General features: G+C 39.4%; 3 protein-coding genes and 1 long non-coding RNA gene across 45 annotated transcripts; 2 read left to right on the top strand and 2 right to left on the bottom strand.

The window, feature by feature from the left end:
• Positions 1 to 12,623: 12,623 nt before the first annotated feature.
• Positions 12,624 to 13,247, bottom strand: LOC146768132 (uncharacterized). Its single transcript, XR_014950951.1, has 2 exons — positions 13,125 to 13,247; positions 12,624 to 12,857 (listed from the first exon to the last, which is right to left on the bottom strand). It is a non-coding gene; the product is annotated as an uncharacterized LOC146768132 (long non-coding RNA).
• A 10,532-nt stretch (positions 13,248 to 23,779) lies between these two features.
• On the top strand, positions 23,780 to 29,681 carry OTUD1 (OTU deubiquitinase 1). The gene has a single exon (XM_021533106.3). The coding sequence runs from the start codon at positions 23,964 to 23,966 to the stop codon at positions 25,233 to 25,235; it is 1,272 nt and encodes a 423-aa protein (XP_021388781.3). The 5' UTR covers positions 23,780 to 23,963; the 3' UTR covers positions 25,236 to 29,681.
• A 65,564-nt stretch (positions 29,682 to 95,245) lies between these two features.
• On the top strand, positions 95,246 to 455,307 carry KIAA1217 (KIAA1217 ortholog). Of its 36 annotated transcripts, none has more exons than XM_085573028.1 (24): positions 100,831 to 100,846; positions 121,783 to 121,880; positions 150,964 to 151,072; positions 284,021 to 284,307; positions 350,997 to 351,077; positions 360,422 to 360,617; positions 376,736 to 376,934; positions 382,418 to 382,511; positions 405,333 to 406,165; positions 414,027 to 414,131; positions 414,553 to 414,602; positions 421,926 to 422,086; positions 428,389 to 428,564; positions 434,860 to 434,990; positions 435,229 to 435,376; positions 437,008 to 437,503; positions 438,312 to 438,492; positions 442,925 to 443,079; positions 443,682 to 443,828; positions 447,742 to 447,861; positions 450,741 to 450,818; positions 450,927 to 452,609; positions 453,065 to 453,187; positions 453,925 to 455,307. In XM_085573028.1, the coding sequence occupies exons 4-24, from the start codon at positions 284,194 to 284,196 to the stop codon at positions 454,417 to 454,419; spliced, it is 5,766 nt and encodes a 1,921-aa protein (XP_085429154.1). In that variant the 5' UTR covers positions 100,831 to 100,846; positions 121,783 to 121,880; positions 150,964 to 151,072; positions 284,021 to 284,193; the 3' UTR covers positions 454,420 to 455,307. The 36 variants fall into 36 exon arrangements, 35 of the variants coding, with proteins under 35 accessions (XP_085429140.1, XP_085429152.1, XP_085429142.1 ...); XM_085573029.1 differs by lacking the exon at positions 100,831 to 100,846 and adding an exon at positions 150,753 to 150,854 and having other exon boundaries at positions 121,786 to 121,880; XM_085573014.1 differs by lacking the exons at positions 100,831 to 100,846; positions 150,964 to 151,072 and adding an exon at positions 95,246 to 95,402.
• A 4,963-nt stretch (positions 455,308 to 460,270) lies between these two features.
• Positions 460,271 to 571,713, bottom strand: ARHGAP21 (Rho GTPase activating protein 21). Of its 7 annotated transcripts, XM_031503811.3 has the most exons (26): positions 571,249 to 571,713; positions 570,838 to 571,156; positions 526,198 to 526,380; positions 520,369 to 520,393; positions 509,233 to 509,325; positions 506,205 to 506,283; positions 500,611 to 500,665; positions 492,786 to 492,815; positions 489,325 to 491,278; positions 475,063 to 475,221; positions 474,806 to 474,908; positions 474,681 to 474,717; positions 474,076 to 474,201; positions 473,040 to 473,324; positions 471,877 to 471,941; positions 471,647 to 471,795; positions 470,013 to 470,155; positions 469,770 to 469,925; positions 469,584 to 469,662; positions 469,062 to 469,135; positions 468,887 to 468,976; positions 466,810 to 466,935; positions 466,576 to 466,617; positions 466,142 to 466,247; positions 464,373 to 464,404; positions 460,271 to 462,846 (listed from the first exon to the last, which is right to left on the bottom strand). In XM_031503811.3, exons 2-26 carry the CDS (start codon positions 570,922 to 570,924, stop codon positions 461,113 to 461,115), a joined length of 6,012 nt encoding a protein of 2,003 aa, XP_031359671.3. In that variant the 5' UTR covers positions 570,925 to 571,156; positions 571,249 to 571,713; the 3' UTR covers positions 460,271 to 461,112. The 7 variants fall into 7 exon arrangements, with proteins under 7 accessions (XP_031359671.3, XP_085429167.1, XP_085429169.1 ...); XM_085573041.1 differs by lacking the exon at positions 492,786 to 492,815; XM_085573043.1 differs by lacking the exons at positions 570,838 to 571,156; positions 571,249 to 571,713 and adding an exon at positions 559,989 to 561,575.
• Positions 571,714 to 576,716: the final 5,003 nt, after the last annotated feature.

The following is a 576,716-nucleotide window of genomic DNA, read 5'->3' as shown; positions in this document are numbered from 1 at the left end:
TTTACTGTAGCTTATTGACGTTTAGAATATTCAGTTTTTTAAAGTAATTTTCATTCAAGGAATACCAACTGATCATGACAGTGAGTACCATAACCCAAAATGTAATGTAAGTCAAGTTCAAGTCATCTTTCTAACATCATTTGGGCTATACACTGCCTACACTCCTGGATTATCACTGCTCTGCCAAGAGCATCACTTACAGAACTTAAAATTACTTTGAACCCTTTGAAGCGCTTGCTCATCTCTTTCCACTTTTAATTGCATTGTTTGAATCTGAAAACAAGAGGGGAAAGAGGAAACCCCTGCAATCACATGCCTACATTAATGCATTCAGAATGTTTGCTTCAGGTCAGTGCCGGAGCCAGCGGAGTGCGCTGGGATGGGAGTCCTGGCGGGGCTGTGACCTTCACCGCCGCCCTTGACATTCACAGCCTCCTCCCCGCTGCTCTGCTGGCTGGGCACGGAGATGTGAAGAAGTAAGTTCAAGTGTGACTGAGTGCCCACAGCTTTCCATTTATACTGGCTCTGGACACCCTTGCTGCTCCTCACACCCAAACAAAGTGTTTTAGCAGGTGGTTCTTTATGTCTCATATGAAACTACCAAAAGATAAGAGGCTGCATGGGATCAGATATAAACAGGAATGAGGAGTATTGTCTGTATCAAATTAATCTCGTCACTACTGAAGGTGATACTGAGTCTAACCTCTACAGAAATAACAAAGCTAAGCAGATAAATTTGATTCTGTTGCCATAGTTTCTAATCCTCCATTAAATGTTTCACTCTGGAAATACATGAGAAGTATCCTACAGGTAAAGACTGTACATTGCATCTGGAAAAACACCTTTTAAAACTATAATTAAGCACAGGTATCAAAAGTAGTGCTAGCTTATTTGAGAGAAACTGATTCTGTTATAAACTTTACCAGAAACACAAAACGAATTATATGAAGAAATCTACATTTTGCAGAAACTCAAGAACTACTCTCGGGAGAGAGTAAATTTTAATATTTTAAAGATAAAATAGTAGTCCATAATTTAAAAACATATCTATTTACATATGGCACTTTTTGGTATCTGTTACTTTACAGTATATATATGTCACAAAATAAGCAGTCTAGTCACACTGCTAGGCAATATCAGAAGTCTCAAAAGCCACAGCAAATATTCCTTTGTCATAAACTAAAAATATGTAAATATATGCATTAGAATTAGAATAAGTATGTATGAATTTTGCTAAAAATACATACAAAATTAGCATTTGATACCAGAAAAAGACAACAGACCAGAAACAACTTCTGAAGAGCAAACAATTCCAATTAGTGACATTTCTTACATGCTTTTAAACTTGATCTGATATCAGTTTAAAATTTAAGCTAATAACTATTTTTCTTTTTCAGCATGTTTTGGAGCATTTTCAAGATGACAAGTTTAATTGTGCAATTTAAAAGACTCATTCTCTTTTTCAAGCACTTTTTTTTTGCGTGGTCATTGTCTTCAAAGACAACCTGAAAGATTGTGATGCCTTGAATTTATAAGGAAGTAATCAGGGATTTAAATATGCTGCACTGGTGTAATAGTATACATCACAGTATCATATAATTTCTGAATTCTATTACAGAGTCATAATACGAATAGAAAAAAAGTCAAGACTCTAAATAGGTCCCCGCTAGAAGAAAGGCTGCAGTACATTATATACAAAGCCCATAACACATGGGGACATTTTATTGACAGGAATAATGCATATCATACTGTTTGTGTGCCCTCATCATTCAGGTCAATTTATTATGGAGGCTGTGTCCAGGAAGGCAGCTGGGGCCTATCCACCCACACTTCCCCCCGTGTTTATGAAGCGCTGTCCGTAACTAGGCAGGCAGGAGGGACTGCGGACAGGCAGCACCAGGGGGTTGCAAAGTGCATGGCTAAGGAGGGGGGCTTGTTGCCTTTGTGTCATTTCTCAGTGACAGTGCTGCCAGTGTCATGAGGAGCACATCACATGTCAAAGCGGTGAAGTTTTCAGGCTGGGAGCCGCATGGAGTCCATCAGGCCTTCTGATATCAACACAGTTGGTTTTCCACTTGGTGTCGGAGCCACCCAGAGGCAATTCATATTCTGAACATTAACATGGCTTTGCATGCCTGTCACACATAGACCGTGCAGGGGTTTAATGCTATTGAAGACTACGGTTTAAATCTCTATGCAAACAGTGATTACCTTGTAAGAAGGTTCCAGGATAACATGCAACAAAAGACTTTAAAGTTATAGTTTTAGTAAAGCAAACTCATTTACATTTTTATTATGCGTGTCCTTTGTTTAAATCTTGCCACGTCCATTATGGAAAAGACTTCTTATGCAACTGAAGCTTATTGGGACAGCTACTCTTTTTTTCTTGTTGGTTTCAAAGCTATTGAAAACATTTGAATATATTGTCTTATGGCTGTCTAGATTTTACTGCCACATATTTCTTTTAAAATTATAGAAAAGCTTTCAGAGCTGGCACAGATCTTTATAGTAATACCAGAATATTAACTAACTCCTGAAACTATTTAAAATATTGACACAAAAGCGGAGACTCGGACAACAGTTACTTTGCTAGCTAAGGAAAATTCAGGATATTATTTGCATTGCTTGGTAAAAATATGAATTTTAAAAAGAATTACTACAAATAAAAAATCTTAAACACCTTTAAAAATTAAATTTCAAGTTTTTGAAATGGCATGTAAACTTAAAGTATAGTGTAATGATGGATAAAATGTAGTTCATAACTATCCATTTTTCTTTGAAAAAGACATTTTTTGTCTCCAATTTACCAGAAGAAATTACCAGTGTGCATAAAGTTTTGACAGCAAAGTTTCCATTGATTTAATAAGAAACTGTGTAAATAAAATGTCAAGTGCTTTGCAAATTAATTAATATTAATTTGTGCTTTCCCTTCCTGTACTGAAGAAACAGTAGCAGCTTACATAAAGACCAACTGTGAGTAAGAAGAATGTTATTTTTAACAATGTAGTATTTTAAATAAACTCTAGTGAAATACTTCATCAATATTTCATTTTAAGCAGGGTTTCTGCAGTATCAGATTTTAAACTATTCCTCTGAGATAACTGTGAGTGTGCATGCTTTTACTGAAAACTTGTACCTGATCCTGCAGACAGCCGAACACCCTGCAGGGAAAGCAGCAGCAGCGTTAAGAAAACAGCACATTTAGGTAATTAGCTGACACTCTGCTCTGGCAGTGGCCAGCTCTAAACCACCGCGAAACAACCTTAGAATTTCAAAAGTTACCTTTTAAAGTTATAGCTCTTAAAAGGCTAAAGCATTAGCTCGGCTCTGGCCGCGCTTGAGCATCAACAGCAGATGCTCGAAGGAGAGCTTTACAGAAAATCAAGCCGGTTAAACGCGCCCCGTGAGGCTGCGGTCGGTGCCCGCGCGGCCGCGGGCGGCACAAAGGCGGCGGGGCCGCGCCCGGCCGAGCCCAGCGCCACCGCCCGCCCGGCCCGCGGCGCCTCATTTGCCATTCCGCCTCCCGCCGCAGCGAGGACACTCATTAGCAACGCGAACAAAGGGACAGTTTTCTGTAGCTACAGTCATCTGTTACACTTTGAGTGGCAGGTTTTGTAGCAATGTTCTCCCTACCATCTGCCCACAGCGGTAGCGTTTGGCTTGCTTAAACTGGGGAACTTTTAAGTTGTAAGAAAAAAGGGGCTACAGGGTTGGACGGGTTACACAACATGGCTTAGACTGGAGACTTCAAGATTTCTCACCTTTTCTGATGTATTGTCTTTATTCCAACACTTTTATAACTTCTAATAAAAAAAACCAACAAAAAACCCACCCACCCAACCAACCAAAAAGCACCATATTTTAGCCTTAATAATTCTACTCTATATTTGCTAAGGTTTTGTGCTGTAAACTTACAATAGCTTTTCTGCTAACACACGACAGATATGCACACATAGTTTTGGAGCAAAATGAGCTTCAACTGGATTTATTCACCTATGCTCATAGTCTTTTAGCCAAACAGGTAAAGGTGAAAGAACATAAGCCATTCACTATGCAATTGAGAAATGTGCACTTTCATTTTGGTGCACTGAAATATTTAATGCACACTCAAAATAGTAATTTGGCCTTTCGAATAACTGCTATGACTTTTGCACTCTTATTGCATAGAAATATGATGTGAATTACTGGCTATCCTATGACATGAAAGAAGAATGTATTTGAGAATATTCCAGTTAAAATTATAAACTAAAATTGTTACTGTTGTAGATACATTAGTAATTTTCCTTGAAAACAAACCTATTCTTGAGAATCTGTCACCCAAAAGATCACGTACCTCTGTTTCAAACTCGACTTTAGGTATTTACACACCATGCTGTGTGCACACCAGAGGGTGCAATTGCCCAGGCTGTCATTAAGAACACTCATTTGCAAACACACCCAGTTCTGAGTGGCAAGGGAAATTATAATTTCAATATTAATTTATATTTATTTTTACCATCCGTAACATCTTGCATTCCCATGTTTATAATATTAAATCTTTCACAGTTGATAACTGTCTATTTCAAAGAAATGCAGTTTAAGGTTTAACACAAGAACCTGCAGTATGGGCAATGGGTGGATACAAGCCTTTACCTTACAGTCGTCCACCCTGTTATTAAACACGTACCTTCAGTTAATGGATATATTTTATTAGGGCTTCCAAGGTCTTGAAGGAGAACAAGATGTCATCATTCCTTTGAAAACATGCTCTAATCATCAACCATTCACATAGTGGTGTCATCTTATAGCCACTGTATTCTATTTTGTCATTTATGGAGGTCTCTTAAATGAAACAAAACTGCCTAGGGATGGACTAACAAGTGATGACTGGCCCAGATAGCTCCATTTACCTTCTAATGCAATGTCAGAGCTGGAAACAGTAAAGACAGCATAGCTTTGAAGGGAAAATAGCTTTTTCATTGCAAATTCTTCAACAGAATAAAACCGTGAACTTTTCTTGTTCCTGTTTTATATGAGAATGCAAAATTCTCAGAGAAACTGATGATCACAACTTTTGCTGTATGGATTAGATAAAGATTGCATAGAACCTGAAGTAATCCTTGTAGTGCAGCCTATGTATGAAGGGTTAGGCAGCCAATTTGACACTAAATGTTTATTGCAACCAGCTGTTTCCATCCATTCAGAAGCTTGTCTGGGATGAAAACCAATTAGTGAAGTTTTGTAAACTGTTGCTAGAAGCTTCTTGTGACCTGGAGAGAGATTAAGCATTCTTTTAAGAGAGAGATTCCAAATATTATGCGAATATCTCCAAATCTCCTCTTTGGCAAGGTATTCAGATTCTATAATCAATTAATCTCAAACTATATGATAAACAGATTTAAGCTGAGTTTTTCAATTTAGGGCACTTTCTCTGGATCTTAAGAATGTTTTGACTTTTAGAACTAGCATTAGTACTCACAGACTCTTCTGATCTAGTACCTCTTTGTACTTATCTGGAGCCTGTTCCAGTACCCAACCAATCTCTGAGTGAAGAACATTTCCCTAATATCCAACCAAAGCCTTCCCTGACAAAGCTTTAGGCCATTCCCTGTCACTGGTCACCATAGAGAAGAGATCAGTGCCTGCCACTCTGCTTTTCTCCACAAGAAAGCTGGAGATTTCCCCTCAGTCTCCTCTTCTCTAGGCAGAGAAGACCAAGTGATCTCAGTTGCTTCTCACATGGCTTCCCTCCATGCCCTGCGCCATTCCCATAGCCCTCCTTTGGGTGCTCTCCCATAGCTTTATGTCTTTCTTATATTGTGACACCCAAAACTGCACACAGGACTCGAGGTGAGGCCACACCAGCACAAAACAGAGCAGGACAATCTCCTCCCTGGCCAGCTAGTTGTGCTGTGCTTGTCCCAAGGATTTTCACTATTAAAGTTTCTACAATTTTTACTTAAGAGTAAATTCATGCAATTGCATTCACTTCCCTTGCTTCCAAAAAATTGATTATTTTGTCCTTAATGGTGCCATTTATAGCTCTTTCATTGATACATTGCCCATTTTATGGACAGGTCTTTAGCAATAGCTGTTCTCATCTTTAGTTATGAGACTAGGCCTTTTTAGCCACATAACACTTCTTTTCTTAGCAATTTCAGCTTTTTTGTTCATATTATTGTGTTCAGATTTTAATTGTTTGTCAGTTTTTCTCACCAATCTATATAAAGCTTTGGAAATATTGCATGTATGTGCACCAAAACCCATTTGCATACACAAATACATTTATGTATTCATGGCATAACTTACTAGCTTCTCATTAACCTTGGCCTCCCCTTGAGCCTTTTGTGCATTTTTGGCCCCACAGTTTCATAAGGATGTGAAGGTCCTTGACCATGTCCAGAGGAGGGCTAAAAAGCTGGTGAAAAGGTTGGGAGGAATGTCCTGTGAGGAGCAGTGAAGACTTTGGGCTTGTCTAGTTTGGAGGAGCATGAGGGGTGACCCCATTGCTCTCTACAGCTTCCCAAGGAGGAAAAGTGAGGAGGTGCTGATCTCTTCTCCCTGGTGTCCAGTGATGGGACATGTGGGGATGGTTCAAGGTTCAGGGAGGTTTAGACTGGACATTAGGAAACATTTCTTTAGCAGGAGTGTGGTCACAAACCCCAAGAGGTTGTCTGGACAGGCGGTCAATGCCCCCAGCCTGTGTCTTTACAGGGGGTTCACAGGTATGACAGTGGTAACACAAGTGCCCTTGGGCTAAGAGGCTGAGACCAAAAACTGTATCAAAATCCCTGATGATTCAATAAACAAATCAGCATTCAGCACTAAAATCTACAACTAACTGACCTTGTACCGCTAAAAGCTGCGACGCAGTTTAAGTATTGCTGCCAAAGTATTTTGAACTCTAACAGCAATGAAGTGTTTAACACTTGAATTCCAGTGAAGTTACAAATGTCTCTACAGGCTTTCTGATCCAGCTGGGTGTTCTAAAAGTATTCCCACCAACTCAGTACTTTTAAAAGATAGTGAGGAGATGATTTTGTAGTTCTAGAATTTCACATACCCTCTACCTTAGGTGGCTGCCAGCAGTTAGATGGAATTTTTAGATCTCAGTAGTACTACACATCTCAGTAATACATAAAAAGCAGGGAAGAAAAAGTAATAGAGTGCCAGGCTTAGCTGGCACTCTGGAAACTCTTTAGAGCCTGAGGCTGCTTTTACCAGCCCAAAGCATATGTGAAGTTTTGAAAAAGTGATCCAGATTTGTCACATTTCAGTGAACTCCAGACAAGTACAGTAAATTTGGGTAGAAGGACATGTTTATGTTGCAGAAGGGATACAAAGCAGATGTATGGGCAAATGAGACTGAATAATGTCTCCTATTTGAAGACTAGAGATTGAATAAGCAGGAGAGCTCTTTGCCACTATAACTAGCATTTGCATGGGGGAAAAGATTCATAATTGAAAAGAGCTTCTCATATTTATTAATAGTTGTATCCAAGTAGCTGTTACACTCCACAAACTTCTACTGCAGGTGTTGAGAAAACTCAAATGAGTTATTTTGTATTGCAGTTTTATATTTTATATTTCAAATGAAGTTATACCTTCACTGTGTATTTGAAACGCTAATTTAAATGATTAACCACCAAATCTGAATGAAAAAATACAATATTTATTTTAAAATTCCCAGAAGCAGTGTTTCACTACCTAATTGTAAAAGGGAACATAGACTATCCCTCAAATAGCATCTTTAATCTGCAGTGCTATTTTAAACTATCTCTGCCTAAAACATTTGAAGCAATTGCAAGAAGATTCCTCAACACTCACAAAAATCCCCTATTTTAAACTTGGTTTTGGAGCAGAATTTTGTTCTTCAGTAATGGTACTACCATCAGACCATTACCTAAGAATGAAGAACAAAAGTAAAACATTAACATCTTTAATCTCTGTGAAGTTTTAAAAAATCTTGCAGTTTCTTTCTTGACACAATCTGCCATTTCCTTCTAAAAAGATAAACCCTTAATTTTGCTTTCTAATCACTCGCAGCTATGCAACATTCTTGAACTGCATATCACCTTCTGCCACTTGGTCAGCACATTCTGATTTCCTCTCACATCTTTTTAAAATTCCTCAGCCTCACAGCTCCTTGTATCTTTTCTGTGAACTTTTCTCCTTTGCTTCACATTTCTCTATCCTATTCTGTGAAACATCCACATGATTAATGCTGGTTTAAACCCATTCAGAAGTGCACCTGTTCTGTCCCTGCACATGTCTAGATCATTCATGCTGTAAAAACACATTCTTTTTTCCTTCCAAGATTCTCTACGATTTTTAATATGCTGTATTACACAGGAGATGCTGTTAATATACTGGACACACTTCCCAGTATATATCTCCACTTAACTGTGCTATGTATAAACAGGAGGATAATTTTGCTAAATATTTTACCCACCACCTTTCCCAACTACCCACATAAGTAAAGTAGCTTAATAATCCTTTTTTAAAATACTGACGTTGTTTTGTCAAGAAGTACGACCATGTGTTCCCTGTTTGCAAGTAGGGGAAGAAAGATGAAATTTAGATTCCATACTTCCTAATGTGGATTCTTTTGCTGTTCCAGTTATATGCTGAAATGAGTTACTATGAAGGTTTATGGCACAAGCCCTAGAGGGCACTAGGAAGCCACCTGGAGCGCCCACGATTGGTAATCACTGGCTACTTGGGAGCCTGAGAGTTCAACTACCAAATTCAGTAAAACATTTCTTTTTTTCAAATTGAGCCAGTCTCCATTTTATGTGATTACTATGTTTCTGCCTCCTACAAGACCCTATCACAGACTGACAATGAAGTGGGTTCCCTTAACTTCCTGTGAATTAAAGCATGCTCATCCCTTCATGATTTGCTTATCCCAAGAAACATGGAAAAGTGGCACTGACTGCATATTTGGGTCTAATCCTACATTGCTTGAGTATTTTGTTGTCAATCTTCATGAGTCAAGAAATTAAAAACTACACTTCTTTGCATTCTTCCCCTGGTATCTACTAACAGACCTCATTTATGTTGCATTAATTATGTTACTTAGCTAACACTATATTCAAGAATGCTAAGCTGCCCAAGAAAAAGAAAGTATTTGTAATAAAAACCTACTTTGTGTGTTGATTTATTTCTATTAAATACAGTTTAAATGCCTAGTCCTCACAAAAAAAAAAAAAAAATCAAATACCTTCTCCAGGTTTTGAAGTACAAAGCTACACTCTGTAACGAGTTTATGACACATTAATACTCAGACCAGCAGTCTACTATCACACTCATGATGAAAACCTCCCTCAAAGCTGGCCCCGAGAACAGCCAGTATATCACATAGCTGTTGTTGTTGCTTTGTTGAATTTGGACCTCATTCTGTAATTCAATTTGTAATACATTACTGATAATTTTGATGTACAGTAAAAGAACGGGAACAATTACAAAATTGCACCAAACTACTTTTATATTTTCTTCTTTTTTGTTTAAGAAAATTAAATCCAAACCCTTCTACTTAAATAATAAGCTCATATTCCTTTTCGGCATTATTAAAACAATTTTATTAATGTTCAAATAAGAAACTTGAATCTGAGGATTTATGTATATTTCTCTCTTGCAGTGAGGGCTCATTGATTGCAACATGATTGCCAAGGAGTGTTACTGCTGGCATGGGGTGTGATTTGCTGCCCAACACTCACTGACTGTATTCTATCAAATAAATAAGTGGGAAAAGAATGGTAAATAAATTGTATACATAGGGAGTGTGCTACTTTTCTTGCCTATTAAAATATTTTTATAAAGTATTTTACCAGAAATAGCATAAGACAATTTAAGAATATTTTTCTAGATGTGGTTATTAATATGCTGAGGACATTGTAATTCTGTTCAATTGCATATTTTAAAAAGACACCTTATATAGTTAATTTTGAAGCTATATTAGTACTCTTCTTTACCTTCGTATTTCCAGTACTTCCATGGATTAGTTTTTGTTGAGTAAAATATTGCTTTAATCTGTACAAAAAAGGATATGTGAATGAAACCTGGTATCTAGTGAAAATTAACATGTAAGTGAAAAATAATTTTTTCTTTACCCATTTATGTAAAAAGTCAATGTCTGTAAGTGAATCATTTATGTGTTTACAAAGGTTTGGAGCCTGCTCTTCAACATTTTCTTCATATTGTGCTTGAGTAATGCTTTTGCAGATGAACAAATCTGGCTAGAGGGAGCAAATGAGCTAAAAATGAAAATCTTAGAATTTTTAATTTTTATATAGAAAGCAAGCTGGTCAAAAGAAAAGTATGGCTATTCCATTACTCTGTTCAATATGCCTATGACTAGATCTAATCACCGAAACACATTTCTATGCCCTACTGTTCACTTGGGCAGGGTCTCTACACCTGTCAGAGCTCACAGCTTCATATCCACACTTTGGACATCCCAGGCTGCCAGCAGGAATGTCATCTGCACAGCAAAGACCAAAATTTAAGTGTCTGCCTAAGAACCTGGGGAGTAAGTTTCTGCCAGAGGCAATAAAGCAAATGTAACTTGACTCAGTTGCTCATGACCACATGGTTTAGTGTCAGAAGTGAGGTATAAACCACATTTCACATGGGGCTGATGGAAACCTGTCCCTTTCTGCAACCAGAGGCAGAGGCCAGCTCGAGTTATCTTCAGACATCTCCACTGAACAGAAAGACAGATCTGTACTGACCGTTTGGGAAGACCCACCCATGAGAAACCCTAAATGTATTTTTCTTCATCAGTGAGCTTATTCTCAACCCAAAACAACAAATTTGACTGTTAAATAAAATATCAGGGAACCTTCTGTAAAGAAAATAAGAAATACTGCACTATAATGTTGTCTGATAAACATTAAAAATTACATGAAAAAACTGTAATTTGCTTTTGCAGAATAAATTATAAAAATGAGCCCAAATTAACATAAATTGCCAAATCAGTTGTATCAATGGCACCTTTTTAATGCTTGTTGTAAGGATTGGTCCATTCCGTCACTCCTGGGGATGATAAAACCTTAAAACTAACATTAAGAAAACTGTAACTCATGAAATGGAAGATTTGAATATTGAAACACATATCTCATTAGTCTCATGCAAGGAAAGCATGAGGAAAACAAATATAAATATAAATATATACATACTGGTGTGCAAAGTGTTCTCTATTAAACTAAAGACTCCCCCTCCAAACCTTCAGTATTGCATATTTAGAATATACTTGGACTCACTATTTGACAGGGAGAGAATATTTATGCAGGAAGAGTATTCAGCTTTCTCAAAAAATAACTAACTTAGGAACACTCAAGTATCTGCCAGATGGTAACTAGTCAGAATCTGAAAATGTGGCCCACACATATGTATTAATACATACATCAAAATGTAAGTTCAGTAAACTCACATTTAAAAACAAAGCTTGTTTATAAATCCTAATTCAACACCCTGAAAAGTGGTTTTTAATGAAAAGAATTGAAGTATCAGCATTTTAGCAAAGAACAGGTGAAGGGTTAAAGGAAATACATTCTGCTTGCCCCTGGTTCAGATGAGCAAAATACACTGGAGTCTTTTAGGGATTAGAGGTAGAATGAGATATTGCTTCTGAAAATGGTACGAAGAGAATTTAGTTTTAGTCCATATCTCTGTATACCACTGAAAACTAAAAAGAAAAGCTCATTCTTTCTAGGAATTTTGTGTGCATAATTTTATAACCCTAGACAACTTTCTGTGAAATTTCTTACAGAGTAAAGAGACAGTTACAAACCCCTCATTTTGGAGGAACACATCTCCCTCTGCAGGTCTCTAGAGGCACCAGTCTTCCTGCAAAATTCCTAAGGCACTGAGGTTGAGAGACTGCACTGTGCCTCCTTGAGGACTGCACCCTCCCTCACAAGTCTGAGTTTTACATTTCAGAGACACGCTGCTTAGGATACACATAACTGCACAAGACAAGAGTAGGCTGTATTATTTGGATCTTCTTTCCAATTTGCTTTTGTATGTGATTTGCCAAAAGGCTGCACTATTTAATTTATTCTCCTTAGATGTTTGATATCAGCTAAGTCAAACTTGGAACTCACACTGGGCAAGTGTCAATGGAACTGCCGGGCCTGCATTTACTTCCATGCTTTTAGCTGCTACTCTTAAACTTTCAGAATGTTCACGTATCTTTTTTGTACCTAGTCTTGTTAACTTCTGTGTAATTTTCTCTGATTCAGCTAGTCAAACAACCCAGTCTCTAATTAAGGTATTAATACTTGCATATTAATCTATTTTGAAAACATGAATCTATATAATGTAGCTGAAATAGATATATGGAAACAGAAAAAAGTCAAAATAGATTCCTTAAGGGTTACACAATACAGCGATGACAGTGACAGAAGTATTTTTCATGGCATAAGAAAAAGTCTCTTATGATACTTTCTTAATTTATGTTGACTAAAGCTTGCATAGAAATAGGCAGCTCCTTTATTCTGGTATTTCTTTCATAAATGTTTATGTAGCATGATCAGTGCTGTAATACCCTATTTTTAAGTCACCTGAAATGCAAGGGATACAAAACACTTGCAGTATTAGAGTAATTGCATTATTAATCGATCTTCTGTTAGTAATGGAACTTCAGAGGCAGTGTCTGTATTTATTTTATAATTTCATTTGAATTACTTTAAGACAGACGGAGGTATTGTGTTTGCATGGCCGGGTTTTGGTAGCAGGGGGCTACAGGGGGGCTGCTGTGGAAACTGCCAGAGGCGTCCTCCTTGTCCCACGGAGCCGATTCCAGCCGGCTGCAGGACCGGCCCGGCGCTGGCCAAGGCCGAGCCCATCAGAAATTGTGGCAGCGCCTCTCTTACCTGGTAAGAGACTTAATAAGAAAAAAAGCTGTTGTGCAAATGTAGTTGTGAAAATGTAAATGATATTGTGAGACTATGTGCGAGCAACATCTCTGCAGGCAGCCAGGCCAGTGAGGAAGGAGGGCGTGAGGAGATTCCCCGCAGCCCAGGAGACACGGGGGGATGCAGAGCTCCACCTGCAGCCCGCGGAGCAGCCCCGCCGGAGCAGCGGGATGCCCGAGTGGAGGCTGTGACCAGAGCCAGGGAAAAGAAGGCCGGGCCCGTTACCGTGTCACGGGAGAGGGCCCGGGAGCCGCCCCGCAGCGGCAGATCCCGGCTGGACGGCGCCGAGCGGGCCCGAGCCCGCAGAGCCCGGCCGGCAGCGCAGGAAGTGACGCGGCCTCAGGGCGGCGCTGCCCGGCCCGGCCCCGCTCCGCCCGCCCAGCTCGGCCCGGCCCCGCCGCTGCCCGGCCCGGCCCCGCCGCTGCCCGGCCCGGCCCCGCTCCGCCCGCCCGGCTCGGCCCGGCCCCGCCGCTGCCCGGCCGGCCCCGCCCGGCCCGGCTCGGCCCGGCCCCGCCCGGCTCGGCCCGGCCCCGCCGCTGCCCGGCCGGCCCCGCCCGGCTCAGCCCGGCCCCGCCGCTGCCCGGCCCGGCCCCGCCGCTGCCCGGCCGGCCCCGCCCGGCTCAGCCCGGCCCCGCCGCTGCCCGGCCGGCCCCGCCCGGCCCGGCCCCGCTCCGCCCGGCTCGGCCCGGCCCCGCCCGGCTCGGCCCCGCCGCTGCCCGGCCGGCCCCGCCCGGCCCGGCTCGGCCCCGCCCGGCTCGGCCCGGCCCCGCCGCTGCCCGGCCCGGCCCCGCTCCGCCCGCCCGGCTCGGCCCGGCCCCGCCGCTGCCCGGCCGGCCCCGCCCGGCTCGGCTCGGCCCCGCCCGGCCCGGCTCGGCTCGGCCCGGCCCCGCCGCTGCCCGGCCGGCCCCGCCCGGCTCGGCCCGGCCCCGCCCGGCTCGGCCCGGCCCCGCCCGGCTCGGCCCGGCCCCGCCGCTGCCCGGCCGGCCCCGCCCGGCTCGGCCCGGCCCCGCCCGGCTCGGCCCGGCCCCGCCCCGCCCCGCCCGGCCCGGCCCCGCCCGGCCCTTGGCCTCCGCCTGCCCGCGGCCCGGCTGCGAGCGGAGCCCCGCGCTGGTGCGCCCGCAAAGCCCCCGAGCGGAGAAAGCGAATGCGGCCCCGTCTCCCGGGAGGCAGAACCAGCTTCTCCTGTTCGCTGCCAGCCGCCTGTTGCTCCGCAAATACCCTCACTCCTTCTAGGTGTTCTCATTTGATAGCAGTAATCTCGTCCGTAGCCTCTTCCCCACCTTTAGCCAGCCTGCTTGCTGTTGGAACATCTTTCCAGCTGGATGAACAGATCCTTAATCCTAGTTAAAAGTGCTGTTAAATTGTAGGTATCAGTGTTAGATCCTCACTGGAGAGTTCACGCAGTGCAGGTAACCGAGGTGAAGAAACATTTCCCCCCCCCGTGACTTCCCCATGTTTCAGACAATACTCACAACGCGGCACCAGCGCAGTGACTCCGCTACACACGCACCGTCCTGAACGTCTCATCTCTGGCTACAAACAGGCTGGGAGACAGAGGTGGATGAAGTTTAGATGGATTTTTAAAGCTGCATAAGAATTAGGAGAAAATGTGGAAGAAATAGAGAGTGGTGGCTCTGAAGGAAGAAGAAGAAAAAAATCTGGGCAGTTTGTGGCTGCAGGCTAGAGGAAGGTGGTTCAAACAAGAATAAAAGCCATTATGAATGGCCAGTTTCCTTTCATCACAATAAACAAACTTTGACATTCTAGTTTTTGTGTGGTTAGGAGACAATAGTATGATGGCCCAGAGTTAGGCATAATTTTCTCATAGTTTTCCTTTGATAGAAGTCAGTCAGAAAGTATGGACTAGGTGAAGAAACTATAAAGGTATTAATGTGAGTTTGAATGCACTGTTTGATCTATAGTGCTCTTTGACCTCAATAGCTATTAGCATCTGCATTAAAAATTCCTTAAACTTTTTTGAACTCAGATTACACCTGGAGAAATGTCAAATATTTTATATCAAATATCAACATAGCACAACTCTGTAAATATAGAAGCAAATAATTACTTATAGATAATGTAAGGAGTTTTAAACAGGATGATGTCTTCTAATGGAGTTGAATTTTGCTAGTTCAATGCCTATTCAATGTGACACATAATCTTTATGGCTCATAACTCACCATGATTAGATGAATAAAACCATTTCAAGTTCTGTGAGTCCATAGAAGTGCCAGGGATTCATATGCCTTTTAGAAAAAAATGTGCCTTTATTTTCAAGAATGAAAATAATTTAATTAATTGTACCTTTTCCGCAAGCTCTGGGCATTATTTAATTTCATCTACAGAAGAAATATGGGAAGTGATACAAACTTCCAACATACAATTAAATAATGCTAGATTTTTTTTCTCTTCTTTGAGCTCAAGCTGAAAAAGGGATAAACAAGTGATCTCTATTATAATAGTAGGAAAAGGGAAATTTAAGAAGTTACATATAATGCAAGAGATAAATCATGAGTACATTGACAGATGTCACTTAAATGAATATAAATGGGAGATTTCATAATTAAGTCAGATGTGCTGAGTAATGGTTTAAATTGATACTTGTAACTCTTTTCTTCTCAGAGGTTTTCTTTGGTTAGAAAAATAAAGGTAATTGAGTGAATGGCATAATTTATTACTTAGCTTCAAAAGACCATTTGTAAAGCCTGTCTTTTAGGTCACATTTCAACACTAATAATGTAGGCAAGAGTGCATTTTGGTTTGGGAAAAAAATCTAATTAGCCATTTGAAACAGATCACAAATATATTAGGCAAAAACTGCCAAAGATTGCATCAAAGTTTTTATGACATATAGGAATCACATCGCAGATTAGGCAAACTTATTTATTTATCCCATATATTGCTTTGATACAAATGAAAGGAGCAACTTTTATCCATTAGAAGTTCTGATCAGAAGATTCACATGTATTTATGAACTGAAGAACTCAACACTTTGTTTATGACATATTATGACTAATGCTGTTAGTTCTTTTCTTATTTTGGATTGCTGTTGATCCTAACTATTCTAACGAATGTTTTTATGTTAAGTAACTCAATGCTGCACACCCTAATTACCTACTGCACTCATAATAATCTTGTTTATTTAGAAATGTCTTTACTCCCTAGCCTGGGCAAGGACACCTATTGATTCTCTTAGATAATAATCAAAAACTGTTTGTTTATAATCTTCATTCTCCAAATTCCCTGAAAGTAATTTTATGATAATTTTAACCCAGTTAGAAGCTGCTGAAAATGGATTTGGAATGCTACTGATGCCAAATCTAAAAGAATAGTATTTATGGCGTAATAAACTACTGCTTTTAACCTTGCAAAATGAGTTTACTTCTAATCTTTGAAAATGAGATCCTACTTGCCTCTGGTTTGTGTCCCATCTCTCCAGAAGTGTTACTGTTTCACTGGCTGGGGATTCTGCTTTCTGTGCAAAGAACACTGTGGCACCACAAACCCAGGAAAAAAAAAAAATGCAAACCAGAAAACAGACATAAATGGAACAAAGAAGTAGAGTAAGATTTGATTGGTTTGATTGCACATGAAGATCAAAGTATTTACCAAGCTATAGTTATAATTAAGCTATATTGGTCCTCACATTCATAGGCCACCCTGGTTTCACCATGCTGCTGCAAGTATTTTGTTAGCAGCATCCTTTCATAAAACTATTTGCAGTTATGTCATATCTAAAGGCCAAGGCTGTGAGTCAGGACTAAATTTATTTGTTGCCAGTTCGTATCAATTTCTTTTTGGCCAGCATTACCTTTAACCAAAGGAGCTCTTCTTGCTCCCTAGTATTTAATCTGTGATGCATTTTTAAGGGTCCCTTGTCAACCTTAGGTAATGCAACCTGTTAGGTAATGCAAGCCAAGAGCAGTTGTCTCCTCGTGTTAGACAGCCACCAGTGCCCTGATCATTCTAATTCCCTCTTGCTCTCCTTCCAGTCAACATCCTTAAGCAACAGTGAACACAAATGTATACCGCATTCCAGATTAAGTTTCACAAGTCATTTATTAAAGAAATATTTATTTTGTGTATGTACTCACTTGCTGTGTTCTAGGATCCTATTTGTCCTTTTGAAAGTTGCATCACATCAGAAACAACAGTGATTCTGCATGTGAATAGCATTTGTGGGTCTTCTGTCCTGATGGCTTCCCACAGCTGAGATTATGCTAGTAACAGAAATACTGACCTGCCACCAGGTGGATACCCTTCCATTTTGCACAGTTGAATTTCAGATAGTCACATAAGCAATTCTGTCTCTAGTCTTCAGATGTTTCCCATATGACATTAAAAAAATCTTCTTTAAATGCTGCTCAGCTCTCAGTTTTTAAGTCAGTAGCACAGCTAGTGCTGGTGTAATTACTGAAAATATTAAAGTCAGTCTTAAAATGGATCTTTGAAGTACTCTACTAGCAAGTTTCTTTCAGTGTAACAGTTTCTTTTAATAATTTTTAGATGTCTCTCCCCATCATCATCTTTTGTTCCTTGTTTTAATCCCTGTCTTCATTGGATTGGTAATGTCTTATACCATGCAGTATCAGAAAATTTATTTAGATATAGTATATCCTATAGTGAATTTATAGCAAATTCAGATAGTCATGCACAAACCACTCTATGTCCAGGTCTGATATAGTAAGCTGACAGTATTTGGGATTCTGTCTCTGCATTACTAATTGAGTAATGCTTAATTTTCATAAAATTGTCCTTACCTATTAATCACAACTTGAAGAATGTTTGTTTTCACATATGGATAATGTCACTTTAGTTCTTCTTTGCAACAATGTTAATGCTTCCATTACACTAGAATAAATACTGAAACTCTTAAATTGCTAAAATCATATTTTAAAATTTCTGTAGATATTCACCGGAATATTTCAGGCTAAATAAAGATTCCATTCCGATTTGAGTTGCCAGTATAAAACCCTTAACTGGAGAGCATCTGTCCCTGATTTCATCCAGTGAAAAATATTTCAGATTCAGGCTCATTGTTATAAATGCTTTTTTAAAATCAGCTCTTGTTATATTAGAACTTTTAAAATTCAGATCAGAAAAAATAATTCCGTATTGTACACCTAGGCATGGTTAAGTATGTTAAGGAAAGGTTTGGTTATTTTCGCAGACTAGGACATCAGTCAGGATGAATTGATGTCATCCCTCCACTCTAATGGCTCTACCTGTGTTATTTTTTCATGTTAAGACAGTGGAGTTAAATAGCTGTGATCCAACCTTGCCATAACAGTTAGCTCTGTGCTACATAAATGGAAACAGAGCAGGTTTTTAATTGTGATGAGGTAAGCTCTCTCCCTACATTTCATCAGGGATTTGACATGACTTGCTGAGCTGGTTATGTAGCATATAACCACAGCCCTTTCCCACAGGAAGGACTTGGCAGGGGAACAGCAAAGCTGGTAAATGTAATTACCTGCTATTCCGTGACTCTCAACGCATGAATGATGAAATGTTTTCTGTGACACTCGCTTCTAGCTGCACAATGATGATTCCTCCTTTTGCTGCTTGTTGATGGCAGAAAGGCAGGGGAAGATGTGCACTGCAAGGCTGTGGAGGATAGAGGGGATGACACTTCCCATGGAATCAGTCTGTTTCCAAACAGTCCTTTGGTTGTGAGGCCACACAGGTAGTGCTGGCTGCTTGCTACCTCACAGGAGCATTTTTTCACTTCAAGAGTAGGCAGTATTGCACCTTCTTTTCTACCACAGTTATTTTATGCTTCCAGTTTTTATCAAGATTAAGCTATTAATAATATTTCCTGTAATTGTGAGTGGTGAGTTCCTGCTTCTGGTATTTCTGAATTGCCCATTTCTCCTACCTCCTTCACAGTCCTGTGTCCTTGCCAGGACTGTGTTCTGCTCTCAGTCTTAGCCAAAGGATCTACTTTCCTCGACCCTAAATTGCCATTAACCAACATGAAAGGGAGAGAAGTTGACTGATTTCCTGTAACTGACAAAAAATTAGACATTGTGAATACTTTTATATCTCATGAGGTTTATAAAAATAGAGAAGATAACATTTCTAAACATCATACACATTATAAAATTTGTTTATGTAAAATTATTACCACATTATTATTTTTTTTTTTCAGAAGAAACAGCATTGTTGATTCCCACCCCCTGTTTGTTTTCCTGGTTTCATCTTAAGGCCCTGTGCACAATGATCACTGCAAACTGCCATCTCGACTTCTGAGCAGAAATGTGAGGCTTGATCTGCGTCATCACTCACATTTAGAGACTCACTTATCAAGTGGGATGCCAACTGAGCCCTTGAGACATGAGCAAATGTCTATACTTATCACCAACAGCCCTTTTTCCACAAGCTCTTGCCACATGATGTCATAGCACTGGTTGCATCTCTAATGCCTGGTGCACCCATACAGTGAATAAAATTTTAATATATGCAGAAGCTGAACAACAAATTGTGAGGCAAAGGTCTCTGAGACATAGCCCTTGTTTTAAGCAACATTTTCACACCTCAGTGTAAATTTGGATATAGTTTTCCTCTTTTTAATGTTAACATTTCGGGTGAAATACACTAGGTGCTTTAGTTAATACTAACACTTAGGCCATCACAAAGCAGGTGGCATCAGGAGTAGAAAAAAGACACTGGGAACGGGAAAGGGCAGAATTGGTTCTTTTGGCAGTTCTGTTGCCTTGTGACATCTTTATAGATTCACTGACCATACCCCAAAAATGTTACCTGTAAATGGTAATTTAATGAAAGAAATTATATGATGATATGATATGATGATGTGGTGTGATATGATATGATTGATATGATGATATGATTGATATGATATGATATGATATATATGATAATCTGGAGGCAACAGAGGATGAAATTGATGTTTTGTTCAGTATGTTCCTTCTAGTTGAAGTGTATAGGCATTTCTTCCCTGTATTGGAAGATTCTTGACATATTTTTCTATTTTCTAATAATTTACAAATTTTTTTCCTTGGTATACCACTTCAGATTATTAATATAAATTCAACATTTCATCTCCCAGCTACATACAAAAAGTTATTAATTCATGAAATGCTTCAGTCAGAAATATATTTATCTGAAGGGCTGTTATGTCAGCACAAACAAAAACAAAACAAAAAAAAAAAGGAAAGGCTAATTCAGTGTAATTCTCTACATAATTTTAACCAACTTCTTTCTTCACTAGCAAATGTTCCTGGTGATGTAATTAATTTGTTTCTTCTATGTCAATCATGTATCTACTACACATTAAAGTTAAAATTAGTTCTACTCTCATGCATTTCATTTTACGTCAGTGAATACCACTGTTGTTCCACAGCTGTTTTTGTGATTGTGGTTTGCCTTCTAAACAATCTAAACTATTCCTGGAATGTGCAGGGTAACCAGTGATAACAGTAATGTCAAGAGAAACTTTAACCACGGGAGATGTTTATACTTTATTACTGCAGAGATTGTTTTGAGATCTATTCTGTAAGAGCAAAGGACTTTACATTACCCTGTAATGAGTGAATCAGAAGCTCAGGAATATTACTCTGTGGAAAACAGTGAAGGGTATGTCCGTAGTGTGTTCTCCTCACTTTCCAAACACCTCTAGTGCTCGTGTGCCCATGACCTATGGGGAAAAGTGGACAGAAGTTGGAAATACAGGAGTTTTCTGGAAGTAACCGATACATGGGTTGTGTTTTAGCTGGGTCATAGTAAAGGAAAATTTAGTTTTTTGTTGGAATTAACAGCAGTGCTACATGTAGCTGAAAGAAATGTTAAAGATCAATATTCTGGTAGTAAAAGGTACCAAAGTCAGAACCATGTGCCCCTGGCTTTTATAGAGACCTATTGCATTAAAGGCATTCAGATATTTTTTTGAAATTTCTATTTCACCAGAATTGTACTCATAGCACTTGATCATTCCCGGTCCTGCACCTGATGGTGGTGGATGTCCTTCCATGCAGGTGCTCAAGGCCAGGTTTTGAACAACCTGGTCTAGCAGAATGTGACCAGGAGCTAGATGATCTTTGAGATTCCTTCCAATCTAGGCCATTCTGTGATTACTCCCTGGTGTAGACCATGGTTTAGGATGTTATTGTTAAAACCTGTCAGATATCTAAGAAAATTACCTTTAGGAAGTGCTGATTCCTGGTAACTCCTAGTATGAGAGTTGAAAGCTAACCATGAGATGCTTGTGTGGCAGAGGCTCAATGGGATTTTTGTCACTGGTCATCCAGAGAGACTGGATTCCCCTCTGGCCAAGAATGTGTGACTAATTCTGGCTGCTCAGTTATGAAAAATGTTGATTGCATTACATTGTCAGTACTTAATAACAACACAGGTAAAACACACCAAGGTGAGCTTCTCTTTCCATTTACTTCACACAGGACATAATAAAGATATCAAAAGTAGTATACTATTAACATCAAGGCAGTGGTTACAATGTTTGTTTTTCTCTCTGTTACCTAGCAACAGATCTTGTTTGTATTTTAAGCTTATTAGTAAGCTTATTATGTGCATTTTAACTGAAAATTTAGGAAAGACATTATGTCTGCTTATAAGCAAAAATTGAAAAAAAGAAAATCTATCTGCTACCATTACAAAAACCTGCTGGCATATTTAGCATGTATTTCAGGATATTCTTTGGATTTCTATTCAGATAAACAAGTTTTCTTACCCAGAATCTTCTACATTAGAGCATCAGAATACTAGTACAAGGGTAATTTGGGCATAAAAAAAACTATTTCTCTCCTCAAATGAAGCACCACAAACTTCAAGTCATACCTCACTGTAACCAACAATCAGAATTAAGCAGCTGCCCACCCACTAATGTACCACTGTTCCAAATAACCTATGGTTTTGGAGAGGCAGAACAGTCATTAGCAGGAGTTTCTATATCCTAGAAGAAAGAAATTTGCAGTACTGAGCATTCAAAATGCAGCACTTGCTCCTGCTAGAAGTGCTCTTAGTCTGCTGCATCCATTTACTGTTCTGTAAGAGAAAGAGCTGCCTCTCCCTCCCCTCTCTCTGTTACCAGACTATTGAAGACTTTAAACCACCACCCTGTACTCAGCTCTGACATTTACTAGCAGACAGAACATTCACTAAACCAAACTACAGATAGCTTTTCTGAAAAAAAAAAAAATGTAGCAAAAAACTGGCAGCATTGATATACATTTTACATCTTGATAAATGACCAAACACACAATGAAGAGCAACTGGCATATTTTAAACCCACTTGGAAGGGGCAATTTCCAGTAGTTTTACATTAAATCTCCTATCAGTATATATATCAGCATATACATGTGAACTTGGAATATAGACATTGACAAGTTTTGACTAAGAAATAAAACTAGACAAGAATCTTTCCTTTGCTCCAAGCTTCCATTTCAAGAAGGAAAGATTTCAATTTACTGCTATTTGGTCAATATATATTCCCCTCTAAGTAATGATTAGTCCAGAAATAAAGACTCACTGACTGGGCTCACAAACTATATTTAAAACAAAGTTCTGAACATTCTGAAATACAAGAGTCACCCTGTAATTTCAGAGCAGTTGTAATATCTTATCCCACTCTAACAGGCTGCCAGAAATGCTCCTGGATAAGGCCCATCACCATTTGTTCTAAAGATATCAACTTTTTGGCTGGCTCTGTCAGGTAACTGAGGACATTTGAACTTTGATTCATTATCAGATATACTTCTTACATTTCAGCTTTGAAGGCAAAAATTTTGGATATGTATTTAATCTGTAAAATTTTACTAAAAAGTTCTCAATATTGAATGCAATAAACTGCTGTGTCTTATCCATAACAAAACAGATAAATATGAAAACATTTCCCATAAATATCCACATAACTTTGTATGAAGGATTTGAGCATTTTTTCTCCAATATGCAATTTAGCTGAGTGAGTCATAATATGTTTTCCATGTAAAGAGAATGAAATTCCATATTGTGTTACTGGTTGCCCTGGAATTAACTGCAGAGACCGAGGATAGGAAGTATATCCCTAAACATTGATACAAAATACAACCAAAGCTCCAAAGAAAATGATTTCGGATATTGCAGTATATTGCAACTGATCTTCTTATTCTGCCTTTTTAATTAATGGAATTAAATGGAACGAGGAAAAGAAACTTTTCAGAATATCCAAATAAAGGGGTTTTTTTTTTGTTTATTTGTTTTTAGAGTTGTACAATCTGTTTGGATTACTAAAACTTTCCTGAAGATACATGAGGCTGTGAGATGGAATCCAGAACTGTTTTTAAGTTATCACTTTGAACTTACATACGTCAATACCTTTTTTCCCATTTTGTTAGGAATGACTGTCTGTATTAGCATGTGATCATAGTGCAAACTGGTGTTTCTTGGTCAGCATACCAGTCAGAACGCAGTCAAAATGGAGAGCGTACAGATGTCATCATTGTCCCTGGACAAAGGCTTTATGACTTTTTTTATACCGCAGCTAAGGCTAGAAGACATGGCTTAATTTTAAAGTGCTACTACCGGCATTAATAAAACAATTATCAATGTTCTTGATGAGACCCATGTTCCAGAGCGTGTGTCTCCTGTTAACATGTGCCGGTTTATACCACGCACCTTTGCATGCATGTACTGCATTTCCCAGGGTGAGACTGCAGGTGGGCAAACAGCAGCCAGCGCCCAGAGCTGTCCCAGACGGAATGGATGCAATGACTTCTGTCCGTGCCCGCCCCGCAGAGCAGGAGCCGTGACACCGAGCACACGTAGGCCGGGGCAGGGCGGCGCTCGCTGACGTGCGGGCAGCCCCGCCTCCCTCCGCGCTCCCGCAGCTTCCAGAAGGGCCGGAGCCGCGGGGGGGCCGCGCCGGTGGCGCAGTCGGAATTGCTGCGGCCGCGGGGCCCGGCCGGGGCGGGGCGGGCGGTGATGCCCTTGTTTATTTTTACTCGGGCGGTTCATCCTCCTCGGCAGCCCCAGCGCGGCCCCCGCCGCCGCTCCCCGCCCCGGCTGCGACGGCGGCGCCGCCTATAAAGCGCCGCCCGCGGGGAGCCGAGGATGCAGCTCTACAGCTCCGTGATCACCCACTACCCGGCGGCCGCCACCGCAGCAGCCGCCGCGGCCTCGCCGAGCTCCGCCGCCGTCTTCAAGGTCTCCTTGTCGCCGGGACCCTCCGCCGCGGAGGCACCGAGCGCCGCCGACGCCGCGGGCCCGAACGCGGTCGCTGAGAGCTCCGGCAAGGAGAGCTTCGTTCCCGCGGGGGGCAGCAGCAGCGCCGCCGCCATGCCCGCCTTCTCGTCCTGCCTGGAGGTGATGCCGAGCGGCCCCGCGGCGGGGCCGGCCGGGCGGCCGGCGGGCGGCCCGCAGTTCAGCTCCTGCGCGCAGGTCACCGTCAGCCGCCGGCGGCCGCTGGAGCGGATCGTGCCCATCCGCATCGTGCAGCGCGCCGAGGCCGCCGCGGAGCTGGTGCCGGGCTCGCCGCGCAGCCGCGCCTGGCTGGAGGGCATCCTGGAGAGCGTGCGGCAGGCCGGGGGCGACGGCGAGGCGGCGGAGGAGCCCAGCAACCGCAGCCTGCGGCTCAGCGAGCACTGCCAGGCGCTGCAGGCGGCGGCCGCCGGCGCCCAGCCCGGGCTGGTTCCCGGCTGCGGCCCCGCGGAGCGGAGCGGCGGCCCCGCGCACGCCGAGCAGGAGGAGGCGGCGGGGCCCGACGTGCGGCGGGCGCCCGGCGGCAGAGCGGAGCGCAGCGAGAAGCTGGCGCTGTACCTGGCCGAGGTGGAGAAGCAGGACAAGTACCTGCGGCAGAAGGGCCGGTTCCGCTTCCACATCATCCCCGACGGGAACTGCCTGTACCGCGCCGTCTGCAAGGCGGTGTACGGGGACCAGCGGCTGCACGGCGAGCTCCGCGAGCAGACCGTGCACTACATCGCCGACCACCTGGACCACTTCAACCCCATCATCGAGGGCGACGTGGGAGAGTTCCTCATCGGCGCCGCGCAGGACGGGGCCTGGGCCGGCTACCCGGAGCTGCTGGCCATGGGGCAGATGCTGAACGTGAACATCCACCTGACCACGGGCGGCCGGCCCGAGAGCCCCACCGTTTCCACCATGGTTCACTACCTGGGGCCCGAGGACCCGACGCGGCCCAGTATCTGGCTGAGCTGGCTTAGCAATGGGCACTACGATGCTGTGCTGGACCGCGTGTGCCCCAACCCAGAGTACGAGGCGTGGTGCAGACAGACTCAGGTACAGCGCAGGCGGGACGAGGAGCTGGCCAAGTCCATGGCGGTGTCCTTGTCCAAGATGTACATTGAGCAGAATGCCTGCTCATGAGACCGCCTGGGCCGGGAGCTTCGCTGCAGGGACTGACAGAGAGGTGTGCTCGCTGTGATGGTGATGCCTTAATCCTTAATGAAGCAGCAGCACCCCAGACGGACAAAGACTGTAGGTTGCGGGGGGATAAATACAGACGTAGTTGTAATATTCTGTTGTAAAAACTTAGCCTCGGGTTATTTGCAAGCAGATTTCTCCGTGTATGTTTGTGTCTCCCCTCCCCACTGTCTGTTTTCTATGAGAATGTATTTTTTGCACACTATTTTTAAACTGTTACCTCCATCTTCTACATCTTGCATTAGTATCTGGCTTTCAGCTGTACAGCCAAAAACGTTTGTAAACAGTTTTTGTAAATAAGGCTTATGATGTAACAGCTATTTTTTGCTGTGTTTTTTACCCATAAACTTTATATTTTTACCAAATGAAGTTGATGTCAAACTGACCCCCCTAGTTGATGAAAATGTGTTTTTAAAAGTGCGGCAAAATGAGAACAGACTGCTTTTAGGAACAATTGCTTTCTCTGCCTGGAGCACAGAATAGGTCCTTTGAGCCAGTTGGAATGCAGCTACACGTGAACAGTGCAGGGAGCAATTGACTCTTCTGTTTTTAATTACTGTTTTGAGTAAACTGGCCTCTTGTTGCCTGGTTGGCTCACTCTCTGCTCCACTTACATTATTTATCTATAATAACAGAACATTAACTTGCAATAGAATGTTGTGACTAGATAATAGTCTCCTGCTTTGGCAGTAATTGCCGTGGCTGCACCTCAGTGTTTGTGTTCTTGTTTCTGGGGCTATGGTGTCTTTCGTATAAGCCCTGCTTCTTTTTTGGCACTGGTGTTTCACCAACAAGTCATTATCTGATCACAACATTTTATTCACGTGACTTTATTTTCTAATCAAGAAATCAGGAATGGTATTCTACATTATGGTTTAAAAGAAAAAAAATACTTAAATTGAGGTTTGTATGGTTTGCTGGGTCAAACATTTAAATGTCTCCAATCTGGATTCTGTCTCTTCTACTTTCTGATTAACTTGTTAGATATATTTATTAAGTAATGCAGTTTGTACTTTTTTATTTTGTAATATATTGTGATTTCGGAATTTATACTGTATTTGTATAATAGGAATATTCACAGCTAAAATGGAATGAATAAAGAATATAATTTTACTTGTGCTCTTCTTTTCTGCCCTGTGCATTCCTGGTGTGGGGAAGAATTGCGGGTGGGTTCACAGGATCTTTTATAGCTTCTCTGCCTTAGTCTCTCCTACTGAGAGGTGGGAAGAAGGGGTGTGGTACTTTACAGATGTAAACCACTGATAATTCTGGTGTCTGTTAATATGTGAAAGAAATGCAGGCATTTAAAGACAATTGAATATCTAATTATTTTCTTACTGCAAGAGATCTTAGTATGTGTTTGCTAGTGAGAAACCATTTCCTATATTAATATGCCTTAGAAGGGGAATTCTCAGGCATAGTTTGTGAGCTCGTGGTGCCAGGGTTGGTGGTGAGCCAGCTCTGCTGGCCTGTGCACACGTGGGCTTGGACATTGGTCTTTGGGAACCTCCATTCTGCAGTTAGCCCCAAACTTGCTCGAGGTTTGTCCTGTCAGTAGTGATACCTTGGCACCCTCTTGTTACTCAAACACAGTAATGTTACAGGGAGGTACAGCTTTCTACTCCCCTTGCAAGATGGAAATGTCTTTCAGGTTGTTTAAACATGTTTAGAAAAGTGCACGTATGTTTACAAATCAGTCCCTGATCTCAAAATGGTAAAACGTCTTCATCCTTAAACAACAGAAGGGTACTAAAGTTATGATTAAAAAGTAACTAAATAGCTGAAATGCATCAGTCTTAGTTGAGCACCTGTGATAGATCTGCGGGACTGATGTATATAATTATTACTGGTTTATGTGGTACAAAGAGTAGATTTAAATATTATGTTATTTTCAAAGCATTGGTAAATAGAATATTTTTATTTAATAGAGTATGTAAACAGTGGTGGAAAACCCCCAGTCTTTCTAGTCCACTGCTGCTTAACCCATGAATCTTCGGAAAGCTGAATTTTGAGGTGAGAGCATGGCAAAGATGCAGTCATGGATCTGTTCATAAGGAACAGAGGTAGTTTATAGGGAAAATGTCTATTCACATTACTAAAAATAAAGATATTAATACAGCATTACTAAACGTCAATGATGTGCTGACTAATTAAAAACATTTTATCCAGGCTGCTAAAGTTTTGGGTTGGATGTGATTAATTAATTCAAAGTTGTGACTATCCCAAACTTTAAAAAAAACCCACATGCATTTAAGTCTTCTAAAATGACTGTTTTTGGCTGTGTCATGAATTGTGATCACAAATTCTGTTTGTGTTTTGCAACACAAACCTCATAAATGCTCAGTAAGCTAAGCAAAAGGGATTGGTGCAGCATAATGTTCACTCTGTGCGATAAAAATGATACAAAAACATCACAAATAAACAAAGCAGTGTTAAAAACCAACTGTGTGGGACCTTGGGATGGGCTCCCACAGAGTTCCTCAGCAATCTATCTACTGCATGAGTCACGAGGGCATGCAGATAACTTTAAGGAATTTGAAAAACTAGGTTACTTGTTGAACTAGTTTGCAAATACATGGAGGGTGTATTGCTGAAGCGTGTAACAAGGCACTTGTTTTTGCAACTTGCATTATGTACTGTGTCTAAAAGGAAATTGGAAAAATGGCATTGCAGATGTTTTGGACACATTGAAAGTGTGTTTTCTATAATAGCTGTGGTGTTTAAAGTTCAGCTAAGACACTAGGTTCAGATGCAAGCTAGTGGTGTATTGTTTGAACAGGAGTAGAGGCAGTTTCATGGACAAATTTTATGGAAGCAGTGATCCTAATGTGGACAGAGCTTTACAAAACTGCTTGTAACACTATTCTTACCCCCAGAAAAAGCAGAGGTAGATGCAAGTTTTCCTTTACTGCCCTGTATTCAACAATTCCAGTAACAAGGGAAGGACAGATATTGTCCTGGATCATAATTTCAGTGGCTCATTATTTTAACCTTGGCTAATTACTTACATAACCCAGCTAATCCTTAGGCCTGTCTGGGGACTTTGGTCAACAGACTTTTTATTATTGACAATAAGTCAGAAAAAGAGGTTGATTTTCAATATGCCACTTGCATGGTCCTATAAATCAGGTAGAAAATGCTTTAATTCTAAACTGAGCTAATGTGAACTTCAGTCGGTGGGAGCATAAGCTTTGTGATGTCTTTGCTTGTATGTTGTTACACAGTTGTGAATTAGTTGACATGTTGGATGCTGCATTTCAGGAGTTCCTTAGGTTGCCAAGACTATGACATTCTGTCACTAAATGTTCAAGGGATATGTTAAAATTGTTATGTGTGTTGAACGGACTTGGTTACATGAAGCAAGGAATCCCAAAATAAGGATGATGTGCAAGTAGGAAAGGGAAGATTTATGTAAGTATCACTGTTTTCCATTTCAGTCAAGGGCTTGCTCTTCAGAAAGTTAAGTGGATGACACTTTGTGCTTAGTAACTTTCTCAGGACACACAGAAGTTGTCTAATGCCAGCTACAGCAATTTATCTCTCCTGTTGTATTTGGCTGATACATTACATGTGTGCAAGATAAATATTTTACATTAATTCCACTTGTAAATAAAGGTGTGTTTCAGTATTTCTTATATATGTACATAGTCACCTGAATACAAGTATTTCTACTGTCTACTTTTGTTTTTATGATGTCAGAATTACTTGGTAGGATTTTTGAGGATAAAATTTCAATTTTGTTTTAGTGATTTGTCAGCGTGCTCGTGTATCGCTTCTGAATTCAAGCAGAAAATGATGGCATATCTCAAAACAGAGACAAGTACCTGGCAATAACTGTGTTTTGCTTATAATTTGCTTATAATATTTTATATTTATTCAACAGTTTATTGATATGTAGTTATAAGTGTTCCTAGAATGTTGGTGCAAAATGGTATAGAATGAAAAAAAATCCGGAGTCTTGTTGTTTAAAAGATTGTCTCATTTCAGAATTGCATGGTTGTGTGAAAATACACAGCATCCAGTGAGACAGTAACTGTTTGAAAGAACAGGTCTGCCAAATGCAATTGTGTAGTCATCAGAACTTTTTAAAGAAGCAAAAAATTTTAAACTTCGAATTTTTACTAACATACAGGCTGATTTGTAACATGTACATGTGTGTTTCGCTTGAAAAAGTGGCTTTGATATTTCCTGTTCAGTTTTCATTTATATTCTGTCTTTTTTATAACAAGTTTATACTATTAATGGATAAAAAGATACAGAAATGCAGTAATATCTTGTACTTCAGCCATTTTTTTTCTGGAGCTAGTATTTAAAATATGTTTATACAAGGAAACCCATACATAGTATTCAGACTGCAAATCAATGGAAATAAACCACTGTCACGTTCCAGGTTTCTGTGGCATGAGTGGTTATTACTCCCATATTCTCATAAATTTGTCCTAATTACTGAGTAAGATAGAGCTTCTCTGGAGAAAAGGTGAGTGTGCAATTGTAATAGCATGATGCATGTACACAGGGATGAACTCATCTTTCTTGTGTGATCTTAAATAATGACATTTGCTGCATTTTTAGTGTGCGTTTTTAAACCATTTTGCTTTTAATCCTTATTTTATTTCAATGAAGTTTTACTGGAAGTTGTAGGAAGCAAACGAATGAGTTCTTACAAGGCACGGTTGGTTAATAATGTTTGAACCTTCAGCACTGCAGCGCAGTTAAGCTGAGCACAGAGTGGCATCTGCAGGGAAGATGGCAATTGTAGGAGGTAAGTTGGAGCTGGGATCTGGCTGTGAAGGAGCCCAGGTCACCTTCTGTCCCTTCATCTCCCCTCCTCACCCCCATCCCCAGCAGCACATCCTGACTCTGGGCCGTTGGTCTGGTGGCAGCTCCAGGACCATTGCTGCTGCTCCCCGGGGCTCTCGTTACGGAGCTCCTGTACTGCCCAGCTTTTGGGGGCTGCAAATGAGGCAGGGATGCAACACTCATTAAAGAATGGGAAGGATTTCACGGGCAAAGACTTTTCTTTGGACACTTGGATGCTTTTCTTGCCTGTGAACTTCTATTAGTGAGTGTCAAAGACTTAAAGCATGGTTGAACATCAAGATGGTTTGCAAAGGTCAATGTGATTTTAAAAATCACATAAAGCATGTTAACAGATTTTTGAGAGTCAAATGCTGAAGTATGCTGAAATACCTATTTTTTAAAAAATTAATCCATAATTACATTAGCAAAACCATATTTTTTTTCACAGGTACAAGGATCCAGCAATTTTCCTGCACAAAACTTCTATTTTTGCTGACCATAAAGTTTCATTTTCCAGCTGTTTAACTAACCAACATATCTGGGCAAGAAAATAATGATTTCAGATTTCTGGGTATGATTTGGAATTTGGTAAAGTCTGTCAATTTAACCCAATACCACTAAGTGCAATATTTCTTCCCATTGCTGATACTGTACTCAAGTTTAGATGTCTGCTTTTAGAAATAACATGATCATTGGAACTCCAACTGAGCTTCTTTTGATATTTTTTAGGGAGAGCCCATGGTTAAAATGTACTCCCTTTGTAAATAAACAAAACTAGTATGTTTTATATCTAAATTGCCTGTCTTCCATATGACTTAAAGATTGAGACATGACAAGCAATTAAGCAGTTAACTAACGTGTTTATATGATTTGTTTGCTTTCCTGATAAACTTCAGCTCTGCTGGAGTAGGTTACTCAGAGGGACTGATCTTGCCTTTTGTGGTTTAAGGTAGGAGCAATGATAAATTTATTGTCTCAGTAATTACTAACAATATTCCTATTATTTCTGCAAACTCTATCTGCAATTTTAAAATTTCTTTTATTTTTGTTGATTATCAATCATAATGCCTATTCAGGATTAACAATAGAATGTAGTTACTCTGTAAACCAAAACCTAATTAAATAGGACATTTGAGTGAGTTTAGAAGGTGACAGCTGATTTTCTGTTTATGTATAATCAAGGGAAAAGTGGTGCCCAAAATGAAGTGGTTGTGAAAGGACTTGTTTTGCTCTGAAAGATGGTTATGTCAACTTATAGATCAGCATTGTGACTGCTGATGTAAAAGCTTTAATGCACTCGAATTTATTATTTCTTAATTATCTCACAACAACTTGCATTTTTGCTACACTCAGGATCTCTTTGCTACACAAGAGACTAATACTGCTAGGTTAGAAAGAAAATAATGTTTTGCTTTTAGATGTAATTGCTTTTTTTTCCCATTTATCTCTCACCATTCTAATATCCAGTGAAAGAGAGCTTTGACTTTGGGTGAGGAATGTTTGTGCATGTGGCCTGTGTTCTCCCTGAACTACTAAGTTGAATCCATGTAGAATAAGTTTTTTTTTTTACTTCAGATTAATACCCATAAGAATGGTGAATAAACAGTTGGCTAAAAAACTGCCTGTTATATACTGCATTTGGCTCAGCAAAGCTGCAGTCCCACTGGGAGTTGGATGGGAAGCAGCATTATAACAGCACAAGCTTTACACTTACCTGAAAACTTAATCTCCATTTAGTTATTTTGCTCTTAGTTTTTAGATTTTTTTGCATGCACATTATCTTACTTACCAGGAAGTAAATATTTATGGATGTTTTGTCAATTAGGTAGCTGTCCTTTTGGATATACTCATGATAATTCATTTGAAGCATTCACGTGAATGTGATTCCTGGTAGATTTCCATTTTCAGTTAGTATTTTACAGCAGTGGCCCTGAAGAGGCTATGCAACACCTGAAGTTGCTAGAAATTATACCAAACAATTAAAAATTCAGTTATTTGATGGCATTTATGTAATCAGATTCTTCTCCTTTTCTAGCTCTGTCCAGAGACAAATATTCCAAAATGGATAAATAAGACAACACTAGGATGTGTTAGGTGAATTAAAGAAGCATTTGTAGAGAAATGTCTTCCATATGACTTAAAGATTGAGTTACTGTTTGCAGTAACATATTCACCAAATATATTATTGCAAAGGGGGCTGTTGGGACACAGTAGTCCATATGCTCTTCCAAACTCCTTATTGTTACACTGAGGTTGTGACAATTTCAAACAAACAAAGCCTTAAAAAAAATCCCCAAACAAAAATGGCAAACAATTCCCAAAAAATGTAAACTTTTAGAAGCAAAACCCCAAGGGAAGCTGCTCTGGGCAGGCTGTGTTTGTGAGGAGCCATTGTCACAGGGACAGGTTATATAACAGGAACCTTGGCAGTGGCCTGGGCTCTGACATCTACAGGAAATCGTTTTGCCAACTGGGCTTCTACCCTGAGAGACCAAGTAGGTGATATTCAATGCTCTACTTCAGTCAAGGGATTGAGTTAATCTCTGCTAAGACTTTTGGTGCTTCCTCAAGCCTTTGAGCTTTATCTCAGTGCTCTCTGGATTAAGCTCTTGCCAGTCAGCAGCTGTATCATGTCTCTTTGGGTCACCTGATATTGATAGAGGCGGCAGACAAGGTTCTGTTCTGTCCTTATTTTTCTGTCCTCCATCATATCCCATTGGTGTCTTATGTCACTCCTGTCTAGTATGAAGTGTGAGGAAAAAGAAATTATACACCACTAGAACGTGGAATCAGTTCTATCTCTGTTCACTCGGAAGTTCTCACCAAAAAAAATACAAATCTGTGCCAAGTCAGTTATACTTGCTTTTAAAGTTTACTTTTTCATATTTCCTTTTCCTATCTTGAGATTAAATATGAACAGAGATCTTGTTTCTTGGAAGTCCAGTCCAAAATGTATTGTAGAATTTTCATTTGATGAAACATGATTTATGTGTTGTTTTCAATTTCACAACGTTGTGGTGTAATTCAAGCACAGAGCTGTGAAAAGTATGTTTATAAAGTAGCATTAATTTCACCTTTAAAGGCTTTTAAAGTAAATGTTTGTAGCTGGGTTCACTCTGATAAATAATAAGGGAATTCTGGATGGGAAATATGTGAATAGGATGTTATAAAAATATGACATTTCCTGTTCTTATGCACTTTATTGTAATTTTCCAGATTTAATTTCTTCAGGGGAAAAATAATTTGAGTATGGAGCTTAATTTAGCTCTTTGCTGCTGTGCTGCTGGGCAAGTTCATTCCAGCAAACCCCTGAACTTTGTCACCTTCCTGAAAGATCAGCCCTTGCCTCTAGTTATTTCAGATGAGGAATTAAATGCAGAGTCTATTTACTCAGATTCTTGAATTAAAATCTTTGAAAGGGAGAATGTAAAAGCTACAGCTCTATGGAAGGCCACTCATCACCTGCACCATGTTTGAAATGCCATTTTTGACTTGTCTTCCTTCTATGCTGCCGAGTGAGATGCAGAAAGAGAATAACTGTGCTAGTCCTTTGGGGAATGTTTGCTGTGCAGAACACAGTGCTGGGCAGAGATGCCACCGAGCTCAGCAGGGGCAGCAGCATCACACAGTGGTGCTTGTTAGGTAGAAGGAAAAAGCAGGTCTCTGAAGGAGGCAAGTAGGATTCTGACTCCCAGGGTTATTTTGCTCTCTCCCCAGTGCATGCACAGGGTCCTGGGTTCATTGTCAACACTTGGGAGCACAGGTCAGTTTTTAAGGATTTAGCTCTATGGACTCGGTTTGAAGGTATTACTTGGTGCATGGCTGCCATGCAACAATCTTGCAATATCAAGCTGCAATAATTTTATGAGGAATATGTAGCCCTGGGATAGAGCTAAAAATACTGTATTACATATACAACTTCCATGTATAAACAAATTGCTTTTTAATAGGAAGCCATGGTGACTAAAAGCAGGAAAATGTTATAGCAGTTGTAAATAACATAAATCACTTCTCAGCAGTTCTGGTGAAGATGAGAGGGAATTACATAACAGCTGCTTTCCAGCCCCAAGCTAATATGTCTTGCCTGCATTGCCAGTTCTTGGGACTCAAAGATCTGAATTGTCACCTCCCACCTATACTACAACTGCAGAGTGCAGAAGGGTGGTTTAAAATAATGGATGTTCCACAGTCATATTTCCGTGAAACATGCAAACTTGGTCCTGTTAGGGTGTTGGGGTTTTTTTGGGTGTTCCCCCCGACTCCCCTGAAGATTTAGGAGGAATTTGACTGTTCTCAAAATCATATGTAAACTCAAAAGGTCAAAATGCCGACCCAATACACATGCAAAAATTGTTCTTTTGCTCTGGCTAATTAAAAAATATGTCTTTTGCTCCCCATTGTCCCAGGCAGGGCTGTCACTGCTCCACCAGTTTGTATTCCCACCTCCGTCTGCTGCATTGCTCTAATTTTGCTCTTGCTGCCTGTGCTGCTTTTGGCTGGAATAGAGTTAATTTTCTTCAGAGTGACTCATATGGGGCTGTGTTTTAGGTTTGTACTGAAAACAAGGTTGATAATACAGAGATATTTGTTATTGGAAAGCAGTGCTCGCACAGCGTCAAGGCCTTTTGTACTTCTTGTACTGCCACGCTAGGGAGGGGCTGGGGGTGCCTGGGAAGCTGGGAGGAGATCCAGCTGGGACAGGTGACCCCAGCTGACCAAAGGGATATCCCATACTGTAGAACATCACAGGATATAGCTCAGTATATGATGTGGGGGGAAGAAGGGCGAAGGGGTGGACCTTTGGAGTGATGGTGTTTGTTTTCCCAAGTCATCATTACATGTGACAGGGCCCTGCTCCCCTGGAGATGGCTGAACTCCTGCCTGCCCATGGGAAGCAGTGAATTAATTCCCTGTTTTGCTTTGCTTGCATGTAGGGCTTCTGCTTTTCCTATAACACTGTCTTTATATCAACCCACGAGTTTTCTCACTTTTACTCTTCCGATTCTCTCCCACATCCTGCTGGTGGGGGAGTGAGTGAATGGCTGCGTGGTGCTCAGCTGCTGGCTGGTGTCAAACCACAGCACCCTCTCAGCCCCTTCTCCCATCCTTCTGCTGACCTGTCCTTGTCGTCTGATCCCAGTGCCTCTTCCCTCTCCCTTGCAGCATCCATCACTCCCAGTGGCAATTACCACTTTTCACAGCACGTGTCCTGGTAATGTTGGATCTAAAGCCCCTGAGTCACAGAGTGACAGCTGTTTTTCAAGAGGACATAGCAACACTTCTTATTAACAACAAGCCTTGTTTTTACTGGTGATATCCTAGTAGGAACTATGTTCCTTATTAATGATGGGATCTAGCAGCCATTTGGAACAAAGATGTCTTTCTCTGGTTTTCATGAGCAGGTTAAACAAATTACAAGTTTGAATGCAACCACAAACCTTCATAGCACTAGAGATCTCAGTGCTGTTGGCAAAAAGGCTGTAGTGGAAGGCAGGGAGTAGGCAGAGCAGAGGAGCTGCTGTGGCAGGGTGGTTCTGCACAGGCCTGGCAAAGCTCAGCTCTGTTCTGATTCAGGGCCAAGGAGGCTTAGGCAGCAGCAGAAAGGTCTGATGACTTTTTTATTATTTTAAGTCCTGCTTTTTCTAAAGCTCTACAGTTGTAAATGACTTCAGTTCATTGCATAGTCACTGGTAATGGCCAAAAGCTGTAACAAAGGTGATATTAGCATCATGTTCTGCTTTGCTGGCAATTTGCTAGCAATTGCCAGGGAGATCAAAGCTGTAGACACTGCTGACAAATCAGCCCACCAGATATCCTGGTGGTGCAGAGCCTGCATCTTGATCTAAAGGGGGGTGAGTGAGATACCTGAGTAAATGGAGCAGTTGGTGAGCTTATTTATGTCTTAGTTATTGCTCCCTGGAAACATGGGGTCTGACAGGATATGTATGATGCCTCTCCACTCCTTGGAAATGTGGCATTTTGTAAGGTGCTTATTATTTTATGGTTTTGAAAAGCTGCATTACACTGAAAATTATTATTCACTTGAAACATTTTGTAGTCTACATGGAACCCTGTCAAATTTTCATCCTGACTGGGAACTGTAACTTATGATTCCTGCAGTATCACAGCTTTGTCCACAGCTTCATCAGCGACTCATAGCTGTGACAGTCAGGCAACTGCTCTTACTCAATTAATGCATATTAGAGAAGCAAGGAACAACTTTCTCACAGAACTAGCTTGACATGAGGTGAGAACCTCATGAAGTGCAACAAGGCCATGTGCACGGTCCTGCACCTGGGCTGGAGCAATCCCAAGCACAAACACAGGTTGGACAAAGCAGCCATGGGAAGGATTTGGGGATGCTGGTGGATGAGAGGCTGGACATGACCAAGCCATGGAGCTTTCCCAGCCCAGAGAGCCAAACGTGTCCTGGGCTGCATCCAAAGGACCGTGGCAAGCAGGTGGAGGGAGGTGATTCTGCCCCTCTACTCCTCTCTCATGAGACCCATCTTGCGTTCTGCCCCTAGCTCTGGGGTCCCCAGAAGGATGTGGGCCTACTGGAATGAATCTGGAAAAAGGTGGCAAAGGTCTTCAGAGGGCTGGGATAGCTCCCATATGAGGGCAGGCTGAGAGAGCTGGGCTCTTCAGCCTGGAGAAGGCTCCTGGGACATTATATAGCTGCCTGCCAGAACCTAAAGGGGGCCCACAAGAAAGATGAAGAGGAACTTTTTACAAGGGCATGTAGTGACAGGGCAAGGGCTAATGGCTTGAAAGTGAAATATTAAGAAATTTAGGTGAAATATTAAGAAGAAATTCTTATGAGTGTGGTGAGATACTGGCACAGGTTGCCCAGAGTTGTTGGAGCCCCATCCCTGGAAGGCTGGGTTGGATGGGTCTTTGAGAAACCTGGTCTAGTGGAAGGAGTCCCAGCCCTTGGGAATGGGGATGGGAGGCTTGGAACTAGGTGATCTTCAAAGTTCCTTCCAACCCAAATCATTCTATGAGTCTATGATTTTATGATTCTATGAGTTACAACTAACAGGCTTTATAAACAGCAGAAAGTACAATAGAGTTGCTATGAGTCATGGTAGATATAATACATGCACTTTATTTTCCCTTATTTTTCTGTGCTTGCAAATTGCTAACTCATGATAGATGCAAATTAAACATTTGGCATTTCTATTTTCTTGTTCTGTTAGGTTCCTTTTGCTGTTTTCCTTTAGGCTGTAACCCTTTTCTGTCAAACTTGCTTTGCATTTGTTTTTGAGCAGATATTTATGCATTTGTCTATTTATATACTGAAATACAGCATTCATTTTCAACAATTTAGTAACAGAGAAATACAGCATTTTCTCATGGATCTTTGCAGATTAAAGACACAACATACAGAATAGATCCACGTACTAAATGGATGCTGAAACACTTTATAAAAGCCAAAAGAAGTATATTATATTCAAATTTGTAACAAATAAAATGCCTTAATGAACATAATACCATAACAATGTCTTGCATTCAAACAGAACTGTGTATTTAACTCAATTTACATTAAAACTAATTAATATAATTATCGTTAAACCCACATTTGTTTCGGTGAAGTTCTCAACTTTCAAAGAGACAAAGACTTGCCATACATTTCTGGTAAGGCCAGTAATGCTGTTTGTACTTTGGCGAAGGCAGAAGAATCTGCCAGGTCTTTGATTAATAGTAATTTGCAAAATAAGTTCCCTCCTCCCAGGCTATTTCATATCACTAATTTGTTTTACTTTACTTATGAAATATTTTATCTCCCAACGATGTTCTATTAGAGACAGAAACACGTTCACAAACCTTTTTGTCCCTAAACTTATGTGTTGTTTATTGTAGCATCTCTTTTAATGCCTCTGAAAAACACAAGATTAAACCCCTTCAGTATGTTAGGTTCCACTGACAGATGAGATTGAGTCTTTGATATGTCATGTAACTCGGTAAACAATTTTGCAGGAAAACAGCAGTACCATGATATGTTGCTCTCTCGAGCAGTAGGTGCATAATCTTCACCACAAATACCTTTAAAAATAGAAAGGAAAAAATGAGTTGTACTGTGTACCTTTGACTTTTAGTTGTACCAGTATTGATATATATTGAAATACCGTGCTGCTGTGGTATTTCAGCCCTGGGGAAAAATTGCTCCCCTGTAAAAAAGTGTCACGCATCGGGCTGCATATCATTGTAATAACAATTCCTGCTTATTTCTCCAATGATCACAACTCCCATTCCTTACCATGCTGAACCTGTAAATAAATGAATCAGACACCTAAATAATGGGAATGAGAATAATAGTTATGTTGTTTGCGATGTGTCTTGTGTTTCATTACTCTTTGGAGCTCCTCACAGATTTTTAAATCAAGCAGAACTGCAGCTCAATCCTAACAGCCAGTGAGCTAAGTGTTTTTTGGCTAAACTTTGTTACCTTCCGTTTTCGTGGCCTCTAGTTAATATGCCACAAAAGTCCACAATCTTGAAAACAGACACCGTCTTCATTTGTTACATATGTGACTACAAACAGATGCTTATGACAGAAGAATTCAGTAGCTTCTTAAAGTAATTAAGAGATTACATTGTAGTTTGAGGGGAGCATTAAAGGATTAGAAACCTCTCTTAACAACTAAAAGCACAAGCAGTCTAAGGTGTTACATCGCTTGATTTGCAAAGATATAGGTATGTGGGTTTGTACTTTCCAACCTTATGAGTAGATGTGGTTTGGCTGATGTGGAAAGCATTATTTGTGCCAGAATTCCTAAACACACCCAGGACATGTATTATAAACACCGTGGGAGCACCTACTCTTGCTGCTAGAGAGGGGGAGTAAAGGTTTAGATTTACAGCACACTGAAAAAAATCACTGATATGGTGAGCTATTTTTAAATACAGTGTTAATTTCAACAAAAATTGCAATTTACACAGCAAATATTTTTGGAGTTATTTTCAATTATACATGAATAAAAAAAGGCAATAAACTTTTACTGAGCAGTGTGCTTTTAATGCCATATATATGGTATGGCTCTTAAAGGCTAAGGGTTTGCTGAAAGCTATATGAAAGTGTGCCTCTTGTAATGTTCATGTTGTAAAAGTGACATTGTAGTGTCTTCTAATGTTTTTAAACTTCTTATTCATATAGTTAGGACTAAGCAACTCCCTTCCTCTTGTGATGGATATATGTGTTTAGAGAATGGCAGTCAGTGTGGCAGTGCCTACAAAATAGTTACTGCAACAGCAGTCACTTCAAGGAAACCTAACAGATTTGCAGCAAACAGTTTAGCCCTTGGACCAAGTGAATGGGATCTGAGCTTAACTTTTTCAGTATTTAGTTCTACAATGTAAAAAAGTCTTTTCCCAGTAACAACACCCCTTTGAAATTATTGTATTTTTCAGAGCTATGAATTCAATACCAAGCTATACTAATAAAATTGTACCTTCTTGGTAGCTTGAACCCGTTCAGAAAGTAATGTAAGTTTTATAACCTATAAAACTATATCAGAAAAAAATCAATTCCAGGATTTTTTCCAATTCTTCCAAGAACTGCTCTTTCAGTTTCAAACAACCCTGTGTCACTTAGCTTACCATTAGGAAAAAAAGAAATATCTGCAGGGAAGGGATCCAATTGTGCCTCAGCAGCAAAGAGAATAGCACACAGCTGTGCCAGTGAGGATCCTGTGCTCCCATTCTGCAGGGGAACACAGGAGTGGCTTTATTGGTTCACAGCAGTCAGCAGCACCCGGTCTTCTCTTTCCTGTAGTAATTGTAAATATTCCACCTGGATGGAGCACTAAGGACAGGCCAAGCATATGTGATATTTCCCCCTGAAAATTTCCCCACAGTGATTGCTCACACAAAGGGTCTGTAGGGTAGGTCTGTTTTGTAACCCTTTCTCTTGCAAGGTGTCCCAAACAATGGGCAGTCTCCCAGGAATCCCCTTGCATCTACAGCTTCCTTTGGCTGTGCAGGGCACCCTTCCATGTCTTACATCTCACTCCACACCCCAGTCCTCAGGGAAAGTGCACAGATGGAGCAGAATCACTCCTGCACCCAGGCAGCAATTCCTGGCTGCCTGCTCCCAGCATTTCCCACCGTCAGCTACTGCCCTCTTGGACCTCTCAGTCCTGAGCAAAAAAACCTGTTAAAAAGATGAAGCTGAACCTTCAGAAGAACTGCAGCTGTCAGTGTAAATCGAGAAAAAGGCTTTCCATCAAGTCCCACAGGCAGGAATGGCCTGGAGTTCCTGTTTTACTGCAGGAGATAAACATCTCACCTTCTGGCCTCATTAGCACAGTCCTGGAGACTCCAGTTACCTTTTCTCTCAGATGATTAGCATACCAAGCTAAAATCACAGGGATTTCTTCAGCTTGTATTTAGCTTTGAATGTCACTGCCCTGTTTGAAGAAAGGGTTGACTGCAAGGTTTTTTTCCCTCTGTAACAGTTGGTCTATCAAAAATCTTCCCACAAACTCTCCCTTTCTTGTGCTATTGAAAGTTTGTGGTGGTCACGGTTACTGCTAAGAAAACAGCTGTCGAAGGAATGGTATTTTTTGAGCTCCTGCTTGCTGTGTTCCATTTTCAGTTTGTATTTAGTGTCAGTAACAAAGACTTAAGCTCTCCTAGCACTGAATTTGAGGACAGCGGAAGTCAGGGCTGTGAGGTTAGGATAACTGGGTAAGTAGGCCAATAAGTAATTATGGTAAGAAGGTTAAGATAATTAGTAGCAGCAATAAATGGCCAAAGTTATCCTGCTTGAGTTCTCTGTTCTATATTTTGTCGGTGATCATTTTCTTCATTATGAGAAGCAGCAATACTTTGTTGAATACTGTTGCAGTCATAGAAGTTAAAATTAAGTTATAGCAATGGGGAGGGATCACTGTTTTTTGATGTAAAAAGGATGAAGTAACTTGTGTTAGTAAACTGGAATTATTATACAGTGAGTGATACTGAATGAGCACTGAAAGCCCTGAAATTAATCAAATGGAAGTAGATGAAAAGCTTAACCAGAAATACATTCAAGGTGAAACATCCTGCAGCTGGCTTGACTAAAAAGGGATTTCAAGGAAAAATACGTGGTTAGCAGTTTAGTGCATATATGATTTATATTTGCACACTGACTGTGCTCAGCACTGGAGAAATTCCAGGTGAAACGTAGTTCTTGGCTTTCTTTCAATGTCTCTTCTACTATTTTTAGGATTCATGTCTCTTGTGCTAGGGCTTTTCACTCCATCTCTCCCTAGTACTGAAGTCTGGGTGACTCTGTGTCTAGGCCAGCCTCTGTAGAACAGACTATGTGCTTCCAAGTATGATGCCAGTCAAGTTGCTCACAGGCTAATAATTCTCCTGAGTCTTTCCTGTGCTTTGTCTCAAAGTGGAAGATGTTCTTCTGTAAGTGTCGCTTTTTTGGGGCATGCAAATGCAAAGAACCACAGACACATGGGTTGTAAGTGTACTGACAATTACAAAAAAGGGTGCAGCTTTGCCATGAAGGAAACCTTCAAAGAACACATCACAGCTGTGTATTCTGCTTTCTTGCTATTGCTGGTATTTTCTTTTTTCTGACCATATTATGCTAGAAATTAATGTCAAAAGTGTCAGTAACAAAGGCTGTATCCTGGTCCCTGAGATTCTTTCCTAAGAACTATAACTTGAATATTAGTCTTAGAGTTGGCTGAGGTATGCCAGCTTTTGTGCTCATCTATATTCATCATGTATTAACTTCTCTTCCTGCTGCCTTAATTGGATTGTGAGGGGGTCCTTTGATTTTAAATTATCGAGCTATGGAATGCTTCATGTCTACATCTGATCTTGTTCACAGCCTCTGAGGTTTCCTAGAATCATAAAAGGTGTTGGTCTTCAACCTGAAAACCAAAACTGCATATGGTAGTCTGATTTCATTGGAAGGTTCTTCTTTTTTTTTCTACTTTTCACAAACCAGAAATTGTGGGGTTCATCAAGTTCTCAAAGGGATAATATTTCCAAGTAAAAAAAATAAAAATCAAACCACTGGTCTTCCTTTTATTTTGAAAGTGTATCTTTCTCTTTGAGAAGATAAATACAAACTCTGCAGGGTTGATCAGGACCTAGAGGGTAGATGTGTGCCTAAACACAACCTCAAATAAATTGGTGGTTTACATACCTATACATACTATGTATAGTAGTAACATACCTGAGCCCTGACAAAGATTGTTCTCAGCATGATATAAACAGACAAACAAGTCCATTCTGTCAGAAAGCTTGCAAAAATGCAAAATAAGTTGCTGCAGATGAATAAAGTAAGTTAGATGATTTTCCATGTTCTGAATAATGATGTGAGCAGTTTAGTCAAAGTACCAGCTTGCTGCTTGGGAGTACACTTTATAGTTAATGTTGTGTCATCCAACCTTTGGAAAACCAAACATTTAAGTAATGCACACACACACACACACACACACAGAGACATACATATGCACAAACAATTCATTATCACAGGTCAAAATATGTTTGTGACAGTAATTACAGGTTCAGAAATGACATTGCATTTCTTTAACTTAGTAGAGCCATGAGCCAAATGAAATACAAGTTTTATATGATATTTCTTTTAGTCAGAGCTGACATTTTTCTAAAATTTCATCTTAAAAATTCTTCATGTCTGCTACTTTGTCATGAATTGAAATGTATCCTGCATGACTAGTAAGGCATATTTCACCTGCATTTTTCACACCCTGTGGAGTATAAAGGATTCAGGAATGACAAGTATTTTACCTAGCTAACCATTGCCTCTGAGGTTATGCAAGAGGCTGGTATGTTTCCAACTAGGCTTGTAAATTTGCAACATGAACTCCAAACGTGCATCGAACTGGGGAGGGCTTGGGGCTTCCATCTCCTTTGTGCTGTCCTTGCTTCAAAAGTTGGGGTTGGGGCCTTTAGCTTCTCTGCTGAAACTTTTCGTATGCTTCCATTTAGAACTTTTTGAGGAAAATAAAAATTAAAGGAAATTTTTTCTTCCTCTAAAAGAAAAACAGTAAGGAAGTTATAGGTGTTAAATGCTATCACTCCTTTATGTGAAAAATAAGCAGCATGGTAATCCTTCTAAAAAGACTAGATGAGGTTTCCAAGAGGATTTGAACCAGCTAGGAAGGTAAGGTATAAACCTAAGTACTGGTGGTGTTGCTTGGACAGACAATGTTTCTTACTAGGTGGCTCTGCATACCACTATGGAAATAAAATGTTATCGTGGTAATCTTGTTTACTCTTTGGATGACTCCTCTTCCAGAGACTTGTAATCTCTAAGTAGTGCAGAGCTTCACTCTAACAGAAGAGAAGCACACACAGGGCAAAGCAGTGGGAGATTTTTTTCCACCACATGTGAGGAAATCCAAACTCATTTAGATGGTCATACATTTCGCTTGCAAAATAAATTTTTTAAATCTTCAGCTCTCTGAATGTAGAAATGACACCCATCATCGCCCCAGCTCTAATTTTTCTCAAACCTAATGCCAACTTTCTATTTTCCAAGCAGGGGGTTGCAAACAGTACAACTGCCTGAAAGTGCTGCAGTAGTACAACCACAGTGGCTCTGGGCAGGGCAGTGGGAAAGAGAAATGGATTCTCCAGGTTCAGTGCCCAGTGCAATCATCCAAATCCTATTGAACAACAACCTGGGTGACTGTGGACAGTGCAAAGTCTTTGGGAGGAGTAGCTGGGCATGGCATCCTCCCATTTGGCTCCCCCTTGCATAGCAGGCAGACTGTCAATACAAGCACTGTAGCTGAGGTGAGGGAAAGGAGAGAAAGAAGAGCAGCAGCAAATTCAGGAAAATGATAGATACAGCCTCTCCTCTCCTTTTGCTGCTCTCTTCTGCCTCTGTGATTGACATTACCCCTGGGAAACCTTGACTGACTGAAGCCATATGTTGGACTGTGCAGATCAGCCACATCCAGCAGCTGGCCACTGTGCAATGAGAGTGCAATAGTAATTGATTTATGAATTGAACTTGCTTCTTTTCAAGTTTTTTCTTGATGCTGGTAGAAGGCAAAAATCATATTTACCATCTGAAAAGAGTTGGACATAAGCCAACCACAGAAAAATAATAATTTCATTGTTTTCTTTATTGCATTTACATATGAAGGGAGGCTAATCCTGACAGGATAAGTTTGTGGCATGTCTGTTCAATTTAGAGGACTCTGAATCAAAGCCTGCACATATTTGCAGACTGAACAAGGATGAAATACTAATCTTGTAATAAAGCCTCTTATTCCAACATAAACACAAGAGTTCTAGTAAAGGTCTCATTACAGAAAGGAACAATATTAAGGTGATGTATGATTTAAAATAAAGAAGCAGCTTATTGTATTTACTGGATTTTGAACAGGAAACAGAAAATACATTGTATTTGACTATTAATTTGACAGAGAATGGTTTCAGGTTTTTCTCCTCAATGTAGTCAGTGTATTTCAACATTTTGGCATCACTAACTACCAAAGTTATGATTTGAAGTTTAAAGTTGATAAGTATATGAGGAAATTGAAAAAGTGAATCATAAAAGGTAATATCTTTGTAAAATATTTGAATAATCAACTATATTGTGAGGGGAAATAATATATATGACAGCTTAATGTGATTTTTGGTAACCAAATTACATTTTCAAAGTTTGCATAATGCTGTGAGAGCTCTGCAATTGGCCTCTGCTCAAAAGGTTGCTTAACTCATTATTATCATCACCATTTTTTGAGTAACAGCGCTAAAACATTTGTCTTCCACATGCAAAGTGGTGGTGAAAATTGTTGCTATCAAGTGTATATTGAAATGAGATTCTTTTTTTTTTTTTTTTACGTGGTTATGCATATAAACAAAAATCTTGAACTATAAATGTCAGCATTAACCTTTAGCTTGAAGGTCTCTCTCAGCCTGGAGGCAATGCTGGATAAAACAGAAATAAAATTGAAATAGAATAGACATTCTTTATAAAATGTCATTTTGAATGCAATAGCATTATAATTTAAGACATTACCAAAACAACACAAATAAATTCATATTAACATTTAAGATCTCTCTAACTTAGCTATTTAAACAAAAGGCCACAACAGACACACAGAAGTGCTCCATAATGAATTGGTGTTAAGAAAACTGAGGTCAGTCTCAGATTCAGCTACTTGCTTCCCCCTTTAAACAAAAACATGCATGAAGAACAATAATCAAAATAAATCAGTAACTAGCAAGCTCAAATTGAAGAAGATATAAGAGGAACCTTTTATCCCCACAAAGAAACATTTCCATCTGCAAAGAAATTAAATTGCTAAATTTCTACCCTTATCAGCTGTACATCACTGCATTATCATAATTTTAAAGAACCTTGCTTCTAGAATTATTCTGATACCACAGAAACTTCATTTATGGATATTCTTAAGCAGAATAAATAATTAAGCACTGTATATAGAAGTCACAGGACCAAAAAAAAAAAAGACTATTTGAGTTAATTTTTAATGGAACATTCAAGGTCTATTAAAGTTATGAGCTTTTAGAGTAATGTAAAGAAGCTGCTACACATTGTACTCCTGCTTTCATTTGTAATACTTAATGGTCCTAGGTCTTACTACCATTAGGCTAAATTGAACAAATTATTGGAAATGTTGTTAATTGGGAGAAAAGGGTCATGAGTCATTAATGATTTTACTTTTCATATCTGCCTTTACAAAAGCATAGGCAGTGCACTGGGCATTAAGTATGCCCTAATTAGAACAGAGAGATAAAGCCACAGCTTCACATTGAAAGAGGTGTTTTACCTGGTCTCTGGTGAACTTAGAGTAACAGGGCATTAAGACAATTTGTTTTAGAAGGACTCTTCTAAAGCTAATATTCTTAAAACTTCCAGATGATCAGCTGATCAATTCTCCTCCCCACTGGGTGGTACTTATTTGCCATCTGGGATTAAACATAACATTTAAAGAAAACCTGCTTAAACCAAAGAAGTTAACATTAAAAGCAAAAATATGACAAGGTTTTAAAAACTAAACCACTTGTCCTCTTTACAAATGAAAAAAGAAAATAAAACAGCTGCTGCAATGTTTTTCCTCAACTGCTGAAGTACCTGAGGCTTCCCAAGCTAATAAAGTGGCTTTAGATCATTGCAGATGGTAGAAAACATGAAGGTTTTAAGACAGACAGATTCAGGACTGTGGGATTTTTCAGCACAATCCCTGATACTTCAAGGACTGCTGTATGTAGTGTGGTGTGCACACCGAAGTGTAATCAGGATCTGATTAGAGGGATAAAAATCCCATCCCCAGTCCTGTCCTTTCATGCCTGTCTCTTAATGCCTCTCCCAACAGTGGAGCTGTGCTTTGCCAATTTGTGTGTGGAGAATGACTGCTGTAGAAAGCAGAGCAAAGTTTTTGGTAGGAAATGAATGATGAGAAATAAATCTCATCTTGTTCTTAATGATTATTTGTTCTTTAGGGTGCCTTGATTTGGCAGCCTGCCTACTCATTAGTATTCCCCAAGAATGCAGTGGGCTCTGCTTGGTGGGGTGGTGCAGGGTGAGTTGGCGTGGGGTGGGATGGGATATGATGGGGTGAGTGGACTTTCTCATCCAGGAGCACTGGATGCTCTTTGCCCTGCTTTCCTGATGGCTGCTGCTTTCTACTGCCTGGCAATGTGAGAGGGCAGCTTGTGATGTCCAGTGGTATTTTGTCATATTACTTGTCAGACTACTCATTTATTTTGCCTTGTTTCATATTTCAGTAATGAGTCAATACTAGAAAATGTGTGCTATAATCTCTGCCTGAGTACTTAGGCAGTGGTTTGAATACTGTTCCACTCTGGGAGATGGATCTGCAAATGACAAATGTTAAAATACATGTTTTTATTTGTGGCCACTTCCCTGAGAAATGTTCAGTTTGCATTTCTTTCTCAAGGAGTACTGAGCCTGAGAAATCAGTTTAATGTTGTTTTTAATAGAAAGGTCAGTGATGGCTGGCTGTATTTCAGAAATTCCTATGAGAAAGGACTCAGCTTGTCTCTTGACAGAGCTGCAGATGAGCAATGATCCCAGCACAACAGAGGTCAGTCCAGCTGCCCAGGGGATCAAGATAGTTCAAATTGTAACAGGGATTTCTGAAAACTGAGCTATGGCTTTCTGCAAACCTGTCAGCCAAGCCTGCTGTCTGTGGAGAAAAGGAAAAACCTTTATTCGGAATCTGAGATTCAGCACAGGGTTTTCTCTAATGATCATTATTCTTCAGCTACTCCTGAGCACCAGCTTCTGCAGTGGCCCTTCATTCCCTCCTCTGTCTTTGCAAATTCTGCTTCAGTCCAGGTCTGCTCCACCCCTTGGCCACCAGCAAACTGTGTGCTCTCCCCTTTGAGCTGGTTACAATTTGCTTTGAGTTTGTTCTGATGCTATCAGTAACAATCTTCCAAACAGACCCCCTCATCTCAATCCATATTTTCAACTTCTAGGGACTTTGTTTCACTGGAATATGGAAATCTCTATGCAGTCATCTTTGGTACTGCAGCTCATGGTACCAGCCATAAAGACTGCTGCAGCCATCCTTCCTGACACTGACATTTTTCACCAGCTGAAATCAGGATCTCACTTGAGTGATGTCTCCTTCTGAGGAGTATTTTTATTCCACTTTTTGATTGCCTCCACTTAATAGAAGTCTTTTCTCATCATTTCCTAGCTTTTCATTTGGGGAACAAGCATCATATTGCTTCACCCCAGAAGGCAGGTAACAGATAGGTGGGAATCTCCTCCTGGGAGAAAGTCTTTGATTTTCTGTGTTCAAATTAATCCTTCCAACCTCCTGCCTTCCCTGCTGTTGCAATATCCTCTTTTGGATTCTAGACAATAAAGAGCAACATTAGTTTCAAATGTTTTATTCCCAGAAAGGTTTAGATGAACACTAGGGCGTGCAAGGTGATGACCTTTCGTGTGGTCCTGACAGAAACTGCTAGTTAAAGATGCCAAACTTCTGTGAGGAGAGCAGAAACACAGTGGGTGTTTAGAGAAAAATCTTTCCAGGGGAAAATTGGTTCTTGGTGGGTAAGCAAGTGTTAATAAACCCATCTTTTTTGTTGATTACTTTCTTTCCTCCCTTTTCATTTCCCCACCTGTAAAGAGATTTTCTTTCTCTGATTCAGTGGTATGGAATGCTGTAGGGCAATGGAAGATAAATATATTGTGCATTGAAAAGTAACTAATGTTGTATGCTAGCCAAGGAGATGTTCTGTGGCATCAGTTTGTCCTATTTGATTTGACCCAGGGACACTTCAGTCAATCAAGCAGTGCTTTATCATTTCAAGCTCGAGGAGAGATGCACTATTAATCTCGGTGAGCTCCAGTCAGACTTGACAGGCAGGGGACAAATGCCTAATCAATCTTTTAATCACCCACCTGGGGTGGTTTGAATGAAGTCAATTAAGGGATTGTTCATCAGCAGAAAAATCTGTACTCAGCTAGTTGAAGAAACATGCAAGATCTCCTTTGTGAGGGTATCTTTAGAATAAAATTTGTATCTTTCTCTCCCCTCATTCATTTAGTGGGGAGTAAGCTGGATGAGAAAGGAAAGACATATGTAGAAGAACTGTACAAAATTTCACTGTAATATGATCACAGACATGTATTTAGACTAAATGTCCTTACTCTCCAAAAGTGTTGCAAATATTCCAGAAAATGCCAAACTGGAATGAAACATAAATACTGAGTAAATATTTTCATAAACCAGCTCTATAAAACATCATGTTCAGATGATTGGATGAGGTGTTAAAGGACTCCTTTTCCTACTGTAGATAGTGAAGGAGAGACATTGTAGATAGAGAAAGAGAGACATTTATATATTGTAGAGACATTACTGAATCCCTTTTCTTCTGTTGACATTTCTAATATGATTTGTCACTAATGTTTTGTATTCAAAACTCCTGCCAGACCTAGCAAAGCACAGGATGGCCACAGAAAGCAAAACTTGGTTGTAATTTCTGAGCAGAGCTATTTTACTTTAACTCATTGGAGTATGCCTGTAAGTTTTGAGCACAAGGTGGTTCTTTTCCACTGAAACTTGAATTGTGTAATTTCCTTACTGAGATTTAACATCTACAGATCTTTGAAAATATTACCTGTTGTGCAATTTGATTTTGTTCTGGAAAAAGTAAGCCAAAATGTTGTAATATGCAGCATTTTTCAGTCCTGTAAATCACACAAATTTAGTATTCAAAAGCAGCTTAATCTTAAAAATCACCTGACAATCTACCTGCAGCATGATCATGAAAATATGATTAAAAGTGAAATGTACATTCTCAGGGCATCTCTAATGGAGCTTATTTTAGTGGGGAAATAAAATTACTGAAGGAATTTTCAGGATAAATATTAAGTAATCTGTTGTGATTGCTGGACTTCTTACTCAGCTTTGTCTCAAGAACTTCGTTGGACTATTTTTTTTCATCCTTGTTTGCAATGCAGTTTAAACTTCTTTTGCATGTACATTAGGAAAGATAAAATCTTCAATGCTGTGATAATTTTTTCCCCTTCCCTAATACTCATTTTAGTGCTGTATTAGGGACTTAAGCACTGAAGGTTGAGCTGACAAATTTTATTTTCTTCTCTACTTAGACCTTAAACTGAACAAAATCACCAACTCCTGGTTATATTATCTCCCATTCCTATCTCTGTAGAAGGCTGAGATAAATTTCAAAAGAAACATACAAAGCCTAATTGAGAGGGATCTGAGGGATATGCAGGATTGCAGTGAAATGTTTTATAATCCTCTTTGGCACACTTTTGGTACTGCCTCATGTGAGCAGCTGAAACCACTTCCTTTTTTTTTGAATAGCAGGTGTCTTTGCAAGCTGAAGCTCAGATTCCTGGGGATTCTTGGGAACCTGACCATACACCTGAAAATCTGTTTTGTCACAGTTGATGGGAATCACACACCTGGTTGTCATGAGCCACCTTTACACATCTGTGAAAAAAGAAGCAAACCTCTCCTGTGCAGTTGGACCTGCATGCCTGTTCTTTATGAGCAGGGGAGGTGGTTGTTCTGGTTTCAATGTTAATTTTGAAACAGAAGTTGAAGTTTGCTCATTGCTGCACATAGTCACTGGGACATTGGCAGCTATTTCAGATTTTATTTTCAAAAAAAATGCAGGAACCAGCACACAGGATTTGGGTCTGCTTCTGTTGAAACAATAGGAGAAGACAGAGACCACCATGAAGGACAGCTCACAGAAAAATGACAACCAGTAACCCACTACAAAGCCCATGGGAACCATTAGCTGCATGGGGGAAAGGTCAATGAAAGCTTACAAAGGAAAAGTGACTTTTCTGGCTTATCTGTTTCAGACACTGACACTTCACTGATTTCAGACAAATCACATTGTAGTTACACCAATGTGGTAAGAAAATCAGGAGAGTGGGTCATGCATGCAGGATTTATTGACCTGGAGGAGCCAAAAAAACAATGTCTCCTTACTCAGGACCACTTCCAGCAGCTCCCTGTGTGTCCCTGAGCTGCTGGGGTGACTCTGCTCTCCCTGCAGGGCCAGGTACCTCATGCCTGGGGGCAGGATGGTGGATCAGGTTTGGGCTCCTTTGCCTGTGTGTTAGGTGAGTGATATTCCAGGCTGTGCTGTAGCAGTGTGCCATGAAATAGAGCAGCCCAACCTATCTTTGATGCTGTGCTCAGGTTAGATCACAAGCATAGTACCTGAGAATGTCTTGCAGAATCTGGGACCACCTATATGCCCTGGTGTGTCCCAAAACTGCACTGAGTGAAGATGCAAGTGTGCACTGTCCCTCTGCAGGGTCTGGAATTCTGCAGGGAGGTGATTGGAGCCTGTGGGCCAAAGGGGACTTGAGCTACAATTTGCCCTCTTCCCACAGGAGACACCTGGGACATGAGGGCATGGGAGCTCAGATACAGCCTTGGGTCCTGTGCTCCCTCAGGAGATAAAAATTACCCCTTATCTCTCACAGGCATCATTCTTAAAGTCAGAACCCCAAGAGGCAAAACTGAGCACCTCAAAAATTCACATTCTGCTGTAGGATGCTGCTACCCTCTGTTTGTACAACAGCTCAGGGTGGGCATTGCCTTCAGGCATGTTAAGAAGTGAGTCATGGGAGTAAAAGGCAGGCCTCATTAAGCCTTTTTTCTCTTCCAGTCCACAGCAAGCTTTTGTATCCTGAGGAGATGAGAGCAGCAATTCAGGTTGTGTTTAGTAGACAAAACTTTCAGTAGTGTTTGGAAAACAAATTTACTCTTTAGGAAGAGATTAAATGATCTTCTTAATTACATGTCTTTCTTTTGTATAACAAATGTTAAATTAAAATTCCTTAAGAATAAATATTCCATAAGTTTGGAATAAACAGCTGTGCCTAGTTTATGCTGTTTAAATTCAAATTATTATTATGGTGTGCAAGTATCCAAAATCAAGTGGGAAGTAGGCAGACAATGAAAGCACAAAAGAAAACCTGAAAAAAGTTGCAATTTTTTAGGGAAAATTGTGCAGGGTTCTGCTCCTCAAAGCCCTACCTCGTGCTAGTCCAATGACTTCACTGGGATCCCCTGGAAGAGTCTGTGCTGCTGGGGTTATTACCATAAGAAGATAGTGTTTCAAATTAGTGTAGCTTTTCTGTTCTTAAGTAACAAAAATCTGAGATGAAATGTGCAGCTGTTTTAGGATTTTAGCAAAGTAGGATGGCAATAAATCAGTAAGATAGTACTTAGGAAACCAGGAGGTTAAATAAACCAGGAAAATGTGTGTTGGCAGTGTGGAGACTGCTTCAGAACACCACTTTAGAAGCATGAAGTTAATGTATACCACCTACCAGGGAAGAGTGTTTAAAAGACTGAAAGGAAAACAGAATGTTGTCATGATCAAACATCAAGGAGGTGGAAATTGCTAAGTTAAATCAAAGGCATTTTTTTTAAAGGTAGAAGTCTTATATAAACATGGAAAATGGAAAAGATCATAAATTGTAGCCAGCTGAGTGTCCCACTGCAGTAAAGTAGGCCAGAGGTTTAGAGGGGGATTCAGTATAAAGGTGTGAAAGCTGCTATAAAATCTGCTTTAAAAACATCAAAGGAGAAAGTTTCCCAGAAAGTCAATTGGACCAATAGATGATGAAGGGATAGAAAAGGCCCCCTATGAAGACAGGACCTTGCAGCAGAGCTATTAATGCTGTTTACAGGAAAGATCAGCAAGGCACCCACTGGCGTCATTCTTTGCAGGAGATGAGTATGAGAAACTGATTGGCATAAATCAGCAAACTGAATCTAACCTCTTTCCAGGACCAGAACAAATTAATGCAGGAGCTTTAGGTAACTACAATTGTCCTGTTTGAGATACAGTTTAAAGCACTTAAAGACAAAATAATGGAACGCTGCAAATGGGACACCGGTCTTCAAAAAAGGGTTGAGGAATAATCTGAAAGACTACAGATTAAGAAATCTGACATCCATACCAAGAAAGTCAGTAGAATTTAAAAGACAGTGGGAGGTGGAAGGAGCAATTTTCTTACTCATAAGAAAGCTCTTTCCATGGATCCTTGTCTTCATCAATGGCCCAAGATGAAAACCCAAGAGCCTGACACCAAAGCTATCCCTAAGGACAGAGTCATAGTGACAGTCAGAGTGAAGTGCTCCTCTCTCTTTCAAAGATGATGTGCAGCTGGCCTGGGCCAGCTTTGCTGCTGTCACCTCATGCTGCTGGTTGGAAATGCCATGGGTGTAGTTTTAATGTATATTAATGAGGGCTCTGTGCCTCAGCCTGCCCTGCTGTGTACCCCCACCTTGCACACCATGGCACCCAGCAGAAAGGAGGGCTGCAGCCTGTGGGAGGGCACATTGCAAGGGGCAGGGACACTGCACAGTGGGGAGGAAATGTAGGGCATAGGCTTTTGGAGGAGGGCTCTGGGCCTGCTTCATGTTCAGGTATTCCATGGCTGTACATTGGGAAAAATATCACCTGATTTGTACTTATGACTATGCCATTTATAACTTAAAGGATTTGGTAAGAAAATTTGAAAAATGAAATGAGTGACAGCAATGCAGGTGTTAAAACAGAATATTTTATTGGAGTAGTCTGACATGAAGTTGTCCAAGAAGATTTGCAGAGATGACTGGTTAATGAAATGGCATCTGAAATTCAATGTCAATAATTATGATATAATGCATACAAGAAAAAAAATCCATCCCCGTAAGTATAAACATTTTCAGTAAGGGATTAATCTCTAGTACCACTCAGAAAGGAGGCATTAAGAGTTAATGTGGATAGTTTCTAGAAGCATCAGTTCAATGGCTTTTCAGAGTCAAAGGCAGATTGAATCAGACAAACTTTTAGGAAAGGAACTCACAACAACAAACCAGAGCATATGATTATGCTCCAGTGCAAAACTGTGATGAATTTGCACTGGAGTGCTGTGGATTGCTGGAGTGCTGGAGTCCTGGAGGCCCCAGGATTAACAGCCCAGGTCTCCTAAACCTGCATGAGAGTAAAGCCTAACCAGGAGGAGGGTGCCTGGCTGTCTGTAGGGAATAACTTGAACATTTGGTTATAAATTTATACCTTTGGTCTCTTGTATCAAACCCTGCATACGTGGCTGATTTCTGAAATAGAGTTTGTTCAGGGGATATGTCTGCAGCTCTGTCTTAGGAGAAATACTGTGTGCAAAGTCCTGTGACCAGTTTAACTGCAGGTGCTGTTGTAAGCAGGAATACAGAGACAGTCTCCATTCTTAATGGACAGCTCAGTTACAGACTCAAACTGCAGTCAAACCTTTGACATGCAATTGCTGCTGAGACCAAAGAAAGTGGATTTTTGGGGAAACTTCCTCTCCTCTGTGTGTGGTCTTCTGATCTCATGATAGAATGAAACTTTTTTTTGGTGGTTGTCCTGCCTTGGGGAGGGAAAGAAGGAGGACAAAGCAATCTGTCCAATGTATATTCACTTTCTCCGCCCATCAAGGTCACAGTCCTGAGCTGGTTGACCTATGTCAAGAGGGATGAGCTGGGCTTCCAAATCCAAGTTAGAAATGACATTCAAGCACTTCTCTCAAAGACTTCCTGCAGAAAAAATGTGGGTTTTTTTCAGTTTATTCTGCTGTGCAGTGCATATATCTTTCTATATTTTTCTTTATATAACTATGACAGGCTTTGCAGAGAATATTTCTTTGGTTGCTATTACACAGAAGATAGACCAACTACAGTAAGTTTGTACTGTATACCCAAAACAATATCAAAGTTTTTAAAAATTTATTTAGAAATTATGATATTATTTTATTATTTTCTATTATGAGACTATTAGATTACTTTCCTTTATCTAGAGGGTTGTGAGTGTGTTTAGTTTTAGCATTAGAATCAGTGGTAACCTCTTTTAAAAGCATGATGAATCAAGAAATATTAGGTTGCTAATAGTCCAACTGTGTGAGTATAATGTAAAGTTCTTACATTAAGGTAAATCTGTATGGTATCTGATAATGTGCTGTTTTACCATCAGTGCTCTATTGTCTGGTTCTGTGATTGGTATAGAAATAGAGTACTAAGTTATGCTCTGCTAGACAAACATGTAGTTAAAAAAATAAAAACAAAAAACTGCTACAAATAAAGCCATGGCATGTTTTTTTCTACTAATGTTGAAACAGGCAGTTTCATTAGTTTGCCCTTTATCAGTGCTTTTTAATTGTTTGCTCATATTACATTGCAGTGTGTTTGAATTTTGCAAGCAAGGAAGTTTTGTTGAGCCCTTCACCTTCAAAAAGTGCCCTTGAACTGAGCATTCAGGTAATCTCTCTTGAAACTCAGTTTTGATTACATTGTGAGAGATTAGGAGCTGTTTGTTGTGTCTTTGGGAACGACAACACCAGGCTGTAGCAGGGGTGTAAGTGTTCTACGCTTGAGTGTTCTGCCGCCTCTCCTTGCTGAGATACCTGGGGGTTCCGAGCTTTGGATGTATATAAAAGTGGAAGTGATGCAGACCTCTGCTATCCCACCAAAGTCAGCACATCTGCTTGCAGGACTAAGGCACTGCACAGCCTGTTTTAGCAACCTTGCACAAACGAGGTTCAGTGATGAGACACTTCTATCCACTAGACCTTTATCAATATCACCTTGCTGCTAACTTATAAGCAAAAATGTATTTATTCTTCATAAAAATGTTAATAAATTCCTCTTGCATTCATTTAAGCACCAGCCAAACATCTTTATGTTGCTTATGTTCTACAGAAGTGACACTTAACATACCAAGGTAATTGTTTTACTGCAGTGTTTCTACACTCTGAGCAATAGGGTTTGCTTCTTACTTGCTCAGCATTTTGTTGCACTGAATGAACAGGATGTCACTGAAACACTTGGGCACCTCTTGAATTTTAAAAGACTTTAGATGAAGGAGTTTAAACTCACCTTTGTATCCTTTGGAATCTGCTTGTTCTCGTTTTTTGCCTTGAAGCACCAACATTCATACTTTGTTTACAGATCTCAACAGGCTTTGCCTTGTCAAATATTTTGAATTCCATAATGAGGTGTGTAATGTCTCTTATATAAGCTCTCATTTGTGCTCTCCTGGGATGCTTTGCTTTTGTGCTTAAATGGTTTTGCCTGTGTTTACTCTAGTAATTTTACTTTTTACCAAGAAATTAAGGAAATAACTTCCGACTTATGTTCTCCCACCGTGTCATGATTCCCCTCCTTGAAAAAAAAAAACAACAAAATCAAATAAAACTCAAGCAATCACCCTGCTTCAGATCATCAGTTTGGTTTAGAACTAATGTCAGTTGCAAGAAGCAAGTGGGCTGAGTTGAAGGTGGATTAATGTCTCCAGCAGGAAGTGGGTGCACTCATTTTTCCTGGATGAGAACTTCTTTAATACTGTGATGGGCTGGATATACAATCTGAGCTACTTCTATTTATGGGCTGGCTCTCCAATTCATGTTTTATGAGTTTCTTCCCAGGCAAAGCTGCTCTGTTTGGTTAATTGAAGTCCTGTCAGGAGAACAATCAAGAAGATATTAATCTGAAGCTCAAATACCACGTCAATTATCAGGCAGGGGTTTTGTACTGTGGAGTTCAGAATGTACTTGGCAGAATAAATGCAAATAAACCTTTTATCAATGAGAGAGCCTTAAAGCAGTAGATAGAGACATTTCAGTCTCTTTTCTAAATATGGTCTTAAAATAGTTTACACCAGATGCCATCTATGAATGCCACTTTGTTATTCTCATGTTTTAGATAAAAATATTATAACAGAACTTCATTTTCATAGAAAATATGTGGATATTTTGATCACATTTTTTAGAAACAGAAACAAACAATAATCTGTTCTACTTTTTATGGACAGAGAAGCAAAATAAGAGAAAAGTCACTCCTCTGGAAGCTGATGATAATTAGATGCACTTTTTAGGAACCCCTTCCTGAGTGTGGAACATTGGTAGTAATGTACTGTGAGAAAGTCCTTTCTCATTGGCAAGCAAAAAAAATCTTAACTTTTCCATGTAATCAGTGGTAGAATCCATGTAATTCCTTTAAGTCCTTACATTTTGGGATAACGTTTCCTTACAACACAATGGGATAAAACATAAAATTGTGCCTGGGAAGCTGTGATGGGAACTGTCCAAGGATTGTGGACACACATCTGGGGCTATGTCCCCTGGTGCATTGACTCTGGCTGCTGGGAGGAAACAACTGAGCCTTGGCAGCTCTTCTGGCAATATGTGCTGCATTTGGGTGAAGTGCTTCTATTTTTAGGTTAATTTTCTAAATAATTTGAATTAAAATAGGTACTTCAGCATTTCAGTCCATTAGAAGAAGTCAGCTTTGATGCAGTTACATTTAGGTCTGAACTAACAGTGCCAGAAACCATTTTCAACCACTTATGCTGGGTAGTGTAGGCATAAAATGCTAGTAAATAGAAATCACAGTGTGTCACATTCATTTGCACATGAACACAGCTATGTTTGCTTCAAGGCAGGAGACAAGTAAAGCATACATTTATTAGCTAGAATGAACCCGCATGCACGAGGTTTGCAGTCACAGTCTCACTGGCCATGTGTGTACTGCTTTATCAGATTGCTCCAGGGGACAGAGCATCCCAAGCTGGAGTTCACAGCTACAGTTTGTGTCTTTACCATACTTCCCACATGCTCCAGATGTGTCCACAAAGCAGCACTGAGTGTCCTTGAGATCTCCTATCCTATAGTTCTTTAGGTACTGTCAGCAAGAGAAGTGCTATCTATGTGTCCTACCATCTATCTCTGCCCAACTGGCCTCTCTTGCCTGTTCATGATTGCCAGTAGCAAAGACAGGTAAAGAGTATTTTAATTTGCCTGGATGGATTCCCAGATGGTCCCACTGCTTCCCCAGAGCTTGTCTGGGGGAAGCAAGCAAAGTTGGAAGCAAGCAAAGCCCTGCTGGCTGAGACTCCAGTCTGTGCCTTCCCTTGGTCTGCTCATCTCAGGCTCACTCTCTCCCTGGACCTTAGTTGCAGCAGTGGCCCCCAGCACCCACACTTGGCAGTATCTCCCTTGGGAGATGGGGAAGGTGAGACCCTTCCCCTGTGCATGCTGCAACTGCATTTTTACAGCTTCCTCCTGGAACTGAGTCACGAGCTAGAATGTATGTTGCCAAGTGACAAACACTTTGAGCAGGACTCAGCCTGGGGTGCTAAAATTAGACATTTGATGTATTTGTAGATGAGATTTCTAAGCTTCCACTACTGATGGTGAAGATCCAGTCTGCAAATCTCAGGGGAGTGACATTCAGCAGAGGTGGTGGAGTTTGGAGGCTGAGTCTGCCCACAGTGAGGTAGACACTGAGAAGTTCCCTTTAGATGCTCTGTTACTAACAGCAGTAAGTGGTAACTGGGATACCTGAGGCACCTTAGGCATCAAGATGGGGCTTGCAGATGTGACATAGGACCTACAGGAGACATTAGGTCCTCTGGAGCAGCAGCTGGAGGCCAGCCAAATAACTCCAGGGCATATTAGGTACTAATATATACTTTACAGCTGAATCCCAGGTGATCTCTACTGACTACAGTAGGAGCTGAGATGCCCAGCTCACAAAAAAATGTTTGTGATTAGGTGCTTACATTTAGATACTTCAATCTCTGACTGGCAAGAACCAGGAGCCATTTTTGTACTCTGAATAAGTTTACATCCATAATACACACACACACACACACACACACACACACACACACACACACATACACACACACAGAGGTATGTACAACATGAAACAAAGACAGTTCTCACAGCCAACTCCCAAACCAGCATCTCCTTGATGTCTGTCCTGTCTTCTCTGTCCTTAGGAATGCCCAAGGCATGGGGCAGCAGCCCTTCCCAGCTTCCTTGGAAAGCTCCTGCCACCTCGTTTCTTCACAGGTGAGTAAACAACAGCTCCTTTCCACCCTTACCCTTGGTGCTTGGCTGGGGGAGTCTGACAGCCCTGGCTTCAGTCCCTCATGCCAGCACAAGATGGTGCTGCAAATATTTATATTGGAAGACAAATGAGAGAACATTTGTGCTGCCTCTGAGAGTCCAGGGTGTTGAAGGCTCCTTTCATCACAACAGGGAAGACAGAGGCTCTGGCAATGGTCAGCACTGGGCAGAAAACCTTCCAGTGAGGATCTGCCATGAAGTGGGAACTTCTGCTTTCCTTATGTTGTGGCCTCTTGAAGGCCACACGTCACTGTCAGCCATGGCCTTTGATGCAGACTGTGAACATGCAACATCACCTTCAATGGCCAGGGACAAGACCCTGTGAGCACAGCAGAAAGGTTGACATGAACATTTCTACTTAATGAACTTCAAAAAGTTCTGTTTTCTGAGAAAGTAACCTCAAATCTTTTTGTCAGTGTGTGGTATGGAGAAGCGTGTGACACCAGCTTTATATCCTGGAAACAACACATTACTTCTTTAAGTATAGCTATTGACAGGATATCTCCATATAAAAATGAGCTTCAGTTACAAAAGCTATTAAAAATGTATTTCCCATTCATTGTAGATTCTATTTATGCATTTTTTAACAAAACAGTTGCTATAGTTGCACTGAATGCTCTGGGTATAAAATTTATTATTTCCAAGCATAAGCACGTTCAGCAAAAAGTTGCACATGACCTTTCCAGTGTATGTTTGCCATAATTTTTTGATAACTCAATTGTTTGATCCTCTGACAGAAACACATGTGTTATTGCTTGAATTAATTCTTGTTATCATTGTAGACGTTCATATCCATGTGTCCATATCTTACATACAGCATACACTGAACCTACCCCATTTTTTTGGGTAAAACCCCACTTTCTTAGCAATACACTGTGTCCATGTACTCCCCCCTCTCCCTCCTACTTACCCATTACCTTCTCAGCAAACAACTGATTGCTTTGTCACTCCAGAAAATATGCAAGACTCATTTACCACTGTTCAGATATTGCCTCCTGGATTTGAAGAGTGTTATGTTTTAGTAATATGAGCTACTGTCAAAGAAAAACACACAGAAATTATTTTATTTGAGCCTTTACTAACAGAAATAATAGAACTTCAGAAAATTAAACAGTCTAGGTAAAATTAAGACTATAAGCAAAAAAGGACTGAAGGTGGCACTGTAGGAACAGACATTTCCCTTTTTAGAAAAGAAAGATGGTAAATACCTGCTTAGTATTTCTATTTGAAACAAGAAGAAAAAAAGAGAAAGGAAAAGAAATAGAAAAAAAGAAAAACTAAAAAAAGGATACAGTTGTATGCCATGAACCTTATTTTCCCACATATTTTCTCTCATTTTGCTATTCCTCCTCCTTCCTCAGAGTGGGAGAGCTCTGAAGAGAGCAGCAGGGCATTCCTTGTCCTTTCCAGCAGAGCAGACACACATCTGCCCACAGTGGCAGACTGTCCACACCATGGGCAGGGCAGTCAGCTGGATGTGTGAAAGTCCAGCCAGTTTGATGCCAGGCTGAGGAGCCATGAACTACAACACTTTTCTTTCCCAGATGGGTCTGGTCTGTGACAAGATATGTACTTTCCACAGATATACCCCTAACACTCACTAGAAGGGCACAGAGAGAGACACATCTAAACCAACCAGTCACTACACAGAATTATTTGGGGATTGTTATTCAGCCCTGCAACTCTTAATTCCAGTCAAACTTTCATCTTATCTTTGCCTAAACTATTCCTCAATCTTTTACTTTGACCCTTTGTTCTCACCCTGCTGTAGGTGGCCCGCTGGCCTCCAGGCAGGAACACTTTCCAGGAGCAGCTCCTTCATCCTATGAGAAATCATGGTTATGTTGCAGAGAGGTTTTTGGATTCAGAAACTATGGCCTAGAGCTCCAGTGGTATCCAGCACCTGCTTTAGGGACACACAGCAAGTACAATATCCTGAATGTCTGCACAGCCTGTATACCACTTAACTGCAGAGTAAAGGCTTAATTTTGCAAATATTATGGGCCAGATGCACACATTTCAGAAGAAAACTTGTGGGTTAAGCCAGCATCTGCATCTACTATAGTGCTGTTTCATTGTATTCAAAAGCTTTTTAAGACAGGGATCTGCCTTTGCACCCAGCCAGAAGAACCAGACTAATGTTGGGAAGCAGCAATGCGACCTGGTCTGGGAACCAGCTCCACCAGTGAGAGCACGGGGTGGATTTCCAATTTTGTTTGGATTGGGTGCAGTTAGTGTCTATTTCTACTTTGTTTTGGACCTTGTCCGAAGGTTCAGCCTTTTCTGGTCACAACTTGCTCCTACAGTTCAGCAAATTAGCACTTATTGTTTTGTTTTGTTTTCATGGGAAGGACAAATCATTTGTCATTGTAGGCATAAGTCAGTATGGAGACTTTGACAATCAGGAAAGGGACTTTGAAGTGGGCTCTGCATCAGGAGCAGGGTGCTGAGCAGTGCCCCAGTGTGTGGTACATCAAGATGAGACAGATTTTCAATCAACAGAAGCTGCAGCACCGGTGAGCTGGCGGGCAACCAAAAAGTACAGCAAGCCTGAGTGTGTGCACACATGCACATAGCACAATGGAAGTTTGAGAAAACAATAGCATACGAAACAAGACCAGCATATGTTATTCCTCATCAGGATACTGCTGATGAGATGAGAGTTTTCAGATGTGTATGCTGGAAGCCAGAAAGTGCAGTCATTTTATGGAGGATGTATGATGTTCCTGCATGCTGCTTTGGTGTGCAGCTCAGGACACCACATGGCTGCCTCTATGGATCTGGGGAACACCAGTGACATCCCCAGCGAGGACTTTTGGAGAGGTTTCACAAACATGAGAGCTATGAAAGACATGTAAGAGCTAGTAAAAACAAGTATCTAGGGGAACTTGTTATTTCTAGTAGAAAGTTGCTACATCTTGTAGCTTATCACCTGTTGTAACAGGTTTGCACAAGGTCTGCACTTGCCTTCTATGACATTACACAACGTTTGCACCATGGAAGTTAAGCTCTGTTGCACTTTGCCGGTGCTAAATTTCACTCTTAAGGAAAAATACCAAGGAAACACTTTGGGAAGGTAAATAAAGCAATGTGAATAGCTCAGCATCCCTAAAGAAAGAGCCATTCCTACCTTCCTACCTCTAACCTCTGCTGTGGAGCAGGGTGTGGTGTTCAGAGCCATCTGGGGTATCTTTGGGCAGGGTCTTTGTTCCAGGACCCAGAGTATGTGAATGTGCTGTGTCTCTGAGCCTGGGAGTGAATTTAGTGTGCACTGTGAGGACAACTCAGCCCTGGTAGACAGTGGGATGTTGTCTCCAGAGGGCAACTTGCAAAGCACTTTTGAAGAGTTTGAAGGACAGACTGCTCCATCAATTGCAGAGGAGGGGTGTTATTCTGTGTGTTTCTTCGTGTTGGCATTGCTGGTCTCTGAATGTCTTTCTCTGTAGGAGGGAAAATACAATATCCTTCCACTATTTTAGTAGGACAGAGGGAGTTTTTATCCTTTGATGGACAGAGGTGTGCAGGTGTGTGCTCCAGGGAGCTTCCCTTGCCCAAGGAAAAATCCATTTGAGGTCTGATGCAGATTTTGAGGCCCTCAGCTTCATCTTGGCTTCTGATGCAACAGTGCCCTAGGCCTGAATGGGCCTGGTCAAACAGGAAAGATGAACAAAACAAGCACATACTGGATTTTCCTAAAGATGCCAAGGAAGATTGCATAGGTGGGAATCTGGTATCAGCCTGGATATTGTTCCTTGGAGAGCTCTTTCTTTCAATAGTTCTCAGTTACAGCCCTGATGATCACATGTGGGTACCAAAATCTTCCTTGGTGAGCCACCACATGAAAGCATGTTTATTGTCCAAGAGTATTTTAACTGCCCAGATTACAGCTTCTGTGAGTGTTTTATTTGCATGGGAAATGTGAGGATGGTTGTGAGGAGATACTCGTTGTGGCTCATACCCTGTCTTGCCTTGTGTAAGAAATGGGAGATCTGCACACAACACTAACTGTATTTGAGTTATGAGAAAATAGAAATCCTTTCCATGTCCTTCTCTCACTCTGACACCCTCCTATTTAACAAGTCCCATTATCTTCAATAGGAGGCAATTCATATGTCAGTGGTAGGATAATGGCTGGCTGTAAGGTAGTAGATAACATAATCTGCCTCTTGAAGTTCTACAGAAACTGTCCTTTCTATTTATTTTACTTGACCTGGAAAGAGCAAAGTGCTGTTAAGCCAGCAGGTTTGATTGATTGCAGATATATAGCTATACCCAGGAGTCTCGCCTATCAGTAAGTTACTTTCAAGTAAGGACGGGTTTGATTTGCAAGCTTTGACCTTAATCTAAACCAATGTGTAATGGAAAGCTAAACCCCAAGTCATAAGCTGCTGTTATAAATAAAGGCAATCACTATGAAACAAAACAAGTTAGTTCTTCAGATGATTTGTTAAAATAAATTAAAATACAGTAATATGATGATGTTGTTCTTTAGATGCATTTAAACAACTTCTATCACTCTCTGTCACTTGGTAACTTCATTCAATAGCAATTGATTTTAAGAAGGAGAAAAATACAAATTATTCTTTTGGATGTTGCTGTCCCACACATTCACAAGCAACATCTGTCTTTAAGAGCTATAGCATGTCTGAGGCTATGACAGCTCTGCTCTCTCATGTGAGTATTTATCACTAACCTGGGGAACTTGAAGATTTATAGAAATTTTTGAAGCATGACAATTATGAGATAGCTTGTAGTAGTCTTTAAGTCGTGTGTGTTCATTCTGGTCATGGATTGAGCAGTGAGTGGTGTGTTTTTTTGCTTTCATTTTGAGCCACCTAGTGGTAATACAAACGAGATAAGATTTCTGTGCTGAAGAGCTGTGAACCTTTCTCAGCAACTATATTTAATTTAATGGGACTAGGCTCAGTAAAGTGTATTGAAACCTCAATATTTTGTCCCTTTTGTTCAAGAATTTTTTGTTAGAAATACAGTAAAACTTTCAATGCTGTCTAATAACAAGAAGTTTAAATATTCCCTCAGATTTTTTCTGACAACGGGGTGCTCCAGGACTCTGATGAATTTGTTTCAGGCCACTTTTAACTCCGGGAGCCTTTCTGGGGACTTTTCAACTCAGCAGGTGTTCAAGCGGTGCTTGGCAGATGTGACAGAAGGGTACATTTAGTGCCTCTCTCACCTTGGCCCGTTGTCTTTTCTGCACTGGAGAAACAAGCCTGGCCAGACAGTCAGGTAGCCTTGGCCCATAGCACTTTCTGGCCCTTAGCCAGAGCTGGTTTGAGATGATTCCCCAAAATATTCTTTGATTGGAGTGAGTTTCTTTTCATAAGAATGGAAACCCCTGGCTCTGATCCTGAGCTTTGCCTTGTGCTTTCAGCACTTGCTGCAAGCTTTCATTCTCCAGAGCACTTTTAGCCAGTGTATTCTAGTATTAAAATCTGAAATTAAAAATAACATTTTCCAAAATTCAGCAATTTGTCTAAATATTAACCACATAGATGAACTAGAATTAGCAGGGAGCATTATATATTCATATATCCATGACAGAGGTGCATTTTCTAGGTCTATTGTCTGCATGATAATCAATCACATGTCCTTTAGCACTCAAAGAACCAAAGTTAATTACAGACCTGCTCAGTGGTCTATGAGATACACTCAGCACCTCAGATATACTGTAGCTAATTTTAGTGTTTCCTAAATGGGAACTGTAGATCAAAGTATCTTTCATTTTGTCTGTGTGCTCATATAATGGTCTCAAGAGCATCCAGATCACTAAATCCTTATTGCTAATCTTGCAGGTTAGAAACCACAGTCACCTTTCTTTTCTGTGCTGAATTCTTGAAGACTTTTTAGTCTTTGGCTGTTCCCCAATGCCATGTTGCCTAAATTGTCCCTTATTTTCATATATCACTCGGTTGCCCAAATATAACTTCCAGATGCTCGTACTATGCAACATTCCAGAAAACCCCCTAAATACTACATCCTATATTGTCAGCTGTATTACTGAAAAATGCTTTCAGAGCAATCTTAAAAAAATAATAAAAAAAGGAGCTCATCCTCTGTTTTTAATATACAATCTAGAAAAGTAGGGCTCTTCTTTAGAGAGAAGAAAAAAAAAATTAAGTATTATATCTTTAGGGCTTCCTAAAGGTTAAGACATTCAAATAATCCCCCAAGCATTAACAAAGAGAATATGCTTTGCCTTCCCCACAGGAAAGCTAGACTTCCCCAACCATTTAGCATATTTAATTTCTGTATGATACCTCAGGATTCTGCTAGGTTGTGTTTCTATTTAATTTCCCCCTAAACTGGTAGTGGAAGCACCAGGCCTATTAAGCTGAAAGATAGTTACTGGCAGAGGATAGAGACAGGTGCTTGTTAATTCTTGTTCATTCTGAAAAACATGTAAAAAGGACTATAAGAATTCCTTGTAAAGTAAAGAGAGGAAGGAAATGTCAGCTGGGGCAGGGAAACCACAGGACCTGGCCAGATGGGAAGAGAAATTCGGCCAGATGTTTGTTATCATGTTGAATGCACTGAAGCCAGACAGCAGGTCGAGGGTGGGCCTGGAGAAGGAGAGGGATTTTCTCTCTTCTGCTGAAGGGCTGTGTCCAGAAAAAGATGTGTCATTTCCAGATTGCTGCCTGTGTGGTCTAAAAAGAAGCTGGGCGCTTACAGCGCTGCCTGATTGCGGTGTCAGAGCGAGACAGCCGGGCCGCAGCTGCCGCTCCGCAGCCGGAGCGACGGGGGCAGCGCGGGGACCGGGGCCGGCCCTGCCGCGGTGTGCTGCCCTCGGACACAGCTCTGAGTGAGCCCTGCCGCGGTGTGCAGCCCTCAGACACAGCTCCGAGCCCTGCCGGGAGGAGCCAGAGCTGCCCTCAGACACAGCTCCGAGCCCTGCCGCGGTGTGCTGCCCTCAGACACAGCTCTGAGCCCTGCCGCGGTGTGCTGCCCTCAGACACAGCTCTGAGTGAGCCCTGCCGCGGTGTGCAGCCCTCGGACACAGCTCTGAGTGAGCCCTGCCGCGGTGTGCTGCCCTCGGACACAGCTCTGAGTGAGCCCTGCCGCGGTGTGCAGCCCTCGGACACAGCTCTGAGTGAGCCCTGCCGCGGTGTGCTGCCCTCGGACACAGCTCTGAGTGAGCCCTGCCGCGGTGTGCAGCCCTCAGACACAGCTCTGAGCCCAGCCCAGAGGAGCCAGAGCTGCCCTCGGACACAGCTCCGAGCCCTGCCGCGGTGTGCAGCCCTCGGACACAGCTCCGAGCCCTGCCGCGGTGTGCAGCCCTCAGACACAGCTCCGAGCCCAGCCCAGAGGAGCCAGAGCTGCCCTCAGACACAGCTCTGAGTGAGCCCTGCCGCGGTGTGCAGCCCTCAGACACAGCTCTGAGCCCTGCCGGGAGGAGCCAGAGCTGCCCTCAGACACAGCTCTGAGTGAGCCCTGCCGCGGTGTGCAGCCCTCAGACACAGCTCTGAGCCCAGCCCAGAGGAGCCAGAGCTGCCCTCGGACACAGCTCCGAGCCCTGCCCAGAGGAGCCAGGGGCTGCCCTCGGACACAGCTCGGAGCCCTGCCGCGGTGTGCAGCCCTCAGACACAGCTCCGAGCCCTGCCCAGAGGAGCCAGGGGCTGCCCCGGCCCAGCCGAGCCGTGTGCGGCTGTAGCCCGCTCCCCTGGGCGCCCTGCTAACCCCGCTCCTGGCAGCTGTCCGCCTTTGCAGGGACGATGAGGGACAGGGGGGGAGCTGGGAATGAGAATTGGCACCATAACTGCTCCCCTGGAGTTGTGGAGACCACACCCTGTTCCAGTCCGTGTGGAAATACTGACTGCGAAATAGCAAACTCCAAATTGCTGGCAGTTTCCTAAATTCCCAGAGAGGAATTTAGGTATGTCTTTCAGACAAAAATCGAAAGAATACACAGGCTATCTAAATGAGCGAGGACAAGTTTCATTGATCTTCAGTGCTTGTAAGACAAGGCAGTAACTCTTTAAAACTGGACTTTATCTCCTGCCAGGGTTGGTTTGCTCACAGGAGATGGGAATTCCTCAGTAAGCCACAGGGGCAAGCAGTGGGATGGAAACACGCTTCCTCCATGGAAAGGAGGTTCTGGAATTTGCAGCCATCACAGGTCTCAAGGCAGAGCAGCGTCCATGGTGGCTCCATCTGGCACAGCTTTGGGGTAAACTCTACCCTTTTCTGACCAGAGAAGGTGGGGGTGTCTGCATAGAGATGTGTGCAATGAACTTGGGCAGACAATTACCATTGCAGAGGAAAATAGGTTGGGAAGGTAAATAATCTGTCCCCTGACTTCACACACCAGAGATGTCCATGCAGGGTACCCTGTGCAAGAACATTTGCTGGGGACCTCCTGATTTCTTTCAAGGTGTTTCCCCAGGGAAGGACTGGCAGTGGTTTTAGATAAGCCCTGCCCAAAATGACTGGAGCTTTACAGCTCTTCTCCAGCTGCCTCCTCCTTGCTGTCCAGGTGTCCCTGGCTGCCCTGCGCTGAGGCAGCAGCATGGTCTGATGCACAGGCTGCCACAGGTGCTGGGGGAGCCTTGACATGACAGGGGCATGAGGACGTCCATGTAGGACCCACTCTGTCACTGCCAGCAGCTCCTGGAAAACTTTCCAGGCTGACTTCCCTGCATCTCCATGGACACAGGGAGTGCTGTATCCACAGTTTGGTGGCACCTCATTTCAGGGCATATTTTGGGCTCCCATTAAGTGGCTGAGAGGCCTAAAAAATAAGGTTAGAAAGCAGCAACAGCTGGACTATCAGAAGAGAAAGTACTAGACAGGGTCTGCCTGCTCAAAAACAGTGTGCTAACAGAAACAGTGTAGCAAAGGACAGACTGAGATAAAGCCATTGGATTGACATATCTGCTGGTCCACAGAGATCTGCTTGTTCTTTAGCTGTGCTCTTCCACCACAAACCTGTCTTGTGGCAGAGTTATTGCTGTGCCAGTCTGAAGCAGGGAACAGTTTCTCGACTTGTGCTGGCACCTGCAGGGCACTGCCCCTAGCTTTGTCATTTACACATTTTCAGCAGTCCTTCAAGACCCATATGCATGTGCAGGGCACAGAAAGGTAATTTCCACCTTGGGGTCCCATGGAATTTGTCATGCAGCACGCAGGCATGCTCAAAACTTTCAGATGCAACATAATTGCTGAACTGTAGCCATCAAGAAACTTCCATAGGGTCATGGAGAGGGCTGCAAAACCCCTTCAAATGTGTCTAGGCAAAGAATAAATTTTAAAGTTGTTCCCACCGAAGACTTCTACAAGCTCACAGGTATATATGTATTTATCAATTTAAAAATAACTTTGGATGACAGTACATTGCTCCGAGCTCATGTTCAATCAGTTATACACAACATTGCCTGCAGAGGAATTATTTTCCTGAGAATATTAATGCATAATACAAGCCACTATTCTTATTTTTAGGTGCATAATTTTGCTTGGGCCATTTTCAGAATGTGTGTTGCCTGGTACCACCTGCTTTATGAATTGATCCACCTCTCTCACTCTGCATTACTGACATGTCCCCATTCTTTACTACTCACTGATTTCTCTTAGCTTCAGGATAAACTTTACATTTTCTTCCCAGTCAGTGATGATAGTGTATAGCAGTTTCTTGACAAGAGGGAAGGAGCTGTCATGCCAATCTGTCAGGTTCCTGTTTATTAACTGCAGCAGCCAAAAGCCCACGTAGCTGCAGAGAGGCTGCCTGGCCTTCCCAGCACTGTTACAGCAGCAATACCCACTATAACCCTTTTCTTCTCACCCACTTTAATTTCCCTGCAAAACATTGGTAATGATGTCTTAAATTCCCAGTCTTCAAATCTCAGCGAAGTGATTTAGTTTAAAAAAAAAAAAAGGAATTGCAATTGTTTGAAGAGGGATTGATTTCCTAAAAAAGAGTTCACATTTTTCTGAGCTGCATCTGAAGAACAAAGAGAAAGAAACAAAATAATGTGCAGCTCGTTAAGAAAGAGCTTTCAGACTTTATTTTGTTGGGAAATGTTTTAATGTTGCTAGTCATGGTTAGACAATAGGGACATGACCTGAACATCCTAGAAAAATACCAGCTGCTCTGCAAGAAAAAAAATTACAAACATATGGTGAAACCAGTATCACTGAAGCATTTAACTTGACAAATTTCACATAAGTTAATTCCGGTGGTAATGTAGTTTCTTCCGGGAACATTTATTTATTTGCACACTGTTTTTCTAAGTGAGTCACATATAGGCTTTTCCACTAAGGTTCACTTTCTCTGGGGAATGCCATTCAATTTAATGTTGCTCAGAGTGGTCTCCAAATGTACTGCTCCAACTGTTTTTTGAACAGCACATTTGTGTCTGTCTTCAACCCCAACCCTCTCTCTGCTATTCACTGCCTCACTTTCCAGACTACACCACAATCTTACTTGCTTTCAGAAAGAACTTCCTCCACCCTTACACATTTTTTGTTTGTTTGTTTGACTGTTTTCTTCTCTGGACATACTTATTTCTCTTGAATCAGCCTTCTGCTTCATTCTCCAGGCAGATATCTTGAGTTGGCTTTGACATTGTCTGTCTTTCAGTGAACTCTGCCTGATGGGCTGTGAGTTGCTCTACCCAGATCTGTGCCAGCTGTTGTTCTCTTGAAATCTTTAACCATATCCAAATCACCACATGACTTGACTATTGCAATTTTCATTTTTGATTCTCCTAAATCTTTCCTGTCTTAGCTCTGATATTTCTGGGATGCTGCAGCTGGACTCTTCTTGGTCCTTGAACAATGCTACTTCAGGATTTTCCATGACTGTTGGTGTATTGATTTGCCCAATATATAGAGAAATTTTTGGGGCTTTCCTATTTTCTGCTCTAGATTTGTGGATTTATCTGTTGATGCAACCTGTACAAAATGAGTCACCAATTACTTACTGGATTGGGAACTAAATGCTGCATTTATGCTGCACCATTAGAGGTGTATCTGCCCAGCATAGGGGTACATTTGCCTTCCTCTGTACAGGGATATGTTGACTATCTTGATTTTCTGAAGTCAGTAATTGAGATATTGAGCCCATCTAGAACACTGATTTTTTTTTTTTTTTTTTTTTGGCTTATCTCCTTTCAAAATTTCCCTTTCAATATAAAAGGATGTTTTGTGTTCCTTCACTGTCAAACACATTGTTAAAAATGAGACAGAAATTGGAGGATTATGGGTAAGAAAGATCACATAGAGCCATAATTGTGTATATACATAAAATATGCCAGTATAAGAGAAAGAGCAGAAATATTAGAGAAGTTTCTTCACTGCAGTTTTTTTATATTGGATAGTACAAAACTAGGGCATGGGGAGAAAACAGAAGAAATGTATGAGATGAATGGGAGGCTGGGTGGGTGAGGCAAAGATGTGAGAAACAGTGGTCCAGAGAAGGCTGGACGGTGACTTTAAATCTCTTTGGGCCTGCACAACCCCTGTGCAGGGGTACATGTGATGGTGAAGAGAAGTGGCAGCCAGCCCGCCCCTGAGCTGGGGTGTGATGCTGGCACTGGGCTCTTACCGACCTCTGGGGTTTCTGAATGAAAACAAGAAGTTTATCCAGCCTCTACCATAAGCCTCCCTTAATCTCAAACTATTTCTTCCAGCATATGGAGTGCATTAAAAGAGTATAAAACCATTCTCAGTGGAGGTTTACTGTGTATTATACAAAAATTGAATTGTTGTAATAGCAACTGCAGTTGACTACCACCTCTAAAGATGTGGCATAAATCTGAGTTTTAGTGCCCCATATAGCAAGCACTTAGAGGGTAACATTGCACAGTCTGCACAAACAACGTTAAAGAGCAGAGCCTCTCTCCTAAAACAAACACATTGCCACCAATCTACATTAGAAAATAGAAAGGCCACACCAATTTAGCAAAAATATGTATTAAACAAAGCAGAACATTATTATACATATAAATTGAAGTTGTTGTGAGATGTTGTCTCAGCTACAATAGCATCGTAAAATGATCCTAATAACCTATACAGGAATTTAGCTTGATTTAAAAATATACATTTCTTTGACATATATGAGAGCGAAATACTGACACTGTAATTACCTTAATCTGTCAATTGCCATAAATAATTTTCTTTTTCAAGGACTTGAAGATTCTCTGAGTAGTTCCTCTACTTTGTTTTTACTATAGCATTATACCAGTTGTTCCAGACAATTATTTAGAATTTAAATGTGCCCAGTGAATCTGTTATGGAAATTAATTTATTGTATATAAACTATTAACTGGATCTAGAACGAGGAGAAGTAGGAAAATAAAGACCCAGCATATGACTGTGGTCATATCTTCTGTAGCATGAAGTATATATTTTTTTATTTTTCCAAATTTTATGTCATTTTCCCACATAAAAAGAAGTACAAGATATTCTGATTCTTATTGTATTCAGTCATATACTTGTGATTTCTGCTAGAAAAATATGAACAAAATCAGCTTATTTGAAGACAAAAGATAAATAAAGGAAAATATTTTTCTTAAAATCTGATTAATGAAAAGACAAAATATGACCGAATGATAGAGAAAATTTTGACACACCTAACATTTTTTAAAATCCAGTAACAACTAAAAATTTCATTAATGGAATTATGAGATAAAATAAATAAAAAATGGCACAGGGTGTATACCCTGCTTTAATGTAATGAAGAAGCTTGCTGTTCCATATCTGCAACATTAAAAACACTACACATGTATATATATGGTGATTCTGCAGGCTATGAAAACAGTGACTCCTATGTCATTTATAATCCATAAAGTGTAAAAACCAAGTATTTCTCATCTTGCAGGTAAGAAGTAATATTCAGTAGTTCAGTATTTCAATACCTGAACTTGTGACTAATTGAAAAAAAAAATGACAGAACATTATAAGGGATGAGTTCATGAGGAGGTGCCTGACTGAATAAATGAATGAATGAATGAATTAATTAATTGAGAGCTCCCATGAACAAAGAAATCTTCCAAATAGAGGCCTGAGTCATGGGTAGGAGGATCCAATCTACAAAGATAAAAGTGAACATCACAATTCCTTGCAATTGTGACAATGATTTGAGTAGATGTTAGAAATAATAGAAGGCCTTAAAAGAAATAATCCTTACTACTGTAAGAGTGACACCATTGTGGAGCTGTGTAATACAGTACTACAAACAAAATTCTTGTATTCTAATACCTGTAAGAAATTCCTGTGGATGCTTGATCTAAGCCAGCTTCTAGGACCTTAATTTGACCTAGGCAAATCTGTGAAAAAGAAGCCATTGTAATTTTTTCCTCTTCTAAGACATAACATAGATTAAAACACATGATAAAAATAAAATCCCCATCAAGCATAAGGAGCAATGAATCAGAAGCTGATTGCAAGGTTGTATAAAAGATGTATCTGAACTTGTCTACTGAGTGTGCCCAGGATGGTACCTGGACCCAGAGGGCAGCTGACCCACCTCTACTAAATTCCCTCAGGCCTTGGGTGTCACAACTAATGGGAAGGAACCCAACCCAGGCTGTGCTAAATCCCAATATGTGTCTCGGAATGGTTTGAGAGAGCAGGAGGTGGCACAGACCAGCCTTGTGTTGGAGGCAACTCTGGCAGCTCCAGTGCCTGGGGGTGCTCCTTTGAACTGTTCAATTTGCTAGTATTGGCACAATGAGAGAGACAGTCCTAAAATAATAGCTGAATATGTGTGTGTATGAGAACTGTACCACAGTTAGTCTTACACTTGTATTTTCTTTCTAAGTATGTGTGTTTAAATCCTGCAATCATTCCCTTGAACCACAGTCCCCAAAACCCGGTCCTGCAGATGGGGAGAATGAATCTCTGGAGAGGAATTAACTGAGCAAGTACTTGTAGAGAACAAAAAACAAGTGTCAGCAGGATTAATATCCAGATTAATACCTCTGCTCCTGCCCTTGGCCTGCCTGCCTGGCACTGCTCCTGTGCCTACCTCAGCTCATCTTCTGCTGCTGCTGCTGCTCCCACCTTCCCCACAGCCCCAGGGCCATTCTGAGGAGGGAGTTACATCTCCCACCACCCAAGCTCTATCTCTCTACTTGGCTCCTGTTCTCCTGAACTCCCAGTTACTCTTCTTTCACCAGCTGGTCACATCCTCTTTTAGGTGCAGGCTGCTTTTCCCTCTGCTCAGACCCATTCCATTTGGGCAGCCAGTATATTTTCCTCCTCCAGCATCAAGCCTCAGATTTCCCAGGAAACTGGTTCCTCTCTTTCTCCTTCCTGGAGCCTTTGAGTAATCTCCACTTCAGCACCAAGCCCAGAACACTCATGAAAGACAAATCTGCCTTGGCTGGGTGTCCTGGAGACTGTGAGTCATGCTGAGGGGACAGTGCCCTCCCAGTCATTGGAGCAGTTTGAGCAAGATCAGAAAAAAGTGAATTATTGGAAACTGTGCTGTGAGAAAAGAAGTCTCCACCCAACAAGAGTCAACTGTGCTCTTCTTCCCAGAAATTAGAAAAAATCCAGCAAGAACTGGTGAAATTTATCACAGGACAGAAATAATGCAGCTCAGAAGCAGGAACCAGCCATTGCGCCAAAACATAACAGCACCAGATTTGCCTCTTCTGCCATTAGAAATTTTAATGCTGGTTAAAGCAAGATTCCTCCAAGTTTTGCATCCTGAAATGATAGACACATTCAGGCAGCAGCACTCAAACCAGACAGTCCCAGTAACAAATACTGCTTGAAGCAAAAACCCAGCATAGAAATAACTTAACTGTATAAACATGCACTACAAAAAATAGAATATCTTGAGCTGCCAACCCCACTTTTCATACCAAACCATGCTCACAATGTAGGATTGTGAATCCATCACAATATGGAGCAAGCCCAGTTTGACACCACATGACTCAGCACTACATTTGAAATGTTTATGCAAATGATGGGTACTCACATGATAAAGTTATCTTGGCTTTTTTTTTAGCTGGTTCTCCCATATCAATACTGTCACATAGCCTAAAGCAATTGAAATGATTGACTAATAAAATGTGCTAATAACGTTGATTATCTTCATTTATTTGCATATAATTCTTTGCTAATTTCTTTGCAGTAATTAGGACTGTGGCACATTGCTGACATGACTTTCTACAATGAGAATCTGTTAAGTAATATTCAAACCTATTTTGTGATTTCCAACTGGTGTTTTCAATAAAGACAAATCACCTTCAGGAAAGCTATTTCTGAAATGAACATTTATTTCTAGATTTTAAGCAATCATTAGAGAGAGATTTTGCTATCAACGTAGATGTTCAAAATCCAGAAGACATTTCTCTTGAGGCTACAGCTCAGTCAAGATAGATCACTATTGCCAGTCAGGTAGGAGTTGTTGCCTGGGAAATATGGAAATGACCCAATGTTCTGCACTCAAAGCCCCAAACTAGCTGGAAGAAAATACTGACAGAAATAAATGCAATCCTGTAGTATCCCAAAAATTATATTTCATTTTGCCATTCCACCTGTGGCATTTAAGTAAATCTACTGAGGTTGATAAATTACTTACTAATTACATATATTGCATTTTGGCCAGCAGTTCTTCCTACTAAATCTTTGATCCTTTTGGGGGCTACTTTCAAGCATGCTACTTATGAAAGTATTTAAATAGCTTTTTTCTTCCTATGATCACTTTAAATTGCATCTATACTGTGCATTACCAGGTTCTAAGCACTGAATTATTTTATAGAGATAGCCTGCATGTTAGAGGCTATTCTTATCTCCTATTAACATCAGGTTAGCATACAATTCACAACCTGGTTTTGTGCCTGTGACCCTACCAGACAAAAGAATAAAAGTCAAGGACAAAAATCTGTGTCCTGAAAATCATTACTGGACTAATGTAAACTTTCCTGAGTGCTTTGCCAGCCACATGACAATTTTAAATAGAAGAAAGTGAACAGGTGAAGAAAGCCATCAAAGTCAGCATTAATGCTGCTGCCTAAACAGTTTAGCTGTCTTTGCTCCATTTCTTCCACAGCTATTGCTGACTGTGACTACAGATAAATTGAGCAAGGATGGAGGTCACCAAAACAAGAAATGCCTTAATAATTAAGGGCTCAATACATTTCACAAGTGCACCTTCTTCTGTATCTACCGCCAAACAGCTGTGGATCTGTGATACCTTATAAAAATAAATTAAGAAGCCTGAAAGGCTCTGTTCATAATCTAAATGTGGAACTGAGGGTGCAGAATGAGGATGAAACTACTAATTACTCTCTCCAGGCTCATACTTGCAATATAATCAAATCTGTCTACTGGGGCGATCAGCACTTAATCAATTGAAGTGTGATATAACCTTGCACTTCGTGCGAACATGAAGCTAGAACTAAAAAAAGCCATGTCATTGTTACAAGCATATTTTCAAGGCAGAGAATCAGCAGGCTTTGCTCTCCAAAATAAGCCTTTCAACATTTAATTCCCTATAGCAGGCTGTACACGTTTGTTAAGGCCTGTGCAGAGCTAACAGCTGATGCCAGCAAGCCCTTCCTCTTCTGCCCTGAGAATGGTTTGCTACAGGAATACTTTGTTCCACCACACTTCTCTGTTAGTAAAATGCTAAGTGCTCTCATTGTTTTAATGCAAGATGACTTATTAAATGAAGAGGCAAAGCATTTTGTATTTTCCACATTGTCATATTGTGTAGCCTGAAGAAAATGTTAATAACGGAAAAGTTGTAGTGTTTTCTTGGTTTTATTTGTTGGGTTTTTTTTTTAATAATTTTGGAAATATTTATTGTTTTATTTTTTATTTTGCTTTTGTTTTGTTTTTATTCACTTTTTTGTTATATTTTCCCCTTTTTAACTGAGACTATTCTTATAGCTGAAAACTTCTGTACAATATCAGCAGTCATTCAAATGCTGCATTTGGATAGTTAGCAAAATTTTGTGGATATGTATTTAAATCTCAAGGGAGCTTCTCTTTCTGTCACATCAGTAGTTGGCAGCTCAAGAGGCAGGTTTTCCACAAAGATTCACTTGTCCTTTAATTGTGGGGAAGTGAAATAACATCTGTCTGGTTTTTTTATGACTTCTGAATTAAACAGGGAAATACAAGGACATGACAAAGAGAAAGATCTCAGCTTTCTGAATCTGTAAGACTTTGGTTAGGTAATAGAGTGAAGATTCTGTGTCAGCTCTTGTTTATTCAGATATGCTTTTGCTGTCCTCACAACTGATCTTCCTAGCCAATGTCCATTGCTGGGCATGGAGAGCAACACTGTGGAAAGGGACATGGGGATCCTGGTCCATAGTAAACTGAACCTGAGCCAGCAGTGTCCTGACAGCCAGGAAAGCCAACCCTGTCCTGGGGGTTATCAGGCACAGCATGGCCAGCTGGACAAGGGAGGGATTGTCCTGCTCTGCTCTGCACTGGGGCAGCCTCAGCTCGAGTGCTGGGGGCAATTTTGGGTGCCAAAATATAAGAAATACATTAAATTATTGAAGAGGTCAAAAGGAGGACCATGAGCATCGTGAAGGGTCTGGAGGGGAAGCTATATGGGAAGAGGCTGAAGTCGGTTTTTTCAGCCTGGAGAAGAGGAGACTGAGAGGAGACCTCATTGTGGTCTTCAATACCCTCACAAGGAGAAGAGGAGGGGCAGGCTTGATCTCTTCACTCCCATGACCAGTGACAGGACTCAAGGAAATGGCCTGAAGCTGAGTCAGGGGAGATTTAGGTTGGATATTGGGAAAACATTTTTCTCCTAGAGGGTGGTTGAGCACTGATACAGGCTTCCCAGGGAGGTGGTCACAGCATCAGCCTGACAGAGTTCAAAAAAGGTTTGGACACTCTCAGGCACATGGTGTGATTCTTGGGATTGTCCTGCACAAGGCTAGGAGTTGGACTCAATGATCCTGACGGGTCCCTTCCAACTCAGCATATGCTATGATTCTATGGTTCTGTGGTTCTGTGATTCTATGATTCTATGCTCCTTTCCAATCAACATTTGAGGTAGTTGAAATATTGACTAAAAACATTTTTTTTTTTCTGTTGTTTCATTTTTTAAAACTGTTTAACTACAACACATTGATTGGAAATGCTAGAACAAAGAAAAATATTGCTCATAACAATGCTCTGTTTTGAAATTTCTAAATCAAAGCTGAAGGATCATGCTCTCCCTGAAGAGGATGATAACATGGCTGTTTTGCTCAAAGACTGAAAGAGAGATCAGTCCAGGCCTCCAGGAGTTTTCCAGTGTATGAAAGGCCTGTTGGCATGATGCTCACCAGTCCCCATTACTCAAGACAGCTGTGGTGTCAACAACTGGTTTCCCTCTCCTGGGTGCCTGACCTTTCTCTGTTTTGTCTCTGGACATCATACACCCTGGACTGGACTCTTGTCTCGACAAACTCTGGAGAATAACTGACTTGCATGTTATTTGCATTTTATCACTCTTAATGTCTGTTAAACAGTTACTTGTGTCGACTGTGTAATGTTACATCTTTGGTTTTGGACACCTTGGGTTTTGGAGAGAGGAGGGAGGAGCTAATCTGGCTGTGTCACAGTGGAGAAATTAGTGCTCTGGCAGGAGGAGTAGCTCGGATTGAGCTGGCAAACACACTGGATGAGTTCTCATCTGCTGCCCAGGGTGGGTTATCACTTGCAGCTGTGCAAAGTCAGCTGTGCACAAGCCCCTGTTCTTAGCTGTGCCTTGCTCTGCTCTGCAGGAGTGTGCATTACTGCATATAATGCAAGTGGGAGCATTTGGCTTAATCACTGTTTCTGCTAAAAACAAAATCTGTCAAGTGGTAAAGACAAAACACTGTGCCAAAAAACCTTCACATTTTCTACTTCTGTTTATCATGAAGTCTGCCTTGTAAAGAAAGGAATCAGAATAAACTAGGTTTGAAAAAGACCTTCGAGATCATCAAGTCCAACCTGTGACCTAACATTACCTTGTCAGCTAAACCATGGCACTGAGTGCCTGATTAAGTCTTTTTTTAAACACCTCCAGGGACGATGACTCAGCCACCTCCTGGCAGCCCATTCCATTGCTGAACCACTCCTTCTGTGAAGAATTTTTTTCTAACATCTAGCCTAAACTTCCTGGTGCAGCTTGAGGCTGTGTTCTCTTGTCCTGTCACTGGTTGCCTGGGAGAAGAAGCTGAACCCCTCCTGGCTACAACCACCTTTCAGGTAGCTGTAGAGAGTGGTAAGGACAGCCAGCTTTATGCCACTACAGAAATGACCACACTACATTTCTCCCTTCTAAGTTCAACACAGCCTGAGCTCTCAAAAAATATTCCTACCAGTAGGCAAATACGAACACAAAGGCATGATAACTTTGCTCATTCCTGTTTTGTCCTATCACCCTCTGTCAATATCCAGACTAGTGAAACAACCTTTGTAATGTAAAAAAAAAAAAAAAAGCAAAACAAACCCCAAAACAATTTCCTGTGTACTTCATTCTATGGAATAGGAGGACATTAGAGGAAGTCAGCTGTATCCTTGTATCCTTGTTTTGTTTTTTTTTTTTGTCAGCAAAATAAGAACAGCAGAATTATGAAAATGTCCAAACTCAATCAAGTATTTATTAGCATTCTGGAGAGTCACTTCAATTAAAGAAAACTCTTATTTTGTCTGCATCACTAGGGAAATGCAGACTAAAATTGGAATGTAAATGTGGTCATATTTTAGAATGATTTAATGTGACAATCTTTCTATTTGCAAATGGCCCAGCAAAGGGTCACAGTTTAACATCAATTCACAGAATAAAATGCAAGTTCAAAAACATGTCAGAACAATTTGCAGGATGTTTTTCAATTATCTGGCAAAGAACACATGGAGATTTCTTGTATAATTTCATTTTTCTTTGAGACTTTGTATGCTGCCAGTTCTGAGCCACGAGTTGTTTGCATTCTTAAATTCCAATTTGGGAAGTTTACTAAGATACTAGCAAGACGCTCTAGCAAAGTTTCCTTCCTTTTCCAAACCACTTCAGTATCTTTTCCTGCTGATGGGATAAATGGACTGAGTATTTTCAGCTGCATCTCAGGTAAAAGCAATGAAAATCAAGCCCTTAATGCTCTGATTTTCAGAGTGCTTAACACCAACTGTAGCTGGAGGTAATTGGAGCTGCCGGGGCACTGTAACCCTGAAAACTTGAAACAATCCTTTCTTGGTGAGGAGGATGGTCCTTGGATTGTCAAACTTCCCTGGAGATATGAGGTAGGATGACTTTGCACATACTGCCTGAAATAAGACTATGCTTTAAATTCTTTCTGCAGTCTGGTTCATCACGATTTAATGGGTTTTTCCTCTCCCTTGTGCGATTAAGCCTAAGAAAGTACTCTAGATATTCTGTAATCAGGTACAGTAAATACCCAGTAAATAGGTACTGCCCAGCCTGAGGAGTTTCCCATTGGAGGTTGGGTGGTGGAGAAGTGCCCTCTGCCCTGGAGAGGGAGCAGCCTGGTTGCTGCCCAGTGTCAATTTGTTTCACAAGGGATCTTTCAGCTTTCAAGTGTGAAACTATAAAGAGCCACTAAAAAAACCCATCATTGTCATAGTCCAGTGGGGTTCTATGCCAACTGTCTGTCAGTGTGGCCCATAACCACATAAACCAAATAGGTTTACTGTACTAGACTAAAAATAGAAGTATTTTACTAACTGTGAATCTTAAAAGCTGGAGTGTATTGACTGAGCACAAGAAAGTCTAAACCTGTACAGCCAAAATACTAGTTTTATCCATTATCTTCTCTCTGATTGCAGTCATCTGTTGATGCATTGAGAGAAGTTTAAAGCCAGGGAAGCCATAAACCCTTCTCCAGCATAATATCTCAACTTCTGTTGAATCATGGCTCCTGGGCTACACATTTTGTCTCCATATTTAATAGAAATGGATTGAGTTTTTTACTTATCCTGTTTTGACCTATCGCTCTCTGAAGTCTGGGAAACTGGTGAAAGCCTATGGAAAGACTTTTCGCAGATGACTATGTGCTTTATTTCTTTTGGTTTTTTTTTGAATTTGCTGTCTTTTGTCTTTCTTTGATACTTTCTGGTTCTTGCACTAGAAAAGACAATGAACAAAAGATCCTTGTTTATGTTTGCTCTACACTTGTGATTTCATAGACTTTTTTACAGTCTTGTTCAGTCACCTCTTTTCAGACTGAAAAAGCCTGATCTATTTAATTACTTTGGATTCAGAAACCACTTGGTACCTTTGTCATCCTAATACTCCACTACTGAGCCCGTCTCACACCTGCTGTACACTATGGGGATTGGTGAATCAGAACTGCCCACAGTATTCAGGGTGTGGCAGCCCCATACCTATGCAGTGTGGGATGATGTTCTCTCTCTCTTCTCTATTAATTTCTTCTTTCTAATAATTTCTCACATTCAGTTTTCTTTTGTTTTTTTAAATTACTCCTGAGCATTGAGCTCTGACACTTTCATAGACTGTCTATTATATTTCCAAGATCTTATTCCTGAATACTGATTTAAAGACTGCCACTGTGCATATAAAGTTTAGATTGTTTTTCTTCTACATGCTACTTTACATTTATCTATTTTGAATTTCATCTGCCACTTAATCATCCAGTCAGTTTGTTTCCTGCAGTTCTCTCTCTCTCTCTTTTTTTTTCCACAAGCTAAATTCTTATCAACAGAAAACATAGCCATCTTACTGCTCATCTCCTTTTCCAGGTAATTTAGAAGTGTTGAACAGGGCAGACTTATCACATACCCCAGTAAGACTCTACTGATACTTTCTCTGCATGGAGAAAATTGGTTGTTTATTCCTATTCCTTCTTTTCTAAACCTTAACTCTTTACCAGTCCCTCAAAGGAGTTCCTTTCCTATACTGTGTTAGGAAGAGGTCTTGGTGAAGAACATTGTCAAATACTTTTCAGGAGTTCCAGAGATTGAATCACAACCAGTATGTACAAGATAGGGTGGGAATTGCTTGTTCATGATCTCTTCTTGTACCTGAAGTAGGAGACATTAAAGGACACTTCTAAAAGGCATTTAGGAAAAAAAAAAAAAGCAATTGCATGGTTCTTCATGCAATTTGTAATTGACTTTCAAAATTTGTTGCCACACTTTATGCGGATAGTATTTGTTATTTATGGATTCAAGGGACAGACTGGTCTAGTTCACAGATCACAAATCCATTGAAGGTTACTAAATGCATAGCAACAAAGGCTGCCTAAAGCATTCATGGAAGTTAAAATAGTTGGAAACCCTGGGAGTATTCATCAGGAACATCCTGTGCTGTCCTGGTTGTCTTCTCTTTCCTAGGTATTCACTTTACAAGACAGGATTCTTAGCAAACCCAGCCTGGCCATTGCTCTGCCTTTTTATGCCCATGTTCTTAACTGGGTCTATTACTGAGTGCCTTCAGAGAATTTTGTCTGGTTTGCAAGACGTGACTTCCCTCTTTGAAAGCTCCTTCCCTGGGGTAATGCACTTTCCCAATATCCTCTTAAGTCCTGCCCATGCTCCTGATACAGCTGTCAAACTAGGAGGTGCTACAGCTCTACAGATACACCTTGCAACTCATGAAAATTTGTCATTGCTTTTGTCATCCTTCATTCCTGCAGTGCAATGACAGCTCTAATGCCTTGCAGCTTCCTTTAGTAGGTCAGCCTTTAAATCATCTGGACCTGGTGATTTTTTACTGTAATTTTGACAATTTCTTCTATAGATTCTCCAAATGAACTCTGAAGTAGTTCCTTTGACATATCCTTTCTGATGCATGAGGAAAGATTCCAGCCCAGATAGTTCCCCAAACTCCTTCAAGGCTGTGAAAAATAATTAAATTTTCCTCCTCTGCTTTATCTTCTCTGAAAGTTCCTTGCGTACTTTGTTCAATTAATGGGCCTACAAACTCTATAGCTTCCTATCTTGATCTTTTTTTCTTTTTCTTTTTTTTTTGTATTTGTACTTCGGTAAACAAAGGAAAATTCTTATTGATTTTCATAATCCTGAAAATATATGGGTTTTCAACTGAACACACTTCTACACCAAATATCTTACTCTTTTGATCCTATGTACATATCTATAAAAAGTTACACAGCATATTCTGATTTTTTTTCTGTGCATACATTTTACCTTTCCTCTGACACATTTTTGTATGCTAAATAGCTAGATGCCTTTTTCTTCATGAGTGTGCCAAGTTGCTTCTGTAAAATGTACAGAAGTAATATTTTAGTCTTCTCTTTCTTTAGCTGGGTGAAACTACTTGGATGCCTTTCCTCTCACCCACTAATATCTGACTTGTAGCTCACTTTATTGCTTGTGCCAGTTGGTTGCTCCATTGTTCTTCACAGACAGTTCTTCTTTGTGCCCCCATGTTGGCTTCTGGCTGATATTTGCTGTTTAACTTCATGTACTTCTGGTTTGGTACTTGCCCAGACCCCAATCTGGGGACTTGACTATTCCTTGACTAACAATAGTCAAGTCCTTTGTTTAAGCATTTCCATGTTGGTAACTTGATTACTCTGCTCAGCTTCTAGTATAGAGGCTGTTGTGAATTAAAATAATCTCCTGGCTCTTGTTCTGTGCGAGGGGTGTGTTGTGGTGGGGCATGCTTCTATTCTGCCTGCTGATGGCAACAATCCTCTCTTGTTGTGTAGTTTCATCTTTGTACACATTGAGAGAAAGCTTCTGTGTTCCTCTCTGTCCTACGTGAGTTGTTCATATTCCCAGAAATCTTCCCTGTTTATGCCTTTATTTCTGCTCCTTTCTGGTTATTCAAAATGTAAGTAAATCCCCCAAATTTCCTATTTGCTTTTGGATATTCACAAATATTCAAATTTTGCTGAACTTGGTCTTGTTAAAACATGTTATCTACTCTGTTACTCCTGGTTTTGGAGGTTTATCTATACCTGTGCAGAAACTGGGAGGAGGGTTTAGTCTGTAGCAAAAAAATGGCTCCTCATGTTTCAGAGAAGGAACTTCACATTTCAGTCCCAGGATCTTCACAGTGTCTCTGCCCCAGGTCTGTCCCATGGGCCTGTTCATAGGCAACCTGAAAAGCTGAGGCAATAGCAGACAATATTGTCACTTTTTAGTCCTGTTGTGCTCCTTTTCTTACTCATGATTTTTCCTGATTGACAGCATCTGCCTTCTCACTAGAAGATTATTACTCTTAGCTAGTTCCCTACTCTATCTTTTGAGGTCAGTGTATTCCATGAAATTCTTTCTTAATATTATTAGAGATGTTGTGCACACCTAGACTGTTTAATGACAGAAATTTTTGTTAAGCATAAGATTTTTCTTCTCTAAAACTTGCTTCTTCTTAGCTACTTGCCTGTGTCTGTTTTAATTTGTGATAATATCGCTTATTAACATTTTCTGACACTGACACTAATAATATTCTATTTGTCATCTTTCAGATGGCCATTTGTTTGGCAGTTTGACAGTAAAATAATCTTTGACATTAGCAGAAGCAAGGCATCTACCCTGTTAGGCGCTCCTAAAATTTTCTTTAGTTTTAGTTGCCTAAATGTATCTAAGACTTTGGCCTCATATTTCTAGAATTAGTCAATTCCATCTCCTCCTGCCTTGTTTTATTTACCTCATTAGGAGAAAAAAATAGATTTAAAAAAAAACAAATAATATAGTATGATTTAAATAGTTAACCTTCTTGGATATTAAACTATTGTGTATTTGCAATTAAAAAAAAACAAACCCAAAGTGTACTGGAACCTGAGTGTCAGAATGAGATTTGTAACTCCTTCATAGCACTGGCCATTGGGAGTCTGCTGAACTTTGAGGTTCTTGAGTCAAAATGTTTATAAAAATTGATTTGGAGAAGTTTAGAAGTTTAGTAGTCTGCTTTGAAAGGTGTGACACTAGAACACATTGAAGGACTAAATATACTGCCTTTACCCTTTCCCTTCTACTGCCTATAGATGTACTAAGCAGAACTGGGCAGACCTGTGCTTCTATGAAATTGCAGGGGGAGATTCTGCCTGAACAATATTTCGGATGTGGTGCTGTCTGGTGTGAGAATCTCTGCTGATGGCCTCTTAAGGGTGAGCATGTTTGCTCCTTGGCTTTTGTGGCTTTGGCTATGGAGGCATATTTTTACTTTGCTCAATTGGTAAACCTAGCAATGCCTATGTCTAGAAGTAAAAAAAAAAAAACCAAAAAAACCACAACAAACAAAATTTCTGTCTGAAGGAGCTAGCTTTAGTACATATACATTGAGTGTTGGTTCAAAACCAAACCAAACTGCTATAAACCACAATCACCCCCTTTGTGAGACAGACAAGAGTTTCAAGGTTGGTTGCTTATCTGAAGCATAAGAATGCATCACTGATCTCCATCTCTCCAAGAGACACAGCCTACTTTCTCCCTGTCATGTTGTCCAGCCCCTCTTTTAGTGGGTGCCCCTTTCCCCTTTGGAAATACTTGGCTGGCTCCTGGAGCTCCGGCTGTCAGAGGGGCTAGGTCTCGGCTCAGAGACTCCTCCCTCTGAGCCCTGCTCACCATAATGTTTTCTGACAGGAGGAAGCTGGTTGTGGCTCCCTCTGCACTTACCCACACTGCTCTGCTCAGCTGCACAGAGCATCCTGGGCACTCTTTCAGATGATAAAAGTTAGCTAATTCCTACAGCTGGATCATTCTTGCACTGCAGATGGGCTTTCTTTTATTGCTTTGTTCTTCAGCATGTGTGAGGTGGCCTGGAAGGACTGGAGTCCCAATTATCTTGTATCTGTACAAATCTTTAATGAGATACTGTTCCCTGCTACACAGCTTGCAATCTACAAATGTCCTATGACATGTGATGAAACCCAATCTACAGAACAGAAACAAAGGGATTTAATTGAATGTCATATCCACAGAAGCCAAAGGGCAAAATCCAGGCCTCATTGAGGTCACTGGCCAAGCTTCTGTTGGCTTTAGCAGTGCCAGGCTTTCAATGAGAGTCTTTGCAGCACAAGTATTTGCATTCTGCTCACGTTGACCTATTTCAGGTTGAAATTCCCTTTAGCAGTGCTCACTAAGCCATAGGGCTTGCTGGTAAACCTTGACGTGTTTAGGCAATGCAAGCTGACAAGGGCATGACATCATTAGCCAAGTTTCACATCTCACTGACCTTACCATCATGACTTAATCCGCTGGGGTCTGTCATCCCTAATGGTGTGGTTTGACAGTGCTTTACTGCACTTGTGTATTCACCTACGACAGTCTGTTAAGAAAACATGGATATACAGGAGCTGCTGTATGTCTCTGATGGCATGTGAATTATAGCAAACAATTATTTAACAATACTTTATGTTGTTTGTTGGACTAGCGTATTGACAGCTCTGTCTAGTTTTCTGATATCTGAGTTATGGATTTCTCAAGTCTGATACGTGAATTGTGTCACACAGAAATTGCCACATTTTGAGAAAACTTGATATATCTACTGAGAAGGTGATTTAGTATGATTTCATCTGTCGTGTTTGTCTTTCAAAATTTCACACCATTTTACAGGCATCATTACCCTGATTTATTTTAGTGAGTGAGAACCAAAGTTGCACACTGACAGGTCTGACCAAAAACCATGGCTTCACTGATTAGGTCTCTGTGCTAGCTGAAGGAAGAGTGAGTGTCACGTCTCCAGTTGAGAGCTGAAGTATTGCAGGACTGTTCTGCAGACCAAGCACACAAGCAGCTCACCTTCTACTAGGAAAAACAGAAGCAAGTACCATAAATTCCAGAGCATCATGCGTATTCTTCTCTATGTTCCATAGAAAAAATCAAAACAACAAAACAAAAACAAAACTAAACAACCCCTCCCCACCAACACCTCAAGCAACTAGAAAAGAGAAGAATCAACACCACCTAAGATAAACTATTTGGGCATTTGGGGGAAAAGAGGGACCTGTACCTTAGGCACTTCTATTTGAAACATCTTTCCACATTCCAAGTAATCACTAGTCCTACCTAACAAACTGCATCCTTGGCAGGAGGGCAGCAATTTTACTGCATAAAAGATGAACTTTAGGTTTTACAGCTATTTTTCTGAACTCATTACATTATTTTCATAAAAAAATTTGTCTGTATGGGGGAGTTGTTGCAGAATAAAAGCAGAGAGTGAATTCTAAGTGTAACAATCAGTATATAGTCATTCCCAGCATGGGTTAAGCTAAACACACAGGCACAATTTCACTATGGATTAAGAATGTCCTCCTGAAGAGTTAGTACGCAATAACTATTCCAGCCTATTTCCCCAGGTAGACAAGCCCAAACATCTGATAAATAGGCCTATTCCTTTTCCTCTTAACCAATTAAGTACTTATTTTAGAAGGATAAAATGAATTATCACATAACTATATCACTGCAATATGTCTTACTTATAGCATTTATGTCACAAAAAAGTGAACTACTGTCCACAGATTGGAAAAAACGGTATTAGTGTTTTGCATGTACAAGAAGAGAGATATATCTCTTGACCTTATTTTATTTTAGGTAAAGATGATGATGTATTGTTGTTTTTGCAGCACTTCACATTTATTTCACAAAATAAATCACATAATGGACTGTCATAATAGCCCCAGTAGCGTGACAGGAAAAAAGAATTGGTAGAGCTACACTTCAGTGCACAGTGAAATAGCTAACAATTTGTTAAATATCCCATGAGTGGATTAAATAGGCATATGATCAGTTATGTGGCTGCCAAGCCACAGCAGGAGCCAATTAGAATTCACCAAAAATAATTTAGATGAAAACTGATGAATCTATCAAAACCTAATTAAATTTATGGAAAAAAGCAAACATCTCGTTGACAGATTATATAACCAATAAGTTTCTCTGTAGAGAGTCTACAAAGGATGGCCACTGAAAGTAGAGCTGCATTATTTAATCTTGTTTGAAGAGTGTTGAGTTTTTTAACATGTTATATTCTTCCTATTTAGTTTTTAGTCACATAAAAGTGAGTCAGCTAGCTTTACATGAAGAAGCACAAAGTTATTCAGCAAATTGTAACTGTTGTTAATTATTTCATGGCTTGTCTTATGTGAAACACGTAAGAGTCTGTGGAGGGGGAGGGATTTGAATGGAGAAGAAAGTTGCTGTAGACAGGGAGCTCTTTCAAAGATCTGATTTTATATAATGAACCAGAAAATACGCCGATAAATACGACAGTTAGAGTTCAAGCTCTTTAATATTGAGATATTTTCTATGGTGTAATGTTGGGGTAAAGGATTGTTTTTATTGAAATGCTGGATATTAATATTAGGCCACCACATGGTGAAGCAAGTCTGTGTGAGAATGAGCCCTGAGATACCACAAGAAAACCCAGAAGGCAGAAAGGCAAGACACCTCTAAATCAGTTTTCAGCTGCAGTAAATAGATAAGCTGCCTTTAGTACCAAAAAGACAGGGACTTGCATGGCTATTCTCATTGAAATCCTGCAAAGAATCAGCCAGAAACAGGGCTGCTGATCATCTTACTCCAGCAATGTCAGGACAGATATTTCTAAAGCATACCTTACACTCCAGTTGTTTCTCAGATAACTGCACTGTTCATTCCCCCATGAAACTGTTGTACATTGTGAACTATAACCTGAGCTTTCTTTCCACAGAAATTCAGTTTTCCCAGTGCACCAATACTTTTGTGCTGTATGTGTTTTGCATGACTAATCAATACAACAAAGACATCGCTGAGTATTACTCAAGACAGATTTTTCCCCCATGTTATTCAGAAATGAAGCTTTCAGCTTCCAACAGAAGAAAGGTGATATATGTTTCTCCTCTGTGCCTGTGCTTTTTTGGTGGCCACATGGGAATGTGCTAGGACAATGTCTGATTCATCTCTCTTGAAACCAGGAAGTTACCAGTGATTTTACTTTTCCCTTTTCCCCAAACTGAAGACAAGTGAAAGATCCAATCCTTAAATATAGGTAATAACATTCTTCCAACTTGAAGAGTCTGAATATTTACAGAGTAGGTATCTATGAAAATCAAAATGCAGAAGAGTATATGTTCTGTCATCACTTCTTGAATGTTAACATTACCCAGACTCTTGAGTTACATAAAGATGTCTGAATTACCTTGTATAAAATATTCTTACAGTCTAAGGAGACAAGTTAAAGTGAAGGTGTCTTAATGTATAGATACAGAACAAGAAGATGTACTTGCTTTCTCTGGGAAAAAGAGTGGCCACACATGCCTCATTTTCTGATTTTTCTTGCTTCTAGAATTAAAGCTATCCTTTGAAATGAGGAAAAAATATAATTGGACTCATTTAAATTCTTGAATTAACTTTAATTAAACTAAAGATAACCTAAAATGGGGAAATAAAGGGGAAAAAAGAGAAAACTGCAAATGAGAAGGAGGGTGACTTATTCAATCAACTGTTCTACTCCTGCTAAGAGATGATAGTTTGGGACTTTTTTGGAGGGTTGGGTGTTTTTGCTTTTGGAGGCTTTTGGGTGTGGAATTGGGTTTTTTGGGGGGAGATGGGAGATGTTGCTCATTCTGAGGGAGGAAGAGGGGCAAAAAGCAGGAGAAGGATCTCACAGGGCCATGAAAAGAGGCAAAAAGATGCTGTGTCTTATTTGTTCTCAGTGGTTTCCATGGTACTCTGTGGGAAGGATGAGACTTTTTGCATGTCTATCCCAGGCAGCACGTGTGTCAGCACAGGGGCTGCAGAAATGATCTACAGGGTCATACAAATAGATGACACACTATGCAACTTCACACCATGCCTAAATAGCCATGAGTGAGCTTCCTGTGGAAAACACCCAACAGACAAGCTGTGAACGTGGAACATTTTCTCAGCACTTAATAAGGCATCACCTTGAGCTAAATAGGATTGCTACCCTTTTCCTCCTTGTTCAGACCAGTCCCAAGCCATAAATAAGTGCACATTGCTGCAATGAGCACTTCCAGTACCAGGAAAAATAAGCTTTTGCTGGGGACATGACAAAATCCAGGAGCACAGTAGTTCACTAGGAATTCTAGGAATTTTCCACTGGTGGTTTTTTTTTTTTGTTTGTTTGTTTTTGGTTTTTTTTTTTTTTATGACTGTTGGATAACTAAGTCTAACAGAAGCTTAAGAGATCATCTAAAAATGGAACTGTTTGGTCCTAAACCTGAGATTACAAATTCTTCTTGAACAATCATAGTGTCTGTCCTGCTCTGCTCAGATGTAAAGGACAGCCTAATTCTCTGGAAGAATGAATTAGATAGAGATTTACTGTGATTATTTTAACCCCTAAACAAATGTGCTAAACCTTGTATTCATTGATGTCTTTTGAATTATTGAATATATGAGACCGAAATTCCAGAAATTTGCATTATCACAACTGGATTTTAACTTTTTTTTTCACATAAAATTCACGTGACTGGTTGGACATTAGGAGGAATTCACAAAAAGGCTGATTAAATGTTGGAATGGACTGACCAGACCAGTGGCAGAGTCAATGTCCCTAGAGGTGTTTAAGGAAAGAGTGGACATAGCATGGCCCAGTTGACATGGTGATGTTTGGTCAGAGGTTGGACCTGATTATTTCAGAGGTCTTTTCCAGACTGTGGATTGATTTTGTGATTCTGTAAATATGAAGTTCTATGACACTACTAGAAATATCCAAGGGTCCTTTCCATATCCAAGGGTTAAATTTCATGCTTTGCTCCTGAAGAATGCAGCTCAGGAGGAATGCAAAAAAATCCCTTAAACTCCCTTAAATTATTTATCACCTTTTGCTGCTGGGGCTGGTGCAAGCAGATGAATAAGGGTTAAGCAGCAACTGAAATACATGCATGTCTTGTGGTGGATTTCGTATAAGATGGTGTCAATGTGTCTCATATCTATTTCTCACCAAAGTTTTTGATAGTTCTTGAAGACCTTTTAAATGTACTCCTCCTATTTTTTTAAAGGCGAATAGGTCTCAAAGCAACACCACTAAACACTAATAATATGCAGTAGTTTCTTATTAAAAGAAGCTTTATTATCTCTTCGGAGAAATAAACAGAAACAGCTTGTTGTACATACTAGCCTTAATGTAGAAAATTTCAAAACATCTCCTTGTGATAGAGGCACTACATGGTAAGGTATAGGAATATATTGCAGAGCATCTTTAAAAGAGATGGAAAGTTCATTTTTTAAAATACTGGGTATACTCCTGATAGGGAGCTTGATTTATACCAAATAACATAAATAAAATTATAGTCATTGATTTCATTAGAAAGATGCTCAAACTAATTATTTGCCACTGGTTTACATCTACAGTTAATTTTGAACTTAATTTTCAGAGGTACTTAGTGCACTCCCATAAACCATTGATTTCAAGTAATGTTTTGGGTGCTGGGAACCTCAAAAAATGAGTCTGCCTTAGCTACAAATTCAGTCAAAATGTTAATCCACATTGGAATTAATGGACTAAGCTAAAAGAATCTGCAAATAAATTGGAAGCACTGAATAGGTGTGTCTCCTGATGGGTCTGGAGAGCAGCCTTATCTAACCAGCCTGATCCATTTTTTCACCTGCTCTGACAACAGGCTGCCAGGCGTGGGCTGCTCTGCATGGCAGCAGCCTTCTGCTAGGACACTTTATGTCACACAAAAATATATTCAGTGCTTAAAATGAGCCTATTATTAATAAACACCAACACATCTCAGGGGTGCTATTCATCTTAGCACCATCCTCATAAAATCTTTTTTATTGTTTGTGTGATATATTCTCAAGATATTAACATTTTTATGTGGCTGGAAAGAGAAGAAAATTCCTGAATTTCTCTCTGTGAGCTCAGATCCAAAAGTGGCCAGTGCAGAAACTGTATAAAATTGGATAATCTGTTTACAGAAAGAGCTGGATGGGTAACGGAGTTGGCAAAGACATTCAGCTTTTACATAATTGGCTCAGATACTTTCCAAGTCAGAAGGGTTACTGAGGCTTTGCTGCCTGAGAGTTGCTTTGCAAAACCTGTGAAATAAACTGCACATTTATCATGAAAGGGACATTTCCCATCATAGGAAAAATACCAACATGCATAACATTGCCTGGTATAATGGAAAAAATGTTGTGACTGAAACCAGAGGCAGTCAAACAACTAATGGGGTTTCAGGTACTTACAGAATCCTGGAAGATCTGGAGTCAAATGATGATTGGCCTCCCTACCCTAACTGAACAATCAGCATTCAGACACCTGGATAAACAGCAGTAATTAGCTGTTTTGTTGATGTATTAGAAAAAAAAAAATTCAGCATTTTTAATTAACTTTGGGTTGGAATAAATAATCTTTATTTTTAATGTGATATTCTCAACTTCCATTTCTAGCATCTCCAAATATTGCTGAATATTGTCTTAAAATGAATTTTGTCTTAATAATTTCTTAAAAGCTTTAAATTCCATATTTTAAAATATGCATGAACCTCTACAATAAATGAAGAAACTAGATGCATGCTTAACAAAGAAAGCTGAAGAGACATGAAGTTAAAGACAATATTTTATTTTTCCTGGTTGTTTTAGTATATGAAGCCATAGAAGATAAAAATCCTAAACCTATGCTATATTAACAGATGTTAAATAAACTGCAAAGTAAGGATAGAGAACAAGTGAATAAAAGGAACAAGAAATCCACAAAATACAGCAGCTTGTCTATTTGAGTTAAAATGAAAGCAAAACATTCATATGTGTATAATTTCCCAAAATATTCTGTGAGAGTAAAGAATTTGTTATTTCCTGTGCTTTTCTGTTCTTGATTTTCAGAGCTAAGTGCAGTAAAAATATACAAATTTTTGAGTTCTTACTGTTGTTTTGCTCCTATTAAACAGAAAGGAAGTAAAACCCTTTGAATATTGAATATGCAGTTACAGGTCTTCCTGCAGGCAATTTGGAGTCCTTGCAGCTGTGAGGGAATTGCATGGCAGACCCAGGTAAACCTGGCTGAAATAGAATGTTCAGCAGGGAAGGCTCAGGTTTTGGGAACTCTCCCTGTTTGTGCTCTCATAAGGTATAGGGTCATTTTCCTCTTGCTCGTGCTCTTTCTGACCTATATAGGCTGGATTTCACTCAGCTGCGTGTCCCTCAGCATAGGAATAACCTTCCTTCTCCCTCTGCCCCCAGTGACACAAGGATGGCCAGGGCTTTAGTTTCTACCAGAATGTGTGATGACAGTAATGAAAAATGAAGCTGTCCTCTCACCTGCAGCAATTTGGTATTGAAGCTTTGACACCAGTGTTATCTATTAGGCACAGATCATTTTGATAGCAGTTATCACAGGGATATAACCATTGCCTCTCTCCCTCCCACCTGCCTCATACCTTGAACAAAAGCTGTCTGTATGTATAAAGGTTTGTGCTGAGAAAGTCCTGCTTAGTCATGATGTGAGTGATGACTTCCAGACCTGAGTGTGAAGGGACTCTATGCTTGGAACAGGAGCTTGCCTTACTGGCATTTATCTTCAGAATATGTAGCATATTTTTGATAGATAGATCTGTGATAGAATGCAATTAAATTTATCAGGTTCCAAAACTCAGAAGAAATCTAATACTTCTACAATTTGTAGTAGTTCCACAAGAATGTTTGACAGAATTTGCCATGTGTAGTATAGCAATGAATATCAGTTTGTGTTTGGAGAGAATTTTGAGCAGCAGAGTGCTACCATAGACAAGGTGAGTTTGCTATCAAAGCAGTGGGGCAGTGCAGTGAATGTTACCCTTTGTGAAACACTCCATAAGCCAACAGAACATAACCAAGCAGACAAACAGTTACATCTCCCTCCTTTGCATTAAGCTGTGTAGTGCCCCTCTGCAGGCCCTGCAGCAAAGAATGATTGATGCACGTTAACAGTGAATTTCATGCTGCTCCTTGAGGACAGGACCACTTGCTGTGCCTTTCCCCTTCATTTTCTGTGGTTCACCATGCTCTTTGCTTCTTGCTTTCCAAGTCCTTGAGCATAATCAAAATAGTACAGGCTGGCTGTAACCTCAGAGTAAGGCAGATAATTTAGAAATTGTTTTCACATATCCTTTCTTCCCTGATTATGCATTTGACCTCAGATTGTTTTGGTTTCTTTTTGGCATCTAATAGTAAAGACTATTCAGCTAAAGTCAGCCCCTACAAAAGGTATATGGAAAGCAACATCACATTTTCAGACTGAGAAGGGTGCTTGTCTGGATGGTATGATTTTAAAAAAGTCTAATTTGCCTGCAATAAAATATTAATTCAGTACTTTCCATTTGCTGTTCTTATTTCCTTCTGTGCAGCATTCTTTCATACAATTCTGGTATGTTCTAAAAATGCTACTGACCTAAGAGGAAAATTTGGCCTCCAAAAACTTCTTGCTAATGGAATATTAAAATTACAAGTCAGTTGTCTTAAAACCACTGAGTAACAGCACTTTCCTGTTTACCAAAGAAACTACTCTTTTCAAATGGCTTTATCTTCCTCTTAGATCTTCCATCATAGCCTATTGGCCTGGGGGGGGGGGTGGAAAATAGAATTATGAGGTGTGGCAAAAACCAGAATCTGCATTAGATGCCTCTGGGAAGACTGAACAACATTTCAATAGTACCAGCACTCACTACCTCATTGTGATTTTCAGCTGAGACCACTGGTGCTTAAAGGATACCTATCTAGGTCACAGTAGTATTTTTTTTATCCATAGCAACTTTTGTATTCCGAAATAAATAGGGTGAGGCTTAAAAGGCAGAAAAAAAAGAGCAGCTTCTCTGTCATCAGAGTTTGCCTTGAGAAACTCAGTCATCTGTATGGTTCCATAAGAGCATGATGTGTACACAGCATATCCACAAAATGATGTGTGTGAAGGTAGCCTATCCAAAGGACAAAAGCCTTTCCAGTCTTGGCAAAATCAATTGGATTGACAGTTGATATGGGAGCCACTTCAAGGTAGCTGGGCACAGGCAACTGCTGGAATTTCTGGTAGTGGAGAAAGGTTTCTTCCCATTCCCTTGGCCCCACGGTGATGCTGTGCCTTTCAGTGGAAAAAATGGTTTCATCTGAGTCCTGATGAAATTGTTATCATGTGGTGAATTTTAGAATGATAGAAAATACAGCTTTTGTTGCAAGCTTATAGCTGAATTGGTGCCTGCCTTCTGATTTCAAATGGTGTACTGGTAACCAAACACACTTGTGCACCTCTTTGCATTTAGTGTTTTCTGTGGAACAAAAACTCTAGGAACCAGTAAAAAACTGCAGACCAGTATAACACAGTATAGATATTAAAGTGCAAACCCTGTCTGTGTAGTTTTTCTCCTTTAGCTCCAGGCACAAATACAATTTGAGAGACATTTTCTGCTAAAGAACCTTCAATGTCTTACTACTTGTTATGGAGGTTGAATGTCCAATTTTTAGCTTTGAATCATGTCATCACTGTCACCATTCAAAAGACAGCATGTCATCTTGGCTTAGTGTATGAATTATGTAGAAACAGAGTTTTAGTACATTATTTTCTATAGTAATCACATGTGCAGTCTTGACATACATTGTGTTCTTGTTAGCCTTTTGGAAATAACAATCCCTATAAAGCAAATGGGTATTGTCATAAACTATTCTGAGAGGTTGATCAGTAGTAAATCATTGAGTATATAAAATGAATCTTGTACCATTAGCCACTTTTACAAGAGCTTCTTTTTTGGGAGCTGAGCTCCAAATGTTGATATAATGATTTCCCGTTTTCATGATGGTGCTCCATCTTCAAACTCAGAGCTTTGTCTCAGTTACTCAAAGTATAAAACAGAATACTCTATAAATCTAGAAATAAATATATAAGCATTTTATGCTTGATGTATTTGTCATAGGCTTCCATAAGTCAAAAAAGACACTATTGGTTTTAGCATTTTATCACAAATGCTTCTCTTTTGATGGGAACTGCTTAATCATGAGGTAAGAGTAATGAAATTGGATGGGAGCAAAGGCCCACCTGACTCAGTACACTTTCTCTAATGGTCACCAGTGGCAGATCACTATGGGAAAGTATTCACAGATGGGAAAGTAATTATAAGCAAAAATAAGTATAAGCAGCACATTTATGTCAGTTTGGGGACTTCTATGCAAATACTGCATATGGCTCACTGTATTCAACACCTCTCCTTGGATGCTGGTTGTAAAAAACCTAAATGATTTTTGAAAACATTTGTATTTCAGGCTGAGTCAAATATTGTCTTATTTAGACCTATTTGTTTACTTTAAAGTTGAAGTTGGATAATTTCAACTGGTGGATTATAGATCTTGAATTATGAGGGAGAGCAAATAATGATTTCTTCTATTTCATCTCTGTATTATCCATGATTTTAATACCTTGGTTTTATCTACCCAGTTTCCAAAACTGGGGACTTCAGATTGTCTTAGCTTCTCCTTGCAAGAAGATTGTTTTATCCCCAGCCAGAAGTTTTTCTAACAGAGGCATCATCTGTGAGATCTCTGTAGGGGCATTATTACAACATTATTAGGCTCTAATAGGTTTCAGATTGTGCTGAGAACTATCTACATATTTTTTTCATCATCTCTGAAAACAAACCATTACAAATAGAATAGTTAAAAGGGATTTTAACTGCCTACCAAAAGCCACACATAGTTAAAACCCCATAATGTCTGAAAGATATGGTTTTCCAGGAGGAAATCTGACAGTGTAAATATAGATTCATGTTGGTGTTTCAGGAACTTTTCTTAGTCCTTATCATACAGGTGAAGAGAGAGTGAGCTTCCTTTTTTTTGTATTGCTTTCCAAAACTTGTTTTTATATTGAGAGTTTAGCTGCCTGCCCTTCCTTGACAACAGGCATATAAATAGCAGGCAAGTAAACCAAACCTGTACACACACACAGTCCTTTCACTCTGGCATCTTTCTTACACTGCAGAGCAGTTCCTGGTCAATTCCTGCTGCAAAACCATGACTGGCAATGCTTCAGCAGCATCTAGACATTTTTATGCCAACAGCTGCTAGTGAAGGTAAGGATACAGCATTTGTCCCCATCCTCTGACTTCCCCCAGGGAGACTGACAATAGGAGACTTCAGTATTCTACCAGAAAAAAAATTGTTTATTTTCCAACATATTTCTCTTATTACTCTTCTCGCATCTACAAATGAACTTCTACTGAAGTGAGGAGGGGAACACCTGACTTAGCTGGGAGAATATTTGTGTTGCCTTCCTGATAACACTGATGTTATTGTTCACTTCCATTTTCTTGAAATGTTGTAACTTTCAGCATTTTATTGTAATTTTGATGGACATAGTCTAGCAGAGGATTCAAACCTAAAATTTCATTTATCTGTGGACTTTTATTTTTCTAATATTTTCTTCAATATATTTTATTCAAAACTAGATGATTTGAAGGTCATGTAGCATCAGAAACCCAGTGTTCTTTAGCAGTGCATAGAAAATAAATTAAATTAAACTGTAAAGTGAGTGAAACTGAATTGCTGGGATGGGCAGAATAGTACCATTTCTACTACAGTGACAAAGTGAAGAGTCAATCAGTCCTCTTTTGGCTAAAACAAGGGGGGGAGGAAAGGCAAAAATAAGTTTCAGTTCTTTGAGGGATCCAAGAAGGCCACTTGACCTTGAAATGAAATATTTAGTTGGGGGCTTTTTCTAATAGAAGCAGAGGAAAATGCAAGTTTGGAATTAGGTCCAGAAGGAAGAACCAGGAGTGTGGCAAGCACCCACATCAGAGGTACTGATGGTAGTGATGCTAGAGCTGCAGATGCTCCTTGGACCCCTCCAAGCCTGGACTCTCTCTGTGTCCACACAGCTTGTGTGTAGGACAAACTTGGCCATCTGCCACAGCCTTGACCTTGTGTTTCCCAGTGGTTCCTGGAAAATGCCAGCATTCCAGAACAACTCATAACTCAGGAAAAAGCCACCATAGGAAAAACTGCTGCACTGGAGAGGACATAGCTGGATCCTGTCTGTCTTGTCCTGGGTGTGGACACTGAAGCAGTTGTTTTCCTTAAGAATTTAATTATTTTTGATACCTCTCCCTTGCTTTAGAACATTGTTGAAATTGGCTGAGTGCTCTGCTACATACTGTTGCAAAACCCTGTGATGATCTTTGATAAACATAAATGTTTTTTGTGTATTTTCCTAATTTTTCTAAAATCCTCTTTTTCCCCTGTTGGTTGAAGTTCAAAGGAATATTGTGTGCTCCAAAACAGGGGAGAATGTTGCCATGATGAGATTGTGTCTTGGAGTATTCTTTTTTATTCCAAATGCAGAAAGTTCTGAAGGACATTTTTTTTTCCTGCAGAGCTTCCTGCTTGGAGAGCTGAATTAAACCTAAGAAAATATTAATAAAGATAATTCCATAAGAAAGCAATGAAAACAAGTGCATGCTCTAGCCACAGAAAATGCAAAAAGCTAAATGAGGTGGTTGCCAGGTTGTGCTGCAAAGGGGAAGAATTTGGCTCAGGAGCCAAACTGCAAGTTCAGAGCCTCCCCAGAGGTTTGTTCTGTTGCAGTGTCTCTGCAGCAGTGCAATCCTATATTTAATCAATCCAGGTTCTAGAAATACTTTGTTGCCCAGTGTGAAAGTAACTGCACAGACCCAGAGATCAAGAGAATGTATTTAGTCCCCATTCAGAAAAGGTAGACATTCATTTGTAGAAAAACAGATGGTGAAATGCAAGTGAAAGAAGGAATGAAAATATAGTGTCAGACTTTTCTGCTCTTTCAAAAGGTGATAAAACTTTGGGGAAGTTTGGGCTGGTTTGTTCAGTGGTGTTTTTTTCTTTTTTTTTTCTCTTTTTTTTTTTTTTTTTTTTAGGAGTTGGTATTAGTGTTGTTTGTTTCATTTTGTTTTGTTTTAATAGTCCTCATCCCTACTTGACTCTTGGAAAACAAAAGGGATTATTTAGGCAGGTTGTACTTAGGCCAATAAGTTTTAGCTGTAATGGTAACTTAAAGCGACCTCTCATGATTGTCTCAGGAAAACAATAGAGCAATAAAATCAGTGAATGCAGATGTTTTATGGATATCACATCTACAAAAATTCCCTTAATTTCTCATGGTGCAATCAACAATTAGAGCTTTCTTGTAAAAGGGTTGGAGAATCACAGCACACCTGCACAAGAACTCTATCATGAATACCAAAGCAAATCTTCATCCTATAATAGAATATTTCCATTTGACTCAACTCTTTGCTTACTGCATTCCACACATGAATGGCTGCATTTGGGTGTCTTCCTGTTTGTGCATTACAGGAGCTGTATAGAACAGCTAACAGATATCAAATAATTAACTTTACAGAAGGACAATATTGAAATTGGATTTCTTTTGAAAAATCCCACTGAATGGAGAAGAGGGTACGTTTTAGAATCTCTAAGGCCTTTATTCTTTCTGCAGGAAAAACTTGTTTACTTCAATAGGCATACACAAAAAAATAAATACTTGTCTGCAGAAGAAAATGCAGTATTTTAATGTAAGATTTTAATTCAAAAGAATTAAAAAAAAATCACAAGAATAGACTGGCATATGCTTTCTTAAGGTCACCTTACATTTATTATTACTGGGTTTGATTCAACCCCAGACAAGGATTTCTTCAGTGCAGTCTCCATTGGTATAAATTATTTGCTGCAATAATTAATACACATTTAAAAGGTTTGGGCTCTAACCTGCTTGTTAGGCCAACAGACAGGGATTTTGGTCTTGTACTAAATCTGAAGAACATCACTAGGATTTTCCTACAAGAGGAAGTAATTTTCCATGTACAAGTCACTGTGGGATGTTCAGTCATGCCATTTGGCAAGGCTCAGGGAGCCTCCTGTGAGACTAGAGCCCTTCACTGCTGGTGTTGGTGAGAGCAGAAATCTGCAGCAGGACCTCTTTGTGCAGCACATGACAGTGTTTATATGGGTGCTTGCGAGGCAGCATCTTGCTTCCAGTCCCTCACATCTTCCTTCTTATGTTTCTGGAGAGAAATTATACAGATTTGGTCTCAGCTGGACTGAATCACTTCCTTTGGAAATGCTGAGGTAGATAATTTCAGACATTTTGGAATGAAATAATCTGAAGCATTGCTAAATGCAAAGGCATTTTTTCTCTTTTGAGTTTATTATAATGATACTGTTACTATTATGATTTCATACATTTTAGAAGTTTCCTTTACAGTTAACCAGTTAGAATTAATCACCATCTCTACTGTATGAATTTATGGCCCAAGAGGCATTATAAGTAATGATAATAAACAAGTCCTTAGCAGTACTCTAAGTGAATAATTCAAACCTGGAAAAATTTATTTAATATTATGATAAAGCACTAAGCCACCACTGTTGTATTTTATATAAGGGCATATAGGGCATAAAGGTACTTACTTTTATTTCTGGTGTGAAAAATGAAATGTCATTAAAAAATTATTCTATTCATAATTATCTTCAGTGGGGTGGCAATAATTTGCACTAACTCTTAGAAAATCCAGTCTGAATTCATTAATTTTGCAATTCAGCAAGAAATGGGTATATTTAGCAAGAAAGAAGAAAACTCAAATGAAAAATAGCCTGGTTTCAGGACACCAGCATGAAATTGTATTGAATACCTTTTGCTGCTAGTGCTTAGAGCTGGTGAGAAGAAGAAGAAAACCTCAATAAATTAATGCACCGTAACACCAGTCTTACTGAAAACACAGTTTGTACATTTGATTTTTCAGGACTGTGCTCAGTCCATCATTGCATCATTTAAAGCAAGGCTTGGCATCACTGGAACTGTTGTATGGGCTGCTGGACCATAGACACTTCCTGCATGGTCTTCGGCAAGTTATTTCACCTTCCTATGCTTCTGTTTTCCCTGCCATCACTGGCCTGGCTTATCTGCTTAGTCTGGACTGGAGTCTCCAAGACAGGCATTCTCTCCCTGTTTGGTCAGTGAAGAGCCCAACTGAGTCTCAGCTCAGCTGCAGCTTTTGTGCATTGCTGTATTGCAAATACTGCCTCTTACCGTAGACATACATGCGGAGTGTCATACTTGGTGAAACTAAAGTCCTGGTAGTAAGACCTATCTTATCTCATACTTTAAAATCACAGAGAGATGGAGAAACCATCTTATTTATATGAGCAAGCATGACGTTTGGAAGGATATACACTATTGAAGTCTTGTTGTTGCTCTATCTGTTGTTTAAATGGATTTTTCAACTTCATAGCTGCTGGTTTTTGCCCAGCACACTATGCAGGCAAAGCTTCATACCTTTTGATAGAAAGGCCAAGTTCAGGCTGTCTACCTTCCAGACAGAGGTGTCAGTTACACTGGCATAGGAGGTGCAGAAAAGCAGAAACCAAAATTAAATTGCACTACTAGCAGCATCAGGAGTCATTTTTATGGGGGGAGGGCAGGGATCACAACAAAGAAAAAGAGATTAATTTAGTATTTTAGTATTTTTCCTTCATATAAATTTCTTTCTATCTTGAGACCCTGTTTATTTTGTTTGATATTTTTTAAACATGCATGAAATTGTTGAAAGTTTCCACAATTTCTCATCCTCATTTTCCATCGGATTACACAGATAACTGCAAAGATTCTTGTTTCTGGGCCCCTCGTGCATCCTTGCTTAAGATATTTTTCACAGCCCAACTAGAGTGTGAAAGCCCAGTCTGTCCGATCAGAGCTGCTAATACTATGCTGCCATAGAAGAAGAATGTTGCCTCCCTGTTCTGATGGAAACCACTCAAGCCAGCACTCTCCTTAAAATGTAGAGAGGAAGGTTTCAGGGGCTGGGGCACAGGCTGATGCCTCTCTGGCATATCCCTCCACCTGGCTGTGGCAGGAGAGCCCTTCCCCAGTGTGGAGCCAGCCGGGCCAGTGCGTGAGCGAGGTCCGCGTAGGACTGGTTTGGAAGGTTCGAAGCACAGGAGCAGCACGACTAAAACGCTCCGCTTAGCTAGATGCGGCTATTAGGATGCCTAATAAATATTTATAGCCCCTCACCGAGGAGGTGATTGACAGCACGGGGGCAATCCCTACCCTACAGCTGCAGGCAAGCAGCGCCTCGGGGAAAGCATCCCGGGGCGGGGGTCCCTGTTGTAGGGTCGCGTTGCTTCCGCACTCGCGGAGGGGCTCGGGACGGCGCTCGGAGCTCCGCAGTTGGTGCCTTCCCCCCGGGGGCTGCGGGCACCGGCAGGGCAGGACTCGCCCCGAGCCGCGGAGGGACGCGCGGCGCGGCCCGGCCCGGCCCGGCTCCGCCGTGGTGCGGGAGGCGCTGCCGCAGTGACTGCGGTCCCGCGGAAGGCTGCGGAGCCGCCCGCCCCGCCGCAGCCGGGCTGCCTGCAGGTGAAGTGAAAGTCGTCGGGGAGAGAGAGGAGGCGGCGGCGGCGAGGGAGGCAGCGCGCAGCCCGTCCTGCGGCCGCAGCCGGCGGAGGCTCCGCGCCGCCCCGGCTCTCCGCGGCGGCGGATCCCGGCTCCGCCGAAGTGAGTGGTGCCCAAGTTCGCTTTCCCGGGGGAGGGGGTGACCTTGGGGCGATCGCCCTGCGGGCAGGTGGGGCTGAGCGGAGCGGGGGTCGGCGCTGCCCCCGCCGCCACCTCCCGGTGCCGTCAGCAGCTCGGGGAGGCGAAGCGCGGGCGGGGAGCGCTGCCCGGGCGGCTCCCGGCGCGGGGGAGGCTCCGGCGGCCGCCGCGGGAGCGCCGAGCGCCGGCTCGGGAGCACCGCATCCTCCCGCCGCTCTGGCTGTCCCTGTGCCTGCCTGTGCCTTCTGCGAGTCTTCTGCTTGTGAGTAAACTTAGGGACGTGTCAAACTTAGAAGTTACTTATTGGTAAGCATGGAGCACCGCAGAAACTGCTTTTCCCCCGAAAAACATGAGGGGGGGGGTGTGGGGTGTGCGTGGTGTGTGTGTATTGCATGCTTTGACTGTCAGAAGCTTTCTACAACAAAATGACTGTGCTTTTTGGAGGAAAAGAACCCCAAGCTAAATCCTTTAGGAATGTGCAGTTTGAGTCGGAAGCTTTTCCTTTGATCCCCTGAGGACGAAAGCGCAGCTCTCTAAGCACTCCAAGTGCGGGGTCCGCAACCCTAGACCTGCTGCTCCGATCGCAAGGGACCGTGTGAGGGTGGCAGATCTTTATGTGTGAGGGGTGTTTGGCATGTCTTTGCCCATGTTTGTGCCCTGAAGTATGATCTATTCTCAGCCGAGAGTCAACTTTTTCAGCTGCCTCTGGAGTTCAAACAAAAGTATTGTTAGCTTTAAGAATAGCAGGATTTGGCTTGTTCGTGTTTGGCAAAGTTCAGCCCCTGCATGCAGTACTGGGCAGTATGGTGATGTCAGCTTTTCAGAATATTTAAATGTCATGTTTAGTGCTGCATATCTGTGCTGCTGTTTAAAATCAGTCATTCTTAATGTGCTTTTATTTCCTGTTCTTTCTCTGTCCTAATACCTTCAAAATCCTTGTTTGGAGTTCTGCAGATGAGCATTGCATACTACCCATGGAAATCACCAGCTGCTCGTTTGCACATCTCTGGTAGCTCAGGAAGGCTGTCTGTACAGTAGCTTTTGCTTACTGGGAAAGCATAGACTATTAGGCAAAGTATTGCATAATATCAAGCATTAAGATGTCATCTAGACTTCTGGTAAACTGACTTTCTGCATGTTAGAGATGAATATCAAACCCATATTATTTACTTTTTCCTTCTGACCTTGTGAACTGAGTGAATTGCAGTGAGTATGCATAGAAATCTGTATCCTCTAGCTCTCTGAGAATGACATTTTCATACAGTGACCAGGCTAGATCTCTGACTAACTATACCAACTATTTTCTCTTAACCCAAGCCAAACCAAATCTCAAATTCTTTTGATAAGACCCAAACTAATGCATGCAGGAATTTCTGTGCACACAGTTGGTCATGTTGTATGTACAGTGGTCAGGGTACAGCATGCACAGTAATGCACAACTCTTTCTTCAGCCAGAACCTCCTCCTCTCAGTGCGACCCTACATCCTCTGATGTGCACAGGCCCAAGGACTTTATATAATGCCACAGTTCAGGCTTGGATTTTAGAAAACCTTTATCTTCAGATCATTGCACAATAAGAGGAGGAAGTTTAGTACTGAGTATTTTTAATGCTCCTGTGTCTGGAAATATATATTTCCTCTATGGCAGAAAAATTATTCTAAAACTGTTTTGACAATTTGTTGTAATTCAGATTAGCTATGTTTTCTAAAGCATTCAATGTGTAGCAATAGAATTGTCATTAAATAAAACTCCTGTATTTAGTTACTACCCCCACCCTCCCACCCCCCCACGAAAATGTTGCCTTTTTATTCTTATTTATCATTGGTTTTGTCAGGGTTCTTTGTTTATTTGTTTTTGTTTTGTGCCTTTTTTTTTCCCTTAAGGGATAGATGTCCTGCTTAGCTAATCTGCTGTCTACCTAGGTTCAGTGCTTGACATAGCAATCTCCTGTTTATTGCTCTGTGATCAATTGCCATACTGGTACTCCATGTGTGTAGGTTTTGGTTTAGGCTATAGAAAGAGCTGGGAAAATTTAGCTTTCCTTTTTTTCTTTACATATGCCTAAGGAAGCCAGTGTGCTGGTAGGGCAGTTAAGTTTCTTGAGTGACTAAATTGATTTCTCCTCATTGAAGGTTAAAGCTTGGCAGCTCTTTAGTGTGAAGCCTTGTGTAACAGGGGCTGTCCGGACAGTGGCTTTGTTGGGGCAACCATGACGTCTAGGCTGCTGTTGGTAACAGTTTGGATTTTGTAAGGTCGCCCTTAATTGAACAGCTCTCTTGTGTTTGACATTTGCTGTGACCTCCTGCTGTAAGCAAAAGGAGACAGTTAATGATTTTGAAGCTTGTCTTTCACTCAGAGTTGAAAATGAGGATGTTTATTTCTAGTTCCTGTTCTAACTCTCAGCCATGGTTGATTTTTCACTTTTTATTTATGTTCTATTGCATCCCTATCACTCTTGAAGTTTTTATGAACATGCGGAAAAACTTATGCATGTACTGAGATGCTAGGTGTTTAAAGTTTGCTTTAAAGATATAGAAGTCTTAGAGATAGACCTTGCCCATTTTTACAATAGTTATGTTGATTAGGCAGTTAGAGTTTGCAGTCTATTGGAAACTAAGTTTGAAACAGTGAAGAAAGTAATGAGGAGAAAGTAGACTGTGGGTGGTAAATATAGGATGAAGAAAAAAGGGCCATGCTCTGGAGCAAGAAGCAAAGAGTGCAAAGCAAGTTGAGAGGGAGGAAAACTAAAGACATAACTGGGAAAGTGGGGTGGAACTAATGTTAGCTGGCAGAGAAAGAGAAAAAATATGGACTTTCTTTTCTATTTGTCTCATCACATATCAAACTGTAACGAGTTTAAGTCTCATGGAGAATGACATTATTTTTACTTACCACTCCTTATGCCAGTTTGTATTTGACATTGTTGTGGTGGGCAGAATCTCAGGCCCATCGAGAGGAATTCTATTGCAGACCAGCTTTGTGGTCACCAACGAAATGATTTGTGCACCACCTCAGCCCTGGGCTCTTCTACTGTCACAGTGCGACTGGTTTGTCACGGTATCTGTGTGTGTTTGCACCTCGGCAGTGGTACCGAAATTGCCAACTTGAGCATTCAAAGGGTGGTTGGTGGTAACTGCTTTGTCTCATAAATAGCCCAGCTGGAATGTAAATTGCTGACCTGGGGGTGAAGGCCTTTCCAGTCCGTTGCAATTACTTGAGCTTTTGGGCCTCTTCCAAAGTAGTGTGTTCCAGCTAGGCATCAGTGATTCTTTAATTCTGCAAAAAATAAATTGCTTTTTCCTCAAATGTGCTGTTCTGTGGTACAAAGGAACAGTCCTCTGTCATACCAAACATCTCAATCCCTCTGACTGGAGAAGGTGTGGTCCTTGCTCTTGATTCAGTGAAGACTTGCACATAACACTTGACATTATATTTATCTGTAAGTCCTTCTAGATTTGTATTTGTAGATTTGGATTCACTAAAGATGCCTCAGAACTTGTATATGTAGTTTATATGCAAGACTGTTTCTCTTCTTTTTTTTCCCCACCCTCAGGACAGTTGAATAATAGTGTTTCTTCCATTTTTTATCCAATATAAGCTGGAGTTGGCTATATTCCTGAATACCTTAGAATTCATTAAATAATGGAATAGTAGTTTTCCAAGCCAGCATGAAATGAAATAACTCTGAAAATGTATGCACAAAAAGAAAATGCTGAAATATTTGTTGTTAACATTAAATTATACTGTTAAGTCTTGGGATTACATCATTGTTTGTCCCAGGGTAGTGGGTAATGCTAGGGGAAGAATTGGTTTTGGGTCAAGGACATAATGAATTGGGACAGTGCAGTGGTTATTTCAAGATCATACCTTAATAGTAAATATTGGTGGTGGTTTGGGTTTTGTTTTGGGCTTTTTTCTCCTATTTTTGTTTTTATAAATTAAGGTGATATTAAAATGGTTGGTTGTCATCCTTTTTGTTCCAATTTCTTGGAATGGGAGAAGGGAAACATACTCTTCTGTAGTTCCCCACTGAAAATTTCTCAGGAAACCTTGAGAGGCTGGACTACCTCCAAATCACTTGATACAGTGTTTGGATTTGTGCAATTTAAGGGCAAGTCTGTAAAATCTTGTGGACTATGTGTTTCTTTAAAACAAGGTAGCTTTAGATTCTTTTCCTATATCTCTTTCTTCCTCCTGTAGCATTACGTGACTTTTTACTTTAGGTTCCAAATTGCTTAAAATATAAGCTCTGTGTGAGTTTTTGTTTGTTTGTGTTTTGTTTTGTTTTTTTTTTTTTACCCATGCCATATAGACTAAAATCAGTTTTCAGATCTTATGTGACGCATGTTACTTTTCTGCATCCCTTCTTTGGGTGCACTGAGATGTGAAACAGTGCTTTTGTAGAATTTGGTAGGAATTTGGTTGAGAGCCAAAGGATGGCTAAGGTTGACAGGGATGTCTGGAGGTCATCTTGTCCAGCCTCCCTGTTCAAGCAGGTCCACCTAAAGCTGGTTGTCCAGGTGAGTTTTGAGCACCTCCAAGGATGGAGATTCCAGAGCCTCTCTCGAAACTGCGTGCTCAGTCGGTGTTGTTAAAAAAAGATGTGGATTCCTTTGCAATGGAGTTTTAGAGGAATGTTTAAAATCTTTGTGATTGGTGATGAGTGTTTGATGAAAGATGCAATTTAAATCAAATTAAACCTACTACAACCAAAAACTTAAGGGGTTTGCTTATTAAGATGCTTTATACAGCTTTATGCTGCTCAAACTCACAAAAGCTGGAATTTTATTCTTCAGGTGGCCTACCTGGTGCTTTCCTTTCACTCAGTTTTTCTGTGATCTCTATCCTGAAAGAGTATGAGCACAAAAAACCTTGAAATCCTAATTTCCTTTACAAGTATAAAGAAGGAAGCCCTGATTGCATTACTGACTGCATGAACTCTGGAAGAATACAACTTAATCATGTCAGATTTAGGAGTTGTGGACCACAAACATCCCCACATCATCCTCCTTTCCTGGTGCAGCTGATGCTGGTGGGTGCTGCACTTCTTCTGTCCCCGAGTCTGGATATGCAAAAGGTCAAACAGACCTTTTCCTAGCTGCAGTCCTAATCTCAGAGAAGATTTTCTGGGAAACAAAATACATATTTATAAACTAATTTACAGTTTGTGGTGTTCACTGTGTGGCTAACATTATTACCCTATTCTGTACTTTTCTTAGAATACATTGACACTACATTGCATAAATTCAGGTTTGCTGCATTATTCAGGTATAGCATACAGCAGAGTATGCAAGACTAGTATAGTTAAGCATTTACTAATTTTTCATTTTGGAAACTAATTGTGTATAGCTTTTTGACCGAGGAAGGATTTTATCAGTAAAACATAGCAATACTTTTCTTTCATCAAAATGAACTCACTATATTCTGTTTAAACCAATTTTTTTCCTTGTCATATTGCATGAAGTAAAGTAATAGAAAGCTCTCTACAAGCATGCCAGCATTGTGGTTTTGGCTATTAGGAAGCCAATGGAGAAAAGCAAGAAGGTTCTCTTGGGATCATGTAAAAGAGAACATGTACTGTCAAGATAGTTGGGACTGAATATTGCTTTAGTAATGACAAGCCTTACCTTGGAAACAGCATTCTGCCTGGCAAGAGTGTGAATTCTATGATTAGGAAATTTATTCTATCCTTTGTTGTTGTGACTTTTTACAGAGATTATTTGGAAAGGTTTTCTGGAAGAAGTTTCTTGAAGTTATTTGTCTTCATGTTCAAATCCATAAGGACGGATTATGAGTATTTGTTACTCAGTTATGGAGTATGTAATTAGTACTTTGGCTGAACATTAGTGAGCAAATGCTTTCCATTGTAACATTTATTTGAATAAACCACTTTTTAGTATGGATAATCCTCTTTTAACATAATTGAAACATGGAGCTAATACTTAAACATTTTCAGTTTAAAGACCAATGGGATAGTTGTAGTATGCTACTGTACAATCACCGAAGAAATACTGGAGTCATGTGCTGTAAGCATGACTACAAGATTTCTGTATTTCATCCAGTCCCATTTCTATCATTCTTGTATGTGGTGGTATAATAATTATAAAGACTTTAATTGCCTAAGAGCTCGCCAGCTTGCATTTGCCACCTATGCTGAAATTATGGCCAAAATCTTCAAAATCAGGCAGTAAGCTGCCTTTGGCTCAGAACAGTGGATATAAATAGATGATATGGTGCTGAATAACAATTTATTATTGAAATTCAGCTAGTGTTAATAAATAGCCACAAAAAGGCAACATTGTTTCCCTAATTAGGGCTCTTAAAATAATGCAGTATTTTTATTTTTTTTATTTAACAAAGGTAATGTTTATCGCAAAATCATAATATCTAGTTCATAGTTTAGTGACTCTTTCCAAACAAAAATATTTTCCTGTTTTTGAAAAGAGTTGTCTACTGTCTGATTTCCAGTAGAAAGAGTTCATTATTTTATTTTGGGGTGAGGTAAAATTTGGAAGAATACAGCACATTTTATACATAAATTGCTTTTCAAACATCTTGCTTCAGAAATTGTGTTGAAGAAGTGCAGCATCTTGTTAACAGTATTTTCAAAATTATTTGTGTTGCCTCTTCCCAATAATAAGAAAATTTTTGCCAGATTGGAACTTTGAAAATGGGAAGATACAAAGGCTTATTCATGGAATCAGTTTTAACTAATCTGTATGTGACTCCATAATAGTACCTTCCAGAGGCTAGAATAACATCAAAGTCCAATGGCATGACATGTTGTGGCATGTATGGAAAAATCTCCTGGGATAAATCAGGCTGCAAGAGACCTCATAAAGTCTCTAGAGTGGCCTCCAGCAAGTGGCAGGGTCAGCTGTGGTGTCGGAACAGCTTGCCTAGGGCTTGATTCAGTCATGTCTGTGCAGGCTCCATCCATTTTCAAATCTCTCAGGACAGCCTGTGCTGCTGCTTGACCTTCCTCACAGTGAAAATGCCCTTAGGGATTACAGGTTTCTCCAGCCTGTAGGCTTGGTGTGTGCATCTGTGTTAGATCTTGACTCTGTTCTTTGTGCTGCCTATCAGATGGTTTTGTGGTTTGATTCTTAGAAGAAGAGGATCAGTTTCCTGATTTAAGTGGTTCACCTAGGTGCTTGGGCTGTTTTGCACACAGATAAGTTGGGTGCCTTGGAATCCAAGCTAAAATGCACTTCTTGGGGCAGGAGGTGCAGAGAGTGAGGGAATGCTGTGTGTGTTATATTTGATATCCAGTCTCCATGGATCTTAGGCGTATGAGGCAGTGCCAAGTATTGGGTGTGCAAGAAGTCCAAAGTCTAGCATTTGCAAAGCATTATGTGACCAGGATCTAGCTCCCAAAGCTTTGTCTGTTTGTGTTGTGCAGCTAGAAAAGTTGTTTAGTTGACTTATCTCTGCTCCTCTGAAACATAAGGCCTGTTTATGAATACTTTGGGGCTTTTTGGCTAATAGACAAGGTTAGTTTGAAGGTCTTTCAGCAGTGTTTCAAGGTACATTGTACATTATTGCCTTCAAACTAGCAGTTTTTCCATAGTAGGCTCTTCTAAGATGTACTAGGTAATTCTGTGAGTAGTAATTGGAGGAATTCAAACTACTTCAGCCCCTAGTTAGCACTTTCAGCATCACTTGGCAGGAAAATGAGAAAAGCATTCAGCTAATCCTCAGCCTAAGTAAGTTTAAACCCACTTCTGTACCCTAGCATTGTAACTTGCTGAGGTCTGTTTATGTGTCTCCTATTAAAACTCTGCAGCTGGATGAACAACCCAACATCCTTGGGGCAAGAAAGCATAAAGCTATTTCCTTTCTTTTCAAGTGATGGCAATGCTGAGGAAAATGGACTTTATGCTGTTCCACTGAGCACTGTCTGCAGATGCAGTTTCTCAAGCTTTATCTGTGTTACAGAGAAGTGTGTAGCTGCTGGTGTATTCATTAAAGGTATTAATGATGGATACATCATCTGTCAGCAAGCTAATAAGCATCATTAACTATCCTCAAAGCAGCTAAATGATACAGCTGTTGAAAAGGCAGGAGTTGCACTCTAGCCTTCTGTCTGAGCTTCTCTTTAGGCCTAATGGATGGAGTTCACTCACGGAAAACCTGAGGGCAAAAGCTTGGAGGTGGGTGAGTCTGTTAGAGATTCTTCCTTTTGATGGTTGCTTTAAGGTTAACAGAGCACCAGCATGCACTGGAATTGTTTGACTAGAGTTATTGTTTTGGTGTCTAACAGCCCATACCATTTATTAGTTTCTGATGTTATTACTGTAATTGCACTAACATCTAAAAGTTTCCAATTGATGCAGTGAGGCTGCTCTTCCTTCCTTGGCTACTCATAGGTGCATATTTACTTGTAGGTTAACTGTTTAGTTTTTTACTGTGTTCAAGGTGTTGTCTTGTTTATGTTAAATGTTACAAATTTTCTTTGTAAACCAAGTGTGTCCGTGGGTAGCTATTAATATCCTATTACTTCTGTTATTTCATAATGCTAGTCTTGTAAACAATTCTTATATGGGGCTCTCTTTATGGCCTCTGGCACAGAGCTTGGTCTCTGGATTGCTCAATAAAGACCAGACCTCTGAATCCTCTGAATGCTTTATATCATTCACAAAAAATAGCCCGTTCATTTGCATCCAGACCAGCAATTAATGGTTTTAATTTTTTTTTTTGTTGGCCTCCTAACGCGAGGAGCAAACCCCCCTGGCGTTTGCGGGAGGACCGGTATGAGAAGCGCGGCGCTCTGGGGTTAAATGGAAGGAGCTCTGTGGCTCAGCGGGGAGGCGTTCCGCATCCTCTGACCCGAGCTCGGTGCGCTGCGGAGCGCGGCCGCGGGAGGAGCGCGGTGCTCCGCGGCTCTGCCGCCCGGCGCGCACGGCTGCTCTGTCCCGGGCGGGACATCCGCGGCTCGGCCCTTCCGCACCATCGATGCTATCTTGTGTGTCCAGCGGAGTTCTAAAGGTTACGTGGGGCGTTTTGTGCAGGGCGAGCACAAGAGTCTCTTTCTTCTGCAGGCTGCCGGTTTTGAGAGCTGCTGGCAACTTTTAACGAGTGATAAAGTTGTACTTTTTCCTACTCCTTTTATTTTTATGGCTGACATTTAAAAAATTCTGAACAAATATCTGCAAAGGGCACCAAATAAGCTGAAAATTATTAAGATTCAAAGATGTGAAGTACAGTAATGTAAATATTTAAACCGCAATTTTGTTTATACTTTTTTGGTGGATTAAGCTAATCAGTGAAAATCTGTCTCAACTTCTGTTGCCCACCCCCTCAAAGAGAACATCATTTTGCCATGCAGCACTGCTGGACACAGTTGCTATAACAATGACATTTCCTTAGTTGTGATTCTGTACTAAGCTGAATTTCAAGGATACTAGGTTTTCTCCCCATTTTCACATTCTGTCACTACAGGGATTTCATTTCTGTAGTGCTCAAAGAAATACAAACACAGTATGACCAAAGAATATCAGTAATAGCTATTTATCAACTCCTTTAAAACATAACTATTGTTTTAAAATCAAAGTTCAGCAGAAACGCAGAGCAAATCCAACGCTCCAGCCAGTCATGCTAGTTCCTTAGGTGCAAAGCACTCTTTGAATTCAGACACAGAGAAGTCCTCCTGACCCTCTGTTTACTGATGTTCAGAACAATGTTACTTAGCTTTTTAAGATTTGCACAATTTTTTTCCTGATGGGATTATTTTTTCCATGTGTTACACTTGCTGTACAAGAAGAAATGCAATGGTAGTGATGAAAAATATAGTCACTTTTTCCTTTTGAGGCTATACAATGTATTTGACATACAGAATTCAAGCACAGAGGTATTCAGATAAAATGTCACTATATTGTAGCCACTCAGACATTCAGTGTTTTATTATAGACCTCTATGTAAAGCTATGTTTGTGAGATTTGACATGTCTAGTAACTTCTAGTATGATGTATAGCAACTTAAGCCCAAATCCCATCTTCACACCTATGTCCCTATACTTTAGAAAGATACAGATATTGCACATACTGTCCTTTTTGAAATAAACCAACCCAAATGTACAAACAAATTGGTAATGTAGGACAAAAAAATCACTTAATGTGATTTTGAGGGCCCCAAGTTGGGCAGCTCTCTGGGGGCTCCCCTGGCAGGGGAGATCCTCCTGGAGCAATTCTGTGTCAGGAATGAGAGATTCATTGGACTTTTTTGGTCTTCAGCTTCTGTTTATTGTTATCTTATCAAAACTTCAGCACACCTTGCATATATGAAAACAGGACAAAAATGGCCAACAACCTTGTGCTGCAAGGTATTTTTAAGTCTAATCAAAAACTAAGCTACCCAATTAAGAAGTGACACCTAAATTATTTTCTTTTCTAACCCAATAACTGACCCCTAAAGACCTGCAATGCAGATTTTTCTACCCAATTACAAGATACCACCTAAACCCAAGAAGAAAGAGAAAGAAGAAGGAAAAAGAAAGGAACTCAAGACAACACTCTGTATCCTCCATCTTGTACCTATCTACAACATACTAAAAATCCTAAAACCTAAATTTCTCACCCATGTGGCATACTACCCTACTCTCTACAATCTCTACAATCTATTTCACACTTTTGTGGTCTCTAGTTTACCTTGAGGCTTTGGAATTTTTCTCCATGAATGAGGGTCAAAGTCAGTGTTTTCCTGGGAGTCAGAGCACCCCAAGGCAGACAGGCAGATATTCCCCTTGCCCTGGGTTCCCACAATTTAGGCATAAAACCTAAAACCTTGAGGCTAGTTATTCTGTGATTGAATGTCACACGAAGCATTCAAATATAGCAAAGTTAGCTATTCATTGTAACCAGGAACAGCTGAATTACTGTGACTATAACAGTTCACCAAATGTCAGGTACCAAATCTGAACTGATTAAATGTGTAATTGGTTTAGTTGATGAAAAAAATTGATTTTGAAGAATTTCAAACTAATATGTGTGTACTAATAAAATGCATTTTTGCATTGCAGTGAGCATGAGCATAACTTTCTATTCACCATCTTGGCCCCCCAGTTTTGTTTTACACAGCTGAATAACTGTAAAACTGAGACTTTCTGTCATGTGGAAGCAACAAAAAAAAATGCTTGTAGTCTCCTAAATAGCTTTTTTGTCCTAAAGATGTCATATAGTCAAGCCACAATTTTCCTGCATGGTTAAATATTAAATGACAGCAATTTGCTTGTTGAGAATTGTTGATACTTGATTTGCGGTTTGGTGATTTACTTATTTATTGATATATTCTCCAAAAGAACTTTTTTGTTTCTATAAGGATAACTCTGGCAAGACAGTGACTGATGGAACTGCTGCTTTATAGGTGCTTTTAGTTTTGTACTTTGGAACTAATGCTAGCAGTTCTCAGGAACAGAATTAACACTTACCTTCTTTGTGTAATAATACTTGCCTGCTTTCTGTAGCTCATAGGAGGTGCCATGCTGGACAAGCAATGCTGAGTGAGGGATGTACTGCACACAGCTGCCTTTTTCAGCTCTTCCAGTAGAAGAATCAGGAAGTTTTGATAGCAGCACTACAGAATGATTGGAGAACAGGAGGCTGTGAATCCAGGATCTTCTGTGAGCTCTTGCTTAATAGTTTCGTAACCCACTTTTACAACAACCTGCACCTTTATTTCCTTGAGGAATTCCTTTCAGGTGCAGTGTTTATCACACAGGTTTGCCTGTGGGTGACTATACACATCCTTAGTTGCACCCATCTTTATCTGCCTTGTAAGAGAGGCTTAGTGTGCATTGGCAGTGCTGCTTTTAGAAAGAACAAAGGGCCTGTAGATGCAAAGCCTGAGATGGAATTGTATCACCTTGTGCTTGATGAAAGCTTACTTTGAACAAATGCTGTCCATAAGATCTACTTCTGCTATATCATTCAGGTTCTTACTATAAAGGGGTGTTTTTTATAATCTTCTTTTTCACTTCCCTCTTTTTATTTTTTTTCCCCTCAGTTTCCATCATGAGTATGTTCAAAGTAGTTGTTGGTGGTGCTGAATGTGACAGAAAGTCAAGCAGGAAGTCTGGGACTCATATGCCATGCTTTGAGCTCCCTTCTGAGTGTTTGTACAGTTTTATCTCCTGGGATCTTGTGATACCAGAGAGAGAAGCTGGTGTGATACAAGAGTCTGGAGCTCCATTGCTTTCACTTAACTCATCTGTTTCATATACGTGATCACTCAGTTTATTAGCAGTGGTGTTACAATTGTAAGGCTTTCAGCATAGATTTATTTTAACTGTGTCATGAAGTAGTGTTTAACAAACAGTACTTCATGTTTCTTCTCAAAAATTATATTTGTTATCAAACATAGTAGTTGAGCTCTAAGTAGAAACCAAATTAGTTGCATGAAGCATAAATATTTCTTACCTTTGGGGATGATGAAAGAAAATACCTTTGAAAAACAGTGCTTTTCTAAAATGAGTAAAGATGAAATTTGAAGATGATTTGTGGGCTCAAAATGCTAAATATCCTGCTAGGAACTACTAGGACATATCAAATCTTACAAACATAGCCTCTACATCCATGTTCATAATAAAATACTGAACCTGAGAGATGGCTGCAATGTAGGGATAATCTGTCTGAATACCTCTATGCTTTAATTCTTCATGTCAAATACTGTGGCGTAATCTCAAAAGTAAAAAGTGCCTCTATTCTTACATTGCTGCTGTTGCCTTTCTTGTTCTACTTCAAGTATAAGAGATGACAAAAACAAACAGAGGGTCAGGTGGATTTGTGTGCATCTGAATTTGAAGGGTGCACTGCACTTAAGGAACCAGCATGACTGGCTGGAGCCCCTCATCACCTCTCTGTTTCTGGTGAACTTTGGCTTTGAAACCATAGTAAAATTTTAAAACCATTGATAAATAGCTATTATTGATATAACTTGGTCATATGTGTTTGGGTTTCTTTGAGCATTTCAGATATTAAATCCTTGTAGTGACAGAATGTGAAGATGGGGAGAAAACCAAGAACCCTTAGAATCCAGTTTAGTATAGAATCATGAATAAAGAAGTGCCATTGTTATAACAACTGTATCCAACAATGTTCTATGGCAAAATGAAGCTGTTTGAATTTCTTAATTGAATTTTCATACATAGCATATTTGGATTCTTTCCATACACAAGCTTAGTTCATTTACCTGCATGCTGTAAGATTAAAACATGGCAACATCAGAGATTTTTTTTACACTTTTAATTTTTAAGGTGTTGTGCACAGATTGATTTCCACACCACCACCACTTGCTATTCTGTGTTGTTTATGAGAGAAATACGCATCTTTAAATTCTATTTCTTATATGTGCTAAAGCCTTTTAAATACATTGCTGAAGTGTTTAAACTCTTTAGCAAAGTGGTACCCTATTATATTCAGATATGTGCAGTTCTGTCATTCCTTAGTTGCTCTGCCTTGTCCACTGTGGTATTTTAGTAGTCTTTTCTGAGTTCATGGGTTTTTGTCTGGAGTTTACAACTGTACAGGATGGATTTTTCAATAAGTCACTCCTATTGTGTTTCTTGAAGTGACAATTACTAAGTAATGTTTTCTCTTTCTGAGATGTGTGGATCTGGATGCAAACAAGACACAGGTTTTATACTGTCTGTCTACGTTTATAAAAGTACTCTTTAGTTGTAAATGGGGATGACTGAAGCACAGCCAGGAAAACTTTATTTGATATTTGGATGATTGCCATAAATAGAATTCAGCTAACACATGCCTTTGTCTGTTGTTGAAATTCAACTTTAAAAGGATTAATTTCTCAACCCTACCCTGCTGTGAAGAATCCTGGATATTAACAGCTTTTCTGAAGGTTAGTGGAACACTGCATTAAGTGGTTTTTGTTCAGCTATGAATTACTCTTTAATAGTAATAGAAGTAGTAGAAGGTTTGGTACTAAAATTTGTGTTTTAAAAAATGCAAGAAACAAATTTGACTTCTCATTTTTATTTTCAAGTACAAGAAATAATGATATTACAGTTGTGATAAAATTTTAATGACTTTGGTAATTAATAATATATCACTGGTCATCTTTCTTTAAAATAGAAGTGGCTATCTTTCAGCAAATTCTTCTGTTTTCACTAACACACTATAGTGTGCATTTCATAGTTGGAGTAGCTGCATTTGCAGGTAAGATTTGGGTCTTACATTGTCCAGTGCTGCATCATCTACAGAGTGCTCAGATCCTCTGCTGATTCTTCAGTGAAGCTATGCCAACATGCCAACATGAACCTTTTAACATGATGTTTTCTAGTGCAGGTAGAAACAAGGCATCTACCTTTCCCTATATGCTCATGAATTGTCTTGATTTAGAGTTTCCTTCTTTAGTCTGAAGCCAGAGGAAACGGGAAGGAAGATTTTTCTGTTTGGCTGTGTAAGGCATTTCTGTACACGCTGCAGCTTCTTTGAAAACCTGCCACTGCTGCTGTAGCACCAATGCAGCTCTGCTCAGGAGCACTGGTGGGAAGACTTGCTTCCAGTCTTTTACTGCTTTACCATCTACAGCTACTCTGAATTCAGTGTGGTAGACAGAGGGAGGGTATAGCACTCTATACTTTGCTTCCGCTGTCCTGTCTTTAGTGGTGCTACTCAAATGAAAACACACAATGAATGTTAGGAAGAATACCAGTTGCTTTGCTGATATACTTTCATTTGAGAGCTGTGTGAAAAGTAGTGTCCAGATAGAGCTAGGAAACTTAGTCTGAATAAGTTAATGTCAATAGGAACAGAGGGAAGAAGTCTTTGTGTATTTATCAATTAATCACATTATTTTGAGATGTATCCTTGAAGACATTAAATAAAAACATTGTTTTAGTAAGTATTTTCAAGCAGATTGAATACAGGGTAAGATGAATTCAATTGTGCCTTGCTGATGGCTGGCTGAGGAGTCTAGACATTCCTATGACTCAGCTTCTGGGGATAGTTGACGTTCTACAAAAATTTCAGGTGCGTCCATCAAGACTCTTATATAGTGTATGGTGCCCTTTTACTCACTTTCACCAAAGCTAGGTTTTTCTTGCTCTTTGGCTTTTGCCATGCAGTTATGGTAAAATTTCTGTGGTTAAATGTGACTTGGCAGAGTTAGGTTTATGGTTGGACTCAATGTCTACAAAGGTATTTTCCAACCTAAATTATTCTATTCTGAAGAATTTTAAGAAATAACAGAGGCTGAAACCATATGAATTAATAATACCTTTATTACTTATCTGATTGCTGAAAATAGTTCTTTTCTTGGCTACATTACTGATTTCAAGGTACCATAGCTAGATGCAGATGTTCCTGTTCACTGTAGCTAATGTACCACTTGTGTGTGTATATGACTTGCTCATCTCTCTGGGGTGCATCTTAAATGATGTCAAAGGTGCAGAGGTGTGTGAGAAACACCATTTGGATGATTTCATATATCCAAAATGGAAGCTGTTCAGCTCTAGACTGAAATGAATTCCATTAAGAGGAATTCATTTCAAGCAGAAAGTATGTTAAGAGCTACTTCTGCTTACAAAAGCGCACATCATCACTGAAGAGGCTTGGAAGGATTTCAGATCTGCTTGGGCTTTTGCATTAAATGAATGATTTCTGGTGTTTCTATTCCTCTGCCCTTGCCCCATTGCTACTGTGTCTTTTTTTGCATTTTCCCACCGTATGGCCTGTTTGTCCCAGGAGGAGTCCTTGAGCCATTGCATTCCTTCAGGTGTGCTCTGTTTTGTTCTGTGTCTGCTGGCATCATCTCTGCTTGGTCCATGGATGGGAAGTGGGAGCAGGCTCTTCCCTGTTTACACTGAGCTATGCAGTTTTATTAGCTACATTTTATACAGCTCACTGAGGCATAACTTTCCCTTCAACAGAGCCCCCTTCCCACGGGGCAGCTCTCTGACTGGCCTTTTGTATGTGTGGTGACAGATTTTTGTGTCATTTGCAACCTGTTTGAATTCTCGTGCTTCATGGAAGAGGAAGCAAAGAGGGAAAAACACTCTTTTACAAATTTTTGGGTTTTTTTACCCTAGTGTGATGGTGGAGAGGAATCTTCTGCAGATCCCAAACATTATCTGGGCAACAAATGAAAACCCGTTCTGGTGCCAGGAAGAGCATGGCTGAGAGATGCAGAGGCTTGGTGAGCACCCTGGCTCTGCACCTCTGGGGCAGGACCTGCCAGCCTCTCTGCCTGGCCACCGTGGTCAAACTCTTGTACCTTCCAGGGTTTTCTTTGAAGGATGGTGTGTGCCCTTCTTGGAGACTTAATCTGACTCTGAAGATGCATGTGAACTAGTGGGGCAAGAGAGTGAAAACAAACTATGAGTCTTGAAAAGACCACACTCGTTTTCACACTTGTAATTTAATTTTAATTGTTAATTTTTATTTGCCATTAAATTAGTCTTCAGCTAGTCTATTTTATGTTATTAATTTACTTTCTTTTCTTTTTATATATATTTGCTATGGATTAACAGTATTATTCATTAAAGGGTATCTATCCAACATAATTAACAAATAATTTGATGGTCCAGAACTCTTTTTAAAAATTATTACTTTTAGGAAATAGGTTCATCAGTTACTAGGTTATAGGGAGACGGTAAGAAAGAACTGAACAAGCCATCTCTCCTTGTTTTGGTCTACATTAACTCCCTGATGTTGCTTACTGTAGCCCTCATCTGCTTCCTGCAACACCTTCCCATCCCACAGATAACTGTTTCTGTCTCGTTGTGAGAAGGAGAAGTCTTGGTGAGGCCATTTGGGGAAAGTCAAGATCTCTAAAGCCAGTTTGTGGAAGGGTGCTTTAGCTGCTGCCACTGGAGATTGAAGGTTACTGTGTCAGCCCCATGCCTGAGAGTGAATAGGTGCAGTTCTTGTAATGCATTACTTCTCTGCTTGAAAGTTGAAACTGAGTCCATGTTTATACATTTGAATGTTTCATGTTTAAAAATAAGAGTGATTATCTGTAGTGGCACACTAAATAAACTGCATTTTTCCCTCTTCAGAAACACTTTTTGTCTGGAGAATTCAGCAGCAGCAGTATAAGGCAGTTGCTCTTTTCAGAATATGTGATTTCTTTCCTGGCCCTGAACTTTTATCTTGCTGAAACAAATATTTTACAATTAAGAACACTTGGTCACATCTGGTACATCTTAAAAAGGGTTGCTTCTCCAAGAATAGCATGCAAACATGAAATCAGAATCATAAGCAGATGTTTGCTAATATGACCATAGATAACCTTTCAGTTTCATGTTTAATTTTTATAAATAACCATCTGTAAAGAATGCAGATTAATAGAGAACAGAAATAATTTCTGTCAGTGGTAATATATTAACTTTACTGTGTTGCTGATGTTGTACTTATTACTATAAAATAGCATTATTTATTGTATAAAATTGTCAGCTGCTCATTACACAAGAAAAGACATCTCTGCCATTGCTCTTTTACAACCTGGAAATGTTTGCTTTTTTGTAAAGAAGACAGGATGATTATTTGTGTCAAAAAGACTCCTAATTTTAGCTTAATTCTTTCATTCATTGATAAATTACTTGAATGTTCTGGAATAGAGGGAATTTCTGGCTTTTTTTTTTTGCCTTTGCATTTTTAGTGAGCTTGGCATGGCTCTTGAAGTTGGGCTGGTAAAAGTGAGGTATTTGCTCCCTTGACTGCTGGCCTCAAAGAAGCATATTTTAGCTTATTGGGAAAAAAAAATAAATCTGTTTCATAAGGCAGACCAGTAGCCTTTTGTTTTCCTCTTATAATATTCTCCTTTTAACTTACTGAAATTAGTTTTGGAGAGTTCAGTGTACAGATGCAGCTGACAATACTCTTCCTTCACTGAAAAGCCTGCCTGTCACTGCTGCCGCTGCCTTTGCCCTTCCAGAAGGGTCCTTGTCACAGTGGGGCCTTAACTGGTGGCAAAATGTATTCAGATGCCATCATAGGGAAGGCATGACAAGGGACAATGCCAGAAGTGTCCCTTAGCAGTAAGAGTTGTGGTCTCTGGATGCTCCAAGCATGAGGCAAGTGCCATCTGCTTTCTGCTGAGGTGTCCAGTACAAGTCTGTAGGGCAGCTCTTGGTGTTTTGGGAGCTCAGGATGTCAGCGACTACTCCTGAATCCGAAAAATGATTGTTGCCAGGGGCAAGTTTGGGGAGGAGTGCAAGCTACCAAATCTGCTTACTCAGAGCATGAACCTTGTAAGGGAGAAGGGTGAAGTTCATTGGTGTGGTGCTGCCCAGGCTGTGCCACTCACAGGACCTTGCAAACCCCTCCCCTGGCTCCAGACCTGTGCAGGACCAGTCAGCAACTGGGCAGGTGGAGTAGGGTCAGAAGGGTTAAGTGCCAAAACAGGTTAACGTGAGTAAGCAGTCAACCCATAGAAGGTGTATATTTGGGGCTTTTTTTGGTGTGTTTATTTTTTTTTTTAAGTATAGAAACTTTAAAACATCGCACTTGATGATTATATTGACATTCCTCAGAAACAGATGCACAGGAGTATAGCAAGTACATCTCAGCATCCAAATTTGTAGGTGACGTAAAAGAACTGTTTGGGAAAGATAGCACAGCACTGAGAATTCATTAGAGCATTGCTTGCATTATAGTTGAAATACCTTCAAAGAGAAACTAACAACTGAAGTAAGTTTTGAAGCAGAAGAGCCTTGCAGGCATTAGGGAAGGGCTGGGTAGCAGCTTATGTGTTAGCAAAATATCTTCAGCTAGAATATTATTTTACATCCCTGTTGTGTAGTTTTCTCCCTTGGTAATTTACAAATGGAAAATAAAATTTGGAATTATAGTTGATTAGATATTGTGAGTTCTCAACAAAGAATGTTTGTGTTCTGTATGCAATTATTACAGAGTTGCTGGGTACAACTTGGTAGATGAATTTGAGTTATCTTTTGTGTTCAAGCAATTTAGTCTCTTCTTTTTTTGTATGAAGAATGAACTATGTTCTCCTCCAACTACAGCACTCCTTAGATAAAGAATATTTTATGTTATTTTTTAAACCAGTAATTATTTTTTTATTTTATAGAGAAAATTAAACTAATTTAATCAAGTATAGCCTCTACAAAAGATTTTGATTTTGCCAGTTGTGGTTGTGTAGACTGCATTCTGGTTTAAAAAAGCTGTGTTGCTATTCTCAGTTCTGAAGACATAAACCCAGTTATTCTCTCTGCCTTTTTTATCATTCTCCTGGCTCACTTATTTGAACATTTTCAAGTATTTTGGCCCTTTCAATCCTAGATGTGAATCTGTGGTTCTTGCTAACAGATTACCTGGGCTTGTTCTGAAAAATGATGTGGAGGCAATACTGGAGCATTTTGGCAGTGCTATGCTGATTTGATGGGAAACTGAGGCAAGGAGGGACAGAGGGATTCTGCCTTTTGCTTTCCCTTAGGGTAGCTGGAAGCTCACTAATATTGTCAACCTTTTGCAGGTGTGACCAATGAGTCTTTACTGTCAAGCAGTGTTCTTAAAACAACTTTTGTTTTGAAATTTTGAGATCATAGGCTGTATTTATCAGCCTACAAGGCTTTGTGAATATGAAATGTTGTCTTTAAGTTTGCGAAATATCCATTGAACCACTTAGATGCAAGTTAAAGGGAAAATTGTGTAATTATATTTTAGCCTTTCAGTAGATCCACATTGTTTTGTGTACTTTTAATAATGGTCATTATTTCAAGATATTGAACCTAAATCACATTAATGGCTTTGATAATTTTTAAACTTGTACTGTTCTTGAGTGATGAAAATAATGTTGTTGCTAATTTTTATTTTCTTGCTTCTAGATAAAATGTTTTATTTGAAATGCTTAGAACTAACAAATGGATGAAGCTTGGAAATGGGTATTGGTGAAATAAAGACAAAATAAAGTTTTAGAAATGCTGAGAGCTCAGAATTTCTTTGGGCATACGTCAGCTCTGCCTTGTGGTGAAAAGGTAGCTGATGCTTTAAGAAGTTGGATCATTTGTTTGCTAACTTGTGGCAGAGTAGTAGAGACAAGACTCAGGTGTGAGAAATATGACACCAATTATGTAGATGGTTGTGGTTAGATCTGTTGCTAATACAGTATCTAAATATTGCTGATGCATTGTATAATATAATCAGGTCTAAAGAGTTGTAACATAAGCAGGTTCAGCTAAAAATGTAAAGGTTTGCAGTCTTTGGCCTGCAGAATGCACAAATACAAGGCTACAAAGCACCTCTGTGGCTACTTTGGGATTTTATTTCTTCACATGACCAGATCTTAGTGCTGGTACTCACCTGTCCAAAAATGTGTGTTCCCTGTCTCCAGACTGGATGTACCGTGCAGGCATCTCTGCCTGGGCAAAGGGTGAGGATGCACCTGGAAACTGCCTGCAACTTTAGGGGACCCGTTGGTCCGGACTCCAGCATTTTATACCCTTTTGCAAGCTGATCTGTACCAAAGTCAGTCACAGTCATCACAGCTTCCCTGTCTCTGGAATGCATTCATTATGTGGACATACAGACAGCTCCTCCTGCAATTCCCACTTGGCATTCTAAACTTAGGAAAAATCACATTGCCAATCAGAGACAATGGCAAGGGAGTGGGTGAATGTGTGTGGGGAATAGGACTCAAGGACCTGACTGTCTTTCCTTGCTGTCACCTAGCTGCTGCAGGGCATTTCTGCTGGGTTAAAAATATTTGTTTTTGAGATCATGGCAATATTTTTCTGAAGTGAATAGCTGTTAAATTGTTCATACTTCCAGCTTTAATTGCATTTTAATGAACAATGTTTTGGTTAGTCAGCCTCGATGAAGTGTTGTTTGCAGGGTTTTCAGCTTTGGCTGTCTGTGGGAGGCTGGTGGTGCTGGTTTCCAAAGGGGCTTCAGCATACTCAATCTTGACTCACTCCTTTCCTGTTTTAGGTTTCCTGAAGTTCCTGTGCTGTGATGCCCCGGAATGCCTCATGGCAGAGCCACCCGGCCGCCCCGCTGGAGCGTGGCGCTCCCCTGTAGAGAGCTGGGTAAGTGAAACCTCATCCTCGGTGTGCAAAATGCTGAGAGGTGATTATTTGATAGATGGATAGGGAGGATATAAAGGCAGAACTAAGAGGAGTTGGAGATGCTCACTGAGTTGTGAATTATATCTTCATTGACTTTATATATCTATTTATACAGAAGATAAGCATTGGGGTGAGGAAGGTGGGTTAGAGGAGGTGCATCTGAAATGTCTTTTTGCTCCTCTCTTTAAAAAAGTTAATTTCTGGAATACTTTCTTTTTCTGCCATGAGCACTATTGATTTCCTTCATATGCTATGAGCCCCATCACATCTTCTGTGTACTGCTAAAATTTGTTAGATGTGGCTACCACCAGTTATGGAAAAAATACTCTCTGTGTTGTACTCTAGTTATATAATTTTCCTCTTGAAAAAGTAAGGTGTGTGAGTGGCTGGAACCCCCTGTTTGACTCTCTGAGGAAGGCATTTATGTGTTTTCTGTGCTTGAATTGGACTTAGGCCTTTCTTCATGATTTTATCAGTGATCACTATGTCTGCCAGGGAGTCTTGCTGAGACACAGAAAACTCTGGGAATAAATCTAGATATTTTCATGTTAATGTTTGTGGCTTTAAACATGATTGTCAGTTGTTAGACAAAACTGTGGACTTCTGGACCTAGATCCTTCTAATAGCCCTGGCAACAAGTCCAATGGATCTAAGGGAATGGCTCTAGGAATTGGTCCAGCTGTTCAAGAGGAAGGGCAATTAAAGTACCCATTGACATCTCTCTCTTGGTTTTTCTACAACACAGAACTGTCTTGCACAGTCTGAAGCCTGAATATGCCAAGCAGAGCTAAGAAGAAATTATCCTGTTTTATATAGATAATGCAGTCTTGACACTGGGACAGTTCCTCAGACCTTTGGTTTAGGAAACTTGTAAATTACTAATAGACTGTTGTATTTTGGATTTCATTTAGGTTCTGACAAGAACGGGTTTTGATTCTCTGAATTCCCCAAGGCCAAATACTTACATTTTTGATCTACTACTGTAGTTGCTCTAGCAAGAGCTAGCTTACTTTTCCTGTGGTGGACATTCACCATTTGTGTCTGAATTAATGGGTAGAGATGCTGCTGATTTTGAAAAATAGTCTGATTCCCAGGAAATGATCCTTCAAACCTATGTTGTTACCTGATTATTTCCTGTCTTGTCCCATCATCTTGTTTGGGAGAAGATGATTGCAAAGAAGAGTCTTTTCTGTCTAGAGACCCACAAATTCAGAGGAAGTCTGAGCCTTTTGTCCTGCCTTACCCTGTGGTGGAAACTACATGACTGGGAGATCTGTCTGCAAGGTCAGGGCTAATAAGTTATTTTGTTAAACTGGACCACGTTGTGATCTTGAAAGCACTGTCTGTGGGCTGTTCTGGTGTTTGAGGGCTGGGGCATGGGGGCAACGTCCCTGGGAGGATTTGCAGCAGTGGTGGGTGATTGCTATTGCTGAGAAGAAATGTGAATTTTTGTGTCATCCATGCTGATGTGAAGCTGTGTGTGAAATCATTGTCAGCAGAGCAGTATCAGTACATTGGCAATGATCACTTGAACTGATGCCTGTTCAGGCAATAAACGTTTTGAGGTGTGTGGTTGCAGTCTGTGCCCCCTGGAGGATTGTACTCTTACTTGCCTCCTGGGTGGATGATGTCAGCAACCTGCTCCTCTCATCTTGAGATCTGACCAGTAGAGTTACCTTATCGTCAGGTTTTGTGATGCTATTGGCTCAAATGTTTGAAGTTGTTTCTGTTCACCATGGTTTGCATTTATTACTGGCTGTCTTGAAACAGGTTGAGTTTAAATTCACCTGTGTTTGTAGTTCTGAGGGACAGACTCTGAGTCAAAGAAGGAAGACATTTTCTTTGGATCTGAAGCACTTTTTAAAATTAGGTTTAGTACTTGAAAATTACGTCTCCTTTGGGATTTTACTTCCAGCCAAAGCTGGGAGATAGCAAGGCTTTGATGTGAGGTCTGGGAAGGTGGTGTCTCAGTCCTTCTCTCTGTATCTGGTTAGTGACACTATAACATTTTGTATTTGCACTAAGGAAATATCTTTTCAGGTTTTTTTTAAAAACTCCTTCCACAGTTGATTATTCACTTCATTAATTTTATTTAGAAGAGGGTGGATGTAGTTCAGTAGAAATTTGCTTTATGGTTGTTTTTAATGCTGCAAACACTTTCCAGTAGTAGATTTTTTGGGAGTCAGTTGATTCACAGATGCCAGCCATGACTGGCATTCACTGTGAATTGATTCTTGTTCTTGAAAATAACTGATTTTGATCAGTTTAGTTATACCAGATGAAAAAGGTTTGTTTTAGGCAACCTCATCTCAAAATGGGAATGGCTAAGTGGTGGAGCAGAGCAGCAGCACATGGAAGTTTCCCAGCCTTGGCTGAACTGGTGTGGATTCTCAACAGTGAGCTGGAGCTTTGCTGCAGCACAGTACAGTGATTTTAGGAGCTGAAAGGCAGTAGCTGCAGTGGCTGGGTTAGCTGGAGTTGAAAGCTGTTGAGCACCTTGAGCTTCATCAACCTGCCACTACTATACCTGTCCCTCCCTACCACCACTCCTGGGCTTGCCCTTGAACAACTCTATGAAAATGATGGGGTTAAAGGGAATTTTGTGATTCTTTATGGCTATTTATTGGTATTTTCCTGCTGCTAGGAATATTCAGTACATATATGTGGCTAGTTGCATGACATCTCATCACTTACCAAACTTGCATGTTCAGAGGGTGATTTTTTTTTCACTTCTGCTTTTCAAATTTTTTTTTTTTGTTTGTTTGTTTTTGTTTTGTTTTCTGAGTGTGCTGGGGATTGTGTGTATATGCTCCTGGTATCTTTTGCTTCAAATTTTCCTATTGAGTCCTTATCTCTGCATATGTGTTTATGTTGGGTGTTTGTATTTTAAGTGCCCAAGTTGGAAATTGACTTTCCTTGATAGTGTGCCTACCTAAGATATTTGCACTGTATCTTTCCGGTGCTTTTGTGCACAAGAAAATAGATGTATCTGATAAACAATTTTGACTTTCTCTCAGTCATTTAAATAAGTCAGAATTCTTTTTCTTTACAGATTTTGCCTTTTCCAGTGTGTTGTTCTCAGGACTGTTTTCTCTCCTTGTTCTTTTGTGTGTCTCTTCTTTGTGTTTTTCCTGCATTTCTCTTCTGCTTTCATCTTTCTTTGGGAATCAAAGGAAACATCTGAGTTTATGGCACTTCTTTATCAGGCCTTTCCTCCCTTTTACTAGTTTCCTTTCTTTCTTTCTGGGATAACTGCAACCTTTGCCCATCCTGTGATGGAATACTTGTGTCACAGATGTTCTTGTGAGGTGCTTGCATTGTATGGGGGGAAAAAGCATCCTGAATGAATGCCCAATTTCTTGATCTTTTAAGCTTTACCTTGTTTTTTAAAAAAAATATTTTACAAAGTATGTATATGTGTGAACATCTTTACTTCATCAGTTTGGATTCGTTGTCACAGCTGGAATATCAAGAGACTTGGCACTGACTGCATTTCCTTACCTCTGCAACCTTTTGCATATATATATATTAAGTAAATTTTGCAAAATATTCTTCTGAGGAGTGCAACATCCTGAGAGAGGCAAATGGCCTGTAAAAAGAAGTACTGTAAGACTCTTTTTACCTTCTTCTGTGCTTCAAGATTTAGTTCATGACCTGACTGAGGTGGGCCCAAGGGTGGAACCCCCCTGCAGATGGAAGGGTGAAGAAATCTGGGATGTCTCTGTTCCCCCCCCCCCACCCCCAGAGTCTCTTGGCAGTGGTGGCTTCTTGGCAGTTTCACCTCGAGGAAGGAGAAGAGCAAAGCGGGGGGACCACAAGGTGTCCAGCCACCGTGGGAGCTGGAGCCTGGGCAGAGAGCCAGACAGGGAGTTGGGACTTTTAACCCTTCCTTGAGAAATGAAAGCTTTGTGATTTTTTTTTTCCCCTCCTCAGTTTGAAAGAGAGGAAGAGGGACACCTTGGACACTGGGATATTAGAAGGAGAAATTCTAGATGGGAAAGGGACAAGGAGTGGCTTTTGGCTGGACTCTTCCATGTTGCCCACAAACTGAACCAATTTTTTTCTCCTCCGAGAGACTGTATTTTAGGAGGATGCCAGTGAGCCAAGAGACCTGCTTCAGCTGGGGAATGGAGTGAACAGAGGAAAATTAGGGGGTTTGTGGTGCTGCCTCCTGTTCTCAATGAGGGAGAAGAGAAGAAGATCTCTGTACTTGGATCCCCGTCCCCAGGGAAAAATTAGGGGGGGACTATGGTCCCAAAAAAATGAAAAACTGAACTGTTGTTTTCTCCCCTCTTGGCAGCGCATCCTTGAAAGGAAAAATCCTAAAAGCAGTCTGTCCATCCATGGATTTTGTAGTGAGAGCACTGTGCATGGAAAGGAGAAGGGTCACCGTGGCAAACTTTTCTCTGGGCGGTGCCATGTGTGACATGGAAACACAGGATGTGGCAGCTTTGTTTCCTGGGGGGTCTGTGGCACAGGAGAGACTCTGTTCCCTTGATGGACTGAGTATTGATTGTCTGGAGGGTGGAAACCTGATTGGGGTCCAGATTGTGTCTCACTGTGGTTTGTTGGAATTGGGTGGTAGGAGGAGGAATTCTTTGCAAGGTTTTAATTTTGATCTTTGTGTGTTTCTTTTTCCTTCCTTTTTTTCTTTTATAGTAGTAGCTTAATAAAGTTTTTTTTCCCTGTTATTAAGCTTGGGCCTGCTTTGCTCTGCTCTTGATTGCATTTCACAGAATTCATTTGAGAGATTGCATTTTCATGGAGGCACTGGCATTGTGCCAGTGTCAAACCATGACACCTATCCAGTTTCTGCCATGAACTGAGGCATTGCTGAAGTATCGAGAGGTTATTTGGCCTTTGAGTGTTGAGGGAGGCAGAAATAAATGATTTATCAACTTTTTTTTGTTGAAAATACCTGGTGAAGTACAAGGAGCAGGGCTGTCAGTGCCACCCAGGTTCAGGGGACCATGTGGAGCAGTATGCTGCACAAGCAAATGCTGTAAAATGCAGCAGTAACATCTTGTACTGGGTTGTTTTAAAATTGCACTTTGGCATATCCCAGCATTTGGAAAAAAAAATCAGTGCTGGAATTTTGATGATGAGACATAGTGTATGGAAAATGTTACAGCAGTCAGGTTTGTCAGTGATGTTCAAATGCTTTCCTCTGTACCATTTTTATTGCTATCTTAATTTTAAATTAACTACTTCTGTAATATATAGTCCTGACTACTTTGGATCCAATATAATTTCAGGACAAACATCTTCAATACAGAGATTCTGTCTGGTATATTCTTCTTCTGTTAAAATAATCAAGATTTAAAAAGAATGCATGGAGTATGGTCATAGTTCCAGAGTGAATGTGAATGTCGAGCAGTCATCATGGCATTACTAGAAAATACTTGTGTAAATAAAATGTACTTTCTTGGATTTAGGGTGGGTTTTTAAAAAAGACTAAAAAACCCACAAACCCACAAATCTGGGACTTCTAGAAGGCTTGGAAGCATCTAGACTGCACTCGTTGTGATGAGTAATTATGGTATTTACTCTCAGAGAAGAACATGGTTAGTAGGGTCTTTGTCTTGAAAATTATTTTTAACATGATGAAAAATGTCTCATCTGTCTGTTTCTTTTCCATGTCTATACTATTTGTGTCTTTAATTTCTTTTATTAGTAAATGAAAGGGGAAAAATGGGAATAACTTCAGGAAATAGATGAAGGCACAGTAAACAGTACTATGGAAACAGTAAATAAAGCATCTGCTTTTGATTTTTCTGTGAAATCAAGAAGTAACTGGAGCAAAACACTTGTTAGATATTTTTTCACTTCTATATCTGCTGTCACGCTTCCCTTGCCTCTTAGAGTTTCTCTTTTTCTCAAAACAGTTGCTTCATTGAAACCAAGACTGAAGCCTACAAAGGAGCCATAGTGAACAGATAATAAAGGACAGAGATTCCAAATGTTGTTGATCTGGGCTGGATTTTTCTGTAGCGTTTGTGCCTGGTTTGGGATCCAGCTGTGACCCTTCCCGGCAGCGAGGCTGGGGCCTGCAGCTCTATGGGCACCGTTCATTTACTTTTGGAAAATTAATGTAAATGTGGCACGTAGTTCACCATTTTCACAGGTGAAATGGGTCTGTGGCATAACCTAGGGAGGTGAACTGGAGGGTTGTTGAGCATTTTGCTCGATTATTTGTTCTTTGGCTCCCCTCCGGTCCATACCCTGTCTGTACACAGGTTTAAGTTCCTGTCACAGCAGAGTCACCGACATGGGGCTCTGCCTGAAGCTCTCCCTAATCCAGGAGTGCAGCCTGTTTGGGGCTACGTGCATGCCTGGCAGGGGCTGGTGGTTAACCCCAGTCCCTGTCTGTGGGGCAGTGAGTAAAGCATTGCTGAGTCTGAGGGCAACATCGTGGTGTTGATGTGGAACCAGGGCACAGACCTGATACAGCTGTGGTCAGCAACGGGACCCCAAATCCTGTGTGACTGACGCACTTCCTGACATTTCCCTTCTCCCGAGGTATGTACCAGGGAGCTCGTGGCTACTGGATTTATGGCTTGCAGATCAAGGCTTGCCAGACTGGCCAGCATGGTATTAGTGAGTACTCTTTTACCACATTTTAGTGGTATCTTGAGGGTTCGTTTGCTGTTCCAAGTTTGTCACTGCAAAATGGTGAAATAGGAAATAAAAATGGAGAGGTTGTCTTAAACATGAAAAAATTTAAGCAAAACCCATATATTTGTCTACCAAGTTTAATGTTTTTATTCCTTTAATATTAAGGGCTAGAAGTTTATTGTTTTGAGGTTTTTTGGGAACTTTTAAAATTTCTGCAAACATCAGACTTGAAGAACTAAGACTTTGAAAGAGCCAGATGATATTGTGAGACTCTGGAGGGAAAAATATGATGCTTTATCTAACACTGTAGATAGCTCCTTAAAGTACTCCCTCTGCTTCCACATCCCTTTATTCTGGGACATGAAAGAGAAACCTGGGCCAATACAGAATTACAGAACTAGGTTACAAATGTGAAGATAGGTTATTTGTAGTTAAAGCATCAGAAATTTATTTTATATGCTTATTTTGGTTTAAAAATTGTATGCATTTGGAAAACTCTCTTCCTATGAGTGTTCTTTCTCTCAAGTAATTAATGCAAGACAGTGAGCAGCAGAGACAATGAATTGTAAAATTTCATTGCTGGTTTGCAACAAGAATTTGAACCTCATCCATCTGTCATCAAAAAAAAAAAAAAAGCCTTTCAAAAAGCAGATGGTCTTGTAACTAAAACAGATCTGAATTCTGGCAGACAGGGTGAGAAATATGCCTTGTGAGAACAGGGGAAAAACTGCACTGGGAACTGTTCATCTTGGTGGAATGTACCAGCCATGAATACCTTTGCTAATTCTGCCTTCCACAATAATGGTCAAAATCAGTAACTTCCCTTCCAGCACAGCTTGTATGCTCTCTTTCTGAAAGGTGTCATTTCCTAATAGGTATTTTATAAGTAACTTGAGTGCATTTTCTGCATGTTAATAACAAGGGTTTCTGCACAGAAAGGATTTAATTCTAAGAGGAAATAATGGATTAGCATTGCAAGAACCTCCTTCAAAATAAAACTCTCTACTTACAGTGCTATGTTTATGTACAAGCATTTGGTCTTAGGGGTGCTCTTTAGCAAGATTCTTAAATTAACAACCCAATTAATAAATTATGCCAGCTCTCCATCATTTAATGGTACTTTGAATTACAACAAAAAAAGTCATCCTCAAACTTGCTAGGGGCTTATTTCTGCCTATTACTCTGCTTTGTGTTTTACATAGGTGAAGTGGTAGCTGTATAAGTTCATTCAGGATTCATTCTCTAGGAATCCACGAGTTATTTAATCATCTTCATCAAATTCACTGGCTGCAATGCATAAGTAAACACAGTGTTGCTTGCATGTGTGCCAGAGATAATTGAAATTCCTAGGGGCTGTTTGTGCCTTTTGCATGATTTGGAGTTCAGTAACCCAGCACACTATTAAAATAATTTTTGTAGTGACTGTCCACTCAAAATCACATTGAACCTGCTTTCAAGCAACAGAAATGTTCCCTGGAATTATTGTAGCCTCTTCATTGGCAGCTAGCGGTTTTTTCAATAGTATATAGTGGGAGATTTTCTCAGTTGAAAAAAACAGTAGTAGTTCAACACATCCACATTTATTGTAGGAAAATCATTAACTATTTTAGGCCTACTCTTTGGTCCATCCTATGTTTAAATCTGAAGTCAAGATTTTGATAACTGCACAATTGCTAACTCTTTATGTCCCAAAAAGCAGGAAGATGATTGTGAACAGCAAAGTCAGTAGCATCGTGTAGAGCCTTTGGGTAGGGGTCTCCTTTATGCAATGCGGTGCTGGTTTGTGCTGCTGACTGAAGCAGAAAGCTGGGGAGCTCTGTGTAGTCCCTTGGGATGAGTTTTATGTCAGAGAGGCAGTACTTGCCATGCAAAAAGGAGAAAAGCCAGACAAAAATCTTTTGCATGATTGATGAATATATTGTTTGGCTGAAGGGAGCCATCCTCCTCCTCCACATCTCTTGTGGTAATATTTCCTTTTAATGTTGTTCTGTCTCTTGCCTGCATGCAGCATGAGTTTAAAAAAATGGGCACAGCAAATACTTTTCAAACTATCCCAAGGAAAACAATACAACTGCCCAGCCTGATAGCTCTCTCTTCTGGCTACTTAACCAAATGATCTGCATGAGAAGATGAGAAAAACCTTGAAATAGTGCTGTGTGCATGGGAAGGCTTCTTTCAGAACCATCAGTATTATTATACCCAGGGACCTGAGAACACTCGTAGCTCCTGCAATCTTCATCCTCATACATATCCCACATTATACTTAAGGGAACCTGAAAGTATGTGAGCTTTTAGTCTCATAAAAATATATTAATAAAATATGTGAATATTGGTGTGTGGGCTTTTCTTGCACTGCTGATACAGTTCTGTGGCTACTGTATCAATGTGCTTTAAAAATAATGCTTGTCATTATAATGCTTGTCATTACATTTCAGTGACCCACAGACTGAAATGTCCCTACTTACTCTGATAAGTAAAATATTAGAAGGAAGAAATCAAATTTCAAATCTAATCTCTGTCTTACAGCAGAATTGGAACTGTGCCATCTCATCTTGGGAAAGTTTGTGGAGTTGTGGCTAGAGGGGCTCTCTCAATGCTGTGCTGAAGGTGCATCCTTTGGCATCAGTAACAGATTTGTGGAACAGAGCTACTGTTGGGTTTTGTTTGTTGTGATCACTCGGTACTGCCTGGAACAGGAGATCCCTGTCACACCCCTTGTTTAGCAGGGTGTGTATATTGTGATGCAGAGCCCCAAAGAAAGGTTAGGGGAAAGGGGAGTCCCTGTCCTGATGCACTTGGTACTCCTTGTGGAGAAAACTCCACAAGGATTAGGATCTGTACTTAGGATCCTCTAATGATGGGAAGGAATTGTATCCACGGATCAGAAACCTGCTCTAGTGGAAGATGTCTCTGCTCATGGAAGGGGATTTGGAATGAAATTATCTTTAAGGCCCCTTCCAGTCCAAGACATTCTATGATATTCTGAACAGTTTTTAAGTTTGATAGCTAAAAGAACAAGATAATGCCCCATTTTTCTCCAGCTCCTGTTAGTTACAGTCTTGTACAGGAGCCTTGTGCAGGACATGCTGCCATCTGGAGCACAGTCACCTCCTCTGGCTGGAGTAAGGCCCAGCTATCCGCTCTCTTCTGCCTGTATTGGGACTGAATGCACAGACTGAATTTCAGGGGTTTCATTTTCCGGCTGAAACCCACACTAATTCCTGCTGCAGTATGTCCTACAGTGATACACCTTGTTTTGTGTCAAAGGGAAAGTTTAAACTTAAGGTTTTCTTTTTATTTTGGTGAAATGCCAACCGGAAGCTGGTGTGCACTGTTTTCTGTGTGACACAGCTACCAAATAAAATCAACAAAAATTGAAGAGCTCTGGGTGTAGTGTTGAGGTACGGTGTGGCATGAGTATGTTAACATGTACTTGATTTTCCTTATTGTATATTTTATTGTTTCATATTTTCTTTTGTTTAAGTATTTAGCACTATTTAAAATTAATCTTGCTTATCTTTGGGAATCTTGTATATGTTGATCTTCTTGTTCTTTTTCATTGCAATTTCTTGGTTCTTTCTGAGTAAGCAGAGATGTTGCAGTGCTCCAGGTTAGTCATCACTGCTGCAGCACTAGCCTCAGATGTGTTGGGTTTTTGAGGACAAGATAATCAGAAAAGCCTGATTTCTGCCAGGATAGAACAGCTTCCTCTCTCCCCTTTGATGCTCTGCTGACAAATCACAGCAAACTGCTGCTGGCAGTGGGAGGGGACTGCAGGGTGTGAGGGCAGCCGAGCCCGCAGCGCTGCATGCAGCGAGCCCAGAGAGGATGGGCAGAGCTGGCACAGCCCCACTTTCCAGATGTGCACCCTGATCCTGCCATCACATCTCTGGCATGCTGTGGCAGTGCTTATGCTGAGAAGTGAAGCTACAGAATCCAGAGCATGTGGATGCTGTGATTTGAAAGTTTACCTCTAGTTTTCTGTCAATCCAGTGCAAACCTTGCAGTAAGACGTTTATTTTCCATACAGCTCCAGGAGTGCCTTCAGATCGCATTGCAATGTTGAATTTTTTTGTGGTCAGTCAGAATGTGTTGTATTCATCAGAACTATTTTATTCAGGTCTGCTAATGGACTCAAGAGGAAAATTGATTTTGCAATTCTATGCATGTCTCAGAATCTTCTTTGTCAGACTGATTTATCAGAGTTTGAACCCAGCTCCCTGGCTGTTGTCATTCACACTTCTCAAGAGTGCATTTGTCAGGCTGCTAATGCAGTAATTTCTAGAAAATATTAGTGGAAAAATTGCTTTTAGTTTTGAGATAGGACTAGTAAAGAAAGGGAGAAGTAGAAATTCATAGGCATTTTTGCTGTCATTAGTTTCTGTGAAGTTTTTGAAGGAAAATAAGTTCTAGGTTCATTTAGATGTGTGCTGCTTTTTTTTTTTTTTTTTTTTTTTTTTTTTTTTCTCAAAAGGAGAAAATTTAAACCTGTTGAAAATCTGTTAAGGCATCATGTCTGAAGACCACAGCCCCTTAAGGACCTAATTTCTCATTTAATTTCTCCATAAGATGTTGTATTATAGATCTTCTATCTATACATTCTATTTTCTTGAGATCTTATTATGAATTATTTATATGTACACATTTATATTTAAGATATTTCTGTGTTAAGGCATCTCTGATGTATCAAAGAGCAATTTTTAGCTACTAAGTAAATAATAAGGTGAATATTTTTCAGAATGTGGTGCTGCTTAGAAATTTTATACCTTTAGTATGTTATGTTGGGATACCTTTGCAGTAAGTATTCAGTGTAAGTTAAATTATGGACTGAGGAACAAGATCCTGCATTATCAAGCTAAAATTCTGCAGGCTCATTCTTTGTTAAGCCCCAGCCTTTCATGGAAAAAGCAATTGAAAAAGCAGAAAAAAAACCTGTGGTTATCTTACAGCAAAGGATTAAAACTATCCCACACTGGTCTGGGAAACAGTGCGGCCACGAGGGAGAGGGTGATAAATTCAGCTGACTTTAACTTGCCAGAAGTCATCCTGTCTTCTCCTTTAATATTAGCTGTTGGAGAGCTGTGATTAAGAGCTCTTCCTCCTGATAAGGGCTTGCTGAGAAGTGGCTGACAGGTAGAAACAGCAGCCAAAGCCCCGCATGTTTTAGGAGGTGTTTGCTGCCGCCCGGCATCTCTTGTCAGCGCTGTTGATAAGCGCTCCTGCGAACCCGCCCCGCAATCTGCCTGGCAGCCCCGGCAAGGGCCAGATGAATTGTGCTGTGCACAATGCGCTAATTGCCACAAATTGGCTACTCTTGCTTGGGAATGACAGGGCGAGAGTGTGGGCTGGGTTTTTTATAGTCTAGTTGTTGCACACTTGGCTTGTACCAGTTTTATTTTGAGAACAAGCATTTAGATTTTTTTTTTTTTTGTGCATTGGCAGCAAAAGGAATTTTTGTTAACCTCAGAAATACTGTTGATTAACTACCGTGTAATGCAGTTTAATTTAAAACTGATTTCAAAGTACAAGAAAAGTTCTGGAATACAATATGAAGAACTTTTTTATTGTTGAAGTGTTTAAAAAATATTTTAGGAAATATTTATTTTTACTTTCCAAGACCTTGTAGAGTCAGGAATTTCTTCTATCCAAAAAGGACCTGTGCTGCAGAAGCTGACAGTAGATTGTCCCATTACATCCCCTCAGAGATAGATGGGATATCATCTTTCTTCTCAAAAGGCAAAGCCTGTTGTTTTTTCATTTTCTACCCTCCCCCATCGACACTAAAACACAGTTGGAACAGGTCAAGCACACAAGATGGGTGTGTAGAGGGAACTGTGTGTGTGCTTGGTGTGAAAGCACTTGGGAGAACGAAGCCCTTCTGTTTAGAGGGGGAGCTGGGGCACTGTTCAGCTGTGTTTGGAAGGAGGGAGTGCTGGGGCTTTCCTGGTGTGGAGGTTCCCCTGGCACCTGCTGCTGTGCACCAGCCCTGCTGCATGGCACGAGCACTGTTGGAACCAGCAGCTGCCACCAGCAGTGATTGTGGTGACCCATCAGACTTCAGCAAAACTCAGCTTTAGGCTGCGGGGCACACATAGCTGGTGTTTCTGCATATCCTTTCTTTTCATTGTCAGGAACCACAAGGCACTTCTAACACTGTTCAGAGAAGTGGGAATAGAGAAAGTGGGTTTGCTTAGTGTTCCTGTAACAGCAAATAAGCATCCTGGCACAATAAGGGCTGCCTATGCTTGTCCCAAGCTAAAATCACATAAGAAATGCAAGTTCATGCTACTACCTGCTTGTCCTTTCCCAGCCATTTTACAATTTAGATCCTAGGAGCCTCCTGGGTACATTCATTTATCTTAGAAATACAAAGCTGTTACCTTTCTTCCTTTGTCCAGCTGCAATTCAGAAAGAAGAATGAGGGAGGGACACAGGCACAGGAGCCGAATACAAACGTGGGGGCAAGAAAGTTTCATGGTACTATTCTTTGCTATAATATATCAAATAATAAAGTGCTCAGTAGTCATAACGCTACATGTTTGCAATGCTGGAGAAATTGGCAAACACTGAGAGAAGAATAGCATTGAGAGAAAGCAATACTTTGACATGTTTGGTTTCTGTCCAGGAGCCCTGGAAAATGAGGAGACAGAATAAACAGAAGCGAGAAGATCCTGTATAGTCAAATTGTGCAAAATTGCCTTGTCAATTGAAAGAAGGAGAATGGAGACGGCAGGATGTTCAGAGGGATCTGAGCAGCACCTAAGGCAGGAAACAAAGAAAAATGCTTAGCAATTGAAAGGGTGTTGAGGTCTTTTTGTTGGTTTCATTTTGCTGCAGTTGGTTTTTTTTAGTCTATTATATTCCAGTGGTAGAATCCTGTATTGCTCTTTCATATAGCAAAAGGGATGGTTACAGTAATGGTCACTGTAATACTGTGTGAAACATGAGAGGAATGCAAGAACAGTCTGAAGGAAAAAATAAGTTTATTCTGATTAAGAAAAACAGTGGATGGGTTGCCATTTAAACTTCATGATGCAAAGTTTAATGCACTCCTTATTTACTTAGTATTTTTTTTTTTCTTTCTTTCTTTTGGTTCCCCCTTCCCATTTTTCTTTCTCTTTTTTCACTTTTTTTAATGGCAGTATTAAATGTCAATAAATAATTGTTATATAATCCTTGAAGAATCACACTCTTTTTAGTTGTTTATAGATTTAATCTGGTTTAAATCACAATGAATTCTTAGGTGAGTCTATACAATACTTGTAGAGATATCAGTGATTTTACTATTTATGTAGTAAATTTTTTCCGAATACAAACTTCCTTTTAAAAAAGAAAACCCAGTGGAAAACCCAGTTTTCCACTGGGTTTCAACATAAATAGCACACAAATATTAGAGATGCACTCTCTTAGAATAAACCTTTCTATTGGCATATTTATCTGCTTAGTTCTGAACTCACCATTTGGGGCTTTTTTTGGAAGCACTGCTAAGCTTGCTGAGTTGTGGCACTCCTTTCAGGAGCAGTGTGTTGCCCTGTGGGTTGGAATCTGAGCTTCTGCACATCTCCTGGTGGGCCACAGAGAAAACAGAACTGCTTGTGTTTCCATGAATGTGCTTACAGCCTCTTGGCTCTATGCTTGGTGTCTGTGAACGCCATGTGCACCTGGATTCAGGTGCCTAAGCCAGGATTTAGTGCAACTGGCGTGTTGTTGGCCAAATATATTTGGGTTGGGATTCTAGCTGGGTTTTCTTGCTGTTCTCAGAAGCTACAGAAGTTCTCATCAGCAGAGATGCTCTGTGGGACAGTCAAAGCTCAGAGGTTGTACAGAGCACTCTGTTTTTGTGAAGATGTGACATTTCTTACCCATGTGGTTGTAAGGCTGGGACTTTAAAAGGAATATTCCTTCTCCAGATCAGGTATGCTGGTACTCATCCATGTGCTGGGACTGACCACAGGTTGTCAGCTCTCCATCATGTTACAGCATCAGTGTAACACAGGCATTCCACCCGCGGGACAAACATTTTCTGGCATGTCTTAAAGAGCCATAGGGCTTGAAGTGGGATTGAGGGAGAAGTGTAATATTTCATGCAATGCAGGAGTTCAGACTGGTGGTTGAATTGTCCTTCCTGGCCTTACCTCCCATGAAACAGTAGATCTGTTGCTGAGGGCTTGACTTTGAGGACTGATTTAGCTCTGTGCCCTGAAGAAGGGTATGGCCCACTTTGGAAGCATTTTCCAGGCTAACCAGCAAGATTGAATAACTCCCAGTTGCACAAATCATTAGAGGCCTTCAGTGGTATTCACAGATTGCTAAAGAAAGTGGAATAAAATGGGCCTTGTCCTTTCGTTGTAGCTGCTGAAAGGTTGCCAGGGGATTCCTGAAATAAAATGTGACCCCCCACATCTTTCTCTTATGCAGTTTTAACTTGAAGATTTATGCTGTCAGAGCTCTACATCAGTTTCCATTTTTTATGAGATTATTTGCTTTTACTGTATATTTACATATTTTAAAATATTTTAGAGGGTTGCAAGTTTTACTTCGATCAAATGTCAGAAGTCATTAGCGGCTACTTGCTGCTATTTTACTATAAAACTATCACATAAAGGAATTAATGACTTTTATGTCTGAAACATCACAATAGTTTGCTAAATTTGACATTAGTAATGACGTGCAGGTTCATTGTAATGCCCTTCAAAGTACAGTTCAGAGTAACTTGCTTCAAAACAAAACCTGTATGAAGTGAGGCTGAGTGTTAGGAGGATCCTTCTCTACTCATAAGCACTAGGTGATGATGTATTCTGTGTTCTAAATGTCTGGTAGGAGCTCCAAACCCCTCTTCTAATAATTTCCATTTAAAACCATCACTGTTTCCCCAGTTGGTAAAAAATTCAGGTTTAGGTTCTGTTGCCTACAGTCAAACAGAACTTAAATTTGGTAGTTAACAATGGTTTAAAACACTTTTTCTCCTAATGCTGTTTCAAAAAGACACAATTTAGCAATGCCATTTGCATATTTTACTGGCTTTCTTTTAAGAAGTTATATTCTTGTCTTATTTAATAAAAAACAAAACATTCTGATGGGTACCCTCTGTGCAACAAAAGTTACCTCAAGCTATACAAAAATTCCTATTTCCACATTAAAGTAAAAAATCCAAAGAAGTGCAGATCACCAGAAAGAAGAACTGAATTTTCTAGGCTCACTTTATTTTGTCTGCTGAAGTTTAATAACTGCTTCAGGCAAACCCAGATTTTAGTGGAACTGAAGACTCAGTCTCACTCTGCAGAAATTTTGGAGTTTTTTGACCTCTAAGTGTTCTGTATATTGCTGTGTTTGAAGGAAGAGAACAACAAACTTTGCAGGCCTTCTATTTTCCTGGCTTTGTTCTTTCCCTTTCCCCCCTTCTTGACCCTCCTCTGCTGTTCCCTGATACATTAGAAGGAACGTGTGTCTTCCTGCTCTTCTGCTTAAACAAACTTGACCATAAACTTGAGCCATGAACCATCCCATGGGACCTTTGGAGGTAGAGGTTGTGGTGGAGCTCACTTAATGCTGTCACAAAGCCACAGAGGAGTGTAGTGTCACCTGAGCTGGCCACTGGCTGCTGGCTGTGGTGGGGATATTGAAATGCTTTGGTTGAGTTCTGGTAGCTATCGAGATTTTACCCAGTAGTTTGTGTTGATATCTGCAATTTCATCTCCAAGCCTTGTGATTGTGGGAGATGCAGCATTAGATCCATGAGTTCCAATAATTCCTTGCCTTTGTCATTACTGAAAAATGTGAATATGTGATGACCGAATAAAAAACCCTCTGAACTTCCTTAGCTAAACCCCAGCTTTTCCTTGTGTCATGATATTTTTTTCCAATACTGAGGCTTGGGAGCATTGTTTAAAATCAGTGAACAGCATAAATATGCTGGTTTTAGGTGCTGATTTTGTAAGCTGAGGACCTGACTCCCTTAATTTTCAGTGAATATAAAGAGCTTTATATGATAAAACAGCTTAATGGTGAACTGATTTTTCTCATGGGTGGGAAATAATTTTTTATTATTCTCATTGTGGTTGTGACTCCAGCAGAATTGCCAGAAAACAATTGAGGTGAGCAGGAAAATGTCCATTTTGTATTAGATTCATAACTCTGCTTTCACATGGTCTAGTCCAGATGTTATATGATAATTTAAATAGAAAATAGAATATGTATCAAGTGTATTATTATGCAAAGGATGGACAAATCTACTGTGCCATGCATCAATTTTGTAGTCTTGTACCCTGCACATGCTGATTCTGAAAGTAAACATTTTGAGGTCTGGTCATAATTTTGTTCATATTCTTAAAACCTCTCTGCAGTTTTAACTTGAACTGAGATGATTTTTCCCCCAAAGACAGCTTCACTTACAAGCTTCCTAATGTGAAAAAGTAATTAGCACTCACCTAGTAAATCTGGAGAGAGAAACTAGGTGAACCAGTTTGCTGAAAATTGCTTTGGAAATTACTGTAAATACAATGTGAATGTTGTGCAGTTCCTCAGAACTTTCCATGATCCTGATTATTCATTATATTTTGATAAATTGAATCTACTATGCTGAAATTGTTTATTTTTCTTAAATGCATACTTTATGTGAAACTGTATCAGTCTTGTCATTACTTCTTGTTGACTACTCTCTTCTTAACTGAGAAACCCAGATACCCACAAACATGGCTGTGTGACATGTGAAAAGGACTCTGCTGCTGATGTGCCTGCCCAAGTGAAATGGCAAAGCATTTACCAGTCTTTTCCTTTTCCTACTGTTTTCTTAAATGCATTGGTGTGGGCAAACATAACATATCCTCTTGTCTTTGCTGGGGTATGGTCAGACTCTGGCTAGCTAAATTTCATGCTGATGTGCACTGACAGGAGTTCACCATCAGATCTGTCAGTCTCCTTACCCAGAGCTGATCTTGACCTGATTTCTCTGGGCAATCAATTCATATAAAACCAGATGCCAACAATCTCTATTAACTGTGAATTAAATTTTTATCAAAATGAATTGCCCCAGTTTGGGGTGAAACAAACAGCCCATGTCACTTGCTTCAGAAAGTATACCATCTGTCTGATAGAGCTGATTACCCAGAAGTGGCACTAAAAATGTCTGCATATCTACAGAGAAGCAAATAATTTGTCTTAGGAAGAAAAAAACCCTTTTGCTGTTATGCTGAAAGAAAGTTATGCTTCTGAAAGTTATGCTGATTGATATGGTGATATATTGTCCAGAATACCTGAAGATGAGTGGTGTGTGTAGGATTGTTTGTGGGGTGGGATTCCTTCTCCTGTGGGTATGATAAGGGCTCATTATGAACCTTGTGTGTGCACTGTACTCTTACTCCTCCTGCATTCCAGCAACACTAACTTTTATAACCATAAAACACAATTATCCCTAAGACATGCCTGGCACTGTTGTGGGAGTAATTTTGAAGCAAAATGACTATAATATAGCTGAATGAAGAGCTCAGGTGGTTTCTCTTAAAATTGTAGAGTGGGTCATGTTCAGAAAAGAGTCAAATATTAAATGAGAGGTGAAAATGCATTGAGTAGAGCCTGGATTCTGTAAGTAAGTTGTTCAGGGCTATAACCTGGTTTCTTCAATGAGTATTAATCCTAATCATGTATGATATGGTGGTGAGTAATAGTAGTTAAGCAAAGGATCAGGAGTCAAATTCTCATCATATTTCTAGGAAATATAAGATGTAGTGTTGCATAGCAACAGTTGGAGGTATAGCAATATTTGCACTTGAAAATGTTTAGTGCTTTGGGAAGCATTAGGTGGCTGATGAGGTAGGCAGTGAGGAAATGGTATTATTCTCTCTTAGGGAACTGGTTTAAATGCAGTCTTGGTTTTACTGGCTGAAGAACATTAACATCCAAATAACTAGCTAGATGTCTGTAAAGTGAGTTATTGGTCTCAGTCCAGTTTTCAGAACACCCATATTCACATTTCAAAAACTATTTCTGTAATTGGCAGTGTTGTTGGTGTGCTCTGAAGGCAGATCAGACACAAACAGCCATGGAGGCAGCCACAGATCTCTCTGCTACAGAGCACTCCTGTCTGGTTGCAGAGGGCTTCCTGCTCTGATCCTACTGCCAAATTGAGGCATTTCTACTTTTTCTAGCTTATAAGTTCTCTACAGCTGTGTGTGAACTTGAGAGCACATTATTTAAATTTCCCAAGATACTGATATTTTTGTTGTACTTTGTGTTAACTGTAGGTGTTTTGAATAAAAGATACTGTCTAGGATACTTTTCATCTTTTGAGATCCTCCTAAACATTTTACACTTAAGTTTTTCAGAATGAGATGCAAGTTCCTATTGAGGCTAAGTTTCCCAGAAATGTGCAATCTCTGCCAAACAGTCTGTTTTCAGAAGGTCTGTGTTCACCTGGAAATAGAAGGTCTGAAACAAAACAGGAAACCATCCAAAGATGCAGAGGAGTAAAACTGCTGGAATGATATTTGGAGTGCCCTAAATGCAGTTTAGCATTTAGCAGTTTATTGCTTAAAAATTTTACAACTTTTTGTCAGAAGAGGTTGTCAGATGCTCAGTAGGACATGAGCATATTGCAGCCAGGCTAAGGAGTGTCACAGAGTAACAATGAGCAAAAGGCATAAAAATTGGAAGGTAACTGCATACGACAGTCATAGAAGTGCTTGCTACATTTTTTGCAAGCATCTTGTTTGACCTTTTTAACTAATATTTAACATTCTTTAAAGGAAATATATGTAGTAGATCATCTCCAGGGTAAATCCAATAGAACTGAGCTGTGTAAAGGTTCAGTCATGTCCTTTTCCACATGATTATTTCACTCAATGCCAATGATGATCCTTAATTTTCTTAACTACCTAAAGTAAGATTGGTAATGAGCATCATAAGAACATTTATAATAAGAGAGAGCTCCAGATTTAAGATCTACTAATCTTTAAATAATAAAATAAAAAAGTATTCTATCATTGACTCCACTTATTCCTTTAATTTAAGAGACCTCATGTCAATTAAATGAAGGGCAGATTCACAGGACATCTTAAACTACTTTATTCCATAAAAATGCACTTTTGATTAATAAAGTAATTTTAAAATGTTGTAGCCATTTCTGAATAAAAATATTTATGACTATTCTGCTTATGTTACTTTTCCTAAAGGTAAGAAATTATGCCTATGTCATTTCATTTCACTGTTATGGCAGTAGCAGGGATGAGGAAAGGTGTTTATTAGTGAGTTTTAGCAAAGTAATTAAAAAACAACAAACTCTACTGGACTCCTGTCATGAGGTTAATTCTTGTGTAATTTGGGATTTTGAAGATCTTTGGTAGAAAACTATTCACCTTTCTTGAGATTACCTTTATTATTTGAACACAATGCCAGCATGTCTAGAAGTCTGCTCACATGAGAAGGTGAAGAGTAACATTCCATACTCAAATCTAGGAATATTACAGCAAATTTTAAAATATATTACTGATTGTGAACTCGTTAATATTTTATAGTTCTTGGAACTTAAAGTACTTACCATGTGTTCATAAAAAAATCTTTTTTCCTCATACCTTATATCTTCTTTTTCCATTTGACACTAAAACTTATTTTGATAGCTTCCTATGGTTTTAAAATGCCTTCATCTGTCTATTCACTTGCGTCAAGGCAGTTTTCAGCTGTGATTTTTGATTAAGAGAGGAATTTTATAAAATGTTAGAAATTCTTTCCCATTCAAAGCACATGTGCTTTTTCCTGTGGGTAAATTTTGTGTTGAATCTAAGGGGTTATAGAATTTCTGTTACCTTAGTGACACTTGTATCCACAATAAAATGGTTAATTGTAATCTGCTTTTAAATCTCAGGGTCTCATTCAATTTACCTCTATATCAGAACCAGTCACATGAAACTGGAAATGGCAGGAAATATACCTTGTATGCAGAATTAGGGCCAGCACCAGCCTGTGAATGCTGGAAGGAATGTGTCTTATTTACATGTCCCTGTTTTTGGCTTTTTGGTGTTAGTGCAATTCTGCATGCCCCATATATTCAGAGAGCTAGGCATGTTCACATAGCTCTTAAATACAGTTTTGACTTAAGTGCTTCTTTTAGGCACTTTTGGGCCTGACTTTTAAGTAAACTAGATCCAAAAAGAAACTGAATATTCTATACTCAAATATCATATATATAAGCAGGTAAGTTAGTGCACCAATTAATTTTGTTTCATTTTAACCTTGGCTGAGGAAATCTGTTAGTGCTTCTTGATGTTTGCAATAAAAATTGGTAGAAACATATGCAGAAACGTGAAGAGTTTCATAAAACACTTTGTTTCTTTGTTGCTATTGTACTTCAGTTGTGTTTTTATAAAGTGCCCTAACTTTGAATTAATTCCTGTATGAAGCTCTTCCAAGGTGATATTTTTAGGTTTAATGTGTTTTCACCTTTTTCAATCAATTTTATAACAGTACTTTTGTTTGCTCAGTGTCTAACAGGTCTGCTCTTGTGACTTTCTATGCATAAAGTTAACTTGCCTTTTATATAAAACTCAAATTTTTATATACATAAACTTAATGCAGGTTTTGTAACTTGTGAGGAGAATTTGGTTGTGCATCAATGTATCTGTAGGTGTCCTTCCTAAAGGGGGCCTGTACTTAAATATAAAAACGTAGGACTTTTGTTAGTTTATAGAGTGAAAGGAAGATAGTATTTTCAATGGAGTAATCTATTTCTAAAAAATAAACAAGAAATCTACCCCAAATCTATCCTCCAACATTCCCATTGGAGCACTAAGCCTCTTTGTCACATCTAGCATAGATTTAATGTTTCTCTCTTTTTTAAGTAGTTTGGTTCATTCTAAAATTGCCCAGGAAAAAATGATGATAGCTATACCTTTTTCATTTTGCTTGAATTTTCATAATTGTCTATCAGAGAAAAGGAAAAAGTCTATTATATTTTTGCTTTGAAGTATGTGCTCAGGTTGCTTTTGAAAGATTCTATATTAAATGTACATATTTTAGATGAAAAATGCACTTAACCTTTTTGGTTATGTAGACTGCATATATAATTGAAATCCTATTCTCAGAACGTTCATAAGATAGAATATGATGGCTTTGATGTAAAACTTAATAACAAAACCCAACAGGAATTTGTATGTAATTTTGTTGATCTTTAGCTCATTATACAGATTATTTTTTCATTAAGGTCTTGTTAATGAAAGATCTAAAGACCTTTCAAAGAGATGTCCAATATTTTAGGGTCCGGCACTGCAAAAGCAGATGGGAGCTTTGGTATTCTGTATTTCCATTGTGAACTAAGGAGTGTGTAGAACAGAGGGAAACATTTTTAATTTTAGGCATATGAAGGCTTCTGTGCAATATACACTGATGAAAGCATTTTGACATATTCTGAAATATTCCTGACTTGATACATCTCTTGAAACTTCTTATTAGATATTTTCCTGAGCTATTGAAATGACTGAAGTGCAGAGTAGACAACAGCTTTGAATGAGAGAGATTTAGGACCCCAAATACATGCTCAGGAGCATTCAGATTTGTTTCTCAGCATGGGTCTACCTGTCTTCTTGAGGAATATCTGCCACCAGTTCTGTGGCTGCAGCTGTGCTGTTTGTGTGCCTGCACGTACGAACACAAGGCTGCTACTGTGAGGGTTTAGCTGGGATGGTGCTTTAATCAAATAGTTCTCAAAAGGAACTGGACCTTTTCAGCACTGTATGCTGTGTTTGGTCTTGCCCTTCTCCAAGGGACCACAGAAAGAGAGAAGATAAGAAAAGAAACCTCATTTTGCAGCCTACAGGACCCTACAGTTTGTTCTGCCTGTTCCCTGAGGGTGCAAAAGCACATCAAGTAGTGCATGATGCTACTGCAGAGTGATCTGGATCTGCATTACCCTCTGACAGCTAGCCTGTGCTCTTTCTTCAGTTCTGGGAGATCAGAGGTGGCATTTTGAATCTGCATGACAGCAGAACTTTCCTGTGGACCAAATCTGTTCCCAAACTCAGATTTATTCTCATCAAAGGATGGTCCTGCCTGCAATCTGGCTCCTGTGTCCAGTTCTGCTTTCAGGACATGTTTTCATGAATGTAAATGGGTGCTTGTTCTTGATATTTTGGAGTCCTTGTGCAGTATAAGGAGCTTACAGAAATATGCAAGGTCTTTGAAGGCCTTTCAAGGTCCTGTCCTGTTATGAAATTTTAAGGAAAGTCTTTCCCATGTCAACTGATGGGCATCACACCAACAGTGTCTTACTGCTAGGGCTTGGCATTCTGTAGGACATGGCAGGAAATTCATAACACAGACTAAAAGCTGAATAATCCTCAGTATAAAATCCTGAGGCAAGTGGTAGGCAGGGTGTCAGACTGCTGCCTGAATAATGAAAGGAAGTGAGTAGGTGCCTGTTTCCAAACACCAGCGCTGTATAAACAGCAACATGTGGGGGTGTCACTCAGTGAGAGCACAGAGGGCTGTAAGTAGAAAAATTAGCAGACATGTATTAAAAATGGGGAGGTGCTGAGCATGGTGGGCACCAACAGGAGTAGATGGTGGTAAGGACATGGATGGGCCATCACTAACCCAGGTGTGTGACAGTGCTTTGGTCTGAAAATAATGACACTTACAGGCTGCACAGCTGATCTTGTGGTCTTTATATTTCTTCTAATCCTGTCCTTCAGCCTGATGTTCTTCATCCATTGGCTCTGGGTTGTGCTTCTAGCTCCTTGCTATAATTGTCCTTCTGGTTGTGGTTGGTTGCAAAGCAGTGGTTCAGTGGGATCAGCTGGCTGGTAAGCCTTGCTAAACTGCTCTGACTTTATCTCTTTGCTGTTCCCTGCTTGGCACAGTCCTTTCTCTCTCCTCAGCTGTGACTACACAGATGCTGCTTTTGGGCAGATTTGCTGCCTAACTCTCCTGGTTTTCTAACCAGAAAAGAACATTGAGAGAAAAAAATGGGAAAAAGTATTGTTGGTAAAATTGTATCAGAGTTTTAAAGTGAATTAATTACTATGTGAGAGCAAGGCTGTGGCTTGAGCATAGGCAGTACCCACCCCACCCACTGAAGAACAGGGCAGAAGCAGCTGATGTCATGCAGAGGCCATTGGCTTTGTCATCTGACCTTTACCAGCAGCTGCTAACTTCAAATGAGAATTGCTATTACCAGATGTTACGAATAATTAACTGTATATTAATAACTTCTTGTGGGATTCATAGGAGCATCTGTTCTATTTAAGAGCATTGCAAGTGTAGGAGGAAGTGTAGGAATGGGAGAGGGAGAAGTGTGATCCAGGAAACTACTCACTGGTCCTTACATTAATCAAAAACTTTTATCATTGTGTACCTCTGGGGTGCATGGTGACACTTCTTTTATACTCAAGTTTGTATTTTGGTGGACAGCTAATAATATTATACAAATTACATCCTATCATATGTCAAATAATATAATGAGAAAATTAGAAACTTTTAGTACCCTCTTCAGATTCTTTAAAAGAGTCAATAAAAGCTCATGAAGATGCATTTTGTGGAAGCATCGGTAGGCCTAGCATGAGCTGCTATAGGGTGGAGAAACCTCTCCATGCCAAAAGATTTTATTTTCCAGGTGTGAATAGAGCAAGCTTGAATTTGTGGAAAGACACTGATCAGTTGTAATGTTTATGCTTAGTTTTCTGCTTTGATATGTCTGCAACGTTTGGTTCTCTTCACAAGGGGGCTGAAAAGACTTTCTGGAGAAAAAAGGATTTGTATTCTCTAAAGTAGAGATGGCTTGAACAGTTTGTGGGGAAGGGCAGTCCTGTGGCTGGCTTTTTCATTTCTGTTTTCCTTTTATGGTGGGAGGTCCATGGTGGAGGTGGAGCTCAGGGCTGTATTTGGAGGAACTGCTGACAGTCATGGATACAGGATGCAGAGCACCAGGGCAGTCTCTGCTGGTGGCTCTGGAGCAGCTGCTCGTATTGGGTGAATGGAGCTGGTTATGTGCACACACAGCAGTGTCCTAGAAGCACAGAACTGTGACTTAAATTGGATAGCAGTTCCATGGAGAAAGGCAAAGGATGAACCATCTCAAATGAGATTTGGCACTACTTAATGTCTTTTAGATGTGGCAGCACAATACTGGGTAATTTGCAGATGAAAGGCCAGCTACCCTCTTCAGTCTAAAACTGAGTTTCTGCAGACACTGGCTGTCCTTGTGATCACAGAACAAATTGCTTAATTTACTATCTCAGATATGTCTGCCTGGTGCTAGAGTTTTGTCTTTTCCTGCCTCTTTAATCCTTTGTGTTTAAGGCTGTGAATAAGAGCATAGCACATCCTACAGCTGCAGGGCCGAGGCTGATAATTGTTTCCACCACTTTGCATACAAAACAATTGCTTTCCTTCAGGATGTTTTTTGCCTGTGACTTGAAATCATCGAAACTCTCATTTAGAGACTGATGGTCTTTCAGTTAATCCTAAGATGCATGCTATCTTTTTTAATGGCATGTACTACATCCCCTGAGCACTTTTTGATGTTTTCCAGATTTTTTGAGTATTATTTCCTGGTCCCTTTAGAACTGTGTATGCTTTTGGCTTTAGCACTTGATCTTTCTCTGACATTCAGTAATTTTTACTATGGTAGTAGTTTTACTGAGTGAGTACTAAGTACTCACATCTTATTTCCTTATTTCAGTCAAACTAGATCACTAACTGTTTCAAATATGTGTGTACTTCCCTTTTTTGAGGTGAATGCATTATGTTAATGAAACTTGCTTTCCTCAGTAGCTCATCAAGTAGTAACTCAAGGTCATTTTGTATTACTTGAAACTGCTTTTCTAATAACTGTAGATATTGTTTAATAACACTATGAAGAGTCACTGAAAATTTACTACATATTTGTATTTACACTACTGAAAAGACTTTTAACCCAATGTTCTATTTCAGTTTCTTTCAGTAAATGGGGGAACATACTAGTGACACTGATTTTCCATGTTGTTGTGAAAATAAATCTTTATCCATCTCTCCTTCCATAGGCCCTAAGCATGATTTAGTTTTGTTATTCTAGGAGGGAATATAATAAATTTAAAATTACTCTAAACATTTTTGTGAGGTTTTTTTGTTCCCTTTACCTTTGCAAGATTTCTGGGGAACTTTAAAATGTTGTCATAAACCCAATGTCACTGTGTTTTTTTCCAGTAAAAATACTGGATTTTATGTGGTGGGTTGACCCTGGCTGGACATCAGGTACCCACCAAAGCCGCTCTATCACTTTCCTCCTCAGCTAAGAAGGGGAGAGAAAATATAATCAAAGATCATTAATTTAGATAGCAATAGGGAGAGGGTCATGGGTAAAACAGACCCAACTTGGGAAAATTAGTTTGATTTGAAAGGTAGTAAATTAGGGCACGGTAACGAGAAATAAAAACTAAATCTTAAAATACCTTTCCCCCATCTTTCCTTTCTTCCTGGGCTCAACTTCACTCTCCCTTTTCTCTACCTCCTCCCCCCAGCAGCACAGGGAGACAGGGAATGGGGACCATGGTCTGCTCATCATACCTTGTCTCTGCCCCTCCCTCCTCCTTAGGGAGAGGACTCCTCCCTTCTTCCCCTGCTCCACTCTGGGGTCCCTCCCAGGGGGGACAGTGCTCCACAGACTTCTCCAGTGTCAGTCTTTGCCAGGGACACATCTCCTCACACTCTGCTTCCATGGGCGCAGTCCTGCAGGAACAGGCTGATCCAGCATGGGTCCGTCCTGTCAGAAATCCTGCTCTAGCACGAGCTCCTCTTTCTACAGACTCTGCCAGGACCCTGCTCGAGTGTGGTCTTGCAATGAAGTTACAGCCTCTGTTGGGAATCCCCCTGCTCCAGGGTGGTTCTCCACAGCTGGGGGGGGATCTCTGCTCCCCCGTGGCCCTCCTGGGGCTGCAGGGACACAGCTCCTCACCATGGTCTCACCACGGGGCAGGGGAATCTCTCCTCTGGCTCCTGCACCACCTCCTGCCCCTCCTCCTGCACTGGCCTCGTGTCTGCAGAGATGTTCTCTCACATATTCTCACTCCTCTCGGGGCTGCTGTTGCTCCAAGCAGTTTCTTTAAATTCAATTCCCCAGGGGTGCCACCATCATCACTGGTGGGCTCAGCTTGGCCAGTGGCAGGCCCATCCTCGAGCCAGTTGGAGTTGGCTGTGTTGGACATGGGGGAAGCTTCTGGTAGTTTCTCACAGAACCAACCCCTGTAGCCCCTCTGCTACCACAGCCTGGCCATCCCAATCCACTAAAAAAAAAAAAAAAAAAAAAAAAAAAAAAAAGACAAACAAAGTCTGTCCCAGCTTAATTAATGAGAGATAATAACTAATTTTTTATCCTAGGAGAGTTGGTTGGTTTGTTCTTTTTTCCATTTTAACTGACACTTGTCATTATCTGGCCTGTAATGGCTCCAGCTGAAGCAGTTACATCACCCAGAAACAGTAGGGCATTTGTACACGAGGATGGTAATTTTTGAAGGAGTATAAGTTGGAAACCACTCAACTGTTACCAACCCAAGTCTATTGCTCATAGAGTTCCAGAGATAAAAGTGCTAGGTGTGTACACATGAGTTTGGAATTTAAAAAGAAATATTCTGAGTCAAGAAAAGTGAATTTCTTTTAGCCCAATGTAAAAGGGAAAACTTGGTTATAGGGAATTATTGATTTTGGTGCTTGAATGTGTTTACCAATTAAATGAAGAATTTTTGGTGATACTCTTTGCTCAGTTTCCTTGCACAGATCCCTTGCAAGCAGTAAGAGGGGAAAGTAATGTGGACTAGGTTTTATTTCTGCATATAATATCCTGCATTTACTGAAGAAAATCCAGTAGAGACAGCCACTCTGTTTTTATGAGTATATTTTATTAACTTGTTCTTTTTTTTCCCTCAGATTTATTCACATACTCATTTTTCTAAATCAAGAACACTTTAAAATATCTGTGAAAGTAACTTGTTGTCCATTAAGGAGGACTGCTTCTTTTCTATTCTGCTTTTCCAAAAGCATTGTATGCTTTTCTGTGTACACTCAAAGTACCTTTGTTCCAGGTGGCATATTCCATCCCACTTGACAGAAAAATAACTTCTTCCAAGCACAGGTTGTAACCCTGTGCTTGCTTCCCTCCACACTTGGATCTTCTCCAAGAAAAGGTGTTTTAGAACTGTCTTTCTGTGCCTTTGATGGTGGATGTTGATGGGGCACAGGGAGAAACAGGCTTCTTGTACTATGGAAAAGTCTTCTACAAAGTCCTCCAGGATGCATAGATCAGTAAAGAATCAGCTGTTAATAATCCTTTATCAATTAGGAAAGCAATAAGCAAACTAAGGGACATCCTGCCATGGTGTAATTTGGTCTGACTCCTTACAAAATTTACTGATGCACTTATTAGCAGTTCAGATTTAGGTCTCAGTATGTGTTGGTGAGGCAGTGTAAACCTCTTAATAACAGTTAATTACTTACAATGTTTTCTGGAACCTTACAAGATCTATGTAGTGCTGTGTAATTTAGTTGTCATAATTGTGTTAAATTTCTTGACATTATCTGTCATAAGACTTCCCAGCAAACAGAGATAAGCAGTATTTTTCTGCTGAACTTTTGAACCTTTGCTAAGACAAGATGTGCAAAAAATACTAAAAAAGTAGAGACAAATTTATGAGTTGGTAGGCGCCAGCAGTCTAATATAGCAGCCTGATAAGAAAACACCCCGCAATTAAGAGCACTAAATTCAAAGTTTGAATTCTAGCCAAGTGTCTGAAGGCACTGTGGGAAGGAAAAGTGTAAATGTTGCCACTTTAAAAAACAACAACAACAACAACAACAACAAAAAAAAAAGTTAACATTGCTTGGAACATGAATAATTAATAAATATGCAAGAGACAATATAACATGGTTGGTGAGATACCTGGGTAATGGGTCATAAAAACTGAGTTGGATGCTGCTGGACTCTTGAGAATATTGGAATGTTGTTGAGGTAATTTCTTTAGCTGTTGATCTGTGCTAGGAAGGATGAGTTTGATTTTATCTTTTATAAAGGCTAGTATATCCTGGGCAGCCTTCATCTGGTGAGGAGGAGAGGGGTGGGAAGAGCCACTTACAACATGGTCCAGTGAGAAGGAGACCTTTGTAGGATTGCAGCCTTTTAGTCATCTCCATACAGAGAATTAATTTCTCCTCTCCTTCTCTGATGCTTTAAACTCCATTTGTATTTACTTGTGTATCATGTCCCAGGGCAGGAATGTGAGTGCCTGAACACCAGAGGTGCAGCTTCTCTTGCTTGGCTCTGTGCAGTCTGGATGCATTCTGGGGATTGAGTGATTTCCACATTGCTGAGTAAGTGTGAGGAGGCCTTCACTTGTAGTCAGTAGCAAAACTTCCAGGATGACTTGCCAGTATTACGGGAAATCTTGAAATAGTGGACTTTTCATTTCACTTCATTCAGGCTCGTCCCTGCTGGAAGCCCACTCCTGGCTCCTGGAATGGTGGTGTGGAGAATTTGGATTCCCCTTAGTGTACAGCTGCTGTTGAGCTGAGCTGTTTTTCAGTGTATGGTGAGTAAAATTCAGGATCAGAGAAAGTCTAACTATCATATATTATTTAGATGTGTTTTAATGTTTAACAGAATCTCTCTCTTGGTGCTGTGGAAGGTCATCTATAGGAGCTCAGAGATGTCATGTTTTTGAGGTAATAGGAAAAGCTTGAAATGTGAAATATCAAGTGGTTGAAAAGTTGTCAGCTGAAATACTTTTTGGAGGTGAAGGAGAATTTCAGTTGTAGAAACCATCTCAGGGGAGTCTATGTGTCTTGCATGGACTTTGTGATAGTTATGTGCAGGCCAGCAGTTCTGCACAGAAGCAGTTCCTTATTTTCCTACTCTTTCAGATATCCCTTGCCTCATGCATGGCTTTTTAAACATCTCTGTTGTTCTCTCACACAGTGTCTTGCTTGTTATTATTGCAGCACTTGAAGTAACACATCAGAAGTGATGGGAACACAATGATAGGGCCAGCAAACAGAAGGCTGCAGGGAGGAACACAGTGCACATCAGGCTTCATTTTAGACAAGTCTCAGAATAAAGCTTTAGGCTAAAGCTCTCAAAATTTGGGCTCCTTCTAGTGCAATTAAGTGTAAATAACTATTTTCTAAAAGAACTGGAGAAAACTGATATTGTCAACCAACTTGAACTTCTTTATTCTCATATTTAATTTTCCTTCTTTCTCATAAAATATCAATAAATAATTAAAACTAAGAACAATCTTTTTCTTTGAGTGGAATATCAGGGTAGGGTTAATTTTCCACAGAAATACAGTAATGGTCACTGCAAAACAACTGTCTGCATGACAGCAGGCACTAAAGCAGATATATTCTCTCAGAAGCACTCCATCCTGGGGTTTCTTGGAGAACTTCAGCCATTCCCATTTTTCTGCTCAGAAACCTGATTTTCTGCAGTCTGAAAGTGAACCAGTTAGCCTCAGGTGTTGGGGAAGTGAGTTTGAACTCTGGGGGAGCACCTTTGGAGCCCGCTGTGGCCATTCTTGTGATGCGTGATATGGGCAAGTGTCTTCACTTAACTGCTGTGCTGGAAAACCAGAAGTGTCCTGGCTGTGTGCAAAGTTCAGAGGGTGAAACTCTTGTTTCAGGAATGTAACAGGCAGCAGGTGTTTTGGTGTTTGAATACCCAGGGATTTTGCCTGATTTACCAAGAATTCCAGCGTTCGAGCCCAGAGGTGACAGGGTATGTATTGCACATTCAGGAAATGCCTGAATGTCCAGTCAAAATCTTCTTTTTAATGATGGGTGGAAAGCAGAAACTCTTCTTTAATCATCCAGAACTGAAGAATTCAACCAGGCCTTCCTATCACTGAGATAATAAAATGATAGTTACCATTTGTCATGTGGTCTTGTGAGAGGTTCAGCCAAATCCTTTGGCAGCTTCCCCAACCTTATTGAGATACGGGTTTGGGGAAGTAATGAGGCCATTAAAACAGCTGGCTCCAGTAAATAGGCTTGGATTAAGTTCTCACAAATTAATATGCATGTAAAACTATGTACAAACATGCATGTAAGGTTTTGGGTTTGGAAAGGACAGACTGCATCAATCTGATTCCTTAGTTTATCGAAGTCTGATGGGCTGTACTGCTCGAATAAAAGGTGGCTTGAATATAGAAATATATGTTTTTCCCCGCTTAGTAATCATACAAATCTGGAATGCATATCTGAAGACAAGGGAGACATTTTGGAGAAAAGGACATTGCATTTGAGTGACATTTAAAAATAGAAATGGAGAAGAACATATCTAGAAAAAAAATACTGTGAAGTAGTTTTGTAATGAGGGTGTCAAGGGCAAAGAATACAAGTGCTTGTAATATGGAACTCAACAAATAAATTAAAAGGAGCTAAATATAGTTCTGAGGAGAAACAGGGTCTTGGGCTTGATTAGTTAGTTGCTCTTTCTCCAGTGGCTATAATTGTCTTGGTGCTGTGGCACTCCCCGGGCTTGTCCAGACCTCAGCAAAGCAAATCAGAATGTGAAAATACAGCTTTGTATTAGCTGAGACTTGAAACTGGTCCTCCTGTAGGCTCCACCTGGGCTGGCCAGCAGGACTGGGGAATTGGTGTGAGCTCCAGCAGCTGGTTAGAGCTCAATGTGGCCTGGAGCAGCCAGCACTGGTTCCTGCAGCAGAGCAGCTGCTCCCAGTCAGCAAAGGGTCAGCCTCTTTGGGGGTTATATTTATAAATAAATCCATGAATGGGCCAGACCAATGGGTGCAAGGCTTCACCAGCTTCAGAGACTGCAGGTGGGCACTGCCCCGGAGTGGAGCACTGGGAAGGGGCTGTGTTTGAAGCCGCTGCCTTGGCCCTCAGGCTGGGTCAAATCTGCTAATGCTGGACAAGTCTGCTGCTATCTCCCTTTTGTATCAGCTTCAGTCCTGTGGATATGATTTTCTCTTGATTTATGCAAGAATTAATTAAGTCAATGATTTTATGTGTCTGTATCATCTCATAACATATTGTGAGTGGTCTGCTCACAATAGCAATAGGAAGAAGGAAATAATTATATTTTATATTGAATTTATATTTTATATTTTTCAGTAATTAATCCTTTATAGAGTAACATGTATAGGTTTTTAAAAACCTCTTATTTTAATACTTCTATCTGAAGTTCTGTTGTCTGCTCCCTGCATACTAGTCTCTTATACTTTTTCTCTCCATGTTGCACAAGGCTGTATTACATCTCTTTGGACTGTCCTAGGTATCAAGTAATCACTGTAATAATCTCTTTTCTTGTTCTCAGTGTCCTTTAACTCTTATCTGAAAATCTATTCTCCCATGCTCTCTAATGGTGCTCATGTTGCACTTCAGTGTTCTGGGTTGGAGGTTGTCCTCTGCTTTCACTCTAGCCATGGTGTCAGGGACTGGCCCTTGAAAATACAATTTGCACTAAATGGAAAGTTTAAAAGCTAGAAGATGATAGGCTACCCAGCAAGGTCATCTTACCTCTCATTTTTTTAAAACATGTGATTTTCTAAAGATAGAAATGTATCTACTGTTTTTCACAGACAAACCACTGTGTGTTTTTAGGGATAATTGTAATTAACTGAAGCTATACGATAGATGGAGTTGATCCTGGAAACCTTTTGTAGATAGAGTAGTAGGAATTTGGCTGTACTTGATGTCCCTGTAAGGATAGTAAGAGTCAGGGACATAGAAGCCCTTGAGAAGGTTCTACATTGGCTTTTTTAGAAGCTAAGACAGGCTAAACTTGATCTATGCTATAGAACACAACACGGGAGGGTAAAAATAGTGGTTGCTGTTCCTGAATTTCCTTGTTATCACAGGAGTGGCAGCTGTAGCCCACTTTTTAATGGCTTTTTAGGGTGCTTTTCTCATATCCAGTGCTTGACAGTTGCATGCCACAACCTGGCAGTAGGACAGAGGTGGTTTGGGGTGACTGCACTACAGCAGCCCCTCCTGAGGCGGGTATGGATTATATCTGCAGTCATGAAAATCCAGTTTATTAAGAAATTACTTTTTTGGCCCTCCCTCCCTCTTTCCTCCCCCTCCTTGGAACATTCCTTGTAATAATTTATGAGAATACTGAGCAAACTTTCCCCACAGAGTTTTTATTGAAGTGGGATAAGCAAGTAACACTTTTTTATCAGCTACCTGTTTTATGATAGTTAACTCTAGAAGTGTATGAAATCACAAACTCCAGACCGTTTTTGACAAGAACTGATAAAGTAATTCTGTGCATCTACTGCCAGATAGTCTGGCTCCATAAGTATCACTGTCTCATCATGGACTTTTAAAAATAAAGCTGGATGACCTCTTCATTTGAGTCTGTAACTGGCCTGCTTGGAAATGAGTAAGTAATAACAACAGACCCTCAAATGTAGCACCCAAGCAATTCAAAAGTATAAATTTATGAGATTCCCACGGAGCTTGTACCTCTTTGGGGAAGCTGCAGGGAAAAAAAGTAACTGTGAGGAAGAAAAAAACAGAGCTCAGAAAACTCTCAAGAGTAAGAAAGTTGGGAAGTAGGAAAGGGAAGACACAAAGAGCTCCACCCAAAAAGAAAAAAATGGTGGCTTTCCATGTAACTTCCTTGTAGCACTTTGACTTTATTCTGTTATTTCTAATTACTAGTCAGCGAATGAATCAATTTCTGCTTTAGATCATGCGTGCTTGCTTACAATTTTTTCAACAGTGTATAGAATTAACATGCAATTAAGCACTGAAAATTGCCTAAAAATATAGTTTGATTTAATGGAGCTTTTGTCTTTATAGTTTCTATTTTAATATGTGCCAAGGTTAAAGTTATGTGAGGATTATGATTTTTCTCTTTTTAATTATTATTATTTATTCTGAACTCTGCAAATTCATTCAAGAATCAAGCTAATTCCTTTTCACTCAATAATGCAACTTTTCTGGAGAAATTATATCTTAATTAACAACTGTATTGTACCTGAGCCTTATCAAGTCCTTGGTGATAGCTGTGCAGATCATCTGAGACTATTTCTAACAAAAGAATAAGTGTTGAAATGTGCATAGCAGTTCTGATAATTAATTTCCTCCCCCCCTTCTCCAGATCCCACTGTCACAGCTCTAGGGAGAGGGATGGAGCTCTGTGTGTGCCATGCTGACATGGCCAAGGACCAGAGAACTTGTTGCATCAGTCCCCTGGTAGAAGATTCCAAAGTAAGAAAGTCACACCTTCAAAGCAAAATAGCACTTCAGATATGGGCTGAAATGGCACTGACTAAATATCAGGGTTTTCTGCATTCTCTTGGACTTACTAGTGTTTTCTCTTCCTAAGGGAAAAAAAAAAAAAAGAAAAAAAAAGATTTCTCCTCTCCAAAGGAATGAATTTGTATTTTGTTTTTTTCCTACTCAAAGTAATAATGGCATGCTTAATTTTTAAGGCAATTCACTGGATAATAGGATTTCAGGGTTACTGCTTTTATCCTCCTGGAAAACCAGTGTGCACACATCCTAAGCAGAATTAGTGCTTTTTCAGGTATGTGTTTTGCTTTTCCTAATTCTCTCTCTTGAAAGGCAAGAGAATTAAAACTGAAACTTGGGAAAATACAATTTACTGAATGTGTATTTACTAATAATACACAGAGTTACATGTCCTACATATCCCACACCATCTAGTGGAAGCTTTTTGCATAAGCAGTGTGAGGTCAAGGACCTGAAGGGATTGAGAGTTTTCAGAATGAGAAAGATTTTAACCTTTTCCCTCAGCCACCATAGACAAAGTGCCACGTTGATTAATCAAGGATTTTTTCCCATCTCCTTAAAAAACACACAGGATAGCTTGTTACTCACAAGAAGGAACCTACGCAGGAATATTTGCCCTTATCATTAAACAGGTCCTTATTGAAGCTCTCATGGACAGATGTAAACTGGAAAAATAGGGGTTGGGAGAGGAGCCAGGCAAAAATTCTTCAGAAACCTGTGAGTTTTGGGTGGGGACTGGCCATGCTGGATCTTCTGATATCATATGATAATTCTTAAAAAATACTGACGTTTTACAGAAATACTTTGGCTTTGCTGGATGCACCCAGCTGGTGTGGCTGCCTTGGCTAGGAAGGGACAGCTCGTGAGAAAAAGTTTTGGATGGGCCTGCCAGCACTTATTTGAGGATGCAACTTTCTGATATTGAGGGAGAAGACAGTGGCTTGCAGAAAGGGCAATCACAGGAAAGTAATTGCCCAAATGGAGATCTGTCTGAAATGGAGGTGGCTGCAAGAAGTATGCTTTCCTGGACATACCCAAATACTTTCTGGTCTTTCCAAGTGCTGTGTGTGCACTGCTGGTTAAGAAATAATAGTCTTTAAGACTTAAAGAATGGTTTGGGTTAGAAGAGACCTTCAGGATTACCCAGTTCCAGCTCCCCTGGCGTGGGCTAGGACACCTTCCAATAGACCAGGCTGCTCAAAGCTCCACCCAACCTGGCCGTGATCACTTCCAGGGACAGATCCACAACTTCTCTGGGCAACTTGTTCAGTGCCTCACCACCCTCACACTTCCTGATATCTGATCTAATACTACCCTCTTTCAGTTTAAAGCCATTTATCCTTTTCTGATCACTGCATGTCCTATTTAGAAGTCCTTGTCCAGCTTTTTTGTAGACCCCCATTTTGGTACTGGCAGATTGCTCTAAGGTCTTCCTGAAGCCTTCTCTTCTCCAGGCTGAACAACCCCACCTCTCACAGCCTGTCTTCACTGGAGATGGGCTTCAGCCCTCTGATCATCTTCGTGCCCCTCCTCTGGACTCACTCCAGCACCTCAAAATCCTTTTTATTCTGAGGCCTCTGTTAGTCTCACAAGAGCAGAGTAGAAGTGGTAAGGATGCCCACACACTCAGACATTACAGTAATTTGTACCTATCCTCAAATCTGGATTTTGTTTTGAAGAAGAGTGCTTTCTGCTCTAAACAGCTTGAGCTAAGGATGGCAGGAAAAATAAAAAAAAAACAAACAAAAAAAAACCAAACCCCAAACTAAACCAATAGTTGCAACTTGGTCATTCTCCAAATAGCAATTGTTGTCTCTTCCTGTAGCAGTAGCAGAATTCATTTATAGAAAACAATCCCAGCTGTAAGACAGAGTCTGTGTTTAGACAATAGCCTGAAGAAAACAAAAAGAGTTTTAGTTTAGGAAGAAATACAATACAGACTGGCTGCAGCAGAAAATCTACATGACACTGCAATGAAAACATCTTTACCTATTTTCTCCTAACTAAAAGTAAAAGGGTTTTGAGTCTAGGAGAAAGTAACCCCCTAAGTGTAGGTTTTAAATATGTTAGCATATATGTATATATATAGAGTTCAAGTATATATATATATATATATATATACACACACATATATATTAATATATAAAATTTGCATGGCAGCATGTCTCGAGACTGCTTTTTCTTTTTTCAAATACAAATTGTATTTCCAAGAGAATTTTCTGTTTTGCCATGTATTTTCTGCACATAAGTTTCTGAAGAAAAATTAGCATTGGGAAAAATGTGCTAACCACAGATTTCAAATGCAGCAACTTGGTGGAACTGAAACCGTCTGTACTTTGATTTCCATACCTGAACATGTACTCTGCTATGAAACTGTCATTCTCTGAAAAGGGAGGAATTTAGTGGCTGAGAACATGGGGAAGAGGGGTTATTTTTCATGTCCTTCCTTTCAGAAACACAGCTTACTTCCTGAGGGTTATTAGTTTCATACCTTACAAAAGAACTGTTTTCATCTCATGTTCTAAGTGTGGTGTATTTTTTCCCCTGACAATATTGACCAGAGACCCGCAATTTAATATTGTAGTGTGAGCTAAACTGTGTTCTGCTGTGTGCTACCTATTTCTTTTATCACAAAATAGAGATGAAGACCTGTTTCTTTTTTGAAGAAGTTTATAGTGTCACTATTTGGAACTTTTTTCCTGACTTGCATCAAAATCTCAGCAACCTTTTTTTTCAGGAGATTTTTCTTTGCTTGTTCCTGTCTCTCTCAAATCACCATCACATGAACCCAAATATAAATATTTTTACATTTGCAACCATTTTGTGGAATTAATGAAAAATTCACCACCTCACACAGCCACCTGCTGTTCCCTACTGAGGATTAAATTCATCTCTGCTTTATATGCTGAAGTGTCTCAGGGTCTATCATGAGCATCTGCAGGATGGAAGAAGTCTGTCAAAACACAGAGCAATTTGGCCTCAGAATGCTCAGAGCTTCCCACCTCAATGTGTTCTGGAAATGGCTTTGCCAAAGCAGTGTCCCCCCCGACCACAGGCAGCCAGCTGGGCTTTGCTCTGGGCTTTCAGCCGGGTGTCAGAATGTTCTTGCTTAAAAGTCACATATATTTTCCTTCTGAGTATATATAGTATACTCCTGCTTAGTTTTTATTGGGTACCTCTTGCTATAGATTTAAAATTACTTGATTTCTAAAATTGTCCCTGAATTGGAAATTGAGTGGGTGCTTTCATGTGGTGATCGGAATTCCTAGCAGAGGTCTGGCCACTGCAGCCTGTGATTTTCTGAAATGTCCCAGAGGGGGTTTCCCAGTGCCTTGGGGGCTGCTACTGAGTGAGGGTACTTTGAAAACTTCAATTTGGCTGTCTCCAAACCAGCAAAGCCTTGTGAAACCTGCATGTTTTAAAGCCCGAGTAGTGAGTTTTGCTGTTAATGCGGACACTTGCGGAAGAGCTGTTTTCTTCAATGGCTGCCCTTGTTTCATAATAACTGGCATTTTTAAAGTCAGTGTTTAATGAGGAAAGTGGGAGGAGTTTGAAGAAGAAATCAGAAGCATGAAATTCTTCTGAAGGATGCCCCTGTTAGTAGCCACATTTTAGACTGATTTCCAAATTCAGTGTATGTTACCTTGAAATGTATCGTGACTTTCTGCCACTTCAGGAATGCACAAATAGTGAATCTGTGTATTCTGATTTATAGGGAATGAATGCCTTTCATTTGTTACACAACCTTGACGTCTTGCTCATTCATCTACGGACAGAAAAGCAATTGACTTCTCATTTCCTGTGTTTCACATTCTTTTATGGAGCAGAGAGAAGCTTGTGATGAAGTGTTACAACATCTTTTTTAATGCATATATAAAATCATTGTGCTGAAAGTTTAGCCCAGTAAATGTTTCAAGGATGGTTAGGTACAAGTTGTGTCAGCATCAGTCAGTAGTTCTGTGACACACAAATATTTTTGACCTCAGCAATCAGCATAGGGAATTTTTTCATTATTTTAACCTCCTGGGTGTAACTTTTTACCAAATTCTGGAAGCATTTGAAAGCTCATGAAGCTGTGTAGGACCACTAACAAGTGGAAAGTAACATGATGTTTTTGAGGAGAGCTATCTATACGTGCAGGTATGGGTGTCATGCTCAGAATAGATCACTTGATGGATAACTCTGGCTTTGCAAAACAAATTTGTGGGAGGTCAAGATGGGTGAGAGTGATTTACTCAGAGTAGCAACTGAAGGTGATTTATGCTATCTGTTCTCTCCACGCGGCAGCTTGGGTTGTATCCACTTTCTGTAACAAATCTGGGCTATTCTTGTATTTGTTTTTAGGATACTTTCTCCTAGTTTTGTCTTTGCTTGCTTTCTCTGCAGAGAGGAGGCACAGAAGAAAAATTTCTAAGGGAGTTAATATGTTTCATGGATGGTTGAAATGAAATCATTTTCTGTGAAAGCTGTTCTGTTGTGCCTTCCTCTTATGCTGCCTTTGACACCTCTAACACATCTGACTTGTTTATTTCTGAACAAATATAGTTTTAATTTACATTGTGGCTCTAGTTACATTCATATATATCTCTTTTTGGTGCCCAAAGGCCCAAGTGTGCCTTCTCCTTGTCATCAATTGAACCTCTCAACTGCAGGACATCCTGTATTGATCTCAGTGAGGAAAATACATTTTATATGAGTTGTCTGTTGAATATTTTAAATAATTAATGTACAGGAAGAGTACTGAGAAGGTCTGTGTACTGTTGTGATTAGGGCAGGCATAGAGAAACAGGGATCCTCTCTCCCGAGATTTGGGAAGGAAAATAATGTTGAGTTTCCTGCAGAATCCCAGAGTGCTGAAGCCACTGAAAGCTGTGGACAAGGATGGAGACAGGGCGGGTGTGACAATGCTGCTGTGGCCTCCTGCTCACTGCTGCCTTGGGAGCAGCAGTCCTGTGGATGAGCTGGGCAATGCCTCCTGCATTGGACTCTGCAGGGAAGGTTTGGAGCAAATCCCCATCCGGGAATTTCTCCAGTGCTCAGGAGAGAGCTCTGAGCAGCTGCACAGCTGGAGGCTGACCTGGTGTTTCAATGGCAAAGGGGCTTCACTTTTTTCTCTGCTTGCCAGTAATTATCTGCCTGCAGCTTTCATTGCTGCCCCGTGTTGCTTGGTTGTTTTTGTGCTGGAAGTCCATGTCAGTGGCTGCCCTTTCCTCATTGGGTATTTTCCAGAAACCACTTACAGATTGTTTCCTTTTCTTCTTTCCATTCATTTAGTAGTTCAAGATAAAATAGAAATACATTAATACAGTTCATCATGTTCTCGATCATTGTTAGCACTTGAGAATATGTACAAGGTAAGCATTTCAATCCTTCTATCAACAGGAAAGAAATTGATTGAGCTTCTGCTGTGAAACTAATAAATAACTGGGGAGAAAAATACCTCAGTTCACTAAACATAGTAATTAGGTCAAAGAATCCTCTTGAAATCCATTTAACTATCAATTACCTTATAAATCAAATTTAATGTTAAAAGCTTAAGAATAGGAAATGTTTGAATCTCCTTCCAAAATCCCATTCAAATGGGTAAGACAACCTATTGTAGGTAAAAAATTAGTTTGGACAAATTTAATTTAATTTATAATCTTATGATAAGAAGAAATACTACTGTGGTAGTTATAAGGCAAAAATTTGTGGATTTCTGTCTCATGTTAATATTTTACTCTCCTTAAAATATTTTAGAAGCATTAGTGTTTCATTTCTAGGCTTATGTTCTCTTAATTGTATTATACAACTACATATTTAATCCATTTTAATCTTAAATCAGCTATGTGTTTTAATGAAGAAATGCTTCTGCTACAAAAATAAAATTAACTTCATAATTTAATTTTCAGAGTCAGACTGTTAACTCTTAATGATATTAAGTGTGGCTGGTTTTATCATGTAGTCAAGGGAAGTTGCCTGACTTAAGAAAACTAAAATGTCTAAATATGAAGTGGAGAAATATCTGATTTGTCTTACCAGCTTATTAACTATTTACCAATAATAGTTATTCATTATTATTTATTATTAACCAGGATATTAATTAATTATTAATCAACTCATCTTCTATTAATTATGATACAGTATCACTAAATTTATAGGAATAGTGTTTTTTTCCTTACATTTTATGTCTGTTTTATTAACTGAGGTATGCTAGAAGTCATCTTTTGTGGGGGAAAAAAATGGAGCTAAGGCCAGAATCCATATTCAATTTTCCATTTTTATTTCTCATGGTTTTATTATTTATATTTCTTCAAACCAGAACAGAGAATTTAAAAAGTGATTCTGTATTGCACCTGGAGATCTAATTGTTAATTCTCTCTTAGTGATTTTATTGGCCTCAGTACATATGAAAATGTGGCAAATAATAAGTTTTACTTTTGAAAATCAAATATGGCCAAGGAATTTTATTCATTACCACTGTATAAATCTGGAATTTATAGATTGAAATGACACTGATGTTCTTTCTGGCTAGATGGTATCTGGGATGTCAGTTTGGTTTGTGACTGACTGGAATCTTGCTCGTTCTTCTGGCTGGATGTGTTGCAAAGTTGTAGAAGCATCTGCTTCATGGAAGTTAGCAGACTAACACAGGAAACAGATTTCTCAAATGGAGGTTGTCGGGTGCTTGTTGCAGAGTTTGGAGAAGAACAGATGTTCTGAGTTCTGCAGGATTTCTGTTTCTGGACTTCACAGCAGCACGGACACCCCCTGGTGTGAGTGTTCTGCTCAGCTCCAGCTCTGAGCAGTTTTCCCAGGACACCACCAAGCCCTGCTCGCTGAGAAGGGGATCTCTGTGCAGCCACCCAGAGATGTGCCTGGGGGCTTCACACTGTGCCAGCACCCGCTGACAAAAATCAGCGCTGCCCCTTGTCCAAGGGCTGTTCCTGAGAGAGCCACAGCAAGTGCCTCACATCAGGCTCCACAGGATGCAAAATGCCCTTGAGTCTATTTCTGCTGTTACCTTGACTGATCTCTGTTGGGTCATCCAATGGCACATTCAGGCTTCACATCAATACAGAAAGTTGAAGCATTTGATGGTTATGCCTTAAAAGCTTAAGGACCTGAAAGTATTATCTCAGATGAGAGTGGGTGCTGCCTAATCCCATCGATGTAACCAAAAACCAGTCAGGAACACCTGTAAGTGCAGGTGTCTTTCAAAGAAGCATTTCTATTTCTGCCAGAATTCCAACCCCAAATTATCTCTTCATTGTAATTTTCAATAATTTGACAGATTTTAATGTTAAATGGGCAGACTCTCTCCCAGGTACCAAGTCTGGCAAAAAGTTGTGCTTCACACTATTATTTTTAAGTAACTCCACAAATTCAATCAAAAGCAGAAGGAGGAGTTGCCCTTTATTTTTTTAGTGTTCATGTACTATGTATCCCCAAGACTGAAGATGCAATCCCCATTTCTATCAGTTTGTAAAGAAGACAAAAATGAAGGCAAAGTAACTCTGCTGAGCTGTTTTTACTACAAAACCCATTGCAGTTCCCTTTCATGCCCAGATGTTCAGAGTAGTTCTGCAGTGCATTTTCAAGGAGGGGAAGGAAAAGAATTGTACAGCTTTTTTGTGGTTGCAGATTTCTTCCCTTTACTGAAACAGTGAGACATGTAATACTTGTCATTTTAAGTAAGATGGTGGTGAATAGAAGTAAAAGAAATTGAAAAAATGACTCCTGTAAACTTGAAGTATTTGTATAATTAATATAACAAAAAATGACTCAAGGGCATTTTGTGTCATGTGGAGCCTGATGTGAGGTACTTACTCTTTTTTTCCATTTCTGAAATGTAAAATTTAGTGGAGGTAATGTTTTAGAAAGATTAAACATATAATAAGGGAGAAGAGCCTTCGTAATTGTAACTTTGGAAGTGCTCAGGGAAAAAAATGTTCTGTGAAAGGTGGTGTTACGAAATTAATGATAGAAATTTTTAGAAGATACAAGAGCCAATAAAATATTGCTGATTTTCTACAGTTGAAAGTGGGCAATAACTTTGTTATTGTGGAGACTACATGGTGGTGGAAAGATAATGCCAAATGAAAAAGAATAAAAGCACTTTCCCCCATTGATATTAAGAACCCAAGTAACTAAAAACCACTTTAAGAAGCCCGAAGGACCCTTGTAGATAACATTTTAAACCTTGTTTAGCCCTATCCCTGAAGACTTGTCGAGATAATGACACAGTTTAGGAAACTGCCTCAGGACATGCTAGGAAATTACAGCATTCAGTTGTAAACTAAACAGTAAAAACGATTCTAACGTGTCAAGTGGGAGGACACTTAGGCACCCACAGCTTTGTTAAGTGTGTGTAGTGTAGGTTAGGGAAAAGAAGTGATGCTTTAACCAGCAGCAGGGAGGTGGAAGAGGAGATGCTAATTGGTTAGGACTCGAATTAAATAAATATGTATATATGTACACATTTTTTTCTGTAGAAAATATGCACAGCAGCCTCAGAATTATCATGAAGTTTTCAACATAGCAGAACAGCTGTGTAAGTCTGTGATTTCTTTAAAGATATATTAAGATATTTTTGCTTTTCTTACAAAATTATACTGCCAAAATGGTCAGACAACGGCACTGTTTACAGTATATTTTTGTTCAGAAGAAAACTCTTCATTTTTCCTTGTTTGAAGCAGAAACGTGGAGCAGGTGTACACAAAAGGTCTGTTTTTATGTGCTTGTCAACCATTACAACTTTTACTGCTCTGAAAAAAACAGTTGTTGTGTTTATGATTGACAGAAGTCACATACAAATAGATGAAAGAAAGTGTCAGACATATAACATTTAGGAATATTTTCCAGCAGGGATATAATTATGAATTAAAATCCTATTCAAAAGAAGCTGTGTATATTTTTTGCTCTTCTATTTTCAAGGCCAAGTGCTAAATAAAGTGTGGGGAAGCACCACTCATAGCTGTTTTGGAAAGTAGAGAAATTATATTTAAAGGATGGAAGTGAACTTGAAAAGTATTTAGAAGAGCACCTAAACATTGACCTGCTTCCTGCATCTGAGTCTTGCTGACTATCTTGAGTTTTCAATAACTTTTGTTGATGAGATAGACTTATCTGTGTTTGTGTAGGTAATTTTTCTGTGTAACTATTGTTTGGGAAAAATTTGCATAATGTCCACATTACTTTGTAAAAGAACCAAACACAGAAATAAAAAAAAAAAAAGCCACAAAAAAGGAAAAAGGAAAACTAGGAAAACTACATTATTTCCAGTGATCCTTGAAGTCAAACTTTTGAATATTCAAGTAAATTTTATGTTTTGAGGAGCTGTCACTACTTCACAGCTATGGATGCTAAAGCAATTATGTTTGCAAACCTTGAGATGAGTCTGTTTTTTTTTAACCTCTCACTTGGGAGCAGGGAAGCAATTTGGCTGAATATTTAGGCAATTAATGTTGAAATTAGCTCTAACTTCTGAATTTTAAAGAGTTTAGAAAACTATAATCCCATATAAATGAACATTCTGTCAATTCTTAAAGAATATAATTTTCTGAATCAGGCATTAGCTTTAAAATGTGGGTGGAGGTAGGAGCAGGGCTCTACAAACCTGCCAGAGCTGGGTGCTGCTGTGAGGCAGGAAGCGATGGAAGTCCTGCCCAAAATGTCTTACTGAAAGCACCCAGAGCCCTGCAGGGATAAGGGGAGCAGTGGGGACTGGGGAGGATAATGTGGGAGATGAAATTTTTCTGACCTATGTTTATGCAGCTCTTTAGTCTGCCCTCCCTTTGGAAAAAAGCTGCTCTCTCCCAGGTGATTTCTCCAATCACCATTGATCTGTTTGAGTTCAAGTTTTGTACAAGCAGCCCATGTGTTGCTCTGCCTCCTTTTTCCTCCAGAAAGGGGGGTCAGCTGCCAGGGTGAACTCCATCTCACTAGAGCAAAGAGGTGGCAAGGCATGACTGTGGGAAGGGATTTGTGCTCTCTTGTGCCAAATTGCTTCTAGTGTTTTTGAGAAGGCATGTGAAGGTTTGTGAGTGTTTGTCTCCCAAAATCTAGAAGGAAACTTCACAACATGACAGAAGGCATGCACCTAAGGTCAAGGCTTTATTATTGTTGAATTTCAAAGTGCAGCAAAGAGGCAGGGTGTCTAGGGAAGGGTTAAATTATGTGTGTAGGAAGAATTTTAGGCAAAGAAACAATATGTGAATTGCTACTCATTCCAACTTTACCGACAGTGATGTGAATGGTGACACTGAGTGAGGTTGTCTTGGCCAATTCTCTAGTTATAAATGGCATTCTCAGTCTTTTCAGTATGATGGTGAATTCGTGTCCAGGAAGAATCAAAGAAGAATACTGTGACATTAATAATATAGTTTATTTGATAGTTAACTTCCAGTCAGTATTGCATCACTATAGGAGATAAAGATCTCACCCGAGTCACAGAATATTCTGTAGTGGAAGAAACCCAAAACAATCATCAACTCCAGCTCTGAAGTGAATGGCCCATTCAAGGACTGAACAGGTGACTTTGGTGTTATTAGCACCCTGCTCTCACCAGCTGAGCTAATATCAGGGAGAGTGATTACTCTCTAAATATTAGATTCTATGTTGTTTAAAAGATGCAAAGATGCTCCCATCCCATAAAGGCTTTTAAGTTGGAAACACTTGAAGGCTCCATTCAACACCTGCTCACCTAACACAGGCCTTATGGATGATTCTATGGCAGGAGAAACCTTTGCTGAGCCTGCTGAGGAGTTTGCTGTCAGTAGAGGCTGCTCTAGGTGCTGTGTAGCAGACAGGCTGTGAGTAGGTTAAGTAGAAATTGGTGGAGAACTTCTTAATTCAAGTATCATCTCTGATTTCCACTGAAACAGGAAGGCTGTAAGTGGGAGTTAATTTGCACATATTGAAGTTGGGGAAAGTAGAAGGAAGGATGTTTACTGAGCTTGGGTGAATCCTCACATTCATCTTCCTCCTCTTTGAGTATCCCATGACATAATTACCATCAACTGAGGTGAGGAGGTTAAGATAGTCACACACAAAAATTTATATGTCTGCCTTGAGATATATAGCCAGCACAGTTAGAGTGTCCCAAGAACAGCTGTGGGGCAGGTCAGACTCCTGCAGCAACACCTGTGCTGCTTGCAGGTGAAGCCTTGAGCTGTCCTAGGACATCCTCTGGTGTGCCCTACACCACCACAGGTCTGGGAATGTGTTTGCTCCAAAACACAAAGGGGGATTAGTCTTGAGTAAAGCATAATCTTTGTACATGGGTTTAAGTTGCCTTATTACATCCAATAAACAAGAATTCACATTTCTTTGTGTTGGCTTTTGAGATTGTAAGTCATATTTTAATGTAGTGCTCCTAAAGGCTTGGTAGGCTGGTAAATAGTTCTATGTTTAAGGAATTAAGTGTTGTTGGGTTGCAGAGCTTACTATGAAATACATGCTTTGTGGTTTGTGGCTGTTTTGGAGTTTAAATATAGATGTTATTAAAATTAATTTTAAGTCTGTGTTTCTAGTAGTAATTTATCTTTTTATAATTTAGACAGATTTAAGTGACTGTAACATTTTCCCAGCAAAGAATAATCATATTGCTTTTAAGTGTATGAGGTCCCTGAGACAAGTGTGGGGGTTTTGTATTGTTTTGATATTTATTTCTTTTAATAGATCTAAACCAGTGCAGCACCAGCCTTATTTGCTAGTGACTCTTTCAGTTCCAGACCTCATGAAATATGGCTATGAATTGTTTGCAGATATATGAAGATCCCTTCACACTGATGAGCAAGGAGGGAACTAATACAATCATATTTGTTGTCATAAATAGCACCAAGAAATATCTTAATCTGATTGTTTGAGCTCAAACAATCCTTGCAGCAACCACTGCCCATTCTGATCCTCTCTCACTGCTGATTCCTAAGGTACCTCAAGGAAATAATGATCCTCACATGAGAAACAGAGAAGATATTTCTGTTTTTCTACTCAACCTTGCAAATCTCTTAGCAGAAGTCAGGGAAGCATTCCAGCACAGAGAAACTTCACAATTTTTGAGGGATAGGGGTTTATACAGTTCAGGCTTACACTGTTTTAACATACCATGCAACACTGGTGAAAGTGGAGAAAAATGATCATTTATTTATTGTTCTGCTTTTCTCATTATCCCAGTACTAAAGTAAACCACAGGCTCTTGTGGCCAATATGTTATTCCTCAATGCTAAAACTGTCCCAGGCAAGCTCTTTATATGGATTTGGAATGATCTTCTAAGATGCCCAGGTGAGTTGTTCTGTTTAGTTGATGGATTTTTTTCCCTTTTAATCTCATTAGAAGCATTTGGGTTGAAAGTGGGATGCACAAAACTAAAATAAACCAGCCATTGATACTAGACTTGGACTTCATAGCATTAGAGACTGATATTTTTGAGTTAGGAAAAGATAGAGTAAATTTCAGAAAAATTGGTATTACAGGCTTTGAAAGAAGTACTTTAAAAATATATTAAAAAATTGCTCCAGTTTCAGAGAAAGGTGTTATTATACAGAAAATCTGAATAAAATTGTTATATATTAATATTAAAATACAGAAAAAGCAGTCAGTATTAATGAAGTAGACATATGTCAATATTGGCAAAATAGACATAGCACTGCATGTAAACTGGGATTTATTTATTCAGTATATTATATTATACCTTTATATTATACCTTCAATTATACCTTTCTAGTGGGTTTTGAAAGAACTTTGACTTAGATTTTTTTTTCCCCCATATTCAAGAGAATGAAAGTTTGACTTTTGTGGTTAAGTGGGCTCTGGTGATTAAAGGTTTGATTCCAATTTTTTCCAGACCCATTTTGCATAACCTTGGCAAAGTAATTTCATCATTATCTGAATTTTAGTTCCTCATTGAATTCTTAGGGATAGTAATGTAAAACCTGTAGCTGATACATTATTCTGTTCAGGTGTAGGTTTTTCCTCTAGACACCTGTATCTCAATATAAATTAATTATGGAAGAGAAAATGAAAGTCCATTTTGGCAAACAGGACTTGCTGAAGAACAGCAGTCTGTATGTGTCTCATATTTTTTTAAGATTATATATAACATTAATAGTAACCTGGCTACGTTTATGAGAAATTCTGTGGAAAACTTTTGACTTCCTTTGTTTGATTAGAAGAATTTTTATTGATGTTTATAACTGATGATAGATATTGTAGAATTTGCCAGTTTTGCATGCAGAATGTAGTCTATAATGATTTTTTATATTTTAGTTTATTCCAAAATACCAGAGAGCTATCAGACTATGAGCTTATAAATACATAATTAATTTCCATCAAGAATTGAGGAGAATTTTTTTTTTTTTTTACTATTGGCTTTACACAGTGACTGGGCAAACATTCCTCTGAAATCTAAGAGACTGTGATTGATGTGAAGCAGTAAAGAGTAAAATATTGAATACTGTTGCATCGAGGCATTAATATTTTATGTAAATTACTTCCTATTTTCCAAAAGCTTAATTTGCTTCCTATCTAGAAAGAAGGAAGGCACAGAGATGTAGAGTCTTGGCAGGAATAAATGGTGGATGATGCTGGCAGGACCTTGCTCTGCATGGAAATGATGGGGTTTGCCAGTTCTGGATTTCAGGCTGATTCTGTTCCATGCTGCATGGTTTACTGGTGAGCACAGTGGTTCTGGGTTAAAAACTGGACTCTATGATCTTAGAGTTCTTTTCCAGCCCTAATTATTCTACGAATCTATAATTTTATGATGAAAGAACACAGTAAGAAGTCACACACCAGGGGAGGGAGGGCTGTTAGGCCTGTCAGGTGGTGCCAACATGGTTTGCATAGGCTTTTGTATTATCTGAATGTTTTTAGTCTGCCTACACACAGCAGCACACTTGGAAATTGCTGATTTGTGAGGGATCTGTGATCTCTCTCTGGACACAGCAAGCACTGGTCATCTCCATCACCCACCAGAGCCCCACTCTGCAAAGTGCAGTACAGAGATCCCTGCAGTTGTCCTTCCTGGGGCTGGTGGTTTCTACTTCTCTGTATTTTCTGTTCATTTTATGTGGAAAAAGGAGAAAGGATGAGGATTTCTGTCAGTGCAGCTGTGGCATAAGAGGTCATGATGACATCCTGGCCTGGAGAATGAAAGAAGTTCTTAGGAGAAGGGTTTCCATGTCTTGTTGAAAGCAGTAAGGTGGGAATTCAGTTTACCTCCTTAGTTTCTGAAGCTCAGTTATCATCCAAGAGAGAATATTATTGAGCTAAAAAGTTGTCTTCATAATTGTCTCATTGTAATTAAAATACATATATTAACTGAATGTGATTATAAACAATTCATGAAGATCAAGAGATAGGAATTTTTTTCTAAGGAGTTGCATGTGTATATTCCATGTAAAGAATGTTTTCTCTCTCCATCTAAATTGTCTTTTTATGTTTCTGCTCTTAATTTAAGCTTACATTTTATTTTTGTAAGTGGTTTGAATATGTATCATTCTAATTATTTTTTCCAGGAAAACTATTGTAGAACAGCCATGCATTAACAGTGCATGTTGACAGCCTACAGGAGGCTGAGTGCCTGGAGAGGACAGTTTCTTAGTTCTATATTCATGATGTTTTACTCATATCTGCATAACAAAGACTCATGAGGTATATCTATTTTGAACATATGTGTTGCTGAAAATTGTATGTAAGTATGTTGCCACAGCACAAGTGCATGACAAGCCTTTAATTTCCTGGCATACCCTTCAAGGTACAAACCAGTTTGGTGGAGGGCTGGGCTGCAATCACAAGTTGCTACATCCCAGTGAGGCAAGAAGCAGCGTCTCTGTTTCTTCCCCTGATGTGCCTGTGCCTGCTCCATCCTGCAGCTGTTCTCTCCCTCCTTTGAATTCAAGCTGATAAGGGCTGCATGGAGTTCTCCTTGGGTTTCCCTGGGCTATCTGTGAGGGAAACATTTGAAAAAGTATGGTAAGTTTGTGGCTTGTTTGAGCATATTTATGGTTAAGGTTAGTTTTATTTTCTGAAATGCTGGTGGTGGTCGGTGGCAATCTGGGACAATTAGGTGCTCTTCTAGATAGACACAGGCAAAGGTGCTGGACTGAAGATGTTTATGCTTTAAATTGTTGATAGGCAGCAAAACTACCCAGAACTCTTCTGTTTCCTGTAAGGCTCTTGGTAATGGCAATGTGCAAGGTGCAAAGTTCATATTGCCAGGGGAAAGTGCAGGTTTGTACTAGTCCCCACCAGTGTGAGAATAGAAGATTTCTACCAGCTTACTTGAGATACAGGAGGAGTTGTGTGGAGAAACCCATTTGGGTGTCCTTTTAAAATCAGAAGAGATGGAGAGATTTATCTGCAGCAGATAAGCTGTTGCTGTATCACAAGCACCTGAATAATAATGTCTTTATGGTGAGAAGGAACTGCACTGTTTTGTCATAGGTTTGCCCAACTGGTGAAGAGGGCTTCAAACAAAGATTGCCAAAGGAGGGGAACCACAATCTATCCCACTCCTACCAGTTTGATGCCACTGCCAGCAGGAGATGCCCAGAGCCTGGAGAGGGATCACAGAGATTGGTAGGAGGGCTTCTGAAGAGCAGGACAAAGCATTGCTGCCACTACTTGGCTTCATCAGAGGCCCATGTTAAATATCTGTGCACACACATGTAGCATGGAGAATAAACAGGAGGAGTTAGAGATGTGTGAAGGCTGCAGGGCTGTTATCTGGTTGTCATCAGTGGTTCCCATGACTGAGTGTTGGAATGGAAGGACTTGGGCTCTTTAGGAAGGACAGGCAGAGATGAGGAATGAGTGTTGTTCCCTGTGATAATGACCAGCTACAATGCATGGAGCTCTTCCTGGGGATAGATGTGGAGCTGACCTGGGTCACAATTAAAGAGAGGGAAGGGATAGGTGACATCACTGTGGGGTCTGCTACAGGCCACTTGACCAGGAGGACTGAGGATGAGGGTTTCTATAGACAGACAGGAACATCCTTACATTCACAAGCCCTAGTCCTTCTGGGAGACTTCAACCAGCTGTTGGAGGGGCAACATAGCAGGACATAAGCAATCCAGGAGGTTCCTGGAACATGTGGTTGATAACTTCCTTCTCCAAGTGATAGAGAAGCCAACAAGGAAAGATGCTATGTGTAGCCTTGATCTCACCAACAAGGAGGGGCTGGTGCAGAAGACGAAGCTCAAAGGGCAGACTGGGCTGCAGTGGCCATAAAATGATGGAATTCAAGATCTTTGGGGCAGCAGGGAGGAGGCACAGCAAGCTTGCTGCTCTGGACTTTAGGAAAGCAGGCTTTGGCCTCTTCAGGGATCTGCAGGGTAAAATACTGTGGGATAAAGCCTTGGAGGCAAAAGGGACCCACAAAAGCTGATTAATATTCCAGCACCACCTTCTCCAAGCTCAGCATCAATACATCCCAATAAAAAGAAAGCTATACAAAGATGCAAGGAGGCGTGCATGGATGAACAAGGTGCTCCTGGAAAAACTCAAATACAAAAAAGAAGCCTACTTCTAGAGAGTGGAGGCAAGGACAGCTAGCCTGGGAAGAATACAGAGAGATTGCCTGACCAGCCAGGCATTTGGTTAGAAAAGCTATAGCCCTGATAGAATTAAAGCTGATCAGGGATATAATGGGACATCAAGGGCAACAAGAAAAACTTTTAAATATATGGTGGTGAAAGAAAGATAAGGGGAAGAGTAGGCCATCTCTAGAAAGAAATGGGAGATCTTGTTACCTGGGATTTGGTACTTAATGACATTTCTTCCTCAGTATTCACTGATGGGTACTCCAGCCACACTGCCTAAATTGCAGAAGGGAAAAGTGTGCACTGGGAGAATGAGGAACCACCTTCTCTAGAAGCAGATAAGGCTAGAGACCACCTGAGGAACTTGACCATGAGATCTGATGAAATGTGTCTGAGAGAAATGTTCTGAGAGAACTGGCAGATGAAATGCCCAAGCCATTTTCCATCATATTTGAGGAGTCCAGTTAAGTTTGCACTGACTGGAAAGGGGAAAACATAATGTCTATTTTAAGAAGGAATATAAGGAAGACCCAGTCCTGTCAGTTTCATATCAGTGTCTGGCAAGATCATGGAGCAGATCCTCCTGGAAGCTGTGTTGAGGCACATGGAAATTTGGAAGTAATTTGTGACAGCCAACATGACTTCATTAAGGGCAAATTACTCCTGACCTAAATTTGGTGGCCTTCAATGATGATAAAGGTGTTGGTGGATGAGGAAAGAGTGACTGACACCACCTACCTGAGCTTGTGCAAAACGTTTGACCCTGTCCTGTAGGTATCCTAGCTCAGGGTTTTGACTGACAGAAGTTGGGTTGCTGCTCAGCCTGTCACACTGGTTTGGGATGGACTCTGCATTGTTCCTGGTGGGTGGTGAACATTTTTCAGTCTGTGGATGTTACTTTTGGCAGGACTTCTGTCTGGAGTGGTTCTGAATTTGGCTTATTGTATTCTAAAAAAAACCCCACATTTGAAATCCTTTAACAGAAAAACAATAATAGGAATTAGATGGAAAGAACCACCAGACTTCCCTCTGCAAATGTGTAATCATAATATTTCCAGATGGCTTCAGTAATTTTGCCCCATCTGTAAGCAGCAAGCTGGGAATGAACTAAGCAAAAGGTAGGAAGCATGCTTTGTCTCTGTTCTAACAGGGGACACATTGTTAGGAGACAAAGGTTCTGATAGAGCTGTCTGACAAATGGCCTGGCACACTCCTTGGCATTGCCACAGGGGTAGCTTTGGAGAAAGTGATGGTAAATGTCTTTTTCATGCTGTTCTTTTTCTCCTGGAAAATGCTGTTTGGCAAAAAACGTATTTCCTTGGTGGAAAAATTATATTTCAGTGGTTCTTTGGATTTTTTTTTTTTTTTTTTTTTTTTTTTTTTTTTTTTTTTTTGTGGTGGGGGAGCATGAGGAAGGAAAGAGAAGCAGTGTCCTGTAACACTAAAAACACCTGTTGCAATGTGGTATGATGTGGCATGAGATTTCTAGATTTGTACTGCCATTACTGCCATTTTTATTTCGTGTGTATGCTCCTTGAAGCTAAAATCACCTGAAATAAAAAATGTAGTTTTATCATATACAATACTTAAATTTACCTTAAAATCACATTTAATTGTTTTATTTTTATTTCAGAAACCCCCACTGCTGTTAATCCTGATTTTGAATGTTGATTATTTAAAATATATATAAATGGGGGAAAAAAAAGGAATTTTCTGCTGAGATGAATCTCAGTTGCAGAAAATATATTTTTTCATCTCTGTATTGTTCAAGTTTTGAAATAATTAAATGGGTGCTTGCTTTGTATCTCTAGTATTATCAGGCTAAGTGTAGACTACAATGCCATAACTTTATATTCTAATTAGATAGCAATTATCCTTTTGTATTTGTTCTAATCCCTGCCTGGGATGGGCATTGCAAAATGTCATATATAAGCCACACCCTTCTTGCATTTTTTTCTTGTGAACACGTGCCAGTTGATTAAACTCATTGATTTAAATGGTCTTGATCCCTGCTGAAGACCTTAGAATTGTGCATTGCCCCTGTATCAACTGCACATCACGAGCTATTGAAAGGATTTATACTCAGAAGGCCTATTTTGTAGGTACTGCCCCTGCCCCAAAAGAGAATTATTTGGTGACCTTTTGTGAGTTCAGATTAGTAATGCTGAGAAAGGTGCACTCTCTTTGTGACAGCAACCTGTGGTGGGTTACCCTGGCTAGACTAGGTGCCAACAAATCTGTTCCATCAGTCCTTCTCAGCTGGACAGAGGAGGGAAGATACAATGAGACATCATGACTTGAGATAAGGACAGGGAGAGATCACTCAGTGATTACTGTCATGGGCAAAACAGACCTGATCTGGAGAAATTAATTTATTGTCAATCAATGATCAGAGTAGGACAACAAGTAAGTAAGAATAAGTAAATTAAATCTTAAAAAAAAACATTTTCATCACCCTTCCCTCTTTCCTAGACCTACCTTTATTCCCAATTCTCTACCTCCCATCTCCTAGCAGTGCAGGGAGATGGGGAATGGGGATTATGGTCAGTTCATCACATGTTGATTCTGCTGCTGCTTCCTCCTCATGAAGAGGAGTCCTTTGCCTGCTCCAGCTGTGGTCCCTTCTTCTGAATCCAGTCCTCCCCAGACTTCTCCAGTGTGAGTCCTTCTCACGGGCTACAGTTCTTTATGAACTGCTCCAGTGTGGGTCTCACATGGGGTCTTTTCCATGGGGTGCAGTCCTGCTCCAGCATGGGTCTCCCACAGGTCCTGCCAGGAGCCTGCTCCAGCTTGGGCTTCCTACATGACCACAGCCTCCTTCAGGCACTGCTCCAGTCCTCCGTGGGCTGCAGGGGCACAGCTGCCTCACCGTGGTCCTCCCCATGGGGCTGCAGGGGATTCTCTGCCCTGGGACCTGGAGCACCTCCTGCCCCTCCTTCACTGACCTTGGTGTCTGCAGAGTTGTTGAACTCATATATTTTCACTCCTTCTCTGGCAGAAAATTACTTCTGCCCAATAACCTTTTCCTTTATAAATATCTTATCCCAAAGGCTCTGCCACCATCACTGATGGGCTCAGCCTTGGCCAGTGGTGGGTCCATCCTGGAGCCAGCTGGCATTGGCTGTCAAGACACAGCAGAAGCTTCTGGCAGCTTCTCACAGGAGCTACACCTGTAGCCCCCCCATTACCCAAACCTTGCCTGGAAACAAAAAACACAGGCTAAGACAGCAGTTAGTTTAGATAACTCTTTTTCAATTAATTGCCTTGTGTGCAGAATTTTAAGGGATTTGGGTTTTCTTTTGTCTTTGGAAAGTTTCTTTGTACTGCTTTAGACCCTGGTGCAAGAGTGAGCCTTATGTCCAAATACTGCCATGTCAGGTGTGGGGTACTGATTATGGATGTGAGTTTGCTGAAACAGGTTTGCTGTCTGGAGGGAAGAAAAATTGGTCCTTGGACCCTTAAATGTCCCTTTTATCCTGCTGCCTGTAATTTTCTTCTGAAGAATACTGTGAAGCCCATAGCCAAGTACAGCTCAGATGTAGAAGTAAAAAGGACTGGAAAAGAGCTGTGGAAACATGAATGGTTGGTATTACAAAAAAGGCCAGATTTTTTTTTCCCTTCTCTTTTACTGGGTCTAATAATTGCAAATTCTGCTTGGAATAGAACTTCCTGCTGAAGTGTGGAATTTGTCCAGTGTGGAATTAAGCAATGCATTGTTGCCTTGAGAACAGCACTTTAAAAACTGAAGGACTTTGCCAGTGGACCATATGGGAATTCTAAAACTTAGATGACTAAGGTCAAAACCTGTGTATGCTAAGCCCTTGACAGTATCATCACTTGAAACTGAGGGTCTGCAGCATCTTGTGGAAAGAAATCTGAAATTAGCCTCCTCTTCAGAGTCAATGTAACTCTCTCTAGTTTTGATTTTTGAAGCCAGAGTTCTTAGCGTCACGCTGGTATTTCAATAATCTGAGGTAAAATGATTATGTTTTCAAGTCAACGTGCAAGTGTAAATGACTAATGATACTCTTGCCAAATAAAACTGGGACAAAACCTATCAGACCACTATGGAAGTAAAATCTCACTGATTACACTGTAACTGGAGTTACAGTCATAAATTGCATTGCTGTCCATATCAGAATTTTTGCTAAAGAAGATTTTCTGAGTTGGGCTTTTTAAAAATTGGTCACGAGCTGTATTTGCATGTAGATAAATCCAGATAAACAAGTTATTTGCAGCATATCCTTGGTGTGTTTGAAATGCTGTCTCTTGAAAATTACTGGGCATATCTAGTCTTCCAGCTTTGCTGTTGTTGGCTTGTGCAACCAACATTTTTGGTGCATTTTTAGATTTTCCCTTTCCTCAACAAATTTCCATTGTCTATTGATATTCTCCTCCTTCATGCCTTCCTTTCTTCTCCATCATTCCTTCTTCCACTCTTCTTTCCTCTCTATTCTTCCCTTTCCATTAGCTCCATAGTACTACCCAAACCAGCAAAGATCTGATGTTGATGTTGGATTCATTTCAGCTCAATGACAAACTGGTCTCCTTGTGGTTGTCTCTCTCTGTTGAAACCTCAGTAGCAATGCAAAGCCAGCCCTGAGTCTGGGCTGTCTGAAATGCTGTGCCTCTGAGCCACATCTGCAGTGTGGTGCAGTGATGGGCTGTAGAGCAGGTGCTGCCTGTGCTGATGAAGCATCCTAATCCTGTGCAGGCTCCAATCCACTGGTTTTGCTGTCATTCCCCAGTATTTGGCATAAAATTTTCATGCTTTTACTGTTTTATCTAACTGTATTAAAATACTCATAGATAACATATCAGTGAGTGCTAGTAGATTTTTATTTTTCCTCTGAATATTTCCCATTTTCATTTGAGGTTGATGATTCACAAGTAGGTGAGGAGAGACCTTAGCATATCCTTAGTTAATGCAATGTACAGTGCTGCTGTTCTTGACTTCCACTTGGCTGTTGCTGAATCCCACTTTATGTCCGACCTGTGTGTGGTTTTGACTTTGTGTTTATCTGACTGTTAGTCTGTCATGACACTGCCACTTCTAAGCAGTAATTAGCTGAGCTTGAATAACCCAACTTTTGAACTTTCTGACCAATGTTATTAAATGGGGACAGAACTGGTCAAGGAGATAAAAAAAAAAAATCCCGGTTCTTAACGAACTGTGTAATGCTATTGAATAGGCTAAAATTAGCCCTGTCCTTCTTCTTCTTGCTTTTAGGCATCTCAGGATAATTATAAAGGTAAAAGTTAGCCAAGCTATAATTCAAATAAGCTTAGGTTTGAAGGCATTTTTTTTCAATGATTTGCCTTTCCTCTAAGTAAAACAATGATTATAAAGATTAAGTTAGTGGTTGCTTTTTCTTGCAAAGAGCATCTCAGGTAAAAAATTAACCAGTGGTAAATTAAAGGCAGATATTCAAGCAGAATAGAATAATAATCAAAAAGTGGACCAGACAGCAAATGCAGCTGATGTTCAGGAGGGTTGGGTTGAGTCCCATTTCTGATGTTTTGGTTAGTTAAAAGCTGTGATTATGTTCCACATGAACTGCAACTTTGTATATGCATTTTGCATTTATTAGCTATGTTACCAAGATGATATTGACAGAGACAAAACTGTTATGGAGGATTTGGAATGGAACAAGCATGCTAATGAGTCTGTGCAAAAATGCATCTATTAGCCAGATGGCGAGTTACACAGACATTAGTTTCTGTTTACCATCTGTTTAATCCTCAGAAACAGGCAGGAAAGGAGCTAGAAATGGTGCAGAGGAACAGCAAACAGTAATAGTGTAGTAACCTTCACAATATGTCCTGAATGTCACTTTTCTTAAATAGTTCAGTGTGTCTGGCAGTAGATACCAAATTACTGCAAATTCTCTAAGTTTGTCCAGTGCTTCATTATCCACTGCATCCCCCTTTCCCTCTAAAAACAGGACAAGTAGTTCTTCACCATGAGCAAAAAACTTCAAAAAAACTTGGTTCAAAGGAAGTTACAATTGAAAAAAATGCTTTAAACTGTTATCAATGTGTATAATTAGAAAAAAAATAAAGATCCTGAATGCAGAGAGAAGACCTTAAGATCAACTAATTCAATGACCTCTTCAACAAAAAAGTGTTTTTAAAGGCAATTTGCAGTCTTAAACTTCCCAATTTATGGAGTGACAAAGTCTCGAAAAATAATTGCCAGAAGTGTTGTTGAGAGAGGTCTTTATTTTAGTCGAAACTGGAAAACTGAATTGATTAATAACTCAGTTAAAGATTCAATTCAGTGTAAGATTCAAAGGCACATGGAACTTATTTTTCCTTGTTCACTAGAGGGTAGCAGAGAGAATAGTGAGCCCATTTCAGCACAGCCTGTGCTCAGCAGCAATGAGTTCACTTGCAAGCTTCTGTATTAGCCTAATCTGGTGCCCTTCAGGCTTTTTGGTAGAACAGAAAGAGTATATTTGATGCTATAAGTGCAAACCAAAGCATAAAACTTAAAAGCATTTTTAATATGATTTGATAAAATTAAAAATCATTCTTGGTTTTAGCACTGTTAATAACTGTTTGGGGTACTTTTCAGATAGTATGCATAAGCATTTTCAAGATGCACATTTTTAAGGAAGCCTGTTTTTAGGAGCATTATTTTGTGCATAAGGTACACTGTCATATTTATATAGGCAGGTAATTTTAAAATAATACCATGACTATACAAGGTTACTTTTCTTCTAGGCTGTGTTTGTGGACATTCCACTGAAATAAATGCCTGTTGCCCAAAACTTTCTTCTGCCACCACATTAAATATCTGACAAAATGAGTCATAGTACTGTATACCAGTAATGGAGACCTTGTGGCATGTCAGCTTCTGATGCATTAAAATTCAACAGATTTCAGTATGAGCTACCTGTACCTTTTCTGTACTGCAGATATCCAAAGGAGTATCAAGAGAAGTGTATCAAAAGCTGTGTTGAAGAGCAGCCTTCTATTCTTATGGTACTAATAGACAAGCCAAAAATGTTGCCCTAAAAGCAACACCCCCCATCATCAATATTTATTGCTGTGTCTGCTTGCTGGCATTTAAGATTTTAAAGCTATGCAATTTTATGAGGAGTTGTTAAAGGTAATATTATCTGACTGAGGCTGATGTTATTACTATATTAAAAAACACCCCTTTCCCCAAAAAATAATTCACATTGTAGGTTGTCTTTATTTGCCTGTGATGTAGAAAATTGAATAAAAAAACTTCCTTAAAAATATTTGCCCATCGCTGTTTCATATAGTCACTTGGGCATGAGGTAATAAAAAGGGATCTTTCATTAAGTGGTGGGACTATTTGCAACAACAGGAACCATTTGAAATAGTACTCATTTCCCAAATAGCACTTCAGGTCCAAAGAAAACACGCTTTTGTAATCTTTCTGCATTGTGCTTGTAAAAGAAAAGTATGGACTGAAAAATTTGTATTGCCATCCTCCCCTCCCCGTTCCTGTCCCCATACACATGCAAAGATGTGCCCACAGTCCCTCACAACCTTTGAAGCTTTTGTGTGTGCCTTTGTGCCAGCCCTGCATTGCAAATGGAGAGGTGGGGGGACTTCTTTGGTGTTACCCAGCTTCACATTCCACCCATCAAGTGATTTCTGTAGGGCAAATAAATATTTGGGAAATCTTTGAATGACTCTTCCCTTTGCATTAAAACCTTTCTGAATTTATACCTCGCTTCTGGTCTGAATTCCACAGAGGGGATTCATAAATGTGCTCTTTATTAAATATGGCAAACAAAAAGAAAACATGTTGATGTTGAGAACTGTCCTCCTTGTTTTGCTGATTCAAATGTTTAATGATTAAACATTATAAACCAAAACTGAAATATAAACTCACTTTGTATGCTATATAAGAAATTTAATATGGTCCTTTTCATCAAATTGAATTGCCACATCAGTCTTCAAAGATTCTGGGGGCTTTGGAAGCTTTGTATTGCAGCATAGCATACAGATGTCCTGCCTAGGGTGGAAGCTTTATTGTGTTTCACTTGTGTGATGGATCATGTCTGTTCTCTGTTCTTTTATCTCTGTTATAGAAAACCTTTTGGACTTTGATTCATACTTGGGAGTGTAAATAATGCAATTGGTTTTGATGTGCTCCAGTGAGAGGGAGCCATAGGACAAAAAAAGCCAGATAAATCTCATCTTCCTGAAATCTAGATTGGAATTTGCTGAAAAACAAGTTATATTTCCCATTTTCAATTAGTTACTTATGTCTTTTTAATGAATTATTTTAAGACAAGTTTAAAATACAAGTTTCTACAAAATTATTACCTTAATTTTTAAAAATGTAATACTAGGTATTTACTGTAAAGCTGCTCGGGAAACTGAGATTTGCATTGCTGTCAATCTACTGCAGTAGCAATTAGTGCAGTCTTAAGCAACTTCTTGCTACCAGGATCCTGTTAGTGTCTACGTAATGTGTATTTGTAAAAATCCCCTCTAGACCACGCCTCAAAACAACATGAGAACCTGTCTCTCCCAATCTAGAACTTTGATATCTCAACCTCTTTGATGTTTGGGGCTGTAGGATTTGGGGTATCTGTGTGAAGTACTGCCTCCTGCTTGTTTTTGTGGTTTTTCTCTTCAGCAGAAAAGACTGAAGAATACTTTGCCAGTGTCGTGCATGGCAGCATAATATCATTCACCTGGATGGTGCTGGTACCCCTGGACACTGACACTTCCAACTGCACTCCCCCAGTGCTTTGGGGCCTTGCTTTCCCCAGTATTAGCTATCTGGTGAGTCTGCCAGGTTATACCCAGATGTTTCCAGTTAGTGCTGTCTCAGAATGAGGCACAAAAGGGTCTCACATTCATAATCAAAGAACAGCTCATGGAGATACCTACTACACATATTAAATAGAATTTATGCAGTATCGAAGTATGTAACAGTGATGAGTGTAATAATTTCTCATTATCCCAGTTTATTTAATTAATCTGTTTTTTAATCTTTTTTTGGCCAATGTGCAAATGCTTTTTTGAAGGGAAGTTTGTCTATTTATGTTTATAAAATCTCAATAATTTTTCTGTTACTATCAAATAATAAGTAAAGTAGTGTGAGTCAATGTACAATGAATACACAAACCAATACTTAAGAATTTTATGGATTTTGTGACACTGTGTGTATGATCTCCCAGAGTGTTTTATATGCATTCAGGCCACTTCAGTTCCTGTGCTTGATGTAATTAAACCAGACTGCTGAGTTTTTTTAACTAACCAACCTTGGTGGCCTCTGATTAATAAACAACTTGTTAAATTGACAAATTTCTGCAAGCACGGAGTTATTATTCAAGAAACTAGTGAAAATAATAATTTGGAAGGCAAAAAGCCATCTACAAATTTATGGTTTATGTAAGGATAGCCTAGACTATGGAAAAGTTTCAGTAAAGACTGAAATGTTTTGAAAGTAGGACAATCATGCAAAATCATGCAGGGATATAAATGGCAAGTGTGCACATATGCACAGTATTTCCATGAACCTTTCAACTAATTTTTGTTCTGTGTCAAACTTGTCATCACTGTTATTTCCAGCTTCCAGTTCTTGATGCTGCAAATGTGTGTTAACCAGTTATGGTTTGCTTGGTCTTTAGAAATATCTTTCCCTTCCTTCTCCCTGCTGTGTTGGTGATGCAAACATGACACCTCTCCCAATACTGATGACATTTGCTAAATATTTTGGTGCCCACTCCTGTGATTATCCTCTGTACACAGCTGTGCACTTTGGAGGGGGAGGATGGTGGGGAGTACAGGCGGAATTAATCCTAAGGATGTCTGTCCTCTGCTGCTGACGGTGCCAGTGTGAGGCATGAGCTGCATAATGGTGTCCTTCTCTCCCTCAATCTTTGTGTTCCCCTTTGGAATTGCCTTCTGTAAGCTTCCTGCATGGTGAGGCACAATTGGTTGCATTGGTTAGTAAGGAAGAGGAAAAGAGAATTGTAGTTGAACAAACCACTTTACCTTTCTTAGCCTGCTGAAAACTAAAGCAAGTTTTTTTTAGGTGATTTACTCTATTTCTGCTGCGTGGGTAGTATCTTGTGTAAATTAGGTTTAATACACTGAGGAGTGTATGTGGCCATATGTGTACAGCCTCATGCCTCAAGTGTGTGTCCCTGTTTGAGCTTGCTGCAAGCCCCTTTATTTCCATAACTTGTTACAGTGCAGCTGAGTAATAGCATTAAAAATTGTTCAAGGTCCCACACTTTAAAATAGTCCTATTGCATTGCTTTAGGTTGAATGTAGATATCCCCTCAACATAGGTACGCTAGGGAAACTAGGCCAGTGCACTCTAGAAACTGAATTGGGATTCTTGATTGATGTCATTAGTGTAACTGGTTATTTAAATTCTTGATCTTTGAACATTTTAATAATAAAAACTGCATATATTGTGATCTATGAGTGCCTTTATCATTTGCTAGTAAGAACTTTTTGTGTCTCTACTCCACTTATGTTTTTGGTTAAGGAGAAATGTGGGTTTTAAATCTCCTAAGCGGGTGATTTCATATAGTCTATATAAATGAGAGTTATGAAAGCACAGTGTGTTTAGTGAGGGAAGGCCCATGCTGACCTTGCCTCCCTGAGGACAAGGAGCATTCTGGATGCCATTCCATAATCTTTCATTTTTATTGGATATTTGGAATATCTTCATCGAGAAGTTACTGGTCTTGCTACAGATTTTAAGGCTATGACCTATGAGGTATGGAGGCAGCATGGATTGTCCACAGGGTGCCTGGAGGCTTTAGTAATTTAAAGTGTTTAATATACCCTCGCTGTCAGGAATGTCCAGGGAAGGCAGTGCAGGGGAAGTCACTCTTGGCAGCAGCGCTTTCTATACAGCACTGAAAGATCTTTTTCAATGGGGATGAGAAAATATTTTGACCATTTCAGTTTTGTGAACCTCCCTTGTACTTATGCATGGGGGAAGTTTATTTGGCACATTGTAAGCACTGATTTTCTCAGAAAGAAAAGCAAGACAGCATCAAATGAACCTGCACAACAGATTCCAATCCCTGGGGTTAGAAAGGAAAGTCCTCTTTATACCTATAGGAAAAGGGGGTATTTAGATGCAGCCTTGCCTGCTTTGTCTGTATTGGGCATGCAAAACAGTGGGATTAGTAGAAGCAGTTTAAGTGGCCTCACACTGGAAGTGGCACAATAGCTGGCTGGTGCATAACTTGTGTCTGTTGACCTGGTTGATGCTGCCTCTGAGCTAATGCCCAGACAGAGGAGTCAGCAGTCACTTTCAGTGTGTCTGCATTGTAAGAACAGTCAGGGGAATAAAGCAAATGCCCAGTAGAGATTAAATCTATACACACTTAGTCTTCATTCACAAAGTCCTAGTGGTGGTGGTAGAAACAGAAGAGGGAGCAACAAGGTTTTGCAGCTACTCATCCTCTTTTGCTGAGGAAAGAGAAAAAATGCAGTCTCAGGAAATTTTCATCTCACTGGATGGTCTCTCATTCTCATATGAATCTGGTTGATTAATAGGTGATGTGGGCAGGGACAGCTTGCTGGTGCACCTTCTGCCTGCCAAAGCCCTGACATGTGAGTACACAATATTCAGAGCTTCCACATCAGCTCTGAATTTCAGCAGTAATTTGTTTTCAGTGCCTCAGTGTAGAGCTCAATATCTTAATGATTTTTTTTTTCCTGATTGTTTCTGAATTGGTCCTCATTTATCATAATGATTTGTCTAATCTTAAGTAAGTTTTTGAGTAGCTGTGTAGGTTAAAGAAGCCTCAAGAGAAGTAAGGCAGTTAACTTCATTGAAACTTTGTGGAGTTTGAACACATGAGTTATTTATGCTCTTTTGAAAGTCTAATTGGTAGGACTACTTGTTATTTTTCTGCTTTCAAAAGCGCAAAGTAGCACTGGTAAGTTTTATGTATTTTTGCATGTGTGTGTACAAGATCTGTATCTGTATCTGCACCTCTTGGGGCCTGTTTGTGCTGCTGCTCTGCTGCAATAAAGAAACTGCTTAATAATGTTAATTCAGTATTTGGATCTGAATTTTTGTTGTTGTTTCCAAACAAGAATGAGCTCCTTCCTGTGTTTCCTTGTAGTCCTCTTGTAGCATTACAGGCTCCTTTGTTCTCTTCTGCTCTCGCTAGGGAGCTACCCCAGTTTCAGCAGCAAGGCAGATGCTTGCCAAGCCACCTCCTCTTGAGCTGAGCTCCAGAACTACAGCCCAACTTTGAGTGGGAGATTAGGGAGCTACTGTCTGACATCAAGCAAAGGCAGAGCAAGCAGCAGAGGCAGAAAGGAACATTTTAAGGCTGTGTTTAAAAAACTCTTATTTGAATATGACAACAGATAGGATACATCCAGAGAAAAAACATTTTTTTTTCATAATTATTTACACTGATTTTGGCTTTAGCAGATCTTCATCTTTCAGAGGTTATCTGGTGACAATATTGTTGTCTTTTGTGAGTAAGTATAATGAGGCTAGGGAAAAAGCAGTAGTGATATCTTAAACATGCATTATATTTCAGCTTTTTTGTTTTAACAGTGGATCCTCTCCTCTCATGTCAACTTTCCTGCTGCCTTTTCAGTGCTTCAGAGGCACCCATAGTCTCTGCTGTCAGCAGCAGCAGCCAAGAGAGCAATGACTCCTGCCTGCTAAGGGATGCAGCAGGGCCTTTGATCACAGTCTGAGGGCATAAGGAAAACATTGAGGAAAAGTGTCTAAATAACCACTTAAAAGAGGATGCTGGAAATAAAAGGGAGATGGGTAGAAAAACTGGAAGAGTTCTCTTCAGTCTCTTCAGAAAAAGAGTGAAGCTCAGCCAACTCTGAGTCCTTCTGCTTAACCTGGCTGCAATGAAATTCTCATCTGCAGGTTTTCCTTCTGCTTACAGGGATGAGGTTAGAAAGCAATCACTGGGTGAATGTGCATGTAGGGATTTTTTTGAGGGAGAAATAGATAGGAATCCTATATTTCCTTCCATGGGGTTTTCTTTGTTCAGAAATTTAAGGGAACAATAAAATACTAGAGACATTCAGTGTCATTATGCTTTGTGCCTTCAGTAAGCCCTTGGATAATTGAGCAAGCCTAACCACTCTTTTTTAGGCTTTATATGTTGTCACATTTTTGTTCTTAGGAGATCACCTTTCTTATTGAAAGAAATATTTATTTAAATGCATCTTTTGTATTTAATTGAAAAGGTTAAAACTTACATGTAAATGAAGTGATATTGTTTTACTTTTTTCCTATCATTTGTGCTAGGTTTATTGGAGGTAAATATTTATATCTGACACATATACAAGAAGCAGTCAGAAAAATTCAGGTGGTGATGGACAGCAATTATTTAATCTCTTGAAGAGAAAAGCCTCTGATTAGTTGATATCTCAGAAAAAAACTTTGAAGAACTCACAAGACTTAAGGTTAAAGCAAAGTGCTTTGTACTTCTCTGGAAGGGTTTGACCAGATTTAGTAATCTTGTGGACTTCTTGGATGGCTAGGGCTATATGTGTCTGTGTCTGTAACCATATCTGGAATTATATTATTTATATATTTTTAAAAATAAAATTAATATCACTACAACAGAATTCATTTTTCTTGTTTTTCAATTCAAAATTACTGATGCAATTGTTAAAGATATGTTTACATAGTATGTAGAGAGACATAATCTAAAAAGATTAATGGTCTTTAGTTACTCGAAGTATTCTCAAATTTCAGGAAGTTCTTCATGACTGCATTGGTATCTGGTTCATGTTATTAATGACTTAATCAGAATATAGGTATCAGCCATTCGTGTTTACATGTTTCTGATTTTGTGTTGTGAAAAATGTCCCTTAAAAAAGGCAGGGGAGAGGGGGTGGTGGCAGCAGCAGTGTCAGTTCAATTGCATGCATCAGTTGTAGCAGCTTCTTCTTCTTCTTCTAGTCTGTGCCAACAGGTCCCCTCCACATCAGCTGTTGATCTCACCTCCAGAAAAAAAAAAAAAAAAAGGATGAAAAAGGATGGCATGAGCTTTCATTCTTACCAGAAATCTTCTTGTAAAAATGCTCCCCAGCAATGGCATAGCCTTTTCAGTTGCACTTCTGGAATATTCTGAATGGGTCACCAATTGTCTGTGTTTTGGCACAGTTAAAGGCTGTAGTTTGAGATCTCAATCATTCTTTGACTGGTAGTAATAACATTTCTGATAGTAAAGGCAGTAAATTTTATCAGGTAAGCCTGATTTAAGTGTTTAAAAACATAATTTTTTTAGTCTCTTACAACACTTTTGTTTAAAGCCATAGGACCACTTTTAAACAGCTCACTGAATTGAGATTTTGGATGTTTTACTTTCCAACTGTTTAGTAATCTCAAATACCAAATTTTATCTATTTCTATGACTCACAAGGACATGCAATTATTCTGCTATTTCTGAGAGAAAGTACTCTGAAAAAATATTAGACAATGCAAACATAATACGAAAAAAAAATCCATTTTATTGTGTCTTATCTGATGCTAATCTGCCAGCAGGCTAAGCATGTAGCAAAGATGAGGTCATATGAAGTGTTCACTTATGTAAGTAAATGCGTATTTAAGTTAAAAACCTTTCAAAAATTGTATGTCATGGTCTAACTCTTTGAAACCTCTCCAAATTTGAATTCTCAAGACCTCTCTGAATTAAGTTCTCATCATGAATCCCTAGGGATGGTGAGTATTTTATTATTAATGATTTTTGGAGATTTTTGGCACATTTGTTGCCCTGTTATAAAGCCCCTTGATATCTGGCATCTTAGGACAGCAGAGTTGCAACTGATTCCTTGGAAGACACCCCAGCATTATCTATATTGATAACAGGATTCACACTGCTGTCACTAGAAAGGAGAATTTTTTATACTTTTAAGTTTGAATTGAAACCAAAAAAACGCATTTGAGAACACTGGAATGTGAGTGCCAGCTACTGAATAAAATTACACCTTGCATCTGCGTGTTCAAATATCCTACACATTTCAATTTTCTGAGTGAAATTGCCTGGGCCAGACTCTGAGTCTGACAGGTGACATAAATGGAGCTGAGCCCTTCTTTTGAGCATATTTCAAGGACTGGTCATTTATATTTCTCTCTCTTTTAGCATAGAGCTGTGGCTCACTGAAGTGCATAAATGGCATTTTGCATTGTTCTATCAGTGTACCTTAATTACTGTAATTTTGTGCCTGCATTCTCCAGTACTGGGGTTCTTTGTTTGTTATAAGGATACAAATATTTTTAATTTATTTAGCTTCAAATTTGAAAATCATTTGTAAACAAATGTAAGTAGACATAAAAGATTGCAGTATAAAATTAATAAAACAGAAATAAAATATATTAACATTCTGCAATGGGCTTATGCCTCATCAGTGCAATTCCTGAGGCTCAGTGAACCTGCAGTGACTTTTCACTTGCATTAGGTGTAGAAAGTCTACCAGCAAAGTAAAGGAGATGAAGCCAGAACTCATTTTATTCTGTATCAATATTTTTTATAAAAGCCTGGTTTTAGTTGTAATTTGGATAAAACTTATCTTTCCTTTTCTGTGGTTTGCTTTGAATAGACTGCAGATAATGTAACTCAATGCATGTCACTGCATGGGGAAAATTCTTCCTGGGTTTTTTTTTTTGTCATTCAGCCATCATTCACATTTCCAATTCATGCAAATTTAACAGGACTATTCATTTGCAGATTTGTGGGTTGAGGAGTTTTTAAGGTATTTTCTAAAACAAATATTAAGAGAAATTGAAAACACGGTTGCTTTCTTCTTGGATACCTACACACCTAAGCATTTTAAAAAGGTGAAAAATGAGAATTTTGGAAACTGTTTTCTTGTCTTTCTTCCTCATTTAGGTAGTGTGTTTTTGATTGTTTAAGAATAGTATGTATTCTTTATCTATCTATTGACATTGACTCATATTCAACACAAAAACTGAAATGCAAGTATGAAGGCAAGGACTGTTATTTTGATATGAGTGCCTTGCCTCATTAGTCTACTAGTAAAATGAAGGGATTTTTTTTTTTTTTGGTGGGGTGATAGGGTTTTGGAAATTTAAACAATTTTACTTACCTCTTTTCACTGCATTTGGTAATTATCTATCTCAGTCTCCGTAGAAATTGAAAAATCTTTGTTTAATTAACTGTTTGTTTTTTCTCTGAAAACTCAGTCCAAAATCTGCATTGAAAAGAAAAAACCCTCAATGTTTTATGTTTATGTGATTTCTAATTATTGTTCTTAGAGACATAGAAAAGAATGCAAGTCAGTTTCTGTGGCTAAAGTAGTTCAGAGACTCTCAGCTTTATTCCATGTTTAATAATAAATATCAAAAAAGTTGATTCCCCCTCAAGAGCATTACGATATAGCACACATTAATTTTGAGTGAGCAGGAGTAAGTAACACTAACATCTGTTCCAGATGTTAAAATAACTGAAGCTTAAGATATGGGTGATGCAGCTGTTGTCACTTAGCTCTCCTGGGACTGCATGGGCAGCCTTTTGGATGGCTTCCAGCCTTTTCTTTAGGTGTCTCATCTCAGCACTGCCCCACTGAAATTTTAGATGGCTTTTCCAGGAGTGTGATCCTCTCCCATCCAGCCCAGCAGAACCACTTGCATTGCCTGGGCAGCTTTTGGAGACCTGCACCTCTGGAGACATGGAATGGAAAATCCTGCATGCTTGCCTTAGGTGTGTCAGTTGTGTAAGGAGCACAAATTCCTCAGAGGAGAGACCCAGGCATGAGTGTCAGCCTGCTCATCTTGTGTGAGCATCTCAGCTGAGGGAGAGAGAAGGTGTAAGCAATGTCCACTCTTTGAGTCACCCTGCGGCCAAGAATTCAACAGTCATGGAACAAATAAAGGTGGAGCCAGGCTTGAAGGCAGGGATTGAAGTATTTATCTGCCCAGTTCCTGTTTCCAAGACAGTTCTTGCTTTTTAAAAAATGTTTATCATCCAGTAGTTCAAAGTGTAAAAGGCATACATGTGCTTCCACCATTTCTGCCACTGCTGCAGTGTTGGCCACATCTTGCTTTTCAGTGTTTTTAACAGATCTAAGCTGTTTGCTGGGGCCTACATGTCTTAGAGCACAGCTGATCAGCAGATGCCTGTCTACTATAAGCATATATGTGCATAATTAAGGTTAACACACGGGGAACTTTTCCTGGAAACATTAAATAAGAAGTCACCTGTTGGGTTTTAGTACCTAGGAGATTATGTAGTTCTGAATAATGAATAATAAACCTGTTGTACAGCTTGAGTAGATTTTAAATTTCACCTTCATGTTTTATTTTTTGACACTTTCTTTCTGCTATGTCTGAGCTCTCAGGAGAGCTCTTAACATGTGATGACTTTGTGGATTTTCCTGTCTCATCAATAAATTATTGGTCATCACTCACACCTTATTGAAAACTGAAATAACTGACTGCTTCAACTGGTTCTAGCTATAGTTTTGTTTTTTTTTTTTTTTAAAGGATCACATAATCAATTAGGAAAAATCCTGAGATTATTGAGTCCAACCTATGACTGAACAGCACCATGTCAGCTAGACTATGGCATTAAGTGCCACCTCCAGTCTTTCCTTAAACTCCAGACTTCCATTAAACATTTCCTTTGTTAAATCACTGGCTTAATCTACTAAATACCATGTGAAGGTGTCAGCAACTCTTCCCTTTCAGGCTGCTGTCCCCTTCCCATTGCTTTTCCCTTTGTGATCTCTTGTCTTCAAGTCCTGCGGGATCTTTCCTTGATTCCTAATTTTTTTATGTAGGAGATAGTCAAGTGAAGCACATCTTGGCTACATTTCTGAGTTGATATTCCTTGTTTCTCTGATGTTTATCAAGGAAGTGGTTGGTTACGTCTTTTAGCTTGGCATTGGGAGTGTTACCATATGTATATGTGGGAAGGAATGGAAAGGGGAAAATGGCAGATGGGAAAAGAGATTTTCAATGGAGTGAATAAATACCAGCACTGGTGCATTGACATAAATTGAATTACACTCACCCTGTTTTGGCTTGTGTCCTCCCTTCTTGCCAGTGTACGTTGAGAGTGTCCAGGAAAACAATTTGCACTTTCCTATTAACTATTTTGTTGCCATGGAAGGGCAGCTTCACTCAGCCTGCCTTGCCCAGGCCATGACAAGTAAAGGAGTGAGTGGTGCTGGCACATTTCTTTTAGAATGGGAGAAGTCAAGAAGAAAAGCAGCAGCATAGATTGGGCATTCCTGCTCTGCAGATGCTTCCTTTTTTCTTGCACTGATGCTCACAGATACTGAAACTAACATCAAAGAGAGAAACAAATTAAATGTGTGTGCCTCTATGCTTTTCCAGCAGCTAGCAATGAGTGTAGTGGAATCAGTTATTTATTTTGTGATTCACTAAAATAATTTTAGTGGGGAGTAAGATTACTTGCCGTAACATTTCTGTTTCAATCATGAAACCTTTGCAATGTAGGCAAATATACCTATCACCAAAGGAAACAGTTTGAGGCATCAAATGTTGAAATGATACTTAGATATTGTGCTCATCTGAACTGATAATGTATTAGTTGAAATAGTTGACCCTGATGTGCAAATCACACTTAGGGCATGTATTTCTCTCTAGGGATCTGTGAACAATATGATTTTACTGATTTGCTAAAGTCTCGGCAACAAAATTTCATCATCTTTAATCAAGAATTGCAAAAATTATTTTCCTGCTAAGATTTATGTTTTTCCAATTGTATATTCTTACTTTTTTTATGAATAATACTAAGTTAAAAAAACTATCATTTAAATTTTATTGGGAAGTTACGTATGAGCAAAACTAGAATGTGTTTCTCAACTAATTTTTTTAGCTAGATAACATGTCAGAATATCACTCTGACAAAAAGATAAGTAAAATAGATTTTATTTGTGAAGATGTGGTTTGCAAGATTTTTGTCCCTCTCCAAACAAAGAGAGGCCAGATCAGAGATAGGTGATCAAGTTTTGTTCAATTAATTTGTTTATTTTTTATTTTTCATAGTATCCTGGATCTAAAAGGCTTAGGAGAGAAATGTATTTTTAGGAAACAGTTTAATTTCTGTTGAAGTGAGAAATTAACATACAAGAATTGTGATAGAGAGGGAAAAAGGGAAAAAGGATTAAAAGTGGCAGAGGAAGAATAGGGGAGAGGTTTCAAATAATAATAATAAGGGAATAATAAAGTTAGGCTTACAAAAAATAGGCAACTTGAAACACAATGATAACTAAATTACTATAGAAGGTGAAGAAGGAGTTAACTTGCCTCTGTTTTTAATACCTTAGTTAAGGAAAATAAAAATGGTATATATCCAGTAGCATTATTGTCACTTTGAAACTCAAAAACCAAATGAATAGATGGATTTTCTCACACTGGCATTCCAGGTAAAATGTATGATGTAAACACAATTGGATGTTAGAGAAAACTAGATTTGTCCTATGCAATCTTATTAGTGAGTATGTGGAGTCTGCAATGATGTTAAAGTTTTGATTTCTTAAGTCTTGTCTGATCCTCCTTTGGATACTTTTGGACTAGGGATCAGACATGTGTCAGAAGATCCTTTCAAGAATGATGTAAGTAGGATAAATTACTGGTAGAAGAGGGAAAAATGAATTGTGTTTAACAAATATTTTAATATTTCAAAATATAAAAATATAGGAAACCAGAGAATAAAAAAGTCCACTCCACAAACTGTATACTAGAGTTTAGTAAACAAGACTATTAAGTTAGTATTCTGAATTTCTACCCTGATGCCTTCAAAGATAGCATCTAGTGAGTCAATCTTTGGACAGACCCTTGTGGTACTAAAGGTTGCTCATTAAGAGTAAACCTCATGCTTCTGCATTTCAGAAAGTCAAAGAATTAAATTATTTGTTTCAGGGATATTTTTACTGTCACAGGCCAGGAGCTCCTAGCTTTGTTGACAGGCTACAAAAGAGGCACCAGCAGTATCAGAGCATTGTAATTGTGGATGGAGATACAGTTCCTGTCCCAGCAGGACAGCAATGGCATGGGATCATCCTGCTTTGCTGGTCCTAATGCAGACTTTTTTCTTTGGCTACCCTAAATTATATCCACCATTATTTATTCTTTGGATCTATTAATTATTTACATTCAAATTATGAAAGAAATTCCTCAGCAGATAATGTACTCCATTTCAAAACTACATTGAAAATAATAAAATGCCTATGTAAAAAAAATCTCAGAAAAAATACCAGCTGTATGGGAATAGAAAATCAGTTGGATTTATTTCCCCAAACACAGTATAATTTGTGGATATTTCTTCCAAGTACAACCAACTTGAAAGGAAGATAAACTTTATTCATAGGAATGTAGGGCAGTCAGTAGTACAAACTCCTTTTTATTCCTCCTCAAAGGCCCCATATTTGACAGTCTATATATAATAAATGTGTAATGATTGCATGTGGACAAAAACAGCTAAACAAATTATGAAAATTGGAGGAAAGCCATCTAGATAGTGTAGATCCAGTTAGTGTTTCTGATCCACTTTGAGGTGACCTCCAGAGCCTCTGCTGCAAAAAAGTTATTTACTGGCCAGCACACCTACAGCATGTTCCGTCCCCTCCCAGGCCTGCAAAAATCCATCTCCCATGGTCCAGCTGTGTTTGGCCTTGGCTCAGGGCAGGAGCATTTCCCCCTGAAATCGGCTGCTGAGCTGAGAGCCAGGGACCTGCCAGGCCTGGGAGATAGGGCTGGGGTGCTCATCTCTGAGTTCCCCCTTGGGCCTCTGGGTCTGGAAGGAACAAGTCATAATGAGGCAAGTCAAAGTATTTGAAGATGGCATTGGTGTGCCCCAAGAAATGGGAGAAGATGTGCTGCCACACATTTCTTGATGAGGTGTTCCCACAGTGAGGGAGTGAGGGGGACTAGGAGGATGAAGGCTGCAATAATGTGGAGCAAGGTGTGAATGCAGTGTGCATTAGGTTAGTGTTAGTTAGGTTAGGTTGTGTTAGTATCATAATACAGCTGGCTAAACTATTCAGAGTTTCTTACAAAGTGTTTCTTCTTTGCCGCGTTGTGCTTTTTTTGTGTTATCCATGATAGGTAACTCCACCCCATTAAATCTCATTTGAGTGAGCTCTTCCAAAGAGTCTCTGTTTGCTGTTTATGAAAAATGTTACACCCAAAAGGGCAATGTTTCCAAAAGGACATATTTTTCCTTATAAAAATACCCTTCTCTTGCCCTGTTTGCATGTCATTGCATTCTAATCCAATGATTTATAACAATGAATAGATATTAATACTCTGTGAAATGTTCTTTGGAAAAGGCACCACATAAACAGATGTATTTATATATATTTATACACACACACACACACACACACACACATACTGTCCTGTAAACTTGAACTTACTCTGGAGTAACTTCTGTACTTAATTCTGTGCTTAATATAGCTAGACAAATGCTGCTATTAATGGTTCTGTGTAGGATGCTATGCCTTTTCTGACAGGATACCTATGTGATGAACTAAGGACACCACTAGAACTGTTCTGCTTCCTCGTAGCAGGTCATGGCAATGTCTGTGAGCTGGTGGACAGCAAGCAAACGAGAAAATATATTAAACTCTCATGGATCAGTAGAGTGACAGCTATGTCCTTGCTACCCCATCTCCTACACAATTGCCTAGTTCTTCTGATGAATCATGACAATGTAAAAGGCAGGTTTTTAAACTAGAAAGATGTTAATGTGTTGGTGAGAGCTTTGGTGATAAAATTCTAAATTATTTTTACCCAGTACTCTTCCAATTGCAGGTGTGTCATGGCTGGGTTGTTCCTTGCTCTTTCATTCTTTCTTTTTTACCCTGAAAATTATGTATAAACATAAAAAAACCTTCACTTGTGTTATGGCTCTAGTCTGCATTCATGTGTATAGTAATGGATCTGTTCTACTCAAGGTGAGAGATTTCTACTTAAGGTGCAAAGTTTCCAAATCGGTATAAGATGATGAAGAAGAAAAGGTCTTCATTTGTTTACATTTCAGTAAAGCTTCTGAAAAACCCCTAAATACATTTGTAAATGCAAGTTTGTGATGCCCAGGTGTTATTTTTTGCAATGTCTAACCTAGAAGGAAACATCTATTAGAAATTAACTTTTTTATCATGTGCAATTATAATCATAGATTGCAATCTATGATCGTAAGTATGATACAACCCTTTAGAATTTATGACATTAATTATAACAGCTCTAGTCTCAGCCCATCTAAAATGTTTGGTGCAAGTTGTGGATCAGGCTAAAGAAATTAAAGAAATGGGTGAGTTCTTCTTTCAAGCACTGAATGTATGTGAAGCAATTGCTGTGTTCCCTTTCATGCCAGGCAGGGCCTTACAAGTTCTTGTAGACCATAAGTAAATGGATATGTGGCTGAGGTGGTGTCTTGGGGCTAAATGCTTATGAAATAATACATCTGAATAAGTAACAAAAGCAGCCTGTGAAATATAGGGCACATTGTTTGATGTTGATGCTTGGAGGCTGGGAGGGATGGGTTGGCCAAGGAATGATAAGAATTATGATGTTTACAAGAAGACATGCTAAGTTGTGTAAAATTACTAGGTATTTCAAAGCAAGAAATTGTACTAATGCAACTTTAAAGTTATATTGTTAGAAATCATAAAAATGCAAGGAATATTGACGTTAACTGTCCCATGGCAAAATTTGTTCAGGTTCCCTGTATGCCTGTTTTATGGTCCTGTTTGCATTCAGTAGTACAAACACCAGCCTAACCTACCCTGCAGCAGGCAATGTGCAAGAGGCAAAGCAGGGTTGTACAATTACCCAAGAGCTCAGCAGAGATAACGCTGCTTTAGCAACCTTCTTTTATGTTTTTTGGCATAGAAATAAAACCATAAATGTTCTGCAACTACATTAGCTTAGCTTTAACTTGTCTAATATCTTATCATGCCTGTTCCAAAGCAAAAGATAGAAATTGCTTCTTTCAGGAGGAAGAAAATATTTTTTTCTGATTAACAAGTGGTTGTCTCTGGACGGTGCTGAACCATTGCTGTTCCACAGCTACTGGTGGTAGTGTTCTGCCCATTCCATTGGAGGGGTTCCACTCCAGATTCATCTGATGATCAGATCAATCCCTTGGTGTGTGCAATGTAACTTTCTCATTTTAGGGTTCTAAACTTGTATCATTTTGCAACTGTCTCCCTTTTTGTGATGACAGAGGTTGAAGCAGAACTTGTGTCTGCCTCTGGCTTTGCTTTCCAGGCTGGAAAGAGCAGTGCAGGCTGAGCCCCGGGCTTCCCTTGCAGCCCACCAGCCTTGTGGCATGGCAATGTTCCACTTCTATTGCTGAAGTTTCATGGAGCAGAAGCCAGGCTTTAACTGAGTCATGTATTCAAGCTCTTCCAAACTGGAGGAGAATCTGTTCTGGTGTTTGAAGTGTCTGGAAAAGTCACGCTCCTACTGACTCTGTGTAGAATTCTCTACCATATCTTATACTTCAATCTCCCTCTGTCTCTTGTGTACACCTACCAGCTGCCGTGCCTTCATTTATTTTGTGCCCCAAAGCCACCATTACTCCCTTTTGTTTCTTTCCATTTGTTATTTATTTGGAAATCATTTGACTATTTAAATCAGATATTTCAAGTCCTGTTAGGACCTCTATAAAACTTTGTGTTTCTGCATTTTGGATGACGGAGTAAAGAGCCTCTGGGAAACCTGTGCTCCATGGATAGATAAAGTGCAGTTGCAGGTGATATGTGAGTAATTGTCTCTGTACTTTCCATGTCAACAAACAATTCCAGCTTCTATGAAGCTTCCCTCAAAATTCTTTGTACTGCCAAAACATCTATCTTGAGCTGTAGAAACTGTATTTGAACTATGTATTAAAAAAAAAAACTGTTTGGTTCTAATTCCTGGAACAGGTGTTGGTGGTTGTTTGCTATGCTGAGAGGTGAAGATTTTTTTGCTTCTGTCTGAAGTTTTTCAGGAGTAATCTATAAATGTTTCATTTTCTACTCAGGTGTTCTACCTCTAACATAAATCATGAGTGTCTGTAAATGCAAGTGTTCAGGGCGGGGGTGGGAGGTGGGGGTGTAAGGATTGCTTTTGGCAAGAAGAGGAATGAGGGTCACATGCCAGAAGATATCTGCTGAGATAAAACATTGGGTGGGTAGGTATGTTAAAACCAGTTATGCATCTCTGATTAAAGAATAGCTGTTTTGGACCAGACAGCTCTAAGATGATGAGAGAGACAATCCTACACAGACCCTTTTTTTCTCCCTGCAAGGTTACTTTAATTCTGGGCAATGACCACATCCCCAGCCAGAAACACAGGCAAGGATGACAGCACGGAGGCAAGTGGATGGCAGCAAAACAACTGGATGGCTTTTTTCTTGGGACAAACATGTTGTGTCTTTGTTTAGTTTTGATGATTACTTTAACCCGCATGGCACAAAATTGTAGATACACTAATTCAGGTACCTGGGTAAAATTGAAGGTTTAATTTTCATCTAGTGGAGGAAAAAGAAGGTAATGTTTAATTCCTCTATTAAGACTCAGTTTTTAGAAAATTACAATATTATGTAATGAGAAGCAATTTTTTCTACACTATGCTCGTTTTCTGAATATGTCAATAGCATGTCATGAAATTAAGTACTAATTTAATCAGTCATTCTGTGTGGCCTGTGCTAAGATGTAGTTCAATATGACAAACTTCAAACTTCTATTTCATCCAAGGCATCTTCAACTAAGGTGGAGCATTCAGTGAATATGAAGAAAAGAAATATGGGTGCTTGTCTTGATCTCATTGTTTAATAGATTACTCTGGGATGTTGATAGATGACTTTTCCCTGGGTTCTGTTTGGAAAGAGACAAAGTGCTGTGGTTGATGACAGAAAGTTCTGCAGACTGCCATACCTGTCTGTTACATGTCTTTATTCATGTTTTTATTCCTGATTGCTTATGAGATAAATCTTGTCTCACATGAAAAGATATATTTTCCCACTTAAGACAGTTGTGGCCTTTAATATCAAAACTTCCCCTCTTATACTAGGGTTTATTTAGTGCCATTTCTTTTTTCCTGGTTTTTGTGTTGTGAATCTGGGTTCTGCTTGACCAAGTACATAACAGAGTCTCATGCAAAGTAAGAGTGTAAGATTTGGAACTTGCTCTGATTCCTTAGTCTTTGACACAATGCGCAGTTGGATTTTTTTGCACTAAATCCAAACACAGTGTTTTGCCAGAATTAGTGAGGATTATTGACCTATTGCTTGTGATTGCTGTGGAGAAACACTTCTGTGGAGTTTTTCTCCCTGCTACTAAGTATTATGCAATTGTGGCTCCAAAAGTGGAGTTTGTACCTGAGGAACTGTGAGTGATGAGAGGTCCCTGGTCAACTCAAAGGCTGTACTTTCCTTCTAATTCGTGGTCCTGCTGACACTGGGATGGTAGGAAAGCAGTAGTTTCTCAATGAGTAGCACGTTTCTCTTCATCCAGTGAACTCACTGACCAGTCTCTCTCACTTGATGCTCTTGAGTTACTCATTAAGTAACTCTAAGTGTAGTAGCAGGGGGTGATAACTTCTTGTTATGTTGGATTTCACAGAGCTCTGAAGCATGCTGCTGTTTAGTGCCACACATTGACCAGAGGTGCTCTGAAGGTGTGGCAAGAAGTAGCTGGTAGTTGTGGGGTTGTCTTTTCTAAGAAGAAAGTACTGCTTGGCCTTGAAGGAATTCCTGCATTCAGAGTTAGACCTTATGAAATGACAAGTTGCAGGGGAAGCTCATTAATAAACCTGATGAGATCAAAAGCCCTCTCTCTGTGCAGTTGTCTTCCTAGCTAACATTTGGAACAAACGCAACATGGAGGTGTCATCAGTATTGGCCCACTTCCCTCCCCTGAAAGTCCAGAAATATGAATAATCACAACAGAAGTCACCTCAAATTGGTATCCAGATGCTCTGGGTACAAATGGCAGATGCAGCTGTTGAAATGCAGGGAAGCCTGCAGGGGGAAAGCCAGAAATTAGAATAGCTGATGATGAGATGATCATTTGCCATTTATGTCTAGGTTTCGCTATCTAATAGGGGAATGCAGAGGAGTGTGGTTTATCTTTAATGCCACTTCATGAATACAGTGATTAAGGTGGAAGTGGATTACACTGGAAGTGAGATTTTGGTAAAATGTTTCTTTTCCAGAGAGAATTTCAACCCTACTCTAAATTAAATTCATTAGGAATTAAGTGATTTAGGTGCTTAGAAATCAGTGGAAGAATCCTTCTATGCTGTTCTCTGTTGCCAGGACTGCTTCTATATTTTAGATTTAAATAATTATCAGAGTACAAGTCCATTCCTTTATCTCATGTCAGGTTCTCACTCCAGCCTATATAATCCAGACAAGACACGACGTGAGAGGTTTTTAAAATAAGCTAGAAATGTTCATGTGCACTATCCATCTAGACATTAATGCTATTCGTATTCCTATTGTATTGGTGGTTCTGACACATATGAGTGTTTCTCACAGCTGTGCTGCTCCATTTCATTTTGTCTGAGAAATAATGAAGGTGAGCACGAGAGTGATGCTGTCCTTAGTGGGCAGGTTTGGAACCTTTGGAAATGATGAGTTGTCCTTGGGGCGAGCGCGAGCACGTTTGATTGCCTGCAGGCACAGGGCCTCCCATCCTGGGCAGCGCTTCCAGGATTTATCTCTAAAAGCCGGATGAGCTCGGGTAGAAGCACTAAGGTTTGAGGGACCTTGCAGATGAGCATAAAAAGATTTGGATATTTTATGTGCCTAGGTTAGCAGATGGCAGATGGAATGCAGTACACATTAATGTAGAATAAATAATGAATCTTAGAGAAAAGAATAAGAGGAAACATCTGCTGAATTGAGACAGGATGTATCATATTGACCGAGAGAAGAAGAGCAAGTTACCATGGAGAAATTTTCAAAATGGGCAATACAAAGTAAAAAACGCTGCTACCGCAATTTTTTTTAATTTTTTTTTTTTTTTTGTTAGAACACAATATGTTCTTTTAGGGGTATATGATTGCTGGAATATATATTTGTTTGTTGGGTTAAAGAAGTTCTTCCCACTTGAACACTGAGCTGTAGGGCACTTAGAGGCCGTGTCCTGCCCGCCAAGGGTACATTTTTCTGAGAACTGTGTCAGTAATTCAACTGAGAGTGAAGCAATGCTTCCCATCTGCATTAATGTACCAAAAGTGTGGTGATGCAGAGTCTGAAGAAGTACAAAGCTTCATTTTTAGGGGCAGGATCTAGTGACTTGTTCTTTTGAATTCTTATGACTGAACCCAGAAATGAGGCAATCTGTGGCAATGCTGCCTCAAAATAACTGGTGAGGGGCTCACTATAAGCAACCAAATTGTTTGAGATTTTGATTTGGTGAAATTTATTTTCTGGGTTACGTTCTCGAGAAACAATCTTCTGGTTCACTCCAACATTGTTGTTGTGTATGTATTAGTGAATTAAATTATTTCTTGGTGTTTCCATTTATAGAATGTGAAATAAGGTGGCATTGATATTGCTGACAGGTTCAATCTTGGTCTCCTTCCTAGTACTGAATTAAAATATCAGTTCTGTAACTGACCCTATGTAAGAGAGGTAAAAAAGGGTCAGTTCCAATCTTGAAAATCCTATGAACTAATAGTAGGAATACTGCTAAAACCTTTTTTTTTTTTGTTTTTGAGTTTTAATTTGTCTTGGCTTTTTTTAATGAATGTTAAATCAAAGAACTTTTATATAATGTTAGTAAGCAATAAGCTTGCACATTAGCCAGGAGAAGATCCATATAAAATCATAAACGTTGCACAACTTTGTATTGCTATGCAAATGATAGTGGCCATGTCATATTTAAAGAATGTTATTCTGCTTTCTTTCTATTTTGAAATTTGTCAGAAAAAAACAGTCAATACTTTTTATCCCTTGTATCCAGATACTGTGCTTATTCATATTTTCAGAATAAATGATCTTACAATCACTGAGACTGCAATATACTTATTATGTATGTTAGAAAAATAGACTGAGAAGGATTCTGAGATTCCTATCTCAGTTTTTCCATAACCAAAAAGAAAAAAATTAATAATGTGACCTTTACATTAGAATACCACTAAGTATTTGACTTGGATGCTGATGGACAAGTACCAGAGGATGCAAGGGAGATTTCCTGGACTATTAGTTACAATGCCTTGCAGTGGAAGAGAGCACCAACCCTGTGGAAGAGTCTGCACAGATTTCACTTTGTGATACACTGCCTTGAGGACAAGAGCAAGCACCTACAAAACTGAGTGGTGTTAAGATGACCTCCATAAGTCAAATGAAAATGTGAAGTAGTCTTGAGAACTAAAGGTGCCAAATTCTTCTTAAGACAGAGCTGCTGTCAGCAGCAGCCTTTATAAGTGTTTGGTTTAGTGATTCTTTCCTGTCTGGGACTTAAAATAAAATCAGGAGTTTTTCTTCAAAGAAATAAAAAATATCTCAACACCACTACAATAGTAAGATAAATTTGTATGTCTCTAGTTTGTTACCCTGGGAGAGGACAATGAGCATACATAGTTGTTCTGAATATTTGTTCTTATACCTTTTTACCTCTGTTTTTTTCCTACTATCAGATTTGTTTCTGCCTGGTTCACTTCTGCTGAGACAGAAGGTGGATGTTGCAATACCCATCTCTCTTCTTTCTTGAAAGCTTAATGTGAATTAATTTCTTCATTTGATATCCTAATGAAAGAGGTAACTCTAGCTGCAAAGCTATTCACTCTTATCTCAGTAATTTTATGGGCCACTTGCAATTGCTGTGTCTAATTCAACACATTTCAAAAATAGGAACATGGTACAAAAAACAGAAAAAAGGAATATGATTTTAAAAAATAAAAAATTTAAAACAAATGAAAATTACTGGAAAACTTGCTGAATTGGCATGTCATGTTTGCTTGTCTGTAAAGTGTCACTTAAATAAAGACCAGCAAACAGGGAAACAAATGTCTGGAATGTCATTCATAATAAACATAGATAAGCATTTGATTTAACATTCCAGGAAAGTAGGCACTTTATGTTGGGCTGAGAAAAAAATATAGAATTGGAGAAACATAATGATTGAAGAAAGCCAAACTACATGGATAGTATTAGTGAGAGTTAAAAATAGTAAGCTTCTGTGTATTATGAATATTATCATGATTAATAAATATTCTGACAGAAATACTAGAAGGCAGTAAAGATTCTGCTGAGAGTTACAAAGTTTTCCTTGGAGAACAGGATTTAAAACTCTTTGCAGTATCTTAAAAGCAGTCACTATAGACCCAAAAAATTTCTACCAAACATTATTCTATTTTGAACTGTTAATATTTGTGAATTATTGGCAGCTGTGATCTAACAATTATGCCATTTTTCCTTATTTACATTTCCTGTCTGATGTAAAATCTCAGCAGTTATTGTATATCACTTGGCCTTCTTCAGTGCTTTACATTTTCCCATATTTATCCAAGTCAATGAGAAAAATATTTAAATTGGCTTTATAGAATATTCCTGTAAAACAAAAATATTTGCTAATTGAATGTAGAGAAGAGTGTTCAAGACAAACAGTTGTGTTAAAATATCCCTCCTAATGTGCAAAACATGTACATTACATTTTTTAAACATGGTTTTACTCAGTTAATTCTGTTTGAGATGTGGCTGTAAATTAGTTAGTCAAAGACTGAGTTGCCTTGGACAAAATCCACATATGTGTACAAAGAGTATTTTTTAAATGCATGTATGCATGGCAGAAAATAAAATAAATAGCACTATATATATATATATATGTGTGTGTGTGTGTGTGTGTGTGTGTGTGTGTGTGTGTTTACATGGTTTTGGCAACTTAAGTTGCAAAGTTTAGGCCACTGGTCTCATTTTCCACATTCCAGATCTCAGAAAGGCTTCAAAGAGCTGCTAATTATAAAACAAGCCAAACCTCTGCTTGCTTTGATAGGTATTTGAGAAATGTCTAGGCACTCCTTTCGCAGTGGAGAAACCCTGTAAGTCCAAGGGCTGAGCTGACAAAGCAGCTTGGCAGCAGAGCCAGGAATGGGGTTTGGGGCTGCCCCAGCTGCTGTGCCTGGGGCTGGGCATGGGACAGCCCTCCACAGGCATCAGGTACCCTGCAGCCAGGATTATTTGTTCTGGCAGCAGCTGTTTACTCCCAGTCACTCTCTTTTCCCAGGGATTCTCCCTTTCCCCATCCTTTGTAGTAAATTCAAAAATTTCATTCATGCAATGGGAGGGAGGCCATGGCTGCTTCCATAAGTTGTGCTGTCCCTGCAACTGAAAAAAAAAAAAAACAAAACCAGGTTAAATTAAATCATATCAAAGTCTTTCCATATAAACATTTTTATCATCTTAATTTAGAGGCTCCAACCATTTGGTAAAATGCAGATAGTCTAATTGAATCTGCATAAGGACCTGGTGAGTTGTTATCAAAACACATCCCTCAAGTCATTTATTGATACTTTGATTAAGTCTACTGGATTAATGTTTGTTTTAAGTTAGAAAAGCTAAATATTTGGCTATGAGTGAAAAATATGTAGGGCTTTTTATTCTCCTAGTGCTTTCATTTCCAGATGAACTTAAACCAGCTTACACTGGTAGGTTTTATCTTACACTATGGATCTCTGTGTCTCACAAGATCAGGTTGTTATTACACAAATTTTTACTGATTTTGCTCCCAGGAATTTGAAAAGGGGAGCAAATTGGAGAAACATTAGGTAGAACCAGGAAGAATATTTTTTAGTGGCTGAAAAACATTACACATAAGTGATTTTATTATTTTTATATGCAACATGATATCTTGCCTATTCAACCATTGAAAGACATATTAAATGAAAACTCAGTAAATGTGTGCAAAAACATTTTCAGTTATAGTCTACTCATACCAATCACATATTTAAAAAGTAGGTGTTTTAATGGATCAAGCTTTGGGCAGGGGCTAAGGATCTGCTTTCACACAGCTACTGACCTGTAAGTCTTGACAATTCCATTCTCCTCTTCCCCATAATTTACAGTCAGATAGAAAGGATAATATCTCTGGAACAAATAGTCAACCTTCAGCATTCAGAGCATGTCCAGCAAAAAACCCACCCTAGTCTTGGCTGGAACTTCACCACCATGTGAAAGCACACCTCGTTACTAACCCTACAGCAGGTCCTGAAGCTGGTTTCAGGTTCAAGAGAGGAAATGCCTGGGTAAAACTTGCTCTAGGAAGTTAGAGGATTGTTGTAGGAAAGCTTTAAAGCCTGCACTGCCTGGCAGCACAATCACTTACATGTCAAATAGTTAATTAATGTTCTTTATTGCATTCTGTGCCCATATATAGAAACAACCCATACCACAGCCCAGGGATTTTAATGATGTTACAATAGAAATGTCCTTGACTCTTTTATTCAGGTGTCCCTCCTAGGAGATTGCCAGGGCTGGTAGAGCCTCCTGCTGCTTCAGTGCAAGGCCACAAGAGCTCTTTGGGAATTGAGGAACAGCTGGCTTGGGAATTTCTCTTCTTCCTTTGCTTGTTCCCTACCTTTGTTTTCCTAGCACTGAGCATAAACCAAACCCTACTGCCCGAGTCGGCCTTGTGCTGGAGCTTGGTGTGTGATTAAACTGGGAGCCAGGCACTGCCTGTGCAGACATGTGGTGAGTTATAGTCCCACCTTCCAGAGCTCATGATCAAAAAAATATTTAGGATATTGGTGTCTTCAGTGTGGTGCCTGAAATTTCTCAGTATTAAGCAAAATTAAATGAAAGAATATTAAACATTGTTTTGCTATGAAGCCAGCAGTCTGTATGCTATTGTATATGGTGATACCAGGAGAGGCATTAAATAGTCAAGTGGAAGCAACTTGTACTCCAGATTTTAATGGTGCTGCAGTAAAGGAAGTCCATCAGTTAAAAGATGCTTAAGATATATTTGGAGAGGATAAATTATGGTTTACTGTGTTGTGAGTCAAATGAGAATTAGCCAGGCCGTGTTTTGAGATTTTTTTCCACGTGGATAATTAAAATGTTGGATTCTCATCGCAATAACAAGCTAATAGTCCAGCACATTTGATCCTCTGTGTTTTGATTTTGTCTTCTCTGCAGAGCAGCAGCCCATGAATATGTAGGCACCCAGCTCAGCAGGGCCAGCTCCTGTCCCCTCTGCTTAAGCCACAGAGGTGAATCCCTGTAATTGTGTCTTCCTGTTAAAACACACTGTAGGTAATTTTGTCCTTTCAAATCCACTATTTTGCTATTATTTACTCAGAAAGATGGCAGGAGTATTTACTTTCTTGATAGGGCTGTAATAATTTTCATTGACTCCACAATATTATTGAATTGTTTTGAAAGGCCAAATATTTATTCTGATAACTACTTCTTTCACTATATAAGTTTTGAAGGTGTTTGAAAGTGTCTTCATTTCTGACTGCAGAAGATGGTGGATTATAGTTATTTTCCTGTGTTACCTATTTAATTTCAGAATCCCCAGTGGGTTTCTGTCCTGCAGGATTTTAGGATATTTATTCTTTCAGTTGCCCTCTAAAATTCCTCTTTGACATTGCTGGAATGGCTTGGGTTCATTTCCATCAGGATTTGAGGTAACACACATTGGGTGTTCTTTTCAGTGCCACTGATAGAAACATTCACCTGGTCGAGGTTAGAAACTTATTTTTAGAGACACAGGCTTGACCTAAAGGCAAAATATAGAAATCAGTGGAGCTCAAAATTGACTTTGCTGCTTTTGTGAGTTGTCTGCACATGCCACAATCCCTATGTTAGACTGGTCTGCAGCAGGGCAGAGCGTCAGGTCTGGCTCCTCACTGTGGGGACAGGACGGTGTCACTGGGGAGCAGCGCCCGAGGACAGCACGAGAGGCAAATCTGCTCGAGAGCACTCCTGGAATCTGTGAGTTGGCTTCTTGCCTGTCTGATAACTTAGGCCAGGATGGGTTAACCTTTGGAGGCATGTGGACTGCCTTCAGATTTTGGGGGTGCCCACTTTGCCTGCTGGCACGTCCCCAGCACCAGCAGCTGCCCCCTTTGGCTTTTGCTGCCAGGGAGAAGTGGCAGGACAGGCTGATGTGAGCCCTGAGCTGCCCGATGCTGAGGTCAGCTTTGCACAGCACAGCCCTCTCTGGCCTGAAGGTGATTACATTTCTGGCAGAAACAGGATATTTAAGATTAATTCAGAACTCAAAAGATTATTAGTAGTGTAGCAGTGAGATAGTGTTTGTGGGGAAAAGCCATACTTTTCAAAGTTATCACAGCACTAAATAGAGGAGGAATCGCTGGCTTTACTGAGCAGCTCCTAGACTTCAGGCTTTTTTTTTCTTTTTTTTTTTTTTTTTTAGATCGGTTATAACCATCCTAAGTAGGTCAGTGTATATTTCAAACATTTCACAAAATGCTAGAGCTCTTAAATCCTGATTAGGGGAGAGGTTATTAAATGCTTGCTTTCAGTATTTGCTCCTTTGTTCAGCGCATCAGGTTTTGGTTCATGCCCTTTGTATCTTAATATTGCTTTGTTGCTTCAAGAACAGACTGCAAATTATTTTTGCTAATTTTTTTTAAAGTCTAAGTGGCTTGGAATTTTTTTTTTTGCTTTAGTTTTTTTGATGCAATGGCTTTTACTCCTTTACATCATTATATATAGAGTGAAGCTTTCTGTTTTTTCTCATTTCTGTTTCATAATACTTTAATACTTTTTAAAATGTCCATTAACTATAAAGATTTTGCTTTACTTAGTCCCTATATTGGACTGTTCAGACTCATATAATATTTTCCTTTCCCATTCATGAGTTCTGTTTTCCTTTTAGGGCATAGTTTTTCTTTAGAATGTTTTTCATGTCATGAAAGACTTTTTTGCTCTCTTCCTCATACTGCCTTTTGGAGAAAAACTAGGGAGACCTATTAGACTGTTTTTGGGTTTGGGGGTTGGTTTTATTTTTATTCAATTGCTGTGCTTTAAATAATGCCTTTCTTATATGATATCTTCATGAAGTGGCCTGGCACAAGCACATATTTTAGTGTTTTATCACTCAGGCTTTCTTTCAGTTAACTTCTGTGTTCTTATGTAATTCCTCTCTTTAACAAGTAAAATGGGGATGGACTCTATGCAGAGCCAGGCATTTTCTTCGGTACTGTGTTGAACAGCAACTGCTACAGTTGGAGAGGAAGACCTGGGCTTGTCAAGGGAAGATGGAGTGCACTATTCAAAGGGGAGTGGGATCAGGGGGAGAAACAAGGGGCAGTAGAAAATACCAGGTTCCGATTACTTTGAAGAATATAGGGTAATATGGTCCTTGTGGGAAAGGACAGAGAGACAGAAAGAAGAGAAACCAAAGGGGGTGAGAAGAAGAGAAGTTGATAAAGGCACTATATCCATTACAAAGTGGACGGGCACTATATGGGAGCAATAGGAATAATATTCAGCCATCCCTATTAATGCCAAAGTGCTCATAAGATTTTGATGCAAAGAGTAGGGCTCCCCCATAGTGGTAGTCCCTAATCGAAGTTTTACATAACATGTCTGCATACAACCTAATTCATATTTGTCATGAATGGAAGTGCAAAAACTATTTAGCCATAGAACCCTTTGTAAAGAGTTACCCTTGAATTTGCATCCCTGAGTGAAATGCTGTTGGTCTGACTCTAGAGCTGAAGGAACTCAGAGTCCTCTGGTGGTCTGAAAGTCTGTATATAAAAAAAAATATATGAGTAACATATATACTTTCATAATATTTATACAGCTGTAAGAGTTTTACTTTACTTAAAAATTTCAGCAACTGTATGTTACACAGAAATATTTCCATCAGCCTTTTGAACAACGAACTTAAGATCATGTGAATCTTAGCCCAAAGCCCCTGCACATAACACATGTTGCATTGTGAGTTGATAGATCTGAACACCCGTTCCTTATTATTACCTTTATTTTTTCTTTCTGAAGAATATTTTCTTTTCTGTCTTAAAACTGATATGATAAGCAGATCAATTGCATCAATCTGTATTCCTGAAAGGTAGAACAGACATATATTGTAGCTGCAGATGTTATAAAAGTTTGACAAAAAAATCTCATAACTTCTGTAGTGTTCAAGGTCATAGAAAAAAAAAGATTCTCACATACAGCAGGAACTTGGTTTTAACCTGTGAGTCATAAAATAGAAGCTGTAAAACAAGTCTGTGAAATATAGTAGAAGAATATTAGTTGTTTTCAACTGACAATTCATTTTGTAGGTAGTGAAGTAGACACAACTCTGTATCACCAGTCATTCCTTTGGAGAGAGAAAGTGTATGGTCAGCATAGTCTAATGCCTTTTTATGTGGAAAGGTTTTTATTCCATTAGTAGAGTAGCTTGTTGAAATAATAAAATATGTACTCTTCACCTCTTATTTTCATTTCCTGATGTATGATAGCTTGAACTGCTGTTGAGTAAAATTTGCAGCAAATGTTCTTCCTTGTTCTCATTTGATATAGTTCACACTCCATTAACATCCTGATAGAGAGAAGGACGTTACTGCCTAACTTTTTGTTTTCTTGTACCTCTGAGATGACTTTGGGATACCATACTGCAACTGCAGAAAATCACACAGATTTTAGATAATGTCAGTGCAGTGGGATGAATTCTGCAGTGGTACTCAGACTCAAAATATATTTAATAATCATATTCTGAATTATTTGATTTGATTTTTTTTCATAGACTTCAGCTGAATTTATCATATTGTGCACAAATATGACAAGCAGTCACACTTTGAATGCCTCTCTTGTTCTGGCAAATACTTTGATTAATTTGATTAAGCATATCTGCAGCACCTTATTTAAATAAAATTATTTCACATTGGAAAAAAAATCATTTGTTCATGACATTGAAAGAGAAAGGTGGTTTTAGTAAAAACAGAGTTTACTTTTTCTATTTCAGGTTGATTAAAGCAGTTAAACATTATTTTTCAGATGAAGCATTCTTTTACATGTGTGTCTGTAGTCATTTCTTCATCACAGATTATATAAAAGTGATGCTTTTATTTGAAAAATTGTCTCTTATACAGGTAGGACAAAACTAGACTTTGTAAATCATCTGATGGAGGGGAGATACTGAATACAAGATTAGTCTGAATACAAACAATTGTTAAAGAGGTAAAGATCTAAAGACAGATACCAAAAGACCTGTCTGGGTGGAAAAGATAAGGCGGCATAGATCACCTTAATGAGTGTTTCTGCTGAAATTCAGAATTCAAGTGCCTAAAATTGGCACCAAGAAATGCTGAATGCTTTTCATTCTTTTTAACTGAAATGAAAATAGAACTTCTTTTGTCGTCTGACAGGGTTGTGTTTATCAATCTGAATACATGGCCTGTCAGAAACAATAAGTATTTGCAGATTCCTTTGAGGTCACTGGGAGTTGAGGGATAAGCAACCTTTTAAATCTACCCTGAGTGTCTGTGACAGAGTCCATGAGCCTTGGGGCAGGTGCCACAAGGAAAGGGTTAATTAACCAAACCTCTAGGGAGGGCCCCGGCAGCTTATTCTTATCTGAGGATCTGCAGGGGTATTGGGCTGGATCTGTGAGTGTCTATGACTCTCTCCAGTCTCTGTCAAGTGAAACAGTGGGAAGGGATTAAAATGAGGCTGGAAGAAGCCCAGCTATTAATGGGAAGACTAAGATCAAGCAAACTTAGGGACAGTGGTGGCCACATTGGGGTGATCTTATTTAACTTAGTCTTTCAGTTGGCATCGCTCTGTTACAATAAGAAGGGGCTTGGTATCTGCAGAAAGGTGTTTCACAGCATCACACTGGCCATCAGATTATACTTTACTGCTTTGATTCCTTTGTGATTTGTGTACTCTAAGACCAGCTGCATGTGCTCAGAGGAGACTTGAACTGATGCTGTTCTGACCTACTATTCTTGTCCTGTTTTTTTAACTGACTTTGTCACAGAAGCTGCAGGCCAGAACCAAATTTTCTCCTTATCACCAGTTTGATTTCAAAGCAACATATATTTTATCTGCAGAACAAATCACAGAATAAGGCAAACCCCTTGGTGATGTACCTGTCCTATTAAAATGTTAGAGTGTGGGTAATGTAAGCAGGTTTTGCCCAAAGGTATGACTTCTGCGATACCTCAGCAATAAACAGTATTGGTAAGAACTGCTGGGTTCTAAGATTAAGAGAGGGGAAAATAAGGAGACTGTAAGTTATATTTTGCTTTGTTAATAAATGTTTTTATTTCAATTTTTCTTAGTCCTTTCTAGGATTTGTATTTTGGATTCCTAATGCCATTTTACAACATTGCTATTCTTTATTAGATTTGTGAGTCCTTAAAATCAGATACCAGTATTTTTGGTAGAAAAAACATGAGGTATTTTTTGCCTGTGATTTAAGCTGGAGTTGAAGTTGATATCTTTAAAGACTGACCTCAGTCAACCCTAGTGGGAATAAATCAGAAGGCTCTGATACAGGCTCTGTGTCAGATGGTGCTCAAGATCTCCTAACTGTGTAAATCAGAAGCCTTAGAAGTCTCAGCTCATGCTAGCAGCCACGTGAAGGGTTGCTGAGATTGCCTCAGCACCTCACAGGGCACTGTAGCCTTCAATTAAAAGTTTTCTTGGCACCTTTCTAAATCTGCCCAGCATGAGGCACTGCATAGGGAGGAGAATTCCTGCATCTGCCTTCTTGATTGTGTTTTTGTTCCTCTTTGTTTGGTTCGGAAAACCAAGATTTTGGAAACCTACAGTGTCTTGCCTTGTGTCAGTTTTTCATCCTCATTTCTTAGAAAACAGCCAAAATATTGCAGCAGTACGGCAGCCTTCAGGCAGGTGCCAGGAAGGCTGAGATTTGTCCCTGCACCCGGCGTGCCTGCGCGTGCTGGAGGAGCGTGTCCCCAGCTGCGTGCCCTGAGCGCGCCACTCGCGGCGTGACCATGCAGGACATTCTCTGTAAGGCCCTTGAAAGGCTGTGGAGATTGGAAGAAAGCCTTTCTGGGACCTCAGGGTTGTGACTGAGCCATTAGATAAGAATTTGGTTTCATCTTGGACTACAGGTAAGATGCAATTTTTGTTAATATACAGACATTGTGTGAAACTTCTGAAGAAGATAATGGGTCATCCAGACACCTTTAACTGATTTAGGGCTTGTCATTATCTTAGATTTCTGTGCACTTCATAGAATTTCATAAGAAATAGCAGGTGATGTCCTGATTTTTTAAAAGAAACCTTGTGAAAGATCAGGAGATGTGGCAGACCACCAATTTGAGCTGATTGCATCAAGTAAAACCTCAGTACTCGTTATGGCAAATTTCATTCCATATATACCGTACTACACTTGATTTTGTAAGTCTGGAAACTTTACTTTTTCGTATGTACCCATGAGGGAAAATAAGTTATTTGTGCTCTTTGACAGCCTGCTGTAGTTTCAACACTTGCAGCTAACTTACAGTTCATGTTTTCTTCATGACTTGAAATGTTTCATGTTACATCTGCTTTCTTGCTCTCCTTTGTGTTTTGCTTGTCTGCTGTAGGTGAAATTATTTCAGTTTTATCTGGTGTGATCTTTTAGGAAGCTTCAGTCTCTTAGTAAACAAAAAGCATTGAATTCAATTTGGATGAAAATTATTTTTACTCGAATTTTTGTATAATGCATGCATTGCATCTTTACTCCTGGAATTTATGAAATATGACAAATAAGATACTGTCTAGAAATGATAGCTATCAAGCAAGCAGCTTCAAAGTGAACAAAACTCAAAACTCTAAGTTTTGAGTCCCTGCTAATGAAATAATCCTGGGGAAGCATCAGTCTCCATGAGAGCCTTTACTTCTATCTTTCAGAACACCTCAGGAATTTTGCTGTTCTTGCTGTACCAGCTCAAGTAACTTTCATTTGTTTGCAAATCCTTGCCTGGAAGTTGACAAGCCCTGCCTTGCTCCTGTCGGACTGTGCATTTTCAGGAGTGGCACTCACCTGTTCTGCACCAGAGCCCCATGTAAGCAGTGTCATAAGTTTTCATCAGAGCACTGGAGTCAAAATAGGACTAGTTTGGTTCAAACTGAACATCACCTGTTTCCCCAACCTTCCCATATGGTATTTATTGTGCAAAAGGGTTTAAATGGCCATCTTTGTAAGATGTTGCTGAGCAGCCACGTGCATTATGTCATGCTGCTAGGAAAATGGCAATTTTTCATAAGATTTATAATGCTGAAAAAAGAAGTGTGGGCTTTGTGATTGAAGACAGCTGTTTAGTGGGGGAACATAATCCTGGGCACAGCTTGTAGGGGCTGAGCTCTGCTCTGCTTTGTCAGCATGGCCTCTGTGCCAGCTCACTGTGGAACAGCAGCAATGCTTTTGCCAAGCTGTGGTGCTAAGCTTGCAGAGTGTTTCTGTTATCAGTGTTATCCTAATGACCTGGTGAAAGGGGGTGCATGTGAAGTAACAAGAAGTGGTTATCCCACAGCCACAGAGGTTTTGGGAAACATTCTGTGTAGAATGCCACAAACTATATCCAAATTCTGTTTCATTGTATTTTTGTGCAAATGTTCGTGATTCATAAGAATAAATGAGTGATGGTGTTCATAATAATATTTTTCTGTTACCTTTTTAAATATCTTACATATAGTCTTGCGTGATTTTCAATTTACTGTAGAATTTAACAGTCTGGAAGGAAACTGGTGTCTTTGTAGAATAGAGTGAACTATTTTCAATTGAGAGGGACCTACAATGATCATGCAGTTTCAGCTGACTGACCAATTCAGGGCTCACCAAAAGTTAAAACATTGTCCAAATGCCTCCTAAACATTGACAGGCTTGGGCTACCTAATGTTTCGTGGTTTGCTTTGAAGGTCAGGTCTGGGTCTGACTTGGAGGAAGGAGAAAAGTAGGTCTTGCTTTTAAGCAATCAGCAATTACCCTGTGAAGTATGGGTAATGTAAAACGTGACACTTACAAAGGCAACAACATAGTTATATATTGATTTGTTGTTCAAATGCTCAAAAGCCCTCTGAATAAGAGGACTATAATGCTCCTCCTTCTTGCCCTAATCAACCTTGGATCTTGCATGCAGTTTTTAAGTCACATCTGGTTGTTTTGGCTGATTCCAAGGTAGGAAATTTGACAATGTATGTCATGCTTGCAGTTTAATGTGAGAAATAAGTAAATAATTTCCATTTCTTCTTAATTAGTTTTCTTTTTTCATTTGTTTGTTTCTTTTGTTTGTTGGTTTGATTTCTGTTTAACTTTAAAGTTTTATGATATGATAATCATATTCACCACATTTTCAGTAATGTCAGATATATACCAATATATATGTGTGCTTTGAAACCTTCTTATACTACATAGTTCAACATGGCATTTGTAAAACTTGCAGAGTCTAACCACTGAACACACAAGGGTTCAAAGCACGTGTGCTTCCATGCTGCTGGCAAAATAAGAAAAGCTCTTGAATAAATTCTATAGAGAACTACTGTTTTAAGGAAGATTCTCTTGTGGTTCTATGAAAAAAATATTCCACATACTACAGAAGCTTCAGCTAAGTTAACATGTTTGGGTTCCATTTTAAGCTTTTCAAAAATCTACAAATTTTATGAGTTCTGGGAGACAGCTATTTCCATCTCAATAACAATTTTTGTCTCACAATCAAAAACAAGTGCATAAAAAAAGAAAGTTTGAACAGTCCAAATCACACCTTCAGCTTAAAAACCTGTTCCATCCACTGGAAAGCTAAAGCCACAAACACACAAAACTGTTTGTCACCTGGTATCTAAAGCTGGAATAAGCTGTGTAGTAGGAGACACCCTTCTGAAAATACACAAATATGCAATGGAAAATCTGATTTTAGAAAAAAATAGAAATACTGTAATGTAAAATTAGTTTAAGTACAGTTTTATTTTATATGTAGTTCATAAGATATTGAAGTTCTTTTTTAAACTCTGATTTTCTAAATTAGACTATGCATAAGACTCTTATTCTAACATAATTTTATCAGGGCTGGACCAAAGAAGGAAATCAGCAATCTCAAATCACTGTACTTAAAATGGACACCAAATAGTTTCTTCTCGTAATGAGTGGATTTATGCTTTTTTCCTTAGTGCATAAAATTCATTTCCTCTTTAACATGTTTGAATTTACAGTCTAGCCTTGAAATACCTCTGAAAGCACTGTGTAAAGAGCTTTTCCTGGGCAGTGCTCAGTTGCTCATCCTCTCTCTACATCTTGCCTGAAGTTTTCATGCTGATTATTATACTTGCTCCATTAAATGCTTATTTCTTGGGTCACCTTCAGTTGAAATGAAAAAAAAAACCCATAATCATAACTTTTTCATTTGGACATTTGACTCCAGCAATGATGGAGTCAAATGTCCAAATGAAAGAGTGGTTTGTCTGTATGCAGGGGCAGCAGTGTCCTAGATCCCATGGGCAGGGACACGACTGGGAGGCTGAGAGGAGGAATCCATGCCCCTCTCAGCACTCAGGAAAGCTCACCCGGGCGTTCCCAGCTCGGTGCCTCCAGCCCAGGCACAGCATGAGCAGGGCACTGGGGCAGCTGCAGGAGCAGGGCTGCTCACATGGGGTCAGAGGCTCCTTGGGGCACCTTGCAGCCCTTCAGGTCACAGTGAGGAGGTGACTGCTGCTTGTGTGTGGTGAGGGGCTGGAGACAACAGACAGAAATCAGAAAGAGGGAGATTCAGTGTAGATATCCCAAAAATCTTTTCCACCCGAGGAGGGCGAAGCAGTGGCACAGGTTGCCCTGGCAGGTTGTGCAGGCTTCATCCTTGGAGGCTTTCAAAGCCTGAGCAGCTTGGTCTGACCTTGCATCTGCTCCAGGGTCAGCAGGAGGTTTTCCTAGGGGAAGGATTTCCCACTTCTGCCTTGGTGCTCTGCTCTTTGGTGGGGATTCAAGTTAATTTCTTCTCCTCTGTGCCTTTAGCATCCCAGTTCCTTTCGAGGTCTCCGGCACCACTGGTCCCAAACCCTTCTGCAGCTGCCATGATGAGATGCTGGCTGCACTTTTGCAGTGCAGGCATTCCTGGATAATCTCCACATATCTTCCATGATTCACTGTGCTTTTCTTTAAGATCCAAGTCCAAGTTACATGTTATCTTAAAAGCTGCTTCAAAGCTTTAAAGTGTACATAGGGTGAACTTAAATGCAGAGACATGAGACATTTTCTTATCTTTTCTTGATGTGTTGCTGTGATATAGCAATGACATAACTGGCTAAACACAAATAACTTCCACGAAACAAAGAACATCTCTACCATCTAACATGCTCCTGCCAACACTGGTACCATCAAAGATTTCTATTGCTTTTTACTGGGTTTGAAGTTAATGAAAATTTAATGAGTTGTAATTAAGGACTGAAGGAATTGAAGATGCTTTATCAAAGTTTCCAAATTCCGCTTGGTGAATAACAGTAATTGACAAATGCAAACATATTGATTTATCCTTTATCCTAATTGCTATTCTGTAAGCGGAATGGGCATTTCTGCCTCAAATTAATAAAATACTTTTTTGAGGGTTTAATTAACTGTTCTTTAAAGTCTTCATTCATCTAAAATTAACCTTCTGTGACAATTATGCACCTTGAAAAAATTCCTTTTATGTAACATAATCTATAGAGGTACACACTAGCTTGGCAACCTACTTTTAGTTTGCAAAAGGGAAGATTTACGGCTGGAAAACACCAACTGCACCTGTTGTTTTTGCTGAACAAATCACCCTGAAGTACACCATCATTCCAACCTGCCACTACATCATTTGTATTGCTAGGAAAGTGGAATTTTTTTCTGCATTGGTAGTATATATTTTTCAGAGATGAGTAAAACCACACAGTTACCCAAAGTCTAACTGGTATGTTTATGATTTTACTAGAGTTTTATGAATCATTGGTAAAATAACACCCTTTGATTAATGAATAATATTAGCTATAAAGAAAAGTGGCTTAGATAAGATTTCAGGGTGTGGTGGTTTTAACCTCTCACAGAGTAAATCTGAAATTTGTGCTTTGCAGATTTCATGTCTCCATTAGCGCACTGTTGAAATTTGACTTTGTGTTCCTCATAGTAACCAAAATAAAAAGATTAGCCAATTATAAACTTTCTGGAAATAATGGATGGTAATCACAGCTGTGGTCAAAAAGGGTCCAGGGGATCATATTTGTGTGTCACCTGAGCATAGATTTAAGTGAATTTTGTGCTGACTTCCTCTGGCCCTGAGGCTTGTTCAGGACTGTGCTGCAGAGTGAAAGGAGGGATGAAGGGGTCCCTTCCCTAATGCTCTGTCAGGCATTTGGAAAGGGGAGTGAAAGCTGCTCCACAGAGAAAACCCTCATGGCAGCTCCCTGCAATCATGAGAGCGGGTAGATGGAAATGTCTCTTGAATTCCATAGCCCACTTCTGTAACAACTGATCATCATATATTCTCACCTACTTGAAAGTATGCCTAATGTAGTAGAACTGTGATAGGTGGCAGAATTTCCTCCCCTTTTTATCCTAATCTCTTTCCTCTTCTCTGACCCAAATTGCCTCTTGGTCTCCACCAGGTTTCCTCACCATCACATGTCCAGTGCACCTGTTGATGATATTAGGCTGCAAACTGCAAGGCTTTCTTTTTGACACATTTTGTAATGTATTTAGGACAGTAAAACTTGATGCTCTATCGAATAAATGTAGATAACCACCAAAGAAGCAACTCTGACTGCAGTCTGGTGGCTGAGCTAGTGGTGGAACCAAGGCTAATGTAGACTATAACAGCTGCTGTAAAATAAGTCATAGTTCACCTAAAAATTATAGGATTAAATCCTGAATCTGGACCAGACTCATATGGTTAGGTTCCACCAAATTAGAATTACCTGTGAAATTACCTTTGAGTGTAGAACTCTAAATACATGGTTTTAATAACTAGAATGAAATTGTTGTTATTAAAAGATATGTGACTGTGATCTTTTTAGCTGCAAAATAGACTGAATAGAGGCAGTCACTGCTAGTGGAAGAAGATGGCTAATTTATTTGTGCTGTAGAAAGCTGTGGAAGCTTGGAAGGAAAAGTTTAGGCTAAAACTGTCCAAAACATTGTTAATCAAAGAAATATTTTTCCTTTTTTTTTTTTTTTTTTTTTTTCCTGATTTCATGTAATAGTGCTCTTTGAAAGTATTAAGATATGTGACATACTTGGCTGGTGATTGGTAATGGGATTATTTTATTAAGTGGAAGCCATAGCTTTATGTGAAATAGATATTAAGGTCTCGTTTTTAAACCTGAAAAGTGTTACTTGCTTAAAGCTACCTTTATGGTCACTGTCTCCATTTTCACTATGTTTTATGGCTGTTAGCATTGCAAAAGGAGAAGGCAGTAGTTTTCTTTAGGTTTATACATTATCTGGGAGTTATTTGAATTGCAAAATTTCATTTTGTCATGGGAGTAAATAATTTACAAACTTGTCTTTAAAGTCCAGCAAAGATTTAAAAGCTCCATTTATTTCTAATGTTAAATATGGAATCCTATGTTTCCCCTTCAAGGAGTCTTTATTGAGGTAAGAAACCTGATTTTTTTGATCCAAGTTATTCCAGTCTTTCCCCCTACAGACCCTCTCATTGAAAGGCATTTTAAGGACTATTAAAATGAGGGACATCATGAAGGCTTTCTCTCAGAATTTGTAACATTAATTTTTAATAGCTTCTGAATTATTCTGTTTATTTTATGGTTCATATAATAACGTGGTTGCATTTCAGTAGAAGGAATTCAGGTCAGACTGGCTGAAATCTCCCTGACAGCAGACTGGTGCCCATTAAAAGCACTGGAGGTCTTAGCAGAGGGGAATTACTCTTCTTCTTCTTCTTTTCTCCTATTTTATTTCTGTCTCTCTTTGCATGTGTTTTTAGGTACATGCCTGCCTGTTCTTTATGTAGCAATCCTTGTGACATCAATTGTATTTTAACACTTTGGGATCAAACAGAAATATATTGAAGTCAAAGTTTTACTTTATTTGATTAATGCATTAGTACAAATGAAACAACCTTGAACTAAGACTCTCTGTTTTTTACATCTTTTAGTCATTGCAGCAAACCAATATAGCATTAAGAACAGTCAGATCAGAGCACACTTCTTGGTAGAACGTAGTAAATAATGTGATTCTTGGGAAAGAGAATATGCATTCAAAACATTTTACCAATTTCCTTCATGGTTCTAGGCAGAACTGCTGGTCATGAAGTATTCTCTTTATTTTAGCTTGTGCTAAAATATTTTTAAATGGCTATTGACCTTTTTCAAAGAAGATTTTACATTTATATATTTTACTTGACGTGGTCATCAGTTTAGTTTTCCATTCAGAAAACAGGTTTGGGTTCTTAATAACGTACTTCATAGGCCCTTATTTTTATTGATAGGGTTATTAGTTATTTTCAAGATTTTTCTTGGTTGGAAAGACTAATATTTCTGATCTCTTTGCTTCATTGCCATCTGCTATTGTCTGCTGTTTGATCACTGCATTAGATTTTCCCTTTGTGTTCCTGATGAACAATGTCTGATGATGGAGGTTGGAGGATCCATCAGGGTAACCTGGATACCACCCCAAAATCTGCCAGAAGTAAAGGACACAACAGTAGCTGCATTCCTAAAGCATGCTATGTACTGCAATCTCCTCACTCTTAAGTGCTAGTAATTGGGACCATTTGTTGTCATTTATGTAAATAAGGCAAGAAATAATCAAATATGAAAATCAGGACATCAAATAATCTGCATAAAAATCTCCAGATTTCAGAACATTTAGTCTCTACAAGTATGGGCAGATTGTAACCAAGAAATATCTTTCCAGATGGCTTGACTGGGTGAGGATGCAATGGCTGTGCTTTTCAGAGTAGTGGTAAATTCAGACTACCTGAACTATTCTATAGCTACAGAAACACAATAAAATAAGTTGCAGATTTTTTATTGTTGTTTAACAAAAATGTTCATTTCTCCAGAGCTGCTCAGACAGCAAGGGATCAACCAGCTGACTTTTTATAGACAGTTTACTCAAACCCATGCAGTCAGCATTATAGGGCACTTCTTGTTATCTCACTGTAAGGACAGTGTCAGTGACAGAAAAGATCAAATTCAGCACCAGTCACTTGAAATTCTCACACAGGAAAGAACCTTGTGTATCATATAAGTTGCACTGTGTAAGTAAAATTGTGCAAAAATTAAAGCTTGCTGTACTCTTATGATGCACATTTTAAACAGGACTTAGAAGAAAAAGTATTTTTTCCTTTTCTGTGATGGCCAAAACCACACAAAAATCACGGGCAGCTGATCAGATTAGCTTCTTGAAATATTAATTTATGGATGTCTGAAAAATATTGTGCTTCACAAGTGAAAAAATACATTTTATATTCTGCAGTTCACTAAATCATCACTCCCAGGGCTACTCCTGAGAAAAGATAGTGGATTGGTGGAATACTCTCTGTGTGTGTCTGCAGTTTAGATGGTGCTGACTAATTATTTTGCTTTTAAAAAAGCCCCCAAATGAATGTTGTTGTAATACCTGACTATAAAGAGTTCTATATCTGCTTACTTCCCTTCGGCTTTCCATAAACCTGTGGAGATTTTTTTTTTTACATCTAAAATCTGTAGTGGAAAAAGACTGTGGTAGTCCAGCCAAGAGTGCCTGTTCTACAGCTTCCCTACAGAGATATTCCTTCTCACTTCCATCTTCAAGGGATGACCATTGTCTTCCCATTGTTCTCTTTGTAGTTTGCTCCTCCTTGTGAGAGCAGCCACTGCAGCACACATACCCAGGTGCTATTGATGGAGCCTTGCTGGATGAGGAATAGTTAAAATACTTCATGTGGGATATGAGTGAATTGCCCTCGTGCCTGAAGTTTGTCCTCCTTTCATTCATTTTGTGCTTACTTTTCTTACCAACTTTTCCCCCCAGTGTGGATGATGCAGAACTTCATGATGAAAGTGGAGTACTGAAATATTGAAACAATGGAAAGGACTTAGCTGTGCCTTGACCATATGCACAGGATTCTGTCAGTCAAGGATTGTGTTTCTGTCTCCTGACATATCCAATCTGCTCTTGATTCCTACCTATTTTCTCTTCTCTTCATTCTAAGAATTCATTCAAACCATAATGAGAGGTTGATTTTCCGTAAGGCATATTTTATCTTTTGTAAAACTTGAAGCTCTCTGTGTTGTATTTTTGATGTGTTAGAGCTCTTCTAAAGGTTATTCTTCTATTAAGAGGTGGTCATTTGGAAACTATGATTAAAAAAGCTAGAGAAGGCTGCAGTTATGCTAAAACAAATTAGCACCTAACATTTTAAACTAACATTTTCTTCAGAGTAAAATGTCAGTGTAGTGTTAAAAATTCTTCCTCTCCCTCCCCTATTTTTATTTATATATATGTAAATATTTGTATATTTATATACTTATATATAACAAAGACTAAGACAGTCATAGTCTCACATAATTTCAGAAGAGACTTTGAAAGTTGAACACTTTTTTCTCTTTTACCAAAAACTACTAATGCTATAAATTCGGCAAAAGATAATTTTGTGCACATTTTTAAATGCTTTAAGAATCTCATGTGAAATAACTGCAGATGTGGAAAGCAGAATTCACATGTTACTTAACAATGAAAGAATAATAGCGATGATCTGCTGTGATTTATAGCTAATGGGTATTCCTTTAAGAACATATTGAGCCTAAGTTCTTATTTTGATTTGATTAAAAGATCAGAACAAGCGAAAAAGCTTTGAACCAAGATTGTAGAGATTTTAGCACTTTTAGTTATTACAGCCAAGCAGTATAACACCAAGAACAGCCAAATAAAAGAACACTTTGCTAGAGTTTAGCAATAATTTAAATATGGCATAAATATTTGAATTTTGTATTCTTTTGTGAGTGGCTTATATATAGAAAAAGGTAACATTCTGAAAAAAAAAAGTATTTGTGATGAGTTGCATGGGCAGTTGTTCACAGTTGATTGTTCTGTCTGGAATTATTTGGTGATTAACTCATCTCATCAGGATGAAGTACCCAGGCCTGCCATCAGAGTTGGCATCAATTGAAAATCTTAGCAACAATCTCGGCAAGCATTGCAAACATGAAAGGCTGTGTTTTCACAGAGTTGCCCCATTGCTTTGTTCTTCATTTGGTACACCCTTTGGTATCTGCACTTAAGGTGTCTGAGTGTGCTTGGGCTCCTGTAACCCTTCAGGCAGGGAAGGGAACCAAGTGCAATTGTCAAAAGGCATCCTGAGGACAACACCAGGTGAGGGACAGAAGTGCTGTACCTGCACTGCTTTAGAAAAACCATAACCTTGATATGATTCAGTCTTTACAAACACTTCAGTAGTAAGCCACAGACCTGTGTACTCAGGCAAGCCAGGACTTTGAAGGCCTTAGAACAAAAGCAAAATATAAGATGCAGAAGTGATAAAATAATGAAGAAAATTAACTTTGCCCTTAGTGGTGGTATTTCTGGGTTTGTGGCAGAATAAGGTTTTTAGATTCTACAGCTGTAAATGCTTTTATCTTTAAGAAAGTTTTTGCTATGGTTTAGTTTTCTAAATTTTGAATAAAATGAAATATAGTAGACACGAAGGATTTTTTTTCTGAGTTTTTTTTTTTTTTGTGGTTTTTTTTGGTTTTTTTTTTTTTTTTTTTAAGACTTGGAACTGAGATTAAATTTTTATGGCTGAGTAGTAAATCTCTGGAACAGAATTTCCTGATATAAATGACAACTCTGCTTTAATTATAGAAACTTCCAGGCAGCTATTGTATTAGAGCAGGATCCTTAACAGACTTTCCTTTTCAAGACCATATTCAAGAGTAACAGGACTTGCCATAAATACAGCTTGCTTTCTGTTGGAGGAGTTCACTTGTCTTTGAATGAATTACTAGGTTCCTTTTGCATGGTTTATTTTCCCAGCAAGAATGTCTTCAGATCTGATGGAAATGTTTTAAAATGGGTCTCAATATATTGAATGTGGAGCATCTTCTGTACTATGCAACTATTTCAGAAATCATGTATGGAGAAATAAAGCACTGGTACATAGTTCTAAGAAAGCTTTAACATCTGCAAAATTAACTTGTCACTAATTTTGCATGCTTCAGTTACTGGAAAATGTAGCTCTCTGAAGCACCCAGCTTTTTTTTATTATTACATTACATACCTATCAGTGACTTGCATCTGAAATTGTTTTCATCACTGATCTTGTTCTTTTGGTGCCTACACATTTATTTCTCATTTCATGCTGAAAATGTTATGCCATCTGGTTACTTGCGTAATTTTGTAAAGAGAAGACTTCATTAATTTGCAGTTTTAACTTCTGCACCTGCAACTTCCATTTACTGGTGTAGCAGTTGTTGCCTGTCATTGGTTTAGAAAGAGTCTGCTGAAGCTGAAATATTTCTGTGTACGTGCCTTTCTGTCTTTAGATACTTGCAGGCTGAAATCTGGGGGAGGATTTGGTAGGCTGAGAAAACACCACATCCTGAACTGTAAAGCATCAACTCCCAGTTTTTCCTGGTTCACATGCAAGGGATCCTCTCCTCTCCTCTCCCCAGCTCTTTGTGTGCAAATGTAAACTCGAATTCCATGGTTGCCCAAAAAAGGAAATTTCAAGCTTTGCAAATGATCTGTTTGGATTAATAACATCTATAGTCACATTTCTTTTATCCCAGAGGGCACAAACATTTCTGAAGTTAATAGCAGTATCATAACCTATCTAATATACTATGGTAAAAATGCCTTCTGTTTGCTAACACTTAACAAATTCTTGTTGTCATATTTCAGCAGCAATTTATTTTCTAGGCCGGAAAGAGGAGAGGTTAGTTTTAAAACTAAAAGAGCAATGTTTTAAACAGTGTATGGTTTTCTAAAAGTATTACTTGTTTACTTATATACGTGATTATTCAAAAGCAAGGACTGCACTGTTAGTCCCTTAATACTAATTTCTGCTGTGTGAGGCTGTGACGGAGTTTATTCATTGACCCAAAGCACTAGAAAACTTCCTACAGCACTTTATGAAAACCTGACAAACTGACCTGCTTTTTGCTTTATGGCAAGTTACACCAATGTGATATCTCTATCTAGCTGAAGTTGGCTGTCTGAAATCTGAGGGAAAAGGGGCTGGGTTTATTTTGACCTTTTTGTTTGGGGTATTTTTTGTTTGTTTATTTTTGGTTTTGTGGGTTTGGTTTCAAAAAGCCTGAGAGCTGATGAAAGACTTGCCCCCTGGGGAACTTCAATAAGATCCTGTGGTGAAGAAGGAGGGATTGGCAGGAAAGGACCTGCCCCAGAGCTGGGAGGAGCCCAGGCCTCCAGGGCAGCTGGGCTGGGGGGAGAGGAGCTGTGCAGGTGGGTGATGGGGAGCTGGCAACAGCCCCACAGGCAGCTAAGCAGCCTCAGCCTGTGTTCTGGAATGGTTTATTTCAGGGTTTTGGGGGATTTTGGGGTGGAGTTTATTTGGTGTTTTGGTTTTTTGGGGGATTTTTTTTTTTTAATGGTTTGATGCTGATAGCCGGAATCATCAGCTTCACATCTCCTTCACTCTATAAAAAGCCTTAAATGCTTTTTTCCCCACTGTGTTTCAATTTGTGCTCATTGCCACTTGTCCTGCTGCTGGGCAGGACTGAGAACAGCCCAGCTCCCTCCCCTTTTATCCCCACATCAGATGTTCCTGCACATGGAAGAGATGCCTCCTCCAGGCTGAGCAGGCACAGCTCTCCCAGCCTCTCCTCACATGACACAGTGCCATCAGACACTGAGATAGTACTGAAAATAGTCACCTTTGACTGGAGTATTCCAGGAATTTCCCGTGTTTGAGGAACGTGTTTGACTCACCCCATTTCTCTAGGGCTGTGTCTCTGCTGTGAGGAAAAAAGCTTTCATGTCAAAACCAGGATGTCGCTGTTCTCTTTCAGTGCAGAAGTGTCACTTTAACATCCAAATGGACAACTTAGGGCCTTTCCTATCAAAAGCTGATGGATGGACCTCCCTTTCCTCATCTTTTTAGCTAGTTAGAGAGAGCCTTAGGAAAATCTTGAATTTACAATGTCTTTTCTTCACTTAGAAATTATTTTATCTTGCAGGTAACATCACCATCTAGTTAGACTCTCCTTCACAGATGAGGTCATTCTTTCCATGAGCAACCTGTGATAAGGGTGCTTAGTTTGGGTGGATGTGTAATGTACAGCAATCTCAGTTGGATTTTACTTTAGCAGTAGTGATTCAAAAACTGAAATACTATTTTTGTTGTCACTCAGGACTGGATTTTATTTCACAATTGTTCTGTGTTTTGCAGAATTAAAATATGTCTTTGTAGTGTCAGAGGCATTATTATCATGGCTTAAAAATGCTTCTTAAGCTTACAGCATTTGTGTCTGCTTGTGCAATGAGAAATCATAGTGGAAGATATTAAAAATTACAATTGACCAAAAAGTCCAAGATCTTGAGAGGGAATGACAGTACTTCTTAGGCTCAGTACAACTGAGCTGTCACCTACATACTGGGTTTCACATTTTCTCTTCCTTCTTCACTCATTCTTTACCCCAGTTACATGATTAACTCTCCATTCATCATCCTATTTCACCCCTGTTTCTGTTCTTCATTATCTTATGCACAACCTGCTGTGCCTGAGCACTGCTAATGAGCCCAGTTATTCTCATGCCCCTCAGATCTCTCCTTGTGAGTGGAAATCTTCCCACTCAGAGTTCCTCCTGTCTTCATAGTATAATATGCAGAATAATATCATGGCAAGGCTTGCTGTATTGCACTTAATCTGGCCCACTCTTGATGGGGTAACAAAGTAAAAGACACCATGCTTTATAGAGAAGGCATAAACAATTATCTATTCAATGTAGAACTCCTGGAAACAATATAGAAATAACTTGCAAAAATATTTTACAGCACTGCACAATTGCCATCTCAGAAAATGAGGAATGGCTTTAATAATTAAGTCACATTTTGCTCACTTTTTGCTTATGAAGTATTTCTCCTAAATATCTATTAGTACTTTAGCTTGTGTAATATTGATTTGCTTATGTTTGTTCTAGTTTTGAAATAAAATGGACCCTCATATTCTATTAGAGATGCAGCATACTGGTTGCCTGGGATATTGAGAAATACATTTTAAAATACAGCATTTTACTGTTACTGTAGCTGTGATGTTTTCTTTTGTTTGCACTGTGTTGTTTTTCTTTAGAAGTTGTTTCCAAAATTACTGTGAATGGAATTTTCTTTTCATGTAACCAAATGCTCTTTGTCTTGGCAGCATTCACAAGCACAGAGCTGGCAGAGAAAGTTAGGCAGGATTTGCCTGGGCATTTTCAAAGAAGAGCACCCAGGAACTGAGATTTGAAATAATGTAGCCTGAGGTCAGGAATTTTTTCTTTGGAGAGTCAGTAAAGAACATGATTATCTGTAATGTGCAAGAGCCAGGGGTTTTCTAGATATATATGTACCATTGAAATAGGAAAGTATAGTGGGCAATATTCTGTACAGTGTTGCTTCCTAAACAATGCCAATTAATAATAAGGGATTTGGGCCATTTTTCAAAGAGAGATGATATTTGCTGTCAATCCTTCCTTTCCTTTGGTGAGTTAGATAATACAGTTCTAGGAGAATATGCATCATTTAATCCAATTTGAGCTTGCACTGTGCTTAACTCAAAGACAAACGTGTTCTTGACATCAGGCATTTGCCGTGTAGCAGTGAAGCCGTGTGGTTTTGGCGCAGCGCGAGGAAATCTGCTGAAACAAGAAAGTGTTTGTTTGAGAGAGAGGGCTGGGAGAGGAGCGTGGGGGGGTCCCACATGCAGAGGTAACCCCATGCCTGGCTGGTTTCTCACGCTGTACCTGTGGAGGTGGAGCATTCCCCTCATGCCAAGGTGCTCCTCAGTGCACGCCCGGAGCTCGAGGCAGTCCCTGGAAAAGGTTCTGCTCCCACAGCGTGGCTGGGGCTCAGCACCAGGACAGAGTCCTCTGTTTTACCCCAGCACACATTTGCATTCCACAGGTCTGGGAGACTGCGTGACCACCCAAGGCTTGGTGTTTAAAACTGATCAGGCTGGCAGCACAGCACTTCGCATCCAGCTGCGCTGTGCACACAAACTCCCCAGCCTCTGTGCTGGAAAGTCAGCTGCGAAGGATTTATTTTAGATATTGCTTTTGGAGCAGGTACATTCCTGCGCAGGCAGGATGTCCAAACCCTCTCGCTTGGCTCGACCTGTGTCGGCTAATACAGCTCCTAAATTGCCTTTGTCTAGGAAAGAAGATTTTAACAGCCGATCACGAAAAATTAGGCTAGGTGAAAAGATTTTGCGAGCTGGCAGCGAAGGAAACCTGGTTAAACAGCATCAGCAAGAGCAGGTGGAAATCACAGAAAGGCTTGTGCCACGGAGGGCTCCTTTCCTGAAAGGTAACTGGTAATTTCATGCTGCAAAAAAAAAATATAGTCAAATGCTTTTGCAATCATTGTGCTTTTAATAAACCCCGAGCATCAATTATGGTATAATAGGGGGGTATATGTGTGTATGTGTGTGTGTGTTGTTTCTAAACAACAGATTCTTGCACATAAAGCATTTGTTTTGAAAATAAAAGGGCTCAAAACATTTTTGTTGTTCAATTTTGGCTGAGTGCTGTGTACAAGCTAAAAAATGTTGAGCTGTCAAAATGTCAAAATCTTTTACAGTCTAAATGTGCCACTGTATTGTGAAGCTTTATTTAAAATAATGATTTGAAATGTGAGAATGTGAGAAAGATTAAATAGGGAAAAATAAAGGGAAAATAGACATCAGTGCAGGCACAGAATCTTTAAACCCTGCAAGTAAAACTCTTCTTTGTGGGTCCTAACAAGGCAGCTGCAACTATTTCTTGTATAAAAACTAAACAGATCAAGTGTATTTGGAAAGGCTTATATGCTTTCAGAATGCAAACAAATGTGGAGGATAATATAAGATTACAATCTACTTTCACTGATCTGTTGAGCAATGGGCTGCAAGAGCACTGCCTCTTTTTAACTTAGTTTTTGTGACAGTACTCCTTAGAACTCCATTTAAAAGTAGCCATTTAATCTGCATGGTGTAAAATGAGGGTAAATTGCCATTCTATCTGGAAATAAAAGTGGTACTATTCTAATTGTAGTCTTTATAGAGTTTATATTTAAATATGAACAAGAAGTAGAATCCCTTCAGTACAGAATATAAATTACTGTCCCTCGATCCTAAATCCATAGGAAAAAGAAGTGTACATTATAGACCTTTGTAACTTGAAACTGTACTTTCACACACGTGGCATCCAAGGTCACAGTTTTTATTCCCAACCGAATAAGGTTTAAAAGATTTTTTTTTCCTGCAGTATGATTTTTATTATTTCACAAAGAAGGGAAAAGTGATGACACCTAGTCTTACTCAGGGAGATGGATGATCTGATTGTTTCTACAAAGGAAACTGTGTTTGAAGCACTTTATTAATGGCAGAAGAGAGCAAATAGAAAAGCTGGAGGTGGGAGGGCTTAAATTACTAGTCTCACTTACAGAATCTCTTGCTTATTTAGCAATGTAATGTGGAAACTCATTTTTGATCTTAAGATGTATTGCAGGAAAGTAAAACCTTTATTCCAAAAAAAAAAAAAAACCAAACAAAAAACCAAAAACAGATGTACAATTCCTTATGCCCTGGTAACCAATATTTGTTGATTTTATAGTAAATTATGTTTCCCAGTCAAGTTTTTAAAATCTGAAAACTTTCATAGAAAATCCTGTAACAGTATGTTTTCCACCAAGTTAAAGTTTTTTAAACAGCAGTTTATTTCCTTTGTGTTTTCTCATTTATTTGGTGCATTGAGAAATGGAAATCATGCAGGATTTACAGAACAAACAGTGTATCCTTCTAAGGGATGTGATTATTATGGCACTCTCTGTTCCTTTGTCACTTTACTCACTTTATCAAAATGTTGTTTGTCTATGTAATGCTTTACAACTTCAAGCAAAGGTTGCACTCACTGCTTAGAGTTTTAGGTGAAATTTCTAAAAAGGGAAATCTAGTGTATATCAGTAGTGCTGCAACATGGCTCTTGCTTTTAGTATTTATAGATTACACTTACTGCCTTCTTGAGCATGAATTAAACCCTGTTAAGTACTGTCTTTCTGCATTGGGATGGTTGTTTTAATTTAGACAAGATGTTACTGTGAGTTGTTTTTGTAAGAGATGTTGAAGAACAAATATTGATACTTCTGAAGGGAACATACTATAAGGGTGATGGAAATGCAGAGTGTGGGTTTTTTTCTCTGGAAATGGGACTGGCTGGATGACCCCCAATAAATTCCAAACACTGGCCAAAGTGGTTTGAAAGATGTTTTGTGAAAAGCAGATACAGACCTGGGTGGTGGAGGGACAGCAGATATGGCAGAAGCCAAAAGAAGCATAGAAGGCACAAGGCAGGGCCCTGGGGCAAGGCTGAGTAATACAAGAGAGAATGAGCAGCAGCCAAGGTGGTTATGTGGTCTTGAAGTGGTAAAGAGGAAAAGTGGAAGAGGTGGCAGAGGGCAGATGTAGGCTGAGTGAGATGGCTAAAGTAGGAAGCATAGTGAGGGAGACAGAAAGCTCCTGTGGGAAGAAGACTGAGGCTTGGAGGAGAAAAAAATGGTGAAGGAGGAATGGCTTTTAGGTGGATCAAAGGGGATGGAATGGAGTAGTGGGAGCAGGAGGCTCTGTTACGTGGGGACTGGGGTCCTAAACAACCTGACATGGAAGAGGAGTTTGACCAAATTTCATTATTTGTTGTGTCATGTCAGTGAAATCCCATAGTTGTGTGTATGTGCTATTCCTTAAAAGCCTGGTCTGTGCACAGGAGATCAAGCTGGCTTGTCTGGATTAGTTTTTACTGTTGAATTTTACATGGGCAACATAATGCTGTTTCTGGTATCTTTGAAAGTTTTCAATTAATACCAAGGAGATAACATGCATGACTGTTGCTAACAGACAGCAATCCACCAAGCTCAGTGTATCACAGATAGGAAATAAAAAATAGTGGCTGTAATTTTAACAGGACTGTAAAGCCCAATGACTCATTTTAATTACATTATATGTTGGGGGTGTTTTCTACAGGATTCTTGCCCTGCATTGTGCAAGATGAGTTGTAGTTAACTGAGAAGTTGGGTTCTATTAGCAGGGGGCAGCTTAAGGCAGAGACAAAAGGAGGTAAAGCCATTAAAGGTCCAAGTGGCCACTGAGGTCTGTGTGGCAGAGACAGACATACTGCTTTAGCTTTCACAAGGGAATGCTGGCTGTGTGGATTTGGTTTTTGGTTTAGTTGCTGGATGTGCAAATCCAATTCCATGAGTTCTGATTTGCAGAGCTGAAACCACGTAACAGTAGCTGAAGTCAGTGTCAGCTGCAATTTTATTGCATGAAGTACTGTCTAATGCAGAGGACTCAAGAAGGTCATCTTGTACTTACCTGTTACTCTTCATCTGAATTTAATGGACAACTTTGACCATAATTTCTCCGGATGACAGGTTCATCTTGATAAAAGAGAAAGGAAGGAGTAAGATAAAATTCTTATTTTATCATGAGGAATACTTAGACCCAGGCTACAAAATTTGTTGCTTGGTCTTCAGACCAAGAGTAGGAAATAGGGTTGCAGAGATAGTCTGAGTTTTGGCTTTCCCACCTGGTGAAGGACTTTCTTTGCAAACTAAACATAATTTAAGGATTTGCTGGTTTAAATAAAAATGGAGATAGGTAAACCTTTCTTTTTTAATTTTCACTTTCATGTCTGAATCAATTAAAATAGGATTTTTTCACCTCTGGGATATGTTACTGATTGGAAAACTTTATGAATTTCTGTTACCTGTACTTTCCTCCAACAAAAGCAGAGAATGTTTGTCTTTTCAATTTCCTTTCTCTGTGCCCTTTTATTGAGTTTTGATATTTGCCTTATTACTTGGCTTCACATTGCTTCACTTTGCTTTATTTTTCACTCTATTTTTCTCCATTACAGTTTCCTCCCTGGTTTCTCCTCTGCCCTTTACTTTGCAGTTCATGATGAATGGAATGCAAGGCCAATACTTTTAGTCTAAACCTTTTGTTATCTCATATATAGTTGGATCCAAAACTAGACAAAACCTGTTTGTTCCACCCCTAGTTATTAGAAGAGGGCCAAAGAACTTTAGGGATATAGTGGGATTCATAACTATGGTCTCTTCATGCAAAGCAAGCAAGAATAGCACCATAGAAAGTGGAATAAATTGCATTTTCCCTATTTTGTTTTTATTACAAACTCCAATGACCATATAACCCATATGTGTATTACTAATTACCTCCAAGAACATTGTGGTTTTTAAATAGATTTAGAATAATGGCCAAGGTTTGGAAATTATTCTGTCTGACATTTGAGTAATATCTATGGAATGTTTAAGGCTGAGAACTTTATTTGTCAGGAACTTCTATTTCACAGCATTTCCTGACAGGGATGTACCTACAAATACAGAACACATGTAAGACTAGGGGTTTGCCATCCAAGGAAGTTCATTATTAAAAGAATAGCAAAAGAAAGAATGTTAGTATTTAGCCTACAGTATTTTTGTTTCCTCTACAACTGTTTTAGATTCATGACAGTAGAGAAGACAGACCTTATATATACAGTACTTGTATATAAAAATGTTCATTATCTCATAAATTTAATGCTAGCTTTCTTCTTTACTACCAGTACATTTTTTTTTTCAATTTGAAATGCAGCTTTTCTACTGTGATCTTAAGGAAAAAAAAAAAAAAAAAAAAAAAAAAAAAAATCAGAAATTTTACTGTCTTTTAGAGTAGTCAGAAAAACTATAGTGAAACTAGGGTTAGTATTGGATGTGCAACATAATAAAATTAATGGTTCAAAATTTTGAGCTTGAGACATAGCTTTGATAACATATAGGGATTATATTGTTTCATTTTAGTATATTAGTATTAGAAATAGAGAAATAATATGGGCCATTAGATTACAAAATAAATCTAGATAAAAAATTCAGGCTGGAAAGGAGCATTATTTAAGATAACTCTTGGAATTTATAGTTGCAATGTAGGAGCAGAGACCAGGCATGAAACAGTAGGCATTCTTTCAATTGCCTACATGAACATTTATTTCTATAGCTGCTGAAGGATGACTTCACCTGGAGGATGAATAGGGCAGCTGAACATCCCTCCTTCCAGTTAAGATTATGCAGTATATAAAGTGGATTTATGGTTATTGAAAACTGAATAGCTGGACATTTGTTTAGGTAAAGAATAATTGGCCTACCTCTGTTCTTATTTGCTGTGAGACTGTGACTCAGACCCAAGTATAAAATATACTTTAGCTATTTTTAAGCATGATTTCCTCCAAAAATTGGTCATGTCAAATATATCTGGCAGGCTTTCTTTCATTGGTAACCTTTTTACCCATTATCTGAATTTGTGCAATTATGATGGAGAGGTAAGGGTCTCAATAATACTGCATTTCTATGATATACTGTATACACTGAGCTGTGTGGGATATGCTGTTCTCTACCTGTCAAACAGTACATGTCTATATTTTTCTATAATACTGTGGAAAATTGCTGGCTAGGAGGAGAAGGAAGACCTGATTGATATTGTGTTCAGGAAGAGCTCCAGTGTGTGCTCAACTCTTCTTGCGCATCAGAGAGTTCACATGTGGGTGACACCTCATAAAAGCCATACCCAAGGGACAAGCCTGGATTGGAGCTCACAGCTCCCATAATTCACTAGTGGAGAAAATTCAGATTATGGATGAGATTGCATGAATTCTGATGTCAATATTTTGAAATAGAATGTATACTGCAGCCTAAGTATAATTCAGTTTACCAAGTCAGTAGCCAATTCCAAATAAAAATAAAAGAAAAAGCTGCTTTGGAAACCAAGTTACAGTAGTTGCCTTGCTTACAGAACTATTTTTCAATTGCAAAAAGTATATCCACTTTAAAAGTTCTTCCTCTGGGACCTGGCAGGAAAAGGAGGAGAGCTCTATACATCCCCTTGGGAAGCTCAGGATCTTCTGTTTGTTTTGCTGTAAAGTCATGAAGGATGAGCAAAAACTTCACCAGTTCTCTCCATAGCTCTAAAAAAGCTTAAACTATATAGATGAAGGAATTTTGGAGAGGTTACAATTTTTGGGGAAATTAAGTAATTATTTTAATAATTTTTGAATGTTCATTTTTCCTTAAATTATGTATTTTTAAAATCTGTCGGAGGTTTTGGAGTCTAGATTAAATTAAGGGAACTAATAGATGTCACAGACTGTAGGTATTCGAATGTTCCTCACTGGATTCTTGCTCTGTAAAGCAACATATCAGTATCACTTTCACACCTTTAGGATGTAGGTATACATTTTATACAGAGTATATAACTTTCATGTATATACAAAATCTGTAACAGTGTAGGAATGTCACCTAAGTAATATGACTTAATTGGAACCGTAGTATTTCAGTATTAGAGATTTCAGTAGGTGTCAAACAGTACCATGCAAATCTGAACTAATTTAGCAAAATTTGAATGAGAAGGCTCAGAAATATTGGTCCTACAGTCAAAATCCCCTCAGGCCTGACTGTTTCTGTGAAACAGGGGTTTTTTCCTATCCAGAAGTGACCCTAATAATACAGGGTGTATAGTTTTTGAGTGTACCTTTTATCAAAACAAGAGCTAGTGTGTTTTGAATTGAAAGCATGACTTTCAGATTTATCCATGTATTTAATGTTGTGGATATTCTAGTAGGTTAAAAAGTTACTTGTGAGTTCTATGTTAGTTTATTTGTATGATGTCAAGACAGAAGTTTTTCTACAGATGAGAGGTTTTTGACTGGAAATGGAAAGAACATCACTGAAATACAGTGAAAAGAAATAGCAATGCTTATCTATTTAACATGTACTTGATAAGCTTGTGTATCTTTTCTTTTTGGTGGATGGACTGTAGTGTCCTTCTAGGCTGAAATTCAGCTCCTATCTCTATCTGTTGTTATTCTTGTCTGCTAATTAAGTGATGGCTCAAACTTCCTTTAATTTTCAGGTTAGCTCACATCATCCTCTGAAATGGGATTTTCAAAGCTGGACATGGTGCTCCCTCACTCAGTGCTGTGGAAGGATTATGTTACAATTATTGTGGATAAATGTTTATAAATCCTAGTGCAAGTACAGGGTTTTTTTTTTTTTGCACAATGGCATGGTAGAGCCATTTTTGCTGCTAATCATCTTCTAACTTCAGGCATTGAGGGCTTTCCCCTGACCCAGAAACACAATCATTCTAGCTGATCTTAATTCCTGAATCCTTTCTAGTATTAAAAGTGTAGACACAACATCAGCTCTTTCCAAATCTTCTGGTATTTCATCCATCCTGAGTGAATTCAGGTAAGTATTAAGAATGCAGAAATATTCATCTGTTAGTCCTTGTAGTGCCCTAGGATGAGATTCGTAAGATCCCAGCACACTGTCTGGTTTCATTCCTTTCCTTTTTAGATTTTCTTGCTGGTATTAATTATGGAAGACACATGGTCACAGCTGACCCTCTTCTTGAAGTCTGATATGAGAAAGGCATTCAAAATTCTGCTTTCCCCACACCATTTGTTAAAAACTGTCTTTTCCCATTCAGTAATGGATCCATCTTTTCTTTGCCCTTCCTCTGACTACATAAGGCATTTATGCAATAAGTAGTCACCCAGGCCTGCTCTTCATTTTAAGGAAAGGCAAACTGTTCAGGGCCCAGTCATGAACCAGTTATTCTGAGTAAAAAACAAAACAGGCAAAGCTGCAAACACATGAAAAATTGAAACATCCGGAATGCACAGCTAGCTGTCTGAACATATCCAGGATATTAATATCCAGACATATAAGAACAGGCAAAGTTGTACTATTACTGGAAAATAAGTTTTTATGGTGGCCATCTCTTGCTGACATAGGTTGAGTTTTGTCCTGCCCTAGATAAAATTTATCTTGAGACTCGTACTTTGAGTTTGTGAACATGCTAAGACCCTTGCTGGAGCTTCAGCAAATAAGTAACTTCCCTTGCAGTGAAAACTTTGGAGACCTCTCCTCAGCCTTCTATCTTCCATTAGGCAGATTCATCTGCAGCATCTAGATGTGGCATAGACAGACTTCATTAATTGTTTGAAATTAAACTTTCTAGGCACCCCCTGTTAGAAGACACGGGAAAAGAGGTTTCGGCAGAGAAGGTGTAAGTGCAGCCCTGCTGTGTGAGGTGCAGGCACTGCCTGGCTATCATGCAAGCTTCACAGACATCTGTGCTGCATCTTGGCTATCACCTGAAAGGTGCATCACCTTCTTTTGAGGCTGCAAATGCCTCTTCTGCCAATGATACTCTGCCTGTCTAAAGATGGTCCCCTCTCTCCCCATACCCGTATGGCTGCCAGAGCCAGGAGATTACAACCTCTTTCTCTCTCATGTATCAGTTTCATTAGGGCAGAGGATAAATACTAAGCATATCATTAGTGAGGGTGATCAAATAGCACCTGGAGGCGTTAAAATTAATCCAGCAGTTTGAGACCGACATCTAGCTTCCCTTAAACACATTTTATGCTGACCTGTAAGTCACTATTTTGTGGCACAGATTTTTCAATGAGGCCTTGAAGCCTTTATCATGCGATAAATGACCTCATTTACATGCTGGACATTCCAGGCAATGTTAAAATCATGCACTCAGTTCATGCACTAGCCATGCAAACTCACATGTTACACTTGGCTGTTTTCCAGCCTGCACATCTCATTGTTCAGTTTGCTTTTCCTACTGAAACTGTGCCCACTGTTTGTCATCTGAGGCTCATCTACCACCTTGCTGTGTTTCCCATTCTTACATAGTCTATGCACTTACAAGATTCAGTTTATCTGTGTGCTGAATTACCTCTCATATTACCATAAGTGATGTATCACTTTGAATGCTGTCTTGACCTCTTGGAACTAACTGAGCTCTTCCTTTGCAGGGCTCTGTAGCCCACAGGCCTGTGTTCTGCAATGGTTTGCATGCTCCATGGCTGGGCAAGAGCCTTGGTGTGGGGCAAAGCTGCAGCTTTTAGGCAAATCAGACTACTAACATGGAAAGCTATCTCTACGCAGCCTCAGAAGTCCTTCCAGATTAAGCAAACAGTTAAAATTCTCCTGCCTTTAATGATGGTTGAAATAGGTTCTGGCACCAGAGCATCCTTTATAATGCTTGTGCACGTGCACGTGTGAACCTCTACATGAGTCCTCTGCCTGCAGCTCCTAGGGGACTTTCTGGGAGACAGAGAAAGTGTAGTTATTGCTGAGTAAATATCAGACTGGAATTAGCTGCTCTGGAGATAGTTTTAAGTAGAACAAAAGTGTAACTAGAACTTACTTGCTGATGACAAAGTGTTGGTTTATAGTATGTTGTTTGGTTGGGGTTTTTTTTTAATATCATCAAACTGATGTGTATCACTGCATGTAAAGTAAATAGAGGTGCAAGCAATACTTGTGCCAAGTAATCTAATTCTGCATTTTTAAAGGAACTAAGAGGCTGATCAACCATACAGTATTTTTCCATGAAAGATCCTTTTGTTCAGATGCCACTATGTCCTAATATTAAAAAAAAAAAACAAAAACAAAAAAAAACAGCAAAGAGGAGCTTAACTTATGTAATATTTTGTTTCTTTGTTTTCCACATTCTTACAAACTATTTTTTGCTAGAAAATTATGATGGAGTTGTAGAGACTCATTGTAAGTAACCCACTGCAATCTTTGTCTTCACAACTGGTGAAATTAGGTGAATCAGGGCAGCTGCTGCTTGTTAGCTGGGTCGTTTGTAGCAGACAAAACAATTCCTTCCTGCTTGATTGGCAAGTTATTTTAACGGAGTGTAAATTAAATATTTCAGTGGTGTTCCTAGTTGCATGAAATCCCCTTGGGTGCCTTACTGACGTGACCTCCTCTAACATTAATGCTGATGTTGTTGCTTGTTCTGGGGGTGTTAGGAGTTGCCGTCTCATCCTGGATGCCATGGAGCTACTCCCTGAAATCATCAAGGAGCTTCATTTAGCAACATCCTCCTGTTTCAAGGACTGAATACCAGTGGCGATAGCCTTGAGTTCTCCTTTTACTCATGTGCTAAATCTAAACTATGCATCCAGAGATAAAAATGGTGGCCTGTAGTCATCTTCTGTATTTAGTAATTCCTGTTCAGCCTTGAATGAAAACTGTAATTTTTCAAGTCAAAAATGGACTGCCTTTTAATTTCTTTTTTAGTCAGCTAATCACTGAAAATTCACAAAATCATGTTTTGTTGAAAGAAGGAAATTTCCACCAGTGCAAAGCCAAAAGCTTTAGGAGAAAAATCTGTGAGGTTCCAGGCTGCTTCCCTAGTGCATAGTAGAGAACATTGCTCCCTCACAGCTGACCCCTCAAGATACACAGATGTGAACTAAAGTACCAGTTTAATAATGGTTTCTGTATTTTCCTCTCAATAGTAACACAGGAGTTAAATTTTAAATGACAAGTTACAGCTAAAAGCGCTGATTTTTCTTTAGTCTCTGTTCTGTCCATAAGCACAGGCTTTATTCCAGATGACATGATAGAGATTCTTCCAAGTCCTCTGGAAAAATATTGGTAAAAAATAGCAGGTGCAACCTTATTTTTCACTCTTCATCATAGGATGTTTAAGCTCATGGTACTAACACCAGTTGGTTTTTATCTTCCTGAAAAAGTTCTGTAATACTTATCAGTACATTGACATTCCTGACAGTTGGAGCTGTTCTGTGCTGCTTGCAACAGCTCATATCTTTATATCCTATAGAACATATATCTATTTATTTCATATAATAATTCCGATAAAATGTCATCTCTCAAGCAGAAGTCTTGTCATGTAACATGTTTGAAAGCCAAATCCAATAGTTACTGACCATTTTAAAATGATGCAGATAGGATGTGTGGCCAGTGAGCCCAGGCATTCAGTAGTTTGTCAGACACTGTTCTGCAGAGATATGAGAGGAAGTTTACCCAAGTGTCCTTATCTCTCCAGCAGGAACATTGTATTCTGTAGAAGTAAGGAAATGCAGCCAGCTGATGGTACTAGATATTCTTGCATCATTAAAAAAGCTAACATATGAGATGAAAATCCTGTAGATTGTGACAGAACTATTTCTAAAAAGAGTTTCTTAACCTTATAAAAAGATTCTAAGTAAGTTTGTTTATGATTTTTATCTGTATGTTTGCTTAAGGACATTAAGAGCAGGTATAGGTCCACTTACAGTTTGAATAATTTCCTATGCATATGCTTGCTGTAGCTGCCATGATGGCATGTGATGAAGTGGCCACTGCCTGACCTATGGGCAGTGTCAGTGTGGAATGGCAATCTGCTCACTGCCAGGAATGAGGATGCCTGATCAAAATATTTGTTTAAAAAATATGTTTTAGTAAGTGGAAATATAGACCCAACCTCTGCCTATGGATGGAACAGCCAGGACTGCCTTACTTCAGTCATGCCACAGGTGCCTTCTGGGGCAAGGGTTACTTGGTGGATTAAAAGTGCTGTAAAGGAAGGGGTTGAGGTGTGTGTTAGGATCTTCTTTGGAAGCTGAATTCTCAACAAGTCAGAATTAGTGGCAAAATCTGGGTTTTCTTTTCACCGTGATGATACATGGTTAAAATACTTGAAGCCCTTGTAAAGGATTCTGAATTTTTAAAATGAAAGGTGATATACATGCAGACAACATTACTGGTATTTTCAATAAAAAAACGGAATGAACATCTGATGTGTTGAGGATGATAAAAATACGTATAAGATCTCTTTTAAATTACTACAAAATTACTTTTACAGAAATTGATATAAATACCTTTTTAGTCTTCAGAGATTTTCAAAAGAATACATTCAGTAACTTCAAAATAAGTTCTAAATACTTCCGCTCTAATTTTGTGATTAGATGTTTCCAAGGATTGAAAGAAGTACGTGCGAGCTCTGAGCTTCCTGTTTTGCTTTCTTAGTTCACTGAAACAGGACTTATATAGACTTAGGTAAAGAAAGCAAGCACCCTTACCACTTACTATGTTATGTGATCTTTGCACAGGCAAGCCTTGTAAAATCAGCAGCATTTTTAAGACCCTTGATAGCTACACAAGATATTTATACACTTTTTCAGAAGGGAAGTGCTATGAAACTGTCAGAGCTCTTCTGAATTTCCAACAGAGCGAAAAATCCCAAAGAACCAAAGAAAATAGTAGGTTTGGATGATGCAATCTGTATGAATTGCACCCTATCTGCATTGGTACTAAATATTGTCATAAATATTTTTAATTATCACATGCTTTTGCTAAAGCAAAGTGATGTGTATTCAGCAGTTCTATTGAGTAGTCATAGTCCATATTCATAGATATGAGGATTTCAGCTTTTTGATGTGTCTTGATATGTGAGACAACCAGCTGTAAGGAGGGGAAGAAGAGTGACTTGCACTAGGAGATTTAACTGGTCACTCATCCATTCACTCAGTATACAGGCTACAGAGTGCTTAGGCTTTGTTTGTTAGCAAACGAGATTTATGGTTTCTCCTAGCCTTAAGAAAATTCTTGCACAGTAGGAGTAATGCAATTCCTTATTTATCTGTCTGGCTTTGCTCTCACCTTCATCTGTCTGTAAGAACTGGGTCACCCTTCATCTGTCATCAGCAAGCAGCCTGAGCGCACTGATGCTGTGTGTAATCAGCCCTGCTGAGCCTCTGGACAGGCGAGGAGCTGGAAAGCACATTTCCTCAGCCAGGTACCCTGAGATGGCTGCACACTCCCATTTCACCAGCCAAGGTGCAAGGATGTGTCCCTGTGTCCCATGGGCAGCAGGGAGGGAGCTCTATCTGCAGCCTGCCCAACCTGCACAGTCTCATCTGAGGAGCTGAGGAGCTGCAAGGCTGAGCTGTGATCAGGGCACCAATGCTTTATTGCATGTGGCTGCTGAGCAGGTGGCTATGCAATGATAGTAAATAACATTGACCAGCAACATATCAGTGTGCTCTAAGTGTCACAATACACGCTCTGACTTAGTGGGTATTTACTGTCTCTAACATCAGGTTTAAAATTTGCAGCTAGGTTAATCTAATAGTATGCTTCTATCTTATGAAATACTTCATCTTAATATAGTAATGTAAACATTACCTTTAAAAGGTTCTGTTATTTCTTCTACCTTATTTCCAATACATTTGACTCCAAAGAAAGCCTTTTTAACAGTTTCTACAGTTTATAAAGAAATGTGTCCACTTATTAAATCCAGACGTGCCATTTGTTAAAGGAATTGCATCCTGTGAGATATCCTGGAGAATGTTCCTTTCAAGTTTTAAGAACTGGTTCAGATAAATAAAACAGATATTCAGTCTCCCTGAGTTCACTTTAACAAATGCTGTAATGTAGACTTTAAAATAAATGGATATCTGGAATGAGCATGTTCCTTCCTGCTAAGCTGAAGTTTTAGTATTTTCAGTATTGTTCAAGACGCCTTATAAATGTTGTATCTGGACAATTGAGCATAATGCATCTAAAGACAACTCTTCTGGTTCCATGAAAGTCTTCTCATTATAAATTATTGGGGAAACAAGAGATAGGGGAAAGTTTTGGGATCATACTGCTGATTGCATCTAGTAAAGTCTAGACTGCATTGAAGGGGTAGTTTGAGATCTGGGTTTCTTTATGACAGTACTGATAGATGACTGTAATTGGACTCAAAGACATTAAAATGAGAGAGAGTAAAGAGGTTAAGAATTTTTGGCTGGGCTGTGAGTCTGTCTGATGTTATTGTTAATGCATTAAAATAGTATGTACTGTATACTGATAGACCATTGCTTTAAAATTATTCAGTGTTGTTCTCTCCTGTTGTCAGCATTTTAGGTGCATTAAATTACAAAAGGAAATTTAAAAAACCCAAATGAGTTCCTGCATGTCAGATGGATGTCTAAAAATTAAAGCATGTTTTGAGTTTAGATTGTGATCATTATTGATTACCTGCAGAGACCAGATGGGGACACAAAAGGGGATCTGCAGAGTAAAATATTTGCTGCTTGTAAGGGCATAAGGTACCTGAACCTGAAAAGAAACATGAGAGGAATGGGAAAAGTTCTTACAAATGCTATTTTGAATGAAGAATGACTGTGATACTCCTGTTGGAGTGGATCAACAAGGACCATAAAAAGATGGACACAGGTGAGAACTGAGATGATCTCCAATAGATCTGTTCAATAGATCATCCCCAGAGAAGATTTGAAAGCAAGAAAATTTGAGTCAGCTTCATTATTATATGTCAGAAACAAAATAAGGTCATTGTCAGTGGGTACACAGTATGCAGTTCCTTCATTTTGTGGGATTGATGAGAATAGTTTTAAATTTATGAAAAGGGACAGAGGACAAAGTGCAAGAGACACCCATGTGATCCTGTACAAGCCTTGAAGGTGCAGAGAAATTAAAATTGGACAAATGAGACTACAAAAATGGATAAAGGAGCAATATTATGAGATGATAGCCAGCAAGGAAAAGCTAGTTCCATTGTTTGTAAAAAATTTTGACATGAAGATTTAGTTGTGGAAAAAATCCCATTGTATCTGGCTGAGAGTTGGGTGAGGTCAGTGTGGATTGTGGAATTGTTGCATCAATGTAAGGATCCAGGCAGATGCATAGAAACTATCCATGCTAAAGGGAAATTAGGTGTTACCCAAAAAATGGCAGTGAGTCCAGGAAGGCTTGTGTTGGCAAGTAGAATCACTTGGGTGTCTGCACACATTAAGGGCATAAAGCTTTGAGAAAAGGAGGATGGTATGAGAACAGAACCTCCATAAATAAGGGGAAAAAAAAAAAAAAAAAAAGGAAGAAAAACTAAAAGAAAAGCTTTACTGAGGTAGTGTCACAGTAATCCAATGGGATTAGGGAATCCAATGGGATGGGAATAAGGACAGGGAGAGAATGACTCAGAACCAACCTAGGTCTGTAAGGTTTCCAGTGGACAAATATTTGAGAAGTTGCAGGCAGCAGTTAATTAATCTGGAATAAAAAGTGCAGAGACTACTATATAAGGCAGGCATGAATGTCATCCAAGGTTCAAAAAACCTCCTAGAAATAATAAAAATATATAATTGAGATACATTGTAAAACAGTTCCCTATGTTTCATTGTATAAATAATCATCCTAAAAATAGTATTAAGCATAAGCAAGGAGTCTGATAGTAATGGAAAGAGGATTGGCCTATACAGAGAGCTTACACAAAATTCAGAAAACATAAGAATGAATCGTAAATGTCTAAGAAGCTACTTAACAAAGATGTAATTATTTTTCTAAAAATAAAAATTGCAAAAAGTAAAGAAGAGTAAAAATGCAGTCAGTGGAAAAAAACATAGAATTTTGACATTAATGGTGATATAGATGGATGGGTTTTAGATGTAATAGGTAGTGTTCCTCATATTTTAATGATTCTATCAAACCTGGGACAAATGCAGGGCATCTAATAGGAATGATTATGCAGAGATGGAAATTTTTACCTCCAGGGGGAAGCAAAACTTAAATTATGTAATTGTTTCAATCAGAAGAGACCATATCATCCACATCCAAGAACTTGCATAATATTCCAAAAGCAAGTACTTTCAATAAATATATCCCATCATTTGGTATTCCCTGGGGAAATAAACGAAAAATAATACTTAAATTGGAAAAAAAAAAATTACTCCATTAAAGAGCATTACTGTAATCTCAATAGAATGTAAAATCTTCTACAAAAAAAAAAAAAAAAAAAATTTAAGGAAAGAATAAGCAAATGACACAAAACATGGTAAGTAAGTTAAGATACAATGTAGGATCTCCACAAAGAGATCATGCCTGACTAAGCTGATGCCTTTGGTTGAAAAAATAGCTGAGTTAATTCTCTAAACAAAAGAAGTAATGATATATCCACATGGGCTTCAGTAAAATACTGTATTTGTCGTCTGCTGTGTAGAGATTTGTTAACATTGGAATTATGAATGAATTGTAGGAGGAAAAGAGAATGAAATCATCACCTAGAAGGAAAATTGGAGCTGGAGGATGGGTTGGAAGGCACCAAAGGATTTCCCAAGGACTGCCTATGGGGTCAGTCTTAGGAAATGTTATTGTACCACACAAACATCAATACTAGGAAAAATGTCTTGATGATACAAGTTACCAGAAGGATTATGCTGAAGGCTGGAATTTCATTTAGAAGAAATGAAATGAGCATACAAGTTGGAAAATAGTGCAAGGGGGGTGACAGACTGCTGTCAGAAGTGAAGGGTCATGCACTTGGGAGCGTGCATCAGGGAGAGGCTGGACAGGCATGGGAGTGTTAATCACAAGATAATTGAGGCATCAATATGAGACTTTAGTGGGAAGTGGACAGATTTGATTCTCGCATGGATCATCTGGCAGTATAAGGAAATTTGTTTCCCATGCAAGGAAGCCTTAGTGCTGCTTGGTATAAGGTATGTGTAAAGTATAACAAACAAAAATCTGTGCCAGTGTGATCATATATACTTAAGAAATGTAAATTCAAACTCTTTTAGGAGCCTAGGCAGGTTTATAAAACGCCTTGAGGAAAGGAGATATATTATGAGGGGAGATTAAAATCCTTGATTTGTCTGACTCTGTAAAAAGGAAAGATGAGAGGAAATACAGTTGCTGTCTCACTCAGAGGAGGATTTGTACATAAAAGATAGTTCTAGCGCAAAAAGAAATAATTGCACACTAATCTTGAGAATCTGTGGGCTGGAAATTTAGGCAGCTTTCAAATATGAAGCACAGTGGGACAAGGCACCTGACTAATTTTTAGAAGAAAATGTGTTGATTCATGAGAAAAAAGTATGTAATGTACTGCCATGTAGTGCTTACAGGGAAGGGACTTGGTAATAAAATTGATTTCTCTTCCCAATGAAATGAGACACTGGAAAGATGGGGAGGGAACACTTTAAAATAATACTGGTAAAGGTAGCATTGTGATATACTGGCAAATTACAAAACTCATGTGTTTTTGATTCAGAAAGATGGAAAGCCCCATATAATATTGATATCTTCAAAAACTATGTACACAATAGTTTTTTAAACAGAATTTTGCTTGTCTGGGGAGACTAAGATTAATTTGGCCCCTTTTTACTGTTTGGATAGTTTTGTTAAATGAAACCTACCTATATTTCTAAACATTTTTATTTTAAACATTTTTCTCTACTTTCTCTTAGTTAAAGTGACTTTTACACTGTACATCTGAAAAAGAAGAAAAACATACTGCAGCTGGCATTTTGCTAAGTTTTTCACATAAACCCTTGATATATGCCAAATGTTACTATATTTTGCTGTATATTTATAACAGTAATTATTTTTGATGTTACCTTTCTGCAATAAAACATAAGTTCTTAGAACTTCTGGGAAGAATAAACTTTATTACTTTCATATTTAGCATAGAGAAGAAAATCTCACAGTATATGAGTACTTAGTGCCTTGTATTAATAATTCTATGATTAGTGTGAGAAGTTGAGCTGATTATTTTTATAGCCCAATTTAAAAAGTAGAATTGTATAAATGGGCTTAGTGCAGTGCTGTGTAATGTAATCCTCCTCATGGCAGCAAAGAAGAAGGAAAGGTTTCTGCTGGAAATGGCGTTTGGTGTAGCTCAGTAATGCAGTCTTTCCTACAACAGCACAGGAAGATATTGGCAGCCTCAGGCTATGTTTCCTATAATGTCACTTTAGTTATTCCAGTTTTTTTGGGCTTCCTTTTTCAGCTTGAAGGAATTAAGTCCCATTGAGATGGAAAAGATCTATATCTGAAATAGCATAAATTGTTTGTTGATTTTGTGAAATGTGTAAGTCATAATGTGAGCAAAAACAAATCTCTAACTTTGATGACATGCTGTGAACTTTCTCCCTCCACCAAAATGTTTGTCCTTGGAGGCAATACGTGGTGGAAGATTTCTAAGGGCAAGGATAACAATACAGTGGTATGTTCCTGGAACTAGAGCACTGGGTTAAGTGTTTTGCTTGTTTGTTATTTTTTCCAATTCACTTCAAGTAAATGATGTTCATTTACACAGACTTGGAGAGCCTGGTGAATAAATGAATCCCAGGAAAAATATTAGGCGATTGCCCACAGTCTTGTATAGAAGAGACAATATTTTCAGAGAGGCAGGAGGATTCCTGCTGGAGGGTGGCATCTGTGACAGCTGCCACAGGGCAGGAGCCAGCCATGAGCTCTGCTGGGCTGCTGCTATCCTGCCATTTCCTCTCAAATGGGTAGTCCTGCTTCACACATAGTGCCTCTTGGAATTTTGGCTCCATCAATGCAATTGCATTGCTTCCAGCCCAGTTATGATGGTGGTGCTGAGATGGGAATCTGGTGTAGGGTCCTGGTGGGGGAGGATGTCCCCATACCTGCCAGCTCAGCATCCCTGCTGAGTTGGGCACTGCCAGGCTGGGGAGGAGTGACCTGTGCCAGGCAAACGTTTGAGCCCTGCAGGGATGAAGAACTGGATATGGCTTTGTCCTGGATTTGCACTGTTCTCAGGTTTCAGCAAGGTCACCAGTGGGTGTGAGCATGTGGAGGGGTTTCTCTGCCAGGCAATGATGAGTAACCAGTGGGACTCTCTGCAGGTGGGAGACTGCTTATTTCAGGAAAAAAACCTGATGTGCTAGTGAAGGAATGTAGGTGGAATAGGGATGGGCCCATTATAAAGTTAGCCTAGTTGCAAGTTTGTGATTTCTCAGTGCATCTTCTCCCTCAATGTTTTTCTTTTGAGTGTTCAGAACAACTCTGCATTTCATCACTAAATATATTGGTGGTTTTTGTGTTATTTCCTGCTTAGACATAACTAGGGCATGCAGAGTATCTTGGAGAAGATCTAAGATAGCTATCATCTGAGATTTCTATCCTCAATTTGCAGACCATGCTGTGTAACAAAATTTGAATATTCATTTTGAACTTTTGGGGTTTGCTTATCCAAACTATTTGAAATTCACCAATCATTATCAAAGCTAAAATCATCTTTGCTTCAGTTGCTGAGAGAGATTGCAAATTCTTACTTGGGAGAGTAGTCAGTATGGGGAGATGCACCACATAGCTCCAACTTTGAAAGTGGGACAGTCCAAGTTTAATGTTCTATTTTCTGTTTAAAAAGCCCCCTAAAGGAATGAAGAAAAGACATCTAAAAGCTTATATTTCCTTTTTGAAATTTATAAATAGAGGCAATTCTTCCTTAGCAAGCTGTAATAGCCAGCTTTGCTATTTGCTTGTTTAGTTGAGCAATGATGAAGTTACATAACTTTTGCTTAGGTAATACATTAATCCACATTAGTAAAGTCAGTTCTTGTCTTTCATATCTGGATATACAGTTTTCACACTTTGCCTTCTTCCTTTGTATGAATGACATAGTTTTAGCCTCTGAACAACTGAGCTTCAAGAGAGAATATGGTGTCAATAGAGTGTCCAGCTCACCATCCCCCGTGAAAATAAGTTTCTATAATGCAATTTGTGGTTGCACATGTGACACATAGTCAAAGTTTGTCTTGTATTCAAGGTTTAAAATGTTATTTCTATTCATTATGTTTTTCTTTCCTTTAGCTTCATTTCATCTTACTCTCTTACCTTTCCTTTGCCCTCCCTCAGCTTTTTCACCTCCTGTTCTCCCCATTAGTAACAAGCTTTTATTTCCCTTTGCTGCCTCACTGTGTCTGGCTTTAGTTTATGCTGTTTCTCCTGTTCTCGCTGCATATTTTTCTTTCTACTAATTTTGTGATGGGCCACTGTCTATGTTTGGATGAAGTGAAAGTGAATGAACATGGTCCTGAGGATGAAAATTTAATGCTTTGATGGCCCAGTCCATGGCTGTAGAAATAAGTCAGCTTGAGTGCTGTGAAGGCCAGAAGACCACATCTTCCTTAAAATAAGGGGTGGGAACATTAGGCCATATTTTCCCTGCCATTGCATAATATAAAGTTAGTTGCCCTTCAAAGTTATCCAAGTGGCTGAATGGATTTTTTTCACACCCCTGCACTGGATAATCAAGCAGAGGAGCCCATGTGTGACACAGGGGGCCAATGGTAGAGAAGAAACCTCTGACAAATTTAGGAGGCAAGGGATTTATCTGACTCCTCAAGGGGAAAATTACTGATTCTTGCACTCATAGGATGTTTCTATGAGATAGTGTGAAATAAGCACCTTCAGGACTCAGAGCCTCTTTTCAAGGGTTTCCATTGCACTGCACCATGAAATCAAAGGCAGGCAAGGAGAGGTTTTTCACCCTGGTTTGCCTGCAGATGGCTGCATCAGTATGACAGACCATGTTACTCTGATGAATGGAATTATTCCTGACTGGACTATGTGCAGTTTTCCTTTTGTATGGAAGAGGAATGCTCTTGCCAGAGCAGGCAGTGCCCCCTCTGTCTGCAAAGCGGAACATGTTGTCTACAGAAGCAGAAACATATTTGTGATGAGAGAGGAAAAAAATATTAATCCTTTCAAGAATTAATTTTCCAGACTATGCTTTTGCAAGGTACTGAGTGTGTAAACTGAAGCTGCTTATCTTAGATAAGGATGGAGGGGAAGGACAGATGTCTGTGGACAGGAAAGAAGAGAAACAGCTAAGCACAGACTCTGGGTACACCACAGGTAACTTTATGTGTTTCTATAAACTGAAACACGATTGGAAAAATGACTAGTTTCTGAATGTGGAAAATCAGAAGGTAGAAAGCAATCTTTTGGCATTGAGGATGAGCATTGCTTGGGACTGGGGGTGGCCTGGCAAGGCAGCGAGCGCATCCCTCGACTGCTGGGCGCGCATCCCTCCCTCGTGCTCTGGGTGCCTGCAGATGGACACCTGAGCACATCAGCTCCTCAGCCCTGGAATCTGTGCCTCACCGGGAGCCTGGAGCAGGAAATCCTTTAGCACACACAAATTCAGAGCTCCTTTCCTTTTCCTTCAGGCATCTTCACAGTGCTGCGACATGTGAGAGTGAAGTGGCAATAGATGTCACTGGGAGTACAAGGGATCTGTTCAAAGGCTCAGGGTGATTCTGCTGCCTTACATTTTTATCCATTAGAAAGATATGTAATTTTAATAAAAGTTCTGGGTTTTTTTAAATCTAGAATGGGGTATGATGAGAAATGTAGAAGAATAGAAAAAGCTCAAGAGACTTCACTAATCCCCTAAGGAAAAAAATCTCACCAAATAACTATTGAGTGCTTTGTATTTGTTTGTTAACTGGAAAATCTTGATTGTTTTAACAAGAAAATTAGGAGTAAGTACCTTTTCTTGGGACTTCTGCTACTGTAAATAAAATGTGAAATATTTTCCCTGTACAGGGAAGAATTTTTTTTTTATATTGAAACTTATTTTGACCTTCCTCATGATGAAAACTGATAAATTACTTCAATCTATCTATATATATGTATTTCAGGGTTTATTTTTTTAGTAACTTTTATGATTTGGGCTGTAAGCAGGTATCTGAACCAAAATATTTTATCTGTAGTTCTCTTCCATTCATTCATAAGTAATTTATTTCCACAATTTTTTAAAGTAGGTGACTAGAGTAATAGGCACATACTGGTAGTTTTTCAATTATTTCCACTTACACTAAAATATAATTCCATTTAACAAGAGAATATTTTTAATGTGCCATTGAATGAGAATATAACTCTCTTAAGATAATACATGCAGCTGTAGCCATCAAATACAAAGGCAGCTTGAAAAATTATAGTAATAAAAGGGTAGATACTTTGCTTTAGTGAGAGACTGTGAGCTGCCCTGGTGAACATTAAGAAAAAATTACTTTCCTAAAACTATTTCACTTTAGGATGGTGTGTTAGCAGGCATCAGACTGATCTAGAAAAAAGATGATGGGGAAAGGATTTTTTAAAAAATTACTTTCTTATTAATTTATTTAGTATGACTGTAAACCCATAAATATATAGTTTGAAGTTAACTGTCTTTGACATTGATATAAAAAAAAAAAGTCTTATATCTTTTTCCAATTTTAGATTTTCTTGGTGTTCCAGCTCCTGGAATCCTAAGTGCAAATTTAAACCTCTGATTCCAGGAAAAGAAAAAAGACTCTCAGCATTATAGTTACAAAATGAAAATGATGCGAATATTACCTGCCTATAACTTAAGTGCTCAAAATCCAAAAAGCAAATGAAGAATCTAAAATTTATTTTGGATCTTAGTGGGGATATGGATGCACGGCTATGCTAAACCAAAGGACATCTTAGCTCTTTGGTTTCAAAATACCATAGAGCTTCTACTCTGTCTCCTTCTCACATCTTCCAAGAAGGATATAGATTTTTTTAAAAGCTCTGTGAAAACTGAAGGAAGAAATAGGTGTTCTGAGCAGCTTTAATCCTGTTCTTTGAATTAATAAAAGGAAGCTGGCTATTTGTCATTTCATTTCTCATGTTGTGTTTCTACCTTCACTAAGCACACCATTGAGCAGCTTCACACCGGATGTAAATGTGAGGAAAACCACAGCCTTTGTAAGAGCAAGTCTCAGCTGTGGCTGGGAGGTGCTGGAGAAGGAGAAGGAGCCATTCTGTTTCCTTAGTTTGCCTTCCGAGCGTCTCTTTGAGTCATCGCCAGCTTTGCTCCCACCTTGCCTCTGATACCTGGGGAGGAAGCAGATGCCATTCCCTTCTCAAGTCATGAGGAGATTCTCCTGGGTCCCTGCAGGTGCAGAGGTGGGAGGGCCTGCAGGCAGTGGGGCTGTGCTCTGCAGCGATGGATGAAACTGCAGCCCCACCCAAGGAATCCCCAGCCCAGCAGGGCCCATTCCTTCAGCGAGGCAGCACGGTGCCACCACTCCTGACAGTGGGGATTTGTAAACTGGAGGGGTGGGGGGTGGTTTGGCTAAGCAGGAATTTCCTTCATACAACATAAACAATTATTTAGTTTAAGTGCTCCCAAATTTAGATGCAATTAGTTGTAGTTAAAAAGAAAGGATACTGAGTTAAGATTTCTGTAAGGAGCAGTTTTTAAGAGTGAAGTTCAACTTCTGTGCTTGGTGGGACCAATGTCCATAACCAACAATTTTTGATGAGGCTCAGCTGAGAAAGAAGAAGATCATTTCTTGCCTCTTTCCCCCTGGCCACCTCCTGGCACTGTGCTGGTCAGATGGGACAAGAGCTGTCCCTGTCCCTTGCCAGGACCTGGACCCCCAGGGCAAAGTGGGAGCTGCAGAGGTGCTGGGAGTGTGGTCACCACCTTTGGCTTTTGGCCCCATCTGATGAGTTGCCATCACCAAGGATAAAGGATGTAAGGATATGCTGGTAAGAAAAAGGGCAGGAAAAAAAGCAATGTTCCCAGTGTGGTGGAGGAGGAATAAACTCTAATGTGATCATCCCTGTCACAGATGGAATATTTTACAAAGTATTCTGTCTATAATATAAGAAATATGCTAAACATATAAATTATGCTGCATTTGAAATATAGAAATAAAAATAGAAGTTGAAAGGTAGAGCTATTGCCTCTTCTGGGTTTACAGCATGCTGTCAGTAGAAGATGTTAACCCTAAAACCTCCTGGGAGCAGCTCATTCACTGTGGGAAATGCTGGGATACCCTTAAAGGGTTAATAAAATGTAGCAAATTTAGGTTTTTACTACTACAGCTGACCATTATTTTTTTAAATTCTGTAATAAATGATTGAGCATTGAATGGTAACACAAACTGTTGCAAAAATCAATCTGCATGTTAAATCCCACTTTTGTTTTGATTGAGGTGGAGTCAGTTATTAACTGCATGATCAGAGCACAGACGCTGAGTTCTATTCTTCCCTTAATTGAGAATTGCTGTGTTTGGTATGGATACTTGACAGTGGTTCATAGTGGCAATAATCCCTTTTGAAAATGGTTGTTATTCTAGTCATAAGTAGCTTGCCAGGGCACTAACCCCAGCTTCACCTCTGATGGTTAAGGAAAGAATCTGGTTGGTAGCTGATGATGTTTAGTGATTTCCTGCTAGATAATTGTCAAACTAGCAAAGTTAGAAAACTCAACTTTTAAAATGTTTTACCTTTGGTTAGAAAGAAGGTGTGGGCTGTGAAAAATACTGTAACTCCCATTGTTCAAAATGAAAATTCGTTGCCTAGTGAGAGTGCTGAGTTAAAAATTTTTGCATGTCTTTTGTTGATCTTGCAGGCCGATGCACACGACCTGCTAATACAATGCTTGGCTTTCCATACAGAGCCATTCATCCATGTTATATGTGAATGAAGCTTCCTGGTTTGTACATGTGCTGTGTCACATTCCTCTGGTTTTCTAACAAAGCTTTTAATTGGTATGCTGTGACTAATGAGCATGAAGTCCCAGAGGAAATGGAGCAGAATTTTCCATTATCCACCAAGAAGCTTCAAGCACATAGATTATCAGGGCTTGAACTCCAGGATAAACCAGGGTCAAAAGCTCTGAGTATAATGAAACCTCATAGCTTAATATTTTGCTTCCGTAACATTAAATTAATAGTTTCTCAGCAAAACTGTATTGTCTGTCTGATGTCACTGTGCAAACTATAACTGGCATTTCACTTGGACATCACATCAAATCCCCTGTTAAAGTTCCCATAACACTTGAATACTGATGTCCTGCCTTTCTTCTGCTTTGGGTAATGATGTGCTGCATACTTTTGTGGGATAAATCTCTCTTCAGTTTCAAGCAGAGATCTTCCTCTTCATTTTTCCTCTGAAAAAATTATTGTACATGTTGCTTACACAGGATTGCTGCCATATGTTGCACCAAAAGTGGTTGCATTTTTGGGGGGGCTTTAGAGCTCTCACTCCAACTTGAACATGTTCAGAACCTCTTTGCTTTCAAGACTAGGTGAGATTGATGTAGTGAGACCTATAGGCTACCCTCTGCCAAGTAGACCAAAGTAATTATCTTCTGTGCCTTATGTTCAGCACACCTATGAAGTGTCTCAACAGGTGCAATATCAAAGAGAGTTTAAATTAACTTAAAAGCATAAAAAGGTATCCTGATTGTTACTGGAATTGGTGGGGGAAATTGTTAGCTTTCCAATAAAGTATATGGAATAATATTTTTATCAATTAAAGTAATTGACTCAACATACAATTAATCATTTCCTCCTTTCTAATAGAGTCTCAGCATGAGTTATGCTTTGCAGTGAAACAACTAACCCAGAGAAAGAACAGAAGAGCTTTTTTTTTGAGGTTAGTTTCAGCAGAGTCACTTCTCTGAGCTGTCATGGTTCAGTGCGTGGATGTGCAGAGGTTTGTGGGGACAGGGACTGGAAGTGAGCAGTTGAGGGAAGAAGGGATGTCTTCCTGCAGCAACACTGCCACCTCGTAACAAGTTAAAGATCACAAAGCTATGGCTTATGTCTTGGGAGCCTGGAATTAAAATAAAATAAATCTAATTTCTCTTACATGTTGAAAGTTCTCTATTGCAGAAAAACATTGTGGTACTGGTGGGAGCTGTGTGGGGTAGGTTGGTCCTCCTTGTGCAAGGGGCTCCTTGCATTCCCAGCAGCTGAGGCTGCAAGAAAGCCACCTTTCATTTGCTCCTCTCTTACACATTTGGTTTGCTTAATTTCCTAACTGGTGGGCTCTTGTAGATCCTCTCTGTTGTTTTTCTGTGAGGGAGTTTCCAGAGGTGCTGTTACCTCTTGTGCTTAGTATGAGTGCCCAGTGTCTCTGGGCAGTGTGTGTGTATAGCAAGGGGAACACAAGGAATTCTGTGGTTTTGTACATATTTTTGAGAAACAATAAGAAAATTTATGCTCCAGAAGTATCTTGAACAGTTGTTTCACATGACAGAATTGGTTTCTTTTGTTTGCATATTGAAGAAATTCTCTATTAGCACTGTATTATAGAATATTGAGGTTGTATTACTGGATTCAAAGGTTACCAGGTGCAAATACTAAGAGCAATAAGTGCATTGTATTCAGATTGTGATATATTGTCTTTCTATCCTGTGAGGAAGAGGTTTATGCTTCCTCTGCAATCAGGATTTCTGTGTGCACTATTAACAGCGGATAGCCATAAATAGTTGCCTGTCCTTTCTTTACTGTCACAGATACCAAGGGGACAAAGTAACAGTGTACCAAAACATGGTACCTATTACTGCTTTAAAGCACACAGAGAGGGGAAAGGGGAGTGGAGTTTAAAGGTCTTGGTTTCATTCTAGATGCAGGTAAGAGAGTACAGGTGGTGTACTGCAGGGTGGCATGGAGTGTCTCCCTTTACTTATCCAGATAGCTGTACTTAAAGTACAAAAAGCAAAGGGAGTTGAGGTGAAGGTCAGTACTGCCTTTCATCTTCATTTGACAGGTCCCGTAAAACCCAGAGTGTGGATGTCTGTTAACCACAGTTACACTGCAGATTGTATTCAGTGACCCAGCACTATTGCAAAATACACCAGACCTTCATCTGTGGAGCACGTCCTGGCTTTCCAGAGAGCAGAGTGTCTCACAGCCCCTTTGGGGCTAACAGGGTGCCAGGGGCTGCTGGAGCTCCCTAGCACACAAGCCTGGACTTAGTGCTGCTCTGACCTTCTAGCAACAACTTTTGTTTGGGAGCCCACAGAGTGGAAGGAGAATTCCTCTGTCCAGTCCAACTCCCTTGTTGTCCCAAAGGGCAGTGGTGGTGTTGAATCACACTCACAGATTTGCTGGTTTCAAACTCAGAAATCACCTTCATTTTCATACTTACTGTACATATTGGAAAGGTGTTTGGTCCATCATTCCTTTCCCCAGCCAGAATTGTAGTATTTCTGCTGTGCAAAGAACAAAGATCTTTACCACTCAAAACACCTGTACTGACAGGGTGGAAATGTAATAGTCAGCCTGTTTATCTGTGTAGGAAAATGTTTGGGAAGTCCTCTCACAATCCCCCTCTGGTTTTTTGACTCCTTGTGCTGCCATGGCAATCTAGGGAAGCCACATGTTTTTATTTTCATGCAGGTGAGAGGGAAGTGATTATAAGTATGCTTTGGAACATATGGCTTGGTGTCTTATGTGACAAGTATCACCCAGCAGAACCTTCAACCTTGTGCCTTTAAAAAACAAACATGTTTTCCTACCAACTTCAACAGGTACCCAAAGGCACAAAAACTCTAAAGAATTGTCAGGCAACAGCAAGAACCTCAAAAATTGCTCTTCCCAGATCCCACCGCTGTATTCCCCAGAATAATTACACTTTTTGACAAATGGGATTTTGGCAGTTGTACAGAAATGTTCTCTTTTTAGTCAGTAGTTCAACTGTTCGGAGAAGTGTGTATGGATTGATACTACTTCTTAAATAAAATAAATGCTAATATATGCTAATGTCTAATAATTTCACATTTGTATTTTTGGTTTTATTTTTTTTTATTAAAAGCCTTAAAACATTCATTTGAATTTTATGCTTACATTTTAGGGAACAGTAAAGCTATAACCTTTAAGATCATTACTGCTTTATAACATGAAGGTAAAAGTGTTTGCTTTTTTAGTGCTTTGGGAGATATTAATATTCTAGTAAAATATACCACACTAGTTAATCTGGATCTTCAGTAAGCAAATGTAAAAGTCAAACTTTTTAAATGAGCAAGAAATACTTGAATTTTTAACATCTCTCTGAAATAAGATGCAATGTCCTACTTTTAAGTGCTTGGTTGGTTGAAAAGATCAGAAGTTCAGCCCTTATTGACTTAGTCTGTGCTGAGTGTAAATTCACACAAAGAAGAGCAATTTAACATGTGACTGACCTTTTTCAGTGCAAGATGAAGAAATGTGCTGTTAAGGTTACCAGAGTGTGGCAGGATGTTTAATCAGCTTCTTTGCTTTAAAGAACAGTAGGAAGGAGATGATGTATTAAAGATGATAGCTTCTTGTCGATTTTAACTCGTAATGCCAGGATCTGAGTACAATAGCAGATTAAATCTCTGTAGGGGAACTTCCTACTGGACTTTCTATTTTTAGGTGTTTGTGGCTGCTTCTTCCTTTACTTCTCACTAGTTGGCTTTTGCTCCCTTGAAGAGGTGAGTTGCTTTTTCTGAGATCTACTTCCAAACTCTGACAATGTATTTGTGTTAAGAGCAATTTTTTTCTCTCAGTTTTGTAGGAAAGGCAAAAGAAGACAGCATAAATGGAGTCATGCACTTTCCTGTTGTATTTCAGTGCATGCATGAGGTAAATTCATGGCTTTGAGCACTAAATATTTGCAACTCTTAGCATGTGTGTAACAGCACAGAAAACTTCCATGTAATAATAACAAATCAACCCCAATTTGCTTGTGCAGCTGGGTAAGTAGGATAGTTTGGTGTTCTGTGCATTCAATTTGTCCCTCATGTTTGAAAACTCCCCAGAGCTCTGTGTGTCTCCTCTGAGTCATGCACATATCCCTCCAGATCAGATGGCTTTACCTGGCTGGCTTTTCTCTCTGACCAACACGGGTTGATTACAGAATAGCTCTTTTTTTTAGGAACAGCACCTTTTTCCTCTACTGCCCCCATGCCCTCTCTTGAGAGATTAATTTACAATAGGAATCCTGATTCTAACCCATCTCAGAGATAGCACAGCTGAGGTTATTAAATTAATTTAATTACAGTGAGACTTTCTTCCTCTTCTCCACTGTTCATCCTCAGGATGTTGCAGTTCTGTGAATCAAAATCCACTGCTGTTTGCCCTTACTATGATCTTTTCAGAGGTTCACCTGTCTTTCAAAGGTCCATTTTTGTGTCCATTTTGCTCTTGGGGTTAGACTAAATGATCTTTAAAGGTCCCTTCCAAACCAAACTATTCTGTGATTCTATAAATTCTATTCCAATTCAAGCAATGTATATGTATCTTCTTTGAAGTTTCAGTAACCACTTCTTTATTTGTAATTTGCGTTTTTGGTTCTTATGTTTACTACTAATTTTCACCTTTTGCCAGTCAATGATCCTTAATTTTAAAAAGGTATATTAGCACAGTAAAACTATTATAATATTACAGAAATATTCTCCTATTAGTCTTGTATATTTAGATGAATGCTTTTCTTTTTCACTATAATGAATTTTCATTTTATTGTTTTTTAATGAAGCAGTGTGGTGGGTTGACCCTGGCTAAATGCCAGGAGCACATCAAAACTGGTCTGTCATTTCTCTCCTCAGCTGGGCAGGAGAGAGAAAATGTAATTAAATGCTTGTGGATTGAGACAAGGACCAGGAGATATCATTCACCAGGTACCATCCCTGACAAAACAGACTCTGCTTGGGGAAATTAGTCTAATTTATTACCAATCAAATCAGAGTAGGATAATGAGAAGTCAAATCTTAAAACACAACCCTTCCTTCTTCCCAGGCTTATCTTTATTCCTGGTTCTCTATCACCCACTGTGAGCAGTGCAGGGAGATTGGGAATGGGGGTAACAGTCAGTTCATCACACATTGTTTCTGCTGCTGCTTCCTCCTCAGGGGGAGGACTCCTCACACTCTTCCTCTGCTCAAGCATGGGCTCCCTCCCAGCAGAGACAGTCCTCCATCAAGCTGGCATGAATCTTTCCCACAGGCTGCAGTCCTTCACCTCTGCTCCAGCGTGGGTCCCCCACAGGGTCACAAGTCCTGCCAGCAAACCTGCTCCAGAGCTGGCTCCTCCCTGCCCGGAGCCTGCTCCAGCACAGGCTTCTCAGGGGGTACGGCTGCCTCTGGGGTGCTGCTCCAGCGTGGGGTTCTCCATGAGCTGCAGGTGGACCTCTGCTCCCCCACTGATGTCTGTGGGCTGTGAGGACACAACCTGCCCCCACACTTTCTTTGCCGTGGGCTGCAGGGGAATCTCTGCTCTGGCTGCTGGAGCACCTCCTTCCTCTTCTTCTTTACTGATGTCTTCAGAGGTGATTGTCTCACGTATTCTCACTCCTCTCTTCTCTGGCCACAATTACTTCTGTGCAATGGCTTCCTTCCCTTCTTAAATACATTATCCAAGAGGCACAGCCACCATGGCTGATGGGCTCAGCCTTGGCCAGGAGTGGGTCCATCCTGGAGCCAGCTGGAATTGGCTCTATCAGACACAGGGATTGCTTCTGGCAGCCTCCCATGGAAGACACCCCTGTAGCCCCCTGTCCCTCCACTACCAAAACCTTCCCCAGCAAACCCAATACAAGCTGCTTCCCAGCCTTCTGTCCCTCAGATGTTTTGGTTTTTTTCTGTTTGTTTGGTTTTTGCTTGCTTTTGAACCCATTGGTGGAGCTCTCTATATTGTTTTAGTGGGCTCTTAAATTACAAGTTTTTTACTTGGTTAGTTTGACAAAAGTGCTCCAAGTTCTGTGTAGCTTTTTTACACCAATTTAATAATCAGTGTAATTTGTCTTTGTGGGAATGCAGCCAGATCAGAATAAGAATTTAAGTTAAATGACTCTAAAATGCTTATAATCTCAGAAATCTCTTTTTAAGGCCACAGGAGTGACTATTTTTTAGTGATATTCAGCTGAGTCTGAAGTGATACCCATGTCTTCAGCATCAGATTTACTCCCTACCTCTTGGATGCCAAACACTCCAGCACAGGCAGTGAGATAGTGATAGCTGGCAGCACCCACTCAGGATTTGTTTTAAATGTCATAAATCCAAGAGAACTACCTGAGCACTATTTGAGCACTACCTGGGTTCTTGTCCTGTGGTCTTAATCTATTCTTGAGCTAGAGGTGCTCCAGGTACTGTGCTGTCACCACAGAACTAGCATAAGTTCACATGTTATTTGTCACCTTGGCCTGTGCTGTTTTGTCCCTGGCTTCCTCTTGCCAGGATGGTGCCCTGGATGCTGGTTATCAGGCTGATAGAGATGGGAAAACCTCTGCTGTGGCAGCAGAGGACAGAGCTCCAAGAAGGTGTGAGGTGAAGTGATAGGATTGCTGTGTGTTGGATTTGGGAAAGCCTCTGCCCTCCTCTGACTTCTAGGCATGCCTTGTCTCCCCCTTGGATCTGGCTCAGCTTGTCTGGAGGATGGAATTAATCTGTATACAATTTTTGCTCTCTGTGTCATAAGGATTGTCAAAACCAGAATTACAAGAATTAGTTTATTAGTTTGAAGACGGGTGTAGCTGAGATAAAAGCATTATCTGCATCATTGAAACAAATGTCCCTGATGATGCTGACACATTTTCACTGCAGAGGCCACTTATGAAATGTGTTACCATGGGTATTTAAGGGGCTACTTGTGAGGAGTGCAAAGATGAACCTTCAAAATATACCTCTGTAGCAGCAAAACAGGCATGCACAGCAATAGCAAGTTGTCACAGGTTACACCCCTACTTCCTGGAAGGGAATTAAGGCAAAATGGGACACACCAAGTTTTTAGAAGAACTGGAATGAAAGTTCTGAGTCTCTGTTTAAGCTGTGGTGTATTATCCTGGCAGTGACTGCTTTTCCCCACCTACACCTTGGCTGTGTGTCCAGGGTGACTCTGACAGAGGAGGCTACAGTCAGAATGGGTTTTCATTAAAAAAGAGAAAAGTATTAACAGAAAAGTATTACCTTCTGTAACTTCATAATCAGAGATAACATGATGAGTAAAATGAGGATATGGTAAAAAACATAAAAACTTCATTCACTGCTAAATAGCAATTTTATGCAAAATAGCTGCAGCCTCCAATTGGGTCCTGCTACTATCCTCCTTCCATTTCTCTTCCAAAAAGAGGAAGTTTGAGTGTGTAAGAATGCTTTTTGGGCACTGTAAAATAAGATTTCAATTTTGAAGAGCCCTGCAACAGGCCATACATAGTTTGGGACCCTGCACTGGGAACCATTTTCTTGGACTTTAAATGAGAAATCAAGACAGCATCTGTTTGCATTTAGTCTGCTGTTTAAATGAACACGGATTTTGGTATGGCAACCTAATTACTCTGAGACGGCACTCCTTTTTCTCATATGAAACAAAAATAATCAACTGAATAAATCTGTAACAAATTTTATTGACATTTTGGAGGGGCAAGTATTGGTAGTATCAATTAAAAGTTTCGTCACATGCTTTCCTAGGACAGAATTTTAGTATATCAGTGCATTTTCATACCTGCTGCCTCTGTGGTAGGAGCATTCACTGTTAATCAGATGGCAGGTAGCCATAAGCTATCAAGCACCTCTCTCTGCATTTTATCCCAGGAGAATTTTTATTTCCTTGCTTCCTAATGGAGTATTTCTTTGCCAGAAAACTTGTGGAGATATTTTTCCTGTATTTCTTCAGACTTTTCCCAGTAGAGAGTATCCTTCAATTTCAGCTCTTTTCCTCTTCAAGTTGACCTCAATGCTGTTCTTTCTGGATTTCCTGCACGCTTGTTTTTCCAAGTTTCTGTTTTCAGTTTGTGGTGATTTTTTTGTACTGATGGAGCATGTGCCCATAATTTGCAATTTTCTATTGTAAAAAGCCATTTTGTTACAGTGAGGTGATGATTTCTAGTTCAGCCTGTTATTCTCAAAGATGACTGACTTCTAGTCATGGAACTTCAACCCCTAAATGAGCAGCCTGGGTTCCTGATACAGCAAATGAAACCTTCATAGAGGAGTCCAGAGAACTCATCTTCCTGATCATTGATCAGATTGTCTAAAATTGATCAGAGATGGGGGAGGGTATGTCCTTAGGAAGGACTTTCTTTGTTGCTCTTTATGGAAGGTGATGATCCTGTTGTGCTGTTACAGTTCTTACACCTCACATATTAGTATTAAAGTCTAGACCATGGCTTCTCTGTTTTCCAAGTCTGCAGAGAGGTTGGAAAAACATACAAGCAAGGGATTGCTAGGCCTAGGAGTGGCATGCTGTATTGAAGAAGACTGTGATTACCAACCCAATGCTACATAAAATCTTGTGGAGAATGTTTTTTTGTCAACACAGTTTCCACAAAAGAGTCCTGGGAAGGCTGTGAAGGCTAAAGTGCTCACAGAACAGCTGTGTTTTCAAGATTTAAAACCAGATCCCAGGGTGAAGGCATGGACTAGACTGAGACAATTCTGGCCTTCCACCTTTCTTAAGATGCTGATGCTGCAGCATCAATCTCTCTTCCAAAATCCCTTAATGACAGAGATACTGATACTCCCTCTGAGATGGGTTTTGCAAGCTGTTGTGCAAAGCCCTTTGCTTTGGCCTGTAAGAGAGGAGGAGAGGTGTTCCAAGCTGAAGAAGTGAAGAAGAGACAGAGAACACTTTAAGAAAGCCTAGCAAACCCAAACACACCCTGAAACCAAAGGACCTTCTATTTTCTCAGTTGTTGAATTCAGCTAATGCCCACCTTTCATCATTGCTGTACCAAGGCTGATCTTGGGGTCTAGCATATGGATTAGCTATTGATTTGGCTTCCACTTAATTGAAATCTTTGAAATGAGATTTTTCCATGCTGTGCAGTGCAGAGTTATACAGCCACTTACTACATATTTTGCTTTTTCCTTACCTATTAATGACAATAAAGTTGTCAGGAGTTTGATGCCACCTGAACTTTTTTGTCATTGTCTATCTTCTGACTGTTGACCCTGCCATATGGAGTGAATTCCCAAATCTTGCAAGGCTATGTGGGGCTGATGTAGAAATTTTCATTTAACATTCATGGCAAAGGCAATCTGTCCTCTGTTGGCATCCATAAACTATCACTGGTTTGTTTACAAGACTGGCTTACAAAAATACACACAGAGAGTGAGTGAAAACTTGTTTCCTTACTACAAGTGATCTTAACAAAGAGCTTTCCGGACTTGAAAGGCAAGACAAGCAAGCACTATGCTATGATTGAGGTTTCTGCAGTAGGAAGTCTTTTAAAACAGCTTGTAGAGGTCTTCTTTTTGAAATGTCTTTGTTGACATTTAAAAAAGTGATCATCAAAATTTTGGGATGGGGGTTGTTTGGTTAGGTTTTTTTTAGTTTGTGAGGTTGTTCCTGCCGGTAGATTGAGAGTTGCTTCCTTTTGCTATTGAAGGCTGGGGTTGGAAAGGAAGACTTACTGCAATCTATTTCAAGAATAGTCTGAGGAGGAGGAAATTCCCTTCTTGTTCCTAATAACTGGTGCAGAACGCTCTGCTGGAGGAGGAGAATAATTCAGTAAGTTAAAACATTTAAATGCAGTTTTGATTTCATATATCTTATTATCTAGAAATTTAATTGTATTTTAAACATCTGATGTTTTATCTTCTTTATTAAGGGGGAGGGACTGTGGGTATTGTATAATAGATTTGAACTCAGTAGATACTAATTTGCTGATACAGCAAGGGTGAAATGTTCAGTTAGAAAACAATAGCAGATCTGCTACTGCTTGTATTGCAAAGCACCAGTGTAAAGTGCTGGAGTACCTCTGAGAGACATTAACAGTGCATTTCATTATCCAGGATCTTGGATTAAGAGACAGAGGTAATTTTGCCCATCCACAAATCTATAATGCTGCTATCTTTTCAGGTATTTCATATAGCTTTAGGGTACTTCCACCAACAATTTAGAATCAAGGGTTCTGTTTAAATAGCAACAGTAGAGCAATCCAAACCTCCTTCAAGACAGACTTAGATACCCTAGGTGAGCAGAGTAGAATGAGAGCATTTATCTAGATGCATTGCTCTTTTGCTTTAATCAAAAATAAATTTAATAGTGTGGTGTTCAAGGCATTCCTAGTTCTGTACTTCACCCAGAAGTGTGTGCTGTCGTGCTGGGAGCAGTGGCCATGTAGACTTGGGTGTGGAGGCACGATGGAAGCCCTTGTGCTCCTCCGTTTCACGAGGATGTGCTCCTGGTGCAGTGGGGTGTGCTTGAGCACAGTGGGACCCCCCAAAGTCCCCTTGCCCTTTGCTCTTTCCCCACAGGGCTGACTCAGGCAGGCAGCCTGGGTGCAGTAAAACAAAGCCCAAGACCTGTCTGTGCCTCCCTGCTGCTCCTCAGTGTCAGTAGGAAATTTGTCTTCATCCCAGTGGCTGCAATTCCACTACTCTTTATGGGCTCTTTGTGGGAGCTGTTATACAAATGCCAAAGAGGCTCTGCACCCCAAAAGCCTCACAACTGCTAAAAATTCACTTTTTTTCTCCTTTTGTCACCCATAGGAACTGAAGTTTGGTAAGCAAATTGTCGAATTCTTATGCAGCAAAACTCAAATAAAATAATTAATTTTTAAAAAATGAGAATAAGTTGGAGATGGTAGAAACATCTTCTGCCAGGTAATTTATCAAGTGTTCTCTGCAATCCCTTTCAAGCCAAGAACGTTGCTGCAGGTGTGAGTTTGCTCATGAAGCTGCTTGTATACCCAGGTGAGCCAAGCTCACACACTGTCCCCACCATGTACGTGCTAGCCTTTCAGAAGAAATACATTCCAGCACTGTCTCATCCTATCCCATGATCTCCTCTGGGACTTGGCCAGGTGGGACTTTTATCTTCTGCAGACAGTATAGCATGCTTTGAATTTCTTAAAGATCTCTGTCAGATATGTGTGCCAGTATGTGAAACTATTAATGTTCACTTCAGTCATGCATCTGTTTCAGAAGATTATTGCTACATTTAAGTGAAAATCAAGTATTTAACTGAGAGAGAATTTCTGCAATGCATTTTAAAGTATAATTTATTATATTATGAGTAATGGCCTGAAACTCACAGCAGAATTCATTGGACCATTATATCACACGCTGTGTAGGAAACTCTTGTGCATCTTGATAGAGTTTATAATTTAATTGATGAGGAGCAATTTAGAGAGGGAGAGATATACTGTGAAACATAGAGTTGTAGCATTATGTTACTGTGAATACAGGTGTATATATGGGATAGTTCAAAGTTTAATAATTAATAACTTGAGAATATCTGTCTTCCAGTCTATATAAATTTATAATATTTTGAATAGTATCAAATAACTAAAGGTTATGGCATTCTCTTATTTCATTTTTCTTAAATCACTTTCTTTTCCTGTAACTTTGTGCTTTGTATTTCTTGCAAGTAAAAGCCCAGATTTAAACTTTTAAACCAAATGTTAGATAATTTTCAGTAATTCACGTGCTCAACTTTCATTTTTACTCTGCCATTGAAAATACAGTAAAAAAGGTGAATTTGCTGTTGGGTGCTTTTAGTGTGTTTCAGGTATTCAGAAATTTTAGAACTCTCTCTTCCTTTAAATAGAACTGAATGTATTGTCATGTCCCGTGCTGAGAAGTGGCATTGTCAGGCAATTCTTTTTATACTTGTAAACAAGCTTCCATATGCAAGTACTTTGAAAGTGTTTTTGAAATGGTGCTACATCTGTGTCGGATGGTAAAAGCATGAAAAAACAGCCAAAAATCAAGCCCTCCTAATGGCCTCAAACTGCAGAATACATATACATATTCAAAAGTGCCTATCTTTAATTTAAATAGCAAACATGACACATAGATGCCTTCCTAAGCTTTCTCCATGAGCTTTGCTGTGTTACAGACCTTCTCTGCCAAACTTCCTCGTTCTTGCTCACAGTTTTCTTGTCGGGGCAGAGACTCGTTCCTGTCCATGCTCTGGCCAGAGCTGTTTGGATGTCACCTCATCTGGAGGGTGGCACAGGAAAGCACTGGAGGTTCCTGCAGCAGCACCCGGGGCGCCCAGCGCCCCACGCCTGGGCAGCCAAAGCCTCCTGACTGGGGCAAAAACCTCTTGGAGCTGTGAAGCAACTCAGCTGGGGGAGCTGCTGCTGTGGTCTGTGAGCAGGACATGCCAAACGCCTCTGAGAGCAGGCTGGTCCCATTTCCAGTGGGAGGCTGAGCAGCAGAAAGCACAGCCTGGCACCCAGGCTGAGCAGCAGGAGGTTTGTGCAAGGCATGTGACACTGTGAATGGACTGGCACTGAATTTCTGTCAGGGTGGCAGAAGCTGTTATGGCCCAGCAGCAGAGTATTGGTAAATTAAACCGGTGGCAGTCAGAGAGAGATTAGATCAGCAAAGGCATACTGATTTAAAACTTAAATTTAAGTGAATAAGTTATTAAAAGTCATTAAAAATAAATAAACCAAATAAGCTAATTTTTAAATAATTTACCTAAAAATAATTAGAAGTATTAGTATTAAGAAATATTCTGTGTAAGGAAATTTTGGTGTCATTTTAGGAGACAGCAAGGCTTCTTATGTGTTTAAAATAGATGTTAAAACACATTAATAAAGTTATGTATATGTGGGAACCACCTTGTGCAGATATTATGAAGCTACACTAAATTTTGCCTTGACAGTTTAGCTTTGCCCTAAAAAACTTAATGTAGTGGATTTTAAGGGGATTTAAGTAAAATTCAACAGAATTTTTATGTCATAATTTTACAGCAAGTTTTGATTTTTATAGATTGGTAAGATTCAGCATGGCAAGTAGAAATTTAATCGCCACTGAAAAATATGTTAAAATGAGTTTTATTTACTGTTTGGATTAAAATTGATTATCTTCTTTTTTTTTTTTTTGTACTTACTGATTTATTTAAAGTATAGGAATAAAAATTACTAGTTTATATAACAGTAGTTTTGTAGGAAACTGTCCATGTAAATGCAAAATCAAAATGGTGTGTTTTCCTAAAGCAGTACCATATGTTAGTTGATTAACAAATTGTAGGGTTATTAGAAGATCTTGGCTGCTGGTAAGAAGGAGCATCTGTTTTCTACATCTTTTATGTGTTAAGACTTTGCCAAGTTAAGTTTAAGTGTTAGGTTTTTTGGGGTTTTTTTGTTGTTGTTGTTGTTTGTTTGGTTTTTTTGGTTGGTTGGTTTTTTGGCTGTTGTTCTGTTTTGGTGGGAGTTTTTGTCTTTTTGGTTTTTGGGGTTTTTTTTTTTGGTGAGGGTATTTCAGCTATATATCTTTTGGGTGGGATGCCTTGTTGGGATTTAAATCTAACACCGTTTCTGTGAAGAACATTCAGTAACATTAAGAAGTAGTGCTCGATATCCCATGTGCAGGTATTTTTTAAGATCAGTTCAAAACTCTGCCAGCACCACAGCTTGTATTTAGTCTAAAACTTTATATTTTTTTTTGTTTTTATCTTCAACCAGACATCAACTCCAATAACTAATAAGCAATTCTAAAAGTTTCGTTTTCCTTCAGAATTTAGCAGATAACACTGATGGCATTGCAGCGTGTGCAAAGTGTGTGTGGCTGCATCATCGTGTAGCTACAAAAACAAGTGTCATGGGTAGAAGTAGAAGGTACCTCTGCTTATGACCTATTCTGAGATCTTACATAGAGTTTTAAGTGGTTAATAAATCTTATGACACTGGCTTGCAGAATCTCTTGTGGTCTAGCCAGTTTTGAGGCTGTAGGGAGAGACAACAGCCTGAGGCTTCACCCTGAAAATGAGATATTAGAAAAAGACTGAAGATTTTAAGTTCTTTCAGGACTCTCAAGGGGGACTTCTGCTCTTCTGTGTTCAAAATCAGTTTGTGGTTTCCAAAGCAGCATCTAAGAATAGCTTTAACTTTTCTTACCCAGGCCTGAATAAGTTTCTGGACTTTCATATGGGGATCTTGCCAGCCTCAGGGAGGGAGCCTGTAGGACATGTTTCTGCATGTTCTTCTTTTGGGACTCATTGTGTTTCACTGAGGATGAGAGACAAATGGAAGTTTTAAAAATAAATAAATAAAAAAAAGTGGTTTGCATGTAGTTAGTGTCTCTATTGTCAAAGTCTGATTTCTCTGTTCATCTGATTTCCCCATACTTTCATTAGAAGGCTGTAATTTGAAGCTGTGAAGGAAGTTTTGAAACAGATGATGGGTGGAGATCAATCTATTTTCTCTAAGCTCTGGGACTTTCCATGGTATGAAACTGCTTTGTATTGCAAAAGTTGCCTGTATTTCATTGGCAGGACATTGAGCACAGTCGGGTCATGGCCACAGAGTGGAAAGCTAGGACAAGTCTTGAGATGAAATACCAAGATGGGAAGTGCATTCCCTCTCCTGCTGCTGGGCTGTGTGTTTTAGGGGACAGCAGCTCAATGCTGCGGGAGCTGGGTGCTCCCTTCCCTGCCAGTGGTGGGTGTGCTGGTGCTGAACAGCCTTCAGCTGCTGTGACCCCCCAGGCCAGCTCTCAGCCTCTCACCAGCCCAGCTATCCACTCTATCCAGCTACCAACAGCTTCAAAACCACAGCCTTCTAACTATGCTTTTGTCTATAATTAGCTTTTCTTCCTGTGTTTTATGAGGGGGGGGTGATAGATGAGGCAAAGTAAAGTACGTTGTCAGCAAAATATGCTGAGGACGATGAGGCAAGAGGTGAGAAGCAGCAGCTGAGCAGGCAGGTGCAGGGTGCAGACGTGTGTTATGTGAGAGAGGTGTTACCTCTCCGTGTGGTGCCCAGACCTGAGATCCCCACAGTTCAGCAGAGCTTGGGGGGATGCTGCAGAGTGTCTGCATGGACTGGGGGCAAAGGGTAGAGGGGAGTGCTGTTTGCAGCCCTTCTGGCACAGCCACAGCGACCACTCATGAAGTGTTGCTGACAGAAGTGTTAAGAGCAGGCTTCGTGCTTGGGTTTTCAAAGTCTGGACAGGAATCATGCAACAACTCCATCGGGTATGAGATTGCAAACAGAAATGTAGTGTAAGAGAAAGACAGACCATCCTCAGCCTTGTAAAACAGCATTTCATGGCAGTGAGTCTCCTCAGAATATGATCTCGGTTGGATTGTTTTGTTTCAAGAGAGAAGTATTTAAGAAACTGATTGTCTAGTCTGCTGGCAGAAAAACAGTTTGACAAAAAGTGTTGGGCAAAAATAGAAATAGCAGTCTTCATACGGAGAATCTGGAACATGAGCCTAAAATTTAGAATTAAATATGTGCTTGGCTCTTGAGGCAAACAGTCTACATGGGAATCACTCACTGCCTAAAACATTGTGGAAATGTTAGAAAGAGTATTAGGAGATATTTCCATGTATAGAGAGTACATGTTTTTCCAAATAAAAAATTAATTTTATTTTATTCTCAGAAGTATTTAAAGAAATGTCATGCCATCCAAAAAGCCTTATGTGCAGATGTTTTCAAGGGATCACCACTACCTCCACTGGAGAGCTGCCCACTGAAAAATAAACGCTCTGCTGCATGCAAGAAGAGTCAGCTCCTGTAAAATTGGCCCCTGTATGTGCTGGGCATTTAGTCTAACATGTATGCTGCTGTACAGTCATGGAGAGGTGTCTCAGGAGACTAATTCACCCCATCTTAAAATAGGGGTCTAGATTTAGTGCAATGAATTAACTTCAGTAGTTTCTCTTTCTCTATGGATACTAGGTGGATACTAGGTGGATATTTGCGTGTAATTTTGATGGCTGAGACTACGCGACGTGTGGCAGGTTGGCTTCCCTTCAAAAGAAAGAAGGAATGGGGTTCTCTGGTGGTATCTAAGAAGTCCTGTCAGCTAGGGAAGAGCACTCTTATTTTCTGTCATTTTCAGTGTCAATACTGCAGATGCGTGTGAAACATCTCCAGAACAACCAGTGCATCTGCCAGCCTGCGGCCACCTTTGCAGGGCCATGTGCAGAGCCCTGGTCTCCAGCAGAGAACAGATTTGGCTGCTCTACACAAACCACAGTATCCAAAGGTTGCTTATGCAAGATGTTACGAACTGTGTGTACACCACACCGTGAAGATTTTATGATTTCTTTTTTTCTTTATTACTTCACATTTTCTGGGTCAGGAGTTACTGAGATACATCACTGAATAACATATGTACATCACTTGAGAAACAGTATTTAATCATGCAAATAAAATGTTCACAAAGAGTCTGCTGCAACAATTTCCAGGAGCTCCCTGTTACTGCGGTAGCTCCAAGTGCTACTCACCACTCTGATATGTTTCTGCAGTTAACACACAAGTACATAATCTCAGGTATGAAACTGTCTTTGCTTTCCTGTGTGTTCGATAATTCTGTAAGAACTGCTTTTTAAAGTACTTGAAAATCTAATGAGATTTTGGATAGGTCTCTTTCAAGTCAGCCACTTATAACATTCCTTGAGAAATTGCTAGTAGAAAATTTGTTACTGCACATCACTGCTTAATAAAAGGTGTATTATTCTTTGCCCTTGAAAAATGTCTCCTGACTAAAAAGAAAAAAAAAAAAAGAAAAAAGAATAAATCTTCTGTTTCCTTGAACTGAGAAAGCATAGAGGTGGTTACACACCTCAAATAGGAAATAGTCAAAGCAAATCTCCAAGGAGCTACAGGAACAAAAGCATATGATGCCTTCATGGCAAGGTTGTGTGCAGATGCTCAGATTTCATGCTTCTAAATAAGCAAATTACCAGTGACCTACTAGATCCTAGGGCTGCCATGTGGTGTATGGTGTGCTGCGCTGCACAGTCTTCCCTGTGGTCCCATATCTCAGAGAAATGGGGAAGGTTTGGTGCCACGCTGTGCTTCAAAGTCAGGGCACCTACAGCCCTCCAGAGCAGCTTCTTGGTAGCAGGGAATTGATGCAGGAGAAAAGATGATCTCAGCCTCCCAGTGCCATCCAGATGCCTCGTTCAAAAGGTTTAACAGTGTTCTCACACTGATGGTATGCAGAGCCTTGGATGCTGATGCCATATAAGATTTACCCTGCATTGTCTGTCACCTCTGTGGAATAGCTGAGGCACTGCAAATTCATTCTGTAGCTTCCACTGCACTAACTTTCCTGCATAGACAGTTTCCTACAACAGATGAGACATGACTTAATGCATTGTATGCCATTCTTTTTCTCCCATATCCTCTCTTCAGGAGGAGATTTCCATGTGATTCTCACCACAGAGCAGAGTGTTTTGATTAGGTCTAGGGTTGCTATTTTTCTGTAGTAATGTACTTCTATTTCTTTACGTTTAGCGCATATTACAAAGTGTTGCTGTCAGCATTAGGGCTTCTTGTACCTTGTCAAGTGTAAGAGCAGTTGTACCAGACCCAACGACCTGTCTTGACTAGTGATTGTTACCTAAAGAAGGATGTGGGATCAAGGAAACTATGTAGTCATGCTTCTTGAATATCCTCCCAGCTCCCAGAAATATGCAATTAAAATATTACTTGAGGGGAAACCAAGGATTATGTCCTTTTTCTTAACAGTGCTCAATGGATTTTTTTCCCATTAACTTTTTTTTTATTCTTTAAACTACTCTTAACTTGCTAACTGCAATGTCCTGCAGCAGGAAGTTCCCCAGCTTACCAGCATTTCCACAATGCTCTGTGAAATTAATATTCACATCTATGTAGTTTTGAATCATTAGCTTACTTCTTTTATTTGATGCCCCTACAGTCTGTATTGAGAGACAATGACGAGTCTTTTTCCATTCAACTTCTGTCACTCGTTTATAGACCTCAAACAGATCTTTGAGTCATCTGTTTTCATAATGGAGAGTCCTACATAATTCAGTTGTTCCTTGTACAGGAACTCTTCTGTAACTTTGATCATCTATGCTGCATTTTTCTTTATGTTCCCATTATATCTTTTTTGACCTGGAGTAAATTAAAATTGCATGCACTATTCAAGATGTTGGTGGACTGTAGATTTGTACAGTAGCAAATCTGCCTAATTTGCTATACATTTCCTATTTAGTTTTTTAATCACTAAAGATTGCTGAGATGAAATTTTCAGAAAATGGTTATAACCTCAAACTCTCTTTTTGAGCAATAATAGTTTGTTCAATGTCAATGTGCATCGCTTTACATTTGTCTACACAGGATTCCATCTGTCAAGTTACTGCCCATTCAGTGAATCTTGTGAAGTCTCTTCCTTGTAACCAGCCCTTGAAGTCTTCCCTGAATATCAGAATGTACTCAGTAAGCTCTGCCACCTCACTTAAACTCTCTTTTTCAGCTCACTAATATAGAGAGCTTCCTGAACCAGTCCACTCTGTGTGATAATGTACATTTCCAGGGAAATTTGGCTTTTGTACCTGCAAAAAGGGTTTTGGGTTTTTTGTATCTTTATTCAGTTTTTTTATCAATGGGAAGATCCCCTCTCTTTGTTTCTTTACTGAGGGATGTTGCTACATGCCCTCTGGAAATCCAAGGGAGTCATGTCTGCTGGCTACCACAGGTCTGTTCTCTCACTGGGTTAGGAAATGGCAGCAGTTCTGGCTTCTGCTTTCCTTGACCCATATGATCTTGTTTTTCAGGTTCTCCCTGCAATATTAAATTGCTAATTTCACAGTACCACATTTGGGGGTTGCTACTTGCCTAACATGTCCACATGGAACCTGTCAAGAGCCCTATTGGAGAGTGACATACGCTGCTTTCAGAAGTTGGGGAAGTGTTAATGGTTCTTATTTTAGCTCCATCAGCAAAAGAAAATTGCAAGCGATAGTTCCTCTGTGTCTAAATTTGTGGTTTATTGAAACTGTAGCAGAGCCCACAAGATGAGGAGAGAAAATAATGTCTGATTTTAAATTTCAGCTGTTGGCTGCAGCTGCAGCTTTCAGAAAGCTTTTCAGCCTGGTTCCTGTCCCATTTTCTGCTAGCTTCCTTTCACTGCAAAGGGAGGCTGAATTGCAACATTGAACACTCAGTGACTTAGGTTTTTCAGTATGCAAACAACTTCAACTGGCATGGCTTTCAGGATAGATATTATCAGAAGCACTCCGTTTAAGAAGGGGATGGGGAAACAAAAAAAAAATGTAATTAATTTTTAAAAGTTAGAATGTGTAGCAATCCAAGAGATGTTTTTAAATAAATAGGATAATTGTTTGAGTTTTCTGCAAGGTGCTGTGTTTTTATGCTAGTGTTTAATTGGGATGTCTCTCCCTCAATGAAAAAATAGCATCAGAATTCACAGTTACTTACAGATTGAACAAAGATGCTATATTCTTGCAACTGGTGACAACTACTGCAAGAGGGAGGGAATTAGTCTTTAACCTGATAAAAAATCTTTGTGGCATGGCAGTCCCATGCTGATGAAGACAGCTGAGGAACTGGAAGCATGTTACCTTTCCACAAGCAAAGCTTTATTAGTTTCTTGGAAACACTCCTGAGATTTACATGGCGAAGAAGAAAAGGTATTTAGTGATGATTTGCAAAATTTTGCCACAGTCTTAATGTCTGTAACTAAAATCAAATACAGTGTAAGACCATGTTGAAAAAGGACCTCATGCTGCCCAAGAGGCTTGGGGTAGCCTCATCCTTGAGAGGAAAATTTCTCAGACTCTTAAGTCAGAAGACCACCCAGTCTTTTCCTTGCTGGGTAGGTAAAACAAACAAATTACCTTCTTTGATGGTTGGGAAAAGAAAGTGATTGATAATTACTGCCTGCAGCATTTTATCTCTAACTGTGGTATTCAGCCTGTGTTTCCTGGCTGAGTTTAGGCACTTTAGAAGACAGTGCAAAAGAGCAGACTAAAAGCATTACGTGGATACTACTCATGGGTTGCAAACTCATTCTTCATTTACTTCACCCTCTTCCAAGGGCACTCCTGCGTTACTCTCTGTTGTGAGAGAGAACTTATGGAGCTTGTGAGACTGAAATGGAGGCATGTAAGTAATGTTGTATCTTGTCTCAAGGAGATCTTGGTACTTCTTTCCTTCTAGCACTTTGCCCAGAATATCCTCCAGGTGGTGAAAGGATTTAAATATCATTCTATCTGCAGTTTTGAAGTATTATTTTTTAATGGCAGTTCTAGAGCAAAAAAAACAAAAGAGGGGTGAGAAAAAAAAAAGTGAATTGATTACTGGACCTTATTATATTAATTATGAAAGATTAAAGAATAGTGTGAAAATCATAAATAAAATTAAACAAATTATAGAGTTACATTTTGCAAATGAGTCTTAGAAATCAGAGTATTGTAGTATTTACATATGCAGTAAAAGCTCTCTATGTTGCCGATTAATATTTAATTCCTTTTCTTCTGGACTGAGGAAAACCTGTCATTGTCACTACTTACTGCCTGTTCCCTAGCCTGTACTGTGCTGCATGTAAAGGCATATGGTATGTTAGGAGACATATTTATGTATCTCAGTGCAGACTTGAGTTTGTAAAGGGACATACCTAATAAAATGTCACTTTGTGTTGTCAGTGGAATGCTCACCTGTGAGTCATCCTGTGGTTTGAAAAGTTTTTATAAGAAATACAGAGCAGTTGGAATTAAATTGTCTTGGGTTATGTATTTATTCATGAGAGAGACAGAGACTCTACTACTGAAAAAGCTTAAACCTTGTATGACACCTTCCTATGCTGACACTGCTTATTCTTTTCTTCACCCCAGGCAGTTCTGTACACTTCTTGTGGCCTGATGAGACAGAGCTTTGTTACTTTTCCTCCCTTTTTATCTTCTTGCACAGGAGCAGCAGACTTCCCCTTGTAGGAGGAATAAGATATGACATGAGTCATGACACTGGATCTCACTTGGTGCTTGGACATTTTACCCTTGCAAAACCTGAAACATTCTTTCCCTTTTTGGGAGGAGGTTGCTGTGACCAGGGGCTCCCATTCTGGCTGTGCAGAGTGCCCCAGCCTCAGGTCCCTTTTCCCTGGGGGCTCTGTGTTGTTGTGCAGCATCCAGCTGCACCAGTGTTTTCAGAGGTAAATTTAGGTCATGTACCCTTTTCTTACTGTTAGTATATTAAGTTCAGGAGAATGGGCTCTGACAAGCTCACTAACTGTACTGCAAGGAGAAGATGAGGATACTGGAAAAAAAAGTGAAAAGAGGCAAAGACTCGTTTTCCAAGAAGCAAACTAAGACAAAAAGATAGTGCAAGTTTTATGGAGTTCAGCTGCTGTGAGTGAGTGAGTGAGTGAGTGAGTGAGTGAGTGAGTGAGTGAGTGAGAAGGAGGCTGTGAGATGGTTTTCCTACCTAGCACACATCCTACAGCACGGGTGGGTCTGGCTGACAAAGGGGAATAAAACTGATCCTTGGAAACTTCAGTTGAGTTAACTTTGCCATGAAGAAATAGGTGCAATTTCTTAGCACTGAGGGTAATTACACATGAGTTAGTTAACTGTAACATAGTCTTTGAAATGAGAACAGGTATATTTGCAAAGCCATTGAGCCATTTGAGGAGCAAGAAAGCCTGTATTTAGTGGGTGGTTGCTGCAGGGTGGAGGACTGTGGCAGTCCTGCTGCTGCTGGACATGGTATGCCCGAGTCAGCAGCTCCATCAGCCATGTCCTGCCTGCTGCTACACCCTCAAATAACAGCAGTGGCAGCTCTGTATTAAAGGCAGTGATTATAATCAACTGTCATGCTTGCACCTTGCAGCAGATAACGTGCAGTGCTCAGTAGGATTTGTTCCCTTCCATGTACATCAGGACAGGTATGTTTTGAGGTGTTTTTCCTTTCAGGTTGTTCTCTCATGCATAAAAGACAGACTGTGATGGAGACAGTGACTGGGTGTGTGTATCACATCTTTGGTTAGGATGGTTTGGAGTTTCTTGACGTTGATGTCTCATGTGGGGAATTAAAGGCAGAGGAGAGAACTTTGCTCAGGGTTAAGCTCCCTCAGACAGGAGTTTGATGTCCTTCACTTTCCTATCCTCATCCTGTGGGTAGATCTCATTGCATGTGTGGTGGGGTTTTAAGCAAATACTAGTGCAGATGCAGCATTGGTATCCTGAGATCAGTAATGTCTTCTTCATCTCATTTAAGCTTTTGGCTTTTGTGTGAGGATCCTATATAAAATTTAATGGCTTGTGATAGATGGGAAATCAGACAAGATAATCAAATGGTGCCTGTTGCCCTAAAGCTATGAAACCCTAAATCCTGAAGAGTGAATTAGTAAGTGTGCATCCCAGCAGAACAGACTGGGTAGGCCTGAAAAAGAACAGCAATGCCACTGCTGTCAACTCAATTGCTTTCTTACTAATCAGCTGTCTTAATAATAGCATGAGCATGGTCTGGGGAGGTCAGAGAGGCACTTTGAAGCAGGGAGGTGTACATACTGTTGGAGAGGTCATTGATGCATTTAAAAGTTGAAAGGTCTACATTAGACATCTGCTCTTACATCTGCCTTCAGAGGCTGGTGCCCTACAAAGGGTAGAAAGAAAAGCTTTACATACCACAACTTCTGACCATCCCTGCTGGGTTAGAAACCAGATCTGCATAGAAACAAAGCTGTAAGAATTTATTCGCCTTGTCTTTATCTTTTTTCAGATATTCAGATTTTCATTTGTTGTATAGTATTGCCATTGTTCTGGGGACAGGGACAAACCATAGTAAAAATTATTTTAAATGTCCAACTTATTAAGTCACAATGGTTCTGACCTCTCACTTGATTTTAGTCTGAGTCATAGGAAAAAGTCTAGTTCTTCCGAGTGACATTGTTGAGAAAAGTCAAATATATGATTTGGTACAGCCCAGAAACTAATAAAGGAATAGTGTTCCCAAAAGTGTCACTTTTCAAGAAAGACCATCATCATGGATTATGTGAATTCTGTGGGTTGGCAACACCTGTGCCATTGTGTTGTATTTCTAATCATTATTTGCCAATTTTTTATTGAAATTATTTTTTGTGGTAGATTATCAGAAATACTGATTGATAAATAGATGGTTATGGTAACCACAGCATAATTTGAACTATTACTTTATTTCTGAACCCAGTCTCCATTGAAGTATACTTTGTATTTCCTGTTTATTCAGGCAGTCACCTGACAATCTTATAAATTGAATGCATACTTGATAAAACCTGAAATAAAGGATCTCTCATATTATTTCAAAGTATAAATGTGCTCTGTGTAGAGCAGCTCCTGGTACTTTTGATCACTAAAGCATGTCACCTCATAAATTTACAACCAGAGCCTGCAGATGTCCATGAAACCAGTGATAATCAGTGTTTCAAGCAGTAAGTATATTCTTCTGGCACTGCTAAAAAGTTGGATCAGTTTGAATCCAAACTCAGTCAGAGCTCTCTTAGAGTCAATTCATCCAAAGTGAACTTACCAAAACCAAAATGCTTTACACTGGGGAGAAATAGAAATTGATTGTAGAGCAGATGGACTTTAAAGCGACCTTCCCCCCTCCCTTTTGTCCACCTCCTTCAGAAACAATCCCTTACACTGTTCTTTCCCACCCACATATTGCTTTTTATTCCATTAAACTGTAGTGATTAAAATTTCTGCAATGTAAGGCATATTTTGCTTTCACAGAGTAATTTGTTTACAAAAACATGATCATATTTTCTGTTTTGGGGTTTGCAGGCTGATCTCTTTCTTTACCTTCCTGCGTGAAAATGTGGTGTGTAAAGAAAGGCTGTCCAGGCTGGTGGGTGTGTGGAGGAGCTGAGCCATGTCAGGGTCTCCAGCTCAGAGCTGTCTGTGCTGGTGGCAGGGTAGTCATATTAATATTAGTTTGGAATGGTGGGATGACAGCAGGAGGGTGCAAAAGCTGAAAAAAGGTGTTCTATTGCATGAGTCAGAAACATGGATCCTGTAATTATGCGCTCATTTAGCTCTGTTCCATCTTCCCTTGGGCAACGGAAGGGGAAGTCATGATAAGTGTATCTACTGTTAGCTTTGCTGGGATTGTCCCAGATTAGAGAGGGAGACAAAGTTATTCATGAAAGAAACAGGAACGCCTCTTTTTATTTTTTTTTTCTCCCCGCTAGAATGTTAGCACTTTGTGAAGACCACAGTTCTTTTTCTCAGTTTGATTTAGGGTATGCAAAAGTGTTTACTGCTTTCAGGCCTTTTAATTTATTTAAAATACTGGAGGGAGAGGAAGAAACAAAAAATAAACTTGGAAAACAGAAAATATAGCCTATTTAATATGATCTAAGTCCAGGTGTGAGAGTTGTGAACTTGAACAAAATGTCTTTTGGCGTGCATGAAGATTGATGTGTTACTTGGAGATGAGCATCTGACAGCTTGGCAATGCCAAGTGACAGGTGATTATAGCCACTTCCCAGAGCTGTATTTGAAATGGACTTGGAAGGATGAATCTATCTTCTGCCCAAATATTTCAGGTTCAACTTCTTACTCACTCTTTTGTATAATTGTTTTAGTGATTAAGCCTGGCTCTTGGCACCGCTGTTAAGTCTCTGAATATTTCTGAAGAGCTGAAACCTGTAGGTCTGACAAGATAAAATGAAATTCTGTTGTGGAGATGAGCAGAAAAACTCATACTCAATTTACCTTTTTGCTTCAGATGAGTCTTACTATTTCACTCCTTGGGCTAATTTTTCCTCACGAGTATGGGACTTCTTAACTGAAATGGAATGCACAGAGTATAAATACTGAAACACTCCACAGATTTTTAACAGGGACGGTAATTTTATGATAAGTAATCCCAGAAGTTGTTTTAGATTGTCATTGTACTTTTTAAAATCAAATACAGATGTTTTCCTTTAATTTAAGCACTGAATATTTTAATCACTATGCCTGCCTTAAAAATAGGCTCCACTTCATTGAGATCTCTTCTTAAGTGAATGAGACCAAATGATCATAAAGCTCTGCCTCCATATCCTAATAATGTGGAATTCTTTGTACAATACTTAATCAATAGACAATTAATTTAAAAATTAAGCTTCTTTGCCTCTAGATGTATTTACATGGATTCATATTGATAGACCTTAGAATCTTTTTTCATTTTGCTTGTAGAAGCTAGTGGCTGTTATTTTATCTTTTTTGGTAATATGCTATCTGGACATAATCCTCTTCTTTCAGAATTGAGTCTATTTTAATTTTAAGCATTGAGAGAATACCACCCAGCCTGGCAGTGAAGATGCTGAGGATGAATGAGAACCAATATGTGCTGGAACAAGCTGCAGCCCTGAAGCTGATCTCTCTTGTCCAAGGAGGAAATCAGAGCTTCATCACAGTCAGTGCTCTTTCTCTGGAGTAGTTCCTTCATTTTAAATCTGGCTGGTTGGTAGTGAATAGCCACCCATGATTCCCTAGAGTACAAAGGGGAGGTTTTCTGACATGCTGAAGCATCCTTGTTATGCTCCCCTCCTGCAGGGCAGTCCCAAGCCATCTCTGGCCAGATAAAGGCTTGTGACCCACTTGAGTGCTCATAATTCCTCTGTGCCTCACCACTCCATGTCTAATATTTTTTTTCTGGACAACAGGTTAAAAAGTGTCAGGCTGGTTCCTGTGGAGAGCATTTATGACATTTTTCATAATGGCTACAGGATTTCACATGGACATTGAGACAAGTCTTTAATTATAGAACACTTCTTATGATTTAACTATTAATAATTACCTTCCCAGATTTTTAGTTCTGAATAATTACTAGAGCCATGGAGTCATTGTTTTATATTATAAGCTTGACTAATTGAGTGCAGGCAGTATTTGTTAATTGTTCCTCTTATGCACATGCTAAATCCAGAAGTGTTGAAGTCGCTCTGGGACAGTAATTTTAAACAAATTGAATCATCATAACCTGTTGGCAGTTATTCTCTGTGCATTGTTTTGATATTGATGGATCCAGGTCTTAGCACCGTAATTAGAAGAAACCACTGTTATTGTTGATCCCACAGATAAACAAATGCTGATTGCATGCTGTGAACTGGTTAATCAAGTTTATTTAACTTCTTTTTAGTGATTCATCTCAGTGACTGTACTGGAGTGCTCTTTATTTGAGCCTAATAATATAATGGTCCTGGCTGTCTCCAGCTGCTAAAGGAGTTTCACTAATTCTCTAAACAGACACCAGTAACATCTTAAGGAATGGCATTGTTAGATACACAAATAAAATACAGCTTGAGACCAAGGAATTTTCCCTTAAAATGAGATATGTTTTGAGACCATGTTGGCCCAACTGCTCCCTGTCCTGAGCAGCAGCAGCAGCAGAGGCAATTGTCTCCTGAGTGATGGGCAGGCTGATGTTTTATTGGCAAGCTCTTTGGTTTGGTTTGATTTGATTTTGATGATATCAAAGTGTGCCATGTTTAGTCTCTTCCTTTGCCAATGTTCTTTAATCTGGTTTGAGAAACTACTTCCTGCAGCTGCAGAAGTTCTAGTAAGGTGACATCCAATTTTCAAATCACAGGTCCACAACCAAAAAACCAATTTCTCTTGAACCATTTCTACATTTTGGGTGTCCAGTTTGCTCAGGCCCCTTAACAACACTATCAATACCATTTACTGTCAGTCTCAGCAGTTGGAACACCTTGCTGTGGCCATGAAAGCAGCACTTCCAGACCAGTTTGGCACTGTCCCAAGGGGCACCTGGCTGCTCACTGGGACTGGGAAAGTCAAGAGATCACCTCTGTCTTCTGCTCTTGGCTATGGAAATTAAAGGTGCTGGCTAAAAGTAGATAGTTAAATTTAATTATTATTGTTGGTGTTGATGCTGCTGCTGCTGTTGTTGTTGCCATAATTATTTTAGTCTTAGAGTAATTTTGTAGGTATTTTTCCCCATCACAGATGGGGGGAAAGCCTTCTAAGGAGCTAGAGTGCACTGATTCAGTTCTTATTAAGGTTCTTGGTACAAATACTTCTGACCTCGACAGCTAACCCTGGTTTTGTACAAGACTGATTTAATGCTAGTATGTTTTGTACTTTCTTTTGTGTTATTTTAGGATAAGGGCTTTGTAAATGCCCTTAGTTTCTGAACTCTCAATTTCTGGGCCCTGTGTATAGATAATGTCTCAGTACGGCTTTCATGGTGCTGCTCCAGGCAACCGCACTGACTTTCTTTTTCCATAAGAGGTTTCTGAGTTACTTTACATTTCTTGAAGTTGGTGATGTTCCTTGTTCACTATTTTTGCAAGAACCCTCTCATGCTTCCAGCTAGCTGTGAATGTAAATTTCAAGAGGCTCATTGCAATTGTCCAGACTTTGGAAAACCTTGGTGTTAAAGGTACATTCCTTCATATCACTAAAGAAACATCATATAAGTGGGATGGCTGGCCATCATTTCTCCTCCTGAAATAGTCCACAATCAGAATGAGCAGGAGGAACCCAGGGCCAGTAAAAACACTATTCTAAATAAAATCACACTGTTTTCTTTATAATTGTAGGGCAACTATAGGAGTATTCTGCTGGGAGCACTGTACCGAAGACCTTAAATAGCAGTGCTAATGTTAAAATAGTATTTTCATCTTTTCTATGTTTTCCATGCCAGATTTCTGGGACTTTTGCCAGGTTCCAAAACCATATAGAATTAGTTGTTAAAAAGGAAAATAAATATTTCTGAAGTGCTAGAGAATATGTATGTCTGATCTAATGAACAATAGTTTTGTTCATTTATCAATTGTTCATTTATCAATTGTTCATTGTAATTTACTCAAAAGCTTTTTTTTTTTTTTTACTGGAAGTGAGAGGATATGAGCACAAGGAGAGTGATCCTTCTAGAGCTCCTGTACTGAATTTATATATACACAAAACATTTCTGTATTCAATAATCTAAGCAGACAGGCTGACATTTCAGCCAGATTGAAATGTAGAAGGAAATGTAGGGGAATTTTCCTAGCCTGTCTGGACTGGGTAGTTGAGAGGTCATTGCAAAAAATTTGGCTGATGTTATATTGAAGTCCGAGTTGAAGAAAACCTGGAAGACCATATTATGCCAGGTCTGTTTAAAAAGACACGCAAGATACTGCTACCTGGTGTTGGAGTATGAATTTAAGTGAGAAATTGCCTATTTCTATTAATATCTCAGTTATGCTTTGTTCTTAATCTAATTCAGAAGTTGTCTGTGGATAAACTTTCTGGTCTTGATGCTGTAACTCAACACTAAGTTTGTTCCACTATCTCTGACTCAGTGTTATGATTTGGATAGACTAAATCAGTCTGATACTCTCTGCTAAATCAACACATGTGGCATCTGCTGGAATCTGGGGGATTTGATCTCATCCTTCTCAACCACACTATTTTTTTGCCTTGCAGCCTGGTAGATCTATTGATTTTCATGCAGGCTGCTGGCCTCTGATCTGCCAAAAGAGAATTAGTTACATGTTTCTATATGTTTTGCTACTGAGGCTTCGAAATCCCTCTTAACCCAGTCCCTGCTTACATATTGCTACCATTCATTTTTATTGGCTTCGCTAAAGTTGAATTCCTGTATCTTGATTTTTTCCCAATTCATTCTCTGAGCCGCTTGAAAGAATCCAACTGAAAACAAAACCTCAAAGCGTTTATATAATGAATTACTTTTAAACTAGATGCTAAAAAAGACAGTGGAGCATTTATCAGGAATGTTTGTGGGCTTGGTGGTTATAAGCTTTAAAAAAAAAAAAAAATACCGTGTGGAAAGGCTTTTGTCCCATGACAGAGATTTAAAAGGCTGCGGGCTCGGATTCCAGCGGAGGCTCAGGCCTGTAATCGCGTTTGCAATGTTGCCTCTCGCACGGCGGCGCGGCTGCCGCGGGGCGCGGGCGGGCTAGGGGCGGCGGCGGGGCCGTCACCTGCTGGGGCTGCGCGGGGGCTGCGCGGGGGCTGCGCGGGGGCTGCGCGGGGGCTGCGCGGGGGCTGCGCGGGGGCTGCGCGGGGGCCGCGCGGGGTTTCCGCGGGGTTTCCGCGGGGTTTCCGCCGGCGCTGCGCTCCGTCCTCCGCCCCAGCCCGGCGCGGACCGTGCGGCCGCTGCCGCTCCGAGCGGGAGAGGGGAGCCCGTGCGGTAGGCAGGGACAATGGAGGAAAGGGAACGCCAGAAACTTGAGCTGTGCCTCGCTTGCCCAACAGACAGCAGGCAGACGAGGGGTAAGTAAGCGGCGATATAAGTAAGGCAAAAATGGAGCTACATTTAAGCATGCCCCTCGTTGCTGCTTGATATAACTGGAGGCAGAATGCATGAAAAAAATATTTTTTTTCCTTGTACTAATAGCTCTGCTGTGCACATTTCCCTAACACTGGAACTTTGTGAGTTTAACTTTCTCTTCGGAGAGATTTCTGCGTGCCCTGCGAAGCCGGGAGCACGCTGCGTGGCTGTCAGGGACGCGGGATCCTGCCGGTGCGGAGGCTGAGGTGGGGAAACAGTGTCCCCTTCCCTTTAAATACTGTGCCAGCCTCAGCTATGGCACAGGGATAGCACCTCCTTCGTAAAAGTGGGTTTGAGCTCATCTTTACCTCGGGGTGTCTGTTAAAAGCGGGAGATCCGCGGCAGATTGTGACAGGGTTAGTTTACTTTGGGTGAAACCACTGGGGTTTGTTTTGGAGCACAGCCAGGACTGTCTAAGCGGGGTTTCCACGGCGGCTCTGCGCTGTGCATTCATACATTCACTGCTGCACTATCTATTTCCCATAAAGTGAACGAAAACTATTTCCTGGAGGATTCTACATGGTCCATTGCACAGGGTACACAACATTCAGGTAGCCTGACAAACACCTAATCTAATCTATATCTATTATAGTGCTTGTGGGGCACCTGTGAACATTCCCATTTCTTGCATGTTGTATTCCTCAAAGGCACTTCAGGAAAAGTTGTGTTACTGTTCTTCTGTGAAACAAATAGCTCATGTGGTTTAAAATAAATCACACAAGTTTATGAGCATGCAATGCCAACAAATAGTGTTTTAGCAATTTAGGAGGAAAATAAATGTTCTTTTTTTTTTTTTTTAATTGGGTGTTCATTGATTGATGCTCTTTTGAATTATTTTTTAACTAAAATTACTGAGCATCGCAAGTAACCTGTGTCTGTGCATGTTTATGTTTAGTGGGACGGAAATCTTCACTTCAAGAATGTGTCTGACTAGGAAAAGAAACTGCTTTCAGTAACACATTTCTTCTGTAGGAGTTGTATGAAACTGCTGCAGATACATGTGGAGCTAGGAAAATAGAGGGCTAACCAGACTGATTCTATGGTTCCCAAAAATGTTGAGTGCTGAAAGCTCATAACCAAATGTAGTAGTTTTGGCCCCTATCCAAAATTTACATTGGAAAGAGAGCTAATTGTAAAGACAGTGAAATAAATTAGAACAATTCCAAATAATATCACATTTACTGCTAACATAAATGTAACAGAGGTTGGTTTGACTCATGCTGTTAAATCCATATTCTTTTTTAAAATGTTAGTATTGAATGGGGTTCGCTTCAAGGCTGAATTTCACAGTATCAGTATGAGTCAGGTCCACACTTGTTCCTTTCTGAAATTATTCTGAAAATGTTCTTTTGTCATGTCACCTGGCTTGCAAAACAGGACTATTAAAATCTTCATAGCATTTAAAGTAATGAAGCAAAGTGACTTTCCTGACCTTTGTGGACTTCATGGAGGGTGTGACTTAGAAGAATTACATACCAGGACATATCAAAGGACTTTTTTATTTTTCTATTCTTTTTTTCCTAGCTCACAGCCATTAATCCATCATTATAATCTTCCTGCTAATCCCAGACATACTCCTCCTACACTGCAGACCTGGGCCTTTACTGGAGTAATGGGTGATGTTGGTGATGTTAAGAAATCTTGAAACTTGTTTTCAGATCAGAGAAGCAAATCAAGTGTAAGAGTTACTCATGCCTTTGGATAACCAAATTCCTCCCTGTCAATCAGCAAATCTTGCATTCAGTTGCCCTCTAGACTTGCTGCTTTATTGAACAGAAAGACCTTTAACTTTTAGCTTCTGAAAATGAGGGGGAGAGAGAGGGAGACAAGCTTATCTCACACCTCTGTGCTTTCTATTGCCTTCTCTTTGCTCCTTTCCCAAGGAGGGTTCTTGCATAATTTATCCTTTTCCTACTCTTAGCACTCATCTGGGAACCATCACATGATATTTCACACATTTCACAGTTATCTGTGGAGATTGATTTGCTTGGCCTATTAGCTTCACTTGGAAGATATGGAAGGTTTACTCACGATGTTATTGAGCTCTCCAAAGTCCAGAAAATCTGTTTTTTCCTTCCTATAGCACTGTGGCAAACACAGCATCTGTAGAATTTACGTGACTCGAGATCCACAGGGGAGTTTCAGCAGCTCAGTGCTCAGCCCTAGGCAACTGACAATGAGGTCACTTATCCCTGTCCAGAAAGTGGTCCAAAACTTTTTTTTTTTTTTCCAGCAGTTAGTAGAGAAAAGACCCATACTGAAACACAATAGATTTTGGTTTGCAGAGAAAGTAATTTGCTGCTATGTGCCGTAATGATGCAGGATCAGGATCTTGCTGGATGCCCAAGTCAGCTTTCTGGCAAGATGAGGAATTAGTTTGCATAGTTTACATTCCTTTCTTTTCACTGGTATTTATGCAGTATTTTCCAAATATGTGAAGAAAAAATAAGAGAATTTGTTGATCTTTCTAATACAGTATAAGAAAAGTATGTTATTTTTGATTCCTTCTCAAGGTTTCACCTAATAACAAACAGTGGTAAAACACTTTACTTGATATGTCTCTTTATGTTCCAAATAATTAGCTCTTTCTTAAACTATTGAAATGATGGAAGTACAGAGTAGGGAAAGACTTTGCATGGGAGAGATTTAGGACCCAAAATACACACTCATGAGTTCTGGGTTGTGCTTGTCAGCACAGGTTTACCTGCCTTCTTGAGGAAGTGCCTGCTGTCACTTCAGTGATTCAAACTGCTGCTGTGACCATACTTTGAGGGCTTATACCAAATTGCTGCACTCAGTCATCTGTGCTCATGCTGACTCCCTCCAGCTCCACGAAAATCCCTTACTGTATGTCTGTGCCTTTTTTCCAGCAGCCTGAGGGATATAACCTCTAGGCTCTTGGCACAACAAATTAAAGATGGCATATTCCATCCAGCCCCACCACACCTAGTTTCCCTCCTATGTAAAACCCATTAGAATGACTATGCAACTTTCAGAAACTGTTTTCACTGAGTGTATCTGGAGTACCCATGCTGGCTTCTTGCAAGCAAAACTTTCCTGTTTGCCATTTTTCTCAAACAAACTCAGTGTACCTGGTGGCTCATGACTTTTCAGCACGCAGAGAGGACGGATGTTTCTTAATTGAGTTGTGCTTGAAAAAGTTGAGTGCATGAGTGTTTGTGTACGAAAGTCAGGCTGCTGCTCTGGAGGTTTAACCAGGATTGTGCTGCTAAGAAGGTCTTAGAAGGTGCTGTGAAGACCACAGATGACACTTGCTGTCACCACAGGTGACAGTCTGAGCCCCTGTGCCTTCACCTGCTTTCAGGATAGGTTTCCATGAATGCAAACAAGAGGGCATTGTAGAAAATTTTGGAGCCCTTGAACAGTACAGGGAGTTTACAGAAACATGCAAAGTCTTTGAGGACCGTCCAGGGGCAAGTTCTATTATGGAACCCAAGGAAATTGATTCCCTGTGTGAATTGGTGGGACATCCAGCAGCAGCTCCACCGTTGGAGGAGTTGCTTTATTACTGGGGCTTGAGGTTCCATGGTACGTGGCAGGCAGTTGACAGTGTGCACCAGAAAGCTGAGAAATCCTCAGCATAAAATCCTGAGGCAAGTGTTGTGCCTACCACACACAGTGTCAGAATGAGTGACTGAACCATAAAAAAAAGCGAGTAGGTGCCTGTTTCCAAGCAGTGGTGCTGTATAATGGCAGAACGCGGGTGAAACGTCAGGGGGCTCTGAGGCAACAAGTGTCAGACAGAGAGAAATAAAGATTTATTCAAAACAGGTAGAAGAAGGAGCTCCCTGCTCCTGGGGTGTCAGGGACATTTCTCTCTCTCTCAGGACTTTTCATAGAGGTGCACAGAGAGAAGAAAGAGAAAACAATTTCTATTTCTGTTCCTTGTTTTTCTCATGTGGAATGTGCTTAGAGAATTGTTTACCTGGGGTGATTGCTTGATTGGATTCTAGTGAGGATTGTTTGAGCTTGATGGCCAATCCAAAGCACCTGCTACTGGACTCTCGAGAACAGGGTCACAAGTTGTGAGTTAGTTAGATATGGTAGTTAGAGAAAGTAGTTTGTAGTTTTAGTATCTTCCTTTATATAGTATACAAATGTATTATAGCATAGTTATAATAAAGAAGTCATTCAGCCTTCTGAACTAAAGTCAGACATCGTCATTTCTTCCCACTGTGTTTGCCTGCATTTTACAATACTGGGGAAATGCTGGGAAGGGTTAACACTCAGGGGCGTCTGAATTTGAGTCTGTCTGGTAAAGATGATGAAGGCCACATCAGACTTAGAGAGGCCTTTTCAGTACTTCAAGTTTTTATTAGTTTTTGGTTTTTTTCTTCCCTTTGCTGACAAAGGAGTGAGGGATTTTTTCAAAGGTATTAGGTAACAAGGCTCCAGTCTACAATTTTTTGAACACCAGAAGGTTCATGTTACAGAGCTACCTGAAGATAAGCCAGCACTTACATACTCACAGTGTCTGCCTATCTCTTTACAAATGCTGTCATAGTCTTTGGTCTTTAAGTAGATTTTAAAATAGTAGAATTTCTCTGAGTGGGTTTTTTTTTTTTCCTTTTTTAGATCACACTGAACTTGCTTTTATTCTATTTCTTAAGAAATGGTTTATGGAAAAGTGATGTAGAATTTTCCAGCCTGCTGTCCTGAGACACATAAAATCTGAGGGAGATCCATGAAATTTAAAACCAGAGCATAGTCAAAAATCAGGAAAAAGAGACTCACAAACCCTCTTATTATTTCCTGAGTGTTTCAGAATATGTTGAAAACACACTGAAAAAAAAAGATTAAGGATTACAAATCTGCTCTGTCAAAGGAATTTTATTAGTTTGTATCCTTAGGAATACTAGTTATGGGGCCATTAAGTGTACTGGACCCTATTGAAGAAATCTGTTTCTTCTCATAGAAAGCATCCTGTAGATCTTGAAGGTCAGGGAATAAGGGCCCTGTCAGATCTTCTTTTCAAGTCACGTAGGTAAAGTTGATATAGAAGGAACATCCACTTTAATGATACTCACTTTTCAGTGAGGCAATACTGCAATTGTGTGATAAAAGTAGATAAGTATGTGCATAGCTTATATAAGGGATTATTTCTAGGCCACTTACTATGATATGTATATGCTTAATGATGCAGAACATGCCATTGCACACTGCCAGACTTTTAAAAGTACCTAGCTTTCATATCAATCTTTTTTTCCATTTTGCAACTAATGTGAATGTTGGTATTAAGTTTTTATAATATAAATGATGTCTGGTTTTGGTTTTTGTTTCTTTGCAGACCAGGCAAAACCCAGTTTGCATGTAACATCACTAGATGATGCAGAATGTCTCCGATCTAAAGAGCTCCTTTCGACCCCGAGCAGCCACACTTCTTCTAGTTCAAAGTCCACCCGCAACATCCCTCGAAGACATACAGTAGGTGGCCCTCGCAGTTCCAAAGAAATACTGGGAATGCAAACCTCAGAAATGGACAGGAAGAGAGAGGCTTTTCTTGAGCATCTGAAACAGAAATATCCCCACCATGCCACAGCAATAATGGGACACCAGGAGAGACTAAGAGATCAGGTAAGGAAGTCAAATTTGTATCATGTGTGTTTAATGGTCCTTATAACTCCTACAAAATTGAGTGTTACCTCATTACAAAAAGTGAGAATGTAACAAAGTATGAAACAAATTTTTGGATATGGCCTGTGATTCAGATGTTGCCTTGAAATTCAAAGAAACAAAATAAATCTGCTCAGTATTACCTTGGAATTGTTTGTTGAAATTGACATTTCTGAAGAACTTTTTCCTTTTTTTAGAGCATACTCAGAGAAAGGAGTGAAGGTGAGACTCTTGATCTTAGTATATGAGTCTCAATCTACTTTTCACAGCTGAAGGGAAAATATGGAACAGCTGCTGACTTCTGTTACACTTTCAGTATTGGCACCACTGCCTGGGAGAAAAGAAAATACCTGCAGAGTGTGCCTGTATGCTTTAGCTGGCTCTGTTACCCTTTCATTTGGTTTCTTTTCTATTTTTGAGTTTTGTAATGCAAACAGAGCAGACTTACCCATAACGATCTGCCTCCTCCAGGGGGCTTTGACACCCACATTCGTCTGTCAGCAGCATACCTGAGGGTGGTGTGCCTCTGCCTGCAGCTGCTTCCCAGCAGCGAGCAGTAGATGCAGGGTCACAGGAGAGGTGACACGCTGATGTATCTCTCAGAGCAGGTGGAGGCTGCCGCACACCGACCTCCTGAATTCAGGAACTGCCATGCAAGGATCTTGTCCTAACTCTGGACTCTGGTTTTGGGTGCTTTAACAGAATTTAATCTCTTTGGGCAATCTATCATCTATCCATAATTAATTTTTTTTCAGTCAAGCATCAGAATTTGGAGTTTTGTCTAAAAAATCTTGTGCTCATTATTCTCAGTTTAACAAATGATTGACAGCAAGCCTTTTTGTAGAAGCTCATTTCCCTTAGTGGTTTATAGGTGTTTCAGCACTAACAGCAAGTTAATTGTAAATAAGGAATAAAAATGAGTTGGAAAAATATTGTACTCTGTTATGGAAGTTCTTAGTGAATTCCAAGTTTCTTTGAAGCTTTGCATACTTGTGAGGCTTTGAAGATCAGACTGTTACATGTTTGGAAAGATTGTAATTTGTTAACTCACCCCTAGAACTTCTCTTTTACAGGGTCTCTAGAGATCCCAGGTGCTATCACTGTTAGAATCCATCTGTATCCAGCTAAAATTGCTGCAAGACTTCAGCTCTAATGAGGATGATCTATTCCTTATTTTTAAACAGTTTTACTCCTTTCTTTTTAAAGTCTTGACTTCTTTCCCTCTCCACTTATCTTTTCCATGAACTTTTGTGACTGTGTGGAATGTGCTGGGTGGTGGATAAAGATAGCATACAAATTAAATAAAGGGGGTGGGAGGGGGGCGAAATCCAGAGATTAGATCTTTTGGAGTCATGTAAATATTTAGTTCCAGTGTTGTAGACACTGCAAACCTAGTTTGAACAGCCTACAGCATTACACCCTACACATTTTGTAATTTGAGCCTTTTCTGAAGGCAGTAAATTACAGACGGAATGCAGTAACTGCTCTTGAAATTTGTTTAAAATGTGTCTTCCTTAGTAATTTATTGAGGGTACAATTCATTCTCCTCCTTCTGTTTTTTGGTGATTATTATATGTGCTGTGTGTAATGAGTTTTTTTTTAAACAGAATAACTTTAGAACTACTAGCATCAAAATGTATTTCTTGGAAGTTGGAAATACTGAAGACTCCAGCCATTCAGCCTTACTTATAAAAGTATAAACTGAAATAAAACCACATGAAAAACATGCAGAAATAAATAATACAAGTTGATTGTAAGAAAGTTGCTTAGTTGGCATGTGATGTATCAACTGTTTGGCTCATGAGATACAGTAAGACTATGATGATCATAGCATTACAGTTCAGAGGGGGATTTTCTTACCAGTTGTGTCTCTCTGTGTGCACACCCACATATCAGTATTTGGTGTGTGTGTGTGTTTATATGTAACTGTATATGGATACACATAGGTATGTGTGTATAAATATTTACACACAGCTGTGTGTGTGCATGTGTGTGTATGTATAATGTGTGACTTCTTAGCTACTCCATGAATAAGACTATAGTATAATTTTGCCTTGAAGGGTGTATAGGTATGTTTAGCATCCATGCTTCCTTTTTTCCACCCATATATATATGAGTGTGTAGCAGTGGTATAGAAGACAAACTACATGCAGATATAGTAGGTATGTATGTGTAACATATACATGTATCACAAACAAATTTTTTAAGATGTATGGGAAGACATGATTTAAAATGTCTTATTTTACATTAAAATGTCAGTGTTTATTTTCCAGGTTCCTTTTTTCCCTTCTTCTTCAGCTTCTCCATATCTAGAAAGTGGCAACATTGTCCATGGTGGGAATTTCCCCACTGTAGGACACCTATCAAGGACAGTAGTTAATGCAATACTATTTTCTAATCTCTCTCAAATGATGTAGCTGAAACTTAAAATACCCCAGTATTTACAGTCAGCAGGTAGGCCCTGGTATAGATGTATATATGTATATATAATTTCTCCTTCAGGTTGCTCTAAGCCCTGTTAGCTGCACAACCAATAGAAAATCAAGATTGGTAATTGTCTGGTTTCTTATTTGTGGACATTCTTCTCTTGCCCAGTTTAGCCATCATTATCTGAGTAAGGCAAACTGACTCCTTGTTTGTAGGAAATAAATATCTGGGAAAAAAACATTTGATGCTTCCACATCCTCCTGTATCACTTCCACCAGCAAGGACAGCTCAATGTTGTCTGCATCTTCCACTATGTGCTAATGGTTTCCTCCAGGCTTCATTTATTCAGATAAATACCTCCCTGGATGTGCCTCCTGAGGACCCATTTCTGCTCCTGATAATCTGCCACAAATCAGAAGTACAATCATGGCCAGGTAAAATGCCAGCAGGGATTACTGATGGTTAGCTAATGTGATGACCTGAAACCTCCCAGCTGTGCACACAGACCATTTTTTTTCTGAAGGTTTGTTGCCTTGTTTGTGATAGCCTTTTCTGGAAAGGAGAGCTCACAGAGGCAGGGGCCATCTTTATTTGCACGAGGGGCTTGGGATATTGCAGCAAGGCAAATAGCCTGCAGCTAAGCTGGCCTGTGATAAACTGGAGCACGACTTTGCAGCAGCCTGGGGGGTTTCAGACATACCTTGTGCCCCCAAGCACAGGAGAATGCAGCGCCCAATGGCCACATCTCTGTGACCCACAGCTCATCAGCTCTCCCTCACATTTCAGCTTTTCCCCCTTTTAAGATAAGTCCACAGCTGGGCACCAGAGCTCCCTTCACCTGGAAGCCTGTAAAGCCAAGGAACAAAATTTATTTTTATGGTAATGCAAGTTCCCGCAGGAGGCTGTGCCAAGGCTGTCTCACCTGTGGCAATGAAAGGAAGGTGCTAATGTAATCCCCAAGAAGTTAGAAAAAAAAGAAAGCAACAGTCTGGGATGTCTTGAATTTCAGAGAGTGTGAATCATCTGCTGTGGAGCTCATGGAAGGACATGGTCACCTGCTTAGGTGAGGTTGACTCTGGTCAGCAGAGAAGGAAAGCAGGAACAAGTGTAAAAGCTGGGTCTGTAGCTGCAAGCCTGAAAAGAAGTTAGCAATTAAGAGGTTAAAATGCTAACTTGGCAATGGGAGGGGGTAATCCCTGCTGTGAACCTGTTTTACAAGTCACCTCTAAAAAAATCTTTCTGAGGGGCAGAGAACAAAAATGAATGCGTAGAAGTTTTTCTGAGCAGGAGCTTGTGAGCCTGGGATAAGAGAGGGAGCTGGAAGAAGTTTGCCACAGCTTTCTTCAGTTTTTGTTTGACTAGGAAATAGGCTGAGAGGTGTGGAAGGGTCAGGAGCAGCCCTAGTGCTTCAGGCAGTGCTCCGTAAAGAAGAAATTTACTTGGCAAACGGAATTAGATTTCAATCAATTAAAAATAAAACTGAAATCCTTCTGGTGCCTTTGAAGCGGCTGATTGCCTAGAAAATGGTGGTTTAGGGTTTTTTGTTATGTTCGTTTAGACCTGAACATGACAGGTAACTCTGGCATCTGGGCAGGTGTGGCTAAGGTTACCATGGGGATCTGTGATGTCATGCTTGATAGAGCATGTCAAGACAGCTAATCTAACATGTAGATGTTCATAAGGTCCCATAGGCCAGGACTAAGCTTTATGCAAATAACAAAGTTACTCTGCAAAAGGGTGAAAGAAAACACGGCTGAGATATGGCGTGCGTTCTACCTGGCAGCTTGAAAGGATTATTACAGACTTCATCATAAATTAAAACTTTTGGAACTAAAAGAAGAGGATTTCAGACCGTCTCTGGCCTCACCTGTGGGATCTCACATTTCGGTAAATAAGCCTCTTTTTGTTTCTGCCCTCGCTGTGAAAAAATGCTTTTGAAATCCTGGAGTTTGCTTCACCATGTTCCTGCTGGCAGCAGGGCTGAGTCAATAAAGCAAGTTTTCTGGCAGGGCATGTTCCCTTTTCTCTTTCAAAAATGAGTTCTTTATTGAATGAACTAAGAATTAGGAATTATTTGAAAGGCATTGTAATGTATCATGTTGATTATATGAATCATGCTGCAAAAATTTCCTAGGTAGTGTTTTGGAGGAGAAACTAAGAATGGAGACACTATATTTATTTGTAGATTATTGCCAGATGTTTCTCCTTTAACTGTTAAAATAGAATCCTAAAATTATAAGAGCATTTGTTCCAGGATTTTATATCTGTTAAAATAAAGAAGCTTTTTGTTTTTTACATGAATCACAGTATCAGTTGGTTAAACTGACTTGGAGTGTATGTTTGATATCATAGGTAACGTTTGAGCACTTCTTAATAGATTTTTTTCCTTGGAAAGAAGTATGTTAGTAGAGGGTAAACATATTTGGAGGTGAAAGTTGAGCAACAGAAAGGCTACTGGGACATTGGGATTTGAGGTATAAACAAAAGGGGATACTTTCAGTCCCTCTGGAAGGACAGCAAGCACCCTGTGTTCTTAGTGGCAACCGCTTTCATGCTCACATCAGCCAGGGCAGATGAAGTAAACTCCAGTAGGTAAGGGATGGCTGGCACAGTGGGACGTGGTACCGGGAAGCATCGTTGGGGCTACAGAGTCCCCTTGGTTCAGGTGGCTCAGTGTGGAATAGAAATGGGTAGGTCTGGGTGGGAACAATGCCCAACCTTAAAAATGTGAAAAGAGAAAAATCGTAATGTTCTGCCTAAGGCTACTGAGTGATGTAAACTGGAGAGGAACTTCGAATCCATGTAGACCCTCAGTAGAATATAGGGAATGAGAGGGTTGCAGAATATGGTAAGCACATTGTTTCATTCCAGGTGAAAAAACAGGGTATAAAGGTCTTCTGATATTCTGCATTGCTTGATTAGGTAAGGTTAAATAAACATTTTTTGGAATGTGTAGTGACTTTTGAAGTGAAAGAATTGAAAGCAGTACAAGTGAAGAAATCACTTCAAAATCTGATTTCTTTTTAGTCACAATTCTTTTGCTTTTACACTCAGTTATATCTTGAGTTATTAATGGAAATGTTTTAGAATTTATTTCAATTTAACCTTTCTCCCAGCTACTAAGTGTTAATTATTTAGTACTTGCTTATGTACAAGTTACAATGTGTAAAATGAACTAGCATATTTTGTGTTCATTACACTGTTGCTGGTTGATGCCATGGAATCGGGAAGGGAGAAATTGATATACTGTTAATGCTGCATGAACACTTCTTTGGTCTGTGCAAGTTAAAACACAGAGTTAAAAATTACATTCAGTTTTAAAATGTGAAGAATGTGATTTTAATCTAGATATGCTGCAAATTTTTCTAGTTGGGAACATCCATTTCATTGAATTACCGCTTGGTTCACATACTTAACGTGTCACCAAAACCTGCCTTTTTGTTTGCAAGAAGTCAGCGTCACAGCCAGAACGTGCTGTTGTGCCCACATAGGTTGTAGGTTTTTGTGTGGGGGAAAAGGAAAGTTTCAGAAGTTTTTTGAGGAGATTTCTGTGAGTTCCTGCCTCTTCTCCACCAACGGGCACTGCTTCCCTGCCCGAGTGAGCCAGCAGTTCCCTGCTGTCCCTGGGCAGCCTGTGTAAGCCAGCAGAGCATGCTGAGGCAGGGGGACCCTCCCTGGTGTCCACACGTGTCCCCCGTCTCACGTACAGCTGCTGCAACAATTTATTGCTTTCAGGGCCGCTCTAAGTTAAGGGCAACTGCTTGTATTTTACCCTATTACAAGCACCTAAGAAAAGCTATGAAAATGAACATATGCAACATTATTACATGGTTAAATCTCTGCTGGATTCCAAGCCCTTAGCTTTTGTTTATGGAAGGACATGAGATGACATGTCCATTTGTTTTGAGTTGAAACATGCTCTTTAGCCCCCAGATAATGCTGTGATTGCAAGATATTTATAAATAGCTTGATAGATAAATGAACAAAGAGCTGGTTCATTAGCAAAGTAAAGTGGATTTACTTTGTATTCACTCAAAGTGAAAATGTTGAGGAAGAAGAATATTCCTAATAGAATGTCTCCGTGAAAAGTCTTTCAATTTTACCCTCTAGTTTATAAAAGTAAGGCAACCTATTAAGGCACATATTAAACTACTAGCCCTAAGGTATCTCTGGGAGTAAATGAAGTTTAACTAGAGTGTTAATACTTGCTTTAATAATATAAGAGTCTTCATTTATATCTATCAGTTAAAAGTAATTTGCAAAGCTGGGGTTTTTTGAAAAAGCAAACAAAACAAAGGTGCAAAAAGACTAATAAAACAATTTCTTTTCTTTTTTCCTTCCCTCCCCCATGCAAACCACACATCAGTGCAGTTACTTTGCCCCAACAGGATTAGTAACTTTTTTCTGTGGCAACGCCTCTGCATTTTAAATAGCGTGTATTGTTTGTAACTCAGAAGTCCCAAGTAGTTGTTCGAACTAACCTTTGTTCCTGTGAATTTTGTACATATATTTTTCTAATATAATTTTATGACAAGCAAAAGTATTTTTAAAATGCTTTGTATTCAGTTGATTGAGTAAATGCCTGCAGTGATCTTGTTCCAGTACCTGTTGTTAAATCCAGTAAAGAATCTAGGACTTTGGTATCCCTTAAAGCATATTTCAGGCAGCTGCCTTCAAAGGTGTTGCCCATGGAAACCTCTCCCAGTTATTGTAGACACCTGAGATTCCTTAGGTTTCAGAAACTTAAGCTTTTCTGGCCCAAAATGTCCTGAGGCATTTATAGGTGTGTTTTTGCACATACTTGGTTTAACCCTCGTTCCTTCTGAGTTGCCTCAGTCGATGACTGCCAAAAGCCGCACCGCAACAGCCAGCAGGGCCCTGCTTGGGGGATGGGTTCGGGGCAGCACTGCCTCCTTCAGCAGGGCTGGCCAGGAGTGTCTGCACAAAGCGCGCTTTGCCATGCTTCATCGTCCAACTCTGCTTTTAAACCAAAGCACCTCCAGTTGCTTCCTGCCCAGCTCAGGCATGAGCAGCATGGGAGGCATCCTCAGGACACCATTCTGGGTGGGGCTTGTCAGTGATCCCTAAATCCCAACTTTAATTTCAAGCCTCTTATTTACTTATAAGAGCACAATAACTTTGTGGCAGGAGTGAGAATGAAGACCTGCAGACTCTGGTCTACAGACACTTGGCCACGCTAGTTTTGAGCAGGCCAAAGTTCTCACTTGGCCGCAGCTCTGGAGGAGCACTTATCTGGCAGATGATCACAGCCAGAGGTGTTGGGTGAGAGCAACAGGTTGGCTGGTGTTAGTGCTGAGGTGACAGTGTAACTTCTCTGGGTGACCTGTGAGTAGCCTCAGAACTGGTGAATTTGCTGTGTCCAAAAACCATTTCCCTGCAAATGGTTGTGAGTATGCTTGGGTTGTTCTTGTTACAGCTAAATAGTCCAGTTAGCTTCTTGCTGGGAAGCACTTTTGTGCTATTTGCACATTGTCAGTTGGGATGGGAGTACATATTTATGTCAGTCGTTAGCAAAGTAAATGCACCTCTGGACTACTGCTACTGCTTTACGGCATTTTTCAGTTGATTGTCTAACAAAGGCAGATTGCACTGAAGTCGCCTGATTAACTGGTTTGGTTTACCCATAATCTCTGGGATTTAAATGTCTTTTCTGGGCTCAAATAGAACAGGAGTAAATAAGACAAGCCAGTTGCTTAAATACATATATTCCAATTTCCCTTCTCTTCAAATGAGATGAGTACACCAGGAAAAACAGTGCTATTGTTAAAACTGTGGCCAACACCTGTGACTCTGACAGCTGCCCCTGAGATGTGTGCTTTTAACATCCATTCAGTTGTGGTAATTGTGCCAGTTCAGTAAATTCAGAATCTGTGGTATCAAGTCTTGACACAGCAAGTGAATGCAGGGACTTTTGGTTGGTCAAGAATCTTTTGAAGGGTCCTCTTTTGGTCTTGTGGATTTTTTGTCCCAGTTCATACCTTTTGTGCTACTGCATTTTGTGTGGCCCCTTGTGCAGGGGATTGTAGTGATTCCTGTTATTCACTAGGAGATTGCTGCCTTAGTAAGCCCTGAGCAGTGCCATTTTTTCCAGCCTTTAGGAAACAAAAAAATCTTTAGGAAAGATTTTCATTGGCTGATCAATACACTGCCATAGGTGTACTTCACTTTAAAATAAATCAAAGTCTAAAATTCAAAATTAGTTATTTAGGAACGGAAGAGAGAAGCTATTCTCTTAGGTTATCTTTGGATTATGAAATCCAAAAGACCAATATGTTTTTCATTATGAGTTCTGCCTCTTAAGGGCAATTTCTTAACATCTGTCAGGTGGTAGATGTGGGATAATCAGCCATTATGTATGTTTTTATCTTTAGTAATTACAGATTATTTTGTCCCACATCTTGAGATTTATCTTCCAAAATTATCTTCTTGCTAGTTGTAAGACTGGGTCTTCCTGATGCCTACATGAATGTCCAGTTCTGTTTTGTACTGCTGAATTCTTGACTATATTAATGTCTCATGACTGAAAATTCCGGGGCTCAATTAAGTTTTAAGACTATTTCACCCCTTCTAAGGGGTTTCTTACACATTTCTTACACATAGCTTTAATAAACTATCTTCATTGCAATTATTTCATTCAAAAGGGAAAAACTAGTTTTCAATTTCAATTGAAGCTTAATATTTCTTCGGTCTGGAAGGAGATATCTGTCCTTCAAGAAGGGAGGAAGGCAGCAAGAGGAAAACTTAAATAAGAGTGGAAAAACAGAGTTAAAAGGGGTTTATTTTTAATTTGAAAGAAATTGATTCTGACTTTAAATCCTACGTGATGTGTTCATTTCAGATACACTTCCTCCCAGATGAACAAGCAGAGACTTTTCCAATGTGCACCTATGTTGTGGGTGTGTGGGTGTCTAAAGTCTGGAAACAGACCTGCTGTCAATGTTTATGTATGAGCTTTGGGCTTTCTTCCACTGTGCTTTGAAAGCATAATTTTAGCTGCATTTATTAATTTGTAGCCCTATTTTTAGTAACACAAAATACTATACATCAGACTGTTGTAATTAGTACCAAACTACTCACAGAAGGAACTAATATTTGACTTTGATTAGAATAAGTAAAAAGAAATGCCACTTATTTCCCATTGGCTGAACAAATAAACTATTACATGACATTGGTTGGTTAATTCAAAAGAGAGGAAATGTGTTTTGGAAGGAAGAATTATTTTCAGGATCATGTAAAATATAATTTAAAATATACACATGTAACATAAATGCTTCAATTTAAAAAGTGTACCCAAAAAATTAGAACATTTATAAAGTTTCTAAACAGTTTCTTTTCTCTTTTTTTGTTTTTGACAGAGAAGTGATAAGTTGAGAAAATTCTTGATCTACTTATATTTCTATCTATTATGTATTTCTCTAAAAGTCGGTAAAGAAAAACCCACTCCAGAACCTCACAGATACTGTGTGCCAATTCCACTCTTTCATTATGGATCTCACATGATCTTTATTTGTTAAAACAAGCTATTCCATATTAAAATTGTTTAATAGCTTTGTATTAAACAGAAAACATTATGTCAATGTCTACTACCCAGGGATGTGGGAGAAGCTCTGTGATCTTAGAACGGGATCACCACAGTAATGCAATTACCATGATTTGTCAGTAACTTCTGCAGTATTTGGGGGGTTTTTTAGAGGATCTCTATTGTTCCAATTTGTTTTCAGCTGCTAATCCAAGTTGCCACCTTTTTGGCTAATATGAAGTCCAGCAGTGGGAATACAGGCAGGATGGTGCCTTCTGCCAGCCTCTTACGTGGGTGAGCGGGGCAGAGGAGGGTTTCTGCACTACACAGACCAGGGACTCTGTTTACCAGAGGCAATTAGTATGGTGTCTGTCACTGGGGAATTTAAATGAGAACGTGATAGAAACAGCATCAAACCTTTCTGGAAGTCAGCGGAGAACCTCTCCCTTCAGAGCATCACAAAAGGGTGGGATGGGGTGGAGCAAGGAGGCGCAGATCACAAAATGTTTTTCTTGGCCCTCGTGGTGCTGGTATTGATGCCAATAAAATGTTCCTGCTGACCAGGGTGCAGTTGGCTCAAACCCCCAGCGGATTGTCTGACCGACGTGCTCTTCCTCTGATATCAGACGCAAGCATTTAATTTCTGGCTCATGTGTACTTCCCTTCTGGTTTATTTTTACCAAGTGTTTTCCACACCGGACGTGGCAGCCGGCGATTTCCCGCGCGGGCACCTGCTGCCGCTGCGGCACGCCGGGCTCGCGGCTGCCTCAGGCCAGCAGCTGCCGGGCGCTGCTGCATGGGCCCGGCCACGGGGCCTAATCCCGTCCTGAGCAACTGGCTCCATCCATTCCGAGCCTGGATCCCCACAGCGAGTGGAGTCAGGTTTCTTCATGAGGCTGGCGAATGGCTTTCAGTAATGCAGGACCGCTGCAGAGGTCACGTATAATACTTGGCTGTTGCTGTAGCTTACTTCGAGATGTACCACCACAGCATTAACTATTTGTGTTACTTTGATGGCTCCTTCATGTCTTCTTACTGCACACGTGTTACCTTCTTCCTTCATTGCTAAGTTGTGACTTCCTTGGTCTTGGGTATTAATCCTGTCACAAAAGGGTAGTTTCCAGCCCATGTGCACACCAGCCCATGTATTTGCTCAGTCCCCACCCGTGTGGAAGATGCAGTCATGAGAAACCAGTATTTTTTATACATGACTCATTCATACACCCGGATGTGTAATGAAGTTGCACATCAGATGAGGCTCTGCCGCATGTGCACAGCTGCATCAGGAGGAAAAGGGCCTGTGCTGCTCCTGCTTCTGTCCTTCCATGCTGGTGACAGTCTGCTATTGAGGGGATGGCTTTTGGGGAGGAGGTAACCACTTGTGCTCCTGTAGCACAACCGAGAAGAAAAAGGAACTTCTCAGCTCTTTGCTGCTCCTCTGGTGATTCTCCTGCAAGCCAGGTACAGATGTGATAAAGAGCACGGCTTTCTTCTGTGGGGCTTGTGCAAGACAGAGTGGAAGCTTTTGGATAGGCTGTTATATTCAAAAGATTGCTCCCTGTAAGAAGGAATGTCCTTAAGTGTTCATTACTATTATCCTCTTGTCCATAGGTTTCTAGGTTGATTTTGAGAGGTGTGAAAAACATTATGTTACTGCAGTAGTTATCAGATGTTTTCAAGAGGGAAACTGACAAGAGAAAGGCTTCTCTTGAAGCATGTTAAAATGCAGTTTGATTTTATCTCATGGTTTCAAAATTTGTCATATGCTGTTCAAAAACCAAATGCTTTCTTCTTTAATTATAGAGAATATTTGTATGCAGGGTTTAATCTTTTTACTGGAAGTCTTCCAGGACTCTGGATTTTGTGGGCCTCTTCTGAATTGAAGGGTTAGAAAACAGTAGACTTCTACTCTGAAGGTACTTGAATAGTGAAGATGAGTGAGCTACATTTTTTCTCATGTCTTTTCTACCTTCTGCTGTAATATTCTGGGTTTGACATATCTTCTTTTCCTCCTGCTGTGACAGGAGGTATTGGTTTGTTTTAAAGAAACGTGAACTCACAAGTTCAGTCTTGTTTCTGCAGGATTTAAACCTGTCTAAGAGAGATTATTTTGCCAAGAATAGTCCCACTTATAAGATGCTAGACAGATTTCTTTGTTCCTGCGGTATATAGGCAAAGCCAGCTTGGAATTTAAGGAAACTTTCCAAGTTTGTAAAAGGAGAACTAAGGAAATGAAGGAAAAAAATAAAGACTCACAAGTACTCAAACAGGTTCTTGCGAGATGCTTCTTATGTAGGGTTGGGTTTTTCTAAATGTACTTTTGTGGATTTCTCACAATACCTGTTAGTGATGTACTGTCAGAGAAAGGGCTGAGGTTTTTTTGTGATGTATTACAGCAAGGTGATTTTAGGTGTAGTAACTGGGGCAAGTAATTCTGAACTGATACCAAAGAGATTTTTTGTTTAAGGTGATCATTCTCTGTGATGACTGTAAGAAGATGCATAAACTTTTAGATTAGATTGAGTTGCTATGTAGCCTTTTAAACACACCAGACTAAAACTAATGTGGGGTAAAGTCACCTAGCAAAACAAGGGCAGTTTAGATAACCATTCAGTTGCTTATTGTGGTAAGATAAACATGGAATTCTAGGTATTTTCCACAATAAAAGAACTTTTGGTCTTTTGATCTGTGCTTTCTGCTGCCACTTGTCAAACTTCCCTGGATACTGCCAAAATGTCTGTGCTTTTGTCATTGTCCTCTCTCTCTCTCTCTCTCTTTTTTTTTTTTTTTTTTAATTTTAGGAGCACAGTATTAGATTTTGAGAGCAGAATAGCTTTTCTAATTCCTAAGTTCCTCTGCAAAAGCAGTCAGACAAAAGTTATCAAGCCTTTCAAGTGAGGTTTGTCTAGCCACTACTGCTTTGTTTTTCAGCTTATCTTCCCTGTGGTTTGAAAACTTTCTTGGATGTCTGGCTTCTGTGATCTTTCAGAAGTCTTTTAAAATGCAGTCATAATTTCAAAATGTTCATTCTGCCTTCAGATACTTTCAGTGGAGATGAGGGCGATGATCTGGTTTTACTTACCTCAGTGTATGGCAGGGAGCTGTGTTTGGAAACCTAATCTTACATACTGTTTGACTGCTCATTTAACCAGAACAGCCAGCCTGATTTCATATTGCTGTCTCTGCCAACCCACAAAATCACCTACATTTGTTCACCCAAATTCAGCAAAGAAGCTGAGTCTGGTGGTGTTCTGTTGCAACAGCCAGATTTAAGTAATTTTATTGAAATCCAGGAGGGAGGGAAAGTTGAATAAGAGTTGTTAGGGGAAGAAAAGTCTGGATGAGCGAAGGAGAATGTTTTGCTTTGAGTCCATTCTAGGTGTATCGGGTGTTGCACTGAAGAGTAAAACCTTTAAAATCCTTTTGAAAACTAATGACTGGCAGCAGCTGCAAGGTCAGCAGCATATTGTGATACCATGCTCAGTAAAGTTTATCTTTTCCATGACTAGATTGCCTTGGTTCACAAATAAAGGGATAATTTCCAGTTTGCTTGTTCATAACACACAGGTAAGCAGTCATAACCTGCTCTGCTATTTGATCACTTGGAAGCTCAGGCACCAAGAAGCATTGCAAAGAACAAATTTGCCCAGACTCAGCCCATGTAATCTCTCTTGCCTCTCCTGTCACCTTGAAGAGGATCAACCAGCTGTTTCTCATTTAGGCCCCTGCTGCAGACAACATTAGGCATGATGTTCAAATATCCCCCATGGAAGTGAAGTTGGTTGTTAGCAAAATGTCACCATTTTTCCCCATTGCCTTTCCTAAAAGCTCCACGTAAGTACACAGGCAGTTGGTTTTTAATAACCAAGCTCTTCCTGTTGGAGGGTCTCAGTAAGTAGGAATATACAAACATCAAACTGACTTTGCTGTCCCAGGTGGAAGTTTGAGTTAACTGCTGTTCATTGAAGATGATTTCAAAAGCATCTGATGAAAATGTTAATGCAAGTGCTGTTTTTCAACAGTATTTTTTTGGACTGATAGTATGATTGCAATTTGCTTCTGTAAGTCCAGAGTGTACTGATCAAAAGAACAGTGATGCTGAGATCTGGAGACATTGTGGGAGTTGTACTTCTTTTTCTCAGCCTAATCCAAAGAGACACAGCCAAAACAAGTTAATATTTCATCATATTGGAAAATTTCTTAAATAAATACAGCACTATGAGCTCTGTTTGACTTGAAGGAGAACAGCTACTATACTTCCACTTAAAAGAGAGGGAGGTATTCCTTCTTATCAGCAGAGCTATTTCTTTCCTGACAGTTTGTGCTGGTCAAAAAGGATAAGGGATAAGATCACAGGCCACATAACAAGGCCTTTTGCCCCCTTTTCCATGCTTGGTAGGCTGAGAGTCAGCAGGACAAAAATCTTTATTTCCCTGACACACTGCCTTTCTACTTCACATGAAAGCAGTGCAGTCTTAATCTAAGGGGGTTTGTACAGTTTGAGTTAATCCAACCATTAAGAAGCACATTGTTTAAAGATTTGCAGATACTGTTTCACAAGCCAAAAAGCTTCTGACAGTTTGTTCAGCCACAGTATTAGCTAAACAAAATCAGAGTAAACCATGATGCAGTTGCTTTGCTTTTATTTTTTTTTTTTTTTATTTTGCAGGGTATTTTATCTTCCCTCTTACATTACAGGTTGCTATAAATCATTTGTAGAGTACAGTGACCTTTACAGAAAGACTACTAGTAGTAAGTGCTTAGGGATCATTGTCTTGATATTTGGAAAAAGGTGATTATTGTAGCAGGAAATGATCTGAATGATGAAAGATTAAAAAAAAAAATACAGATTCTTCCCAACCTCAACCTCTGGGAGAGTAGCCAGAGGTGTATCAGCCTCCAGTAGGGGTGGATTACCAGAACAGGTAATCTGGCATGGTTTTAGGCCTGCTCAGGGATACCAGCATGGTTTCTATACCTCCTTCTTGAAAACTGAAATCAAGAGTATGATTTACCTGTAGACACAGGTAGGAGAAGGTTCATGCTCTGGATTTTGCCATGCATAAATTTCAAGGAAAATTAAATTTGCCTTGAGAATTGTTGGCCCTTGGGACTAGCACAGGAAGAAGTAGGTGACATTTAACATTTGAAGAAATCCATGGATTCCTTCCAAGTTTGGTAATAAAGTGCTCTCACCTGGTTTGCCAGCTGGAGTTTGGTACTCAATCTTATGTTATATTTTTTGTAAATTTGTGGTAAAATGGGTTCATTTGGGAGGAGGTAAATATAGCTAGAAGTTAAGACTTTTCATATAGAAGAATGTTAAATATCATCTCTTCAAACAGTTCTTGGGAATATATTGACAGACAGATTTTATAGAAATTTTTCTTTTTAATGGGATCTGGGCTTTGTTGAAGAAATTAATTCTGCTTTAGCTGCCAGCAATTGCAATACAATCTTTTGCTATAGGAGTGTGACATATTGTCCTAGTAAGTACACAGTATCTTGTTACAAAACCAGAGTGTATCCCAGCCAGAGAACATATTTTAATAGGGCATTATCTTTTGTTTCCTCAGTATTTCATCAATAAAATAGAAGTTTGGCAAGCAATTTTGTAAAGATGTGAAGAGCTACAAGTGAGAGAATGGTGATTTTGCAAATAATCATAAATAAACAGGCGAGGAAAGATTTTCAGATGTGTAAACATATCATTTGGGTTAAGAGATAAAGCCAGAGCTAATGAAATGTCAGACCCAAGAAACCACTTTCAGAAATGTGCAGAGTGTTTGTTCTGAAGGTGGTTACTTGGGTCTGACAGTCTAAATGTGTGCTCTGCTCACAGTTCCTGCTCTGATTCTGCTGTGGTGGTGCAGAAACCTGCAGCAGCCTGCAGAGTCACTTTTTAGGGCTAAAGAGTAGAGCCAATTAATGGTCATGAGCATGTGTAAATACATGATGTATGCAAGTGTTTAATATACTGCAATACTACATAGGTAAAACTTTTCACAGGTTAAGGCTTTAAAAGAAGATACCGAGTTGGTATTGAAAGAACCAGCAGTGGCATTATAAATCCACAAGATCAGATGACTTTGTAAAGTTTGGCCTCAACTTTTGAAAAGCAGAGTGGAGAATGGAGTAACTGCATTTGAGCAAATGTGTGATTGTGTGTCATAGTAATGCCTAAATTGGAAAGGACCTCTGGGTGGCATCTGAACTGCTGAGGAAAGCAGAGATTTAGATTAGATTATCCACACCCATCAACTAAGTCTTGAATATTGCCACTGGAGGAGTTTCCACCACTTGTCCAGATGGAATTTCCAGAACAAAGTAAACTGTACCCTGGAAAATCGTAAGTCTGGAAGAGCTGTAAGGAGCTTTTTATCTTTCTGTTTTCACAGGAGTTCCTAGTGTGATGCTATCATAAAAGGAGAAGGAGTTATTTTCCAGGAAGACAGTGATTAGGACTCAAAGATAGCCTTACCTCTGGATGTGCATTGTGACAGGAATGCCTGCTGTAGAAGAGATGTTGAGCCATGGGAGCACTACAGAAGGACATCCAAAAGATTTGAGATCTCATGAAATTGTTGCTCTCTGAGAATGGTGATGTTTATCCATTGACACAATCAAAATAGAGATCCTCCTCAATTAAGAAATTTAATTCTCTGGAAGCAGGAGAAAATATACTGGGTTTATATTGGCTTTTTAGAACAGCAATAAAAATCATAACTGAAACTAAAAGTTATAGCTGGAGAGCTGGGCAGATTGCAATCAGCATTAATGCATAGTATTTTTCATGTAGAAATGATTCATTATTCTGGCAAATTATCAAGGGAAGCAAGAGGTTCTTCATATCTCTAAATCTTTGAACTATGACAGGTTGCTTTTCTAGCATGCTTTAGTCAAACAGAAGTTGCTGATGAATAGGGGTGATTGGTAAATACTTACTGGCTGCTCCTTAGCCCTGGTTATGCAACTGAGGCTTTTGGCTATTCATGCAATTTTAATGTTTCGAGTGCTGTTCATATGAAACTGAGTTTGACCCAGCTGCTTTTTAACATAGGACTGCAGTAAAAATGAGCTCTTTTAGGAAAAAAAAAATGCTTTAATATTTAAAAATTTAAGTTACTTGAAAATTTAAGATAAAAATAAGAGTAGTAAGCAAAATATTACAGTAAAAAGAGTCGGTGAATAAAATTAAAGTAGAGTTAGGGTAAATACTATTTGCCATTTACAATTAGAATATTAATATCTATATTATTGTTATCCTAGCCAGGATACCTATATACAGCTATCATAAACAAGCACAAGAAAAGCCTGTATGATTGCCACCACAAAAATTTCCCAATCTTTGATGTACTTAATTCAGAGGAGTTTTCTACTTTGATGAAAACTTTGAATTTCACCTCAGTTATTCCTTGGGAAAATTTTTGCTTATAGCAGTAAAAGTCTTGCCAATGTTAGAGATCCCAGGCTTGGTCTGCCCTGAAATTGATACTTTGTAAGGTACCACCAAAGTCCCCCATCCATTCTTCATGTACTGACACTTCTGAGTAATGGATCTGGCTACAGTAAATTTTTCTGAACATGGACAAGAATACAGTATACCTTGAAGCAGTCAAGAAATAACCCACAACCAAGTTATTTTGGGGTAAGAAGGAGACAAAAAAAACCTGCCTTCACTAGAGCAAGGTCCCACAATGGATGGAAGCATACCTACAAATGGGACTTCGCACCGTTTGAAAATCATCTGTGGGCCCAGCAGAATGAGGGAGGGAGTCTGTCTGAGAGAAGGTGGTGACAAAAATCAGAATGAATTTTCCAAGGGAGAAAAAGAGCAAAGTGACATAGTCTGAGAATGAGAAATTTTTGTTAGAACTTGAGTCAGAAACAAGGAAAGGACAAGGGCTATGTCAAAGCAATATGAGAAATCTTTAAGCAGAAAATAATTCTTGATCTGCTCTTGCAATCCTACCAGAATTAAAAAAAGGAGGTAAAGAAATATATTGCACATGTAGTGTTTAACAGGTGGTGGGCATAACATGGGTGTGTCAGAAAGGCACACACAGTTTTAGAAGGGGTTAAGGGGACCAAAGCTGTGCACCAAAGCTGATTGCAGCATTTTGAACCCAGTGACTGAGGTGACTGAGTGCTGCTCAAAGCTGCTGGTGCTGAGCAGTTTAATTCTAGTAGCTGGGAAGGATTCCCTAAATGATGTACAGGAGGTCTGTATGTCTGGGCCTGAGGAATTCAGGCTGCAGTTCAGTTGTGTGTAGCCCAGCTGAAGGTAGTGTGGGATTCTGAGGGGGAACCTCATTCCTGCCTGTGAGTATCCGAAGGGAGGATGCCAAGGAGATGGATCCAATCTCTTCTCAGTGGTGCCGGACAAGAGGCAACAGGCAGAAATTGAGGGACAGGAAGCTTTCCCCACTTAAAAAATCCTTTACTGTGTGGGAGACTGAGCATGGGAAGAGGTTGCCCAGGGAGGTTGTCGAGTCTCCTTTACTGGAGCCACTCCAGAACTGCCTGAAGACAATCCTGTGCAATGTGCTGTGGGATGGCCCTGCTGGAGCAGGAGACCACCAGATGATCCCTGCCAGCATGACCCATTCTGTGATCTTCATTCCACTGTGTGGATAGTTTGGGGTTTGACCTAATGGTTCCAGAAACCATCTGAACTGTATTTGCCTTAATATAATTTCTTTATTGAAACCATCAACACAAATTAAAGCTTTTGTAATTTACAATTTCCAATCAAATGAGGGATAAATTGATAGTACTGTCAGTTGTAAAGTAGTTAATCTAGCTCTGCTTTCTTTCTTTAGTGACTCTTTCCTTCTTTCTTGTTTGATCTTGCTTCTGTTTTGAGAAAACCAAATTTGTAATAAAAATTGATAATAGCCTAAGTTTAAAGAAAAGCTGGCTCGATCCAGTTTATACTTTGTATAGTCTAGACAGTCTGCATTTGTAAATATCCTGCTATTGCATTAGGCTGTAGCAAGCTTGACAGTAATAAAAGTAAGTAATTTTTTCCCCATGCTGCAGTGGTGGGCCTTCCAAGTTTGTGTGGGTGACCCCCAGAGGTCTGCAATATCACTGTCAGCTGCATTGGCTCAGCAAAATAAGCAGAAAACTTCATCTCCATGGTCTTTTACTGGTGTTTAAATGCAGAGGAAGGGAATTAGTAAAAAAGAAATGCACATGCCAGGAATTCACAACATTTTCCTGTTTTTTTCCCCCTGAAATTTCAGTCTGAATGAAGTAAATAAATCTCACTTTTTTTCGCAGTCTCAGCTTTTCAAGCTTTTCAAGCTTTAACTAATTAATTTATTTATTGCTTTATTTATTTATTTATTTTTGCATTAAAAAAAACCCCACTCTGTTTTAGTGATATTTCTGGTTTTGGAAGTAGAATTTTTGAAAAGCTGTGAAGAAATTTTGTGTCATCCAAAGGAAGGAATACTGAAATGCTTTGAATGTTCATATTTTCATAAGTACCTACTTTAATATATAGACTGAAAATTTGTATCAGTTTCACATGATAAGTGTGCCACATTTATGCAGATGAGTCAAGAACTAAGTCCATGAGCATGAGAGTTCATTCATTAACATTATTTATTACTTTGTTAAACTGAGTCTCTTAAGCTCTGCTCCCAAAGCATCGCTCCTCAAGCTCCTATAAAAAGAAGCACTTTTTGAACTGAAATTTTCAATGGATAAAAGTTATATTTTGTTTCCCAGATAACTGTGATCTAAAACATTTCTTTGTACCAAGAGTACATTCAACTCCCTTTAATATTAATTTGAACCTGTAGTTCCTCTTTTTTAAAAGAAGTGTATGTTTTGTTATATAAAATAGAAGCCTAGTCTGCATGTCACTTTCAGTTCTCCATCTGCTATGGTATAAATAATTTAAAGGAAAATAAAGCATCCAGAGTATGTGCTAATGATTCAAGTGTACAGTTGCTTTTATTAGAGTTCTTGGTGGGGCTGAGTATTATTTCACACAGGCTTTTTGAGCTTTGCTGACAGCCACAACACACCTGTAGGGTGTGGGTGATGGAGTCAGCCAATTAATTACTGATGAAGACGACACCAGAATGCACCCTGACATGTATTATGCAGCAGTGGGTTTCTGTCTGCACTTTCCTGAGCTGGGTCATGTTCTCTATGAAGTCTCCAGGCTGTGTACAGAGTTTGTGGCTGATGAAAAATGTGCTTCCTGTATTTCTTGATGCTTGACCTGGGTTGTCATCATTTCTGCCTGTAATTCTCAGGCTGTGGATTGCTAGTGCCACATAAGCACTGGGAATAGCACTACACTTTATGGAAGGCCTTCCAAATTCTATGTTAAGGGACTCAGTTTGTAAAGCTCTTTGAAAAGCATGCTGTGGTGCAGAAGTGTTTTTCCTCCATTCCCATGACTCTACTGCTGTGACAAACCCAGCACAATGTTCACTAATCACCCTTTCTGCAAATACTTGCCCTGCACTTTGTTCCACCCATTGATGAAGCCTCAGTTTTGTCATCTCTGGAGGCTTCTGACCATTTCTCCATGCTCTGAAGGGATCAGCATTGTCTGTGGTGTGCCCTTTATTTCCAGGACTTGTGCTTGGCTTGCATGGCTCCCTCCTGCCAGACAGGATGTGATGTGAGGCCAGCTACCAAATACTTCTCTGAAATGTATTGTGTTGTATATTTGAATTAATGCAATCTCATATTTGTATAGAAATGATACTTTTAAGCTATTTCCTTCATAAAACACCAGAAGATTCCTTCGTTCCCTCACTGTGGGGAGGCTGGGGAGCCTGTGGAGGGGAGAGATGGCTGTGAAAGCATGAATGAGTCTGGGGAAATGTCAGGGACAGCCTGTGGGTCTGTGCCATCAGCCAAGTGTGTCGGGGTAGCAGTGACCTTCAGTGTCCCTCAGTCATCTCGTGCCAATGGCCAGGGTCAGTGGAATCACCACATGACCTTTCCCATGGGAAAGCTTTCTCCCACAGCATTTTTGTGGAAGTCTCTTGTATTCAGGCTTGGAAAGGAGGGGAGTTTGGCCCTGTGTATGCAGATTGGTGATAGCATTTTGCACAGCATAAAGCTGTTTGGATAATAAGATGCTGAGGACAAGAGTTCATACCACTTTAAAAGTCCATGTAATTATTTTAAATACTGGAAATACTACTTGAAGGAGTGTCTCTGTGCTGTTGTGTTGCAAGAGTGAAACAATAGCACATTTGACTTGAGACCTTGAAAATATTTTCCTCTTTCTAATAGGATTGATACAACTTTCCCACCACTTGCATTGAAAGTTGGCAGATGCTGAGGAGCAGTTAGAATTTTACTGTTTAAGTTAACTTGTGCAATCATGTTTGTACCTGGATGGAGAGACATGATTTACTCAACTGTGCATAAGGAAATTTCAACTGTGGGAAACAAGTCTTTAGAAGGTGTTTACTTTTAATTCTTTTCTTTGCTGAAAGTTGAGGAAACTCATACTCCTGATTTAAATGAACATAAAAATTTCACTCAATATCTTAAAAAAATTGCAAAGACATGTTCCACCACACCTACCACTGGTAGAGAATTTAAATTAGATTGGTATTATAATATGTGATGCTGGTTTAAAACGAAGGCAGACATTGTTTCAGGAAACAAACCCAAGTGTTAAGTCCACTTTCTGCCTTGGTTTGCCGTCATGAATACCTAAAATTTAAGGCTTTAAGTTGTGTGAATCACAGAGAATTTGACATTGGTACACAAGGATTTTAAAAGCATTTTTATGTCCCTTAAAAGTGGTGACAAGCTTTATATTAAGTTTTAATATGTAGAGAGAGTAGCATCTATTACAGAAACTAGTTTAAGTTTTGTGAAGTTAGCTTGAACTCATTCAGCTGGTGAGCCAGGGCATTAAGGCTTTCTCTGAAAAATAAAAGGAGAAATAGAACAAAATCTTATCCAGATAGAACTCAGCCACAGGTGGCTCTTCAGACCTGTAAGTACCACAGGGATATATTTAGATAGGAAAAAGGATATCTATCTGTTAGCTTCAAACACTTCTTGGCCTCAGGAAAGACAAACTTTAGTCTTAGGTATTCATCCAAGATCAGTAGGTAACTGAAAGTGTGTGCAGCAGTGTTTGTGCAATGAGAGCCAAGGGGCAGTGGCCAAGGAGCCTTCCCAGCATTCCAAAGCATTGCAGGTGGGATTTTGACTCATTCCTCTGACCATGCAGATGAGCCATAAGCTCTAATGAGGCAGCAAGAATTTCTCCAGTGAAAGGAAGTTTCCAATATGCCCAATTCCACCCAATTTCCTTGTGCCACTACTGTAGGATGAGACAGTGCTGTCACTGTCTGGTGGTCTGTGGCTCCTGGTAGCTTCTGGGGACAGCAGGGGCTTTGAAAAGCCATGGACTATTCACAAATGTACCAGAGAGGTCAAGAGTTTATTACAGGAGCACAGAGGAAATTACCTCCTCACCTGGCTCCCTAAATTCAGCTAGATTTGTGATACATGTTAGATTAGTCAGAATCATTTTAATAATGTCTGAAAAGCTCAGATACTGCTTCACTAAGGCAGAGTAGTTAAATTTTATAGGCAACCAATTCGCACGGGTTGAGAACAGTGTAAAAACCTTAGAATTACAGGTCTGAAAATATCCTTCAGGATTTCTACTGAAAGCAGAGGAAAAAAAAAGAACAGGATGATTTTGCTTTTTTTATTAAATAACAGCAAACAAAACAGATGGAAGACATCTCGGATTTGTATCTTCCTAATGTGAAGCACCAAAGGGTATTTTTTCTGTTTTTGATTTTGAACATGGGGGTGGAGATAGATTAATGTGTTTTGGTTTAGCCTCCAATTCTTAAATGTCTTGCTCTTGAAAACAGTGTTTTTCTCTTCCTTTATACCAGATGTTGCACTCTGGAGAGTAATTTCTTACTGTTTTTCAAGTTCAGTGAACTGCCTTATATTTTAATGATGTTGGTTAGGAAATGCACCAGTTTGTAACCAATGATGTACCTAAGGCTGTTTATAGACTTCAGTATGGGATCCATCACAACTGAAATGGAAGATGAAACTTGATCCTTTTGGACAGCTGTGTACTTGCACTGAGAAGAGACACTTGAACGAGGAAGGATGACACTGATTTTTTTACATGATGAGATGTTTGAGAAGTTTGCAGTTATTCAAACAATTCTTCAGGATTTACAGGATTAGAATGATTCCCCCAGGTAGCAGGGCAGCTCACAGTAAGTTCAGAGCATTGATGACATGCATAAGCTATGTATGTTAAAGTAATTTAGATAATATTTGTGAGCATATTTTTTTGCTTTTATAGGGATGGCTTAGTGAAATATGAACAATTTCCTGGTGGATTTCTTTTGTTTTCTCTTTGTGGACAGGGTGTAGCACTAGGCATTTCTCTGAAGTTCTCAGTGCCATTGCCAAGTATTATTTCCAGCAAACTAATTGTGGGAGTTCATTTACTATTGCTCACTCCATTACACTTTTCCCTTTGTTTTGAAGCATGTTTCTCTGCTTGCTTCTTTTGCTTTCTTTTATGTGCCCGTTAAGCCCTGAACAAGCTGCTTGAATAAGTTTGCTCCTTAAGATTTCCTGCCTTTAGATCCCTCTTGCCATCTGACACATTCCTCTGTGAGAGCTGTGCCTACCATGGCATCTTAGTGGACTAACAGGGTGCAGCTGCATGCTGCTTAGCACAAGCAATCGCACTAATTAATAGGGGCTCCCCTTAGGGAGTGGAATCTCAGTTCTGTGCTCACTCTGAAGGAGCTGTCTAAAATGGATCAGGTGACATGTGTCTTAAAAATGCCCACTGATAAGCTTACACTTAAAACACACCCTGTGGGACTCTACAGTGTACTGTTAGGGAAGATCAGTGTTTGAATAGTTTTGTCTTCTAAAAAATTGCAATTAGTGCATTGCCATCTTTTACTTCTTTTGCTTGAAGTTTGAGCTCTGTGAGGAAGGAGCCATCTAACATCTTGTTTAAACAGTGGATACTGTCATGATGTTAGCTAATTAGAGAAACTACAATTTTTAGAGCTTAGGGTCAAGGCTGAAAAAACCACGTTATGAGGCAACACAAAGCATGCAAAACTCAGTTCAAAATTCAGAATTCTTACTGAAGATCCTGCCCTGTTTAATGAATACTATTGATATACCTAAGGATTTTTAGAAATTTTTTTTAAATAGCTTCCTCAATCCAGTTACAAATAGAAAGCATAAAGCACTCTATGGTGCATTTCCTTTATATAGTGACACCATTGTGGGAGTAGTGCAAAAACCAATAGAAGGAAGAAGCAAAATATGGTTGGTGTAGTTCAAATACAAGGATATATAAAATATCACATAGGACATAGAATCAAACTTGACCTGGGAAGGATGCCAGAAAGATGTTTTCGGTTCAGAAGCGCTTTTAGTTACATGTCTTGTTTTTTCTTTTTAATTTAAGTACTGTTTTTTTCTCCTACAGCCTTTCCTTCTAGCTTCTCCTGTAGATGTTTATTAGTAAACAGCTGCTTGCAATGAAAGACCATTACTTTAAAGCATTGTGGTTTCTAATGTTGATTGGGGGCTGGTTGTGCTTCTGTTTGTCCTAATATAAACCAGATAAGAATATGCAAGTATTCTAAAACTGGGCAGATAATTCGCAAAAAAGCTACAGAAGGACCAGATAAGAACCATGATTATTCATAGAACTTTTGACCCTTAGAAATCCTTGAAGTAAAAAAAATCATGAAAGTGTACCTAAAGCGCATCCTTATGTGAAAGCTTTTATTATATATAATAACTATCTACACATTATCTACCTATATATTATGTGTGTGTGTAAAAATAATGGTTATTGCAAACATGTTTAATCACCTCTACTATGAGGTAGGTGCTTGAGAACACTGTGAAGTAAGATGCTTGATATTTAAGTACAACAGTATCACAATTTCTGGTGTTGTCAGTTGGTGTCTTGGGTTTGAAAGATGGGACTTATGGGACATTTGAATCTCTACAATTGAATTCCTTAAAAAATTGATATATAGAAATGCAGTTCAAATCTATATAATACAAACTCATTAGGTTTTAGTTACATTGTAACCACTCTCTTGTCAGAAATTTGAGGCGAGTACCTGATGTAAGCTGGTTTTTAAAATGGGATGTTTTTGTCCAGTGCAGAGTTGAAAAAGGCTTGACCTCTGGCAGCTTAATATTTTCTAAAATCTTGAAGCTTGCTAAACAGTAAAAAGATGCTAAGTTACAACAGTACTTAAATTGGTGATCTGAGAGTATTCTCACAGCTCTGAATAATCAGGAAAATATTATCTCTAGGATGTGGGAAATATTGCTTAACACAAATATGTCACTATAGCTTCTCTTTATTTGCTTTATGGAGGCACAAGGGGACAGTGGCTATAATGATCCAAAAGGCTGAACTTATGTAAACACCAGAATTAGACTATTAGTCTGTAGATTATTTATTTTGGAAGTGTTTTGGTATTTTGAAGTGAAAAAAAATTGTATTTTTTTTCCTTATGCTCACGTAAGTTGAGTAGTTGTCCAGGTGTCTCCAATGACAAAATGGTGTAACAGGACAGGGGGACAAGATTTGTAGGAAAACAATCATCCAAATTATGGAGTGGCTCAAGGGACTCCAGTGCAGTGAGAAGTTAGATGACTGAATGAGATGTGATGGAGGGAAGAAGGAACAGGAAATTACAGAACTGCAAATTTCTAGGGACTGAGAGGGAGTTCTGGAGCAGCATCACTATTTGCTCAACTTTTCCTAACCAATTTTCTGGGTACCTACTTCAAGCTGGTGGTGTAAATGGCCTACTGGAGTAGCTGGACCCTTGGTCTAGTCCTCCTTATTCCTGAAATAATCTCTAGGCCACAGTAACCCCTGGGTGACAAGGATGAAGTACCACATAACACTAGGAGAAGAACCAGGTTTGGGGAAGAAAAAAGTGACAGCTTTGTCATTTGAGTGCCCTGCCATAAGCACTGAGCCCAGAAAGTCTTCAGCTCTCCAAACCTCTCCAGGCTGCCTTTCTCCAGTTGCTCCCCAATATCATGTTTAAAATAGTTTTCCTTATTCCTAGAAAATTGTTTTCTTGTCAGTAATTTCTCCTTCACCATGCTATTGTTTGAACTGTTTCTTGAAGGTGCTTTTACCTTCTCCTTCCCTGACTTGGATATGTAGTTTTCCAGGATTTTTCAGTAGCTGGTCTGCAGTACAAATAAAGATCTGTTTGTATGCAGCCTCCTTGCTTTGTTCCAGGTATGGAAGTCTGAGGATTGGGAGACTGCAGTGTAGCATTGAAAATTCTTAATCCACATCCATCCTTGGGTCATATAAGTTATACTTGTCACCTACTGAGTGACATGCAGCTTATATCATCTTACATATGACCTTTGAACTTGTCCTGCTAAACTGAGCTTGAACTTGTGAAACTTCAATGCCAGAAGTCTAGAGCAGATCAGAACAGCACAAGAACATTAAAAGTTAGAGTTTGCCATACTATTAAATTTGAGCTTTACTAAACACAGTACAAATTATCTTAAGAAACACAACTAACTTAAAATTTGCTCTTTGTCTTGGAAAAGTTGTGTATGTGATAAATGAAATCATTAGAACACATAGGGAAAATTTTCCTTTGTATTTCATCTTATTTATCCTCTTGCTCACATGTTGTACCTTTGGTCCATACTTCAGCCTTTTTTTTTTTTTTTTGGTCGTTTGATTTGGATTGTGTTGGGTTTTTTACAAAAGAAAACATAACTTTAAATCCACAGCAGTAATAGGTAACCCAATCATTGTAAACTACTTTTCCTTAGCTGAAAGAGAAGGTGTCTTGATACTGATTTATAAAGGGAACTGTATTTATTATAAATTCAATTTAGAGTAAGTTAACATTACTGAAAAGGATATTTTTAATGCTAATAGAATTTGATGGTCTGACTTCTATTTCTCCCCAGAGAATGCCTATATGTCCAATAGAAAACAATTTGTAATAGATTTAACTAAGTATGCTTGACTGTTCAATAAGATTGCTATCCAAGGTGCATGTATATTTGGATACTTATTTAAGGAGGTAAAGATCTTTATTCTAGGACATGCTATTAGTTTCTCTCTTTTCAGCACTTTGTCACTGTATGTTGTTTTGATTACAAAGCATCATCAGAACTCAAAAAACTGGGTAAAGAATTTAGTTGTGACCTCTGATCTCTTTCTTTCTATACTTACTCAAAATTAAATCTGCCTATGATAGTGGTTGATGAGGGTAGTATGAGGACTTTAAATCCTTAGAATTTATTTTAGCTGAAGAGCAGAAAGAATAAATTTGGGTTTCATAGCCTGCTTACTCATGAATAACTTTGACTGAGATATACTTAAAAGCCCTGAGAGCAAGGCAGAGGAGTGTGTCTGAGCTGCTTTTGAGGTTTTGTGGCCAAGTGCCTTTCTGCTTCCCCTTCCCAGAGGTTTTGTGGCCAGTGGGGAGTAACTAGGGGTATTTGCTTATCGTGATTAAGAACATTGTGTAAAGCCTTTAAAAAATATGAAAATATGTAGACTTGACAATAGTCTGGTATATAGCTTAGTGGCTTTGTTTAGTTAGATTCTTTTTTCATTGTAATGAATTACATCCAGAAGCAGATGTTTTTCACCTGTGTTTAAAATACATGCAAAGTTGATTCTCAGTGTGTGTCTCACATGGTTTCTTCTAATTCCAACTTGAAAACAGACTTGCTGTATTTTTTTGCCACCATGAGGCTCTTTAATTAATACTTTCTAGACCAGAGCTTCTTTTTTTCTGAGATTGCCTCAGAAGAAATGTCAACCAAAGAAGACTTTGGCAAGATTTAAAGACGAGTGCAGTAAGATGTGAGGGAGAAAGAAAAGAACTCATAGGTTTACAAAAATAAAAATAATCTGTTGCAATTCCAGGTCTTGGAACTCTGGTTTAAGCTCTTGTGAATATTGCCTGTCTACATCATCTTAGTTCCATCACTGATCACCAACACTAAAGCTCCAATCTCAGTCCTGGGACAAGCACCTCCTTCTGGCTAGCTTTTATTGGATTCACAGAAGGAAGACTTACTCGTGTCCCCAGTGAGGCAGAGATATTTCCCATTTCTAGAAGAACAGAATGAAGGAAGCACATTACTTTTTGCAAGACCTTCTGGGTCCTTGTGGACCTGAAGCTTGCTCCTCAGACAGCAGTGGCTGCAGCCTTAACCTGTGTGGCCTGTCTGGCTGGCCATGCCATCAACCCACCTCTCCCAAAACATAAACTATAAAGCTTTAGCATAGAAGGAAGGGCTAAGTGAGATAAAGTTTTACAGATTCAGTGGCATGGAGTGAGGAGTGTTTTGGACAGAAAGTTGGGATCAGAGAGAAGGAATGGAAAGACATCCAGGTTTAAAACTGCTTTCTTCATCCTGTCTGAGAAGAAAGGTGTTCTGCTTTTTGTGGCTTACTTGTCCTGAGGAGTTCCTTTGGGAGAAGGAGAGGACAGGGACAGATGGCCTTGCTTGATTTCTGGCTCCTCAGTAAGAGTAAGGCTCCAACCAATCCCTCAGGCACATTGCTGGAGGAACAAGTCTTGGGGGAACAAAAAGCATAAGAAAGAGATGTAGTAAATTATACATTAAATTGTATAGAGTGGGGGTTACAAACATTTTTTTACCTGATTTTTAACATACTTTATTTATGGAAGATCTTTGTAACAGAGAAAATAGGTAGAGGTTGCAGCTTAAACTGGAATACTTCACTGCACAAAGGGAAATTCCTCCTTTGTGTAGTAGGAAATGCCATACATGCGCATTCCCTGTGAGGTATAACTGTTGTACACAGCAAATGCAAACCCAAACTTATTCAGGAAAAACATGAGCCTTCATATGGAAACTGGGGTTAAAACAAATTCAATTTCATAATTTTCCTGGCTGCAATCTGGGTCGTTGGCTAGCTCCTCAGACACTTCCCAAAGGCATTCTGTTTTTGTGCTTGTGCCTCTGAATGTTTGCAAGGTGAAATTGTGCGTCCTGTGGCTTTGCTAGCTTTTCCATTTGCAGGGGGTAAATATGGAGTCAGATAATTTGATCAAAAAAGATGATTTGATCAAAAAAGAGAGACTTGGATATCCTTCTATATATTGCTGTGATCTGGGGTAAAGCAAGTAAACCTCTGTTACCTGCTACTGTTGGAAACAGAAAGGCAATAACTGCAGAGTGGAAATAAAAAGACAGGTCAGAAACTGAGTTATGCATCCGTATTGTCTTGCTAGCTGCCTTTGGTGTGGTGCTGAGCTGTTGTTATAAAACTCTGCCCTGCATTTCCTCATGTCACATTTGATTTGCTAACCTGTGTGGTAGAATGGCAGGTCACTGCCTCTTGCTCTGGCTGGGAACGCCCTCATGCCCTCTTCTCTGCAGCTGCTGAGAACCTTTCCAGAGCATGCCTGTGTCTGAGAGAGGATGCAGACACTGAAGTGAGGGTATGTGGTGCAAAAACACAAATGGGGATGATTTAATACAGAGGGCAAGCAAACTCTGTGACTCAGCCCTGACAGGGAACTCTGCATTTCTCTATCTTTGAGAAATTTAGTCTAGTGGAAGTGCCTGTGCATGACACTTCTGAACTTGCTGGTCCTGTTCTCCTGTTTGTCTGCATATCCCAATCTGGAATAGATACTTTTTGATATTGCTCTTTTTAAGAGAAAATTTGGTGTCTCTTCTAAGTATTGGTGAGGAGGGATAGTATTGCTGAGTGACAATCAGGCATCTTGTCACTTTTGTAGAAATGCTCCAGTGCTAATGCAGATCTGAGGGAAGATGCTTTCACATGCCACAAAGGTGCCTGGAAGGATTTGGAACTTGATCTCTCTCACAAACACATAGATGTTCAAGATATGCTCCTCCCCTGCTGTTTAGACTTTAAGGTCTACTCTTCTTCTGGAGCCATGTTTGAGATAGTTGATCTGTGTAGCAGTTTAGTGTGCTATGTCCCCAAGATACTGACAGGAAGTTTGGGAGGGTACTACGCAGAGAAAATAAGGTCACTTCCTCCTCTTTTGGAGTTCTTGTTCACTAAGGGATCAGAAGATTGTCTCAAATTTGTTTTACTCATCAGAGACTACATGGAAAGGAAGAGGAATAACAGAACACTCATGGTGTTACAGAGAAGTAGAAAGTTCTTATTCATGGTGTTCTTAAGAAATTAAAGTACAATATAAATTTTAATACCTTAACTTAAGTCTGGCAAATAAATCTCTATTAAGAGAATAAGGACAGGCCATCAATCACCAATGATATTGGAAGCAGTTGAATGAAAGAAGGGATTCTGTCTTGAAAGCCAGGCAAGTCCTCAAACATATTAGCATCTGATGGCCACTGAGAAGCTTGTCCACTGTGACTTAGATTACTCCACACTAGTTAGAAATATATCTCACCTATGTCTCCTGGGGCTCTTTCATCCTGATCTTGCCAGAATGTACTTTTAAAACAAGTTTTAGAAGCTGGCTCCCAAGAAGCTGAATCCCGAGTGGCCTGTAGTCTGCTCTTAAAGACTGCAGAGTCAAAGACAGGCGGTTTGTGAGTTCCCCAGGAAGGAGAGCAGCAGTGAAGGCAGGACCTGGGGCTGCTTCACAGCCCAGGGCAGCACTGCAGTGTCACAGAGGTGGCTCCACGGGACCACCACCTCAAGGGGCATGGAGAGTCCCTTCTGTCTTTTTATCATTTATCTGTCTCATTGCAGGGACCACAATATGTGTGAGGGAAACCCAGAGTAAACCTGGGTTTTCTGACCAGGGCGAGTGCCATGGCAAAGAAGAGGCCATCTGGTCAGCCTTGTCATGGCCCTTTCAGATCTTACAAAAGGCTTATAATTACATTTGGGTTGGATTTAAACAACACATGAAAAGCAAATCTATGATCGTGTATTTAAATACAGCAACTACTCTGTTTTTCTGGTTTAGTGAGGATTGTGTGAATCAAAAATACCTTACTCATCTGCAAAAAGGCTTAGTCCCAGCAAATCTTGACTTTAATTACAGGAAATAATCATAAACTACTTTATATGCAATTAAAGACACTTTCTTTTGGAGATATTTTTGTAATTTGTATTTTTTCCTAAAACCAATTATCTAAAATATTATACTTTCTCATGCCTGCAGTGCAACTTTGTCTTGCATATAAATTGATTTTTTTAAATTAAACTTACTTTATGTGTAATTGTAACTTGAGACTATTTTACCTTTATCTAGATAATTGATTAATAGGTCAGATAACACCTGCTGGTTGGCAGTAGCACTTTTGTGCTACAGTTTGCTTGTTTAAATAATTGTATTAATTTAGAATGGAAATTGACACAATTACAAGGTATTTTTGAAAATGTCCATTTTATGGCAGGTTTTTTTATGTTAATGTTTAATCAGCCTGTAATCAAATGCTGAAACTGTTTGAAACAGAAAATACTTTTCACACTGAAATTTAATGTAATGCTGGTCCAGAGCTCATTAATTTCATGGGAAGCCCAATGTTGGATTTGGACTATGGTCATAATTTTATCCATCTATTGAAACAGAATGACAATGTACAAATTCAGACCAAACAGTGATGTGGCCCAGCTCTTTCACAAACAGCTGCAAACAATCAGTGGAGAATTTCATGGCAGTGGTAGACTTGAAGGCTAGGGAAAATGTGTCCTGAAGGATATGTGTCCCTGTGGTAATTGCAACCCATGGCATGGGAAAAAGAGAAAGGTGTGAGATATGTTGCCTTTTTGTACTCAAAGTGACAGTTCAGGGAAGATCCTTAACCTGTAATGAATATCTGTGAGTCAAGAACAGAAATGTGATAATCCAGCAAAAACAGTTTTGCTGGTGTGCTCCCATGGCCTTTCCAGATGAGCTGTCCTGGTGCCATCCTCCTTAGTAAATATATGACAGATTGATTGAGAGGATAGGGCTGGGTGACAGGAGAACCATCAGTGCTCTAGAGGCTGCCAAGTCAACCTTCTGCCTCAAAACCTCAAAACCCTGTGACGTGACTTCCACAGACCATGTTGCCCTACCAGCTGGTGACACCACCCAAGTGCTGCTGTTGACACACAGATTGGCTGCTTTGGCAGGGCAGGAGTTCACACACCTCCAGAAGTATTGCACATTTTTTTCCATCAATCCTGATCTGAAATGTGATCTGGGGAATTTGCAGAATTAAGCTGTCAAAACTATGCAAAATTAATTATAGGCTGGATTTGGCATAAAAGCATACATAAACACATACAGTGTTTTCCCTCAGCATTTGTACTTGCTGTTGAAATGCTTCAGCCCATATATCTGTGGAGATAATGCCAATAGGGGAAATCACTAATAAAACGTAGTTTTACACGGGTTTAGGTGAATTTTCCATCAACTTCATGTGCCTGTATCATAACATTATATTCTTTTCTCAGCTGTGAGGTTTTTTAACTTCTGCTGTGAAGCATGAGACACTGGCTTTCTTTTGCCTTTGTCGCTTGCCTCTGTCACCTCTGCACACACATCTGGCTAACATGCCAGGGTCCATGGGGTGCTGTGCAGTCCCCACTTGGGGCCCAGAGGTGAAGATCCCCACGGTGAGGAATGGAGCTACTGCAGAGCTCTCCAGATTTTGCTTTCTTAAAAGCTATGAAAATGCATTGTTGAAGGAGAAAGGCCCAGGTTTCACTAAACCATGTAAATTCTAGCTGGAAGATGAAGGTATCCAGGGCCACTGGATTCCTCTTTTTTAACCTTCTTAACCTTAACCATTTATCCAATAAGTGTAAGTAGGTAATTTCCATTAACTTTTACAGCAGAAAGGATAATTTAGTGTAAAGTAACATATTGTATCTCTATTGATCTAACAATTGACTATCCTCCCAAACACTAATTAAAGGCTTGCAGAAACAGGACAAAATTATTTTGGTGTTGGGGAATAAGAAAAATTGTTTTACCTTATGCATAGGGAAGAAGATGGGGATATAAAGAGGGGGAAAGGGGGCAGAAATATATATGAGAGCAGAAAAACTGAGGATTTGGCCCGCCCTTCCAGCTATGCTGAGCTGTTAGATCAGCTGAGCCATAAATAATGGATCTTCAGCCTTAGATTAGTTCAGGATGTAATCCTTCATTTTTGCCCGTCCCAAGGAATCACTGCTGAAGCTCTTTCACTAATAGCAAAAATATTTATTCAGACACAAGATAACCATTTGTTTCACTTGTTCCTCCAGAGACACATGAGTAGATCCCATTTAAGTAAACGAGTGTTCTTCAGACCTAACTAGAGACAGAGTAAAGTCCATAGTCCTGTGCCAAAATGTTATATCATGAACTGCAATTCATGGAAACCTTAAAGTCACCATTTATTTTCTTTATTTAAATCAGACTTTAAACATTAAATGAGAGCCAATACACCCAATGAAATCTTGTAATCCAGACTGTAACAATAAATCTCATGCTGGTATTCTTGTACAGAGGAGGGTGAAATTGTAAGTGCGTTGACATTAATGTCATAGCATGTCTTCACTTCAATAGATCCAGGATTTCTTTGGGAATGTTTTTTAGAATCTTAATTTACTAGCAAAGCAAGTAATTTAGGATTTCCTATTCCAACCCCCCCCCTCCCCCCCCGCCCAGTCACTGATATTGTCATCAGCTCCTCAGACAATACTAACATACTCAGCTGGGTTTTTCTGTCAGCATCAGCCACCCCCCTTTTTTCATCTGTCCCCCCATAGCCACCTCTCTGTGTTCACTGCCCTGCCTGCAGCCCATAGGTTTGGCTTTTAGACTCATTTCCTAGGAGGAGAAAGCTCATGTGACTGAGTATGTATCTTTCTGTCTGCAGAATGATCTTGGATGATTTTATTTAAGTTTGAAAGGAGAATAGCTATCCTAAAGGTCACCGGGCAGAGGAGGTAATCCCAATTTACACTGCCCCAAGCTGCCTTGGGAAGGGAGCAGAGGCAGCCCTGCCAGCAGCTGCCTGCCTGTGGCACAGACATTGCTGTAGACCAGCTGCAGCTGGGGCTGTCCTTCCTCTGCAGGGTGCTGCAGGGAGTGCAGGTGGGTCTCACTCTGTCGTGGTGGGTTAGGGGACAAAGGACATAAATGAAAGGCAAAACAAGTTCCAGACTGTGTCCATTGCAGAACTCTTTTTTTTTTTTTTCCCCTGGACAGTTTGGTTTCATGTGACTTGAACCCCTTCCACTGAGTGGTGGCAACACAGTGGTCTTTGCTAAAGTGGCTGATTATGTTTATTTAAGAGGCATCTAGCGGTAGAAAATCAGTAACAAAAATTGATTTGCAGCTTTTTCTGCGCTTTACAAAAGGCATGTGTGTTTCACTTGCACTAGTTGGAAGCAAGTGTAGACAAAATAGTTTATAAGTAAAATATTTCTTTGTATACAGTGATAAAAACTTATTTCTTGAAGAAAGTTAATTTATGTTATTACATATTACATTACCATACATGAATGGGAATTAATTTTCTGTCCTTGGACATATAAAACAATGCAGAAACCTGCATAAATACTTTTGTGCTCAATTATGGTCATTAAATTGATCTGGAATATCTAGTGTTGTATTGATTATCTGTAGCTTAAAACTGGGGCTTATGAGCTGGGAAAAGGTAAGGTGTTTGTTCTGTCTGTACCTCCTATTCCATGTGTACCCATATTTTCATTGCCTTCAAAAGTATTTGTGGATGTGCGGGATGCACAAGATTGGTTACTAATGTGCTGGCTACTCCCTTTTACTGTTTGAAGGATTTACCAAATCCTTTATACAGACTTTTTCATTCATTCGACATATTTTTCTTGGTCTTACCTAAAGATTTCATTTTGTAGGCTCCTGTACATGAATTTATCTTTAAAGGAACCAGTATTATAGTACTACAAATGTTAGGCAGGTTTCTTGAAGTTAATCACGTGTGAGTTTCTGCAAAGTTAAGGAGAGACAGGGAGACATTGAGTTGCCATCTGAATAAAAAATACCTTCATTTTCAGTAGATGTGAAAAATAAAATGCTCCTTAGAAGGTTGCATACAGGTTTCATGCACTGGGGACTGATCTATGAGCACTTCTTGTCTGTTCGATTTGAGCATAAATATGTTCATTGTTATGTGTCACAGTACAAGGGCAGTGCTGTGGCAAACAGATATGTGCCTGATCAGCAGGTTAAAGGAATAAGGAGAAAATTCATAGTTGCTCTGTTTTCTTGTAAACTATGCTTATGGTTCCAGTGTGTCAGAAACTAGGGTAGGAAAGAAGGATGTAATAGGAGTATTCAGAAATTACATTACTGTTATATGTTGTTATATGTTACCGAATGAAAAGAAGAATTCAGTTATAAAGTTTACCTCATTATTATTAATTTTCTTTTCTATAAGAGAGTATTTTATTTCTGTTTGCTCAGTTTGCTTACACCATCCCACCCCTCCACTCTGTCAGGAGAAGACTCCTATGTACTATTTGCTCCCAAGAGAAGGGTTTGTGGCCTGCAAGCAGCAAAAGCAGCAGTTGAGTCATTCTGTGCGTATGTGGTGACTGCTTCAGAGAATATCTCCTGCCTCTAAGGTTTTCCTTCCTGTTCGTTATTTAATACCTATTTTATTTTGGGGAAAAAAAAACAAAACAAACAAACAAAAAAAAAAACCCACCAAAAACCAACCTAAGGAGAAATGGGCACTGTTCACATCAACTGTTTCTGCCCTGCAGATATGAGGGGAATAGTTTCCTGTCCACAGGAAGAGTTGCCAGGAGCCTTTAGCCAATTACCACAGGAGTCTGTGGACCACAGCAATAGAGGGATTACTTTGCCTTCCGTAGTGAACATTAACCACTGCTGTGCTAAACAAATGAGCCTTTTATATTTTATCTACTTTGATATTTTAAGGAAATGAGAAGTCTTGAAATGACAAAACCCTCGTAATAATGAAGTGAGTTATCACCACATGGTTATTATCGAGAGAATTTTCTTTTTATAACTAGGGTGTGTTAAAGAAGAGGCATGTTCCTTGTTTGCCTTGGAAGTAAAATCATTCAAGTTTACTCTTGTCAGGTTTCTGAGAAGAATAAAACATTGTTACTGATTGTGAATGAGAAATGCCCTGGTGGAGTCTGGCCCACAAGTTGTCTTCCTGGAAGCCAGACGCGATCGTGGCTCGTGTCTTGTCTGAGGTTTGTCTGATTCCACCTTCATCCCTTCATCCCTTGTCAGGTTCAGCTGCTGGTGCTGGCAGTCAGTTCTGTGATCATTTTCTCCAGTAAAATTACCTTATTTTTGATTAATCAGTGTAAAAAAAAGTTGGACTTGAGTGTTTATGACCAGCGTAGACATTACCTGTAAGGTAAGAATTCTTTTGGCAGTGAACCACAGCACTTCTGTAGAAACTGGTAGACTTGAAAGTGTAGCATCTGCTACACCCCTGAGGTAAGGTTGTTTTAAAGTGTGTCTCTGTTTGTGTCCTGGTGTCCTTCATGCTGTGTTGGGAGTAGATTGACCATAAAGGCAAGCTCATGTAAATACAGCTAACTGAAAATATACCATATACTTAAATTTCATATTATAACATTACAATAGTAAATCACTGTTCACTGTGACTTCTGCATTAATCTTGTTTTCATGTAAAACCCTGTAATAACATTTTCTGCATCAGTCAGTCAGTTTTCACTGAAAACAGCCAGATGCACAAGGACCTTTGCAATAGTGCTGTGATTGGAGTCACTAGCACAAGCACAAAACCATATGTTTGAAGACTCTTGCTACTTCTTTCTTGAGCTTCAAGCATGAAACTACATTTCTTTCCAGTGCAACTGTGGAGCAAACCGAGAAGAGCTTGGGTTACACTGTAGTGTACACTTGAAGTGTAGAGTTACATTACTACTTTGTGGCATAGAGTTACATTACTACTTTGTGGCATCAGCATATTGCAGAAATAATCAGTGTATAAATTAACATAGGGGCTTCCCAGAATTGCATGTGGCGAGTTTTAGTTTAAACGTCGTTAACAACATGGATAAGGTGGCAAAACCTATTTATGTGCATTTGTCCCTGACTGCTTTTAATGGAGGTGCTCTCAGATGGCTGTAGATGCCACTTATAAAGCTTTTGTGTAGTACAGAACTTGTATAAGCATGTCAGTGTGCCCAACAGCCTTTGCAACAAGCAATAAGAACCTAGCTGAACATAAGAAAGCATCTCTGATAAGGGATTGTTGGAAAAGGTTTTTTAGATTAAAAAAAAGACAATTTCATAAGAAGTATGTGCCTCTTTAAAGCCTAGAAAAGGCTTTAACCACATTTGAATTCTAAAGCTAATTGGAAAGATGATTTTTAGTAATTGCATGAGTGTCAAGAACAAAGGTACTTAAAAATTTCCAAAAAAGGAGTGCAAGTAACTTTATAAAGCTACAAAAGCTTTATAAAAGTAGCTGGTACCAGATACTGCATAGCTGGATATTCTACCATAATGGATCTGCTAGAACTAAAGAAGTAGAAACTCTGAAATTCTTCCAGACGTGTGAAGTAATGCCTTGCATTATTATGTGGGCAGGGCTGCTTTTCTTGGCTGTAATTTAGGAAGACTTTTGTGTGTTATCATCAACGAATTAGAACTTGAATAACAAATATTGGATATAATCATCATAATCTGTTCCTGTTGGGGAGGGACAGAAGGGGAAGAAAAAGTGTATTGTAAAATATTTTAAATGTGTTTGATGAAAAAATACAGGTAACTCATTTGCTTATAATAGTTTATCATTTAGGTGGGCCTTTTTTGTTGAATGGTTCATAGAGTCTGCTTTAGGAGTTCCTAACTCAATCACACCACAAAAGTGAGCTTTATGTATGGTACTGCTTAGGATCTTGTGTCTGCTTTGAGTTCCATACTGAAATGGAATAATTGAATGTGTCAGACTGTCCCATAAAACAAAAATGAGTTAAGTAAAATTTATTGCAGTATGTTCTCCATATTGCACACCTGCCTTAAAAAATTACTCTTAATAAGCCTTTGCAAGACATTGTAACTGTCTGACATATGCTTGTATGTATATATGCATATATGTATATAATCTTATGTCCATTCATAAATTATTTTTACATGTCAATAGGTATCAGAACTTGCCTTCATCTTGCCCTGTGATTGTAAGTGTTCTTTGAAGGTGTGTATTTGAGGATGTCAAGTAGTAACACCCTGTTGAAACTGCAGGCAGTCATACTAGGTGGTGTCTTCTGCCTTGTCTGGGTAAACACTGAGAAGAAGGTAGATTTCTACTATGTGGGGATAAAATAAATTAAAATTTGTGTTTAAGAGAAATGTGAGTAAAGCACGTATTTAGGATGCAATATCAGATATAACAGTCATTACTTCTTTTTCATTTATTTTTTTTCTTCTTTGTTTTTAATGAAGGATAAAAGCATCATTTAAGTGAAAACCATTACATGAACTAGAGGCTTTAAATTTCTCTTATAACCCATATATCCCTCTACCCAAACAGACTCAAATTCCTCAGTTTTCCAATAGCTTGCGGTTTCTTACTGATATCCCCAACTTGTGTCCCTTTTTCCCTAGTTGCACCTAACCAGAAAATCTGCATTCTCATTTGGTATATTTTCAATAATGAAAAAAAAAAAGGTTAATACATTTTTTTGGGGGAATGAAGTGGCTTGTTGAAACTTCTTGTAAATGACGACAATATAACACAATCATTAGAAAGACATCCAGTGAATTTGTATTTAGATGAGCTTCTTAATACATGAAAATTTTGTGGGGCCTGGGGTCATTCTATAATTACCTTATTTTAGTGGGTTTTGGTCCACTGTGTTTCAGGTTCAGAAGCATTTACTTTTTTCTGCTGTGAATGATAGTGCTTCATTATGACATTTACACTGACGATTATGGGAGAGGTGCTGCAAGGCCCTAGGCTACATCATCATTTTCAAACTCCCACATGCTTCTGGCCATTTTTATTAGGATCTCCTCAAAGTCACTTACACACCCTCTCTCAAAGCATTGTTTTAACTCAGGTCTGTCAGGTTGCCTGTACAGCACTCACAAGCGACTGGACAGCTGGTATGCTAATTGCTACCTTACTGAACCAACCATAATGGCATGTCTTTTTTCTTTTTGCAACCTTTTTATGCACTAACATTTTTACTTTGACCACACATTTTAATTATTGTGGCTTTGGAGTAAATTTTGCTGCCCTCTTCAAGCTTTTCAATGCCTGTATACTGCGCTGTGCACAATGAGACCTAATCCCCAGCTGAGCACCATCTCTAACAATGCAATACAAATACATTATATTATATTTCAAACTTTTTTTGTTTGATTTTGGCCTCATTCAGAAGGGGTTTTATTGTTATTTCTCAGTTCCTGTTTGACATACTAATTTTACAGTCATTTTCTTGCAATTTAAAGCAGATTTGGGGGAAAGAGTTTCAGTGTTTTGCAGATCATCCGCTGTACAACATAAGAAACAACTCCCTCAACCCCCTGTTAAATCCATATTTAACTATGGATTGGGGGTTGATGTTTAGCATGTCTGTATACACAGTACATGCTAATGTATTTAAAAGGTAAGATGTATGACACTACAAATCTTTAGCTTTGCACATCATGGGATTGAATAGATGGAGTCTGCTTGTTTACTTTCTCGTGTTGAAGTGGTAGCTGTCATTACTATGTGTTATGTTTTTAAAAAAGCAGGGAGGAGTACATTTTTGCTACTGCATATGCCTCACAAAGCAGGAAAAATAAGACATCATTTAAAGTGGCTATTGTGCAGGAGGTTTCTGGAATGTTTGGCATTCATGTTAAACTTTGGCATTTTGTCATTAAAAACTGGAACAGAGTGCAGCCTCTCAAATATGCAGTCAGGCCTCTTGAGCTCCTGTAAAAATAAGCTGGCAAACAAACCCCTCTAATAAAATGCTGATGCTGGAAAAGATGTATGGTCATCATTTCGTTATGCTACTTTTCTCAGCATGTCTCATCTATTTCCGAAAGTAAAAGAGAGATGATTACTAGAAAAGCAAAAGTCATGGTGAGGTGAAATCCTGGCCTTGCTGAGGCAGAGAGCAGCTCTGTCACTGGGCCAACCTGTGAGCCATGAAATGTCTGCGTGCCCTGGCCAGGTCACTGCTTTCAGTGGCCATTAATCTGCCTTTTAGTCAAAGCAGTTCTTTCTTCCCTCCTACTGCTCTTATGATGTTCATTGTTTAGCAGTGTAAATGGGGCTTATGATTGTTTGCTTGGGCTTTAATGACGCTGTAGCCATTTAAAATATCCCCTGGAGCCTCCCAAGGTTTGAGTGCACTAGGGAGGCAAGAAGAGGCTTCTGGCATGGGGAGCATTTGCCTTTGGGGCTGCTGTGGATCACCTGGGCAGTGAAGGTGGTGACCATGCTGTGGTCCTGCAGTCTAGGCTTCTTCTGCTTGTTGGTGCTGTCATTTTCCTAGCAATTTTCTCAGGATGGGAATTTATAACTAATTTATAAATTTTTAACTCATATATTTTTTCATTCATTTTTTAAATTTACATTTTAAAATGTATATGTACTTGCAACATTCTCTTAATTATCCTGTGCTCTTTCCTTCAAAAGGAAATACATGTGTTTAATATGTATGGTGTGGGGTGCTAGTGTAGGATCGTTGAAGGAAAAAACAGGAGTAATGACAGCCTAGAAAAGTATAGTGTAGAATATTTGTTTATTTAATTAACAAATTACAGTTTCAGACTCTTCAAAGTCATCTTCTAATAATGACAGTTAAACTTTCCTGAATACAAATAAAAAGTGAGGATAAAGAAACTTCTTTTAAAACAACATTTTGGCAGTGTTGAAAATGGTGACTGTTGCAGAAATTGCAGTATCTTTCCTGTCATACCTCACTAGCACATGGGAGGCTTAAGTACAAAAAATACTGACATGACAATTAAAATAATGTGGTAGAGAGGGAGTCCTTGAAGACACCATACATGTCAGAGCAGAGCTACTTCCCAAATACTCTTGAGTGTGATAGTAATCAAGTAGGTTCAGAAGAAAGCAGGTTTTTATGACACTACACATTCTCTTTTCTGTTGAATGAAAGCAGAACATGAAAAATAGTCTTCTTTCCTCATTCAGAGACTAATATTTGTTAAACTTCACAGCTTTAAATAAGGAGGAAAAAATACTTTTGTTCATCTGTAGTGTTAATCAATCAGTCTAATATTTTTCTTTGTGCTGCTTAATTACTGGGGAAATATTTAACTATAAGCAGCTTACATGTTTCTGAAACAACTCTCTGATCATAAATTGTTTTGCCTCTTCAGATTTGGAAAATCTAAAAGGAAAAGTGCACTATCAAGAAAATACTATTATTTGTAATAATAGTAATATGATTTAATAGAGTGGAGATGAACAGCATCAGTTATTTGCAGCTTCTTTTTGCTTAATTCAGTAGCTCTTGTGTCCCAGGGGACTAAACAGCACAGTTTGTATGTGGTATCCACTGCTCATATAAGCAAGTCCAGGAACTTTTTATAAACTTGTATCTTTTATAAGGTCCTTGAGCCTGGCTATCTATAGCTCACCAGAGAACAGCATGTCCTGTGTGCTGCACTCTGCTCCTCATGTCTTGGAATTGTTCTGGTGTGCATAAGCCACTCATCTGGATGAGATGAAACACAGACATTTCTAACGTTTTGACTCCCTTTATCCTCTCTGTAGGAGCTCAGCAGGCAGGATGTACAGTGATTTGGAAATTTCTGTGTCTCGTTCCTAGAACAGCTGAGTCAGCTCCAAGGTTTCTCATAGCTGTGTTTTCGGTTTCACAGATGGTGATAGGACTGCCAGTGATGATAAAAAAAAATATATTTTTGTGGCAATTAGACATTGATGTATCTGGAGCTAAACTGTACTGTTGTTGTCAGGATTACAAGAGCTGTGTTGTTTGGAGATTTAATGTTCTCATTGTGGCTGTTGCAGGGTAAAACTGAAAGCTCATAAAACTGAAGGCAGGTTATATCAACAGACCAATTAAAAGCAGTGTGTATCATGGATACAAACGTTTGTGAGCTATATTGCTTACACAGGTATCATTATTTTTGACCTTTCAGCATGAACTCTGTTGATTCCTCATTACTTCCTCATGCAGGATAGTATTTTAGAGAAAATGCTATAAGACATTACTTCATTCAGTCCCTGACTTCAGTCAGATTTCTACAGTCCTGATTAAAACCAACTTGATTTTACTGGAGTGTTGTAGGGAACGGAACAAGACAACTTTTCCTTTCTGTGTTTTTCACTGTGTAGGTCATCTGAAAAGATGAAAATGTTTTTCCCAAAAAGAATACTTCTTCCCATAGGGTTCATTACTAAATTGGAACTTGAGTGGATGATGATTGTGTGCAGTTGAGTGGCCATTGCTGTAATTGTGTATTTCCAGGTGTCACTGTCTTCTCTGCCAGGAGATAGAAGGTCTGAGAAATTTATCTGTTAATGACACAGCCACTGGAACAGCAGCAAGGTTGCTGCTCAGTTTTCAGCAAGAACATTGTTAAAACACAGATAACTTTAAACAACTACATTCAAAATAAATTTCTGTCTCATCAATGCCTGACTGATTTCTAATAAAACCAAGCTTTAGCTCTTATTTTGATCTATTTGCATTGAAGCTTGTTTGCATGATGCAGGTGAAAAGGAAATACCTTCTTTGCTCCACTTTGACATTTCTGTTAAGATTACTCTTAGTATGATCTTTCAGATTCAAACCTGTTCAGGGCCTTATCTTGTGGCAGAAAGCTGCTGAGCCCAACTGGTGAGGAGGATTCTTAGTTGCTGTGAATTGAAGAGAGAATGCATAGACTCAGAGTATTTGTTACTTTTCTGATGTGTCACCAGTTCTCACTGAAACTAAATTCAGGCAGAAAGCTGGTGCTCTGATACCAGCTGAGAAGGTTGACCCAGCATCCTTCTTTATGATGTTTTTTTCTCTGTGCTCAGTGGAATATGCCATTTAGGTACCTTTGTTAGGTACCTTTAAACAACATTAAACTTGAATCTTCTTGAAAAACACAAATAATGTATGGACTTCCATCCATTTCTTGCTAAACACCATAGTTAAACTGTTGGAAGCCCCTATATCCTGTACCTTTTCCATTATGATCTAATACCATGGTAGCTAACAGAATTAAATATGAGCAAATATCATCTCTTAAGGCTCACTTTCACAATATTAAAGTTAATCTTGTGCTTCTGATTTTTGTCCTGCTGAAGTCCCAATTCCTTCCACCAACTAAAATTGGGGTTTCACCTCCAGAAATATACCTTAATATTAGAAAATGCACATCTCTACACTCAAGGACCAAACTGATTGCTATAATAACTTTTTTCCTGTCTCCATACTTTTTCTTCTGAATTGTACTCTTTTATCAGAAATTTTTCATAGGTACCTATTTTATCACTTTTTCATATTCTTTTGAACAAAGCCTGAAGGGAGAACTTCTCTGGCATCATCCATAATTCAGAATTGTATAGCTCTTTTCTGAATGCACTGAATTTTTTCAACATTACTTTTGAAATACACACACTCCAGAACTAAGCTTGCATTATTTTATGATCCTGTCAGTGTCACATAGAGTAATGCTGCTTCCCTGCTCTTTGAATTCACTTCATATTTTGTATTCATTGGTTGGATCATAGCATTGGGAGTTCATGGTCTATTGTTGCTTTGTGTTTTTTAAAACATTTTTAAACCATTACCTTAAAGATGGTAATTTGTTTGTGGCAGAACTAGCAAAGACCTCACAAAATTCCTTTATTATGCAAGGTGGAAAAAATTTGGCTTACTCCTAAGCAAAACTCTTTAACTGTTGGCAAGGCATATCAATAATCATATAATAAGTAATGTGATTTATTATATCCTTAAGGTTTTTGACAGTTGTCACAACCAATAAAGAGTTGCAGTTTTACAATATTCCTGTAGATTGGGAAGTAAGTTTTATTTTGAAGTGTGAAAACTGAGACACAAAATTGTCACTGGTCAGAGGGTTGCTCTATCTGTACTGAACCCACTTTTACTGAGTCCACAACCTTCATTAATTCATCCTTCCTGGGCTGCTTTGGAGAACAAATGTTTTATAGCTAATGTCACCCCATTGTGATGTTGTTCTGAAAGTGCTCCCTTACATGTGGACATCACACCTGTTTTTAGGACAGTCCTGTGCAGCTTAGTGGTCTCTTACCAGTGCATGAAATGCACCATGCAGCATGAATTCAGTTGCTCAGCAAGTCTGCATTCCTTGGCACAGAGAGCAGAATAATATTGCTGGTGTCCAGACCTATTGTTTTCATAGTGCTGCATTTTCTCACTAATGGCTTATGAGGCAAATATTTAAGCTCCTTTCATCTCATTTATTTTTAGAGTAACTGTTAGGACTGTGAAATGATATTTTTTTTTCCTAAGCAGCAGAAGTTGAAGACTTTCAAGTGTGCACTTAGGAGTTTGTTCACAGTGATTGTTTTGTCTCCTGTGGTTCACTCCTGGCACTCCTTCAACTTAGCAGCCCTTGGTCAGCAGAGCCTGCTGTGCTCCAGCACCTGAGCTCCTGAAACACCTCTGCATCCTGACTGGAATGGATTTGAGAGTTGTCACACCCTGGTAGATAAATAATCTCCCACCTTTAGAAATCCTGTCAAATCTACTAAAGTATCGTTATGGCAGAGAACAGACACTAAGTGCTTCAAAGGACTTGCTCAATCTTGCATCTTTTTTTCCACTGTTAAAGATGTGGGGTTCAGGTCAAGTTCAGCATGGGACCTTCTGCATCATGGAAACTTTTGTACTGGAAGGAAAAGCTCACCTAGTAGTTAAACTAAAATAACTATTTTAGGAACTTTGGATACTCTTGTTGGGCCAGATACTGTACATTTCCTGGGGAGCAGGTTGTCCTCTTTTAAGTATGCATGTTTTACTCCCTTTTGTACCTGCAGAGGGTTTTTGCTTCAGTGTACTTCATGCTTTTACTTTACCCTGATCACCCAGTATTGCTGTAGAAAAAGACTCTGGGATGTTCATTTTTCTGCTCAGGAAACCAGTTGTTACTCTGATCTCTGGACTCTTGAGCCCATCTCAGACTGGAAGCCCTTGTCTCATCTGGAAGATGATTCCCATTGTCTCCCCTTCCCTGTCCTCTGATGACAGCCAGATGCACCTCACAGCTGGATCAGTCTTCTGCGCCTGCACAGTCTGGAAGCAAAGGCAAGAACTCTTCAGGCAGCTGGAGCTGGAAAGATGCTGGTGCCAATCCAGGAGAAGCTGAAGGGATCCTGGTCTGAGATGTTTTCCTCTGAGCTGCAGTTTCAGCCCCTCTGTTTTCCCTGCTGGTGCTTCAACAGCACAAGGCAGAATGAAGGGCTGCCCTGCTGCCTGCTGCCCACCTCGTAGCACCACTTGCTGCTTCCCAGGGCAGAGCTGTGGACTTTCTGTGGATCAAGGAAGTGTGGGAGAATCCAACACAGCCTTCCAAGCCTATCTGTCTGCCCTGTGCTGCCCATGCCAGCCTACCACTCCAGGGCAGGCCTTTTCAATTCATGAATCCCAGGCTGAATTGTCCAACTTTCCATTTGCTAAGAGAACATAAGAGGTTTTTTAAATTATTACTTCATAGCTGTTTTTTTTTTTTTTTTTTTTTTTTTTCAGCAAATCAATCTTACATCTCATGAAACAGAAATCTGTTCTTCTTAAATTGTTCTAATGGTCACTTAACTGTCTTTTGGAAGCGATCAGAATGAGAAATGTACATATACAAAAATTCTGTATTTATACAATGGCATTAAATCAAATTTCATCAATCTCTAGAGGTCTAGAAACTGGGATCCTGTTTGAAATTACTGCCCTGACCGAGCCCACTTCTTTGCCCAGTGTCAGGCCCTTGGCTCAGCAGGTCTGGTGTTAGATGCAGCCCCTGGAGAAGCCAAGTCAGGATCCTGCCTTCTGCTACCCAGAGAGCCAGGGATCCACCACTGCTAGAGGCAATCAAAGATAGTCCCTAGCTTTGATTACAGTGTTTATTTACTATGCCCTCCTGCCATATATCCATGATCATAAGGTTCTTAATTTTTTTTCATTTTTAAGTGCAATTATCAGAGATATTCTATGTCATCTTCGCTTTAGCCAGTGCCCAAGTACTTGCAGAGGGGAATGCCACTTGCTGTGTGGCCCTTTCATACTTGCAGTCCCTGCCACACTGCAGGGTCATTACCCAGTGTTTGTTTTAAATGTCTGAAGTCCACAGCTATGCTGGTATGTTAACCCACCACTTCTGTGTAGTCTGGAAACGTTAAAACCATAAATTACTATAAACAAAGTACCTTTGGGGGAGATTATATATTATGGTTATTTAAGTAGTTCTAGGGATTTTCCTCAGTTTAATGCTCATAGAATGTATACATGATCAGAGAAATATTCCACAGTTCACTGAAGAACAAAGGTCTATTTAACAGAAGATGTATTTCTACTGAATATATGCTTTTTAAATTAGGATTTTAGAGTAAGAAAATAATTTCAGCATGCTTCATCTGCTTTCCTTATGTAACTGTTTCAGATAAAATACATAGCTAAAGGTTTAATTGAATCAGTGCCATTGTATAAATACAGAATTTCTGTATACGTACATTTCTCATTCTGATTGCTTCCAAAAGATTGCTAAGTGACCATTAGAATAATTTAACAAGAAAAGATTTTTGGTTTATGGGATGTAAGTTCTCCTGCATAAAATATAGCATGCTGGAACTAATTTTCATTGCATGGTTATGGTTAATGGTTAAAAATTTTCAGTCTGTGCAGAACCATTTCCATAGCACTGACCCATCTGTTTTAAAGGACATTGTCTTCAAAAATACATGATATTTGGTCATTGAGGAGGAACTCCCATAGTCCAGTGAATACTCAGTGCACCCTTGAAATTTAGCCCTTGGTTTTGAAAGGTTCAATATTTCAATATCTGGCCATCTTTAACCATCAGTGAATATTTACCACAATAGATAAAGTCCCATCTAAACTGCTATAGTTCCCAACCACATCCTGGAGGAACAAAGTGAGTTAAGGCTGGAGCCTAAAATTTCTAGGCAAAACTAATAAAGCTTCACTTTGTTGAGGTTTTAGATGTTGCTTTGTTCTCATATGCCCTGGTGAAAAAAATGTTTCTTTTAAGAAAATATTTTACAGACACTTAATCTTGGTTGTGTCTAATGCCTTTCAATATTTTTAAAAGAAATTCCAAGTGGATGAGTTATTTATGTGTTTAGCTTTTATTTTCCATTATGTCTTTTAATAGATTCCAGATCTCATCTATATTGTAATGGCTTCTGTGTTACGGAGCAACAGAATTTACTGGGTTAAATATCCATTTTTCTTGCCTCTCTGACATGGAAGTGCAACAGACCTATACAATAAATTGCTAACACGTTTATGAGCTTGGAAGCCCATGCTGTCACCCTCACTGTCTGCACACAGGTTTCACCAGACATGAAGATGTCCTGGTGCACTTCTGCACACCTGGAAGCACCACGTTATCCCCAGCACTCAGGTGAACATGCTTGGGAGGCATCATGATTAAAGGCTGTAAATGGAGAAGTGTTCAGGCTTGAATTCTTTGTAAATCGCTTCCCTCAACCAACATGTTGAAGCACATGTAGAGCATAATTTTATAGACTTGTCTGAGACCTGGGGTATGCAGTTGGGTATGTAACATGATGTCAAAAAAAAAAAAAAGGGATAACCCAAACTGCTGTTTACTTTCTTCCTCATCATCCTGTGTTTCCCATGCATTTACTTCTTCCATTTTTTGTTTTTCTTCTGGCTAGATTTACTCGAATTTCTGGGAAAAGCAGGTTGTTTAGGGGCCAGAACAGCACAGAGAGTGGGGCTGAGCTTTTAGCATTATGGAATTGCCACCATGAATCCCTGATAGTTTTTTTTCTGATTTTTGAGACTATAAGCTCCAGGAATTGAAATATAGCATTCTGCATTCAAGAATTATTCCACAGAAAATGTGAGGGACCCTATAATTAAATACTTGTGCACAGATAGCAGTATTGGAAGAATAAATTTGGTGCCAGTCTTTCTAGAAGTGGTTGAGAACTGTAAATCATGAAGCGAATAGATAATCACAGATATGACAAACTGTAGCTGCATCTGCTGATTATTTTCTCCTCAGCCTCTTGTGTACAATTAAGAATTCAGATTTAACAGCTGGGAGTGATTTTCAAACGTTGATCTGAAGAAGAAAGTTCTATTCAGAAACTTTCAGCAGTTCTTTTATCTTCCTCATTCATTATTTTTTCTGAAACAGGTTATAAAAGATAGCACTTGACCTGCTCTGCATTGGCATAGAAAAAAGATTATAAACTCAGATATGGGTTTATGCTTAATGATCCACCTTTAGTGTGACTGAGTTCAACAGCAAACAGACTGAATATCTGTCAACAGGCTAAACTTTCTTTGGTCAAGAAACTTCATCTGTTAATATTTTATTTTCCTAGTTCAGCAGAGAGACATCTTTCAAAGGTTTCTTGTTGATAGTTGTGGCAAAGAAACTAAGGTAAAAAGCTCACAGTGAGTGCCTGTCAAATTAGAGATGATACACATGGGAAAACTATTAAAAACTGAGGGTATTTACTAATGTAATCATACATTATATGCACTGGTTAGCATGGAGTTCTATATGTAAATATATCAATACACCGAATGGACATATCTGTGTAGACCATGTCTACACATAAAATTCCTACAGAAAGAGCTCATGCCTGTCACTGTGCCCCACATGAATCTGAGTTCAAAGCATTTGGTGTTTAGGCTGTCAAAAGCAGCTGTTCAGGCTTTAGGACACTGTGTTTATTTATATCTTTATGTTCTTCAATTTTTGTTTTGTATTCTGCCAGTAAAACCTCTGTTTTCAATGATCTAACAAGCAGGTACAGCAATTTCATCTGAGTATTTCCATGCTTCCTTTATAACAACAGATATTCAGAAGTCTTTCCCTAGTCTAGCAAAGTGAACTGTGCATCTTTGCTGATGTGGTAGAGGATTATTGTGATTAATCTGGTTAATTAGTTCCTCTAGAAATGGATAAAAGAAGAATTGCATTTTTGGTAGGGGTACATCCTGACAGGGGACATTGAGGGCAGGTTTATTCTCATTTGACACCAAAAGTTGTGGTTTACATTTTACCTTCAGATATTTTCTCCTCGGTTATCTGTTCTTTCCATTTGGGCATTTCCAGTTGCTTTGAAGTGAAACAACATATTTTTCTTTTTCATCACATTTTTTTCAAGTCTTAACCTTATTGTTTGTAGATCACCTCCAGGAAACATGTCTGAAATCTGATAACCCTACACAGATGTGTCATGTTTTGTATTTTTGAAAGATAACCTGCCAAAAAGCCATTATTCTTTACAGCTAATATTCTACTACTTATTTTTATCTTTATTTTTTTCTTTGCTTATTTGTGTTGAAGTTTTTTAGTTTTATTTTATTTCATTACAGCAGTATGCCCATACCTAAGCTTTTAATTTTTTTCACCTTTTGTTCCATTTAAAGGTACAGAATTATGCTCCTTTCTCTAACTTGGTCTTGTTCTCCTGATATCTGGTCTGAGGAGTTTACTTATATTGACTGCTGCTCAGGTTCCTCCTACAGCCTTTGTAATTTGAGGGCTTTTTAATGATAGAGACATAACAAAACCCAGATTTTTTACATGATTTTACGAGCTGAATATTGAGAATAAATGTTGGTTTAGACTGTTTCAATATTAATTGAAACAAACAGTCTTCCAGAAAATCTGCATAGAATGGAGGAGCCGTGATCTAACTTCACTTAGTTTTTTAGGCTGGTCACACTCATTTTCAGTGTATAGAGTGATTTTGGAAAGATAGACTGTGGTGTTTTCTGGGGCTTCAGCTGGAAGAAAACAATAATATCAGCTGGTGGGATAAGTTAGTAGATGGTACATGAAAGGGAAATAGTGAACAATTTTCTTAGTATGAAACGATCTGCATCCAGCTCAACTCAAAATGATAAAGCCAATTCCAGGGCCAAGACATAGCCATGGAGCAGGAGCAAAGAACATGGCCCATGCAAGACCCTGAGGACCTGGGCATGTGCAGCACCACTTCAGAAGAACTTGAGAGTTGCTGCATATTCAACCAGTCCTGACTTCTCAGGATGACTTGGAGTGGGAGGGACTTCATGGCCTTGGGGTTTGTAGGAGCAGGGAACTCTTGGATAATGCTAGGAAGGTGACACTGCTTACCAAGCTGAAACTGAAGGAATTGCTCCTATTTTTTTTTTCCTGTTCTGCTTTCCCCAGTTTGAAAAGAGTGTTGAATTGTAAAGACCTGAGAAGCCTTCTAGTTAATAGCCTAAAATTATTCATTAGAGTAAGCAGGATTTCCCAACTTTAGTCAAGTTCCAAACAGGTCAAAATCAAGACAAGATGCACACTCTTTGGAGACCATTTTTTTGCATGAGAAAAACAATCCACTTGAATAGATATTGGTTAGGTTTTTTTCTTTGTTTTGATCTGTTGCTTTTGTTGTTTCTGTTGCTACTTTGTTTTTTTGGGGTTTTTTTGTTTTTTTTTTTTTTTTTGGTTTTTTGTTTTGTTTTTTTTGTTCTTTTTTTTTCAATATGTGCTTTATTCTAACAGAAATTAATTTGGATTAGCCTCATTGCCTGTGTTCAGAGTAGTGGCTTGCTGTTAACTGATTTGTGGTTTGTGTTTTAATTTTCAATAGGAATGTGAGCATTTGACTATTTCTTATTTTCATATTTTTAAAAATTCAGAAAATCTATAATAACAGGTTGTGGGATACTAGCTTTTCTGCTTCTCTGTCAGACTTGGAGATGAAACCTTTCCAATAATAGGGTATCAGACTGGAGAAATAGCCATATGAACAAAGAACTGTTGAAACCCTTTGAATTAAAATAGCAGCAGTGCTACTCTACACCTTAATCAATTGAAAGGGCTGTTTGGGCCATAGGGTTTTTCTATTTCTTTTTTGTTTACAGATTTACAAAGAGAATTTTCAAAAGTTGTCTTCAGGTCATCCTTCAGAGCACAGTTGCAATGTAATTACAAGATACATATTGGGGAAGGGAGAGCATGGAAAAAAAGGTAGCTGTGATGATGGTTTTCAAACAATGTATTTTATACAGCAGGAAGAAAGTGATTACTAAAAGGTTAGCCCAAATTATTATTCATGAGTTTTCTGAGCTGGTAAACAAATTGTTGTGCAAATGTTCATAACCTCATCATTTTCTCCCTCTCAAAAGGTGTTCAGATCTCCACATGTGCAATAGATCAAGTGTACTTCCAAAAATAGACATGTTGTTTGTGCTTGCAGTTCCAGATGATCTTGTTATGACAATGGAGCTTCTGCAAAGAGTTATCTGTGGGCTGCGTGGATCCTTTCTCACTTCAGCTCCTCTTACATCTGGGAGCTGCTACTGCTCTGCAGAAAAACCCTCTCCTTTTCGGGCACTGAGCTTAGCTTTCAAAGCCAAATGCAATTAAGTCACCCTGATTAGATCTTTAGAGCCTTCAGTGAAATCTGCTCAGTAACGTCTGAACTTTTGCTGTGGTTCCAAATGAATAATTTTTTGGTATTTGACTTTGCTTTGAAATGTGGAGTGCTCTTTGCCTGAAGGGGTATCTGGTATTGTATAAACATGGAAGGTTTCAGACCATTTGAGGGACACAGTGCAGAATAATTCAGACTTGCTGAAGATCTGAAGTATTTCTGCAGTGTTATTAGCACTGTGCTCTGTGTCTCCTTCATCTTGTTGAAAATTATAGAAATCTGGGGGTTTCCTCACAAACACTTCTGGAAGGGCTCACAGGCAAAGCTAGCTGAGCTTCTCCTGTATAATTTCTGTATGTGACCCTGTGCATTCAGCAGCAAGCATAACGTTTTTAAGGGAATCTCCCTCCCCAGACACTTTGCTCTCACGGTTTAGGATGTGCCTCCAGAGTGGTAACAGAGTGTTGTAAGGTGTGGAACACTGGGTATTATATATTCTTGTCCTCAGGGATGGCACAAGGGCATTATTTACCAGCAAATGTGAATCCCTAGGGAAAGTAGCAATTTGCTTTGAAAATCAGGGTCACTCTTACAGGCCATGTGACACTGAGCTACTTTCTGTGGCAGCCTCACACCTTGTCACGGTGTCTTTGGGAATGCACAAGTCACCAGATGCATGTGGCATGTTTACTTTGCATGGCTTCACAGTATTGTAAGGGTAAGACATGGCCATAAGAATCACCAGTTGGAGAAAACAGAGGGAAGAATATGAAGATTACAATGAGTGATGAAAATACAGATCTAAAACCTGGAACACAAAACCAAAATACACAGAAGAAATCCCCTGAACATCTGACACCACCAGCTGTGCCTCCACCTACTTAAAAGTAGTTGGAGGTTTCTTGTGAGGGCTCTGACTCTGTTTTTGTTTGTTTGTTTTCAATGCTAGAAATTAATAGAGATTTACTGCAGGATTAATCACTGTTCAGCATGACTTAGGCTAGCAGAATTTAACTGCTTGACTAGTGTGAGACCTCTTTGTCAGAAACAAAACAAAACTCTAAGCAAAGCCTGGGAATAGAGGGCATTATTTTTTTATTCTCCATGGCATGAAACTAATAATTAATAGTTAACACCATTTTGAGGACTCTTTGTTTCAGAAGTCAGACTGTTAAAGCTACTTATTTTCAGAGTCCCAAGCTTTTGTTTGCAGTTTATAGAAATACAACATTAGTGCTTTAGAGTTCACATCAGCTCTGTGCCAATGAATTTGACTATATGAATAGCTAACTTCTTCCTTCCAGCAAAGCATGTTCTTCACAGTAAGTATTTTTGTGTGCTCCTCTGCACCACTCCAGTTAACATAAGAAAATCAAGAAAAGAAATGATAGTCTGAAACATAATTGGCAAACCTTTTATACTTTAATACTGAAATGTGCTTCTTTTGCCAGTAAGTTTACTGAAATTCAATTTTTTTGAAAATACAGTTCCTTAGGAAAGCTGTAGTACTTGCTAGGGAGGTCATATTTACTAACCAGAAAATAGTAGTAGGAAAAGGGATGAAGCATGGTCTGTTGCTTTAGAAATTATTCCTTCAATTGGCCAATTTTCAATGGTAAAGAAGTCTAGAAGGATTCTATCCCATTTTTGCCTCCTAGAATTTTTTTCCCAATCACTGATAGAAGATTTCACGTGAGGTTTCTATTTTTCCAACAGACAAAAGAAATATAAATGATCTCTGGATTTTTTCTTAGCTCTAAGGAGTTAAGCCTAATCTAGAAAGAATATGCACAGAATGGCGAGATGTAATTTGGATCTGTTAATACAGGATGTTGTGAAATAGCATATTCAGGTATTAGGAATGCAGCACTCTGAGGTGGCAGGTTGTGACTCTACTTGTAGCAATTTGCATAGCATTTTTTGCAAGTCTTTATCAGTTTACTTTTATTGCTATTTCACTTCCCATGATAAAGATGTGGAAGACCCCCTCTTGGCAAAGAAACCTTTGCAAATTACAATGACAAATTACAAAGGAAGAGTTGCCCTTTCTGATCCCACTATTCCATACCCACCAGGAAGATTTTTCAGTTTACATAGTTATTGGCCTTCTTTGTGGTTTCATCACACTGTGGAAGAGATGTATTTTGTCTTACCCCAAAAGATCAGATACTTAGAAGAATTTGTCCAGTGTTTTATTATCTTGTGATACACTTCTAAAATACTGCTTTATTATTGCTTCTAGGCAAAAAGGCAGATACTAACAGCACTTGGAAAAGATCATATTTGTAAGATGTATGTGAAGGCTAGGTAAGGTCAATCCGATGTTCCTAGCTATGTCCCATTGATGGTTTGTGGCAGTCTAGAGAAAAAGAGACCTGACTGTTCACATGTGACTGACTTTTCTTCTTGCACACAAATCAAATGAAGCTCAGTCTATCCCATAGATTGCCATAGAGTTTTTTCACCTATAAGGCATCCCAGCGTTCGGTGCAGCAGTGCCAGTAGCTGGAGTGCCATCACAGGGGCAGGACTGGAAGAGCTCCTGTGCTGTGGGCCAGAGGTCCTTGTTTCGCTTGGTGATCTGCCCAGCACCAGCATGAATTAGGTAGCTTGAGAACGAGCAAAAATTGCTGCTTGGGGGTTTGCCCTCAGGTTTGAGCATGGGCAGCTCTACAGGTGACATCAGGCAAGTGAAGGCTGTGTGGCTGGAGCTCCCACTGCTCAGTTCTCCTTCAGACTGCCCAGTGTGGGGCAATTTAGGAGAGGTCTGTAGCCACCTTATCTGAGTTGTAACATGGCTTTTATGGCCTCTGCTTCAAGGAGCCAAGGATGTTCAAAGTGGCTGATAGCTGCTCGTCTTTATCATCCCTACAGCCAAAACCAGGCATTTCCTATCTAGTAATGTGAGGTCCAGAGTTTGAGAGCTCATCTGAAAATCAGTTTGTTCACCTTGTGAAGGTTAACATTTGGCAGGGCTTTTTTTGTTTGCTTGCTTGCTTGGAGTATATATTTGACAAAGTAGCAGGAGTTTGCAAGCTGTTCTGCCTGTTTTTTGGGCCATGTTATCACATCTGTCTCAGTCCTTGCACAATAAATGGTGCAGCTGGAATTGCAAACTTTAATAAGCTGGTACCTGTTGTAGATCCTCAGAAGAAAGATCTCAAAGGGTGAGTATCGTTTTATTCCCTCTTCCCCTCTCCCCTTTTCAAGTGCTATCTAATAAGGATTCTTTCTAGACCATATGTTATCATTATTTGTCTAGTATTTACCAAGCCATAAAAAAAGGTGGCACAGTCTCCCAGTAGTTTTTGTTCAGTTTCCTTTAGGTATTTCATGCAAGAAAGACAGGCAGGTTCTGTTAACTTGATTGAATTAGAATTGCTTACAGAATGCTTTTGAAAACATGTGTGAGGTTTTTTGTACTCTTAAGCCACACAAACAACTTTTTGTAATTTTTCATTTGCTTTTCAGAAAGAAAATACAAGAAAATCTAGTTAATTTAGAAACATACTTTTCTGGATGATGGGGTTTTTTCTTCATATTTTTCTACTGTCTGACTTTCATTCCCCTCGGGAGAGCAATTTCTGTTTTCCTTCAGCACAGAAGCTATCTCTGTAAAGGTCAGCATGAGCAATACTGTTGGGGAGCTCTATGCACTATGATTAGTCAAACCTTTACTAAAGAAGGCTCTATATTTTCAATGGAAAAATGCATTTTTTATAGATTTTAGGCCATTAATTTATAAATCTTGTAAATTGATACTGACTCATCTCTATGTTCTGTAAGTAGCTACATTCATTTAAACTTCAGATTGTTGAGTTCTGAAATTCAGCAAAATGCTGTCCTAACAATTATTACCATTTAGCACCTAAATTTCCTCTGTGGGAAATCTCTTAAAAGCTTTCAGTTTTCCAGACAGGGAGCATTAAATGAAATTTATAAGAAAAAGTAATAGATATGGGAAAGAATCTAAACCATTACTTATTACATCAACAAACAGTCCCTCAGTTCACATTCTGAAGGGGTCTGTGGAATCATCAATTTCTTAAATTACATCAGTGAATCAGAAGAGACATCTAAGTATTGCTGTTACTGGGTTCTTTTGTTATGCCCTACTTTCTTCTGTTAGAGCTCTGGCAGAAAGATATATTACATAAAATTATCTACTAATAGCTCTGAAATAATAAAATTATTATTTATTTTTAGAATTCAGTGTTCCTTCAGAAAAATTAAATATCATCTTATTTCTTTCAGCATTGTTGTACAACTTGCACCCTTGCCTTATTGGATACTATTGAAATTACTGGGCATTTATTCAGTTCCTGAGATAAACAGAACTGAAAGCTCAGTTAATGCATGTCAGGGCAGATATGATCATCCACTAGATTTATTTTCCACTTGGCTTTCTTACTACCTAACCTTTAGTGAACTCCCTGCAACATCTGCTTTCACTGAATTCATCTTAGTCCACCTTCATTGTCGGTGGGTTTTCTGTTTGACTTTTAGAAATAGAGAAATAATGATACTTCTGATAATTTCAATAACTAGAGAAAAATGGTTGAGGATGGGAACTCTTTTAAGAGGGTTAAAGGGATAATAGAGTAACACCATCAGTGTGAATGGAAGCCTTGAATATGTTCATGTCTTCACAAGAACTTAGTATTTCCTTTTGAGTTCATGAAATCAGAGTACCTCTTCAATTTTGAATTACTTTAGCCCAGAACCTTCAGGTTAAAAAAAAAGTTTCTCAGTGCTTCTGCAGCAACTAAATATAAAATCTTATAGTATGGAATATTTGTCATACAAGTATTATCTCCTAATAAACCATCTTTGCATCTACTTTCTGAGAGGATAAGATCTATGTTTTCTAGCTGGTCAACCTGGATATTATTTCTGGGAATAGCAATGCCTGTCATCACTTTATGTTGTGAGCAGCATGCTGAGCTGAGTATATCTCAGGGTCACGATTTCTCTCAATCAGAATTGATACAACTGCAAACCAGAAGGTAATCTCTTGAGGACACTGAAAGGAAAATATGTACCTCTGTATATTTTCCCTTTAGTGTCCTCAAGAGTGTGGAGATGTACACTTAGATACTGTAAGCTACCATCACAGAGTTTTCCTTGCTAACAACTGTATCAGAGAATAGGAGGCCTTGATGATTGTAAATAAACAATATACATTTTACTGCTGTTTGAAGAAACAAGATCTATTTCCATCTAAAAAACAGACAAGTGAAGGATGAGGAACAGAGACCAAAAAAAAGTTTTGTTCCATGGCCAAAATAGGAATTATTTTATAATTTCCAAGATAACACCAGGACAGACAGCAAACACCAGACAGGAGCAAAGTTACAATGGAATATCTGTATAATCTATGAACACATTTATTTTCACAAGACTAGGCACCTTCACCCATGTTCAGACATATCTTAGAAAACCACTGCCAGTATGTTTTGCCTTCTAAGTCCTACAGAATCACCTGTTGAAAAGCAAATTTGTCTCAGATTCCTTCAAGAACAATACATTAGAGCCCATTCTTTCTTCACTTTGAATCTTTTAAATCTGCTTTTGAGGCTTAAAGACACTTAAAGATGATAACCTGTAGGGATGCCTGTAGTAAAAAACATCCCATGAGCTTCTGTGGAGGCAGGATTTCTTTTGTGTGCATACCCAGAACTCCTGAGATGTGCTTTCAACAGTATCAGTAACAGGGCAAATGGATAATCTCAAGTACAAACCTACATTATGTTCTGTCTACACTGTTTATTGGCTTTTGGAGGCTGTGCCATGTAATTAGAAGAAACTGAGACAGTTTTCCAAATATTTGTGTATATACTTTTTTGTTTGAACAGATAACATTTTCTTTTGCTGAATTTAGAAGAGGGAAGGCACTGAATAGTGTGAGGTCATTGAGTAGTCACAAAAGAGCAGAAGAAGCTATGTACTGCTCATCTGGTTTTGTCTACTAAAGTTTACTTCATTTCAACATTTTAAGATTTGATTTAGTAAATTTTCAGAAGTTCTAAGGATATGGTGTTCTAAAATGTGTGTATATGCTGAAAGAAAACTAAATCATGAAAGAGAAAATTCAAATGTACATACTCCATCACTGCACCTCTCTCTGAAATGCAGAAGATATCTATTGGCTCATAGTAATCATGGAATGGTTTGGGTTGGATGGCACCTTAAAGATCATCTGGTTCCAACCGCCTGCCATGGGTAGGGACATTTTCCACTGGAGCAGGTTGCTCAGAGCTTCACTGAACCTGTCCTTGAAGCTGTTCAGGGATATTATGCTTGTTTTCTCATAATTTTTGATACTTTGTAATTTAAGAGTGATACTAGCACTGTAGCTAGAAATGTTTTCAGGGAACAAAGGTGTTCTATGTAAAGATTCCAACTTGTGAAATGTTTAAGCATTTGAAGACAAGATATGCTCAATACAAGTAAATGAGTTTTTAGAAAGACATTTCTCTTTACAGCACATAAAAATACATAATTGCACATTCTGTTCCGCATGAATGTGTTAGATCCCCTCCCCCAGGTTGTCCTCAGGAAAAAAACCTCTACTGCAGATTATTATCCACTGGTGAGCCCCTTACAAGTTGAAAACCGTTTTATGTACTGTAGATTCTTTTCACTTTTACAGCCCTGTGTTGGCTTGTGAACAATGATGACATCAACCCTTGAAATCCAACTCTAGCTTTATTCTCTGTTTTGTAAGGTTTATAAAGCCAGTAGCATTTGGGTTTGTTCCCAAATAGGATATATTTAAACTGACATATCTGATTAATGGGCTGATGTTATGGTTTGTTTATTATTGAGTTTACATTGTATGCCTTAGGTGTGAGAAGATAATTTTAAGAAGAAAGTTTTGAAGTACATAATCAAACGTGTTGCAATGAGGACTTCTGAACAATATATAGTATTTAATTATCTATATATAAATCTGAAAAATAAATTAATATGTAAATATCCTTATCAATTAAAACTTAAAGTGTTGGCTTTGCAATAGCAATGTCGCATAATAATAATAATTTTGCACAGCCTAAAGTTGGCTGGAGATAATAGCCTCTAGCATCATAGCAATGATATTTGCATAAAAAATGGGAATCTCTTGGGACCTTGTAGAATCTCACTGTTTGTATATAACATTATATGTACTTGATATTTATCTGTCTCACTTATATGAGATAACTGATATTATGAGATAGTAAGACTGACTTTTCTCCTGGATTCCACTCTAATTACCCTCTAACTATTCAATTGTAAGCTGGTGTATGCTGCACAAAGGCATTTCTGAGCTCATAGCTCTCTTGTGTTCATCTATACAAACTACTTGTGTAGATGACAAGTATGTGTTTAAGAAAAGTGGAAGATGATAAATTCAGTTAATCATAAAACAGGTAGGCTTTTTATGTTTGATGTTGTAGTTCAAAGTTTTAGATGTTCTAGGGGAAAATGTAGGAGACTGTGCTTAGCAAAACCTTCCTACTGTGCTAAGACAGTGATCCTTACAAGAGGTTAAGAGCAAATTTAATGTGGTATGTAATACATTTCTGTAGCAGTTTTCCCTGCAGTGTGCTGGAAACTGTTCATGAGTTAATTATTGCAGAAGCCATGTAAGGTAAAAAGGTGCTGTGAGTTCTGTTGTACATGGTGGGCCAAGGACAGGAAAAGTGGTTTTATGACTGAAATGGGGACCAAAGCTTGTTAACTCTCAGACCATAGAAGGCTAGGATTGGATCAAAGTTATTCACCCATTTCTCTGTGCTCAAGGGAATCCTAATTAAATTTCCTAAGAATGCTTTAGTATATTGAGAAATACTTGGTAAGACTTGCCAAAATATGAGGTTGCCACTGCAGTTCTCCATTGATTTTTCTTACCCAGGTTACCCTCAATGAGTGTTCTCTAAATTCTTACTGTTCTACAATTTCCTTCCTTAAAAGAAATTAAGAGCTTTGAAGCATATAAATAAAGTAGGTTTTGTTTTTTCATAAAAGCTGAACAGAAAAGCAGGCTACTGGGTGCAGTCCCAGGCATCCTGACAGGCATGTACTCTACTGCATAAACTCCTTCCTAAAGTTGTCAAGGGCAGTAGCTAAAAGGTGTTTCTTGGCTGACCATCATTTGGAGTTGTGGGCCTTAAGTTATTAGCAAACGTGTCCATTAAAGTTGTTTTGTCTTCTGGAGATACACAGCAGAAAGGTGGAACAAAATGTGTGTAGACATTTTTGTTTATACTGTCTTCTGAGTAAATACCTTTTTTTTTTCTTTTGGGGTGGGGGAGCAACTCCTGTAACCTTAACATTTTGAATGGGAAGTAATCCAAATTTTTACTACTTTGAGTAGTTTTTATAAGGTTTAAATGGATGAGCAGTTCACAGTCAATATTGAAGGCCAAAATGAAGTCCAAAAGCAAGAACTTATTAAAGAAACATTACAATTAAGTCTGATCAATAAAAGATGACAAGTCCATGATTTTTTCTGCATTTCAGAGGATGTTGTTCTCAGTAGACCATCAGTTGTTCTTGCATACACCATACTGTGCTTTTCAGCAATGGTTGTTGTATGAATAACCAGGTCAGCCAGTTGTTTAAATAAAGTTGTGAGAAAAATACCACAGAAAAATGAGAGAGAGAAACAGCTATGTTCTTTAAACATCACATTTCCCCTATTATTCTTACTTTTCAAAATACTGGAGACAGCTCATGAAAATCTTTTCCTTCTTAGGTCATCATTTTTTCTTTATTCCTTTATAAAGATTTATAATATTTTTTGTTGTTTATTTTCAGCAATATATTGTGATTCCAAGAAGAGATGATAATGATAGGAGGAAGGGAGGAATGATAGGGGAGATACAGTGTTAGAAATCAAAATACTGCATTTGTGTAATTTTCCTAATTTCGAACAGTAGGACAAATATGGAAAAACAGTAATAACTGTATTTAACAATTGTAAACAATATTCTTGGCACTTAGTAAAGTTTAGTCTCTGATTCCATATTTATATTGTTGACTGTCTCAGATATTACATGTCAGTGGCTGGAAACTCCCAATTGAACCACTAACTGAAAATTGGTCTGTTTCATGCAAATCTTACCAGAGTTAGTAGGAGGCACAGGGAGGTATCTCCTTGAAAAGTCGTAGGCCTCACTAGGCAGCCAAGTCTGAGATCATCAGCCAATGTTTTTTCAGTTTTCCAGGTCTGTACAATGGAGGCTTTTCGCATACAGATTTTTCCATCACAAAGGACTAATTAGAGTTAAGGTTCATGGATTCAAATCAGGTTCAGATTACCTCAGAGAAATTAGGACCGATCATCATATTTTCTACAGCCTACACCAACTAGTCTGGGTTTGTATGTTGCACTGCGGAGTGATATTTAAATTCTGTAGCGGGTGGGACAGACAAATCATAAATACAGGAATAATATATTTTATGTATTGTCTTGGTTACTTTTATGTAAAATGTGGAAAGACTAGAGTCTGATAAGCCCCCACCACTATAGCTGATAGGGCCCAAGAGCAACCAATCTATTCATGCCAAATTTCATTAATGAAAAGAGTCTCATGGATTTCTCCTATGATTATTCCTAATTATATGTTTAATTATATACTTTAAGCATAAAGCCAAGACTGAAATATACAATACCCTGCAGGTTCTTGCTTAAAAACCACTAGACTTAAAAGTCATCTAAGGTGAACTAGAAGTTACATTTTCCTTTGCCATTGTACGGGAACTGGAGTACAGATACAATACTGTATTTGTGCTGAGGCAGTGCAAAAATAAGATGTTTCAACACAGCAACTCTGCATAGGTGGAGAGACAAGAAAATGGAGAAGGCTCTGTGACCCTGGAGAAATTTTGAACATCCTGAATACCAGATTATTTTTTACTTTAAAGGTGTAAATATTTTATATCTCTGAAAAAGTATAATTTGAACTAAATTCCCTTGAGATTTTTTTTCTTATTCTGGGTGTTTGCTTTTAAAATTTACTATATATATTGTATGAAATTATATAAAATAATAGGCTTAATCCTCACTAAAATGAAACACAAGGTCTTAGCTATTTTTTTACAAGAATTGTGAGGAAGATTAAGTCAACGATGAAGAGAACACCTTTCTTTTTTTTGTTGTTTTTTGGAAATCAAAAGTAAAATAGTTTGCCTGGTTAACATATGTCATTTTCAGTTGTAATGTTCAATGAATTTGAGCCAAAGTGTGTATGCAGCTTGAGGGATATGTAGACTTAGAGTGTACTGGAAAATGTAAATCTTGAAATGTAAGAAGTCAGAATGTTTTGTGCAGACCTCTTCCTTTGCTATATCTCTGAGTGCATTCCTGGTTTGAATTTTGGGCTTTTTTTGTTTCCATGCTTCCTCTAGAACCATTTGTCATTGGTCATCAGCACGTGTGTCACCCCTCACCCCTGCAGTTGTTTAAGTGCTGTCCTGTAGATTCCTGCAGTTGATTCTTTACATTGACTGTGTTTTCATGTGATAAAAGACTTCACCCTTTCCCTTCTTTGGCAGATACTTGTGTGCTTAACATTTCTGTTGGAAGAACCTCTTTGGCCTGATCCCAGCTGAGTTACTATCCTCACTTTTTCCCATCCCAGCATTGTTGAGAAACACCATTTTCTCGCATCCTCCACACAAAACCATTGCGCACAGGAAATAACCAGTTGATCCTAATTTCCTTCCTTCAGTTTCAAGCTGTTTTAGAGGACTTACGAGTCAGCATCTCATTTAATTGTATATCATCATCTACATACTCATCTAAAGCCCTTTCTGTTCTCATTATCATTTCCCTGCAGCTTCAGCTGATTGCATGTCTCTGCAGGATTTCACCCAGAGACTGTAAACCTAAGGAACATGAACTGTCATCCTAATGCCCTGGGGTCCTGGCTTACCCCCCCTTTTCTTCATTCTGTACTCCTGAATTTCTCTGATTTTAGCTGCTTTTTTTTCTCAACAGCGTTGTTCATCTTCCATGATAAATGGAATGTGTTTAATGTATTCTGCTTTTGTAAGAACTTCCCTTTTGAAATCCATCAGGAGCATAAATCAAGGGCATATTACACAGACCAAAAAAAAGGGGAAAACTTAAAACGCTCCTCTTTTGCAGTACTGCCAGTGAAAAGGCATTTCAGCTTGTATGTCACTGCCAGCCAGAACAGCAGTGCTGCATTCCTGCGGAGGGAGCACATTGTGCTCCTAACACCCTTCTGTGACATTATTTCAGACTGACTCAGGGGGACAGATGTCTCCTACTAAATCACCCACACAAATGTCTCAAGCATCTGTGTTTTCCTCTGGAGACTTAGAATTTCAGTGTTCAACAGGTCTGATCCTGCTTAAAATGGTGAATATGTTCCTTTGATCTGCTTAGCAAGCAGATCCCACAAGGCAGACTTGCAGTTCATTCACCCTTCTTTTGAGGGCCCTGGAATAATGACTAATACAGTCAGTCAGCCCCAGGGTATTAATCCTTGTCCTCCCTAAGCTGCTGGGTATTCCTTTGGGCACTATCTTACAAGTGGTATTCACCAGACTTTTCTTATGTCTTGGTTTGATGACATTCAGCACATTCCTGGAAAACTTTGCTTTCCTCCTATGACTCTTAGCCTTCTACATCCTTTTCCAGGGTCACCACTTGTTCCATAGGTTTAAAGTTCAAAAGCAACATGTTTTGCAGCTGTTTCCTTTGTCTCTGGTACTCTTCTCATTACAATGATGTCTGGCTCCCACAATTTTCTTAAATGTAACACCCCTTCCTGCTCATACTTGCCAGTAGTGACACTCTGCAACTGTTTCTTAGTTGTGTGTTGTGTTCAGCCCCAGCTTCTACTCTTCTTGGCCTCTAGTATTTTCCACCTTTTTCCAGAGGAAACTACTTATGCTCTTTTGTTGATTTTTTATGTATTACTTTTATTTGTCCATCTGCCTTTATTAATCTGTTTCTTTGCATGCCAGTCCAACATGTACAAATATTGGTACCTCTTGTATTCTACTTGCTTCCACAACTCATAAAAACATAACACTAGTTTCAACAGGAACCTTTGTGCTCTGAAGGTATTTGATTAATATAAAGTGGATATCCCAGTCTTTTTTCCGTCCCATTGGGAAGTGACAGGCCCACCTTTCACAGGTGTTCCTTGCACTGTTTAAGCTAGTCAAGTAATGTTCATACAAGCCAACTAAAGATCTGCACTCATAGATGAAACTGAAATCACAGGCTTTGTACAGCTCCATGTTGGAGAAGGCATGGCCAGCAGAGGTTGCTCAGAGCACGTTAGTTGGGTGTTCTGCACTCTACAGTTCTTTATTTCTTAGTAAGTCAAGTCCAGGGTTTTTAAATCTTCTGTGGCATTTGCTCCAATATCCCGTTTCTCTCATGATGGGTATTTGTTTTGATGCCTCATCTTTCTGGAACAATGACAGAGTTAGTGAGGAAAGCAGAAGACGGGAGATTGTCCCAGAAACCTGTCCCTGGAGTCAAGAGATCGCAGCCCTTGCTGTATTTGGAAATTGCAAAGCTCTCTTTGGATACATTTCCTGTCATTGTGGACTATATATAACCATATGCATGCTGATAGATGGAAAAAAATCATACTCCTCTACAATCTAGAAGGAAAGGAAAAAAGAGATCATTATTGGTTTCCATCTTTAAATACCCCTGAGGTTAGTGGAGTGCTGATGATGGCATCAATGTGGTGTTGAGTTTGGATAGAAATGCAGACAGTTAAGAAATATTTTGGAAAGATCCAAAGGAAGCCATGCTTCAGGTTTGGATTCAGACCCAAATGTCTTCAAATTTCATTCATAATAAGGTCTTTACGTGGGCTGCAGTAATGGTCTTAATTATATTTCTCCCACACTGGCATGTCTAGATTTTCTTTAGGAGATCTGAAGTTTGCTACATAACACTCTGGACACCTTCTAGTCTCCTGGTGCTTCCTTATGCAGAAGTAGAAGAAACCTCCTACTGCACTGCTGTTGTGGTTCCAGATTTGTGTGTGGTTCTTTTTTTCCTGCAAGGCTGTGTTTATTCAGAGAACACTAGCTCCTAATCCAACAGCATATCCATATGATTTCAAATCGATTCCTGCAGGAGGAAGGAGAGACTTCTGGATCTAAGGTGGAGTCATTTTACATATTTTAACTGCATATCTTTGTTTATCTACTTGCTTTATAATAAACACCGTATTGTGATGAGAGTTAGGCATTTCTCTGATTGAGAGTGAGAAGTGTTGCAGGTTTCCTCAAGCATCCTCATTTCCTTACCCACCCTTAGGTCAGAATCGATGTTTCACTTCCTTTGGGACTAGGAAAGTCCAGAGAAAAGTGGCACAATTGTAATCATCCATGAGACAAGGTTTGAGGAAACTAAGTAGCTCAAGTTGATCCTATGCAATGGCTTGAGGAAGAGTGACTGTTGCACACTTTTAATACTTCCATTGGGCAGAATAATATCCCTTCTGACATGTGGTCTTGATGTGTAATGATGCCTGAATGTCAAGCAAACCAGCATGATTTTTTTTCTCCTTGGAAGTGTTGTGTGTTTGGCATTGAGAAGGGACTTGGTCTTATACAAACCTTTTCTTCTTCTTTTTTTATTTTTAAAGGGAATTGTTTGATAAAAGCCAAGGAAGGTTTCTCAGGTTTGCGTATGTGGGATAGTAACATTATAAAAACATGAAAAACCCCAATACAGTTTCAGTATTACCGAGACATTAGCAACAGACTGTTTTGTCTTTGTGGTTTGCAACTGGAATGTTTCCAGTTGTTGCCGGAAGGCTACATTTAATTTGTACTGTGTTTGCATAAATAGCTTATTTGTAAAAATCACATTTTACTTGAACAATTCTAAATTATGCAGTTATCATAGGGAGAAAAATGATCTATTGTTCTCTTTAAAATAAAATGGTACTGCCCTTCCAAAGTATCCAATGGACAAAAGCATGAAAAATAATAGTATACTTATAAGTTGCTTATCTCATCCCCAGAATCAGCTCTCACATGCTCATATCCTCTGGGTTTGTAAAATACAAAAGATTTTTAAAATTACTCTCTTAATTGTGATGTTGGCATTATAATTACTTGTTAAATAAGATTCTTTAACAATGACGTCCTTGTTGTCAAAGCAGTTGCATTTCTTTGCCTGGTATGAATAGCTGCATGTTCTGAACTGGGAGGCAGCAACTGTGGGAGCCTGACTCTCTTGAAGGAGGAATTGATTGCTTAGAGAAGGTTTTTTAGAGCACTCTACAAAAATCTCCTTTACCCACAGGCAAATGAAGATTAAGGAAAATACAGGACATCCACCTCTGTGAACTCAGACAGCAGTCGGCAATTTCCCCTCCAATTAGCATCTCGTTCATGTGTTGGAGGAAAAAAATGGTTGGGTTTTTTTGGCCCTTAAACCCCTTTTAGCAAATTCTCACATTCTGTAGGGTTCAAGATCAGAGGTAGAAAAGAGAGATGTGATTGGCAAAGACTTTTTATTCATACCATAGTATACCATAGTTTCTCTTATTCTTTTTTAAGTTGTGGTTACTCATGAGTTACACATTATTTCTAAGTTCTGCTTGAAGGATTCCATGTCCCTGTAGTAAGTGTGAAATGAACACAAAAGTGTAATGACTGCTTCTAACTCCAGCCAAGAGTTGTATCATTTCTCAGGAAAAAATGTTTTGTTATTTGTCAGTTATGGTTTATACATATATATATGTATATATAAATATATGAATCTCTAAGGCTCAGCATTCAGCCATTAACTCTTATATTAGAACATTCTTTGTTTCTTTGACATACAACCACATGTAGCACATCTGAACTGAGTCCAGCAAGAGTTCTGAGAATCTTGCATATTGAGTATTGATAGTGTATTTTTCTCTGCCACATGTGCATTTCCTTCATTGTTTTTCAGTGCTTCTCTTCTCTTTTCTTCCTTTATTCAGTATACTTTCAGTATGTACACAATATTCTTTTAAAATTTCTATTGTTTTCCTTTTTCTTTTCCTGTTAACAATTATCTCTCCCCCTCCCCTTCTTTTCTCTCTTTGATCCACAGGTTTTGCAGTGCATGTTGGTCTCCCTTCATTCAGAACTTGACATTCAAAGGTACATGATGAAAATTGAATCCTCTCAGAGAGTTAGTACTGTACTTTCTTTTTTCTGCACTCTGCTGTGAATTGAGTTTGTTGCCCTTTTAATTGTGTGTGTCTTGCTTCACAACTAAAATTCTCAAATAAATATGAATCTGCATGCTTTGTCTCTCTGTATTTCACAGCAATGAAATATTATGCATATAGATTAATTGCATATGGGAGTGTGATGCATGTGCGTCCTCTGACAATTTTTTAAATTCTGACTTTTCCTTTAACGGCATGAGAGACATGAAGTTCTTGTATTAGATGCTCTGAAATCCACCAAAATTCAGTGGGAGATCCTTGATAAGTAAGTGATTCCTAAGCACTGTCCCAATTCCAGCTTTATATTTATTTTATATACATATTTGGAACTGGCTTAGGTGGTAAAAGTCTTGCTGCAAAATTAAGGACATCTCTGTGGGCAAAGCAGTAAATATTTTTGTATTGAACATGCAAAACATGCAAGTTCTGCAACTTGCAGAATTATCTTATACGCACAGTGTACCTCTGAAGTTGCCTGTATCTCACCTTTCATCCAGTTGAGCTTCTCTTCCATTTCTAGATGGCTTCTAAAGCCATACAGAATGGATGTCTACAACAGTTGCCTTTGTTCCCCCCGGGGAGACAGTGAATGTGTACAGACCTTGTAGATTCACAGGTAGAAGGTGCCTCTGCATGGTTTCTACTGCAGCCAAGAGCGCAATCATAAAAACCCCAAGAAAAGGCATGGTGGGAGCCAGGACGCAGGACTCAGAGCAGGCAGAGGCTCATTTGCTCCTGACTTGTGTTTCCCCTCTCAGGCTTTAAGGAGGCCAATAAACATGGGACCACAGGGACGGGTGGGAGAGGCTGAGGTGTGGACAGCAGGAAGCTTCTCCCTTCCTCGCCAAGGTAGCCTCAAGGGAGGGAAAAAGAAGCCGAAGAGGAAGGCGATGAGCTGGGAGAGAGGAACAGCAGAAGCTTCTACAGCAGAACCTCTCCTACGGCAGCCCCTAACTCTCCCAGGTGCCAGAGCAACAAACTCTAGTAAGGGCTTCAACACGTTTACTTCCACGAGTAGAGGCTGAAATAAGTCCTTGGTGTGGGTGTGCTGTGGCTGGCTGCAGCGCAGCCTGTCCCAGGCCATTGTTCCTGCTGGGGACTGGCATCCGCCACCCCTCCTGTCCATGGGGCTTCTTTCAGGTGTTTTTAAAATATCACCTTAATGCAGAGCGCCTTCTCAGCTTGTAGAAACACAGAAAAACAGGTTTTTCCAGGATCGCTGCACGGTGTTCCTTTGCTTTGAGAAACAGACACCACAGAAACAGACCCTCCTCCTGTTTTCCTCAGGGACGTGTGTGGGAGGAACAGGGATGGGTAAATAATCTTCTTGAATCAGAACTCACTATCCCCTAGGTACATTTAGGCATCTGGTATATATTCTTCATCCATACCCCCCGTCCCCCCACCCTCCTAGTTTTTGCATGTGGTTTTAAGCATGTAAAGATCTTTCCCCTTTAATCAGCATAATGACAGTTTTTGTTTAAATCATCCCTTTTAATCTTCACAGTTCTCATGGCGATTTTGGGGATTGTGTAGGTAGGAGTTACCTCACCCGCTGCTGATGAAACGCAGCCATCTCCTGGATGGAACAAAGGGTCGTGCTGGGTTGTGAATACTTCACAGTAGAGTTTTTCAGGAGGGAAAAGAAAAATAGCTTCCAACTGAAACTGCCATAAGGTCTTAATTAAGACAAATGCTGATGTCCAGGCTGGAATTTATGGATAACTTATTTAAACAAAGTAATAATAAAACGAAGCTGTGATGCAAGAATATGACAGAGACTGTGAAAGATGAAATTTTGTTCTGAGGAAAATTAATGGACCCATAGAAGAAGCCTTGGCAGGGAAGAATACTGAGGTGACTCGTGGCTTTTTTAATTTGACTCTCATATGTGAATAAGCTCTTCACATGATGAAGGATTAGAATAAAGCAGAGAGAGAAATTGTTTTATTTTCAAGGTTTCTTTCATTAAGTATGACTTTTGCTTTTTATTAGTGAGTAACTAATAGTTTTCTCTGTTGTTTTACTTCACTTTCTACCATCAAGTCTCAGGTGTTTGTAGAAAAAGAAAACCTTGGATTTGGACAGAAACATACTGTGAAATATTTTTACACTTTATTGTGGATGGCTTGGGGTTTTCTGATATTACACATATTCCAAAGAGATGCCACAGCATGTTACATATTTCAGTCTGGACTTGTCTGGACCAATTAAGCTGCTGTTAGACGGGCTGTTGAGTTCCTTAGGGCAGCATTTTCAAATGCAAGTTCCTGCAATTAAACATCTGAATAAGAGGTCTGGCAGCATAAGTGCTGAGCACCTACAGCTTTTATTGCTCCTAATGAATATCTTTACTATAGACACACAGCTTTCCTGAAAAACAGGTTTCAATGTATCTAGGTGCTTACAGTTAAAAAAAAAAAAAAAAAGTTGGAAAATGTTGGTTTGTGTTGGTAATATATAAAAGAATTTTGTGAAAAACTTTTTTCTTTTTTTTTTTTTTTTTTGCTAATTTTGGGGATCAACCAGCTGGAGAGCAAGCCATGGCCTTGCCAAGGGGGAGCAGCCTGTGGATATCCTGCTCGGTGATTCACAGCACTCGGGATTAAAAGAAATGAGTTTTGGCAGCTTGCCACAGCAGGGAGCATGCAGCTGGCCACCAACAGGAGCTAGCAAGGCTCGTGGGAAAACGTGCGGATTTTTAGGATGATTTGAATATCATTACAACCTAAAAATATGGCAGAGAAACTCTGTCCCATCATTAGACATGTTTTTTTTCCTCTAGGTGGAAGAAACTGGGGTTAGCATCAGTGAATACAGAGTAGTAGATAAAGATCCTGTCATCAGCAGAGAGGAGTTTTATCTTCAAATAAATTCACTAACTTGAGTAAAATGTCCACTCGTTGGAGCATCCAGACCCTGTTACAGTGACAGGAAGTGCGTGGCTGTGACTGAGCATTACTGGTGCTGATGACTGAGTTATCTTCCCCTCCTCATTCTCCATGGGAGGGAGGAGGAATGCTTTCTTTTACCTAACTTGGAAAAGTTCTTCTGGGTCTGTTTCCTCCCTCCTCAGGTTCGCAGAACACCGAACTCGTTGCTTTGCTCAGTGGCCGCACGGCAGGTGGGCAGGGGAGGGCTCGGTGACCTGGCGCTGCTGGCACTGCGGCTGTGTGAGCCCCCCGAGCCCCGGCTGCCCGCGGCACGGCCACGCCAAGGAGGCTCCAGGCAAGTGGGGTGCCTTGCTTCAGTGCTGGGGTGGTGGGCAGCCATGGCTCAGGCATTTCTCCTCATCAAAGAGGAAATTATTCTGGCTATTCATACCACAGAAATCCATATTGCCACCAAACTGAGATGCTTGTGGGAAATAACTGGTTTTGTAACTCGTTGTTGATTCAACAGAAAATAGTGAAAAGTTTGGGAGAGAAATGAAAGCTAGAGACGTGTTAGTCCATGAGCAGGCATTAGGGAAGAGTATAACTAACACCTACAGATTCTGTATGTAGGCAGGTGGGCAGCTGCCCTCCCACTCTCTTCAGCTCTGGAGAACACGGATGCTGGCATGTGCCTGCTCCTGGCATGGTACCATTTCCAGCTGGTGGCATCCCAAAGAAAGATGCCATAAATTTTTGCATCTTGTAATGGTGAAAAAGCACCAAAAGCACAGAAGTGAGTTTGTCATGAGAGATGGTTTAATGTTGCATTCAGCTGCTGAGTCACCTCCCCACCCCCAGCTCCCCCAGTGAGACAGAGTATCCAAATACATCAGTTGCACAGAGGTAATATGAACTTTAGTTTATATAGACTTGTATAAGCATTTAACTTTTCTGAGAAAGTGCTATGGAAAAATATGGAAAATGCTTAAAACCAAGATAATATAGGTAGCATTTGCTTTCTCTTCAACAGTAACGTGTCACTCAGCATGTCCAGACAAGTAAAACCCTGTTGCATTAATATAGAAACCCAAAGACTCTGTATCTGTGGAAAAAGCAGATCCATCCTTCAGACAACAATAATGTGACACAAATGTGATGAAGAAGTATTGTTGCAGTAGTAAGAATTCATGTGTTGTGGCAATATTTCAGAGTTAATAAACTCGTCATACACTAAACACTGCCTATTTGCAGTCTGTCACATATCCTGTATCCATCTTTGGCACATGTCACAGGACAATTAGTTTACATGAAGGTCAAGAAGAGTAGGCTTCCATTTTTCTACTGATTTTTCCTCTCTATTTAAAATGTCAAGAAGACTCTTAAATGTGGAGGGCGGGGGCTGCCTGTGCTATGTTCATTAGAATACATGATTGGAAAAATATATTTTACTACCTCTGTTTTATTTTTGGTGCCTTTGTTTACCATTTGTACATTGCCAGGAGTGTTAACAACTTCTAAGATATGTAAAATTATTCTCCCAAATAGATAAATTTCTATCATGACAAGGACTAAGGAAGTTCTTGGAAACAAGAAATAAAAAGAGGGAATTGACTGAGAGATGAAATTAAAACTTTCTTTGGGTTGTGCATTTTTTTTCCTAAGTTCTGTTTTGTCTATGGAAATGTGTGAAGCAAATTTGCAAGCGAAAGGAAAAGAGGGAAAAAAAGTTTCTGTTATATAGATTAGTATAAAAAATAACTGGAAATGAGCATAGAAGAACAGAACTATGAAGAACAGAAACATAAAACTGCCTAGAACAAAAGCATGAGAGGATTAGTGTGGACAAATGTGTGCAGAGGACCAGAGGCAGAGGCATGCAGAGAACTTGATGAAAATCCCTGCTACTCCATGACTGCCCATTACATTGGCATTTCTGCAGTATGTCACTTTTCGTTATTCAGGTACTTTCAGGCTTTATTCCTAATTATTTGCAATTTTACTGCCTTTAAAGAGCCTTGCACTTCTTTTTTCTTTATTTTTTTTTGAGTCAGTGAAAGGGCTAAAGCAGATGTATTGAAAGTGCATTCTTTTGCCAAGCTGCAGCAGACAGATGTCTGTCATAAGGCTTGATTTACTACAGTTTTAATTCTTTGTCAAATTCCAAGAGTGGTTGAAAGATACTGGATCTTCTGTAATTGCTAGCTCCATGTGCTATACTTAAATTTATACCCTGAAAAGGTTACAAGGGTCTATTTCCTTGTAAATAAAATAGTGTATCCTAAGTAAAAGAATCATCAAAAAGCAGTGTGTAATTGCATGTAAGTTTGCACCAGAATTGTCCATCCCTATTTTGGCCTATCTTTTCTGATGATCTTGTAACCCAGAACTAGTACAGACAGTATCTTTTATCAGAGAAGTCCTTAAGGAGGGTCAGCTCTACTCAGCTGGTGAAAGATGAACCCTATTGCACAAAGTAATATTCAGGGGAGTGCCTCCTAACATACTTGGGGGGAAAGACCATGGCTGAGTGAGGAAATGTAACCTAACTGGTCTTGGCAGAGGGAGGAGAGACCTGCTGCCTCCTTCTGAACCTCCTTCTGTTTTCTGGAACTTATCCCCGAGGTAGCTTGGAATGTGCCAGCATTTCCTTGAGTTTGTCTGCCTCTGTGGAGTCTCTATTTACACATTTTAATTTTGGATAATGCTGCTCCTTAGTGGTATATCTTGAGTTTTCTCCTCTGTTAGATATTTCAGTCTGCTATGTTTTACTGTAGCAAAAAAACGTACCATTCTGACTCACATAGCAGCAGTCTAGACTATGACTCTAGCTGGGTCCTCTGTTGGGTCCTGAGACACTGACTATTGGGGTCAACATTTATTTTGTGCAAGATTTTACTGTGTACTAGTTCCTGAAAAGTCCTTAAAATGACACTTGAAGTATTATTTTAAGCATTTTAATATTAGTCAACATCTAGAGGAAAAAATATATATGGTATTACTTATTAAGTATTTATTTGACATTTGTCTTATTCTTCTTATCTGATATTAGAATCAACACCCTGAATAATTATTACAGGGTTGGACCATGCTGAAGGTTTCTGCACTGCTTCTTTCAAAAATCTTTACAAATACTAGTAGCTACAGCTCTGTAAATGTTGCTGGTTCCTTCCCCACTGCATGAGTTGGTTTTCCTAAGGAGTCATACCTAGGAATCAGCTTGATTATTAAATAGCATCAAGCCTCATGCTCGTTGCCAATAACAAAAATGCTTTCCTATCAAATCTGCGCTCCTAGCTCTTTTGAATACCCACTGTTGTTGCTGAGTATGAGAATATTTTTAGAATCTGTTTAAAATTCAGAATCCTGGAATGTAATGTTTACAGAAGTTTAGCATGACAAATAACTTGAAGCCTTTCATAAACTTCATGTGTGTATTTGATGGATCTCATTTATAGTTTGTATTGGCTTTATGTTTGTGTCACTCCACTTACTGGAGTGGGATTCCTATGGATTTGAGCTGGTGGATTAAGAGGAAGACTGAGCTTTATATCTGAGCAGAATCTGTGGTGTGCCTCTGGATTGCTTCAGAAAGCTGCAGCATTGGTGGTGAGAAACAAGGGCTGCTGAAAAAGGATAATTTTTAGTGTGGTGGGTTGATCCTAGCTGATAACCAGCTACCCCCCAAGCCACTCCATCCCCCCTCCTCTGCTGGAATGCAGGGGAGAAAATAAGATGGAAAAATGTCATGGCTTCAGATAAATGCAGTTTAATAAAGAAAAAGCAAAGGTCATATGCAGAAGCAAAAGTAAACAAAGTACTCTCTATTCCCCATCAGCAGATACTGACCAAGCTCTTCCCAGGAAGTCAGGTTTCAGGCTCCAGTACATATAGCAGTTGCTCCATAGGACAAATGTGGTAACAAATGGTCCCTTTCCTCCTCCTTTTTCTTAGCTTTTATTGCTGAACAGTGATCAAGTGGTATGGAATATTCCTTTGGTCATTTTGGGTCAGCCTTCTGACTATATCCTCTGCTAAGATCTTGCCCATCCACAGCCTCCTGGGTGAGTGAGGGAATGTTGGAGAGAGCCTTTGTGCTGTGCATGCCCTGCTCAACAGTAGCAGAAATAATGGTGTGTTATCAACACCTTTCTGGCCACCAATACAAAGTGCAGCGCTATGAGGGTTGCTATGGAGAGAATGATGTCAGTTAGATCCAACAAATTTAGGTACAGTAATGACATCATGTCACCTGTGAGGATCTGGGATGCTGTGTCTTAGGTCCTACAGCATTGCCCCAGGGACAGCCAAAGAAACACAGCCTTGCTGAGGCTGGCTCCATCTGTGCATTCACAGGACACGCTGGGCAACTGCTCAGCTAAATCTGTGCCTTTGGTAATAAAGTGTCCCCTTACTGCTCAAATATACATCTGTTCATATTATCAATGAACAATAGACATGCAACTGCATGTCTCAAATTACATTTGGGGATTATTTTATTATAAATTGAAGAGAAAAAAATAAGCAAAAGCAAAGCAAAATAAGCTTGGTCCATATTTTCATTTTATCAGTATTTTTTTTCTTTAAGAAACAAAAACTATCTCATCCCAACAAACTCTGAAACTAAGGATCTTTGGGGCTTTTTAAAATCCTGTTTCTTTTAGTCATGGTTTTCTAGACAGGGAGAATTATATGCCTTCTAGCTCTCTATGAATGCATTTATACAGATAAGTTTTTAATCGTGACAAGGAACTACAGAGCTGTAATGTCTTGGCTTGGTAATACTTCTGTGATATGCCTGTGTAAACAAAATACTTTAGCAGTGATGGTTCACGAGACATTTTGGAAAGCTGAATGAAGAAGTACTGACTTACCAGATTCTTTTCTGTGTTTGCAGGTCATTTGTCACCTCTGTAACTTTCCTGGCACAAGTCCTTGTATTTACAACCTGCAGACTAGTGCTGACCATGTCAGAGGCACTTCAAAGCATACTTTAGAACAAATGTTGTTAGCTTTAAGTCCTGCATAAAATTCAATGCTCTTGAACAATTTCATTGCAGGACATTGGATAGTACCTACTATTTTAATATTAGCATTTAGAATGTGGGTAGTTCAGGAGGATTTACTTTCTTGTGAGGTATATCTAATAATTGTATTTTGTGAGCAACTGTACAACTTGGCAAGAACAGCCGTCTACAGACAGATAAGGAAAATGTAATAAAAGTTGAAGTTCTTCATACATTCAAAGTCACATGAGAAATATTACATGATGCTGAAATTACTTTTGCTCATTTCACTTGAAAAACCACTGAAAGAAACACAGGTAAGCAAGATTAGTTAGCTTAGCTTTCCAGAAAGAAGCATAGTCTTTTTTGGATCTTGACAGCATCTTCAAACCTAGAGTTGAAGTTGATTTTGATTTTAACATAATAGCATCTGACTTTAAATGATAGGGGAGATAAAAACATATAATTTTAATGCTATCTCATGCCTGGTGCTGATTATAGATGTCTATAAAGTTCATATTTACATACTGGGTTTGGGACCTAGTAAGCTTGCTTTGCTTTGAATTTCTGCTTTGTATGTTCTCATTTGTTGTGATATGGTTTGACTGAGAGAGACCAGGAAATTATTCTTTCAGAGTAATAGTACATGTGGTTGTGGGGGGGTTTCACCACACAGTATTGAATATGCTTCTTCAAGCAACCCCTTTTTGTGGAAAGGAATTATAATGTCAATTATAGTTTGCAAAAAATGTTTAGGACGTTTTATTTCCTGTTGAGTGTGTTTTTACTAGGCAGAGCCTACCGTGAAGAGCTGGTAGAAGTGCATAAATGAAAACATATCTCTCCCCTGCTGGAAGATTTGGGTTTTTTGCCAGCAGCTGTGTTTATCAATTCACTAATATGATTTCCTAGTAAAAGTCATAATTAATTTGGTCAGTTAATGAAGACAGTTCTGATTTATGCTGGTGCATCAAAAAAAAAAAAAATTGTGATTTTAACTAGAAATGTTAAATGGCTATTTTGGCTATGCTGCATGACCTGGATCTTACATAGATGGCACAGCAGAAGATACTGAAATTGATAGCTCTACAACTCCATTACAGTACTGCTTTTCAGAGGATTTTTCTTAGCAGGTTTTATAAAATTAGAGTGTGTGTATGTGTGTATATGGACAAGGAGAATGGCATTACTATCAGCACGTCTTTTCCTCAGGGCCTTGTTAGCAACAAAATTTGCAATGTGGATATACAACCATAAAAACTGCAGCAGAATGTCCAAGGACACTTATCCTAAATAATCTACACAAGTGACTTCCAGCATACCAGAATTTGAAGAATTGGACTCCTTCCTTCTTCTCTTTGTTTTTTTTTTTTCCTCTTACACTCTGGTTTCAGTAGACTAATATGGAAATACTCTGTTTTGCAGACAAGAAGCCCAAAGCTGTCCCAGAGCCCACAGCCCAATTTGGGTGACCACACAGAACACCTCTCTGAAGCATCTGCTGATTCCTTAGAGGCCATGTCTGAAGGTGATTCTCCAACCCCCTTCTCGAGGGGCAGCCGCACGCGGGCAAGTCTTCCCGTTGTGCGGTCAGCAAACCAAACAAAGGAAAGATCACTGGGTAAGAGCCTGCTCCAGTCCTTCTCCATTCTGTGTTTAGTCTGTGTTTTCTATTTGTGGATTTAAAACAATCTTTAAACAGTTCGGGGTTTAAAAAGTAAAGACTTTGGTAGCACATTATTTTTCATGTCAGGTTGTTCTTGGGAAATGAACTCGGTTTGGGATACTGAGCAACTTGAGGGAATGGTGAAATTATTTTCGTTAGATCTGAAAGTGTGATTGGGAGCATGGTAGAAATGCAGGGAGAGAGATGCAGGCCCTGACATGAAATGCTGAGTAATGGTTAAAACCCACTGTTGTGAACACTTCCTGCCAAGCCTGCACAATATTTGGCAATGAACTTACAAGATTGTACCCTCATTTTCAGACAGCAGACACAGGTTTTTCACTTTGTCATCTCTTCAAAGCCAGACTTAGTTGAAAGAAACCTAGAGATATTATTGCCTTTGTAATCCACCTTACTGAAAAGGTTTGTATTTGTGTGGTGATAGGTTTCTGGGCTGAGGATTTGAATGGATATGCTGACGGAGATGCCCTTTACTTTGGGGCAGTGCCCTTCCGTCTGCAGAGTGACACGAGAGATGTGTCAGCACAGGTGGACAGCTCTGCTTCCTGCATTTTTTCCATATCTCAGGGTTGAATTCAGCCCAGCTGTGAACCAGAGCTCCTTTTATGATGGTGAATTTAGCCTCAGAGACTCTGCTCAGCTGATGGATGGTAGGAGTAAAGGCTGTTCTTTGGAGGGAAGACACCAGAGGGCAGTTAAAGCGTTGTGGGAAAACACGTAACTCATCTGTGGGTTGCTGAGGAAGGCAGGTTTTGCTCATAGGTAGTAAACTGAAATGCTGCTTTCCTGTAGGCTCATTTCCCAATATAGAGAGTGACATAAATTGAAGACTGGACTGTAAATCATACCATGCTTGTAAGCTTGTCACGGTGGTTTACTTGTCCCTCAATAATCTAAGGCAATTTCTGTCAAGAGTATTATGATATCTGACAAACACAGCAAATGTGAAGAAAACAGGGCTGGAAGGTGTCCCTTACTCACCCACAGCTGAAAAGTGAAGAGCAGTGGGTCTGGAAACAAGGAGTTGATCCTTGTTCATGTCATGGACAAATGGCTGCTCTTCCACAGCCTGCTGGGCCACCAATATGTTGGGCTTTTGGAAGAGAAATTTGTGATACTTCAACTTGGATAAGACTTTTTGCTTTTGAGGTGTTTTTAAGAGCACATGTATGTTTACTGTACATGCACTATTATTTTTACTATACTATACTGCCTATAAGTCACTGCTGGCTAGAGTATGGCTTACTTCACCCCCAGGATTTTCTCTAAAACTTGTATTTGCTTCAATGAGATGTTAAGTGGTTGAACGTTTGGAACTCACAGTCCTGCCCCACTGTGTGGGCTGAGGACCCCAGAGCTGGATGCAGCACTGCAGGTGGGGTCTCACCAAAGCAGAGCAGAGGGCAGAATCCCCTCCCTTTACCAGCTGCCCAAGCTGCTTTTGATGCAGCTCAGGGCACGTTTGGCTCTCTGGGCTGTGAGTGCACATGGCTGGGTCATGTCCAGCCTCTCACCCATCAGCAGCCCAAGCCCCTCTGGGCAGGGCTGCTCTCACCCTGTTCATCCCCCAATCTGGTGTTAGTACACATAACACACAGGGCATTGCCCTGACTCTGGGCACCTTGCACTTGGTCTTGTTAAGTCACATCAGATTCCCACATGCCCATTTCTTGAGCTTGTCCAGGTCCCTCTGGATGGCATCCCACTCCTCAGGCATGTCAACAGTGCCACACGGGCAGGTGTCCTCTGCAAATTTGCTGAAGGTGCATTCAATCCCTTCATCTATGTAATTTTTAAAGATATTAAATAACACTGGTCCCAGTAGAGACCCCAATGGTCACCACTTGTCCCTGATGTCCATTGGGACTCTGGGCCATTGACCACTACCCTCTGGATGTGACCATCCAACCACTTAATTATCCATCTAACAGTCTGCTCATCAAATCCATCTATCTCTAATTTAGAGAGAAGAATGTTGTGGGGACCATGTCAAAGGCTTTACAGAAGTCAATATAAAGGGCATTTTAGCCCTTCCTTTGTCCACTGCTGTAGAAGCCCACTGCAGAAGGCCACTGACTGGCTTGGTCAGACAGGACTTGCCTGTGCTGGCTGTCCTGAATCAAGTCCCTGTCCTCTGTGTGTGTATGTGTGATCCTTCCCCCAGGTATTCTCAGCCTCATGGTATCTTCAGCTTAGGGATTTCCTGGTTATGGTTTCTACCTCTATAATAACCATCAAGAGATGTCTCCTTCAGGTGTTTGTTCAGTCAACCTTTGATTCCCATGTAAATTTTTCACATCCTCCACAGTTCATCTGTGACTTTGGCAGCAAGTTCCTGCTGATTTACTGCCCAACCACTGCTATCATGTTGCTTTGTTTTATGTTTATTTATCAGCTCTAAATTATGCCCCTTTGTCCTTGTGTTGGAAGTGACAGCAAACACCAGATTGCTATCTGCTTCCCCCAGACCATTTCTCTGGCCTATCATTTCCTTCAGGTGATTTCTTATCCAGCTGAAAAGTGCTGCTATAACCACTTGTTGCTCATCCAGAAACCATCCTGGACACTTAACTACCATTGCTGACCTGAAGTTTTGCAGTTCAATAGTATCTTTGCTAACATGAGAGGACCATAAGTTCACTGTTAAGTAACTCATTCTTAAACCCCTTTTTTTAGCATCTCTTGCATGTACTGAAATGTGTTGTCCATGCCCTAATGGAGGACAGCCACATGAAGATATACTATTTTATTTAATGGCCAAGATTTTGATCCCTGCAAAATACCCTGTCTTTCATGTGCCAGAGATAAGGTCCCAGCTTGTCCCATCACGAACAGGCCAAATGCAGGAGAAAGAAAAAAGTAAACAAACAACAGGGAAGCAATGTAACATGAAGCAATTCAGTGGATAGTTTTTAGGAGGGGTCACAGATATGTGTGGCTTAAGGGGTCATCATACTAGCCAAATAGGAGGTAATATATTGTCATCACCCCACAATCTGTCTTTTTTAAGTAGTTCCAGGAACCAATTAATAACAAATATTTTGTTTTAAAAGATGAAAAGTATTCCAAAATAATATAAAGTTCAACTTTATATTATTATTATTAATATTATGTGCATTTCTTTTGTAATAATGTCCTTTTTGATCTCTTCTGCCACTGTGTTCTAACAACACCATCAGCAACTTTTGAGATGCTTTGCATGGTCTGGTCCTTTTTATTTCCAACTATAAAAGGGCGATGTTTATTTTTAAAAAACAGGAAACTGTTCATAACTTCAGTTTTAAAAGTGTCCTGAACATACCTGTATTCATATGATTTTAAATAATCTATGTATCATCACCTACCTTTCTGTATCTATTAATTTTATTTAATATAATTTAAATAAAAATCATGTTTTGATCCCCAGTGAACATAATTTCAGCGAGGAGTATAATGAACTTTTGGAAACTTCTCTTAATTTTACATTGTATATCTCAATGCATTTTAAAAAACTGATTTTTTTTTTTTTTTAATTCTAATTGTTCTGTGAGTTCCTATTTTGTAAGCTATATATGAGTCAGTTTGTTTTCAAATTGTGGTCTGAATTAACATGGAGCCTGAGAAGGAATAACACAAATGCATTTTGGCTACCTCACTATCATGGGTTTGTCTGTCAGGACTAATCTAACAGGACATGGTATTCACATGGAATTGACCTAGAAAACAGTATTCCTATTGTGGACCCATTTAAAATTTCAGTCACAGCTTTTGGAATTAAGGTATATCTTGGCTAAGAAAACTAGAAATCATCAGTTGCTCTATCATTGTGCAGCCTGGAGAGAAAGCAAGATATTAAAATAAATGAATTCACAGTGCAAGAAAAAATTAAATGTATTTTAAAATACGTATTTGAAAGCTGGGAGCTTTTCCTGTGTGATAACTGTGGGAAAAAAAATTATCTAGCAAAACTGCCAGTGAGAATCAGCTGAAACCTGGAAAGTGCTCAAAAGCTTTCAGCAAACTTCACTTGCAATTTGCCTGGAGGAAGCAGAACCTGACAGGCATCCAGCAAGGTTACGCCGGCAGCCGCCTGTGCCCGCACTGCAGCTCGCTGCTGTCCCTGCTCCAGCACCTCCTGGTGAAACGAAGGCTGACAAATATGTTCACTTGTGGTCTCTCATGTGGTGCATCTGTCCAAACAATGGGCAGCACTCTGGTAAGGCGCCCTGGTAAGATTTTTTAGGCTCTGGCATCCTGTGGTGATGGAGACCAGGGCACCCGGTGCCATGGGCTGGAGCCCGGAACCAGCTGTGATCTCCCACTGCAGCCACAGCTGCTGGTGCTCCTGCAGGGTTGGGCTGCACCGCAGGGCTGCATGAAGGAAGGACACGGCACAGGGGGGATTTCCATAAATGCACAAAGAGTTGGGGTTGAGTAGTGACTGAGGAGGACGAAGCTTTATTGCTCAAGGTTTGCAATCATCTTTTTTGGGTGGCTCAGCCAGGTTGCCAGGCTACTCCAGTCCAGATGGATGAGGAGCAAAGGATGACTGGGCTCCCTACTGGTAAACCTGTGCCTAAAGTTAGGTGGTGTGAAAAGGCCTCTTCAGAAATGTTTGAGCCTGCCAACATTTGCATTTTATTTGCATTTGGAGGGATTACGTAAATGAGTAAAATTATACAAATGCTTAAGGATTGTCATGGGAAGGGTCTTAAGTAATCATGGAGTATTCTGATTATTATTTATTAGCCCCCAAACCCAAGTTTTGGCAGGCACAGATTTTAGTGCCTGATTAATTAGTTTGCTGCCACCTTATATGGAAATTCCATTCGTGATCATAATCATAACGCCTCAATCTTTTATAGCATTTCTTGCAGATGTTTCTCAAAGCCTGTTAAAAAAGAAAGTCGTGGCCACAGTGACAATTTCAATCATAGCAAAACCTTTGCAGAGAGACAGATCATTGCTTTTCAGCTGGCAGTAGAAATAACTCTCTATTCATAGAGAGTTATTTATATTTAGTATCTACAGTATGCAAGATACTGTAAGATACACAGAGACAAATATAAATGCTAAAGGTAGACATATATTATATTTGCGGTAATTAATTGTTACTTACTATTTATGAGCTAGAAATTAAAATAGGCATGTAAAATCAGACAGAAGATGTGAGAATGGCCATAGACTTTATATGAGTAACCTGTGATTTGCTAGTAGTGGCACTGCCCTCTGATTCCTTAGGGCATCATTTAAGCCTAATGAAGTCAGCAAGAACTTTGGTTTAGTTTATGAGAGAGGAACTCCCTGGGAAGTGCATTTCAAGTTAAGGCTGAGTATAACTTTAATGTATTCAGACATCTTAAAGAATTTTCCCTATCTTGCCTTTTACAGTGTATGCAAAGCAGCCAACATGCAAAAAGGTCATGTAAATATTTGCTGTCGTGGTCAGATAGCTTAACAGAGACTGACAGATTTTGACAGCCTGAAACAACTAGTTCCAATTAATGAGTTGAAATGCAGACCCTAGGAAATTATAATACTCTAATGTAGCTCAAGTTTTCCTTCCAGCTTGCCAAGACTTTGTTTTCTTTCCCATTTCTTCAAATTATAATAACTAAAGGTTTTGGATTTGGAAAGAAAAAAACACACACCTCTTACCTGAAATGTTTTGTAACAAAAGAGTAGAAGAATGTAAACAATGATATTGACATATCAGAGTTTTTTCTGTTTCATTTATTGTCTCTACAGGATATATGAAAGGCAGGTAGGTATAGGAAAGAGTGACATATGTGACTTCCCAGGCTAGCTTTTGTGCCCACAATTACTGTTTACTTAAGAGTTTCTTTCTCCTAAAATAAAATGTGGGGGAAACCTGGAAAAAATTCTTTTAAGGAGCAAGATACCATTTAGTATATACTGTCTCAACAGAGGCACATTCTGGCTGCCACCAAAAAGCTGATATGCAGGGTATTTTAGATGCTGTGTCACACCGGAGCTGAATTTTGTTGCAGCAGCTTGTGTCAGCATGGATCTAATGGGTTCATTGCAGTGATACTGGACTAGAAGATGTACAGTGTACCAAACATACCCATTAGTTATGTAAGTCTGTGTCTGTCACTTCTATATCTGTTAAATGACTTTTGAATGCAGCCTTTATTATTCATTTGCACTGCAGTAATACCTTGAGTGAAAACAGTGCCTTGCTGTGTTGGGTAATACATAGTGACAAAATACTCCTATTTCAGAACCTTGCAACATTAATAAATCAGAATGAAAAGTGGTGAAGATAGTAGGAGAGGTAGAGTAATGAGTGTACAAACTGGATGAACTGAATAAAACTGTGTCAGGGTGGCAGTGGCTTTTCTCTTTATGCTAAATAATGCCCTCACAAAAGGCGTAATGTCTTTATCTAGCTCTACCATCACTTCGTATTCTGATTTAGCAGCAGCAATTTGAGCGTTCAGTAATTGGTGTCTGCTGGAAGACAGATCTGGCAGCTGAAGTAGCTTATACAGGCCTCCTGCCTTCAGAGCAAAGGTAGGAGGCCAGATGGAGTAGTCCCATGGGGTGTATCTAGGACAGGAGCTATCACTTGGATCAATCAGATCTAATTTTTGTGTTAGGTAAAATTTGTAAGTCTACCTCTAATACAGTAAATCACACACACACCAGATCCTTCCATTTGACATGGTTATGCAAAGGAAAAAAGTATATTGCAGTTCCATGCATTGTAAGAAGTGTAAGACTTCAGCCAAGCCGAGAAGCATAGCCTGTCCCTCAGCACATTGTACTTAGGATTTGCTGCCAGGGCTGACAGCAAGTCCCGAATGAGGGCAGCTCTTGGATTTAACCATTGCTCCCAATACTGTTTATATATTTAGGCAGTGATTCAATGCATAATTACTATGCTGCACCTAAGTTCAGGTTTGTGTTCCCAGAGGGAAATAATGTCATCTCTGTGGTATCATATAAGACTATCTCTTTTATTAGTTCTTGTTCTCTATCTCTCTTCTGAGTTTCTGGCTACAGAGTACCCAATTCAAGCAGGATAAGAGGATAATCACTGCATCAGAAGCTTGTTGATAGCCTGCTGATTAGGGTGCTCTCTTGGGACAATAGGGGCAATGGTCTGAGCAGCTCTAAAGATGGGAGCCCTTCTGGATATTTTTTTTACTACTCATCTGTTTCATAGGAGATCGGTGCTTGTACCATTGCTATTCCCAGTTACCTTCTGTGATGAACAGACCATCTGTGGGTATGAGGGTGGATGTTGTTAATCTTGGCTTTAACAAAGCCTTTCACATCTCCCATAGCCTCCTTGTAGCCACATGGAGAAGGTAGGGGTGGCCTTCAGGGTGTGTAACCGGCAGCTGGGTTTTAGCTGTGCTCCTCAGGGCTGGACTCTGTGCCAGTGATTTTTGACATCAGAAACCTTGTTGTTGGGATGGAATGAACCAGTAGTAAGGTCAAGTCTGACACTAAGTTTGGGAGAGCATTTGATGTGCTGAATAGTCAGATGACCACTTCACTGGGACCCAATGAGCCAGTGAAGTGGACTAGCAGGGACTTGATGAAACTCCAGAGAGGCAAATGTAGCCTCTCATCAGGGGCAGAACAGCCCTGCAACAATACTGGCAAGGACAGGTTGGCTTGGTAGCAGCTTTGCAGAAAGGACTTGAGGAACGACAACAAGGTGACTATGTGTTGGCAGCATGTCCATGCAGCAAGGGAACACTGCATAGCTATCTATGGGAAAAATTCAGCCAGCAGGTCAAGGGAAGGGATTATTCCCCTCTTCTCACCATTTGTGAGGTTGCTCTGTGTCCAGTTTTGGTTCCCCATACATGAAAGATAATGACAAACTGGAATGAGTCTTGGAAATGGCCTCTTGGCATTCTGCTTCTTAATCATGCAAATTGAGGTCTTGGTGCCATGATCCTGTCTAAAATAGCTTGTGAGGACTTCAAACAAAGTCAAGCTGTTTGTTAGAGCCAACAGAGGTGAATTTTTGGTGTGGTGCCCTAACGAACTACACTCTTAAATGCTGAACACTCAACTCCTAAATTTTCTACTGACAGTAGTGAACTTTTTAGAAATGAAATAACTTCAGAAGTATTGAAGAGAATTCCTGCTGTAAATACAGATCATTTGGTAAATGGAGCAAAATTACCAAGGCATGCATGGCCTGCCTGACTTTAATGCTTCATGGCTATGGATTATTAAAATGGTCAGATTCTTCCCTTGAACACATAAATTTTACCTCATTTAGTACTAAAAAACAGGGTTTATAAAAATAGTTACTACTTAAATAATGAGTTTGATACAGCTGATTTATACACAAAGGAAATATAATTGGGTAGGATATCTCTTTTTTGTGTGTTTATTCAAGAGGAAGAACAAATATTCCAAGAAATTTAATTGGTATTTTCTTTTCTTTTTTGCTTTCGTCCATTTAAAAGTTACTTACAAAAATGTCCCTATGTAAAGTACTTGACTAAAGTGGCCTTAAATGCTTTACATATCTGTGTAGTCTTTGGCAGGTACATCCTTGGAAACTGTACTGGTCAGCTTGGCACCTTTGGCTGGGAGTCAGCCATGGCTTACTGGCTTCTTCAGAGGGCAGGGGCTCAGCTTCTGGTGGGCTAAAGCAGAGCCTGCATGAGCATTTCCTGTGTGTGTGGAGTTCTCTGATTTTATTATGCAACACTGGTGGATGGGAGCTGCAGTAAATGCAGCATGGCAGAGCCTCTGTGGGCCCTCTGAAGAATAACTCTGGTACATATGAAACTTCTTGTTCATCTCACTGAGTTGTTCAGTTGTCATTTTTAAAATATTGTGTTCTTCCAAGTTTGCTGGCATTGTTATGTGAGTTTGAGGGGTATGAAAAAGTTGCCTTGATGGTCAGTTGGGCTATTCTGTGCAACAGAATACAATTATTGTCAAAAAGTGATCCTGCCAGAACATTGATTTCCAGCTGGGGAACTAGGTTAAACTGAAATGTTCTCTCAGAATCTCTAGGTGATAGAAGTAACTGTTCACAGTAGATGGACTTGCTGATATAGGTATATAGACAAAGTTGCCTTTTGACAAGAGGCTTTTTCACAGGTTTTATCAGGCATCAGATGGGGAAAATCTTTCGGTAAAATGGGTTTTCTTTCAGTAAAAAAAGTTGTCCATTTTCTTTTTGGTTTTTACTTATTCTTCTTAGCCAGCCGAATGCATTTGTTTGTAGAAAAGTGGTAGTATTTTAGTGGCAGTTAAAAACCTTTATTTTTCATAACATTTTGGTAGGAAATTTATGTGACTACTGAGTTTTCCATCTGTCTTTTTCATTAAGTAAAAAATTAATGCAAGTCACTGTAAGTAGCATAGAAGAAGTAAAATGTAATACTAGACTAAATTAAACAGTTCCTGTTTTTATTGAAACTGTTATCAAACAACTTAATACCTTGAACAAATCTCTTCAGACTATTGTACAAAAAAAAAATTAAATAATTGCTTTTATTAATTAAAATACCTACTTTTTATTCTCTTAGTACTTTAAGACAGCTAAGTATATTCATAGAACATTTTCTGAATGTGGTGGACAGATTTTCAGGAGGGAGTACTAACAAAAGTTATTATGAGAGCTTCAGGCTAGAAATACCGCAAGAATCATGGCAATGATCTCAGACTAGTTGAAACTGTGTGGTGAAATAGGAGAGTTAAGTCTTGAGGGTATGGAAAGTAAGAACTTAATATTGAGGAATTTCTTCCATGCTGCAAGAGTTGTTACTGTAATAAACTTGTGTCTGCATAACTTGGGCAGAATTTGGTGATATGTGTTTGCTCTGTTCATTAGATAGTTTGGGGAGAAGGAGGGATGGGGAACAGAGAATAACAATATGGGCCTATGCCATGCTTACACTCCTACATATAACAATTTTGTCAAAAGTAAAGAAAAAATTGAAGTACCTTGAAATCTTAGTTATAAGAAATTTAAGAAAATTAAATTTTAATTAAAATGCACTTTTGAGGAAAGGCCTGGCCCCAACAAAAACAGTTATCATTGAGGCTTTAAAGATTATCCTTAGCTTTTAAAACTCTTGAAAGTCTCAAGTAATGACTTGACATATATATATATAAGTAAGAAACAAGGATGTTTTTTCTAACTTTTTTTTGTTACCATTGCTGCTGACTACAGCATGAGGGAATGTCCAGACAGAGACAATGACTCAATGAACTTATGGTGGAAGATCAAGCTAAAGCAGCATGAAAAGACAAAGATGCCCATTTTCTCACAAAGATGTGGTTAACTGATGGTTAGGGGTAAAGAGTGAAACTAATCCAATGGCATTTTCCCCATTTTAGTTATACCATGCTTTGCACCTTGTATTTCAAGGAGGTCTAGAGCTCCCAATGCATCCATGTTTTGATTGCTGTAGTCTAGCCAGCTTTACTATTACTAGAAACTTTCAGATTCAACACAGAATTTCCAGAGGATGCATACAATAGCTGTGTTGGAAGAGAGTAGGAGTGCTTTGTTCATGTCAGTGGTTTTGGTTCTGTGGGAAGGTTTCGATGCTCCAGCACCCAAGCATCCGACACCAGCCAAATACAGATTTTATCATTGGTTAATACTTCTCTTCAGCTGGATTAAGGTATTGCCAAATGCCAGTAAGATATTTCAATGCAGAAATTTGTAAGACATCTTGCCTACAGAGAGGGAGTCCTGTAGCTTCACATAAAAGACACTTCATGAACCCAAATGTAAGCTGTATTTTATTTCATAAAAGTGAGGAGTTAAATAACTTTCTGCATCAGCCTTTTTTCTTCTTTGTTACAAGAAAATTATGTGAGAAATTATGTTTCTCCATTTTAAATCCATTGTTTGAGAGAATTAACAGATACTTTTAAAGGTCACAGAAGGGACACAACGTTGTTTGTTTACTTGCTCTTGCTTTATCAGGTATTTAACTTTCTTCTCTAATATAATGTATTTCTAAAGATAATTTTTGTTCTTTAAACAAAAGCTAGTTGTAATTTAAGTTCTCCTAAGTATGTAAGCTGCCTTGCATGGAGATCATTGTTAGCAATATAACCATGATAACATGGTGCTTTGTCAGGGTTAGGTCAGCACCGTGTATGTGATGGAGGTGCTGAGAGATGTGAGCTGGGTGGTTTCCTGACACCTGCATGACATTAGCTCTTGGAGTAAACCTTTACCAGTTGTGACTCATGAGTTATGGTCTTACCAGCATGGGTGGTGTGCCAACCCTATTGTGTTTATGCAGCTCCATGCTCTAAAGCCAGCCCAGACCCCGTGTGTTCAGGTGAGATTCACCATCACACTGTGGGGGCATGTCCTCAGCTCCCAAGTGGCTCTGTCTGAGCTGAAGGCCTTTCTGTGAAGGTGGTGTGTGTCCCTGAGCTCAGAGCTGTGCCAGCTAAAGGCACAGAGAGGCTGCTCTGGGCATCCCAACCCAGCACGGGTGGGCTCAGCCACCCGAGTCAGGATAACTCTGTATCTTTCATCACACTGGGTTGTGTTTCATGTGATCATCCCTGAGAGAAATTATGAAATACTTAGCACATCCTGCCACTGACCATTGATAAAGAGGCAGCAGCAAATACTGTGTTTTGAAAGAGCTCTGTATGTAGGGAAGGAAAGGGCAGTCATGTGGTGTATTCACAGGATCATCAGATCTGGGTTTAATGCTTGTGAACCTCTCTTTGAACATGTTCTTCTGCCTCTCGGGTGTTTAATTTCCCTTCTATAACGCATACCTCTTTGTTGACAGGAATGTTGTGAAGCAATTTGTTACAAGGCTGATGTTACTAACATGTAAATGTCTTCTGCTGTGGCCTGTGTTTAAGTGTGTGGTCTGTTGCTTGTAGGGTGAAGAACAATCAAAAATGCTGGAGGTATTTCTGCAGCTAAGTTATACTACATGACAAAGGGGGTGGCTAAACATTCTAGTTTGGGTTGTAGCTGTAGGACAGCGCAGGGCTGGCAGAACCTCAGAGATCTTGGAAGTGGGAGCCACAGCATTGTCTGACATGCACTTCCAAATCTGTTATGTAGCGGCGTTACCTCGTTCACAGTCATCCTCATACGTGTTGTCCTAGGGCAGCAGGGAATTTCATAGTCCTCTTTGATCTGTGATGTATAAAAATGGGCACAATCTTCATGTTTCAGGTAAACCCATGGTAACAGAAGCATAAGTAAGTGCAAGAGGGACTTGAGGGAACATGGAGACAGGAATATCCCTTGTGTTTTATTATATTTCCAGCAGCTTTGCTGACATATGTTCTGTGCCCTAGCAAAACCATGTCTAAGTTATATTCTATTTCTTCTTGCTTTAATCTCCATGGGAGTGATTTTTTTAGCTGAAGGTAAAACACACCTCAGAGCTCCAGCAGCTTACGTGAAGTAGAACCTGTGGGTATTGTCAGTGTTCAGAATTTCACCAGGGCAATGTGTGGAAGAAAAATATTGTGAATGATTTTAACTAATGGATTTTGAGTTTCTTTATTTTGTCATGCTCAAAAAGGATTTTTAGAAGTGAGCTGTTAATTCTGTCAAATAGGAAATGCCCTAAAGGATTGCTGCATCATGATATGGATCAGACAACTCAAGAGAAAAAGCAGTAGGGTTTTTTAAGGGCATGTGATTTAAAGGAGAAGAAAGAAAAAAAGAATTTATTATGCCTTTGGAAACATCTTTTCTTTCTCAAGTGAGATTTGGGCTAAAACATTTCTCTAAGTCGTATGTTTAACCTGTCTGTTTTAAAGCATATATGCATATTTGCGTTGAAAATTCAGGACTGAATGACAACTATGATTTTGCTTTGGATCAGTATTTTGTGGGAGCATTGAAACACAGGCAAAATCAAGACTGTTTCAGTAATGATTTTTACTTGTGAGTAAGGAAGATTTTTCAACTCTGCCACTTATTCTGTGTTAATGGTTTCAGTAGCTCAATATTGAGTGTAGTTTTAATCGTCTGAAATGCAAAACTAGCATTTCTAATTTTTGCACTAACTTTTAAACTGGACAGAAAAGTGAGTCACACCCAACTGCAAAGCTGGTATGCAAAGCCTGTCCTTTTAGCAAAAATAAAAAAAAATTGCCACAAAATCCAAGAACATTTAAACACAAAAACATAGAAGGTTCCTTATGTTCTTCATAAGGAAGAACTTTTTCATAACTGAAAGCTGTCATCAAAAATTAGTATATCTTTGCATATCTTAGAAAAGTGAAATAAACAAAATCATTAACTTGTTTAATTTTTTTATAAATGTAGTTAGTTTCTGAATCCTAAAGAGTGTTTAAATGCATAGAATATTTGAGCACTAAAAAGACAATTTTACCTGGAAGAACATAAATACTTGATGTCTCAAATTATAATAAAAAAGAGAAGAATAGTTTAATAGCTCATATAATATTGGCATTATAAATAAAGTCATAGGAAAATTCCTCTCAGTCTTTGAAAGAGAACTAGCTTAATTTCAGTCTGAAAAAAGTTTTTTTCAGACAAAGGAAAATGGAAATTTCTAGTAGTATTCATATGGAGTTTGATTGCAATATTAATGAAGAAAGAGGTATCAGCTTTTGATAATAATACAAAGATTAAGTTAACAGCTCTATTTTATAAAAGCAGCCTAATATTAAATAATAGGTAATGTTGAGTAGTCTGTTTAGTATTCAGGAAAAATAACATCTTCCTTCCCTAAGTGCAAGAACAATTACCTGCTGATTGTAGGAACATCTGACTCTTTCTGCCTTCCTTTATAGCAATTATGGACAACATAGGGACAAAAGTATTAAAGACTTAGAGGAAACAGGGCTCATCTTAGCTTGGAATGCCTTCTTTTCTTTTCATTATTTGCCTTTGTATTTTAGGACCTCAGCTTTGCCCATTGCTTTTGCTCAGTGTTTGTATCTCAGCACCATAACATGCCTACCCTGTTTCTGATGACTTTCAAGTGTGACTCACTGACTTACGGTCTAAGTTTTGTGATTTGCTGAGATTTGCAATGACTGATGGCAACTGCACTGAGGGCCTTGTGTTCTCAACCCTTCTGATTATATTGGTCATGTGAGAACAACTTTACAGTGCATCTCCATTGCAACTGCTGTGGTGAATTCAGATTGTGCAAAATGCTCCGCCAGGCTTTAGCCCACCTGTGTTAATTATTGATTGATGCAAAGGCCTGGCAGCACAGAATCCTCCCAAGCTGGACAGAATCCAGTAGAGGATCACAAGGATCATTAACTTGTGATCCTCTACTTGGGATTGGTTGGAGCCTCTTTGCTCTGACAGGTTGAGAGAGCTGGGACTGTTCAGCCTGGAGAAGAGAAGGCTCAAGGGCAGTAATGTCATCAATGTACAAAAGAACCTGAAGGGCGGGGGCAAAGAAGAGCTAGGCTATCTTCATTCATGCCCAGTGAGAAGGCCAAAGATAATACCTACCAAATGAAACATATGAGATTCCCCCTAATATCAGGAAACCCTTCTTCACTATCAGATTGACCAAACACTAACACAGGTTTCCCAGAAAGGCTGCGGAGGCTCTGTCCTAGAAGATACACAAAAAACTGTCTGGACATTGTCCTGCACAAGTGGCTGTATCTGTCCCTGTTTGAGTGGGATGGGAGTGGACCAGATGACCTCCAGAGGTTTCTTTCAACCTCAGCCATTTTGTGATTCTGTGATTTGCCATCTTTTTACACCACTGTGGACGCAACACTTGCTCCATCTCATACAGCAAGACAATAAAGGTGTTTCATCCTGGGACATTGCAGTGTTGTACAGAGACACCTGGGATGGCTCAGGAACAGCACAGTGCACTCAACTGGGTTTACCAGTCCCCATCTCCTTGTATCCATAGTAGTTCAGCTGAAGGCTTGCTTCTGAATCTACTCCCTAGTGTTATACATCCCAGGAAATTGCTTTGTTTAGTTGCAGTCCTGTGGCAGCTTGCTGTGCAGGTCCTAATAAACCTTCTGACACTGGAAATGCTCATGAGAGGATCTTTTGGTTTTCTTTAGTAGCCAGACCCAGCATGGTTAGAACTCATCAACACCATCAAATCCAGACTGATTTCTTCTGTTGATTGGGATGGCTCTTTCTGAGTGCTTTAGTCCTTGGAGGGCTTTGGAGGTCACAATGGCATGGGACTGGGCTGTAGCAATGCTCATGAGCCACACTCATGCAGTACTGGCCAGTGGAGTAAGGGCACCTGCTGGTTGTACAGGAGTCAGCATAGAACTGGCAGGGCCAACACAGGCATAATGAAATAGGTATTTTGTAAACCTTCCCTCAGTCCCTGTTCTATATTATTCATGTTTCTTTCCACTATTGAGTGTATCATGGCCTTCAATTCCCTGAAAATAGCTGTATCAGAAAGGTGTTCTGTCTTGAGGGAATAAGAGTGTCTGTATTTTGCAATTTGGCATTTCAGATTACTTATGTTTCTCCCTGAGCACTAAGCATGATTATTAATGGTGCTGTGAAACTGAAAGTTTCCAAAATTGCTCTTGTTTTTATGTGGGGTACCTCAGTTTTACTCCTGGCAGGAGTTTTCACCTGAGGCTTTATGCTGTATGATGCCAGAAAATTGAATTGTGAATATAAAATTCCTTGAGCAAAAATGAAAATTGTGATTTTATTGGTGTGAGGTTACGTATGAGGAAAGCTGGATGCTATAAAAGGATAAATTTCTTCCTCAGCTACTTTTTTAAAAAGTACCTCGTGATTTACCAACAACTTCCAATACAGAGCAAATTTGGTATGTTTGCGATTTTCCATTAGGATAAAGTAAAATTCTGATTTATCTAACTGAAGTAGAGCAAGAGGCATCTCGGTACTGGGACTAGCACATTCATCAGGGCCAAGCCATATAATTGTTCTATGCTCTATTCAAATAGTCTATTGGAAAGGAGAATGGCATATGTGCTTTATTTTTTAAAGAGTCTGAGTGGGTTTTTCTCTTTTCATTATGGGCTTGTCTGTGTTCTACATAGACTTTGAAACCAGATCATTACTATGCATTTAAGAATATGTAACTTCCTATTACATTTGATTGCAGGTGTATTATATCTTCAGTATGGAGATGAAACAAAGCAGTTGAGGATGCCGAATGAAATCACAAGCACAGACACAATTCGTGCCCTTTTTGTAAGTGCCTTCCCCCAGCAGCTGACAATGAAAATGCTGGAATCGCCCAGCGTTGCCATTTACATCAAGGATGAGAGCAGAAACATATACTATGAACTGTGTGATGTGAGGTAAGACATAGAATTGTAACTACTGCTTTCATGGGCTTGGGAGTTTTTTGTGGTTTTTGTTTTGTTGTGCACTTATGGAATAGAAAGTAATGGGGTTGATAATTATCTGACAGAGAGTGGCCTGACAAATAAAGGCATGTTCAGTGGTATCTCAGTAATCCAGGAGTTCTGGTCTGACAATACCTTTAGCTGTAGGTGCAATATTCATTGCACAAGCCACTGATAAATGGTGTGCCTTGTTGAAATATTTGTATAATATACAAAGGTTCATATATTTAATATGTTTATTGAATTTTAACAGAGACACAATAATTTAAAATACAGAATAAAATTTTATGAAAGAGATGGGTTGTTTCTTTGCTGGGAGTGTAAAGCCTGATCTCATGAGCCTGAAGTAACAAGCATGAATGTCACTGATGTCCTTATGATGGTGCCAGTTGAGCCACCAAAGCTCTGTGGCACTGGGGACCACTGCTGCACCTTCCTGATATATATCAGGATGCAGCAACTAATGCAGTCACTTCAGTAATTCAGAGCTTGGTCAATAAATAGTTCACCTTTCTATCCTTTATTTTGTGGGAGTGCAGCTTCTTAATTAACCAGGTTTCTTCAGCAGAAGTTCCAGGGTCTCAGGGTCCCTAGAAAGTCCCAAATGATGCCTAAATAAAGCTCTCATGTACACCATGTTGCACTTTATAAAAATGGACAGAGAAGCATAAGAAGATAAAGGAGAAAGAAGAAGAACTGTTTGCTCTCTGCTAGTCTGCCACTAATGCAGGAAAATGTTGTGGTGCAAGAGAAGTGTACTGTCCACTGCTGCCTTGTTTCTTCTGGAGATCCTATGGTTAAGGTGTTCCTCCTTATCATGCTGTAGTTAAAAAAGCAAGTTGCAGCTTTTCTAGCCCTTCCCCATCCAATTTCCCCATTCCTTTTTTAAATCTTTGAACAGCCCCATACTCCATTTTCTCACCTCTGTGTTGCTTTCCTCAGGCTGTCTGTCCAGTGTCTTCTCATTAGCTAGTCTCTTGGATTTCAGTTTCTTTTAATCTTATTTGCTTTGCAGAGTGCCACACCCCTGTTTGACCACTGTAATGCCTGTGTGAAGATCCAGCTGATTTTTTCCATCAAATATCATCATCTTTCAACATGAACCCAAGTTTCTTATACATCAAATAGTTTATTCACAAGATCAGATCAACTCATTGAATCATGATAGGGGTTACTACATCTCTGTTGCCAAGTGCATTATTGCCAACCATCATCTAACCCATTGGCTCTTTCTCTCTCCCTTTATCCCTCCATCTTCCCTTAAGTTTCAGACTAACAGTTTATGACTTCATGCCCTTGAGAAAGCAGTTGTTGCTTCTCCTAATGCCACTCCACCTTTTTTTCCCTTGCTCCCATTGCAGGCATCACTCTGCCAGCCTCAGGCCTGGCTTAACCCCAACATCTGCTTCCTCTGTTCCTATGCCTGTATTGTTGAGCATTTCTAGAGGAAATCCCACAACCAGCTGACTTCCTTCATAACAAAAGTCCCTCCTTCAGTTCTGCCAGCCTTCTCACTTAGGAAACCTCAGCAATTCCAGGTTAATGGAGTCTGTAACATGCATTTTCACCACCTTTGAATAACTTCCACAACCATTTCTCCATTTCTGTTCCTGACTCTTCACAACATCTTGTTTCAGTGTCTCCCCTCAGAGAACAGATTAAATGAAGCATCCTTTTTCTCTCCTTTGTTTGTCTTGTCTTCCTTCAATCCTCTGCTTTCTTTACTTTAAACTGAGGGCTTTCAGTCAGGCCTTTAAGCTCTCCATCTCCCTCCAAGGCTGCTTCATGTTCTTCTGTGCCTTGCATTAGGCCATCACACTCCTTACCCTCTTTTCCTTTTCCTTTTTTTTCTTTTTTTCCTTTTTTTTCCTTATTTTCTTTTCTTTTCTTTTCTTTTCTTTTCTTTTCTTTTCTTTTCTTTTCTTTTCTTTTCTTTTCTTTTCTTTTCTTTCCTTTCCTTTCCTTTCCTTTCCTTTCCTTTCCTTTCCTTTCCTTTCCTTTCCTTTCCTTTCCTTTCCTTTCCTTTCCTTTCCTTTCCTTTCCTTTCCTTTCCTTTCCTTTCCTTTCCTTTCCTTTCCTTTCCTTTCCTTTCCTTTCCTTTCCTTTCCTTTCCTTTCCTTTCCTTTCCTTTCCTTTCCTTTCCTTTCCTTTCCTTTCCTTTCCTTTCCTTTCCTTTCCTTTCCTTTCCTTTCCTTTCCTTTCCTTTCCTTTCCTTTCCTTTCCTTTCCTTTCCTTTCCTTTCCTTTCCTTTCCTTTCCTTTCCTTTCCTTTCCTTTCCTTTCCTTTCCTTTCCTTTCCTTTCCTTTCCTTTCCTTTCCTTTCCTTTCCTTTCCTTTCCTTTCCCTTCCCTTCCCTTCCCTTCCCTTCCCTTCCCTTCCCTTCCCTTCCCTTCCCTTCCCTTCCCTTCCCTTCCCTTCCCTTCCCTTCCCTTCCCTTCCCTTCCTTTCCCTTCCCTTCCCTTCCCTTCCCTTCCCTTCCCTTCCCTTCCCTTCCCTTCCCTTCCCTTCCCTTCCCTTCCCTTCCCTTCCCTTCCCTTCCCTTCCCTTCCCTTCCCTTCCCTTCCCTTCCCTTCCCTTCCCTTCCCTTCCCTTCCCTTCCCTTCCCTTCCCTTCCCTTCCCTTCCCTTCCCTTCCCTTCCCTTCCCTTCCCTTCCCTTCCCTTCCCTTCCCTTCCCTTCCTCTTCCCTTCCTCTTCCTTTTTTCCTTTTCCTTTTTCTCCTTTTCCTTTTTTCTTTTCCATTTTTGCTTTCCCATTTTCCTTTTTTCCCTTTTTCTTTTACTTTTTTCCATTTTCCTTTTTTCCATTTTCTTCTTTTTCTTCTTCTCTTTCTTTTCTTCTTTCTCCTCCCTTTTCTTCTCCCTTTTCTTCTCCCTTTTCTTCTCCCTCTTCTCCTCCCTTTTCTCTTTTTCTTTTCCCCTTCCTTTTTATTTTTTTTAATCACTGGAGACAAAGCCCTGTCTTTCTACTTAAGTCCAATCTTTTTCTTAAAGTGGTTCAGGGCTCTTCATCTAGTGTGGACTTCCGATTTTTGCTCCAGAACATCCCTATTTTACAGCCTTTCATTTCCCATCACACAGAGAAAAAACACTCATGTAATTCTTCAACTTTTTAATAACAACTGCTATGATTGGCTTTTCTTGGCAGTTGGAATAGGTAATAGGTAATCTTGCTTGCTCTTACCCATTCAAATGAAGCAACAAAGATCATTCTCCTAGTATGACAAACAGACTTCTGCATGCATTTATTTTTCACTTGTCTTCTGACTGTATATTCTCCATCTCATTAAAGCACTTGTCTTCATTATGAAGGCTCCTCCAAGCCCACTTCAATGCTACTTTTCATTTCTTGTTGAGTACCAAGTGCCATCTGCTTCCACTTGGTGAATAATGCCAGTTTGAAAATTAAAGATGTAGAATTCAAAGTGCCTTCCCTCTCTCTCAGGCAGCCCTCTAACGTGTTTGGAAGGTGTCATCCTCAGACATCTGCAAAACCACTGCGTTGGTCTCCTTCCCACTCTCTCTGTTGCACTGCCTACTCCAAGCATGTCGGTGGTTCCAGGATTTGTTTACTGTTCCTCTGGCTGGAGAGACTATGATCTTCTGAGTTCTTTTTGTTCCCATATCTTCCTGCAGCTATTCTATTGTCTTTTGTGGCTCCTATTCATCTTGTAAGGTGGTGAAAAGTTGTCTTCCTGGGGTGTTTACACAGCACACACAGATCAGTGAGGCCTTTGAACATGCCAAGGGCATCTGGGAGCTACAGTAATGCAAATTATAGTAATAATAAATGTACAGTAGTATATACCTGTTATCAGTAATGTTTATCTTAGAATAGCAACATGAGGTGAAATACATTCATATCAGAGATCAAATGCCTAGTATTTTGGTGCTTTGCCTTGCAGCAGTGTTTTGCTTTAAAGTGTCATGTTTCTACAAGAAATATTTATGGAAAATGCCTTTTAAAAAACTGCAGTTGTTTGAGGTACTATCTCATAGCCATCAGATAGAAAAGACAGCAGATAAAATTTATTTAAATGACTAATATGCCATTTCTTGAACAGAAGATGAGGGAGCTTGCTTTGTATTGAGAAGAACATAGTCCCAAGTCTGAGGCAGACACTGGTAACTGAGCCTCCCAGTGCAGGTCTCAAAGCAAAAGGGTCACATTTGCAAGATGGAAAGCAGTTTATGTTACCGTAAATAATTGAAGAACTTGAACTTGCCGCAAGGTAGCTATTTTCCTATGCAGCCTACAAGTAAACTCATAAATACTAAACATCTCATCAGCCCTCCAGTTGTTAAACACAAGGCACTGATCTGTCTCGCAAGCTGCAGGGCTTCTTTAATAACTGCTTGACATCTACAACAGCAACACAAGTTCTGACTAGCTACCCATTCAAAGTAATCACTGATTGTAATATGACATTGTAAGGAAGAAATTGGACCTGCCCAACAATCCTTCCCTTCATTTTTAAATTATAATCTAAGTGATTAAGATCAGTTCACTAGACTTGTAGCTGCACCTGGAGGAAAGGAATTCAGTCACATGTGTAAGTAAATTCTCTAGAGATCACTACAGGGAAATGAAAGGAATCACAGCTTTGGAAGGATGTAAGTGAGCGTAGATTGGAGGCTTTGCTACTGATTAAATGTGTACCAGAAATCAGCAAAGCTCAGGGCAATTGTCAAAGCCATAAAATATTGGAAGGTAGGTCTTCAAACAAAATAAAAAACTGTCATCTCTTTCCTAAATGTAGTAGTTAAAAAATTAACTAATCAAAGACAAAGTGTTGAGTCCAAATAAAACATAAGTATTCTTGTAAGGCTTTTCATCTGAATTATTTCTGTGTAAGCCTTCATCAAAATTTTTGCTAATTTGTTTTTTCAATACTTTTTCCCATTGAAAACTGTCTTTATTATAGATAAAGTTTAGAGGAAGAATTTATCTACTACTGAATTCTTAGCTTTTGTGGATTTTTTCAGCTTTGTGAACCAGCTGATAATTAAAATTTCCTCATCACAGTTAGAAAGACTGCTTTTCTTTTGATATTCTTGCTTCTTAGAATAGTAAAAATTTATGTGGGCTGGGTGCACAATAAAACATGTAAATATTAACTAAATCCTTTTTGAGTGCTGTGCAAATGTTGAAGTTCTATTGTCTTCAAAGTGTTTTCACTCTATGGCAGGATCTTGAAAGAAACTTAACACTATCTAATTTTTATGGGTGTGGAGTTCTAGTGAAAGAATGATACTTCCCATGGGAAAGAGAATCAAAGTAGGCTTTTGTTTGTTTGTGTGTGTCTTAGTTATGGCATTTACATTTTTCTTATAGATCGACTGCAGACCTACTATGTTTGTCTGTTACCTGAAACTTTCAGGCAACACAGTAAATAAAACTTCTTTCATATGTTGTCATTGCTGATTCTTTAATTCCAGGAATATTCAAGACCGATCTTTCCTTAAAGTTTACAACAAAGACCCTGCACATGCATTTAATCACACTTCCAGAGCTGTAAATGGAGATATAAGGGTAAGTACTAATGATGCATTTCTACTCCTTTTTCCTCCAGCTTTTCTGCTAAATGTTCTAACTCTGAAATGTAGTATGTACATAGCAATTCAGAAAATCTGGGCTATATGTATGGCACATATATAGAAAAGGGAATAAATAATGCTTGTTGTAATGTGTTTTAACTGCTTTTCTTGTTCCAATTATTTGCCATGGGCATTAACTGTTTTTTTGATTTTGTTTAAATGCACTAAAGCATGTGAAGCAAAACATATAATTTAATTATGTATTTTGTGAAAAAGACAGTACTCAGAGTTTTTACATCTTCCTATTCTGTGTTTGCAAACCCTTTACAGTGAAGTATGGTGTTAGTACACTTCAGCAAAGTTTCAGCAGGGATTGGTTTCCAGTCACTGAGCAACTGTACCTCACTTCAAGTCTACTGAAACTCTTTGTAAATGATGGTTTTGGATAGTAAATTCTGATAAATACTCATTGTGGTGTAAATAGTTTTGCCTTTTCTTACATTTTCTACTTGCACTCAAAAAGGATGAGTATATTTGTATTTTCAGGTGAATGTTTTGTATTAGGAAGCTACAGAGAATGCATTTGGAACATTTGATTTCTCTCTCTCACTGTGTTTGCCTTTTGCTGCACTGCTACCTCCCACCTTGGTGCCAAGAGGGCAGGAGATGCAGCTGTGGGACAGCTTCCACCATGTTACCTGCGCTGGTGTTGCAGTAGCAGGGGTGGTGGTGAGATTACACAACCTCATCTCCTCCCCACCCATCCTAGGTCTGTCCACAGGAAACAGTACAACCAAATTAACCCCATGGGGCCAGAAGAGAATGCCACTACTGTCCTACCTGCTTTGTGGCTTTTACATGAGCTCCAAAGCTGATTCAACTGTGCAGAAAATTTCCTGTGATTTCCTTAACTGTGTGTTTGCTACTTGTTTTCATTATCAATTCTGAGCATGTCTCTCTGCTTTATTACTAATCTTTTGTGTAAGTACTTCTTGTGTTTCAACAGTTTAAGGCCACAATATTTTAGAAATATTGAAATAATTTATTTACAGGCACTGTTCTCAACCGCCTCTCATTTATGCACTTCAGTTATAAAATGGTCCTTTGGATAGGTCAGAAATCTTAATTACTTGATTTTTCACACTGCTGCAAACACAACATGAGAAAAGAAATAGCTATGCTTCAAAGGGAAGATGTGATAGTTTTTTGTGCATTTTGTAACATGCTGAAATTCTTCAGTTCTAGTTATATTCCTGTGGCAGTAACTGGATGTATCTGATACATCTCATTCATATTCAAAAGCATGACATACTGTCACTATGCATTATGACATTAATGCTTGTAACTGTGGCTTTATAAAGTTATGTTATACTGCTCTTGTTCCATGTACAGTGGATGCTCAAGGATGCACTGTGGCTTTTATGTGTGTATTCTAGGCCTATTTGAAGGTGCTATTGTAGTTAACACATATTTCAAAGTAAAAATTACTTCTTTGGCTGTCTTCCAGGCATTTGGTGCCCAGCCGAGTTGTTTTGAACACAGGTGCTGCCTCTGTGCAAAAACTGCAATTATTTGAATTGCTTATTTTAAAATCCTATGTTGTACAACAGATATGCACATTCAACATCTCCTGATTATATCTGAGTTAGCACCTTTTGGCCATAACTATAAAACAGTGGTGACACAGTGACAACCTTTGCAGAGGTGATGTTTTCATGGCAGAATATTGTTTTTTACTTTACAGAAATGCAAAGAGGTTGCTGTGAAATTCCGTGCATCCAGCAAGAGCTATTTTCTCATTTGGCTTTTGCTTTGCATTGGCAGATTTCTTGTCTTTCTGGTCTGAGAGGTGAAGTCAGAGCCAGGATGTTCATAGGGCCTTTGTGGAGAAACATGCAAAAAGTCTTCCCTTTGATCTGTGTGAACTTCTGCACTTCAAAGTTATGAGCATGGAAACAAATGATTTCTTCAGCTCAGAAATACTGAAACCTGTTTTTCTAAGGATGTGTGTCTTTTGGTTGGGTTATTTCTTATGCAGCAACATTTAGGTCCTAACTGAGGCTCTTCCCAAAGTCATGACACTCTCCAGTGTTCATCCTCTGGGCTCTAAAAAATTGGAACCCACACTGCAGCCTTTTCTCTGTTTGGCAGAAGTACAGTAGGATCTTCTGTCAGATCACTAATTTGGCAAAATTTATAGGGGCATAGTAGTCTTTCTACTCATTGGTTAAATCTGGTTGAAATTTGCCTGGGGATTCACAGATTGTTAGTTCAGCAGAAAAAAAAAAACAAACCACCAATAGCCATATGGATTATTTATCCCTCTTTCCTTAGCAAACCAGAGTAAAGGAGGGGGAAATGTGAGGGTTCTAAGTGAAAAACATGTACATTTTATGTACTGCTATTGAAGAGTACCCATAAGATTGCAGAAAAACCTTTGCTTCTTAACTCTCCTTTTATGTTTGCATATCTTTGCATCAGGCTAATTGATGGTCATCAATTTCATATGATATATGAATGCTAAATTCACTACAGTGGGAAGGAGGGAGTGTGTGCTTGGCATCATGTTTAACTGTTTCAAAATACCTACAGAAAAGCAGCTGATTGTCAGACCATTGAAAAACAGTATTTAGAATATAATGAATTAGTCATTGTAAGTATATTTTTCCATGGTGATACTCTGAGTCTGGTTGTATCTCCTGTCATCTGTGAGTTAAACCTTTGTTTTTTGATGATGGGGAAAGTTTTGCCTTTACAGATTTTTCTATTGTTTGTCTTCTTGTCCCTTTGGAATGTTTATCCCTGGATTTGATGACATTCAGGCTTCTATTCATGTGTTTTATAATAATTTCCATGTAACTGGCTCAAAATAATCTAAGAAAATATTGTTAGCTGCCAGCTTGAACACCTGTTTTAACTACCAAACAGATGTTAGACCTGTATAAGAATTGGCAGTAACACTTAAAGTATTAAGTATTACCCATATGGACAAGAAGACTGTGGGATCTGTAACTTTCAGATCTTCTATTGAACCATTCGGGTTTTGTGTCCATTAATTCTGATTTTCCTGCTCTTTGTTTCATGCTTTTTTTCTGAGTGGGTTGTGTTTGAGAAAAGGGAATTGACAGAGGGTCCAAGCAGCTCTAAAGGAAAGTTTTTCTTGAAATCCTTCTGAGTGCCTTGCTTGCTTACTGGTCTTGGCCCTTTCCATCTCAAAGAGCATGGTCTGTTTGACAGGTCTGCCATGTTAAATGCTGCTAAGCAAGAAGCAGCCACATAGTGCTGTCTCACTGAATATTTGTGCTTGTGCTCTTCCTTTTTTATTTTTCTTTCCCAAATGTACTCTGATAACCTGCAACAGCTGGGATTTTTTTTTTTTTTTTGAAAAATATATCTTCACATTGCTGCCTTTCATTCATTTATTCTTTCACTTGAGCTGGTATCATTTCCAGCACTTTGTAGCTGTCTGTGCAACAGTACTTTCTTCCGACAAAACACTTCCTTACATCTTAGGAACAAATGTTTAGATGGTCTATTTTCCCCGTCATTGTTCTGAATTCCAGTGTAAATGCATGTACCCAGCCATGCTGCTCTGTGCCCATGGAATGGCCATTTGTGATTTGCATGGGTTGGCAGGGGAAGGGCCCAGGCTGGCACTCACTCAGCCATGGTGCATAAATTGAATGCCAGGAGATGGCTGTATGGAACTGACTGTGGGGTTTGATGTGCTGAGTGAATGGACACAGCTCCTTCCATCCTGGGCTGTTGAGCTGAAGAGATTCCCCCACTTAATGTGCACAGCATATTTTCTGTCCTCATTCTCTACACCCTCCTTTCCTGGAGTGGCTAAAGGCTAAAGAAACTGAAGTTACAATCTCCCCCTCTGTTATAGAAACTAGTCAGTGTTTCTGGTGGCACAGCTGGATACTAATAATGTTGGCTTATGCAGTGGTTTGTTTTGGGCTTCACCTACCAGCCAATTTTGAGAACTGGGAAGGAATTTTACGTCATAAAAACTTGTGGCTATTTTGCTTGGCAGTCTTCTTCTTCCCATCCACCTGCCCTAAAGTCTGTGAGGTACACATTATTTTGAAGTGTCCTAGACCTACCATGGTTTTACTTAATTGTCTGACTCGCATAAGATCTCTGCTGGGTGAGGTCAGAATATCCAAAGAATACTTGTTGTGGCTGTTGTTGTATTGAGGTATGCTTTTGAGATGTTTTGGATTTTTTTTTTTTTTTTTTTTTTTGAGACCGTTTCTCCGAGAAAGAACAATTAGGGCAGGTTGAGTCAGAGCTGGGTTGGGGCAGTGCAGAGTACCTGGAAATTCCACGTTTTGTGGGAGTTAGAGTGGCAAAAAGATGGTAATGTTCCTGACAGCAGTGGGGTGTTTTGGCTGCCACAGTGAGAGGAGTTGAGTTGTATAGGAAAATGAGACAGACATTTGTTAAGTTGTGTAAACTTGTGATAAATAGCTTTTATTATTGAAACTGCACACCTCCAACTTTTCATTTTTCTCCTGAAAGTGATTGGTTAGTAGGCTGCCAATATTTTAGCTCTTTGGAGCTAGATACAATGTGTGAACTTAAAAATACCCTACAAGTACTAGAAACCTTCAAACAACTGCCCAAGAATTTAAGGCTTCCAAGGAGGCTAAAATTCAGTGTTGTTTTGCAGAAAAGATAGAGAAATAATAAAAGCAGAACAAGTCTTCTGTGTTCTTAAGGTACCTGTAAACATACATCCAACATCTTCATTGGATAGCTTCTGATCATAACATCAATAAACATAAAAGTTGCAAATGCTGCCACAGTTATATCTTTACATTGCATACTGCAGCTGAAAAAAAAGAGCTCTTTGCATTACATAGAGGTATTTAGAACAAAAGTATTTATTGGAAAATAATTCAAGCAATAAATTGGGTGTATGCATTTTAGCGCTAGGATGCCTATAGGGCAGTATTTATATAAGTTGCCTTGTGTTTACCTTACTGATCCTATTACTATAAAACTTTGTTTCCTTTTGGGAAAAAAAGGAAAAAAAAAAAAACCAAAATGAAAAGGCAATTGCTAATACCTCTATTATCTGATAGAGACCTTCCAAATGATACAAATCTCATCTCTCCTGCTGTTTTGCTGTCTGCTTTTTCTAATGCTCTTTTTGTCATTGAGAGGTTATGACAACATAAGCCATATTGTATTTATAAACATCACGTGTTTCCTTGATATGACTTGTGGTGTCTGCCAAACAGAACACATGGAAGAAACATTTCTCATTAGCTCAGCATTGGTTTTGGTTATGCTGATTTCCGGGACAGGAAAAATGCCTTCCTTACTCAGATTTTACTTTCATACAGTGGAAAGAAAGCCTCTGAGTGTCCCTGAAATCTCTTGAGCAGAGACGCTGCAGCTTTTTTAGGCCACATACTTTGTCTGACGAAAAGAGAAAAAGCAGTTTATTTTAAAGAGCAGATGTAATGGCACATATTGCTGAAACTAATTCTGAATTAAAATACCTGCCAAAGTCATCTAGAGACAGAACTCACCAAGAGATGTAAGGTAAGGTGATGCTTATAAATAATTAAGGTTATATAATTCCTTTTTTCTTTTTTTATTTTCCAAACTAAAATATATTTCAGCTTAACTGGGAATTTCAGTTAGAACAATGAAAACAGTTTCTTCTTCCTTCAGCTGTGTGAGGAAAATAAATATTTAATTGCTCTTTAAACCACCAACCTCTACTCTTAGATTTTATGTCTGTTTTCAAACTTACATATTGGTCATGAACAGTTATCTTCCTACTTGCTGTTACAAATCTTGCTTACATCTGAACAAAATTTATAAAAGAAGTCTCTGATGTTCTGGATTTTCTTTTTACTGATATGGATTTTAGTACTTTTGCTTTGAGTGGGTTTTCAGTAGTTACCAATTATTTATGCAATTACAGACCTGCAGATACTGAGGAGTACCTGGATCAAATCAGTCTGTGATGAAAGACTGTAATGTACCTGCTCTCTTTCATGTGTCCTTTGATACACAATACCTACTGCTGTGCAATGCCTAAATTAGTGAGAAAAAGGATAGAATTATAAGGAAAAAAATATTATTTTTATTTTAGCTACACATAAAACAATATATTAATCTCAAATGTTTTCTAGCCCAAAACTGTTTTGTTTGAAGATACACATCCTGTGTAACAGTTGGATGAATACTGCACTGTGGCCTTTTTAATATGATGGTTTTATGCTTTAGTGTATTTTATTTATTTCACAAACATTAGGAATTGTATTATATGTATGTATAGGGAGTATATGTGTGCATAAGGAATACAACCTTGTAGATACTATTACTATACCAACATTTTAAAATATACTTTTTTGGGTTTCTTTAATTTTCAAATAATGAGGATGAATTTTAAGTTTATATGAAACTGCCATTGAAAGAACATGTCACATTCTTGATATAAAACTCTTCAAAGAACATGAGTTTGCCACACCCATGCAATGATCACCCAATTAGTCTGAGAGGAGTGTCATATGGTAGATATCACAAACCAGTTACCTGGAAACTTGTAGAGAGTGGAATTTTTATGGGGAGGGTTCTTTATTTCCGACTAATAGGCCTGTATTCAAGCTGATCTGCCTTTGATGTTGAGGTTTGCTGAGAACTTGCCCTGCAGCTGATGAAGTTACCCACAGACAACATATTATCTTTTTTGGGTGAAGGACTTTCCAGCCCTTCATTAAAACTACAAATTTTATCTCTTGTACATCTGAGGTTCTCAGGCAGATTTTGTTGCCTTCAGTGAGAGCTTGCCCTGAAGAAAAACATAAGGATTGGATTTGAATCCATTTTTTATTGTCTTCTAGTTTCTGGTTTTATTCTTACTCCACCTCTTTTTACATAATGTTTCCTTCTGCCAATTCTTTAGAAGTTTTGCTCTTTTTTTTTCCCCCTGCTTTCCTTGCTTTTAGTAGAACAGTTTACACTAATTTGACTGCTTACTTGAAATTCCTAAATACTTGACAGAGTCAGATGTTGCCAGAGCTCCCTAAACACATTGATAGATGATAAAAATGCTCATGGCTGTGACCTCCCTTATGAGGAGGGGAAATCCTTCTTTACCTCCTTTGTAAACCAGGTAGCTTATCTGAATTGCAGGAGTCATGCAAGTCAAAGTCCAGTCAAGTTTTATGACTTCCAGGTAGCTTTCCAAATGAGCTGTTACTTGACCAGGGGTTAAAAATCACTTTTTGAAGGTGGGCATTTTGCTACCACAGTTCCCAGAATCAAAGTGAAGTTAGCAATAATATTTCTTCTTCAAAAAAGCCATTCTTCTTTTCATGCAGGACCTTAGATTTTCCAGTAAGTTTTTCACAAGTCCAGAATGTGTTAGTTCGTGATTGTGTCTCAGATTCTTTGCTTTCCACTGAGTTTTTACTTCAGTATATTATTAGTCATTAGGCTTATGAATACTAAAGAGAATTAATTATGTCCCTATCTTCCTTTTAACAAAGAGGAGTAAACCATTACCTGGTATTTAAGAGAACACAGTTATACATCTGAGGATCTTGATTCTTCTCCATGCTGGATTGTACTTTTTCTAATAAGGGCTCTGGAAAACTAATCACTCTTCTGAAAATATGAGCAGTAAAAATATCTTTCCTTGGATACAGGTTAAGATCTGGGGTTAAAAAAAGCCTCAGCTGGCAAAAGCAAGACAGTTGCAAATATCAGCACGCAGTAGGACTCCATGAGAAATGATGTGATGCTGAAATTATTTTTTGTCTGAATATATGTCTTTCTTACATCATTGCAAATTTGAACTCCATGTGACTAAGTGAAAAGACTGAGTGGGTGTGTTGGGTAAAGGCCTAGTCTGTATCACTTAATATTTGCTATAGATAGCTTGACCTTTGGGTAAATTAGATTGTTTACTTCAGCCATGCTGACCAATTAGGATATATTTGGGACAGAAGGAAGTAAAAGGAAAAGAAAATGTAGGATTCAAACAGTGTAGGAAGAAGTTTGTGGTCTAAGACTCTTAGTTTATGCACTGATAGCACTTCTGCCATTTCAAAAGACATAAAACTGCAAGTGCTGTTTGACCTTATGGCTGTGAGCTGTGGTGTGGCTTAGATACTTGAATTGTAAAATCCAGTTGAATGCAAGATTTTTTTGTTACCATTTCTCTTGCCAATAGTGCTGACTCCAAAACTCAGCACAGCAACTTATTTTTTCTGATTTTCTATATCCTTATATTGGAAGAAACAGGTGTAAATATGCTGCCTGTCTCTTTTGACTATTAGTTCTGTTTTATAATATTTCTATAATATTTACATTCTAGCCCATTTTGTAAATCTGTAATAGGAATTGTATTTTGACTCAGTTGTTTGGTAATGTAAGATGAGATCAAGGGTTACACTTTCTTTATGTTCATTTCACTTTATCAAGTTGTTCAGTTTTAGTTGTCTTCAATGCAATGAGAAGAGATATAAATATGGAACAAAAATAAGAGTGGAATTAGTACAGGGAGTCAGAAAGCCATGCATTTATTTAGATTTATGAGTGCAGTTACTAAAAGTATTTTTCTTTTAAATAGCAAAAATCTGATATACAGCATATTTAAACCAAATAAAAATGCTGATCTCCACCAGAAATTATTCCTTTTTTGGGAAAAAAAGAGATGACCCCATCAGTTCTGTGGTGCCCTAAGGAAATGCTGAAATAGGGATTGGTCTGAAGGGTTTGGCTCCCTGCTTTAGTGGTGGTTGTCTATGTTATGTACACGGTGTCCCTCATCTCTTCAAAGCAAATGGGGAGGGAGGAGGAAATGCTTTCTGCATTTTCATGAATTACATGTCTCTGTTTGTTCTCAGAAAATTCTACCATAAAAAGCATCAGTGGAAAATCAGAAGAAAGGAGCAGTTGGTTTGAAAGCAAAGGCAACAATTGGTTTGAATGCAGCATTAGTTATGAGGGTTGTCATAATGTTAACTTTAGAAAAATAGATCAGTAACAGCTTTTATACATTCAGTCCAAACAATCTGAATAGCTTATGGGATGGGTGGGCCATGCTATACTGATGAGATAAATGTGGATATTGGCAAACCAATGATGTAATTATGTAAATCCGACCTTTTTAGGATTGAAATGTGTTATGTTTTAGTGTGTTTATATTTTTGTCATTTATGATAACACCCTGAAAAATCTTGGCTGAAATGCCAAGAGGTTTCTTAGTGCACTCACCATTCTGTCTGCATAGCACATGAAGGAAGCATAGGAAAATAAAGCATGAGAAATTTATTAACTTTTCTCTGCTTAATTGGATAATCTAAACATTTTTTTTAACTCTCACATTTCATTTGTTCATAGGAAATTAAATACATAAATAGGCAGAAATGAGTGCCTGTTAAGTGATCTGGGAGTTTGTCTTGCCAATCAGGAGTAAAGCACTACAGACTTCTAGAAGGGAGATAGCTCAAGTGATGAAATGCTGCTGGGGAAATAAACTTCCACTCAGAGGAACTGTGATTTCAGACAGGCCAATGCAAAATGTGCTGCATCTCATTCATCTTTTTGCTCACTTTTCCTAAAGTGTGGCTAGACTGGAAGCTCTCATGGGATGGCTCTGGGTCAGGCTCCAAGTGGCCTTATACTCCATTCCCTTCCAAGCAGAATTCAGCCAGTGTGTTGTCAAGTTTTCTCACTGACACTTAATCTGTGACAGCAGGTTCAGTACAGGTACAACCAGGCTTGTCCAAATACAGAGCCCATTCCTTGAGCTGTGTTTAAGATGAAGCATGTTGTAAGCTCACCATTTTATGGGAAGAAGAGTGATACTGCTTTCTTCTTATTTTTTTGTTTGCTTCTTGTTTTACCTGAAAAAAAGGTGACCTCAGTTTAGGAATGGGAAGGGCCATTGAACATTGTGATGGCCAAAGAGCTCTTGATGTGCAGGTGTTCTTGGGGTCATAAGTCTGTCTGGTCAGGGGATTGATAACACAATGGAATTGCTAAAGGAAAAAGTTTTTTTAGAAGGGCTGCATGCACATGTGCATGTATCTGACATGTCCCATCACTTGTCAGAGCTTGGTGTTGGTTCAATCAAACCAGAACTTCTGTTGTCCCCCACTAACAAACAGACACGTACAGAGGGCAGGAGCCAGCTCAGCACGCAGTCCCACTGCATGGGCTGTCTCAGAGATGAGATGCTGCATTAAAGCCTCACAAGCTGTTATTTCTTGCACTGTTTGAGGGAGATAAAGCTGTTTGGAATCTTAATTACATCTTCAGTGGTAATGGCTGAATTAAATGTTGGGTTTCAAAAGCCATTTGTAGCTTTAAAGTGCATCTCAGATATATTTGTTTTGAATATGAGAGTGGATTGCAAAGGTTGATGGTCTTGCCTTCTTTGCCCATGTCCTCAAGTATTTATGGGTCACTCCAGCTGGCATTTACCTGAAGTGCTCTGCTCGCTTCTTGTCTAAAAACTACCCTCATGTTCTGACCACATCTGCCAAAAAACCCATGAAACATCAGAATATTAAACTAAATAAGTTTATGTTGGATGTTCTTCTTCCTTGTCTGTCTTCTCCTTTCTTGTTCTCTCCCTCTCCCTACCATTCCTACTATGCTAGGCTACTATTAGCATTGGAATAACAAGAATTAATGCCAAATCTTCTAGCGTTGAAGAAAAGTTGCATTAATTCATGTTTTTCCACTTATTCTGTTTGTCTCTTTTTGTTGACTTTTTCTTCATATGCTAGTCTCTTTAACTCCTCTTTTTCTCATTAATTCCACTCTTCCCAGCTTAAGTCTCTTTTTTTGTGTCTTTTTTTATTTATTATCCTTTTCTTGTTTTCCTATTAATTTTTCAGCACTCCATCTCCAATATTACTCTCTTTCATCTTTCACAAACTCCTATTTACTATCCTTCAGACTGTCTCATTCCCTTTTTGTTTTGTCTTTTTTCCTTTCTTCTGTACTTCTTCACTGAGAATTTCCTATTACCTTTCCACATAATACTTCTTTACCTCCTGTCTCTCTTTCCTGTTTCAGGGAATCACAGAGTCATTTAGGTTGGAAAAGATCTTTAAGGTCATCAGTTCAAGTCATGAGTTAAGTGTTAGTAAAATACCTGCAACATATTACTTGCTTATTTTTATTAATATTTCTGCATTACCTATGAACTAAGAAGGGAACATTTCACGCCTTAAAAAGTTAGAAAGTTTAAGCATAAATAAGTGTACTAAAGGTAGGACAGAGGAAGAGGAAAATTAAGATCCTTCCATATTGCTCTGCTGAGAAATAAATAATGTTTATTGTCAATTTCAGGAGAGAGATGCTTAATTTTTAGTTCAATAAAACAGGAACCACAGGTGGAGTTGGATTTTCCAAGACAGATCACAGTAATGTGCATTGCATGGACCAGCAAGCAGCAGATGGAATGAAGCCGTCATTGTCCTTGGTAGTTATAGGATCTCAGCTTTCTTATAAAGAAGGAAAAAAAAAAAAAAAAAAAAAGGAAAAAAGTAGGATGAGAAACAGAACTGAAAGTGAGCTAAATGAAAAAGACATATGGGCTATATTCACTATAAAGAATTTAAAAAAAAATCTAATCCTTATAAGATCAGTGTAGAAATTGCTGCCCACTGCAGTCAGTGGTGAGAGGCTGGAAATGCAAAAGGGCAGCTTGTCCCACCCAGCTCCAGTGGAATGAGCTGACTCTGGAGGATGTCTGGCTGACTTTGTTTTAATGAAACATTAGGTGAGACAAATCCTCAATCTGGAGCAATTACTATTGCTTCTTGATTTTCTGAGAGGTGCTTAATGCATATATGTCTGTGATACATGCTGTGATACTTTCCCATTGCTAGGAAAATGTTCTTGCTTAAATCAGGACAGAAACAAGGGGGAAGCATGAGGTTTGAATTACAGGGTTGAGAGACAGACTGCAGACCTGACGTAATAGTTCAGTTTTGCAGAACCTTCTTCATGCAACTCCAGGACGAGTCGGCTATATTTGTTCTAGTAAACTTAAAAAAAAAAAATTGAGAGGCCTATAGAGATTCCAGCAGATGACTTCCCACTTTTGTTTGCCTTTAACTTTTTTAATCTCTAAAAAATCAAAAATTTCAGATTATACTTATTATACTGGCTTGCCATCACCAAAGGATAGGCCAAAAATTTACTACTTTTATGCAAAACATATATGCATGTGTGTATACATAATGCTAATACACAGGTTACAAGACAATGCTGTTCTCTTGGGAGCTCAGATGCTCATCTGTGGGCTGGTTCAAAGGCTTTGTGCACAGGCTGGTCCACGCTGCAAGCTCCAGGTGCTCTAGTGAGAGGCAGCTTTGCCAGCAGTGAAGCTGTTGAGCTTCCTGTCCCCTTGATAGTGGTGCATTCTAGCCAGTAGTAATGTGCTTTTTAGCGTGAGAGGACTTTTTGTTTGTTTGTTTGCATGTATGTTGTAAGAACTAGGGAGTTTGAAATAAGTATAAGAGAATTTTATGGTATTTGTGTTTACTCCAAGGCAGATCTGTTTCACTGCATGCCTTTGGAATCAGTAAATAGAGGGAGTACAAACAATATGTATGTTTAGGAGAAGATAGTGTGGTCTGTACATAATCTCAAATCCAGTATGTGTTAGGCAGCCAGAACTGTTCTGTTCCCTCCCTGTTTGTTTAGCTTGGTCTCTCAAATTCAAAGAGCTTCTGTAGGATTTTCAGTCTTCAAAGAAACACCACACACATCCTTGTAGGTATAAATATGGGCAGTGGGCTGGAGAGCTGGTGTGAAAAAGTCAAGGCCAATTGGAAAGAGTTTTTCGGGGTCATAGAGAGCAGAGTGGAGTGCAGTGGCAGCAGCACAGCCTGGCTGGGTACCGGTGCATGTCGCTTGGGTGACTTTGGAGCAACTCAGGAGCTGTGTTCTGTTCCCTTGTTTTTGTCGTGGGGAAGCAACTGAGATTAAGATCAGGATGAGGTAAGAACATTTTTTGCTTCTCTGCTGAGTGTTTGGAGGCAAAGCTAAGCATCACTCTCCTTTCATAGAAGAAATTAAACTTTTCATGGTGCCACCCTAAGCAGAGAAGAAAGATGCTGATAGCAGTTCCCCAGCTGCCTCCATGAGTCTTGTGTCCAGAGCCCCCAGTTAGGACATCCTGCAGACAACTCCACAGATTGGTCTTTGTCATCTCAGAATGTTGGTTTCTTGGATCAAAATTAGAAGCTGGGTGGGCAATAGGACTGGTGAGGTGGCATGAGACCTTCCTTGGCAAAAAAAACCCTAAATCTCAAAACCCTAATCCACATCCAAAATCCTAACCCCAAACCCCCAAATACAGGAGAAAATAAGCTTTCTTTGTAATTCAGCCCTAAAAGCTGTCATCAGCAAACTGTCTTTTCATTTGGATTCTGCTGGACTAAGCTAACTTGTTGAATTTAAGCAAAACCCCATTGACTCCATCACAAACTTTGCTCTGGAGTGCTGAGAACAAGAAGTCTTGAGTTAGTGACCACCAACCACTGGAAGTGCTTCCCTGTTTTCTGTCAAGGAAATTGTTGTTTACAGCGCCGTAAGGCATTAACTACTTAATTATTTCCATCCATGAAAGTAGTATTAAAGGGAAAAGGAGTTATCAGGAGCAGAAAGAACTTTGATCAACAGTCAAGCAATAAGTTATGTCTATGCCAAATGTGTATGCCCCACAGCACTCTTCAGAATATTCTCTGGCTTTATAATTGTGTGTTCTACTGATGTTTAGCCTCTAACAATTTTTCTGCTTCAAAATGAGGGAAAGAAGCAAAAAATAAATTGATGTGATGAGCAAATTGATGAAAAAGTTCAACAGACTAACATTGTTAATGATTTAGAAGAAAGGAGGATGACTGGCATTACAGGTCTGTGGTGACTTGAGCCCATTGTTAATATAGACATTAACATTGGTTTTAAAGTCTGAAATTAACCTAAACTTCCAGGCTTGGTCTCAGTGAAACATAGGGTGTTGTGCCTCTTAGGGGCATGCCCTTGGTATACACAGGGACTTGAACTGAAAAGAAGTTCTTGTTCTGTACAGTACTTTATAAAGAAATATATGGCAAGTAATTGTACATAGGATAATACATGGCAAGCTAGATATTGCTTGAGGACTCTGATAAAGTAATTTAAATGGAAAGTGATGCTTGAATTGTTTGTATGCATTATTAGAACCTACAAATTAAATTACAGCCTTGGTAATGATGTAACTGCAATACTTATGACGGTGTGCCTGATATATTCTAAAATTAAAAGCAGATTAATTCATTTTATGAAAATATTTTAGTATGCATCAGACATACATGAATATCACATCATGTGTATGGAGAGCTAGTTATATCCTTGTCTGATGTTCTGGGATATACTTTGTCATGCTAGAGTCCAATTACTGAAAATGTGCAGCCTACCAGCTTGCAATTCATTGCAGGGGATCTTAGAAAAATACATCTTTTTTATCCTGCATGTTAGCATAATAATTTCTCACTTCAGGTTTGCTAGCCTGTAAGGAAGAACACAGATAGAAGAATATTCTCTGCAACTGCTGAAAAGCACATGTGGCAATAAAGTGTTCTAGGATAATTTGCTTGGTTTTTTACTCTTGATGTTTCTGAGTCTGGTTGGTCTGCCAACCTAAGCAGCTTTTTAACTAGGTCAAATATATACATCCATTCATTAAAAGGGGATGCTTGACTGGTTAGTTAAACCTGCCAAATATAAACCAGATGCCTGAATGGTAAATACTGCTTTACCCCTACACTGCAAGAAACAAGCCTTGACTGATTGAATTTGAAATAAAAATAAATAGGTTTAACATTGTTTCTGTGCCATAATAATACTTTATTATAGTGCTAGTGCAAATATTTAATAAAAATAATGTTTTAAAATATTTTACATGGAAACTGAAAAGTAAGCATTTAAGACAAAATAATTTTTTTTACATTTCTGAAAAAACTGTTTATATTGCACTACATATAAATTTTGTAAAGTTCTAGTCTAGCTCAATAATGGCACACAAATTTATGGCATACATTACAAATCAGAATACACAGCAGCTGTCTAGAAAGCTGGAAGACTTCTCTGATGCTTGACTGGGGGTAGTAAGGGGTGAAACACCTGGATTTTTAGTTTTGGCTACCAGATCTGCTCTGATCTTTCTCCTGTTACTTAAATGTTTAGTGTCAACTTGTTGTTTCATAGCAGAAATGAATGATGCCTCCTTCACTAGTGGCTGAGACTGAGAGCAGTGCTGTGAAACAGAAATGCTGCTCCTGTAATGTCCCATTAGGGCTGATTCTGTACAGCAATATTAGCTCATGATCACATCCTTTAATTGTATTTTTATTCCTTTGAATGCCATTTATGATGATACAGGCAATTTTTTACTTGCACGAAAACAAAATTAGACAAAAATCCAAAGCAAGAGCAAAAGAAACAAGCCCCCAAAGCAGAAGATAACAGCAGGACTGGGAAGGGTTTGTGTCATGGGATTTTCCCTTATGATATTTAAGTGTCATTTCTTTTCAGCTGTAAATGCTGCCTTTTTAAGGAGACAATTTCCATATTCTATGGTCTTTTTATGTGAGGGGATAGAAGGGAGTGAAGCATCCTTTCTGTTCTAATTATTGGAAAAGTATTTACCTTGTCTATTGTTTCCTCTTTAAAAAAATAACAAAACAACAAAACAAATCAAAGCCAACACCCAATCATAATGGCTTATGTGGTGTGCAGCAGAGATAACTATGGGATTGATTTATGGGGACCCCGAAGTTCAGGTTATCCAAGTGGCTCAGGTGCCTGGTTAATGAGTAGACAGCTCTTCCACGGGAGGAGTTTGTGCTTCCTTCTACAGTGGCACTACTAATCTGAGGAGGTGAAAAGCTTCTAAGGTTTATTTTGCTGAATTTTTTTTCTAGATTTCTGTCTACTGGGTTTGCTAAATAGTTGGAGGTCTTCACCTGTTGGGGAATGAATATGTATAGGTCTCATAGTGTTGCCTTTGAAATGCATAGTGTTACTGAAGCAGAGGTTACTCACTATTTTATTTATGGCTTTCCCCTCTGTGAGTCTCTTTTGTGTTCACTCCAGTATGTTAGCCTCTTTCTATGCATCTTATAGGCACACATTAAAAAATGATTGAGCGACTGAATCACATAGTGTTGCACAGTTTGTGAAAGGGTGACATGCCAAGAAGGTTATTTAGTGACTAATTTTGAAGGGGAGGAGAAATTGCAGGCTTGTCACGTGGAAAAGTACTTCAGTCTATTGAAACAGCATTACTTAGATGACCGGATAAAGCAAGATGGCCTGGTGTGAGCAGAGGGGAAAAGGAACATTTTTCCTGTTTTAAAAGCTTTTTGCAGAAGACATGGATATACAAAATATTATACCGTAGACCAAGGATTGATATTCAAGACTGAAAGCAAAAGGTGCTTTATTAGAAGAAGTGGAACCAAATGTTCATCTCACTGCTGTAGCCATTTGAGGGATTTCCTTAAGAAACAGTAAGTGACTTTAATTACTTCAAAGCAAAGATCTCATAAAAAATTGTTTTACAGTCCATAGGTAACAATGTTGCCTAAGAGTGTAGTAAGAGGGCTAGTATTTTAAATTGTGAAAACAAATAATCAGGGTAGCGTCCGGATAGCTGAAGAAATTTATGCCCAGAAGAGTAGACTGTGTAGGATTTGGTCTACAAACTCCTCTCTGCTTGTTTGCATGATCCATCTTCAGCATACACATTGACTTACAGGCAAGGTGAAGCAATCAAACATTATTTTTGCTATTACTATTACATTTGTTTTGTGGTTAGCTTAGAATTTTATGGATCTGCTTTACATTCAGTAAAAAGTGAACTAGGTATTCTTTGTTTTCCCCATGGGAACTTTAGGATATGGTATGAATTAAGCTTATACGTAGTCAGGGATATAAAAGGACATACTGAGACATGTAAAATACCTTGAGGTAAAACATTTGGATTACTGTAGGTACTGGATTTATACACAAGTGTACATTAAACATATATGTATAAAATAAGGGAAAATAATGTTAAGAATGTGTTTGATGCTCTGTGGTATGACAAGGGAAATGATGGTGTGTCTGAGCTTCAAGTCAATGTATTGCTAGCCACAGTATGGTATCCTAGAAATTCTGCTTTTGAGTATCAAATAGTGCTTTTGCCATAACCTCTGTGCACACCTGCACAACTGGGAGAAAGATATGGGGACTGGATGTCACAGTGATACTGGGTAGCATGGTGACAACACCTAAGTATGTTTCAGTCAGAATGCCTCCTTTCCTCTAAAATGTCCTCTGAATTCCACCTCCTAAGATAGTGAGCATCACATTCTGATTCTCCTATTTTGTTTATGTCAACTTCTGGCTAGCTGACCCTGGCCAAAATAAAAAGTAATCTATCAACATAGAAACTAGAGGCCTGGATGATTTCACCATCACTAACCATCACAGACTCATCCTAAGAAACATCTTATATTGACTGATCGTTGCTGTTCATCAAGGGAAAGGAAAAAAAATAGAATTAAGAGCATAAATGGAAGAATACTATAGCATAATGGAAGAACATTACTAGAGCATAATGGAAGAAACCCAGTTATTCTCTTGACATATCCACCATATATGTAATCAGACCCTAGAAAGTTCCTGTTTCATGGATGTTCTGAGTTTTTATCTCAATTCTCCTTTCACCATAATACAGAGGTTTTCATAGCTGGGCATATAACAAAACTATACAGAAGGACTGAAATAATTGAAATCTAGGTGCATGATAATACTGGGAAGTTCATTATAAATCTTGAGATTTCTTAGGAAGCTCTGCAACTCCTTTTCTGGAAAATTAGCCAGGGAAAAATAATAGAAATATATGAAACATGTTCAGAACAGCTAGCTGGGTCTTGTACTTCCCCATTCATTGGAAGTTTGAATGTTTGAAATCAGTTTTATTTTACCAGCGTGTGGTTCCCCTAATGAAAAACAATTGTGAACCCTGGCAGCTCCTAGAACCTTATACTGTTGAGCCAGATTCAAATGAGGCCAGGTTCCAACATAGGCAAGGTCAGTGGTTTCATGGTCTGAAATAATTTTTTTGGGCATTCTTAGACAAAATTACCAAGTAAACTAGTCTGGAAGCATTGCCAAGGAGTGATGGCCATTGAAACCCCCACGTCTCACTGCTCAGTAACCCAAAACTACCAAGCACCCACCCTGCTGAGGAGAGCATGGAAGAATTAGGGTGCCTATCCCACATCATACTCCAGCCAAGTTGACCAGTTCTATGAATCTGGAAAGCCAAAGCTCTAGAGCACCTCAGGGATGTCTGGTTAGAAAGAACATCACTGTTGACTGAAATCTGCTGGGTTGTTTTGTTCCAACTTTTGTCTTTACTGATGCTTTTATGAAAAGTTTCAGCTCTCTTGGATTAGAGTTGTCTGCTGAAAATACATATAATTGAAAAGTTTCTGATCAGAAACAGCTAAAAATTATGCTAATGTGTTTGAAGTTTTCAAATATGACATTGGGCAGCTGAAGGAACCCACAGCTGCAAGCAGCATGATTTTTTTTCTGTAACAACCCAACAGAATGGGAAAACTTATAGATGCTAGAAGAATGGGAAAATTTAAAGGTGCTTGCTTTCTACGAGAAAGCAAGAAGAGACAAGTGTGACAGCCTCTCAGTGATGTCTGATTTGGTTTCAGACAGATAGTTTTGGTACAGGTGCTTAAAATTCTCATTTAACTATTTACCAATTCTGCAGTTTTCAAGTGTACATTTTCTTATTGTAAATGATCTTATTTTACAAACATTAAAAATATGTTCAAATATTTAAAAATTTGGATTTTTTTTTTTTTTCAAAAGTGTATTTCTGCTTTCAGCTCTCCAAATCCAACTGGACTGAAAGATCAGTCATGATAGAAGTGTTATCATATAGTGCAACTAATGGTGAAGCTGAGGGGTTTGGACAACTAGTACAGTAAAGTTGTCAATTTATATTTATGAAGAGAGAACAAACTAATGGATTTTATTGTTGTTGGATTCAGGGTTCTTTAATTAAATCTTTCCTCACTAGAAAAATAAAGGATTGCCTTACTTTTACGGGATTTTTTTTCTGTTGAGCAATTTTCATAAAATATTTCTTTACAAACAGTTTAATTTACCAGTATTGTATCGGTATTTAGTATTCATGTAGCCTTGTCATCGTAGACTGCAAAGTCTCAGTAAAATTCTTTGCAGGTGTGCTGTGTTTACTGTTGGCTGAGCCAGCCTCCAGAGCACAGGTGCACTTTCCTCAGGGAAGTGCAGGGTGTCAAAGGGAGAGTAAGGAAAGTAATAGCTTCACATGGCTGAGAGGTGATTAATGGAGTCTGTTGGGAACTCCCCAGGGTCTCCAAGAGGGTGCATGGATAGACTTTGTCTTGGGAACATGCTCTGTGTAGGTATTTTGGCAGCCTGAAAATCTTGGGGCAAAGCCAGTTGCTGGGTTCTCTGGTGATGTAGAGGAGGCCTAGGAGAGCAGAGGGAAAGGCTGCCATGTCAGAAACTTGGCCTACTTTTCCCTTTGCCTGAGTTTCACATTGAGATCATGGTAGATAATGGCTTGAGTGAGGTTGTGTGTCTGGTATCCAGCTGCACGGTGAGTGGGAGGGTTGGTCTGGTGCCTGTGAGTGCCTGTGTCTGGTGCCCTGCTGGCTGGCATTGCCCTGCAGGCTGGCATTGCCCTCCTGGCTGGCATTGCCCTGCAGGCAGGCATTGCCCTGCAGGCTGGCATTGCCCTGCTGGCTGGCATTGCCCTGCTGGCTGGCATTGCCCTCCTGGCTGGCATTGCCCTGGTGCATGCAGGCATGGCTCTGTGTGCCCTGGCTGCAGAGACACTGGCTCTCCTTGTCCTCTTTACGAGCCACCAGGAGCAAGGCTTCTTGTACCTCCCTAGGTGGATGTTTTTCTGGTTTGCTGACTTTGTGCATATAGACATTTTCAAAATATAGCAAGTTATTCAGCGTGCCAACAGTCTTTGAAATAAAGGGCATAACTGGTTTTATAGAACATTCACTCTTTAGCATATAGAGACTCAGTTTTTAAAAAAAACAGTTAAATCTGCATCTTATAGACTTAAGTGTTGTTCGACTGACCGAAAACCTCCACAGCAGATATTTAAACATAGTGTAATCTTTTTTACTACAGAAAGGGAAATATTCTCAGTGATGTGATTTTCCCTCAAATATTTTATACAGAAATGATTGCTAGCTTTTTGCCATATTTTAACCTAAGGATCGATAAGACAAGTTTCCATTTCAAGGATGTAAGTAAGGTCTATAGGCAGTAGGAACAAGGAAGAGCTATGTGCTAAAGAAATCCCCACCCTCAAGTAAACATATTACATGGCTGCAGTCAAAAAGCACATGATCCTGTGCTTGTACTAAAAAATCTTCCTTTTGCCCTCAAAGCAATCATGTGGGACAGCACCCAGTATTTAGAGGCTCAGATAAACTCAATATCCTCTTTCTCTGTCCTTGAGTCATTCAAAGTCCAGGAACATGTGGCTCAAGACAGCCTATGTAGAAGAGTATGGGGTTTTATTGAGCAACATGGGGGTTTTGTGGTGGAGGAGAGAAGATGAAAAACAGCAGAGAAAACGGGCTATATATGACAGAGTGGTGAAAAGAGAAACGTAAAGGATGGTCTTTTCTTGCTTCCCATCTGTACCTCTTTGTTGTGCCTAGACTATCACACCAAGGAGGTACAGATGAGAAGCAAGAAAAGACCATCCGTCATATTTTTAATCTTACCATTAGTAAAGAGCCTGGAGGAGAGAGAAAAGTGAAAAGAGAGAATATACCAACCATGTGGCAGAAGACACTGTAATCCACTGGGTAAAGCTGCCTGGCTTCTGGTGACCAGCTCAGGTCATTGCCCAGCCTACATGCCCCAGTGAGTCTTTGCGGGGCATCCTGGACTCTCTGGCTCCAACAGTCTCCCCTTTGGTACACTCCACCTGAGTCCTGGCTTAAAATAGCAGGTGAACTTCTCAGAAAAGGGTTGGGTGCCCAGGTGTTTTTGCCCTGCCCAGCCCCAGGGAGCCTTGATTGAAGCTCTGTACTCCAAGAACTACTTTAAAGCAAAAGTAAATAATGTTACACACAACAGCACTCAGACACAAGATTTTGAGCAATAGCTCAGTCCCATATTAAAATTATTTTCCATCTTAAAGTATTCCATCTAAATGATGTTATGGTGGAAAATAGGATTTTTTCTTTGACAGATTTCTATGACTTACGAGGAATGAATGAGCATATACAGGAATATGAAGTCCAGAAACTGGGGGAAATTAAACCCGTTGCTTTCAAATCTTCCCATGGAAATTTTCTCCTCTCTGCAACATAACACTGGGATTTTCCTCTCACTACAGCCCAGCATATCCTAGTGGCTATGGTTTCTTTGACAGATATTATTCCATTTGTTGTAGCTTTATCTGAAGCAACTAAACAGGACATTGTGTAGCTTGTACAGTAGAAGTCTAGGAGGGTTTTCTTTCTCTGGGTTCTTTTTTTGTGTAAAGCATCTGTATCTGCCTGTCCCTGAGGACATGATCCCAAATCTGCTCAAGTCAGTAGGAGTCATTTTCTTCTGCTGGCCCACAGCCAGAGTCAATTCACACAATATAGCTTAGTATGCTGCAGTGGTTCTTCAAGCCAATATAGACAACTATGTTGAATTCCCTCTTAGAAAGTGATTAATACTGTTATAATAGTTATATTTTAATTATATCTTATTTAAAATTCCAGACTAGACTTACTCTCTGTGCAAATGAAAAAATTATGACGTCTTCCTTTTTGATTTTGTAATTTTTGTCTGGCTCATTTATGACCTATCCCAGTACACATCTTTGTTCTGTTACACTTATTTATTATTGCTGAAGCCACAATCAGGTTATCTTCTTTCTTCTTTCTGATACTCCAGACTATTGGTCTCTGGCCCTGGGGAATGTAATTTCTAATTCCTGAGTGCAGAACATGCTGTGATAAGAACAGCTATTGTGTATATACTGACACTGCAATTCCCTTACCAGTGGAAAAACCTGTGGTGGGCAGGAATAACTTCTTGCTTCATCTGTCATGGAATCACTGTAACTTCAATGAATCCAGTCACATTGTGAAAGCAAGGAGTGAGAGGGGAGGAAAATTGTGTAGATTTCAGATCAGCAACATCCACTGTACATTATTTTGTGCTCTGTAACTTTAGGAATGTGGAGTCAGGCTTGTGATACACAGTTTTCTACAATCCCTTGAAGGTGCTGAAAAGGGAAGATGAAATTGTCAGCATGAATTTTAGAAATTATAATTTTCTTTTCTTATGTAGTTAGTCCTCAGCTGACTTTTTCATCTTCCTGTTATCCACCTTACCCCAAGGGCACCCAGAGCAGGCACATGATGCTTTCTAGAGGGAAGTTTCTCCTGTCTTATTGACAGTGTTCAGCCATCCAGATAGGTCATGGCTGGGCACAGTGAGGTTCTACACTCTCAAAAGTAAAAGCATTTTTAAACCTCTCATATTCCTTTAACATACAGCCCATTTTGTTGCTATTTATAGTTGTTATTTTTGTTAAGCACTGAAGCCCCTAAGTGTTTTATCTATGCAGATGTAAAATTATTTTGTCTCGAGGGTTTGTTTTGATTTCCTAACTTTCTGTAGACAACCCACATCGTGTTTTGCTCATTCAGTAATTTTGTAACTGAGGTGTTTTTCGTTTTCTTTTCAGATGCAGAGGGAAATTGCTTATACGGGGCGAGATGGCCAAAGTGGTTCCCGCCCTGGTTCTGCCCCACACCCTCTGCATGCGATGCCCAGCTCACCACCCTCCACCCCGGTGCCCCACTCCATGCCTCCCTCTCCATCCAGGATTCCCTATGGTGGGGGCCGGCCCATGGGTGTGCCAGGCAATGCCACCATCCCCAGGGACCGGCTGTCCAGCGTGCCAGCCTCGCGCTCCATATCGCCCAGCCCAAGCGCCATTCTGGAGAGACGGGATGTGAAGCCGGATGAGGACATGGGTAACAAAAACCTTACCCTGATGCGAAATGAAAGCCTGTACGGGGACCCCTACTTGTTTCACGAGGGGAGGATGAGCGTGGCTGCACCGCACTCCGGACACCCCCTGGATGTCCCCGATCACATTGTGACCTACCATCGCAGTGCCATGAGGTCATCGAGCACTTACTGCAACCCATCCATGCAGCCTGAAATGCTGGAGCAGTCCTTGTACAGACAAAAGTCACGGAAGTACCCGGAGAGCCATTTGCCCACTCTCGGCTCTAAGACGCCTCCAGCCTCACCCCACAGGGTGGCCGACATGAGAATGATCGATATTCATCCTCACCATGGCCCTCACATTCCCGCCCACACCATCCAGCCGGACAGGTCTTCTCCCAGCCGCCAGTCCTTCAAAAAGGAGCCGGGACCGCCCGTGTTTGTGGATGCGAAAGCGCGGAATGCTGTTGGCCTGCCAGGCATGGCCGAGGCAATGCCCTCTCCCATGGACAAGCAGGCTTTTGGCTATGGGTCACCCACGATGCCCAAGGACAAGGAGACAAGGTAAGGCAGAGCTAGGGCTTAATTTATGCAAATGAGAAACGTTCCTAATCTGCACATCCTTTGTCATTTAAGACTCGGGACAATGTAATGTGTAGGAGGCTGCTGCACCCGGCTGCAGTGTTTATTAGCTGTCTGTCAAGGTAGTTAGTAATTTAGGGGAGATGTGACACCATCCATTATTAATTTGAAAGTATTGTCAACCCATGATGAATCCCTAGTTATTTTCATTTGTGTAAATTTCAGTCATTGGAAAAAATATAATAAAATAAAATGATTAACTGGGATTTTTCTTTGCAGACAGCCAGATCATGTTACAAGAACAAATGATGTTCTGTTCCTGCTAATAAGGGAATATATTTCACCCCCGTTAAGAATGACACTCTGATATTACAATTTTGGTTCTTTATGGAGTGAAGTTTTTCTCATCTAGTGTTAGGAAATGGGAAGAATTTATCATTACTGTCTTATCTCCTGTAAAGCATGAATTTGCATAAAAATAGGGCATTTGTTTACAATAATCTTCCTTGAGGGAAAACTGCTGAGAAAAGCAAGTCTTCCCAGGGAAGAAATCGAAACATGAATACTGTTCCAAATCATTTTTCCAGCATCACAAACAGTTGGTGACCTGACTGTTGTTAACTTTAGTGCGATGGCAATGATGACAATGATCTCTCCTGTCTTTTCAAGGACCACATTTACACAGAGGTCTGTGAAGGCTTCTCCTGTCTTAGACCCTGCCCTGGGAGAGAACAATCATTGCACTGCCAGGCAGTTGCTGTGTATTTATATGAGCTGCGTTAATCTCTAGCGTATTGTTTGTGCTATTAACTTTTATAGAGCTCTTTAGGGAAGTGAAGATGAATAGCTGGAAAATGCTGAGCTCACAGAGGCCAAAGGTAACTGCTGATTGCCTTAACCACTGGAAAGATACAGAGTTTCATACAGACCCTAGGCTTCCCCTCTCTCTAAGCAGCTAGCCCAATAATTAGTTGCCACTTGCCATGCTTGGCTAGAAAAAAAATATGGGTCATGAAGTCCACTGGATGGGAAAAAATGGAAAAATATAAAGAAAAACAGCCATCCACAAAAATTACAGGCTTGTAGTTTGGTAGTTATGACATAAGAGTATGAGATGGGGCATATTACAATCTAAAGTCAGTGAAAATGGATTTTTATGTATCTGTTTCCAAGAGAAAGTTGCAAGTATCTGAAATTTCATTTCAAGCCACCATTATTACATCTAGGAAATTATTTGAAGGAAATTTGCCAATTTTAATCCATTTACAGATTGAAATTTTTACAAAGTTCATTATAGGAATTGAAAATAAGGAAGGACACCAAAAACTTTTATATTTGTACAATTTTCTATCTTCTCTGGGCATCTCAGCTGTTCGCTCAGCTGCACAGATATGCACAAAGGTGTTTGTTTGTGAATGGATAAAGAGAAACTACACAGATAGTTCTGCAGCTCCTTAAAAGGGAGTTTTGCACCAGGTGTTTTAATTCTGGTCCCAGAATATATTAACAAGGAAGAAAACAGCATTTGCATAATTGCACTTCCAAATAAATACATTACCTTAAAATTCAGCATGGTGTGTATTAGTCACATGGCACTGAAAGTATAATTTTGAAAGCTGTCTTTATGGGTTGTGGGTTTTTTTAACCTTGAGGAAGTGTGACTTTTTAAAAATAATTGTAAATATCAAAAGGAATTAATGCAAATTGGTGTGTTTTCTAACTACTGCAATATTAAGAATTGGGTTTGAGTTCTACAAACACAAAATGCTCTAAGCTTTAATTTAGCTTTATAATAATTTCATGAACTTTGAAAGCAAACACTGTTTAAACCATACTAAACTAAACAAGGGATTGTCCAAGTTGAGGTGCTCTTTTTCTGCTTCATCAGGGATTGAGCTGTTACAAGGTTGTTATGGATACCTGAAGGGTGAGGTACATAATGGCAGAATGGTATCTCCTACCTTGTGTAGGACTTAGAGTTTACACCCATAAACAATATGGGTTTACTTCTGTGAGAAGGTATTTTTGGGATTGTAGAGATAGGGCTCAATTAATTCTCTTCCAGGCATGGTAAAATGAGGTGTAGGCTATAGGCTGTGTATGTTATCCCATTGCTGATGCCAAGTGCCGAAAGCCAGGCCACAGCACACACATGTTCAGTCAGCCTGTGGGCAGAGGTGTCAGCTGTGGGCAGACAGAGGAACTCTTAGCCTTGGAGCTACTGAGGAGAGAAGTCTTTTTCATCTCTGCACTGTGGCACCAGAGACTCACCATCCTGACTCATTCAGGTTGAGGACCCTGCAGACACCAAACCCATTATATCAGCACTGTTGTTGCTTTAATCCCTAGTGGAGTGTGCTGAGAGCAAAGAAAACATCTCTTGTGTCATAACTTTATGGAAATTTCCCCAAAGTAGCACTGTCACAACCTCAGGACAATGCAAGTTTAAGTATAAATCAGGGGAAAGATTGAAAGGGATAGTGACAATGTCAGAAGTAAAAGTGAATCTCTCTTCCCATCTCAATTCTCTTTCAATTTAGCAGTTCAAGGCTGAAATGGGATATCTCTGTACTTTATCAGAATATGTTAGGTATTTAAAACAGATAAGACCTCTCATTGACTGTATCCTGGTTTTGTTGAAGAAAATGGTTCCATTACCTATGGAACATTAACTGAAGCAGATTTGGATCTACAAGAGATGCAAACTGATATTTCTGAGCTCTTCTACTGGAGTTTTCCTTTTTAATTTGACACCACGGAAGCCAGTTTCATCAAGCCTGTTATTTAAGGCAGAGTTGAGGGGGATTTAATTGCTTCATGTAATGCTTTCTTGTAACTGTTTTACCTTGGCTATTTCCAAGATTACTTCTGTGGTATAAAGGATTGACTAAATTCTCGCAGTTAATTAATTTACCAGAAGAGTCCCATATAAAGCTCTTTTACAACAGTGAGAAGAAAGAAATTCTTGGAGATTTAAAGAAATAAAAGATGTTAATATTCATGTGCAGAAAACTGTTAGAAGTTACAACAGCTTACAGCGGTTCACCTTCAAAGGGCCATCATCTCTTAAATCTGAGGTCTACTGGAAGAATGAGTAAATTTTTGTGTGAGCGTAAGTTGTTTAAACAGCAATTGCTGTCATATTTTTGGGTGGCTCATTTATGTAGCTTGTGGGACATTTCTGGAAGTTACTACAGACAAAGCAGTTGATAAATTAGAAAAAAACCTGTTTGTCCAAAACTGCATTAAATTAAACTTAACTTAAAATCTTTGCATTTCTAACACATGTTGCAAAATTATGAGAAAAGATGATAGTTGGATCGACCACAAAATGTAATCACATCACTGGCTCATGGCTTGCAGTTCAAGACTAAAGTGTAATGACTAAAGTGTAGATTATTAGATATTGTTCCCCTCCACAAAACTACTTTATTGTTTGATATGTTGAAATACAGATGGACTCTCTAGACATTAGGAAAAATAGCCTTAGTTTGTAAAGTCATGAACAGTGACAGACTCCATCAGCAATGCACTGGGCATTTTGTAAGGGGTGCTTTACAAATACACTGTCTCAGACACTTTTCACAGGGCCAAAACTGCATATTCCTCTGTAAAAGATGTTTAATAATCAGGCAGAAAAAATGAAGTCAAATGACCAACACAGGATGGAGGAAAGGTAAACTGTATTTTGTCTTCCTTGTGTTAGAAGAACTGTTTGTAGGAAAATGAGATGCAGGCTCTAGGATGCTGTTGTGCTTCAGAGCTTCCTTTCCTCTTTAGCTTCAAGATGTAGAAGGTTTGAGTTAAATCTTCTCCTTAGAGGACTTACATATTCACCTGTGTGAATCCTTCTTTGGGAAGAAAGCAGAATACAGAAAGAATTCTGCTGATTTTTGGTTCCCACCCTTCCAGGACACCCACTCACTCATCTGTTTTGGGGAATTTGCAATAAAGTCTAAGACACCTTCACTTGATTCTGAGAAAGACATTGGGAAAACAGCCTACTCCTGTTTCATTTCTTTTCCCAGTGAGGTAAAAACAATTATAATGAATTGTTTCTATCATAGAGTAATATAGAAAGAAATGTGTATTTCTCTGTCTCTGACCCCCTCTTCATTGCTTCATTTGGAGCTTAACTATAAAATAGGAAGTCACAGAAAATTTTTTCTCCAGGAATGTGTGCCAGGTAGTTCATGGTGCAGATTTAGTGTTTGAGTACATCTGTTATGGGTGACGTGCTGCACAGCCTGGAGTTGGACAGGAATGTGAATAAACAGTTACATAGACCAGTTTTATTCTGTGTATGTACGAAGTATCTTCTCAGTGGATATTAAAGATCTCCCCAGGAAAGGGAAGTAACATGCAAGTAACATGTCACGCTTAGATAGCATTGTTGTGACAAGTGGATTCCAATTCAGCAATATGCTGTACCCCTTCTTGGAATTACTTCCAGTTAGCTGCAATAGAAGGAGTAACATGAAAGATCAGTGAAGCTGTAAGGAAGAAATCTGGTGATTAAATCTGACATATCAGTGCATGCTCTCCAGAGAAGAAAAGGCTTGCTTTGGTTCTGCTGAATTTGAGGAGCAGAGCAGGGCAGGGTTCCAGTTCCTGAACATGGCTGGAGCCAGAGCTGTGGGTCAGGCTGCTGGGGAGAAGAGGGCTGGCACGTGGCTTGTCCCTGCCTTCCTGGCCTGTGGTCCCTGCCTTCCTGGCCTGCCACCCTGGTCTGTGAGAAGCCAGAGCCAAGTCTGACAGAGCTCTGCTGGGCGTCACTTCTGGCCTTGTGCTCTCCTTTCCTCCCCCACCGCTGCCACCTCCGACTCTCCCAGCATTCACGGGAAAACAGTGTGAAACAATGCCTTTCTGTGCTCGGGCTGATAAAATAGCCATTTCTTAACCAACTGCTGTAAAAAGGGACCCTCCCTGCTCTTCCTGGGTGGTGGAGAGATGCAGCTTTATCTGGGAAATTAATCTGGAGCAGAGACGGGTTGGCGCTTCTCTGGCTACCACCCTTCTGTTGGCAGCAAGCAGAGGCACGGCTTTGTTCCGTCTGCCTGACCCTCTGTCCCAGTGCTCCACATCCAGCCTGCCCTGTGTCACTTGGGTGCCAGCCTGTCCTGTGCCCTGAGAACCTTGGTCTTTCCCATGTCACTGCCGTGGCAGCCTGTCCCATGCCTGGGAACTGCCCTGTGCAGGCAGAGCTGCTGGGACAGGCTGGTCCCACCTTCCCCCTCCACAGCAGGGGTAGAAAACACAATGCTGAGGGCCAAAAATCACAATTTTTGTCATGGCAATGCTGGTGTCCCTGATAGAGCCTGGCCTTGCACAGCCTGAGGAAAGCATTTTTTTCCTCCCTCTGTGAGCAGAGTCTGCTCCAGCCCTTCATAAGGAAGTTGGAGGCAAAGGGGTCCACTGCAGATCCTGTCTGTGCTCCTCTGGGACTTTGTGGTGACAGAACTGGGCCACCAGCCCTCCAGCCACCTCAGCCCAGGTTACAGCCCCACCACCAGGCCATCTGCAGCCCTCCCTGCCCATGCTGGAATGTGCTGCCTCCCACCACCTTCACTATGACAACCTCCAAAAATCAGGTTGTTTTATTTAATGCCTAAAAGACACCTTTCAGGCACCTGTTTTTGACATTTTGTTTGATGCTAATGGCCATAGCAAGTCTGGGTGTTACAGTGAAATTATTACAGGAAAAATCTGCCTGGTTTCTAACAGAGTAACTCCAGAGCACATGTAGATTCTTCACATTCTTAATGCTTTTACCATATGAAAAATAATGTGTTCAGTGCAATTGATTCCAGTATTTCATTCGTTTTTCATCATCTCCTATCTTGGAACTTCCCTCTCTCTCTTAACAACATACTTTCCTAGATTTCATGGCAAAGGACAAGATCAGCTTTGTGTTGCCATAATATCTTTTGAAGCAGAAAATTGTTTCCAGATTATCTAATGTGGGATAAAAAACCCATCATATTTATGGATTGGTAAAACAGATAGACTTCCAGTTGAGTTTAGTTCCAGGAAGGTTTTGTGATGATTATCTGGGGAAAAAAAAAAGTTTTCATTATTAAGTGTCAAAAATGCTGCATTAAAGTTTGTTAAAGTATATTTATCCCTGGGTTTTAGTACTTGTTTTTGTTCCAAAAGTTAGTGTGGCCTGCACCAGTTTCTTATTTTAAAACTTGTAATAGTGGAAATTCCATAACGTATTTCTTGATTTGAAATTAATTAAGTCAGATTCACTAGTCTTCTCATCACCCTTCAAATACCTTTCAACATGAGGACAGAAAAGTAAGATGCGTGCACTGCATTAAATCGCAGTAAGAACATGTCTGCTGGCCTGGGAACTGACTGGGCACTCTCTTCTTCCCTGTTTGTATCTGTTACCATCTCATTACTTGTTTTGCTGCCCTGTTTTCTCAACCTCTGGGTGTCTCTGAGTCTCTCCTGGCTATGGTACCTGTGTGCTGTCTCAGGAAACCTCATTCATTCCCTGAATGTGAATGAAATAATTAGCCTGGATAACCTGTCCAGTTGCAGGCAGGGCTGGTTACTTGCTTTTTGTCATGTCAGCTTGCTTTTGGCTGTTATTGGTACCTACATTTGAGTTTATGTGACTTATTGATTGATGCTATTGCTTTGGCCACCAAACTGCAACTGCAGCTGGGCCAGAGTTTGGCTGCTCCCATGTGCACAGAATGCTGCTGTGGTGATGGATGGGCTGTGCAGCATGCTGAGTCTGTGTCTGTGCCTGTGTGTCCCATCTTCTCTCATCATGCGCTGCTGCTGGTCTTAACCACTTGCTTTTTGACAAGTTTTTTTCCCAGCCATCTTCCAAAACCACAGCCTGCTGTTAGAATTTCCTCCTGCAAGTTTCCCCACACACTTGACTGCTGTAATAGAGGGATGCCTTTTCAGAAGGTGCCATACTGATGTGTGTCTCTGTTGTGGTGTGTCACTAACATACTGGCATGTATAAGTAGGCACCTGTGTGAGCAAAAGGCTGGTTTGGAGCCGACTGAGGAAGTCCCCTGGTACCTGACAAATATATGGATTTATGCAAACAGATAAACACACAAATGTTAGCCTTTGCATCAAAAAAAAGTTACTGTTCTTGTTTAGTGACCTTTGGATCCTATGGAAAACATTGCTTATACTTACTGTAGTTCTGCATCTCTTTTCTTCTGCTTTTTGGGAATTTCTCAGGATATGTGAATGAAAGAAAATCTGTTTTACTGTAATGTTACTGTACAGTCTTCATTTGGTGTCCTGTGCCTCTCTGTCACATTTCTGTCCTTTTCAAAGCAGACAGTTGTGATGTCAGGTGTAAAGGATTTGGACTGGAAAGTCATCAGCTTGGGCAGATTAAATGCTTCCCAGACAAAAATCCTGGGTCTGGGGAAGGTAAAAATAGTGACAAGAAGAAGTGTAAAGTCTTTAATCCTGAAACCTTAAGTACCAATAAAAAGTTTAGCCCAGTGTAGGTAAAAGAGAAAATTAATGCAATGCTGCAAAATACTTTTTCACTAGTTCCAAATGGCATTAACAAATTGTTTTAGGTGCCTGTCTTGTGAGGTAATTTGAAGTTTATTACTTGGTTGTTTGTTTTGTTCTTTTTAACTAAGCAGATTTTTTAAAATTGTCTGTTACAACACAAAAGCTGTCCAAACTGAGATGTGGTAAGCTGCTGCAATAAGGTATATGCAAACTGTACCCAAAGGCCTTTGCACAAACTCTGTAGTGTCTTTCCAATCCTGTGGTAATCGTTTACCTAGAAAAACAAGTCTGAAAGCAAATATATCTGGCTTTAACAAACGGTTCTCTTGTCTTACAGAGAGAGGATACAAGCCATGGAGAAACAGATTGCCAGTTTAACTGGTCTTGTTCAGTCTGCGCTTTTTAAAGGGCCAAATACAAGTAATAGCAAAGATTCTTCTAGGTAAAAACAGAATTCATCTGTAATGATTTTAGTAATCAATCAACAAAAATATATTTGAATGTAATAGTAAAAAAAAAATCCTGAATGCTCAATCATTTTTAAGTTTCTTTATCATCTCCATGAGAATGCTAGGCAGAGAGGAAGAATATGCCAAATGATAGATGGATATTAACTACATTACTCTTCTTTGTAATAAAAAGAATGTAGCTACATCTCTGTGCTTTCTACTGCTTATAATCCATTCATTGTTTAACTTCTACTAAAAGGTGATTTAAAAAAAATTACTGATGACTGACAAATTACTGGTGATTTAAGTTAAAAATCAATATGTTAGACAAGGTCATTAAATTTGTTGAATATAAACTTCACTATAGTTTTAATAGTTAGTAAACTAAAATTACATTTTTTTGTTATTATTTAGTGAGAAGATGATGAAAATTGTGTCCAGCAAGAGCAGCACTGACACTGCAGGTAAGATAATTCACTTTTAATTTGCAATTTATTCAGGTATATGAATAGCTCTAACATTACAAACATCCCAGCTTATGGAAATGTCAAATTGACTTAAATTTCCATGACTGTACTGTCAGAACTAAAGTTTAAGTGCAGGATATGGGAGTCGATCACATCTTTAAGAGAGGAATTTCTGACAGGTTGAGATGGTATTTGGAATGAATTTCCCACCTGCGCTGAATGGTTTAAATGAGATGCAGAGCCTCTGCATCTGGTGAATTTTCCAGTGACTCATCCTGTCTATACAGTGTGTATATATCTGTTATTAACCCTAGATGTGTCCAGATTGCTATAGAAGACTAAATATTTAATTCCTTTTCTTGTCACCTGAACTTTTTCTAAGGTCTTCTGTCACTAGGATACTACGGATGTAATGACACCAAGAAATTTAGCAGTCAGCAAGACAGCACTTTCCCTAATTAAGCCACATTGACCTGTTCCTAATTATTAGCGTGCACCTAAACTGTTCTGAGCCAGCACCAATTATGAAGGCAGTAAGAGCCGGTCTTGTTTTAGCATCCCACCTGGAGAGCTGTTAAGTGTGTAAAAGATTGAGTCCGGTCTTGTTTTAGCATCCCACCTGGAGAGCTGTTAAGTGTGTAAAAGATTGAGTTAAAACTGTTGACAAAGAAGATTTCCATGTGGTTGAAACTCTTTGTGTACAGGCTGTTGCTGGAGAAGTCCGCAGGATATTCGTGTGCTTATGTGCCTCCTCTTCCCCTTTGTCATGCACTGAATGCAAATACAGGCAGTTCCCTGCTTCCTGCTTGTGCTGTTCCCACAGGGAGGTCTGTGCCCGGCAGGTAGTAAACCACGCATATTTATTAGCAAACCTATTATGCTCCTAAGTAGCCTTTCTGTTGGAGCTGTTAGCTCACGTTCAGGATTCCTGTTTGTCTGGAATTGCACTATGTCCTCCTAATTGACAGAAACCAAACTAGACCTGGAAAGTATCTACCACGTGGAAGAGAGAAAGCTAAAGTCCTGGTACTGAAGCTTTGCTCCCAGGCCACTCTCTGGTGCTGTTCCAACTCTTCCCTTCCTGAATGGGGAGAGGAATACTTAAAGCTTTGAAGAAATAAGTTGTAATTTTTCAGACAATATAGTGAAAAGTCTGTCATTATTCAAAACAGCTGCAAAATGCTCTTCAGTTTTTCCCTATTGCAGTGTCCTTATAGACTGAGAATTTATGGCATTTCCCACTTGCACAGGCCTCACCTCATATAAAGCACTTATGAAAGCATCACAACCAGCACATACAGTGCCTTGTGTTCCTCTTTGTAGTGCATTGCAACAGCAGCCTCTCTGCTTTCCCTCTGATGGAACCAGTGCACACAAGTACTTGGTGGGGGACACTCAGTCGGAGGATCTAAGTGGGTGCTGCTTTGAGTGGGAGTTTGAGCCTCCAGAGGTCCCTTTAAACCTGAATTATGTAGTGGTTTGTGTGTGCATGTATAAATGTGCACTCAAATGAGAAATGGAACAGTATTCATTGGGAAAACAACCTTACATAAAGCAAAAGTGAAGATTCCCTGGGAAGTCATGCCCAGCCCACCAGAACAGTGCGGTTCATCAGACCAGCAGCCATTTCCTGGCACTGTTTTTCCCAAATACTTCTCACTCACTGCCTTATCATGTGACTGACACATCCCTGAAAGGTTAATATTGCATCTAACAGCTGCATGTGCAACCATGGTGGGGGAGATGGAGGGTGGGGACTTAATTTACTGTCACAGGCCAGATCATCGTCTGTCACTTACTGACAGAGACATTGGCTTTGCCACATGGCCATGTGCCTGTCCAGCATATGAGTAAGGATTCCAGCACTCAGCTTATGCTCTAGATGCCTTTCTCATCACTTGGGAGAAGGGGATAGGACAGTGGGAACAGCAATGCAGCCAGCAGTCTGCAAGGATCTCTAGCAGTGCTATAAAGTATAGTTGTAACCCCAGCACCTCCATCCCTATATCCTGTCCTTCCAGCATGACTCAGGCACAAAATTAAATTGTAGCAGGTAAGGAAAACAAGGTGTGATGACCCCAGTACACTACTGTATTGTAACCCACAACAGCTATTACTGAAGACTGCTGTGTAAAAGAATAGTCTTGTATAAAGGAATATTTTCCTGCTTTTGTGCCTGGAATTGCTCAGGACATGGTCCAATGAGTCAGTGCAGTTTGGCTTACTTGAAAATAAGGCAATCTGCCAGAATATACTACAGAATGTTTCTCCTTTTTGTAAATATGCTTGGGTTCAAACATGCCAGCAGAAGCTAGAGACACTTCTGCTGACCACTGTTTTATTCTTAAGTTCACCCCAATCTTTATTACATATAGTCATTTAGTCAGTGACTCTCTCACTTTACAATTCCACTTGACAACTGTGCACCGAGATACCAGTTTTAGCAATTTCAGAGACTATTTGAAAGACAAAGGGGTATAAAATGTTGATTGAACATTCCTTTCTAGAGCTCTGATAAGCAAAAATGTGAATTGCTTCCCATTCTAAAAAATAAAACATCTGTGAAAAATAATATTGTGTCATCAATGTTGAACCAACATTGTATTTTATAGTACGTCTTCCAATGATAGGAGACTTGTGCAAAAAATAGACTATATCCCTTGGGATGGGAAGGAAACCAAAATTTCTAAACCCTAGATAACTCTATATAGCTAGTTTGTGAATACTCTGTTTGGTATGTCATATGAACCAAATTGTTGTATTTAACTTGCTTTTGCTGTGGTGGTCTGTAGAAGCCAGTGACTTCTTTAGCCCCCAATATTAAGGAATCTGAAGAAACCCAGCTTTTTCACTGAGGAAGATGAGTCTGGAATGACAATGCTTGTCTGCATTTCTTATCTTTTATTGCTTTAGGCTCAGTTCTTTCATGGGGGATGGGTCCAAAGAGCAGTAACCCTCCACAGACTAGCTATGTCTCTTCTGCTCATGTCAGGAGAAATTCCATCTCTGAATCCTTATAAAGATCTTCAGTTCCTGAGACACAAATGCCATCAAGAAATTCTTCACTTAGAAACAACACATGATTCTAAAACCATACTAGTAAGAGTCACCATGAGATTACTAACAAATACCCTGAGAAATACACACTCTCTTTTCTGTCATATTTTTGTTCATCAGCTGGAGATTGATAGACTAAATCCTGGATTCATTTATTAAATTAGGATCAGCTGTTTCATGGATTACCAAAAAAAGCAATATCTTTTTACTAGTTGCTGCCTTGTTAAAAGAGGAAGTAAGACTTTTCAGTATTCCATGAGAAGGGCATCAGGGAGTACAATTTTCTGCACTAACACCACCTATACAAAACAAGAGGGAGATGGCAGCAGGGGGAAGTATTACAAATGTAGGACTCAGATTCTTTGTGAATTGTCTTGTCATCTGTGCATATCTGTGTGCCCTTCTCACATGCATGACTCTTGCTGTGATGTCCTCTGAATTAAATCATTGTCCATATCTGCTTGCTTATCTCAGATTCAAAGACAGATCTTGCTAGTCTTAGAACTCTGTCAGCATTTGTAGACAAAATATAATCCTGAATTAAATTTGGATCAATGAGGTGAAGTTGCATACTAATGTATATATAGAATAGTTTATTATTTTGAGGCTGATTTAGTGCCATCTAGTAACTGTCACATCTCTCCAAATAATGTTTGAAAATATTTTATCTCTTTAATTAGATTAGTTATTTGTGGGGAAAAAAAGCCAAACAAACAAACAAAAAAAAACCATTGTGGAGTGTCTTCTGATGGCCTTTTGTGCCAACTGCTTCAAAATAAAATCTTAGCATTTTAGAAAGAAAAAAAATCTGGAAAACAGAAGGAGAGCAGTGTCTTTGCAGCCATAGCAAAGGTCAAGTGTCAGGGAGTAGAAGTCGTGTTCCTTATCCCCTGAGGACACAGCAAACCTTTCCTCTTTCTACACTTCAGTTCTCTTTGTACTCTAAAATGGCAGCTTAGTTCATTAGCCTTTGTAAAAGGTTAACTTTTTTTATTTGTCCAAAGTGTTGGGAACTTATGGTGGGAGGTTGAATTTCCCTTACCTAGCTCAAGAAGGGGTTTCTTTAAAAACCCATGAGCCAGTGCTGTTTCTTTCCCTTTAACCCATCTGGCCTCACATCTAATCACAAAGCTACAGCCTGGGACTACTTCCAACAGTGAGCTACACTCCCTAGATGAAGCAGCCCCTCATTCAGCTGCCTTTTTATTCTTTCTTAATGAAAATATGAATATGTGAGAAATCAGCTGCTGATTGTTATTGCTCACGCAGTGTCTTGTGTTTCACACCCTCTGGAGTCTGCAGTCCCACTGCAGGTTTCCCAGGCCCTGGGCACTCTGCAGCAGGGACATTGTGGCAGCCAGAGCACCTAATGGTGAAAAGAGGTGACTGAGGCAGCAGCGAGGAGGAGAGCTGCTTTGTAGGGAATTAGAGACATTTATTGCTTACAGAAGCAGATCACAGTCCATCTACACTAAAAGAAAAGCAGGCACCCCTTCCTGAGAAAATATGTGAGTTGACTGGGGTCCAGCATGGGGGGAGGGACTGGTGGGGTCTGATTCATGCCTTGGCAGCCTCATCACAGGGTCAGGGGCTGAGGTTTTGGAACTTTTGCTTGAGGCAAAGAACAGCAGAAAGGTAGGTGTGCTTTCAAAAATAGTCCAGATTTGTGGCTAGGGATCAGAACTCTTGGAGGTTTATCCACATTTTTCAGACTCTCTGGTGGTTTCTGTCTGTAAGGTTTATGAACTAAATACCATTCTCTTAAACAAAAAAGGCAAAAAATAGTGCCTGTGGGAGGGAAATAGATGCTTGACTGTAGGAGAAAGTGCAGTGTACATGTAGACAGATAAGTATTAGCATACATTAGACTGAAGCATGGAGTGGGTACATAATGGCAACGAACAAGGACTGTTTATTTCTTGAGTGTTGCTTTCTGTTAAGGAGCTCTTTGAAAGTCAAGAGACCATTGAATCATACTGGAGTACAGCAAAAATGTGCAGCAGCTTGCTCAGCAGTGTAATGATGAGTGCTGTTGTTGAAGCACCAAGCAGATCTAGCTGGAGCAGGTTCAGGGACAGTGTAGCATTACAACAGCCTGCCCCAAGCTAGAGGAGCTTTTGTCTGAGCATGTCTCCAGAAGCCCATGGCATGGCACACTGTATGTAGCATGGATCCTGCCAGAGGGGCCTGTGCTTTTATGGAGCAGAATTGCAAATGAAGGTAAAGTAGCAAACATGATTCTTAAAAACCTTTTTTAAAAAATAAAAATAGGCTGGTGTGATTTCCATCCTTTAAGAATGCTTCCTCTAGATTAATTTTGCAAAGGTTGTATTTGAGGTATCCACACCTGTTGGAAAAGGACTAACAGTGTGTTGTTATGCTGAGCTCTACTGAGGACATTTGGAGGAATAGTTCAAAAGACTACAAGGGATGAGAGCATGGGGGGAGAACTTCCCACTCTAGGAGTCATACCCATTCCAGGCAGAAGGTGTGTCATGCACTTCAGTGCACTGAAAATTTTCCTTCAGCCCGCAAAGCTCACAACACTGGTTTTTGTTTGATTTCATTAAGCTTGATAGAATGTGTGCTTGTGGGAACAGATGATGACCAAAATCCCTGCTCATCCATTGATGAGCTGTTTTCTGTTTCTTCAGATTTCTTTTGTTTAATCATAGAGAAGAATGAAATTGAAGTAGGGAATGACCTAATCATAGAATAGAATAATGGAATTATTTAGGTTGGAAAAGACCTTCCAGATCATCCAGTCAAGCCATTAACCTAACACTGCCAAGTCCACCCCTGTCCAGGTCTCTAAGTACCATACCTACATATCTTTTAAATACCTTCAGGGATGGTGACTCAACCACTTCCCTGGGCAGCCTCTTCCAATACTTGATGACTCTTTTGGTGAAGAAATTTTTCTTAATATTAAATGTCCCTGGCTGTAAATGGCCCCTGGCTGGCCATTTCTTTTTGTCCTGTTTTTTGTTACCTGGGAGAAGAGAACAACTCCCACCTCCTCCCAACCCCCTTTCAGGCAGCTGTAGAGAGCAACAAGGACCTTGAGACTCCTTTTCTCCAGACTAACACCCCCAGCTCCCTCAGCTGTTACTCATCAGACTTGTGCTCCAGATCCTTCACCAGTTTTGTTGCCCTTCTCTGGACATGCTCCAGGATCTCAATGTCTTTCTTGTAGTGAGAGGCTGTAGTTCAGGGAACAACAGCTAAGGTATAAGGTGTATTTGGCAGTGTGATGAGAAGAGTTTGCAGGACTATGTAGTACTGAACTTAAAAAATGAAGTTTGTCATACTGATAGTCTGTCATTTTGTCTGCTGGGGGAGTGGGGGTAGGGGGGAAGGGACACATTAGAAAAAGAATTTGAAGAATACAGGTGTGTAAGTGCAAATTGTGAGAAGGAGCTGACATTTCTATTAGCTCATGAGCTGGAATTTGCTTGTTCTCTCTAAATAGAGCTTCTTCCCAGGTACTTGAGACTGAAAAGAACAACCATGGCATTGTTCCTGTGCAGAGGGATAGCATTCTTTAAAAAAGAAAGTTTTATGAGGACAATAATCATTATTTTCAGAATGTGGCTCAGTTCATTTCCTTGTGTTATGCTGTATTCCTTTCTGACAGACTAAAAGGGAGTGGGTGGATGCAACATGGCTGAGAACCTCTGCCGCAACATCATTTAATTTCTCTGGTTTTATAGGGTTGCTGCTGGAGATACCTGGTAGAAATAATGCAATTTTCCTTTAAGCAGTGCAATAAGATTTTTTATAGAAATCTTTTCCCCATATTTGGCAGCTTGATGGAATCCATCTCCTGACATGATTAATCAACAAATATGTAGTTCAGGAGTCCTATGAGTGAATTTGCATCAACTTGATCTCAGACATCTCCTGGGAGGACAGTCCCAAAGTTCTTTTCAGAACCAATTTGATTTGTTGCTGTTTTGTGTAATCTGCAGTTATAGCTTATTATCCCATCTCCACTACATGTGGTAGAAAGCAGTTCTGGAGTAATGCAGTGCTCTGGTAGAACTAAGGTTCCAGCACAGATACACTCTGATACTGTGCAGGCTTCCCTCAAAATATATTGGATAAGGAGGTGCCAGTCCCCTGTTAGTACTGAGCATTGGCATCTGTTATTTGCTTTTCTCGTCCATCTGTGTGAGATACCTGTGGATTCAGTGGGCAGAGGAGGGATCACGTTTGCACCTTCTCTGCTGTGAACTCAGCCTGTACTGCTGCTTATTGCAGGTGCTGCCAGTATATCTGGGGGGAAGAATGCAGTGGGAGCTGTGGAGTCAGCTGTCACCCACCACCCCGCTGGAGCCCCAGCAATGCACCTCAGCCTGCATGGCATGAAACGCAACGTGTCGGACCTGCGGCTGCAGCTGCATCAGATGAAGCAGCTACAGGTATGCTTATCTGGATAATGCTGGGAAAAAAGGTGGGTTGTCAGCAAATGCCTTTTTTCCTCCTTCCCCCTCTCTCATTTTCTCTTTTCTACCTTTTGTACAAGTAAGTCTCAGTAGCAGAGTTCTAGCAAAGGGCAGACCCAACTACTACAGACACAAAAGTTTGCATAGTCCTCAGGGTGTGAGAATTAGCTCAGTTAAACTACTGCTGCTCAGATATTGTGAAAAAAATTTCATTTCTAGCTTTGTTGGATACCCTATACATTAAAGCACTATTTATATTGCAGTAATATCAAGTCTGTGATTATAGTTTGGACCCTGCTATGCTATGTGCTATATAAACATGTCAGAAGAACCATGTTCCTGCTTCATACTGTTTATAGTTGAGATGAATCTTAAGTTCCTGAATAAACAACTTTGATGTCAGGAAACCCAAATGTAGCTGAAGATCAGTAGATATGTATTAAGCCAGAGTTTGAGTCCTGTATTTACAGAATCCAGAAAATTAGCCAACTTGAACAATAAGAAAAATAAAGGTCTTTCAAATGTTACTGCAAAGATTTGTTGTGTCCTACTTACACTCAGCAATACCTTCCTAATACATGTCAACACCTCAAAACCTGCAAGAAAGAATACAACCAATGAAGAGTTAACAAAAATAGTATGTTGGCACATGCAGTCATGCTGCAAATATAAATACATTCTGTTCATCTCAGACACTGTAAAAATAAGCATATGCAGCTGTACAGGTCTTCAGCCTTTTACTTAACTGGAAATTGAAGAGCACTGTGTATTGTCCCAGAAGATGGAAAAGAAGGCAGAGCACTTTCTTGTAAGACAAATTGGACAGTTGGAGAAGTTTCAGTATTCTTTTTGCCAGTCCTCCTTAGCCAGAAAGTGACATCACATGTTAGGTATTGTAGGACTGCAGCTACTGGTTTTACAACCAGGATGATGGTACCATGTCAATCACGTTTGATTTGCTGATAAATTTTAGAACAAAATAATGATAATACAGATAAGAGTTCAGAGCATGTTTTACTTTCACCTCCTTATCTAAAGAAAATTAAATTATGAACCAGTCATAAAGCAAAGGAGCAGAAGGGTGAAGTAAACATCAGTATAGGAAAATATGTCCAACTGAAGGTCCTATGACAACTTCCTGTGCTCTGTTTGCTGGGAATGCAGAGACAGAGATGGCAGAAGATGTTTGGAGCAAAGAGTTGTGTCAGGTGACTTCTGCCTGTGATACAGCTCCCATGTATTTAAATTTTCGGTTTAGGATGAGTATGCTCCAACAGCAAATGTCCCTTTCAAAAGCTATTCTCAGCAGTGCTGCCTACGTGCCAGCCATCGTGTTCCTCGTCTGATTTGAAGACACTGGCATTTGATCTCTGTCCTGGCACATTATGTATAAGTGCATATTTTTCCACATTTGTGCTGCAAACCACTGCAGACCCTCTGTTCTTCTCTGCACCATGTGCCAAATGCAGCTCTTGGCAAATGCCTTCAGTCTGGCCCCCAGCTGTGCTCAGCATGTGGCCCTGGAAAGTGGCTGGAGTCTGCAGTGCTGCTTGGAGGCAGGGAGTCCATCCTTCTCACAGGGCTGCCCACCAAGGAGGTGGCATTTCCCCGGCCCAGCTTTGTCTCTGTGGCCCTGCCCGGGGCAGAAGACGTGACATTGTGGCACACAGGAGTGAAGAAATTTTTACCATCTGCACAAATCAATGCTGGCAAGGAGGTCTTGAGAAGGGGAAAAGGACATATCCCAAGTGTGCTCATTAACTCTGGCTGGCTTCCTTTAATTCTGAAATTATAGCAAACTTGGTGCATTGAGCTAGTGGGAAGTTGAGAAATGTTGGAAGAACCTGTAGCTCAAGAGAAACTTTGGTATGTTACACATAAATTCCATCGATGAGAGTTTCTGTCATGGCATTCCTGAGCTATTTTGAAAAAAAGCTCCCAGTTTATAGGGCAGCAAGTGAAACAGGCAGTGTTTTAAACTGAAGAGTGTTGCAATATCACATTTTAAATGAAATATGTTGTGCTATGTTTTTTCAAAAATAATTATAAGTAGAAGGGAAAAAGTATTTTTCTGGTTTCGCAGATTGTTTTCATTTCATGTTGACAGTGCTTCCTATTTTTCAATTCCACTGTTTCTCCTGGTCTGGCAGTCAGTTTGTTCCTGTTTGTGTGAATTTTTTATACAGTGACAGACTAGAAGAAACACTTCAAAAAATGAAAAAGATTGCACAGGCGCAAAATTTGGCAGGGTAAATAAAAAACAGGAACAGAACATAAACTATGTTTAATATTGTCTATTGTTTAATTTTCAATTGATGTTACCACCATAAGTTCATATTAATTTTCTTAATAGAATCAGAGAAATACATGATAGAAAAGACCCATTCATTTGTGTATCCTTTGTTTGTGTTGGCAAAATCTTCTTTTTAAACCATATCCAGCAGCAATGGATCCAAATGTATTTATTCACACACCAGATAAACATATAATGTAAGATGCCACCAAAAACTTAAGATGTGGTTGGATTTTGAACAGGGATTCTTGGCACATAGACATTTACCTTATGGCTGTTGCTAGAGGCTGTGTACACCTCTTGCATGTTCTAAGTGCTCTGATTTTCAGAGACATTCAGGACAGAGTAGCTTCATGGTGCTGTGGAGTTTTCCTCCATACCACAGATGGGCTGTAACCCAGCCTTTGTCCTGAGTGGATTTGTCACTGGTAAGAATTGAGCCCATGATGATTTTAGTGGGGTTGTTCATTCTATGCACCCAGATATTGAGAACTCTTAGTAGTAGGTTTGAACCAAGACTTGGAGTACATGTATATGGTTTATATCATTAGGTTATATGTGCACTAGATTTTTTTTTTTTTTTTGGTCTATTCCTTCTTTTCTTTAATTGAACTCACTTTAAGGGAACACAGTTCCCCACTAGGAAGGTGCATGCATGCATCCTTTTCCTTCTCTCAGGGCACTGTTTGCAGGGAAGTGAGTGCTGCAGAAAGGACAGAAACTGTAATAACAACACTGTCATAAAGGTATATGATCCTCAGTTTCACAAGTGTAACTTTGACTCAGAATACAAATATATTCTGAGCTGCATTATAGAACTGGAGAGGCTAGCTTTAATCAATGGATGGTACCAAACTTCAGGAACTAGGTACTTAGATTCTACAGAGGGCCTGAGCTGCAGGCAGCCAGCTCCTGTTTGTAGCTGTGCACTGGAGTTCAAGGGGAGGTGGGAAGCTTCCACTGGGTGGGTCACACTCATCTCCTAATGAGGAGAAGGGTTGTGAACTAATACTTGGTTTTCTAGTTACCTGTCTCATAGATAGTAATTGGTTCAAAGTGAACTGAACTAGTGAGTACCAGAGGCAGGGCTGGGGTACTTGTGTGAGAGTGACCAGTAATGGCTGAAGCACAAGATGAAGAAGAGAGGCAAGGAAGGTATCTGGAGAGATTGATGAGGCTGAAAATGAGAACCAAGGGTAAGGGGTGTATGAAAGGATGCTAGAATTCTAAAAAAACATGTTAAATTTGTTTCTGTTTGATTGCTTCTTGCAGAAACAAGGTAAGGTAACTCTAATTAGCAAATTACCATTTGTTGGTGACAGGAAAGCCTGCATTGGTTTACCTTTTAGCATGTGCCTTTAGAATTTCAGTACTGTTTCAAGAAAGAGTCTTCAAGAATTAATGTTTAAGATTGTTTATTTGGCTTGTTTTCAAGTAAGCTTATAGTATAAAAGGTCCTATTGTGTGGAACCAGAATAACTATGGCAGATCCATAAAATGTCTTTTGCTTGAGCTGGTGGAGTAACAGAGGTGGTCAGAGGGGCAAGTGGGTGTGCACTTAGACAGGGAGTCTCACGTCTGATTCTGCTGGCAGCAGAAAGGTAAGAATGAAGTTCAGTCCCAGAACATGGAGGTAAATGGGAAGGCCAGTGACTTCTCCTGAGCTCTTTCCCTGTGCTCCTGCTCTCCCTGCCTCATGCTGTCCTTTGGTTGCTGACTGACACAATTGCTCCCCTCCCACTGTTCTTCCTTTTGTCTCTCTGAACATATATGTACCTCTCCCTTTTTATCTTCTGACCCTGTGCCCCGAGCATGAGTAAACTCAGGTTGTCCATAACTAGCCAATTATTGCATGAATTTTCATAGAAATAGTAAAAACATTTTTTTGATACCAAGATTGAGTCATAGTCCAGAATTAAAGAGCTCACTGAGGTTTGGGAGCCCTCAACATACAAGAGTTTTTGAAATCTTGCTGTGTTACATTTTTATTCCCTATCCTCATTATCAGAAATAGATGAACTTTTGTGACTGAAACTTCCTGGTATTGTTCAAGCACTTCATAAATGGAGGCTACAAACACCTTAGCTGTACACATCACCACAATAAATATAGCTCCTCTACATACCCCCATAATAGGAAAAAATATGTGCCTGCCATTTCACAACCTGACACACACATAATCAGTTTTGCTATTAGTGGAAGTCCCTATTACCAGCTGAGGAACATCAAGGACTTAAATTCTGGACACCTGAGACTTAAGTCTAACTCTGTTACTGACCTTCTCACTGAACTCGGATCAGTTGTTTCACAGATCCTAACTGACTTCCATGTGTCAAATTTCCACACTTTTTAAAGAACTGGGAATAAATTGTATGCCTGAAGTGTCACATGCTCATTCACTTATTTATTCATTCATTTAGGTTTTCCTGCTTGAAGATATGACACAGTGAAAGAAGTGTGTATCTCAGTTGTGCTGGCCTTGCAGCAAGAGATTTTGATTTATCAAATCCAAACATTATTCCCATAATGGGGAAAATACACATTGTCTTCAAAATAATCTAGATTTTATTTATATCGTTCTGTGCTGTTAAAATGTTTTTCAGCTTCATAGTTTCACTAACTGCTCACATTTCTCTTCAGCTGAATTTTGAGTTAACTGCTGCTTGTCACAGTGCAGATTTCACACGCACACACACAACCCCTGCAGTGAGGTGTTACCCTCCCTCTCGTCGAAGCTGTGTAGCTGGAGAGTAAGAGAGTCAGGCACAGGGACTGAACAGTCATAAATGAGGAATTGAGTTTGTTTCTCTCATGCCCATACTGGTTGGAAAGAATTGTCTCAGCAAAGGCACTTTTTTTTTATTCTCATGAATTTTCTTAAATGGATTTTAAAGAAGGCTTACTGCTACTGTGTTGTAGGTATCCCATTTTTATGATTCTTCCTGTTAGATCATGGATTTATTTTGTGTGTTAAATGTGATTTGGCTGTTAAGCCTGGATGTTTAGAAGAACCTGACAGTTCAAGTGCTAGTTTTAAAATGGGAATTTTGTCCCCAGTTAACACGGGTGTTTTTTAAAATCTTACAGTATGAAATGGCTCCTGGGCTAACAGAGTTGTGTTCATGTTTCCTGTGTCCTAAAACTATGACTAGGTACAGTCCTGCTTATCTCTTTGAATCTTGTGATTTGCATAACAGACTTAAACAGGTTTGGTTTGTGAGCATGGCTGGTAGCTGCTCCAGGGCTACCCACAGAAGAGTACAGCCTAGTTTGCCTTCTTCTGTTTTCTCTGTGAGCTTACTATCAGCAAGACAATTAATGCTTGAGTTACTTATCAGGCTAAGACAAGAAACAAGGTATGACTTGAAGTTCTCAGAAAGTTGCTGTCAAAGTGTGTGTGTTTGTGTGTGTGTGTGTGTGGGGGGAGGGGTGTTCTTGTTTTTCTGGTGGGTAAAGGAGGTTTTATGTATTGCAGATGAGCTGTATACCTGTACCAAATTACACCACATGTTACAGTCCTTCCTCTGCCACTTGAGAGACTGAAAATCTCCATTCTGAAAACAGCAGTGCATTCCTGCCATGACATTAATGTGTGGGATTATCCACTAGGCACGTATGGGCTGTGAGATGCATAAGCTGGTGGGATACATGGAAAGGGAAGTCAAGCATCCAGCATTCTCATGAGGTGTAATTAATTCTTGATTCATGTTGAACCAAGCAGAAAAAAGGGGCCACACTCCTTGCAGAAGTTATGCATTGAAGGTGATATATTGATCCCAACATATTTTGTTTATCAGTTTGAAAATGGACGTTATATATATATGGAATAATGTTTATAGGTACAGCTAAAGAGGGAAAGCAGGTGAAAACACTCACTCACTGTAGGATGGTGTTTATCCCGGCCTTCTGAGATCTGCAATGTATTTTGTTGCCAGGGATGTCAGTGAAGCAGGAAAAACTGAAGTTGATTTCTTTTGTGCAACAGCTGCAGAACCAGGAGATGCTGAGGGCAATGGTGAAGAAAGCAGAGCTAGAAATCAATGGCAAAGTGATCGAAACAGTGAAGAGGCTTGAAGATCCTGTGCAGCGACAGCGCAACCTGGTGGAACAAGAGAGGCAGAAGTACCTCAGCGAGGAAGAAAAGATTGTAAAGAAGTTATGGTGGGTTGAGAAACCTCTTCAAATGTATTGCTTTTACCTGTCTTTTTCTTCCATAAAGTAGAAACTTCTACCACCAGGTAAACTGCATTTGTATATGGTATTTTAGTTGTGTTTCCTTGTCGTGTATCACACTGGCTGTAGAGCCATGTCTGTGTTGTTCAACTCACTGGTCCTGACTGGGAGCCCTTCTCTGCACAGCCCCTGGGTAAATCCCAGCAATACCAAGAGCTTCTGCCTCTTCAGAAGTCCCCTGTAAAGGGAGAGATGACTGGAATGCCCACCCCTGTATTCTGAAAGCCTCTCTCTACCCTAGTTCTCCCCTTCAGCCTTATGTATTATGCTTTAGGGAAGGGGAGAGGAATTTCCTCAAGAGCAAAGGGATTCAAAAGAAGGTAATAAGTTTGGCTTTAAGTACAAAAATCAGATTTCAATAGTAAGTGCTTTGGCTACTGCATGGGAGAGGTAGGGGAAACTCAGAGGAGTGAAGTTTAATTACAGCCAGCAATGCCAGTCCTTGTCTAAAATGTAGTCACTGAGGTTTCCATCTGCTTAACTGTGTACCTTGTTTTGTTGTTATGTAAAAGCCCTTTGGAAGATTCTGGCTTTTTTCCCCAGAACTTTGGCCCACCAAGACTGGTGGGATCAAGTTATTTGATTTAGTTCAGAGTCAGCAGGAGCCAAGATAAAGCTGAAATTAATAAACAGTTTAACTAATTCTAACACTCACATTTGTAAGATATTATATAACTAATCATTTCTCATTATTGCATTTCACACCTAAAGATAATAGAGAAAAAAATTCTAGTCAGCTTATCATTGGAAATTATGACTGAAGAGCCAGAGTACAGTTCCTGACAACTAAGGAGAGTAAATCCTTCCTGTTGATCAATAAATTGTCAGATTAATACTTTTTGTAATAAAAAAGGTGTATCTGTAAAGAGAAGGTTGGGTGTTACTAAGGAGAGTCCTGTGAAGAAAGGTTGAATGTGCAGTAATGGTCCATGCTAGAATAATTAATCCTCTCAGCTGATTCATAGTCTTAAGTAATGCCCTTCCTGTTCCTCACTTCACTCCTGTGTACCTCATTGCCAAGTTCCTATATTGTCTGTTCTCTATGGAAAGAGCAATTTGTGTGATGGCTGATTATGGCATTGACTCATAAAATGGATACAGAGTGAGGTCAAGTGCCAATGGCATTCACTGTTACAGCTGTTCATTAAGGATAGGACTTGGATTGCAAAGTGCTTCTGTCTTCCAGGTTTTGGAATTTTTTCTGTTCCCATAGTTTCTGCTACTTCTCTGCTACTTCCTTTGTTAAAGTTACAGGAGAATTTTTTAAATCATTCAAGTGTTACTTCACCTCTTTTAGAGACATGTTAGAAACAAACATTTATTTTTATCACTTGTGTCCAATGAGATTCCTTTGTCATGTATTTTCCCATTTGCAAGGGCCGAGCCCAAAAGAAAAGTACATCTGACAGCAATAATTTCAGCAGCTGATGGCTTTTCATAGTAAGAGCATGCAGCACAAAATTACACATCAAATGTCACTGACATTATTGAGAAAAAGGTTACATTATTTATAGGCATTTACAACTAAACTGATCCCACTGCAGATATACAAACAAATGCAAAGCAACAGGGCACAATATTTGCATTTTTTAGGATTTCAACTGTCATCTTCTAAAAATCATAAGACTAAATCAGTGAATAAATGTCTTCATGTGAGACACTGGAATGTAAGATTACTGCAATACTTACAAAAGTGTATTTACTACTTTTAGGTGGTAAATCTTAGTTTAAAAAGTCCTTTCTTCTGCAATTGAAGACTGTTGCTTGAGCAGGGAGGTTGGACCAGATGACCCACTGTGGTGTCTTCCATTCTGTGATACTGTGAAATAAGGAAATAAACATATTGGCAGTTTCATGTTGTAAGCAACAGAAATATTGGTGTACATTTCAAAGCAAGCATTCTGTTGAGTAGAAATCTTGCTCAACAGATTCATAATGATGCCTACAGAAGTGTGCCCATGTGTATCACCACTGTGGCAGGATTACAGTTCAGAGGACATCTAACGAAACCTGTTAAACACAGTGTTTATGTTCACTTATGTGACAGTGAAATACACACTCAGAATTAAATGTGTAGGTTTTTTTAATCTAGTCTTTTGACTCAACATTAGAGATGTTATATATAGCACTTGTAGATACTAGATTTAAGAATTACCAAAGACAAATTACGATGTCATGATACATTGAGTAATGAAGTATTTATGTCATAACAGGCACATTAGAGGTGTGACCACTCTATATTGTAGATTTTAAGCACTTTAATAGAAGGGAGTTATAAGCACAGTATTTAAGTTATAGCCACATCCAAACTGTTCAATTAGATACAATCCACAGTAGCTTACAATTTATACTTTATTAGGACAAGTATCAGATTTTTTTTTTTAATAACAATAACCATGCTCCATGAAAACAAAACTTTACTTTGCAATCTGGGAGAGGTACTAGTAGCAGATACTTGGGGAAGTATATCAGAAGAATTTCTTAATTTGTTTTTGAATTGTTCATCTATCAATCAATCCCCAGACTCTTGAATAATGCACAGCAGAATATTCACCCTTGGCATGCTAGTCATTATGTTATAGACACTCCCTTTCCCTTCCCTTTTCCCCCACTCATGCCTTTTCCAGCCTGAGAAGTCTTAGTCTGCTGAGTTAACCTTCTAGAAGGTTCTCTACATTTCATCATCCTGTTGCCTTTCTCTTTGCCTTTTCTAACTCTGGTGCACAGCTGTGGGATGGGAATGGGGAGACAGGAGAGCCCTGCAAGAGCTTTGTTGGATGCAGGCACAACGTGACCTCGTGCATGGTGTGATCTCCCTGTCCTCTTGTTCCACAGGAGCTTTACATTAAATATCCAACATCTCAATCACATGGATGATCATCAGTGTATATAAAACCTTAGGGTTTTGGGAGGTTATTGGTTTTATGTGGGGTTGATTTTGGTTTCATTTCTCCTCTTCTCATCAGCATACTTTACAGGTATTAGAAGTTAATTTAATCTTTGGTGTTTTCTGGTCAGTTAGTACCAGATGGTTCATCCACAGTCCTCTGCACCCACCTTTGATTTGCATTTGCCTGACTAATATAATAGCCTTTTGAGATTTTTTTTTTGTTTTATTATTCATCATTTTTCCTGAATTATTTATAGTATATTGAAAAGCACCAGCCCTAGCAGTAGTCCCTGTGGAACCCATCAGCAAAGTACATTCATTGAGTTAGCTGTTCATTGATCCCTTATCTTCGCTTCAGTGCTTTATCCATGAAAGAATTTCCTCTTGTCCCATGACAACTTTGCATTCTTAAAAGCTTTTCCTCAAACACCTTGCTGAAAGCCTTTTGTGGTATACTTTGTCTCCAAGCTTCTGTTGTTTGTGGAATTGTGAAACTTTCCTTCATTTTACACAAACCATGCTAATTCCTACCTAACAGCAAATTTATCCATTGTTCATTGATTCTTTATTGTTTATTCTGTATTTTGATACCTATCCATCACACCTGTCTAAGTGTCAGTCTCGCCAGAGTACTGTTCCTATGATATCCCCCATACCATTAAAAAAAATTATTTGTATAATTTATGACACTTTCTGCTAATGTTGTTCCAAAGCAATTTTAATAAGAAGTTAGATGCTTAGCATGAATAGTTCAGCTGTTTCAGCCTCAAGTTGCTATAGAACTCCTGGGCAAATACCATCTGGTCTGGGTGATTTGTTACCATTCATTTTGTCAGTTTGTTTTGTACCCTGTTCTACTGATGCTGCAGTCTGAGGCAGATTCTCTGAGGCATTTTTTGCCTAAAGAAAGATCTCAGCACAAGAGTTGCCTCGGCTTCCTTATGTAGAATATAGATGCAGAAAAAGTATTTATCTTATACTAGCCTTCTGAAAATGCATTAATGTGCATATCTTGCTAATTTGCTCAGGTCAATCTGTAAAGTCAAGTGTTTTCCCCAGTGAGAGAAGAGAAATTCTGGAGACCACCAAACTGTTTCAGTCTTTCGGTCCTAAGGGATTAAGTTTCTTTTCCCTTGCAGTTAGCAACATGAAGCAGTGTAATGTGGTATCCCCTGGGTAATTTCAGGATCAGTTGTCTTGTTTGACAGTATATGGAATCAAAGGGATTTGTGATGACCCTTCCATTTCTGCTCAAAGAACGAAGGGGAAAGAGGGCCACTGTCATCTAACTCAGAGTCCTTCAAACACTGTAATACAGTTCTGTGTTTTCCTTTCTCTTCTTTCCACACATGAACAAATTTAAGCATCTTTATCTGTTTTATTGCCTGGTAGATGCAAATATTTGAGGAGCTGCTTTTCCAGTGCTGATCTACAAAAGGGAGGAGGGATTCCCAAAGCAGCACTGCCCAGCCTCAGTGCCAGTAGCAGGGCATGAAGACTAGGGAGGATGCAAGACTGCAGAGCACCATCCTGTAGAACAGGAGCCTTTGCCTTAGTGACAGTGACAGAAGGCCACATTCTTCCTGCAGCTCCTGCTAGAGTGTGTCTGTGCCCTTTATTGCAAAGGCAGACAGAGACAGCAGACACCTGCATTTTAGCAGCTTCTGCCACTGGAAAAACGCCCTTAGAAGTGTTCCCTTGCTGCCATCGTGTGGTCCAATGGATTGTTTCCTGCAAGTCTGCTTGTGCTGGGGGAACTTGGGCTCTCCCAGCTTTCTGAAGGCAGAGTCATTGGGAGAAGTGGTCTTTAAGTGGGAACAGGATCATTTACCTCCACGTGTTTGTGATCTGTTCAGACACAACTTATGATTTTCAATTCAAAATAATTTTTTAGCTTCTAAAGTTCTTCATTTTAGATTGAAATTAACTCTGCTGTGCATGCTTAAATGTTCAGATGTTAATCCTCTTTCTGTTCCCCTGTGTATGAGAAATACTGTTGTGTTGCCATGGATTGTTCTGTGGGACTGTGCTTCCAGTTTAAACTGACCTACATGTACAGTAGTGATGTAAGGAATTTTCTTTATTTTTATCCCATTACTGGCCACCTACTTTTCTTCCCCACCGAGATGGGTCTGGGAAATGATTGGCTTTGCATGGCAATGGAAAGGAAGTATGTAGAAATGCAAGACTTGCAGATGGTGCAGAGAGCAAGCTTTTCATACCCCTTTTCTGCCAATCCTCTTCTACCTTGATTCTCTTGCAAAACTGATCCCTGATGGATGCAAAAACTTATGCCCAAGATTAGGTTCAAATGAGTAGCTGATTTGTCAGTTCAGAGTTTCCATTGCATTTTTTTCTATCTGCAATTAAACAGTTTCCTAGAATAGTCCTGTGAGTAAATTTGGCATTTTAATAGAAGTGAATTTTTCCTAGATATTCAAGATATTATCTTTTTAAGGTGTTTACATGGGTATTTGCGTAGTTGCCCATAAAGTATCTCAGGGTTGGGGTTTTTTTGAGAAAATTTTTTGTATCTTTGGAAAACTCCGGATAAAGCAATGTTGTCTCAAATGGAAAGAAGTGGCTGCTTCCCAAGCAAAACCAATTTATGTGTCTCCAGTATTGCAAAATTTTATGTGAAGTATGGAAAAACTGCAAAAAATCTTTGGAAAGGTGAGAAGGAAGCACCAGATGGAGCTGGAGTAACCACAGAATAGTAGTGGTTGGAAAGAACATCCAAAGTGATTCACTCTTAAATCCAGGTGCTGAGCAAGAGCTGCACACAATGCACACTTGCTGTTTCAGTCTGGCTCTTCACAGAAACAGAATCCTGTGTCCTGTCTAGCAGTACCTGGTAGATAAACAAGGTTTATCAAGAGGCTTTTGGTGCCAGTTTTTGGGTTGTTTCCTAACTGTTGGTCATTCCTCTGTATGTCAAAGAGAAAACACAAGGTGCAAACCAGTACGGGGTGTCTGTAGTGTCTGTACCCTTCGAGCAGCTGTATCCCCAGAGGGCTCCTGGCTGTTGGTGTGTTCCACCAGCCCACCTGCCCTTTGTAGCGCAGCTGCCCTGAGGTCAAGATGCTCTGCACATCTGCAGCCTGTCACAGAAATCAATGTCTTGGGCTAGTTACAAGCCTGTTTCTGTGCTGTGAGTGTCCAGCATTCTCACCTCCCCTCATGGTGTCCTGTTATTTGTTTAGCCTGTGATGTCAGATCTGAAGGTGCCACAGTTGAGGTTTCTGGTTTAGTTTAGTCCATTTGTTTACATATATTTACTTGCAATATGAAAGCCCTGATTAAATTGTCTGTCCATGTTATTTATTTTGCCAGTGAGCTGGAGACATTTGTTGAAGATCTGAAGAAGGACTCTGCTGCTTCCAGCAAGGCAGTTACACTGAAAGACGTTGAAGATGGAGCCTTTCTTTTGCGTCAAGTGGGAGAAGCTGTTGCTACCCTGAAAGGTATGTACTGTCCTTTTTACTTCTGTTTCTTTTCTTTTAACCACAGAGAACAGTTTTGCCTTTGATCTGGAGGCACTAACTTTCACTTTCAAAGAGATGTAAAGCTGGGATTAGGGAGCTTGCTGCATGGCCCCTGGAGAGAGATAGACATTCAAGTAATTGACATTCACCCAATCATCTTTTACTGCCCAGGGCTTTCATAATTTCCTCTTCAGCTTCACAATTGTTTTCTTTGCAGGAGAGTTCCCGACACTGCAAAATAAAATGCGAGCGATCCTGCGGATTGAGGTAGAAGCGGTGAGGTTCCTGAAGGAGGAGCCACACAAGCTGGACAGCCTGCTGAAACGTGTGCGCAGCATGACCGATGTGCTCACCCTGCTCAGGAGGTGATTTCTTTTCTTTTCTTCAAGTTTAAAGAATTTCCTCAAGCAAGGCTGAAACAGCTTTTGGGTTTGTGGTCTCCCCCTCGTCTGTGGCAAATCTCTGTTCAGCTTGTTTGCAGTATTGATAGATTGATCCTAGAGCCCTCTCAAGGGAATTCAAATTAGCCTTTCCCGTGCTCTGTGCAGTGAGTCCACTCTGACCAGCAGCTTCAGCCACTGAGATCTTACAATTAAAACTAGATACCTCTCACGTCAGCACTTCCAGATCTGGGAAGTGCCTGGATGAGAGAACTTACTGTGGCAACAGTCTCATACTGAGCTAATTACCTTAAGGTATTTACAGCAATTTAAGCTAACAGAAACATTGTCTGACACTGAAAGATTAATTCCCTAAAATGTAACTGTAAGAAATAAAATAGGAAAATAGTGTAAGTGGATAAAGGTATTTCAAACCTTCTGAAAGAATACATTTCAAATTCTTTTTCTCTTCTTTGCATAGAAGATGCATTAGAGGAAGCTGAAATATTAGATAAAACTTAATGTCCACTAAGTGCCAGTGTTTATCCATGTTTGTCAGAATATCCGAGCAGCAAATGCTTGCTGATTTATTTAACCAAATGGGTACTGGATTTAATTCCTGCTCAAAACTGTCAGTGGTGGTGATCTCAATTTTAGTTCAATTACAGGAAAATGTAAGTCATGAGCCTATTGTTGCTACCATTACTCTAAGGAATGTAGCGCTGCCAGTGTTTCTATATATCCTGGAGCATATGTAAAATGTATTTGGCAGTACTGGCAGATGAATAAAACGGTTTATATAACAGGTTTTATAAGAGCCATCACTTACTTATCCATGCAGACAAACATCTATATCCTTTCACATCAGTTTCTTTTCTTAAAAATTATTACAGTTACTTCCTGTCTTGCAGAGAAAAATAGAATAATAAGCTATGCATACCAAATTTTTACTAATTTTTTTGGAGCAAAATTGCATATTAAGCCTCATAAAGTCTGTTTCAATAATGGGAAAACTCATGGCTTTTGATAGCTTGCAACACTCAGAAGCTCAGACATTTCACAGCTAGCTGCCAGAAATAGTTGTTTCTTTATGTCCTCAGCTCATCCTACCCCACATCTTGACAGGAAAGACTTTTATGAAGTATTATTTGATACAGAACCTTCATTTGAAGCTCTGTTTTGACAACATGCCAGACTGCTGCCTCTCATTATATGTAGCTTCACTTTTCTGTGCTTCTAGTCCAGGAACATCTTGTTTAGCTAGGTACATTGTATATGGTTTAATAAACTGATTTTCATTCGCACTCTAAAATCAACCCACCAAACCAAATAAATTCCTGGTTTGGTGAGAAACTGCCAGTACATCACTAAAGGTTTGTAAACACCTTAGACAGCAAAACCATCGAAGTTAGAGTAGCCTCTTTAAAATTCTGAGCTCCTGACTCTGAGAGAAAGCTATAAAATCATACAGCTAAGGGCATCAGGGAAATAAAAATATCACTATTTTGATTGTTTTGATTTTGGTGCTTTTTCTTTGCAAGAGTTTATTGTTGCATATTGCTGATGACTGGCCTGTGTGCTGACCATGTGCTGTTGTGTTTGGTTTGGCTGGGCAGACATGTTACAGAAGGACTGCTGAGGGGTGCGGATCCATCCCAAGCTGTGCAATACTCTGCTACAGAAAAGTCCACTGCAGCTGACACTCTGAAAAGCCAAGAGGAGCACAAGCCCACCCAGGGACACGCACAACAAAACCTGACAGCAATCCCATCCGAGTCCCAGGTGCCATCGGTCAAGTCAGAAGTCATCCCCTTCTCAGCCATGACTGTCCACCACGTGCAGAGCTCGCCTGTTGTCATCCAGCAGTCTCAGCACTCGGCAGCCCTGGTCCCCCACGGCCAGGGCTCTCCCTCTGCAGGCAGCCACGGTGAAGCTGTGCCTGCAGGAGCTCACCCTGCAGCCACCCCGGCCCCGCAGGAGCCCACGGCAGGATCCCAGCCCACACAAGCCACACCAGCACCACAGGTCTCTGTCAATGGCACCACCATGCAAAGCCTTTTCATTGAGGAAATTCACAGTGCAAGTACCAGAAATCGAGCTGTATCAATTGAGGTACGGTGTATTCTACTCCAACAGCTGTCCTCTCTTTGGGTCTGAGCTCCCAGTCTCACTCTTGATGCACTCTTGATGCTGCAGGTGGGACTTCACAAATGCATTCTGGGGATTTATGTACTTAACCCCTAGTTACACTGTACTTCTGAAGATACCCTCTGATTTTGTCCCTGCTCATTGCAAAAGAGTTGGACTAGATGTCCTGTAAAGGTCCCTTACAACCCAAACTGTTCTATGATTTTAAATGCAACAGAAAAGTTACATGTAATCAAAATCAGGTAACTGTTTTTAAAATTGTCTTTATTGAAAAAAAAAGTCAGCATTCTGCTTTAGAAATTTTAGAATACCCTATTTTTAACAATAGCATACAATTCTCTGGCAACACTTGCATACGTGGATTTCGTTCACTCTTTAAATCTCCATATCCCTTATTATGGAGAAGTAAAAGTGAAAGAATGTGAAGCTCCAGTGGTTTCCAGTGGGAAAACTCAGAGGTGAACTGCTGTGTCTTATTACAGACACAGCCTTTAATCACCAGTATGATGTATTGAGGCAGAGACCCAGATTTAAATTTTGCCTTTGTTCCTTTAGTGAGCAGTGGCCACTGGCATGTATTTGTGTCAAATCTAGCACAATACAAATCAGAACAGTGTGCAATTACTGTTCATGGATTTCCTTTAGTTGCTTTCTAGAATTGAAAGAATCTATCCATACTGACCTATAATGTTTACACATGGATTTTATTTTTAAATAAGTGATTGCAATGGAAATCAGAAAAATAAATAGACTCTTTACTGGTTTTATCTAGAAAGCTGAAAAGAAGTGGGAAGAGAAAAGACAAAACCTTGATCACTATAATGGAAAGGAATTTGAAAAGCTCTTGGAGGAGGCCCAGGCCAATATAATGAAGTCCATTCCTAACCTGGAGATGCCTCCCCAGCCAGCAGCCCTGCCTAAAGGAGATGCAGCAGAAAAGCTAGAAGTCTCAGGTAAGGTTTGCTAGAGTAAATGGGGCTAAAGAATTGCCTACCTGGGAAGGAGAGGTTATTTTTCCAACTTTCTAGAATGTTTTCAGTTTATAGATTGCTGTGATCCCGAGGAAGGACAAAACAATCTCTGAATACACAAAAATGTGCTTTAAAAAACAAGAATAACTTGCTATGTGTGGATAGAATGGTGGTAAAAGCTGGCAATTGCAAACAGGAAAATCCAGGTTAGGCATTAGGGAAAAAAACCTCATAAAGATGAGGAAAGTGAAGCACTGAAGCTGCATGAGGCAATGAGGAGGATGCAAGGTCCCCATTACTGGACAGAATGGTTTAGACTAGCACTGAAATAGAATTATACAGGTAGAGCTACTTAGTGGTAGCAAGATGGTGAGATGTCCTTCCAGTCCTATTTCATGTCTGAATTTATTCAAAATCCAAGGAGCAAAAAAGATGCCTCAGCCAAACCTTAGATTTATCCCATTAGGCAAACACACATCATTAGATTCTTACCCATATGCAAGTCCATCCAGCTCAGTCTCTGACAGGCAATTGGAGATGCTGTGTGTGGGGAGCACAGAACGCAGCTGCCTTCTGCAGTTTGCTACTAGTATTCCATTCAGTTCTGGGATTTTAAAGGGAATATCCAAATCTCTTCCTTTCCATATCCATTATAGAACTTTTATTCAGCAATTCCCCTATATTTGATTATACAATTTACACCCTCTTGCTGTGGCAGCAAGCTCCCATCTTGTGAAGGAGCTTTCCTTCATCCCTTTTAAACTGGTATTCATACCAGCTTCACTGAGTTCTCCATAGCTCTAATACCCCTAATTTGGCAAACAACAGCTCTTCATTTCGTTCATAAAATTATGGAGGCAGTGGATAAGCCTTTATCATGTCCTGGAGCTCTCCTGGAGTCTGCCCCACAGACTTCAAACTGAACTTCCAGCCTTTCTGGTCCCTCCATCCAGGCCAGCTGCTCCCTCTCCTAGAGGCTAGATTCAGTTACCCTTGTTTAATTCCACTTTGTCCTTCTGGAGCTGTGGGGGTCAGAGCTGCATGCTGCACTCAAGGTGTTGGCATGCCAACATAGTAAAAAGCTGAAAAACAAAGCCCTAGGGGTTGTGTAGACAAATTCATATAGAATTTGGGAGGAGTGTTTTCAGACCCAGCATTTTGTTCTGTGTGTACCTTTGACACTGCCAAGTTTTGGCTTCTTGGATGTTTTGCAACATACATGTTTAAAATAAATTATGTTGAACCTCATAAAATAATTTTAGAATTCTGGCACCCTTCAGTGAGATTACTGGCTATCAACACAATTAGCTTGTATAATGTGTGGCATAAATAGAAGAAGTCAGTGAAAATAAGTACCATATGGGTGCAGTGAGCTGTGACATCTTAAGAAGTGCAGAGCACAGTAACTGAGAAGTTTTGTAAGTCGCATAGTTAACTAATCCACTTCTGGAATACAATTTTGCACAGTGTGCAGCCAGCAGATTTAAGAACAAGTTTGATGAGATTGAGACATTTGCCTTCTGTTGTGCATAATGAATCCTGCAATAGTAACATAATTACAGGAACAGCAAAACTTTTCCTTAATATCTGCTTAAATATCTCACATACCACTCAGCTCTTCTATGACTGAGGATGAGAAGTTCAGTACCAGTCTGCTGTAGACTTGAAAGTTGAGCAGCATAAGAAAAGACATACCACCTATCTACCAATAAAATAGATAAAAAATGTTGGCCATAAATGAGCAGAGGCCTCTGTTGGCTCAGCTGCAGAGCCCAGAAATATCATGTTGCCAGATTGTGTCTCATCCGTTCTCCACACAGAACCTTTCCCAGTGAAGAAACACTTCTTTTTCTCTGCAAAGCACAAAGCAAAATAAAATTACACACTTCACACAGTTTTCCACATCACTCTGCAAATATTTCTTTAATGTCTTGAGTCTAACTTATCTTTGTATCAAGACTTTTCCATGAAAAATGTGATCTTTTTCTAGCATGTACATTAGTAATTGGTCTCCTTCATCTCTCTTTGTGCCTTCATATGTGAGAACGCCCTGATTTTTGGAAGTGATGAGTGATCAGTAACTTCCATTAAAGAGAGTTTATCTGACTGCAGACTGCCTCAAGGCAGGCTTTATTATTGTGAAACCTTTTGGATTTATTTTGGTGCAAGTAGAAGTCTGTATGGTGGGAGCAATTGGTTCCCATCTATGTGTGCCTGTTGAAAAATGCTGCAGTTTAGTGAAACAGCTGGTGACAAACAACTCCCATTTTGTTCACAGAAGTGCTGAGCACTTTGGCACCAAAGAAGGTTCCATAATGTGTAGGTTTTATTCATGGGCAGTCTCAGACTTAGTGAGTTAAATTTTTTCATTTACTCCTCCCTCTTTAAATTTGCCAGAGGAAAAAAAAAAAAAAAAACAACAGGTAAGATCTTCCCTGTAATTTTTTTCCTCTAAAATTTGTTTTTTTCCTTCTTATCTGTATTGGAGAAATATAATGGTTTAGTAAATAAAACAGAAATCCATGTTTGAAGTTTTATGGGCAGCCTAGTGTCACTGCACTGGCCATGACCAAGCCCCATCACAGCCTCTCCTTAATGACTCCAGCTAAGGGGCTGAGAGAGATTAGCCTTCAATAACCAATGCTTCTGCCACACTCAGTGACAATATTTCTTACCTGTGTTTTTATCTCCCATTTTGAGGATGGAGATGGATGAGTATCTCGGAGATGTGAATGAGATTGTAAGAATCATGTTTTCTTCATGCCTTCCATGTCTCTCATCCAACCTTGCTGTCATTAAATGCAAGAAAAACTTTGAGTTCTTGCAATCAGGGTCACTAACAATTTGAGGGTAATGGGTTGTGCCCATTAAAAGGAGTAGGAATTTGCAAAAGCCCTACATCATAGTCTGCTAAACACCATCTTAGAGAATTACTCTGATTTTACAGCAGAAGCACATCTGATGTAATTAAAAACTGAGTGGTGTGTGTTGACCAAAGAAGTGGTCTAATGTTAAGTGCATCTGGAAATTCACTCTTCTTGCAATCTGGCAAGTGAGTGCCAGATAACCAGGGAGGGAGATAATACAACTGAATATTTCTTTAAGTTTAAGCAGCTTCAAAGAACATTTGAGCTAAGAAGGGGACAAAGATGAGACTGGGTCACACAAGGACTCCATCCAGTCCCCAGGGCTAACTGGAGTGCTGGAGCAGCCTGACAGGAGTGGGCAGTTATGCAATAATTTCCCCATAGGGAACACTTAGCCCTAAACAGCTGGATAATCCCAAAAGCAGGATGTTTTATCTTTCTGGATTATATTTATGCCAGCTGTTTATATAACACTGAGTGGCTGCAGAAAGGTCGTTCTTTTGCTCTTGGAAACAAACACTGTAAATAGCAGTGTGAAAACAGTGGCTGTTGCCATATTTATGATGCTTAGCCTGTAACCAGAAACATTCAGGGGCAGTTCATGAGCTGGGTAATGCTGCTTCTGGAAATAATGCTGTTCAGGGATGGGGGGAGGAGGAAGTGGCAGCTGGTGGGGCAGCATCCTCAGGGGCAGTGCCAGTTTGAAACTGGTCTTCTCTAAGAAGACTCTCCTCAGAAAGGAAGGGCTGGCTCTGCTTGGCCTTTGCATTTGGTATTTGAATCTTTTTGGCTTAGAAAAATATGTATAGGGCTTTTATATGATAATTCAAAGGCAGAACTGTACATTCCTAGAATTACAGCAAGTTAAGTGAAAACAAATACACCCTAAGAAGAGGAGCAAGTGCAGTTGCCTCTGGCGATCCCCTGCCCCACTCAGAGATGAGAGGACTCACTGAAATGCAAGGGTGGCATCTCTGTAGAGTACTGCTTACATTTTCACTCAGCCTCTGTGTGAACTTAGCTAGTTGTGTCCAGCTATGGGATGGACAGAACTCTTCAGCTCCTTGCACCTTGCCAGCAGCACCTCCCAGGCAGAGCAGAAAGCTGTGCTGATTGCTTCAGAATTGCTGAGAACAATGAGAAGCCTCCAGGCTGGAGTCTGTATCCATGTCAGTGGCCTTGCTCTCAGAGGAGGCTGAGGGGCACTGTCTGTAAGCAGGTACCCAGAACTTGTGCCTTACATGCTCCTGCACACATGTGCTCTGCTATCCCACTTGTACACTGACGGCTACACCCAGACACAGCTGCCTGCAGGACAGGAGTTTTGCTGAAAAGTTCTGGGGGAAGTGATCCAGTTTCTCTGTGCAAGTACAGCACTGTTTACTTTCATTTCAAGTTACACTTGAATACCAAATGTGTTTCTGTTTGTATATTCAGCAACAGGACCTTTTAAGACATTTTTTTTTCCTTTCCAGTTAAGGCAGGCATGCAAATACTATTTTCCTCTCCTTCACCTATGCTTACTTTGTGCTGCTGTTTACCTGCAGAAGAAGCTCCTGATGGAGAACAGGACAATGACAAGCTGACCAAGTCTCCACCTCCTCCACCTCCACGGCGCAGTTACCTGCCAGGGTCAGGGCTGACCACAACGAGATCAGGAGATGTCATCTACACAGCCAGAAAAGAGGCTGCTGCTCTCAAGGTTTGGTGATTCATACTCTAGGCAGCCACACTCCTGATGAGAGGTTGGCAAACAGACAAGACATGGGCTTGGGCCTATAAACCACAAAATAAGTTGAGGCAGAGCTGTGTCCTGGAGTGCTACTGAAACTGCTCACCAGGATGCACTTCTGTTAGGACAAATGAGCAAGTAAGATTTGGTCAGTTCTGTTTACTTGCTGCTCTTATCTCCTAGCAATACACAGGCTGCTTTCATTTAGAGTGGTAAGAAGATTAAAAATAAAAAAAAAACCAAAACAAAAACAAAGCATGCCTTAAACAGATGGGGAAGATAAGGTCAGATTTGAGAGTGTTCTTACAGAAATGTTGAAAATTAGTTTCTTTAGGCTTGTTTTTCCCATCTGTTCTGGGGAAGGAAGTGGTGGGGAAAGTCCAATTTAGGAAGCTTTTTAATCTGTGAACATATAATCACATCAGCAATATTGGTTGCTTTTGAACTGATGAAGTAGCAGGAAGAGGGACCTTGCAAGACAGGAGTTGCAGTAGTGTTGAATTTTTGGTGTTTACTTTGCATCAGGAAGGTTCAGCTGTATTATCTGTCTGTGCTTTCTCACTCCCTTGTAGGAATGCAGTGAAGATACTGGGCAAATAGCACAATCCAAAGCCCCCAAAGAGGACCAGGCTTTGTCTCGGAGCACAGGGCATGCTGTAGCACCAGCTGCAAAAGATGAAGAGGAAGAGGAAGGAGATAAAATAATGGCAGAATTACAGGTATGCCTTTTGGGTTGCACATGAGGACACCTCTGCCCAATATCACTTCTAGGGCCTCAGTGCAATTTCCAGCTCAGAACATGAAGGAAAGTAGGTCTGCTAGCCTGACCCAGAACCACTTTGTTGCACTGAGTGGTACACTTTTTGAAAGTACTACCAAATTTTGTTCAAGAGGTCTGGAGCTGAGACAGTGATCAAGAATGCAGTAGCTGCCACTGGAGAAGCCTGCACATGCAAATGGGACAAGTAAAACATTGGTGTGCATTTGGTGTGGTTGTCCCTGGCCTAGTGTTGCTCACCCAGTACCAGACTGGCAAGGTGCTGAGAGCCTCTGTCATGTGTGCTTTGGTGGGAGCAGAGAATAACTGGGTCTGCTTCTGGTGGGCTATGCTATAATCCAAAGTTTCCCAGAATGTTTGAACACTGAGACATTGCCATTTCCTGTGGTGTAACTGGTCCATCACTCTGCCAGTGGCATAGAAGAGTGCTCTCTTGCTGGTCCTTCACTTGACATCACATAGGACAGTTCACTTCAGTGATGGAAATGCTGCAGTAAATGCCAACTATTCCAGCTACCATCAGTGAGCTCCAGCTTTCCAGGGGCACCCTCTGTCCTCTTCCATGCCCACATGAGGAAGGGAGATGTGGATCAGCCTAACTGGCTATAATTTTTGGTATTTTAGAATGCTGTTGCAACATGAGATGATCCCTGCTGTCCACCTGCCAACAGGTGGGCTTGGTGCTGCCCAGGGAGCATTCAGAGCACAGGAGATGTGGGCACTGAGCTCTAACTGTTCGTTCTGAGGGGTGCACCTTGCTCCTTCCTTCAGCTCTCACCCACCAGTGCTGATTTCAAGAGTGAGAGCAGAAGTTCACCCTTATCCCCCTGTGTGCTGATGACAGCAGTGGGACACCAGAGCTGGGGACATGTTGGAATCTGAGGTATTGGTGATTCTGAGATTGTAGAAAGTCTCTGTCTTTCTGCCCCGTTGCCCAAGAAGCCATAATTCGTCTGTGCTGATTTCCAGGTTGTTTATTCTGTTTATCTCTAACATGTTCTGCTGCCCTGCCCAGCTCTGTCCTGCAGGGCAGCATGTGGGGCTCTGCCCTCAGTGGGATGTTACAAACATTAAATACCAGAAACTCCCTGGGCTGGATTTACAATAATGTGCCAATATCTACCATCTACATTGAACAGTGTGTCCCCAGCCTAAACCAACAGAAAAATGCCAACACTACAGTGAAACGTGGAGGGCATGAAGAAGGAGAAAAAGGACAAGACACGCCCAATTTCCTCCATCCTGTCCCCTTTGGACCCCTAATCTAGAATCCTAAAATTTTACTTTTCCACCGGTGCCACACTTAACTATTACTTATATCAAACACTCAGAGCTTGTAATTCATCCTGTAAGATTGAAAACTCTTTTGCATGGACAGAGATCACAGACAGTGTCTCTCAGGGCTCTGTCCAGGGGGGTTCCTGACCCCCTGCCAGGGTCCCAGGGCAGCCAGAGGGAAGCCCTGGATTCCCACAGGGACACAGAAGCTGTCACAGCATCTCAGTCTCTAGGAAAGCAACCTCTACCTCGCAGCTGGGGACAGTGAAGTGGAGGTTAAGGTATGGAAACTGGGGGCTGAGAGAAGCTGAGGAAGAGAAATAGGCATGGGAATGGCATTCAGCAGGGAATGGGTGTTTAAATGCTAGCTTTGGGGGCTAGCAATACTCATTTCAAACCAATACCAAATACCAGGTATATTTTAGAAGCTTAACAGCATACCATATTTATAAAGGGACAAATTGCCTGATCTAAGAGCTACAGGCTCATTAGTTTGATGTCAGTCATAGGCAGAAAAATGGAAAATGAGATATGGAATTCAATCATTGAAGAATTAAAGGCCAGACATAAACAGTTATGCCAGTGAGCACAATGCAGTGGAACAGAGAGCCGTCAAAGGAAGCAACACTCAGATCAAGTAACAGGTTCAACTGCTTAAACTGAATTGTATACCTATAACCATTTTAGTAAGGCATTTGATCAAACATCACACAACATTGTTATAAAAATCTGGAACCTCAGAGTATACAAAAAAACCCTATTGCAGCATAATAGAGACCTGTCTGCTTTTGAAATCACTGACCTTGATGCAAGTGTTGCTGCTATGACAGGTCTCATAGGGAGCAGCAACAGGCCCAGTATCTCTCTGTATTTTCATCAAAAGTCTGGAAATACATTTAAAATTCTTACTGTGTAAATCATCTTTATTCAGATCAGTGAATTATGACAGCAGAGACATGATAGCAATCATTTAATGGTCATAATGCTTTGCTGAATAAAAAGTCCACATGAAGAGCAACAACATGTTGGCCAGGCCACAACTGCATGCCTTGGAAAGAAATAGGAGTTACAGTAAGAGATTGACAGGAGCTCCCAGGTCAGTGATGCTGCCACAAAATTGAGCCTGCCTCAGGTGTAGATGTGAAAACATGCCATGTCTTTATGTCTGTGTACAAGATCAGTGATCAGTGTGTACACACTGTGCTGCTGCATCCATGACTAAGTATCCATATGTCTCCCATTTGAAAAACCTGTTGGAGGTCCAGGAGAAACTTGAGTGCAATGTGAAGATTTTTAATGGAACAGGAAAAGGCATCATAATTATCAATGGCTGTAGCACAAACTATTTGGAGACTGTTACAGATATTTCAGAGCAAAGGTGATAAGAAAAATACCAAAGGGAAATAGCTTTTTTGACAGTTAGAGTCTGAAGGACTTTGAGGATGCTTTATTCAAACCCACATCACTGGTCTCACAAATGGGTAAGTTGGGGAAAAGTCCATATCCTCTATTGTGAGGAGCAAGACTATTTTTTCTATTAGTTTCATGTCATCTTAGGTACTCTGGTCTATTAACACATACAAATGGCATGTAATGGAAAACCAGAAGCAAGTCTACATCCTGATTTTTTGCACTGGATTTTTTTCTGTTATCCTTACTTTTCTGATTTTGCATAAACATGCAAAACATATAAAGAATACAGTATTTAAAAGAACAGGCCTGATTTCAATCTGTAATCAGGGCTTTTAATTTCATGAGTTGCCAGGAATCAATAATTTCCCTAATATATGGTATAACAGTAAAATCTTACTGCACTGTCTAACTCCTGTGAGCACTGCCCCCTCTTTGCCGTGTCCTCCCTGCACGTCTCACTGAAGGCAGGCCATGTGCCAGTGGAGGCCTGCAGAAATTCTGGTGAGGCAGAATTTTCTGCGTGCACTGCATGGTGATAGTGGCAGTACTAGTTTTGCTCTTCCAGGTCTGGGAGCCAGCTGGATAGAGAAACTCAAAAGAAATGAAAGGAGGATAGCAAAATAAATGTCTGAAAAGTCTGAGCCATGTCCTGGAGGATACGTGGTGGGAGGCCAGTGCCCACAAATCCATAGGCTGGGACAGTCAATTTATGGCTCATTATCAAAGACTGTGACAAATGCACATCTCCATGTTTAAACTTTCAATGACAGTTTGTGGGACAAGTGGAGTTATGTAACTCTTGCATTATCAGCCACAAGGAAATAGGTGCTGTCACAAGCCCCAATTTTGTCATGGGCTTCCTACTGGAGTTTGGAAAGCACCCCTGTGGATCTCCATTGTCTGCAAATTCAGAAATCAAGCTTGTCCTCCTTACAGGGAGCACTGAGGTCAGCATGGTGTTAGAGTCTTGAGAGGCTGGAAGGGATGCCCTGGTTCTCTTACTCTGATACTCTGAAATCTCTATTATTATCTCATGAGCTTGTAGAAAACATTGTTGAGCTGTGACTGTTAAAGACAAATGCTGTCTTTGTAGTTGGTAATCTCCAGATATTTCTGTGTACAAGTTCCTGGTCTCCTGATAACCTGTAGTATTTATTTCCTAGGCTTTCCAGAAGTGCTCTTTTATGGATGTAAACTCAAACAGTCATGCTGAACAGTCCAGAAATGATACACATGTTAAAGACATAAGGCCTGGGACTTTAATGCATCACAAGGAAAAGAAGGTAACAAGTGGCAATTGTAGACATGCCACCCAGTCTTGGCATAACCTTCTTTCCTTCAAAACTAATCTTACATCCTGTGTCCTGTTCTCTTTAACCCCCACCCACCACTGCCCAGCATTTTCCTTCCTTTTATCTCCGTATGGCTCAGAAATGCTCACACAGAACTCTATATTAACTTCATTATGTGTCTCATCAGCAACAGTACAATGGTTGCATGAAATTTTATCATTCTGTGAAATCAAAACAGGACCCATCAGTTTCTGTCAGAGATGCTCATACTGCTTAGAGCATCCTTCCCCAACTGTTCTGCTGATGGATGGTGAAGCATCTCTCCTAAGCTTGAGGGGAGTTAATGGTTCCTCTCAGTCTCTGGAGCCAATTTGAGAATGTATGCTTTATTTTGTTTCATTTGTTGGTTCCAGAAATAGTTGTTAGATATTCAGAAATCCCATTCAGTTTATTGGATGACAGAGTCAAAGTGGATGGGAGGAATTTGCCCTTATGTTTAAAGTTAATGCCCAAAATTCATCATGGGACTGAGAAGAGGCACTGTGTGCCTGGGGCTGTAGGCAGGTCAAGGTTAAATTTCACAGCTGTGCGTGGACTGCAGTTGCCAACTGAGTTGATTTGACTTAGCATGCAGCCAATGTGCAGGACAAGAAAAGGACAACTACTTCTGTCCTTGCAGACCCCTTTTTTATGTTCAATAATTAGTTGCATCACTGCTGCATTAGGGGGTTGTGCAGGCATGACAACTTGTCAGCCAAATGTGAGTTTGCAGTGAAGGTGGGTATGGTGGGGAAGGACACACAGCACACCTCAGCACAGCATTTCAACCTCCTCATGCATTCTGTGTGTGTATGCAAGTGCTGCCAGGTCAGGGCATTGCACTTAAGGACTTGTGTTGGAGCTGCCCAAACAGCAGTTCTGGTCTAAAGCTGCAAACAGCTGGCTGGGTAAGGGTACAGGTCCGTGGGTATGAGGGAAAAAGGACAAACTGTTCTGTGTGTATGACAGTGTTACAGAGAAAAAAGAAGTGTGAATTCATCCTCATTACTGCTGTTGTCAGAATGAGAAGATCGTATTGTTACATGAAATCCTGGGTCATCACTCAGGACACTGCATATCCTGTAACACAAACATTTCTTTGAAAGGTGCTGCCAAGTAACTGCCATAAACTGATATTTATTTGAATAACACAGAGTCCAGGAAATTAAGGTTAATGAGATCTGTTTTTGTAATCTGACATGAGAGAATGTTTATTGGCTTTAAATATGGAACATTATGGTCACGATAAAATCATTGAGGAAATGAGTTTTGTTGTGGTTTTATTTTTTTAGTAGAAAAGCAGAAGTTCCAAAACTAAGACACATTGTACAAGGACACTGTGAGGTGTTTCACTGATGCTTGGAACTAGAAGTGGAACATGTTAAAAAAAAGATATACAGTCAGCATATCCAGAGGCAACAAGTGCAATTAGGTCACTTGGCCTAATTCTGAGGGGTCTGACATGTTGTGGGATTGGGAGGTGCTCAGCACTGAGCAGGTCAGTGCCTGAGGGGATCACAAGCCCTGGAGTTTGGATCCCAAAATGCCTCTCAGCACAACATGCAGACTGTCAGCCTGCCCACTGAGGCCTTGGTGCTCTGCTGGTTTGTATGAAAGCTTTTCCTCGTTCAGAAATGTGAGGAAGCAGCTGTTCATCCTTGTTACTGCTGAACAAGCCTTTGTGGAGGTGAACTGTGACTCTGGTGTATGAGTGGCTTTCTTGTTTCTGTGGTTTGATTGTGAGTCAAGTTTTTCTGTAAAATCCTCCATAAGAAAATGTCACATAAGGTGTAGAAACTATATCTGGTGAACCTCTGTATGCATGGGGCATGCATGCACAACCAGTCTGGGGATTTCTGCACCGTCACTCACCCATCTCAGCTGGGAGAGCAATGCTCCTGACTGTTCTGCATGTCTGGATGCTCACATAAGTATAATCTGTCCTTCTGGTGTGCTAGGAGTCAGCTTCTAGTCTCAAGGAGGCAATGTCAGCATTATTGCTTTTGGTTCACTGCCTTCAGGCACCTGAGACCAAATTACTTTCCTTCTTGGTGAGCTGTCTTTTGACTGTAGATTTCTCTCTTATTCATAGTCCTGGTGTCTCCTCAGGTCAGTCCTTCATCCTGATGATTGGTGTTTCTCCTAAGTTGTCACTAGCATTTAAACCAAACCCCAAAGAAAAGCCTCGTGTTATGAAACAGCATTTCCAGGGGTCTTCACTTGCAAATAAAGAAAAAAGTCCCCCTGAAGTTTCATTGCTGGGAATAAACACACTTCTTTTGAGCCAGTGGATGTCCTCTCTGTTTGGTGTTTGGTATTTCTGATGTAAGTGAATGTAGCTCAATGTTTCATACTGCACTTCCACAGGCACCACAGGGTGTCACTGGTAATTCTGATGAAATACTTCTAAGCTGCAACCAGGATTTAGAAGTTCTCAGACTGTAAGGATACTAATTGTGATGGAGCAGCACTGCTCAGATGTGACCAACATTAGAAAGAGCAAAATGTAACTAGAAAATCAGCTTTTACTGGTATAAAACTTCATTTCAAGGCACACCAGATTTGCTGTCAGCTCTTCCATGTCAGCCTCCCTTTGATATGTCCCAGCAGAATGTGACCAGATACTGTGAGATTTTCAGCTTCAATCTTATAAAAATGGGGGGGGTCTGGAGGGGTTTAGTAGGAAGGTGAACAGGTCATGGAGCACTGTGTTGGAAATAAGGTAATTAATGTGCTTATGCATATTCTGGAGGCCTTGTTAAAACAAGGTAACATCCCATCCTGACCTAATGCATAGAACAAAGCAGTAACATCATGCACTGTTCTGCCAGAATTTGGAAATTTGCCCTGAAGAAAGACAGGAATCAGATGACAGCTTGAGATATGTCTCTGCAGCAGTAAATGGAGTGGTGAGTTCACGAGGTCTGCGCTTCCTCCGAGATTAATCTTGGGGAAAAATAAAAGTCCTGTAAAGATAAAAGCCCTGAATAACTAAGTAATCCAACTTTCCCCCTTAGGTGTATGGGGCTACAACAGGATCTCCCACAGATAGTGACCATCCTAAAGAGAAGAGGGAAGGGAGAACTGAAGAAGAATTGGGTTCTGATTCATCCAGTACAGCTGACAATAAAAGTGGCTTTTCAATGAATGACAGTCCTACATTTAGCAAGGGTTTGTTTGTAGACAGTACAGACTATTCTAACAAAAACCTTCAGAATATGAGCATAAACCTGTCTAGCATCGGTTTGCCAGAGGAGGACAAACGAAGAGGGGCTCAAGATACCTTAGGATCACATTTTCCAGCCGTTGAGACTGGAAAACAAAAGCCAAACTACAGACTGTCAAGAGATGCTCTCCAGGGTGTGCCTCAGGGTGAAGCCTTGCAGAGCACAGGCAAGCACATCCCCATCAGCAGCGTTGCCCCTCTCCTGAGGCACATGCAGGAGGCTGCGGGGCCTCAGCCTTCCTTGCAGGAGCAAGAAGTGTCTGCAGGCAACTACAATCAGGTTGTGCTGAGACCCAAAGTGTCCAGAGCAAACAGCGTGAGCAGCATTGAGGAGACAGACTCTCCAGCCAGCTCTCCAAGTGAAGACAACCCACCCACAGAAAACATTGCCTTCATGATTACCAAAACAGCCGTGCAGGTGCTCTCGAGTGGGGAAGTTCACGACATAGTGAGCCGGAAAGGAGGAGATGTGCAAACAGTCAACATCGACACGAGAAAGGATGTGGCATCTGAGAAGGGCATCCCTGAGAACATGGACAGCGAAGAGCCCGTGGTGTGTCTGGACAAAAAGCCTGTCATCATCATTTTTGATGAACCGATGGATATTAGGTCAGCGTACAAACGGCTTTCTACCATTTTTGAGGAATGTGATGAGGAATTGGAAAAAATGATGACAGATGAAAAGATAGAAGAAGAAGAGGAGGAGGAAGAAAATGAAGCACGTGAAGTCTCTGAGAGGCAGAAGGAAGAGTCACCAGTGGCTAATGACAGAAAAGCAACCACAGAGCATTCTGCAGCTCATGGTCCCCAGGGGCCATACTTATTTAACCTTCGGTCTGACTCTGCAGAAGGCAGACCTCCTGTAGAGGAGGAAAGCACAAAGACAAATTTCAACAAATACCGTCAGATCTATGGGCTAAACACAGAAGCAAACTCAGACTCTGCTGATCAGTTGGCAAGCAGGCAGGATTCTAAGAAAAAATTTAAATTTAAATTCCCTAAAAAGCAGCTGGCTGCTCTGACGCAGGCAATACGGACAGGAACCAAGACTGGGAAGAAGACCTTGCAGGTTGTGGTCTATGAAGAAGAGGAGGAAGATGGGACCCTGAAGCAGCACAAGGAAGCAAAGAGATTTGAAATCACTAGGTCTCAGTCTGAGGAGAGTGATAAAAGTCCTTCTGGGAAGCAAGAGGGATGCTCTGGAGCTGCAGTGTCCCTGTCTAGGACTGATGAAATTCGACAGAGTACATACAGAACGCTAGACAGCCTTGAGCAGACTATAAAGCAGCTGGAAAACACCATCAGTGAAATGAGTCCAAAACCTGTCCCTGAAAACACATACACCTCTGAGGGAAGCTTTGTCCCCTTCTCTGCCCAGATAGTACCAGAGACCCCATCCCGAGAGCATGTAGTGCTGGATGAGAGCCTTGCTGGTGTAGAGCCCCCTGCATCACTCCCAGCCACTTCACGTAAGGTACCTTAGTCCGAGAAATCAAACCTCCAGCTGCTTTCTGAAATCTGCAATAATCACCATTAAACAAGAGGGTCTTGTGATTTGTTTGCTTCCTTTCAGGTGGCTTGTTTGGGCTCCCCACGAGGTGTCTAACAGCTAATAGACCACTGTTTTTTGGGGTTTTTTAAAATCTTTGCTGCTGATTGGTGATGGGCAAATGCAGGGGAGCTGGGTCGAATAATCCGCTGTGTGAAATGACAAGTGTCACTGACATGAAATCCAGGCTGATCAGTAGCTGAGCAGTTTTCTCCATTTGATTCTGGAATTAACACCCGCGGTGTGAAGCTCCTGAACTTCCCCTGCATGTAGTACTGTGGCTTGTTTTCGGCGCATGGTGTGCAGTCCTCTGTTCAGGCACCCTTGCACTGACCACACCTTCTTGTCTCCCCTCCCTGCCCCTCCACTCCTTTCCACAGGGCTCCAGCGCTGCCTCCCAGACAAGCCGGATGCCAGTCCCCATGGCTTCAAAAACTAGACAAGGAAGCATGGAGAAATCAGGCAAACAGCACAAGCTGCAGGATCCACGCCAATACAGACAGGTAGTTTTACCCTAAACCCAGTGTTTGGATGGACATTTCATGTTGTTTGTTTATTTAAAAACTCCAGTAACTGACTGAGATTATACCAAATATCGGATGCCTGAGGTCAAACTGGACATCCTGGATCCTGGGGGGCATGACAGTACTGATCTTTTCACCATGCTTGTGCATGCATGTCTGCAATAAAACACCTGCTGCTTTTTTTGTTTGGTTGGGTTTTGGGTCGTCTGTTTATTGGGTTTGGCTTTTTTTTTTTCTTAATTTATTATTTTTATTTTTTTTTAAACTGTGGTATTCAGCTGTGATTTTGAGATGTCAACTACCTGATTACTTTCCATTTGGTTAATGTGGTGGTTCTGTAGGAGAACTGGGAATGCTTCTGTTCAGAGTCTTTACAGGAAGTCCTGGACACTAACCCGTTGGTGTAGGTGGCAGTGGGTGCATATTAACCCGCGGCGGGACGTCCCTCTCACGTTAATTCTGCCAGCATGGCCGACGTAGTGCCTGCTCTGTAACACGTAGGTCGCGCCTTCTCACAAAGCTCTCCTGGTTCTTTCTCTATGCACTCTCCATTGGGCACTTTGGGTTTTCTACCAGGTCCAGTCCATGGCTGCAGGACTTAGCTCAGGCCTCGAACTGTTAGTTCTGATTCTCTGTAGGGCTGTTTTCCCAGGTCCTGTTGGTTTATCGTGTTACCGGCTTTCTGACAAACTGTCTCCCGACATCTTTATTTGCAGGCTAATGGAAGTGCTAAGAAAGCTGGTGGGGACTATAAGGCTACTTCTCCTACCCTACCTGCTTCTAAGATCCCAGCCTTTTCTCCCACTTCTGGGAAAAGCAGCTCAGCACCTGCTTCTAGCAGTGACAGCTCTAACCCTCTTAATCCACCTACTAAAACCTCCATTCCTTCCTCCTCCCTTCTCGGTCCTCAGACAGGTCGCATAACTTACTCTACCTCCCTCATCCCCTCTGTCTCTAATGGCTCCTCCAAGTTGCAGAGCCCCACTTACCCAGGGAAAGGTCACCACCTCTCCTTCTCGCTGCAGACTCAGAACGGCCGACCACCCCCTCCTTCCTCCTCTACCTCCCCGCCCTCCTCTATCTCCCCCCCTTCCCTGAGCCAAGGTATGAAGAGCATCAGGACAATCCACACCCCTAGTTTCAACAGCTACAAGGCACAGAACGGGAATGCCAGCAAGTCCGCCCCATCCACGGTCAAGGAGCCATCCTAAAGGCTAAGCACAGCACACCTGCCAGGTCACCGAGGCTTTTTGTTCACAGAATCCACAGCCAATATTTTAACCAGGGAACGTAACCATTTTGTTGTATTGCTGGAGGCTTAATACTAATCACGTGCTAAATACTGAATTACTACACTAGATTAGAGTGAAGCTTTTTGGAAAACAGTTGCTGTTGCAATGATAAAAGAGCATTTTCTTTCTATAGGCAGCACCTCTTTAAAAAAGTGTGAAGGTGTGTGAGTGAACTGCGTGTGCACAGTGGTGTACTGAGCATGGGGAATTGTATGGATAAAAATTTACTAAGTTGTTTTGTATAAAGCTATTTTTCATTATGAGGTCTAGAAGTGAACAGAGATATACTAAAGTGTGATTATATTCAACTGTAAAACTGAGACTAAAATATTTTTCTTTTATTTTGGTGTTATTTAGCTTTGTTACAGATTTCTATTTTTGTCAACAAATGTCATGGTTCCTTTCGAGATCTTTTTGCCAAAACATTTTGATACTATTGTAATGTACATTTGAAAGTAGTATGCTGGACAGTAAACCTCTGCACAAGAAACAGAACAAGACTGGTCTTATGTGTGTATGAGGCAACTCAACTTATTGCACTGCCATTCAGATTATATTTAAGAATTTGACAGACAAGGAAAAAATAAATTGTTTTACACATATAGATAGTTGCTGATTACTTTTTTTCTTAGCTCAATCCACCCTTTTTCCTTCATTTTTATTTTACTGAGACCTGGTAGCCCATTAATGTATTGCATTGTGGATTTTTAAATGTACACTTCAGTACTGTTCTGTATACTGGCAAACTTTTGTACATATCTATAAATATCTATAAATAAATAAATAAATACTGTATGTGGCTGGGCACATAGAGTAGTTTTACCACACCAAAGTTAATTTTTATGCATGCTTAAAAATACATATGGGAAGGGTTGAAAAAGATGGATACCAGTTAAATAGGAGAAGAGCAAAAAACTTGCATAGCTAATGGTTTTGTAAATAAATTTATTTGTATAACACCATAATGTAATATACAGAACTATGATAAGCAAAGATCTTTACAAAAATAAAGGGCTGCATGCTTATATATTTGTATTTTGTCACTAGTAACTTTTCAGATGGTCTCAATTGGCTGTTCAGCTGTTTGCCTGAGGGTGTTAAGCCATTAGAACACCTGACTTGATTTTCCCCAGATTAAGGCCACACCTAGTTAGTAATTTCAAAATGGGGTCTTTCAAATTGCTATTGATAAAAGCTTGTTGCTGGAATGCCAAGTTAGAAAACCAGCTAGCAATGAAAATGACTGAATGAGGTATCATCCTTTCCACCTTGAGGTACTCCTTGTTTTATTTCCCCTTGTGAAAAGGGAAGTTTCCTAGAAGCATCATTCCAAGGTGGTACCCTTGGAGGGTGAGAGTAACCCTTGAGCCATCCCTTAGGAACACTGCACACAGTCTGCCTCCCTCCAGGAGGGTGAGAGCAACCACTGAGCCATCCCTCAGGAACACAGCACACTGTCTGCCTCCCTCCAGGAGGGTGAGAGCAACCACTGAGCCATCCCTCAGGAACACAGCACAGTCTGCCTCCAGCGGGCTCAGGTCACTGCCACCCCCAGCACAGGAGCTTCAGCGCCGGGCTGAGCCGAGCTGGGGCTGGGGAGCCCAAGGCAAAGCAAAGCACGAGGCATGGTCAGAGCACCCACAGGGCCCCTCTGGAGTGGAGCCAGGTCCCTTCCAGCCAGGGCAGAGCAGCAGGGACTGGTGGCTCCAGTGCCTGCTCTGATCTCTGCTTGCTCATGCATGGCTTACAGGATTCCCTGGCTCCAAAGGGAACCAGCCTGATCCAATGCTGGAGCTTGTTACCAGCTCCCCGTGCAACAGACAGCACACAAGAGCAGCAGCTCTGGGTACCCTGCTCCCCCTCTATATAGCCAAAATGTAACCTCAAGGATTTGTTCCTAAGCTGTTTGTCTGACACCTCCCAAGGATCAGACACTCACTGAACAGTGACTTACTAATAACTGATCATCTGTAATGGCAGTGAGGTGTCCCCATGAGCCATGGCACTGGCAGGCAGGGGCCCCCATGGCTCTGGCCCTGCTCCCACAGCTGCTTCTCCGAGCCTCTGCAGGTGAGGGCTTACAGCAGCACATTCTGTGTCTGGCTGAATTTAGACACAGACAGTGGTTGTATAACAACCCAATGACCCGGTACAGTCACTGCTGTGCATGGGCAGTGAGGCAGTGCAGTGCTCACTGCTGGTGGTGGTGGTGTGAAAATCACATCAGGCAGTGAACACTACACCCAGCCAAAGCCTCAGCTATATTCTGACCTGCACCTTATGGTGCACCTGCTCAGTGCTGGGGCGCAGCAACCCCAGGAAACAAACAGCTCAGCCAGCTCATAACCCACTGCACAGGCAGCACTGCCCGTGTCACAAGCCAAGCAATGTTTATTCCTTCTCCATCCTGCTTGTCCAGCAATGAAGGTACCAGGCTTTCACAAACACAGGCAGGGAAGAGCTGTACACAGGCTGTCACTCAGCAAAACCATCAAGTTTGTAAATAAATTCCTTGGACACAGAAGAAATCAGAACTGGACACTAGTGAAAAAGACAGGCTTCCCACTGCAAACTGGTTATGAAGAGCAGTTTTGGTAGAGGTGGCTGCCTCTGAAGTTTGGGTCAAGCCATGGGACAGGTAAAACTGCTCTGAAATCCAGCAGTGAAACAGCTGCTCACTGAAGGAGCTCACAGTCAGAGCCAGCCAAGGACTTCACAGCAGAATAAGCATCATCTCTGTGTCAGCCAGTTCCTCCTACAGGGAGGGACTGCAGCAAAACCACACAAAGTGACACAGCACAGAGCCCCTGTCCTGGGCAGGACACAGAGCTGGGAAGGCAGAGCCAAAGAGGGGCATACAGCAGGGAAATATGTGCAGGACATATAAAGTGTGCAGGGCCAAAACTCATCTGATCCCCTCCGAAAGGCAGCCCTTCCTGCAGGCTTAAAATCTCATGGGATTTGATAGCAGATGGTTAAGGCAGATTTTTGACAGTCTCATGATTGGGAGCCACAGGTACGTGCACCACTGCAGGGTGTATTGCAGCCCAGCTTTAAGCCATTCCCCCTTCAGGCCACACCCCTGTCCAAAGGCTGGCAAAATTAATTGGTTAATTACTATCTAAATGTGAATAGTGTTATGACCTGGCTTTGGGAACAAAACCACAGCTTTTTTAATTAAATGAGGCCACATTTCAAACTTTTTCATCTTGCCTGAACAAAGTGGAGAGGCTCTCAGAGGCTGCACAGGAACCCGAGGCCCTTTATGTGCAGCTCAGCAAAGAATTTTCCTTCAGCTCTGCAGCAGCACAAAAGAAGGTATGAAACTGTCTGGACTGTGGCCATGTCTTAATTCCACATCAACAGTGCTGTGAGCCATACTAATGGGGACCGTAACAAACCCCTAAAAATCTTAAAAAGCAGTCACACAGCACCTTCCAGCTGCCACGCTCCAGACAGACAATTCAGACTAAACCATTGAAGCAGGAATTGCTGTTAGGAATGATTTTAAAAATCCAAATACTACCATTGCTACCGATACATTTTTTTTCCATCAGATCTCAGCTTACCCTATCCCTAACAAATTGCAGCTTCACAGCTGCAAACAGTCCTCAGCCCAGAAGTACTTTCCAAGCCCTGTCTGAATCCTTCTAATGAAATACAGAAACAAAAAATGGACACAAATAGCAATGTTTAGAAATTCTGTTTATATAAAAGAAAAAATCCCTTTTTGCTCCATGACCAAACATTGTCACAACTTGCCCAGGGAAGTTTTGGAGCTTTCAACTGTGGAAATAGTCAAAACCCAGCCATAGCCCCAGCCCAGAGCAATCTGCCCTGGCTACACGTGGCTGAGCTGGGGGGAACGGCTCAGTGATCCCTGCCCACCTCACCTGCTCTGCAAGCCTGCAGAGCTCCCCATCCCACTGAATGCAGCCTCCAGAGGAACACTGACAGTATCCACCTCGGGACAGTCTACTGTGTGCATGCATTTCCCTTTTGAGTCAGACTGTCACCCTTCTCTTCCACAGGAGGGGAAAAAAGAAAAAAAAAATCCCCAACACAATAAAAAAAGCACGACAGGTAAGGGTCTGAGGTAGCTGCTATTAAGATCAGGGCATGGCAATGACCCCTAAAATGTCTATTTTCTCAGTTGCCACACTGGCTGAAATTTAAGGTGAACCAAATCTTGGCAGTCTTCAAGAAGCAGAAAAACCAGCATTTTTCCAGACTCAGATATGCAGTCACTCACTACTTTCTTCAGGGGGAGCTCAGTAACCTCCTCTCCCTGATGACCCTGGTAGATGCTCCCTGCATCTTTTCCCCCAAGTCATGGGTTTCCCCTACATGTTCCATGTTACCAGTGCAGTAGCAGAGAATAGCATGGAGGCTCATGAGGTGAAATAAACTTGTACCTACAGCACTGTCAGCCAATACAAGTCATATTTTGCATGTTTGTTTTTTAAGTTCATAATTTTTCAGATGACCTTGTGTTCTTCTTCATTTAATACATTTACAGTTCTATGTTCTCAAAGACAAAAGTTGACAGCCATGTGTTGGGGCTCAGGAGTAAAATTACCAATTATCTATAAACACAACAAAATGGAAATTAACCTATTGAAATGGCTGTCAAAGCAGAGGAAGGTGCAGACCCCCAGGCTCCCCTGTGCACCTCCCTAAGTACAGTCCATCACACAGAGACCTCTGTGACTTCCAGTGGATGCTCAGCACCCACTGACAAACTTAAGAGACTAATGATGGGACAAAATACAGATCCAGTAAAAGACAATGGGTACTTGCTGAAGAACAGCATTAGAGGTATCACAGCACTGTGCTCTGAAAGCCCAGTAAGTTCAAGTACACTTTACTGTTAGGACTGTAACAGAAAACATCCTCAGTTAATCTGCCCTTCAAAAACACACCCGTTCCTCCAAACACTGCACACCCAAACCCTGCTAATGCACCCACCTCCCCTCTGCTCCAGGAGGAAAAGACATTTTAGTTTGCATGGAGACCACAAGAACATGGCTCATTTTTACGGAATCTGGAATTAGGCGCACCCAATTATGTGGTGAGAACTTTCACAGAGGTCAGCTGTTCTATCTGGGACTTTTCTTCACAGCCAATTTTTATGATTTCTCAGAAGGCTCAAAACCACAGCAGATCAAAGCACAGGACTGTAACAGTCACTCTGGAAAGAAATGAGGTCTGCCTAAAAGCACATCAGCCAACACATCCCAGTACCACAATTCCTTCTCCTCGCAGTAAATGGACACACTGATAGAGGTTTAATCCTCTGCCAAGCAAGAAACAATGACACAGGGACACCCAAAGTGATGAACAGCTGCTTTGTTTTCAAGTAAGTGTGGAAGAGCATACAATAAAAAAAAATATAACTGACAGAGCTCATACACAGATGAGTTTTTAGCGTAGAAAAACTTTTTTTTTAGTTAAAATTATAAAAAGTCCAAGACCCAAACTACAGCATTGTCCTGGCTGGCAGATACTGATGGTTATTCTGACTTAACAAAACCTGCACATAAACATAAACCCACTTGCTACATACCTTAGAATCAATCATGTATAAAGATGAAAATATTTAACCAGCTGCATCTCTCTCACCTGCTGACCTGCACAGTGTGGCCCCACAAACAAAAGTCCTTCATCCAGGAGGAACTGCAGGTTTGGTGATCCTAAAAGCAGTTCCTGACTGCAACTTGTGTGACATTTCAGAACCGTTCATCAGAAAGAATCTGAATCACAAAAAGGGTCACCAAAACAATTTTATTTCCAGTGTTTAAGTGGGTATGCACACAGGCATGATACAGGTTTGGATTCATTAGGTCTTCATGCAGAATTATATTCTCAATAAAAGAAACCAGTTCCATCCAGTATCCACTATCTACACGCCTATGTTACAACATTTATATCAAATCTGGTATCTGAAGAAAAGATACACATGTAATATGTACAGTTAAGTTACTTATTTTACAGAAAGATTAGAAATTCAAGTCACATAAAACTCAAAATCTGTATTAAAATTGGAAATATAAAACTCCAATATTTACTGGAATGCCTAAGGAATGGAAGCTCTGTAGCCACCTGTGTTAACATTTGTAAAATGTAATGAAATTCATTAACAGTAAAATGCATTTATTTGTTTGTAATAAGTTTCTCTAATTTAGCAATATGGCACCCTAACAAACCAAATGAATTTATAATGAGGCACTTGTTAGTGACTAAACCAAAAGAACAATTTTCCTGCATACTAATGCCAGGCCAACTCTCAGTCAGAAAACCATGTATACACTACACAGCATGTTGCATCAGATGCTTTGTTCAACATTTGTATGCAGCCATCAAATATACTTTTTCTTAAAATATATATATATACTTTAACATTAGTGTTCTTCTGGCTGTGGCAATGCACTGTGAAGACGTTCCACAGGGCACATTGATGAAACCAGCCCAAATGAAGGCTGCATAACAACAACAGTACAGGAAAAAAATATTTATATATGTACACACACACACGCAAACACACACACGCAGAGTTACTGGGAAGTGTGAGGGTAAGTTAATGAATTGCTGCAGTGGACATATCTTCCCATTTCAAAGATACTGGTAAAATCGAGATCTAACCACTTGGGTCCCAGACAGTTTATGAGGATGGGCATCAACTGCTGGGCTGAAGTTGTTTTTGTTCATGTTCTGATAATTTTCACCATTTACCTGGTCTGGTGGCTGAAATGGTCCCGAAGGTGGTGTTCTATTAATTAAAGTCAAGCTGCTGGAAGAGCTGCCTTCATCCGCCTGCATCTCTGCAGATGAGGGCAGTTCTACCTTTGATACCTCTGCTAAGTTAGTGTTCTCAAGTCTGGGCTTTCCAGTTTCACCCGTATTAAGGTCAGTTGTGCTAGTGCGTAAACGTTCTCGTGCAAGCCAGTCCGAGATCGAGAGGTCCTGGGCTGGACATTTTGGCTTCAACCGAGTCACAGCTGAAAGCTCAGATTCTCTCTCTCTATTTTGACTTGGTTCTTGAGCTTTCCAAGCATTCAGGACACTTATTTCAGCAAAATCCCTCTGCCCTCCAAGTGTGTGCCTTCGTCTGATATTCTTTCTCTTTGCAGTCTCTGCAGAGTTAGCTTTTTGATTCCCAACTCCAAACATATCATCAGCAGATGATTTGAGTCGCAGCTTTAACCTGTCTGTAATCTTAAGTCTCCACGTAGGTTCTTGTTTGTCAGCCTCGCTTTTGGCCGATGTAGCTAAACTGCTTGTGGATCTTCCTTTTTTCATCATGTCGAACATTTTGGTCACAGTAGGCAAGTCCTTCTCACTCTTGGCATCCCCTGACCCCTCACTGTCCGTTTTGTGCCGTGCAGACTTTTTCCTGGAGAGTGTATCACATTCAATAAGTTTGTGTGAGCTAAAAAGTCTGCGACTCTCTAACTTTGGCGTGGAACTTCCCTCAGTACAACTTACTTCACTTTCTTCAGAGTTCCTCCGACTGGTCTTTACCACTTCTGGAACTTTCCCTTTGGACAGCCTTTCGGCAGCAGCGCTGGTGGCAAAGACAGGGAAGTCACTTTCACTGTCCGTCTCCATAGGACGCCCTTCGCTGATCAATTCACTTCTTTCATCATCTGCATCTTCTCCCTTGCTTTCTGTCACTGACTGCACCTCAGGGCTCAGCATACTGGCATCTAAACCAGTCAGATACATAGTAGATGAAGTAGTTGAGTAATCTGAGGTGATGGAGCTGACATCAGCTGCTAAAAACTCATTGTGTTTAATTTCAGGGCTGGCTACTTTTTTGCATGCGTATCTGTGCTGGGAAGCCTGGGAGGAAGTGCTTAGCATAGTGCCAGAGTCAGACACTGTCTCCTCAACCTGGGAAGAAGATTGTGAAATAGGCATTTTTGGGTTATTCTTCTGCATGGTTTGCAGACAGTTGATATTTGATGATTTTGTACATTTTTCATCGTAAGGCAGTGAAGGTTCCTCTGTCAGGATATTTTCTTTCTTTAATGACTTCTTTTCATCCTTTACAACATTCACATCTTTTTTACTGCCGTTCTCTTTTTCCTTCAGGACAAACATCCTTTGTTTTCTCCCTATCTCTCTCTCTCTTTCATATTCCCCTTTAGCTGTGTTCTCTTTTGCTGTGTCACCACGAGACTGTTCTGCAAGCTCCTTCTTGAAAAACACATTATCCAACTCATCCTCTGAGCTACTTGGCTGTGGTTTCTCTTTAGTTTTTTTCCGCTTGCGACTAGCTGCTGCAAAAATGGAGGACACAAGCAGTTCCTTGCTATACTGATCTTTTCCAGAGCCCCAAGAACCCTGTTAAAAAACAAGAAGAGGGCATAATTAAAGTCAAAAAGCCTGAAACACTTTAAAAATAGATCCTAAGCTTCACAGTAGGAAGTGCATCTTCATTCAGGAAACATTTACATGCTCCTTCTGTAGTTAAAATGACATTGCCCACTAAGTCAATTTCCTTCCTGAGCATTCCACTTTTTATCTGAGTCCCTTAAACTTAACCAAGACTGGTTAGTGTATACCACTATTTAGTTTTTGATTAACTAATAAAGCAGACCCCATTACAGAAGGAAACCTTCTCAAGACTGGTTTGCAACTGCTTCACAGATGCTTCACAATACCTCCTTTCAAGGTCTTACCTATTCAAAAAAGCTAATTGCTCATTTTTTCAGTTCATCTTTCACATTTCAGACTGAGTTTGTAAATAGTACCAATTAATTACCGCCAATAAAATGAATGTTACTCATAACTACTTTAAGTGTAGAAAATTAAAAAATAAAACTTCCTTATTTTAGAGGAATTTACTTTTAAAATGGCACAGAAACAATAAAAGTACAAGCCAAATTATTCCATTTTATGAATTAAGAACTCTTTTCAATACTCTAACATTACCATCTGGCCCCTTCAAAGCTATGCACCTTTCCTACTTAGAGCCTCACTGCTACAGGCAGTGTGATGTGCATCCTGGAAATCGGGCTATTTTGAGGAAACAGCTGAGCCACCAAACATTCTCACAGAGCAGCTGTGTTGGCATCTCCACAATGAACCAGAAGGATCCTCTGAGTCCTGTTCCCAGCTCCAAGGGGGCATCAGTGCCACACCTGGAATGCAGGCCAGCACAGAGCTGTGCCATGACCTCATCGGGGTCAGCTGTGTGCCTCCCTGTGAGTCTGTGCTACAGACACCCAGTGTCAGAACTACTGAACAACAGCCCAGGAGACAAAGGTTTGTCCCCATGAGGGACAAACCACATGTGTCACACAGGGGCTTTGTCACTGAACCAAGCACTGAACGAACAGCCACGTTCCAGTCTTGCTCCCCTGCTTGGTGAGGCATTCCTCCCACACACAGCAATACTTCTGGGGGAGATTCTGCAGAGCAACCTTTAACCACAGCCTTTGTCTTCTTCTAAGAGGAGGAGCTATTACCTCCTGAAGAACAGGCTGAATTCTAAGTATACCTTTCTCAGTGAAAATGAGAAACATAAATACCCTCTGTGAGTTAGTAGTATGCCAGCAATAGGGAAGATACTATATATACATTCATTTCTACAAAAAGAGACGAAAAAAGGAGGTAAGTGCCCACAATTGTGAGAGCTTGGAACAAAGCTGTTGCTGTGTGCAGCTGACTGCTTTGCTAGATGCAGCTAACTGCACACAAGTCCTTTTTCCATTGTAACACTTCAGAATAGGTTATGAGAAAACTGCCATTTACAGAAGAAATTCTACGTAAGCTCTATAGTATACCTGCATATCAGTGATTTAACAAAGGAAGCATCTAACAGATTTCAGAAGCTTGTAACTATATGATATCAGAAGATGATTTACCTTAGATTTTGCTGAGTCACTAGTAGCTGAATCTGTGGAAAAAAAAAAAATCTGTTCAGTTCTGTGCAACTTTTTAATTGTTGCTACAGACAATGCTGGACTTATGAAAAAGACAAGCACAGAACAAGATGTGAAGCAAATTAAAACCAGAACAGAGTGAATAGTCAGAGCTCACAAAGATGCAAGCTGCACCACAGAAAGCCACCGCCATGAAAGGATGCTGTGAATTGTAGGCAGAACCAGCTCAATGATAGGAATGGCAAAGGAGCCCTGTTCTTCAAAATAAAAAACAGAAATACTAATGTTTATTCAATGCTTTAAGTATACAGCTCCTGCAAAACCGCAGCTGAGAGACCTTTTCAGGATGGCACTGTGTACTCTCCTGAGATTCAGGATACACAAAGCAAAATTGGGTGTCTTTGTACAGTTGGCTCCCTAGGTACAAATCATGGTTCTTATAGTGAGGTTTTAAAAGAATTAAGTAATATTTTCTGTGTAAATCCCCAATTATACATCTCTCTCCACCTCTTACTACATGCAGGTAAAATTTTATTTTTAAATTGTCTAGATGTCAGCAGCTACCAGTTTTGTGCTTTCCCACAAGAAGCGCTTTTATGAAATGAAAAATGGACACCATAGTTTCACTGTCTCGCAAAACCCAAGATTATACAATTATAAAGGGGGTAGGAAGGGGCTAGCAAGATGACTAAAAAACATGAACCTGGGACTTCCTCCCTGGGAAGAAAGAGCTGAGCCCCCTGCCACACCCCTTTTTGACACATGGCTAATGCTTTATGACTAGAAAGACTGGTAGACCATACCATGCTATTTCTCCTCAGGGTCTGCTTCAGAGATAACAAGAAACAGCAGAAAAACTTTTAAAAAGTAGCATTGATCTGTTTAAAATACTCTTAAAAGAAAATTTACAGCACAGATCAACTTGGGATTTTTTCCATTTACAAGAAACGGGGGTTTCTGCAGACAAGGCAGCTACAGTGTGGGCAACAGTCCTCCTTCTTCCTACAGTTCCAGCTGTCCATCAGTGACATCACAGACTCCACTAATGACATCACCGTGTGATAGACTCCTCCCACTTCGCCTGTTTCAACATCAGTACAAAGTGACTGTTTCAGTAAGTGGTGAACAACCCTTTGAAAACTGAAACAAAAGCTAGAGACAAAGGGATAACATTCGTGGGATACAACATGCTGGGTTAGTGCAATAGTAGAGCGAAGGGAGGAAGGGAAAAAGTCACCAAAAAAGAGCCTGTAATGCTTATCCTTAGCCACAAAAGAGGATGGCATTTATAAACAGAAGGAAACCAGTTTTAGTATAAACATACTGCAACATACTAAAGTGTCCATCATTTGACAAGAAAACATAGCTCAATGTTTTGCATTCCTAACATTGGGAAGGAGCAATATTAGAACACCACTGAAGATCAGTCTTTCTGCCATCACAACAAACCACTTTATAGCAGTGTATCTGCTTGACCTCACGATGATGACTGCATGGGTTACTGTGAATAAATAAAATACTATGTGCAAGCCTCATCTTTTCACGATTAAGTTCCTGTTAGACAAAAAAAGTCTTCCAAATTATATCATGCATGATTATCAACAATTCAAGTCTTTAGGAAATGTTAAATGATCTTTTGGAAAAGAGGAAAACATTTTATTAGTAAAATAAAATAGGAAGAGAGAGTTACACTGAGTTAACAGAGTAGGTTATTCTAGCCTATGGATTAACACTTTCCAGGCAAGAGTTACCTGATACGTCTCCAGGAGATACTCCCGTTCTTCCAATGTTGGTGAGTAAATGATCTATGTTTGGCACTGGCTGAGATTCTACAGTGTTTTCCTCCTGAACTGCTGTCTACAGTTAATAAACAAAGATCTCTTCATCATCGTTTCACAAATAGTTCATTATGATTCAACAGCATTTAGAAAACTGCATTATTCACCTGAAGAACATGAGGAAATCATGTCCTATTTTCCTTTATGCTTTTAAAACAAATGCATGGCTTGCTTTTTAAAAAAAAAAATAGAATTCATTACTACAAGGACTGGAAAGCTAAAAAGGTGCTTCTGAAGAGCAAACCGTACAGTGACATAGTAAAAACTATACAGGTGTTCTAGAGGCAGCAGAAGCAGATTCTAAACTAAGGCAGTTAGAACGCAAGTATTTATGCCATAATACTTACAAGAGGCTCTTCAGCATCATCTTCTGTGAAAAACCAGTCATGCTAAAAGTTAAAACAAAAAAGGTGAAAACCCCACAGGAAATCCAAAATCCAAATGTGGTACAACCAAACATAGATTTTACTGAAAGTGAGAGTTTGATGGATAAATACCAGACCCAAACTGGCCCAATGAGAAAAAAGCTGTTTGATCTGTGTATGATCTTATTTTTTCAATAATGAAATACAGCCACTTACTTTTTGGATGAGTGTTTCTACAATTTTATATTGGTCCGGCATGTGGGTAACCATGTGTGTCATGTTATCATCAGATGTCCTCACAAGTGTTGGACCAAATACTATTGCCAGGTTTCTTGGTTCCATCTAAGAAATGAAATATTTCCACATCATACTTTGATAACGAGAAAATACAGTAATATGGGCTATGTACATTCATATAATACTTTTAATATATATGAGAACCATATAAAATAAGGACACAAAAGAGTTTTTTAAAAATACATTACTGACTCAGGTAGGATGTTACACTACACCCAAACTCTCCTATATGTAGCTGCAATAAATATATCCAATGTTTCTGCAATTCAGAATTCCAGCCTTCCTTAACCTACTGCAAGCAAATTAGCTCCACAACTACAGAAAACTCAAGAACCCAGACATATTTTTTACGTTTTCAGGGGGATCTTTTCTTCTTTCCTTAAAGAAACACTGATGCTTGGAAACACTGATGTTTTCAGAATTTTTTGTTTTGTAAAAAGGCATTGATAGCTCCCTGTTTTTTTTTCCTGAAAACATTTACATGACACACACAAAAAATTAAGCTGCTAATGAAATACTGTATTATATCTACTGACAAAGACCTCATTCAATTTGCACCAGCTTCAGAGGAGGTGGCAGAACAAACATCAAGGACCCAAGACAACTATTTGTGGGACAGGCTTAGCATTTTGTGATCAGGTCACTACTTCAGAAGTGAATTAAGTATATGACTAATGTTACATCTGTGACAAATAATTTCAAGAAGCAGCAGCAGAACTTACCTTCTATTTTTGCTTCTTTAACTTAAGAGTTTACTGTTCTGGTATAGAATAGACCAATAATACACAGGGAAGCAAAGACTATGCTTATCAGAAGTAAGTTGCAAACATGACACAAGTCCCCAGTGCTCTCGAACTCTGTCTTTGGACAAGTCACACAATTGTAACACCACCTCCTCATTCATGTAGCCTTATACATTCAACAATATTAACAGTATTTAGCAACATTTATACAGCCCATCAAAACCATAAAATTATAGAAAAGTGTCCTTTAAGCACTGCACTCAAAAATGACATTTACTATAATTTCCTTATAATATAATCTGTAATTTTGCTAAAGTTTACAATTTGTTGATTTTTTTAAATGAACACACAAATACTTTTCTTTCATATATTTAACGGGAAGGTATTATTTGCATAACCTACCATATTCACCCCAACTGATTTTTAAATGATTTAAGATGATTTAAATGATTTGGCCACAGGCTCCTCTATATAGCATCAATGATATCAAATTTTTTCCATTTAGCCAATGTGCAGGATACAGGACCACATTACCTGCCCTGAGGTAAGCATCCATAAGCACACCCATATTATGGACAGCTTTGCACCCAGCTATCCCTCCCTGAAAGCTGAAAAAGGGGACACTATTATTAGAATTTACTGAAGGGCTATAGCATGCACAGGAGCACTTAAGACATACCACCTCTTTCCCAACCTATGGAAATTACAAAAAGTTATACTTAGTGGTGGAAAAAGATCCAGTAGTGATGAACTACCACCATTTATATTATTAATTTTCCTTCTTAAAACCAGCCAAAACAGCATCTATAGGGTAATCACTCAAATAACTATAGTAACTCCTAGTCTTAAAAATCTCACAAGCATCCAGAAGCCAGGCTTCAAAGAAAGCTGATGTGACAACCTCTGTCAGCAGGTTTATTCACCTGTGCCCTGCCCAAGCACAGTCTTACTGGTATCTAGATCGGATTACAGGAAATTTACAGACTTGAGATAAACTTAGGATGCAAGGAGTTATTCCCAAAAGACTGACTACCAGTCTGAATAACTTTAATTCACACTAAACATGTGCATATTTTGCAGGAGTACTTAGTCTATTACAAAAATTTTCTCCACATAGCAACAGTCTCTAATGTCATCTACAACAATAAATTATCACCTTAATTAGAAATGCTCCTGCACAAAAAAAGAAAAAAAAAAAAACAAACCTACTTAATGAGACAAACCAGAATGCATTGTATGTTTATTTCGAATACCTTGTTCTTTTCTGAGTTCTCTGCTACTGTCTTCAGGTGTGCAGAAAGAAACTTGAGGGTCTCATAATGGTGTTCAGGTAAATCATGAATCTGAAACAAACAATCACTATTCAGAACACTGAACATTTAATGCTAATTTTGTAGTGCACCTACAACACAACTGATTTCAGTTTACCAGTCTCTTCAGTGTTTTCAGACGCTCAACAGGATCTTCTTTTCTATTGGCATCTATAAAATCTGCATACTTGTCTGTTAAAAAAGTAGAAATTATATATGAGTTTTTAGATCTATAGATGTATGCATATACACCCCCATCTGCCAGCCCCACTCCCCCTTGAACACACATAAAAGAATGACCTCGAAGTCATAGATGAGCCCATTATATTGTAAGTGTATGTTTTGTGTGACAGGACAGGAAAAAAAAAATAGCTTTCACTGAATACTGCAACAGTGGAATTGTGAAATCAAATGTTTTACTCTTTTAGTTGCATATTCATAATCCCTTCACATCACAGAAATTGTATTTACAGCTCTCATTCCTAAGATGATCACCATGACTTCCTACTCTTTAGGAAAGATAACATTTAATGCAGAGTGGGGATGATTTCCCTGAATTTTCTCTCAAATCATCTGAATGTTGTGAGACAACTGTTCAACTGCAACTCTTTATGACAAAACTGCAATGAAAACAACGTACCATTGGTGAAGAGGGGCTCCGGGAGCTTTCGGAAGAAGGATTTCAGCAGACTGCTGATCACGTTCAGGTCACGCCATTTCTATGTGTTTAAAAGAAAAGGTCAGACATGCTTTATATTTCTATGATCACAACACAACCAGAAGTTTTGGGGATTTTAATATGAAAATAGTGTGATTAAAGACTTACATCATCATGGACATCAATGTCAGTCATTCCTTTATTGAGCTCTTCTTGCATACTTGAGATGGCAGCATTATTTCCAGGTACTCTGTAAATACCTGTGTACTCAAGACCTCTTTCTTCAACCAGTTTGCAGCATATATCAACAATCAGTGGAATATACTGAAAAAAAAAAAAAAAGTTGTATAGATAAGTAATTGATTTTAAAAGTATTTTAAAACCACAATGAAAGAAAAACTACTTCCATACTTTGTTGGTATGAGCTGGAGGGCAGTCATCTAGTCTAACACCAAAAGTTCCAACAGCAGAGGGCTTCTTTTCAAATGTCTTCCTCATAATGCTTGGAATGCCTTTTCTCCATGTCCCTTTGTCTTTTGGTGGGCTTGTCTCATCTTTTTGTTGTTAGGACAGTGAAAAAAAAAAAGAAAATAAAGAAGAAAAACAAGAACATTTATGCCACAAAACTGACTGTAAATACAGGTAACAGATTTGCAAAGAGCAAGTAACATCTGCTGCATTTTTAGCTTTTACCAGCCTTTATGAAACAAGCCTTTACATGGCTTTATGCAACAACTTCTGTTACTCTTCTGTGGTTCAAAAGATAAATCTGAACATACTCACAACCTGGACTTAGAAAAGCAAGAAGCTGGATGATACTGTGGCATTTCATCATTCTAAGATTAAAAGTAGATAAACTACTAAATTTAAACTTGAAATTTATATAAACTACTAAAATTAAAAAAATTAAAACCTACATTTAGTAGCACAACACTAAGTTTCCATGGAATCACACTGCTGCAGAGAATACCCATCAGACTCTAGAGCTATGCTCACAGTTGTGCAGACTTACTCTTTCAGAAATTATCAGATTTTAGTCACTCCTAAGTAATTCCAAACATTACTCACTTAAAATATTCTCTATCCAAAAATCAGAAGTTCAGTTTCTCTGTTTACCTCTCCTATAGAATTCTCGTAACAAATTGGAATTCCCATTTATCTTGTACTGCAAGTCATCTAACATAATAAGTACTTTTTCCTTATTTCTGGAGATATTCTTTCAGCAGATTTGAGATTTACTCAACAAATGCAATTTAGTTACATGTGTAGCACTGCAGAAGCACAGGGATGTTCTTTGGAAACAAAAACCAGAATTCACTGATAGCTTAAATTCAAGACTGAATCACTCCAAAGTGGTGGATGAAAAGTGGTTGCTTATCCAGTTGCCTGAATTTGTACATAACACTTTTTAAACAACAGTCTGATGTGAAGTACGATATGTTTACACACTATGTGAAAAAAAAAAAAAAAAAGTAAAGAAAAAGAGAAAAAAAAGTTGATTGTGACATTATTTGATGGAGCTCAGATACTGATTCAAGTCTGCAGTGCCAGCTCATCAGACATTTTTAGAACTCAGAAGGCATTAATTTTATTCTGGAAAAAATAATACAAGTTCACTCCTGTGTTTTAAAAATTAAAAAAAAAAAATCTGTTCTATACTTTGGAAGCACTTCAGTGGAAAATATTACCTGATTAGTTCCAAGTCAATTGGAGACAGAACTATGAATTACACACAAAATTATTTCCAAAGCTTGGCAAAATTTTGTTCTCAAGAAGTTTAACACTTGTGTTTACTGCTGTTAGCTCTACATAGAGCTGAAGGGGGAAAAACCACAAAACCTCTTGAGAGGGGACTAAAATAAAAGTTTCAGGATCTGAGATTAAGTAGTTTCTAGAAATGAGTGACTAAAGCTGCAGTTTAAAATCCCTGGGCTAATCCTTGGTTTGCATCTGTATATTTATGAATTCAAAAATCCCTGAGAAGGGCACCTGGATGGCCTTACACTGGGGCAAAAGGGAACTAAAGAAATAGACAAAATACAGACCTTTAGTGAGAAGCTTCCTTTCTGTCTCATCCTTAGGAGAATGTGGACTCTGAGTCCTCTGTTCTGCTTTAGTTCCAAGTAGAGTCTGTCTGATACTCAGACTCTGGCGAGGTGTTTTGGGAGATGGTTCTGTTTTGCTGCTTGAAGAACTGAACAAGAGAGACTACTTCAATTGAAAGAAGCTAAATAAGAACTCTACAAAAACCATTGGCAACATATAATTCACCCACCTCATCATTGTACTGTACTCTTTAATCCTTCGACTAATTAGATCTCTACTAGTGACACCAGTATCCTATAAAATAAATTGAGAAATACTTTATAATCTTATAAAATAGAAAAAAATCCTTTCAGAATAAGATTAAAGTCTTCTGGCAACCAAATAAGTATAAAATTCAACAATTCAGTCCACTTTAAAGAAACCCAAACCCTTAACCAAACCAAACATCCTAAGATACAGCTCCTGAGAACAGTAAAGACGAAACTCTGAAAAACCACAAGGAAAATAAAAGCGAGTAATCACAAATCAAGTACTGCTATTTACAGGTGGTTTTTTTTTTTTTTTTCAAAACAGTATGATCTAATTAATACCTCTTAAACAGAAAGTAAGTTTAAACAGAAAAAATGAAAGTAAACATATATTACTAAAAAAAATCCAATCATCTGTGCACATAGAAAACTAATTGCTATTACAAATACAGCTGAAAAAGACATTAATTCAAATCTGCTTTTTTATCTATCTGTGTAATACTTTGGGTAATTATTTTGAATCTGAGTAGATGTGCATGACCACAGACATAAAAATATTCCTCTGTTGCTCATCACTGCAATGAAAACACAATGGACAATATTGGGACAGACATTGATACCTTTTGTACAATAGCAGATGCTTGCCTTTGGCTATGAGCATTGACTTAATTCATAGAAACATCAACTTTTAAGAAACAGGCATCTTCAAAGTTTCACTTTTTAAGTACTGAGAAACTCTTCACACTGTACTACTGCACAAACACTGCAATGCGGACTCTGCAATGCAATTCTGAAGAGAGACTACACTCGTCCTAAATCTGAAATTATCTTTTAAAAAAAGGTTACTTATTTTTGGCAGATCAGTTTACTATAAAGTGTATCTTTAGTCAAATCAGGAACAGCATTAACTAATTTATTTCAAACATCTATTTTCTGATTATGATTACATTGACTTTTTAAAACTATTAATTTACTCAGTTACCCTGCCTTTCACCTCATTTTTTTTAATGTTCCTGTACACATTTTGGTCAACTGGTTAATTTAAAATTCATTCTTCTGTTCAAGTATTAATTACAAGAAATCCCAATACATTTATAATTAAAATGCAAAAACTACAATTCTGCTTTAAATATTATACAATCACCTCATCATTTAAGTTGCTGTTGTCTTGTATTGCTTTAATCCATGCTAACATATTATCTCTGTCCTCAGCTTGAAACAGATACTCGCGGTCTGAAGTGGTGAGTCTAAATACATTTTTCCTCTTGGTTTCACAGTACGAGATGTCTATCAAGCAAGCATTGATGCTTATAGGTTGTTCTTCCTCAGCGAGGGTCACCTGTTCCTTTTTATCCTTGTACAAATAAAGTGAATGACCTCGAAGAACAACATACAGTTGCTTCCACGGCCGAATGCTCCCACCAACTCGCTGAAAAACAGCAGCCAAGGTGTCAGATTGTTTACTTGTTACAGCACCCCTTTCTGGATTGCACAACTACCTCCAGAAGTTTTACACAGAACAGCTATCCACCTGGCTGGCAGAAAGACTACACAAAGTGGGATTCACTAATTGCTCTCCATTAAAGGACTGAATTGTCCCACAACCTGCCCTCCCACATCACCCAATGAGTGTAAGTTCACATGTGACAGCAGGTAAGAAACAGTATGAGACAATTTCTGGTCTGATATTTAGGGAACTCTTGCCCATGCCTTTTAAACTGCCTCCAAGTCAGGATGGCATTTTCACATCCCAGCAATTCCAGACAGCCAATTTTCCTTAAGCATTAGACTATATTTGTGCAGAAGGTTAATTTGACCTTAACTCCGCAACATTAATAAAAATTACAACTTTTTTCATTATTAGAAAAGAGGAAAAAAATGCAACTACACCTACCAAGGGACTGGTTCTTATTATTTAAGTAGTCATTAGAAATTAGTTTACTTCAACAGATGCTTTGAAATGTGAAATTAAAACAGTCTGGAAAAGCAGTCTGTAGACAAAGCTGAGGAATTGACTGAAGTCAATTTCTAACAGATATAAAATTTTTACAGTCTTATTGATGATATTATCCCCTCAAAAAAAATTAAAGAACCTAAACAGGAAGGTTTGAATTTTCTTATCTTATTTTGTCACCAGCTTAGCATTTGTCCTAGGTTAAAAACCCAAACATGACTGGTACCTTTCCTTTGTCTGTAAAAAGCTGTCGAAAATGGAGCCATCCTTCTTTGGAGGCATCACCAAACACTTCTGAAGAAGAATCTTTTCGGGAACCAGAGTCTTCTGAAGATTTCTGGCTGTCTGGGACCTACAGCAAACACCATAGAAAGAACCCTACAGTGTAACTCTGCAGACATTTGAATACCGTTTCTATATTCAAGAAATTTCTCACTTTAAAAATGTCCCCAGGAATATGGTCCCAGGAAAACATAATTTCTAAAGTTTACACACAACAATATGGGTAAACTTGCACACACCCTACACATGCCAAGAATACTTTGATAAACTTCTCGAATCTTAGACTCTTATTAGTAAGTTTTCACAAAAGGCCACCATATTTAATACGCTTTATTTACAGAGACTGAGAAAGATGCAAATCAAGGACCATGTGATGGGTCCAGGAAAAAAGAGACTATGTTTACTTATATGGTGCATACATCAGCAATTCCAATAAACTTCCCATCTGTTTAGCACATCACTTCATAAAACAGACCTGTATAATTCAAACCATTTGTCATAGCAGTATGGGTAATGTTTAGGAGTTGCTATATATATGTATTTACCTACCTTAATCCCCTTTAAACTAGATACATGTTTAATGGATCTGTTGGAAGAAAAACAAATGTTAAAATGAGATCTTAGACACCTAAGAAAACAGATGTCCAAATTAATTAATTTTTCCATGAACTCACGATTTTCCCTCTTCTCTGTAGTCATCCAGTCCTTCATCATATGACTTTGATCTCTCAGTTTTTGCAGCAGGTTGGCTATCCAGGACACTAGGCCGGATGGATTCTACAAAGAAATAGAAATTTTTGAGTACGCAGGAACTTGAATTACATTTTTGCAATTTATTTCAATCAATAAAGAGTTTACAATTTTCACTCCTGATCTCCAGAGTGTGAAAGGAAAAAAGTTGCAAGAGAAAAAGAATGAAATCAACGCTCACCATGATCATGTGAAAGTTGTCGCCGAATTAAAGGGATTGGAGATGTAGGACTGGGAGGAACAGCTGTTATAGCTGGTGCTTGAGAAGCAGATGCAGAAATAACAGCAGAAGCAGGAATGTGTGCAATATCATGGTCAATACTAGGACTAGTCGGTTCATCTACAAAGGTAATATACCATATATTAACACAGTAAATGCATTAATCAAATGCTCAAATCAAATAGAAGTCTGAACTTCTCATTACTGGGATATCAGATATCTTAAACATGAAGTCATTCTAAGAAACAGAAGGGTCCAATTAATTCACACTATCAAATGTACTCTTTTTTCATGAAGAGAAGCTTGTTTCATTTGATAGGGATGATAGCTACATTAGAGATAAAGGCAAAAAATCATTGATTTTGCTGTGTGCAAAAGAAAGAGAAATTATTTGCTAGTCTCTCAGTATTATTTAGAAGTGGAGAATTTTTGTTTATATGCGTAAGCAAAACCCACACTTATTGTATCAGTAAGTTTGAACTCAAGAGACAGATATCTGCAATAAAACAGGGGCAGACTATCAAAAGCCATTTGGTTTAAAGAGTGTTCAAATAAAACAGCCAAGTTACAAGCAAACAAAAATAGCATTTTAAACAGCTATCTAGCATTCAAAGAACTAACCCCCCCATCCTCTGTACATTCAAATAAAGAAGCAAATATTCAGACCTTTAAAAGATGGGATTACTACATACCAATCAGTTCTTCCACTAATTGTTCATAGAAATGACTGCATGCCATACATGCCCAGCACCTCTCAGTCTCAATAGCCACAAGCGTCATAATGAAAAAGTCCAAAAAGCTTTAAATATACTAGTATTTAACATGTTTCTTACAAGATATAAGAAGCCAAAATATGCATTTTGCATCATTTTGAGAAAAGAGCCATAACATCTTCTAGAGCACATTACTAGCACTAAAAAAATCATTCTACTTCACGCTCTGGTAGAGGAGGGGATAGAAAAGAAAAAAATCAAGTCACAAGCAGGGGCTGAACTGTACTGCTATAATGAATATGAATGTACTCTAGGTGCTAAGAATTGTAATATGCAGAGCTACTGAAAAGCCTATTGAAACCAATGAACATTCACAGACAGAGGTTTATTCTTTGCTTTGTGTGGACACAACTGCGTGTGCTGCATTGTGCTGTTCCAACAGTCACTAACAGTTCTGTTAAGGCAGCACTTGTACCATCAGAATTTGGCAATGTACATTTAGAACAAGGCAATAAGCAAAGTACAGGATGGTTTAGCAGTAACACACCTCTAAATTGTCTGGGGTGAAAAATATAGTAACTTTTGAAGTTAAAAAAGTATATCCCAAAAAACCCAGCTGCAAACTAGAAACATTAATAAAAAGGAAAAGCAAGAGAATTCACACCAAATCGTGACACTACAATTTAAAAATTTTCGTGTTTTACTTGCATCCAAAGTGATAAATTAGAAGCATTTAGAGATGACTTCATGACAGCATCTAGGACACAGGAAAAAGCTCAGCTATACTTCCATTTCAATCCTGCAGCAGCTCAATTTCCTATTTTTTTAAATCTGGTGAGCTTCCCTGAAACTAATGTTGACTAAGGAATATAATCACTCACTATGCAAGTGACTGAGTTACACTAAACAGACTGAATGTGCTCAGGTTAAAGTTATTTATGTTAACAGACATATCTCAAATGTCATAGTCTCTACTCCCAAAAGTTATAAAAACACTAGCACTTGAAATAGATCTGCGAGAGCTGTGAACACAAACATGTCTGGCAACACTACAGCATTTCCCACAACACTTAAATCCAAGAATTCAGATGAGGAAGAATAGTTTGTTCCCTGAAAGCAATAGTAATTATTCAAATCATTATTACTTCACAGTGGATCCAATTTACAGATGAATCAAAATTAAAGTTGTTTCAGAAATATGCAAATTTTGGAGGAACTGCAAATGACATTGGTATAGGAGAGGCATAACTACTCAGTCCCTGAAGAGACTGAAGGTCAGCTAATAGCAAGCTTTTATGTAATATAAAGTGATGATGGAGTAAATCATGACATACACCAGAGGAGTTTCTGCCTATTAATTTAATGTACTAGCAAATGACACTGCTGCTGTCCAGTAAGAAACAAAACCCAAACAAACTACATATATTCCTTGTATTTTGATCTTCCTTTCAAGTGTTTGCAATATTTGCTAACCTTTTCAGTTCCCTTGACTGATATATTTGCACCCCAGAACTCGCAAACCATGTGAATGGATGTTTCCACTGACCTAGGAAAGCCAGCAGATGTGCTTTGGACTTCAGCAAATCTTTCAATATTGTCTCTCAGAGTTTCCTTCTGAAGAAAGCATCCAGCTCACAGCTGGACCATCCTGTTACACAATGGGTGACCAATGGGATCATGGGTTGGGCACAAAGGGTTACAGTGAATGTGGTGAACTCAAACTGGTGACCTGCTACTACTGGAGTTTCACAAGGATCCATCCTCAGCCCAGTCCTCATCCACATCTTCATTTTAATCACAAGGACACAGGAGTCAAAGTAATACCAAGTAGGTTTGCTAACAATAGTAAATTGGGAGTAACTGTCAACTCCTTCAAGAGCAGAGTCTATTGACAAGTTAGAAGGCTGAGCAACCATATAAAATTCAACAAGAGCAAATGCCAGATTCTGCACCTGGGATGGGGCAGCCCTGGTTGTGTGTAGAGACTGGGGAAAGAGAGGCTGGAGAGCTTGCCATGGAAAGGGACCTGGAAGTCCTAGTCTGTGAAAAGTTGAACATGATCCAGCAGTGCCCTGGCAGCCAGGAGGGCCAACCCTGTCCTGGGGGGCATCAGGCACAGCATGGCCAGCTGGACAAGGGGGGGATTGTCCCATTCTGCTCTGCACTGGGGCAGCGTCATCTCAAGTGCTGGGGGCAGTTCTGGGTGCCAAAACATAAGAAAGAGATTAAACTGTCAGAGAGCATCCACAGGAGGGCCACAAGGATGGTAAAGGGTCTGGAGGGGAGCTCTCTGTGGTCCCTTGGTCTGGAGCATGGAGAAGGGGAGACTTCATTATGACCTTCAACATCCTCACAAGGAGAACAAGAGGGGCAGACACTGATCTTCACTCTTTTGACCAGCAACAAGACTCAAGGTAACAGCACAAAGCCGAGTCAGGAGAGCTTTAGGTGGGATATCTGGAAAAGGTTCTCCACCCAAAGAGCTGGTGGGCACTGGAACAGCACCCCAGGGAAGTGGTCACAGCACCAAGCCTGCATGAGTTCAGGAAGGATTTGGACAATGCTCCTGGGCTCATGGTGTGATTCCTGGGGTGTCTTGCACAAGGCCAGGAGTTAGACTCAATGATCCTGATGGGTCCGAATGATTCTGTTATTCCAGAACTACTTTGTGTTATACTTTTCTACCACAATCTGTTCAGCATTATTATCTATGGAGTGATGCAAGACACTGGCCATCAGAACCAACCCAGCTTCTCTGTCTAAGGGGGGATGCCACTTATCACTTCTGTTTGCATGAGAGTGCAACAGGTCAACAGTTGTAACTAAGTTTCAGGAAGAGCCCTTCAACGCAAAAACATTTATGGGGTAAGACACTGAAAACTTGTAATACAGCACAGCTCCAGCCACAACTAACTGATCCTCTAGCCAAGGTACAGAGAAATCTGTGCATCAAAGTAGGCTTGTATTGCCATGCAGCTGGAGACTGGGGACCTACAAAGATAGAGGGCATCTGCACACAATGTAGGTGAGGTGAAAAAACCTGAAACAGAGATTTATATAAAATGGGCTCAGAGGCCCCAGAGAACCAGAGACTTCAAAACTGAGAATTTCATGGGCAAGAAAGCATGACAAACAGGACATGCTATCCCCACTATGTGAGTAAGTAAGGAACAAGTATCAACCAATTTATCAGATATTCAAAGAAACAGACACAAAATCACTGAGAAAAAGCACAGATCCATATCACAACCTATTAAGCTGCTACAATACAATTTTATTATGATTAATATTAATCATTTAATGTGTTTGTTTATCCCATCTTCTGAACAGTCCCTTAAACTTTAAGGTTTGCAAGTAACAACCTGAACACAAAAAGGGTACATTTTGAGAACCTCAAATGTAATTTAAATAAATCACAGAATTATTCAGGTGGAAGCAAACCTCGGAAAGTCTCTTAGGTTCACATTCTCCACAAGGCAGGGTGAATGCTGAATTCAGACCATGTTGATGAGTGCTCTTACCCAACAAGTGCCAAATTGAGGGGGAGATCTCCCTGCATATCCTGGCTGTGTTCTTTCTTCTTGATCCAGACTAAAAAAGTGTAAGTCTAGTGTTGTCAAACTTAATAAGCATATCCTATCTCCTCTCAAGGTCATGAACGTTGAACAAGATGGCCCTGAAGAACACCACTTGTAACCAGCCTTCAGGCAGAATATAACACTTAATTACTACCTTTTAGACCTGATAATCTGGTTTTTCTATGTATCCAGCAGTATAGCTATCTAGTCTATGGCACAAGGATGGCGTCACTGAAGAGCTCAAAACCCTTGCTGAAGTCAAGGCTGGTGACCTTCCTCTCATTCATACACCTACTCATCTCATTACAAAAGACAATGCCATTAGCCAAACATTTGGCAAATCTATGCTACTCTGAATCTCCTTCTCCTTCCTTTGTCCAGAAACTAGCTCCAAGAGGACCAACTCAAGGATTTGCATGAGGATGCAGATAAGGTCAATTGACTGCCTTCCCTGAATTGTCCTTCCCATAATTTTTCAAGATGGGTGTACCATTTGCCTTTTTCCATTTAATAGGAACCTCTTCCAGTCTTCATAATCCTTCAAAGACAGTATCTCAAGCAATGACACCAGTCAACTCTGTCAACACCTTCAGATGCGTTTCATTGGGTTGCATGGACAGGTATGGGTTGAGGTGCACACGAGCTGTCTTAAGAATACCTTCTTTATCCAAAATGGTAATGATTGTGGGGTTTGTTTGTGCTTGTTGTTGAGCTTTGGCTGGTTTGTGGTTTGCTTTTTTTTCCATTTTTGTTTTGTTGTTTTTTGGGGTTTTTTTTGTGGTGGTGGGGAAGCAAGGGAGAGAGGTACTCAAGGAAGTTGTTTAGTTAACTGAATCATACACACATAGGAAACCAAATCAGAGAGAGACTTCAGTACAGACACCATTAAGGATGCTTTAATAGGGATTATTCACCAAGAAAGGTGATTCCTCCTCCAATCCATACAGATTCAGTTTGCCAAAGCTTTTTTTCACTAGTAATAAAAAATTACTGGAAAAAAAAGAGCTTCCAAAGGCTTAAGTCATCCTTCATATTTATCCCCCTTCAGACACAGCAGTCTTGCAAGCAATATTTCAACACCTCAAAAGACCTTAAGAATGAACTGTGTTATTTAATAAATGCTTTGCAGACCACATTACCATTTAAAACACCAACTGGGCATCTCAATTTAAACAATGTAATATGTGGCCACAAAGCTTAATTCAACAAGTATGTATTTTATCAAAGACTATGTACCTGATTTAAAGATTCAGATCATAAAAATGTAACAGCTGTGTAGTAATACACACTTAAAAACAGCTTTACATTTCCCATGAAGAATGTTGAGACAGTGTGCACCCCCAGAAACCAAAAAGTGTCCAATGTACAATTTCCCAAAATGCGTGCATTGAAGAAGATAACTGTATTGTAATATTACTGGCTTTCTGACAACTATACCAAATCCTCGGATTAGGTATTTTTTTATAGATACTCCTGCAGCATTTAATGCAATTTTGGTTACTCAAATCTTGTGTAAATGTAACAGTGATTGATTGTAAAAAGCCCAGCCTTTTGCAGAAAGCTTGAGGTAGGTCATGCTGCTGTCTGCAAAGCAAAGGGCTAAAAGAGTCATTAAAAACATTATTTTCATTCAACTGAACCACAGATGTCAAGGTTCCTTATAGACTTAGATGGCATCTACCTCACAGCCATTACAGTAAGTATTTTAATAATTGCCTCTCTAGTTCTTCAACAGCTCACTCAAACAACAAGGTATGGCTTTGGGATGCAATTTAACAATTAATTTTACATGTCAAATTAATTTGCTTATGTAACAAAAGAAGGAACAAACTATTAAGTATTCATTAGTAGAATTTTAAAAAACCCTAATCTTCTCTTTCTGGAGGACTGACAGGATGAGCCAGCAACCCTGCAGCAGGACTGGTTTTAGAGGCGCTGTCTTACTGAATGTCAGCCCTTTGCAACCGTTTTACACTCCACATCCTTGTTTAATCAAAAGTAAACTACATGGAATTAACCCTGCTCTCATGTAAGATAGCACAAAGGACTAATAGATGCCCTACAGCACTGATATCTTGTTTTAAACCCTGCAGTACAAACTGCTTCATCTTACAATTCAGCCTGCAAGGATAACAGCTCCCTTATGTACTGACTTCCAAGACTTAAACACCTGATTTGGAAAAAAGATAACTCTATTGCCTGGATTCCTCATTACCCGTTACCTCATTTTTTCAAAAAAGAACCTTAGAAATCCTTTTTTTTGGCTAGTTTTAAGTATATCCAGCACTACTTGTCTTTACAAATAACTTCTTCATATACATACTTTATGTAATTATCCTCATGTGGCCAAAAGAATAGAATGGAAACACATCTGCATGCTGAGCACATTTTCATGGCTCTAAGCCCCACAAACAGATGACTGGAACAAGCTTCCTGAATCATCAAACCCAGTCCTCTGCTAATGCACTCATGTAAATAGTATGTTTGTTATACTGACTATGTTTCACACAAACAGAAAAGGCTTCCCAAGGTTATTCTTCATGTCAGACTAGAAAACTGCATCTATCAAGGTCTATTGTTTATTTTAGTGTCAAACAAAAAAGTTTAACTATCTTTATACACAAAGCAATTCTAAAGGTTCCTGCTTGCCATATTACTCCATAAAAAAAAAAAAAGTACAATTCTCAGTATATTTTTTGTTGCCAACAACCCCGACAGCATTCCCTACCTGCAATTATTATTTGAAGTTATAATGATTCACTTAGGATGATTTATGCTTTGAAACTATTACTCACTATCAAACTAATCTGATGCTTCTACTCAATTAAAACTCTTCTAGATGTTATGAATTATTGCTCCAAATTTTAAGTTTTAATTAAAAAAAATATTTTTGAGTTACAGAAGCATTTAAATGGTATTTAAAAAACTAATTACTAATTTTGCGTTTTGGATGCTATACTTCAGAATAACACAATGATTTAAAACATGTTATTTGGATAAGAAACACTGAAGTGTTCAGCCTGGAGCAACAGTGATTTGGCAGGCCACACTGTAAAACCCTGGAAAAAAATACATGACTGATGCTTATCTTAGAAACACTGATGACATGTTAAAAGCTGTTCCAATGCTATCACGATAATGGAAGAAACAGTCCTCGAAAATGAACATTTGTCAGCCCTACTCTCTACTGCAATTGCATGTGTTTTGATAGTTTGGAATAGCTAGGCAATAACTTGTAGAAAAGAAAATTATCACAATAGCTAAAGATTTTGTTTTCATCTTGACTGCTAGCAGTTTTGCCTTAAAACACACCATATCAGCCATCAGTATTCAGCCACCATTTGCCCTGAAGAAATCCACACAATTTGAGTTAATGAACCACCATCTCTGCTGCAGACGTCCGAGGTTTGGAGTTTCTCCCTCCTCATAAGGGGAAAACAGAATGAGTACATTCTTTCAAATGCTTCCTTTCTGTTTATGAGAATGTTTGTTTCCCCTGTATCTATTCCTACCATCATAACCTTTCTTCATAGCGTGTTGTGCAAGCATATCAATTTATTTTCTTGTTTCAATTGCATTCGATGTATTCACATTGTCATCTCCAAAGCCTCAGCAGCCTGAAGAAAGAGGCATTAACATGTAGGGGGAGGATAGGGAAAGCATGGCACATAATCCACTAAGGCAAGGCAGTAAAGTCCTTACACTTTCCAAAAAGTACTTGGAGATACATACATTACCTAGGACTTAAAGGTAAGTATTGATAGGGTAAAGCTATACACCCCTACTTTCAGCACTAAAGAAGATAAACGCAATCACATGTATAATAAAGTTGCCTGAAAAGCTTAACTAAAAGGTGATTTAGAATGTTTCAACTCCTAATTCCTTAATTAATACACTTTAAAAAATACATATAGTATCAACAACATCATAGGAAAAAAACCCAAAAAACAGGGTTGAGCAGAACTCACTGGAAGCCAGGTACATGGTACATTTACCCATCTGCTAATTTAGCAAGTACCCAAGAACTTTTATTTATGACGTTTGTAAAAAAACAGGTAATGAAATACAAAAAAAAAAAACACAAACAAAAAACCACAAATAAAAAAACCCGAAAAACCAACAAAATAAAAACATCAACAAACCCCACAAAACCAAAATAAAACAACCCCCCCCCCAAAAAAAAAAAAAATCCCAACCACAAAATCCAAAGCTCCCCCAAACCCCCAACTTTTTGGTTTTGAAAGTTAGCATGAATATCAGCTTCTAAAGTGTGGTGAACAGCAGAGTGTTCCTAATTATTAGCACAGAAGTTGCTGTGGTGGTTTGCCTGCACTAAGGGTAGAAGCAACAGAGAGATTTATTGTAAGGGTGGTATTGCACTGCAACAGGTTCCCCAGAGAAGCTCTGGATCCCCCATCCCTGGAAGTGCTCAAGGCCAGTTTGAGAGAAGCTCTGAGCAACCTAGTGGAAGGTATTCCACTGATGGCAGGGGCTTGGAACCAGATGGTCTTTAGGGACCCTCTCAACCCACACTGTGAACTTCGTCAGCAGGAGACATGGTTTAGAAAAACACAGACACACACTAAGGGAATAAATACCATGTAGTTTCAACTGTGAAATCCCTGGAAAATCTTTATTTAAATCAATACAGGGTATTGGATAACAAAATTTTACTGTAATACACACGAGAATAGAGGAATTTATGGTACACTTAAAATCATATTTAGCTCAGAGATATTTTAAAGTGCAAATAGTGGGAGAATAGCAAGTATCACATATCCTTGTCCTGTTCTTATACCCTTCCTAATGTATGAGTTTCAGTCAGGGAGAGAACACTCATCTCATTTTTACAATATTTTGGTGTTATCTAAGTCTGGTCAGTATTTTTATCTGGGTAATTTTCCTTCAGTTATTGACAAATTAACAGTGGAATGAAGAAGTCACCTAAAATTTTTCCAGGGTAAGGATGTGCTAAATATTTTCAAAATAGGATCACACCTTTGAGTTAAAATCTTTGTACTTACATGATGCTACTGTATGCCTAAGGAAAAACTCTTTAATAGAATAGCTATGAACTTGATTTTATTTTAAAATAACCTTGAACTTTGAAATTTTATTTAGGCTAAGGTTTTTAAAACATATCTGTTTAAAACTAATTTTCATGTGACAGGCCTCTGTGAAGCTGGAAAGAACATCCACCAAGCAGTAATGGCCAAAGCACTAAGCTGGCCTGACAGCTACACATGCTGCAATCAGGTCAAGAATTGAAGTAGTGCCTCCACTGCACTCCTGTGGGTAGTTCACTCAACTCAATATAGGAATTGGATTAACCTCTTTTACATTCCTTTCTACTCTACAAGTAAGTATTGTAAAAAAACAAAAAATATTTTCAACTTTGCTGCAAATCTCAGACATGAATACTAGATATTTATGTCTACAAAATGTATTAAAATAACTATATCCTGAATCAACATTTTCTCAACAGTTACAAAATTCATAAAATGGTTTGGTTTGGAAGGGACCCAAGGCCCCTGCTGAGGGCAGGGACACCTTCCACCAGACCAGGTTGCTCAGACACCCACGCAACGAGGCCTTAAATACTTCTAGGAAAAGGACATCCACAGCTTCTCTGGACAACCTGTTTCAGTGTTTCACCACTCTCACAGTAAAGAACTTCCTCCTAATATTTTATCTAAACCTCAGTTTAAATCCATTGCCCCTTGTACTGTCACTACACATTCTTGCAAAAAGTTTCTCTCCATCTTTCTTGTAGGCTCCCTTCAGGAGAAAGGCCATAATTACAGCACCCCAAAGCCTTCTCTTCTCCAGGCTGAACAATCCCACTTCTCTCAGCCTCTCCTCATAGGAAAGGTGTTTCATCCCTCTGCTGAATTTGGTGGCCCTCCTCTGGGATTTCTCCAACAGGTCCACACATTCCCTGCTGGGGACTCCAGAGCTGGATGCAGAGCTGCAGGTGGGGTCTCACCAAAGCAGAGCAGAGGGCAGAATCCCCTCCCTTTACCAGCTGCCCACGCTGCTTTTGATGCAGCTCAGGGCACGTTTGGCTCTCTGGGCTGTGAGTGCACATGGCTGGGTCATGTCCAGCCTCTCACCCATCAGCAGCCCAAGCCCCTCTGGGCAGGGCTGCTCTCACTCTGTCCATTCCCCAGCCTGTGTTGACACAAGGGGTTGCCCTGACTCAGGGCACCTTGCACTGGTCTTGTTAAACCACATGAAATTCCCATGTGCCTACTCCTCGAGCTGTCCAGGTCCCTCTGGATGACATCTCATCCTTCAGGTGTGGCAACAGCACCTCTCAAGCTTGGTGTCAATCTGTATTATCTGCCAAGGTACACTCAACCCCACTGTCCATGTCATTAATGAAAATATTTAATAACCCTGGTCCCAGTAAGTATCCCTGAGAGACACCACTTGTCATCCACATCTATCAGGATGTTTAGCAGCATTCTACTTTCCATTCCAGTGAAGATTAACTCATCCAAAATTACCCAGTAGGTCAGAAAATTATCATTTGCTGCCCTCTAGCATAGAAATCATGCAAAAACTACAAGTCCAAAAAATGCACATTAAACACAACTGCTAATATAGTCACTAATAGAGAAAATGATATTTTTATTAGTCTAGAGAACAGATGATACCTTTTCTGGGTAAAAACAGTAGACCATCACTAGACTTAACTTGTATAGTTTGAAACAATAAAGACCATTTTTAGGACATGGCCTTTCTCTGGACCTGAAACAGAAATAGCAGCTTTCTGACAACCACAATATCCTGCATTTAGTAGCATATGGAAAGTAGAAAAGTGTGCAATACCACTGTATGTTTATCTGTAAAGCTGGCAGCTTCATAATCCCTCAAGAACATATGCTTACCTGAAGAGTCTGAACACACAATGTTTTGCCTAATTTTTTTGCCTGTTTTTTTTTAATAAATCAATTTCTCCCATAAAAGGCATTACAGCTGCCTACTAGGTTTGCTCTGAACAGATCTGTCATTTTTATTAATAAATTACACACAAAATTTAAATCTTCCTGCTTCTGAACTACCTTTTTTAAAATATTAGTGTCAAAAGGCAGTTCTTCTGTAACCCACCATGATACCTGCAATAATCTGCTGTAAGGAAGCTCAACAGAAACTCTGCCTGGATTTCTATCTGCAGTGTAGGGCATGGCAGGGCTAAAATCATCCTGATGTTGTGCTGTTCTCAGAAGAGAGTTAATCACAAAATACTGCTGCAAAAGCCAACTGTTCCTGGCTGAATTTCTACCAAAATACTGGCCATACCTACTGCTTCTAATAAGCAGAAAGTGGTGATAAAAATAGATACAGCACAAGTATTTTAAACACCACACATATTTTAAAAGGTAGCAATCTGTAGCCTTGGAATATACTTGTTACCCTCCCCCAAATTCACATTTTTACACTACTCCAAGTATCTACTGTACAAGGAACTTCACTAAGTGTATTAAATTAGTTCTATCCAATTAAAACCTAAGAAAGCAAAAAACCCTACTATATGGATATAAGCATAAGTGAAGAAAAGTGATTTGCCAATTCCAAGGTATGTCTTCGTTCAAAGTAAGATCCTTCTCAACAATCAGAGACGGGAAAAAAAATTCCTAAAAACCCAAAAGAAAACCCTAAACCAAAACTCCCAGTGATTTGCCATCTGAAGAGTTAAAAAGCCTTTAACTGAATTTCCAAGCAGATCTAGGGTTTTATCCGCCTGATTAAGTACAACTTTTAATGAGTGAAGTTGTAGTTAGGCATAATGATAGCAGAACAAGCAAAGTTAGAATAATGCATATAAACTCTAACATAAGTGGTCCACTTTCATAACGTCTCATGCTCTTTCTATTCAGAGAGGGTTATTTCCTCTTCAGGGTGCTGGAGCTTTCCACAGCCCCTGTACTGGCACAGGAATTTCTTGCTAGGAAAACAGCCACAAGGACCATGCTGACTCAGATCATGCCCAGGCTCTAGAAGCATCTGGTTTCAGTATTTCTGGAACATTCAGGAGGTTTCATTCCAAGAGGCTTATAAGAATTCAATCCCATGTGGTGTTATGCCAAGAGGCTGCAACGGACAGTTACAATTTTGTTCCTTCTTAACTGCTCAGCTGCTACCAAATACAGTTCAACCAGTTCAACTGATACGTTTAAGGTTTCTTTGAACTTTAATCAACACATTTCTCCAAAATATGGAAGCAAGTCACATAAATAAAAGTTCATAGGAAATCTCTGACAAAACCAAGAAAGGAGAATCTGTAGAAAAGGTTGGTCTTGACGTTACCAATCTTGATCTAATTTTAACATGACATTTCAACTGTATGGGATTAAAATACTCCCAGCAAACATGGAATGTAACTAAATCAAGAGCCCAACACTGATTTTAGGCAGAGTATTGAAAAATCCTGCACAAAGATCAGTTATATGCCTCACAAACTTTGCTAATCCTTAAAGAAAGATTGACTGTGTCTAAAGAAGAACCTAAAATTACGCTGATTCATCCACTAATGACAAGAATGAAAAAGATCCATACAACTCCCATTCAAAATTAAAAACCCAACAAAAGCAGTATCTGCTAGCTAAGAAAGCACTTTTTAATGTCTTACCAGTATTTTGTCAAAAGACCAGAATTATCGTTATCTTTTGTATGATTTCCATTTTCTGATGAACACAAAGTTTCTTCACTATTTTTTGTTCATTCACTTTCAACTAGTAGTGGGTATTATAGATAATGCTTGGGGGGAAAAAAAATCACTGTTTCAGATCCACAGCAGAAGACAATTATGCTATGATACAGATACATCGTATCTGCAATTCCCTTAACCTAATGTGTAAAAAAAACCAAAAAGGATCATTAAAAAGAGTTGGTTTTCACACCGATGAGTCTGAGAATCAAAATTCCATATTCAGTATTTTCTAAATACTTCCTATGCTACATTCAAGAGCACAGAGAGTCAGGTATAAATCTACTCCTGTGGAATGATGCACAGACATCCAGACTACAAAGGATTAAATCAGCCACAACAGAATAAAATTCAACCCAACAACAACAGCAGGACAAAGACAAGAGAGGCATTGACTACTTGGATAGAACAGAAATGTTCTGCACTGTAACCCTCTCTTCAGCAGAAGACACTGATTCATCACATATCCAACATTCAGTGTAATTTTTTTTCCTACTATATCAAATCCTTCCATTAGTTCTTTTCCTCTTCAGAGCCCTTCCCATAAGCTCTCTGTAATTCCAGCCCTGTTTGTGTCACAGCACACAGGCAAATCATTTCGCCTTCTAAAATTCTGCTTCCACAAACTTTCATTCATATCCGCATTAGCATCTGTACTTGCAAATCCACTTCTTTTTATTGCTATCCCTTCACCTGAAACAGTTTTCATGTCTTCCCCATCTGTCTCAGAAAGCTTTTACCATACCTATTCAGCTGAAAAACTTCTTTTTTCCGGACAAATCATCACTCTTATATGGATTTGCATTCATATTCCCTCTGTACTGGATTCCAAGTATGTTTTATACTAGTAAAGTAAAAGTATTTTAAAGGTGTTGCAAATGCCAGTTGTCCATATCCGTAACATCACAACATTATGTGGAGTGATAACAAGATGGAGTTATGTAACACCGACTTACCCAGAGGGTTAAAGAAAACTCTAGAAAAATATTACATCACTGTGGTTTTTTTTACACTCATTCTCCAGGACCCCCAAACAAAACAGCTTTGTTTTTTTCGCCACTGAAAAATATTTTTTCCTTTTACCAACCCAAAGTTATTTTAGATGAGAAAAATCTCCCATGCCTCTCAACCTCAGGGCTTACAGGAATAGCAATCAGCTGTTTTTCATCACCTCCAGGACAGAAAAGCATTTGATATACACTGAAATAATTTAACTCACCAATAAACGGAATTGAAGCCAAAGAGTCACCAGGTGGGCTGGAACTCGACGCCTTCCTTTCCTCTATTCTTTTTATGTGGACTTCTCTCCGAGCATCATTAGGTAACCAACAGGTAGTGTCCGAGGCTGCCTCTTGGTCATTAACAGCAAGAATGTAGGACTGATGCCTCAAAGGCTGGGGAGTTTGGTGGCCAGAAGGGGATTTGTCCCGCATGACCACTGTGTCTTTGTCATTTCCCTGAACATCCATTTGCAGACTTTCAGACTCATGAACATCTTCCCTTTCAATACCATGAATCTTTTGTCTGATGGAACCATCTATGTTGTCAGAGGTAGTTAAACACTCACTTGTTGGGTGAACAAGTTTGGTAGAAGCTGGAGCCAGAGAAGAGGGCTGGATGGTTTTACCAGTTTCTGTTTTGTGATCTGGGGCACCTTCAACTCGGATCCTTGACTGTTGGTTTAACAGACTGTTTTGATGCAAATTATTTACTGTTCTTTGGTCTTTGCTGGCAATAGCATCCAGGCCCTGGTTAAGGGGAATCGACGGTTTTGCTGCATAGGGAGCCGAGTTCTTCAGAGAGTTACTTTTAGAACTTCTGGCTGGTGTGAGACACAACCTTTCTTGTGAAACACCTGCAGATTTTGAAACTCCCCCAGGAGTTTGTGAATCACGAGAAGGCTGTAAGACTTTGATATCTGGTGAAACTTTCTGAAAGTAAGAACCAGGCAGAGAAGCTCTACTACCAGTTCTCCTGTTGTCTGAAATATAAGTATTCGGAGCAATAGGAAAGTTTTGACCTCGGAGGGACATATGAAATGCATGCTGCCTAGATCTCTCATAAATCCCTCGTCTATCATCTTGTTCAGTAAACCCTGTCCATTTGTAAGTCTTTCTCCTATCTCCATTTGCATCGGCAATCATATTCTCAGAATGAAAATTTTCTAGCACTTCACCCTGTTTGCTGAGATAATCCCACGACCGAGCCCTGTGATTTCTAGCATTGACTGAAGGCGAAGTTAGAGCATCTTGTGAAGCACTTCGGGGCCATTCTTTCATCAACACGGGATCTTCAAGCCTTTCCTGGGATACACTTCTCTGCCGGATCTGGACAGACTGTGGAACCCTGTCGTGAGAGGTGCTCCTGCGCCGTACCTGGGAAGCAGTGCGATTTGGCACCACCTGATTATACTCAGTTGTGTTCTGAGAAGCTGCCCTTAAGCTATCTAACCTTTCCTGTATTGTTCTGGAGCCATACATGTGCATGCGCCTATTATCAATGTATTCCTTGTAAGTTTTGTAGGTCTTCCAGTCTATATGCTGGTGGGAGGTTGGAGAACTGTAGTGATTAGTAGAGACTGAGGGCGAGTCTGTGGCTTGAGTAGAAGGTCTAGTGTTTGGGATGCCTTCTGAACATACTACATAATTTGAAGCTTTACTTACTGTTACAGTTGTATCAACTGGTCTTGTTATTGGAGTCTGGGGAAGTACAATGGCAGTGGACACTAAAGATGGTGGTGATGTGGTGGTCCATGCTTTTAGATTGGTTTGATCTTTCATGCCGTATCTTACTTCCTCTGTCCTGTGTGATGGACCAGCATGGTTATTTCTGCAAGACGGCAAATCTACAGCCTTCTCAGAAGGCACAATAACAGTCCTTACAGTTTCATTGCAAACGCACACAGCTGTATTTGATTTTGCAATGTCTGTTGGAGATGGAGGCACTTGTATTTCCATTCTGTAAGCCCTCTCTGGCTGTGTCAATGCCCGGACTGGTCTAGTGACTTGCTGTTTCCCCAGCGAGAAGTCAGAAGGGAGCTTGTCTCCAGCTTGTGCCTTAACAGAGGCTGTGGATGTCAAGCGTGGGTAACATATTGGTGGTGGTTCAGGTATGTTGTGGGCATTACCACTGTAGGCTTCATTGCCTTTCAGGTAGGCATCTTGGGAATACGCCTGTGGAGAGAAGATTAAGTGAGTATTCAGTGAGGGAGAAGGAAAACTTTGCCATTTAGTATTTGCATGACCAAGCTTCAAAGGAGGAGAACAGGTACAAAATTCACACTCCCTCTCATTTCAGACAAAATGTTAGTTCAAAAGATAAAACCAGCATTCCAGCCTCTTAGTAAGCAGAAACAGAACAAGCAAAATCATGATATTCATTCCCTCCCTCAATGATTAAAAAACTGATGACCAATTCTAGGACATACTGTGAGTAGGGCATTGAGTCAGGTTTCTCAAAATCCATGAGCACACAACACAGTATTTTTCTCCCCTTTAATTCTGCTTTCTAATATGATACCTAATATAATACTTCACACATTTTCCTCGTTTAAGCCTCCCATTGCTGGAAGCTGGAATTTCACCGCACTCGATAGGTTAAAATGCTGAATAATAAATTCAAATAGCACTAGAAAATTCTCTATATACTTAGGGTATAAAACAACTCTATTCACTTAATGCAGTACATATGAAAAGTACAGACAAATAAGTATACATATACACACACTCCTCTAAGATGTCTTCTAAACATAAAAGCTACTCTTCCTAAACATATAATGAATAAATTGAAGCAGTAACATACTGTTGTGAGCCAACACCCTGTAAGTGATATTTTACAGGAGACAGCAAGTACGTGGTACACAAATTTTACTGCAAAAATATTAATTATATTTAGCATTTTTAACTTTGAGGTAAAAATAGTATGAAAATTCATATTCACCACTGTCCATGCACTATTGAAACCCAAACTGAAATCTCTAATTTCCTTGGTGCACTTTGCATCTTCATGCATAACAACCTGACTTCTAAGAAAAAAATGGTTATATTATACTTAGTACATTTCTGCAGCATTTCTGAAAGCAGCATTTGTCATTGTGAAATTAACGGAACATGGAAAACAATATATCCATAAGAAGCATACAGCATACTTAAACAACATTCTATTATTGAAAAACTTCAGCATGACTTTGTTCAGTTTGAACATAATGAAAAAAAGAGCCAGTGCAGAGCCTGCCAATATAACAGAAGATTAAAATAATTTCTCAGGGCTTTTACACGCTTAGGAGGGCTATCATATCACAGCATTTCCTGTTCAAATCATAACATGCTCAATTCCAGTATATCAATGTGCTCTGTCTTAACAGTAGACAGTTATAAAAGCCCAAGTGCAGCCATAAAATTAACACAGAGCAAAGTAGAGAGGGCGAGGCATTTACAATATTGCTGCAATGTTACATCGAGCATTAGTGAAATGCAAAATATTAAAGCACACTGAGAGAAAACAGACCAATTAACACAGGCACAAACCACAAATCAAGAGATCGGCATTATGAAGAAAATTCAGCTCAGACTATCTGGTTCATTACCAAACTTGCTGTTTCATATTCTTGCTTCTCACAAATCATTAAGAAAAGCATGCCTTACAAAACCGTCAGAGAAATGGCTACTGTATATTTCTTACCAGTGCTGTGACATCCTTTGTAAACTGCAGCTGGCAGAAAACAGGAAAACACAGTAAAAACTGCTTACAGATGTAAAGACAGAATTATCTTGTCATATTGATGTTGACTACAGCAAGCTAAAAATACAGCTTCACTGATTTCACTGGAAAGTACCAACAGACATAAAGGGCAGTAGAGCATAAAAAATAACTTCATCCTCCTTGTGAGCATGTCCATCTCAGAATTTTATCTGCTCCTTACGTTTATTCTGTACCTTTACAAAAAGCAAAATACATTTGTGCCATTCTGCCTTGGTGCATCCCTACAGCTGCCTGCAGAGAGCTCTGGCTCTGTGCAATGAGATTTCCCTTCCACTAGAGCAACATCACTGTCTCTCATTTCCCTGGGCTGCTGCCATCCATCCCTGCTTCCTGGTGACGAAACAACGGCTTTATAATGCACTTAAAACAGCACGCCCCTTCCTCACGTATATCCGAACATGACCACTAACTGTCAGCTGACTGCAGCTGCTTTCATGCTCTACATCTGAAATTAGAGGAATGATGCTGCAGAAATACTCTCCTCATGTGATCTGTAATTTTTTTTCCTCCACTCATAGTAAAAATCAGGACAGGCTTCCATTGACATATTTAATGGGGGAAAGGAACATACAAAGACAAACATTTCTAAAGCTTTAAATAAATGGCTATTTAAGATCTTGATGGGCTGAAAAATTAAATTTTTAAAATTGTAAGAGATGCTGAAGACTCAAAAAACAGATTAAGCAAGATCCTTCAGGCATGCAAGACAAACAAAAACCATCATATGTTGACCCAATCAGAAAATAATTATCAATTTATACAGCTGATGAAACAGCTCATATCCTACCTTCTCCAGGATGTGCACACATTAAACCAACAGAAAATATCCCATTTCTGTTTTTGTAAAACATTCCCCTGACAAACAATGCTTCATTGACTTTGATAGCAGAAAGGCTAAATTCCAAAGCTGGTGTGATCTGATTGTAGCCAAAGACTACAAGTGAGTATAAAAATAAGTTCTCAGCTCTTGACAAAATTTATCACCTGTATTAAAACATCACCTTTAGAAGACAGCATTCCCACAGGGTCCAAAATGAGATCAGCTAGGTTTTCTCCTCCCCCAAAAAATTCTGTTTCCATGATTGCAGGTACATCCAGACAGAGAGACTGCCAGTTCTGTGTAAGACAGTTACTGGAAAGTGTATTTCTCCTCTCAACCTCATTCCACCCACTACCCAAGAAAGCACCAAGACAAAGCAGAACATACTTCCAAGAAAAAGGAAGTTCATAGACAGGCTTGTGATACTTCCACAAAGAATATCTGATATCTTTGTTTCATAACTCTGATTAAGGGCCTACAGAAAAGAATGCAAATTACAAAGAAACTGATGGATCTGTCCTGCAAATATCACACTGAAGGGGGTATTATCAGCCTTTTTACCAATAAAATATTTGAACTGCTTTCAACACAAATTGATGAGATTTTTAGAAGAGGTTTAGAGACTAAGAAATGTGAAATACACCAAAGTATTAGTTCATACATTGTTTTGATATTTAACATATTTTGCAACCACATAAAACACTCCTTTAACAGTTTCTATAACAATCTAAATAATGTGAAAAATGCTACCTTAATCTCTAAGGGATTACAACAGGATACATTCATAAAGGCTGAATTTTAAGTGTTTATAGTCTTAAAACAAAAAACAAATCAACCAAACAAAAAAAGGCTTACAACTTAGAGAACAAAAACGTTTTTTAATATCCAGATTAGTGATGCTCCTAATTCAGACACCTGCCAAGCCATTTCAATTTCCAGAACTGGATACTCAGAAGTCCCAAAAAAATCCAAAAATTAGTCTAGATGTTTCATGAGCTCTTTTTCACCTTCGCAAAACAATGGCAGTTTCAAAAGACTAGAATACAAATGCAGTAATTTAGAGTGACATTAACTGCTCTGATGGATAACAACTCTGCAACAATTACTAGAAGAAAATTGCTGCTCTTACAGTAAGAACTCAGCATATTTCTAGTTACTGGGTACCATTTCTTCCCCCCTTGCAATCTGTTTTGTTTGCAAAAAGTTTGCAAACTCCTGTGGTAAAGGAATAATTTCTTACTGTGAATTTGTAGAACTGTTAAGGGTTTTAACTCCTAAGGTATACATTCATGCCGTATGATAGACAAAATACATTTTAAGCAAATAAACCATTTTACCAAGGTCTTTCATTAACCACGTAAAATTTAGCTGAAGGGCTTTGGTCCCACATATAATCCCTTGATTTAATGCTATTAGATGCTAGAACAGTAACAGCCAAATGCATGAGGATTCCTCTGGGAAAGAATCATAGGAAACCCTTTACTTTCAAGAGCTCAAACCAACCATATCCTACACCCATTAGCCCAAATCCATGAAAACATGCTGCCCTATGTTTCACTGAGGATGAGTGTGCTTCACTCCACCACAGGATGAATAACAACAGAATTTCAACACAACTATTCACTAAATTGGTGATAAGCATTTTGATGAATCAGAAGCTAACATGAATAACTCCTTGCAACATTGAGCTTGAGGCATTCTTCTTTCCTTTTCCAACTAGTCTGGCTTCAGATTTTCTTTCTTTACTACTAAATTGTTCTCTTCCCCAGCCTTAACCTAATCTCACTGTCATCATGAGTATGGAAACTGCACACCAGAAAAGGTTCACAGGTCTCTTAAAAGGCAACATTTTCTACTTACAGTTTGTTCTGCAAGAATGCTAGCAATACAGCTCAAGTGCTTTCATTTTACTCTGAGACATGCCAACACTACAGTCAGATAATGTTATTTGAAAAAAACCCAAAAAATGCACCTTTTCTTCCTAAAGGCAGCGCATCTTTAGTATGCAAAATTTAGTGCCTTTGGCAAAGTAAGTTTTATTTCCAAATACAAGCTGTGTAGGAGACTTTCTTGTAAAGCCTAAATTGTGGTTTGGAGGGTTGATGCAAATGGTATTTTCTAACATGCACGGTTGGACAATAAAATTTAAGTCTCCTCTTCTAGGTCATTGTGTCTTCACACCACACCTGCCTCCCACTGTGCTTGCTACCACCGCTTTAATATTAACCTCTGTGCACATCAGTAACTCAGCACAAAATGTGGAATTAAAAAAATGTTCCAAGTCTCTGGACTAAATACAGCTACTTAGAAAAACATCTCTATCTTTATTAAAAGATAAAACAAATGAAAGTATTTCACAATTTGCCATGTTCCTCCACTAGGTCTGATACAACTGGATGGTCACAGGAAGAAGAACAAAATTAAACTGGCACTCTTTTTACATGGAAGCCAACTGTGAGCAGACCTGTAGTCAGAGACATGAGGTTACTGGAGCATGTAAAACTCTAGGACACATTTCCTCATTTAAGTTATTTTTCTTTTTGCTGTTGTTAGAGAGTTTTTTTCCCCTTTTATTTTTTAATTATAAGTGCACAGCTGGCAATTTCAGGGTATTACAAGGCCTTGAGATCCACCAAATCCCACAAAAATTCTAAATTCAGAAATGATAATGCAGCACTCTCTTCTCTGCTGTACAGATCTTCCAATATACTGGAATTTTCTATATGACCTGACTAGAAAGAAGAAAAAACAAAAAAGAAAACCTGTGCTTCAGTTGACTTTTACTCATTTTCCTGGTCATTCCCATCTAGGATTTTTGGTTCCCCTACTATCTATGACAAGAGGAACATTTCTTGTCAAATGTGGTAAACTTTCAGTTACTGATCTGCAGCTTCATTGGTCTGTAATTCTGAGGAAAGATTAAGATTTAACTAAATTTATCAAAAACATAGTAGTAAACAGCCCCCTTTTATTTCCACCTTTACCATTATTCATAGACTGTTCAATAACATCTTTCTGTAAATGAAACTGCAAAGTTCTTTCTGGAAGGCTACGGCACAGTTCAACAGATTTGGGCACTAATAAAATTTATGGTGACAACACCTAAGACCAGAAGTAACCTGTTACCTTTAGGGACAATTCCTGTAAGGAAATAGTTTTTTTTAGAAATTAAACTATTGGAGATAGGCTAAAAGTTGGGTAAGATGAACTTCTGAGTGAGCGTATAGTGAGAAAAGTGCTAGAAAATTAATGGTGAATAAAAGGATACCTTACCTATAGTATATATGTTTATACACAGCATAGTTATACACATCTACAAAATAGTATCTACATATATTTACCTGCAATAAGCATCATATATAATGATTAATATGCTACATTACAAATAACTTTCCAAACAAACAGCTCCAATGCAGATCATAACAAAGATATCATTTTTCAAAGAGTGGTATTTTCAAGTGCCTGGTACTTAGAAAATGAGTGATGTGTAGGATCTATTCGTTTTTACACACAGGAACAGTTAGCAAGTAACATTTCAACATGAAACATTCCCAGAAAAAATGGTCCACAAATCCTGAATATGGAGGACACACTAACATACACATGTTAGACACAACAAATCCTACTGACAACACTCATAACAATGCTCACCTGCAAAGAAGCTTAGAAAACTTGGTTTACTCTATGGAGCACCTTTACATTCAGTATTTTCCACATAGCACAAAAAGCCTTTGAACAACTGGAACGTTGTCAACATTTGAACAGTATTTTAGTATTAAACTTGTTATCCAAAGGCTACAAAACACCAACAATTTCATTGAATACACTTGAGAAATACAAGCTATTTGTAGCTGACCTAAATGCGTCTTCCCATTTGCATGAAGACAGCAGTAACTAAAACCTACAAGATGCCAGAATTCTGTCAAAAAAGGTTAAGAATGCTACAGAAATTGCACATACATGCATCAAATTTGAATCATCAAGGACGACATAAAAATAATCCTCCTCTTCCTGGTTTAAAAATGGTCATATACCTAGAAATGTTTCAAAATAATCTCTTTTGATAAATTTAAGTAAATTTATTGTAAATTTGAGGAGGAGCATGAAAAAAAACAAGACATACACAGCTGTCAAGAGTTTAAGATTTTGTTTTAGACATAGATGCTTTAAATATCCTTTTCCCTATCTACAAAGTGACATTTTCAACATCACACCAGTGAACAAACAAAAAGTGACACTGGTTTCACTAATGGTAGATTTCACGGGTAATTCCCTCCCAAGTAAGCCCTGTTCACCATGCCACAGAGGGCAATGGCCTGGGGATTGGACCACTTAATTGTAACTACTTATGAATGGATTTGAAACCCTGTTTTCAGGGAATTCAATATACCAAGAGGTTCACAGACATATATGGATATTTCTGAAGACTAAACTCAAGGTTTATAAATAGCAAACTAAGGATAGAAACAAGCAACTGTATTTCTAGCCTTCAGTCATGAGCACATGGAGCAGACTGCCAAGTACTATAAAATTTAGCACAACCAACATTGTTCCTGAATATAATGAACCTATTCCATCTTCTCTACACTAGATATAACACTTGTTAGCTCATACTACAATATCCAGTAGTGCTTGGAGTTTTGCTATTTTTACAGCACATTGGTATTTAACATCAATTTACAATGTAACACTATTTTAAGACATTTACAGTGACATATGTCACAGCAGACTACTAAGTTATCTAACATTCTATAATAGCTTACATAACACAACTTCAGGTGTAAGTTTCTCCTCTATTACAATTCAGAAGAATTGTACAGACTCTTCATTTTACTGACGTTACTGAGAATGTACTGTCTCAAAAGATTGCAAATTATTTTAGAAGTACTAAAATCTTTCCTCCTGTGTGGTGGACTAAAACAGATACAATTACAGGCCACAACTGACAGACTGTTGTAAGATACAATTCATTTTTATCATCTTTTTATTCACCAGTTGCAGCTCAGCCATCAAAAATTGACACTTGGAAACATATATACTGAAGTGTTCCGTGACAGGACTGAATGAACAAACTGCTGCTATCAGAGGTCATTTCCAATAGGCCCAAGTACAGCCAGTACTGCTCAGCCTTATGGATACAGGAAACACCTGTGCCTCCAAGGCTTTCCTTTGGAAAATACTATGTGCAACTGGAAGCCCTCAAGGGCAGTTCACTTTATCCCACACAACTGCATCTTAGCAAACATTAGCATAAAATCCTTCTGTGTCACGACCCAACCCAACAGTGAACAACTGAAAGAACTCACACAAGCTATATGGTCAATGTAAAGCATTTTTTGCAGAATTATGACTTCATCTGTCAAACCTAATCCTCTTTCTATCTTCAACAGAGCAACCTCACATACAAAATTCACAACTCATCACATCTTAAAACTCTGAAGGAACTATTGTATAATGACACCTGAAGATTTTTCATATATCCAGTCTTTCCCTAGAACTTCCACAGGCAGGTCTTTTTTTCTCTTTTCTTTATCCCTCCATCTTCTGAAGGAAAATAACCTTTTTTTTTTTTTGTTAATATCCTTTCCTAACCCTTAATGGCAACAATCATCCTTTTTTGCCTTCTTCCCCCATCTTACCTGTTGATCTAACAAATCATATGCAACTCGTTATTTTTCATCTCTATTTCACCTGAAGTTTGCACTTTCTGTTTCACTAAGACCTTTTCATCCCAACAAATACAAATGTTTAACCTTAAAACTACAAATCCTGCCTTGTCCAGATTCTTACACTACTATGGCTACAAGACTTTATTATATGAGTAGGGCATTCTGATAATTTAAATGTTAGCATTATTCCTGCATTTATACATATTCACAGTTCCACTAAAAAAAAAAAAAACAAAAAACCAAACAAACAAAACACCAAAAAACACCCAAACAGCTTTTCTCTCCCACTTATTCATGCAATCAAAACTCACACCCTGCCCCCAACACTTTCTGTGTTTGATTACTGAAATATGTCTTCATCAAATGTTCTCAAAATATCACTTCTATTCTATCAATCTTAGCTTGTTGTCCCAACTGGAGAGTTCCTGTACTAGCTTCTATCTTCACTTTAATGCCAAACAAAGTTTTTTTGTTTTTCTCTTTACTCATTATTTTGGTCTGTAATAGTGGAAAACAACTACTGAAACCCATAGGTTTTTCTTAACACAAAGTCATCTCACTACTTCTATGTGGATTAGAAAATACACTTATCCAACTACTAACAAGAAAATCTACCCTGCTTGCCATCTTCTCCTCTCCTCTGCTTCCAATTAAAAATAAACTAGAGCATATCAATACACTAGGTGTAATTTTGATTCTTCACAATATATGTTTATATATCATGTATTATTCAAGACTCTTTTGGATTTAGAGACACTAAATGGGAGATGAATTATCTTACTACACATGCAGGACCTCAATTAAAATCCGTAACAAATAGGCACTAGTACAACAAAACATTACAGCAGTCACTTGGGCCCATTAACCACACCACTCACAATTACTGAGTTATTAACAAAGGCTTCATATGCTAGTTTTGAATTCAAATTCTTTAGAACTGGACAACCTAATTAAAAGAAGCAATCTGATTCATAAATTCTAACATAATTAAATTAATCTAAATTACAGTAAAAATATGAACAAGATGTATTTTTTAGCACGCTAGAAATATCATGTGAAGACAATATTCCTTATATTTAGATTCCCCTGAAATTTCAAGCATGGCAATGAGGTAGGAAAATATCTAAGGAGTTACAAAGAGGATAAATATTATCTCTAATTATTTGCTGATAGCACACTTCAAAGACTTTTTAACCAACAACAGAACATTTTTGATAGGTAATACACTCTCTGAACAGAAGTTTCATTAACATACCAATTGAAGGATGTCCTCATCTTTTGGCATAACACTAAGTTCCAATATGCTGTCACTGAAAGAAATGGGAAAAAAAGTCACAGATAAACTTTCAGAGATTTTCAATTCTTATTACAAAGATAATCAATTTACTTTCATAGACTGTTCAAAACTCTAACCCTCAGCTACTATGACAAACACGTGACACAACAAAAGTAATCACTGATTTCCACTAGAATCTTAGGAAGTAAAAGCAGAAGAGAAATCTGACTGAGCCAGTTTATTGAACCAACACACCGGTTTGGGTAGTTTTATTTCTTTTATTTTCTTCTTTTAGTCCCAAGGTACACTACTTGTTTGGAACTTCTTGGACAAAACAATGTGACAAATATGTGAATAAAAGCTAAAACTTTCCTCTTTCTTCAATTTAAAACTGAAGTTTTGTAGCACTTTTTAAAATTGCTGTGGTGACATCATGATCACCACCTCATTTGAAAAGAGGAGCAATACCAAGGCCAGTACTGACCTATACCTTTCCACTGAAATCACCTCCTAGCAGGATCAACTTAAACAGCCATCCAGATGACATCTGAAATATGGATGAAAAATGCTTACTATTTGTAATTGCTGCAATTGTCAGTCTGAGCTGCTGAAACCACAAGCAACAACAGCATAAAGATCCAGGAATCTGAATAGATCTATCAGTGTGACTCAAACACAAGCAAAATCAGGACACCAAATGTACAGTGTACCAGCTACCCAGTTGAATATTTTAAAAACAGTGAAATCCACAGTTGGTATCTACCAGAAATAAGGTATTTTCACAAGCAAGAGGGAAGCATAGGCTTGCAACATTGGATAAGAATAGATTCATTTATTATCTCATCTGAGATAATGGAATAACCTGTTCACATTCATTAAATGTGAAGTGGAACAGGTACAAAGAAGGACTACAAAAGACTAATTTACAGCCTATTATAATGAGGCCAAAAAAACAACTGTGACCATTATTTAGAAATCTCACATATAAGAATTAAAAAAGGATATTTAAAAAAAACATGACCAGTATCAGCATAAGTATCAATGCAACCTAAGTGGCTCTCTCAGAAATCAGCTCATCTGTACTGGTTAGCACAATGCATTAGGTGAGGAAAGACAAAGCCACACAAAGACTGGCCCAACTACAGGGCACACTGATCAGCCTATGAAAACACTGAGAAGGGACCTCAGTTTATTTGTGCAGAAAAGAAAGCCATCATCTCAAAATGTCATGTGTGATTTATTATGCTTTCTTATATGAAAAGTGTTTCTATGTTGTGGTTCCTTTTCCATTTTCTAACAACCACAGACGTAAGGCTGAATTCCAAAAGCAGAGTAAGGGTATTTGGTTTCACAATCTTTTTAAACCACTATTCATTTTGGAAAAGAGTGCTCTCCAAGCAGCATAAAACTTACTTTAGTCTTAAAACTGAAGATCAGCAGTGATTTAAGTTTTGGTTGGTTTTTTTTTTTTTTTTTTTAAGTCCCTATACATCTAGGAAAAAGTAAGTCTTCAAAAGTCTTGTAAAGATTATTTTAAAATACTGAATTATAAGAAACAAGGAAGTATTGACTTTATGTGCATTTACAATAGCATTTCCCATATTGACAGAATGCATAAACAGCTGGAGGCATTTTTAAGTGTTCAGATTTCAGTTTTACACATGGATAGCATGTTCGTAAAAATCGTATCAGGCAACTTCTTCCTTCCAGGATGAAGACCTTGGATGTCAAAAATACGATAGCATTGCTCCTCTTGGAGTACTTTTTGTATAAAAAAATATAATTTGACACAGAAAAAACCATACCCGTTGAAGTATTTTGCATGTTTCTCCTCCTCCCCCTTTTTAAGAAAATTATTAAATCTATTTACACAATTAACATACTTTTAGAAGACATTCAGAGGACTACAGGGTTCCATTCAGAAACAATGTTTTACATGTAACTCTAATAACTACTTAAGTATTCTATTCCTGTTTGCCTGAAGAACCTTTTGAAGACAATTTAGATGTTCTTGCTTCATATTCTGAGACATGCTCTCAGGATGTTTTTTAATTCCCATATCAGAAACAGAAAATATTAGGGAAGACTTCTGGTTTATTGTACAATGTAATGTAAATGCAAATTATGAACTAGAAAGTGTTAGTAAGAACCAGTGATAGCCTACAATGAAGCTCCAGACACAGTACTCAGAACTCTCAGAGGTATTTATCATTCCAATTACTTTCATTACACATTCTGAGAGTTAAATTCAAATGTCTTGATTCCAAGTTATCAAACTAAAGCAGTAATCATAAAGTCTATCTTCTGATGCATTGTGTTGTATTAATAAAACAGATTCAGTAGCTAAACTGTACATTTCTGAGTAATCCAAACACTTTCAAGAACAGTTTGAAAAGAGAAACAAGCAGAATAGACAATCATTCAAATCCCCCTCTGTAATGAAAAGGGGGGGCGGGGGGGGGGGGGGGGCAGGAAGGAAGAGAAGTTGCAAATCAGAATCTGTTTCTTCTTTTATTTGGAATAATAAGTAAATTACAGAGTTTATGTTAGCAATCAACATATCTCCAAGTTGATTATATATGTAAACAGATAAGAATAAATTCTTAATGGCCCAAACCATCAAAAGGTAGGAATGTTGGCAAAAGTAGGAAATGCAGAGTTAAATTTTTCTTGGCAAAAAGTAGGAAATGTAGAGTTAAAAGTGTAGTCATGATTAATGTTACAGGACTGTAGTTAATTCTAGCAACTCTTCTGAGGTGTGCCTTTCATCTCCCAGAGGAAATAACTTAGTGTAACTTTAGGTTTTATGCTATCTCCAAGCAGAGGAAAATAGAAAACACTCTAGACACAGCTTGAAACTTTTCTGGGAACAGTACAGAGCATGGCTGAATTATATCCTATCCTTAAGTCCCACTGGAAGATACGGGTATCATTTCATATAAAGCAGCTAAGTTTTGATGTCTGCAGCATTATATAATGAAGACAAGCAGCTAAAATTGAACAACTTTTTAGAAAAATAATAAGCAGCTATAAAAATGGAGCCACAGAAGTAATCTAAAAAAAATCTGCCAGCCTGCATGGAGTTTTATTGCAAACAGCTGAACAGTGAGCAATGGGGAAGCTCTCTCTTTAGAGAGAAGATGAAGTGTGTTGTAACCTTAAAAACTGCTCTGAAGATGAGTAAAATGACAAAAGAATAAGCATTTACACTCATCAATATCTTTGAATGAGTAATTAAAAACAATAAAAATACAGCAATTTAAATGTCTAGAAAACCAACATACAACACATTAAGACTATAATGAAACCTGTCTCTAGTCATAAAAAAATATTTCAGCAGACAACTCAGCCTTTCAAAAGGCCTTTCAGCAAGCCGCTTTCACGAGGCCAACTAAAGAAGCCAAGGTGTGCTGGATGAAAGATCAGCTAAGACACAAAACACAGCTGAAACTGTGCCACTGAGTGTTTTTAATGTGAAGACATTCAAGAGTGAACTTATGCAAGGCCAACCTATCAAGAATTACTAAATCAATCAATGAAGAGAAACCTTGCAGTTCAGCAGCTTCCTGAACAAAGGATTTATAGAAAGTGGGCTGGTATTATCTGACCACTCAAATCACTCTGTAGTTTCAGTGTTTTCACAGACTTCAAAGAAATCTTTACTGGATATTAGCACAGAGGATAATGGCCTAACAAACCATCAGTCTGACCCAGGTGGCAATGTTAATGCAAGAGCACCATGCACCATAATGCAATTTTATTTGCCATGAAATGACAGCATAAGAAGTAAAAAACCCCTTATATTCAGACCAAACTGCTGTGAACTCAAAAATACTGTTTTCAAGCAAAAAATGAGAGACAGCTGATTCTTCAGTCACATGAGAAGTACTGTCTATAAGCTACAAGATACACCTGACATGGAGTCTGAGCTCGCTTTATGGATCAGAATTCACATTTATCTGTTTATCCTAAGAGGTTCAGCTGTAGACTTCCTGATGGTTGAATATGCTGTATAAAACACTCAAGGATACACATGACCTTTTGTTACAATCTTCTGTGATGTACACATCTGGCTTGAGAAAACAAACTGTTCTCTCCTAACAAACAATAGCATCCCTTCATCCTCCCTGCCCTCATGGAAATCAGGGATAGATGCAACAGTGTGCTACACCCTTCCTGGCTGCACTAGACAATCATTGACATGGCCTTGTTCAGGTGTCCCCAGTTCACCCACAGTGGGCAGGGGTTCAGTTCTACTGAATAGGTCACTACCTACACTCCTGAAAATAAACTCAATTCACAGGCACACCTAGAGTTAAGCATCACTGACCACACAAGCCACTCAAAGATGTGACTGGTCTCCTTCTGGGATTAAAAGAGTTAATTGACTGATTTACATAGTTGAGCATACACTATATCTTGGGTATACACTACTGTATAAGAGAATTGCTTGCAAAAACACAAAATAAAGAAACAATGCATGGTTAGTAGTTATGTCCAGTGAAGGAAATAAAAAAGCCCATCTGTCCAGCTCTTGTAAGACAGCATTAATGACACAAAACATGTTTCAGTCTACCAAGTTCATCACATCTCTGAATACAATTTTGTCGTTTATTGAAAGAACAAAATAACAACAAACATCCAAAACAAAACCACAGAGACACAAACCACCTGAGGTGGACACATTTGGAACAAAATCTTGAACAAAGACATCACTGAAATAGGAAGATCAGAATCTGATTTTCCCTTCTTTTAACAGTAGGCATATCTAAGTTTAAATACGTGATGAGCCACTAAAAATATGACAAGGGAGATGTACTTAGAAAACATTCCTTCATGCTGATCATAATACATCTTTTTGCCACATAGTTCAGTATTATATCAGAAACTTGTTGCTATAGAACAAATTTGACACCAAAAGAACTGTAAAAAAGGAGGCAGACATGAGACATGAAAGAGTATCTAGACTCATGCATAGACATGATTTCACAAGTGCTTGTGAGTTGAAGGAGCAGTAAATATTAGTATTTTCTCAACTCTGAGCAAGGTTCTTAATTTGCTGCAAAACAGAGGAAAGACTTACTGCAGATGATATTCTGCAGGTGTGCACTAGCAAGAATTTTTCCTTCACCAGATGTGCTGATTTCTAGTTCTTAGCTCTCATAAGCAAGGTGGATTTTATAAACTTTTGTTTCAATTGACACATGTATATACACCTAATCTGTCTATTTCCAGTTCAAACTTCCTCTATAACACTGAGAATTTGATTCTATTTGCCTGAAACCAAGTGTCTGTATTAGCAGGGATGTTAAAACATTTCAGCCATCAGCTCTATAACACTTGGTGTTATTTATTAACATGGGACAAGTACCAACAATAAAAGGACTGTGGTACAACTCAGCACATCTATTCTCAAACTTTTCTCAGCAATCAGCAAATATATGAAAAAGGAAATAATATAACTGAGCGGGACTAATGAAAATTTAGTCATACGATGACTTTTCAAAACTCCCGCAAGTGGGTATTTCATGCTCACCATACAAAAAGTGTGGCACATGATAATATTATCTTACCTGTTCTGTATTAAAGCAATGACTTGAGAATATGTCTTTCCAATAACACTTTCTCCATTGACTTTTATAATTCTGTCACCTGTAGAGGGAAAAGTTATAACTGAAATTAGTTCGTCTATATGTTTTTTAAACAGTTTTTATTTTGCATTTCTATACCTCACAATAATCAAGAACACCCATATGTTAAATTCAAGTCTTCCTCAAAAACAAAAAAACATTTCTCCAAATATTATGTTACACCTTCCTCATTAAGAGTTTCATATATCCTCATAAATTGTCAAATATATTATGTAGAGCTATTTTTAGCCTGTGATGCAAAACCTAATCTGTTTGTTCTTGACCAAACAGTATTTAAGACATCTCTGATCAGAAGAGCAGAAAGGTATCCTGAATTTCCTAATGAGGAGAAAACGGTCTCCAAGATTACAGGTAGGGAGCTTCAAAAAGCTACTGGAGGAAGAAGAGCTGAAAGAAAGGACCTGTGCAGAGTGAGGCAAAGAGAATGGCTTTTTCAACACTGCTTTAGAAACTGAAAGCCCTTTTTGTTTTTCTGGCATGATCAAATCAAAGCAAGGAAAAAACTGTTCACCCTGACTACTCACCCTGTCTTGGGGACAATAATGCTTCAAATGCTTCAAGTGCTCTGAGGAGGCTCCACATACAGATTACACAAATCTGACTTTTAATTTTGTCTGCAGATAAAGTAAACTTCATGCCAATAAAACTGGTGTGATATTTTCAACTTTATAAAAGTTTACCTATTCCCCTTCATCCACTGGTTACCTTCTTGTCTGAAAGAACTCTTGAGTTTTGTCTCCTGCTTCCTAAGCCATGAAAGAAAGCTTAGTGGCAACAAGCTCTCAACCCTGTCCTGGCTATGTCATACTGCAGAACTTCCCCAGAACACACCAGATCCTTCTCTGGGACTCCAACTGGCTCTTTTCCAGGTTGTTTAAGAACAGCCTGCAATGTGGGCTATATTGCCACAGATCTTTTACTCAGTATTCCCACTAAAAACTATAATTAGGAATATCATTAGAGTAGGTCATATAATTTTATCTATACTTGTGCAGCTTTTATTTTTCACAGAAGCAGACTAGATTACACACAGCAGTGACACGAGTCTGCTTGAAATAGACATCCCATGGATCTGCCACAAGATCTGATGGGGACACACTGCAGAACTGCTTACATAAATGACATGAGCACAGACAACTCTCCAAGTACAACTTTGTTCTGTTTCAGATACATAGCAAAGGGACATCAGTGCCTGTAGTGTGAAAAAGGAAACAGAAACAAGAAGGCTTTTTCTAACAGCTCTCCATCAGTCTGGTGGCTTGCTACATATTTTGATCAAAGTAGAAATTAATCAGAATGCCCCTTCCACATATGTTTTAGTTCTTTATATTCCTTCATATAGATAAACAACAGCACAAAGATCATGACATGGGAAATACAGATATGTTTAGGCTTTTCATATTTCTATATTTCTAGTATTTATTAACTCCATAAAACTATTTTTAATGAAATATCTTAGAGGTTAAATATGTGAGATTACCTTTCTAGCCTTAACAAAGATGATTTTACAGGAGTATTCAAAAATACTTCAGAGTGGACTGTCTTATACTTAAGATACCTTCCTCTATTGCTCAAATTTCCAAGAATATTCCAAGTTTTCTATTGAGAAGCTTTCATTCAAGTTTTCATTGGTTACATTATGGAAAACAAACAAAAAAAAAAAAACACCAACGCAACAACACAAAAAAAACCCAAACCCAATTAATAATAGCAACAGTTGATTCTACAAAATAAGAAATGTATACAGTGTCTGCATGAGAGGTTAAGCAATATACCTGGCTGATTATTCCCTGAGTATTTCATAATACCAAGACAGAGATATAGTAATGTATTTCACCCTAAAACTCATAAATAATAAATACTGGCATGACCTAATTAGATGTAACTGCTATAAGCACTGTGTTTAAGAAGAATATTCTAGTTATTAAAAATGTATTCTCTCCTTTATTTTCTGCTCTTTATTCTGGGCTCTTAAAAATCTCTTCTATAACTAAAAATAAAATATTCTCTACAGATTTCATCTCTCTCAATTTGGCAGACACTGAACAGAGCAGAAATTAACATGGTTCCTCTGTACAAATTCAACATATGCTGCATTTTATCAAGCCAAAACATCTTTATATAATAGCAATCAAATTTTGCCAAAGTAGCCCTTCTCTAAATAACTAAGGAGGAGTTAAAAAAAAAACCACAAATCTCTTATGGCGTGCAAGTGGGATGTAGAGCTGTTTTTAAACTAATCAACCTAGAAACTTTGTATTTCTTTAGGAAGAACATACAAAACTTATCCTATTCCAGTCAATTTGAGGTACATAACTTTTTCTAAAAATATATCAACATCCCATTACTGATACAAGCACAAGCCATTCACAGAAAATAATTTCTGCCATATTTTTAAGAAACCTGTGTTCACAATGGCATCCATCTATGTATGTAACTTTGTCACCTGTAAGATTTTCTATTCTAACACGGTTTTTTTCTTTCAGCACTTAAGTAAAGGTATGACACAGTTCACAAAAAACCTCCATGTTTTCTGCTCTCCAGTTTGATTAAACGAGCAATTGAACAGAATTTTATAAGAATAGATTTGTAGTGATCCTATTTGATTTAAGGAGGTAGGGCAGAAAAATTTTATTTAATGTACAAAGACCTGAATGTTTTCAGGTTACCAATTTGTCTCAAACCAAAGAAATAGGAACTTACAGGTATTATTTTCGTTTTTTATCTCTTCTTCACGTATTTTATTTTTCTCTTAAAGACAGCAAATCAAAAAGACTAAAACTTCAATGCTTTAATAAGCAAAACAAGGTTCCAAGGTGAAAAACACTGGAGAACAATTTAAAAGCTTCTAAAGGAAAGAACAAGGTTTAAATGGGATAGAACTATGTAGTAGCAAACTTAAATCATATGTATTTTACATCATGTACATAAACATGTTATTGAACAGTACCTGTGCACAGCCCAGCTTCAAAAGCAGGTCCACCCTCTTTAACTTGTTTAACGAATATGGTATCCATTGGCTCCAGTCTATTTCTTTGTTTTCCTGGGAAAGAAAGAATATCTCTTAATAGCATTTCATTGTACTGCATTACATGATGTTTTCATTTTAAAATATTTCGGGATGCAATCTTGCTGCATTCACAGAGACATACAAAGAAATCATAATGTAATAGAAACTGAAAAATAAAATTTTAAAATCTTCCCTTAGAAGGAAGAAATGAAACACTGATTTACAGTTCTCACGGACTACAAAAGTGATTTTCCAACAGTGTTTTCAGAAACTGCAAAATGAAGTTGAAAGTTTTCTCAAAGATCTACCAAGGTTCAAAAAGAAATTTTTAATTCAAATTATACGCACAGCATATGTCTGCACATGCTGTATATATCTGTATATACACAACTTCAAGTTAATCTACAGTAGTTAAAAGCAATGTACAATTGCTGTTAATCTACAGTAGTTAAAAGCAATGTACAATTGCATTTTCTTGCTTTCTCAATACACACTTAAGTTCTATACTTCCAGAAACACAGGCACCTTTTGGTTTTACATGCCTGTCACCAAAGCTAAGTAATTCTTTGTTAAGTAACCACACTTCTGAAAATCAAGATTGGGGGGGGGGGGGGGTGTACAGTAAAACAAACAAAAACACCCAAAAAATTCTCCACAGTTATACAGCAGCTAAAATACAGTGTAGCTGTCCTACATTTGCACGCAGCTGGAGTAAGCCATTTTACAGCATCTACACAGCTTCACTGATGGAACTATTGTGCCAGTGAAGCTAAAAAACCAAAACCAAACCCCAATTATTCACAAAGAAGACCAGCCAGAAATAATGAAAAATAAACCAACACATCCATAATGGCCCTGCATGGTCCAGTGCTCACAGAACCAGAACCTGAAGGGCTACAGCCAGATACACACAGTCTTAGAGTGCCAGAGACACTCTGACAGCCTTGGGCACTCCCAACCCCTGGCTCCAGGTTCTATCCCTGCTGCACACTCCCAGCTAAGGAAGTGCCACCTTTGGAGGGTAAGTGAGCAGCCAGCCCAGGGAAGTGACACGGTACAAAAATAAGCTGGGTCTGGGCCGGGGCTCCACCTCAACAGGAAACCCCAGCTTAGTGGAGAGGGAGGCTTAAACTGCAGGAAAAGAAGGAACAGCACAAGAGAATAAAGGAATTGCTTAAAACTGGCATTGCTGATAAAAGAAACTCCTTAAAACTGGCCTTATTAGGTTCTAACCATTTCTGAAATGACTGGCATTTGACTTAGGCACAAGTCTTAGGCTTTTCAAAGTACTCTCCCCACAGCTTTAAATGTTCCACCTAAAATGTTTAATAAATCACAGTAGTATTTATTGAATATAAATAAGGTGCACCCTTAACCTCTTTTTTTTAGTTCAGTTTCCATGTGGGCAAAGTTCATTTGAAAAACTGTAATAAACTGCAAAAAACCAGATCACCCTGTGACTATGATTCACATTTTTCAGATCCTGGTTTTAGCCTAATGCCTTTATTGTGCAGATCCTCAAGTATCCTGCCAATTTACCATAAAACAGTTCAACAAAATGGCTCGCTCATATGGCTCTAATGGGCCTTCTCAAAATAGTTCCAGATTGGGAGTAAATAATCAAAAAGTTTATTTGATAGAATCAGATAAATACTATATATAAAGCAACTTAATTACAAATCAAGAAACTCCAGCTGGCAGTTCAGTCCTCAAATACTTAAAATTTGATTAGCAAGATACAGCTACAAGACACACAAAATGTTCTTTGTGAGCCAAAGTTAATATCTGTCATTTTTAATCTGCAGATTTAAATAGACACTGAACATGTGATGGGTCTTGTCCTTTAAAAAGCCACTAACATTTCAGCAAGTTTAGAGAAGCCCCAAGATTAATCTACCCAGATGCCATGAACAAAAGGTTGCTTCAACTTCTTACAGAATGAAGTTAAAATATGACCTTTTATAGGACCACCAAACATCCTTCCCAATGCTGTCACTTATCTTTTACTGAAGACACATACATTTCCTAAAGAGGCAAAAAAATTAAAAATAATACAGCTTCCATGACACATCTAATTTATCACACCTCAGCTTCCTTTATAAAATACTCTTCAAAAAACATTAGTGGCTTTCTGCTAGTTTGCTTAACACTCAAGTGCTGCTTTATGCCTTGTCCATACCTGATCATGCAAATCAAGAGGTCAAGTAGATAAAGTTACTCCCATTCAGTATGTAACACAGAAATCCTGTAATACGCTTCCCACTTCTGAGTAAGAGGGGAAACTTGCCACAATTTAGGGAGACCAGAGACTGACACCGGACTTCTGACCTGCCTGTCAGCTACACCACGACATTAAGGGCACTCACTTGACATTTCCACAGCTATTTTATCAATCAGTTCAGAAAGCTAATTGCACATTAAACTTGGCTCTTTGTCCTACTTGCAGAAGGAGGCTGTATTAAACAGTCATTCTTACTTCCTATAAAAACTAAACCACCACACTAAAAATCAATTTAAGGGCAAAAAATCAAGATAAAATGTCCAAAATGTGGATTACATTTGCTAGTTCGTTCCACAAATCAGCACTATCCAAACAGAAGTAGAAACAAGAAGACATCTTAGAACTCTCAAGCCCTGGTAGATAAATATATGTTCTTCACTTCTCCTTGATCTTCTACATATTTAGATACAAACCAAATCTTTTTTAATCAGTAACACAGAAATTAACTTCCTTGAATACATAGCCTCAATGTACATTTATACTTGGGAGTTTGAAACTCAAGCAAAGCTAAGCAGTATTTTTTGACAGTAGAAGCTAACAGTACCTTTTCAGACCAGCTGAGGAGAATAAATCTTTAAAATATGCACTCAATCATCATAGAAATAAACTTCAAGTAAAATGCATTATCTAATAACTCACCTCGTGTCTCAAAATTTAACATTCACTACACTCTGATTTAATTATGCCTAAATTTCCATGTGGTCCTGTCTGCACCTAATGATCAGGCAAAAGCAAATGCTGCCTAGAAATGAGAGACTAAACTGCCCTCCTCCTAAACACCACAATCTAGAACAGAATACCACAGCCAAGAGATTTACACAAAGTTCTCCAGCTCTGCACTACATTCTGTCAGGATTCATGATTTTTGTTTCTAATACTGAAAAGACCAATTTTTTGCAGCATGCCAGCAATTCTTGACAAAGTGATACAACAAAGAACAGCAAACGCAGACCTCTTTTGCAGATCCAAAAGCAGTTTGTAAGACATACAATCCTTATATAAAAGGCTTTGTAAGAAATAAAAGTCTGTGCTTTTCCAGTGCTTATTACTTCATATGAATTTTGCCTCCTTCCTCCTTCTCCATACTTTTGTAAACAAAACATACTTTGTAATTGAGCATTACATGGCAGGCTACCAGCAAATACAACAACTTCTCCCAAATCTTCAACTGCAAATGAAAAATAAGACACCATGCACACACAAAGAACAGACAAAGTGTGAGGTGCCAATAACATATTCACATATGCAAGGAAACAGCACAGATGAAAAGCACAACTTATTTAAAAAGAACTTCATTTGTACTTGATTCCCCCTTGAATGCAGCTATAAAGAGAGATGTAGTCTTGCAACAGAGCAGTGAAAAGAAAAAAGCAAATAAAGTTGGTAAGTACCCAACTCAGCTGATTGGATACTGAAAAGTCCATCAAGTTGACATTTCCTGTATCACTTTTGTAAACACATGAAAATTTCCAGCATGAGTAAATGGTCATCAGTCAGTATAAATTCAAAGGCAAGTTTTTGCCCAGGCAGTAGTGTAATTTTGTTAACAGAACAACTAAAATACTGATTGCAGTGCAATGATTCCCTTCAGTGATGTTATCCAAATGAAAATATAACTTTAGAGTAAGCAAACTGGTGTCTGAACTGAATTCAGAGATTCAGCATCATCAGAAGTAAGGAAAGAAAAATAAATTCCCAAGTACATAGAAGACTCAAGACAAAAACTCATCAGCTTAAACAAGGATAGTAAGGAATCAGGAGAGTTAATAATTAGCACCTGTAAATCAAATGCAAGACAAATACAGAAAACCTAGGTATTGCAACAAGGTTTTTCTGAGCCAGTATGTTTTTCATAATTCGATGCAAATCTTTTAATTAATCAGAGACTACATGTCACTTGCAATAAGCATGGAGATCACAATAAAATCTAGAAACTAAAATTAGTGCCTTGTTTTAACTTTTGTTCAAATGACTGCAAAATAACGACTTTCTTCATAGCTCATATCATGGAATCATTAGTGATCAAACCTTTATCTTGCCTGGATCCATGAGCTGAGACTTCAAGTCAATAACGTCTTCACAGTCTGACAGGAGAAAACAAGTCTCCCATTGCAAAGTTCCAAGGAAGCTTTCCTGACAAATGTTTAAGAAGCCACAAGTGGCAGAGGGGAATATGTTGCACTAGCAACCATCATATTTACAAAATAATAGAATTCAAACATGCTTTCCCTGATAAAAGTAGCAGTATTTTTAAAAAATATTTCCTTTTAAACATAACAGTAGAAATAAGACTAGGTAACATTTAAAACTGACTTACATTTGGGGGGGCGATATTCAGCAGAACTTCTCCTAATTGCCCCAAATTCAACATAGAAATTACCTAGGTGCCAATTCTAGCTTAATCCCCTAAAAATCTAGTTTGAAATACAGCTGCTACAATGAACATAACCAATATTGTATCAAATGCAGTAACTATGACTTAGTTTTTAAACTACTCTCTGCAGACCAGACAGTATTACAGTGCTACTCTATGATTCACATGGAAAACAAAATGACATGGCATAAGTTATGCTATCTAATCTACCAACACACTACAGCCTAGCAACAAGCACTTAGTCTCTCTGAAGTCATTAACCTTTTGATATAAAACACAGATTAAAACATCTGAGTCACAAAGACTACAAAAAGAACAACCTTTGCATCCTGAACAGGAAAGGATAAAAGAAAAAAAAAAACCTCATGCCAAAGTGCTATTGCTGACAGCTCTTTCTATCGACCTGCAGAACACAAACCAGCAAGTGTTGGAACACAGTACAGTACATACTTTCTTACAAAGTCTCTCCAACTATCCACTGATTAAAAACATGTCATTGCTCCTCTTCCTCAAGGTGAAAATAAATTCTGCTGCTCAGGACAGCTGAACTGTGCTTAGAAATCCTCATAATACAGCAATTCAATAAAGTCTACAGAGAACATGTAGAACATTTTTACTCCCAGCCCTATCATCAGAAGACAGCAAAAGGATGACTTTCACTTTTACATTTAAGAAATCAGCCTCATGAAACACCTCAGATTAATCAATTAAGACGGGCTGTTATGCACATCTGTCTCTGACTCAAGGAGGAGGAACATTCCTCTTGAGCATGAAGATCTGCAAGTATGCTTTTGGGTATCCAAGGCATTTGAGCGCCACTGTTTCAGCTGAGCAGCACTGATTCCTGGGATGCCTTTCAGGCAAAGGGAGGGGAACAGACAGCACAGCAAATGCTTCCAATTGATTACTCAATCAAAAACCTGTTAATCATTTCCCAAACTACTCAAAAAAGGTTGCTGAAAGTACAGCAGAACTTACATTTATTAACTGATATTGCATTTAATTAAATATAAATCACAAACCTGTCAGGACTACATCTAACTGAAGGCGGCCCATTGAAGAATCCCTCTGAGGGATCATTCTACATATTATAATCTACAAACTGAATTTCATACATAGTAAGCATTTCTCCACCAGCAATCCACTCTGGAAAAGGAGCCCAAAGGTCTCAGCCCAGTCCCAACAGAGCTTATTTCACTCACTGTCAAGCTCAAAGCAACTCAACTGAAAAACACCAGCTGAAATACAGTGCCAGGGATGAGCCTCTGAAAGAATGTGATAAGTAAATTAGTGCTGTTGAGTCATTTAGCAGAGAAACACTTGGCATTCAACTCTCTAACACAGGAAAAATACATTCTTATTTCTCAAAGCACCTCTGGCATTTTGATTAGGCAACTCCAAAATGCTATTTCTTCTTTTGCTTACTTTTCTGTTAAATCATTTGACTAATACAACCTCAACCCTATCTACATGCCAAGGTAGGGGAGAAGATGAGAAAATAATTTGGCAATGTTATGGAAAATATGTAACACAGTTTCAGCTTAGTTACAAACTCTTCAAAACTGTGTTTTCTCATTGCATTATTTGCCATTACTATGACTTTATTCAATTCTCTCAAATGAAACCTTTTTAAGTTTAAAATTTAATCTATGATTAGTCTAGAGGATTTACTGTAGTCATTAGATAAGCATAGAGAAATACAATTTTTATCTGGAGTGCTGAATCTATGGACCCTCCCTTAAATCCTTGGGAATTATACTTCATGTTTTTATTCAAAGTCAAAGATGATCTGAACTCAACAGAAACCACGGAGAAACATTATACATGTGACAAGCTGGAAAATTAATCCATTAGACATTCTGGATGTACTATAAGGGAACAAGGAATCATCAGGCTCTGGTCTCAGCAGAAAACTGAATGAGCCCTCTTTTAGCATTCTCAACATTTAGGTGTTAAAAAAATTAACTTGGATCAAAAATCCCCAAGAAAGGGAAATTAACTGTCCCCCTATCCTGAACCATTACTCTTACACACCTCTTGTCTTTTACTTCTAATTCTACTACCATATACCCTGGACCCTAACACCCCAGCCATCTATGACCTTTCCACATATTTGCTTTCACATTCAGCCTCTTGTTCTGATCTACCTTGCTCCCACATCACAGGCACAATATGTTTATTTCATAACAGACTGAGCCGACAGACCATGATGTTAAAAAACATGGGATTAAATTAAATCCTGGGAGAACACAAACACATTACAGAAATCAACAGTCTGTTAAAAGAAATGAAATATTAAAAACTCCAGCCCTCATGTAAGCAGCAGTAATGCAGGAAAAAAACCCTTTCCTGCATTTTTTCCACCCTTCTCTCAAAGGCTGTACCCTATCAAAGCAGACTTGCACAGAGCTGAAGAAGGCCAGGTAGTAAATTGCAACTATTTAGCGTAAACAATTGAAGGGTAGAAACTTTTGTACATATTTAGGCACATTAAAAAAAAAAAAAAAAAAAAAAACAGAAAAGAAAAGAAAAAAGCCTGGTGATAAAGTTTAAGGTTCTAGACTTCTCAGTGAAAACATGTCTAAGGTCTCATTAACAAGTACACACTGGGTCTCCACAGATAAATACACTGAATAATACACCTAAATTGATTTTAATTTTTATGGGAAAAAGAGTTCCTAGTTGCCACAGGTACTTCTACATAGAAATACAGGTAAAAGTACAAAAATCAAGAACATCATACTATTAAAAAAAAAAAAGATACAGCATTATAATGATATTGGATTCCCAGGTACTGTGTTAGACACAAAATAGCTTAGTTCTATAGAAGGATAAAATTTCTTTCAGTCTATTTCTTTATGCTTTTCTCTGTTCACTTTAGTCACTATCACCAAACTAGAAGTTTTTAAAGAAAAACATGTTTTAGGACAATTTACAAAAAAGTACTTTCATATGTACAAAACCTGTGTTTTGACATTAACAATTTAAGTAATGTTTGAAGGACAACAAGATACAGAATCATATTAAATCACAATCAAATCAAATGGCATGAACTTCTCCCCCAGCTCCACTCATTAGTTCTAGACAGACCTAATTAGGTCTTGACAGACCTAATGAGGTGCAAGTTTTTAATAAGAATGCTAGGTTATTAGTAGGTATAGGTATTTTTCAGTCTGGCTCCAAATATTCCTAATATGCTCTCCTGGAATATTTCTATCTGTGAGATACCACTTAAATAAATGAGTATTGAAACAGGGCAACTCCAAAAATTGGAAGAAGGAAAACTGAGAGCAAGACATCCTCAAAACACACAAAATAAATACTCCAAGTATTTCTGGGAGTAACAAGTCCAAGAAATATGCAATATAGATTGGTCAATATAACAGAGATTCTCTGGAAAACAGTAGAAGCTGATACAAGTTTCCAATCTGTGGCCAGTGAATTCACTGTGGAAAATCTGTATCTTCTGATAAAATGCACCTTGTTAGAGAAGCCTTTCAATGACTTGGCTTAAGATCAACAATCTGGAGCAGTGAAAGTAGGAAAAGAATTGAAAATCTTAAAATAAGAACTACAAAATATTTACCCTAAATCTGTTGTGAAGACCTTCCAGCAGATAACAGGGTGCTAAAGTCTCCCGCAAGAAGCAGCACGTGCTTTCTCCACCTCTTGTCTGAAGAAAGCCTTGGCTACTTCTTCCATGAGAGGGCAGCAGCAGACACCCACCAAAACACTGCCCAAAAATCCTGGCCACAGGCTCTAAGCCAGCTCCTCATCTATCCCTAGCTACAGCTCCATGCATCCCTGCTGTTCTCACAACTGGACCTCAAAGACAACTCAACTCCTATGGTCTCCCAATCTGCTCTCCACTCATCCACTGGCCCTCTGCTGTAGGATATCCCACTGCCCCTCTGTCTGAGTGTGCAGGGGCTTCAGCGAGCTCCTGGAAAAGGCAGGAGAGCTTCCTGCAGTCCTGTAGGCTCTCCCTTGTTCATGTGCATACAGCTGAGGTGGTCCCTTTCTGTTCCTGCTGAGAACATGCCTGAGACATGAGGTGTCTCCTGGTCACAGCATCCTAACTCCTTTGCCTGACAACCCAATCTTGCTTTTAGGTCATCGTCTCCCTCTGGTGTTATTCCTAGTTAAGGGCTCTCCTGGACAAACTGACATTACCTTCCATTATAAACACTTTGAAACTTTACTACTTACCAAAAGGAAGACTAATGCAAGCCAGGAGCTTGATCTAACTATACACTAAAATTCTATATCAGAACTTAAAAAATATAAAAGTATTTCTTTCACTGTTAGAATACATCAAACAGGGTACACGCTTTTATCTTCTGCCCTCTAGACTTAATTACGTGCTTTGATCCTTTGGAAAAATATTCAAGTGGTCTCAATGAAAGGCAATAGCAATAGAGATACTTTTATCCACACTCACCTAATCAAACATATAAATGCTGAATTTGATACTAAACCCTCATTTTTAACAGGTAAGCTTAATCTACGACAAGGGCAAAGCATAAAGGCAGCTAGTTATAAATTTTTACTGAAAACTGACACCAAAAAAGACATTTCTGCACTGGCACACACTGCTTCACAAAAACGAAATGCTTGGATCCCTTTAACTTAGTCTTTCAGGGAGAAAAGATCAAGAGGATTAAGCGAATTACCGCGTACAAACTTTAAAAAGTGTTTCTCAATAGGTGTTTTCAGTCCATTTCGGCAGGGTTTCCCAGTTGGCCTGCACCGCACGGGCCCGCCAGCGGGTGGCGCCAGCGGCCGGCCCCGCCCGCGCGTTTCCAGCGGAGCGGCTCCGCGCCGCGGAGCGCCGGCACAGCCCCGCACCGAGCCTGCCCGCTGCTGCTGCGGAGCGAACAGCGCTCTGCCAGCAAAAGAAATGACACGTGCGGATCTCCTCATCTTCTCCGCACAAGCTGCCTACTCGCCTTGTTTGGGAACAGGCAACCTGCAGCAATGTAAATAAAGAGTTTCATCCACCCTATACCCCCAAAGATCACGTCAAATGCTGAAGTGTCTAACACACTTCGTCCCATTTTGCTGTTTTTAAAGGTTTAATACACAAAATTGGCAGGTTAATTTTTACTGACATCTACATCCTCTGCCTAACAGTAGTGCCTTCTCTTTCTAGGGGGACAAGTCCAACCTTCTTAAAGAGAATGCTGTTAACTTTCAGGGCATTTATGCTCTCTAATCTGTATTTCAAGGCATATAACATACCAAGGTGCTATAAATAAGCAATAGTTGAGCTATGATTCATGGGTTTAGAAGCTACATAAAAATTTCCAGAAAGTAATCTTGTTTCCACCTTTACAGGTCTCATGGTGAACCAAGTATTTATTCACTGCTGTTTCCCTACTGAAAAATAGCTCTCAGATAACATTTTAGATAAACAGACCTAAAACATTACATCTTTAGCTGCCTGAGCTCTCCCTGTAAGAACAAGAACACCATGAACTTTTTTCTCTAGAGCTTAAGTGGCATGTTCCTCACTGGTTTGGCAAAAAAGATCAATTCCCTTCCCTTCCTAAAAGAATGGGCCTTTTTGTAAGTCAAAACAGATAAAGGATGCTTCAAATTTGGGGAGTGATAAGAAGTAAGAAGAGATTAACTTCTCACTGTTTAACACGCAGGTGATGACAGCTGAGTAAAACTAGGAGAATGAAATGGATTAATCCGTCTGATTCCAAAAGAAAAGTAAGAGTTCAAATAAATTCATACTTCCCATAATGCTTTTAATATATCACAGCTACACAAACTAAACAGAAACAGGAATTCAGATATACTCTTTGTCTTCCAACTAAAGGAGGTACTTAAAGGTACACTGAGAGCAGGTCCCATGCTTTGGTACAATTGAGAACCCAGCACCAGAAGCAGCTCTCAGCCCATGCTGCCCCCAGGCAGCTGCACTGCTGTGGCAGGCAGGCAGAGCACTGGGGAACCCTGCATGGGGCACTCAATGCACATCATCACACTGGCCCCTGCACCTCACCATCATGACACACTGGGGAAACAGAAAGTGGGAATGGGTTCCCAAGCTGGAAACCATCTTTCTTAAATCAACATGTTTTTCACTCTTTTAAAGAAACAGTAAGGTATCAGCAAAAAGGAAGCACGGATGCCAAAGAGAGACTTCAATTAAATGGGATGGAGAATTTCTAAAAATAAGTTCATGAGTAAATTAAGAAAGGAAGCAGACAAAGGCAATGTGAGAGGGAGAAAGTTCTGAAAATTGAGGGGAACTGACTGGCATAACCTAGAATTAAGTGACTGATCAATGAGGTTGATGCTCACACTGAAGTGATTTTCAGTTTCAAACTCTTAGGTAGCAATTCAGGTCTATTACACAGCTGAAGCATTCAATATACTGGATCTATAAGAGAGTAAAAACAAGACATACCTTGTCTATTCCCATTCTCTTCATCCTAAAGAGGAAGAAAGAGTGCATATTAAAAATTCAATAAATGAAAAATATGCATAGGCAGCTCTAAGATACAAAGACTTGAAGTGAACTGGTAAAGCTAAGTCTGTATTTTGGTACCTCCTACTTTCTCCACAACTATTCAACTTACAGAATTATGACTTTTATTCTGAGAATGTAGAGTAATAGCTAATTTAAAAGCAACAGCTAATCACAATCCTATGAAACATTCCCACAGAAACAACATGAACAGGATTATGTGAAAACAAATGTACTAAACCCCATGAAATACTACCATGAAGCTTCACACTGCACTGTGTGTTCTTACAAGCATGTTTCACCCTGAAAGCCAGGCAGGGAAGGTTACACTTTAATCACCTTACCATTCAAAGCTACATATACAAGAGATACAAAATATTTTGTAAGCAATGTCTGAATCTGCTTCTGGAAATTTGAACCAAGCTTGTTTTGCCTTCAGTACTACTACTACTACTAGGGGAAAGTATGTACCTCAAACACTATTTAGTAACAACCTTGAAGAATCTCCTTCTGCTCACTGATTCCAAAAAAACCACACAAAATCAGGGAAAATGGCATGCTTAAACTAAAAAAAAAAAAAATATCCCTTATGTTACTTTCTTGTCAACATTCTGGTATGAAGATCACTGTTAACCTTGTCTACGAAGTTCTATCGTTTAAGAAGCAAAATTATCTAACTAGGAAAATACCTGTTTGTTTTCTAAACTTCATAGAGTAATAAATACTTAATCAAATACAATTTCTGAGACTAACAGGTAGTATTTGAAAAATATTTCTAACTACATATCTCAGCTAATCAGAACAGCTTTGTCCTGAAGGAAGGAGCAAGGAAATAACCATAGAAATAATTTTTACCTGGATATTTCCTCCTACTTTTAGATGGTCTAACTCAAAATTTCTAGTTATTTTGTATTTAAAGCAAAATCACTATGCTTTTCAAATTATATAAGCTCAAAGCATCTACACACTGACCTGAGCAATCCATTCAAGAGAGAAAGACTTGAGGAAAGAGAGGAAATAAGACCCAGATATGAACATTGTTTAATGGTGAGGATGAAACAAGTCTGTCCTAGCAGAAATCGATTTCTTACAAGGCATACAGAAGTTCTGCTGGAGCTTTCAAAGATATTACAGGAAGATAACTTTAAGGAACAAAAAGGAATAAAAAAATTCCCCCAAACCCAAAACAGAGAGTTAACAAAAATCTAGCATATATTCTACTTTTAAAAAATCATTATAATTGTCACTGATGCCCACACAGTGTATCTCTAAGTTGGACAGTCCTGTCTGCTCTATACTTTGGTAAAAGTGGCACACTAGAAGCTAAGTACCATGACTGCTTACTCTTGGAGCCCTGTAACAGTCAGCTGGTTTTGAACTACAACCAGCAGCCCAGAATTAGACACAGGTAACTTCTGTACATTTGTAACATATGTACAAATGTATATATGTTACTTCTGTACACACCTATCAAGTGAAAAAACATCTTTAGGACATGAAATATTAGAACCTATAATCTGAAAAATCTGGGTTACATGTAGGGGAGGCTACTTGGCTTGATGCTATATAGCAAACATTTCTGAAGAGAAAAATTAGCTAATGTAGAAATGCCATAATATATGAAATCCTGCAGTGGGTTTTTGTCAGTTTTGTCACTGTTCCTGCAAAGTTCTGTTACCAAAGACAGCTGCAGAATATTAGTTTTTCATGGTATCAAGCCAAAGAGATCAGGCTTTGAAAAATGGAATGAATGCTTTATAACACAAGTGTTTAGAAACCAGCTTTCCCTCCTACATCCACCCCTTACACGTGGCAAGATGTCAGTATATGCTGCATCCATACCCGAAGAGAAGAATGTATCACTTACTTGCTTCCCAGATAAATGAACTTGGGAGAACAAACATCACATGCAGAAACTGTGTGTTTCTAGTAAAACCTAATGAACACCTGATGTTAAAGGCATTATGCAACACTTGTTTTCTGCTATGCTAGCTTAAGAAATCTTCCACACATTCCGTAATCAATTTCTTAAGGAAAAGGAGGGATGGGAAGCAAGTACATTACATAAATGGGTTATTCCTGAATGTGCAGCTTCTCCCAGTTTGGTGTGTCCCCATAGAAGCACAGTCAAGTACCTCTGCTAAAATGAAACGTGTCAAACCACATCCTCAATTTCCAAGGTCATTTTTCACACAGGGCTGTCCCTCCCAAGAGACTGACCAGACAAAACGTTTTTTCCATAACCTATCACAATGTTGATACGTTTGTTAATTAAGGCAAATTACAGTGAGAAAGAGACCCTTGATTTGTACTTAAACAGCTGTTCTATGCAGGAACTATGAAAAGATAGTAGAATTTAGCAAAATACCCTGAATTTGACCTAGACCCCCCCCACTACTACATACACATGGAGTGCTAAAAGAATTAGATATAAAAATGTTTTATATGTAATAAAGATATAAATAATCAAAATGCAACATACTAGCATTCCATTATAAAATATGCAGAGACACTTCCCTGAATTGATCATAACCAATCATTTTCACATGGGGAAAGAGTGTCACAAATAAAAAAAAAAATCACATGAAGTCCTGAAGTACTATTAGGAGTTTATGTATCAAGACAAGAGTGTTTTGGGACTCAGAGCAGTCAGTCACGTCTTGGAGGCAGATCTGCCTAGATGTCCTTCCCAGCAGCAAATTCTTCAGACAATAAAGAAAAAGGCTTTACAACTGAACAAAGATTTTATTAGACTAACAACTAGATCACTGAACTTCTCAGAAATTAAAAGCTCATAATCTCAAACACATCTAATCAGAGAACAGATTATACATTTTATAAAGTAATACCCACTCTTCTCCACTCAAATACATCCTCTGGCATGCCTTTGCTTGCAAGAAAATTCACCTCAGTGGCTTTCCAAGCAGCATCCTCCAGCATATAAGAAAACTTATCTTTCAATTCCCATGGAATATGTAGCTGTGGAGTGATCTTTACCACACCCTACAGGCTAAGAATATTATGCTCTATGCTCTAGAGATGCTACTGTTACCCCTTGTGAAGAATCTTTTTCTCCTCTTCCCGCAGAATTTCACATGACTCACTAACAGCTTTTTCAAACATGCAAAACACAAGCAAAAGGAGCAGAACTTTGAATGGAGACATTTTCACCAGTATTTCTGAATGGGAATCTACAGAAGGTAATAAAAAATCAAAAACATATACATTCACAAGAATGTGGAAGGATTGTTCAAAAGCATTTTTAGATAATTTTCTTCCTTTTCACCAACTCTACTAGTTTATATTGATTTGTAGTAAAATTTAAGAGATCGTAGGGCAAGCTTTCCTTGAGGGGATGGGGCAGGCAGGGAGGAATTAACAAACAATAAAATTAAAGGAGCTAGAATGCTTTTTACCCTCAGGTAAACAACAGAGACTTATGCACTGATCTAGAGGAAAAGCACCAGCATCTCACTGACACTTGAGATAACAAAGGGGCTGTAGCTCTGAGAAACAGGTCAAGGATTGGGTGACTCCAGCTATTATGTTAAGGACATCATCAACATCCAGCTGTAATCTCTGTCTTATATCAGCAGTGGCTGCATCCTCAGGTGTGAAGGAGGGACAAGGCTACTACAAGATTAAAAACAGTAAGAAAACCAAATGATATTTATTGTTATTATACTCCCTTTGAGGAGTGCAAAATGAAACATCTGTGACTTCTGAGGCACTTAAAATTTTGATCAATGAGGAAAGAAAGGACTGATACTTGAGCTTCCAATCAATGACAGAGATTGTAATTAGCCGGTAATCTTATCTGATCAAAGATCCAACTGCACAGCTGAGAAATCAGATTTGCCTCATATTAGGATCAGGATGACAATAGGTGAATTTCATTCTTTTGTACCATAACTCAGGTACATCGATTTCTACAAAAGCCACCTTATGAATACTCGTAAGTAGCAAGATCTGTTCTTTTTTTTGCTTCACCTCATGGACACTAAAATGAAGAGAAGAGAATATAACCATTCAGGACAAGAGCTCTCTCCAAATGAACCTTACCATCTTTATATCTAACTGAATCCATGAATAAAGGTGTTCCAGTATCCAATCACCTCATTATTTCATTTTCAAAATCAGACAGAAATAGGAATGAATGAACCAGATTCTAACATGTCAGAGCAAAAACTGAAAAAAAAATTTAGAAGGCATGAAGATCTCTCTTGCAGAAAAAGAGGGAGTTAAGAACTTCAAGAAAAGTCTTGAGATTTACAGGTGCTGAGCTCACCATGAACTGCTTGGGTCTCTCAAATCATTGGATATGAACAGGAGAGGAAGGACTGATATTTCGTTTTTATAATGCCCTTCCCTTTTGCCTTTTGCACATGAAAAACATATTGACTCTCTCAGAGACATCTAGTGATGGCTTTTTTCCAGAACATATCCAGTCACTTCTCAGTTAAGGAAGCTAATCCTGCTTATGCTGTTTATTTTCACCCTCAGCCCAAATGTCATTTGGTCTGCTCAAGGCTAAGGCTTCCCCACCCTCACTCCTCTGTTTCACACTGAATTCAGCCAGAAACTGCTATTACCTGTGCTCAATGACAGAAATGTTGGGATCACCTGATACTGCTAGCTTCACTTCCATGTAACTTCAGTCGCTCCTTGTCAAGGAAAAAAATTTGGGCACTCAAGTGAAGGCCGAATAGCTGCAGTAAACTGGAAAAATGTGCCAACTTTTTTCTGCAACGCTTTTTCTATTTCAAAAAAAATCTTACAGCCACCAAGGGCAGGCAAAGACAGAGAACTTTACTAAAAGACACCTGCAGACATATGAGTCAATTAGCTTCATAATCTTTCCAGAAAGCTTCAATACCCATTCCCCAGCTTGGTATGAATTTATTCTTCTGCCTAACTGGAAAAGCAAAACTGAGGTGTAGCATGGCTTATGAAAACTATTATACTTCATGCCTTTAAAATGAGAAAATGTTACTTGAACTCACAAGGAAACACCCTCTCTCAATTTTCAAATTCTTCTCATTATTAAATGGACTTTTTCTCAACATCCCATATTACAGCAACTTTCAAAAGCTCCAGTCACAAAAGAGAACATGTACATGCTTTAAGAAAGGAAGACCAATTAGCTACTTAACATTCAGATATTCTTGTTTTACATTTTAAAAAACATAAAATGAAGAAAATTGTCTTTTAATGTAGGCCTGTATATATCTTGTTTATATTAATCTCAACTGCATATACTCTTTTCAGCAGAAAAAATGCAACACCGAAACACAACTTATCTTTCTAATGTACACTGAATTTAGGATACTCAGTTAGAAACCAAGGCAAACATTCTTCCTTGTGTCTTAATGTGATGGTGTGACAACTTCATTTGGGGAGGAGAACAACAACAATGAAACCCAAATATCATACCCTTCAAGTCTACACTTCAGAAGAGGTACAGACTAATTAATGACACTAGCTTTGGGTAAAAAGAATCTGTACAGAGAAACAATTACCTGTTCTGCAATAACCACTGTTCTTATCCATGATACAACTATTTTTAACTGACCAACTCCATCAATTCCATTTTATTGAACAGATCAGCAAACAGCTATTAAACAATGCCATGACCCCACCCACCTTACAAGGGATCTTTCATCTGTGTAAGACAAATTTATAAACACATTTACTTTCAAGTAAGTGGGACTTATAACCCTAAAAAGTACAAGGCTTTATATAAAGTGCTTCATTATTAATTCCACTTACTTTGAAAGAAAACTGAACGGCAGATTCTGGAGGGTAGACTATGAAGTGTCTTAAGGTGAAGCCAAAACCCTGAGATGTCCTCCTTAGCACAACAGTTTTAGGACCAGGCCAAGAGAAAGTTTCTTCCTCCTCCGATGGCGATATAGCTTCACTCTGCTCTTTTCCATCTTTATTTTTTGATGCCTAAAAGAGAAAAAGATATGCAGAGGAGTTTTAATTTGGATCATTGAAAAATAAAAAGAGAACAAGAGTTAAGAATTCCCAGACATGCCTGTACACTTGAAAATAGAATCTTCCCCTCCACAACCAAAATAACTTGATGACCACTAGTATTTTCAAATGTGTATGCTAAAGCAGCACCCCTTTCACCATTGCATCTCTGGTCATACTACACATAGAATAACACTGAAATTTTAAATGAGGTTAGATATTTAAAAAATCAGCATTCAACAATGAAAGACTTGAAGGAACCACAATAAATGCATACACCTTGCATGTTTTATTTGCCTTCTATTTAGAGATAAACACGTGACTTCCGGGACCCCATTTCTGGCTGTACATATCTCACATATACAAGTACAAAACAAAGTTCTTCCCACACAATTCAGGGACGATTTTCTTACTAGTGCCTCCTCACTTAATACAAGTAAAACAGAACATGCAATTGGTTAGACTTCTCCAGTAAGACATTTTCCTCTAGTCATATCTACGACTTCACCTTTGCTTTTTCCACACTTACCTATTGTCTCTCTCAACATTTCAGTATGCAAATTCTAAACACAAAAGTAAAAATGTCTCCTTTCTTAATACAGTCCTACAATCCTTCCTCTCATACAGAAATAAGCCATCTTGGGTGTTTTTTTTTTCTTACTGGTAATTTCATATACCTGTAACTCAAGCAATATATTTAAATATTTACCTTCTCAGCCTTACATAAAATCTTCCATTTCAACTTCCAAAGTGAGTGCCATACCAGCACTCAAAGGCAGGAGACACAAAGAGAGCATGCAAAATTCTATGACCCTCCTCTAAAGACTGTAGTTCAATGATGCGTGAAACAAATTTAGATACCAGAGCCTATAGCCTATTCAAAAGGTATTCAAACAGAAATAATAGTCTTCTTGTCCTCCAGTAGCTCTGCTGCTGTGGCTCAGCAACTGGCTGATCAGTGCCAGAATTTACTGCTTGGTTTCTCCCTGTCCTGCTCCAAAATAATCTCTTTTGCTTCAGTCTTAGAGCTGGAATCTCAAACTGCAGTGCTAGTTGGCAAGGTGGACTCAGCCAACTCCAACCAACATCTACAGAGAAGACAGAGCATTTCCACTCTAACCACAAGGAGAACAACACAGAATACTACAAGGAAAATACTGCAGCTCCTTGGTGAGAGTTAATCCACCAGAACAACATTTTGCATTCAGGTATGTAAAACACAACACATTTGACCACAGATGCTACAGTTTGTCCTCAGAAACCCACATCTTGTTTTTGTCCAAGTGGGAGAACCAGCAAATACTAGCAAGTGCTCCAAAGACCAGCCTCCCTACCTCCAACAACCCCATTTTCAGCAAGAAAAAAAATCATACAAATGGACCAAGCCAAGAAATGGAGTTGCTTCAGGAACAAGAAAATATGGAGAAACCAGAACAGACTGACAGCCTGCTCTTCCAAACAGCCTGGAAGAATTAATGCAGATTTTGGAACGAACAGTTATAAATATCAAGGACCCCATCTCAGCCTAGTCTGTCCTCATCTATCATATTCATTCATGTTTTAATGTGTTAATGTGAAACTGAGAAGACTCTGCAATTAGATGACTAATGAACAAAAAATTAGTGAGCACTGCAAAACTGCCAAGATGAGACGCTTGAGCTCAAGTTCAAACAATGCAAAGATTAGGGTAAAATTTACATAATCCTTTAGCCTAAGGATGGAGTTTGTTATTGAGGTGTTCCTAACCACTCTGTTCAGCTTCCGAACACAAGAGTATTTTATCAGTACTGCACAAATAAATGTCGCTTTTCAGGCTTTCAGTCTCAGGACACATGCAGAAACCGGAGCCAATAAGAACATTTTGATCCTAGTAAACTGGCAAAAGAAATAGCTCCCAGTAAGAAAAATATCACCGGCCTCTAAAAAATGACAATGATTTCCTCCATCAAGTGACTCACAGCAACACATCTATTTAATATTCCCTTGCAATCTTTTGTTTCTTCTCTCAGACTTTTATACACAAGACATGATGCAAAGTTTAAAATGATCCAACAATCACAGATATTGAAAAATGTCCATAAGCAAATGCCTATAGTTAGAAATAGGTAAACAACAAGCTTAAATGTAGCACTGAAAAATTCTAAGTCTTCAATATACTTCCATCCTTTTTCTAAGAAAAACCTCCTTAATTAGCCAAAATGTAGTTTTAGTATGTGTAACAACTAAGGACTGTAATTTACATACAGAAGTAATGTAACCTCAGTTCAAAAGAGACCCATACAGAGAACTTCACTAGCTTTTAGAAACAGGAGTTTCAGCATTTCAGTGTAGCAAGAGAACCTCTAATTTCCTTGTGATTTCATTTAAACATTTAGCATTCACAAGTTACTGAACTAGAAGTTACTCATAAACCACAGTCAAATAATTATTTCTTGAAAGAGCACACTAAAGGGAAAGGTGAACTTTATGCCAACCTTGGACCCCCTGCAAGGTCTGCCAACAGGGTAACACAAAAAGCCAGTAGTATCAGTAATAAATGTGAGACATGTTCAGTAATAGCAACTTTCAGCGACCACAACAAGCAAGAATCTGATTTATAAAGAGAATGAACATCTGTTGAGTAACCCTCTGACACTTCCAACCACAGCACACTCACCAGAATATCCCTTGCCAGAAAAAGCTTTAAAAAGGAACAAGAGAATTTCTCAAAAACATAAGCAAAACAAGGATGCAAGACAGCAAGCAAGAAACAGATGATGTTTGGCACAGGCAAGTACACAGTACTGAAGACAAAGTCCCTACATTTTTACTTGAAAATCAAATACCAAGTTACAAATACATAAGTATCTCATATCCATAAGGGAGTATCTTTTGGGTAGAGTCATTTGCATAACAAGAGACGAAAAATGAATGCTTCATTTTCATATAAGATCTAAAAAACCAAAGCTTATTGTGCCATACTCCTTACTGAAGATCTGTATGTTTATTTCTCTATAGACTCAGTTCTCAAAATCAAAGTCAGAATGCATACAATCGAGTTCAAGGACTGAAGAATCCCAGGCTACTAAAAATTATTCAAGCATCATTTCCCTGGGGAATTTTTCATACAAGGTTTCTGCACAAAGTATCTCAAAGCATCATTTCCTGTTCTGTGCAATTGCAAGGACATACAACAGATGCTTAAGTGCACAGTAAAATGTATACCTTGTTTTTAATATTGTATTTAACCCTTCTTTCTGAGCAATGAAAGCATCTATGAAAAATCAGATGGCACTATAAAAAACTACATGAATCACTGGCAGCTTAACATACAGTAACAGAATTACGTAAAATCAGTAAGTCGCATTAATGTTTGTAAATAATATTTCAAATTAAAAGTAAGTCTCAAAGCAATAGTTTCCCATTATATCAGTCTAAATAACAACTAAAAAAGCTAATACATCCAGCCTTCATGCTCTCTAAAGCCCCTCTAATTTTTAATCTTCTGATCAATTTACAGATCTCAATGTACAGTACTGTACAAGCTAAAAATCCTTACATGACAGGTGTAGGCAACTGCATTTGAAGCTATAAACAGTCATCCTGATTATCTAAACATATAAACAGGTATGGTCTAAGTTCTGAACACTGTCTCCATAGGTGAAAAAATGTGAACACATAATTTATATATTTTACCATCTATTCTGAAAAAATCATTCAAGCTCTTTTAAAGTTGGTACGAGCAATCAATTTCTATCTTTATTTTGTGTTTAGTATCCAAATTCAAAATTATTTCTTAAAGAAATGGGGCATGGGACTAGTATCCAGATTTGCTACCTTTTAAACTGTTTTGGTTGATGCCTTTTTTTACCATACAGAATGCTTCACAAATAAATCACATAAATAAAAGTTTCGTTGTAGATATAAGGGTTTCCCACACTACACTTTTCAGAGCTTACATCTTTATAAAAAAACAAACTGAAACAAACAAGAAACCCCCAACTCTCAAACCAACCAATCTCCCCCACACCAAACCATCCAGGGGACCTACTTATCAGTGCCTCAGTCACAACATGGAGACAGCCTGTGCTAAGCAGCACCTGCTGCAGCTGCACTTAGCAAATGTTCAACTTTTAGCTCATCTACCAAGAAAAGTGATACTTGATACAGCTGCTCAGCTAGACAGATATGTGCTCCATAGAAAATGAGCTGATGTTACCCGATTTTACTGATTCAACAGCCATCAAATGATGTTTAGGGCTTCTCAGTAACTACTGACATAAGCCAGAGGAAAAAAATGTAGTTATTAATTCCTAAAATCTTCCTGAGACACAGACAGGATATTCCAAATGTTCTAATAATAGCTGGGCTACCTTGAAAACAGGGGTATTTCTTGTATAGGGTCATCTGCTTTCCCCTGTTTTTGTACCCAGTCACTATCACTTACCTAACTGCCCTGCTAAATATCTGATATTGCAGAGAAAAAGGCTTTTCTAGGACAGTCTTGCCTTATTTAATCTGACAACAAAATAGATTCTTTAAAAAGCTAACAAAGAAGAAATAAAAAGGTCTTTTCTGGCTAAGCCTACAGAACATGTAGGGGAAAAAAACCTACGTATAAGGCAGCCATATAAAAGACTATACAATCTTTCCTGAGATACATTATCTCCATCTCATTTGCAGCATAGGAAGGCATATAGAGCACACCAAGACAGTATTTTATTTATTTGAGAAGCAGGATGACTCACACAAGGTGTACATTGAGTCTTTTTTCTTTCAGTTCTCAAGCTAATAAACCAAAATTTAAAGGGAAATGGGTCACATTTTATGATCATGTACTGAAACAGTCTAAAGAGGTAGTGAGCAAAATTTCTAATGTCTTTAAATCAAACTGGAATGCACAAACATCTTATACAGAAGTTATTCCTAGTTGAAGAAAAGTAATTACTGACAAAGTTGACATTAAGTAAATCCATCTTCCAGGTTTTCAGAACACAGCCTTCTTCTCAAAACAAATAAATCAGCTCCATCATTTTTAGCCTCAGGAAATCATTCATTTCTTACTGAAAAAAAAATCACTGCAAAAAGACCAGCAGGAAAACTGGAACACAGAAAACCCCAAACCCAAATAATTTTAAGCTTCTGTGTCCAATACCCACTTGTCTGAACTTCTGACTTTCATGTTTACCAAAATTTGTAATCTTGCCCTGAATAGGCAGGATGTTGATAGAGACAGAAATTCAGGCAGGAAATATAACCTGTCAGTATATATACTGACAGTGTCCTTCTCTCAAAGAAGTGTTTCATCATTTTATGTCCTTGAAAAACAGCTACAGAGTATAATCAACACTATTCTCCAAACCCACACGGATGGTCAGAAATCAGTCTGCCAAATTAGTGAGATACGAGGAAATCTATTAAAAGATTGTGGATGGTAACTGACACCACAAAAAAGGCATCCAGAATTTGCAGAAAGGAAGAGAGGCAAAAAAAAAAAAAAAACCTGAGAAAAACACCAAGTGAATATTTAACAGCTGTACATGCTAGACTTGTTAAAAAACTCTAAGCCAAATTCCAAAGATGCATGCAGCAGTGAATGCATAATACCAAAGTTTCCCTTCTTTACTAACATCAACATTAACATACACAAATGTTTCAGTATTTTTTAGTGTCACACTGTAGCATTCATTTTTGCATGCTACTCCAGTGTCACCCATCACACTAAGCAAGCAACAAGGTTAAAAAAATTAATAATGCTTAATTTATGTATAGATTTAAGCTGATGACAGATAATAATTAACTGTTCCTAACTACATGCTCTACCTACTTCATTCCATGTCTACCTTTTAGAAATACAAACATTACTAGGGTATGGCTGAATGTAATCAACACCTGTCAAAGTGAACTTTGCCAAGCAGAAATAAATCACTGTAATTTAAAAATAGAAGTTTCCCTCTATCCAATAATGAGCTGAACTCTCAACATACAGATGTTGTAATGCAATACGGATTCACAGCACAATATACTCAACCTTACAGTATTGACCATGTATTTATGTGATTGCTGACATTTGCTATGTGCTGATACACAGAAGTGAAATTAGTTCACTCCACTGAGAAAGCCTTTATCTACAGTGACTCCCAAAACAGAAAAATCAGGCAACTTGAGACACAGATGTACTAAAGCACAAAGGAGCTTCCTACCCCAGAATATCTCTAACGATTCCTCTTTGCAGAATAGGCCACAGGGAAATGGATTCCACTCAACAGATCTCTGACTAGTAGCAAGACCCTCAGAACACGAAGGTATCTGTCTCCATCCTGACCACTTCAGTGCTATATATTTAAGAAAGCTGCAGGAAGGACTTGGATGCTCAGTGGTTGTAACTGCTGAGCCCGTTTTCAGTAGTTACCAAGAAGAGGCTGCCTCATCATGAAGCACCTGAAACTGGAGATGCAGATGTAAACAAACCCTCAAAGCTCTAAAGATCAAACAGCTACAGAACCACACTCACCACAAGATGAGATGTGGAGATAAACACAGCCTGAGTCCACACACATAAAACCATCAGTAGCTAGCACTAACAGAGACAGAAAAAGCTAGTCTAGTCAGGGCCCTCACTCTGGGGTCACTGCTGTCTGGTTTTGGAACTGGGGCACAGCTCTTCTTCCATGCTACAGTTCTTTGTGAAGTGGAAGGGGAAAAGAGTAAGAAAAAATAAGGGTTTCTAGAGGAAGACTTCAACTCCCAAACTCAGGAAAAGCACCAGCACTCAGAATCACCAGGGTCCCCATTCATCTCTTATCACGCAAGTGTCATGCATGCATGAAGCACAGGATATTTGCTGAGACACCCCAACACTCTCTTGTACTGCAGCTGAGTGGGATGCACTAACTGGAAAGGGTAATAGACGCAAACAAATTGGAAGAACTCAACTACTACTGGAACAAGATGCAAATCCTTTATAACTTAAAGTGGAGGCTTTTACTACATTTAATGGTTCAATATCCAACAACAGGAAAACAGGAACAGATTATCAGTGATCACAATTAAGACTAAGGGGAAGCCAGGCAATGCCATTCCTCCTGTTTGATGCTCACCTGGGTTGGTGAGGTGGGACTCAAGCAGCCACCAGCAACAGCAAGGTAGTCTCCATGAGCCACTCTCCCTCTCTAACCCCCTTCATGGGTCTTGCAGAGACCCACAGTGAGACAATTCAGAGAAAGGGGAAGGCAATAAAGATGTGAACATCCCCTGATGAAATGACCACAGGTCTAGGTGTGTCCCTCACAGGAGCTCACCTCTTATCACGGTAACACACCATTATGGCACTAAGCCTGGGTCCTTTTTGGTGTACTAACCAAACTGAATTCAGACATGTGTTAGGACATCATCCTGGGAGTAAACCTACCTGTCTTTTAGGACTGCAAATCTCACCCAGATGGAATAGAAGCTGGTATAGTTCAATAACAAAGGCAGCAGCTGCCTGCAGCAGAGGTTAGTGAGGATACCAAATTTTGAAGTGCATCTCAGGATTGTACTTCAATAAGATACATAAATCATATCCTTAAACCAAGAACAGGTAAAGAGAAAGGCAACTAAGATGGTAATACATAACTACTCCCAGTGCATGAAGTAAGTGGGAAATCTGCGACCTTTCAAAAGCAAAGCATCTGTGCCAGCATGGCAGATGGCTGGGAGGCACAGGGAAGGAAACAAAATTCTGTCAAGCACCATGCAGGCAACAGAGCTGGCTTAGGCTTGGAAGCAGGACAAAGGGATGCGTATTTCTGTGTACTTTCTGTCTACTTCTGTACCACTAGCATTGTAGTAAACAGTTATTCAAAGGAGAAACAGCATTTTGAAAAGAAAGGATTTCAGTTCTCCTAAAGGTCAAGGCATACGCAGAAAACAAACAGTAAAAAGCTCCATGTGTGCATGTTATTACTACACAGCCCAAAGTTGCCTGACTGCACTCTACTGTTCATGAAAGGCGGCTCTGTAAAGCAGTTGCTGCTCATGTCAGTCTTACCACTAGACCTACAAAGCAAAGCTGAAGGCTATCTAGAGCAAGGACGATCCCAGAAATGTCCCCTCTATGTGTCTGTTCAACTGAAAATTTTTCAGTTTACCTGGCTCTGGATTAAAAGCAGTAACATCCCAAGTGGTTCTGCAAACTGAGCCTAGCTAGACATACTTGCTTGAATGAAAGCAGCTTTCAGCTTCCCAGGCCAGGTGAGACTCAGAAAGAGTTGTTCTACTTCAAAGTAAGGAAAATTCCACCTTACTAAGTGCTGCCTAGACTCAAAGTAACTTTTTTCTTTTTCTAGACAGCACAAGCTCTGGTTTCTCATACAGTAGTTCTGATGGCTGGACCTTCTGAACAATGCTCTTAACGTCACCAAAATCAAGATCATGTCTGGTATGACTAGTGCTCCACCACTTCTTAAACAGGATTTCTCCACACTTAGCCCTTAACCCCTAAATCATCCACAAACGAACATAAACTAGCTTCTCAGATCTTCCTTTAAACTCTAGATAGTTCCATTAGCACATTTCAAATTCATTAATCTACCATATGTCTATTTTAGTTTTATACACACAAACTTAAGTATACTGTGTTGTGTGTGTAGATATATACACATACATTTGTAGTAGCTTGTACAGATCTATGACACAAAGTAAAAAGTATACAATGAAAAACTTCACAAGACAGAGATGCAAACTATTTTCACAATGTGTTTTGTTTGAATCTTAAATTTTGTTATTCAAAACAACAAACATGGACTTCATAATATTAAATTTAGTCAGAAAAACATTAACAACAAAGAGAAATTGAGAGCTTCCTTGTTTTCTTATAGACCCATTAGCAAAAGCTGCCCCTCTTAACAGCTACATCCTTAAACTGGAAAGAAAGGAAACATCTGCAGGGCTGGTAGCTAGCACAACAGCAAAATATCATGTGATCTTAATTTAGCTAAATTGAAAATTTTCCTTCTCTGCTTGTTCTGTCATTGCTTGTTAAGAATAGGAAATTCTCTGTCCTCACCTCACAGTGTAATCTGAAAATATCAGAGACAGGAGACAAAGAAAGCATGCTTCTGCTCCTTAGCATTGAAGATATGTTTGAGGTTACTCCATGCAAGATACAAGAATCTTCTCAGTCCAACAACAAAGTTGTAAGAGCACCTTACACAGTCACCAGCTGTCAAGGGCTGCCTTATACTGCCTCTTTCAACCTATGGGAATTTTTTCAGATCCAAGACTATGAGCTTGGACCATGATTAACTCTGCTTCCTACTAACGGGGAGAGGACAATAAGAAACACCACCTCTTTCCCCAGCTAAGTACAGTACTGCAAAAATAGGAATGAGTGTCAACGAAGTTTGTATTCTTTTCTCTAATAACCTGGTCTTTACAAAACACACAAAATACCAGATAGTTTCCACTACACCTCCACCATAGCATAAGCACAAATGTGTTTACATATGAAATAGCTTTGCAGAAGCCTTCAAGAAAACCAAAACTGCTGCACAATATAAAATCACTTGCACAGACCCCATTCCCAATAAACTGACACTCCACCCTTGAAACTACTACCAGCCCTGAAACTACCTACAGAGTTCCTTCCCTTCATAGTGTTTTTCTCCATTGCAGCCAGAGACTATGACTTGAATAAAAAAATTATTAACTCTACAAGGGACACAGTTAAAATTGACCAAACCAGCCAAGAGAACAACAATTTTTCCACAGCTTCTTTGTTCCTGTAGCAAGCCTCTATGTTGACTAGGCTACTCCAGGATGCAGCTACAATACTGAGTAAGAGCTTTACAGCTTTTGGGCTGAGCAGGGGGACAGTGCATCCTTATACCTGCTCTTTATTGAATGCAAACATGAGGCTGACCTTCTCTTACTGAAACTACTGAACTTTTCAACATAAACAGAACATGCTCATTTCTGTTCTAAAAACAAGAAAATTAGGTCATTTACAGACTAGACACATCACTTCATCTGCCTAAGTGCATCATTGTACCTGCTGGTAACTCAAGCTGTTAAGACTTAAGCTCATTCAGTACTGCACTACAGCAGCTTCACTTGGGATTTTATTTCATGTATATCAGAAAATTCTCTTGACCTGCCCAAAGCCTCTGGAACATCAGGGATTTGATCCTTCAATATCAAACCTAAACAGTAACCTTAAAAACGTGGTTATTGCACATGCATTGTTATTCCAGAATTTGACTCTGTTTGTAGAAGATTTACCTAGACATTTGGGGGGAGTTTTAGGAACAACTGTGTCGATCAAGGCTAAATAACGGCATAGGAATTTTAACACAGAGAACATGGCTGAAAACACAAAAAAGACCAGTGAGTCAAGATTCTTTATGTCCTCAAATACACAGTTTCCCTCCTCAAAAATAGCCTCTAAACAGATCTACATATAGCATGAGATACTCAAGTGTTAAAGCTTTCTAATACTTTACTAATAAACTCCTTTAAACTCACCACTTAAAAAAAATCCTGATCCTGTGTTTCAAGACATTTAATTTAAACATTCTATATAATGTGCAAATCAACACAATTACGTTTCAAAGTCCTAAATTTGGAAATGAAAATGCTTCTCCATTATAAAGCAAAATAAAATAAAATTAGCATCCACAGATGTAAAGCATGTAAAGCCACATATCCAAACGCCCAAATTAAATTATGACCAACCTCTAAATTTGTAATCTATTGTGCATATATAACAGGAAAAATAGCAGCCTTTTCAGTAAATAACTTCATTTACAAAGATACAATGAACAGGAAAATGCTTGAAAAAGGAGTGTGAAGTCATTAACATGAAAAAATATATTAGACCTTTATGCCCAGGGATACCACTAAGAGGATAAAGAGGAGAAAGTTGTCCACAGGATTTTCAGTTTAACTGCAAATCCAAAAGCTTCTGAACATTGACTTATGGCATGATCATATGTGACCTGCATACGTTTCCTCACAGTTTGCATTGTGTGTATCAGTAAGAATGGTTGATACAGGTAACTAAATCTACATTTGTTTCTCTGTCTGGAAGCTGGAGTGGGGAGAGAGAAGAAATCTATTTTAACACAAATCTATTGGCTTATTTAAGAACTACTTGTCTTTGCATGCCTATTATTGTGGCTTAAATTGCTCACTGTTGCCAAGTTATTTCCCTGTACTTCTGGACATTACAAAATGTTTCTCCAGCAATATGAATTTCCACAATGAGTTAAGTCACCAGCTGTTTCATGCAATGATTTTACACTTTTTACTTAAACTGAAACAGCACACCCTGCACTGCTACCGAGACAGATTTTTATCATATTGCCTCCCTCCCTCTCTGAGGCAGCACCAGAATAGTAAGAAAATAAATATCGCATTTCAAAACCATTATCAGCTGCAAATATCTCAGAAGAAATGAAGACATCTTTGTTATTTCATCCTCCAAATGACACACTTGGAAGACCAAAAAGCATTTTTAATGTCACTGGAGACTCTCCGGAGGAAGGGCAATAGCTGCAGTGCAGCAGCTGCTGCAGTACTGCTGCATTCTGGGGCTCGAACAACAGTGATGCAAGAGCCAGGCTTGCACTGCAACATCGCATTCTCACACTGCCTGCAATAATGAACTCCAGCTAAAAGAACAGGAATCAGACACCCTGGCTGTTAGGTCACCACATAGTAACAAATCTTCATGTACATCAAAATAGTCTTTGATGAGAAGGTTTCTCCAAGACCAACAACTGCAATGATGAGGCCCACCCTATGCAGTGAAATTTGACCACTACAAGTTTACAGAATTTGCAAAATACCTACCTCTGGTTGAAAAACCCAAGATTTAAGTATTTACATGGCTGAAAGAATAATATAATTATTTTTAGAGACTAGGGTGCAGCAATAAGATTAAAAACAAAAAGCCTGATGCAGTTCATCAAAGAACCTATGAGAACAGGACATGAGAAGATCTGATCACCTCAAACTAACAGAAGTCTCCTCAGAGCACAGTGCTGACCTATGCTCTGTGCTGGTAGGAAGACAACCTACACTCAATTTGTGGTCTACTGTTTCCTACCTAACACATGAAAGAAAGGAATTTGTGATAAAAGGAAGGAAAAAAATCCAAAGCCACTGTATCACCTACATTATACTACTTACCAGTACTTCTTTGGACAACGACAGAGGAAGTAGCTCCTATTACATCTTACTGAGGATGAGTCTAGTTCACACGTTACTGAGGAAAAATATTACCTAGATCTTCCATATATTCACTGAGGAACTCCTCTTCGACCACAGCTAGCATGCCAAAGTTATCATTCCAAGATTACAACTCCATAAACACCAGATTATCATATGAAAAAAAAATTCTTTACGTTTTTAGAGCACTCTCACCCTCTTTTTTTTTCTTTAAGAAAAAAACACTAGAAATTCCTTGTTACTAAGACCAGACTATATTAAAAACAGAATTAATCATCTATGATACTGTCAGGGCAATCTGGATAAGTACAAACATAAATTTCCACATAAAGCTGTGTGCCGAGGTCCCCCATAAATACAAACTTTTTACCTACTACTCAGCTTCACTAATTCTACATTTGTAGTCATGCTGAAGCTCTGAATTGCCAGTAAGACTGTCACACTTGAATCTACCCCATGTCCCACAAGACAATTGTCAGAGACAACATATGCAAGAAGCAAGGCACTTTGGTACTTTGCAGTAACTCATTTTAAAAAACATTTTTAACATTGGTAGTGCAGTTCTCCCAGGAACAAAAAGTAAAGGATGAAAAACTGCAAGCAATCAAGTTTATTGTCACTGAAGGCTTCCAACCTGCTGTTTATGGATCACCATGTGATAGACATCAATCCTATACAATGTTTGGACTAAAAACTGTAATTCACTGATGCCAACAGAACTTCACTAAATTATATCACAGAACAATTTTATTTTAAGAGTTTTTGTTTTAGTATGAAACACTGTATATCCTTTGAAAACATATTAATACACATAGCAGTTTGCTGTATCAGAGGGCAAAGGTGGCCAAAGTAACTTAATGTCACACCATGAAAATACTTTTTCTAAAATTTAAACCACTATGATAGACAGAAGAAAATACCCCTGCTATTTCATACTTGCTCACTTCCTGTTTTAAAAAATAAGCTTTGGGAAGTATATGCTCCAGAGCCAAGGCAGTGGGTGGTGAACAATTAAAATAAATCCTTAGAATGACTGAAACAAAATTTGAGATATTATTAGTGACACAAACGTGAGAGGTCACCCATCTGCCTTCTCACCAGCAGCCTGCCTGGGCACAGTGAGGTGGGAAAGGTGGAGAGCAGTACTGCTGTGTGGAGCAGCATGCAGCTCTCCTCAGGCCTGACAGCTTCCACTTCTGCCACAGCATTTCAGGGCAGCAGGAACAGAGTAGATGCACTGGAATAACCCATAAACAAACTTCCAGCTTCATTTCAAAGCAAAGTATCAGCAACAGTTCATTAAATTGTATAGTTTACAGAGACTGGACTTCAGTTAAAGTAAACACAACAACATAAACATAACAATTGCACTGTCTACTTAATAAAATCTAGCAAGATCAAACAGTTTTGCACCATTGCTACCTCAAGCATGCAATTAATTCAGGGTATACGAATCTAAAGCTTGTTTCTTTCCATATTGGTAAGAAACAGTTTTTAGATGATGTGAACCCTGTTCCGCATTGAGGTGAGGGAGTTTTGGTGGCTTTTGTTTGCTTGGGGTTTTTGTTTGTTTGTTTGTATTTGGCTGGGGGGGGTTTTGAAGGGGGAAGTGTGTTTGGGGTTTGGTTTTGGTGGGGGGGGGGGGTAGTGTTTTGGTTTTTTTAAAACCTTCCACTTCATTATGCTCAAAAAGCAATTCTCTTTTCCCTTCCCTCTAGTTATATCCAATGCACTTTAAAACTCTGCAGGACCGCCCACATCCAAAGCCTTTTCTTATTTCTTCTTCATTCCTCTGAAGCATAGGAAGCAATTGTCATACTGCATTTGACTGGACAGGTGAATTCTTACTCATATATAAGCAAACAGATTAAATAGTTGGGCATATGTAAAAATTAAAAGTATAAGAGAATGTAATATGTTTCCTCTGTTTTTTTAATTTACTCATTTTTTTTAAATTCAATAGAAGATACTCTTTGCCTGTCACATCCATTAGATTACTTGAAAACCCAGGCACCATCAATCAGGTTTTGCACCACTAACAAAAGAACTAAAACAATACCCACAAACAAACAAAACCAAACCCCACCATTATGACCTTGCAGTGTATTTTCCTGATTAAGAAGCTTCAGTATAGATGTGATATACAGGGGTTGTAGGCATTTTTAAGTGGCAGGTTATTTCAAAGGACCTCTATGCATAGTAGAAAAAAATTCTGCATCACCCATGTCCAGTAACTGTACTGAAACTGCAACTTTATAAGGATTGCCTACCTTCCCTTTACACCAAATAAAAATTAAATAAATTTTCTTCAGTGACTGGCTGAATGCTATATGAGAAATACAGGCAATATCTAGAGTAACTTTAAAGCAGTATTACAACTGCATACACTATTTAAAAGGCTTTAGTAAGTGGATTCTGTTTTAAAACATTTTCATTCAGAATCCAGGGAATTTTGTTTGTTGGCCTTTTTCTCCTCTGGTTCTACAGCAAAGTAGTGAATAAGAAGTATATCTGTCCATATTAAAAAATGAATAGCATCCTGTGAGCTATTTAATACTGTATATTAAAAGAAAAAAAGGGTAACAAACTCCCCCTCACACTTATTTTAATCCTGTTCATGATCAAGAAATAGCCAAATGCTCGGTCTTTTTAAAGCAAGAAAACAAATTAGTTTTATATTTATTAACAACTTACTTTGTCTTGGTATATCTCCCCCTTCCTGTACATTATATTTACCTTTTTGTGCAATTCATGAAACAAAATCCCTCAAAGCATAAGACTCTAATGAGAAAAAACTAAAGTACTCAAAGTGTTAAAAAAAGCAATTATATAATCAAACCATGTTTTGTATGCTTACTATCTCTAAAAAACTCCTTAGTAAATAGCAGCATTTCTAATAGCTCATCTTCTGTAAGATTGGGGGTGGGGAGATCAACCCAAGCCTTTTTGTTCTCCCCTTATACTACATTAAATAATCATCTTGTATGCAAGGATAAGCAAACAACAAACCTGATCACTCCACGCACAGTACAGGTTACATATGAAATTCCAGTTGTGATTGATCACGCAGTCCAAAATCCTGAACTGGGCCATTGCTGTGGTGCACAGTGCTGCTGTGCTCTGACTCAGCTTTTGTCCGGGTGATCCTCGAGGATATGAGAGCTGTGCAGTAACGACATTCAGGAACAAGGACTTTCCTTCCTGTTCAGTCTCCCTTCCCACCCCAACTATGTGTCAAGTCAACAAGATAAACTGACAGAATTGCGTAACATTATTCAAAATAATACTTCCGAAGCTGACAAATTATGCATTCTTGGGAATGTATGAGAAATAAGAACATCCTAAGAAACCACACTAAAGCAAACAAAGGCACTCTCAAACTGCACTTGTTCTTTTCCCTGCCCCCTTCATTTCTGCTCCTGCTGAAATCACTCTAAATATAAACAATTTAGAGTCATAATTCACATCATATCAATCTTAAAACTTCCTTAGGCATGACTGTGATGATGGCTCCCTATATTGTAAATAAGATTCAAAAGCTTAGGATGCCTCTTTAAAACCCAGCACAATACAATGCAACTTTTTGAAGTTAGGAGAATGGCACGGTGTTCATAAAAATTATACAGGTTTATCTACTTTTTACTCTTAAATAGCAGACTTCCCTTTAAACCTGTAAAAATACTGTTAGCATTGCACAGATATGCTGGCAGCCTTCTGTAATGAAGGATGACAATCCTATAGGTCAGGGCTGCAACACCAGAGGGATCTTGAGAAACTGAAGAAATACTGGAAAAGTTCCTTCCTTCCTTCATGTATTCCCTTTTTGCAATCTGCAAACAACAATCTTATTTTAGCATGAATCTCACTTACTGTATCTTGACTGCTTACCTAATATTCCCATTCCAAACTGAGATTCAGAAATACAGGAAATGTGTTTCTGCAGAAACATACTCGTTTTATCTGGGGACTACACAAACTACTGGATTAGTCACACAACCAACTTAGAGTAACCTTCAGTTTAAATGATACAATTATCTAACAACATTCATGAGATGCAAGAAACAGAAAACTGTCTTGGGAAAAGATGGAGGAAAGGTTATGGGAACAAGTGGCCAATTCACCCTTTGGTTCAGTAATGGCCAAATGACTGAAAAATACTTCAAATGTCAAAGAAAACGTGTGGTATGAAAGCAGTCTGGAAATAAAACAAACTTGTACATGAGAGTTAAACAAATGGTGTGGCCAAAGAGCAGCTCTAACTTTGAGACAATTATAAAAATAAGGCTTCATTTGTTTCACCCAAACCAAATTTAAAAATCTTGTTCCAATTCCTCATCCAAAGGACCCTGGAAATTAATATCAGAGTCCAAGCCAACCTCTTCCCTTCTTGCCAATATGAATAGTCTGAAAACTTCCAAGACCCTGTTGTGTACAAAAAAAAAAACCTATTCTGGTTTTTTAAGAGAGATATGGCAGGAGATTCTCTATTATATTTACAATACCTAATTGTGCAAAAGGGAGAACAGCAACACGGCACAAAATTAATGTGTTCTCAGGTCAAAAAAAAAAAAAAAAAAAAAAAAGGAACAATAACATCTCCAGTTAGGTGGTCTGTAATGAAGCAGGCAGGGCTAACATGACATGTGGCTAGAAGAAATGTCCTGCTTAGCAACTATTACTAGGTGGAACAGATACACTTCCTCACAAGAGACACCATTAACTATCCAAGCTTGAGAAATCTTGGAGAGGATGTCTGGGAAGGTTTTACAGAGCAGGGGGTTACTGCAGAGATGCCAGAGCAGACTGAGGCAGTGAAGTCCCCAGGACAGCAATACTGGAACGAGGAAGGACCTGGCACCTTGCAGGACTGGCAGCGGGATGCTGGCAGAGCGTGTGGGGCAGCCTACACATGGCTGGAAATGCAGCCAGCTGCACATTTGCTGGACTGTGGAAAAATGCTGTCACCAACTAAATCAGGCAGAAGGAAGAGGGAAAGCAGATCTGGAAAATTAAGAGAAGACTGTTGTTCTATACTAAAATCAACATCAACCAAGTTCTTCTTAAACAGTATTTTAGTACAGTTTTGCAGTGATTTGTTTTACTATCAATTATCTACTTTTAGATTCATCAAATATCACTCCATATTAATTTCCTATGAAGCATTCAACTTCCTAATAAAGTATTCAACATATTATATTAGAAATCTCCTACTGTACAGTATGTTATTATTTAAAAAACAGCAGTTACAACTCAGCATCAAATTTGTGTAACTCTTTCCATAACGCCAGCAGCCATTATTTACCCTTTACCTTCCATTCATTTTCAAATCCATTTCAATGAAATCCTAAACCTATTCTGATCTCTGACAATCTGGACAGTGTTTATACACCATTGCAGTTTATGCAAAAGTGTTTAATATTACAGATAAAACCATAAATAGCAATACAGAGCAGTAGGAGAACATTTTCAGAGTCAGTCAGTCAGTCTAGGCCTGCCAGCTGCTGCCAAAGGTTAGTACAGAAACGCCTGTAAATTCCAGCAGGCACAAGAAAGACCTGAGGACAAGTTGTTTCAAGCTTGAGTCTTTACTAAGGTGCCTCAGGTAAAAGGAATTCACAAACTGCAGCACCTTCCACAGTAAATTTCAGCTATTGCTTAAAATGGACTGTCTCAATGTTTTTCTCCAATCAGTCTTTATACTTGTAAATTTGAATCTGCTGTTACTGTAAACTGTTCATCAGCCAGCTTGACAATTGCCCTCATTTACAAGAGATAAATCTCCTTCCTGGCACGATGTTAAATCAAATTCCACTAATTCAGTGCTCCCCGGTTCTAATCTTATTTTCTTTACTGTTAACATGTTTTTTCAGAGTCCATATTTACTCCTCCTAAGCATAGTTACTATGTATGAAGCTTCCTTATAAAAGGCCTAAAATCAAGAGAAGTCTTCTTCCCTTTTTGCCTTCAACATCCATTTTACCAATGCCTATCTTGGAAAAGCTTAATACAGAAGTAAAACTGAAATAATTTTTGTTGTAAGCATTAAACTTCTAAAAAGTTTTGCTCAAAATATAAAAGCAATGCTTATACACTGAATTTTCAATTTGAAGCATTTAAAGATGCACCCATAACTAGAGAATGACAGATTACAGACATCAACATTAGTAGGCAACAAAGGACTCAGTGTCCAGAGAAAATTTGAGTTCAGCACTCAATTGCTCAGAGAGCGCCTTATCATACACTGAGCTTTGACTGAAAAATAGATGATGAATGTCATCCAGGTTTTGAAATTCTACCACTGGTCAGCTTCATGCCTCTGTAAGTAATGAAGGGACCACTTAGGATTCCGAGAACACAATGAAGCTAAACTTCAATTATGCAATTTATTAAATAAAAAAATCAAGAACCTATTCAATGTCCTCTCACATCTGTTGCCAAGTCCACTGTTCTCTCCTGCTGTTAAAAACCAAGTTTAACATCTCAATATTTTGAGGTAACTAAACTAAAAACAGCTCACAAACAACTTCCTCATCTCTTTCAGAACTCTCCATCTTTGTATGCAGATTCTAGAAGGTTATAAAGGAACATTTAATTTCCCTAAAATTGTACCCCTCAAGTATCTAGACTTTTCTCTAAAAACTGCAGCGAGCTTTCCGAAACAGGAACAGCTCATATGCACACAAAGGAAGGGCTTCCATTTCCCTAAAACTCCAGATATTTTTCTACATGAGTAAATACGCAAATCATACCCAAGGGTCAGCACATCAACAGCACACAGTGAAGCATGTACCAGAAAGGTGCTGTTCAGAACTTGCAACAATTCCTTGAAAGGGTAAATCCTTCACTAACAAAGTGCAGACTGACAGTGATGATAGTGAAGCTCTGGTGGAAATGTGGGGGAGTTTTAGCAAATGAAACTGAGACGTGCACAAGAACAAAAAAGGAAAAATGTGTCTGAAGAAAAGGTGTTTTCATTGCTTAAGTCTCAAAGGCTGACAAGGAAAAAAGTTCCTACAAACCAAGTCAACAGCAGGAAGAGGCTGAAATATTATTCCATTCTGAGTTCTTTCCTATGATTGAAATTGTTACAAAAATCTATGAACATTTTTTTAAAAAGGGAAGAAACAGTAAATACACAAGCCATCTCCCTCCATAGTGGAAAAAAATATCTGGACTGTTTCCTTCCCTCTGTAACAACTTCTTTTTAAGATGTAACACAGTTCATAGAATTACAAACACAAGAGAACCTTAGGGGGGAAAAATGCAGCGTACGTACAACAGGTGGCACAGTACCATTTTTGGCTTTTTAACACATGCAAATCAGTCTGCTACAATTCTACTGATATTTTCTATTCCATTCTACTGGTTTCTCAAAACCTGAGAAACTAAGGGAATGCACAAAACATATTTTTCTTCAGAAACTCAAGGCAAAAGAAAATAACTGAGATTAGCATAACTGTCATTTTTCTTCTGCATAAATGCAACTTGTATTTTATCAATGTATAAGCCCATTAGATGAATTCAGCAATGTATTTTATGATACATTTTGTAAACATAGCATTCAACAGTCTGCAAACACATTCACAATATCTAAATCATATAAAGAGAGTTGTTCTAGTAATTGTTTTAAAAACTCATGCGGTGAGGTACTCATCAATTTGGCTGCCTAATTCTTCAAAAATTCTCCTGCACCCACTCTCAAGACAACTTCACCATCACGTTTGCTTCCTCAAAGGACATGCGATAGCAGGATTGATCTGTCAAGTGTCAGTTTGAGTCACAACACAGTGAGCTCCTTTTCTCTTGAGCAATCAGTTCAGTTCATCAGTTAAGCTCAAATAGTGCCCACTTCCTGGGATTTTAGCCATAGACATTTTCAGTAGACTAGGCCTGTGTTTCCCTTCTTTAACCAACTTCTAGCTTTTCCTTTTCTTTATCTGATCATATTCAGGCACAGATCTCTCTGTTTCAGCGAACAATCAACATCCAAACAAAACCTGACTTTTGACTAGCTTTAGCTGTAGGGAAGTATCATTTTGCATGTAATCCCATAAAAATGAATATACTGAAATATACTTTGATTCCTCAAACTGCACTCTAGTAAAGCAGCTGGCAATCTTTAGAAACTGGAAGCAAGATTCTAACACTGTTCTAGTCAAGAAATGCACAGCCAAGTTTAGTGAGGACTGAGTAAGAAATAAAAGCCATATACTCTTTTGCAAAGTATATTCTGTCACACCATTAAGGACTTGGTAGCCTTTATGGGGCTAAAATGTAAGAAAATGTAAGTTTACTGAAGCTATCATCACTGCTACCAACGAGCTCAATGTCTCTCAAGAGCAGATCATTTGCTTTTCACCTGCAAGTTCCTGGATGGCAAATGTACTGCTCCTGTGGAAATTCCTGTTTGTCCAATCCAGTGTTCACACAATTATACCAGTATTGTTTCAGTTTCCACTTGCTCTCACTGTCTTTAGTTTTTATATCAGCAGAGGATTAAAATAGCAAAACCCAGCAAAAATTTTACAGAAGTCTATTTGTCAAATGCATTTTAGATCACATTAGTACTATTCACCTGGTTATTTTACATCATCTCCAGTCTAAGACAAAATGCAACGTGACTTAATTTAAAATGTCTCTACATGGTAATTTTTCATATCCGAACAAAATACAGACAGAAAAAACTGCCATGCTAATTCCTACCATAATGCACTACCCATCACTACTTCTTTGTCCCCATGAAAACAAAACTGTAAGACACATTACTACTTGTTTCTAGCTTACATCTGAATTTCTAGAAGACAGTGTACACACCAGCAGTGATGCAGCCATGACCAGGTTAGAAAGTAGGCAGGTCTCCCTTTCTTTTTTTACCCCCAGGAATAATGGTAAAAACATCAAAATTAAATTACATCAAATGTAATGGCTTTGGTATCAACAAGACACACATTTTCTTTTACAGAAGGCTATTCACTTACAATATTAGTGATCCTATCTGAACACGCATGGGTTCACAACTGCTTGAGCACCACCACAGGAAGAATTCTAACAGGGATTTCCTCTTGTCTTTCCATTCTTCACTACACTGCAGCGCCATGCGATCAGCTCGGCCATTTTCTGATCTCAGCACAAAGCCAGAACTAAGTTACTTGCCAGCTTAAGACAGGGCTTCAGAATCCTAAAATTTTCTATTGTAATAAAGCAGAATCCCTACATGCATTAATGCTTATAGAAACACATAAGAAAATACAATGTTACCTCTGGTGATTACAGAGAAAATTCTTCCCATTTATTGGGACATTTACTTAAATAGCAAATCTATTATAATATATTCACGTCTTCTCAATAACCTAGCAATCTCTAAATATAAGGCTAGGATAAAACTAATCAACAATTGTGACCACACTTGAAGCACCTTCACCTACAGCCCAATACCCTCTTATTGAGACCAGAGGGTGTTCAGAAGGCTAAACTGTTTGTGTACAGAGAACCTCCTTCCTGAAAGACAATCCCAGAAAGCAACACTCATGTCACTCCAGAAACAGTGCCAGCCTGATCAGAACACAGACATATTCCTGCTTTCTTTGCATTCAGACTGTAAGAAGAGAACCAGAATTAAAAAATATTACTGCTGGTAAACACAAGAACTATTGAAATATTAAGATATTTTCAATAAAATCCTCCTATTTCTGTTAGAATAGTATGTTCTCAGTACTTGATTACATGGTTTACTTCATAACACAACTCTGATATATAGAGAATAACAGCTGAATTGTCCTTCAACACTAAGTACAAATTTTGAAGTTAACATAACCTCACCAAACGGGCAATCAGAGCAGCTGAGCTCTTCCTGAAGCCAGCTAAAATGAAAAAAAAATAAAATCTTCATTAAAATAAAATTAGTAGAGCACATGTGAAGCAACTTGAGTTCATCACCTAGCAAAATAATCACATTTGCTTCCTCTCCCTTCCTTCTCCCTCAGCCTCAGAAAGGCAGTCCACCAGTGAAACAAGAAAGGGATTGTACTGAGCTCTCAGTCAGAAAGGTAAGCTCCGACTTCAGAAAGCAGAAGTCTAATCTCAACTGCAACAAATAATTTCTGAACATTTCTTTCACTTAACTAGTTCACTGACTGAACTGAAAACCAAAAAAAAAAAAAAACAGAAAATCAGTTTGGGCATGCTGGAAAACATATTACATAACATTATTGATCTTATTTTTCATAGAACACCCTTATTTTGCTATTCTTAACATACAGGTTTTTTTCAATTAATATGTTTTTATTAAATGATAACATACCCTTACAGATTGGATATCTCTATAGTGTTAACCTTTACCATCTGCACTATCAGAGTCAAAATGTTTCAAACTCAGCATTAGTTGTTCAAGGCGTTAGACTTCAGAATGACAATGTGAGTTTCTTTTATAATTGCTCTTCCAAAATTCAAGTAATGATCAGTCATTGTACATATGTTCTCAAAACACTAGGAAAAAAACTTGTAAGTGAACATTACATTCCTTAATAGCTTCCTGTAAGTCTCCCACAGAGCAAGAACCCTAAGCTCCTAGAGCAAAACTTTTTAAAGCTGCTGTATCCCAGCTGGCAAGGACCACGATGCTGAACACCTGCCTTGGCCACTTCACCTCTACACCAAGAGAGATCTCGAAGTACCCTTCACAGAAACCTTTCCAAAAGCCTTTCTCCTTTTCCCACCTGTGGTCTCAAATGTACAGATTGAGTAGAACTCCCACATTGTTAGTGTTAACACAAATGCTACAGAATTACTCAGTGCAGTCCCAAGCCCTTTGTCAGTACCTTTTTTCCTGCAGGTACATGGGCAGGGGACATAAACTCTAAGATACCGGATTACTAATGACCAACATTCGTCACACCTGCACTTCTACTTTCCTTTTGTAGGAGGGTAAAGTGTAAATATACCAGCTAACATATGCTACAAACAAAGCTACTCTGGGTTAGGTTTTCAAATCTGGCAGGCAACTTGCATTGATTACAAGCAACATAATGCAGTACAGAGAAGTCCTGTCATACGCAAGCTACAGAACCCAGCCGAGAAACAAATATCACCACTTGTCACTCCCAAGAGAAGAAGAGTTTAATAAAAACAGCTTGTTAATTAATACAGCTTGGTGACTTATGCCTAACTTTCTCTTCTGACTGTCCCCAAATTTTAAACTTGTACAGTGCCAGAGGCTTGTCTAGAACTTGATGAAGCTTTCGTTCCTTTGAAGGAAGATGAGGAACCTCAAACAACAAAATCAAACACCTCTGTTCCCTGTACTAAAAAAAAAAATAGTATAGACCCTATAAGCATGCTTCCATATGCTGCATTTTCAGAGGCTTGAAGTCTGGTCTTTTTAAAAAAACCTCAAAGATTGACCTCTATAATATCTAGTAATGTCTCTAGGCAATTTACCTAACTGGAAGAGATTAAAAAATTCAGATTTTCCTTCCATTTTCCCATACTTTTTTTCTATTAGGAACAAGCCTCATTTTGCATGAACAGTGTTATCAGATCAGTCATGTGACACAATCTGATACTAACTTTCATGACTTCCATTCTTTTTTGTTTTATAAAGTACATAGACTTGATCAAAGCTCTTCCCCACCACAGTGCAAATTTCCATCTCTTCTCAAAAGTTTTCATTCATCCAAAGGTAGATAGATTTACTTGGAAGAAAATACCCTTTAAAAGAAGTTAACAAATACTCCAGGGAGCTTTGGAATTCTAAGAAGGCTTAAGGTTTATTTTAGAAACAAATTAAACATATCAAGTTGCTACATGAGTGGTAGAACTGACTTCGGTCTCATACATCTTGTTCCCCCAATCTTCTTTCGTGCTGTCAGATCCCCTGTAAGGGAAAGAATGGTTTTTTGGCAGTCACACGTGTGCTGACTGGCCACAACAGCTCCTCTACCTCACCTTCAGTGCAAGGCATTAACCAGTCTAAGACAAAATGTATCTGCCTACTGAGTGACTATGAATTTCCAGGCACGTACATTATCTCTGAGACCACCTTCTTGCCTTGAAATTTGACCAAAATTGGCCAGGGACCTCTGAGAGCAACTGCAGTGCAATTAACAGATGGGCAGACTGATGCCATGAACAAAATAAATCAGATTCAAGAATTTTTACTTCTTCATTCCATTACAACGTTTGCTTCTGACACTATTGTTTGCCTGAAGAAAACGAGCCTTGCATTTTCACCTGCAGTGCCTTCAGCTATTTCAGCATGCAATTATCATACAGAAATGCAGATATTATGATCTTTTCATCAAAAATAAAAGAAGAAACTTGCAGAATCATAAGCTAGTGCTTTTAATATATTTTGACCTTATAATGCTTATATACATTCTTTAGAGAAAAAATCATAACTGAAAATTATGAAAACAAAAATATTCTTGGCAAAAAAGTATACAAGTACAGGTGGAACAATTAACTTTTTTTTTTTCTGATCAACATACATTTTCCAATAGATTAAACTTCACTTTCCTCATTTTTTGTATGTCTGTAGACCTGAAGATCATTTTTTTTCCTAGGGAGCAAAAGTTCAAATTCACAAAACACAGGCAGAGCAAAGGTATCGTTGCACTTCTCTTTATAAGGTATAACTCCAGGTCTAAGCATCTAGTTATGAAATTCAAAACAGTGAAGTACAGACCAGGGAGATGCTAAAGGCAGCATTATGTTGAAAAAAGGAGTACATCTGAAATCCCTTTTTTTTTTTTACAGTTGAGACAACAGAATGTATTTTCAGATGCAATGTGAAAAATTACTATGTAAAATTACCGCACAGCACATCTAAATGATCCAAGGTGCAGAGAAGCCAGGTGTCTGAATTTGTCTCTATGTAACAGGCAAATTAGCTGTGGCATGAAAGAGACTTGACACAATACTTAATAATTCTTTCATACAATGGAATTTAAAACCCTTTTATTTCTTAACCACAGGATAAGAGGAACTTTTATGACAAAAACACACAGTATGCAAAACACTACTGTAGCACTGGCAAAGACCTGCTTTTCATCAACTAGAAGCACTGCCCCATTACATTTACAGAGGAAGTCAATAGCTTCACCCTCTGGCCTCAACATTTCAATTACACTGTGAACCCAGGGTAATTTTTAGTGCTTACCACTAAAGGGAAATACACTGATTGCAAAAAACCACAGAACTCAACACATGTAGCTCTGCGGGGATGGTATCTAAGTAGATCTTAGTAATGATGTGTCGCTTAGAATTATGGTCTTAAACCTCACTAGGCTGGTGGCACAATTCATCATTCCAAAACTCTCAGAAAAAAAGTCAGGGTATCCTCTGAAATGTTACAACAAGGAGAATGTTTGCTAAATGCAGGAAGCATCTTAAAAAACAGAAGTTTGCTCATATTAGCACATTACCATTCATCACAAGAAGTCCAACTAATATTAAGTTTCAGTTTCCAAACGATCTCCAAGCCTACACGACATTTCTAGAAGTGATGACCGTGGCCAGCCTAACAACTTACTGCTTGCCCCTTCAGTGAACCGTTTCAGCCAGAGACTACTAAGAATGCCAGCAGAAGTGCAGCCAGGCCTCCGAGGAGACTGGAGAAAAACTTCCGACCTATGAACTAGAAGGAACTGGTTTCTGAGAAATATCATCGTTATTTAATTAGTAACAGAAAAAGAATAAATAAAAAGCCTCATCTGGAGCTAATTCTAGAAGCAAGGACATCCCCTGATTTAGTCAGTAGGGAGTAGAGATATATTCCCCTAATTTCTAAACCAATAAAATAATTTTGTTTTCCTTTCAGCTTTCTATATAGGAGAAAGCTGTGCAAAATCTCTTTTTTTTAGCTTAAAAATATTTTGGGGTGCTTTCTATTCATGAAAGGGTATAAGCAGAGCCACACCAAAATTCTGGCCAATAGATTCCCATCCCACCAAGTCGAGAGGTACTCTCAAGCCTATCTCCAACTCTGCACATAACGTTATTTAGAAATCAGTAATAACATCCATTGATCTCATTAATAAGTCAAGGCCAAGCAAGGTGGCTGTGGTACAATGGCCTAAATCCGAACTCCACCATTGCCTTCAGATTTATCACTCTTAGAGTCCGTATTTTCTACTCCTTACTCCCAACATCTTGACAGAGAAAATTACTTACACTAAAAAGGCACAATGAAAAAAAAATACAAAGGGTTTCCAAGAACCGAGTTTAAAATACAATCTCTGAAATTCCCCAACATAAGGATAAAGTAAGAAAGAAAACTCCAGAAAGCAAATTTGTACCTTCATTTTTCCTGAGCGCTGAACCTGAAAAAAGCTGTTACTACAGGAAACACATAGACAAAACACTCCTAAGAAAGTCAACCCGATTACCGTTTTCTTTACCAAAACTTCATCCTCCAAAGTTAGGCAATAAAAAGGAACTGTAAATTTGACCTAGTCATCACCTTAGTAAAAACTCATGCTGGATGATGAAACGCCACATCCTCTGCAGTCCATCTCACTTCAGTTCTTGATACAGGCTAAAAACCAAGAACTATCACCTGTTTGGTTTTTTCTTATCCCTAGAACACCTTTATCTCTAAAACAGACTAGTCCAAAATAACACAATTTCACTGAACTTTACACTGAAAATGTAATCTTCATTAAGCATTATACAGGTGCAACTGAGGGAAAAAAAAAAAGAAAAAAAGCCCCACACCAGTGTTTTGCATTGAATCTAATTCCAATTTTTTAGAGATGTCTATAGGCACAGGCAGGTGTCTTTTTCAGCACATAACTATATTAAGAAACACCTCATTTTTATTAGAAAGGACATGCCAGTAAGACTTTTTACAATGCAGCAATGCTTTTCTTCTGAGAAAAAGCAACAAACACACAGCCCTAATCGCAGACACTAGAGACTGCTGATTAAAAGGCTGCTATGGTCTTCACACAGTGAAGTCCCAGAAGTCTCCAAAGAGGAAGGTTCCAGGACTTCTCACAAGCTGTCCCAATGTTTAACCACCCTAAACAGCAATTTTTTCTCCTTGTGCTCACCTGGAGCTTCCCTTACTACATCCATTTTCTCATCCCTTCCCTTTCAAGAAGCTGAAGGCCCCATCCACCTGCCCTCTCAGCCCTCCCTGCTTCAGGCTGAGCAAAGCTGGGGTCAGTGGCCTCCTGTCCAGGCAGGCACTCCAGGCTCTGAATGCCTTCCCTCTCTCCAGTTTGTCATGTCCCACAGAGAGGGCCAAACACTGGGCATGGTCTTCTGGGAGGAACACAACTGCCAACAGATGGGGAATGACACCAGCACGTTCAGAGATTACGGAGTACAAATGTTCACAAACGCTGTGAACAGTATGACCAACCAAATATGCTACACAAGCACAGCAACAACAATTACATCCAGCAGCACTACTCATACTGATATAAATTATTTTTCCCCCTCATTGAAGTGTTGGATCAATCACCTCCAGAGCTGAAAAATCAGCATGTAATTCCCTGCCCTTTCAGTCCTCTGCTCATTAAAGGATAAGGTCTTGCCACACACTAAATAATGGAAATGAGCAGCGACGGAGGAAGCAACAGTCCAGTAGGAAGAGGACAGGATGAGAGAGGGCATAAAGTGGTCCTTTTCTTTAAAATGCATGGCAGGTGTGATTGACAACATACAAAAGGCATACAAAGACTTAAATGAACATGAATTAAATGAACACATTAAAAACTTACCTCTATATTGAATACTAAACCCAAAGTACATCAATGAGCAATAGATTCTGTGTCTAAAAAAGCTGGATAGAATAAAGGGTCAAGGATTTTTTTATTATTCTTTTTAACTTAAAAGGTCAGGGTACAGTGCAGAACTAATTAAAAAGGTAAAAAATTCCCACTCTAAAGACTCCTAGTAAATAAGGAATAAATGTACTAGCACTTAAAATCTCAAAGAAACTTTTATTAACTAAAGACTGATACAAACAACCTGAGACATTCAAGTGCACAAACTCAGGATATGGTTCATAAACCCACCTGAGACAATGTATTCCAACAGACTGAGAAACTGTTCAGCCACCAACACACTTTCTGTATGTAAAAGAACATGCCACACAAAATGTCATCAACAAGTTCGAGCCAGTCTGTGAGAGCTACATTCAAAGTCTGAAATTAATGTGCCACTGAAACTTAATGAAATTACCATTTCAAGAAAAACATACCGTTTTAACAAGCAAGTCCTAAATCAATCCTAACGTATCAGGTATCGGACTTCTGTCAGTACTCAGGGGAGTCGTAATATTACAGCCAAAAACTCCTAGGAAAAAAGTTCTAGAAAACTACAACATTCAAAAAGAAATTAAAAGAAAAGCAACCATAGTTGAATGTGTGGAATAAAGGGAGAAAGCAACAGACTAGCAGAAACCAAGAAACAAGCAGGAGATTTATCAGTGGAAAACTACAGGTTGACTATTGATTATATAACAAAGTCACATGAATTTAATTCATTTAATTGCTTAGGTTCAGAGTTGCTTATATTTCTGCAAGAAAATAGGTTGTGTCACCACAACCTTCTTTCTGCCAGCAGCGGGTCTTGACTCTTAAAAATTTCACCTAGCATCAAATTAAGCTCACAGTATATTTTAGGAATGTATTTTACCACTCTTGTCCAAAGTGTGAGTACACACACTGTGACCCATCAATCATAAACTACTACACATGTGCCAAGCTCCTCATTACATAAGTGACAGTAATCAGCCTGTGCAAAAATATTTGGCTCTCTTCTGGAGGGTCTTGCTTTAATTTTTTACTATGTCTATTAAAAAATGTATTTCCTACCCTTATCTTTCAAGTGAGAAATTACTTTTTTAAAAAATCACCATTCAGCAACTTCAGGTCAAATGGCAGAAGTTCCATGTCCATGACCTGGGTGTGCTTGCACAAAATATCATGTGTCAAATGATGATAGGAGACCTGCACTCCCCTAAGATACAGCAAGAATAGAGACAGCACAATTTACCAAAATACTTTCAACCAGATTTCAAAAATGACATCAACAATACTAAACTGACATCAATAATAACTAAAAATTACTTAATTGCAGAATACAAGCTCTTGTTTCAGTTTTATGTAACAATCTTTTTCCAAACCTTTTCACTGCGTTTCTCAAATTTACATCCTGGCTTCCAAATTATGCCCTATGATGAAACAGATTAATCCTCTAATGAAACTTCCTTTTCTCTGCATTTAATTCCCCTGTAAAAGTTCCCAGCCAACAGCCTGTAAGGGTTTTACCTTGTACAAGACCAATTCAGAAGAACTGCATTATTCACAAAAACATATGCAATGAAATATATATTATTTTTAATAATTTTATTAACATCACAGAACACTAGTAGGTTTCCAGACTGACACTGGTGACTGAGATTCCAAAAAGGAACAGGCAATCTACTAAACCTCATATTTACAGAAAAGGAAGAATTCTTGGGAGCGTGAAGTTCAGGGGCCACCTTAGCTACAGTGACTGTGAAGAACGAGATTCAGGATCCTGAGAGCAGAGAGCAAAGCCACGTAACAGACTCAAAGCCCTGGACTTCCACAGAACAGAACTGATCGCTGATCAGCTTGGAAGAATTTCAAAGGAGGTTGTCCTGGAGAAGAGTCCAGGAGAGCTGGCTGATTTTCATGGATCTCCTACAAGCTCAAGAATGATCCTCACCAGTGTGCAATCAATCAAGCAAAGGTGGCAGGAGGCATGCAGTGACAAACAAGAAGATTCTGACTGAGCTCAAATGTAAAAGGGAATTTACAAGGATCACAAGCATAATCCAGGTGATCCAAAAGAAACAAAGACACTGAGCATGCAGTGATAGGGGTTAGGAAAGCCAAAGCCCATGGGAAAGCCAAAACCTACTTGGATTTTCATCTGCTACTGGACATGGAGGGCAACAAGAAAGGCTTCCAAACATACAAAGGACAAGAAGGTAGATTGATCAATAATAAAACATACTTAATCAGCCTGATGGCCATTTGTAAACAGTTGACTGGCTTGGTAGATGAGAGGAGAGCAGCAGGTATTTTTTCAGCCTGACATCAGGGGGGTTTTTTGACACTGCCTTTTATTATGTTCTTACGGACAAACGAATGAAGTATGGGCCAGATAAAAATGAACAGTGAACCAAACTGGGAATTGAAGGGATTATGAACAACAGAAAGAGGTACAGCTGGAGGCCAAGTATGAAATTAGAAAATGCACAGAAACAAAGTGAAATAAAGGAAAACCATGTAAATATCATCACCAGCACCCAAAGTTTTACCATAAGCGTCATCAAACACTGAAACAACATTGCTAGAAAAGCTGCTGAGTCTCCATACTTGTGGTCAAAACCAGCCTAGACACCATCCTCGATAGCCTGCTCCAGTTTACTGAACTAAATGATCTTCAGAAATGCCTTCCAACCTCAATGATTCACTGATACTGTGAAAACCGTTTCTAAATCTGTGCCATATCTTCAGTAGTGAAAAAGCATTTTACAGCAACTACACAAATCAGTGCTGCAGGCAAATCAGGTTCAGACTATTTTTGGTGAAGTGCTACATTCTAGCTCAAATCCTTAACATCCCCGACCTGTTCATGTCCAATACAGTCTGCAACACCCCCTGCTAACATGAACATAGCACTTTCAACATAAGTACAGAAGTGTATCCTCCTCTGGCTTCAGCAACCAGTTTCACAATTATAACATATAATCGCATGTGTATATGGAAGGAAGGAGGAAAAAGAACAAATTCACCTCAATATTGCCCTCAGAGGGCCAGAAACTCCCAAGTCATAGATCTAACACTGAAAAGAGACTGCTGCAGGTACAGCAGTGATTTCCAGGCTCCAGGCAAAATCCTGCAGTAGCTACAGAAAACAAAACCACACCAGGAAGACAAAGTTCTCTTAAAACGGGCAAAGTCTGTTAATGATGGAACGAGATACTAGATGAAGTATAATTATACTTTAGTCCATGACTTGCTATGGAAAGATGCTCATTAATTTCTCTTAGATTTGCTTTTGTTGTTTTTTTGGGATTTTTTAAAGATTAAATTTCTGTTTTCTAAATTCACAACCTGTACTACTTTTACAACAAAGAGTCTTATCTGCCTGGTTTCGGAGACATACCTAAAACACTTTCAAGCTGCACACATTCAAAAAAGTAGGCCTCATTCTTCACAGATTTCCTTTAAACAGACAAGCTTTCTCACCCTCTAAATTTGAGTAAGAATAAAGGAGTTGCATAAAAAGACAAAAATTGTGTTCCTCAAACAAATGTATCTACTTCCACTGTGCTTATCTTCAATATACAGTTATTTTTACATTCTTCGTATTTTCACATTGTGACTTCATATATAACAGCACGTCAGGTTTTCGACAGCATTATACAGAAAAATAGTATTTGTAGGCTTTTTATTCTAACAAGTGAAGAAATGTTAGTTGTTTGGGTTATTCTTACTTAAACCTGACACTGATCTCTCCAAAAGGCTTGAAGAAAGTATACAATTCAAGTTATTTACTTATATTCTAGTACATAATACAAAAATCAGTCAGCATTAAAGAACAGAATAGGCACAAGTGATTTTGAAAAGAATTAAAGATTTTTCCTAAAGGTTCATTTATTAGAGGCACTGATTCAAAGCCTGCTGAAGTCCAGAACCATCTCCAGCTGAAAAGACTTACACAGGCTATTTATGAAGTATGAATAAATATAATTTTCCCCTTTTTTTAGTATTTTAAATTAGACCAAATCCTTTTTTTCACCAATTATTAAAAACCTTTATTAACATAAACAAGACATCTTCTGACATATTTTTTATCATTTCTGAAATCATCTAACCTGAATTCGCTCTTAAAAATAAAAAATAATCCAGACTTCAACTATTTAAAACAATAAATACAATGGAACTTCTCTGAACTCATTGGAACTCAAAGTACAAAACAGTATAATGGAAAAGTAAAACCTCTACTGCCACTTTGAAACAGCCATTTGTAAATAAGGTAACACAGAAAAACAGGCTTGTGAAATAATGTGCACATAGGCCAGAACAGACTTATTAAGCAGTAACACTAAACTGGAATATCATTCTCTAGTGAGTCATTCCAAGATACAACTAGTTATATTTCTTTCCCAAATGAGAAGTGTCTTTGCGATAAAGAAATCAAGTTCCACATAAAACAACTGAGCCATGGGATAAAGAATACAAAGAAGGACAACCACTGTTCCTCATGTCTTGAAAATGTTAGCAAGATTCAGTTCAGGACATATTCTTGTAATCCCAGCTTTTCCACTTACAAAAGTAAGGAAGACTAGAGGCACTTTCCAAGGAATGAAAGCTCAAGGTTGGGTCCTAAGCAGGAAAAGAGAAATCTGCAAGACCAGATTATCCAAGTGGGGGAAGTCACCACAGTATTAACTGAATTTAAGGTCAAGTCACTCCCACAAATCCGGGTTTTAATCTCACACATAATGCCTTCCCCTTAACTCATCTGGTAGAATTAGTGGTTTGAATTTTTTAAAAATCCAGTAATTTAAAAAAAGAAAAAACCCAAACAAACCATCACCCACACAGCAACACACCACCCAAAAACATACCAAATAACCACAAACAAACAAACAAACAAACAAACAAAAAAAACCCAAAAAAAAAAACCACTAAAACATCATTATCCACTTTTTTGGCACTATCCAAAATAAGATGATTGTAGTGCTTGTGCTTTGCCTCCCTCACAGCAGACACAGAACATAGAAAAAAAAATCTGGTTTCCAAACTTGATTGCCATTGTGAACTGTAAAGAATCTTACAGACCATTACATTACTTACTGACATTGCATCATCCAAACTTTAAGCCACTGAATGTTGGCCATGAAATGTATAAAGGTTAACATGCTGAAGGAGTTGCAAAGGGAGAATCTTTTTCCCAAATAAACTCACACCGGGATAGTGTGAAAAACAAGCATCATTGAATTCTTAACTGAATACAAGATTTTTTCCTAAGTTTATCCAAGTCTACAATTTAAATGAAACAAGGAAAAAATGATTCTCCACAGACAAACTTACCAGTGAGGACTGTTTACCCTGAACACGCCTTGCTGAGTAACTGTCTAATATTACCACAGTCTCTACTCACTCGCATTAAAGAATTTAGTTTCTCAGTCATGAATCACTGATTACAAGACCAGAAACCATCTTAACCACAGATGCCTTTTAACATTTTAGATCTAGCTTTAAAAATAGTTTTTGGGGGTGGAGGTTATTTGTCTACCCACCCACAAACTACAAAAACCCCAATTCAACAAAACTATTTTTGTGGCCATCTCATTTCCTAGTTGTGAAGTAGAAGTTTACCTTTTTTTATCTTACCTTCTGGATAATTGATTTTCAGGACTAGGGAAGGGGAGAAGTTTCATTTTGGGCTGCTCCCTCCAGTCCTTTCCCTCTCCCTACATCACCCAGACTGATCCATTTGGAGCTATGTAGCTTGCTGTGTAGCCTCTGAAAGTGCTATCTCCTTCCCTTAAGCTGTAGAAATAGAGTGAAAGAGGAGTAACTATTCCACAGGAAACTGAAGTCCCAGAAGCATCATTCACCACAAAAGGAGAAAGGAGCTTTCCACAGGATCTAAGTGGTTTATTGAGTTTGCTGCTGCAAAAAGACCTGGAATCAAAGATTACGTCCTGCAAAGTAATGCAGGCCACTAAAAAGGTGGAACAGAAAACCATTCTACAGGCAAAAAAAGCACTTGCCTGACTGCAAACAAGTAGAAAATAAATGAAAGTACAACAGCATACATAACTTGTGTGTACAATTCCCAGTCATCTTGAGCTCTCCTTCAGCTGGGAGGGGGATAGAGAAGAGATAGAGTGGACACAAAAGCCAGCAATGGTGCATTTCATTTAGCTTATTAAAACTGGAGAACATTAGACCAATATGATGCAACAGCTTTAACAAAACCGAGTAAAACCAGACATAAGTTTGGTATCTTCAAGAAGCAAAAATAGGCCCAGTCCTGAATATTTTAAAAACTCCATTTCCTGTTGCTGATCACCAACAGCTGCCTTGTTTCATCAGGCTTGGTACAGAATTTCCTGAAAGCAGAAGGAATCCTGATGAGCTAGAACGGATTCAGCACTGTAACATATAACAACACCTGTAGATGAGATCAAAGATTGAAGTAGCCCAGCTGTAACAGTGACCAAATGCTAATAGCTGTGAATAATCAGGAAAGAACACAGAAACAAGCATCACTAGACTATCCTCCCAGCTTTAATTATTCACAAATCCATAATTCATTCCACTACAAGGGTACTGAGTAACTCTAAATGCATTGCTCTTTCAAAAATATATCCAGTCTATACACATGCTTTTAGCTTTCAAAATTTTAAAGCGCAGAGTAATAACAAGTTTTAATTAATTTTTATGCAAAGGACCATCTCCTTTTGCTTGATCTCAACCCACCATGCTCATCTGACGCCACCAAGTTCTTACTATCTGGTGCAGATAGTAAAGAGCTGATCCATAGAAATTCAAGATGAAGACAAAGAAAGCTACAACATCTTAACATCACCAGTCTCTAGTCCCCTCTTTCCCAAATTGCCAAGTCCTAGATTCCATTTTTGCTTTTGATATGAAAACAACTTCATCTATTCAATTATCACAACTAGCCTTTCTTGGCAATTTTTCCAGCATTACTATATTGTTTCTGAGATGGGGAAAAACAGAGAGAGATGGGACCAAGACACACCAGCTCTAAGTGTACTATGGATTTATATACTGAGGCATAACAGATGTTCAAAACTATTAGGGAATGGATGACAATTCACTCTTTTGAACAACACCATGCATTAAGGTGCTGTTTAATCCTTGGAGTTACCTACCAGAACATTTAAGATTTCACCCATGAGCTCCTGGTTAATCATCATCTCTCAGTATTTTATATGTGACATAAGACACACACATTTTGTATCAACTTACACTGAAGAAAGTCCTTCAGCATTTCTGGATAGACAATTCATCTTCACTAATCAGAATAACTATCAGCAGGCAAAAGTTCTCTACAAATAAAGGCAACAAAAGAAGCACTTTTACCTCTCCATTGTCATTAAATTCATGAAAACAGCAGTTACCAGACCTATTTAGATACACAGATGAATCATAGCCTCAGTCACAGTGCAAATGAAAAGAAACTTACTCAAAACCCTCTACAGTTTTGAATTTACAAAAAAAACCAAAACAAAACAAAAAAAAAAAAACCAACACACCTAAAGGGCATGGTCTACAAAATACTACTTGTATTGGCCAGCTTCCATTATACAATGTGACATTTCATAACACTTTCATACAGAAAAAGCCCTTTGTTGCACAGACTCATTCTGGTTCTGTATGCAGTATTTTTAAAAACCAAGAATACTACTTCTCATGTTTCAAAAAAATTAAAATGCCATCAAAAGAGATGATAGCAATGAGCTTGTAAGATCACCTCCATGATATCAGGACAGAATACCAGCTTGCCAAACTACTTACTGATACTGAACTACTCAGCATCTGATTCAGATACACAAATTGCAACGAATACTGAAGGTTGTTCATGTTCACTTGTTTCACTCTTCCAAATTCCATATTATTGGTAATTTGGCAATATGGGAAACTTTAATAATCTCAGAGCAGCACACAAGCCATTCATTTGTTTTTCCTTAAGAAAAGAAAGACCGTGTTTAAATCCCACCTCACAAGCAGCTCCAAAGCAACTTCTCCAACATATTTGAAAATGTAACTAAAGCATACAGAAAGTGTGAGACTGTATGTAGAGAGGTCCATACAAAACCAGTACAAATACAGAGAATGGAGCAGAAGGCCTGAAAAATTGCCATGAAAATTGATTACTCCGGGCAAAGTTTACTTACTCATCTTTTACCAAGATGATTGAGGATAATAAAACTTTAAAATGCATGCAAGAAGGAACAAGTCAGATTTTACAGCCATTGGTGAGTAAGAAATGTTTGCGGCTATACACGGAGTCACTGGAGTCACAGGCTCCCTATTAAAGTTGCATCAAAATTAGAAGAAAAGCACAACAACAACAAAGCATGAAGTGCAATGGGACAGCTTGTTCCATGAAAACTGCAGCACTTCTTTTGGAGATAACCCTAACCAGATTTTTATCTTACAAAAAACAGGTCAAAACCCACAGGTAAGAAGAGTCACCTGCTTGAGGAGCAGATACTAGACCTGCTGCTTCTTTTACTGACCAAGTGAACAACAAAATACTTCAGCTCTCAATTCTTACATCAAAAGGGAATTCTGATAGCTTTGTATACTCCTGCAAACACTGACCGACCTCTAGCCCTCTTAAACATTATGGAACTGAGGACATAAACATTTAAACATGCCTAAACTACCATAGACTTTAATGAAAGAATTTTATTTAAATATCTATCAAGCTTCTTATGAAATCAACCTCTTCCACATTCTATTACATCTGGATAGACCTTGAACAAGTTATAATGTTGTATTTTTCTCAAAAGTAACTGGAATTGTGTTATGGTTTTGAAATCCATATGACTTCAGCTCCATGAGCTAGTTTTTTAGCACTTCTCCCTGTGCAGTTTTCTGATATAAAACTGCAACTTAAGCTGTAGATCGAGCTCCGTTTTAGTTTTCAAAATTGAGTAGTCCATCTCAATGCTGTGAATGTATCACTGAGCAGATTGTATCTGCCACAAGCCAAGTGATCTGTAAGGGATTCTTGAGAGTTTAAAATATTCTCTTTTAACTCACATCATGGACAGAACAAGTTGCATCCAAGACCTCTATTCACTTTGAAGTTTTAAATCACATCGGCATTTGAATTTTAGTCTTTTCTGCCCCTGCACTTAGACTAAGAGAACTACACAGATATATTCAACACTAACATTTAAGGAAATTTAAGAAGCTATGATTTTTTTTAAACTCTTTTTATTACAGGATTGTTCACTCTCTTATGTCTCAAACTTCACAACACAAAAAGCCCCAAATATTTAGATGAAAAACTTAACTAGAAGAGAATCAAATACAGTCCTTAAAAGGATGAGTGGTTTGCAATGAAATTCTAATAAGAAATAGTATTTAATCAAAGTGTAAAGAGATACACATACATACAAATAGGAGGGCACACTGCCATTTACATTAATTAAAAAAAAAAAAACAACCCCTCTCCCAAAAATAACCACAAACCCCACAAAGCAGCCAACTAAAAAAAACCAAAAACCCACAGCAAACAAACAAAAACCAAAATCCCCACACAGGTTCAGGTTTCTCTTTTCAACCTATTTGTACCAACTGCAACTGTTACTCAGAAGCATTTAAAATTTCTCTCCTCAGTACAGTTTATGTGGTTTTCTATTTGTTTCTTGTCCCCGGCCCTTCAAATAGACAAATACAAACCTAAACGTTTAAAATAAGGAAGATTACATTATCCAGCCAACTTATTGATGCTAGCGCAAGATTATTCCCTACAGCATATTTGCTAGTGCTTAATGCAGTCCATACTGTGTGTCCTAACACATTATGCAAATGACACACACATGAAAGAAAATGTCTATCTCAGAGTGCCCCCCTCCACCAATAGAGAATCTGTAATTATCCATGTCCTCTAAGGAGGCACCTCATTCACTCTCACCAAAGCAGCAGCTGCTGGCAAATGGAAATAAAGAAATTTAGAACACAAAGAAGCCTCTACCTACACTCCCAGAGGTGTATACCAGAGTTGCAAACCAGAGTAAAAATCTAAACAGCTGTTTAGTGTTTTTCCAGAATGCCCACACAGAACCTCTCATGCTTAGCACCAAATATTTACTAACATGATTTATATCTTGTATCAGGCTCTCTCAGACTGTAGAGAGCTGCAGCAACAGATACAAGGCTTCACTAAAACACTTATCCACAAGTTGTCAGTGCAAAAATCTAGAACAGACAATATAAAGCAGCAACACTTTCTGTTAAACACAATTCCCTTCCACACAGAATAACAGGGTACACCAATTCAGAAAAATGCAGTAGTTCCAGCCCCCAGCACAGAGATGCAGAGAACAAAGCATACAGTTGTGCCTAATCTTTACCATCCTATTCCCAAGTGATCCAATCACTAAACTCTAGTATCACCTCCCCAGAAGTGTTCTCTTCAAATCCAACAGTCAACAAAGTAAAGTCAGAAAATTGTTTCCCTGTTACCAAAGCAAACAACAAAAACAGGGAGACGCCAGAGCTCCCATCTAACTAGTGTAAGTGAAAAATGCATTTTACTATGGTTTAAAAAAAAAAAAAAAAAAAAACACCAAACAACAACCAAAACTCATACCACCAAAGAAAAACAAATGCCCAACAAAAAGAAAAAACACACAGAGGAAGCCTTCCCATTAAATACCCTTTATGTACCCAGGAACAGTATACATGAAATAGCTTAATCCCACCTTGCAACTCCAAGGTTATGCACTTTCAGGTTTACAAGATGTGTCAGGCTTCTGGTATCAACATAATCAAAGCTTGTTTGACGTCACTTCTCCTACCCATTATACTTCTACTATGTATGCTTACTACTAGGTGAAAATACCGTGGAGTGTCTTTGCACAAAAAAAAAAAAAAAAAAAAAAAAAAAAAAATTACAAGACATAAGAAGGATTTGGACAGCACAAAAGCACAGCATTTACAATAATCTACATTTCATATTATGAACAGGCTAAGTGTTACAAGATTTCTGTAGAAAGAAATCAATCTGACCAGACAGCATAACTCACGTTCACTGTCTGCAAACTATGCTTAGGATAACATATTTTTAGTATACATCCATTATGTATTGTGGCAAGCAGACAAACACTTCCTCTGTAGCAAGGCCCTAAATTCAAGGTTTTGATGAGTTCATAGGCTCAGACAGCTTCCACAATCATGGAATTGTATCTAACAGCCCACCAGACTGACTTTAGGAGTACTGTCAATTCAGATTGTTTCAATACAGTTTAGAAACCTCAACATTTACACCAGGGCTAACTCATGCTTTTTTAAAAACAATGACTCCTGATAACCACCATAAATAAATCTTGTTTTCATTTAATACCATTTCATAATTCTTTTTCTATCTTCTTCCTGTTCTATGCAATTTAGCACACTAACAACTGCAAGGAAGAATAGCATACAACATCTGAATGCTAGAAAACCTCAATTTCTTCTTCCATTTGTTATCAGAGAAAAAAAACCAAAACAGCAGCTACAAAGCACCAGTATATATTCCTAACAGCTTACCCTAACACTGCTACTTAGATTTCCTTGGAAAAATATTTTTTTTCTTTTAGGTTGTACAGGTTGTACATGTTTAGGTCACAGGTTGTATATGTTTATATTATAATCATCATTTACACAGCCACATATGTATGTAGTCAGAGAATTAAAGAAAAAAAAAATACAAGCTTTTACTCTTTTCAGAGCCTATACTATTCAGTTATGATTTGGTTATGTAAGATCTACAATAAGATGTTTTCAAAGATATAAGAGGGACAAGATCACAAATGCATACAGTGTGCAAGATGAAATAGTTCCTCTTCCCCAACCGTTTTCTCGTTTTTGCATGTAAGTAAATACAAATTACATTAAATAATATGTCTGAAGTAACAGATGTTATTTTTACATCTTAATAAAAATCATTAAAACTAGCTTACGCAGATAAAGTCAACTTAGTACTTTGATGTTTGTCAAACCTTTTAAAGAAAATGTTCAGTTGTATAATGCATATAATGCAGGCAGTAAGAGCAGTTATTTCATGTGGCCACAGTTCAAGTTACTCTCAGTCCACTGCATTTCTCTTGCAGAAGTATTTTTTTTCAGACAGCTATGCCAAAGTGGTACAATCAACAAAATTGTGTAACTGGAAAGCAAGAAGTTGCCTGAGAAAAAACATTAAGTGCAGTTGCATTGGAAGGCAGATAGTTCCTTCAAAAAAAGAAGGTATTTCCCGCTTCATATTGTCACTTATCAAATAAGTAACATTTCTTCAAGGAAGAGGTCCATGTTTTGTCAAATTAATCTAGGCTTATGCTGACATAAATCAGAGCAGAAGTCAGCATTATGCCTGCATGATTAAACAGGATTTGACTCAAGCTTTTTGAACAGCTGCAACCAAAACTCCAGGTAAGGCTGGTATTTATACTGAATTTAATAAATGGAAGCTTTATGCAGAATTCTCTAACACCTTAAGTAATGTACACTTTTAACAATCAGTATTGTGTACTATTTGAATATAAAATTTTATAAATGGATTTTTCTAATTCTAATATTTACCATTACTATTAAACCTTCCAGCCTCTGAGTATCAGGCATAGAAAAAGTATCAATACCCACCAACACAGAGCTCCAGAACACATGTTTATAGGCACAATTACAGAAAGACTGACATTCAGCTCTGAGAGGAGAGAGATGTAACATCTGGGAGTTACCACTTGGAAGTTTACCAATGTCATCCCAACCAGGCTGTTAAAATAGTAAACGATCTATTCATTATTGTTAGCAAGAGGCAAATGATTTTCTATTTTTAGTGCCATCATTGCCCTTCTCTGGTTCCTGACCCAGCACATGCTCGTCTTCAGTTTACGCAGTTGCACTCTCTCTGATAAGGTGTAGGAGTAAGAATGTTGTGGGTTTTCTTCTTCTCTGAAATTGAACATTTGTGATTACAAAGCAAGTACTAATAAACGGCTTTTTTTTATTATTTACAGAAGTCTTTGGAAATGTATTCCTAATTTTCAACAAATACAGAATCACTAAAGACCATTCACTATTCCTAATAACTCATCTGCTAAGCAAAATAAAAACATGTAACCAAACCAAAAGAAAAATATCAGTCTTAATAAAATTATTTGATAAAGTATTTCTAGTATTCACTTTACTGTTCATAAACTAAGGAAATAGCATTGTTAAGAATTAAAAATTGGCTTTTAAGGCCACACACACTGTGCTTAATATTTTCTTAAGCCTTCATTTAATATTCAGAATGTACTTTTAATACAGATTAGCAGTAAAGTATACCACAAAGAGACACAGCACTTCTTTAAATACAAAACAGTAGAAACAGAAAAGCAAAAAAAAACTTGAAAAAAACCCCTACTTTTTGTTGTGCCTTTCTAGGCAAAGGATGGGAAATTAAATTTACACTAACAAAGACACCAGTTACAGCCTCGAATCTGGACAGGCCTGTAGGTGGGATGTTGTGACTGAAGCAGTACTGCCTGTACCTCAGCAGGCCTTAAACTCTCCAGCAAAATACCACTACAACCTGACAGAACAGAGATAGCCAATGCTTATTAATCTAAAAGCCAGAAAGAACATGCTCCCACTTATCTGCCCTTACGAACACAAGCCCAGCAATTCTTCCATTTGTAAGCGTGTGTCAGATTTCAAAGAGAATGGCAAACAGCCCTGAGAGTCCCTGGCCCTCTCTGCCAGCTCCCCCAGGAGCCCAGAATACGTGACCTGTCCCATTGAACAGGCACTCCATGTTCAGATGGAGCATGCAAGCCTGAATGTGAAATCTTTGTTCGCAACAATCATTTCAGTGGAGGTGCTCTGTGCTTAGAAAGACCACCAGGTACAGCAACAAAGGGAAAATTTAAAAAAAATGAAGTGAAAATAAAAATAGGAAACACAGAAAGGTGTAACCAAACAGAACTTAATATCAGAGTAGGCAGGCATCCAAAACAAAACACAATTATCGACCAACATTATGTGGTACCCAGAGGACTCAAATAACATGTCCTCTCTTCTACCTGTGTACACAAAGACCCACAGAAGCATCACTTCTCAGTCAAACATTCCCTTTCTTAGTCTGACCACTGATCTTGAAGATAGAGCACAAGTTTTTCAGTCCTTGCTCAAACACTGATGATTACAGTTACGCATTTCCAAAAACTTAAACTGATTCAAAGTCCTAATTTTTGTTGCAACTCCCTTGACTGTGGTGAACAACGGCTATGCCTGGAGTCTTCCTCGTGACAGTCTGCTGTACGTATATCTACACCTAAGCATAAAACATAGATTACCTAATTACTGCATTATAATGCAAACACCATATGGGATCCAGCGTCCCAAAACCATAAATAATTTCTCTAAATTGCTAATACCTTGCACATCAGTATTAGACTACTATAAACCTCTGCAACTGCAGCAATTTTTTTGAAACCTGAAGTCCCTTTTTCTAGTAATTGTTTTTCATTAAAGGTATTTTCTGATCTTTTAAACAGAAAAGCCATTCTTACTGCTCAATACGAACATGAGAGACTTCAATTAAAGGGATTTGTTCACATATAGCACATGAAACAATGTACAGTAACTATTACATCAAATAGAGCAGATGTCAAGCCACAAATTTTCACTCTCTGGGTATTTCACACAAATCAATGAAACTAAAGGTATAACATAATAAACTGAACTTTAAGCCACAGCAATCTTACAAGAAGGCAACTGAGAATGCACTGCAACCTTGATCAGACATTCACCAGGGCTGTCTACGTTCAAGCAAAGATTACATCAGGCCTGCTGTGATTAAGGCAATCACAGGTCCCAGCACACCTCGTCTACCAGTTACATTTTAACTCCAACATGTAAATACCTGGCAAAACAACAGGCAGAGCAGTCCATTTTGCAATTCCACGCCTATTAGTAGTCACCAATTAGACAGCTTTAACACGATGAGCTCCAAAAGTGCCACAGGCCTTGTTAAGGCTTACCACCACAGGACAAGGTAGATTATGACAAGGGCCAGTGCCAAAGACCAGAAGTTTCAATGTTACAGAATTAAAAAGCAGATATTAATATCTACCATTAGACACAGAGTTTTCTCCTTCTTCCCACGCTACCTGAAAAGTATTGAAGGACAAGTTCTCCAAACATGGCACTGTTTTCCAGCTGAATTTTGTCAAAAAGTCTTAACATCTTCTGTGCTCTTACTTAAAACTGATTTTGTCCTCACCTAACCCACCTGGCTTTAAGAGACTGTGGGAACCACTTAATTGAGATGACAGCAGAAAAGAAAATCCTACACCATATTTGACACTTCCAATCCAAGGCAAAAGGGTGAATTCAAGGAGAGCACTAAACTAAAACTCAGTGGCCTAAGGTAAAAAATCACACAAAATAAAAAAAAAAAAAACCCACAACCAAACCAAAAACCATCCACACTTCTCAATTAAATTTCTGTATGCCTAAAAATCACTCAATTGTATCAGCAAACAAAAAGGGGAGTATCTACATAAAGGGCATACATTTCACAGCCCTATGCAGATTTAAATCAGCTTTCTCTTCAGCACAACATGCACACTCCAACTTTGAGAAATACAAAATCAGGTTTGTCTTTGTAAATAAAGTTTAAGACAAATCTTAAAACAAGTCCACTGAAGCTGTTATATGTATTTTGTTGAATCTAAAATTAATATTTTCAGAGACACTATTATTAATAGGGAGCACAGAAGGATCAGACACGGTTCTGCGTTAAAAACTTTGTCTTGCAAGTCAAAACATGCAACGGTGACACCAAAGGGCACGCTATTAAGTTTCTGAACTAAACACACAGAGGATCGTTCCAGCAACGAATGCTGTGGATAGAAATATCCTTAATATAAGGGACTGCGGACAGGACAGTGGCAAGCACTGGGGTCAAGCAGACAGAGGCCAGACCCTTGTTTCTGCTGAAAATCACCACGACAGAAATGTGACAGGCACGAAGCCGTACTCCTGAGAGCTCAGCGAAGCGCTCCTGCAGGACGGGCAGGTTGGGCGTGGGAGCGACACGCCACGCTCTGCCCGCGGGGCCGGGGGGGCGAGAGGCCCCAGGGGCGGCCCCGGGAAAACCTCCGTCCCGAGGGCGAGGGCGGCGGCGGCGGCTCCGCGGGGCGGGAAGCGGAGCCGCCGCCCGGCCCGCGAGGCAGCGAAGACGCCGCCGCCTCCCGGCCTGGGAGCGGTGCCCCGAGTGCGGGGCCAGCGCTCGGCCGGGCGGCTGCCTCCCCTGCGCCGCCGGGGAACCGCACCACTCCCAGCGTCCAACTCCCAGCAACTCCGGGGCGGGCGGGCAGGAAGAGCGGGAGGGAGGGAGAGCGGGCGGGAGCGGCCATTAAGCCCGCTCCAGCCAAGCCGTTCCCCGCGGCGGGAGGCGGCCGCCCGGTCCGGCCCGCGCCCCGCCCGCCTCTGCCGGTCCTACCTGGCCGCCGACACCGCTGCCGCCGCCCGGGGGGGGCTCGTTGTCTCCATCTCCGTCGGGTGGCCCCACTGCCCACCGGGTCGCCATTATTTCATTCCCGGTTACAAAGGAGGCGCAAATCCACTGGAGCCCACATCGGGGAAGGGAAGGGACGGGAGGAGGGAACCAATGCCAGAGCCACTCGCGCACGCCAGGCGAGGCTCGGCCAGCCCAGCCCCGCCGCCGGGGGACGGGTCGGCCCCTTCACGCGGTTGCCATAGGGAAGAGCACCGGAACGACCCTGGGCTTCAGCTACGCTCCCCGGCTGCTGCCTTCATAGCTGGAGGAGGAGAGAAAGCAGATGTGTCAGTTCTCGGCGCGGGGACGCCGCCGCCTCCGCCGCCCGTCCCTTGTTAGGCTAATTGCACCCACTCCGTCATCTTCCTCTTCCTCCGGCTCCTCCTATCCAGAGCCCCAGCCGCGGGGAGGAGAGGGCAAGCGGGGAGAGGCGGGAGGTGTCCGCTCCTTCCTACTTCGCCACACGCCGCCGGAGGGAGCGAGGACGGAGCGGCGCTGTCCGGGCAGCCGCGGCCGGCGGGGGCGGTTGGGCCGCTCCCGCCTCGGCCCAGCCGAACTTTGATCAACTGGTGGGCGAGGAGAACGGGACCGGGGGCTGAAGGGCCGCTCGCTCTCCGGGCTGGGCGGAAGCCGCCGCCGGCTCACAATTCCCGCCCCGGCTGTATCCAGAGGCGTGCTGGGGTGGGGGGCGGCAGCAGAAAGCGCACAAGCCCCGATGAAGAAGTAGCAACAAAAGACCCCTCCGACAGCAGCGAGGCCGTGCCGGGCTTTTGTCTCTTACGCGGGTCTGCCCCGCTCGCAGGCCGTTCCCTCCCCCCGTCTACGTAGCCAGAGCCGTTCGCGATCAGACCACCGCGCCCCACGCCCCGCCCGCGCCCCTCCCTCGGGCCTCCCCCGTGCAGACGCCGCTTTGCTTCCACAGCGGCAGCCGGCGGCCGCGCCGGCGGCGATTAGGGAGTCTCGGCGCTGGGGCCATCGCGCCGCTCCAGCTGCGCCCCCCCGGGCTCCTCCCGGGGCTCCCCGAGCTACCTGAGCACTGGCCCGGGCTCGGCGAGCGGGGGAGCGGCGGGGCACTCCAGGTAGCGCCCTCCCGAAAGCACAGGGCTGTGCGCGGTGCCGCTCGCCGCGATCGCTCCCCCGGGCCCCAGCACGGCCCCCCTTCTGCCCCGACCCATTGGAGCCCATCTCCAGGCAGGCCCCGGGGCCGTCCCAGCGCCGCAGCCGTGGGCGGCCCCCGCCCTGACAAGAACAGGGTGTCCATCGCCCGCACTGCCGGGCCGGCACCGCGACCCCGCGCAGGGAGGCGGCGCCGCCCCACGGCCCCGCAGCCGCCCCTCGCCCTCGGCCCGCGGGGCTCCTGCCCCCGCCCCGCCCTTCCCGGCGCTGGCGGCTCCCGCTGCCTCTGCTGATGGGGGAACGTGTCCCCTTCCCTTGCCTCCCGCCTGGCGGTTTCTCTTCCCTCCAAAATTCCACCCACCTTCTCAGACGACACGGCGAGGGCAGGAACTGGCTCTCGGCTGCCGTCCAGGGCACCCGCCCTGCGGCTGGGGAGCGCAGAGCCCCGCCGGCCCCCGCCCGCCAGCGCGGCCTGGGGCGGCGGCGTTTGCTGCAGCTTCCCTGGGCGTTTGCGGGGCTGATCACACAGCAGCGATCTCAGACTTTCCGCCCTAGCGCAGGATTTGGTGCTTCTGCAGCCAGCTCCACCTGCACCTGGCTACGGGAGGACCGGGACCGCCACCGCCCCTGGGCTGGCTTTGGACGGGCTCGGCCGAAGTCCTGGGCTGCCCCTGGGCCAGTGGCGGGGGTGAACTTGGTTGTGTGGTAGCTACGAAGGCCGTAAATGCAGATATGTTCTATACTTTATCATGATCGGAGTATGTGATTTGAAATTTCGGTTTTTAGGATGGTGTTTTCCAGCCTGGAGGTTGGCAGGGAACAAAGAAAAACAAAGCATTTGCAAGAATTGGTAAAGAATTGAGTGAAACGAAACGTTGTATCTAGTTTGTGTACTGAAAACAATAGTAATGTTTTGGGTTGTGTTTGTTTTACGTGCTGCCCTTGCCCATGAGATCGCAATCTCTGAAAAGAGGTGCCTGCCCTGGTTATCCATCAGCAACTTGAGTTGTCAGCAGGGATGAATACTGGTATCCAGAGAACTGAGGAACAAGCTTATTTCCAGCAGCTGGAGGAAAAGTCTCGAGGCCCATATGCTAATTATTATCAATCCAGGTCACATCTGCTGAGTTTAAAAGGGTGTTACAACTCACAGCCTGTCACACTGATTCAGGTGCTTGCCTGCAATACTACTTGTTGCTGTGGATTTCATAAGGTATATATATAGTTTAAAATATGTGGTAATTTCTGAATTTGAGTTCCTCATAAATTTCTGATGTTAAAGATTACTTTGTGGCTGAACCTGACCTGGACTAGAGATTACATAGAAATATTTTGAATAAGCATACTGCTATCCATGTGGCAATCTACAGGAAGGTTCTGCCCAGCTCCCTTATTATTTCTCACTCTCCTATAACATTAAAAGATGTATTTGCTATGCAGACTGTGAGAAAACTCTTATAATGTTGTTTGCACAATGGTTGTCAAGAAGTTGAAAAGACTAGAATTAAAATCACTTGAGATTTTTGAAGAGTGGAGAAGGGGAACAGTTGGAACACTTCTGTTGAAATTCTGTTATCAAACAGAACCAAGAAGTGTAGCTATGTGCTCAGCTGTGTATTCCTCTTTGCACTGGAGTCATCATGACAATCTGCAGAACACCATCAAGACTCCTTGATGTATAGAAAATTAGTTCATGTACTCATAATTTTTTTTCAATAGGAGACACAGTACTGACTCCAAATCTAAATTAGCATAATCACTAATACCCATATAGAATGTTGTCAGATTTACAAAATGTCTTGGAGAGATTGAACTACAAGTGGGCTCTGAGGATAGAATCTAACAAGTCTCTTTACCAGCATAGCTGCATCAATACAGAGACAAATCTTCCAGTGGGTTTGTTTTGGGTTTTGTTTGGGGCTTTTTTGTTTGTTTGTTTTGGTTTGGGTTTTTTTTACATTGTCAATCAACTTCTCTAGCTTTAGCTTTCAAATTTTAAGGAGAGATGAAAATATAACAGAGGAAACTTTGATCCTAGAATCACATATTACTTCATTGCTAGGTTGAGGGACTAGACCTCATTATTGACTGAGACATATATATTTGTGTAACTATCAAAAGAAAATTCAGACTACACAAACCTTTGTTAAACTGTGTACTTAATTTTCTTCCTCATATTACAATGTTCTATTTTTTTAGTGGCAGATATTTTTGTTCAAGACACTGGAGTGTTTTTAGGACATTCCTGTGTAAGACTATCTTGCTGTAATTTTTTTGTTGTAAAAACGGTGTCATAAGTTGTCAAGCTTGAACAAGGACACAAAGTTTCAGAAACACACTCAATATCTTGGATTCATAATACACAAGCAAACCTTTTAGTCCCTTAATCATCCTTGAAAGTTATTTAATAAAAGAGGTTGCAAAAGCAGAAAATAGGGTATCTGAAAGCTATAATTTCACTTTCTCACCTTCCAGTCTGAAGGTGTTGACACATACTCAGCAGGCAGCTGCAGCAGCTTAAAGTGTTAGCACTCTCCTACTGTTTATTATCACTCCTTGCTAAAGAGTATCATCCCCACAGGAGAACTGCTGCAGACATCTTTGAGCACATCTCAGACACTCCAGTGCAAAGTCTAGCAGCTAATTTAAATTTCCCAGGTAGGCAGAGTGAAGCCTGTCCTGCAGTCTGGGGGCTAAGGTGTACTCAGTCATTCTGTTCAGCTCATTCTGCTGGGTCAGTGGTGGCACAGTCATTAGGCTCTGCTTTCTTAAACTATCATTTGCTGAATAAACATGTTGATGTTTTGGGAATATAGATATTCTAGAGGCTAATTTGCAGACATCAAATTTCACTTGGCCAGGAAGACTGGAGGACTGAATTTCATTACACTAAATATGGTTTTGGTAGCTGCCTCCTTTCCAGATGGTGCATAGCACCTGTCTCTGGCAGGGCACAGGGGCATGCCTTTCTCTCACATGCACAAGTGTGTAGACCTGTAAACCTGCACTCAGGAGTAGCAATTCATTTGCTAAGCAGTTCTGTTGTCCTTGCCATCTTGAATGCTCTCTCATTTCTCACCACCCACAGCCCACCTTGATATGTCAGACGTGAGGTGCCACAGGCACTGAGGAGGCCCAGCCAAATGCCTGGCCTTTGGGTTAGACAACAACAGAGTGGAGAGAAAAAGAACTTAAAGTGAGAGCGGGTTTTTTACATGACTCTTTAGATTAGATTAGTGTTGAGTACCTGAGTAAAATAGATTAGATAGGTAGCTGTGGGAGATAGCAGTAAATCTTGGGTATTTGTGCTGGGATAAGGACTTCTCTCCTAAGGAGGAGTCTGAAAAGTTAAATAGGAAAAGGTCCAAGTTTAACAGGACCTGAGTTTAGGGATGAAAGGAGGAGTGAGTGAGTGGGCGGACATAAGCCTCAGGCAAGGAGATGATTGTACTGATGCTTGTCCTCAGAAATTGTCACTTGTAGGAGCTGCTGAGGTAATGATCATTCTGATTAGAGTTTCTGCTCTAGTTGCCAGTGGCTTCAATCTCATGGTCAGGGCCTTTGAGAGGTTCAGGCTGAGCCTGGACATCTCTGTTATGGATGTAAGAAATATTCCAAGGAAGTGTTTGCAAGCAAGCAAGCACCACAGTTTGCCTGGCTACAGGCTTTTCATCACTGGAATCAACCTAACAGCATCCCTGCTTCCCAAAGATGCTGACAGGTGCCCGAGAATGATTCAGGAGATTCTTCCCAGCATGAGGATTTGAGGATTGGATTACGCACACATTTCTCATTCACTGGTATTTCCAAGATAATGCAGATAATAGTCAGTCCCTCCTAAATATGTAAAAGCCATGAAATCATTACTATAGCTACACAGTAATGTGACCATTGCCTGTAACTGCATTTACTTTACAGATTTCTGCATTGAAATTCCTGTGATTCAGTCATGATACAGGCATCTGTTTCCTGTCCAGCACTAGTACAGTATTCATCTTAGACATCAGTAGTGATGGCTGTTTTCTTGGTAACCATACCACAATATTACCCTTTCATTCTATAGGTGTTCCTATCACCAATACTCAGGCAACAGAAATAAATATTGCTGCCATGCCTATATCTTGGCTCCTCTTTTACACTGAACCCTTACAAATGTGTTTCTTTTATTTCAGTCTTCTCTTCGAAGATCACACCTTCCATACTTGGCCCTGGATACTGATGATTTTAAAGTGCTTAGAACTGCCAGAGAGAATTGCAACAAGGCCTACCACTGGGTCCTCCATAGCAAGAGAGGGTTTTGACATCCTGAAGTTTCAGTCAGTCATCCCTCATCTCCATCAGTCACAGGGTGTTAGGCAATACCTCCTAGAAGTAACACCATTTTAAGTGCATACAGTATTCTGCAAGAATACTCTCAGGGAAAATCACTGCCTGGGGATGCCAACACAGAGTAACATTGCAGCCTGGGTAGAAGTCTGGACATCCAGTTCTTATCCTGCTGCAAGGATGAAAGGAGCTGTAAGGAGAAAGGAGCCATTTGTCCACTTTTGGGAACCAGGTACCTGTGCTATAAAAACCAGTGTCTCAGATTATGCAGATTATGTGCCTTCTGCTCCTCAATGTAGTCTTCTCAGATAACAAAACTGTGGTGTAAAGGGAGATCTGTGTCTGTCAGGACACCATTCCTGATGTGGACACAGTAACAA

Source organism: Lonchura striata, chromosome 2, assembly GCF_050655825.1.
Source record: "Lonchura striata isolate lonStrDom1 chromosome 2, ASM5065582v1, whole genome shotgun sequence".
Lineage (NCBI taxonomy): Eukaryota > Metazoa > Chordata > Aves > Passeriformes > Estrildidae > Lonchura > Lonchura striata.
Note: the sequence above shows the minus strand (reverse complement) of the source record. Positions and strands in the feature narration are given on the sequence as shown.

Coding starts and splice junctions, on each gene's coding strand:
- OTUD1 (XM_021533106.3), top strand. CDS start 23,964: ATGCAGCTCTACAGCTCCGTGATCACCCACTACCCGGCGGCCGCCACC.
- ARHGAP21 (XM_031503811.3), bottom strand. CDS start 570,924: ATGGCGACCCGGTGGGCAGTGGGGCCACCCGACGGAGATGGAGACAAC. Junction 506,284..509,232: donor TGAAGCTGGGCTGTGCACAG/GTACTGTTCAAT, acceptor TTCCCTCTACAG/GTGACAGAATTATAAAAGTC. Junction 471,942..473,039: donor ACAGCAACTTAAATGATGAG/GTGATTGTATAA, acceptor TTTATTTTATAG/GATACTGGTGTCACTAGTAG.
- KIAA1217 (XM_085573006.1), top strand. CDS start 225,432: ATGTCCAAACCCTCTCGCTTGGCTCGACCTGTGTCGGCTAATACAGCT. Junction 414,603..421,925: donor GAGCAGCACTGACACTGCAG/GTAAGATAATTC, acceptor TGCTTATTGCAG/GTGCTGCCAGTATATCTGGG. Junction 435,377..437,007: donor GTGCTCACCCTGCTCAGGAG/GTGATTTCTTTT, acceptor TTGGCTGGGCAG/ACATGTTACAGAAGGACTGC.